The 497,075-nt window shown below is 43.7% G+C and overlaps 2 protein-coding genes across 2 annotated transcripts; one reads left to right on the plus strand and one right to left on the minus strand.

The window, feature by feature from the left end:
• Positions 1-3,551: 3,551 nt before the first annotated feature.
• Positions 3,552-69,821, minus strand: MTMR9 (myotubularin related protein 9). Its single transcript, XM_057722491.1, has 10 exons — positions 69,240-69,821; positions 51,923-52,031; positions 47,962-48,087; positions 22,518-22,691; positions 20,435-20,652; positions 19,383-19,544; positions 15,739-15,880; positions 13,274-13,494; positions 7,659-7,810; positions 3,552-4,440 (listed from the first exon to the last, which is right to left on the minus strand). The coding sequence occupies exons 1-10, from the start codon at positions 69,419-69,421 to the stop codon at positions 4,277-4,279; spliced, it is 1,650 nt and encodes a 549-aa protein (XP_057578474.1). The 5' UTR covers positions 69,422-69,821; the 3' UTR covers positions 3,552-4,276.
• Positions 69,822-151,088: 81,267 nt separating this feature from the next.
• XKR6 (XK related 6) lies at positions 151,089-437,251 on the plus strand. The gene is made up of 3 exons (XM_057725024.1): positions 151,089-152,314; positions 413,311-413,507; positions 436,244-437,251. The coding sequence occupies exons 1-3, from the start codon at positions 151,581-151,583 to the stop codon at positions 437,197-437,199; spliced, it is 1,887 nt and encodes a 628-aa protein (XP_057581007.1). The 5' UTR covers positions 151,089-151,580; the 3' UTR covers positions 437,200-437,251.
• Positions 437,252-497,075: the final 59,824 nt, after the last annotated feature.

Here is a 497,075-nt window from a genome sequence, read left to right on the forward strand (position 1 = left end):
AGCAAAGCATACATTATAGACACATTTGCCATACAGTGCAATTTTATTGTGTAAGACATGAATAATAGTGCACTTAAATCCAAGAGTCACATTCAAATATATCAAGAGTACAATCCAAATACCTGGCTAATGAAGAAATACACACTCTTTTTTTGTGATTTATTTTTTTAAATTACGTTGTGCAAGTACAACATTTTCAGTGTAGATAATAGAGCTAAAGGATTCTAAAAAGCAGAGCTCAGGGTGTATTTGTGTAGAATAATCCACCTCTCCAAAAATATGTGCATTTGAAAAAGTGAAGCAAATGTCTTGAGCAGACAGACACAAGCAGTGTTGCACAACTAGTTTTTATTACAGTTCACAAATATATTTAATCTGTATACTCACAGATAGTTGAACAGAATGGCCCTAGAAGACACTAAACTCTTATCAGGAATTATTTTCCAGGACAATGTAGTGTCTACAGTGAGCCCCGTTAGCTTTCATTAATGAAGTAGAAACTACAGTTCTGCACTGTAGTTCAAAAATAGGACATTAGTTTTTTTTTAAGGGAATTTAGATAAGTTCAGAGTTTCTAAAACCTAGCCCTAGAGTTTCACAGGATCTCTTCTGGGCTTTTGGTTTAAAGGAAGAAAATACTGTGGACACCAGATTATAAGGACTGAGTGAAGGCAGAAGTAGTTTTATTCAAGAAAACAAAAATTAGAAAATTAGCATTTCATATCATCTGAGAGTAAATATTAATGTAGAAACCAGTCTTTTACTGTTTTTTGTTAAGATGGTGAATTACACAAAAATACTACCTATAGTAACTTACTGTACCAGCTCTGGAGGGGGAAGATCTGAGTCATGTTAAAGAATAAGAAATAACTAATCTACATTGTCCTGAGGTATAGAATAAGCCTATTCAGATGTACTGAATGATTTCTCTAGTAAATTTCAAAGCTTCCAGACCCAGGGGATTAACTATTCTAAATACTGCCCATTTTTGTCCAGGAAATAACTGTCTGATAAAGAGTGCTCATAGCAGATTCATGTTGTTTTAATTTATTAAATCTGGATATGGGTAAATACCAAAGCTGTGTCTCAGGTTAAGGTCTGATAGTAAGTAAACCTGATGACCTAGTTAAAACTGACAAAACAGCTAATCTTGAAACCAGATAACTACAAGAGTTACATATTTAAGCAGATTTTTTTTAAGTGCAGCAAAATGTTCCTCCTATTTTTCACTGGAAACAATCACTGGTCAAATCTTTTCCATGATATTGACTTTTTTATTTAACATAAATACTGACTGAATCAAAGACTAACACCTCACCAAATTTCATCCTTTAAAATGAAAAGCAATGACATATCACCCCTACAAAATTAGGCTTTAGAGTTCAAAGAAAAGTTATAAAATTCTCCATACAGATCTTAAATGACTATTGTCTTCCAGAGTTTTCAAATCTTGCTTCAAAGGCTTAATTTTTCTTAGAAATAAAATAAATTTACAGGTTGTTTTAAACCTATCAGGTTTTATAATTTCTGCTATTTTCTTCCCATTTAATAAAATCAAAATGAAAATTTTCAATTAATTACAGAAAAGTCTTAAACCACCCAAAAAGTTTCAGCATTTTTATATAACCAACAAAAACTATGTTGTTCTGATTTTTAAAAAATTATTAATTTAAATCTAAGGATCCCTGTACTGCAGCAATACTTTGTATTTTTAAAATATTCCTTGTGGGGCTTACTTTTTTGCATTCCAAAAATGTAAACCAGCCTTCACAATGAATAAATATGGAAGATGCCTAATGTACACAAACTTGATTATATCTCACTTGATTATTACTAGCTTGTATGGGGCAATCTGCATGCTCACTAACTGACCACCATTCTCTTCATTAGTTTTTAAAGCCACGTTTATCAAAGACAGTTCTCCAAACTTAACCTTTAATAAGTATCTTCTCATTAGTATATCCACTGTAATTATTCTTTTCATCCACAGGCTGAGTAACTTAATAGTATTACTAAAAACCCTCTTCAAATTATATTGATAAAACACTTGCCTTTGACAGAGTTCTCAAATTTGGGGAAACCTTAGTATTTTGCATTATAGATGACCCGTTTGAAAGTGCATTGATACCAAAGTTTGTTTTTACTCCCTGTAAACAGAAATGAGGTTTGGACAATCCCTAATTATAAATTAACACTAAAACACAAACTTGTCCAAACAGCTTATGATTGCTGTCTCAATAAGGAAAAGAAACTGAAACACTATGCTATTATTATACTCTGGCTCTTGCATAAAATGTTCAACAGGAAGACAGGTATAAGTTGATGGCATACAATTTCTCCATGACCAAGCCTAATAAAAAATCCCACCATGGAAACCTTATGGCCAATTAATATTACCAGTGAGAATTGCTTCTACAGAATCACTAAAAAAAAGAAATCTCCATATGGTTTTCCTTATGAGTCCACTAACTGAGAAGAAAAAGGCTCCTTCAATTTTGAGGATCCATAAAAAAGCTAGGGTTTTTCCTCTTTTAAAAATCGATAGACATTTCACACAACACACAGATATCTATAGCAGAAAGTACATCTTCTTTGCTCCTTGCCTTATTAGCCTTTAGGTGAGGGTTTTAAGCCCCAAGATTCGTAACTATAGCCAAGAAAATAGGTCAGGAATACAACTAAGCTTAGAGGAGAAAGCAGACACATTTACCAAAAGAGAGCTCTGACTATGGACTGCTGTCTAGCCTTTTGCTACAAGGAAACAGAAAAAAAAAAGTTTGGGCAACTGGAGATAGAAAGTCTTTGTCACTTTCTAAGGCTTCTGAATGTGGCCATAGATTTTGCTAGAGTCAATTTTGAAGAATTAAAGTTTTAACTCAATACATAGCTCTAAAGTAGGGTTCAGTTTTGGTGTGTTTTACAATGAAATGGTTATATATAGATGGAATGGAAATGGTATTAAAGATTACTCTTCAACTATCCTTTTAAAGGAAAACTAGAATTGATAGTATTTGTTAAAACGAGCAGTGCCACAAAACGGAAATATACATGGAAAGCACCGAACCACAAACTTTCAGAGTTGCAGGCATAAACCAGCATAACATAAATATAGTCATCACTGTTGCTGTAATGTTGAAACATTTGAAATTGGCTTCTGAAGTTTAAAACACAGCTGCATCATGTTCATAAACTTTCAGCTCTACTTAAGTTATATTTGCCTAACATATAATAGACAAATCAGCAGAGTCAAGATGAATTTTCAAAAGGTTCAAGCCAATAAGAAATTTTTAACCTTAGTATTAGTAAACTCGTAGAATATTTAAAAAGAAAACAGAATGCAATAAAACACACATCTGTACATAAACCAGTGCAATAAGAACTTCAGACAAGGGCAGTGCATCTCTGGTTTAAGGAAACCGTATTTGTAGCTTAATTATAACAAATTAACATCTACTCTAAATGATGGTTTCCTGTTACATCCAGCATTTGACACACATTTAATACATATGGTCAAGACCCTTAAAAACCAATTCAACACTAATGATACCTTATCAGTAACAAATTCCTACTTTATTTCTATATTGCACATACTTTTAGTGTCTACTGTTAAAATAAATTTACTTCTTCTTAATCCAAATATCAGAGGACTATAGCTGTTGCCCTTGTAAAAATAATTTACCTTGAATAAATATTCAGATTTTGCTTTCTTGACAAACCAGAATGAGGATGAATTTAACTCTGTCAGTCCAAAACTATTTTAAAGAGAATGGCTATGTTATGTGGCAAAAACATTGGAAATGGCACGTTAAACACAAAATTCTTGGTTTACCAAACATTTCAAGTTTGAAAAATATTTCTATATTTGGAGTGCTTAAAAGTCTGATCATTTTTTAAACTAACAGATATTCCCTAAAGAGATTAATCCTATCCTTGACTGGTCTGGAGCACTGTTTGGAAAGTGGATGCAGAGAAAAGCTAACGATGAAATGGCATATAACACAAATGGCATTAAATAGGTCACCTATTTCACATAAAATAAAATGACTAGCACCTCCTTCCTGCTCCCAAAGTGAAGAGGCCTAACAGGCCACATGAAACATAAATAATTACAGTAAGTTTCATTCATAAAGTGTTGAGAAGTCTATTATATCAGAAGGTTCTCACATCTAAAGCCTTAAGTTCAAGGCTACTGTGTGAGAGTGAACTGAAGGGCAAAGGAGAGAGAGGTGGGATACCAATCTGAACGGTCCTCCAAGGGCTGTGGGGGATCTGGAATTCAGGGGCTCTCTTGCATCCCATCCTCAGTTTCCAGTTCTGCCAACTGCCTCCTAAGGATATTTACTTTTGCTTGCAATGCCTTGTTATATTCAATGATGTTAACCATTTCTTCATATGCTTCATCCAAATACTTGGAGGATCTATTCCAACGAAGAAAAATACCTATTGAATCCACAAAAGGAAAACAGAAGGGGAAAAGAAACACATGATGGATTAGCATCATAACTGTGGTTAATATACTCATATAATCCCATGCATTGTATTTTTCTTTTTTTCACAATTCACATCTATGTTTTATTATACTCTAAAATATATGGCAGTACTGAGGTACTGAGTGTACAACTGATTACAGTATTCAAGAAGTCACTATGTACATGCTCATTAATTCTTCCAAAAAAACCCCACAAAATTATGAAATAGATCAAAATACTGTTCTCTGATATATTCAGGAATACAAGCTGATCATTTACAATGCCACAGACTTTTCAGTTTCACAATGCAAGTCTTTTTTTCTTTTTTTAAACAATTACAGAACTTTATCCAGACCTGTAAGACCTCCTACGTGTGTGAAATCTCTTTCACTGGAAAAGTGGCAGTTACAGCAAAAGCAGAACTACACAAATCGTTACTTAAAAGCCTAAACTTCAGCACTCTCTCTCCCTCTCTGTTACTTAAGACAGTCTTCCAGTTCTGTAGGCAATTGCTTCTTTCCCCCAAATAACAATAATTACCCTTTTATTATGGAATAAAAGACATTTTTCCTCTACATAGATGTATGTTAATGATATCCACCCAAAGTAATGGCTTAAAGATATTCAAGTCAGGAGGCACAAACACCTTCCAGGCTGCAATGAGTCAGCAGCTGGCAAGTTCATAAAGCTTTTATGATTCATTAGAACACTTTCCATAAACCAAACTGCCATGCGCCCTAGAGAGTCCTTCTGTAATGTGTCCAAATGCTACTTACTCTCTATCAAAGACAGAAGACAGAAACACAGACTAAAGACTGACCTGTGTTTATTTTTCTTTTAAATGAACCTGTTTTTAAAATCCTGTTCTTCAATACAGGAATTACTTAATATTAATGGTTAACTACAATGTAAATATAAACAGCAGAGAGACATTTTAAGACCAGAGAAGTGTCATTATACAATCCATATACTTACCATGAGAATATTTTACCTAGCATATTATAGAATTTCTTTCAGTTCTAAGTTGAAGAGGCACTAAACATACAGGGAAACCCTGTTCTTAATGGAGTAGCAGGAACTCATTTATATAACAACAGAAATTTTCTTCTATCACATAATCCCTAAACTCTCAATGAGATTTGGTAAAAACTAGTTAAATCGTCCTTTAGGCCATCCGACTCCCAAATTTGGCCTTCCTCCCAGATAACTAGATTCTCATTTCAGTTATCAAAGATGACAGTGGCTTTTAGGTAAATTATCTCTCATTTAAGAGATTACTTGTCCTGCACCTGTGACTATCTAAACAATCAATAACCAAGGAGAAGTTCTGAGCAGCCCCAAATCCCCAAAGCACTAAAGTTCAGACTCAGAGACCCTGGAGATTATCTGAGGCCACTTTCCCACAATTCTAACTAGAGGACACCTTGACTGATAAGATTAGAAGCATAAACTGAGGGGGGAGGAAGCAGCTAATGACAGATATGCCAAGTGGAACAAACCGTGAGAGCTGACAGCCAGAGAAGTGACAGAAACAGACTGGGTCTCAAACCAAGGAAGCAAAGCAATCTGAGACCCTTTTACACACAATGGGCAGTTTCCACACAAGAATTGCCCTTGAGAGCCTAACATATTAGAACACAGTATAATAACTGGCATGTATGGTATTACAGTTTACCAAACAGCTATCATTCCTGTATGTAAGTCTTATGTTGTTTAATATAAAGATGAATAAAAATGTACTTACTACCTTCAAATTGATTAAAAAGATATTAAATGGTATTTTATAGTCTGTTTAATGACTGGATAATATACTTTAGATAGGTTTTGGTTATTTTTTAAAAAACAAGCTTTAGTATTTAAGGAGATAAGCTTCAGAAATCTGAAAAATTAATGCACATGACACGTTCTTCAGACATGAAAATTAAGCCTGGATCATTGTTCCTCATAAACGAGATATATGCATTACTGCATTGATGGATGGCATTTATGTACATGTTATGGATTCTTACTAGAATGACTAGCTCATTAACCCTTCAACAGCATTTAACAGAAGAATCTATCCTAATGACTACTTAATAAAACAGAAGCCAACTCCTAGGAGCTTGCAATATATTCCTGTCCCATCTACCTATCATTTTTCTACACAAAAAGTAATGTACTTTCCCTCACACCCATTAGGATGCCCTATCAAAGGGGGAAGAAGAGGAAGATAACAAGTACTGACGAAGATGTGGAGAAAATGGAACCCTTGTTCAATGCTGGTGGGGTTGTTATATGGTGCAATTGTTAATGGAAAACAGAATGGCTATTCCTCAAAATGTTGAATGTAGAATTACCATATGATCCGGCAATTCCACTTCTGGGTACATACACAAAAGAATGGAAAGCAGGGTCTTGAAGAGATATTTGCACACCTATGTGCCAAAAGGTGGTGGCAACCCAAGTGCCCAGTGACATTTGAATGGATAAACAAAATGTCGTATACACATACAATGGAAAATTACTCAGCCTTAAAGAGGAAGGAAATCCTGTCCCATGCTACCACATAGATGAGCCTTGAGCACATTAATTATGTTAAATGAAATAAGGACAATAAGAAAATATTTAAGCGAAATAAGGACAAAAGGACAAATACTGTATGGTTCCACTTATATGAGGTACCTATAGTAGTCAAATCCAGAGACAGAAAGCAGAATGGTGGTTGCCTGGAGCTGGAGAAGGGCAATGAGAAGTTGTTTATGGGTACAGAGTTTTAGATTTACAAGATGAAAAGTTCTGGAGACTTGTTTCACAACGTGATATACTTAACCATGCTGAATTGCACACTGAAAGCTGTTTTTTTGTCTTTGTTTTTTAAGAATATTTATTGAGATATAAGTGACATACAATAAACTGCATATATTTAAAGTGTACAATTTGTTATTTTTTTTCTTATTAGTGATGTATATATGGCAATCCCAATTTCCCAATTCATCCCACCCCAACCTCCCCCCTCCAGCTTTCCCCCTCAAAGATGGTTAAGTTGGCAAATTTTGTGTTTTTGTCACAATAAAAAAAAAGTAAGGTACCTTCTTATCTTGAGAAAATATCCATTATAAATAGCAGTCTCCATATACTCAAGTACCCACAGGCAGTGGAGAGAACATCCTAGACTATGAATAAAAGGTTTGCAAAGGATGCATGGCTTACCCTCCCACAGCTGAAGACTCTGTGGAGCAACCGAAGGCCAGATGACAAGATTGTTGGCTTCAAAGAGAGGGTTGGTGAACTTACTCAGTTCACTGGGCCGGTTGACCCAGGACCATAGAGACATAGTTTTCTGCTGTAGCTTCAACTTACATCTGATCAAGAAAGAAAACTGCCATTAAAGCAATTAATTTATGACAACCACTATTAAATGCGCCTTCTAATAGGATACTTTCTTTTCTCTGTATGTTAGAAGGCAGAACACAAGACTGTTAGCAGAGGAACAAAATGTTGTAAAATTAAAATATTTGTCAGCATTTTTAACTGTCACCAACAACAAAACAAAGACTGTTTTGCAGGCTTCCAAAGCTGGCAGCAGAGTTAATCCATCAAGAAGATACAATAATTATAAATATATATGTATGTTGCACCTAATCCACAAAATATATGAAGCAAAAACTGACATAATGCAACAGAGAAATAGAAAATTAGCTAATATAGTTAAGGACTTCACTATCCCAACAATGTATAGAACTAGACAGAAGATAAATAAGGAAATATAGGACTTAAACAAAATGTAAGACAAATATAGAACACCCTACCCAACAGCAGAACACATTCTTCTCAAGTGCACATAAAACATTCTCCAGGCTAGACCACATGTTAGACCACAAAACAAAATTCAATAAATTTTAAAAGACTGAGATCATACAAAGCATCTTCTCCAACCACAAGGGAATGAAGTTAGAAATTGATAACAGAAGAAAAATTGGAAAATTCATAAATATATGGAATTCTATAACACACTTTCAAACAACCAATGGGTTAAAGAAGACATCACAAGAGAAGTCTGAAAATACTTATAGATGAATGTAAACAAAAACACAACATGCTAACACAACTCCAGTGCAAGTAACGCTCAGAAGGAAATTTATAGCAAGAAACTACATTAGAAAAGAAAGATCTCAAATCAATAATTAATTTTACACCTTAAGGAACTAGACAAAGGAGAGGAAACTAAACCAATGCTAGCGGAAGGAAGGAAAAAATAAGATTACAGAGGAGACAGACCAAAAACATTTTTTTAAAGAAAAACATCAATGAAACCAAAAGTCGGTTCTCTGAAAAGATCAACAAAATTGTTCCTCTGACTAGTAAAACAAAGAAAAAGGAAGATGCACATAGCTAAAATCAAAAATGAAAATGGGATATTACTGACCTTACAGAAATAAAAAAGATTAAAAAAAATACTATTAACAACTGCACACCAACAAATTAGATAATGTGGATGAAATGGACAAATTCCTATAAACACACAAATTACCTAAACTGACTGAAGAAATAGAAAATCTCAACAGACCTATAAAAAATTAAGAATTGACTCAGTTACAATCTCTCAACAAAGAAAATTCTAGGACCAGATGGTTTTACTGGTAAATTGTATCAGATATTAAAAGAAGAATGAACATCAATCCTTCTCCAACTCTCCAACAAACAGAACAGGAAGGAATATTTCCTAACTCATTTTATGAAGCTATTATCACTCTGAGGCCAAAGTCAGACAATGATACAAGAAAACTTGTTGATAGGCCAATATCCCTTACAAATATAGATGCAAAAGTCCTCAACAAAATACTGGCAAACCAAATACAACAGGATATTAAAAGGATTATATAACATAAGAAAATCAATCAATGGAATACACATTAATAGAACAAAGGAAAAAACCACATGATCACTGCAATTAATGCAGAAAAAGCAGATGACAAAACTCAACATTTTTTCATGATAAAAACACTCAAATTAGGAATAGAAGAGAACCTCCTCAACATGGTGAAGGGTACTTATGAAAAAAAAAAGAAAAACACAACTAACATCATACTCAACATCACACTCATGATGAAAGACTGAAAGCTTTCTCCCTAAGATCAGGAATAAGACAAGAGTGCCTGCTTTTACCAATGCCATTCAATGCTGTACTGGAAGTTCATTAGACATGAAAAAGAAAGAAAACACACCCAAAGTGGAAAGGAAGAAGTACAATGATCTCTATTTACAGATAACACGATCCTATACGTAGAAAATCCCAAAGAATCCACACATACACACAAACTACTAGAGCTAATAAATAAATTTGGCAAAATTGCAGGCTTCAAGATAGACACACAAAAATAGTCATGTTTCTATATGCCAGCAGTGAATATTCCAAAAAAGAAATTAAGAAAACAATTCTATTTACAACAGCATTCAAAATTATAAAATACTAAGAATAAGTTTAACCAAAGAGGTAAAATATTTGTACACTGAAAACTACAAAATATTGCTGAAAGGAATTAAAGACCTAAATAAATGGAAAGACATCCCATGTTCATGGACTGGAAGACAACATTGTTAAGGCAGCAATAACTACCTAAAGCAATCCACAGATTCCAGTGCAATCTCGATCAAAACTTTCTTAAACTCAACATTAAAAAGACAACCCAATGAAAAAATTGGCGAAGTATCTGAATAGATATTTTTCAAAGAAGTGATACACAAATGGCCAACAAACACATGCAAAGGTGAGCAACACCATTGGTCATTAAGGAAATGCAAATCACTACAATGAGATTTATATCACTTTACACCTACTAGGATGACTAAATCAAAAGGGCAGACAATAAAAAATGGTGGAGATGGGGAGAAACTGGAGTCCTCATACATTGTTGGTGGGAATGTAAATGGTGCTGCCACTTTGTTTCACAGCTCCTCAAAATATCAGTTACCATATGACCCAAAGTTTCACTCCTAGGTTTATATCTAAGATAAATGAATGTATGTCCACACAGAAACTTGTATACAAATGTTTAATGCAGCATTACTTATGGTAGCCAAATGATGGAAAAAACCCATCCTACAACATGGATGAACCTTGGAAACATGCTTAGTGAAAGAAGGCAATCATAAAAGACCACATATTGTATGATTCCATTTATATGAAATATTCAAATAGGCAAGTTTATAGACTCAGAATAGATCTATGGTTATCAGGGGCTAGGGGACAGTGACTGGTAATGGATATGGGGTTTGCTTTGGGGGTGATGAAAACACTCTAAAATTAGGTGCAGTGCTGGCTGCACAACTCTTAATATACCATATATTAAAAAATCACTGACTAAATACACTTTAAATGGTTGAATATTATAGTAAATGCATTATATCTCCATAAAACTGTTTTCAAAAGATGTTACATCTTATGTTTTAATTGAAGTCATCTTTTACCAAGAACTTTCAGTGGTTTTTAAAGATTTTTTTTTTGGCACACGGGCTTAGTTGCTCCGTGGCATGTGGGATCTTCCTGGAGCTGGGATCGAACCTGTGACCTCTGCATTGGCAGGCGGATTCTTAACCACTGTGCCACCTAGGAAGCCCTAAAGATTTTTTTAATAAGGCCAATTAATATTCCAATCTCCCAAATTCACAAGGTTCAAGTAATTTCAGACTTTGTATTCATAACAAATCTTAAAAGTTCTTATTCTTTTGTATATAATATTTAAAAGGGGAAAAAAAAGGATGGTCATTACTTTCTGTTAGGTCACCTCTTCTAATTAAACTCTATTCTGACTGGCAGAATTCTAGGTTTTAGAACAGAGGTGAATAGAACCCTAAAGTCAGGAAACATTAAGCCTTTCTATTGTTGATAAAGGAAAAAATAGGAAAAAATTATTAATAAATTAAGTTTTATTTGGATTAACTACAGTGTTACAGAATAGCTTCTGGGGTGGGAAGGGAAATATTGATGGCATCTCCAACACAAGTCAATCTAAATCCTACTTTCTGGAAGTAGGCCTGTTCTTTTGGCATGAGTAATGAATACAAGTATAATAAAAGTATAATCATTTCTAGAAAGTCAACCTAAAATGATACTAAAATACCCAAAGTAAATTTCATTAATTGAAAAAACTGAGGTATGACTTTCAAAGGTTCGTTTAAGCCTAAACTATGAATGAACAGCCCAGGGAAAATCCCTACCACCAACCCACTGAACCTTTACAAAGGTTCAATTTTGCAATGCCAACATAATGTAATAGGGAAGAACAAATCTGGCTCCATATTGGACCTGTTTCTTTTACTTTAACCTTTGTATTCTATTGCTTTTGCTACAAGTTAATCACTGAAGAAATGTTGCTTATAGCTTGAAGTATATACAATGGCCCACCTCCAAGAACCCTGCCTCCCATGCCTGAGCAGTAAGCTAAAATACCTTTGTTTAACTCACAGGAAACATCCTGACCAGGCCCACATGTGAATGGCTGCAGGAAAGAAGAAATGAACACATCCCCTTCAGAGTCTTTTTTTTTTTTTTTAAACTTTACCTCCTTACCTCCCTCTTTGTTTTATAAAAGAAACTCACATCTAAACCCAGGCAAGATGATTCTTTGGGACACCAGTCCACCATCTTCTCAGTCTGTTGGCTTTCTGAATAAAGTCACTATTCCTTACCCCAACAACTCGTCTCTCAATTTATTGGCCTGTTATGCAGCAAGCGGTACAAGCTTAGACAAAGTAACAATAAGACATTTTAGCTTGAGCAAGTTAGTCCTGTCCCCACGCCATAATACTATCAAAGAAAACACAGACCAAATCCTTAGGATACAAAAGAAACATTGCAAATTATAAACGCATCCATTAATGGATCAGTCAAACTGATCATATGAATCACATATGGCTGCAGTAACTCTAGCCGAAGCACGATGATAAAACTATAGTGATGGAGAACTTTCTAGAGCAAACAGTTCTAAATTTTTTCCCTACTTCTGAAGACAAGAATCTATAAGAAACTCTAATGTTGAAATATTTGCCAATTCAGCTTTAAATAAAAAACATGTATTACTCTATGTGCTTGAATTTTAAATGGATAAAGATGCAATAATTCCATGCTTTTGTGAAAATTGTTAATTATTTAGACTTATTATTCAACTAAATGATGCCAGTTACCAGCCAAGGGACAAATCCTGCCTCCCACCCCGAGGAAGCCTTTAGATTGTACCCAAATGAGAAGATTACCAGTTAAGCATCTTTAATGATCATTCTGATGTGAATCTTCTAATTAAGCCTATAAACTTGAGATGGTGTCTGGGTTATGAAGTGATCTGGGCCTGAGGACAGTTTCTCAGTATAAGAGAGAAAATCTAGAGCAGAGTAGGAAGAACTGTACTACAGCCATACTTCTTGTGACCAACTGACTGTGTCCCTAGACAAGACATTAACTTCTCTGGATATTACCTTCCTAATCTAAAAATTGGATGGAGGGTAGAACTGAATTATATGTTAAAGCTTTTTCCAGATTTAAGATACTATGCTCCTATATAGGGAAAGTAACATTGTAATGGTTGCTCAATTATTCAAAACTTTTTAATCAGTGTATGGACTAATTTTAATCTAATAGAACAAAATCTAGGATATGCTCTCACCTAGCATGTGATAGGCTCATAATAAATTATGTAACTTAATTTATACTAACTGTAACCTCTACCATCTTATAAATAACATTAACATAGAACCAAATCCTGGTCTCTTTCAGGAAATGACCAAAACAACTAAAAATAAAATGGCCACCACATGAGCCGCGTACCCACCTTTCACTTTCATTGTTGCCCAGAAATGTTCCAAACTGTGAGGCATAAGCATGCTCAAAGAGCACGATGAGGAAATTCTCATTAAACTCAAACGAACAAGGGAACTGGCGAAGTATCTGCCACACACAGTCCAAGAAGAGAAGAAACACAGGCGACTCCCACTTCTGCTTACTATTACAGTAGGCTGACTGTGCGCAGCGCTGCTGGAATGGGTGACCAGCCTAAGAGAAAAGATGGAAAGGCGGCAGTCATATCCTAGTGAGATCACACTGTAGCACATTACTAACAAAGTTCACATGGTTGCAACAAAACTATTAAACAGAACATCATTTAATTTAGGTGGCTGCTCTTTAATGATTTCTGGGTTTAAGACAATCATCCGCAACCAAGGAAAAAGACAAGATTTCCAAATACTTAGCAAGGCGATATCTACAATTAGCCATAAAGTGTGCAGTTGTTCTTGGAATCTCAAATAGAATAATGAACTTCAGTAATAATAAACATAAATTTTCCTAGGTCTGTGAAATCTAGAGCAAAGTCAAGGAACATAAGCTGTTCACGTACAAAACAAAGGACAGCTATCCCCTTCCATCCATCCAAAGCACTGTGGACTACTGTAAGCTACAGTAGTAAGCTACGTAAGCCTCACCACTAAATGGAGATAAACATGGGGTTCTCACAAATTTTATCAGGCCACTCCTGATAGTAAGTCTTTAATTACATATGAAAAAATAGTTACTGTCATGAAGACATCTGTATGAATAGACAAAGCTGTCCTTAATTTCCCTCTCCTCACAAAAAGAACTGGAAGAGTCTGCCATCTACTGACCAAAGGAAATTAAGAATCATTTTGTACCGTATATTAATACATATATGTGGAATATAGAAAAATGGTACAAATCATCCGGTTTGCAAGGCAGAAATAAAGACACAGATGTAGAGAACAAACATATGGACACCAAGTGGGGAAAGCAGGGGGTTAGGGGGTAATGAATTAGGAGATTGGGATTGCCATATATACATTACTAATAACAAAAAAAATATCAAATTTTACACTAAATATATGCAGCTTATTGTATGTCAAAAAAAAAAAAAAGACTATGTTCTTTACTATTAGAGTGTACTAAACCTTATCACCCAATCGTGAAAAATGTACATGCAACATAAAATACATAAAATCCCCACCAACAAAACTATAAAAACAAGGTTATTAAAGTGAATGACTTTTAAGATTATAATAAAAATGAGTTTTTGTTACCAAGTCCAAGTTCATACTGCTCAAAAAAAAAAAAAAAAAAACCCCAAAAGACAACAGAAACAACAACAACAACAAAAAAAATCATTTGGCTCTCTGGCCCACCCAGAACCTGAGTACTTCCCCCAAAATCACACCCTTCTAGGTATTTCACTTTATCTGACAAAAATAATGCCAGGAACATGAATGGGATTTTGATGCCCATGAAAATGGAAATATATAAATAAGTAAATTATAGTCATTTGTTTGCTATGCATCTCAAGGAATGTAGCTGAATAATATCTGCACCAAATATTTAGGATGGTCTGACTTAGAGATATAGGTCAGCTGTCAGGGTGGGTAGACGTGGTAAACGTAACAGCATTAACACATAATAAATCTGAATTGTAACTAGACGGGCCAGCAGTGATTTTTCTCCAAAGATATTTCTGCTTTCAAGACATATCTAAACATTTGTTTTCAATCACAATTGTATACTAAGTCACACAGTGTATATACATTTAATCTCTGGCTTGGAGGATTTCAATCTATTTTATGAAATCTTTATTTTAGCTGTCCTTCAGCATTATACAGGACAGCACTGTGTTGTGTCCTAGGGACAAATAGCTGAATTGGGCAAGGTTCCCTGAACTCAAAGAAGTCACTGTATTTGGGTCTAGTTCAGGAAACACGATGTGGGGAAAATGGATGTTTTATCTGTGAGTTAAGTTAAGGTCTCAAAGTCTTCATGAAAGTAGCGACATTTAGCTGGATCTTACAGGATAAGAAGGATTTCACCTGGCTAGGGAAGATGACAGGATGGAGCCAGATGAACAGAAGGTAAAAAGCACTAAAGCACGTGCCTCGTACTTACAAGTCCCCACTCCTCCTGCCCTCTTGTTTATGTCTTTTATCTCTAGTAAGAGTAAGTCCTGTGAGACAAGACTATGTTTTATATTCTTTGTGTTTCCCCTGTAGGTAACAAAGTACAACTAATACACGTTTTTTAGGGGAATGAAGTACCAAGTGAGTAATATAAGCAAAGAAGGAAACAGAAATTGAGAGGCAGTAAAGATCACAGATACTTATTAAGAGGGAGAGAGATTAACTGACCCCCAGAAAATAAAACATCTGAATCAATCAAAATTTCATATACTATATCCATTCCCACAAACCAGGATCAAACATCAATTATGAGCAGTTCCTGTGTGGATAAAATAGCTTTTCTCACCTGCAGCCACTCTCTTTCTATCAAGGCCTCAAAGCCCCGGATGGTCCTGCTTCTTGGTTCCAAGATGATCTGGGCCAGGGAGGTAACCTGGAGTGTGGAATCAGTTCCTTCTGTTCCATGAATCAATATGGATGCTCCTTCCCTGGTAGGAAAATCCAGAGGACAAATGGGAATCTCCCGACATGGTCAACCAACTCTGTTAATAATAAACATTTCTTCAGTATAATAGTTGAAAGTCTTTTGCATTCTGCTCTGTCCAGTAGGGTTTAGAGTCTAAATAAGGTACATGAAGAGAGCTTCCCTTTGAGAAAATATAAAATTTCATAGGGCAAGTACCCGTTTGTTATAATGAATTTCATAGAACCGTTTCCTGAATTTTTTCTTCCTTTACAAAACCACAAAGCAGACCTCATCACACTCATTAGATGCTGACCTTTTATGCTTTAATAGTTGGCTAAAGCTTTTTCTCATCAAACCTAGAAACACACACTTAAAGTTATTTTTCTGTATCTCTCTGACCTTGATTCTACCTTTCCACCATCAGTTTACTGTAAGGATGCCTTCATAAACTGTAATGAATCTGGGAAACAAGTCCTAAACCACACTTTGAGAAACATGAAAACAGGAAGAAAATTTTTTAAAATATATATAGAGAGACATATATATATAAAACTGTCAATCTATGAGAGAGAGTCAAAAATTATCCACACTCTGGCTGTAGAATTTATTTTAATTAACTTTTAGAAAAGACTAATACATCAATTTTCAACATAATCTCCTTGCTTTTCAATACACCTTGTCCATCTGTCAACAAGTTTTTGTATTCCCTCATAAAAAAACACGTTAGGCTGAGCTGTGAGCCACGAATGCACTGCTGTCTTCATTTCTTCATCAGAAGTGAATCCAGCTCCTTTTTGATGGCTAACACTTGTGTGACCTTCCTTGAAATTCTTTATCCATTCATATGCACTTCGCAACAAAACACTTTCTCCATACTGCACACAAAGTCTTCGGCACCAGGTGCACCCTTGGACCACAAAAAAAGAATAACTGCATGCTCCTCTTCTTTTCGTGCAAATCACAAGTGGAGCATCCATTTTTGCTCACACCGCAGTTACAAATGAACTGATGTGACACGTTCACACCTGCACAGCAGTGACTGGGGAGATAGTAGCCTTGACTGGAAAGCGCTGATAAGAGAGTGCGGCCAACAGAAGTTTTAATAAAACCAGAGTGTGGATAATTTTTGACTCACCTGCATAGAAAGTCAGTGGCAATACCACTATACCACTCCACAGGTGGTAGCTGGGACCCCATTATTCTAAAGAGAGTGGGAGGAAACACCAAAAACTAAATTAACCACATCTTCTCCCCTCCCCTTCTTCTCTTTTTATTGAAATGACAGTGAAGGAAATGTGAAAAAGAGGAACATGAGCTCAACACTTTCCCATAAAAGTATCATGTTCAGCTACTACTGTTAATTCTTTCCTCATGTACAGATATACTTTACATAGCTGTAACAAAAGGTAACGTCTTATTTCCACTTTTATTATAAACATTTTCCTGTGTTTCATCTACAGAATTATTGTATTAATGGTTACATAACATTCTATTACGTGAACTACAGTTTACCTAATCCTATAGTTGGACATTTAGGTCACTGCCAATTTTTGTTACACTGTAGATGGTGTACTTAGCTTTTTGTCTTTTGCTGAATTATTCTAGAGTTCTTAAATTGAAAATAAGACTCCCTGATGTCCACCTATGGTTAGATTAACAACCCCATTCTCAGGATGAAATCTAATGACTGGACTGAAGGGTATGAGCAAATGTTTTCAAGCTTTTGATGTATATTAGAGTCATCTGTGGTGTACTCTAAGTGTAATTCAAATAACTTAAGGTCTATTTTTACATTTTGAGTAATTAACTGTAAAGGTAGATTTTTATAGAGGTATAAATAATAAGCTAATATATATATCAAAAAAGGGAACTCAAACATGGCAAAATGAACCAAACTTTCAGTTCTCCTAGGAGTGTGGAAGTCCCTGTTTGTTTAGGGTGGCCCAAACTAAACAAAGATGGAGATAGCAAACACTGTTCTGCCCTTAGGGTTAGTTTCACCTGCATCACCTCTTATTATGGCTGAAAACTTAGAAAATATGGTTATAAGGGTCTATTACAATTCATGTTTCATAAGCAAACAGAAGCCTTTACTCATCATGTAAGGGGAAATAAAAAACCCAAATTGTTAATATTAACATCTCATTATTTACTTCTCTGCCACAAAACCTTGGTCTTTAACTCCCATATTTTATTAGATAAATGATCTTCCCTTTCTTAAAACAAAGAATAGTGACAGCCTAGAAATCCTGACACCAGGAGTTTGCCCATTCACAGCACTTGGTGCACCTGTGCTAAGTTGCTAACTTACCACATGATCTTTTTCTTTTTCTTTTTTTTTTTCTTTTTTATTTTATTGGTTGTGTTGAGTCTTTTTTGCTGTTCACGGGCTTTCTTTAGTTGTGGTGAGTGGGGGCTACTCTTCATTGTGATGTGCGGGCTCCTCACTGCCGTGGCTTCTCTTGTTGCGGAGCACAGGCTCTAGGTGTGTGGGCTTCAGTAGTTGCAGCACATGGGCTCAATAGTTGTGGCTCATGGGCTCTAAAGCACAGGCTCAACAGTTGTGGCACACAGGCTTAGTTGCTCCATGGCATGTGGGATCTTCCTGGAGCAGGGATCGAACCCGTGTCCCCTGCATTGGCAGGCGGATTCTTAACTATTGTGCCACCTAGGAAGCCCCTACCACGTGATCTTAAGCAACCCATTCTATTGCCAATTTCTCACTAATTATTTTAAAAATTACATATATATTTCCCTAATTTGGAAGCATCAATAAAACAAAAGTGCCATCCAACTACGTGGTGGCAACACTTATACCTACCTATTGTTTCAGTGGGAATCCCCTTCTTAAAAAGGGCATTCTAAGCTTCTCCAACAACTTATACCAATCCTTCTGCCTCTGTTCAAGTCTTCTGCCTCAAGTCTCAAGGATTAGCAACGTTCAACTGAGTGAATAAACTAAAATCACTTCATATACTTCACTACCATCCGGTTTTCTCAACTTGAGATCCAGATATAACTGTACATATCAAGCAGTTTGTAACAAGAGAGCTGAGATATTAGAAAAGATTATTTACTGTGTAAACAAAATTACATGTTTCCTTTCATTGCTATTCCAAAAGTTCCTTGAAGGCCAAGTTTGGTCCTCTGAGGAGAAATAAGAAAACCTCTTTTCATTCTTTTTCACAGTTTAAGAAAAGGAAAATTGGTAGATTCACAATTTAAGGATTTTTATAGAAAAAAAATAGGTCCTTTAGTGCTTAAAAAATTTGTGTCATGGAAGACATGTATATGTGCATGGTCCACATTCATTCAATAAACATCAATTAAATGCCAGATACTAGGCACACACTTCACTGATACTGAGTGGCGCTGACTATCTTCTATAGTTATTTATAAAATGATGTGAACATAAGATACAAAACAGGCACAGACAGTAACATAATACACAACCACAGGTCTGGATGGAAGTAAAGTCTAGTTGACGTGAGTGCCCCACTCCAGAACCCTGAGATGCACTTTACCTGTCAAGACACTGAGCTGCCAGACAGGCAGTTGTCAGAATCTCTTTGATGTGAGTCAGCCAGTTGGACGCCTCCAATTTACTGAGCCATCGGTCCATGTTATGTGTTTGGTCATTGCAAGCTTCCACAAGTTTGATTAAGCTCTCCTGAAGAATGTGGTACCTTTCAAAACCAAGAAAAAGCAAGAAAAGAAGAAAAAAAGAAAACAGAAGATAGAACAATGAAGAAAGATACCAAACCAAAAACTCAGCCTCCAATATATATCCAAGACCAAAAGCAGCTCAAAATACTGTAAAAATATTTACCTTGCTATATAATAACTTACAGGGTTAAAGATTGAAAAACTAGTATTTAAACATGATTGCAAAATGCTTTAAATGCCTGCAATGTTAAACTGTTCCTCATCTGAACAGATTAAACCCAGTTTGCATAACTGAATTACCTGACTGGGGAGAGGGCTAGAACACTGGATTTTGTGACAGGTCACAAGACAGCACCATTGACGTCTGCTTCCTGTTCCTAAGGACTCAACTCTGGTCACATGTACTGTCAGCAGGGACACCCAACACCAGCTCAGATCCCATCATTTTATTAGTTCCAACTCCCACCCACTCACCCACCCAGAAGCAATTACAAACCACTAATTGCAAGCAGAAAGGAGATATTATAGGTGAAGGAAACAAGGTGTGAAAATAAGTGGGTATGGGAGAAATTAAATGTCTAAGTCTTTTTGACTTAGGAAAATGTAATTATCCATAGCATATCTTTTTTCGTAAGTTTGGTGACCTCTGATCTACAAGCAGAGGAGCAGACCTCACAGTGATGAAATTTCAGAGCTAACAGAGAAAAAAATGCTATTTGATTAAAACTCACTTGTGAGCATCCACTGTAAGTTTTCTGCATATCTTATAAAACACAAGGACAGGAGAGCCAGCCGATTTTTGACTCAAGTTTATACGAAGGTTCATTTGAAAACTTGTGATTTTTAAACAACCAAGGGCTCACCTACTCCAATTAGCTTTAAATAAAAGTCCATTACTGTCTCCTTTTACCTCTCAATGGACTTATGAATCCGCCTCCACTGGGGATAATGAGCTTCTTGTTCAAAGCCGCCTCCTTTGGCTCTAGCTTGCTGAGCTATGTTTAGAGGTCGAGTGTCAACGATGTAGCCACGCTTTCCTGCCCTGAGGGTAGCATTTATCAGCTTCTCATCTTCTTTGCACCGTCTCCCATTTGTGCCAGTGAGTGGCTGACCACTTCGCATAATAACCTACAAGGACAACAGAGTCTAAAATTTAACAGTAGCTGCTTTTAAAGTTTCTGAAAAGAGAAATGAATTAGCTAGATTAAAAGTATCTCAAAAAACAATTGTGTCATTTCAGGGATGAATTTGATCCTAAAACAAATATTTCTTTGTATTGACGATAGTTAATAACTGCAAAACAAAAACAAGACTTGCACTTTTACACGATTTTTCTTCCTACTATCTCAAAATACTTTCACATAATAAATTATAGTTCCTCTTTAAGATCAAATATTACAATTCATTTAGTCAGTGAATTAATTAGCCAGTAGATCTGGGCCTGTAATTAAGATAATAATAATGGGGACCTCCCTGATGGCACAGTGGTTAAGAATCCACCTGCCAATGCAGGGGACACCAGTTTGATCCCTGGTCCAGGAAGATCCCACATGCCACGGAACAACTAAGCCTATGCATCACAACTACTGACTCTGCGCTCTAGAGCCAGCAAGCCACAACTACTGAAGCCCACGTGCCTAGAGCCCGTGCTCCACAATAAGAGAAGCCACCACAATGAGAAGCCTGTGCACCAAAAGGAAGAGTAGCCCCTGCTTGCCACAACTAGAGAAAGCCCCATGCAGCAGTGAAGACCCAACGCAGGCAATAAATTAATTTTTTTTAAGATAATAATAATGGCCTACACACCAGGAAACTTGCTTCAACTATATAAACTTAGGGTTGGCAGGTTTTATCAAGAATTATAAAGAGAAAAGGCACCAATGGTAAAATTTTAAAAAAGTTTATGCATTATTCTTCTTGTTTTGGCAATCATTTTCAATATCTTGAAAGCTACTTATCCATAATTTATTCTCCAGTGGTCTTCTTCCACTATTCTAGGACTTAACCACTAGTCTCCAAAGACCAACAACTACATACTTCAAAAGGTTTGCTTTTGAAACTTTTCTTAAGAAATCAATATCTGTTATACTGATCTCTTCCCTGGTGAATGGTTTAGAATTATTTTGAGCTATCCCATAATATATACTGTTATCTTACTACCTGGAAATTTAACATAATCAAGGAAGGTCATCCAAAAGATGACAATGGCTAACTCTCAGACTGAACTTATCTTGTAATTGGACATAATATATTTTATATTATTAAAATGTTGTCATTAAAATGAGTTGTTAAAAAGCTTTATAGTGAACCCTAGTGAACAGAAATACTGCTAAGCAAGCAAGATAGGTGACCTGATTTTTAGATATTTATCCTAAATATCTACATTTGACTTATTACCAAGGGAAAAAGGAAAACGGAAGACAGCTATAACTTATCCACTAATTTACTACTGGATTCAAAATGAGAAGCAGAGTTTACTGACTGAGAGAAAATAAGAGGAGAGAAATAAACTTTAAAAATATTTAGGAAATGAATACACAGTGAGCACGTGCCTATTCAATTCCTGACTCCCATGTTTACTTAAGTTGTGACTAATGACGTGTCACTCTTGTCCCTTTTGAAAATAAAAACGTCTGCTCAATTTAGCTTTCAAGGAAAATCTGGTGAGAATAACTAAAGTCAGAGAAATTTTTCTACCCAAGAGTGTTATTTTAAGTATCAAATAAACATTAGTTCCCTCTGTACTGAGTGCTGAAGATATAAACCTGTCTGGGCTTTTCTCAGGTTAAGCAGCATCATGGAAAGAATTCAAAGTCATATCCTGATCACAGAAAACACTGTACTCCTGATTCCCTAAAGCTTAAATAAAAGGAAGTCCTAGCAGAAGAGACTAATCATTTCAATGAACAGGTACACAGAAAAGGGGAACATTTCTAAGAACCTCAAACCAAGTCTTTCAGTCGAACAAGCAGCAGTATTTATTGTTCACTTACCATTCCATTCTTTTTATGATAATAGCTGAGTACTGGGAAGCGTCCTCCATGTCGAAACGTGGCTACCTTCCGAAGAGCTTCATCATCAATGGCTTTGGGCACTATGACAATTGGCGGGTAAGAGGGGCAGACAGCAAAATCCTTATTGACATAGCTTAACCTCCATTCACTGGTCTGAAAAACACAAAATACTTCAAAGTTAAGCAAGTATCTCAATGTCACAAAATAATCTGAAAACTTTTAAAGGAGCTTAGAGATCAATTTTCATACAAGGAAGAAGCCATCTCACAGGAGTTTAATAGAAGGATACCTAAGCCCATACTTAAATACTTCCAGAGGAAAGGAGCTCCATTCTTCACAGCCAGCTTCCTACAGTGCTAAGTATTCCTAGTTCCTAGAAAGTTCTTCCTCTTATTAAGCAAAACTAATTGCTCTGTAACTTCCTCTATTATTTTTTTACTGTGATTTCAGTACAAGTTCCCTATTTCATATGGCATCCTATGGAATATACGAAAGACAGCTGTTTCTCCCTCAGTCTTCTATTCTCCAAGTTAAATATATTAAGTATATTCATGAATATCAGGGCCAACATCATCTCATTCATTCTTGTCTGGGTACCATTTACTTTGTTAACAGTACTCTTAAAGTATAACAATAGGAAGACTAAAACTCCAGATAATGTTTAACCAGAACAGAATAATGCTACTACCTGCATCAAATCCCTTGCTCATTTCTGTTATTTAAAAAAAGAGAAAAATGAGGAAAGATTAACATCTTTCTTAAAGCAGTAACTTAATCTAAGAAAGATTATACTTACAAGTCAATGAAATAATTTCAAACTCTGTATGCTAAGGACCAAAAGTATACAATATAAAACTATCAAATGACAACTTATTTCTAACATCAAAAATGAAAACCACTTAAAGACTGTAAAAAACTTTGCACAGCAATAAACAAACAAATATAATTATGTATACGTAAATTTCGATATGTTCCTATAAATCAGAGTTGGCCTAACATAGTGGCCAAGGGTTGTAGTACCAGGAGGATAAGCCAAAGCATGTTTGATACACTATAGGTGTATTGAAAGAAAAAACCTTTTATAAGATACAATATTTTTTAATTAAATTTTCTCACTGTTCAAAATTATTCACATTACTAATTTAAAAGATTAGTTTCTAAAAGACTATTTTTTAAAAAGAGGAAGTTATGTGTTTCCTGCTCACCCATCATCTAATTGCCTTTCCCCAGAAACAACCATTTTTAACTCTTTTAGATCTTTTTTTTTTTTTTTTTAATTTTGGGTGTTTTCCACTATTAGGGATTACTTATCGGTTTCCTACTCTAGAGAATGCTATGATTCTTCATTGACCTGCAATGCCACTTCTGGCAAATATTAAGTTTCCACACACATTGGGCTCTCTATTCTGTCCCACTGGTCTAGTTGCAGTAAGTCCATGGCTTTTAGAATAAGCTTGGTATTTAATAGGCCAAGTCTCCTATTATCCTCTTCCCTCCTTATTCTTCAAGAGAATCTTGGTTTCTCTTGATTCTTTGCTCTTTCATGTAACTTTTATCAAGTTCCATGTAAAACCCCACTTGGGTTTTAATAAGATGGCACTGACTTTATAGATTGATTTGGAGACAATTACATCTTTATAATATTTAATCTCCTCATCTATGAGCATAGTATTCCTCCACTTTTCAAAGCTTTCTTAATTTTTTCAATAAAGTTTTAAAATTTTCTCAATAAATAGCTTGCATGTCTTTTCTTAGATATACTCCTAGGAACCTTATATTTTTATTGCACTTTTGTATATTTTCAAAATTGTGTCTGGTATAGAGAAATGCCTACAATTTCAAGATTCTTTCAGTTTCCTATATAGAGAAACATATAATCAGCAACTATTAGCAATTTTGTTTCTTTCATTTCAATCCTATACCTTTTATTTTTCCTTCTGAGCTAGCTAAGAGTAGTGATGATGGGCATCTTTGTCTCACTCTTGAACTTAAAGGGAATAATGAAGATTTGCTTTTTGTATGTTTTTGTTTTTTTGTAGCTACCCTTTATCACATTAAATTCCCTTCAAATCCAACTCTGCAAAGAGCTTTTATCATGAACAGATGTTTAATTTTATCAAATTGCTTTTTTTCTCTTCTAATTCTGTTTCACCATATATGTAATTTGTCTTCTCTCTTTGGTTAATTTTGTGATATTCTCTTTGCCTCACTTTTCAATAGCTGAACTCAGTATGTCTAAGTAAAGATTTCCTTTTGATTATCCTACATGGTGTTTGATGGGATACCTTACCCTAAGGCTTTGTGACTTTCACTGATTCTGAAGAATTCTCAACTATCATCTGTTTCAGTATTGTCTTTCTTCCAATTTCTCTATTATCTTCTTCTTGAATTTCCATTTAATAAATATTGGATCTTCTCCCTTTACTATCTATGCATCTATCTAACTTCTCTATCACTTTTTCTATCTTACAGTTTCTCTGTCCTCTATTCTGAGTAATTACTTCAGATCTATATTCCACATCACTAATTCCCTCTTTAGTTGTCTCTAATCAGCCACTTAACCTTTACATCGTTATTCTTTTCTCGTCTTTTTAATCAACTTTATTGAGATTTTATTATTTATATGAAAAATAAACTATATCAATTTACAGTACATGATTTCATGAATCCTGACAGTTGTACCCACCCATAAAACACTGCTACAATCAAAATAAACATTTCAGTCATCTCCCACAAAAATCCCTAGTGCATTTTTGCAGTCCATACCTTTCCCTCCACACCAATACTACAAAATCACTAATCTGCCTTCAGTCACTTTTAGTGTTATATCTAAGAAATCTCTGCCTAGTCAAAGGTCATGAAGATTTTCTCCTGTGTTTTCTTTAAGAAGTTTTATACCTTTAGCTCATATTTTGGTCTATAATATACTTTGAGTTAATTTTTGTGGATGGTGTGAAGTAAAAGTCTAGATCTATCTTTTTTACATCCAATTGTTCCCATGCCATTAGTTGAAAAAACTATCCTTTACCTACAGAATTTGCACTTTTGGCAAAAAAAAAAAAAAAGAAGAAGAAGAAGAAGACCACAAATGGGAGAGTTTATTTCTAGACCCTTTATCCTGTTCCATGGAACTATACATCTATCCTTATGCCAAGATACCACATTCTCTTGATTACTGTAGCCTGATAGTAAATTCTGAAAGCAAGTAATGTAAATTTTTTTTTTTCAAGTAATGTAATTTTTTTTTCCAAAGTTGTTTTGGCTATTCTAGTAACTCTGCAGTTCCATATAAATTTCAGGATAACCTTGGCAATTTCTACAAAGACATCTATTGGAATTTTAATAGGAGTTGCACTGAATCAATAAATCAATTTGGAGAGAATATCTTAATGAGAGGTCAGCAAACTATAGTCCACAAGTCAAATCCAGCCCCATGCTTGTTTTTGTAAATGCAGGCATACCTTGGAGACACTGTAGGTTTGGTTCCAGACCACTGCAATGAAGTGAATCTTGCAATAAAGCGAGTCACAAATTTTTTGCTTTCCCAATGTATGTATAAGTTATGTTTACACTATACTGTAGTCTATTAAGTGTGTAACATTAAAAAATAAAAATGTACATACCTTAATTTTAAAACATTTTATTGCTAAAAAATGCTAACCATAATCTGAGCCTTTAGCGAATCATAATCCTTCTGCTGGTGGAGGATTTTAAATATTGTGAGAATTACCAAAATGCAACAGAGACATGAAGTGAGCAAATGCTGTTGGAAAAACAGCACTGAATGACTTGCTCAACATCGGATTGCCACAAACTGTCAAACTGTGGAAAATGCAGTATTTTGGAAGCACAATAAGATGAAACACAATAAAGTGAGGTATGCCTGTAAAACATTATTGGAACACAGCACCACCCATTCATTGATGCATTATTTATTGCTGCTTTCATGCTACAACAGCAGAGTGGAGTAGCTTCAATGAAGACTTCATGACACACAAAGCCTAAAATATTTACTATCTGGTCCTTTACGTAACTCAGCCCACTACTGATCTTAGCCATATGGTCTTCCAATCCATGAACATATATCTCCATTTATTTAGATATCCTTTAACTCCTCTTAGCAATGTGTTGTGTTTTTCAGTGTATAGATCCTATCCTTCTTCCGTTAAATTTATTACTAAGTATTTTATTCATTTTAAGTTTGCTTATTGCCAGTTAGTTTTTGTACACTTATATCAAGCAACCTTGCTAAACTTATTAGTTTATTTTATTGATTTCTGCTCTTATTTTTATCATGTCTTTCTTTCAAGTTTCTTTGCTCATTATTTTTCCCCTAGCTTAAGTTGGAGCTTAAGTTGATTTTAGACCTTTCTTCTCATTTAATATAAGCACTCTAACGTTATAAGTTTCTCCCTAAACACTTCTTTAGCTGTATTCTACAAATTTGATATTATCATTCAATTCAAAATACTTCCTAATTTCCTTTCCGATTTCATCTCTGATTTATAGATTACAGATTTTTAAGTATTTTGTTTAATTTAGAAATACTCTGGGTATTCCTCAATAGTACCTTAGTGTTGACTGGTTTCTAATATAATTTCCTTTATGGTCAGAGATTATATACTGTATGGTTTCAATCCTTTTAAATTTATTGAGATTAAATAGCCTAGCATATGTTCTCTCTTGGAAAACATACCATGTGCTCTTGCATATTGTTTATTCTGCAGAAGTTGGGAGTAGCAATCTATAAATATCAGATAGTGTTCAGATTCTCTGTCTCTACTTCTTTTGCTGTTCTTTTGTTTTAGTCTAGTTGTTCTATTACTTGCTGGAAGGGCAGTTTAAACAATCTACTATGATCACAGAACTGCTTATTTCTTCCTTCATTTCCATCAATTTTGGCTATTAGGCATTTTTTTAAATTAACTAATTAATTTTTATTTATTGGCTGCGTTGGGTCTTCCTTGCTGCGTGGGCTTTCTGTAGTTGCAGAGAGCGGGGGCTACTCTTCACTGCACTGTGCAGGCTTCTCACTGCAGTGGCTTCTCTTGTTGCGGAGCACCGGCTCTAGGTGCGCGGGCTTCAGTAGTTACGGAGCATGGGCTCATTAGTTGTGGCTCGCAGGCTCTAGAGCACAGCTCAGTAGATGTGGCACACGGGCTTAGTTGCTCTATATTTTTATATATAAATCATTATATTGTCCTGATGAGTTTTATTATTATGGAATGACCCTCTTTGATAATATTCTGTGTCTTGAAGGTTTTTTTAATCTGGAATTAATAAAGCTACTTCTTTTTTATACTTATTATTTTCATGGCACATTTTCCCTACCCATTTATCTTCAATCTGTCTCTTTATATTCAAAATGGTCTCTGTACACAGCATATACTTGGATCTTGTTTTCTTTTCCCCTTTAATTCATTCTGACAATCTCTGCCTTTTAACTGGAGTGTTTAGCTCATCAATATTAAAATAAATATTGACACAGCTGGATTTTAGTCTAGCATTTATTTTCTGTTTGCCCCTTCAGTTTTTATTGCTGTTTCTTCTTTGCCACTTTCTTTTGAACTATTTAAATACTTCTTAGAATTGCATTTTAATGTACTAATTTTTTAATTATACCTTAACATTTTTAAGAAGTGATTGCTCAAGGACTAGGGATGATTTTGCCCCAAGAGAACATCTGTCAATGAATAGAGACTACTGGGGGTTGGAGGAGAAGAATGCTACTAGCACCTAGTGGCACGCTAGGGATACTGCCACACATCTCACAACGCACAGGACAGCTTCTCAACACAAAGAATAATCCTGCCCAAATGTCAATGGTGCCAAGTTTGAGAAACTCTGCTCTAGGGATTATAATATATATTGTTAATTCAAATATTAGCCCACATTACCTAATATGTAAAAACCTTGAAACTGTATAGGTCTCTGTATCCATCCAGCTACCCCATACCCAGTCATTTTTAATGATATAGTTTCCATATGTAATATGTCTACATACACTATAAACACCACAAAGGCAATGCTATAGTTTTTGCTTTAAATGGTCATACATATTTTAAAGACACTAAAAAGAAAAAAATAGTTTGTTATATTTACCTAGAATTTACCATTTCCAATATTTTTCAATCATTTTGAATGTTCAGGTTTCCCTCTGGTATTATTTCCCTTCAGTCTGAAGAACTTCCTTTAACATTTCTTACAGTGAAGGTCTCTTGGTGACAAATTCTTAGTCTCTTTTTATCTGAAAATGTTGTCTCACCTTCTTCCTTGAAAGATATTTTCACCAGATACAAAATTCAGGGGTAGTAGGTTTTACTCCTCTCAGCACTTTAAAAGTTTTGTCTTTCAGTCGCCATGATTTCTGATGAATAGCCCACAGTCATTTGAACTGTCTCTGTGTATGTAATGTGTTATTTTTACCTGGCAGCTTTCAAGATCTTCATGTTATCATTGCTCTTTGACAGTTTGACTATGATGTGCCTACCATGCTTTTCCTCATACTTATACTGCTTGGGGCTTGCTGAGATTTTTGAATTCAGAAAATTTACTAAATTTTTAGTTTCTGAACATTTATTTCTTTAAATATTTTTTCTACCTATTCTATTCTCTTCTGGATCTGTAATTAAACATATACTAGACATTTTGATATTGTTCCACACATTCCTGAGGCTGTTTATTTTTCCATAATTTCTCTTATTTCTCCAAATAATTTCTATTACTTTAATTGCAATTTCACTGATTCTGTCATCTGTCATCTCCTCTCTGCTATTTAGCCTAGTGACTATTTCATTTCAGATATAAATTTTTCAAAAAATGCTAAGAGTCATTTGACTCTTCTTAATATTTCCTATTTCTCTGTTAAGGTTTCCTGTCTTTTCTCTCATTTTAAGCATATTTTACTTTATGGAAAATTGGGCAGTCTAAACAGCTGCTCTAAAGATCTTGTATGAGCATTTGAACATCTGAGTCATCTTGGGGTTGGCACTTGTTGACTGTCTTTTTTTCTTGAGAACAGGTCATAATATCCTAGCTCAATTTTGGGTTGTATCCTGGACATTGTGAATGTTATGTTGTGGAAACTCTGCATTCTATTATACACCTCTGAAGAGTGATGTTTTACAAGGAATTAGCTTGTTCAGACAAACTGCAAACTCTGTAACATATGAGGTGGATGGCAGCTCAGACCTTAGTTCTGACTGCTCCCAGTCTGTCCCATGCAATCATGGTTCAAGAGTCAGCCAGAGATTCAGGGGTATATACAGAATCAAGGTTTCCCTCCTCTGGCTCTCTGGTTCCCCAAGCCCTTCTCCTGGTTCCTCCCACCAGAGAGAAAACACGCTTTCCACTAGAATGTTAGCTGTCCTACACCATCAATGCCATAACTGTGCTGACCTCAGGACAAGGCCCCCAAAATAAGAAATTCACTCTGCCATTCACTTCCTCTGTTTTGACTCCCCTCTAAAATACACTGCTTTCTGTTCACTTACCAGAGCCTTCAGGTAGTAGCTTTCTGTATTTTATTTATAGTTTGCCACTGATATCTGCAGGAGGTCTTGTCAGATAGGAGCTAATCAACCATTACCTTATCATCATCTTTTTCTGTATATAATTTCTGAAGTGGTAGATTGGGAGAATACAGATATACTATATATGTGTATTTCAGCAAAGTATCTGAAATAATATTTTATGATATCCTAGAATAAAAGCATGTTAAAAGGGGAGGCACTCTAAAGATCATTTGTCCAACTTTCATCTTGTAGATTGGAAACTGAGTCCCAGAAAGTCAAGCAGCCAACATATCTGGGATGCAATATACGATACCTTGATAGCTACTCTGTCTTCTCAATACCACACATCTCTTTCGGATATAACAGAGAAGGAGGGACTGGCTAATACTATTTAGAAAGTTTTTTATATGGTCAAAAAATGTAATTCAATGAATACTGATTAAGTGACATCATGTCTACCTGGTAGAGGATTCCAATGATACATAGAAGGCCTTACTGTCCTTTTGTTCTATCCTGCATAAATGCACACATTCCTATATTCATTCACTCAACAAACATCTACTGCTTGCCAATCATGTGCTAAGAATACAATAGGGAACAAGAATGACATGGTTCCCACTGTCCTAAAGTTTATGTTCTAGCAGCTTGTATTCTGGCCCAGGAAAGAGACAATAAACAAACAATGGGAGAAAAAAGATGGTGGCGAAGTAGAGGGACGTGGAATGCATCCCTCTCCACAGATGCATTGGGAATGCACCGAAGGACGCAATAATTCCCACAGAGAACCAGCTGAACACCAGTAGACGACCTTGGACACCAGAAAGGACAGCACGGAATCTGACATAACCTGTAGGGAGGCATCTACGACGGCTCAAAGACGGTGAAGCGGCGGAGCTGTGGCAGATGGGAGGGAGTGAGAAACATACGGAGGGTCCACACCGCAGCTCGGCGTTCCCGGACCCAGACATCGATTCACAGCTGAACAGAGGGTCCAGAAGTGGGAGTGTGGGAATCGGAGAGCTGGTTCAGGGTGAGAAAAATTGTTGCCAGTAAGGTGACGGACCAAGGGGACAGGAGGGAAGAGATCTGCGGCGAGGAGTGCCTGCCCCTGAGAGCTGCCCGGCCATGATGGTGGCTGGATGCTGCGGGCTCACGCGTGGTGGAGAGGAACCTCGGCCTTAGCCTCTCTCTCTCTTTCGGCGTCTCTGCAAAAGGCAGTGGAGAGACGCCCTGTGGGCCACCTAAGGCGCTCAGGGATAACAAGTACCCTCAGGCCCTCGGGCGGGGCTAGATTAAAACCCCTTGGAACATAGGCAGCAGAGAGGCTGCGGAGAAAAAAGGGAAAAAAAAAAAAAAAAACCCGAGAGAGGCCCAACTCTGAGACTTTCTGTTTACACCTGAGCCACAGGCATCCCTCTGCAACAGGCACCTCCAAGCGTGACTGAAACAACAGTGCGCCACTGCTCACTCACTCCCAGGGAAAGGAGCCACTGTTGTACCCTCTCCCTCCCCAAACACCAACGCTTACAGATGAACAATAAAGGAAGCTCTGCTGGTCACAGAATAACGCAAAAAAACCCAAGGCGAGCAGAAGGACACTTACAGCTGAGACTCTAAGGAAACAGAAATATTAGTATCAATCCTATTGAACTGGTCCATTCTGGGATCAGTTCTGGACTTTCTTTTTTTCTTTTTCCTTTATTAATTACGATCTTAGTCCTAAGGGATCTACAAGTTTTATAACAATTTTTTTAATGCTATTTTTTATTCTATTTTTACTTTTTTGCCTTTTTATATACTTCTATTTCTAGCTAACTTTTTGGTAGTACGGACAATATATCTCTCATACTTTCCTTTCATCCCTATCTTTTATACATTTCTATTCCTTTCTTTTTATTTGCATATTTCCAATCACACTATGCTCTTCTGTTCCCCTTCTTCCATCCATTCTTAGTTTATTTTATCTTAACATACTTATAAGCAACACTATCGATCTGCTCAGACTCCTTGCTCTAGACTCCAGATGACGCACCGCCTTGGTATTTAATATCAGGTTTTTGTCTTTATCTTAGTTCTTAGTACAATTGTCTAATTTCATTCTGAGAATCTCCATTCTGTCTGGTGGTACTCTAGCTCTTTCCTATATTTGATTCTAGCTTACAAAATCTCCCTGGATTAGTGTTTGTATGTGTAAGGTGTTATCAGTTTGTTTGTTTGCTTTTGCTTTTGTCTCTGATGTGTTCTGTTTCAGTTGTCCATTTCTGTTGGGTTTCTCTTTGAATATCTGATAGCATACTGGGGTTCTGTCAGGTCTTTCCAGAGCCTTATGTCCTAATGGATTCAGTAATTGTGTGTCTTATACATGCATATGTTTCCTAGACTTAGTATTTGTTTAACCCAACACTTGGACATTAGTCTGAGGCTTGGACAGTCTTCTATAAACACCTCTATCGCCAGGACAAGCAACCCCAAAAGTCTGAACAACCATGAGGAAACAAAGAAACACCATGCAGGCAAAGGAGCAGGAAAAAAAACCCACAAGACCAAATAAATGAGGAGGAAATAGGAAAAATGCTTGAAAAAGAATTCAGAGTAATGATAGTAAAAATGATACAAAATCTCGATAACAAAATAGAGAAAGTACAAGAAACTGTTCATAAGAACTCAGAAAAACAAACAGCAATGGATAACAAAATAAGTGAAATTAAAAATACTCTAGATGCTATAACCAGCAGAATGACTGAGGCAGAAGAACGAATAAGTGAGCTGGAAGACAGAATGGGGGAAATAAATGCCACAGAGCAGGAAAAAGACAAAAGAATAGAAGACAGTCTCAGAGACCTCAGTGATAACCTTAAACGTACCAACATTCGAATTATAGGCATCCCAGAAGAAGAAGAAAACAAGAAAGGGTCTGAGAAAATATTTGAAGAGGTTATAGTGGAAAACTTCCCCAACATGGGAAAGGAAATAATTAACCAAGTCCAAGAAGCACAGAGAGTCCTATACAGAATAAACCCAAGGAGAAATACACCAAGGCACATATTAATCAAACTAACGACAAGGAAACACAAAGAAAAAATATTAAAAGCAGCAAGAGAAAAGCAACAAATAACATATAAGGGAAAACCCATAAGGATAACAGCTGATCTTTCTACGGAAACTCTGCAGGCCAGAAGGGAATGGCAGGATATACTGAAAGTCCTGAAAGAGAGAAACCTACAGCCAAGAATACTCTACCCAGCAAGAAGCTCATTCAGATTTGAGGGAGAAATCAAAAGCTTTCCAGACAAGCAAAAGTTCAGAGAATTCAGCACCACCAAACCAGCCTTACAACAAGTGCTAAAGGAACTTCTCGAAGTAGGACACACAAGAAAAGGAAAACACCTACAAATACAAACCCAAAACAATTAAGAAAATGGTAATTGGAACACACATGTCAATAATCACCTTAAATGTAAATGGATTAAATGCTCCAACCAAAAGACACAGACTGGCTGAACGGATACAAAAACAAGACCCTTCTATATGCTGCCTACAAGAAACCCACTTCACACCAAGGGATACGTATAGACTGAAAGTAAAGGGATGGAAAAAGATATTCCATGCAAAATGGAAGTCAAAAGAAAGCTGGAGTAGCAATACCCATATCAGACAAATTAGACTTCAAAGTAAAGACGATTAAAAGAGACAAGGAAGGACACTACCTAATGATCAAGGGATCCATTCAAGAAGAACATATCACAATGGTAAATATCTATGCCCCCAACATAGGAGCACCTCAATATATAAGGCAAATGCTAACAGCTATAAAAGGGGACATCGACAGGAACACAATAATAGTGGGCGACTTGAACACCCCACTTACATCAATGGACAGATCATCCAAACAGAAAATAAATAAAGACACACAAGCTTTAAATGACACATCAGACCATCTCGACTTCATTGATATTTATAGGACATTCCATCCAAAAACGACAGACTACACTTTCTTCTCAAGTGCACATGGAACATTTTCCAGGATAGATCACATCTTGGGTCACAAATCAAACCTCAGCAAATTCAAGAAAATTGAAATCATATCAAGCATCTTCTCAGACCACAACGCCATGAGACTAGATATCAATTACAGGAAAAAAACTGCAAAAAAGACAAACACATGGAGGCTAAACAATTCACTCTTAAACAACCAAGGAATCACTAAAGAAATCAAAGAGGAAATCAAAAAATATCTAGAAACAAATGACAACGAAAACACAACAACCCAAAACCTATGGGATGCAGCAAAAGCAGTTCTAAGAGGGAAATTTATAGCAATACAGTCCTACCTTAAGAAACAAGAAAATGATCGAATAAACAACCTAACCTTACACCTAAAACAATTAGAAAAAGAAGAACAAAGAAACCCCAAAGTGAGCAGAAGGAAAGAAATCATAAAGATCAGAGCAGAAATAAATGAAAAAGAAAGGAAGGAAGCAATAGCAAAAATTAATAAAACTAAAAGTTGGTTCTTTGAGAAGATTAACAAAATTGATAAACCATTAGCCAGACTCATCAAGAAAAAAAGGGAGAAGATGCAAATCAACAGAATTAGAAATGAAAAAGGAGAAGTAACAATGGACACCTCAGAAATACAAAACATCATGAGAGACTACTACAGGCAACTATATGCCAATCAATTGGATAACCTGGAAGAAATGGATACATCCTTAGAAAACTACAATCTTCCAAGACTGAACCAGAAAGAAATAGAAACTATGAACTGACCAATCACAAGTACGGAAATTGAGGCAGTGATTAAAAATCTCCCAACACACAAAAGCCCAGGACCAGATGGATTCACGGGCGAATTCTATCAAATATTTAGAGAAGAGCTAACACCTATCCTTCTCAAACTCTTCCAAAATATTGCAGAAGACGGAACACTCCCAAACTCATTCTACGAGGCCACCATCACCCTGATACCAAAACCAGGCAAAGATGTCACAAAAAAAGAAAATTACAGGCCAATATCACTGATGAATATTGATGCAAAAATCCTCAACAAAATACTAGCTAACAGAATCCAACAGCACATTAAGAAAATCATACACCATGATCAAGTGGGGTTTATCCCTGGGATGCAAGGATTCTTCAATATATGCAAATCAATCAACGTGCTACATCACATCAACAAATTGAAGGATAAAAACCATATGATAATCTCAATAGACGCAGAAAAAGCTTTTGACAAAATTCAACATCCATTTATGATAAAAACTCTCCAGAAAATGGGCACAGAAGGAAATTACCTCAACATAATAAAAGCCATATATGAGAAACAAAAAGCCAACATCGTTCTCAATGGGGAAAAACTGAAAGCATTCCCTCTAAGAACAGGAACAAGACAAGGGTGTCCACTCTCACCAGTATTATTCAACATAGTTTTGGAAGTTTTAGCCACAGCAATCAGAGAAGAAAAAGAAATAAAAGGAATCCAAATTGGAAAAGAAGAAGTCAAATTGTCACTCTTTGCAGATGACATGATATTATATATAGAAAACCCTAAAGACTCTACCAGAAAACTGCTAGCACTAATTGATGAATTTAGTAAAGTAGCAGGATACAAAATTAACACACAGAAATCTCTTGCATTCCTATACACTAACAACGGAAGAGCAGAAAGAGAAATTACGGAAACTCTCCCATTCACCATTGCAACCAAAAGACTAAAATACCTAGGAATAAACCTGCCTAAGGAGGCAAAAGATTTGTATGCAGAAAACTTTAAGACATTGCTGAAAGAAATCAAAGACGACACAAACAGATGGAGGGACATACCATGTTCCTGGATTGGAAGAATCAACATAGTGAAAATGACTGTACTACCCAAAGCAATTTACAGATTCAATTCAATCCCGATCAAATTACCAATGGCATTTTTCACAGAACTAGAGCAAGAAAGCTTACGATTTGTATGGAAACACAAAAGACCCCAAATAGCCAAAGCAATCTTGAGAAGGAAAAATTGAGTTGGTGGAATCAGGCTTCCTGACTTCAAACTATACTACAAGGCCATAGTGATCAAGACAGTATGGTACTGGCACAAAAACAGAAAGGAAGATCAATGGAATAGAACAGAGAACTCAGAAGTAAGCCCAAAGACATATGGGCACCTTATCTTTGACAAAGGAGGCACGAATATACAATGGAAAAAAGACAGCCTCTTCAATAAGTGGTGCTGGGAAAACTGGACAGCAACATATAAAAGAATGAAATTAGAACACTTCCTAACACCATACACAAAAATAAACTCCAAATGGATTAAAGACCTACATGTAAGGCCAGACACTATAAAACTCCTAGAGGAAAACATAGGCAGAACCCTCTATGACATCCATCAAAGCAACATCCTTTTTGACCCACCTCCTAGAATCAGGGAAATAAAATCAAGAATAAACAAATGGGACCTCATGAAACTTAAAAGCTTTTGCACAGCAAAAGAAACCATAAACAAGACTAGAAGGCAACCCTCGGAATGGGAAAAAATAGTTGCCTATGAAACAACGGACAAAGGATTAACCTCCAAAATATACAAGCAGCTCATGCAGCTTAATACCAAAAAAGCAAATAACCCAATCCACAAATGGGCAGAAGACCTAAATAGACATTGCTCCAAAGAAGACATACAGATGGCCAACAAACACATGAAAAGATGCTCAACATCACTCATCATCAGAGAAATGCAAGCCAAAGCCACAATGAGGTATCACCTCACACCAATCAGAATGGCCATCATCACAAAATCTGGAAACAACAAATGTTGGAGAGGGTGTGGAGAAAAGGGAACCCTCCTGCACTGTTGGTGGGAATGTAAGTTGGTACAGCCACTATGGAAAACAATTTGGAGGTTCCTTCAAAAACTACAAATAGAACTACCATATGATCCAGTCATCCCACTGCTGGGCATATACCCAAAGAAAACCATAATCCCAAAAGAAACATGTACCATAATGTTTATTGCAGCACTATTTACAATAGCCAGGACATGGAAGCAACCGAAATGCCCATCAACAAATGAATGGATAAAGAAGATGTGGCATATATATACAATGGAATATTACTCAGCTATAAAAAGGGATGAGATGGAGCTATATGTAATGAGGTGGATAGAACTACAGTCTGTCATACAGAGTGAAGTAAGTCAGAAAGAGAAAGACAAATATTGTATGCTAACTCACATATACGGAATCTAAAAATGGTACTGATGAACTCAGTGACAAGAACAAGGACGCAGATGCAGAGAATGGACTGGAGAACTCGAGGTTTGGGGGGGGCGGGGGGTGAAGGGGAAGCTGAAACGAAGCGAGAGAGTAACACAGACATATATATGTTACCAACGGTAAAACAGATAGCCAGTGGGAAGTTGTTGTATAACAAAGGGAGTTCAACTCGAGGATGGAAGATGCCTTAGAGGACTGGGACGGAGAGGGTGGGGGTGGAGACGAGGGAGGGAGGGAATACGGGGATACGTGTATAAAAACAGATGATTGAACTTGGTGTACCCCCCAAAAAAATAATAAATAAATAAATAAAATTAAAAACAAACAAACAAACAATGAATAAGAAGTTTTCACACTGGTGACCCCCTCCTACTCGAAACTCACTCCTCCCTGGGCTTTTTCCTCTACTCATCTCTTACATGGTTAATCCCTGGCCCCCTACTCACTTTAGATGTTTTCCCTCGGCAATATCAACTTCTCCCATGGTTCCCACAATGTATACATTGATTACTCCCAATTTTTCATTTTTAACACAGATCACTCAAATAAGCTCTAAACTATCTCTTGTACATATTCAATGGCATGTGCCACACAGGCCCTCTGAATTTGCCATCTCCAAAACTGAACTCAATTCATTCCCTGTCAAACACGTTTCTCTTTGTCTTTCCCATCTCAGTGGTAAAACCTATATGCCACTGCCTATGTTATCTCTCACATCCAGTGAGTGGGTCACCAACTCCTTCCTTCCTTCCTTTCTTGGCTGCACTCGGTCTTCGTTGCTGCACACAGGCTTTCTTTAGTTGCTGTGAGCAGGGGCTACTTTTCGTTGCAGCGCACAGGCTTCTCATTGTGGTGGTTTCTCTTGTTATGGAGCACAGGTTGTAGGCACACAGGCTTCAGCAGATGTGGCACTCAGGCTCAGTAGTTGTGGCTCACGGCCTCTACAGCACAGGCTCAGTAGTTGTGGCACACGGGCTTAGTTGCTCCGAGGCATGTGGGATCTTCCCAGGGCAGGGATCGAACCTGTGTCCCCTGCACTGGCAGGCAGATTCGTAACCACTACGCCACCAGTGAAGTCCCACCAACTCCTTTTAATTCCACTTCCTGAAACTTTCTGCACTATAACCGCTCTGCTATTGAGCCAACCATCTTCTTTATATTACAGTAGCCTCTTAAGCAGTTTGTCAGCATTTTGCATCAGAATTGATTTTCTATAACACAAATCTAATAATGTCATTTCCCCTGTGCCTTGTGGATACTTTTGTCAGCACTTATTTTATTGTATTCAACTACTTAGATACTGATTAGACTTTAAACAATTAGAAGGAAGGGACCATGCTGTGCTTATCTTTTTTTTTTTTTTTTTTTTTAGGTCTTCAGAACTTATATTTTATTAATAATTATTGTGCTTATCTTAAATTTCCATAATCTAGCAATAGTAAGTAAATATCTCAAATTAAGGCATTAAAGATGTTCTCATTAAATGTGGATTACAAAATTTACAGGAAAATAAAACAGAAATTCAAATATACAAATTGCTTAAATAATTAGCTAACCCCAAAAGGAAATGCCTACAAGGAAAAAAGTGTTGAATATAAGAATGAATGAATGGAAGGGTTAAAGATGGCGGCGAAGTAGAGAGACGTGGAGTGCATCCCTCTCCACAGATGCATTGGGAATGCACGGAAGGACACAGTCATTCCCACAGAGAACCAGCTGAACACCAGCAGACGGCCTCGGACACCGGAAAGGGCTGCGGAGAACCTGACATAGCCGGTAGGGAGGCATCTACGAGGGCTCAAAGAGGGTGAAGCGGCGGAGCTGTGGCAGACGGGAGGGAGTGAGAAACATACGGAGGGTCCGCAGCGCAGCTCAGCGTTCCCGGACCGAGACATCAATCCGCGGCTGAACGGAGGGTCCAGGAGCGGGAGCGTGGGAACCGGAGAGCTGGTTCAGGGGGAGAAACATTGCTGCCGGTAGGGTGACGGACCGAGAGGACAGGAGGGAGGAGGTCCGCGGAGAGGAGTGCCGATCCCTGAGAGCTGCCCGGCCATGATGGCGGCTGGAGGCTGCAGGCTCCCGGGCGGGGGGGAGGAGCCGCGCACATAGCCTCTCTCTCTCTTTCTGCGCCTCTGCAACAGGCAGCGGAGAGACGCCCTGCGGGGCCACATAAGGTGCTCAGGGATAACAAGCACCCTCAGGCGCTCGGGCGGGGCTAGATTAAAACTCCTTGCAACGCCAGCAGCAGGGAGGCTGCCGAGAGGAAAAAAAAAAAAAAAAAAAAAACCAGCATCAAAAAGAAAAAACCCCGAGAGAGGCCCAACTCTAAGACTTTCTGTGTACGCCTGAGCCACCAGCGCCCTCTGCAACAGGCACCTCCAAGCCTGACTGAAGCAACAGTGCGCCACTGCTCACTCCCTCCCAGGAGAAGGAGCCACTATTGCACCCTCTCCCTCCCCACACACCGAGGCTTACAGACGAACAGTAAAGGAACCTCTGCTGGTCACAGAATAACGCAAAAAAAAAAACCCAAGGCAAGGAAAAGGACACTTACAGCTGAGACGCTAAGGAAACAGAAATAGTAGTATCAATACCTATTGAACTGGTCCATTCGGGGATCAGTTCTGGATTTTCTTTTTTTTTTTTTTTTTTTTTTTTTCCTTTCTCTTTTTTTTTTTTTTTTTTTTTTTTTTTTGATTTATTAAATACGATTTTAGCCCTAAGGGATCTACAAGTTTTACAACATAATTTTATAAGGATATTTTTTACTCTTTTTTTTTTTTTTTTTTTTTTTTTTTGCCTTTTAAAATACTTCTATATCTAGCTAAGTTTTTGGTAGTACGGACAAAATATCTTTCATACTTTCCTTTCATCCCTCTCTTTTATACACTTCTATTCCTTTCTTTTTCTTTGCATACTTCCAACCACATTACGCTCTTCTGTTCCCCTTTCTTCCAGCCATTTTAAGTGTATTTTATCTTAACATACTTATAAGCAACACTATCGGTCTGCTCAGACTCCTTGCTCTATTCTCCAGATGATGCACTGCCTTGGTATTAATATTAGGCTTTTGTCTTTATCTTAGTTCTTAGTACAGTTGTCTAATTACATTCTGAGAATCTCCATTCTCTCTGGTGGTACTCCAGCTCATTTCTATATTTGATCCTAGCTTACAAAATCTCCCTGGATTGATGTTTGTATGTGTAGGGTGTTATTTGTTGTTTGTTTGCTTTTGCTTTTGTCTCTGATTTGTTCTGTTTCAGTTGTCAGTTTCTGCTGGGTTTCTCTCTGAATATCTGATAGCACACTGGGGTTCTGTCAGGTCTTTCTAGAGCCTTATGTCCTACCGGATTCAATAATTGTGTGTCTTATACATGTATGTGTTTCCTAGACTGAATATTCGTCTAATCCAATACTTGGACATTAGTCTGAGGCTTGGACAGTCTTCTATAAACACCTCTATCACCAGGACAAGCAACCCCAAAAGCTTGGACAACCATGAGGAAACAAAGAAACACCATGCAGGCAAAGGAGCAGGAAAAAAACCCACAAGACCAAATAAATGAGGAGGAAATAGGAAAAATGCCTGAAAAAGAATTTAGAGTAATGATAGTAAAAATGATACAAAATCTCGATAACAAATTAGAGAAAGTACAAGAAACAGTTCATAAGAACTCAGAAAAACAAACAGCAATGGATAACAAAATAACTGAAATTAAAAATACTCTAGATGCTCTAACCAGCAGAATGACTGAGGCAGAAGAACGAATAAGTGAGTTGGAAGATAGAATGGAAGAAATAAACGCCACAGAGCAGGAAAAAGATAAAAAAATAAAAAGACTAGAAGACAGCCTCAGAGACCTCAGTGATAACCTTAAACGTACCAACATTCGAATTATAGGCATCCCAGAAGAAGAAGAAAACAAGAAAGGGTCTGTGAAAATATTTGAAGAGGTTCTAGTGGAAAACTTCCCCAACATGGGAAAGGAAATAATGAACCAAGTCCAAGAAGCACAGAGAGTCCCATACAGAATAAACCCAAGGAGAAATACACCAAGACACATATTAATCAAACTAACGACAATTCAACACAAAGAAAAAATATTAAAAGCAGCAAGAGAAAAGCAACAAACAACATATAAGGGAAAACCCATCAGGATAACAGCTGACCTTTCTACAGAAACTCTGCAGGCCAGAAGGGAATGGCAGGATATACTGAAAGTCCTGAAAGAGAGAAGCCTACAGCCAAGAATACTTTACCCAGCAAGAATCTCATTCAGATTTGAGGGAGAAATCAAAAGCTTTCCAGACAAGCAAAAGTTAAGAGAATTCAGCACCACCAAACCAGCCTTACAACAAGTGCTAAAGGAACTTCTCTAAGTAGGAAACACAAGAAAAAGAAAACACCTACAAATACAAACCCAAAACAATTAACAAAATGGTAATTGGAACACACATGTCAATAATCACTTTAAATGTCAATGGATTAAATGCTCCAACCAAAAGACACAGACTGGCTGAATGGATACAAAAACAAGACCCTTCTATATGCTGCCTACAAGAAACCCACTTCAGACCAAGGGATACATATAGACTGAAAGTGAAGGGATGGAAAAAGATATTCCATGCAAATGGAAGTCAAAAGAAAGCTGGAGTAGCAATACTCATATCAGACAAATTAGACTTGAAAGTAAAGACTATTAAAAGAGACAAGGAAGGGCACTACATAATGATCAAGGGATCCATCCAAGAAGAACATATCACAATGGTAAATATCTATGCCCCCAATATAGGAGCACCTCAATACATAAGGCAAATGCTAACAGCTATAAAAAGGGACATCGACAGTAACACAATTATAGTGGGAGACTTGAACACCCCACTTACATCAATGAACAGATCATCCAAACAGAAAATAAATAAAGACACACAAGCTTTAAATGACACATTAGACCATCTCGACTTAATTGATATTTATAGGACATTCCATCCAAAAACGACAGACTACACTTTCTTCTCAAGTGCACACGGAACATTTTCCAGGATAGATCACATCCTGGGTCACAAATCAAACCTCAGCAAATTCAAGAAAATTGAAATCATATCAAGCATCTTCTCAGACCACAACGCCATGAGACTAGATATCAATTACAGGAAAAAAACTGCAAAAAATACAAACACATGGAGGCTAAACAATTCACTATTAAACAACCAAGGAATCACTACAGAAATCAAAGAGGAAATCAAAAAGTATCTAGAAACAAATGACAACGAAAACACAACAACCCAAAACCTATGGGACGCAGCAAAAGCAGTTCTAAGAGGGAAGTTTATAGCAATACAGTCCTACCTTAAGAAACAAGAAAATGATCGAATAAACAACCTAACCTTACACCTCAAACAACTAGAGAAAGAAGAACAAAGAAACCCCAAAGTGAGCAGAAGGAAAGAAATCGTAAAGATCAGAGCAGAAATAAATGAAAAAGAAAGGAAAGAAACCATAAGAAAAATAAATAAAACTAAAAGCTGGTTCTATGAGAAGATTAACAAAATTGATAAACCATTAGCCAGACTCATCAAGAAAAAAAGGGAGAAGATGCAAATCAACAGAATTAGAAATGAAAAAGGAGAAGTCACAACGGACACCTCAGAAATACAAAACATCATGAGAGACTACTACAAGCAACTATATGCCAATCAATTGGATAACCTGGAAGAAATGGATACATTCTTAGAAAAATACAATCTTCCAAGACTGAACCAGGAAGAAATAGAAACCATGAACAGACCAATCACAAGTACAGAAATTGAGGCAGTGATTAAAAATCTCCCAACACACAAAAGCCCAGGACCAGATGGATTCACAGGCGAATTCTATCAAACATTTCGAGAAGAGTTAACACCTATCCTTCTCAAACTCTTCCAAAATATTGCAGAAGGCGGAGCACTCCCAAACTCATTCTATGAGGCTACCATCACCCTGATACCAAAACCAGGCAAAGATGTCACAAAAAAAGAAAACTACAGACCAATATCACTGATGAATATAGATGCAAAAATCCTCAACAAAATACTGGCTAACAGACTGCAACAGCACATTAAAAAAATCATACACCACGATCAAGTGGGGTTTATCCCTGGGATGCAAGGATTCTTCAATATACGCAAATCAATCAACGTGATACATCATATCAACAAATTGAAGGATAAAAACCATATGATCATTTCAATAGATGCAGAAAAAGCTTTTGACAAAGTTCAACATCCATTTATGATAAAAGCTCTCCAGAAAATGGGCATAGAAGGAAATTACCTCAACATCATAAAAGCCATATATGACAAACCAAAAGCCAACATTGTTCTCAATGGAGAAAAACTGGAAGAATTCCCTCTAAGAACAGGAACAAGACAAGGGTGTCCACTCTCACCACTGTTATTCAACATAGTTTTGGAAGTGTTAGCCACAGCAATCAGAGAAGAAAAAGAAATTAAAGGAATCCAAATTGGAAAAGAAGAAGTAAAATTATCACTCTTTGCAGATGACATGATACTATATATAGAAAACCCTAAAGACTCTACCAGAAAACTGCTAGCACTCATTGATGAGTTTAGTAAAGTAGCAGGATACAAAATTAATGCACAGAAATCTCTTGCATTCCTATACACTAACAACGGAAGAGCAGAAAGAGAAATTAAGGAAACTCTCCCATTCACCATTGCAACCAAAAGAATCAAATACCTAGGAATAAACCTGCCTAAGGAGGCAAAAGATCTGTATGCAGAAAACTTTAAGACATTGATGAAAGAAATCAAAGATGACATAAACAGATGGAGGGATATACCATGTTCCTGGATTGGAAGAATCAACATCGTGAAAATGACTGTACTACCCAAAGCAATTTACAGATTTAATGCAATCCCGATCAGATTACCAATGGCATTTTTCACAGAACTAGAGCAAGAAATCTTACGATTTGTATGGAAACGCAAAAGACCCCGAATAGCCAAAGCAATCTTGAGAAGGAAAAATGGAGTTGGTGGAATCAGGCTTCCTGACTTCAAACTATACTACAAGGCCATAGTGATCAAGACAGTATGGTACTGGCACAAAAATAGAAAGGAAGATCAATGGAACAGAATAGAGAACTCAGAAGTAAGCCCAAACACGTATGGGCACCTTATCTTTGACAAAGGAGGCACGAGTATACAATGGAAAAAAGACAGCCTCTTCAATAAGTGGTGCTGGGAAAATTGGACAGCAACATGTAAAAGAATGAAATTAGAACACTTCCTAACACCATACACAAAAATAAACTCCAAATGGATTAAAGACCTACATATAAGGCCAGACACTATCAAACTCCTAGAGGAAAACATAGGCAGAACACTCTTTGACATACATCAAAGCAACATCCTTTTTGACCCACCTCCTAGAATCATGGAAATAAAATCAAGAATAAACGAATGGGACCTCATGAAACTTAAAAGCTTTTGCACAGCAAAAGAAACCATAAACAAGACTAAAAGGCAACCCTCAGAATGGGAAAAAATAATTGCCTATGAAACAACGGACAAAGGATTAACCTCCAAAATATACAAGCAGCTCATGCAGCTTCATACCAAAAAAGCAAATAACCCAATCCACAAATGGGCAGAAGACCGAAATAGACATTTCTCCAAAGAAGACATACAGATGGCCAACAAACACATGAAAAGATGCTCAACATCACTCATCATCAGAGAAATGCAAGTCAAAGCCACAATGAGGTATCACCTCACACCAATCAGAATGGCCATCATCACAAAGTCTGGAAACAACAAATGTTGGAGAGGGTGTGGAGAAAAGGGAACTCTCCTGCACTGTTGGTGGGACTGTAAGTTGGTACAGCCACTATGGAAAACAATTTGGAGGTTCCTTCAAAAACTACAAATAGAACTACCATATGATCCAGTAATCCCACTCCTGGGCATATACCCAAAGAAAACCATAATCCCAAAAAAAACTTGTACCATAATGTTTATTGCAGCACTCTTTACAATAGCCAGGACATGGAAGCAACCGAAATGCCCATCAACAAATGAATGGATACAGAAGATGTGGCATATATATACAATGGAATATTACTCAGCTATAAAAAGGGATGAGATGGAGCTATATGTAATGAGGTGGATAGAACTACAATCTGTCATACAGAGTGAAGTAAGTCAGAAAGAGAAAGACAAATATTGTATGCTAACTCACATATACGGAATCTAAAAATGGTACTGATGAACTCAGTGACAAGAACAGGGAAGCAGATACAGGGAATGGACTGGAGAACTCGAGGTATGGGAGGGGGCGGGGGGTGAAGGGGAAACTGAGATGAAGCGGGAGAGTAGTACAGACATATATATACTACCAACTGTAAAATAGTCAGTGGGAAGTTGTTGTATAACAAAGGGAGTCCAACTCGAGGATGGAAGATGCCTTAGAGGACTGGGGCAGGGAGGGTGGGGGGGAATCGAGGGGGGGGCGTCAAGGAAGGGAGGGAATATGGGGATATGTGTATAAAAACAGTTGATTGAACCTGGTGTACCCCCAAAAAAAATAAAATAAAATAAAATAATAATATAAAAAAAAAAAAAAAAAAAAAAGAATGAATGAATGAATGAACAAAAAAGGTAGGGAGGATCCCTTAGTAACACATGTATAAAGATGAAGGAATTTTAGTTTATTTCACTAGTAATTTAATTCTGAAAAAGGCCAATGCAACTTTGGGCTACCTTAAAGTATCAGTAATAGTTCCAATCTACGCTAAATGTTATGGGTACCATATTTTAACAAAATCAGTGACAAACTGAAGGTCTTGCTGAGGAAAGTAACCAGGACAGGGTGGGGCTCTGAGTTCAGTGTTATGAGAAAAGTCTCAAGTAAATACTGATATTTAATCTGTAGAAAAGAAAACTTAATGGGGATATAAAAGTTCTTAATTTGAAGAACAATTCATAGTAGAGGAATAAGACAACCTGAATAACAACACGATGCAACATCAGAACCATGGGGTCCAAGTACAGAGGAACTTCAGCTCAGTATTAGGACTGTTCCCAACTGGGACGTTATTGTGTAATTTTGCAAATTCTCTTGCACTAGAGATTTCAAGCAGAAGCTGGACAACCATATCATGGGTATGTTAGCACACGGGATTTCTGCACAGAATAGGACACTGATTTGAATGTTGGCTTGTTGAATGTAGACTTAGACTGGTTCACTTACGGCACCTAACTACAAGATAAATCATGAGCCAGTCATTTATACAGATATTTTTGGATAACCAAGAAAATCATCCAGACATCTCCCTTCCTGATCAAATTCTGACTGCCATTTTCCACCTAGGAAGTAGCTAATGATTTCTCTAAGGTAGCTGTTAGGTGGTAGTTAATTGATGCAAAAGAAAAGCATCATGCATTTGAGAATGTTTACTATGCAGTTTTTAATGCTATAAAGACCCTGAATATATATGTAAATACAGGTAGTTATCTACAAACTATATAAAAACGCTCCATGCACAAGAATGTAAAATTCCCCTTCCTTTCTCACTTTGCTGCTATGAACACCTTTGTTCTTTAACTCACATGACACCCTGGCTCCTACTTCTTGATCCTCTTAGGACCCATTTACAGAGGTATGATGGGAAAAGAAAAAAGTAAAAAAACAAAACAAAAACAAAATAAAAAAAACACTTTTTTTGAAGACCAACAGCATCTACTTATTGGACAATTGCAGGTTCTTTCCTAAAGAGATATGGCCCATTCTTTTTTCAGGTATTTGTACATTCCAGCCAGCTTGGGGAGTAGGGGAAGGAACACTCAATGACAGACACAGACGTTTCTTTTTTGGTGAAAGCAAAAAAACTTTTATAAACAATATCCCACTCATACGTAAAAGTGGGATAGAAAAAACTTGGTTGTTTTTAATCTGGCATTTATGTATATCTTCTCGTTTCACATGCACAGTTTATCTGGGTACTACTACCGTCCACCAGCAGAATACTTAACAGTAAGAACAAGTATCAGAAAGGAAAAAAGTCTTAACAAAAGCTAAAAAAAAAAAAAAAAAAATGGCTTCAGGAGGGTGGGCAGCCGTAGAAACAGAGTGTGCAGGAAGGTCCTGCCAATCTGCCAATCTGCCAGACAGAACACCTGCATCTAGTACACCAGACTTAGTAACCCAAATTACAAAATCACAAAAATTATCCCACAGAAACAAATCTATATATGGTTCTCTAAGTGCTCTCCTAGGTACACAGTGGGTTCAACAGACTTTTGGGGGATGGCTCAGAACCTAGTTACTTTTTATTGAATTGTTTCTATGGAGACATTTTAAAACACCCCCAAATTAAAACATGTCAGGACTATCTTTATGAAGATCTTAACGTTTTATCAGTAAATCCACTAGAAGAAAAATTACTTAAACTGTAGCACTGAGAACAAATTGTGCACATCTCTAAATGGCAGAGGCTGCAGCACGAACAGCTAACAGATACTTCTTTTAGGCCATGGATAAGTCAACGGCACCTTATTACTTGTAAAAAGGAAGTGATCATTTTCACAAGTGAAGTGATGGGTTATTTCTCATTACCCATAGTTCTCTCAAAAGTTACTCACAGCTGAAGAGTAGAGTTCAAACTCTTGCTCAGGAAGGAAAGAATGCCAGCCATCTTCTATCACTTCAAACATGGGCCGGTAAAAGAAAGGGTACATCAGAGTGATGGAGTCCAGGGTAGATAATGCCTCGGGGAAAAAAGAAATAAATAAAGAAAAAAGGAACATATCAAAATTTTAAATACTTTCTGTCAAATTGGTATTAAATGTGGCCTAATAATGATGGACACCCAATATATTTCTCTAACGTGGTATTTCTCACAAGATACAATTACACCTTACCAAGGCTAATTCCCATGTTTTCGGCCTCTAACAAGGTATCTGGCATATAGCATACACTCAATTAGCATTTGCGGAATGAACAAAAAAACAAAACAATGTGCATACCTATTGTGGGAGAAAAATGAAAGAACTCCCTTCTTGAAACAATTTAATAAGGCCTAATGAAGAGGTCCAAATATTTCTGGGGATCAGAGAGCAGGTTTTGGTTAGTCAGTAAGGCCTTGGCTCAAAATCCAGTTATTAACTATATATAAACATATGTAAATTATTTAAAATCAGTGTTTGTTAGCAATTGTAAAAAAGCTTAGCAGCCAGAGTCAGACTGGAGTCAGACTGCTGGACTCAAATTCCAGATGCCAATGCAACAGTGTTTAAGTAATGTAACCACTCCACAGGACACTTTCCTCCCCTGTGAAAGGGAGGAAATAACCTCATAGGGCTGCCTCCTAGTACCTACCTCATAGGGCTTGTTGGGAGCATTAAGAGAGAAAATATATGTAATAGGGATAGGACAGTGCCTGACACATAATAACCTCTAAAATAATTTTAGCTATTACATGCTCCACATAGCTTCATCAATGGGAAATTTCCTCCCTTCCTAGAGTGATATGGTCAGGTATCCTCATACCTTTGTGCTACACTGACCCATTCTCAAACCGGGGCAATAACTCTGTGGTCCCAAAATAAGCCTATAGCCATCTGAAGCACTTGAATTCTGGAGGACAACACCAGGGAAACCTGACTAGATGGAGAGCTGAGAAACGGAATATCCCCTGTCACCTGGCACTTTCATCCTTCTGACGGGAGTTTTAGAAAGCATTTCTATGGGTGGAAAAATAGGCACCAGAATCAATTAGCATAATTCAAACTGCAGTAATTTTGGAGACACTCAGTTGGAGGGGGGAAGGGCGCCCAACACCATGCTAACATCCCCAAGTTCTCAGAATAAAGCTACCTCCTTCTAGGTCACAGAAAGCTCAGCTCGGTAGAAACTTTATTTAATTTTTAAATCATTATTTTATTACTTAAAAGGTATACTTTGCAATACTAAAAAAAAATTTTCAGTTTTACTGTGGTATAAATTGACAGCTTTATTAAACTGTAAGATATTTCAAATGTACAATGTGACGATCTGATACACATGCACATCGTGAAAGGGTTTTCCCCTATTGAGTTAATTAACACATCCATCACCTCACATATTTACCTTCTGTTGTTGTTTATAAGAACACTGAAGTTCTACTCTCCTAGCACATTTCAATTATATAATAGTGTTATCAACTATAGTCCGTGTTATACATTAGATTCTCAGACCTTATCTTACAAATGAACATCTGTAACTTTTACCAACCTCTCACTATTTCACCCACCTCCAGCTCCGAGAAATCACTTTTCTACTCCCTGTTTCTATGTGTTTGCCTTTTTTTATTTTTTAGATTCCACAAATAAGTGATACCATATAGTATTTGTCTTTCTCTGTCTGGCTTATTTCACTTAGCACAATGTCCTCCAGTTTCATCCATGTTGTTGCAAATGGCAAGACTGCATTCTTTTTTAAGGCTGAATAATATTCCATTGTGTGTGTGTGTGTGTGTGTGTGTGTGTGTGTGTGTGTGTGTGTGTAATTTTCTTCATTCATCCATCAACAGACATGTAGGCTGTTTCTATACCTTAGCTATTATGAATAACAATGCTGCAGTGAACATGGGAGTACAGATATCTCTTTAAGACAATGATTTTATTTCCTTCAGATATATACTGAGAAGTGGGATTGCTGGATCACATTGTAGTTCTACTTTTAATTTCTTGAGGAACCCATACTGTATTCCATAGTGACTGGTACAACTATTATTTTAAATGCATGTCAGCAACCATTCTGGCAGGCAATAAGCACTCAAACTTGTCATGATTACACTTCACGTCACTAGAGACAGAACTTCTTCTTTAAACACATTAATGCTCAAAGAACTGAAGTCATTTCAACCCTAAAAGGCAACTGAAACTACACAGAAAAAAAAGGTTCATCAGACTTCCTGCTATAATTTACAAAACTGAGCACTTACCAGTTATTCTTTCAATGGGATTCTATTTGTGGCAACAGAACATATTTGGGTATATGAATTTTGAAAACAAAGAATAGCTCAACTATGCTTTATAAGAAATTCTCTCATTACTACCAAATCATGTCAAGATGTATAGAAGGACGGAGGGAAATTGAAAGCCAGGAAAAGGCTACAGGCCAAGTACACTATATGTATTTACTGTGCTGTTAAAACAATCAATAGAGCATTTTCTAAGGTCAAATTACAAAAGTGGCTTAGAATTTACGGCTTCCTTTCAGCCATAAGGGCTTCTACATAATCAGTCAGTTTCTACAGAGCTTTAGGTAATATCTGTAGCTAAATAAACAACCAATTAGTGTCAGATGCCAACGAAGCTAAGTAAATGCAATCAGAAAGTGGGGTTACAGGCTTTGCCCTGTTTCTTCACCACAGACAACTTCACTCACACCCACCAGCTATCTTACAAGTTATAAAAGGGATAAGATAAAAAAATGTGGACCTGTCAGTGAAAATTCAACCCCACGACTGGAAAAAAAAAAAACAACACATGCTCAACTGAAGGGCGTGAGTGGCATTCCTGGGCCCAAAGAGCAGGACAGCATTTCCATTTAACAGCCTAGAAGCCACAGAGCATTTCTCACTCATGTCAGCAAATTCAGCCAAATCAACAGTACTCTGTTATTTCCAAATGATGAATATGTAAGACAAACAGTTCAGCTCATCTTCTCATTTCCTTAAGTAAAATTTAGCAAAAACAGAAAGAAAAATGCTACATGCCATTTTCTTAGTACCACAATGGTTGTTCCCTTATTTCTCTATTTTTGTTTAAAAGCCAAATGAAATCCAAGTTACAGATTTAAGCCTTTTTGCCAACTTTTAATAGTTAAGCCAATAGCATTTATTTTGCATACAAAGCCCAGATTAGTCACTCAAAGACAAAAGGAAAAAAAAAATCAGTGTGTCTCTATAATTATCTAGAAAATACTGTAAACATAAAGTTAATTGCTATAATTTAGTGGCAATGACTAAAACAAATGACTAAAACAAATAAAATCTGACTGTATACCAAAACAGTTGGTTAAAATGGGAAAGAAAACAGTGTGAGCTCTTCAACTTAAATATTAAACTAGCCAAGTAAAGTTTGTATTATTTGTAATCTGAAAAGATATTCACTATCATTTCTGTAAATATAAAACACATTGTCTTAAGCAAATGCGATATGTGGAAATTCTGATTTACTAAAAGCAAACAAAAGACTACAATCACTGGTGATAATTACTTGCTTTACAAAAGAAATAACGTTTTTAAAAAGTCTCAGCATTTATATACACACAGTGGAATATTATTCAGCCTCAAAAGGGAAGGAAATCTATCACATGCTACAACATAGATGAACCCAGAAGAATAAGTAACATTAAAAACTGATATAAGTCAGTAAAATCTTTTTACATTCCTATAACAGTGACTCAGGATGAGGCTTTTCCATTCAGTCTTCAAAATTTGAGTCACAGTACATGGCTAAACATCTAAGAAAAGAAACATAAGAGCTACAATGAACCAGAAAATAAGGTTCCTTGAAATGATTTATTTTCATCACACTTTGCATCCAAAATACTTACCTCAATAGAACTGGCTATATTCAAACATTCCTCCATTCCAGGAATATCCAACTGAATAATTCGAAAATCCTTACATTTTATGATGATGGTACCCAGTGGTCCCACAAACCTACAAAAAAAATTATAAATTATGCTTAGGGACATATATACTCCCAACTCAGAGTATATGATTATTTCTTTACAAAAAGGAGGTTAATTGTAATCCCCATCTATATGGGCAGACCTTGTTTTATTGCACTTCACTTTATTGAGCTTTGCAGATAATGCAATTTTTTTAAAGAATGAATGTTTGTAGCAACCCTGGGTCCAGCAATTCTATCAGCGCCATTTTTCCAACAACATTTGCTCACTTTGTCTCTCTGCATCACATTTTAGTAATTCTTACAATATTTCAAACCTTATTGTTGTTATTACTGTTATTATATTTGTTATGGTGATGTGTGATCAGTGACCTTTGATGTTACTATTGTAATTATTTTGGGGCACCGGTAACCATGCCGATATACGACAGCGAACTTAATTGATAAATGTGTGTCTTCTGACTCCTCCACCAACTGGCTGTTTCCCCATCTCTCTCCCTCTCCTCAAGTCTCCCTATTTCCTTAAGCACAATATTGAATTTAAGCCAATTAATAACTCTATAATGTCCTCTAAGAGCTCAAGTGAAAGGAAGAGTCATACATCTCACTTTAACATCAAAAGCCAGAAATGATTAAGCTTACTGAGGAAGGTATGTCAGAAGTCAAGATAGGGCAAAAGTTAGGCCTCTTATGCCAAATAGTTAGCAAGTTGTGAATGCAAAGGAAAAGTCCTTGAAGGAAATTAAAGGTGCCACTCCAGTGAACACATGAATGATAAGAAAGCAAAACAGCCTAATTGCTGATATGAAGAAAGTTTTAGTGGTCTGGATAGAAGATCAACCAGCCACAACATTCCCTTAAATCAAATCCAGAGTAAGGCCCTAACTCTAATTCTCTGAAGGTGGAGAGAGGCAAGAAAGCTATGAAAGAAAAGTCTGAAGCTAGCAGAGGTTGGTTCATGAGAGTTAAGGAAAGAAGCCATCTCTATAACATAAAAGTAAAAGCAAAGCAGCAAGTGCTGATGTAGAAGAAGCAGCAAGCTATCCAGGAGATCTAACTAAGATAATTCATGAAGGTGGCTGCACTAAACAACAGATTTTCAGTGTAGACAAAACAGCCTTATATTGGAAGAAGATGCCATCTAGGACTTTCATAGCTGGAGAGCAGAAGTCAATGCCTAGCTTCAAAGATTCTAAGGACAGGTGGACTTTCTTGTCAGGGGATTAATGTGGCTGGTGACTTTAAGTTAAAGCCAATGCTCATTACCATTCCCAAAGTCCTAGGGCCCTTAAGAATTATGCTAGATGTAGAGAACGCACTTGCGGACATGGGGTGGGGGGGGTGGGGTGGCGAAGGGGAAGCTGAGACAAAGTGAGAGAGTAGCATTGACACATATACACTACCCAGCGTAAAATAGATAGCTAGTGGGAAGTTGCAGCATAACATAGGGAGATAAACTCGATGATGGGTGATGACTTAGAGGGCCAGGATAGGGAGGGTGGGAGGATGTCGTGGGAGAGAGGGGATATGGGGATATATGTATAAATACAGCTGATTCCCTCTGGTGTAGCTCAAAAACTGGCACAACAGTGTAAAGCAATTACATTCCAATAAAGAGCATTAAAAAAAAAAGAAAAACTGGCACAAGAGTGTAAAGCAATTATATTCCAATAAAGAGCTTAAAAAAAAAAAGAATTATGCTAAATCTACTCTGCCTGTGCTCTATAAATGGAATGACAAAGCCTGGATGACAGCACATTTGCTTACAACATGGTTTACTGAATATTTCAAGCTCACTATTGAGACCTACTGTTCAGAAAAAAAGATTCCTTTCAAAATATTACTGCTCATTAACAATGCACCTGGTCACCCATTATCTGATGGAGACGTACACTGACATTAACGTTGTTTTCAAGCCTGTTAACACAATGCCCATTCTGCAGACCATGGATAAAGGAGTAATTTTGACTTTCAAATCTTATTATTTAAAAAATATATTTCATAAGGCTACAGCTGTCATACATAGTGAGTCTTCTGATGGAACTGAGCAAGGTAAATTGAAAACTTTCTGGAAAGGAGTCACTATTCTAGATGCCATTAAGAATATCTGTGATCCATGGGAAGAGGTCAAAATATTAATGTAAACAGGAGTTTGGAAGAAGTTGATTCCAACCCTCACGGATGATGTTGAGGGGTTCAAAACTTCAGTGGAGGAAGTCACTGCAGATGTGGTGGAAACAGCAAGAGAACTAGAATTAGAACTGGAGCCTGAAGGTGTGAATGAATTGCTGCAGTCTCATGATAAAACATTAATGGATAAGGAGTCAAGCAAAGTGTTTTCTTGAAATGGAATCTACTCCTGGTGAAGACTGCTGAAATGACAACAAAGGATTTAGACTATTACATAAACTTAGTTGATAAAGCAGCAAGAGAGTTTAAGAGGATTGATTCTGATATTGAAAAAAGTTCTACTGTGGGGAAAATGTATCAAACAGCATTGCATGCTACAGAGAGATTGTTCTTGAAAGGAAAAAGTCAATCAATGTGGCAAACTTCACTGTTGTCTTATTTAAGAAATTGTCACAGCCACCCAAACCTTCAGCACCCATCACCCTGATCAATCAGCATTCATCAGCACTGAGGCAAGACCCTCCACCAGCAAAAAGACTACAACTTGCTGAAGGCTCAGATGATGATTAGCATTTTTTAGCAATAAAGTATTTTTTAATTAAGGCATGTACATTGTTTTTTTAGATATAATGCTATTGTACACTTAACAGGCTACAATATAATGTATAATAACTTTTATATGCATTGGGAAACCAAAAAATTCATGTGACTTGCTTTATTGTGATATCTGCTTTATTGAGGTGGTCTGGAACTAAACCTGCAATACCTCCACCATGTGCCTGTATTCAACTTTCTTCTCCCCTATTAGTCCAAGTAAGGAAGAATCAAGCCTGCATCATTAAAGTGTGAGCCATAAATTATTTAAAATGTATGTATTTAAAAGTTTTTTCAAATATATACAGTAATTCACGCTAGGCCAATTCATTTAATGGAGCTTATTAGGAGCCTTACTTCAAAGAATAGGAAAAATAGACCTGTCATTAATGTATTAAGTGTTTGTACAGATATACTTTTGAAGCATGGGAAAACAGTTCATTTCAGATTCTACTTACTTCCAGACTTGCAGCAGTTGATTTGAAAAATAAGTATCTTTTTTTCAGTCTTCAAAATCTATTAACTTGCAATATCTATTCTAAGTCAAGGAAAACTTCAGAGTAAATGCCACATCTGATCATAAATTTTGTATCAGTAAGTTTTGAACAAATCTAATTTTACCTTAGTTGGGATTTTTGTCTTCCTTTTCTTGTTGTTTTCTTTTGCCTGCACTTGCTGATAGCTCTAATTTTTCTTTTGCTTTGCCACTGACTGTCCCAATTTTTTCCCTCCAAAACTTCTGAGTATTCCCTAAACTCAGAGAATACTAAGAATTCTTAGATTGATCCAAAGCTGGTAATTTTATTTATACTGTGCCTAGCTTAGGAAGACAACTCCTACAGCTACTCTTACTGAATTCTACTTCAACTGTAAATACCCCCATGCCCAACATCACTGCATTGTGAATTTGGAAAAGCAAAAATTATCAACATGGGTCAAATCCTAGCAAAGAAAATTCCACCAGATATCCACAACTGATCAACACAGTGGAATACCTCTTACATAAAATGTATTTTGAAAACTCATACTCTTGGCACTTCCACTTCTGGCAAAGGTAGAATTACAGGGACTAGATTTATCCTCCTACCTGAAACAACCAAAATAACTGAGCAAAATATAAGGAAGGACTGTTTTCAAGACACTGAACCTCAAACAACAAAGAACAGAGATCTCCGCGAGATGGGAAACAAGATGAGTCTGATGATTGCCCCAATGTGCTGCTGTGAGATTTTCCAAGTTACAGTGAAGGGAGAGGAAAACTGGGTGGGGTTGATAGTCTGAGGAGACCACCTACATTAGGAAAGAAGGAAATTAATAAAGAAAATGTGAATCTCCAATTAGTGACCTCAGATTCCACTATACTAGAAATAGAATATAAAGTTAAATCCAAAGCAGAGAAAATTAAATAATAAAGATAAGAGGGAAAAAAGTTAATGAAATAGATAAGAGAAGGTTCTAGGGAAAAACAATGAAAGCAAAAATGATTGCTTCAAAAGATCAATAAAAGTGATAAACTTCTAGCCAGACTGATCAGGAAAAAAGAAAATCACAATTTACCAATGTCAGAAATGAGGGACGTTACAATCACTACAGACTCCACAGACATTAGAAAATAATAAGGGAATATTAGGAACAATTTTATGCCAATAAATTCAACAAGGTAAATGATATGGACAAATTCCGCAGAAGACACAAACTACTAAAGATCATTCAAGATCAAATAACCTGGTTAGCTCTATAACTACTATATAAACTGAAATTTTCATTAAAATCTTCCCCACAAAGAAAACTCCAGTCCTGGGTGGCTTCACTGATGAATTCTATAAAACATTTATGGAAAAAATACTATCAAGTCAAGACAAACTTCAAGAAAACTGAAGAAGAGGCAATTACTTCTCAATTCACATCTAAAGTCTGGCATTTCCCTAATACAAAAATCAAAGACATTATAAGAAACTACAGACCAATATCCCTCATAAACACAGATATAAAATTTCTAAACAAGACATTAGCAAATTAAATCCAAAAAATATATTAAAAGGATAATGTATCATGAGCAGTTGGGGTTTATCCCAGAAATGCAAGGTTGGTTTAACAAAGTAACTTACCATATTAACAAGCTGAAAAAGAAAAACTATATGCTCTTCTCAATAGATACAGAAAACACATTTGACAAAATCCAACAGCTATTCATGATTTTAAAATGAAACAACCCAACTCTCAGCAAACTAGGAACAGAAGTGAACTCCTTCAACCTGATAAGAGCATTTACAAAACCAACAAACAAAAACAAAAAACTCTACCACTAATAGCATACTTAACAGTGAAAAACTGAATACTTTCTCACTAATACAAAGATGTTCAGTCTCACCACTTCTACTCAGCATTGTACTAACAGTTACAGCCAATGCTATAAGGCAAGAAAACAAGATAAATGTCATCCAGATTGAAATGGAAGAGATAACACTGTCTTTAGTTGCAGATGTTCCTATATTACTAAAATAGCTATTAGTATAAGTGAATGTAGTAAAGCTGCAGGATACAAGGTCAATATACAAAAATCAATAATAGCATCTTTTCTTTTTTTTTTAAGAACTTTTATTGAGATACAGTTAACAGACAATAAACTGCATATATTTAGAGTGTACAATTTGGTATCCCAATCTCCCAATTCATTCCCCCCCAACCCTCCCCGCTTTCCCCACTTGGTGTCCATATGTTTGTTCTCTACATCTGTGTCTCTATTTCCGCCTTGCAAACTGGTTGATTTGTACCATTTTTCTATATTCCGCATATATGTGTTAATATATGATATTTGTTTTTTTCTTTCTGACTCACTTCACTCTGTATGACAGTCTCTAGGTCCATGCATGTCTCTAGAAATGTCCCAGTTTCAAAAGTCAATAGCATTTCTTATATTATTGCAAAGATGTTTAAAATATCAAGGATTTTGTTTTTACTCAACCATAGTGAGCCCAACAGATCAGGAGATGACTGTCACTGAAAAGATGGTTTGTTACTCACAGTTCCAAAAGGTGGGGACATAGCATACCATGCAGGACCACATGGGGAAGCACCAGGGTCAGTCAGGAGGCAGAAGGAGCAAGGGGAAAGCACAGGCCAGAACCTTTATTGTGATGTTCCATGGAGAAAAATGAGCAGGGCAGGGTAGGCAAGATTAGCAAGTTTAGGATTGCATAATTTGAATAATTTTATCAGGTTCTAGGCTGCACAGGTAGTCCCTAGTAGTCCATTACCTGGTCCTGAGGTCATTTGGGGCAGAGGAACAGTGGCCCTGACTGCAGAAGCCTGAGAAAAGGAGGCAGATGAGGTGTATGGATTCAGAACTGGTTGGTTTGCATATCAAAGGTGTGCTTGCAGGCAAATTATTTGCTATCTCTAGAAATTAGCTAACCTTGAGAGGGACATGCTCTAAGATGACAATGTATCATAAAATACAGAAAGTTAAAAACATGATTAATACAAACAAGTAACTGGAAATTGAAATTTTAAAAATATCACTTGAAACAGCATCAAAAAATATGAAATACATAGGGGAAATTCTGACAAAAGATGTGAAAGACCTATGAGTGAACACTATAACATGCTGCTGAAAGAAATTTGAAACTTAAATAAGATAAGTGGAGAGACAGATTTGTTCATAAGTCAGAAGACACAATATAAGATATCAGATGTCAATTCACATCAAGTTCATTTACCAACAGATTCACCACAATTCCAATCAAAATCACAACAGGCTTTTCTTAAAAAGAAATTGACAAACTGATTCTAAAATTCATATGGAGGAATCCCCTGGTGGTCCAGTGGTTATGACACCATGCTTTCACTGATGAGAGTGCAGGTTCAATCCCTGGTCAGGGAACTAAGATCCCACAAGCTGCACAGTGCATATAATAAATAAACAAACATTAAAAAAATTCATATGGAAATGCAAATGACCTCAAATAACCAAAACAACTTTGAATGAGAACAAAGCTGGATAGCTAACACTATATAATTTAAAGATAATATAAAGATACTTTAATTAAGACTGTGGCAGCAATGGCATCAAATAGATCAATGGGACAGAAAAAAGTCTAGGAATATATTCACTTATATATGGACAAAGGTGTACAAAGACAATTCATTGAATAAAGGGCAGACTTTTCAAGAAATGGGGCTACAACAATCAGATATCTATATAAAAAAAAAGAATTTGGATCTATACATGAACCATATATAAAACCAATTAAAAATGGATTATATACCTAAACCTAAAACTTATATAAAACTTCTAGAAGAAAACATGGGAGAAAATCTTTGTGACCTCTGGTTAGGCAAAGATTTCTTAGATATCACAACCCCAGTCTATAAAAGAACTAATAAATTATGTCTTCAAAATTTTAAATGTTTGCTCTCTGAAAGACCCAGTTAAACAGAATAAAAAGACAAGCCACAGACTGAGAGAAAACATTTGCAAATCTTATATTTGCTAAAGAACTTGTATCAGAATATACTTAAAAAAAAAACCCCTCAAAACTCAATAAGGAGGGAAAAAAACTCAATAAGGGGAAAGATTCTGGTAGATAGTGGAAAAGCATTAGGAACTGTCTCCACACCTAGATAACAACTGCACTGGCAGAATCTCTTTGATGTAACTATTTTGGAACTCTGATGTCTATTAAAGACTGGCAACTTCTAGGGAAAAGACTTGGATAATAAATTGCAGTTAATTTTGGATAAATTCAGCTCTTAGCAAAATAGCAGCTACCCATTCCCCACCCCCAACCATGTGGCAGGCAACTGTGTACTTGTTCCTAGAGCAGCTTGCACACAGCTTATAGGAGCCAGGGTGGGCAGAAAGGACCCTGTCCTCCAAATATCAGGGATCTGTGCTGTGACTGTTGATTGCCAATTCTGATAACAGAGGTGCAAAGAGGCAGGCAGCCATTGTTGTTGCAATTCCTCCCACTGTCGCAAGCTGCCCCCCCCCACCCCCAGTCAGTAACTTCTAGTGAATTTAGAGGGTCAGCTCTCTTCCCACTCCTCTTCATTTTTCACCTTTCCCCTTTCAGGAACCAGACATTAAAGATCAGGACATTTGAAAGCAACCATATATATGGAAAATTAGGAAGTGACTGTGACTGCACATACCCAGGCTCAGAAAAGACCTGAAAAAAAATTTACACCTCAGGCTGATCCTTGGCATAGAGACATCCAACAATAGTCAAAAAAACAAAAATAATAAACAAAAAGAAACCCCCCAAAACAGTAAATCCTGGGGAAGAGGGAGAATCTAATTTCCAGAGTTAACACATTATTAGATCCCAATGTCCGGTGTGGAGCAAAGGGAAAAAAAAAAATCACAAGGCAGAGAAATAAACAGGAAAGCATGGCCCATTCAAAAGGTGAAAATAAATCAACAGAAACTGTCCCTGAAAAAGACTTGATGGAAGATGATATATTAGACAAAGACTTTAAAATAACAGTCTTAAGATGCTCAAAGAACTAAAGGAAGATGTGGAGAAAGTCAAGAGTATAATGTGTCAACAAAACAGAAATATCAATTAAAGAGATAGAAAACCTAAAAAAAAATTCTGGAGCTGAAAAGTATAAGAATTGAAATCAAAAATTCACAAGAGGGATTCAAAAGCAGATTCTCAGCAGGCAGAAGAAAGAATCAGCAAACTTGAAGATAGGAAAATGGAAAGTATCAAGTCTGAGGGACAGAAATAAAAAAGATTAAAGAAAATTGAACATGGCCTAAGGGACCTGTGAGGTACCTACAAGCAGACCAACAACACACATAGTGTGGGTCTCAGAAAGAGGAGAGAGAGAGAGAAGAGGGCAGAGAGAATATTTGAAAAAATAATTGCTGAAAATTTTCCAAATTTGATTCAAGACATGAATATAAACATCCAAGAAGCTCAATGAACTCCAAGTAAGATTAACTCAAATAGACCCATACCAGGAACTCAAAAACACTGGAGCTAGAAGACAGTGGGCTGATATATTCAAAGGGCTAAAAGGAAAAACTGTCAGCTAAAAATCCAACATCCAGCAAAAGTGTCCTTCAAAAATGAAGGCAGGCTCCCAACCACTTCCAAAAATGGCGCAGTGGTTGGGAGCCTGCCTGCCAATGCAGGGGACATGGGTTCGAGCCCTGGCCTGGGAAGATCCCACATGCCATGGAGCAACTAAGCCTGTGTGCCACAACTGCTGAGCCTGCGCTCTAGGGCCTGCAAGCCACAACTACTGAGCTCACGTGCTGTAACTACTGAAGCCCATGCCTAAAGCCTGTGCTCTGCAATGAGAGAAGCCACCGCAATGAGAAGCCCAAGCACAACAAAAAGTTGCCCCCACTTGCCACAGCTAGAGAAAGCCCATGCACAGCAACGAAGACCCAATGCAGCCAAAAATTAATTAATTAATTAATTTTAAAAAACTGAAGGAGAAATTAGGACATTACCAGATAAACAAAAGCTGAGGGAGTTTGTGAGCACTAGACCTGCTCTGCAAGAAATGCTCATGGGAGTCCTGCAAGGTGAAATGAAAGGATACTGGACAGTAACTTGAAACTGTATGAAGAAATAAAGATCTCAAAAAAGGAAATACACAGGCAATTATAAAAGCTAGTATTATTGTAACAATGGTTTGTAACCATATACTTTACTTTCCACATGATTTAAGAGACTAATACATTTAAAAGAATTATTAGATTATGTTTTCAGGCCCAAATGCATAAAGATATAATTTTATGACACCAATGGAAAGGAGGGGAGGGGGAATAGAGCTATAAGGAAATAGAGTTTTTATATGTTTTTGAAGTTAAGCTGATACAAATTCAAATTAGAGTATTATAATTTCAGGATGTTAAATTTAATCCCCATGGTAACCACAAAGAAAACAGCTAAAGAATATACAAAAAAGTAAAAGAAAAAAATGTTGAACATTTCATTACAATAAAATCAACTATACACAAAATAAGACAATAATGCAGGAAATGAGAGACAAAAAAAATTTTAGGCATATAGAGAACAAACCGCACAATGACACAAGTCCCTCCTTACCAATAATTACTTTAAATGTAAATTATTAAACTCTCCAATTAAAGGATAGACATTGGCAGAATGGATAAAAACAAATGATCCAACTACAGTCTGTCTCACAAGAGACTCACCTGAGATCCAAAGACACAAACAGTTGAAACTGAAGGGATGTTGGAAATAGATATTCCAAACAAATAGTAACCAAAAGACAGCAAGGAAGCCTTTACTGGCATTAGACAAAATAGTCTATAAATCAAAAATGGTTCTAACAAAGGACATTATCTATTAATAAAAGGTTCAACACAGCAAAAAGGTATAACAATTATAAACATTTACACATCTAATGACAATCAAAATATATGAAGCTGCCTTAGAGGGCCAGGACAGGGAGGGTGGGAGGGAGTCGCGGGAGGGAGGGGATATGGGGATATATGTATAAATACAGCTGATTCACTTTGGTGTACCTCAAAAGCTGGTACAAGAGTGTAAAGCAATTATTTTCCAATAAAGAGCTTAAAAAAAATCTTACAAGAAAAACAGATTACAAGTATATCATATTTTAAATATATAGTAGATTGTTGACGTTGTGGGGAGAGATGTGAGAAAGAAACAGAGTAATGAAATAATTGAAAAAGGAAAATAAAAACAGAGACTTACCTAAAAAGTATGTATGATGTGACAGCATCTACATGTATAATTGTTTACATACAAATAAATTTTAATATAACATAAAAACAAAACAAAAATATATGAAGCAAAATCTGACAAAAGTGAAGGTAAAAATAGACAGTTCTACAATAATAGTCAGAGACTTTAATACCCCACTCACAATAATGGATAGCACAACCCGACAGATATACGTATGCAAACAGAGGACTTAAACAATACAATAAACTAACTAGACCTAACAGACATATACACGCTACCCAACAACAACAGGATACACATTCTTCTCAAGTGTATATGGAACAATTTCCAGGACAGACCGTATGTTAGGCCACAAATCAAGTCTCAACAGATTTAAAAACACAGATATAGAGACTTCCCTGGCGGTCCAGTGGTTAAGACTGTAAGCTTCCACCGCAGGGGGCACAGGTTCAATCCCTGGTGGGGGAACTAAGATTCCGTGCTGCTCAGAGTGGCCAAAAGCGAAACAAAACAAAACAAAACAAAAAACCACAGATATCATACAAAGTATCTTCTCTGATCACATGGGATGAAATTAGAAATTAGTAACAAAAATAAAACTAAAAAATTCACCAAATTCTGGAAATTAATACACTTTTAAACACTCAATGGATCAAAGAAGAAATCACAAGGGAAATTATAAAATACAAAAAAAAAACCAAAAACACATTACAAAACTTATGGTACACAGCAAAAGCTGTATATATATGTACATATATATAAAACCACCTGATGTATGATAAATCAGTCAAGGATGGGTTGTTAGATGGTGGTTTTAGGAAAACTGGCTTGCTACATGGAGAAAAACAAAGTTGGATTCTTAACACACTTGAAACAAAGGTAGAATCCAAATAAATTAGACTTAAAAGTGAAGGGTAAAACTATAAAGCTAATATGGAAGAAAATGCAGGAGAATATCCTAGTAATCTTTGGATAAGGAAGGACTTCTTAAGATTTAAAAAGCACAAACCATAAAGTATTGATGAATTTTGTATTAAAATTAAGGACTTCTGTTCAACAAAGGGCACCACACAAGAGTTAACAAATGCGTGGAAGATATGGAGAAGATATCTGCAATGTCTAAGTGAAGAATTAATACCTAGGGAGTATATAAGGAACTGGTGCAAAAAAAAAAAAAAAAAAAACCCACCAGAAAAACACACCCAGTATGTATGTATGTATTTATTGGCTGCATTGGGTCTTCGTTGCTGTGCACGGGCTTTCTCTACCTGCGGTGAGTAGGGGCTACTCTTCATTGTGGTGTGCAGGCTTCTCAGTGTGGTAGCTTCTCTTTGTTGCGGAGCACTGGCTCTAGGCACGAGGGCTTCAGCAGTTGTGGCACATGGGCTCAGTAGCTATAGCTCACGGGTTCTAGAGCACAGGCTGCACACGGACTTAGTTGCTCCATGGCATGTGGGATCTTCCTGGACCAGGGTTCAAACCCGTGTCCCCTGCGTTGGCAGGCGGATTCTTAACCACTGTGCCACCAGAGAAGCCCCCACACTCAGTTTTTAAAAGTGGGCTAAGGAAATTCACAGGCAGTCCATAGAAAGGGAAAAAAATTCTAATGATTTGATAACAAATCACTGCCCTTCTACAATCCATTCTCTGCCCACAACCAGAGTCATCTTCTAGAAGTCTAATGACTGCTACTTCCAAGCTTTCAACTCTCCAAGGCTTCCCATGAAAACCACCACAATGATATATCAGGCCCTACACAATCTGGCCCCTGCTTCTCCCTCCAACCACGTGTCTGCCGTCCCCCTAGTCCCCCTAGCCTCTACCCTGTGCTCACTGCCCATCTACCACACTGGCCTCTTTGTCCTTCCTCCTACATGCCAGGCATGCTCCTGTCTCAAGTCTCCGCATTCGCACTCTATTAAGAGATACTTAAATACATTGGTAATTAGAGAAATACAAATTAAAACAAAGAGATACCATTTCACAATCATCAGATTGGCAAAAATTAGGACAATAATACCAAATGTTGGTAAGGACGCAGTGGAGATAAGGATCACAGTGGGAGGGCAAAATGGAATAGCCATTTTGGAGAGCCATCTGGCATTACTTTGTGAACTGACCTGTGCATCTGCTTTCTGGCTCAATCCCATCCTAGGCACAACCTCAGAGAAACTCCTGCAGACTATAATGGGACCTCAGTATGTTTACCAGAGTTGTTTGTGATTGCAAGGAGTTGGAGATTACCTAGAGGGTCAAATAAGTAAACTACTGTAGGCAATTTGGAATTCTATGCTGCAGTTAGAAGCAGTGAAATAGATGTACATACAGCAATATGAAGAGCTCTTGGAAAAAGGGGACTGAGTTAAAGTGTTGAGAAATAGAACAAGATCTACAACATAATCCTACTCAGGTAAATTAAACTCACACATGCATGTGTGTGCACACCGACCAACGTGCTCTGTACTGTATAGTGATATGTATGTATCCAAGGACAAATTGCAACACTTAACACAGTTGTCTGCAGAGACTGAGGACAAAGCAGAAAATGGGAGTGAAAATTAGGGCTGAAGAAGAATAAAATAAAAAACATCAGAGATATGCAAGTCAAAGGCACAATGAGGTATCACCTCACACCAATCAGAATGGCCATCATCACAAAATCTGGAAACAACAAATGTTGGAGAGGGTGTGGAGAAAAGGGAACTCCCCTGCACTGTTGGTGGCAATGTAAGTTGGTACAGCCACTATGGAAAACAATTTGGAGGTTCCTTCAAAAACTACAAATAGAACTACCATATGATCCAGTCATCCCACTCCTGGGCATATACCCAAAGAAAACCATAATCCCAAAAGAAACATGTACCATAATGTTTATTGCAGCACTATTTACAATAGCCAGGACATGGAAGCAACCGAAATGCCCATCAACAAATGAATGGATAAAGATGTGGCACATATATACAATGGAATATTACTCAGCTATAAAAAGAGATGAGATGGAGCTATATGTAATGAGGTGGATAGACCTAGAGCCTGTCATACAGAGTGAAGTAAGTCAGAAAGAGAAAGAGAAATACTGTATGCTAACTCACATATACGGAATCTAAAAATGGTACTGATGAACTCAGTGACAAGAACAAGGACGCAGATGCAGAGAATGGACTGGAGAACTCGAGGTTTGGGGGGGGCGGGGGGTGAAGGGGAAGCTGAGACGAAGCGAGAGAGTAGCACCGACATATATATACTACCAACTGTAAAGTAGATAGCCAGTGGGAAGTTATTGTATAACAAAGGGAGTTCAACTCGAAGATAGAAGATGCCTTAGAGGACTGGGACGGGAAGGGTGGGGGGGACTCGAGGGAGGGTGGGGGGGGGAGTTGAGGGAGGGAGGGAATATGAGGATATTTGTATAAAAACAGATGACTGAACTTGGTGTATCCCCCCAAAAAATAATAAATAAATAAAATTTAAAAAAAAAAACCAAAAAAACGAAAAAACCTTGTAACGAATCAATCATGAAAATGAGTCATCAACTGCGTAGGATTAACTCAACTTTCCACCATAAAAATACAAAGTAAGTATAATTGTAAAACTTGTGTACAACCTTGTCTGCTGAGATGATCAAATAAAATTATTTGTGCAGTATATGTGAAAGTATTCCATAAGCGTGTAAAATATTATTCAAATGTAAGTTACTAGTAGATACGAGAGGGGTTGTCTTCCTCATGTGACAGAACTGAAGTTCAGGGAGGTTACACAGCTCACCCAACAGCACCCACCCAACGAGAGGCAGAGCAGAAGGAGTCATCTTTACTCCTGCTCTTCCTCTCACACCCCATTTATAATTCACAGCAGCTCAACCTTCAAAATACATCCCAAACGTGACTCCTGACCACACTGCTACTGCTTCCACTCTAGCCGCCACTGCATTTTACCTGAACTACTCCACAGCCTCCTGATTAGGCCTGAGGCTTCTGCTCCTGCCCTTCTACAATCCATTTTCCACCAGCCACCAGGATCATCTTCTAGAAGTCTACCGACTGCTACTCACGCTTTCAACTCTCCAAGGCTTCCCACGAAAACCATCAGAATGGCATAGCAGGCCCTACATGATCTAGCCACTGCTTATCCCTCCAACCACTTTTACCTAGCCTATGCCCCGTGCTCACTATCCTCTTGCCACACTGGCCTCTTTGTTTTTCCTCCTACATGCCAGGCATGTCTGTCTCAAGTTTCTGCCTTTGCATTCCCTTTGGCTGGAATGCTCCTTCCTCCGATATTCACACTGCAGGCTTCCTCCCTTCATTGATTCAAATGTCACTTGTCTTCTCCAATATTCTTTGTACTGCCTCCACGCATACTCTATCCTCCCATCTTCCTCTGTTTTCCTTCCTGGCACTTATTACCTGACGTTGTTATATATTTATATGCTTATTTATTCGAACGTCCATCTCCTCACTAGTACCTAAGCTCTTCATCTGTCTTAGTCACCACTGCATCTGCACAGCCCAGACAGTGCTCAGCATAGAGAAGACACATGGAAGTAACTTTTTTTAAAATTAATTAATTTATTTATTTTATTGGCTGTGTTGGGTCTTCGTTGCTGCACACGGGCTTTCTCTAGTTGCGGCGAGCGGGGCTACTCTTCCTTGTGGTGCACAGGCTTCTCATTGCAGTGGCCTCTCTTGTTGCAGAGCACAGGCTCCAGGCACGTGGGCTTCAGTAGTTGTGGCACATGGACTCAATAGTTGTGGGTCACGGGCTCTAGAGCACAGGCTCGATAGTTGTGGCGCATGGGCTTAGTTGCTCGCGGCATGTGGTAAGTTCCTGGGGCAGGGCTCGAACCCATGTCCCCTGCGTTGGCAGGTGGATTCTTACCCACTGCACCACCTAGGAAGTCCGGAAATAACTCTTTTTTGAAAGCAACTTCAACAAACTCTAATCTGACCCCCTAGCTCTTACCATTACATCATGCTGCTTCCCAGGAAAAAGATAAATGTGTACAGTTTGTCCATTCTCCCCTAACAGATTAAAAGATCCTTATCTTAAATACTTGTTTAAGCCCAACCAGGCCCAGCATGTAGTAAATGCTAGGTAAATATGATGAAATGAGAGCGTGAAAAGCAACCTCAGAAAGAGGTAAAGTAGAAAGAGAAGAGCTGATGCATGGAGAAACTCTCATCTGTATTCTATGGCACCACTGACCGCTCAGTGGTTAATCCTTTTATTTCCTACGTGCCTATCTGCCCATGCCAGTTAGGAGTTTTGAAGGAGATAAAAACTAACCAAATTCGTGTCCTGGCTTCAGGGAGCTAACATATATGTAACTATCAAAATATAAATTGTAAAATATACTTAATGAAAGTGGTATAATTAAAGAGCTATAGGATTTCAAGGTGAGGGGAATTACTTCGAGTTGTGGGATTAACAGAAGCACCTGTGAAAGGGGTGGCAGATTCAAATGGTTAAACTCATATTGATAGATGAGCAACAGTTGGATGATAGCCTATAAACCTCCCAAAAGGCAGGAGCTCTATTTTATTTATCTTGCTGTCCTTAATGCCTCACAAAATGTCTAAAACATAATGACATTCAATGAATGTTTAACAAACTTGGGAGGAGCAAGCATTCCAGGCAGAAGGAAGAGCATCAGTAAAATACAGACATGAGAAAATGAATGCAAGACATGGATGAATCCAAATAAAGAGTGAGGACTGGGTGGTAAAAAGGGTTCGTGAAAGGGAATGGCAAGAACTAGAGGGAAAAGTAGGTTAGGGCCAGAACAAGGAGTGCTGTGCATGATAGACTAAGGGGTTTAGACTTTATAATGTGGGCAAGGAGAGAACACAGAAACTTTCACACAGGAGAGAGTGATCGCAGGAGCCTAATAGAAGCCCTCTGCTTGAAAAAATAAATCTATCACCATTTCACCTATATTTTTTAACTTCCACTGTTAGAAATTATTTTCTTTTAAGGCATAATCTAAGAATCTTCTTAATACTGTATCCAAATTCTCCTGAGAGGTATTAAGAAAAGCTGTCGTCATTCATTTATACTTCAGTGTAAGTTGGATAACCAATTTACTTTCTTCTGGCTAGAGTAAGTACACAAAGCCATTGGGGAAATGCTAATTTTGACTGCAAATGAAGTGTAACTTTTTGTCTCTGAGACACTACCCCGGAAAGACAGAGTCTGGGGTGCAAAAAAAGAGGTTAATTAATACCTTTGTTTAGAGCCTACTGTGTTCTTTGCAAAAGCAGAACAGAGTAAAGATAAGACATTACAAGATCCCATAATGGGAAGTCTTAAACTGATGACCCAGAAGGTAAGAAACAGGGAGAAAAATGATAAACTGAACATTTCTGAGGAGGGCAAAAGATTTTGTGGAATTTAAACACTGCATACTGAACTCTTTGTTCTTCTCAAAAGTGGCAAGTAGAGACTTTACCTAAATCATATTCAATCACTACTTCATGAACTATTATGCACAATTAACATTCAAGGAATATGATAGTACAAGGAAAAGAAATTTAAAAAGAAAACATTGCAAATCCACCCAAATGGTGTTATGTACCAAATATGATAATCACGATAACAACCACGTGATAACCTAGCCAGGTCGAATGGAAACCAGGTATCTCATTTGGGTGGTTTTCTGCTTTCTAGCATTCAAATCCTCAATCTAGGCCAGAAGGGGCTCGTTCTGCGGGCTGGTTGGGCGATGGGACGCAAGGAAAACACTGGGGCGCGTTTCCGCAGACGTGCACCTGAGGACCCCAGGTTCTCCGCGGAATGGGGGGTGGGATGGGCACTCACCGCTTGTCAATGGCGTCGATGTTTGAATGGAGGAGCCACAGCTCCTCCGTGTTGTCCTGCCGGGAGGACAGGATCAGGTGGTGGCCAGTAAGACACAAGGTCCCCTCGACAGCCGGGTAGAAAGGCCTGTGCAGCACCACATTGTCTACCCGCGGGGTCTTAATCAGCTCCGCAAACTCCATGTTCCCCAGCGGCCGGAGCCAGGGGACTGCCGAGTCCCGGAGGTTCGAGACGGTTACACAGCCGCTGGACTGAAGGGAATGACCCGGCGCTGGGCAGGCAGGAGGGGCGGAGACCCGGGCTGGGAGGCCGCGCCCCGCCCCAGGCTGGGGTGGGCGCTGAGAGGCCTGTAGCCACCGTCACTGGCCCCGGGAAGGCCGGGGCTGGACCGGGGCTGGGCCAGGCCAAGTGTTGCTCCTCCACCACTCGGTCCCTCCAGGCCGAGGACTCGGGCAGAGAGAACGCTCTGCAACAGCCCCAGCCGCCGCCGCCGCTGCCTGGGGACCCAGCCTCGCGTGGGCAGGCTGAAGGGAGCAGGAGGAGGTCGCCCCAGGGCCACTTTCCAAGACGCTAAGGACTCCTGGCGGAAGTAGCTACTCGCAGCCCGAACCTAAAGCAACTCCGGGCGGAAGCAGCAGCCTGGAAACTCGGAAGACGGGGAAGTCCGTCTGGAAGTCAGTCCCCGCCTAGGTCCGATGAGAATGCCTCCGGAAACACAGCGGGAATCGAAGATTTGTGTTCCTCGCAGGAAAAAGCTCTGCCTGCAAGCCCACCGCCGCACCCGCCACCCCTTACAAACATTTGAGAAAAGGCTGGGGGAAAAGGGACGACGAGAAATGGTTCTTGACCTGCCTCCCTCCTCCTGAGCAGTAATCCCTCTTCAGAGCGTGGGACTGCCGTAAATTTTGGCGATTTTTATCCATTTGCCGTGAAGAGATGACAAGTGGGATTGAGTCGGTGATTGTGACCCCAGGGAAGCGCCAGGTGTAAGGGAGGGACACGGCCGCATGCCGCAGACTCCCGGAGGGCGAGCGCCAAGGTGCTGTGACCTTGAACAAGAAAGAGGAAAAGTATACAAACACCTACGAGAGGGACCTAGGTAGAAATACTTACAATGCACTGAAGAGGAAACGCATTGTAAGTATCCTGTGCGGAAACTCAAGTGACTTGCTAAAACACAGTTAATCTGTTGCAGAACTGACTTCAGTCTAGGTCTATGAAATTCAAGGCATTGGGCATTGGTCACCACTGCACAGCCTCCCCATTAATTACAATCCAGCTGAACTACTACCAGACACCTAAACTATGCCAGAAATTTACTCAAGTAATTTTTCCTTGCTTGGTGTCTCCCTCCTCTTTTAAACTTTTAAATTTTCTTACTAAAATAGGGAATTAGAGAGGAAATAGGCAAGGGTTTAAGACCCTGTCTACTGTCAGTTCATTTACCTTTGAAGTCTTCACCATCCAGTAACTAAGAACAGCAAGTTGGCTTAAGTCTTAGAGCAATCAAAGATAAAATAAATTGCCTGAATTCTCTTCAGATCACCCAATACATGTCCCTGCTTCTGTCCTTGCCCATACTAAAATGTTCTTCTTAAAACAAAGCCCTTTATGAGATTGTTACAGCTCAGAGTCCAGTTTTATGTTGTCTACAATAGAAAAACAAGAACCAGCAGAGAGGAGAGTATGAGGGGAAATGATTTATAAAGTTTGTTTTTTTTATTATAACAATTACCGATTGTGGAAGGGAGAATTTACTTCTAGAGCGAAGAATTAAGGAAGGTTTTATGGAGAAGTTATCACCTGAGAGGAGGACCTTGAAGGATGAGTAAGATTTACACCCCGAATGAAGTGTAGCCTAGATAGCTGTCCAGTTTAATGACGTCTTCTAAAGGTAGAGAAAAATTCTTCAGAAATGTCATGACTTTTTTCTTTTAATTTTCCTGAAAAAAAAAAGTGTATGAAAAGACCATTGTGTCATTACATTTAAAAATGTTTAATATTCCATAAAGGCATAAACTCTTTTTGCCCGTGAGAGAAAAATTGTCAATATCATGTTGGGTTGTTATAATGAAATACCAGAAACTATTAGAAAATTACATCTTCTCTGGATTGACACTCCAAGCATAGAAAGCCCTTGAGATCTGAAGAAAACACACGTTCAATAGTAAAGAATAAAGGTGAGCAGCACAATAGGTTAACCTACCACGTTAACAGTAGATGGCAGTAGAGTTCAACAGTAATGGCATAGGCTTTCATTCTATTAAAATAATTAAGTGAACCTGTAGTCAAGTTATTATCCAAACTGCCCAGATATAAGGGTCTCAGAGGATTCTGATTTAAAAAAAAATAAGATGATTGCATTTATAATGTATATAAAACACTCAACACCTTACAGATATTGTTATTTCATGCGATAATAAATGGCACTGATATGTAAACATCTAGAAGTTATTCTATCAACTAGGCAACCAGCATATAGCAAGGGCCTACTTGATCACCGCCACTGTAGGGAATGGAAACAATAGATCTAACAGGCCCCTTGCCTGCAAAGAGTAATAGCTAATTTGGGGAGGCCAACCCACCACGTACAATGAATGAACAAAATAACAGAGCAAGTGCTAAATTATGAAGTACAAATTTACTTTTCTGATTTTGTATTTCTCCATCAGGCCTTGAGGAGTTAGTGGAAATGAAGGTAGTTTGAAGAAAGCAGGTCAACAATTGCCAAAAGCAGCAGGAGCATCTCAGGTGGAGAAGATCCTGTCTCTGTGTGTCATGGATGAGCAGCTCTTCTCCCTGTGCTTTGTAATTATGTGTTGACTGTAGGCAGCTGAAACAAACTGATAACCTTGTCCTGTGCCTTTCTTGTGTTCTCCAACCCCTTCATCCTCCAAGCAAATCAACCACTAAGTTGTTGATCATATCTTCTAACAGCCCTTGAACTCCCCCATTTCTCTCCATCCCCAGGGCCACTGCCATAGTGTGTACCATCGTTTCTCACCTACTTGAAGGAGAAGCCTCTCAGTTGGTCATCTTTCTTCTAAAGGGGTTCTCCTCCAACCCACTTTCCACTTGGCATCTAAAGCCCTCGTTGCTGTTCTAAATTGCTTTTTTCTTTTCTTAATTTGTAAATCCCTTTGTGATTTAGCCCCTTAGGTAGTGATCAGCATCACAGACCTCATCTCTCCTGCTTCTTTATTCTCAATACAACAGCCCGCAACCCCCATTCCTTGTCATTTTCATACCAACCATCCTTAAATAGCTTGCTGTAACCTCTTGAGATTTTTATACCCAGTTAGAACCTTGCCACCAAGTGGAAGTGTAGAACAGGGACCAGCATCATCAGCGTTCCCTGGGAGCTTCGGTAGAAATGTTCTACTCCAGAGCTACTAAATCAGAACCTGCACTTTAACGGGACTCCTAGATGATTTTTGTGCACATGAGAGTTTGAGAAAGCCCTCAAATGTGACTGTTCTTTCTGCCTGGTATATACTCATCTCACTCCAGTACCTTGCCCCTTGACCTGCTAATGCTTATCATCCCTCAGATTTCATCTCAGGTGTCACTACCTCTGGGAAGCCTTCCCTGACTTCCCCCACCACACACAACTATGAGCTCCATGTTATTTTTCTTTTTTCTTTTTTTTTTAAGCTCTTTATTGAAATAGAGTTCCATGTTATAAAGTTTCCTCAGCACCATGTAATAGTGATAAAAACAACAGTTCACACTTTTGGGTGTTTATTCTATGTTCCAGACATTGTGTTAAATGCTTCACAAGCGTTGGCTCATGTAGTCCTTCCACAATTCTCTGAGGTTGGTTAGTTCTCCTTTTACTGTTGAGGAAACTGAGGCCCAGAGATGTTAATAATGTTTCCAAGGTCAGACAACAAATAAGTGGTGGAATCGGGATTCAGACCCAAATAGTCAAGTGCAGACTCCGTGCCTTCATCACCATCCTACGTGGACAGCCAGGAGATCTGAGCCCACCTTGGTTACCCTCTCTGATTTCCCCACTTAGACTGTATTGAAATAGACTCCTTATGTGTCCATAACTTCCACTAGACAGTAAGCTCCTAGAGAGCAAGGATCATTTCTTGATGGCAGTATGCCCAGCATTTAACTTAGCCAATACATAGTACCACTCAATGTAAATTTGTTGAATACATACTCTGTATTTTACTTAACATATTGCACTCTGACCTCTCCTCCACACCCCAATCTGAGTGACTTTAGATATTACTGCAGATGTTTATAGCAGTATTTTGATGAGAGTAGAAGGAAGGTGGTGTTATATTGTTCTCATCTTGTAGATGAGGAAATTCAAGCAGATTAATAACTTTCCATTGATGATAATATTATCGCTTTTGTTTAGTCACAGTTTTACAATTCATAGCATGTTTTCTAATGTTCTGTCACATATGGCTCTCAGTGCCCTGGTGAAGCAGATAGGAGAGGTACTGGTCCCAGCTAAGGGAAGAACTGAGGCTCAAAGGATGCTGATGCCCTTTCAGTGACAAACCAAGCAGAGAAGCAGACACCCAAAGGTAACACTTCTGAGTCCCAAACCCAGGCCCTTGCTAACTTAAATTAGACTCACTTGGCATTGCTTTTGTCTGTTTAGATTCAGAACTGTAGGTGTTGGGAGAAGACAGCCATTCTTTTGTTTGTTTTTTGTAGACATGAATTTTTTTTAAATTTCTTATTGGAGTATAGTTGATTTACAATGTTGTATTAGTTTCAGGTGTACAGCAACGTAAATCAGTTATACGTGTACATATATTTACTCTTTTTTAGATTCTTTTTCCATACAGGCCATTACAGAGTATTGAATACAGTTCCCTGTGCTATACAGTAGGTCCTTATTAGTTATCTATTTTATATATAGTAGTGTGTATATGTCAATCCCAGTCTCCCACTTTATCCCATCCCCCTTACCCCCGATAACCATGTTTGCTTTCTACATCTGTAACTCTATTTCTATTTTGTAGATAAATTCATTTGTACCCATTTTTTTAGATTCCACATAAAGCGGCATCATATGATATTTGTCTTTATCAAGACAGCCATTCTTAAGCAAGCAAAGGAGGACTAAGGTTTCACGGCACACAGCAACAAAAGGAAACTTCTGGGGACAATGATATAGTCAATAGGTCTGTGTTCAGATACTACATTCTAAGAGCCACATTCCTGTGTCTCAGTCACTGAGCAACTTCATCTTTTGATACCAATCAGAAAAGGAACCCAGCACTTTAGAAAAAAGTGGCAAACTGGAAGAAAGGGGGGCTGTTGCTAGTGCACATAAAAGAAGTCAGCCCAAACAGATCTGCTTGAAGCAACATCCAGTAGTTGGTAGCTAGAGCTGCAGCAGTGGGAGGGAGGGTGGGAGGGGGAGTGAGAGCTGCCCGGTCATCTGTTTCTGTGGTCTTACACTCTCTCCCTGTGGTCTCCCTGGGAGTTAATTCTGTATTCCTGCTAGTATAGTTGTAACAGGGAAGAATAAGTGTGACGCCTTACTAGATCTGTTTCTTTTACTTTAACCTTTGTATTCTGTTGCTTTTTCTACAAGTTAAGAATGTTGCCTATAGCCTGAAATATACAGGATAGCCCATTCTCAAGGCTCTGACCTTTAAAGGTATAACATTTTCCCATTCATACAGAGATTTAAAAATTGCAGAACGAAGAATAACATTTGTCTTGTTGGAGGTTTACAGTAACATGGTGATCAGACCTACAAGGAAAGCTCCAAGAACAAAGGATTCCAGCACCAAGAAGGTTGCAGCAACCAACCACACCCCCTCCTCTTCTAGTATAAGAGAAACCTGAATTTTAACTGGGCAAAGATGGTTCTTTGGGAGACTAGTCCACAATTATCTTGGTCTGCTGGCTTTTCTAATAAAGTTGACATTCCTTGCCCCGATAGATCGTCTCTCAATTTATTGGCCTGTCATAGGGCCAGCAATAAGAGCTTGGACTCGGTAACAGAATGGCCTTAGCACAGGTGGGCTGCATACATGGCAGCTGAAGGTCAACAGTGAATATTCCCAAGAGCAAGGCAGAGCTGCATCAACTTTTGTGACTCAGACTCGGATGTCACATAATGTCATTTCCACTGCACTCTGTGGATCTTAGTCACAAAACCCACTCAGTTTTGAGGGGAGAGGACACAGATTCCATCTCTCAATAGGAGCAGTGTCAGAAAGTGTCTGCCACAGGGACACAGTTGACAATGGGAAACATATATGTATGAACTCAACTTCCCCTGTGCACGCGGGCAGCTGGAAGGATGAATAAAGAAAACATATGGAAAGTGAGAACCCTCTAGTGAAATGCTTTTCTGCTTGTAGCCATAGTGAAATGAACTAAGAATCTGCAATTACATATAGTTGGATATACACATCTAAAATAAAGGCACAATTAAGAAGAGAATTTATTAGGTGGGAATGTAAGCAATGCCAATTCAGTCATTACTGTGGGGGGTTATTTTATTGTCACTGAACCTAAATCAGGACCGATGTCCCATAAAGTAAGGAAGCAAGTCTTCTCTCAGCTCTTTAAGTCACACCTCCCTAGCCTCCCATAACTTCTTTCCCCACACTATTTAGGGGAAGCTTTATATACAATTTTAAATGTGACATATAGCTTTGTTTTTAACCCTTTAATTTACTAGAACTATGACACCTGTCCAATTTCCCCTCCTGTCATCCCTTACTTTCCTTCCTTTGCCTTTATTCCACCATCCTTTCCATTCTCATCTTATTCTGCTTTTCTCTCCTCCATCTTTTTTCTCAGAGATGACCACCTTAAGAGGACAGATCTACCAGTATCACCCCACAGATGACTCAGTAATTACAAAGAGAACAGTATGTCTTTATACTGGAGAGACTGGTGATCATTACCATGACCAGCTGTCGACAGCGCTACATCCAGACAGTCTCTGCCCCCTGATGTGAGGCAAGGTCAGGTTCACAGCATCACCTGGGACATGCTGCAGCCAGACACACAACTCAAATCTGAGCACAAGGAAAATATCAGACACATCCACAGGGTGGAATATTCTATGAGGCAATTGGCCTGGATTCCCCTAAAAATTCAGTGCCATGGAAAACAAAAACAAAAGCAAGAGGCAAGAGGACCATCCCAAATTTGAAGACTTGAAAGGGGTATAACAACCAAATGCCAGGCAGGAAAACTGATTAAATTCCTGATGCAAAAAAAAAAAAATACTGCAGAAGACATTTTGGGGGGAGTGTGAGTATGGATTCTATACTAGATGATATTATGGAGTTAATGTTAGTTTTCTTAGGTGGGATGATGATGTGGTTGTGCAGGAAAATGTCCTTTTTCTCAAGACATGCATGCTGAAATAAAGATGAAGTGTATATGTACATACATATATATACATATTACATAGATATATATACACATGAAGTGTGTACACACATACAGAATGAAAATGTGGCATTTACTTATTATTGATAATTGATTAATGTGGGTGAAGGATTTAAGGGTTTAAGGATGTGTAGTATACCATTCTTCCAACTTTTATATACCTGGAAAATTTTTTCAAAGTTAAGATTGAAAAAAAAATCACAGTTGAAAAACAAACAAATAACAACAACCAAAAAAACCAAGGGACTTCCCAGGTGGTGCAGTGGTTAAGAATCTGCCTACCAATGCAGGGGACACGGGTTCAAACCCTGGTCTGAGAAGATCCCACATGCCACGGAGCAACTAAGCCTGTGTGCCACAACTACCGAGCCTGCGCTCTAGAGCTCAAGAGCCACAACTACTACTGAGCCTGCATGCCGCAACTGCTGAAGGCTACACAACAAAAGAAGCCACCTCACTGAGAAGCCCACGCACCACAATGAAGAGTAGCCCCTGCTCGCCACAACTAGAGGAAGCCTGCATGCAGCAACAAAGACCCAAACGCAGCCAATAAATAAATAAAATCTGCCCTGCCCAGGGAGACTTGGAGTCTCTACTAGTCTTACTTGGCATTACTTCCTTCCCTGCCCAGGTCCCACCTACTGGTCAATAATTTCCACCACACTCTCCAGCAGCCTTAACTCTACACACATGAAGGGAAGGATTGTATTTCCTTTATCCTTGTATCTCCAGCAATGGGCATGTAATAAATATTTGATAAATACATCTGAACAAAATTGAATTTTCTAATCCAACCCTCTCATTTCACAGATGAGGAAATTAGGCTCAGCGATTTGAAATCACTGATCTAAGATCACACGGCAGACTAATTAGTGACCGACTGGGGACTAAAATCTCTGTTCATTTTTTTCTCCTCCAGTTTTTTTTTTGAGCTGTAATTGACATACAGCACTGTAGAAGTTTGGTTGTGCAACATAATGATTTGACTTACATACATCATGAAATGATGACCACAACAAGTTTAGTGAACGTCTGTCATCACATACAGATACAAAATAAAAGAAAGAGAAAAAAATATTTCCCCTTGTGATGAGAACTCAGGATTTACTCTCTTAACAGCTTCCATATGTAACACACAGCAGGGTTAATTATATTTACCGTTATGTACATTATATCTCAAGTACTTATTTATCTTCTAACTGGGAGTTTATCCCTTTTGACCACCTTCATCCAATTCCTTCTCCCCCCACCCTTCCTTCTGGTAACCACAAATCTGATTTCTTTTTCTATGAGTTTGTGATGTTTTTGTCTTCAATTTTTGGCCACGCCACATGGATGCGGGATCTTAGTTCCCCGACCAGGAATCGAACCTGTGCCCCCTGCCCAGAAGCATGGGGTCTTAACCACTGGACTGCCAGGGAAGTCCCTCTATGAATTTGTTTGTTTGCTTTCAAAGATCAGGTTTTCTTTTTTTTTAATTAATTACTTAATTTTTTTATTGGCTGTGTTGGGTCTTTGTTGCTGCAAACGGGCTTCCTCTAGTTGCCATGAACGGGGGCTTCCCTTCGTTGTGGTGTGTGGGCTTCTCATTGCCGTGGCTTCTCTTGTTGCGGAGCACGGGCTCTAGGCGCCTGGGCTTCAGTAGCTGTGGCACTCAGGCTCAGTAGTTGTGGCACATGGACTTAGTTGCTCCACAGCATGTGGGATCTTCCCGGACCAGGGCTCAAACCCGTGTCCTCTGCATTGGCAGGTGGATTCTTAAACACTGCACTACCAGGGAAGTCCCTGTTTGTCTGTTTTTGAAGTATAATTGGCCTACAACACTACGTTCATTCCTGTTACATAACATACTGATTCAATACTTCTATATATTTCAAGATGGTCACCACAGTAAGTCCAGCTACCATGTCACAATACAAAGACATTGCACAGTTATTGACTATACTCCCCACACTGTATGTTTCATATCCATGACTCACTTATTTTACAACTGGCAGTTTATGCTTTCCTAATCTCCCCCATTGATTTCTTTCCTTCTCCTCCTCCCCTCCCCTCTGGCAACCACCTGTTTGTTCTCTGTATCTGTAACTCTGTTTCTGTTTTGTTATGTTTGTTTATCTGCTTTGTTTTTAGATTCCACAGATAAGTGAAATCATACAGGATTTGTCTTTCTCTGTCTGACTTATTTCATTTAGGTCCATCCATATTGTTGCAAATGGCAGAATTTCATTCTTTTTTATGCCTGAGTAATACTCCATTGTATAGATATTCCATATCTTCTTTATCCATTTATCTGTTGATGGACATTTAGGTTGCCTCTGTATCTTGGCAACTGTAAATAATGCTGCAAAATCCATTTTCTTTTAACTTTCTGGTCAGTGTTCTTTCTACTGCCAATGCTTTCTTTGCCATCACTTATTTAGTCTAGTTTAGTTTTTATTTTTTGAGATAAGGTAAATGAGGAACAGGGAAAGAATGAAGAACAAGTTTGTCTACAAATACAACTAATAGCCCAGGATGTGCCTCCCAGAGTCTGGCCTCTGGTCTCTGTTTCCTCCAACTCCTCATCCCCAGGGGAGTGGAGGTATATGTGACTAGACACCAACCAGAAGTAGTAATTCTCTCCTCTGCTGGTTTTCTGCTGCATTTTTAATCAGTTCCTCCCTGGCAAAAAGTCTCTAGTCCCTTGATTCACTTTCACTTTTTCTCCTTGCTTTCAGTGTGTGTGTGTGTCCCTCAGATTTTTGCTTTTAAGGAGCAATGATCATCTATTTTTCTCAACTTTCAATTTGACAACATCTCCTACCCTAAGACTTAAGAGGACATTCTGTCATCATCCGTATCAAAGGTAAACAAAACCAGACACTAGTTCAAGTGGTAAAGGCAGATTTTAATCAGTAGTATGCTATTGCAATAGGGAAGAGGATCCAGAGTGAACTGAACTTCAATTTATTCAAAGGTGACTGAGTGTTTTAAAGGGAGAATGAGATTATTTCCTCAATTTCTCTTTCTAATATTTCACTGTTAGTGTATAGAAATGCAACCGATTTCTATATACTAATTTTGTATTCTGCAACTTTACCAAATTCATTGATGAACTCTAGTAGTTTTCTGGTAACATCTTTAGGGTATTCTATGTATAGTATCATGTCATCTTCAAACAGTGACAGTTTTACTTCATTCTTTCCAATTCTAATCAGGCCCTCTGGGCCTTTTTCACCAGGCTTCAGCTTTGGCCTCCAAAAACTGCAAACCTCCAGCATAAGTGACTTCATCCGCTCACCTCTCTTCACCCCACATATTTTAAAAGCCTTGAATAACACTAGCATGATATCTAACAGCTCAAGGCTACAGCCCTAGGATAACCCTAGCCTCCTTAAAGTACTTGCCTAAAAAACTTCAAACTCACCAAAAGAATTTACTGTTTGTTCTACCCAACACCTGATGATAGGACCCAACCTGACTTTAGGGAACATTTACTCAAAAGGCTCCCTCTGTCCCTTTGAGATATCTATGCATCTCCTACAACTCAGGAGTGTCTTCCTCAAGGACCTGAAAGCCATTCTTTTGATATGCAATCCTCAGGCAGAATAGGGCCGCTGTCTCCCAGTCTGTGAGGATACAGTCCTAACTTGGTAATTGCCATCTACAGACACAGTGGCCTGGTGGCTGAACTGTGCCCCCAAAAGTCATATTTTGAAGTTCTAACCCCCTCAGAATAAGACTATCTGTGCAGATAGGTCTCTTAAGGGATGATTAAAGTTAAATGGGGTCTTTAGGGTGGCCCTAATCCAATACGTCTAAAGTCGTATAAGAAGAATATTAGGGACTTCCCTGGCGGTCCAGTGGTTAAGACTCCACACTTCCAATGCAGGGGCATGGGTTCGATCCCTGGTTGGGGAGCTAAGATTTCACATGCCGTGGGGCATGGCCAAAAAATTTAAAAAGAGAGAAAGAGTGTATTAGGACAAGAGGGAAGGCCACGTGAAGACATGGGGAGAAGACAGCCATCTACAAGCCACAGAGAGAGGTTTCAGGAGAAACCAACCCTGCTGACACCTTGATCTTGGACTTCTAGCCTCTGGAGCTGTGAGAAAATACGTTTCTGTTACTTAAGTTTCTCTGTCTGTGGTACTTTGTTATGGCAGCCCTAGCAAACTAATGCAGACGGTCTTCTTTTTATAAAAACAAAAACAAACCTGTACAACACCAAAGATTAAGAAATAATTGACAAGGTCAACCCAGACAACTTTGGTCTCCCTCACTCCTCCATCATGGTTCTTTAGGTGATGCTGTAGCAGAAACTAGTTGAAGCACCCCCATTATGCTGGCCCTTATTCAGCCATTATTCTTTCTGCCCATTCAAACTGGCTTTTCCCCCTCTCTTTCTTGCTTAATTGCACTGACAATGATTGTACTCTAGCTAAAGCTGTACTATGCACCTGATGTTTACTTCTCCAAGACAACACTCCCTAATACCCCTTTCCTTTGTGGGCATTCTTCATTCCAGAAAGTCACAGAATAATAACCTCGAGGACCAACGGAAGCTATTCCAGAACCACCTGACACCAGCCCTAATATTCTCAATGTCTCCAGGAGGAAAAAAGAATGCAAGACTACATCAGCCCCAATTCTTATCTACAGCCTTATTCTCTACCCTGAAACTATAAGACCCTTTCCTATTTCCCAGGAAGGGGGGCACAGTCTTGAGGCCATTAGCCCACTGTGGCCCCCCTTGCCTGGCAAAGTAATAAAGCTACTCTTTTCTACTCCTCCAAAATTCTGTCTCCACATTTCTATTCAGCACCAGTGAACAGAGGCTGGGTTTTTGGTAACAATGACACGATGCCCATCTCTATCCCATGTTTGGGCCACACTCATCAGCTTGTCCTCAAAGCCTCCCCATCCCAGCAGTAGCCCTTATCCTGGACACAGTCTTCCGTGTCTGTCTGCTGCTGGAGAAGAGAATCACTGAAGGAGCCTGGGGAACACTGGCCTAAGCAGAGGCTGGACCCCTAGGTCCAGGCCACTTTGCCAGAGGGTATTCCCTGGGGACCACTGTGTGGGTCAGGTTGTGGCCCGTGGCAGCCCAGAATTCTCCCACAGGCAGTCAGCTCCGAAAAGCAAAGTGGAGCCCTGCCCCAGCACTTATTACCTGTGTGACCTCTCTGAGCTTTAGTTTCCCCACCTATACAATGAAGAAAGACCTCCCAGAGCTGTCAAGAAGATTAAATAAAATTACGTAATTATTTAAAATACATAAAAGTGTCTGGTACAGGCTGTGCTCCTAGCACACAGCCTGCTACATCCCAACAATTAATAAAATTGAAAGCGGGGCACCATCGTCTGCCGTTCAGCCGGGCACCTTCTCTTTGAGCCCTAGCACAGTTGTCGTAAACTTTAACTGTTTGTGATTGTGAGAAATGTAGATTCTATCTGTTCCTAGAAGAATTTGCCAAATCCTTTCTTGTGACCTCTTTTATGGATCTCAGGAAGGGGCATTTGGAAAGCCCGCCTCCTTCCCAGGGGACCTGTGCTAGTCCTCTAGGAAGGCAGGCCTGGAGCACAGGAGGACGCCCCTGCAGGTGCAGAGACCACTCTCTGCACCCTGCTCTTAGACCACTTCTGTTTGAGAGCCTCTTCCTGCCTGTCTGCAGCCCCTGGGGGTGACCTGGACAGCAACAGCGGATCATTCTTGGCTGCAGGCAGAGTTTCTTAAACTGTGCGGGACAAAACATTTACACCAGGATTTCCTGGGCTAATTCCCAGGTTCCTCCCCAAACCTACCGAATCCAAACCTCCGGAAACGCAAGCTTGTTCTACAAGCTCCCCGGCTGATTCTGAAGCTGCAGGTGCCACCACACGTTGACACAGTGAATTCAACACATGGTGGTGAGCATGTGTGTACCACGGTGAAGGTGGGGCGAAGGCAGTCACTGGACACTTACTATGGGCCCAGCCCTTGCACACTGTGTATGTTTCCTATGGCTACTGTAACATATTAGTACACACTTAAGGGCTTAAAACAACACACAGTTAAGCAAGCAGAGTGATGCAGTGGAAGCATGCTGGACCCATAACCCAGAGGTTGATGGATTAAAACCATCCTCTGCTATGAGGTTTTATACTTGCTTCCTTTTTTCTAAACTTTCTTCCACCTAGGCCATGGGCACAGAAACTAAATCAATTTCTAATCTTCCAGTGCAATACAGATATACAATGGAACATTACTGAGCCATAAGAAAGAATGAAATAATGCCATTTGCAGCAACATGGGTGGACCTAGAGGTTATCATACTACGTGAAGTCAGTCAGACAGAGAAAAACAAATATATGATGTTACTTACATATGGAATCTAAAAAAATGACACAAGCGAGTTTATTTACAAAACGGAAATAGACTCACAGACTTAGAAAGCAAACTTATGGTTACCACAGGGGAAAGGTTGGGGGGAGGGATAAATTAGGAGTTTAGGATTAACATGTATACACTACTATATATAAAATAGATCATCAACAAGGACTTACTGTATAGCACAGGGAACTATACTCAATATTGTGTAGCAAACTATATGGGAAAAGAATCTGGAAAAGAATAGATATATGTATACATATAACTCTGCTGTACACCTGAAACTAACACAACATCGTAAATCAACTATACTCCAATATAAATTTTAAAAATTTTAAAAAGACAAACGCTCTATGATATCAGCAAGGTGGAGATAAATAAACATAAGGATCTTCTAAGTAGAGGGGCAGAAAATAAGAAAAGGGATATCCAGGCTTCACTGCAGGAAAAAGGAAAAAATATTGGAACTTTTATCACATAGATGTAACTTAATTATCATATTTAGATTGTAATAAAACAGTGTCCTAAAAAAAGGGGAGAGAGCAAACTTTTCTATTCCAATCAAAGGGTAGGAAGGTCTTCCTCAGTTGGGTATTTTGATTGTTAAATAAAAGATATCCTTCATTTAGTTTTTCTCATCTCTAAAAAGGCTGTGGATTGTAATTTAAATCTTTCTATAACAAAATAACATTTAAGTTCTAGAAAATGGCTTACGTATTTATATATTTACATATATATGTATATATTTGATATTCTAAAGAATTGGAACAATTCTTAAAAGTTGGTAGGAATAGGATTCATCCTGGGTTCTGAGCTTCTGAATTTAGATGGGGTTGCATTTCCAAAAATCAGCTATTAACACTTAGTCTCTTACTAACAGTCTCAGATTACTTTTATCTGGACCCAAACTCAGTCCCAAATCCTAGAATCCACCCACCACCCTAATCGCCCATCTTTATTGAGGTCCTGATCTCAGGTGGCTTCAGCCCACGGTGGCTTGAAGCGGGGTTTCAGCTGCCAGTCAGTGATTGAGGTCAGGTAGCAGCGGTGGGAGCACTGAATCCTAGTCACTAGACTAGTGTGGTCAGTGACAAGGCCCTGGCCCTACAGCTTTGCAGAAAAGAATTCCCACAAAGACAGGAAGTAGTGAAACAAGTAAAGTATTTATTAGGGGAAAAAAGAGCAGAATACATGTGGATAGACACAACGGGCGGGCTCAGAGAGAGAGTCGTGCCCTCGTGGCAGTTTGAATCACTTTTATGGGACATTTCTTCCATACCCCCTTTGACTAATCCCTTTGACTCTGAACCAGGCAATTTTTTGATTTGCCTGGTTCAGAGTCCATATTTGGTGTATCTCAGGATTTTCCCACGTGTGCGCGTGCATGTCTTAGCCAAGATGGATTCCACCAAAGAGGCCTATGGGTAGGTTTGGGCACTTGGCATCACTCCCCTTTGGACCTCCAAGGCTTTCTGCACATGTGTGGTTTGGGGGGAGGGCCTGCTGACTTCGAGAATGAGGAATATGTGGTCTCGTATCTTCTGTCTGGGCAGGGCCCAGCCTCCTCTCCCAATTGTCCTGTTATTCCTGTCTCAGAGTATCGATCCACAGGGAATGAACTCAGACTGTTTGCCCTGGGGGCCCATCTGTCTCTTGCCTCAGTCCCACCTTCCTGGAAGAGTTAGATATAAAACAGTGAAGAGTGAATAGTAGAGGGCTTCCCTGGTAGCGCAGTGGTTAAGAATCTGCCTGCCAATGCAGGGGGCTCGGGTTCCAGCCCTGGTCCAGGAAGATCCCACATGCTGCAGAGCAGCTAAGCCTGGGAGCCACAGCTACTGAAGCTTGCCTGCCTAAAGCCTGTGCTCCACAACAAGATAAGGCACCACAATGAGAAGCCCCCATACTGCAACGAAGAGTAGCCCCTGCTCACCACACAAAGCCTGTGCACAGCAACAAAGACCCAATGCAGCCAATAAATAAATAAATAAATATTTTTAAAAAGCTTTAAAAAAAAAAAGTAAATAGTAGATCCTCATTGAAGAAGCTCACTGGGTAAAAGTTAGTGTATGAGAGCACAGGAAATGCAGTGAATAAAGCACTATAAAAAAGAATAAAGGTCATTTTGAACCTTTTGTATCAAGAGGAGTCAGGGCTGGGGTGGGTAGCACACATTAACCAAAGCTATGAAAGCAATCTGTTAATTACTTGATATTTGCTTTTGTGTATCATTTTGTCCCTAAAGCTGAACTCACCAAAGTTACTAACACCATTTAGTGCTCATTTTTCATTGTACCTTTCCTTTTATGCTATTTGAATCTACAGAATATATTTAACCCTACCTCACACTAATCACAAAATACTGAAACAAAGCTCTAAGTGTTAAAAAAAATTAACAAAACACCCCCACAAAACTATTGCTTTCCATTTTTAGCAATATGGCAGACTACAAGTCCTAATAACCCTTTATGTAAAACACCTATAATTGTCTAATTATTTTTAACAAACAAATATTTTAAAATATTTTTTAAAACCCAACATATTATTAAATGCATAGCTGGCCTGGCAAAAAAAAGTAAAAGAAAATTCTCAAAGGCCAGAAATAATGGAAATCATGAATTCAGAGATGTGAGCAAGGATACAGAAACAGTTACTAGTCAAAGAACATCTGGGGGCCTGGAGTTTCCATTTAATAGTTTGGTTGAGGGGAAAGGAGACAAAGTCTAGTGCCTACACAGGTGGTAAATCTACCATCTGGAGACCTTCATTATATGGGACCCTGAAAGCCACATTCCACTGAGTAATCCAGGAAAAAAAACCTTCCTCTCTTAAGGAAATAGTAAGGAAACTTGTCTCTCTTGACCTTACCCCTGAGTGATGGGGAGACATATATATTTCAGAATTTTCACTTCACCCTCACACAGGTTTAGGGCCAGAATGCATACTGTCTGAGAATCCTAGGAACACCAAACTGACAATTTAGTTTAAAGACATCTTGCATTGCTCATGTATCAGGTGTCTGCAAAAGCGAATGTAAATGTTTGCTCAAGGAATGCACCTCAGACTCAAGTCAAAGAATTGTTACAGATGGGTTCCATGGGACACAATCTCACAATGACCATTTATAAGACACAAAAGGAAACAAGGCACAATAGCAGAACTTAGGAAAAAGAGGAAACAGTAGAAAAAGTCACAAAAGACTGAAGATATTGGACAAGAAAGTAAAGTAAATATTTTAATACGCTTATAGAAATAAAAGGAGGTGATAGAAGTATGACCTTGGAATATCAAATAAGAAAGAATTTTGCAAGCTTTACAAGCAATAATTTAGATCTGCTATAATCTGTACTTAACAATTAGTGCCCAGAAAATTACAGAGTATCTACTCAACTGGCTACAAAGACATGCTAAGATTGGCCATAAAGTCTTATTTAATGCTTAGACCAATATAACTTTTTATATGCAGTCACCTTAGCAAACAACCTCATGTAAACAAACTAATTCTGCATTAAAAATCCATCCTCCAAGATCCTCATGGAATCTGTTATTTGACTGTCTACTATACATACCATAAAATTTTGACAAGGCTCAATTCTGTTGCCCCTTTGTTGTTAACATTTTTGGAAGTCCAACAGAGAGTATCCAGAGCTTGCCCCTCAATTCTGGACCAGGGGTCATTTTAGCAACATGAAAAAAGTGCTCTGTGCCTCTTGACCTTCTCACCTGAGAGGCCATTACTAACCAGAGAGTCCAAGTTCTTGCAGTGATTGGGAACTGAATTATCACTTGTCAAAACTCCTACACGTGGCTATGAGATTGTTGAAGCTGAATGGTGAGTCTTCAAATGCATACATCATATGCTGTTTCTACATTTGTATGCATTTGAAAACTTCCATAAAGACTAAAAAAATAGATTCTGCTGCATCTATAGAACACTTCTCTCAACAAAAACAAACTGTACATTCTTCCCAAATGCACATGGAATATTCTCCAGGACAGACTGTATGTTATACCATAAAACAGATCTTAATAAATGTAAAATGATTGAAATAAGTAAGTATTTTCTCTGACCATAATGGAATTAAATTAGAAATCAATAACACAACGTAATTTGGGAAACTCACAAATATGTGAAAATTAAATAACACAATCCTAAATAATGAAAAGCTCAAAGAATAAATAAAAATGAAAATTTAAAAATATTTTGAGATAAATGAAAATGGAGATACAATATACTAAAACATGCAGCTAAGGCAATGCCTGTAGGAAAATAAATAGCTGTAAATGTCTACGTGAAAAAAGAACAGATCTCAAATCAATAACCTAACTTTCCATCCTAAGACACTGGAGAAAGAAGCAAACTAAAACTGAAGCAAGAAGAAGGAAGGAAATAGTGAATATTGGAGCAGAAATTAATGAAATAGAGATACAAAAACAGTAGAGAAATCAATAAAACTAAAAGTTGGTTATTTGAAAAGATCAACAAAATTAACAAAAATTGACAAAGAAAAAAGAGAGAATACTCAAATTGCTAGAATCAGAATGAAAAAGGGGATATTACTATCAACCTTATGTAAATAAAAAGTACTATAAAGAAACACTACAAACAATTGCATGCTGATATATTAGATAACTTATATGAAATGGGCAAGTTCTTAGAAAGACATAAACTGCTGAAAATGACTAAAGAGAAAATAAAAAATGTGCATAGACCTATATCAAATAAAGAGATTAAATTAGTAATCAAAAACCAGTATTACCCTGATAGCAAAACCAAACAACTACAGACCAATTTATTTTGTGAATAGCAATGCAAAAATGCACCCTCAACAAAATTCTAGCAAACCAAATCTAGTGACATAAGAAAAGAATTACACACCATGATCAAGTGGCATTTATCTGAGAAATGCAAGATTGGTTTAACACCTGGCAGTCAATTAATGTAATACACCACATCAATAGAATAAAAAATAACACCCACACAATTATCTCAATAGATACAGAAAAAGCCTTCAACAAGATCCAACACCCTTTCTTGATTAAAACAAACAAAAAAACCCTCAACAAACTAGACAAAGAAGCTTCCTCAACCTGATAAAAGGCATCTATGAAAAACTCAGCTAACATCATATACATCATACTTAATGGCTCCATAAGATTAGGAACAACACAAAGTGCTCTTGCCACTTCTATTCAACACTGTACTAAAGTTTCTAATTAGGCAATAAAACAAAATAAAAGTCATCCAGATTAGAAAGGAAGAAATAAAACTATATTTATACTTGACAGAATCTCCTATAGAGAAAATCCTAGAAAAGTCACTAAAAAAAACCCCACAATTATTAGAACTAATAAACAAGTTCACCAGGATTGTAGGATGCAAGATCAACACACAAAAATCTTTTGTATTTCTATATTCTTGCCATGAACAATCTGAAAATAAGATAAATGATTCCATACATAATAGCATCAAAAGGAATAAAATAGGAATAAATTGAACAAAAGAGGCATAAAATTTATTTATAGCTTTCACTATAAAATATTGTTGAAAGAAATTTTTTAAGACCTAAATAAATAGAAAGATGTCTCATGTTCCTGGATTGAGAAAGAAGTTAAAAAGACAACATTCCCCAAAGTGATCAGGTTCAATGTAATCCCTATTGAAATCCAAGTTAGCTTCTTTGTAGAACTGACAACCTGGTTATAAAATTTATATGGAAATGCAAGGGACTCAGAATAACCAAAATAATCTTGAAAAAGAAGAACAAAGTTGGAGGGCTCACACTTCCTAAATTCAAATGTTATTGCAAAGCAATGTTAATCAAGATAGTGTGATATTGGCATAAGGATAGATATATAGATTAATGGAGTAGAATTGAGAGTCTGTAAATAAACACATGTTTCTATGGTGAATTGATTTTCAACAAGGGTGCCAAGGCCATTCAGTGGGGAAGAATATTCTGTTAAACAAACAGTGCTCGAACAGCTGAATAGCCAAATGCAAAAGATTGAAACTGGACCCCTACCTCACACCATATACAAAAACTGACTCAAAATGAATCACAGACCTGAATGGAAAAAACTAAAACTATAAAATCCTTAGAGGAAACTTCATGATATTGGATCTAGAAATGGATTCTTATATATTACATGAAGAGCATGAGTAACAACAACAAAAAATAGGTAAATTAGATCTCATTAAAATTAAAAACTTGTGCTTCAAGGGACACTATCAAGAAATTTAACAGACAAGCCACAGAATGGAAGAAAATATTTGCAAATAATGAATTTTATAAGGGATTATATCCAGAATATATTTTTAAAAAATTTTTACAAATGAAGAATAAAAAGACAATCCAATTTAAAATGAGCAATGATCTGAAAAATATCACTTCTCCAGAGAAGATATAGAAGTGGCCAAGAAGCACATAAAAAGATGCTTGAAAATGAAATGGATAGATGTGGTTTCAGGGACTCCAAGGAGCCTGGTCCTTTATGTCTCAGTGCTGAAAGAATTCAGCTAGAGGCAAAGTGATAGATAAGAAGTGATTTATTAGAATAGGACGCTTGTGAGGCTTACAAGTGGGTGGGCAACAGGGTGCTGCACCAAGAGCCTAGTGGGCTACAGTTTTATAATCAAAGGAAAGGTGGGGAGGAGGAAAGGATCTTCTTTGTCTTTCTTGAGTTGATTTCATGCTTCCATCATCAGCTCCTCCTCCAGGTTGGGCAGGGGAGTTTCTTATCTCTACATGATCAAGCCAGGAGTGTAAAACTTATTTGCGGTCTCTGTACAATAAGCACCTTTCCATAAATTATTGTATTTTTATGTGTGCAGAGAGCATGTCCTCAGGATCATTAACTTACTGAGCTCACTGGACAGAATGTGGGTCTCACGCCACCATTGTTTTATTGTTTGGGGGCATGTCTCATGCTTATGTTGCATCGTTTTATTGCTAAGCAAGTCTGCTTGGTTTTGTAGTTAAGCAGACCTGCTTTCTTGAGTAGTCATTAGCTTACAGGGGTGTCCCATGCTTTTTTCTACTTACAACCCCTAGTGAGATTAACTATTTAATCACCTACTTTGTCCCTTTACTCTGTCCCTATCAAAAACACATAAATGTAAATCAAAACCACAAGGAGATACTACTTAAGATGGCTAGAGTCAAAAAATCAGATAATAAGTGTGAGGATGTAGAGAAATTAGAATCTTCATACATTTCTGATTGGAATGTAAAATGGTACAACCATATGGAAAACATCCTGGCAGTTCCTCGGAAAGCTAAACACAGAGTTATCATTTGACCCTACAATCCACTCCTAAAGAAATGAAAACATATTTCCCCACAAAAACTTGTACAAGAGTGTTTATAGCAGCATTATTCATACTAGCCAAAAGGTGGAAAGCTGAATGTCCATCAACTAATAAATGGATAAACAAAATGTGGTACATCTATATGTCGAATAAAAGAAATGCACAACCTAAAAGTTGAGAACTATGTTTTATTTGGCAGACTTTCTGAGGACTCGAGCCCAGGAGGCAGCCTCTCAGATAGCTCCGAGAGACTGCCCCAAAGAGGTAAGGGAAGAGCAAGGATATATAGGGTTTTTTGCAACAAAAACTAGGTGGTCAGAACATCCAAAGATTACTGTTAATTAAAGAAAAGCAGACATCCCAAGTTAATGAATTATATGGGAAGATGCAGAGTCTGGGCTCGCATTCCTTTGACATGCCCCTTAACTATCTTTCCCACCCTGAGTCTCCTCAGGGCTCACCAACGCAGGCAGCTGTAGTGGCTGACGGCTTGATGGCCACAACATCTTTTGTTTGCTGATGTGGCAGGTGGCATTCTTAGTCCACACATACAATAGGATATTGTCCAGCCGTAAAAAGGAATGAAGTACTGATAGGTGCTTCAACATGGATAAACCTTCAAAACACCATACTAAGTGAAAGAAGCCAGTTACAAAAGACCACACATTATGTGATTCCATTTATATGAATTTGTAAGCAGCTTTGGGTGGGGAAAAAAGCTTTTTGCAGGAGAGAGGGCTCTGCAGGAGGCACCCCTTTGTCTTATCAGTAACCTTTAACTAGCCCCACCCCCCGCCCCCGCCCCACCCTGTACACCTTTCAAATCTTTTGATCACACAATACTTCACCTTACTTGTTGGTTCTTTCCTTAGATCAAAGAAGTAGAGATGAAGAATAAGCATGTAACAGATGACCAGATCCCTTTCCTAGCTTCCTATTCAGTAATCTCACAAATAAACTGTGGGAACAAGTAGCATCTAAAGAAAGATCATGAGGAGTCAACAAGCCTGCACTGAAGCCTGCGCACAGTGGGGGATGCCGATGACCCTCACCCCCATCTCAAAGATTAACTAAGATGACTTCTCTATCTTCCTTTAGAAGCTTTCATAGCTGAGCAGAATCTTGAGAGGTGGTTTTGGGGGGACGTTGAGTCCACCATCTCCCCAGAGTGCCAGCATTCTAATTAAAAGCACATTTCCTGGGACTTCCCTGGTGGTGCAGTAGTTAAGAATGCTCCTGCCAATGCAGGGGACACAGTTTCAATCCCTGGTCTTGGAAAACCACACATGCTGAGAAGCAACTAAGCCCGTGCACCACAACTACTGAGCCTGTGCTCTAGAGTCCATGAGCCACAACTACTGAGTCTGCATGCTGCAACTACTGAAGCCCATGCACTTAGAGCCCGTGCTCCACAAGAGAAGCCACTGCACTGAGAAGCCCGTGCACCGCAACAAAGACCCAACACAGCCAAAAACTATAAATAAATAAATAAATAAATAAATAAAAAATACACCTTTCCTTTCTACCAACATCTGTGAGTATTGATTTTGTAAGTGTCAAGCAGCAGGACCTGATTCAATAACAAAATGTCCAGAATAGAGAAATCTATAGAGACAGAAAATAATTTTGGTGGTTGTTTAGAGCTGGGAGTATAGGAAGACATGGAGATGACAGCTAAAGGAGGTGGAATTTCTTTTTGAGGTAGTAAAAATATTCTAAAATTGATCATGGTGATGGTTGCACAGCTCCGTGGATATACTAAAACCCAGTGAACTGTACAGTTTAAATGAGTGAATTGTATGGCATGTGAATTATATCTCAACAAAACTGTTATAAGGAGAGGGAGAGAGAGAGAGGGAGAAGCTGCTGGTAAGGGTAGAGATGCAAATTAATGTGAGGTTAATGCTTAACCTGCATTAAGCCATGTCTCAGAGAATAGGGTCTAAACCTGCATGTGCAGTAGAAATTTCAGCCATGATGGAAATATTCTGTGCTGTCCACTAACCACATGTGACTACTGAGCAACTGAAATGTGTCTAGAGAGTATGAGGAACTGAATTTTCAAATGTTTGTATGTGCTTGCATGATAGGTTATTCTGTTCTAAGGAAACAAATCTCTCACCAAAGAAACTCCTGATTTTTACATGTTCATACATCATGGGAAACTTTCATCTAAAGGGAAAAATGGAACCAGTGCACCAGTTAGCCCATACTTGCCATGGCCTTCAGAAGGATAACTTGATAAGAACAAAGTAGTTCATTTTCAGGAGGCTCTTAAATTTAAAGGTGTGAAAATGCCCAAAGTCCAGAAGTTGCCTAAGTTACTTCAAGAACTACTGTTCCACCTACAGCTACTCCCATCCCCCTTTCCATGCCTCCTGCTGTGGACTGAATGTGTCCCCCAAATTCCCGTATTGTGTCCTAAAGCCCAGTGTGATGGTGTTAGAAGGTGGGCCTTTGGAAGGTGATTAGGTCATGAGGGTGAAGCCCTCAAGAATGGGATTAGTGTCCTTATAATAAAGATGCCAGGGAGTTCCCTCGCCCCTTCTACCATGTAAGATCACAGCCAAAAGGCATGGGCCATGAACCAGGAGAAGGGCCCTCACCTGACCAGGTTGTCACCCTGATCTTGGACTTCCAGCTTCCAGAACTGTGGGCAATCAATGTCTGTTTTTATAACACCCAGTCTGTGGTATTTTGTTATAGCAGCCCAAACAGACTAACACCACATGAAGGAAATTCCCCGTACTAACCTCTGTAACCAGGACAGGAAATCAGACTCTGATCCAACAACACCCTCTCTCGAAAAGCTCTTATACAGATGGGTCTCTGTTGTCAATCCACACATATCCGTTGGAAGCCCACCTTTAGGGAAAGAACAAGTTGTAATACATAAGCCTTGGTCATGAGCAGACTTGGGAGCTATTTTTAAACCTAATTAAGAGCCCTTAAATAATAATAAAAAAAAGTTTGTATTAATTTATAAAACCTACACCACTAGCCAATCCGTGGTGTACCAGATGTGTGAACAAATTACAAATTTTACCCCAACACAGCTCCCAGAATGGTTTGGAAATGCACGCAGGAATCACTAGGATAGCCCGTCTCCCCAGAGAGTTAGCAAATGCAGTTGGAAAGACTTTCAAGTTCAATACAGCTCCTATTTTGATGGTTTCGGGAGTTACAAAGAACTTAAATAAACAAGATAAAGACTCTCAAAGACTCCCCGAAAGAGCAAAAAGTTTAAGAAATCATGCCAAAACACCTAATGCTTTAAACATGCTGGCCCTTTAAGAAAAACTCTTCAGCCGCGAGAAATAAAATGTGCAATTTGCCAGAGAGAGTCAAGCTGCAAATTATGTACTGTAGCTGCCTTTACGTATATTTCAAAGAGTAAAGAAATCACTCTTCTAGAAACTGAAGCATCCAATAGTTTCCTTTTTGGAAAGGGAGATTTCCAATAGGAAGACTTAAAAAGTTAACATAGTTATTAAAACATGGATCAAAATTATAATTTTTCAAAGCAATGTGAATATACTTAACATCTATAGTCATACACTTAAAAATGGTTAATATGGTTTTTAAAAAGGTATATATTGTAATCAGTAAAAAAAAAATTTAAAACAATGTCTAAATAAGTCATTAGTAAAAGTATAAAAAATATTCCTGCTTTCTAATACTAAACCATTTCTCTCTAAAAAGTTTTTGGATCAGAAAAGACAAAATGCAAGATTAGTTTAATAACATAGCAGTTCCTGTTGATAAATTACAAGGAATAAATATATGCAAATCAGCATTTTGGTCAACAATTACTCGTCAAATAATGATTCCACAAACTCCTTCAGTGTTCACAATTTAAGTAAAATTTTAAGTTTTAATATTACTTAGTAAAAATAAGTACAAGAAAATTATATAAAAATCTACATTTCTAGTTTACTTAATACTCCTAATCAATTACAAATTTTGGTTTAAAAAAGTTACACATCTCTGATTTTATCACAATGTGCAATATAATTTAAATAGAACATCTTAGTTTATGCAACACTTTGGAATTATTATCCTACCACAACCTTAACTAAATAGAATATTCTAAATTCCTTATACTTGTCAGGTTATCAATACTTAAGACTGTAAATATAAGCAAGCATGAGTATTTAATGAGAGTTACAGCAACTAGTGGCTTCATGTAAAACCCTCCACCTTTTCTGCCTGGATAAGTTTTAAAGTGTTTAATTTCTCTGACAAATTTTTAATAATAACAGTGATTATATATATATTTTAATGTCAACTAAAATACATTTCCTAACATCCCTAAATGACCCAAGACCTTTAACTGCCAACTGAGGAAACTGGGAAGTAATCTCTACGTATCTGGAAATTTTCCAGAGGAAGAATTTTAAATTCATAAGTAAAGAGAAAGTAAAGTACATGCTCATGTGGTTTTGGCTTATGTATTCTTGCCATATAAACACATATATCTTTATGACACTCATGAAGATAGTAAAAATGGATTATAGACATTGCCTATTAACATGCTAGATAAGATGCATTATGTTTATAAAATTAGACTTTCAAAGGGTTAAATAACGTTGGCCTTTAAACGTTGCTTGGGTACAAGGCCATTAGGTACAAGGCATGGAGAAACCCTGGAGAGGAAGATGGGATGGCCCTTCAGAGCTTGCAGAGAGGGGTCCCCGCCGCAGTGGGGCAGCACCTGTACTGCACTAGGCCTGGGACCTCGCAGGGGAGAGCGGTGCCTGCGAGGAGCCAGGTGCCCACCTGGGGCGCGGTATCCGCTTTGCTGCAAGGAAAGAATGAGCGGCGCCGGGCAGATCCGGCCGAGGTCTGCGAGCTCCCAGGGGCGCGCTGGCTCCCGCCTCCGCGGTGACACGTGGTGTGCTGTGAGCGGTGCCTGCCGCAAACCCTGGGGTGTGCTCGGGCTCCTCGAGAGGTCGGCTAACGTTTGTACAGGCTGGAGTTCAGCTCTTGGATACTCCCCACTTTATGCAAATTCCTAATGGTGGTAATACTACCTTCGGAGGGGTTGTTATAAAATATATTTAGCTAGTTAATGATGCAGTCGAGACAATGGACGCTTCTTGTTTTCTGATACCTTTGCTTTTATCTTAATGAATTGATCTTTTCCCTCTTTGGTTTTTTAAGACTTTTATTATTATTATTTTTAGCAATTTTAGGTTTACAGAGAGTTCCCTCCTAATCCTTTTACGCTGCCCCCACCAACCCTAAAGTCTCTCCTATTATTTACATCTTGTATTAGTGTAGTACGTTTGCTGTAATTAACTAATATTGATACATTATTATTGAAGAAAGTCCACAGTTTACATTAGGGATCACACTTTGTGTGTACATTCAGTGGATTTTGAAAAATGTATAACTACATATGTCCATCATTATTGTATCATACAGAATAGTTTCGGTGCCCTAAAAACTCCCTTCCTCTACTTTAAGTTTAGTTTTAATTGCGATTGAGAACCTGCGGGAGGGAGCGGGGGTTGGAATTCCCACCATCTTGCGTTTTTCGCCGAACGGCCACTAGGTGGCGCCGAGACGGATAGTATACATACCCCTGACTTTGGGCGCACACACAGGCTAGAGAGGCAAGAATTAATAGCTGGGTACAAAAAAACTGCTGTGGAAATTGTATTAAATATTCATTTATATAACTAGTTGTTTCACCTACAACCACCATAACCCTAGCACACCTATAAAGGTGTGGCAAAGACAGCAAACAGCACTGCTGGATCCATGTGAATGGGGTTTCCTGTGCTATGGACTTTGTCTTCCCAAGCAAGTGTTATTTTTACTCGGTGAAGGCACTTCCTTGTCGCAGAGCACCCCTTTATCCTGTTGCAGAGACATTAGTACAGTATGTCGTTCGTTCCAGCCCAGAGAATACCTTCAGTGCATGTCACAGACACGGCTCTCTTTGTGGAACAAATTCTTTCCATGGTCAGGCAGGCTACTGGGGCCATTGAACAATTTTACTATTGGTGTCTATATTCACATTTCCAAGCTTGGAAAAAGTGATCCGGGTTGACAGAACTGTCAAAACCCAATTGGCTAATCTAGTTTGTGAAACTGACGTGTCTCCGGTCTTTTGTCTTTCATGATCAGGAGAATTCATTCCTCTGCACAAGAGAAATACTGAATCCTTATGAAATAGCTCCTGGACAGCCTCTGCATTCTAGCATTATATCCTCTTTAGAGGACTCTACTGGGGAAACCATACATCCTTGTTTTCCCAGGACAACCCCAGTTTATACCTGTTGTCTGTAATGGTTAATTTTATATGTCAACTTCACTGGGCCACAAGATGCCAAGATACTTGGTTAAACATTATTTTGGTGTCTCTGTGAGGGTGTTTCTGGATGAGATTAGTATTTGAAACTGTAGACTGAGTAAAGCAGATTGCTTTTCCTAATGTGGGTGGGCCTCATCCAATCAGTTGAAGGCCTCAGTACAACAAAAAGGTGAATAAGGCACAATTCTAGCCTCCCCCCCCCCATCTCTTTCTGACTGTTTTGGCTGGATATCAGTCTCCTGCCTTCAGACTGGAACTTACACTGTCAGCTCTCCTGGTTCTCAGGCCTTTGGATTTGAACTGAAACTATATCCCCAACAATCCTGGGTCTCCAGCTTGATGACTGCAACTTTGGGACTTCTCAGCCTCTGTAATAATATAAGCCAATTCACTATTTCATATATATACATGTGTGTGTATATATATATATACACATATATATATAAACATAAAATTCCTATTGGTTCTTTTTTTCTGCAGAACCCTAATACATCATCCCAGTGTAAGTATACATACCGGCCCCCTCATTTTACTCCCCACAGTGTCCCAGTTTGGATGATCCCTCACAGCTGTTAGTTTCTGACATTCTCCACTTTGTTAAAAACTAGACTGAGCTGCTCAGTGTTTTCATCAGCAAGTTGCCACTCTCTTGCCCCTTACCCCTCACTGAGGGCCATGCCATGAACTACAAATTGGAGACAGGAGGTACACCAAGCAAAAAGAACATTCAGCGAAGGACACTTGTCAAATTTACTCTCAGGTGCTGCGGTAACTGCACAGGGAGCAGACCAGAGAGCACGTTAACTCTGTGTCCCAAAGGTAAGACTCTTGAATGGCACAACCTTCAGGTTATTTAAAACCAAAGCACTTCAAGATGAATTCTATCAAGATGCAAGCGTAGGATCTACTAAGGTTGCTGGACCAAGATCATCCGGAACAGAACTATTGTAGGTTACAGCCAACCTCACAGAGGTGACACCAAAGATATTCTTTGTTTGGAGCTGTTCTGCTCTTCGTATTCCATCCGCTGCTACCATCATGATATCCTCTCACTTATATTTAGTCTTAATTCTGATCATATATGTAATGCCTCAAATTGGGATGCCCACCCACAGGTAAAGATTCGTAAAAAGTGGGCAGTGAATTTAAATGCTAAATTCACACATGATGTTTGGACTCTACTTGAGATAATGTCAAGGACATTTCGTTGACTATTTCAGTGAAGACAACTGGGTACATATTTTAAAAGAACGGCTCTTCAACTTTTCTAGAGGACACTGTAAGGGTTCCTGGGTATGATAACTTTCTAGTTATCAAGCCGTTATATTTTACCCTTTACAACACTGGGCTTGACCATAAGACAACTAAGGATCACGGAGGTTGAGAATTTTGTCCATGTGTTGCAGCTAATAGAAGGCAGAACCAGGATTTGATTCAGTTCTGTCTGTTTCCCAAATCTACCAGCTACGGGCTAAACATTCCAGATCCTTCTATTTTTTTCTTATAGGTTGTGGGTTTGAATGCTTTTGCCATTCTGGTCATGTGCTCTGAATGCACTTGAATAACCTCTGTCTGCTTAAATTGTCCAGTCCAGAACTGACAGGGCTACTCCATGGAATGTCCTGTGTAAAACATAGCAGCCTTCTAACTGGGCTGAGATTACAGGGTGTTTCTGCAGGGCCCCATCTGTCCCATCACAAGCTTCCTCCTTACATACATCTTTCAAGTCTTTGCTAGTTACAATGCTGCTATTAAGCCATCTTCCACGCATCCTGTGCTTTTTGTGCTGTTGACCTAAGTATAACGTTTCACATGTACCCCTGTTAAGTGTCACCTTTATTTATTTATTAATTTTTGGCTGCACTGCACAGCATGCAGGATCTTAGTTCCCCAACCGGGATCGAACCTGTGCCCCCTGCAATGGAAGCTCAGAGTCTTAACCACTGGACTGCCAGGGAAGTCCCAAGCTTCACCTTATTACTTGGGCCCAGCACATCAACCTCCTGAGATCTTGTGGGATCCCAATTCCAACATCCAGTTACTCCCAGCTCTACCCCATCCACCAGTTTCACCATGTCTGTTGTGTGTTGTTCTTCCTTCACTAGTCCGTGCGACTCACACTGATTGAACATCAAACATGGGTTAGCACCATTCTAGGCAGTGGGAACATGGAAATGAAAAGGCAAATCCCTGGCTTTGTGGAGATCACATTCTAGTGATGGAGACAAACAATATGGAGATTGATGACTGGTCAGGAGAATGCCAGGTACTGATGAAAGTTATGAAGAAAAATAAAGTATGATATGAGATTTCTAGGATGTGCTATTTTAGATCTAGTGGTCAAAGGAAGTGATGTTTGTGCAGACTGAAATAAAGAAACGAGTGGTGCAATCATCTGGGAGAAGAGGCTTCCAGGCAGAGGGAATGAAGATCAAGTGCAGGGGTCCTGAGACAGAATGTGCTGGGCTGGTGGGGCTGGAGTGTGGGGCCCTCTCAGCTGAGGGGAGGGACTTGGATTTCATTCTGAATGAGGCAGAAAACCTTGGGAGGCTCAGAGAAGATGTGCGGCATGCTCTGATGGACATTTTTTTCTTTTTATGAAATACACGTAACATAAAATGTAACCATCTTTGTACAGTTCAGTACACTCACACTACTGTCCACCACTACACCATCCACCTCCAGAACTCTCTACATCTTGAAAAACTGAAACTCTGTGTCTACTAAACAACTCCCCATTCCCTCCACCCCTCTAGCCACTGGTGAGGACCAGTCTACTTTCTGTCTTTATGCATTTACTCTATGTACCGCATATAAGTGGAATCTACAGTATTTGTCCTTTTGTGATTGGTTTATGTCACTTAGCATACTGTCCTCAAGGTTCATTCATGTTGTAGCCTGTGTCAGAATTTCTTTGCTTTTTAAGGCTGAATGATATTCCATTCTATGAGTAGACCATGGTTTGTTTATCCATTCATTCATCGATGGACACTTGGGCTGCTTATGCCTTTTGGCTATCGTGAATAACGCTGCTAGAAACATAGATGTACAAATATATCTTTGAGTCCTGTTTTCAATTTTGGGGAGTATGTACCCAGAAGTGGAACTGCTGGATCATATGATAATTCCATGTTTAATTATTTGAAGAACTGCTCTACAGTTTTCTACAAAGGCTGCACCATTTTACATTCCAACCAGCAATGCAGAAGAGTTCTCATTTCTCCAAATCCTTGTGAATACTTATTTCCTGTTTTTTATTTGTTTGTTTATTTTGTTTTGTTTTGTTTTTTAATGGTAGCCATCCTAATGGGTATGAAATGGTATCTTATTGCGATTTTGATTTGTATTTCCCTAATTATTAGTGATGTTGGATATCTTTTCATGTACTTGTTGGTTGTTTGTATATCTTCTCTGGAGAAATATCTATTCAAGTCCTTTGCTCAGTTTTTTTTAAAGGTTTTTTTTTTTTAATGTGGACCATTTTTTAAGGCCTTCATTGAGTTTGTTACAATATTACTTCTGTTTTAAATTTTGGCTTTTTGGCTGCAAAGCATGTGGGATCTTAGCTTCCTGACCAGGGATTGAACCCAAACTCCCTGCACTGGAAGGCAAAGTCTTAACCACTGGAACCCCAGGAAAGTCCTGCTCAGTTTTTAACTGGGTTATTTTGTTGTTGTTGTTGTTGTTACTGAGTTGTAGGAGTTCTTTATGTATTCTGGATATTAACCACTTTTCAGATATATGATTTACAAATATTTTCTTCCATCCCATGAGTTGCCCTGTCACTCTGATGATTATGTATTTGAATGTACAGGTTTAGATTTTGATGTAACCCAATTATCTATTTTTTTTTCTTTTCTTGCCTTTGGTATGATATCCAAGACATCACTGAAATATCTGATGTCATGAAGTTTCCCTCTATGTTTTCCTCTAAGAGTTTTATAGTTTTAGTTCTTATGTCTAGGTCTTTGATTCATTTTTAATTAATTTTTATTTTTCACGTGGTACAGGGTAAGAGTCCAGCTTCATGATTTGCATGTCAATAACCAGTTTATCCAGCATCATTTGTTGAAAAGATTGAGTGGTCTTGGCACGTTTGTCAAAAATCATTTGACCATGTATTCTATGGTTTATTTGCCTCTCTATTTCATTTCATTTGTCTATATGTCTATCTTTATACCAATACCATGCTGTTTTGATTACGGTGGCTTTGTAGTAGGTTTTGAAATCAGGAAGCGTGAGTCCTCCAGTTTGTTCTTCCTTTTTAAGATTCCTTTACCTATTCAGAGTTCCTTGAGATTCCGTATAATTTTAGGATAGATTATTTTTATTTCTTCAAAAAAATTGTTGAGATTTTGATAGGGATCTATAGATCACTTTGGGTCATATTTAAACACTACTAAAACACAACCATACAAAATCTCTGGGATGCAGCAAAAGCAGTTCTAAGAGGGAAGTTCATAGTGGTAGAGGCCTTCTTAAAAGAAAAGAAAAGAAAAGAAAAGAAAAGAAAAGAAAAATCCCAAATAAACAACTTAAACTAGCACCTAGAAGAATTAGAAAAAGAACAAACAAAACCTAAAGTCAGCAGAAGGAAGGAAATAATAAAGATCAGAGAGTAAATAAATAAAATAGAGATAAAAATAGAAAAAGAAATCAATAAAACCAAGAGCTGTTTTTTTTGATAGGATAAACAAAATTGACAGACTTCTGGCCAGTCTCACCAAGAAGAAAAGAGAGAAGACCCAAATAAACAAAATAAGAAACAAAGGAGGAGAAATAACAACTGATACTGTGGAAATGCAAAATACCATAAAAAATATAATGAACAGTTATATGCCAACAAAATGGACAATGTAGAAGAGAAACATACAGCGTGCCAAAACTGAGTCAAGAAGAAACAGATGATTTGAACAGACTAATCACCAGAAGTGAAACAGAATGTGTAATAAAAACAAAAACAAAAACAAAGAAACAAAAAAAACTCCCTGGAAACAAAAGTCCCGGAAAAGATGGTTTCACTGGGGAATTCTACCAAACATACAAAGGAGAACTTATACTGATACTTCTCAAACTCTTTCAAAAGATTGAAGAGGAAGGAACACTCCCAAAGTCATTCTATGAAGACACAATCACCCTGACACTGCCAAAGACACTACCAAAAAAGAAAAGTACAGGCCAATATCTTTGATGAATATAGGTGTAACATCCTCAACAAAATATTAGCAAATCTAATCCAACAACACATGAAAAGGATCATACACCATGATCAAGCTGGATTCATTCCAAGATCACAAGGATGGTTCAACATTCACAAATCAGTCAGTGTGATACACCACATTAACAAAAGAAAAGTCAAAAACCTCATGATCATCTCAATAGAGGCAGAGAAAGCATTTGATAAAATTCAACATCCATTCACGATAAAAACCCTTATGAAAGTGGATATAGAGGGAACATATTTCAACATAATAAAAGCTGTTTATTACAAATGCACAGCCAATATAATACTTAACAGTGAAAAGCTGAAAGCCTTCCAACTAAAATTTGGAACAAGACAAGGATGCCCACTGTCAACACTTCTCTTCAACATAGTATTGGAAGTCCTAGCCACAGTGATCAGATAAGAAAAAGAAATAAAAGGTATCCAAGTCATAAGGGAAGAGGTAAAATTGTCATTATATGCAGATGACATGATACTCTCTGTAGAAAACCCTAAAGACTCCACATAAAAATTATTAGAACTGATAAATGAATTCAACAAGGGAGAAGGATACAAGATTAGTATACAGAAATCTGTTGCATTTCTTTTTTTATAGAGATTTTTAAAAAATAATTTTTATTTTATTTTATTTTTTATTTTTGGCTGTGTTGGGTCTTTGTTGCTGCATGCAGGCTTTCTCTAGTTGGCAAGCAGAGGCTACTCTTTGTTGTGGTGCATGGGCTTCTCATTGAGGTGGCTTCTCTTGTTGTGGAGCACAGGCTCTAGGCACAAAGACTTCAGCAGTTGTGATGTGCGGGCTTCAGTAGTTGTGGTGTGCAGGCTCAGTAGTTGTGGTGCACAGGCTTAGTTGCTCTACAGCTTGTGGGATCTTCCCAGACCAGGGATCAAACCCATGTCCCCTGCATTGGTAGGTGGATTCTTAACCACTGTACCACCAGGGAAGTCCCTCTGTTGCATTTCTTTATACTAACAATGAAATATCAGAAAGAGAAAGTAAAAAAAAAAAAAAATCACATAAAAAATACCTAGGAATAAACCTAACCAAGGAAGTGAAAGATTTATACACTGAGAACTATAAAACATTAATAAAGGAAATTGAAGACGATTCAAGGAAATGGAAAGCTATCCCATTCTCTTGGATTGGAAGAATTAATATAGTTAAAATGGCCATACTACCCAAAGCAATCTATAGATTTAATGTGATCCCTATGAAATTACCCATGACATTTTTCACAGAACTAGAACAAATAACCCTAAAACTTATATGGAACCACAAAAGACCCAGAATTGCCAAAATAATACTGAGGAAAAAGTACAAAGCTGGAGATATAACTCTTCCATTCTTCAGACAATACTACAAAGCTACAGTAATCAAAATGGCATGGTATCAGCATGAAAACAGACATATAGATCAGTGGAACAGATTAGAGAGCCCAGAAATAAACCCACACACCTATGGTCAGTTAATCTTTGAGAAAGGAGGCAAGCACATACAATGGATAAAAGACAGTCTCTTCAACAAGTGGTGTTGGGAAAGTTGGACAGCCACATGTAAATCAATGAAGTTAGAACACTTCCTCACACTATATATAAAAATAAACTCAAAATGGCTTAAAGACTTAAATATAAGACAAGACACCATAAAACTCCTAGAAGGGAACACAGGCAAAACATCCTCTGACATAAATCATAGCAATGTTTTCTTAGGTCAGTCTCCCAAGGTAACAGAAATAAAAGCAAAAATAAACAAATGGGAATTAATCAAACATGTTTTTGCACAGCAAAGGAAACCATAAACAAAAGGAAAAGACAACCTAAGGAATGGGAGAAAATATTTGCAAATGATGTGACCAACAGGGCTTAGTTTCCAACATATACAAAGCTCATACAACTCAACAACAAAAAAATAAACAACCCAATCAAAAAATGGGCAGAAGACCTAAATAGACATTTCTCCAAAGAAGACTTACAGATGGCCAATAGGCACATGAAAAGATGCTCATCATTGCTAATTATTAGAGAAATGCAAATCAAAACTACAATGAGGTACCACATCACACAGGTCAGAATGGCAGGTGACCTCAGTTTCCTCATCTGTAAAGTGGGCTGGTGGTAATAACAGTATCTGCTTTATAAGATTTGGGGAGGGTGGGGAGTTATGTTTAATGGGTACAGAGTTTCAATTTTGCAAGATGAGTTGAACAAGAGTTCCGGAGATAGGTAGCAGTGGTGATGGTTGCACAGCAATGTGAATGTACTTAATGCCACAGAACTGTACACTTGAAAACAGCTCACTTGGCAAATTCTATGTTATGCGTATTTTACCACAATTGAAAATAAGTTATAAAAACTAAAAAAACAAAAACCAAAAAACTGGGGGGAGGAATAGGGAACTCATTTCTACACCTGGAAATGACACCCCCCCCCACCTCCCTCCATCCCCCCGTTTGCCCTCCATGAGGGCTCCCGTTCATATCATTAGCTGGGGAGGGTCAGCAACTCTGCTTGCCCTCTGGGCTTCAGTTTCTTCACCCATAAACTGAAGTTACTGTCAGAGTTGGAAATAAAGCAGAGACAACTGTCAGACATGTAGTCCCAGCCTTAATAGACAGTAATAGTTGTGACTAGCCTGGAAGCTATCTGGGAATAGGGTTAACTCAGCCACCAGGGACCCTCACCGGCAGACCTGGGGGGGTGGTATCCAGACACCCCCTCATTCAGTGGCAGGAACGTGGCTTCCAGTGCAAACCAGAGGGGCAGAAACATAGTATTAATGCCAACAAGAAGGGCCAGAAATGTGGTAGGTTTCTCTCCATGGGTAAAAACTGATCGAGTTCCACAGAGCATGGGCATGAAATTATTACTTATTTTTGAAGCACGTGTGTAGGTTTAACAAGGCTGTGGTATCACGTGCAGTCGTAGCCAGAACACGCGGGGCTTTCAACCGGGCTTCCCTCCGAGCCCGCCCTTCTAGCTCCAGGCCTAAGCTGCTATTTGTCAAATGCTCTGAGATCTTCCCAAATACTGCCTCCTTAAGGGAAGGGAAGGCGCAGGAGGGGGATGGACTTGGCCTTGGACAGGATTATGAAACCTAAACGTGGTCTTCTCTGGCCTGAGGACTGGAGGGGGTGGGAGGGGGCGCTGCATCCTTGGCTGGAGCAGCCTACTCTTCTCTCCTCTGAGATGCTTTTCCCAGCCCAGCACTGCTCTCCCAGCTTCTCTAAAGCAGGATCCATTTTCCTGATAGAAAAGCCTTCCTTCCTTTCTTGAATGGCTGTCAGCAGCTGGTCACCTCCCAGAAAGGGAGGTGGAAAGCAAATTATTTGGGATTTAAGACCAAGGCGGAGGTAGCATAATTAACACCTGGAGTGGATCGTTTTTAACACTTCCCCTTCCATATACAACAAAATTATCTTTAGTAACAATCATGTAATATTCAGTAGCTATTCAATTTTACAATATATTTCATGTATGAACTAAATTTGCACTTGCCAATGGAAAATATTAGATCTCACAGTTCCCACACTATTTTACTGTTTAAAAAAATTTTTATTGGGATATAATTGAATATAGCATTGTATTACCTTTAGGTGTACAACCCAGTGATCTGATGTATGTGTATATTATGAAATGATCACCAGGATAAGGCTAGTTAACATCCATTACCACACATAGTTACAACTCTTTTTTATTGTGATGAGAACGTTCAAGGTCTACTCTCTTAGCAACTTTCAAATATACAAAACAGTATTGTTAACTATAGTCACCATGCTGTACCTTATATGCCCAGGACTTATTTATTCTATAGATGGAGCTGTTTTAAATTTTAAACACCACCAAAACCTCCAAATTTGTATCATGTAGAATGACAAAAATGAAGAAACTCAAGGCCTATTCCTTTGTCTTTGCAATCCCTGTGTTATCATGGTTTATTTTGAATCTGCTATTTGAAAGGTGTAGAAACAGCTGCTGCTCAGGAATTAAATCCCAAGCTCTCAATGTTTCTGAATCAAATGGAACTCACCTTGGAAAGAAAATGCATGAAGCTGAGTCCACGGAGCAGGAACCTCGGCACAGCTGGGGAGTTCTCTGGATTAACTTCCAGGTAGAATATAATTATTAATGGGTCAATAAGGAAATGGACCAAGTTGAAGCTTACATATGTATTAATAAAGCATAATCTTACCTGCCAGAAGTTGTTTAGAACTTCAAACAATGAGGGGGTTTTTTTGTTTTTGTTTGTTTGTTTTCTGTGACGCTTCTTACCACTGACATTACTCAAGATTGCTGGCACGTGATGATCTACAAATATGCAGTGACTCTTGGTGGGTATTATTGTGTTGAATTCTCTACAAACCATGTGTCCCTTACTGCCTGCACCAGGACAGGCTGCCCCCCAGCTCTGCCCTTTGTTTGCATCTGGTTTAGAGGGGCGGCCTCAGCGCTGCACGGTTACACATCTGAGTTCATTTAAACTAACAGTCTCGGAGGTGAGCATTTTTATTTTAAGTGTAGGACCTCTCAGTGGGGAAAGGGAAAATGAATGGAAAGTCGCTAAATCTCTTTTCTCAGATATCAGTGCTTAGGGTTTTTACAGCATGTTTTATAAATTGAGAATTTGGGGACAAAATTTGACAACTGCCTTTTCAAGTTCCAGAACAGTGTTTGGCACGCCCTCTGGTGGACCGTTTGAAAATAGACCGATCAGATCCTGCATAAAATAATAAAGCAGCTTAGGTTTACATTGTTTATTTAATTATTTCTTAAAATTTATTTATTTACTTAGCTGCTTTGGGTCTTCGTTGTTGTTCATGGGCTTTCTCTAGCTGCAGAGAGAGGGGACTACTCTTCCTTGTGGTTCACAGGCTGTCATTGCCGTGGCTTTTCTTGTCGCGGAGAACGGGCTCTAGGCGTGGGGGCTCAGTAGCTGTAGCTCACAGGTCTAGAGAGCAGGCTCAGTAGCTGTGGTGCATGAGCTTAGTTGCTTCGTGGCCCGTGGGATCTTCCAGGACCAGAGATCGAACCCATGTCTCCTGCATTGGCAGGTGGATTCTTAACCACTGAGCCACCAGGGAAGTCCCTTACATTGTTTATTAAGTGCCCTGCTTCTGCCTAAGCCTTTATGTGCATTATCTCATCCTTACAATGGACTACAAATTAGGCATCTGATTCCAATTTTACCAATTATAGAACTATTTCAGGGAGGCCAAGTAAATTAACCACGGCAACACAGCTAACAAGTGGAAAAGCTGGGATTGAAACCAGTTTTGTCTCATTCCAGAGCCTGAGCTCTTAAACGTCATGGACTATCTCACTACCAGCTCCACATCTCAGAGCCTGAGGGCGTGAGGAGAGCCTACCCCAAACTGTGCTTCCAGAACCATAGTTATTGCACAATTTTGGTAGTTTTTGATGTTCACTTAAATATTGTGATTTGCTATCAAAAAATCACTGTGACTTAGTTTGTCTCTCTTTTCTTCTTATATTTTTGTTGCTTTTATGTCTTAACATGTTCTGGCCAGTTCATGGCAATGGCCTTTGGTGTCCAGCAATAGTAACTCTCAAACTTTAAAGAATATTAGCAATATACCTCATCTGTGAAGCCCTGGCAATCTTAGAACCACAGAATTGAAGCAAGCTGGTTCTGGGAGCAGCTTGGTGTTACCAGTTTAGTGGTTTCACAAAGTGGGCATCTTGAAAACCCATGGAGGAGGTTTTGGTTGTCACATGATTGGAGGGTGCTGCTGATGTTTAGTGGGAGGGACACTGGTCCTGCAATGCCCAGAACAGGTCACACAAGGAGGAGTTTACCCAGGTCCCTTAAGGCTTTCCAATATCCTGCCAGACATTCTGAGCTAGAACATCTGCTTCAACCTGTGATGGGATTTCAAGATCTGGATGTCTTTTCTGTGATATTTCATCCCTCCCATATCCAATGTCATCACAAGAAATTATTGTGACATTGCACTTACACATAAGGCCTGGATGATTTGCAAAGTCCTCCTTCCTTATTTTCTCCTGCAGTCTGTAACAGTTCAGCATCTTTTCCATACTTAACTTAAGGTATCTTCCTCTTTCTCCTGCCATGTACAAATAAGTCAACTCTGTTAATACTTAGCACTAACTTTTATCCCTTTGTCTAGCTGTTCTTCTGATTTCGCATTCTCTTTCCTTCTAGGAAATGGCTCCTCATCTTTGACTTTTTTTTGGCCGTGCAGCAAGGCTTGTGGGGACTTAATTCCCTAACCAGGGATTGAACCCAGGCCCCAGCAGTGAGAACGCCGAGTCCTAACCACTGGAACACCAGGGAACTCCCATCTTTGACTTTTTCTTAAATCTAAGCTTATTCATTATAAGTAAGGGCATACCATTTTTTAATGTCTTGCAGTATAGTTCTGTTTAAAAATATAGTGTATTAATAGAAAATTTGAGGTATAGTAAGGCCTACAGGCCAAGAGGTGACTGCCAATTGAAATGATAGTTTGTTACTTTCAGTTCCCAAGAGGAGGGGGTATACCATGCCATGAAGGTGGGCACACAGGAAAGCACCAGGGTGGGTCAGGAGGCAGAGGGAGCAAGGGGAAAATGCGGGCAAGAGTCTCCCCTGTGGCTTCCACGGGAAAGAACAAGCGAGGCAGGGGAAGCAGGCTTAGGATTGGCTAGCGTGGATAATTTCAGTGGGCTCTGGGGCACGGGGCTGTCCCTAGTGGCCTGGTACCTGGCTCTGGGATGATTAGGACAGGGAGATAGTGGCCTACTGGGAATGTGAGAACCTGAGAAAGGAGGTGGCTGGGTTGTGGGCTCTGGACTGGTTGGTTTGAATTTTAAAATCCAGCTCTTGGGACTTCCCTGGTGGTCCAGCGGTTAGGACTCTGCGCTTCCACTGCAGGGGGCATGGGTCCAATCCCTGGTCGGGGAACTAAGATCCTGCATGCCACGCAGCATGGCCGAAATCAATCAATCCATCAGTCAATCAATCCTGCTCTTGGGTGAGTTGCTTATTACCTCTAGGAACAGGCTAGCAGCCCGGGGAGGTGCAGTCTCTCCATGAGCAGCAAGGCCCCAGGTGTCAAAGCATCAGAATACAGACAATAAAAGACATGTTTAGTACACTGCCCACGCCTTTACATATTAAAATACTATTAAAATACATATTATTTTGCTATAACCTCTTCACTTGAATTTCCCACTTAAATTGCACTTAGGGCATCAGAGTGGTTTTCTTTTTCTTTTTTTCTTTTGGCCATGCCATGCAGGATACAGGATCTTAGTTCCCTGACCAGGGATCGAACCTGTGCCCCCTGCATTAGGGAACTCAGAATCTTAACCACTGGACCACCAGAGAAGTCCCCATCAGAGTGGTTTTTAAAAATTACGTCTATAGGTGGTTGTAGCTATGATTTTCATTTTAGAACAGCAAAGATGTTAGAAATGTGTATTTCAAAATAGGATGTTGGATCGGCTGAGACTGGGAGCCACAGATGTTTTACAGAGGAGGGAACTAAGGCCCAGGGATCCCATGTGTCTCTCCTAGGGCGCACAGTGGGTTACAGGAAGGGTTGGTTCCAGGCCCAATCTCCTGGTTCCCCAGGGCTTTCTTTGGCCGTAAGCAACCTCAGTTGAGTAAAAGCTCTAAAAAGACAGTATTAACGTGCTCTGCAAATACCCTCGATAAGTACCTAGGATAACACTCTAGTGTGAAGGCCAACTGTGAGTGATGAATTACAAGAAAAACATGCCAACAATATCAAGTCTGCGTCTCACCTTTTGGTAATACTGGGGAAACAGAGCACCTGTGTTCCATTTCTGCGTCCTCTCTGCCTTTCTCTTGCTTCTTCTGCTTCTGTGTTTGTCAAACAGAAGCAGTGGTTCACGCTGCCTTTTTGATCCTCTTAACAGCCCAGCTTCTCCGTAAAGTCCAGCTAATAGTGAATCCATTGTGGTCTCCCAAAGACTTCCCAGGCCTGTGGACACCCTACACCAGTGCTTCTCACATTTTGCTGCCAATGGTCTGGGGAGCCTGTGAAAATGCAGAGTAGGTGTTTCTAACAAGCTCCCCGGCGATGCTGAGGCCGCAGGCAAGGGGAGCACACTCAGGCCAGCAGGGAGCCCAGATGAGACCTGTGGTTTATCATCACAGGCACCTGAGCACTGTTTGAAAACTACAGCTTCCCAACCCCACTGCAGAGCTGTGCCACCCTAATCTCTAAAAGCAGAGTCTGGAGTATGAATTTTTAGAAATTCTCCAGATCACTCTGATAACTAACCAGGTTTGGAAAAACTGTATCCTTACAACAACCACCTAAAATGTTGACCTAATGTTTATGGATACTACACAGACATTATAATTTAATCTGAAATTGGCTTTTGAAAGTAAGTACCTTGCTGGCTGCAGCAAACCTAGAGTGATCGTGATGTATTTTCAAGCCAGATTCCAAGAACTGTACCTTCCCACACAATTACAGGACAAATCAGATGGGGAAATGATCTAAAACAATCTTGTGATGTTAATACCTTACTTACATGCGTTTATACATCCCTTAAGATGATCCCAGTAGTTGCCAGAACCCAAATTGAAACATTTTACTGCATTAGAATTTAAAAACTAGTATCTATCTCCAGAAGCTCATGTTTGCATAATTGTGAGTGGCTGCATTTTCTTGGGTCCATCTCTGTGTCTTAGTTAAAGGCTTGAAGTCATTCTGGCCTCAGCCCAACTTTACAGAGGGCAATTCTTTTTTTTTTTTTTTTCATTCAGCAAACTTTATTGGGTTCTTACTTATTTGACCACTATTATACTAGGTCCTGGAGATTAATGATAAGCGAGGCACAGCTCAGACTAGTGACTCTTACAGTCTAGTGCAGGGCTCTGGAAACTACAGCCCGTGGGCCACATCTACCCTCATTATGTAAATAAACTTTCATTGGAACAAAGCCACACCCACTTATCTACATATTGTCTATGACCGTTTTAAAAAAGATAGCTTTGTCAAAATATGGTTCACATACAAGATCCACCCTTTTAAAGTTTACAGTTCAGTGGTTTTTTAGTGTATTCACAGAGTTGTGCAACCATCAGCACTACCCAGTTTTAGATCATTTTCAGCACCCCCCAAAGAAACCCCACACTCATCAGCAATCAGTCTATTCTCCCCTCCCACCAGCCCCTGGAAACCACTCATCTGCTTTCTGTCTCTATTGATTTGCTCATTCTGGACATGTCACATAAATGGAACCATACAATATGTGGCCTTTTGTGTCTGGCTTTTTTTCACTTAGCATCATGTTTTCAAGGTTCACCCTTGTAGCTCATGTCAGTACCTCTTTATATGACTCTCTGGCAGCTTCTGCACTGTATTGGCAGAGCTGTGTAGCTGGGACAGAGACTCTATGGCCAGCAAAGCCTAAAATATTTGCTAATATTTATTATGTATTATTAAAAGAGTTTGTGACCTCTGTTCTAAGATGGGGGAAAAAAGGAATTTTAGAATCTTGGAGTTGGAGAAAAGTTTATGTCAGCAATGCCATACCTCACTTGATTCTAGAGTCTCTTCATTGGCTCCCATGCTGAATGTCTTAGTCTGCTGAAAGGACATATGATAGATATGTCTAGTTCCATAGATAGGGAACATTGGTTTATAACGTTCTATAAGTTTCATGTGTAAAATATTATACTTCTACTTCTGTGTACACTATAGAGTGTGAACCACCAAAAATTTAGTTTTCATCCATCACAGAGGGAAATTCTTAAAACGGTCTCTTTCCCACCTCCGGAGAAGGTGGAAGAGGGCGGGAGGGAGAAGAACGGTGGAGATAAGCCCCCAAATAAGAATGGTGCTATAGACTGAATGTTTGTGTTCCCCTAAAATTCATATGTTGAAAGCCTAACTCTCAGTGTGTTTGGAGATGGTGCCTCTGGGAGGTGATTAGATCAGGAGGGTGGAGCCCTTTTCTCTTCCTGCACGTGAGGACACAGAAAGAAGCTGGCTATGAACCAGGAAGTGGGCTCTCACCAGACATTGAATCTGCTGGCAACTTGATCTTGGACTCCCCAGCCTCCAGAACTACAAGAAATAAATTTCTGTTGTTTATAAGCCTCCCCGTCTATAGTATTTTATTACAGCAGCCTGACTGGACTAAGACAAATGCCCTTCTGAGCTACAGAAACACTTAAATATTTTTTCCAACAGAGCACCGCGGAGAACCTCAGTGATGGACTGTGCCAGCTGCAGTCAGAGTTTACCCAACCAGACGAAGAAATAACGCCGAGGCCAGGATGGGAGGATTCAGACAGGTCCTCGGGCTGCTGAGAAACCTTTGGCAAAGCCTCTGGTGGAGACAAGGAGCTCCAAAAAGCAGTCTTCTTTCCTGCCCAGCGTGCCGTGTAGTCAGAGGTGTATGATGTCTCCAGGCCCAAATGTGGCCCAGAGAGGTGCACCTCCAATTTCAAGTGACAAATGAATGTTCTCAGGGCCGGGGGTGGGGGTGGGGGTGGGGTGTAGTCATTACGCTTCCTAGGCAGCTGCTCGGGATTTCACGTAGCCGGTCCCAGTGAGGGCTTGACCCCAGGTTCCATGAGGCAGGGCTGCGTCTGCTGTGTTCACCCCGTCTCCCTAGTACCCAGCACGGTGCCTGACTCGTGGCAGCTACTCAGTGAACACTTATAACTGATGGACTAACTTGAGGGTCAAATGCTTTTTAGTTCTAGAAGTGCCTTAACTGATACACCCCTCCATTTCCACATTCTTCTGGAGTTGCCTTCAAAGTGACTTATTGCTGCGTGGGTGGTATAGTGGTGAGCATAGCTGCCTTCCAAAGTGACTTACTGCTTTTACTTGACTTTGAATTAAGTATGCCTTTTTACTCCTATGCTTTGACATCTGGGGCCTTGCTGACCCTGGAGGGACACTCCCCTGCCCCCACCCCCCACTCCCTGTCCCCAGGGCTAGCCAGTTCTTGGACAGAATAAAGGAATTGGGTAAGTGCACGCCTTTCATGTGCAAACCAATCAATTCCAGCCCCCTCCCCCAACCACCACCTTTACCCAGCTCTCGCCCTCTGGGCTAATCTAGTCCCTCTGTGCTAATCACCCCAGGCCCAAGTACCAGACAACTAGGGACAGACAGCCTCGTGCCCCAGAACCCACTGAAATTATTCAGACTAGCCTATCACAAGCCTGTTTCCCCTGCCGTACCTGCTCCTGCATGTGGAAACCACGATTGCCCCTCACTCCCTCTGTGCGCTGACCAACCCTGGGCTTCCCCGTGTGACTCCTTGTGGCATAGTGTGCCGCCTCCTCTTGGAAACTGTGAGTCGTAAACTATCATTTCAGCGCCAGTCTTCTCCTGACCTGTTAGCCTGAATCGTAATGAAACTTACTTTTTAAAAACAGACATATTGTGGACTTCCCTGGTGGCGCAGTGGATAAGAATCCACCTGCCAATGCAGGGGACACGGATTTGAACCCTGGTCTGGGAAGATCCCACATGCCACAGAGCAACAAAGCCCATGTGCCACAACTACTGAGCCTGAGTGCTGTAACTACTGCAGCCCAAGAATTTAGAGCCTGTGCTCTGCAGCAAGAGAAGCCACCACAATGAGAAGTCCGTGCACCTCCAGGAAGAGTAACTCCTGCTCTCCACAATTAGAGAAAGCCCGCATGCAGCAACAAAGACCCAACACAGCCAAAAATAAATAAATAAATATTAAAAAAACAAACAGACATATTGTGACATTGCAGGGTATCAGACCCACACATGTTCAAGTGTAGGTTCCAGGACAGTTTCCATTATCTAGAAGGAGTATCTACTGTGGATCAGAAATAGCGCAGCTTATTGAAGCTATTTAGGGGGCAGTCCCGGGCAGGGTTCAATCAGCACAGCAGAGCCGCTAGAATCTATATCTCGCTGTGTAACCTACCAGGGTGCTGGTATGGAAATCCCCCTGGAGAGAGAGGGGTGTAGCCCTCTGCTGCCAAGGACAGGTGTGTTTGCTGTCTAATGTGAGAGGGACTCACATTTTGTCCCATGGAGCAAAATTCAGACCAGCTTCCTGACCATTGGAAACAAACTGGACTCATGAAGCTTCTTCCCTGTGAAGCCATTTGTGCCTGTTCAGGCAGCCCTGGGGCCCCCATCACGTCACCCTCTGGGAACTGGGTGGGAGGAGACAAGCACAGATGCTGGTACCCTGGGTTCTGCTGTTGCTCTGAGTAATAGGATCCTTTGTCTCTGACCCAGAAGTCTATGCCTCCTACCAGCAAGCAGGAAACTGGCAGGCTACCTCACTAGGTTGTGAGTGGGGTAAATCTTACACACCTCCCTCCTCCCAGCTGTTGGCCCTCCCTACCCAACACCAGTCTCCTGGGGCCGGGAGAAGGGGTCTTGCTCCTCCCTCTGCCACTGGTCAGTGAGGATGGTCTCCTTGAGGAATGGCTCTATGTCCACCTCTGAGGGGACAGGCGTCAGGAGGAGTGAGAGCCAGTCTGGCTGTGCTGACCCAAAGGAAGGGCCACTGACTGCTTGGCCACAGGGCCCCCTCTCTCCCCTCCCCCCGCAAGCCAGGTGACAGAAGGAACTCCCTTTGGGCAAGCCCCTCTCTGAGTCGGCTCGAATTCCCATCACAAAATGCCACAGACTGCGTGGTTTAAACTGAGGAAATATATTTTCTCAGTTCTGGAGCCTGGAAGAGCCAGGTCAAGGTACTGACCACTTCAGGTTCGATGAGAGCACTCTTCCTAGTGTGCAGATGGCCACCTTCTGGCCTCGTCCTCATAGAGCCCTTGCTCTGTGTGCACCTGGAGAGAGAAAGAGAGTGCTAGCATCGCTTCCCCTTTTTATAAGGACACCAGCCCTACCAGATCAGGCTGGGATCCTTATAGAAGGACATTTTATAGCCTCATTTCACCTTAATTACATTCCTAAAGGCCCCTCCTCTAAATACAGTCATACTGGGGGTTAGGGGTTCAACATATGAATTTGGGGGAAAGAGACAATTCAGTCCATAGTAGCCACCAAATAGCTTTGAGGTAATTCACTTACACTCATCTTAAAACATGACCAAGCATCTTAAACCATCTACCTGGGGTGGGAGGAACAAAACATAAACAGGGCCATAGGCATTTTACTATATTTGCTTTTATTTCATTTTAAAATGGTGGTTAAATAGACATAACATAAAATTTAATGTTTTAATCATTTTTAAGTGTACAGTTTGGTGTCATTAAGTGCATTCACCTTGTTGTACAACCATCGTCACCATCCATCCACAGAACTCTTTTCATCTTCCCAAACTGAAACTCAGCACCCATTAAAACTAGCTCCCCGTCTCCCCCACTATCCAACTGTTTTGCCGAAGTCCTTACTTTCGGTTTCAAGGTTCTTAGGATTCGCTGGCAAAATAACCACTCTACACTCAGTTAAACAAGAATTTAGAGAGAGTTTATTGAATTAACAAAGATTACAGTATACTAAGAAAGAATAGTAAAGACAGAGGTTTATACATCACTGAATTGGGGAAGCACCTACATCCAGATCCAAGCAGCACTGGGAAGTCCCTGGAAGAGCAATCTGGAGCCCCAGCTGGGAAGGGTGCCCGACAGTGCATCCACTCCATGGGTGAGACTTCAGATTGGAGTGTTGGGGGCTCCTGCTTATAACCCCAGGCCACAAACTGATATCATCAGTTTGTGTGCAAAAAAAAGCAGCTCTGGATTTACTTTAACAAGGTTGTTGGTGTCGTCATATGAGTCACAAGATTTTCCAGACCCTGGGGAACTGGCCAGGTCCCTAGGGCTCAAGAAATTCCAAGACCCACTCCCTTTCTTATTGTAAGCGCTTTTTGACTTGCTAGCAGCAATTCTTAGGTGTGCAAGCAGGCGCACAGTCCAGGCAGGGTCACAGGTCGGTCAGAGGCCTTCTTCTGCCTCTGAGGCCTAAACAAGACTATATTACGAACTTCCCCAATACCAACTTCTGGCAACTCCATCCTCCTCTCCGTCTCTGTGAATCTGACTCCTCTAGGACCTCATGTAAGGGGCATCATACCGTATTTGTCCTTCCGTGACTGGCTTCTTTCACTTAGCATAACATCCTCAAGGTTCATGTATGCTGTAGGCTGTGTCAGAATTTCCCTCTTTTTTTAGGACTGGGTTTTTATTTCTAATAGTGGCACAGCCCTGCGTATATCATAGGCAGAAGAAAACAGTAAGGAAAGACAGAAGATGAGAACCGTGAGGGTCTTGGAAGAAGGCAGGGCAGAGGGAGGGTTCACTTTGGAACCAAGGAGGCCTGGGTTCAAATTCTGGCCTTTCTGCTGCATGATTTTGAGTAGTTCACGTCATATCCCCGGAAATAAGCTTCCTCCTGTGTGAAATACGGTTAGTGATGCCCTCTGCTAGGATCACTGTGTGTGTTCCACAGAAGGGAATCTACATTTGCTGAGTATTTGTCTTGTGCCCCCTGTGGCTGGATACCTGGAAAGGATTGTCTTATTTAAGGGAGGGTTCGCCCTTGTTTTCTGCAGGAAGAAACAGAGGAGTAGAGAGGATATACGACCTGCCCAGGATCCCAGAAATGAGGAGAGAAAGAGCTGCCATTAAAGCCCCATGTTTTTCTGGCTTCCAGCCCCCCTCCTAGGGCACCAGGCTGCCCTGAGCACCACCCTGTGCAAAGCAGGAATGTGCACCTGTGCTTTCTCTTCCTTTGCCCCCAGGAGCAAGAGGCGCCATCCACCTGTCAAAGGGCAAGAGGAGCAGGTGGGAGTCAGCTTGAGAAAGAATGTAAGGATCCCATCACTATGGGGGAGGGAGGAGCTTGGTAGACAGTGAGAGGTGACAGGTAGCTGCCCCAAAACCTACGAGAGGGAGACTGGGGAGAAGGGCACCCAGGCTGCAGGGTTAACACCAGGAAGGCTTGTGAGACTTGGTGACAACTCCAGAAGCCACACAGAGATCCATGGTTAGCTGAGTTCAGTCTTGCTCAGAGGTGACCAAATAGATGGAGTCAGTTAAGACCCTCCAATACCAGTGGACAGAGGACTCTGAGTAGCCACTATCCTGGGCTCATATTCTGCAGGAGAGAAGTCAGGGAGGAAAGGCACAGAGCCCCTTGTTGCATGTCTGGAATATTTTCTCCAGGACGGTAGCAGGAAGCTGGTGCATATGTGCTTTCCACTGAACATATAGGACGTTGGGTGCTTCAGACCGACATCTGTTCAACAATCTCAAACACATGCCAGCCATGGAGTTTCAGATGCATTTCTTAAATAAGCGGAGGGTTTGTTTTTCTTTTTTTCTTGTTACAAATCACTGAGTGACAAAAGCACAGATTCTCACTGGGACTGCAGAACGCTGGCAGTGTTAGCCCGAGGCTGCTATCTAAGGAAAACATTCTGCTGAGGCCTTGTGGACAACATGGTTTCATGTGCTCATTTATTTCACACCCATGTTTTAAAATAATTCCTTTTGGCCGAAAATGTATCTTCACCTAACATAATAGAAGGAAGTTTTGAGCTGGTTACATTTCCCCAGTGACATTAGCATATGGGCTCCCTTTCCTTCAGAATCCTACCCCCTCTTTCCCTTCTGCTTTTCTGTCTTTTTTTGGCTCCAAGGAGGAAAATTTGAAAAGAGAACATTATCTGTGTAACATACCTCTTACTCACCTCCCTTTCCTCAACCCTTTTACAGGAGAAGGTGGAGAATCTTCCTACTCCGATCCTTACCTGTCCCCGCCTCTCCATCCCCACGGTCTTTGTCTCAGTCAAGCCTTTGCCTTCTCCCGCCTCCATTACTGCAGTACCCCCACCCTCTCCAAGTGGTCCTACGATCTTCAGTTTTGCCTTATAATCCACCGTCCCCACTGCAACCTGAGTGACTCTAAAACTGCACACTGGGTCCTGCTACTCTCTTGTTTCATTCTTCACTGACTTCCTGTTGTTGCAGGATGCATCCAATCTCCTTACCAAGCCATTCACCTCTCACCCTTCACCCTCCTCCATCTCTCCATGCGGCATCAGGCTGTTCTAATCATGGACATGGCTTTTCCATTTTCCCGAAATGCTTTTGCCCTCCTTGCCAATCTGGCAAACTCCTAGTCACTCTCTGGGATGTGACTCGGTCATTACTCACTCTTGGAAATGTCTCAGGTCCACCCAAGCAGAGTTGATCACTTCATCTGAGGCTCCTTCACCAAGCATGGCACATGGCCCCAGGGGTCTCCCATGTTGTCCCTGCCTGACTGAGTACCTGGCTACAGGGACTCACTTTCCTCTTCTTCGCAGCTCCAGCACTAGTCCAGTGTTTGACTCAAAATAGACTCCTTAAAAATGTATGTTGAATTGAAGAGCTATGTTGAAGAAGTTTGGCTGGCTGGTGGCAATGGTAAGTCCTACCGTCTATGATTATTGGAAGGGTTACTCCAATTCAACAAACATGTATGGACTACTCAGTCTGTACCAGATGATCTTCTGGGCACTGGAGATACCCAGGTGAGCAGAACATCATTCCTTCAATTAATGAGCTCATAGCTGATGAAAGAAGACCAGCAAGGAATATTCCTGATGCAAAATGATTGTTATCATACCAGGGGTAGGAGAAAAATACTATGCCGAAGATCCTCAACATGCTATACAGCCAACTCTAGGGAGCTTAAAAACTATGCATGATTCCATTATATTAAGTATCTAAAATAGTCAAACCTGGAAATTCCCTGGTGGTCCAGTGGTTGGGGGTCCATGCTCTCACTGCTGAGGGCCTGGGTTTGATCCCTGGTCGGGGAACTGAGATACCACAAGTCGTGTGGCACGGCCAAAAAAATAAATAAAATTTAAAAATAAAAATAAAATAGTCAAACACATAGAAGCAAAAAATATAAAGGTAGTTGCCTGGGGGAAGAAGAAATAAGTTGCTAATCAACGTGTAAAATTTCAATTATGCAAGATAAGTTAGCTCTAGAGATCTGATATACACTGTACCTATAATTGAAATCATGCAATGTATACTCATTCATATGTGCCTTCTTTTTACTCAACTTTATGTTCAAGAGAGTTTTCTATGTTATTGTGTGTCTGTATTTGTTCATTCTGATTGCCATAAAGTAGTGCCCAGAGTAAAATACCCATTCTACTGTGTTCCAGTGTTTGCCTACTCTGACTTGTGCTGTTATGAATATTCTTGTGTCTTTTGGTGAATATATGTTCATTTTTATGTGGAGTATACACCTAGGAGTAGAAATGCTGGGTTAAAGATGAGGTACATGTTCAGATTTACAGACACTGTGAAACAGTTTTTCAAAGGGGTTGTACAAACATACACTCCTATCGACAGTCTATGAGAGTTGCAGTTCTATATCTTCTCCAGTACTTAATATGTTCTGTCTTTTTCATTTTGGCCATCCTGGTTGGCACGAGGTGGCATCTCATTTTGGTTTTAATTTGCATTTCCCTGATGACAAATGAATTTTAGCACCTTTTCATGAGTTTATTGGCCATTGGGATGTCCTTCTTTTGAAGTGACTGTTTATGTCTTTTGTCCATTTTTTCTGGTGAGTGGTATTCCTTTTTCTTATAGATTTGTAGGATTCTTTTTTATATATTCTTGATAAGAATTTTTGTTTTGTATACATATTACAAATGTCTTCTCCCCTTCTGTGGGTCACATTTGACTCTCTAAATGTGATGTTTGATGAACAGAAGTTCTTAATTTTAATGTAATCTAATTTATCTATTTTTTTTTCCTTTATGGCTATTGCTTTTTGCAACCTGTTTTAAAAATCTTCGTCTACTTAAAGGTCATGAAAATGTTTTTCCATTTTTTCCCTAAAATCTGTGTTGTTTTACTTTTCATGTTTAGATATGCAATCCACTGGGAATGGTTGTTTTGTTTGGTGTGAGGTAAGGAGCATGATTAATTGTCTCTTATATGGAGATCCAGTTGATCCAACACCATCTATTGAAAAGATTGTCTAATTATTAGAGAACTGCAGATTGAAACTACAATGAAGTAACACTTCACTCCAATCAGAACGGCCAACATCAAGAAGTCTACAAATAATAACTGCTAGAGAGGGTGTGGAGAAAAAGTAACCCTCCTACACTGTGGGTAGGAATGTAAATTGGTCTATTTACTATGGAGAACAGTATGGAGGTTTCTTAAAAAACTAAAAATAGAGTTACCATATGATTCTGCAATCCCACTCCTGAGGTTATATATCTGGAGAAAACTATAATTAGAAAAGATACATGCACCCACATGTTCATTGCAGCACTATTTCCAATAGCCAAGACATGGAAACAACCTAAATGTCCATTGACAGATGAGCGGATAAAGAAGATATAGTATACACACACACACACTCATACACACACACACACACACACACACACACACACACACTGGAGTATTATTTAGCCAAAAAAATGAAATAATGCCATTTATAGCAACATGGATGGACCTAGAGATGATCATACTAAGTGAAGTCAGTCAGACAAAGACAAATATTATATGATATCCACTTACATGTGTAATCTAAAAAAAATGATACAAATGAACTCATTTACAAAACAAAAATAGACTCACAGACATAGAAAACAAACTATGGTTACTAAAGGGGAAGGGGAGAGGAGAAATAAATTGGGAGGATAGGATTAACAGATACACACTACTATATATAAAATATAATAGATAACAAACAAGGACCTACTATATAGCACAGGAAACTATACTCAATATTTTACAATAACCTATAAGGGAAAAGAATCCAAAAAAGAACACACACACACACACACACACACACACACACACACACACACAAACTGAATCATGGTGCTGTATAACCTTTTAAAGCAGGGAAATAGCATGCTTTGCACATGCTAATTCACAGTCTTCATGACCATCCCAAGAGGTAGGTGCTATTGTTATCCCATTTAACAGATGGGGAATCTAAGGCAAAGAGAGGTTAAGTAACTTACCAAAACCAAACACACAGCTCATAGGAAGAGAGTCTTAGAATTTGAGCTCAGCAAGTCTGGCCCTAGAGTCTATATAGACTCTATTTTTTATTTCTGTGCTATGCTGCATCTCAATCTTAAAGCTAACTTTGGCAGCAGTAGGAGGGCCGATTTGAGCCTGCAATGGGAGAAAATTCAGACAGAGAGATGACTTAGGAAAGCATCAGTGGCAAATTTCTGAAATAGAGCAAAAGCAACAGGAATGGAGAAGAAGGCGTGGATTTGACTGACCAACATCACTGAACTAAGAGGACAAGATTTGCAGTTCAATGAGTGAAGAAACAGGTGAGAGGAGGAGGAAGAAAGGGCTCCCTAAGACTAAACCCTGCTCAAAGGTTGTACTATTTTCTTACACAGCACTTTGCTGGGGAAAGGACACAAATGCACATACACTTAGCTCTGTAGGTGTAGGAGCCCTTGCAGTGAGCTTGGGAAGACAGGCATTTTGAGTTACAACAATGAAAACGACTTGAAGTTCAAGTTTACATAGTCTAGTTCCCCAACAGTCCCTAAACTATTTCTAAACCATGGCCCCAGCCCTGCTCTCTGTTTCTCTGTAGCCTCACCCTCCCTTCCTTCTCATTTTTCTTTCCCTATTATTCATTTTAAATGCAGAACAGTTCAGCAATTGTTTTTTGTTTGTTTATTTTGTTTTCTGGGTTTTGTTTTTGTTTTCTGTTTTTTCTGGCTGGGCCACGCAGCTTGCAGGATCTTAGGGCCCCAATCAGGGATTGAACCCGAGCCCACAGCAGTGAGTCGTAGCCACTGGATGGCCAGGGAACTCCTTGTGTTTGTTTTATATGCCCCCTGGATATCAGTGTCAAGTGCCAACAGGCTCATCAAAGACAGTTTCCTCTCCAAGAGGAATTCTGGTGCCAGATGTTAGGAACCCACGTTTGTTACTCCATTCTCGGGCAGCCAGCCCATTTCCACTGCCCGAGAGCAACTGGCCTTTCTTTATACATAAATTCAACTCTAGAGAGGGCCATCCTGGCTCCTGATGTCCTCAACTATGAATGGTTATAGTCATGTGTTGACTCTGTATTTTAATTTATAAACTGAAATCTAAATACAGAGTGCTTAAACATTAGTGTGGATTGACAAACCAAACATTGTTCAGACAGCTTATAGACCATGGAGGCTGTGTGAAACATGCTGGAGGATGCAGGTGGGAAGGAGGCTTCATCAAGCTGGGCTGGTGCCTGCATCCCAGAGGATGCAGATGGGGCCTTGTGGGCCTGCAGGGGTCATCCCGTGGGTGTGGAGGCATGAGGAGGGGCCACTCCAATCCCCCCAGGATGGCGACACCAGGAGCAGCAGGAACAACTCCCACCAGAGCTGGGAGTGCTGGGATTGAGGAGAGAGGGGAGTTCTTGTTCAGACCTGTTCACTTTCCCCGAACTCATCTTCCTCTTCCTTCTTCTCTTCTCCTGCCCTGGCTCTTCTCTGCCCCCTTGCATTTCCTCTCTCTTCTTCCTCCTTCAGTCCCCACCTTCTCCCTTGATCTCCTCTCCTCTGGCTCTCCTTCTAGGTGTCCTGGGAGGTCTGGGTTCCTGGGAACATGTCTCCCTGGATGTCCCCTTCCCTAGGAGAACTCTTCACAGATTCAGTCCCACCCCTGGACCAGGACTGGTTGTGACAGGAGACAGTGTGAAATTGCTCAGCCTTTCCTCACCTAAGTTCCATTAGGGTTCAGGAACCACACAGGGGGCTAAGAGAGCCTGAGGGGAAATGAGGTCTCTACCCCCAAGGCACCAGGGACACAAAACGCAGAGAGAGGGGATGACACATTAAAGAAATTGGGAAAATGTTATGAAAGGTGTGCAAAGGGATTCCACCCAAATACCTTCTTGATCTGTTGCCTTTTCTACATTCTTACCACCACTGCCTTGGTCTCTTGTTCACTTGGATCCTTGTTCACCTGGTTCACTGCAGGGGCCTCCTTTGGACCTGCACGTGCAGCAGCATTACATGGAGGGCCTGGTGAAACACAAGGGCGGGGCCCTACCTCTGGGGTTTCTGATTCACCAAGTCTGGGTCAGGGCCTGAGAACTGGCATTTCTAACAAGTTCCAGGTGACCCGCTGTTGCCACCCAAGCACCCCACTTAGAGAATCATCCATCTCCTCCTGCTTCCCCAGCAGAACCACCGGCCCATCTGCTCCCTGCTGCCTCTGGACCTCTGAGGCCTGGCACACGCGGTTCCTGATTTCTGGGGTGCCCTTTCCTGTTGGGTATCTCCTAGCAGTCTTCAAGACTCCTTCTAGCTCTCCCCCCATCCTTCCTCCCGTCGCCTCCCCCATGCACCCCAGCACCCTCTGCCTGCAGGTATCCGTCATGTACCACGCTGGCGCCTGTGTCTTCCTTGCCTTTCTGTCTGCCTCTCCAACGAGAATTCCGGCTCTCCAAACACAGGGATGAGCCCAGAAGAGTGTCTTGGAGTGGGTGCTTCATACACGTGATTAGTCTTTTCTGTCCCATCTTTCTCTCCAGGCTCCCACAGTTCGTGTACTCTTGTGTTCATCTGTTTATCCAGGGCACCGAGTATTGGTAACCTACACAGCCATGGGCCACTCTCCTTCTGAAGTAAAAGCCTTGAGTCATTTTTGGTCTGGTCTCCCAAGACACGGGCCCAGCATCTAAGCATCTGCCTTCGTGTGAATTCCCCTCCCAGCCTCCTGTTAGCTCACCTGCCTGGCACTGCAGGCCCCTTCTAGAAGCCACAGCAGATATCTTAGAATGTACCCCTATGTTTCCTGTGTGGCAGCATTTCCAAAAGCAAAGCTTAGTGAGCCCTCTCCATCAGGCTAGCTAAACTCAGTCCCATGGCCCTATTGAGAATGGGAGTTTCAGAGAAGAGGGGGAAGAGGTGAGCTGAATACATTAAACAAAAAAAGGCAAATATCTTTTCTTCAACATTTGCAGCAGCACAATAGCAGCAGGCACTATTTTAAAGTCTTGGATAATTTGATCTTAATTATATGGTATGCAGAGGCAGTAATAAGTTTACAAATCTGCCAGCAACACTAAACACACATGTCTTAGAAAATGCTACCCTTTTCCTTGCTTATTATAAGACTAGGAACTTGGGTAATTGTGAGCAATTAAAAAGGAGTGACCAAAGGGTGATTCAGAGGAATCCTCCAGAGACAAGGATGCCTGCGGAAGCAGCAAGTCTGGCTGGGGGGGGGGGGGGGGGGGAAGGGGTACCTGGAAGCTGGAGAATCTGCGTGGCACCCAAAATTGTGGATTGATCCATCACAGATGAATATGATCCAGGAAAGCGTGTCAGGAGAGCCAAGAGGCCCCACGTGGATGCCAAGAGGCCTGTGACAGCTATGAGAAGAGAAGCACTATGGGAGAAACACAAGTGCCTCCCAGTGCCTGGAGCCTTGCTGGGTAGAGCTGGTGTGGACCTTGGGGTCCAGCAGTTCATAGGGCTCCCTATCTGGGTCTCCACTCATCAGCCACATGTCATTTGTGTAAGTTACCATCGGTATCCCTTGGTATCTTCACTGTAGAAGAAGGGAAATACCTCTCTCGTGGGAATCATGTTGGAAGTAACTGATCTAGCACATGTGCAGCCTCAATCAGAAGTAGGTATACAATTAATCTCCATTCATTTCCTTCCCGGCCTCCTTTCTTCAGAAGAAGATAAAATGCTTTTACTAAGGTCATCTGTGACTGGTACATTTCCTGGCCCATGTAAGGTACTTTATCCCTATTGGCTCCAGGAAGGAACAAGTGATTGTTTCCTACTAAATCAAAAAACCAAAAGCACAGAGAGGCTAAGTAACCTGGCCAAAGCACACAGCAAGTAGATGATAAGCTGGACTTCAGACCTAACAGGGGTCCAAATTCAGCACAGTCAGATTCAACAAGAGAGAACCAGACTACAGTGTGAGGCTCTATCCCTTGATCTTTATTCTGAGGTTGCACTATTTTACAAGAATGTTTATTTCAAAGAGGATAAAAAGAAACACCCAAAGAGCTGAAGGAGTGTGAATGCCTAATTACAGTCTTCTTTGGATAAAACAGAAACTTTGCTTCTGTGGTATGTATGTTTAGGCAGATTAAATTCATGTTTGATTACAAACCCCAGGGTAGAAGCAAAATAAATATGTTCATGAAAACTGGCAGCTCCCAAAGGGAGGAAGGGAAAAAAAATCATTAGTTAATACCCTGATGGCTGCTGTCTCTAGGAGAGTCTAGATCGATCTTGCCATGGCACCCCTGTGCTCAGAGACCCTCTGTGGATGGCTACCCATCTCCCCAGAATATCTGTGCTCCCAAGCATGACCCTCCTACCTGAATCCAAAATATTTTCTCTCTGCTGTCTCCTCTCACTCCCTCGCCTAAATCACACATCAGAGGGCTTGCTGTACACTGAATACCTTCTGAGCTTTGCTGCCAGAGGGCCTTCGCCCCTCCCCTTCTTTACCTGTTGGGAAATGCTAATCAATCTTTAAAGCCCAACTGAAATAGCTAAATCCCCTCTAAATCCTTTCCTAGCACCTTGGCAGGAAATGACTGTTTCCTCTGCAGCCCCAAAGCACTTGGTAGTTTTCTCATTCCATTCAACAAAATTTGCCTTTTATTAAAATGACATTTATTTGTGAACATGTCTGACTTTCCCTCTGAATCTGTAAACACCTTCTTGGTTCCCCACCTACAAGGCCCTGCACGTAATAATGTTACCAAGTCCAAGCTAGCTCTGCCTGCCTCATGACAGGAGAGTAATCAGAGACGAGGTGTTGAGGCAAGGAATGTGACTTTATTCGGAAACCTGGGAGACCAAGAAGATGGCAGACTAAAGTCTCAAAACTAACCATCTTATCTTGGTTTGGATGCCAGTTTCTTTCACGGAACAGAGACGGGGAGGAGATGTAGAAGTAAAGTAAAAAGACCATAAGATTTGCAAATGTCCCCTGGAATGGCCAGCCTTGGGGCGGGGATATGTTAATTTCTTCTTTATTGCAGCCATCTACAGGTGGACAGGGTCCAAAGTGCCTGAACAAAGGCACTTTGGTTTAACCTTCAGGCAGAGGGTCAGGGTTCCCTGAGGCAGGCCATTGTGTATAGACAGTATCCTTTCAGTGAACAAAAGCAACAGGAAGCAAAGGTTAAAATAAAAGCAACAGATCCAACATGTACTCAGATTTGGCTCTTCCCTGTTACAATAAGTCTTCAAAGAATGTTAATTGATAGAACACAATAATTGATAGAAAACAGTTTCAATAGAGGCCCAGATGACTCGGATATGGAACAGTCATGCAGTGGGGTCATGCATCTAAAAGATACACAAGTATAACTATTGGTGTTTGTGTTTGTGCTACCCTGGCGTGACCACAACTACTCGCAGAATGGTCCATCGGCTTTCACTTATCTCCCTGTCACCTTGCTGTGCGTTAGGTGGGGATATGCAAGTAGTTAGCCAATGGAATGTGACCACAGGTGACTCTACTAAAGAAATGAAAAGCCCATGATGACTCTGCCAGGCTTTCCTCTGCCGCTGTGGTGACCGACATGGCCATGGGTCCAGAGTGCAGCTATCGACTGGCAGCTCCTGCATCACCTGGATGCCCAAGTGACTGTGTGCCGCAGAGGTATGATGGATAGGCTTCAGAAATGAGAACTAAATCTTTGTTGTGTTAAACCACTGGGATTTTGAGCAAAATACAAAAAAAAAGATGTCAATACCTCCTTTATTGGCTATTGAGACCATGAAATGATAGCCCAGAACCTGACACAGTGCTTGGCATATAGTAAATACCTGCTAAATACTAGCTCCATCTCCCCTTCTATTCTCCCACGTGGTGACCTTTAAACTTTCCATTAGTAGAGCCAGTTATTTAGTGGAATGGAAGCTGCAGTGGAGCCCAGAACACGGGGTGTTACACCTGCTCTGTGTGTGGCCTGGATGAGTTGTCTCGGAGGAACTTCCGGGGGGACCAGTGTGCAGGCTCTGAGCCTCCAGCATGGATGCAGAAATGGGGAGCCCAGTTTGGCATTTTGACTTCTGGCTTGTTTGCCCTCTCTTATATCATGGAAGAAATGTATCCTTGCCTGGGTGGGGCAAGAGGGTGAGGCAGACAGAAGCATTTCTAGGCATCCAGGGTGACGGATGGGGCAGAGAGCTAGGGGGCTGTGTCTGGGGATAATGGATTGTGAAAAGGGGTGAGGCTTAGGAGGCTGCCAGAGAAAGAAAAGTGTCATGTTTAATCCTATTTGTCCTGTGGGAGTTTTCCAAAGCCAGACAAAGGACATCGTATAGAATGCCTGGTCACACACAGACATCCAAAACAGTCTTCGTGTTCTTTTTATACTCTGCCACACACTTGGCTGCACAGATTTTAAGAAGGACAAAGGTTGTTTTAATAGCATTAATGGGGGGTGATGGGCGAGTCATAATCTCATAACCAAAATGGTTCTCTCATTTGTGTCAGCTATTGAAAGCAAAGACTCTTTGGTAGGTAAAGAAGAAAAGGATTTGAAAATGTTCGCCACCCACCTCCTCCACAGGAGAGCTGTGAGCATTAATGAGGGAACGTCTCAGTTCTGTGATCGCCCTGGAAAGCAGTTGCTTTGCCAATTTCAAACATCATTGTGACTTGCTTAGGCAGAGCTGAAGGAATGATGGGGGTGGGAGGCTGGCTACTACATGTGGTGTTTTTCTTTTGGGGCTCCCAAGTTGCTTCAGAAGCAGAATGACCACTGAGAAAAAGCCCAAGGAGAAAGGAGTACATATTCTGGATTCTTTTTCCCATGATGCACTTGCCTTTCTGTGGGACCCTAGTCTCCATACGGTGCCTTGCTGTGGCTTCACGTGGCTTCAGCTGCCAGCTTTTAAACTTAGTTTTGGAGGGGCTCATTGAGAACTTGCAAAAGCTTGTTGGAAACATGGAACTAAATAAATACCATTAGCATAGTAATGAAATGAAGATAAAGCATAAAAATTTTGTATCCTCTTCCTTACCAAACAGCTTAAAATGCTTCTGAGGGAGGATATCATTGGTGGAGAGCTGTGTATATAACTACTGGAGTGAAGTTGGGTGGCAGAAAATAATCACAGTAATAATAACAACTATCTTTTATTTGTAAAGCAGTTTAGAACTCACAAAGCACATTCCATGCATTTATCTTCTGTGATCCTACAACTCTGGATTCAGGTAAGCAGCTGAACCTTGTTGTGATTGCCTCTATGTCATAGGTAGGAATAACCATGCTCTGCAAGGTGAAAAGTCTGAGCAAAATAGCTAGTAAAGGCTTCTGGTTTCAAATCTCTCTCTCTCTCTCTTTTTTTTTTTTTTTTGTTCTACCTAACAAAAAAAAGATTGTACCGAAATAAAAACCAAAGTACACCAAGAAGAATAACGAAGACACACACTCAATGATTTAAAAGAATACAATATTATAAGTGATGGGGAGATGCTTTATAGAGGCTTACGTGGTGATTTTTTTAAGCTCTTCATTGGAATATAATTGCTTTACACTGTTGTTCCAGTTTTTGCTGTACAACAAAGTGAATCAGCTATATTTATACATATATCCCCATATCCCCTCCCTCCCGCGACTCCCTCCCACTCTCCCTATCCTAGCCCTCTAAGTCATCATCCATCATCGAGTTGATCTCCCTGTGCTATGCAGCAGTTTCCCACTAGCTATCTATTTTACATTTGGTAGTGTATATATGTCAATGCTATTCTCTCACTTCATCTCAGCTTCCCATTCGCTGCCTCCCCCACCCCGCCCCGCCCCATGTCCTCAAGTCCGTTCTCTACATCTGCATCTTTATTCTTGCCCTGTCACTGGGTTCATCACTATCATTTTTTTAGATTCCATATATATGAGTTAGCATACGGTATTTTTTTTTCTCTTTCTGGCTTACTTCGCTCTGTATGACAGTCTCTAGGTCCATCCACCTCACTGCAAATAACTCAGTTTCATTCCTTTTTATTGCTGAGTAATATTCCATTGTATATATGTGCCACATCTTCTTTACCCATTCATCTGTTGATGGGCATTTAGGTTGCTTCCATGTCCTGGCTTTTGTAAATAGTACTACAATGAACATTGTGGTACATGTTTCTTTTTGGATTATGATTTTCTCTAGGTATATGCCCAGGAGTGGGATTGCTGGGTCATATGGGAGTTCTATTTTTAGTTTTTTAAGGAACCTCCATACTGTTTTCCATAGTGGCTGTACCAATTTACATTCCCACCAACAGTGTAAGAGGGTTCCCTTTTCTGTACACCCTCTCCAGCATTTATTGTTTCTGGTTTTTTTGATGATGGCCATTCTGAGTGGTGTGAGGTGATACCTCATTGTGGCTTTGACTTGTATTTCTCTAATGATTAGTGATGTTGAGCATCTTTTCATGTATTTATTAGCCATCTAAGCAGTGATTTTTATTTTATTTTATAATTTTTTTAAGGATGGCCCACTCTTTTTTATTTTAACCATTGAATTTTACACTTTATTTATTTATTTATTGGCTACACCACTGCACAGTATGTGGGATCATAGTTCCTCAACCAGGGATCAAACCCGTGCCTCCTGCAGCGGAAGTCTTAGCCACTGGACCACCAGGTAAGTCCCTAATCAGTTATTTTAAACCAAGTTTTGTTTTGTTTGTTTGTTTTGCATAAGGAAACTGTGGTTTATTATATTTTGGTGGAAGAGAAGGGAACATAGCCTTTTTTCATGTGGAGGAAGGGAACATGGAAGGCTCTAGAGGCAAGAGGGAAACTAGTGCTCTGCTAAGCTGAAGATGTAATGAAATCCGGGGTGGTGCCAAGAGAGGGCACTTGGATAAATTAGTGGAAAAATCTGTAAGTCCATAATTAGTTTAAATCTGACTCAAGGAACCATTAGGAACCTGCGTACATTTCTAAGAAGGGGTGTGACAGGAACAAAACCCTTGAGAGAGATGATTCTGATGACACATCAAGCCATACAAGGGGGGGAAACAGGTGTGCAACTGGGAGATGTCCTGGAGAGAGAGGTGACAGAATGCACTCCCAGGAAGACAGACAGGAGTTGCACTGGTCTTTAGAGCAGTACATGGGGTGAAGGAAACCATATTGGAAGCTGACAATCTGAGTCACCTAAGAACCCACTGAAATGACAAAAACCTTATCCTCTACTCCCCTGCTCTCATATGTACCTCTCAAGATTCCAGATAGACTTTTTGGGGATTGAGTGTGTATTGGGAAAGACTCTCCAAATGATTCTGACATGGCATACAAAAAAAGATGAAAAATAAGACCTCCCAGTCCCGGGAGAGCTGAGGTCTAACACGTGAGTAGCTAGATACTGAACCAGAGCTGCACTACACTGTGCTGTGTGGTATGATGGAAGTATGCAGAGAAAGCTCTGGAAACTCATGTGAAGGAATGACTCATCCCACCTAGAGAAGAGGAGGGTCACAAAAAGGTATAGATGAATTGTTCTCATCCCTGGCTGCACATTTCAAAAAACCAATTAAATCAGGCTCTCTGTGGGGTGGGACTTGGGCAGCAGTATTTTTTAAAAGCTCCTCAGGTGATTCTAGTGCAACTGGGGGTAAAAATAGTTGTTCAAGATCAAAGTTATCCCAGCCTTTGAACAAGGAGTAGACATTTTCTAGGCAAAAAGTGTCATGAAACTGATAAAGGCACAGAGATATGGAAGGAGCACATTTGGAGAATGGAGAAGAGTCTAGTGGGGCTAGGACTTTGGTGATTAGGAGGAGATACTGCAAAGGTAGGCTGGGGCTGAATCATGAAGATGATGGTAGTAGTGTAGGAGGAGGAGAAGGAGGAGAAGGAGAAAAATAGGGAGGAGGAGGGGGAGGGGAGGAGGAAGAAGAGGAAGAAGAAGAGGAAGAAGATCATCCTGAAAGTATTAACACAGCATGTTTTTTAAACATGATAAGAGAGACCCATTTTATAACAATTCTGGAGGGTGAAGATGGACAAAAAGAGACATAAGGATGTCTAACCTTGTCTTAATTTTTGGGCTGGGGGCCCATTTTTGCCTATACTGTAGTTGTGATAAAGCAATGGTCAGTGAGTCTTGGAAAGTAATATGCTTGATAGGCACAAAGATGCATGTCTTCATTTCCATAAAGTTATTTTTTTAGTAGAATGAAAAGTGTCAGGGCCCACTTCCCTTCTAAAGTACCAAAGTGTGAGGTTTTTCTCTCTTCCCCCTCCTCTGAAGATTAGGAGAAGTGATTTCAAGATTCTTTTAAAGTAGGAATTTAACCCCTCTGCCCCAACTTTTGGTAGCAATTTCATGCAATGCATTCATATCCTACACACGTAAAGGCAGGCATTTCAAAGGCAGACTTAGACAATGAGGCAGATCTTTGCCCCGGGTTGTGGGGAGCGCTTCGTGGGCTTTGAGTCTTCCTTTTTCTCTGCCTTCCTCTTTCTTTCCCTGTCATCCTAAGAGGCCTTAATATTACACTGGAGTTTATTTTAATTATTCATAGCTTTTACTGAATCATTTCATTTCTGTTTTGAAGTTTAAAAGGTGATGAATGAAACTTCATATTCACTATACACCTGAAACTAACACGGCATTTTAAATCAACCATACTCCAATAAATTTTTTTTTTAAAGTTCACATTTAACCCTTCTAAAACCTTTCAATGAAGGTGGTTTTTACATATATATTCTTGGATCGTGCTCTTTTTTCTTTCCTCTCCTTCTGTGAATCCTAGCCATTAATATGAAGTACACAAACACAAACACTGTTTCCAGATGGTAGTAAAAGTTTAATGGTGGGTAGGAATGCTGAGGACCTGAGGTTTACAGATGCTTGATTTTATTTTTAGACTCAGATGGATTTCCTTCTTCAATGCATTTTCAAGTATTCATTGAACATCCACTGAATACCCACCTTAGATCAGGCCCCCTGAGTGGATGTGGGGGACAGAGATGACTAAGGCAGTCAGTCCTTGGTCCCATCTCATCTTCCAAATAACTTTAAAATATAAATAGGGGACAAAATTATTTTACATAATGGAACTGGGGCCCAGAAGTGTTGAGGGCACAGATGGAGGCTAAACAAAAATGGATCCATCCTTGGAGTGTTGCTCAAATCAAATCCTTACATCATGTGACATGTTTCAATAGCACCTGAGTTACAGCAGAGGCGGTGGTAACTGATAATTCAATTACTGTAATGGAAAAAGTGACATTTCTATTATATGTTATTGTTTTGAGATTTTAAATCACGGACTGAAAAAAATGATAGAAGGTGGTGAAGCAATTCTTTAACATGGGGAATTAAATATTTCATCCCTGTTTCCTGTGGGGAAAGAAAAAAATGTTTTAATAAGACATTTTAATAAATATTTTTAAATTTAATATTTTAATAGAACATTTTCCTCAAGAATCCTTTAATAATTACAAACCCTTAAAAACTATTAAGTGAGCCCAGGACTATTAGGTTCCATATGGTTTGTGTTTATATATTTTTAATTTTAAGTAAGAATACTGGCAACAATGAGGATGATTTTGTATTTTCATGTGAAACTTTGAAGTACCATGAAAATATTAGACACTGAAATATGAAAATTCTAAACTACAAGGAATCTTTCTGGCTTAATCTTTGTTTTATACCTTAAAATTTTTTTGTTTTTACCATATCCTAAGTGATCCTGTAATTCTTTATATCTCAACTCCCTCCTGAGCTTTACTGAAAAAAAAAAGCAACAGCAAAATTTCTGTGATTGAATAGATGCACAAATAGTTACACGTTCCCTTTACTCACTGCTATGTTCTGTTCCTTCCCCATGCAATGTCTTCCTTTTTCCATTGGGTAATAGAGGTGATTCTGATAATTTCCTTAAATAAACTGAAGTGGCTAAAGTACAATTCATTAACTTCATATTTTATGTTTCAAAGTTGAAAGTTTACCCGTGGGGTACTAAGGATTCCATCCCATTTCTTAACCCAACTCAGACCAATTCTCTTGTTATTCCATTCTGCCTTCTGGGTATGCTGCAAAGAGCATGAACTCTTGTAGTCAACTTTCAGAAGAACTCAAATTAAAATCCCAGCTTCACCACTTATTGGCTGTTAACTTGGGGAAATCACTTAACTTGTCTACATCTGTTTCCTCCTGAGCAAAATGGGGATAATCTCTTGCCTTCAGGAGGGTGGTAAAAATTAAATATTAATGTGTTAAACCCCTGGCCCAATGCCTAGTACAGAGCAAGTTCTCAGTTGAGGTGAGTTTCCCTGTCTCTGCTTCTGGTAAGCAGATAAAAAGACAAAACCCTTCTTACCCTGGATACTTCACTTCCTAGCTCCTGTTTGTTTTAAGCCATAAATCACATTCACAGACTCTTCATCCTGAATCAGACATTTTCAAATGCACATGCCATGAAAGCTGGGTTCTTATTTCTATTTCTCTAGAAAAAAGAGCAGCTGTATTAACTCTCCTCTCCTTTGGGAAATGTTAGCTTTCACTTCAGAAGTCAGAATCTTAGGAGGTTGAATTACACATTTGAAAAGTCAGTTGGATTGCAATTTCAAGCACATTTAAGTAAGTTAAAAGTATATTTTATTATTTCTTTCTCTAATAGTGAATACTAAAGATGGATGCTCTTATCAATTGGGCAACCAGCCATGGGTATAAATAATAAATCTGGACTTTTATGGGATTTTCCCTTCTCTTGGGAACCCAACCTTCCTGTGGTTTACCCTGTAATGTTCTTCCCTGACTCACTCATCCTTCTGCCCCAACAATGATTGATTGGCCCAGGAGAGGGCACTCGGAAGCAGAGCCAATGAGTCCTTTCTCTAGGATTTTTGGTCTCAAAACGAAAGAGGTCAATTAACACTTCTGTAGTGGCACAGACTATAAGATGTGAAACTTGAGAACCACAGTGGACATACTTCCCACCACTTGGATAAATCTGGTGAAATAAGTAGGGATGAAAGATGGAGAGTGCATCTTGGATGTCTTGGGTGCCAGTTTCTACACCCATTCCCAAGTGAACCTGTAATTCTCCAGATAGCCATCCTTGGGGGTCTGCTTTTCTTTATTCGCAAGATAAAGTATTTTGAGTGTGGAGGTAGGAGAGGGGAAAAGGAGGAAGGGAAACTAAGTCTTCTCTCCTTTGGGAAAATCTTCTCTGGAGGTAGTTATTTTTAAATCAGTCAGTCTACTTAAAACGATGCAGCGATCACCACAAGTTACTGTTTTAAAGTTTGCAGACTAGAACCTGTAATCAACTGTTTACTGGGTTGTCTGCCTCCTTTTCCTCAACTAATTGACCCATGCCTTTGATAACAAAATCATTTTTGGTGATGATCAGAAGACAAAACATGTATGTTTGTGTGTGTGTCTTAGGACATCTGAAGCACAATGCTTCACGATTACAATAAAATAAGGGACTTCCTTGGTAGTGCAGTGGTTAAGAATCTGCCTGCTAACGCAGGGGACACAGGTTTGAGCCTTGCTCCAGGAAGATCCCTCATGCCATGGAGCAACTAAGCCCTTGTGCCATAACTACTGAGCAAGTGCTCTAGAGCCTGCAAACCACAACTACTGAGCCCGTGAACCACAACTACTGAAGCCCGTGTGTCTAGAGCCTGTGATCCGCAACAAGAAAAGCCACCACAATGAGAAGCCCAAGTACCGCAACGAAGAATAGCCCCCACTCACCACAACTAGAGAAACCCCTTGCACAGCAATGAAAAACCAACGCAGCCAATAAACTAACTAAATAAATTTTTTTAAAAATAAAAAAATGAAGATCTTTTTTGATCCACCCCCTAGAATAATGGAAATAAAAACAAAAATAAATAAATGGGACCTAATCAAACTTCAAAGCTTCTGAACAGTAAAGGAAACTATAAGCAAGACGAAAAGACAACCCTCAGAATGGGAAAAAAATATTTGCAAATCAATCAACAGACAAAGGATTAATCTCCAAAATATATAAACAGCTTATCCAGCTCAATATCAAAAAAATAAACAACCCAATCAAAAAATGGGCAGAAGACCTAAATAGGCATTTCTCCAAAGAAGACATACAGATGGCCAAGAGGCACATGAAAAGCTGCTCAACATCACTAATTATTAGAGAAATGCAAATCAAAATGACAATGAGGTATCACCTCACACTGGTTAGAATGGGCATCATCAGAAAATCTACAAACAGTAAATGCTGGAGAGGGTGTGGAGAAAAAGGAATGCTCTTGCATTGCTGGTGGGAATGTAAATTGATACAGCCACTATGGAAAACAGTATGGAGGTTCCTTGCAAAACTAAAAATAGAACTACTGTATGACCCAGCAATCCCACTACTGGGCACATACCCAGAGAACACCATCATTCAAAAACACACATGCACTCCAATGTTCATTGCAGCACTATTTACAATAACCAGGACATGGAAGCAACCTAAATGTCCATCAACAGCTGAATGGATAAAGAAGATGTGGTACATACATACAATGGAATATTACTCAGCTGTAAAAAGCAATGAAACTGGGACATTTGTAGAGACATGGATGGACCTAGAGACTGTCATACAGAATGAAGTGAGTCAGAAAGAGAAAAACAAATATTGTATATTAACACATATATGTGGAATATAGAAAAATGGTACAAATCAACCAGTTTGCAAGGCAGAAATAGAGACACAGCAGATGTAGAGAACAAACATATGCACACCAAGTGGGGAAAGTAGGGAGGGTTGGGGGCGGCGAATTGGGAGACTGGGATACCAAATTGTATGCTCTAAATATATGCAGTTTATTGTAAAAAATAAAAAAATAAAAAGTTAAAAAAAAAGAAAGAAAAGAAAAAAAAGAAAAAATAAATAAATAAATGAAATGATAGCAAGTACTTATTTTGTGCTTACGTGCATTGTTCTAAGAGTTTACATGTAGCAACTCATGTAATTCTTACAACAGCTACGTCGAGGTAGTTGTTGCCACACCCATTGTATAGTTGAAGATACTGTGGCTTAGAGAGGCTAAGTAACTTGTCCAAGGTCACACAGGTAAAATATGGGTGTAGAGTCAGGATTCAAATCCAGACAGCCTTGCTTCAGAGACCTTGCTCTTACTGCCTGTGGCACATGGTTTTTTATGACAGGATGCGGGATAAGGTGCTTCAGCAGTGCTTCTCAACCCCATGGGATCACTGGACCCCCCTTGGGGGAGGGAATATTGTTTTAGACCTGTTGCTAAACAGGTCTAGAACAATAGTGGGTCATGGGCTCAAGTATTTGTCCCAACACCATTATCAGGCACTTGTTGGAACAACCTAAGCTGAGATCCAAATGACATTACCCAACTCTGTTGTAAGAAATTCTACATTTAGGAAGTTATCAGAAGCACAAGGATTTCCTTACACATAGTAAACGTCTACACAATTGATGAATAAACAAATGAGCAACAACTAGTTACAAAGGCTGTCCAAATGTATAATGGGGATCTAAAACCTAATGGGCCACTTCTGAGGGGTAGGATTACAGATGATTTTCACTCTATGTTTTTTCAGGTTTTTAAGTAAGAACATGTATCTCTTTTTTTTTTTTAAATCAGAAAAAAGTGTGTTTTAAAAGAGGGACATTCAGATGCAATAATGATCATGTGTTGGTGTTTGTTTCATCTTTGTGATTTATACCCCAAGGTCCAGAAATATTTTGTGTCCCCAGTATAAAGTTTAATGTAGGTCCTCAATAATTAATACTTGTTGTCATGATATTTATTAATAATATATTCCATTTCTATAAGAGCCTGTCATTCTTGATGGAAAAAAATCATACAATTACAAAATACTAAGCAGAACTCTTAGAACACTGGAATTAGAAAAAGTACAAACGCTCATGGACACATGTGTTAATTACAAGTAACTAAATAGTAGTTTGAAGTCCTAATTTTTTTCTACATTTTTTGTATCTTTTGATTCAAGCAGATCATGCATCACCTTAGGGAAAGGCAGAAGCAGGCAGTAAGTATAAAGAGTCTATCAGATCTCCCGGCTTGTGTTTCAAAAAGTCTAATTCATTAAGGATGATAGAGTCTGAGGTAGAGAGGGTCTTCCCAAAACCAGAAAGAAAAATTTCCCACCTAGATGACAGAAGCAACGTCTGGAGTGCTGAAATAGCAGAGTCTTCTCTGTCATTACCCTGGGTGGGGGTGGTGCAAGGTGTGCTTGGGACTTGAGACCGTGGGCACGAGGGGACTGTGGCCTGTGGAACCATTCTATTACCCCAACACTGCCTGAAGCAGTTGGTCTGGATGTACCCAGACCTTCTTGGCCAGAGATAAGGCTCTTACTTCTGCATGGAAGACTGGCTGATGGTCAGGAGTTACCCCATTCTAGGCTCTTATGGGCTGAGTTGTGTCCCCACCCCCACATTTATATGTTGAAACTGAACCCCCAGTACCTAAGAATATGACTGTGTTTGGAGATAAGGTGTTAGAAGTAATTAAGGTAAAGCAAGGTCATGTTGGTGAGCTTTAATCCAATCCTACCCGTGTCCCTGTAAGAAGAGATTAGGACACGGACACGTACAGAGTGAAGACTTGTGAAGACATAGCGGGAAGACAGCCATCTACAAGCCCAGGAGAGAAGTCCTCAGGAGAAGCCAACCCTCTTGACCCTTTAGTCTCAGAATTCTAGCCTCCGGAACTGTGAGAAATAAATTTTTGTTATTTAAGCCATGGTCTGTGCCATTTTGTTTTGACAGACTGAGCAAACTAATACACACGGACTCTACATGTGACCTCAGAAACTTATCACATCCCTGAGAGAACCACTCCAGGATGACAGAGGCGGAAAAGCTGCCAATCTCGTAGGATTAGGGCTTGGAATAGAAATTCAATTGTTGAATGGACAGTAAAAAAAATACCTTATTTCTTCCACATCTAAACTTGAGCTCTATGATTCAAACTCAGTACTCATGCTATTTTGTGTCATGTTGATTTGGCTGCATTATATTTTAAGGGGTCTGTTTTTATTTCTACTATTTATTATTCATTCTTTTTAATGTCTCTCTTAGAACTCATTGTTTTATCACCAGGTATCAAGTTGTTCAAAATCACCTAGTACATTTCTCACTTTCTTTTTTTTCCAGGAAGCTTGTTTATAGTGAATATTGTGTTGTGTTCAAAACTGTATGTGTATATATATATATATTTTCCCCCCATAGGAAATCTTCACAAAAAAATTCCACTATAGAGATGAGATGAGAGAAGGAATTGGAAACCAAATCCCTCAGTTCGCAGCTGATTCAGCTGATGGAAGGCAGAATAAACCAGTAATAAGTAGTGAGAGCAATGGGAAAGGCTTGGAGATTTGTGATTTTATCAGCAGATGGCAGGTGTAATTTAATGTAGACAAACTAATAGTTAATTGCGGAGCAAGGAGGCCAGTCCAGTGATGTGCCTAGGCAGGAAATAATCCTCTAACACACAGATCAAGAAAAGGATTTAGGGATTATTCTTGAAAAATCATTAAAACTATCAGTCTAGTGCAGAGTTCTGGGAACAAAAGCAGTGTTGGCAAAGAGAAAGCATAGAAACTGGAGGAGGCACCTGTTAGTTTGAACAGGACTTGTTTGATCTAGTCAGGAATCTCACCGTGTTAGCCATTATGATGCGAGAAGTGATAGAAGAATAATAAAAACTCAAGAATCAAATGTATTCACTTACATAAGAGGGACACAAACTCAAATACCTCCAAGGACCAAGCAGGTAAGTAAGTAAATGTGTGAGTTGTCATGGTAAAATTCTGGGGAAGGGTGGGAACTGGGTCACAATGGAGGGTGCTTAGAGGCTTTTAGATTCCACCCCCGCCACAGACACACACACAAACACTGTAGTTGCTCAACAAAACATGTGTGCCTGCCCAGTTCAGCTCTTTGGGTCCCTGGCTTAGAAAGTATTATTTTGTGCCTCTCTCCCAACTCCTCCCTAATCTGAAGGTCGCTGAAGGATAGGGCTGTGTCTTACTCTGTCTTGCATCCTGCACTGCATTCAGCATAGTACTTTGCCCCATGAAGACTGGTTGAAAATGTTGCAATGAAGAAGCAGCTCTATGCTGTTCACCGCAGAAAACGCTGCTGATAATTGCTGCGCCTGTTCCTCAGTGGCTTCTGGGTCTGAAGTTGAGTGTCTAAAAGAGCTTGTGAGTGGGCCTGAAAGCCCATTCTGGGTTTGGCCCAGCCTCACAGTACCTGATTTGCATGCGGTGTGTAAATTATTTCTGTGTCTGTTACGTATAATACTGCGTTTTCTCTCTTCTGTCTTCTCCTCCCACCTAGCTCGGCTTTTCTTCATCCCAGATTTTTTAAGCAACATAAAAAGGAATTTCTCAGTTGGTTTTTGCTTTTCCATCTTCTCATCCTGGTTTGTTTTGCTTTGCACTCTTTCCTGTTTCTTATTGTACCTATACTACAAAAGGTGGGAAACAAAAAACATCTCAATGACTTCTGTCCTCGGGAAGTATGATATTTTGGTGAGCAGAGTTTGTGTTTAACTGATATTCCATTCTTTCAAATGGCACAATCCTTTTACGGCTGGTAAGAGAAATAGGTTAACAATGAACAATTAGGCTGTTCTTAATGTTTATATTTTTTGACATGCACTGATATATACAAAAAATCTACATGACATATATATATAAATTATAAAGCATAAAAATAAATGAAAAGCTGCAAACCTACCTCTCAAGAACTAGATTGTTAAAAATACTGTTGAAACTTCTGTGTTTTACCTGGTGTTTCTTTGACGCCTACCAATCCTGTCTTAGCACCATTGCTGTGAGCATCGGTTACGACTGTACGACACTCTGGATGCACAGCTAATGCTTTTGTCAAAATATAAAATAAGGACTTCCCTGGCGGTCCAGTGGTTAAGAGTCCATGCTTCCAATGCATGGGGCATGGGTTCAGTCCCTGGTCAGGGAACTAAGATCCCACATGCTGCGTTGTGTGGCCAAAAAGTGTGTGTGTGTGTGTGTATGTGTGTGTGTGTCTGTGTAAAATAAGACTCTGAGTTGTTTCTTGCATCTGTCTCTTCTCCTCCTTCCAGATGCCGTTGCTGCAGCCTAGGCCTGAGATGTTCACCTGGACCACGACACCAGCCCCTTTACTTGTCTCTCTGTCTTCATCTTCACTCAGGGTTGAAACTGCAGCTGGATGATGGGGCAGGCCAGTAGGGCAGCTGTGGGTGGGGGATTCAGTCTATTAGAGACATGAACATATTGAAACCAATTAGAAATATGGTGCCAATTAATTGAATTTTTATATGACTCTAAATAACCAGCAAAATGTGAATTGATTCTATCTGCATGCTGTATTGTTCCATAACAAATTACCACAACCTGAACAGCTTAAAATGATACAGTTATTCTCTCACAGTTTCTTAGGGCAGGAGTTCAGGCACAGCTTTGCTGGGTTTTCTGCTCTGCTCTCACACAGCTCTGATCAAGGTGTTGGCTGGGGTGCATTCTCATCTGGAGACTCGACGGGAGAAGAATCTACTGCCAAGCTCAGTTTGCTGGCAGAATTTGTTTCCTTGTGGTTTTATCACTGAAGGCCCTAGCTTCTTGCCAGCCATTGGCAGGAGGATGCTCTTCCATCCTAGAGGTCACCTTGCCACAACCAGCCCACGAGGGGAGTCTCCAGCTTCAGCTTGCTGAGATGGAGTCATATAATGTAATGTAATGCAGAAGAGTGAATCCTGTCACCCCTGCCACATTCCATGGGTTAGAAGCAAGCCATAGTTCTTGTCCGCATTCAAAGGGAGGGGTTTACACAAAGGTGTGAATACCAGGAGACAAATCCTTGAAGGTCATCTTAGGGTCTGTCCATGAAATATGCCTAAGTAGACAGTGATTGCGAGTCGGAAAAAAAACCTAGTCAGGCATATATATATTTTTAAAGTCTCTTGCCAAAGATTATGCATGATTATAATTAAATGAAAGTTGGCATCCTACTGGAATTTTAAAACCAAATAATGCATTGCGTAGTGCTATTTGGAAGGAATGACTTATTTTAGTATCTGAAATTTAAATCCTTTAATGTGCTCCCCAAAAGTTCTTTAGTTTAGAAAATCATAAAATAGAAGTGATAAATGCAGGAGAACTATACAAAAGAAGGAACGATTTTGCCAGTTTTTTAAAGGACAATTGATTCTGTATCTGTTTCTGAATATGATTTTTATCAAAAAGAATATTAGTTTCTCCCTGTCTGCACTAATAAAGGTTGGGTCAAAAAAAAAAAAAAAAACTGGTTTATAGGGACGCCAATTAATCCATCAGCTTAGGATACCCACATGTCAGCTTTTGCTCTAACTTCTACACTTTCATCAAACTGTTTGTTTAAAACAAAAACTGAATTTTGTCATTTCTCTGAATCAAAGCCTCCAATGATTTTCCACTGCCTATAGGATCAACTTTAAATCTTAAGTCTGACTTTCATGTATCTTCAAAAATTGGGGGACTTCCCTGGTGGTCCAGTGGTCAAGATTTCACCTTCCAATGCAGGGAGTGGGGGTTCTATCCCTGATCAGGGAACTAAGATCCCACATGACTCGGGGCCAAAAAACCAAAACATAAAACAGAAGCAGTATTGTAAAAAATTCAATAAAGACTTAAAAAAAATGGTCCACATTAAAAAAAAAATCTTAGAAAAAGAAAACAAAAATTGGCCCCAGTCTACACTTACCATCTTCCTCTCCTTTCACACTTCTCCTTGCATCCAATGCTGTAGATACACTGAACAGTTCCATGAGCCCCAGAGCTCCTTCATGTCGCTGCCTCTGCATCTGTTATATCCTTGACTTGGCATGTGTCCATCCTCTTCTCTAGGAGTTCTAGAGACTGCTTTGTTCTACTAGACTCCTTAGGCAAAGTGCTTAATACATAGTAAGTACTCAATACATATTGCTTGAATAAATGTCTCGGATTCTTCTTATTTAAAATGAGAGATTGGGTGAAATGATGGTTCCTTATGGCTCTATTTTTTAAACAATTACATGAACTTAGAGAATGTAAGACTACATATAAGTAAACTAAAATTTGTGGTTAAGATTCTAAATGCTACAGGATTTCAGAGGAAGGAGGTATCTTTTTTTTTTTGGTTGCACTGGGTCTTTGTCGTGGCACGTGGGTTCTAGGTTCTTCTTTGTTGTGGCATGTGGGCTTCTCTAGTCAGGTTCTTCTTTGTTTTGGCATGTGGGCTCCAGAGTACATGGGCTCAGTAGTTGAGACGAACTGGCTTAGTTGCCCAGCAGCATGTGAGATCTTAGTTCCCTGACCAGGGATGGAACCTGCATCCCCTGCATTGGAAGGTGGATTCTTAACCACTGGAACATCAGGGAAGTTCCCCAAGGAGTTATCATTCTGTGTTGGAGTACTCAAGGACACTTTTTGCTGAAGAAGGTGGGATTTGAAACAGGTGTTACAAGGTGAGAGTGATTTTGAGCCATTGCTGAGCATGACAGCTTCTTCGTAGTAAGCCTTCATTAAGTTTATTGATTTGAATTTTTGAATTGAATGATAGACAAAGAGGAAGTAAATTGACTTTGTGAATAGAAAAAAAAAAAAAAAAAGCCAAGATCAGAAGCTCCATTGCAGGAATGAGCCAGATAAGTGTGGACAATGAGAAAATTTTCCTGATAACGTATGTTCTGTTCAACTGTGGAGATTAATTTTGACTGTGTAGGTTGGGAACAAGATTATGGAAGATCTGAAAACTAAGGAGTGCAGATTGGATTTCATACTGTAGTAAATAATGAGCTATTACACGTTTTCACAATAGCATCATAGAATTTTAGGTTTGTTAGCCTGGTGGTGGTAAGCAGACTGGGTGGGAAAACAAGAGAATAAGTCATGGAGATTAGATAGGAAGCCTCAACTTGGATAAAAGTCATTCCTCATATTTTTTACATCTCTTTATGATTTAGAGAGCATCCAATAAGCCTACAAGAGAATTTCTCACAACAAGCCTCAGAGGAAGGTAGGGTAGACGTTAATATTCTTATCCTATATAGAACTGAGATTCAATCTGGATTTGCCCAAAGTCATAGACCTGGCAAATGGTGTCCCTGGAACTCAAACCTCCTTTGTGCCTTTTTTATCTCTAAGCTGAGTATTCATGTCATTAAGAAATAGAAATGGAGATATCAAAAACTGAAAATGAATGACCTGTGCAACTTTATAGGGTATAATTCACATTATGTAGTAGTAAGTTCTGGCTTGAATATCAGGAAATCTAAGTCCTAATTCTTGAGTTAATGTGATTCTAGTGTGACCTTAAATAAATGTCTTCTATGGCCAGCGTCCTCCTCCTCATCTGTAACATGAGAGTTGTACACTAACTGCTCTTTAAATTCATTCTGGCTCAGTGGTCTTGGAGTTTGTGAGTGAGTCATCAGCTAGAGGTCTGGATGACCAACTGAAGCTGGTATCAGGGCAGTATGAAAATTGAAGGATAGGGTCAATTTGAGGGCCAAGGATGATGAGCTCAGGTTTGCATATCAGGAAGAAGTTAAAGGGAGTGGTAGGCAGAATAACAGCCCTCCAACAGCCCTCCAAATATGGCCACATCCTTATCCCTGGAATCTGTGAACATGTTACCTTACATGAAAGAGAAACTGCAGATGTAATTAAAATATGTATTTTGAGAGGGAGATTATCCTGGATTATCTGGGTGGGAAGAGGGAGGAAAGAGAGTCAGAGTTAGAAAAGAAGATTCAATGACAGATGCAGAGGTGAAATGATTGCTGGCTTTGAAGATGAGGGAGGGATATGAGCTGAGGAATGCAGCCGGCCTCTGGAGCTCAAAGAGGCAAGGACACGGCCTCTCCCCTAGAGGCTCCAGAAGGAGCACAGCCCTGCTAACCCCTTGACACCCACTGAGACCCACTCTGGCCTTCTGACTTCCAGCACCGTGGGGCAATAAATCTGTGCTGGTTTAAGCCACCAAGTTTGTGGTAATTTGTTATAGCAGCCACAGGAAACAAGTACAGGGAGTGGCTAGGGAGAGAGGACTAATATTTACTTGAATCTACTGTACACCAGGCATTGATATCACAATAAGCTTGTGTGGGAAACAGTATGTTCACTGATTTACCCATTGGGAAAGCAAATCTGAGAGTGGAAGTCACTTGCCCAGGTGACACAGTAAGGGTGGGAATTCAGACTCAGAGCTGTGCGACTGATGGTTCCATCATTCAATTTCTGGTATGAAAGGCAAAGTCCACAAGAAACCTGTAGGGTTACTTAACCTCACAGTGCTGGAAAACCAGAGGAAATATGGTAAAAATCAAGGAACTAGGAGCTTGGAAATGGGGAAGGCTCTCATTAAGATCCAGCAACATGAGGCAGGGAAGGGCCAGTATCAATACTAACTCAGTGGCAGGTACATTTTATACTATTTCAATAAACCATCACAAACCACGCTATGAGGTACATTTTATTCTCCCTATTTTTATGGCTGAGGAACTGAGGCTTAATTAGGATAGTACCTTGCCCAAAATCCTATAGCTGATGACAGAGCTGGGATTTAAATACAAAGCTTACCTTTTTGACAAAAAAAAACAAAAAAAAAACAAAAAAAAACTCCCAAAACCAAAAAAAGGAAAAACACCCAAAAACTTTTATTTTTAAAAAAAGAGCCAGAGAGAGAGGCATAATTTAATTATCACCTGAAAATATATGACACTCCCCACCCCTACTCCAAACTTACACAGAATATTGTAATTGGCTCGAGGTTATGGATGTTTTTATCATTATTTGTTCTCCAGGGTGCTTAGAACAGTCTTGAGTAGATTGTAGGCACCCAATATATACTCACTTGATGGTATCTGTCAACGGGATAGAGGGGCTTCTGCATAAGGTTGACTGAAAAGACTGGAACCCCAAAGTCTGGGAGGATGAAGTTTGAGATCTGATGGAATCCAAATGTAGCAGAGTCCCCGCTCCCCCTTAAAGCTTCTCCCTGTGACTCCACCCATCACTAATTTCCTCTCTCCTTCCTGATTGCCCCAAGTGCTTGGGCACTTGATCACTCAGTTTTGCACTTCATCCTGCTGCACTGATGGCAACGGCGCCCCTTGCCTCGTGCATCAAGCCTAACTTTCTAGTCTCCCCATCCCTCTCTCTCATCTTTGCTCTCCAGCCTGATTGATCGTCTATGCAAATCCTTGTCTCTGGTCTGCGTGATACCCTGACTGGAGTCAGTGCAGTCCCTGCCTCACACCAACCCTTATCTAGATTCTCCTTGTCCATTGCTCCAACTTTTGGGGTTAATTCTCCATTCCCCAACAATGCCTTCTTTAACGCTTCCAGCTCTTCTCCTCCATTCCTCTGATCCTTTTGTTAGTATTGCCTGTATCATGTAATTTACACTTCAAAGAAAATCAAAATTCCCTAGTGTGGTGTGGTTTAAATGCCTCTTCAATCTTACAGTTTCTTTTTTTTTCCTCCAATTTTTAAACTGTGGTAAAAGTACACATAAGATTTACCGTCTAATGGTTTTTAAGTGTACAGCGGTATGAAGTACATTCACATTGCTATGTAACCACACCACCATCCATCTCCAGAATTCTTGCAAAACTGAAACTCTGTATCACACAGTCTCCCTTTGATCCACTCTCCCCTTTGTACCACTAGGTGCCTGCACACTGGCCTCTCATCAGTTTCTCCTACAGCTGAGCAGTTCATAGCACAGGCCCAGACAAGGTGATTTTCTCCACCTGGAAAACATTTCCCAGCACCAGTCTCACCTGCACATCATGGTCAGGAAAGACTAGTCCCTCCTCATCCTTCAGTCTTAACTTAAAAGTTACCTTAGAGTTGGCTTCCTGATCTCATGTTTAAGCAGATCCCCCACTTAAAAAAAAAAAAACAAAAACCACATTTCGGATATTTTTTAAACCTTTTACAAATATTTTTTTGTCCTCTTCATCTTTAGAATTATTCATTCACTTGTCCACTGTTACTTCCATGCAACTGCAAGCTCCATGGGGGCCAGACCAGGTCTGTTTTGTTCTCAGTGCCTCGAGGGTGTCTGACATGAACCAGGCACTTAAATATTTGTTGGTAAGTTAATATCCTACATTATAGTCTCTAATCGCTAATTGTTCTATAAATTTTAGCATCACTTCATGACTTATTCATAATGCTGTTATGTTAACTGATGTTTGTAGGTGTCTATTTTCCATCTTCAATGGGACTGCAGTTTGTAGAAACTATATCTCACATTTCTTTGCACCAAAGGAAGTTAGATACATTGTAGGTTTTAAATAAACACTTGGGAAATTGAGAATTTATCCTCAGTCACATACTGAAATACTGCAACCAGGAAACGTCTAAAACCTGAAGGAGACACAACTGTGGGGTTACATGTTACTTGGTGTGCTGGTGGTAATGGTTAGGCTCTGAGGTCAGCACTGAGCCTAAGAGCTGAGTATGCTCAAAATTTTCTTTGTATTGGAGGCATCATATCAGCTTGCCAAAAGACCAACTCAGCCAGCTTTTCTTCCAGCATCAGATCAAATCTTGTACCTTTGGTTGAAGACCACAGAAAGGACACACTTGCATTCAGGGGCCACGTTGTAGGACAAATACAAATCTTTAAATTCTAGAATCATACTTGGCCTGGCAAGACAATCATATGAGAAACTAAGGAATGAAGGTCTACTGTGGAAATAGTGTATTTCCATTTCCCATCTCACACTCAACCTGGGGTTGGGTCCGCTTCTTCTCTGAAACGGCCTGTATGATTTGATTTGTTGCTTGCTCTTCATTTTTCTTTGGTGGAGCATGAATAGTTGATTTCACATAAGTTAAGGGTATGTATGATGAACTTACGCTACTCTTTGGGAAGTTAATTCATGGAGCTCATTATTCTTATTTAGGGAATATAGTGGATAAAAATATAAGGAAGTTCAAGACGGGTTTAAGTCAATATACAGATGTCAGAGTTCTTAAGAGACAGACACATTTGCAAAATACTCCTCCGTGGAGTTGCTGTCCAGAAATACAGATGTGCCTGCTCCTTCATTCTTACCTGTCTCTGCAACCCCACATGCCTGTGCACACTCCCCAGCCCTCAAAAATAAAACCCTCCCTCAAACATTTATTGCCTTTCTCCCGTCCCTCCCACTTCTTCCCACCACTACCACCATCCTATAGGTATCACTTTACTTTGTTTGTTTTTGGGGGGAGGGTATCCTTCCTGAGCTGCTTTATGCAAACACAAGCAAATAAGACTAGATAACCTCATCCCTTCCCCTTTCTTACAGAAAACATAGCATGCTGTATTGTTTTGCACTTTACTCTTTTTGGATAACAAAGTATACTGCAACCCTTTCTATGTCGCTAAAGAAAGAGTGTAAATTTACAATATCACTGTATGTACTCTGTAGTGTAGATATGCCACAATTTAACTAATTTAATTAGTCTCCCTGTGGACTGACACTTCATTTTTTTCCTCTTCCATCTTTTTTCTTGCTATTATAAACAACGCTAAATGAATAAGGTTGGCCATGTGTAATTTCTGGCACGTGCATGTTTATCTGTAGGATAAATGCCCATAAGAGGGACTGCTGTCTCAAAGGGTGACTACATTTGTAATTTTGATAGTGCCAAATTCCCTTCCATAGAGGTTGTACCATTTTGTAACACCAGCAGGAATGTGTGAGAGGGCTTATTAAAATTTCAGTTCTTAACATCAAATACAGAAATGGAGCTTCTCAGGATAGCAGTTCTCTGTGCTTACTCTGCAGTGCTCAAAGAAGTCCTGTTTCTATAGAAGACAATAGGATACAAGGAATAGAATTGATAAGGATGACACCCACCTACTGGTTGTGAGGCTTTACCCAGGCTCAAATGAGGAAAATCTTGTTAAGAATGTATGAGAAAGCCCCTTTGTAATGTTTTTGCTGGGGCAAATCCTTGTGTTGGAATGCAAGTGTTCTGTCTCCTAGATATGTATCAGCTTCTTACATAATAGGGTCCCTCCAGTGACTAAAACAGTAACACTGACCTCATCTCGAGGGGCCAATAGCTGCCTAGGCCAGGGCAATGGTAGAGTAAGTGGTTTAGGCTTTGGAGTCTAATCCATGGCTACCCTACCTACCACAGGTGTGTCTCTGGGTGTCACTGGGCTGATTCAAGGCTGTTTTCTAGACCATTAAAATGGGGATACTAATGCCCATGCCCTTTTGGACTGTTGTAAGATTAAATGGACTAATATTTGGGACAGTGACTGACACACAATAGCATTCAACACTAACTTTCCTTCTTTGGCTTTCTGAAAATAGCAGAGAATTGGGACAAAAACCCCCAAATTTCTCTCCAAGCAGCCAAAATGTATGCCACAATTTCCATATATTAAATGTCTTACTTTACTCATAGAAGAGGCTCTAACAATCTATTTAGTATTATTTTACATGTTATTCCAACATCCTTTGTGGTTTGCCTTCCCAGCCAATATCAGAGTGGAAATAACAGGGGCCAAAGTTGTTAACTGACTGAACTATGAATAGCAGAGCTTAAAAAAATTGTTATTTAGAAATAACAATAACAACAAAAGTGACCAGTAAGCCTGGGTGCCTCTTTGGTAGGCCCATAGATAGTCAGAGCCTCTTACCATAAGGCTACCTTAAGGTGAAATCATCAAGAAAGGGTTAACTGATGTGCTGGTAAGAAAGTAGCCCAGTGGGCAATGCATTTCTTTTATTTCCTTCCCCACCCCTGTTTAGTAAAGAATTGTGATATCTCTGTAATATATCAATTGAGTTTTATGAATATTTACATCATAAAATGTAAAATAATACAATGAAAGACACTTCAAAGGGTAAATTTCAGTTACCTGAAAAATTAATTCATTCATTTAACCAATATTTATAGAGTGCTCACTATGTGTTCAGGACTGTGCTCAGTGCTGGACTTGCTTGGACAACTAATTGCCCCAAAATTCTAGGTAAAAAAAAAAAGTATCATTCATAGCACAGTCCAAATTTAGGTTAACCTTTCAGTGAGTCTTCACAATAGATTTACTATCATTCACTTCAATTTTAGGACCTTCTGGGTTCTACAAAGTATCCCTTCCAAAGAAGGCAGAATGATAAAATTATTGAAACAGCAAATGTAAAGTTGAAATTACTTGACAGTCTGTGAATCTTATACATCTACTTGAAACTTCAATTGTGATAAAGTCTTTTGATTTAGTCTCATTTGTCTGCCTTATATACTGATTGTAATTTACTTAGCTAATTTCACTAGTAGATTATGTTCTTTCAGGGCACAGAGAAATAGAAATCATAAATATGTCATTGCTGCTTGCTTTTGTATCTCATTTCACAGCCTCATAGGCTCAAGTAGAGAAAATATATTTAAAAACAAATTAATTGCATCTATTTCCTAGAAGTATTTGAAAATGCTTTCATTTATTAGAGATACCAAATCTACTGGATGACAGAATTTAAATAACTATATGTTGGCATATGCAAACATAACAATAACAATAATAGCAATAATAATTGTAATCATTAATCCAGTGTTTACTACCTACCAGGTATTGTGTTGAGAGCTTTGAATATACTACCATCTTTAAACTGCCCAACAACTTTTCAAAGAAGCCACTGTTATATTCCCATTTACATAATGGAGGAAACTGGGGTTTAAAGAGGTTAACTATCTTGCTTGCATTATTCATGTTATTATTTTAGTGGAACTGGGATACAAACCTGATCAGTCCTTCTCCACATCTATGCCATCTTTTAAAGGTGTTATCCATTCAAATTCAGTAAAGAAAGAAGCAGAGTCTCATCTATATGCAGAAATAATCCTTACCCACTTGCTATAAGTTTTACTCCCATAGGAACAAGGAAGCTTAAATCATAGTGTGAAGTAAAAGGATACCCTTATGTGACTTGTTTCCAAAAGTAGATTTTGGATTACTTGTTCCTCCTCTTCCCCTCAAATGGCAAAGGTAAAAATTATGAGTACATTCTATAAAGTTTTTACAGGTTTTACCTTGGCATAAATGCTCATGAAAAGTTGTGTACTAAAATATGGAGTCTCCACCTTGCCTTGCTACCCCCAAAACTTAACTAGGAGCTATAGTATTAAATATTATATATTTCAAAATAATGATATTGAAAATTTCAATGTCATCTTTCTTCCACAAAACCTCAACACCATACAAATATCACCTAATTTGTCCTCTGTATTCCAAAGAAAATTACTGGTATCATTAGAAGGTTTTACTGAAGGGAGAAGTAGACAGAATCAGAAAAATGAGCACAAAAATCCAGAGAGGTCAATGAGAAAATTCAGGGTTAGAAATTTTTTTCTTTTCACTCCAAAATGTTCCTTTCACTTGATCATTAACAACTGTGACCATGTAGCTTGCTTTATCTGGCTTCAAATATACTTTCGCTAGAAGATCATTGTAATTTAAATCCGTTCAGTGCTGCTTCACTTTTCTAAATTGTTAGTTAAGATTAAGTAGTGTACACCGCACCTATCTTAATGATATAGCACATTGATAACATTCTCACTTATTTAAAGTCATGTTTACTGACTGAGCCTTAGCACCAAAAAAGTTCTAAAAGGCAATTTTCACACATTTAAAAGCTTGAACAAATAATTGACACAGCTTAAACCCTGGCTTGTTCTGAATTTTACAAATTAAGGTCACAGAATTGAAAAACTGCATACTTTAAAAAAAAGTTGGTAGAAATACATTTTAATGGTTAAGAAAATACACTCAAGGTCACAATATGCCAAGTCAATCTTTGCTCTAATTTTTAAGACCCAACCAGGCTGTTTTTTTGTTTTTTTCTGTTTTTTTTTTTTTTTTAAACTGGACTTTGCCTGCACTTCTCTTCATGGTGAAAACTTTATTGCAAAAGATGGTAAACTTATCAGTGATAAGAAAATCAGGGGGTCAATTGAGGTAAAAGAGGAGGGAGTTATTCAAATAGAAGTGAGAATCAGTAAGTTGTGTGTGGGAATCCAAACTGACATACAATTTCTAATGACCCTCAAAATAAGAAAATAGGAGACAAATTTAAAAGAAAAAAAAAATCAAAAAAGGAAAAGAAACAGCCAAAGAGGTGAGACACAGCCATTTTGATGGGGGGTGTCTAACTACACAATGAGGTCATCCTATCTCCCGGAAGTGACACGTAATCACCTGCTTTGCACTGGCCCCGCCCCTTCCCTCACAGGCCCCGCCCCTCCGCCTGCAGCCGGGAGGGTGTTAGGGGGCGTTTCTCCAGGAGGAAAGCTGTGAGCTGCGACGCTGAGGAAGGGGACCCCAAAACGTCTGGCACTGCCCCCTCCAGGAATCACTTTGGACCGCCTCACTCGGCCCAGCGGGATTCAGAAACGCCGAGGGGTCAACCTGATGGGTTTCGGGGTCAACGGAAGAGGGGAAGGGGAGCCCTGGAGGGGTGAACCCCCCGGTCCCCCGCCCAGCAGCTGAGGCACAGGAGGGCGGCCATCTTGGCCGGGAGGGTAGGGCTGGGGAGCTGCGGGCGCCGTGCGATTGGGGGGCTCGCCCGGAAGTGACGCCAACTACCCGGAAGCGGAGGGGGTTCCCTGGCCCACTCCCCCCTCGTTCGTTTGCTCCCCCGCTTCCTCCCCGCCCCCCTTCCTCTCCATTCGTTTCCCCCCCCTCCCCGTTCCCTGCCTTCTTCCCCCCCCCACCCGTCCCTCCCCCCCCAACCTCCGGAGCTGGGAAGAGAGTCAAGATGGCGGCGAAATCCGATGGCGGTGGCGTGGGGGTGGGCTTCGCCCAGCTGCACAACCTGGACGAGGCGGTGGGCAGCGGCGGCGAGGAGGACGGGGAGCCCGGGGGAGGCGGCTGCGGCGGCGGCGGCGACGGCAGCGAGCCCGGCGAGAGCAGCTCGCTGCACATCTGCCACTGCTGCAACACCTCCTCGTGCTACTGGGGCTGCCGCTCCGCCTGCCTGCGCTCCCTCCTGGGCAAGAAGCCGCGCCGCAGCGCCGCCGCCGCCGACGGGGGGGACCAGCCGCTGCAGCCGCCCTCGGCCGCCGGCCGCCAACCCCCGACGCCCTCGGCCGAGCGGCCGCAGCCTCCGCAGGTGGAGCGGCCGTGGCTCGACTGCCTGTGGATCGTGCTGGCGCTGCTGGTCTTCTTCGGGGACGTGGGCACCGACCTGTGGCTGGCCCTCGACTACTACCGCAAGGGGGACTACGGCTACTTCGGGCTGACCCTCTTCTTCGTGCTGGTGCCGTCGCTGCTGGTGCAGAGCCTGAGCTTCCGCTGGTTCGTGCAGGACTATACGGGCGGCGGGCTGGGCGCCGTGGAGGGGCTCAGCAGCCGGGGCCCCCCCATGATGGGGGCCGTCTACGGCCGCGGCGCGGGGGTCTCGGCCACGCCGGGGGCGCAGCGCCTCTGCCGCCTCTCCGTGTGGATCTGGCAGTCGGTCATCCACCTGCTGCAGATGGGGCAGGTGTGGAGGTAAGAGCACTGCGGGGGTGGGGGTGGGGGCTTGGCCAGCGGGCCCTGCAGAGGGCCCCGCGGGCGAGGCCGGAGCCCTCCGGAGTGCGCTCCACCTTCGAGGTGCCCCGCAGGTGGGCCCCTCGGACGGGCCTGGCCCGGGGTCTTGAAGGTGGGGTTTGCCACGCACTTCCCCCGGCGTCTCAGAAAGACCACGCTTAGGTCTGGATCCCTGGCCACGCCTTTTGGCCCAGGGAGGCCCAAGTCCCGCTGTTTGTCTGTCTTCATCCCTGATTCGCACTTAGAGGAGACCCTGCCTCATCCTTTCCCTCCCCTCTATCTCTGTAGACCTCTGTATTCCCGTGGTCCCTCTTCCCAAGGTAACCAGCCGCTAGCGCTTTTTATCTGCACCCCAGCTCGCCTCCTGGGGGGAACCTTCCTTCTTCCAGCCGGTTTGCACTCGGTTTTGTCCCCCGGTGAGACGTCTTCTCTTCCCTCGTCTTCTCTCCGCAGTGGCCTGTGTGGGGCCCTGTGCAATCCCCCTGGCTGCTTCTCCTTTTAGCACTCTTTTATTCCACGCCCCCTCCCCCCCCCCCCCCCCGCAACCCCATCCCCTGCAAATGACTCCAAACCGTTGCTCTCCTTGAAGGAAAAATGATTTTTTTGCTGAATTAGACGTGCCCTTTTCTTAGTGACAGGTAAAATCGTATAGTATGTGATGGGTGTAAGCGTTTGTTTTTAACTCTCACCTCCAGAAAAATCACTTAGCCACCTGAGCACCTATTCTGGTGGAACGTTGCTTTTGGTAGCCAGGCCAGTGCGCAGGTGATTTATGTTTACACAAACGCCAAGCTTAGCCCTGGGGCCCTTACTCTTCTTGTAAATTTCCCTTGTGCCAGGTGAATCCTTCAAAAACCACTTGCAGGTTTTTTGTTTTTTGTTTTTTAACAGCCTAACTGGCTGAACTAAGGATATGATCCTATTGAAACCTTGGTAAATCTGTGTCTTCCAACTTAAATCAGCTTGAGTGCATTCTGCAAACAGTGAGTTGTGGGTGAGAGTGTTTACAAGAGAAAAAAATCTTACTGAAGAGAAATTATACAGAGCTCTTCAGGTAAACGTTGTTTCTGTGAGAAGACATTTTGCCTAGACTGCTCAGGCACCTATGCCTAGTAGGAGATTTTAGGTGTGGAGAATTTCAGTTCACTGAGATGTACTCAGGTTTACTGAAATAGAGTTCATTGTGTTTTGCATTGTTTGTCCAGATCTGTATTCAGAATTTTAAATAAAAATATTTGAGAAAGCATGGGATTGAATTAAGTGGAATCACGAAAGAGAATACAAGAACTTTGTCCTGCAGAATTTACATGCAAATTCAGGATAGGGGGCACGTGAGTGGTTCTTGATTTTCCACGTCCTCTCAGGGTTTACTGGTGTTCCTAGATTAAACCACGCAACCTTGTTTGCTAGCTCTGTTTGTCTGCAGATAATTTGTTTCCTGCTGATAGGTTTATAAGAAGAGAGGGAATAAAATAGAAAAAAAGATGATTGATTAACTTTTAGCTATTGTGAGCCTAATTTGGGGTCAAGGAAAATTTTGAAATATGTTTTGAATTTGAAATCAAAATCCTCCCCAGAACATACTGAACCAAGGATAGTGTGTTCGATATGGGGCATACATTTTTGTTTTCTTGCAGGTTGGTAAGATGCAAAGGAATGAAGGTGAGAGGGACAAAAGTATGCTGAGAGATTTTGAAATAGTAGTAAAATCTAACAGCGTGTAATTAATAAGTAGGCTTGTAACGAACAAGCCAAAGTCACCTTTCTCTCTACGTCTTAGGGAGATGTGGGCGATCAAAACCTTGGTGTCAGGTTAAAGTTCCTGAGAGAATTGTTTCTAATGTAATCCATCCTGGATATTTATTAGTAGTAAGCTTTTGGGGCATACTGATGTTGGAATTCTGTTTCACAAATTTTTTAGGAAGAATAATTCCACCACTCCCCCTCCCCCATTGACCTGAACCTTAATTGTATTTGGCAAAGTAGAAGTTCAGGTTGTGGACACACGGAAAAGTACATTTTAAATATGAATTTAGCTTTTATAATTGTTTAAAACAGGGTAGTGTATTATTTTTCCAGATTTTTATTGAACTTTCAGAGTCTGCAGTGGTAAATATGTACATAAGTGTGTGTGTGTATATATATATTGTAAAGATGCCTGTGATTTTACTGTCTAAATTTTTTGGTGTTTTTTCAAGATTAGAATATATGTCTAAATATTTTATAATGTTAAGGTACTAAAAGACATGCTAATTCAGCTAAGTTATTTATTCCAACTTAATATACTTCAAAAGAAATATTTACTGAGGAAGGATTTTATTTTTTTGTTTTAACTGTTTTCTAGTAAGCTTGTTTTACTTGAATACTCCAGTAGCAGGGTTTGCTCTTTAATCCCTGCTAGGCATGTGGCTTGCATGGAAGTCATTCATAAGTAAAAGCTTTGGAGAAAGGTATTTATTCTTTTCTTGTTTTAATCTCTTGGCAAACTTGTCAATGTGTGTAAACATATATCATCTCAGTTTTTTCTGCAGATCTTTTGTGGTTACAGTTGTTTCCTTAATCGTACTTGCTGCTTAAATTTTGTTATTTCATGTGGTCATGTGACACAGGTTAAGGTCTAAGAATTTGGGCCACAGTTCTAACATGTTAGTGAAGTTGTGTGCTGTCAAAACTGATTGCGTTAAACCTTGAAGCTGTGTCTCTTCACGTGCTTTTTTTCTTTTTTTCTTTTTAAATGTAAAATTATTTGACTCTTACTTGGACAAAAACACAGTGCTTATTTAAGAAAAATTAGTTTCTTTTGACAATAAGGTGGTAAATTTCTATGCATGTTGCCTTTCCTGTCAAGGTGGAAAATACTTGACATCTCTTTCACCAGATGACTTCAGAATGTAAGAAAATACTTTTGGCTGGGTGAAAATTGGAGCATGGGAAAGTAGTTGGCTGTAGGATGACTTGGTTTCATGAACCTTGTTTTGCAGAGCACTGTTGTGTGATTAAGGTCTGTTTAATGCATGCTTTACTTTCCCTAATTAACTACTTAATGTGGAACTTACTGTCTAGCTTTATGTGCTCTATTTTTCAGGTGCTTTTCCCAGGGATAGCAGGTTTGTGAGTCATTCATACCAGGAATAGGAATTGCACCAGGCTTCAGTTTAGTACAATGTGTTATTAGAAAGTGAGATAATTTTCTTGGAGGGTTAGAGCTTAGGAACACGTTTGCATATTGCAATTTTGTGTGTAAGTTTTTCCCTTCACTCTATCGGCCTTTCTTTGCTTTTGTGCTACTTTTGCTTAGTCTGGGTGCTTAGTCTATTGGCAGTTCACTGCAGTCAAGAAGCAACAGTTCTTTGGCTAAAATTTCATGTAATGTCATGATGTTGCAGCCGAATCATTAATCTTCCTTTTTATGTATTTATTTTTATGGGTGTGTTTTAAAGGTTTTTCTTAAAATCTTAATTCTATCCATTTTTAAAGTGAATGTCAGCTGCTCTTTATTTCGGGAGATGAGGTGGAGTAGAGGGTTGCCTTCAAGGGAGAAGAAAGTAAACGGCGTTTCACTTACCGTAATGGGGTCATCAGTCTGTGAGCAATCTAAAGCTTTGTTTTAGCATTTTTTTCATTTAAAGACTTTGATATAATATAGGGACACAGCTCTCTATAATCAGCAGCAAATGTTGCTGGGCTGGTGAAGATGCTTTTTTAAATTATCCTCTCCCCACTCCTTCCCTCCCTCCCCATGTAGGGATACTTGGAAAATTATGGGGCTTTGTTCTTGTTGAATATTTTAGAATAGTGGTTCTTAACTTTGGCTGAGAATAGAACCTACTACAACTTAAAAAAAAAGCCTGAGCATTGCTGGACCTGCTGAGGAAGACTCCCAAGGTGGAACCCAAGCAATCTTATTTTTAGAAACTCCACAGGTGATCAGATGGGCAGCCAGGCTTGAGAAGCACTTTTAGAATTGGGTTTCAGGCTTATTCCATTTGGAGAATGTTATTGGATTTGTGTTCTTAATAAATATGATGGAACAATTGGGAATGGAATGCTTTGGTACTGTGAAGCTTGGTTCCTGGACAACACCATAACAAAACGACTTTACCTTGGAAACATGAGTGTCTAAATACAGTACTTGGGGCTGTCTCAAGTGTATGCACTTATGGTACTCCGTACTTTTTCCTTTGAGCCTAAGTATGGATCTTACTCTAAAAGGATTCCTAAATTCAAAGCATTCTTCAATAAATGTAGCCCACTTCTTTGCCTTTTGTGTGATTCAAGTAGTATTTTTATGATTGTGTTGCATGTAAAAGGGAAATTAATTTTGAAATGAGTCTCTTAAGTAGACTTGAGGTAAACATAATGGGGATTACAAGAGGGGTTGGACTCAGTGATCTGTAATGTCCCTTTAGCTCTGAGATGCTGTGATTTAGGAATGGAAATGTTACCTTGCAAATAAGGAAATTCATTCATGTGGGGCCAGGTTACCAGTCATAGTCATGATCAAAGATTGTATATGTGTATTTGTGTGTGTGGGTGTGTCTGTGTGTGTGTGTGTAGGGGGCTTTATGTAGTATCTGTTTATTACTGGATGGGAATCTCAATATTGTAAAAAAAATTTTTTCCCATTTTTGCCCATGTGTTTAATGGGATTCTGCTTCAAAAGAAACTCAATGGGATTTTTTTCAGGGGAAACTTGAGAAAAATTGATCTGAGAAAAGTAATGTGTTTAGATAATCAAAAACACCTTGAAAAAGAACAATGTTGAGAAAAATGTTCCTCTATCAAAAAGTGAATTGTTATAAAGTGTCAATAAGATCAGTGTGCCACTGGCAGAGGAATTAAGCAAATAGGTGTTGAAGCAGAGTAAAGAGAGAAATTGACAGGCTTGTGGGAATTTAGCACATAGTAAAGGTGGCATTTCTAATCAGTGAAGGGAAAAAAAGATTATTTAGCAAATGATATTGAGGCAGTTGACTAACCAGTTGGGGGAAAAATAGCTCTCTACCTTACATACACAAAAATTCTAAAAGAGTAAACATGAAATATTAAGTTGTAAAAACACTAGAGGAAAATGTGGGATAATAATTTTATAATCTTGCAATGGGCAAGATACTTTGTTACCATCAAGGAAAAAAGCGACAAATTTAACAACATAAAGTCTCATCTAGTTATTCCCTTCCTCCTCCCCCACCTGAAAAATCATAGAAATACATGGTTAGTTGTGAGGGTAGAAGAGTTATATTTAAACAAAGAACTACTTACCTAAAGCAGAGTGAGTATGAAGAAAGCATCTCTGAAGATTATTTCTCAATTTTGAGTGAACAAAAACAGTAAAAACTTGACATCTATGGTGAATTTTCAAGGGAAGGTGATGAAAATATGACACATCGAGTAAAACTGCAAACACTGATGAAGGATAAGGATAGTATTTCCAGAATGATCTAGAAACAAAACACCAAGTTTTTATTGCAGAAAGCTAGCATTTCAGAAACCTAGTAGGCACATGTCAGAAATCATGAGCAGTTCATTTCTGCCTTTTAACATCCTTTGCTTTGATTTTGCAAACTTTATCCATAAGGTCAATTAGTTAGGGTTATGTAATGGATAAATTCTGGAGTGTTGGAAAGATTAGGTGGGATGCAAAAAGAAATAAACCAGTTGTTGCTGTTTTCTCCACAGGCTGGTTTGATTTACAGTGTGCTTTCTGCAAACAAGATTGTGCTTAAAAGTTTAGTTTACTCCTTGTGATACTCTATTTATCTAGTTTCTCCTAGTTAGAAATTGTGAATTTTTAATTTTTATTATTTTTTTTGGCCTCGTTGGGTTTTAGTTGTAGCATGTGGGATCTTTGTTGTGGGTCACGGGCTCTTTGTTGTGGCACTTGGGCTTCTCTAGTTGTGGTGTGCGGGCATGCAGGTTTTCCCTCTCTAGTTGTGGTGTGTGGGCTCAAGAGCCAGAGCGCATGGGCTCTGTAGTTGTGGTGTGTGGGCTCCAGGGCATATGGGCTCTATAGTTTGAGGCACGCGGGCTCTCTAGTTGAGGGCCGCAAGCTCAGTAGTTATGGTACTTGGCATTAGCTGCCACTTGGCATGTGGGATCTTAGTTCCCCAACCAGGGGTTGAACCCGCATTGGAAGGCGGATTCTTTACCACTGGACCACCAGGGAAGTCCCAGTTTTTTTTAAGTCATGAAAATATAGCCTCATTTAAAAGTTCACTGGCTTTTCATTTTTGCCTAAAGACAATCCAGTATTTACCACTATTGGAGATACTCAAAAACAAAACAAAACAAAAAACCAAACCCCCCCCCCCCCCCCCCCCCCCCCCCAGGACACGGCAGTAGTATAAAGGAAACATTGGAGTTAAGAAATCAGGTTTCTCATTCTGCAAGTTACAAAAAAAAATCTCTGGCCTCAAGTTTCTCATATTTATTAAATAAGTAGTTAAACTGATCTTTCAGGTCCCTCAATTTTAGAAGGTCTATTATGCTATAGGTGTTAGCACTCTGAAGTTTGTTTTTTTTTAAATTAATTAATTTATTTTTGGCTGCATTGGGTCTTTGTTGCTGCACGTGGATTTTCTCTGGTGGTGGCGAGGGAGGCTACTCTTCGTTGCGGTGTGCGGGCTTCTCAGTGTTGTGGCTTCCCTTGTTGCAGAGCACAGGCTCTAGGCGCACGGGCTTCAGTAGTTGCAACACATGGGCTCAGTAGTTGTGGCCCAAGGGCTCTAGAGCGCAGGCTCAGTAGTTGTGGTGAACGGGCTTAGTTGCTCCATGGCATGTGGGATCTTCCTGGACCAGGGATCGAACCCATGTCCCCTGCATTGGCAGGTGGATTCTTAACCACTGCGCCACCAGGGAAGTCCCAGCACTCTGAATTTTAAACAAGGAATTTCAGACTCTAGTTTGAACAATTAAATTATTTAAAAATGTGGATTTCCCGGAAACTGCTTTGAAGTCCTATCATGTATTATTTTGACTTATTAATTAAAAAATTTTTCATTACTTGTAATCACTTTGCTACCTATAAAGGCATTGTATATATATTGCTAGTTAATGTTAAAATTGAAATAGCAGATAAGACTTCCTGAGAAACTTGTTATCCTGGTTTATAGTTACTTTTGTGAATTTGCAACTTCAGCTAAAATTATATTAAAGTGTCATTTTATAATCTTCTGTTTAAAATATTTTACTGTTAGGTTAAGTTAAAGCAATGCATATATTTAATATATATTTTGGAGGTTTTTCTGAGTTGTTTACCAAGATTAATTTCTAATTGGGGAAGAACCTCAAAGTCACCTACTGCGGTTTATCATTTGATACATATTCTCTAACTTTGAAGAGTTAGTGTTTGCAAAATTTTTTTTAATGATAGCTTTCATGTCAGTTGTGAGCTGTTTTAGGAAATGATTGTAAGTAAATTATTTTTGTGTGTTTTGTATTTTATTAGATTAAGGTATAGGTACTTTTTTAGTTTAAGTTGAATTTGGGGAAAAGATGTGATTTGGTTGAAGGATTCAGTGAATATTATTATAATGACAAGAATACATTTGTACATAAAAATCAGCCTTAGATTTTCCTTTTCTGTATGTCTAAGGTGGGCAGATCTTCGTATATTACACCACTATACTTTAATATACTTTAAAGCAAATGACAGTATCCTAAGGTATGTTGCCTATTGCTAACAAAAAATATCTTTATGTGTATTACTTTTATCTTGAAATATCAAACAAGTGGTTTTTAAAATAACTTGTTTTGAATGCAATATTTTGGTCTTTTTTTTTTTTTCTTTAATTGTGAGAAAGCTATTTCTGTTTTATCTTGGTCATTAATTTACAGAGCATTGTATGTTCATCACCTCATTCCTAGGAAGAAGTTTGAATATTCAGATCACAGAAAGATAAACACATCAGTTTTCTTCACAGCACCCTTGGAAGGGAGGAAGAGTTGATAGTTATTGTTTTCCTGGGCCAGATACTCTCAAAGAATCATAGGTATATGAGGTAGAAAGTTTCTCTTTCACCATCATGTCCCCTTTTTCGTTCTATCTTAAACATACTGTACACATAAAGACGGCAGCGGTGAGGAAGACATCAAATCCATGGCTTGGAAAGCCTGGTGATAAAACAGAGCTGGCAGGGAATTGGGAACCCAGGCCCTTCCAGACAGCAGACACGGTCTGCTTTCTCTTGTTGGCTGTGTTTCTTAGAGTGGTCAGAGAACCTCTTGTATTAGGTTAGGCCCAGGACTTGTTAGAATGCAGATTTGTGGGTCTACTGTGGGCTTAAAGAATCAGAACTTCGGGGAGTTAGACCAGAGAATGTGTATTTTTGCTGTCTTTATTATGGAAGCTTTTAAGCATACAGGGAAATAGAGTATATTGATCACCAATTACCATATACCTGGATTCTGTGATTAACATAGCTTTAGGTGTGTGTTTAACATACATCATGAGGTTGTACCTCTCTGTACCTTGTCTCAAATACTAAATAATTAGAACAATTCTACATAACTACAATACTATTATCCCATCTAAGAAAATTAATGGTAATCTCATAATTATTCCATAATTCTAGAAAATCATTTAATAGTTTCATATTCAGATTTGCTCATTTGCCCCCAACAATGTCTTTTATAGGTTTTCCTCCCTCCCAACAGGGATTAATCAAAATTGCTTAATCAGCATTGCTTTTATGTTTCTTTAACCCTAGAACAATTCTTAAATTTTTCTTTTCTTCATGATGTTAACTTTTGCAGTGTCTGGGCCACCTCTCTTGTATGTATGTTCCATATTTTGGATTGCCTGATTGTTTCCTCCAAGTGTTGTCTGCCTTCTGTATTCTGGGTAAACTTGAAGATGCTTCTAGGGGCTTGATTATATTCAGACTACATATTTTTGTCAGAAGTACTGCTTTCCACTTCATATTTGCATCATATCACATTATAACCTGATTCATCCCACTATTAGTGATGCTAAGTTTTATCTCTTGGTTAGGGTTCTGACTGCCAGGTTTTTCTGTATAAAGATACATCTTCCCCTTTGCAGTCAGTGAGTAACTTGGTGGAGTAAGACTTGGCAAGGTGTCAAGGCCTATTTCCTGTCAGCCTTTTACCTAATAGTTTTAGCGGCCATTGAGAATCCTTGTCTGAATCAATTATGAAATTGCTAGTGGGAGGTGGGATTTGTATTTTAAACAAGCTGCCTAGTCATTCTTATGTCTCTAAAGTTGGAGAGCCATTGCTGTACTGGAATCAGCACCTGAGAGTTAAAGAAAAAAAATTCTGTCCTGAAGAATTTACTATGAATCTAGGCACTGGTAGGTTTTCAACAGGTTGTCAGTAGACAGAGTTTAAACTTCATGTTAGTTTTGGAGGAACAAAATTGAAATACGTCTTGTGTTCTCTGTATGTAACAGCAGTAACCTGAGATAAGGGCTAATAGAAGTATATATCACAGGTTAGAGTGTATGACTCAAAGTAAAGGAGAATGAAGGAGGCATAGAAATTACTAAGGTGGATAGGAAACTATTAGAAATTTTGTTTTCACAAATGTTGTCTCGTTTAAATTTTTTATAAGTTTTTTTGTGACCATTTTACAGACAAAAACGGGTTTAGAGAGGTTAAGCAATCTGATAAATCACTGGTAATTGGTGGAGGAAAGTTTTGAAGCCAGATCTCACTAATGGCAAAATATATGCAGTTTTGTACATCATATTTCTCTTGTAATGATCCGGAGCCTCTTCTCACTAACTACTTCACTTTACTTTGGGACTTTGCTGTTCTGGCTTATTGAAAGTGGAGGAATGGTATTCTTGAACCACTGGGGCCTCTTGATGTACATGCTGAGGTTCTTTGAGACCTCTGATTTCTAGTCTGTGCATTAAACTCTGCAGAGAAGATGCACCCGTATATTGATTCTCTGTTTACCTGTTGGAAACACCAAGAGTAGTAGCTCTTAAGGTTATAAAGCAGTTGCTTTCAAACCTTGACTGTGCGTTGGGATTACCTGGGGATATGGTTCCACCATAAGAGATTATGATCCAGTAGATCTGGGATGGGCCTTCGAATCTATATATTTAAAAAGCCTGTGTTTTCAGAAAGTTCCCCAAGTAGTGCACAGGAGTGCACAGAGAACTACATATCTATAGGCTGATTTCTACCAATATTTACAGCAGCAATTCTCAGGGGAAGGAGTTTATATTAGAATCACTTGGGAATTTTTTTTTTCTTTTCTTTTCTTTCTTTCTTTTTTTTTTTGAAACTTGAGCACTAGGTGTATCAGGTATAGAGGGGTGGAATGAATAAAGGAAGCCCTGATGATGATTTTAATGGAGCACCAGTATTTAAACAATCTGATCGGACCTTACTCATAGCTGGAATGGTTGGTGAAAGTGTGTATTAATCAAATGGTAGCTATGTTTGCCATATACTGTGGCATACAGGTTATGCTTAAGATTTAGAATACTGTAAAGCCATTTCACGTGAAAACTGTTCAGCATATAATTGAATATTCTTTTGATTCAGAAGCTTCTTTGGAAGTTTGAAGTACTTCAAGGTCATTATTATCTCAAATGATCATGGTTGGTGCTCCAAAAGTGCCAGGTTAGAAGCATTTTATTATGTTGGGAAAATTGATATTCAATCCAGAGTGAATTTCATGTCTCAGATTTTCAGAAATGTTATATTTGTTGAAAGTGGTGCCAAGGATAGGATTCCTAAAAAGAAACTGGTGAATGAAAGGGGAGAAATGTCCTAATTGGTGTTAAATAGGTGTCATTAGTGACAGGAATGAAGGGAGCAGAGAAGAAAAAATAACCTAACTACATTTTGCTTGTTGGATTCACAGGGAGGTATAGCTAGGGGAGGGGTTGAGAAGGGGTTACACAGTCTTTAACTCTGCTACTCCCTGCTGGTAAGATATTAGTACAGTGGATCAACAGGGACCCCTAAACTCTATACACACCAAAATAACATCGCTTTGAACTCCATCTAGGAATGTACTGTGGCAGTGGTGGGAAAACCCAAGCTCCTTGTAACTGGAAGTTCAGGATCAGAACTCCTAGGAGAGGCAACAGCTGACAGAGAGGGACACAGGATGTATGGGCGAGCACACTGTGTACACGGGGTTGGATCCTCTGTGATTCTGGACAAAAATGAACAGAACTCCAAATCTGTCATTTTGCTTGGTTTAAAAGGAATGTGGCTTTTGAGTAGTAAACTAAACAGCAGTTACAAAATAGCTCCGTATGTTTAGGATGCTGCGATTTTGCCTTCTGTAAGGCAGTTTTCATCAAAGCTGACTCTGAAGGAAAGATTAGACCTTCCAACAAAGGAATTATATTCAAAATTTAAGCAATCTCAAATGGTTTTGCTTAGAGCTAGTGGGTGATGGCATGTTTTGGGGTTGGAAGAATAGTTACATGAAGGACTTTTTACTCTGTTCGTGAATTAAACAGAAGTTGTCAAAACGAAGCTGAAGTTAAAAGCAATTACATTGTAGATTTGGAAAAATAGAGAATTAGAATATGTTTGTAGCATGTGTGGACCATATTTGTGGTTTCCACTATTTGATAGGGACCACATAATTTTTAGGTAATTTTCAAGATGTGGTAGTCTAGGATTAAATGAGATGTTATTTGTCAGGCATGTCACAAGATTTTGAATAGGGCCCTGTGAGGTTGGAATATGTCGTTCTGCCTATTTGTTTGGCATTTGCTGTTCAGTATCTCAATTCGTGGTACAGTCATATCTACCATAATGTGATATTCCTGAAAACCCTCTCATTCTGTAAAATCACACAATAAAACTAACAGCGCTGTGGAAAAAATAGGATTAAGGCTAGACTGCTTAAAACCATGTGACTTTGTAATCAGAGCCCTAACAAAAACAAACCCAAATAAAAATATTAGCACAATAGTATTGGAAACATTTGCACTCATCTTCATATCCATGGTTCAAGGCCTTATTTTATCCTGGTACGTGTTTTTCCTTCTTTGATATTGATATGTGGACTCTTGTAGGTATTAGCTTCTGCTGGAGGCCAGTTTCACCAAAATTAAAGCTCTGGTCCGTGGTTTAGTCTTCATGTGTGCCCACAGCATCACTAGGTAGTACAAAGCATAACAGATATGGAAAACACTAAACCAGTCACCACTGCATGTACCAAAGGAAGGTACTTTGGCAAGATTCTCACCAGTTTCCTTTTTTCTTTTTCTTTTTTAAGTTCTTTATTGGAGTATAATTGCTTTACACTGTTGTGCCAAATTTTGAGGTACACCAAAATGAATCAGCTGTATTTATACACATATCCCCACCCTCCCTCGACTCCCTCCCACCCTCCCTATCCTGGCCCTCTAAGTCATCACCCATCATGAGTTTATGTCCTTATGTTATGCAGGAACTTCCCATGAGCTATCTGTTTTACATTTGGTGGTGTATATATGTCAAAGCTACTCTCTCACTTTGTCCCAGCTTCCCCTTTGCCCCCTCCCCAACCCTGTGTCCTCAAGTCCGTTCTCTACGTCTTCATCTTTATTCTTGCCCTGTCACTGGGTTCATCACTACCATTTAAAAAAAAATTTTTTTTTTAGATTCCATATATATGAGTTAGCATACAGTGTTTGTTTTTCTCTTTCTGGCTTACTTCGCTCTGTATGACCAATTCTGGGTCTATCCACCTCATTACAAATAACTCAATTTCATTCCTTCTTATGGCTGAGTAATATTCCATTGTATATATGTGCCACATCTTCTTTATCCATTCATCTGTTGATGAGCATTTAGGTTGCTTCCACGTCCTGGCTATTGTAAACAGTGCTGCAGTGAACATTATGGTACATGTTTCTTTTTGGATTATGGTTTTCTTTGGGTATATGCCCAGGAGTGGGATTGCTGGGTCATATGGGAGTTCCGTTTTTAGTTTTTTAAGGAACCTCCAAACTGTTTTTCATAGTGGCTGTACCAACTTACATTCCCACCAGCAGTGCAGGAGGGTTCCCTTTTCTCCACACCCTCTCCAGCATTTATTGTTTCTAGTTTTTTTGTTGATGGCCATTCTGAGTGGTATGAGGTGATACCTCATTGTGGCTTTGACTTGTATTTCTCTAATGATTAGTGATGTTGAACATCTTTTCATGTGTTTGTTGGCCATCTGCATCTTTTCTTTGGAAAAATGTCTATTTAGGTCTTTCGCCCCTTTTTGAATTGGGTTATTTGCTTTTTTGGTATGAAGCTGCATGAGCTGCTTGTATATTTTGGAGATTGATCCTTTGTCAGTTGCTTTGTTGGTAAATATTTTCTCCCATTCTGAGGGTTGTCTTCTAGTCTTGTTTATGGTTTCTTTCGCTGTGCAAAAGCTTTTAAGTTTCATGAGGTCCCATTTGTTTATTCTTGATTTTATTTCCATTATTCTAGGAGGTGGGTCAAAAAGGATCCTGCTTTGATGTATGTCACAGAGTGTTCTGCTTATGTTTTCCTCTAAGAGTTTTATAGTGTCTGGCCTTACATTGAGGTCTTTAATCCATTTTGAGTTTATTTTTGTGTGTGGTGTTAGGAAGTGTTCTAATTTCATTGTTTTACATGTAGCTCTCCAATTTTCCCAGCAGCACTTATTAAAGAGGCTGTCTTTTTTTCCATTGTATATTCTTGCCTTCTTTGTCAAAGATAAGATGCCCGTATGTGCGTGGCTTTGTCTCTGGGCTCTCTATTGTGTTCCATTGATCTATATTTCTGTTTTTGTGCCAGTACCATACTATCTTGATCACTGTAGCCTTGTAGTATAGTTTGAAGTCAGGGAGCCTGATTGCTCCAGCTTTGTCTTTCCTTCTCAAGAGTGTTTTGGCTATTCGGGGTCTTTGCGTTTCCATACAAATCGTAAAATTTCTTGTTCTAGTTCTGTGAAAAATGCCATTAGTATTTTTTCTTCTTTTTCCTCAAGTCTTTATTATTTGTGAAAAATCTTGCCCTTGATAGCTTCAAAACAGTAACATGCTGTGAAGAATCACTTACAGACCAACATTACGTCCCCATTACACTGTTGTCATTCCTATTGTGCCAGTCATGTGTGAAAGAATCTATGTTACAGAAGCATGCATTGTGGCATAACTGACATGTTTTTGAATCTGTGATGGTGTCAAGATGCAGCTCTTAGAGTTGTCAAGGTTCTATTGTTTGGGGAAGTTCTAGCTTTGAAGATACTGCAGTGTTTCAAGGTTAAATGAAATTTATTCTTCTTCTTATGCTTTGTTGGCCTTTATATACAATAAAGAAGTGAAGAGGGGCTATTTCAATCCACTTTTAAATTTCTGCTTCTGTAACTTAGTCATTGGATGGAATGAGCTAATGTCTCAGTGCCACATCAGCCCTTGAACTACATATATGGAGCAGGAATGGCTTTAAATTTCGGCTCATTTGAAATGTAGTTATTGTGAGGTTTTAAATTAAAATTCATCTGAGCGTAAAGTAAATGGAAAAAAGAGCAACAGTAGCCAGTTGTCAAGGAAAAGACTGATGGGTAGAACAAACAGACAGCTTTCAGCAATATAAACAATCTGTTTTCATAGGGTTGTTTTGTTTTGTTTTAGGATTGGGAGAACTTCCACATTAAGTAGAATTTAGTTAAATGTGAAAGGCAGCAAATAAACAATGTGTATGTTGACTCTTGTGGTTTTTTTCTTCAATAACTGTAATAACAAACATTTCAGTGGCTCAACACAAGAAATGTATTGTCTACTGTGGGTGGTCCTGGCTGATCATGGCTTTGGCATCCTTTAGGGACTCAACAACCTCAGCATTCAGCCAGAGAAAGGAAAGATAATATGGAAAAAGCATAACTGTTTCTTAAAAACCCTGGCTTAAAGTGACACACACTGGTGCTAACATGCCACAGGGAGAACAGCCCTGCAGCCAGGCCCACATAAAGAGAAGCCAGGGAATGTGGTCCTGCCCAGGGAACAGCTTTGTACTGCATGAGAAAGAGCTTGCATTTTGGTGACCAGAGACTGAGAAAGAAGCAATTCTATAGTTAGATCAGGTACCCTACAGATTAGATCAAGGGAGTGAGGTATGTGTGTCTGTGTGTATAATGTAAATTGCTGTTGATTGGAGCGTAAAAGAGACAATTCTTTTCAGAACTTTGATTTATATTTTAATTTAATATTTTAGGACTTGCTAGCCATGTCATTTGTCTCATTTTACTCTTAAAAGTGTTAAAACTGTTCTTAGCCTGAGGGTCATACAAAAACAGGTCAACCCCATTTTAACTGGTCAGGTAAAACAAGTAACTATTTAAATTAGCTTTTAAAAGTAACAACTATGTTTAATAATTTTAAGTGTGATCTGTGCTAAATATACTAAATTAAAATATAATGAAATTAAAAAATGAAATAGTACAACTAGAGTTTTGAATAATTTTTCTTCAGGTGAAATTTCATTGAGGTAAAAATGGTCTTCATAGACTAAATAATAAGTAGTGTTAGGGCTTCCCTGGTGGCGCAGCAGTTAAGAATCCGCCTGCCAATGCAAGGGACATGGGTTCGAGCCCTGGTCCAGAAAGATCCCACATGCCGCAGAGCAACTAAGCCCGTGTGCCAGGACTATTGAGCCCATGTGCTAAAACTGCTGAAGTCTGCACGCCTAGAGCCCGTGCTCCGCAACAAGAGAAGCTACTGCGATAAGAAGCCTGTGCACCACAACAAAGAGTAGCCCCCACTCACTGCAACTAGAGAAAGCCCATACACAGCAACAAAGACCCAATGCAGCCAAAACAAATAAAATAAAAAAATTAATAATTAAAAAAAAAAAAGTACTGTAGCCCCATATCTAAGCCTTGTCAGTGTTTCGGGTCTTAAAAGAAATACTTCATCTGGTTTAGGACAGTTTGGGATCGTGCCCACAGGAGTTGTAACTTTAACAAACCTGTGTCCCATACTTACTTAGGGAACTTGTTGGCTGCTATTCCCTAAATAACTGCCCCCAAAAGTCACTCCTTGCTTTTTTTTTTTTTTTAAGATTTATTTATTATTGTATTTATTTATTTATTTTGAGCTGTGTTGGGTCTTCATTGCTGCCCACGGCCTTTCTCTAGTTGTGGTGAGCAGGGGCTACTCTTCATTGTGGTGCACGGGCTTCTCAGTGAGGTGGCTTCTCTTGTTGCAGAGCACAGGCTCTAGGTGCGTTGGCTTCAGTAGTTGTGGCACGTGGGCTCAGTAGTTTGTGGCTCGAGGGCTCTAGAGCGCAGGCTCAGTAGTTGTGGCACACAGGCTTAGTTGCTCCACCGCCCATGTCTCCTGCATTGGCAGGCTGATTTTTTACCACTGCGCCACCAGGGAAATCCCACTCCTTGCTTTTTATCTGTTAATTGTACAGGCCACCAAATATATAACCTAAATATATGTGCAAAATTCATACCTAAATGTGGAAATTTACACTAAAACTTTATATTACTAAAACTGGTTGGATTCCATTTGGTTTGTGTGTTAATAACCACTGGGAATGGATCAAAATTATCTAAAAATTCCTAATAAAGGTGTTATAACATCTAAATATGATTTAATGTAAAACTGAAACTAAACTGTGTTCATCAAAATATAAGTTCTTTTAGAAATCATAAAATATTAAAAAAATAGAGACCTGTTGGTCTAGTAGTGAAGGTTTAACAGTCAACTGTTTTAAGATACTTGTTCTGTTAATTCCAAATATGACTTAGGTTATATTTTCCGGTATTCTTTCTTTCTTTTTTAAAAAATATTTATTTATTTATTTATTTATTTATTTATTTATTTATTTATTTGGCTGTGTTGGGTCTTAGTTGTGGCATGTGGAATCTAGTGTCTTGACTAGGGATCGAACCCAAGTTCCCTGTATTGGGAGCACAGAGTCTTAACCACTGGATCACCAAGGAAGTCCCCCCATTTTCCAGTATTTTTTTTTTTAATATAAAAAAAATTTTTTTTTAAGAATTTTTATTGAGATACAGTTAACAGACAATAAACAGCATATATTTAGAGTGTACAATTTGGTATCCCAATTTCCCAATTCATTCCTCCCCAGCCCTCCCCGCTTTCCCCAATTGGTGTCCATGTGTTTGTTCTCTACACCTGTGTCTCCATTTCTGCCTTGCATTTCCTCTTTCATAGTTGTTAGCATTTGCCTTATGTATTGAGGTGTTCCTATACTGGGTGCATATATATTTATAATTGTTATCTCCTCTTCTTGGATGGATCCCTTGATCTTTATGTAACATCCTTTCTTGTCTCTTGTAACATTTTTTATTTTAAAGTCTATTTTATCTGATATGAGTATTGCTACTCCAGCTTTCTTTTGATTTCCATTTGCATGGAATATCTTTTTCCATCCCCTCACTTTCAGTCTGTATGTGTGCCTAGGTCTGAAGTGGGTCTCTTGTAGACAGCATATATATGGGTCTTGTTGTTGTATCCGTTCAGCCAGTCTGTGTCTTTTGGCTGTGTTCTCACCCTGTTAGTCCATTTACGTTCAAGATAATTATCGATATGTATGCTCCTATTACCATTTTCTTAATTGTTTTGTTGTTGTTTCTGTAGGTCTTTTTCTTCTCTTATGTTTCCCGCTTAGAGAAGTTCCTTTAGCTTTTGTTGTAGGGCTGGTTTGGTGGTGCTGAATTCTCTGAGCTCTTGCTTGTCTGTAAAGCTTTTAATTTCTCCATCAAATCTGAATGAGATCCTTGCTGGGTAGAGTATTCTTGGTTGTAGGTTCTTCCCTTTCATCACTTGAAATATATCATGCCACTCCCTTCTGGCTTGCAGTGTTTCTGCTGAGAAATCAGCTGCTAACATTATGGGAGTTCCCTTGTATGTTATTTGTCGTTTTTCCCTTGTTGCTTTTAATAACATTTCTCTGTCTTTAATTTTTGTCAATTTGAGTACTATATGTCTTGGCATGTTTCTCCTTGGGTTTATTCTGCCTGGGACTCTCTGCACTTCCTGGACTTGGGTAGCTATTTCCTTTCCCATGTTAGGGAAGTTTTCAACTATAATCTCTTCCAATATTTTCTCAGGTCCTTTCTCTCTCTCTTCCCCTTCTAGGACCCCTATAATGCGAATGTTGGTGCATTTAACATTGTCCCAGAGGTCTCTTAGGCTGTCTTCAGTTTTTTTCATTCTTTTTTCCTTATTCTTTTCCGCATCAGTGATTATCACCACTGTGTCTTCCAGGTCACTTATTCGCCCTTCTGCCTCAGTTAATCTGCTGTTGGTTCCTTCCAATGTATTTTTCATTTCAGTTATTGTGTTGCATATCTCTATTTGTTTGCTCTTTAATTCTTCTAGGTCTTTGGTAAACTTTTCAATCTTTGCATCCAGTCTTTTTTCAAAGTCCTGGATCATCTTCACTATCATTATTCTGAATTCTTTTTCTGTAAGGGTGCCTATCTCCTCTTCATTTAGTTGTTTTTCTGGGGCTTTATCCTGTCCCTTCATCTGGTACAAAGTCCTCTGCTTTTTCATTTTCTCTGTCTTTCTGTGGCTGTGGTTTTCAGTTCCACCAGATGAAATACTGCTGATACTGCTTGATACTGCCTCCAGTATTCTTAATTGGTTTTTAAAAATTAGGTTACTAAGCATTAAAATAATAAATACACGTATTTATTTAGAGGCTACTTAATAATTAAAGTTTCTCTACGTAATATCACCACCAGTAGAGACTCCACCAGGGTCTAGATGAGGATCCTTTTTTTTCTTACAAAGCCAAAATCTGTGACCTGTATGGCTGTTACATAATTAATATCTGCTCAAACTATTGTGCTTGAGAGATAAAACTGCAAATGATAATTAGAATAAAAACCAGACACTGAAACCTTTAATAGGAGCTGTATGGTGTTACAGGTCAAATACACACTACTTGAGATAAAATTTTTTTGCCTGGTTGATCTTATTAATATAATTTTAATACTTTTAATGTGTTTACTTATATTATCTGGTGCTGGCTTAGTCTTTCACTCCCAGTGTTGCATCTGTTGTATACAGAGGACATTGCCCAGACTACAAGCAGACCTAACTCCCCAGTGTTGTAAGAAACCACTTGGTGACTCTGTCTGAACTTGATCAAAATAAATACTGTTGCATCCAGGGGTTCCAGAACTTAATACTGCTGCAGATGTTAAAATGCTACACTGTGTTTAGAACCTTATTCAGAAGCCTTTTCAATTTTCAATTCATAAGCCCACTTGGGTGGATTCTCCAAAATCTTAGTGACAGTCTAGTAATATTAATCAACACAGATTGTAGGACTTAAAATGAATTGCTAAACTTCACATGATAATTACTCTTGGTTGACACAGATACAGCCTTAAATAATAATTTTTAAAAACCCAGCAAATAATACTTCATACTCATTAGGGTGGCTCCTAACTACACCTGAAACTAGCATGATATTGTAAGTCAGCAGTACTTCAATTAAAAAAAAAGATGGCTCCTATCAAAAAAACCCAGAAAATAACAGGTATTGGTGAGGGTGTGGAGAAATTGGGACCCTTGTGCACTGTTGCTGGTAATGCAAAATTATGTAGCCATTATGGAAACAGAATGGTGGTTTCTTAAAAAATTGAATAAAGAATTATATATGATTCAGCAATTCCACTTCTGGGTGTATATGCTAAAGAACTGAAAACAGGAACTTGAGAAGGTATTTGTATTGGGTTGGCCAAAAAGATCCATAAGATCTTACGGAAAAACCTGAACAAACTTTTTGGCCAACCCCATAGCAACCCCACTGTCCGTGGATAGATGAATGGATAAACAAAATGTAGCTTATACGTATAGTGGAATATTATTCAGCCTTAAAAAGGATGGGTATTCTGACACACGATACAGCATTGGATGAACCTTGATGACATTATGCTAAGTGACATAAGCCAGCCCAAGAGAAAAAAAGGACAAATACTGTATTATCCTACTTTTATGAGGTAACTAGAGTAGCCACATTAATAGAGACAGGAAATGGTGGTTGCCAGGGGCTGAGGGAGGGGAAATGGGAAGTTAGGTAGTTTCAGTTCCGGAGGATGAAAAGAGTTCTGTGGATGGATGCTGGTGATGGTTGTACAACAATGTGAATGTGCTTAATGCCTCTCAAACTGTACACTTAAAAATGGTTAAGATAGTAAATTTTATGTCAAGTATATTTTATCAAAGTTTTAGAAAAGCAACAAACAAGCCCTTCAGATAGTTTCATTTCTTCTTAGTCCTACTCACAACTTAAACACACAAAACAAATGAACAAAGAAAATCTTTTTCTCTTCCTCGCCCAGTACTGTTGTCAATTTAAAAAACAAAAGCAATACTAATTGTGTTCCACAGCCAACCCATTTGGATCAAAGCATACCTTTCATCAGTGTTCTATCCACACTGTCCAGCTGGGAACAGGCCTCCATTGTGTTACCTAAAGATATTATTTTAAAATTGGTCCCTTCCACTTCTACAGCACAGTGTGAGTTAGTCCTGGTCTTGGTCTGCACAGTGATACCCATTAGAGAACCCAAGTGTTATTAAATGTGAAATGACTCCAATAAAGGATGGGTGGTATTTTAAATCAAAAGAGAGCTCTTCCAAGTTCTCTCTCCTACAGCCTGACCTGTGGTGATGAGGCAGTGCCTGTAAGGAGGGCCAAGGAAGCCCAGGCCTTCAGAGCATGCCTTCCAGAACCCGAGTGCTCTGTCTCAAGCTTGCCCTGGACCAGCTGTTAACTTGTACAATTACTTAACCTTTCTGTTCTTGTGTATCCTCATAGGTAAAATAGTGCTTATTTTGGGTAGAGAGATTAGAAACAGCTTTGAGGAGGAGGATGTTACTACCTTACAGTGTTGTTTCGAGAATTAAAAGTTAATACATGTGAAGTATGAGAATAATGCTTTGATACACTTACTTACTATATGCTAGATACTAGTTAACAGCTTTTTCTACCTGGCCCACAGTATTGAAGATTATGCCTGACATTGGTAAGGTTCTACTTGGCCTTTATTTAACTATTATCCAACCCTCTTTCTATCCGTAGAAATATGCCTTGCTTAGGTGTTCAAGGTAAATTCTCCAAATAAAGATGTGATATTGTTAAAGCAGTTATAAATATGTATCTATTAAATGATTGCTCTCATTGTAAGTAAAATCAGGGAGAAAACTATAGTCATTTTGTAATTTATTTACGTATTGATAAATGCTTGTATAAAAAGTGGATCGTCCATATTCAGACACAGATTATAGGTAGGCAACCTTTTGAAATATAGTCTTGTCTAAAAGTCATCACATATTATCTAGCACTGAAAAAATCAAAGTGTTTATATGAGCCTTTTTAAGGAAAAATGTTGTTATGAAATATTATACATGTATAAACTTTTGATGAATAAAGAGTTCACCACCCTTTAGTTGATAAGGAAATGTTGTGTATAAATGGTTTAAACTATCCAACAATTCTTTACAATCCCCTCAGTAAAGAAAGATGTTATCCAGCCATTTTACCCCCTCTCCAAACAACATTGACATCTTAGTTCTCTGAACCTATCACCAGATCAGAGGGCTTCAGTGGTCCCTTTTTGTTCCCAGAATGTACCCCAAACTTTTAAACCCAGAGTGGGAAGTCCATGGTTCCAGAAGACTTTTCTAACCCCATATGCATTGGGTCATTACTCCGCTACCCTGTTTTCATAATGAAACATTCTTACAACACACTGTTTCAACCAAACCATTCTCATGCCCTGTACTGTTTGTGTCAGTGCAACCTTGTCTCTATTGCTTAGCCAACTTGGGAGGTTTGCTGGTGATGGTTTCCCAGGGTTTGGTGGTTTTCATCTTTTGCCTGGGAAATGTTATGCAAACTGGAAGTATGTAGAGGTTTATTTTAGTTTGTTTTCTACGTGTGGTGGCTAAAGTCCAGGTAGGAATTGGTAAATTAATGGTCAGTTACTTGCTTTTCATTAAGGAGGCATCTGTCAACTTGTAGTCCAGCTGTCAGCCTTAGATGGGCCATCTCTAGCTAGATGCCTGTTCCATGGGCGACTGGACTCCTGTAGGCTCAGGCAGAACCAAAACCGGCCAAAAAATGGAGAATTAAAGAGCAGAGGAAGAGTTCACTTGGTACTTTATTAACTCTCTGTAAATGCTTTGTCTCACCTCTGTTTATAGCCAAGATTACAGTAAAACTAGAAGTTTTTTGGGTGATCCAAGCTCCTCTCCTATTTCTTCTTTTTTTTAACCTCTCAGATGTTTGTGCTTAAAAACTTGGTAATTTTTAAAGTGATTTCTCCATGGTTGGGATATTTTATATCCTTTTCCCCTCAATTTTAATGTGTATGTATAACGAGGTTCTTTTTTGATTGGAATTCAGGTTGTACTCTTTCATAACTGTCTGATGACCACTTGAAGCCACATAAGTAAGACTATTTAATGAAGTAACCCATGTTTAATATACTAATTTTGGGGGCCCATTTGTAATTTTCAGAGTTTAGTAATATATTATTATTCCTTGAAGTTGTTGCAAGTCGATCCCAGAGCTGATAAACTTTTGAAAGATTAGAGTAGGCTTATTTATTGCTGAGTATGTGAAATTACTGATTTGACTGGAATACATATCTCTGATTTGTTTTTGGTAATTTTGTCTGTAATGATGTTCATTAGGATAACCTCTCTCTCCATAGGACGGTTTCCTGCTGCTTCTGCCTGTTGGTTGGAAGACCTGGCTCTCACTTGGCCTCTGTGGCCTGGTACCCTGCTCTCTGTGCTGTAGTCATGTCTCCCCTCTGTTATAGAACCAAGTGTGATGGAATCAGTTCTGTGCAGCTTACAGTTAAGAAGGACCTCAGACTTCAGACTTTCTATGTCAGAGAGGCCTCAGCTGGGCAGGAGTGCGCATTAGCTCATTGTATTAGTTTCCTCCTAAGGCTACTGTGACAAAGTATCACGAATGGGGTGGCTTAAAGCAACAGAAATGTATTCTCACAGTTCTGGAGACTAGAAGTCTGAAACCAAGGAGCCAGAAGGGCTGTGATCCCTCTGAGACCCTGGCTGGAATCCTTCCTTGCCACTTCCTGGCTTCTGGTGGCGGCCATCAGCCAGTGGCATTCCTTGGCTTGCAGCTGCATAGCTTCATTATCTGCCTCCGGTGTCACATGGTGGCCTTCTCTCTGTGTCTGTGTCTAAATTTTCCTTTTCTTATAAGGACCCCAGTCATATTGGACTAAGGCCCAGCCTATTCTAGTATGACTCCATCTTCACTTATTACCTCTGCAACTACCGTATTTCCAAATAAGGTCACATTCTAAGATGCTGGGGGTTAGGACTTCATCTGTCTTTTTGAGAGAACACAGTTCAACCCATAACAGCCACGATTTTTCTTTAGCGTAACAGGTTTGGAAATTCTCTTTTGTGGTTGACTCAATGTCAGTCTGACTAAAATTGAAGGCATTTGACTGGGTAGAGTAACCCTTCAAACAAGGAAATTATGTGTTTATGAAAATATGCTGCAACGAAGATTATGAAGAAGGTAAAACTACAGCTTTGCAGTAGGCTAAGCAAGGGTCTTTGAGCTGGACTATTCTGTGTGATGTAATACATCCTGTTCCACCTAACTTCATACTGTAACAAACGGAAATATGGTGGGGCTTCCTTATCCATTACTTTAACCCTGCAGATAATGCATTTTTCTCAGTTTCCTTAGCGCCATAGGCTTAGGCTTTGGAACAGATCGCTGAGTTCTTAGAGCCTTGGTTTGCCCCTCAGTGGAGTAGGGTTATTCACGGTTTGGATGAGTCGATGTTGGCATAGTGTCTGGCACACATGGCGTGTTCGCTCTGTGGGAGTTGCCCTCTCCTCCTTTCCATCTTCTCATGGTCTTGGCTACGCTGAAAGTGGCTGTCAGTGGAGCAGCTGGAGTCCATCGCACTGCCAGCAGTAACATCTTGCTGCCAGTGGTGCCAGACTTTGCCCAGTGGTGAACTGTCTAAGAATAGTAACCAGAAAGATGGCCAGAGGAGGTCTCTCACTCTGATCTAGAGGCTTTGTGGGGGTTTTCTTTGAGAGAGATGCTCGTCCGTTATTAAGGTGCACTGATTGCTGTGAGTCTCAGTGCCAGTGGGTGCAGTGCTATGGGCACCACAACACTCTGTGTGCCTCGAGTGGACCTCATCTGCCTTCTTACCCAGATTTTTCAATAGTCCTTGGATTTTGGGATGGCGGGGGAGTATTGTAGGGCAGTAACTTAATAATGCTGTGGAAAACAGTTTAATATGAAATTTAGCTTGACATAATTTTTTTTAAAGTATGTACATTTATTTTATAAATAAAGGGACATTATAATAAAAACACCAGTTTACCATTTTTTGCCTTTTGAAGTGTCAGTAGCATGCTTACGTTTTCTTTGGGGGGAATGTATTCTTAACATAGTAAATATATTTGATCCTCAGTTATCTGTTATGTTAGGCCATTTACTCAGCTCACCCTCAGTTTCTGATTCTGTAAATGATAGTACCTATTATACCAATCTTAAAGTGATTATAAGCATCAAAACAGGATATAGGCATATGTTGGTCAGTTGGACTAGATCATGTCTCAGGTTTATTTCAATTGTGAGAGTCTTCTATTTTTTGAAGTCAGATAACTTATGAAAGTGTATGTAGAGCAGTGATAATAATGTCAGTTTGGAAACACTCAGCACACAAGTTGGGAACTTGTAAAATGAGTTTTAAAGGGTCATTTGTTTTATAGTCACAGAATAGTGTGTGAGGTAGTCTCTCTCTCAGAGGTCAGAAATTAGCATTAATTTGTCAGGCTTTAAATGCAAATCATCATTCCTCTGATTCTTTGAGAAGTATAAACTTGCAAACCTGTATTTTTGTACTTGTATTGTGCTATTTGTACAGTCAAGAAAAGATCACAAAAAGTGCTGAATAGCACCATTGGTACTGTTGACAGGCTACGGGAGGTATAGTGGTGATGTTGAGGTGTCATTGGTCTGGTAGGAGAGGGAAGCATAGTGAACAGTGTTCAAAAATCATAAATTGCTTTCAAAGTAAAGTAATTATGTTGAAGTAGATAATCAGAATCAAAAAAATTTTTTAGAAACCAGTGCAGAGGGATCTGAGGAATAGATCTTGCAAATGCTTTCTATTTCCTTTTTCCCCTCCGGTTATTTTGTAAAGTAAATTTTCACTTACCTGCTTTAGAAAGGGGTTAGGGGGATCCTGATAATCCTAAATTACTTTGGAACTTTGGTTAAATATTCTCCACTCCAGAATGTGGCTTTGGGGCATTTGAGAAAGTGAGAAGATCCTTTGGTTTTCCTTTCTCTTTTTGCTTCCCTGGGTCCTGAGGAACAAGTTACTGAAGAGAGCTGTAGGACTTCTCAGGAGACCTTAGGTGAGAGCTGGAGTTGGAGGAATGCTCAGGGCACAGTCTCCACAAGGTAAGGCAGTGTTACCTCTCAGTGGATTAATGAGCCACCAAAGGAAGGCATGTGCGTTCTTTGCTACAGTCACAGCCACTTTGTTCTTTGAATCAAAGGAAAGAACAGAATGTCTAATTATAATAATCTTCTAATAATTACAATATTTTGCATTCATTTTCTTTTAAAAATCTATTTGAGTAACTACTAGCCTTCAGAAGATGTTGGAAAATAGTATTTAGGCAGCAGCTGGCAGCTACCAGTGTTGGAATCTATGCAGTGCTCAGCTCGTAAAAGATTTCATTAGTTGGACATAGAGTTTGATTTCCTTATTGCTGCACAAGTACATTCTCTTGAACAGCTGCTTTGGGAAGGAATGTACAATAAACATTTCTACACTTGTTTTATATATATGGGTTTTGTTGGAGTGTCACTAGCCATCTGATAAAGAGAGGAGGGGCTTACTCGTAGAGAGGAAGTGTCTGGAATCTCTGCATGTGTTCCTAATGCAATTTCAGGTCCCCTCTTCGTTTTTCATTCACTGAGAGGAGACAATTGACAGCTGTAATTATTTTGTTCCCTTAGATCCTTAGGAAGAACTACATGTAGGATGGAATTTATAGAAATGTTTTGAATCACATCTAGTCAGTAGTTTTGATTTGAAAGCAAATATTTTTTGTAGTGTTTATTGACACTTAATGTATTTCCAAAGAAAAATATATTGTAAACAAGTCAGACAGAAATACTGATATGTGTAAAAAAATGTGAAAGAGCTACTTTCATCTCAGATCACCAACAATAGAAAGGGGCTATATTCACCTCTCCCCACTTTTTTTTTCTATGTCCCATCAACTAACTAAATATTAGAGTGATGTTTGAGCGGAGTTATCCGAGTAGTGATTTGTGCTTGTGTCCTAACCACGTTGATTGCTGTTGATAAGAGAGATCGCACGTTAGTTCTCTGGAGGCTGCAGGGGCATTAAGGGACTGGTGGAGGTGGGTTAAATAAAGGAAAATCCTGATTCGACAGGGAAGTAGGCAGGAAGGGTCATTGTCCAGGAATTTACTCATACTTGGAATAACCGCCGTCACAACAACTGACTTATGTTGAGGGTTTCCCACAAGCAAGGCATTAAGCGCTTTACATACATCTTACTTGCTGAGTCCTCACGGCAACACTGTGAGGTGAGTACTGTTGTCCCCATTTTACAGATATGGAAAGGGAAGCACAGACAAGTGAGTTGCCCAGCATCAGACAGCTTAGTGACAGGTTTGAATTTAGCTAGTCTGGCTTCAGAATCACATTCTCACAATGTTGTGCCATCTTTTGGAAACTCACGTCCGTTCTCTGAAAGCTGTTATATTTTAAAACCATACCTTTTCGTCCCCAAGTGAGGCAGATGGAAATTATAGATATGTTAATGACTTAAGTAGCAGATGAGAAAGTTGGATGATTAATTAAATCTGTGACTTGAAACAATCCCACTGTTGCGAAGACTTGCAGGAATCCTCCTTCTGGTTTTTCGCTTGTTAAAGTAAATGTTTTCCCCCATGAGTCTTCTGTAGTGTTTTATTCTTGGTGTTTTTCTTTGGGGCCTGCATGCTTTCTGGCTTTTGCTCCTGCTGAGTAGGCAAACATATCTGGAGACAGCCATGGAGTAAAGGAAAAGAAAAGCTTTGCAATTTAAAGTTGATTTATGTGGAAGCTTCTTCTGTGGCTCAAAAAAGAAAAAAAAAAAGAAACAACCAAAACTACCCTCCTTTCTGTATTAATCCTCCCCTGTTACAACTCATTTTATCTGGGGGGCATGCATGAATGTGTCAAAGCACTCAGAACAGGGAGGTCAGTGCCACTGTGATAATCATGTGGTTGCCATGAGAAGTTGTTGTTGAGAAAATGTACTTGTGTGGATGCAAAATGTGGAGGAAACCCCCCTGAAGATGGGTAACCTGACTTAAAGTCTGTGCCTTAGTGAAGGAATGGTATTTTGAGGGATGCAGCTCCTTGACCTCTGGTGATTAGTAGTGAAACAGGCAGTATTGCCTGGGCTGATTTTTTTTTTCTCTCAGCCATTTTTTTTGAATTAGCTTTGTGTATGTATGTGTGTGTGCACATCTGTGTTGTGTATACATGCTCTTAATTCTAGCACCAGCAGAATTCTTAATGTCATTTTTTGTTCTGAGGTGCCTGGTGTACAGTTGATTTCTTTGGTGGCCCACACTCCAGCAAATCTTTTCTTCTTTATGCAGTTCTGTCCCCTCACCTGACAAAGCGCGTGATGTTTATGGTAAGACAGACTTCAGAAACTCAAAAACAGTGAATGTAAAGAGGACAACATATTTTTTTTCGTAATTTTTAAACGAGTAAGAGTTAAGAATTCAAGGTTGCTCATCTAAATCCTTGAGTTGGAGTAGCCATTGTGAAGGGTGATAGAATAGAATATCATTTCAATTGTTCAGATTTAGGAATATTTTCGAACACTGCCAAGTCTTAGAAAACAAATGAGTTGAGTGTACTGTGTTCAGATGCCTCTGTTTCCCCTCCGAGGTTTTGCTTTAGCTCTTGAGATGGCGATCAGAATGTTGACGGGCGGCAGATATTTTTAGCAGCTTAAGATATAATTGACATCATAAAATTTACACATTTAAAGTGTTTAATTCTGTGTTTTTAGTATATTCACAGAGTTGTCCAACCCTCACTACAATCTAATTTTAGAACATTTGCATCCCTCCAAAAAGAAACCCCATACCTGTTATAGTCTCTCCTCCTTCTCCCTTTCCTGCAACCCCTGGGAACCACTACCCTGCTGTCTCTATAGAGTAGTTGCCTATTCTGGACATTTCATATAAATAGAATCATACAATATGTAGTCTTTTCTGAATGGCTTCTTTGACTTTGACATAATGTTTCAGGGTTCATCCATGTGGTGGCCTGTATCAGTACTTCATTCCTTTTTATGGCTGGATAATATCCAGCTGTATGGATATACTACATTTTGTTTATCCATTTATTAGTTGAGGGACATTTGGGTTGTTTCTACTCTTTGACAGTTAACAAACAGTGCGGCTAAAATTGTGTGCAGGTTTTTGTGTGGGCTGTGTTTTTATTTCTTTTGGACATACATCTAGGAAGTGAACTTGCTGGGTCTTATGATAATTCTGTTTTTAACATTTTGAGGTACTGCTTAGGGTAGCAAGTTAGCAGTGTAATTTATCTTTTGTTCAGTACAAGATATTATCTAATAATCAGGAGTTTGTTTAAGTCATCCTTGTTTAAGACTACCCTGGGATACTAGTTACTAACCCAGATCTAACATCAGATCCAACTAGAAGTTGCAGACTTCATTTTCATGCCTATACAGGGGAAATTTTATTACACACATCTTGTGAGATCACATAGACTTTATTTTCTTGCTTCCTCTTTGTTTCCATATTGAAAAAATAGTTATAGTGGTAAAATACTTAACATAAAGTATACCATTTTAACCATTTAAGATTTTTATCATTGTAGTAAAATATGCATAAAACTTATTGTTTAACCAGTTTTGAAGTGTGTAGTTCAGTGGCATTAACTAGTGTTGTGTAATAATCATCACCATCCAGCTCCAGAACTTTTCATCTTCCCGAACACAGACTCTATACCTCTTCAACAGTAATTCCCCATTGCTTCCTTCCCAAGCCCCTCGTTATCTCTGTTCTACTTTCTGTCGTTGTTTGCCTATTCTAGATACCTCCTGTAAGTGGGATCATATGTTTGTCCTTTTGTGTGTGGCTTATTTCACTTAGCCACTTAGTTTTTGAGGTTCATCTATCTGGTAGCATGTATCAGAATTTCATTCCTTTTTAAAACTGGATAATATTCCATTGTATGGATATATACCACATTTTGTTTATCTGTTTATCAGTTGACGGACATTTGTATTATTTCCATTGTTTGGCTTTTGTGTACAAATAACTGAGTGCCTTCTTCCACTTTTGGGTATATATATAGGTGTGGAATGGCAGGATCATATGGTAATTTTAACGTTTTGAGTAACTGCCAACTATTTTCCTCAGCAGCTGATGAACAGGTGTTCCAGTTTCTCCACATCTTTGCCAACACTTGTTACTTTCCTGTTTTTTTTTTCATTGAATTCATCCTGGTAGGTGTGATGGTATCTCATTGTGGTTTTGATTTACATTTCCCTAATGGCTGATGATATTGAGCATGCTTGTTGACCATTCACATATCTTCTTTGGGGAAATGTCTGTTCAAGTCCTTCACCTATTTAATTGACCTGCTTGTCTCCCTGGCAATCACCAGTTTCTGTTATGATATTTTCAGTATTGTCGTTGACTGAGTAGTAGTGTTAATGTTTTTTCCTATCAAATATTAGATTAAATAAGTACTAAATACAAGATTTTAATAAGGTTTGGTGCCTTGTGATCTTTATAGCTTAAGGCCACATTTTTGGACTTTTTTTTCCCGCTGTGTAGATGCACCTCTGAAATAACTGAAGGCAATAGTGCAATGATTTGATTTATTGTTTTATAGTTGTGCATTTACTGGCAAAACTGAAATACAGCTAGAATGGTTTTTTATTTAGTTGATGGATAGTATACATTTATAATCAGTTTGCAAATATGGAAAGTTGGCGTCATTTGGCAAAACATTAGGCAGTGACCGCTGTGTGTAGCTTTTTAAGACCTTACTGTCCTCTTATGTAACATGAGACAGTATAACCCAGAGTGTATTCAGGAGAAGATAATTCTACCATTATACATGAACTAAAAATGACCATTTGGACAAAAATTTGAGGCCCTTGGATGCAAGAATGTATCATGTTTTTCTGCTGTTCTTTGGCTACTTTTGTTCCTGATCAATCATTTTAATACTGGATTGGAATTCATCGTTAATTTTTCAGGAGTGTTACCGGGGAGTTAACTTTGCCTTTATTCTGAAGACTGAGTTAGGGGAAAAATAGAAAACAGTTGGTGATAGGTTATGGTTTGTACTAAGGGAACCCGAAGCTGCTGTGACTGTAGACGGCATGCCAGATTCCCAGCTGTACCTCATTGCCCTTTACCTTGCTTGTCCAGGCTTCAACTTGAAACATAATTTGGTTCAGATTCTCCGCAAAAGTGTAGGAGTTAGTAGATCTGCGCCTCTCTGCTTAAAATACTAATTACCAAGGGAAAGGTTGGATTACTTACTATATATACATGTTGCTTCAGGGGATTTTTTTGGACAGATGGTATGCCCTAACCCTTTTGGCACCTCTCGTTCTTTGGTGACACATTATCTCCTTTGAACCCCTCCCTCCAGCATTGTGGAGGTAAACAAAACCTTAATGACATTAAAATGTTTCACAAGTAAGTGATGGTGGTGTTCTAGGAGCCATGTTGTAGATGTCCAAGGCTGGTGTTCTTTCTGCTATTCATATCTGACAACTGGATTTTGAGAAATAGTTGATTACGTGATTAGAGAACAGTGTAGTTAGAAACTAGTGGATAGAAAAAAGGGGGACCCTAAGAATGAAAGACCCTGCCTTTTATGGCATATATGTGTGTATTTATTTACTGTGTTTGGGTCGTATATTCCTTATGTTTTAATGCTTGGTTTATTTGCAAGGAACAAAGCCATGTATACCTGTTAAAACAGTGACTTAAAACAAGACTGTCTTGAATTTTTATTTTATTATTTTTACTTTTCCTCTCAAACCTTTCATTTTCCCCACAGGAATCCATAGGGGAAAAGACTTAGAGTAACATAAATGTAGGAGCAGTAAAACCAAGGGGAAAAGGCTAACGACAGCTCTGAGTAAGTGCTGGGAAAAGAGCCTGAACACCAGGGGTGGAGAAAAGGGAAAAGTCTAGTGAGTGCCTAGAGTAATTGACCTCATTCTGGCATGGCTGCTCTGACACACAATTGCAGAGTCTGGGATTGTAAAGGATCAGAGAACTGTTGGCTCTGCTTGAGGCACTTTCAAACCTCACTCTGGTACCTGAGTTGAAGCAGAAGCCTGCGGGACCGTTGGCTTTCTGGCTGTGAATAGGCCAACTCTGTAGGGAAGCAAGTAGGAAGTAGTGCTGGCCTGGTCACACTCATTCTTCCCATTATAGAGGGGAGATTGTAAGGGTGGGACTGAGATGAGAGTGACTCCTCCAGACACTTACTTTTACATTACCATTCAGAAGCATGTGTCTGTAACTTGCCAAAATAGCTGGGCTGAGGAAGGGTTGCCTTTTTTTTTTTTCCTCCTGCACCACACAGCCTCTGGGATCTTAGTTCCCGGACCAGGGATTGAACCCACGACCCCTGCTGTGGAAGCAGAGTCTTAATCACTGGACCACCAGGGAAGTCCCAGGGTTATCTTTTTTATGTCTGTTTTTCCGTTTGTTTTGCATGCATTTTTCTGGGAGGGCTGGGACAGGGACAGCAGAGAAGGTTTAGAATGAAGTAAAATTTAAACCCTTCATTTAGCTCTCTGACTGCGGGTACCTTGGACATGTCTGTCAGTGAACTCTCTCTGCCTCAGTTCCTCAACTGTGAAATGAAGTAACACAGGTAAAATAAGGGAGTTAATGTATCTAAAGTGCTGAGGCAGTGCCTAGCACAAAATAAGTACTACAGAAGTGTTGGTGGTGTCAGAAACTGAAAAAGATGAGTAACAGACCATGCAAACAACAAAATGGGCATGTGTTCTGTCCCACCTGAATAAGTACCACTACCAAATCCAGTATTCCTGTATTCATGTATCTTGTTACTCACTATTCGTTTTTAGAGTTGTGCCCTCAGATTTTATTATGGAACTTAATTTTATCATGGATGTCTATCTCCAGTAGATGCAGGACGTAGTTGTGTGACCAAGTTAAGACATGGTACATGCGGATTTGGGTGGATTTTTTGAGCTCTTTATATACTATGTGAGAGCTCAGTAGAAACATAAAGACGAAGTCTCTGATGTGCCAGTCATATTTTTCCTGCAGCAGTAATTGTTTATTAGAATTAAGTGCATATGGAAACAGGCTTGGTAATACACTATTCTGGGTCATAAATGCTGTGCAGTCCTTATAGTTTACATGCAACTGTATTTTCAAAAGCACTGTATTTAAAAAACGTATTTTTAAAAAACTTTGAAAGAATGGTAATTATTAGGACTGACCCTCACAGAGTATGATTTAATGTTTTCTAATGGTTTTTAAATTATTTATTGATTTCTTGATCATTTTAAATGTCCTTGGTTTTGTTAGGAAATAATTTTAGGTTATGATCGCTTGGCTTCTGTATGGTATTGTATTAGTAAAGGGTTCTCTTCTCTTTGTTTTCATATAAGGGGAAACAAATTGGGTAAAATAAGCCATTTCTCTTTAAAGAAGAGCTGTTTCCTTTTTCATAAAGTGATATTTTTGAAGGCCCATGGTCCAAAGAGATTAGCTGGATTGAGAATGAGATCACTGATGAATGCATAAAAATGTCTGTGAGGTCTTAAATGCTTGTCCTGCGTAGTTCTGCTAGGACTTAGCCATTGGTTGAGACATCTAAATAAATGGATAGTGGTTTGTGGTTCATTACAGAGTTCTTTTTCTGGATCCCAAGTGTCGGCCAAACAGACCATCTTAAAACTTTGACGTTCAGTGCCTCACTGGGTTAAAAACTAGGCCTTTTATAATTTCTTAAAAATTTTGGGAAGTCTAAAGTCACACTTTTATATAAGCCAAAAGCAAACAAAAAAAGTGAGTTTTTTATTTTGTAGTTTGTGGAGAAGAAAATATGTCCTGTAATTTTTCACTGTCACAGGGTAAGTATAAAACCATTTTCAGGTTCTAGTTTAGCTGCCTTTAAGTAAAATTTGATTATAATAAAAAGATTAGGATTTTTTCCCCCCTTCCACAATTCCCCCTTCCACAATTTTTTTCCCCCTTAAAGAAGCATTCCACTTTAAGTTGTGACCTTGGTGAATCTTCATTCACCATTTAGGAAATTAAGGCCATAAACCTTCAGTGAGCTCAGGATATCTTGTGGACTAGGAGAAGGAGACTTTTTTCTGGGTTTACTCTGTGGTAGGCATATATATTCCTATTAAATACAGTCCATGTGAATTACCTGCTTTTCCTTCGTAGCCTCAGCTTTTTGTACCCTTAACTCTTGGATTCATTTCTCTGTTCATTCTTTTAAAACATTGTAGAGGCTTTCTTTTTTAGTTTTCTTTTATATGTAGGAGGGTTCCTGTCTTGGAAAATGAAAAAAAGGACTTTTTTTTTTCTTTTTTTTCTTTACCTTGGGCATATCACTTAATTTTTCTGGGTCACTATTTTTATATATAAAATATAATGGCATGGGGTTACTTTTCAGATGCAATATTCTGTGGAGTAGGGTGAGATTGATCCTTCTGTAGTTTGCTTTCTTTTTCTTTCTCATTTATTCAGCTTCATGTATTTGCCATGACCTGCATAACTAAGCACAATTCCTTTTTACAAGGTCCTTTATTCTGTTAAAGCCAACCAGAATTTTGAGTTGCAGGTACTTGATGATACAGTTTAATAAATATTTTACCATTATGTAAATATATTAAATATTTAACTCTTGAAAGATCTGTGGTAGCTTCTAAAGTGATTGACTAATCAGTAAGATTTATTAAGGGCTTAAAATGCTTCCAACATTGTAAAGAACTGTGGGGGCCCCTGAACGTGTTTACACTATAATTGGAAAAATAGAAACATCTGAAAGAACAGTCAGGTGCTAATAAATAAGTCTTGCTCTCTTGAGAAAGTGCAGTCCCAGTCTAGAGGGAAATGTGTGCTATGCATTATGGTAGTTGTTGGTAGTTACTGGCAGAAGAATCATGGGGTCCATCCTAACCGTGGGACTGGGTATTTTGGTTGCACTTTTCAAGGTTTGCAAATTTCAGATGGGCCAAAGGGTTAATGCCATCCTAGGTTTGTAGGGACATTATGAACAAGGGTACTAGACAGGAATTAGGCTGGGATGGGGGTAGGGGAGGGTTATGGATAGCTGTAGGATGTGGACGCTGCGTAGACTCCTTACCAAGTGGAAGCTGTATCGAGGTAGGTCGTGGTGGTGGAGTTAACTTTAAATCCCAGCCACAGGAGTTCAGATTGGAGGTGGGCAGATCTTTGAAAGTCTTTGTTTTTAAAAATGAACATAAAGAAGGGACCTTCTTTCTTCTAGCCTGTAGATGTTATTGCTTGTCTATTTGATGTTTAGAGCTGCTGTAGTCATAACCCTGTGAGGGTTGCGAATTCCACCCCTCAAAGATATCTTGATTTCTTGAATTTAATTTCTTCTAGGTACTCAGCCTGGATCAGGTCCGATTGGCAGTTTTGATTTCATTGTATGTTTTAATGAGTTTTCTTACCTTTGCTATATTCTAATATTGTAGAATCTTAAAGTTGAAAGGGTCCTTGGAGGTAATCATATCTACCTTCTCAACAAGTACAGGAATCATACCCTTAGTTTTTCAAGTGATTGATATGTTTCTGCTGGAGTGCATGAACCTTTTTTTAAGACAACCCTTCCATTGGTAGATTTCATTCCTTACTTTAAAATCTGCCTTTCCCAGCTTTCTCTGGAGCTATATAAAGTCTAATCCTTTTTTAATATTCCAGCCCTTCAGATATTTGAGGGCAGTTATGATGCCTTCTTCTAAACTTTCTTCTCTCTTCTCTCTTATTTTCTCTTATTTTATATTTCAAGATTCCCACCATTATTCTTGCCCATCTTTTGTGTATTCTGTGTCTTAATGAAGACCCAGAATTGAAAATAATATCCTTTTAGGACTTCCCTGGTGGCACAATGGTTGAGAATCCACATGCCAGTGCAGGGGACATGGGTTCGATCCCTGGTCTGGGAAGATCCCACATGCCATGGAGCAGCTAAGCCCATGCACCACAACTACTGAGCCTGTGCTCTAGAGCCCATGCTCTAGAGCCCCTGAGCCACAACTACTGAGCCCATGTGCTGCAACTACTGAAGCCCACGTGCCTAGAGCAACTGCACTGAGAAACCCATGCACTGCAATGAAGAGAAGTCCCTGCTCGCCGCAATTAGAGAAAGCCTGCATGCAGCAACGAAGACCCAAGGCAGCCAGAAATAAATAAATAAATATAAAAAGAAAATAATATCCTTTTAAAGAATCAATTGTGTTTTGTTTTGTTTTGTTTTGTTTTTAGTAGTAAGCAGCAGAAAACTCCTTCTCATTTGGCTTAAACAAGGAATCTATTGTTTTCATTTGGGGGATGTATGTTTTCATATCTGAACATTCCTGAAATTGAGACATCTTGAACATTTAGGTGAATAGCATGTCAGTGTAGCTGACCACACCCCCCCTTCCTTGATGACTTATAAAATAGTGATGTGTTCTGCCATTGCTGTATCTTATATTTGATGAAACATGATATTATCTCAAATAGCAGGATGTCTCATGGGAGAGTAGATTCATGATTGGTTATTTTTTTCACCTTGATTATATCAAGGACCCAGTGTGGCAGATAGACTTGGCTTACCCTCTCAAGATGGCTGTAGAAGTTCTAAGCATCAAATCTCCGATCAACAACATCTAGAGGCAAGAAGAGAGAAGGTCCCTTCTTCGTGTTCATTTTTAAGAATAAGCAAAATTTCCAGAAGTACTATTCTTAGGTCAGAATTGTCACATGCCCGTTCTTAAACCAATCACTGACACGAGTTAGGAAGTTACCATTTTTAGCTCAGTAGTTCTTGGTCCATGATTGTCAAACTTGTGTGTACCAGAATGACCTGGAGAACTTGTTAAAACACAGATTGGTGGGCCTTACCCCTAGAGTTTTTGATTTAGTACATTTGGATTGGGGACCAAGAGTTTGCATTTTTCACAAGTTTGTGGGTGATGTCAGTGCTGCTGGTCCAGAGAGTGGGGATGGGCCCAGTCTCCCTGAAAGTGCATGCGCAACTGATATTCAAACAAAATCAGCGTTTTCTTAGCAAGAGTTAAGGCGGGGCAGTGTGAGGTAGGCAGCTGTCCATTTCTGTCACAGTCTAGATCAGCATTTCTCCTAGATGCTGTAACACATTGAAGTGTGGTTGTTTCTGTGGATTGTACAGAATATATTATTATTAGTAAACTAAGATTGAGAATGACTTACTTAAATCATATGGAGTAAATCAAGTAGATTTAAGATAATGGTGGTTATTCTCTCACATGCTTTTTTGAGGGAAGAGAGAGCAGGATGGCCATTCACTGAGGGCATAGAGAATATACACTTTTGGTAGTATCAATATATAGTGCCTATTAATAATAGCTGACAATAATAGTTAATAGTGTATTAACTACGTTTAAACATCGAACTGATTCATTAGATAGGGACTGGTAATATCCACATTTCACAAGGCCAGGAAACTGAGGCACAAAGAGGCGAAGCAATTTGCCTAGTGTCATAGAGCCAGTAAATGGTAGAGCGGGGCTTCAAAACGCTGCAGTTCGGCCTCATAGCTCATACTGTTCTCCTGTCAGGTGGGACCTCTGTTGCAGGAAGGGGAAGGCTGCAGAGGTTTATTTTGTATTTTTGGCTCATGTTAGTATGGCGGGATTAGTGTGGTGGTAATTATCTTCTCCCTCCATTCAAAACCCTGCAGTTTGGCCTCCCAGCTCATACTTTTAACCATATGTTCTGCTGTCAGGTGGGGCCTCTGTTGCAGGAAAGGGAAGGCTTGAGAGGCTTCATTTTATTTTTTTGGCTTGTGTCAGTATGGTGGGATTAGTGTGGTAATTATTCTCTCCCTCCATTCCTTTCTTTCCTCCTGGTTCATCTCTCCCTGTGTTTGTGTAACTGATACACTTAAGCATAAGTGTAGAACTTAAAACATTGTCAGCAGTGTCTGCCCACTTTTTACCATCCATACATTTTATAAACCTGCCTTCCTTGTCTTTTTACACATATTGGGGAGAAAGAAAATTGTGTAGATAGCACAGAGACCTATGGTTAAATGCTAAGTTTTTGTCGTTGTTGAATGTTGTGGTGTGGAGGCCAATTATCTTCATGAGAGCAGTTTTGTTGGTCAGTCTTTATGGCAAGTAATGAACCTAAATACAAAGGTTTTAAGCTGCTCCAGAATTGCTGGGAAAGCTAAAGAAACTCTAGGCCAAGCTTCTAGGCACAAACCCCAAAAGCAGAGTGAGAAACTAAGCTGTCTCATTTCTTGTCATGCCCTGCTTAGCACTTTAGGCTGTAGCCATACGGAACAACTGGCCATGTCCTCTCACTTGTAGGTCTTTGTGTAGGCAGTTTCCTTTGCCTCATACACTCAAAATGCCTCCTCTTGGCAAATGCTTCCCATCCTTCCGATCTCATTCTAAATTTTACTTAATTTTTCCTGATCCTTGCATCTTACTCTCCCTCAGACAGTCTGATGCTCCTGCTCTCTACTCCCATTGCACCCTGTATCCCCCTGTCATGGTATCTAACCATTACTGTTGCCAGTTGGTCTGTCTCTCCGGACTCCTTATTGTGTTGTAGCACATTATGGTGCTTGAATGTATGGAGTTGAATGGTTCAGATTTTAAAAGTCATTAATTACACTTTTGAAGCTTCATTATCAAGGAATAGATGCCAGTCACTAACTTCTTAGTTGTAATTTATAATTTTTGTAATTATAATTGACTTGACAGATTTTTGCTTTGGTTTGTGTAAAATACCCTTTATGGCGTGTCTAATGTAACTTAATGGACAACTGATCTGTTATTTAGAATTCCATAAGCAAGTTTTGTTTCTTCTCTCCCCTGAAATAAATATTTAGATTCATCACTGTGCAGTCACTTTGCAAGTTGTACTGATGACAATTTAATAGATGCTTAATGGGTCTCTGCTCTGTGACAGGTACTGTGCTAATTTAGGGGGCAGTATTTTTAAATTCTTTGGAGTCACATGCCTCTTTGAGAGACTGATAACTGCTGTAGACTTTCTCTCCAAAAACAAAAGATATGTGAAATTTTGCGTACAATTTTAGGGGTTTCTCAGAACTTTGACTTCATTTCAGACAGTCTCTGCCTTTCAATAATTTAGTTCAGCTGAGGAGACAGGCAAGAAAATAGAATATGATGTGTCTGCTATCAGGGGAGTTTAAGTGTTCTGAGAAGACAGTTAAAAGAGAAGTTTTATTTTGGGTGAGAGGCTAGGGAAAGTTATGGAGAGGAGATGCTATTTGAATTTGGCCTTGAAGAATGAGAAAGTTAAATCAACAAAAGGTTGGAAAAACATTCTAAGCAGAGGGAACACAAGGCACAAGATCTATGCAAAAATACATGGTGAGGATTTAGGTCTTGCAGTGGTATAGCTGAAGTGGGAGGTGGGCTAGGTATAAAATTGGAGTGGTAGGAGAAGGTCTAGACTGGAAAGAGACTTGGGTGAGTTTCCCAGTTTATAAATTTTGAAATGTTTAACTGACTGTGTAATGATTTTGCCCACAAGTTATTTTCATTTTTAGTTTTATGGCTCAGTAATTTACTACTTCACTTGCTTCGTGCATGTTTGATTAAAGGTGAGTAGGAGGTAAAGAAATGCAGACCACTTTCTCAAGACGTTTGACTATGAAGGGACTTGGCGGAGGGAGAGAACTAGAAGAGACGGTGGGATCCAGAGAAGTTTTATGCAAGTTGGGAGAAACTTGAGTGTATTTAAATGAAAGGAAGGAGCGGGTAGAGAAGCAAAGAGGGTAATTGAAATAAGGCTCCTGAAAAGGTGGGAGGGTTGATCCAACAGCGAATTGATACTTTGTATCAGGAAAGAATAAAGAAATAATCTAATTTGTAATGAATGGCTTATGTACATTGTATTTAGAACTATCAGACTTATATAAGACTTAACAGTTGGCTTAGCAGTAAATTCAGGCTGGGGCCTGACCTTCCATCTTGCTGTTACTGTGTTTATTATGCTTATTTAATTCCTTTTATTAATATGTTTAAGGTCTTTGCTAAGTTCTGGTGATAGACTGTATCAGAGAGTCCAGGCCCTTGATGACCTTAGTTGAGGTCATTAAGGATATAGGAGAGATATATGAAAGGATCAAAAATAAATATAAAGTGAGAAGTTTGATAGTTCTTCCTCATGCTTGGGGCTGCAGGCTTTGGCTAGAGCAATCACTCTTCATTTTTTTTCAGGGTGTGGGAAAAATGAAGTTAGGGTCTGTAGTAGTTTATCTTGCTCTAAATAGTTTCTCATTTAGAAGTGAATTTAGCCAGTTCTACACTTAGTGAATCCTTGCTGGAAATTTTTCTTTTACTCTCTGATAATTTTAACTGTAAACTGTGAAGAGGATTAATTTTATGGTGACCTGTTTTCTTTCTTTTAACTTGGGCCACAGTGTTAATCGCTAGTTTCTAATTTGATAGATACTATTTATAAAGGAATCAACCTCTTATGAGGGAAATTATTCCTAAATAAAGCGTTAAAATTTAGCACATGTTTGAACATAGGTTTGACCCTGTGCTTAACAAAAGGAGGTTTTTGGTCATCGTTGTAATGCCCTTTGGGCATGGTATTAATTGGTTTTAGAAATTAAAATGGAACTTCATTAGGCAACCATTACTCTTGCATTTATATTCTTTCTGCTCTGAATCCTTAGTGAAAACATATGCTCTTTAAATACTCAAAAATTGTACACTGGTTTTATTGTTGAAAACCTGTGTAGTATTTTAATGACAAACTCACTTTAAAGAAACATCTTTTGTGAGGGATTTTTGAAAAGAAATTTTAATAAGATTATGTAATTAGTACTAATAATTGACTGAAGCCTTTAAGGTTAGTGTATTTTATGCTTCTAGGCTCATTTATTCAGCAACTATGTGCAGAAGCACTGTGTATATAGCAGAGGATAAGAAGAAAGTCATGGTTGCTGTGTCAAGCTTACAGTCTAGTGGAGACAAATTGAATAAGAGTAGTTAGTGCTGTGAGAGGTAAGGTGTCTGATGTGGGCATATATGTGGGTGCTTATTACCTCATTCGCACCAGCAGAGACCTCTTTTCTATTGTGCAGTCCGCAACCTGAGGGTTGAGTAGAATCTGGCAGATGAGTGGGGGAAGGATGTATGAAGCAGAGGGCGCAGTTGTGAGGGAGGGGTGGGCTTGAGGAGAGTGGGGATCCTGTACAAGCAGACTCAAAAAGCTGAAGTGTGCATATGCAGGGGAGAGCAGGACATGGTGACTAGGGCCACATGGTGAGGGTCTTGTAAGGATTTTGATGTACAAGAAAGCCATTGCTGGGAGAAGATCAGATTCTTTTTTTCCGTTTTGGGAAAGATCATTCTGGAGTGGAGTGGAGTGGAACAGAGATTGATGGGAGGTTTGAGCAAATGTGGGGAGGCCAGTTAGCCTTGTGTAATAATAGTCTGCAAAGGGTAATGATTGGTGCTTTGTGAGAATTCAGTCTTAAATTCTCTGTTCTGAGAGATCACTGAAATAGGTAAAAAACTGCATACTCGTGTAAAACAAACAGCATGAGCCTCTTTTAAGAAGTGTAAAGCTCTATATAGTGTGTATAGTTCTTGAATCTCATTTAAGGATCCTGAATTCCACCAAGGATCTATATCCTAAAGATAATACACGACTATTGTGGAGTCTTTAATTTTTTTTTCCTTCTGGGGGCAGGGGTGTCTCTTGTTTATTTTTTAATGAAACTTTAATATTCAGATTATAAAGTCTTTGATCATGCTGATTTAAAAACAGATTTTTCTTTTCAATTTTAAACATATCCAACTACCACTGTGGAATACTTGACCCTTAATTAAACTAGTAAGGCAGGGAATTCAGTCTGCCCAAATGTTGAATAGTGCCATTTAAAATTTGGAAGCTCCAAGCAAGACAAGGCGGAGGTGACCATAGCCAATATTTTAATACTTATTTTGAGTAATAAAATAAGCTTGTTAAATGAGCGCAGCTCCAGGGAGTATGTCATATAAAGACTGGAGAAGCAGAAGCCAGTGGTTGGGGGCCTCAGGATGAAACCATGGGCCTGGCCAGAAGATTCTTAATTGTATTGATCTCTCATGCAGCTCAGATAAATAGGAGGCTGTGCTTGTAGAAATCTTTTGTATTCCCTATTTGTCTTTCCCTTCCAGGAGTAGAAACTTTATATAGCAGGTTTATGAAAATATAATAAGAAAACTTTAGAGTTCAATTTTGAACTTCTCTTACTGAGAAGATTTGAAGATAAGGTTTGAAGCAGTCAGTGGAGAGAAAAGAAGATGGAGGGGTGTGCTTTTGTTTTCTCTTAAAGAATGGGATGGTACGTCATATTTGTAGGCTGAGAAGGAACCAACAGAAAGGAAGAGATGACACGTACACTAGAAACTATTAATATGCAAGAAAACTGAAAAAACACACTGACTGATACCCTCCCGGAGTTAGCCAAGTGCATGGCTTGAGGGCACAGTCCCCAAGACAGCCCTCACTTCTGACACCAGTTACAAGTTCAGGAGTTTTAAATTGCCTGTCATTCTGAGTGATGAAATCTGTGTGGTACAGCCAGGGACAGGAAGCATCCTTTTGTCCAGTGTATCTCGTTTGTTAGCCACTCATTAGTCATCTTGGTTATCAGACCAACTGTTGTGGTATTGCAGGGCTTGTGCTCAAGTGACCCTTATTTTACTTAATAATGGCCCCAAAGTGCAAGAGTAGTGATGCTGGCAATACAAATGTGCCAGAGAGAAGCCATAAAGTGCTTCCTTTAAGTGAAAAGGTGAAAGTTCTCAAGTTAAGGAAGGAAAAAAATCATATGCTGAGGTTGCTAAGATCTTCAGTAAGAACAAATCTATTTGTGAAACTGTGAGGAAGGAAAAAATTCGTGCTAGTTTTGCTGTCACACCTCAAATTAACAAAAGTTGTGGCCACACTGCATGGTAAATACTTGGTTGAGATGGAAAAGGCATTAAATTTGTACAATATTTTGAGAAAGAGAGAGGCCACAACCATATAACTTTAATAAAAGTGTATTGTTATAATTGTTCTGTTTTATTGTTTTATTGATGTTAAATCTTACTGTGGCTAATTTATAAATTAAACTTTATTATTGTATGTATGTATAGGAAGAAACATGGTATTTATAGGATTCCATACTTTCGAGGTTTCAGGCATTCACTGAGGGTCTTGGAACATATCCCCTGCAGATAAGGGGGGGACCACTGTGTACAGTTAACAGTACAGATCTTTATAATGGGTCAAAGGAGGTAGACAGAAGAAAAGAGAAGGGAAAAAAATAAAGGATTTCAAGTTTGGAAGGAATTTTAAGTGATCATTCTGTTCAACTCCCATTTTTCAGCTGGTCAGATATTCTAATTTAAGAAACAAGATGGAATCAGGGAGGAAGTAACCAAATATGGAGGATGGGATGTGAAGAAGGAAGTCCTATCTAATCAAATTCACCTTCACCTTGTTTTCTACAAATGGTTTTGCAAAAAGGATGAAACAGCAGTGGGTTTTTAGAAGATTTAAAGCATAGGCATTCTGGAAATATTTTCATCTCATTAATTTTTAGTTTTTCACATTATAAAAGTGTGATTCATACTTACTTGAAAAGTAGAAGCCATTCTAAACGTGAAATGTAGAGAGCAAAAATTTCCCATAATTTCACCCTCACGCATAGAACACTATTAAAAGTTTGTCATCCTCTATATTCTTATTCACTTTTATTAAAAATGGGAGTATACTATATGTATTAGGTTACCATTTGGTATTTTAACACCTTGCACTCCTTTTTGTATCAGTATATATGGCTCTGATTATGTTAAATGTATATGTAGAATTCCTTTGTGTTGTACATTGTACCATAATTTGTTAATTCCTTATTGAAAATGTTTGATTTCTAATTTTTTATTAATTCAAAAATTATACATATGAATACAAAAAGTTCTTCAGTAAACTTCTTGATACATATTTACCTCTTATACTTGTGTTAGTATTTAGTAGGATAAATATTTCTGTATCATGATACAAACATAAACACTCTAAGTAGGTACCAATTTGCATATCCTTCAAAGAAGTATTATCAGTCTTTTAGTCTAATAGCCAAAATTTGTATATTAATATGTAGTCCTTGTTGAATTTGAGTGGCTGTTTTAATGTTTTCGCTCAGTGAATTTTGACAAAGTGAATATTCTCATGTGACCAGCCCCAGGTCAAGAAACTCAAACCATAGAGATACCCTTGGTGACCCTTTAGTCACTAAAACTGCTCTTTTCCCCAACTTAATATTTTTCTGTATTCTTAACTTTTTACTTACTCCATCTGCCAAGGAGTGAAAGAAGTTTATTAGAAACCTTTCGTGATGGATGATTTTATGTCTGTTTCTCCTTTGTAGTATTAAATGTGTAATATGCACATATTTAAATTTTTAACAGTTTCATTGAAATATAATTGACTTACAGAAAACTACACACATTGGAAGTGTATAATTTGATATGTTTTGAAATGTATATCCTCACCCTTGAGATCCACAATTAAGATAAGGAACATATCTATCATTGCCCAAAGTTTCCTTGTGCACCTTTATAACCCCTTCCTGTCCCCAGGCAATCACTGATCTGCTTTTTCACTGTAGATTGGCTTACCTTTCTAGAATTTTATGTTAATGAAATTATACACTGTGTCCTCTTTTCTGTTTGGTTTCTTTTATCAGCATAATTATTTTCATACTCATCCATGCTGTTATGCGTATTAATAGTTCATTCCTTTTATTGCCCAGAAGTATTCTATTGTAGAAACCCTAGTTTGTCTATCCATTTATCTGTTAATGGATACTTGGGTTGTTTCCAGTTTGGAGCTATTACAAATAAATATGCCATAAACACTTGTGTACAAGTCTTTGGGCTTTTTCTTTAGGTGGTAAGTACCTAGTGGTGGAATGGCTAGATCATAGGGGAAGGTATATGTTTAAGGTATTAAGACATTGTTTCTGTTTTCCAAAGTGTTTGTACAGTATGGTATTTCCATGAGCTGCATGAGAATTAACTGTTGCTTCATATCCTTCCTTGATCAGTTTGCTCAGGGTGCCATAAGCAAATACCGTAGGGCTGAGGGGCTTAAACAACAGAAATTAATTTTCTCATTAATTTTCTTGAGGGTGGAAATGCAAGATCAAGATGTTGGCAGAGTTGCTTTCTTCTGAGACCTTTCTCCTTGGCTTGTAAATGACTGCTTTGTTGTTGCCTCTCCACGTGGTCTTTTCTTTAGTCTTTTTTTGTTTCTAAATTTCCTCTTCTTATAAGGACACCGGTCAGATTGGATTAGGGCCCACCCTAACTTCATTTTAATTTATTCATCTCTTTAAAGACCCACATATTCTGAGGTACTGGGGGTTAGGGCTTCAGCTTGTGAAGTTTGGGGCACACAATTCAAACCATAACACTTGCCAACATTTGGTATGATCAGTTGTGATGTGTAGTGATATCAGTTTGCATTTCTTTAATGACTAATAATGTTGAGCTTATTTTCATCTGCTTATTGCCATCCATATATCTTCTTTGGTAAAGTATCTGTTAAAATTTCATGCCCACTTTTAAATTGGGGTTATTTGGTTTCTTGCTATTGAGTACTGAGAAATGTTTATTTTGGGTACAAGTTCTTTATCACATACATGTTTTGAAATATTTTCACCCAGTCTCTGGCTTGTCTTTTCATTCTTGTAACAGTATCTTCTAATGAGCAGAAGTTTTAAATTTTGATGAAGTCTGTTTTATTAATTTATTCTTATATGGATTATGCTTTTGGTGTTGTATGTTAGAGATCTTTGCCAAACCCAGAACACAAAGATATTCTTCTGTGTTTTCGTCCAGAAGTTTTATAGTTTTAGGTTTTACCTGTTGGTCTATGATCCACTTTAACTTATTTTTTGTATATAATATGAAGTATGGATCAATTCTTTTATTTATTTATTATTTATTTTGTGGCTTAAAAAAACACAGATTTATTATTTTTGAATTCTGTAGTATTTTTTTACTTTTGTGTATCAACATCCAATTGTTCTAGTATCGTTTGTTGACAAGGTTATTCTTTACTGAATTGCCTTTGCACGTTTGTTGAAAATCAGTTGACCATAAATGTGTGATTCTATTTCTGAGCTTTTTTCTGTTCCATTGATCTTTTTGTGTATCTTGATGCCAATACCACACTCTCTTGATTACTGTAACTTTAAAAATTAGTCTTAAAGCTATGTGCTGTAAGTCCTCAAATATTCTTCTTCCTGAAAGTTGTTTTGGCCCTTCTTGGTCCTTTGCATTTTCATATGCATTTTGGAGTCAGTATGTCTATTTCTACAAAACAGTGTGTGAGGATTTTGATTGGGATTGTGTTAAATTTGTAGATCACTTTGGGAAGAATTGAAATGTTAATATTGAACCTTCTGATCCAAGAACATAGCATAGTTCTCCATTTGTTTAGATAGTCTTTAATTTCTCTCAACATTATTTTGTTGTTTTCAGTGTAAAGTTCTTGTGTGTCTTTCATCAGATGTATCCCTAAATATTTTATATTTTCTGATAATATTATTAATGGTATTTTATTAATTTCAATTTCTGTTGGTTTGTAGAAATACAATTGATTTTCATATATTGATGTATCCTGGAGCCTTGCTAAAATTAGTTTTAGTAGCTTTTTTGGTAGATTCCATGGGAATTTTCTATGTAGATGATCGTGTCAGCTACAAATAAATTTTGTCCCAGTGTACCTTAAAGTTGATTTTTGTTTTGTTCATTCTTTGTTCTGTTTCTTGGCCTTTTCAGCAAAGAAAACCATTATCTTTTTTTTAAAATTAATTTATTTTTTGGTCACATTGGGTCTTCGTTGCCGTGCATGGGCTTTCTCTAGTTGTGGTGAGCAGGGGCTACTCTTTGTTGTGGTGCATGGGTTTCTCATTGCGGTGGCTTCTCTTGTTGCGGAGCACGGGCTCTAGGCTCTCGGGCTTCAGTAGTTGTAGCACGTGGGCTCAGTAGTTTTGGTGCACGGGCTTAGTTGCTCCATGGCATGTGGGGTCTTCCTGGACCAGGGATCGAACCCGTGTCACCTGCATTGGCAGGTAGATTCTTAACCACTGTACCACCAGGGAAGTCCAGAAAATCATTATCTTTAGTGTTGGAAAATTTTTCTAGATTACATTTTTAATCTATTTTTTTCTCTTTCTTTCTTCATAGTGTCAAATTTCTCTGTGGTTAGTATTCTAGCATATGAACAAGGAAGGGCTCTGGAGACAAGGGCTTTTATTTCTCTTGTGGAGTCAAAATAGAAGGTCGTTTTTTGGCATATGCTGTTCCCAGTCTCTTGGTTGTTTTTAACAGTTATGCTGTGTCAACATATTATATAGCCATTAAACATTATAATCTCTCTTTTAACTCTCATTTAATCTTAGTTCTACAAATAACCATATAGTTTATGCTCATACCAATCTTTATGTATGTCTTTGTAGTCATCTTAGTTTTCTAAAGCTTATTCTTCAGTAGATTCCTCAGAAAGTTGATGACAACTTTTCTTGAGTTCTTTGCCAAACCCAGAACACAAAGATATTCTTCTGTGTTTTTGTCCAGAAGTTTTATAGTTTTAGGTTTTAGTGGTAACTGTCCCCTTAATATTTGAAAGTCACTTTTGCTGGATATAAAAATTTTGACTTGAATTTTCTTTCCTTTAGTATCTTAAGTTTCTCTGTTTTCTTCTGTCATATTGCTGACAGTATCAAATGATATTTTCCTCTGTGAGTCATGTGCTCTTTTTGCCTAGAAGTCCAAGACTTTTCTTTCAAGTCTAGTAATTTTTTTAAGAATATGTCTGGTGTTGTTCATTTGGGGTTGATATTCTCAGATAAATGGTGTGTTCTTTCAATATGTAGCTTTACATCATTTTTTATTCAGGAAAATATTCTTGAATTATAATTTTCAGTATTCTTTTCCATTGCATTGTTGTTGCTGTTTTAGTTAGAGACTCCTATTTTCTGTTAGATTTTCCTTGCCCATCTTTAATATTTATTTTCCTTTTGCATGCTTTTTATTTATCTCTTCATTTTCTTTCATTTAAAAAAATTTCTCCTTTTAGCCATCTGTTTCTCTTAAAGCATTTTTGTGTTTATTTGCTCTTCTAAAATAATGTTCATTTCTAAATAATGTTTTCTTTGTTATTCTTCCTTGAGTTTTCTGAATCACCTCTGAATTACCTCTTTTGTGAAATAAAAAAAAATTCTGATATTCATTCATGCCTTGTATCATTTTGATATCTTTTAGCTTGTTTTGAAATTGGGGTGCGGGGGTTTGCTTTTATTGTCTGTTGGGATATTTGTTGTTTAATATCTTTTCCTGATAATAATTTTGTATTGCATCTGACATCAGTAGATTCTGTTGCTCATTTTTATGTGAAGTTAGTTTTCTCCAGCCCTTGGAAGGAGGATTAATTTGTTTTTCCCCTCCTCATAGTACTCCTTCTTTTGTGGTTTTTGCACAGACTGCTTTCTGAGATTTCCTGATTCCTCTCTCCCAGTTTTGCCTACACCTGTTGCTTCTTTCATCTCTGTTGTCCCTGTTTTGTCCAATTTTGATTCCACTCACTGCATTTTCTTCTCAGTGTGAGTCCTTGTCCTGGAAGGGGGGTCCTGGAGGGTCAGTTTAAAGAGTCCATGGAGGTACATTGCTGCAGCCCTTTCAGACCTGCACTCATCTGCTATCGGATTGGGCAAACCTCTCCTGGTTTTAGCTGCTCATCTGAGATTGGTCCATTGTGCTTTCCAGTGACTACCTGAAGGCTGTGGGGGTTCTCCTGTTCTGCCAGCCCGCAGTGATGCACTGCTTTTCTCTGCTTTCTTCGGCACAGTCAGTAGTAATATGGTCTCATGGCTGCTGGTGGTTTGTCCTGGCCTGCTTGTACTGTGGAGTTTGTGAGGATTCTCGTCACTGAGTTACGTCATAAATGTTGTCTGTGAGCTTTTGGTTTTGTTACCTAAACTGTTTTTATAGTCTGTTTTTGTATTTCATTTAGAGAAAGTTCTAGTTTTCTGTACAGAAAAATGAAGAATTTTATCTTATTTTACAGAGAAAAGGATCTGCTTTTATAAAGTAACAGCCTTGTTATGAAGGCCAAGAGGGTAAATTGTCAGTTTAAACTTAACATTTGTGTTTAATATTAAAGGTTAATGGTTTTATTATGAGATCACCATAGAATGGGTTAGAGGACTAATTGCTTTTATTAATCATCAACAAGTAACTGGAAATTATCCAGAATGTGGCAACTAGCTGACTATATATTAGTATGTTATTGAAAATTTCAATGTGAGGTCAATTTTTTGTTGTCAGCTAATAAGTGATACAGATACTTCAGTGTAAAAATAAATGATCATACTTGGGAATATAAGTTATTTCTTTTATATGGTTTTGCCTATTTTGAGAATACAAAACACTTCAAATAAAGTTAGTCATTTATGAAGATTCAGAGAACTGAGAACTTATCTAATTGTCCTTCCTGTTATGTCAATCCTGATTAACCTGTTTTCATCAACTTGAAGACCCTCTCGGTTGTAAGAGTATTTTGATTTTTTTTAAACTATATTGAATAATTGTTTTAAGAGCAGAAACTTGCTTGAAAAATGTAGTTTCTTTTCTTACATTAGATACATAACCAGTATTCTGTTCCTCAAAATAAATTATGATTCTAATTCTTGATTATTTATACTAGTTGGAGAAGATGGCAGGAAAGCCATACCTGCCAGTGTTTTGACATGAGGTCTGTCCTAAGATCATATTCATATAGGTGGGAAGTATCTGCAGGATCTCTTTATGATCCTTGCATTTATCAAATTTTTCTGGAATGGATTTTAAGGACAGAGTTTTAGCTGGTAGTCAGTTTCTAAGGTAGAGGCAGATGTTTTAAGAGTGTTGTTTACACTGAATAAAGTGATGAGAAGACCCTACCTTCCTGCTCTTCTGTCTTGGAAGATGGAAGGGGGTTGCTGCCTGCTTCAGGTAGGGTAGTTAGAGAGAAGGGGCTTAGTGCATTTACTGTGGGCCAAGGGAGAGTTGTTTTAAGAAATAACATTTTGGACTTAAGTCTTATTTTTGGTATGCTTTATATGTCAGCCTGTTCCAGTATTTCTTTGTTTGCCTTAATTCTAAAGATCTTAGAATTCTTATACAATTCAGAAAGCCTGAGATTTAAGAGAAGATGATCCAAAGGAAAAAAGAACTGGAAGGAGATTCAGAGCTAACCTGTTTTCTTACTTCTTAGGTCAGTTCAGCAAAATCTCTCTGCTGCTTGTGCTTTGTACATCTATTGCTCACATTGTGGAATGGTATTTTTCCATTTAGGAAAATTATTTGTTTTCCTAAAATATTTTGTTTCCTTATTCCATTTGAACCATAAGAGCAGGTTTTAGAACTTCTTCCTGCTCTCCTTTTCTTCCAGAAAGCTAGGGGTGGCTGAGATATGGTGGCAGTTTGCCTAACCCTCCCCTAGAGTGGGGTAGTGGAGAACCTAGTCTCAGATAATGACTTTAAAGAGACACTTATGAAGCCTTGAGATGTGAGGGCTACTCTCTAGGTTTGAGAGAGAATTTCTCCTAACTGTTCTGGCTAGAATATGCAAATGAAGAAAGATGTCTATTAGCCTTGACCCCCTGTAGTCTTTACAATTGTTTCTTTTCTCTTTTACAATATTATCTGGTATGTATCGGTTTCTTGGAAGAATTAAAGCATAATTTCAGTAGACGTTTCCTTACTGCATACAGCTCTTTCAGAAAGCTCCATGGTAGATTGGTGGCTCTTTTCTGCTGCCACACAGCCGCACATTTTAGCACAGCCGTGGGTTGACTGGACTGGAGGTAACAGCAGGGCTAATTATGCCTTGCCTGGATTTCAGAAATATCAGAGAGGAATGTGAAGACATTTATGTTTTTTATTTACGAATGAGCCTAAAGAATGCTTTTGGGGAAGTACAGGTGATTTGAGGATGAGGCTTTTTGATAGAAGGTCAGGGCAAAAGGTAGGAGGCCAGGTCATGAATGACCTCATAGGTGAAGTAAGGTGTTTAGACCTTATTCTGTTAGTGAGGGGGAAGTCACTGCTAGGTTGATCTGATTGGGTCCATAATATAATGGAAGGCATGGTGTTAATTCTGTTTTGAGTGTGGGATGGTTGCGAGACCTGACATTTCCTTGGGAAATAACATAGGTCTTAAAAGGAATGAGACTACTGGAAACAGTGAGGGTTTTGGGCAAAGGTGTTTCAGCTGTCTCCCTATTTACAAAGGAGGACTTTTAGCCCTGCCAGTAATGCTTTTCCCAGCAAAGCTTTGGCTCTTCTTCTGCACACAGTTCCTCCAGGAGTTGGGTCTTTGCTGAGTCTTAGACTTTAATGTATTAGCATTTGTTCCTTTCCAGATTTCCCTGGAGAGTTCTGAGGGACGCTCCATTCCTTCCTTGGGATCTGCTCTACCTTGCACTTTCACAAAATAAAGCTGGGATCCTCAGTTCTTGCCCCTTCTGCAGGAAGGGCATCTGAAGGACATTTTGGCCCAAAGATCTGAGTTAGGTCCAGGGTGCAGAGTAATGATTTATTGCTCCAGTCCTCCAATTTGCCTCTCACAGAGAGGTGCTTTGTATGAAGCTGGTACCATATTTTTATAGATCTGTCAAAATGTGATTCTGGCTGGTCACAAACATAGCAATGATAATACTTTAGTTCTGATGCCTAAAAGCAATAAGACTTTCAATAAATGTGCATTGAAATTTCAGCTCTGGGACTCATTTGCACCCTCTCCCTTGTGTGCTTGTATTTAAAGCCAATTATGTTCATGTGTTTGCAGTGTACCTTGCCATTCAGTATTTGCCTTCGCTCTAACATTAAATGTCAAATGAATTTTTTCCTCATTTTCCTTACAGAGGTTTTTTTAAATCTCAAAAATATGTAAATTTTTTTATAACCCTTCTTTTAACTTGAATTTCTTTAGCTTGACTCGAACAGACTTTTGTCCTTGGGGCATTTATTTTTGGCATTTCCACTAGAAGGTTTCTTTGGGGGGAGGGAGGGGCACATCACATTACAGGTGGGAGAGAAATGTAAGTGGCAGAAACTAACACAAAGTCCGTCAAACACATACATAGGAAGGGAAGAAAACAGTGTGAAGAAAGGGAAAGTTGAAGATTAGTTACTTAGCAGGTATGACAGAAGTTTGAATAAGAGGTTCAGTTGAGAGGAAATTGTTATGACTAGAATAGTTGCTTAGAGAGTGGCTCCTGGAACCACCACCTATGGCTGTGATGCCCTGACTTTGACTTTGAAGACATTTGGTCTCTGTAGTGCATTATTTGGCTGTATTAGATTAGTGCTTTTCAAAGAGTGACCCTGGCATAGCAGCATCCGATCACCTGGGTGCTTGTTAGGAATGCAAATTCTTGAGCCCACCCCAGACCTGAACCAGAATCTCTGGGGGTGGGCCCAGTCATGCTGAAGTTTAAACCCCAAGTATTAGAGAAAATGTGGCTCTTTGGGTCAGTAGCGCTAGGAAATAATGCTACTTATGTAATTGAGTACTCTGTTTTAGAGATTCTTTTTCCCAGGGACTTCTTTTTTTTTTTGCTCTGGTAATCCTATTTGCAGCTTTCATTTCAGTGAAAAAAAAATTCCAAAGACTTGATGTTATATTGAGCGTTTATGTGTTCAGGTTCCCCTCGGCGAACAGCTTTCATTTTCTATACCTTTACAGCTCTCAGCCTTTCTCTGTATTTGTTATACAGACAGGAGAAGTATAAGCATACCCTTGTTCTGTTTCTTTTAGGTTCTTAATCTGGATTATGCCTCTTTAGATTTTTGTGTGGAAATGTGTGTGGTTTTAGGAATTGAAGTGTGCTTGAAAGATATAAGTAAGATACGAAGAAGAGAGTAGTAATTAAAATAGAGAATTGATGGAAAACATTTTATTGAGTTTTTCTTTTAAATTTATGATATGAGAAGGGAAAATTCCTTAGAAACATAAATTTCATGATCTAACTAAAGTTAATATTTAAAAATCATTTTTGAATGTTTTAATGGTATAAAATACCTTCAAAAGGTGTACAGGGGTGCACAGTCTTCCTTTCATCCTTGTCCCTCAGTCGCTGGTTCTCTACCCCTGAGGGAGCCAGTATTGTTTGCCTGTCTTTTTATATACATGTGTACACACACACACACACACACACATTTGTAAATATATTATTGTTAAAGTATATATATTTTTTGCCATGAACAGTAGCATACTATATCTTTTATGATGGACAATTACAATTTTTGAAATCTTTTGCTGTTGCTGCTGTAATACGGTAAGTGTCTATATATTACCACACATGCGTACATATACACCTACACATCTAATCTTCACACATGTGTTACTATATCTATAGCATAAGTTTCTAGAAGCTGTTGTCAACTTGCCCTCCGTAATGGCTGTACCAGTTGGAACTCCTGCCAGAAATGTAAGAAAGTGCTTATTTCTCCACAGCATCACCAACAAATTGTTCTGAATTTTTGCCAACCTAGTTGATAAAAAGTAATTTCTCAGCCTAGTTTTAGTTGTATATAATGTCGATCATCTTTTTATTTGTTTGTTTTCCTTTCTGATGAATTGCTGATAGCTTTTGAATATGCCTCTCTAACTTTTCATTCACTCAACAAATATTCTTTGAGGAACTTCTTTCTGGCCTTTGTGGGCCTGGGAGATACCAAAATGAAAAATTTGCTGTGGGGCTAGTTTTTGTTTTTAAGATGGAAGACACTTCAAAATGAAGCATGCTGAAGAAGAAAAGCCAGGAAAAGAGGGTATGCTTGAAGTTACAACAAGCAAAATACTGGTTGATAGAGGATTTAGGGAACAAGGAAATGCCTATTCAGTCAGAGATACATTGTGTGTGATGTCATGACATCATTTCTGGGTCTTCTGCTCAGAATTCAGATAGTTTCACTACAGAATCTACTATTTGGGAACACATTTGTTTTTCACATGATTAGTGTTAACACTGCTGCAGTAAAGTGGAATATTAAGAAGGTTCTGATGATGTTATGGTGATGCTAGTAGGTGTGTACATACGTGGATCCAATATTTTTTTGTAAAGGCCCCTAACTTTACTTCTCACTACCATGCCACTTCCACATTGCTTCTCACTTTGTCTGGATGTCCCATAGCTTGTGATGGAAGGTCCACCATCTACCTTAGTTTGAAGGGGATAGTGTTCCACGCAGGTTTCTCAGTGACTGTCCTGTAGGCAAAGTGCCCAGAGCAGAGCTAGATCAGAGCAGATCCCAAGTAGGTAGGAATGAGAACTAGTTGCAGAGTAGCCAAAGAAAGATTTTCTTTTTTAAGGGCCAAGTCTTAGTCATAGCAGGGAGGTCCCAGTCCCTTAGCCTAAAGAACTTCAAGGAGGCCACTTGGGTTCAGACTTTGAATGACCCTTTCCTTTGTATATCAGTGCCCTTGGGACTATCTCTGTGTAGTGTCCAGGTCCTGGTTTTTGCCCCAGATCCTGATGAATGCAGGGAGCATGGATGGATATTCTGAGGAGAGAAGCGATAAATCCTGAATTTCCCTTCAAAGACCTACCATAATACTACCTTGCTCTAGTGTAAATACCATTTTAAAATGCTGGGAAGCTTAAAAACTTCAGATGCAGGTCTTGACTAGAAAGTGAAGAGGAACTGAATTTTGCCATTTGCTTAAAAATATATCGTTTTGGAAGCGTTAAAAATAAACTTTAAACCGAGAGTGAACAGTTTAACAGCAACCCCAAAATAAAAAGTGAAACCACCCAACAGATACAAATTACTGTGCATAAAACAGATAAGCAACAAGGATTTACTGTACAACACAGGGAACTATATTTGATATCTTGTAATAACCTATAATGGAAACTAATCTGAAATATATATATATATATATATATATATATATATATAAAAGACTGAATCACTTTGCTATATACCTGAAACTAACACAACATTGTAAATCAAACTGTACTTCCACAACAACAACAAAATGAAGCCAGGGGCTCAGTAGTTTTACTTTATCTTAAATACTAAATGCTAGTCTGAAAATGACTTACTTGTCTTTCTAGAGGTATATGTTTTGAATATGTAATGAGATTTCTTTTTCTGTGGCTTTGAAGAATTAATTTTATTACTTTATTGTCAGACCTTTCATGTAAGAAGTGTGATCAGGGATTTCCCATGCAATCTGGTACAGGAATTCAGATTGACACTTGAGCTTTGTACCTCAAATATCCCTTTTCCTTATCCCCTACTTATATATCAAGTAGATGAGATTTTTAAAGTGAAGATTGAATTGTTTTCTCACATTTATTGTGAACTGGCAGAAAAATGGAAAGGATCATTCTTTGAGACAGTTGACTTGGCTAGATAGAAAACGTTCCTGTCTTACTTCCCTGTCCTCCTTTTCACTTTGATTTGAAAAATTAGTGCAAATGCACAATCCAAAAGCAGTAAATTTAGGATGAATTGAAATTCAGGTAGAATTAAGATATTGTAATTTAGTTGTATAGCATTTGACACTAAATGTATGTAATCTTTTTAAAAATGGTATTTTATGGTTTTGTCCCATGAATAGTCTCATTCAATTTCTAGAGTCAGTTATTAACTCTTGAAGAAGAGATGATTTGGGCATCTAGTGGTCTTCCTGTGGAAATGGAAAGCAGATCTATATGCTTGGTAACATTTAAAGTCAAGGATGAACCACTCAAGAAATGTTTGATAATCAGATTTTTTTTGAAGTCCCATCTGTGAACTTTAAAAGTCACTTAAATACTTGATTTTGCAGTGATAAGCCTTTTAAGCTTTTAACACCAGTATTTTCCACAAAAAGGAAAGGGTCTTTCTCTCTCTCTTCCCCACTCCCCCTACCCCCCAATAATCTCTTACTAAATCGAGAAATCACTTGGAAGTACTCCTTGAAGGCAGAAATTTATCTTATTCTCACTTTTGAATTGCGGTATCTGTTTTAAAGCACAGGTACAATAGGAAATACTCACTAAGGTGACTGTCATTAAGGAAAAGTTAATCTGCGGTGTGCACTCTGCTATAGAGCAGGGAAATGTGCACGACTCAGGAGCTTGCTTTCAAATAGGTTAATGTGAAGAGCTTCTGCATTTAGGGTGATTTAATTCTGAAGGTTATAAGAGACCTCAGAGATCATCTAATTTAGCCTGTCCTCCTAATTTTGTAGCCACGGAAACTGAGACTCAGAGCATTTAAATAGCCCATGCGGGGCATGCAGCGAGTTATGTAGTGGCAAAGCTGGCATTGTAGCTGGAGCTCCTTGCTTGTAGCACTGTACAGTGCTTGAGGGGTGGGGTGGAGTCCCCCTGAAATTTACCTGTGTGCTTTTCACCTGATAACGCTGCATTACTACCTCATGAAGCAGGACTGGCAAGAATAGAAATTTTAGGTAATAGTAATATTTTTGAATCACTTCATCTATTCATGGTAGCTTCAACTCCTGAAAGATACCTGCATCGTGGCTTTGACTGCGTTCCACAATATTGGGTCTGTAGTCATCTTTGCTCTGTTCATTCTTAATGAGTTAAAATAGTTTTATATCCTCTTGAATTAAAAAAGGGTATTTTACATTTCCAAGTATATAGCTGCCTTTTGTTGTTAATTTCCAGTTCCCTTGCTAGCAGATTTGGCTTTTATTGGTTTTTCTTTTGGAATATGTTGAGATTTTCTTCATGGCCTCATATGTGATCAGTACTTGTGAATATTCAAATGTATGTTTGGAAAGAATGTATATCCTCTGTTAAGTACATATATATATATATAATATAGCTTATTAATGGGGCTTTCAAATCTTTTATGTCCTTATTTTTTTGCCTGCTTCATATTTTGATTTCTCAGAAAGGTTTGTTATAGTCTGAATGGGTCCTGTTCCCCACCCCCTCCCCCATTCTTACGTAGAAATCCAGCCCCCAAGTTGATGGTATTAGGAGGTGGGTCTTTTAGGAGATGATTAGGTCACGAAGGCAGAGCTTCCACAAATGGGATTAGTGCCCCTATAAAAGAGGCACTAGAAAGCTTCCTTGCCCTTTCTGCTAAGTAACTACGCAAGCTCTGCCCCGGGAAGAGGGCCCTCACCTAAACATGCTGGCATCCTGGTCTCCGGACTTTCAGCCTCCACAACCGTGAGAAATAAATTTCTGTTGTTTATAAACTACCCATTTATCCAGAATACCCACTGCTGTTTTGTTACAGCAGCCCTAATGGACCAAGATTTGTTAAAGCCTCCCTCAGTGAATTTTAATTTGCCAAGTTTTGTGATAATTTTTACCAGAGCTGTGTTGGTAGGTACATAAAATGTATTATTTTTATCTTTTTAGTGGATTATTCAGTTTATTATGAAATATTCCTTTTTGTCTTGTTTATTGCTTTCTTTAAGTTCTACTCTGAGGCTAGTACGGACACACCTATTTCTTTTGGTGTATCTTTCTCCTCTATCAGTTCTCTGCATGGATGAACCCTCCTTAGACCCGGCCTGGTGACCATATAAAACCTTCTGCTCCTCTCTATGCCTCTGGTCTGCTGACATCTCATCCCCCGTTGCATCTCACCTTTATAACCACTCAGGCGTTTCTTGGTTTGTTTATGCGCTGCCTCCCACTTTTGAGTGTTCACTTCAAGAGAGCATAGGTGATGCTTGGTCCTGTCCTCCCACCCCCATTTCCATCTGAAACACCTTGCAGAGTCCTGGCATATAGTGGGCATTTTGTGAATGTTGAATGAATGAATGAATGAATGGGGTAATGATTAGCATAAAACGTGGTGGGCAGGAGGCCTTTGTCAGGTTGGAGGGTGGTTGGTGTGTTTAAAAGCACGATTTTGGAGGGAGTGCAATTGTTGGTGATGGTGGGCTGTGTCCCAACCCTAGCAATGGGTGGCTGAGGTTGGGTGCCCAAAAGGTGACTGGAGCCACGAATTTGAAAGGCCTGATGGCTGGAGTGGTTTATCCGTGTGGTCGTTGAAACCCCTGACAAAGATCACAGGAGTCCTTTGGATTTTAGCACAGGAAGGTGACGGAAATGTTCACTCATGGGTGTGGGCTCCCTCTGCTTCTTGTGTTTCATACTGTCTGTGGCCCTTAGCTTTGGAGGAACTCCTGGAAACGAGATTTTAACGTTTTCTGTCGTACGTTCTTCTTGGAACTAGAGAGATGTTGCTCTGTTGCCTTGTGGCATGGAATGGGACTGTGGAAAAGTCTGAGGCCAGCCTGATTTCTTTTCCTCCTTGTGGGAATTGCTTTTTCTGTTTGCATGCTTGAAGAAGTCTTTATTTATAGCCTGTCTTTTCCTTTCTTTTGAATGGAGAGCAGTGTATATGAAAAGATGAAATACAGCTACATTAGGTAATTGACCTGTGAGCCCCCTTAATTAAATCTTAAAGTGACTAGAACTCTGGTGTTTCTGTATATTAATTCCTTTACTTGTATGAGGCTCCTGGTCATCTGCAGAGATCAAGAGAACTATTCTAGGTGTGGGCTTCGTTTTTCTGCAGTGATGACTTAGCTCTCCAGGCCTCCCCTTGTATGGGCTCTGATTGTGACCTAAAGCCTAGACTAGCAGTTGTATTTCAACCAAGTACAATCGACATGACTCCAGTTTAGAATTAATCCCTTCAGTCTGTTTAATAGGGCTCCCCAATGTTAGAATCTGATTTTTCTTTAAGACCTTTGGTTAGTCGTACACCTTCTGAAGTTGCACTGCATTGGGTTTAGAATCTAGGACTTAGGACCCTAGAATTTCTTTTGGGGCTGAGAGGCAGCAGGGTATAGTGGATGGAGCATGGGCTTTGAAGTCAGCCCTGCATGAGATCAAGTCTCAGAGGTGCCTTTGATTAGTTTGGTTCAACACAAGTTGCTTGGCATAATGGGATCGTGCTTGGATGTTGTGAAGAGTGCAGATAATTTTTGTAAACCATTTTGCTTGGTACCTGCCATAGAGTTGGTTAAGTGATAGTAATTTTTATCAGTATTTTGTTAATTTGTGTAGCTGTTGCATATTGAGTTTTAAGAACGTTTAAGTTTGGACATGTTAAATCTAGTTAGTGCTACTTCTAGATGGCTAGTTTTATATGTTGATTAGTGTTTTTCTTGATGTAAGCAAATTACTATAGTCAAACTCTAGTTTGTTACCCTATGTTAATTGGGATTAAACTTTGAGATGACATAATAGTTGGCTAGCTCCCTGTTTTATCTCCTGATAAAACGCCTGGTACTTGGGGTTCTTAAGCTTAGAGCTTTAGGAAAGTGGCCTCTTTTATTTCAGTAATCTTTCTTCAGCGCCTCACACAGTAGCAGCACTTTCAAGCTAGTCTTGAGTGCAGTGTTAAATGCATTGACTGGGGCAGTGGAAATTATGATTCTTGACAAGTTAGGTCCTAATGGAAGCCAAAGGAGGACAGTTTGGTGGTGTGTCTTGACTTGGATCCTCCTCTTTCCATCCTTACAAGACTAGCTATTCACAATATTTTTAGCTGCCTCCCTGAGACCTGCATTCATCCTTGGCCTCCCAGTCTGTGTAGATCCCCAGTTGGTGCTAATAGAAAAGATGCCTAGCACTTTACAAAGTATTTTTATTGTCATTATCTCAGCTGATTCTCACAACAATCCAGTGAAGGATCTTCCTTTTACACATGAAAAGAAACCCCAGAAGTCTGCAGAGTTGAAGAGACTTGCTCCAGACCACGTGGTTTAGTGAAATGACCCAATTCACCCACGTGGTGTTGACACGAGGTTTTGTGTTGTCCTAAAGTGCCTGAGTGGGATTCTGTTTCAAATAATATAAAATAAAATCCTGTGTGAGGGGTGTTTTTTTAGGGGGGAGGGATGAAATTCACATAACATAAAATTAACCATTTCAGAGAGAACAGCTCAGTGGCATGTAGTATGTTCACAGTGTTGAGCAACTATTACCTCTACCCAGTTCCAAAACATTTTCATTGCCCTAAAAGAAAACCTGTACCCATTAAGCAGTCACTCCCTATTTTCCCTTCCCCCAGTGCCTGGCAGCCACCAATTTGCATTCTGTCTCTATGAATTTACCTATTCTGAATATCTTATACAAATGTGATCTTTGTGTCTGGTTTCTTTCACTTAGCATAATGTTCTCAAGGCTCATCCACATTGTAGCATTGTATCAGTACTTCATTCCTTTTTATACCTGAATTATATTCCATTGTATGGATGTACCACATTTTATTTAACCATTTATCTATTGCTGAACAGTGGGCTATTTGCACCTTTTGGCTATTGTAAATAGTGCCGCTGTGAACATGCATGTACATATTTCTACTCTGTTAAACAGCACTTAATGCTCCTAGGCGTTTACCCAGGGAAACCATATGTCCTTCAAAAGGTTTGTATAGGAATGTTTATAAAAGTTTTATTTGTAATGGCCCCAAATTGGAAGTATTCTGAATCTTGATTGGGGTCTTGGTTATATGGTGGTTATACTCATTGAATTGAAACCCAAGATCTGTTTAATTTCACTGTACATGAATTTTACTTTATTTTTAAAGAGAAAGAGAATGGGGTAACCCATGAACTTTAATTAAAAAATAAAATTCTGGCTGCTATATTGTTTTAGTCTGTTGGGGCTGCTGTAATGAAGTACCACAGACTGGGTGGCTTATGCACAACAGAAATTTATTTCTTATAGTCCTGGAGGGTGGTGGTCCAAGATCAAGGCACCAACATGATTGTGTTTTGATGAGGGTCCTCTTGGTTCATAGTGGGAGTTTTTTCCTTGTTCTCACGTGATGGAAGGGGTGAGGGAGCTCTCTGGGGTCTTCTTTATAAGAGCACTAATCCCATTCATGAGGGCTCCACCTCAGGACCTAATCACCTCCCAAGAGCCCCATCTATTAATACTGTCACCTTTAGGGGTTAGGATTTCAATATAATGGGTTTTCGGGAGATGCAACCATTTAGACCATAGCATATATTAATATCAATATTAGTTAATTAATATTATATAAAATATAATTATATAAAATTAATTAATATTAGTAATATTAATATAGTAATATTAATATAAGGGTAGAAGCGGATCAGTTAGCAGTATAGCTTGGCTCGAGATGGTGTCAGTGGAGCTGGTAAGTGTTCACATTGTAGATATATTTTGAAGATAGAGCTTATTGGGTCTGCTGAAGGACACGATGGTGGATGCGAGGAAAAGAAAGTTGTCAGGGGTGACACTAAGGTTTTTGATGAGATGGAGTTGCCATATATTGAGCTGAGAAAGACTGTGAGGAGCAGGCTTATAGGGAAATCAGGAATTTGATTTGGGACATGCAGAGGTACCTGCTTAACATCTAAGAGAAGCTATGGAGTAGGTAGTTGTGATCTAGGAGACAGCAGTTCAGAGCTCTGATCCAGACCAGGATATAAAATTTGGAGTTGTCAGCCCAGATGGTGACTCAGGTCCGGAGACTGAATGACTTTCCCGAAGGAGTAAATGTAGACAGGCCTGAGAACTGAACCCTGGGGCACTTTTAACTTTTAGGGTTAGGGAGATAAGAAGAATCCAGCAAAAGGCAGTTGAGAAGCCTTGGCCAGTAGGATGGAAAGAAAACCAGAATACTATGGTGTCTTGAAAGTCAAGTGTAGAAAGTGTTTCATGGAAAGAGATTGATCACCTTGGTTAAGTAATATGAGGGCCAAGAATTGACCGCTAAATTTAGCCACTTAAAGATTGCTGATGACCTTGATGAGAAGTTTCTGCAGTATGATGAGGGTGAGCACATGGTGTGTGGGAGAAATGTGATTGGAGGTAGTGCACGTAATGGGGAAAATTGCAGCCCATTTGTGTGCTTATAGAAATGATCCACAGAGAGGAAAAATTTCATGAAGCAGAAGAGAGGGAAGCTAGAGCTAGGGCTGCAGCCTTGAGTTGGTAAGAGAAGGGAAGAGGTCAAAGGCTGACCTGAAGAAATGGCAATTAATCCAGACCAACATGAGGGAGAGGAGGGTATATGGGTAAGCTGCAAGTCAGTGGGTAGATGGCGAGGTGAGATGGGTCTGTTGGTTTGTTTGCTGAGCGGAACAGGAAGCAACAGCTCTCAGCTGAGAGTGAGGCTTGGGGAAGAAAGGGTTTCAGGGTTGCAGAGAGAGAGGGTATGAAATAATTATATGGGAAAGTGGAGTCAATGGATTAAAGAAATATAATTTGATTAGGGGGCAGCTGTAAGGGGCCATTTGAAGTTAGTGGTGGAGGTCTTTTCTTACCTTTTTTTTTTTTTCTTTTTTTCTTTTTTTCCTACCATGTTAAACTGTTCTTGGGCTGGCATGAAGTAGGAAGAAAGTTGGATATAAGAGTGTTGGGTTTTTGCTAGTTGGGGTACCATGAGATGAGAGAAGGGAGGGGCAAGAGTGTATTCAAAGGGAGTGATTAGTGATGGACTGTGAGACCTGCACTGGGATGTGAGGGTCAGAACAGGGTAGGGATAATGAAAAGGCGGATAATGAGATGATGAGTCAAAGGATCCATTAGGGTTAAGGAATTGTTGGAGCTGGCATCTCCAGGAGGTGAGCAGTAGTCAGGATGACTGCGGTGAAAGATTTGGTGGTGGGTGATTAGGGTGCTTGAAATTGAGATGATTGGAAAGGTTGCAATTGTTTGGTAATGACAGAGTTTAGGGTATGATTAATAACCTCAGTAGCTTGTTTCCATCCTTTGCATATTTCCTGTTTTTAATAGGAAAAACTCAGTAAAACATTTGGATTCTTTTTTACATATTACTCCATTCTGGTTGATTTGTCCCATATTAATTGGTACAGTATTATGGCTTTAATGATTGCTTAACCCATATTTTCTTTTTTCTTCCACTGGTAAATCAAACATCTGCCATTTTGTGTGTGAAAACTAAAATAGAAAAATGCAGTCTAATTTTAGTATAAAATATGCATGGAAATAGCCATGTCCTCCTTAGTTAATAGTATTAAAGTTTCAAGATTAATTGAATTTTTTCACCAAATTTAAAATGGCTAATGTAAAAATCAGTGGTGAGACTACAGTACATGAGCTCAGCGGTAGGCAGAATCATGATCCTCCAGTGATGTCTCGTCATCCCCAGAAGCTGTAAGGAAGTTATCTCACGTTGCAGAAGGGACTTTGCAGATGTGATTAAGGATTTGGAGATGGCGTGATTATCCTGGATTATCTAGGTGCGGTATGTAATCTAAGGGGGCCTGACAAGTGAAAGGAGGAGGCTGGAGGGTCAGCGTCAGAAGAATTTGAAGATGCACTGCTGCTAATGCTGGCTTTGAAGATGGAGGAAGGGGCCATGAGCCTGCGAATGCTTGTGATCCGGTCTCGAGAAGCTCCCTTAGAGCCTCCAGAAGAAGAAGTTGGCCTTAAACTCAATCAGTATGACTCCAGTGTCTATAAAACAGACTAACTTGCAGGCCAGCTGAACTTGATCTTAGCCTGGTGGGGTATATTATATCTAATTAAGAAGTGGGATTGTCAGGAAGGGAGTTGGTTAATCAGGTAATCAAGGTGGTTTTTAATAGTGTTTATTCAAATACCAATCAGAGTACCCCCATCTACTACTCAGTTGTACTAGAGTAGTAACCCTGTGGTAGAGAATGATACGTGAGACTGTTTGCCCTGATGTTTTAAAATATATATAACTGATTCTTTTGCTTAGATTTCTGTGCTCGCCAAACAAATGCTTGATTATAATTTGGCTTCCTGTGTGGCATGTCTGCATGGAGTGAGTTCAGTGAACATATGATTCAATTATCTGGTTCCCTTTGAGTATATGTTGGTTTCCGATACAGTTTGTCTGTGGACAAGGGTGGGTGAGAATGCATTGGCCAGAGGGCTCTCATTTCTCTTGGTCCCCTTGGCTGTTGTGATTTTCACTCAACATTGCTAAATTGTCATTCTGGGTTTAGTTAGACAATTGGAAGTCAGTCAGTCCCTGGGAGATGGCTCTGCTTGAAATACTCAGTGGAGCATTTTGCTGACCCTGTGAGGATTAATCTCTGGATCTTGAAAATTCAACAAGCTAATATAACCCCAGAAGGGCTTGTGTGAGGCATAAGGTGTTTTTCCCAGGTGACATAGCCCTGCTTCTTCAAAGCTGAGAAATAAACATGAGTGAGCTTTGCTTAAATCTGAGTTTCTGTAACTGAAAACCAGAAAAGAGGCAGACACATTAGTTTTCAGAATCAAGGTAATTGCAACACCTGGATAGGTTGGAAAAATAGGCCAAAAATAAGATGAAATATAACCAAATATAGAGTTTTGTACTGTATCATTTTTTTTTTAATTTGAAGTGTTGGTTATAAGAAGATAAAGTTTGTTGGAAGCCAGGAGAAGGATAGTACCAGAGAAGCAACATGATGTTAGATGGTATTGATAGAAGTGTAGTATTAAGAACATGGGAGATAATTAGCGTGATATACTGGTACAAAACATTTTAAGAGGGTCATGGGCATTTTATGAAGACATTGGCAAACTGAAGAGTGATCAAGGTGGTAAACATGTAGGTATGAAGGCATATACAGTCAGCTCTCTGGGTTCTGCATCCACAGATTCGACCAACCTTGGATCAAATATATTAGGAAAAAAAATTCCAGAAAGTTTCAAAAAGCAAAACTTGAATTTGCTGCCTACTAACAACTATTCATATGGCATTACATTGTTAGGTAATATAAGTAATCTAGAGATGATTTCCAGTGTACGAGAGGATGTGTGTAGGTTGTATGCAATTAGTATGCCCTTTATAAGGGACTTGAACATGTGTGGATTTTGGTATCCATGGGAGAGTTAGGGGGAGGGTCCTGAAACCAATCCCCCATGGATACCGAGGGGTGACTGTAGACAGAAATGGGAATATTTAACCTAGAGAAGAATTCAGGATTGAGGAGGAGGTGAACATAATAGTGTTTTGTGTATACAGAATTTGTAGTACAGTTAAGGAACAGGGATTTCTGCAGTTAGATCTAGAGGTTAGAACTAGTGCTAGTAGGTAGACATTAACTGAAAGACAAGATTTTGATGCCATGCACCCATAGCAAACGTTGGATCACCTGTACATAGCCCTGCCCTTTCTCCCTCCCTTCCTCCTAATGGAACCTTGATTTTGTTTACATAATCTACCCTCTCTGTAGAGTTTTGTCTTTAAAGAGAGGCAGACCCCAGCTTCGGGGGGGCAAATCATGATTAGTCTTAGCCAATCATGACAGATCTCTTTTCCTTGTAGGTGACTGGCCAGATGTACTTCTGGTCAGTAAGATGTGTGCGAGGGGTCTTCAGACACAGGTATTCCTCTCTGATAAAAAGATTCAGAAGGGAAGAAATAATCTTCTTACCCTGGACATTGTTATGTCTGCATGTGAAGCCTGGAGTGATAGGCACCATCTTGAAACCATAAGGAGAGCTAAACCAGTGAGCTAATGGCAAAGTGAAAAGAAGAACCTAGCCTATGGTGATGTTGAGCCACTGAAATAACAAACCTTGGAGAGACATGAGACATGACCTCAGGACTTCTTATTATTGAACAATAAAAACAAGTGAGTTAATTAATATATCCTGATATTGTTGATTTTTCCTGAATTGTATAGGACCTAAATGATGCCCAACAGAGCTGCCCTGAATTGAGAAAGATTATTTTCCAAGGAAGCAGTCTTTTTGTCTTTGGAGATATTTAAGCAAAAGTTGAATAAACATTTGATAGACTTAGGATTCCAGCACTGGTGAAAATTTGGACTAGATGACTTTAGCTCCTTCCTAACCAAAAGATTCAGGCTTTACCATTCTAAAAACAAAATAAGGAAGCAATCCACAGTTCAGACAGAAGAAGTTGGGACTCACTTAGCTTCTCCATTTGGTGCCCTCTTAGCTCTCGTAGCATCTCTACTTCCTTGAGGGATGAATGTGCAGCATTGTTTCTCATCATCATGGGTAGCCCATTGTCTGCTGCTTTATATTGATAGTTTACAGAGGGAAGGAGATAGGACACAATTGTGTTTTAGTGTAAAAGAGCTTTTCTGTTGTTTAGATGCACTGATATATGGAGAGAAGGAAGTATCTCAGAATAGATATAAGTTTTGTTTTATTGTAGTAAAATCTTTTTAGCTTAATTTTTTTCCTTTTGGAAAATGGACCACTTACTCCAGTGTTATTAATAGAGGATGTTGTAGAGACACAATGAAATGATAATATATTGGAAAATAGTAGTAGTGGTAGGCATTTATTAGAAATGTTTTCTGCTATTTGAATAGTTTGTAAGTTGGGAGTACATTCTTTGCTAAATTTAGGCCAAAATAAGTAGCTCATTACTAAATTGATATCCCTGAATTTCAAGATGCCAGTGAGAAGCTAAGTAATTTTAAAAACAGAAATGAAATACAAATGAATCTACCTTTATTTATTATGGATATTATCAGAAACACTAGATTTAAAGTCATTCTCAGTGTTTAATTGGATTGTCTTATTTTATTTTAGAATAAAGGCAAAAAAAGGTTTTAATTCAGATTTCAATTTCTAACATGAAGGATTGTCCACATATTATTGTGAAGTTTCTTTTTGAACTTAGTTTCTATTTTTCATAAAGCATGTTTGGCTTAAGCTATCAGGAAAATGAATTAACATTTATGGTTACAGTTAAAATAAATGACCATCTTCTCTTACACATTACCACATTTCAGAAGCTGTAAGAATGACTCAAAAGTAGACAAGTTTGATTTCTGGAATTGTGACATAACAGGTAGTTTTGTGAGCTTCTCATTTTTCTTCTCATTTTAGATTTCTGTTTCGTTAACTTACCCAAGACCCACTCTGATATTAAAATATGGCACTTAGGCAATAGGAAAAAATTTGTCTTTGGCCTTTTCTGTCCCTCTTTACATTGCATATTTCAGATAAAATATATGGGGCTCTTGTCTTCCTGCTCTTGGGCAGCCATATTGATCTATCTTGGGTATTGATAGACTCCACGTCTTCTTCATTATGCCCTTCACCAAAACGTATCAGTTCTGTGTTTTCTGCCTACTGTGCTCCTGTCTGTTCGGTGGTGATTAATCTCATTTTCAGTTATGAATTGAGTTAATAAATGTTAACCTGTTAACTCCCCCACTCGTTTATTTAAAAAAATGAACCTGGGATTGCCTGAATATGTATCTTTGCCTTGATATGCCCTGTGAATTGTGCCATGGACACCAGTGGCCTCTGTGAGTGCCTGCTACACTGAGAGGTGGGGCTTTCCCTGGCCTTCCCCCACTCTTGCTGCTTGGAGCAATACTAGTTGCCTTGCCTCCCGTCTTCAGCTCAATATGCAGGGCCAGCTTCACGGGCCAGCGACCTGTGCAGTTGTACAGGGTGGCACACTTGGTTTAACATTTTCCTGTTACTGTCTTGAAATTCTTAATTTTTTTTATAAGGGCCCTGCATTTTTGTTATGCACTAGGCCCTGGAAATTATATAACCATCTTATCAATAAGCTTTGAACTCATCGCCTGCTTTCTCTCCTTCATTTGCTTCCAGCTTCCCCTGTGGGCGTTCTGTGCTGCCTCATAGCTTCTGCTCACCCCATTTACTTTACCTGCCCCTGCCATGTAGGACTACCTCATATAAGTGGAATCTGCAGAAAACGTAAAGTCTGAATTACCTACTAACTGTCCAGCTGGTATCTGTCAAGGCTACCTGTTAAGATCCTCACTGCTGTTTTAAGGTTGGTCTCTTTGGGATCCATAGTATCATTCCATTATGTTTACATTTTCATTTGGGTCCTATAAGTCCTTCGCTAGTAATATTTTTAGCATTTAGCTAGGTACATGTCTAATATTGTATAATATAGTCTGCTTAAACCAGTCTGATTAGAAGAATACATTTATTCAAAAGTATGGAGAGAGATGACAGATTATTAAGGATCTGAATACTTGCCAGCAGATCAGGACTCCAAGCTAGTCAGCTGTGCTTGAAGGATTATGTGATATAATGTATACGAAAGTACTTTGTAAACTCTAAATTTTTGTCAAGTACCAGCTTTCTCAAACATAATTGTTTATCATGCTGTGTGTCCTGTTGATGGGAATGTAAACTAGTAGAGCCACTATGGAAGACAATGTGGTAGTTCATCAAAAAACGAAAAATAAAATTACCATGTGATCCAGCAGTTCCACTTCTGGGTATATACTCAGAAGAATTGAAAGAATCTTGAAGAAGTGTTTGTACACCCATGTTCATAACAGTGTTATTCACAGTAGCCAAAAGGTGGAATCAACCAAGTGTGCATTGATAGGTGGATGGGTAAGCGAAATATACATACAAATGAATATTATCCAACCTTAAAAAGGAAGAACACAAAAAATAAACACATGAACCCGAAGGACTTTATGCTAAGTGAAAGAAACCAGACACAAAAGGGCAAATACTATATGATTCCGCTTACATGAGGTGCCTGTAGAGTAGTCAGATTCATAGAGACAGAAGGGAGAATGGTGGATGTTGGGGGAGGCGGGGGGAGGGAAGGGGCAATTACTGTTTAATGGCTGCAGAGTTTCAGACAATATGAAATGAATTCTGGAGATGGATGGTGGTGGCAGCACAACAGTGTGAACATACTTAATACTACTGAATGGTACACTTAAAAATGGTTAAGATGGTTAAAAAAACTTAGTCATAAATTTTATCTCAAGGGAAAAAAGGGAAAGTAATAATCCTCATCAAGTTGGGGAGTGAGGAGTGTGTGGAGCTACAGCAAAACAAAAATGGGAGTATGTTGATAGTTACTGAAACTGAGTGAGGGTTCCTTGCAGTAGTCTATATACTTTTTATACATTCAAAATTTTCCATAGTAAAAAAATTTTAAATGGTTGTCATTCAGTTTAGAAGACTAAATTTATCCATCAGGGGATTCTAGTGGCTGCTGCAACCCTGCGTAACGATGGACATTTCCAGTGATAAGAGAGGGATGTGACCGCTGAGGAACGGAACAAATTGTGAGGCTTTCTGACTAGAAGAGTGGTGTCGCTTTTCACAGAGAAGGACATTGAAAGGAGTGTGACTTCAGAGGGCAAGAGTATCTCATAGGAAGTTAAGGTACCTGAGTCCCTCTTACTTGCTTTCCTTTTACTAGAACAGTTACTGACTGAGGCCAGGAAAATACTAAAATTTTTTATTGTGAATTAGTACTCTTAATAATTGTATACCCTCTTCCTATGAGCCCAAACAGGGCTGTAGTTGTTGCCTGTGTTGTTGGGATTTACAAAAAAAAAAAAAAAAAAAAAAAAGACACAATTACCTGACACTGTAAAGTTAATATTAAAAATATGAATAGCCTATACTTCATTGAGCATGAACTTGTCATAGACATCTCTACATTAAGACAGTGTGGTTCTGTTTTCCTATTTTTTTCTGTTTGTTTCAATTCCAAACACAATTCAAATTCAAACACTTTCTTTCCTATCATGGGCAGAGTGACCACCCAGTTATAAAATGTTTCACTTATTAGTCTGATCATCTCTTTTAGATAACACAATCTCTATTAGCAGGACTGAAGCATCTTAAAAGCATAGAAACATTTTAATCTACTTCTAAGAAAACTGGACATCAGAAAGCAGAAACATTCTGATATGTATACACATTAAACTTCAAAATGTACAAAATCTGGTCTTCTGGCCATTGTAAAACAGAGGATGAAGGAGAGGAGAATGTTTTGATCATTTACATTTAAATTTTATAGAGTTCTTACTCTCAGTTATAAAAGATACATAACATGGGGAATTTAGTGCGAGAACAGTAAAAGTACATTTTGTTTGCTTTGTGTAGACAATATCTAATTAAGTTTAATTATATGATGGGCTGATTCTGGGCACAACTCAGATCATTCTGTAGACATAAAGAAAAGGCCTGCAAAAAGCTAAAATATCTACAGCTCCTGGTGGAGGAAATATATTGCTTTCTAAAATAAACAAATCTTACATTTCTTTCTAGATCTGTACCAATAGTTCTAAGAGAATGTGGGCAGAGCCCTTAAATGCTGAACCTAACAAATTTGGACATTTTGCCCTGACTACCACAGTAAGGTGGAAATACTCCATGCTTTATTTTCGTTTACTAGAACATAAGTATGTTGATTCCTGCTAAAATCTATAAATGTGGTGGCCATTGACTTTTAGCATTTGCTAAAATTGTCAAAAATGAAAGGAATAGCATATTCTCCAAAGTTTCAAAATGAATAGCCCATACATATGTACATGTAGAGGGAAGCATACATACAATAACTTGCAAGATATAATGGCTAGTTAGTGTGGGATGTCATCAGCTTGTATTCTTTGTAACAGAGTAATCATACTTTTCAATTAAATGTGTATTTTACCTGGATGTCTGTTATGTAATTTTAATAAATTCAGTGTGGAAGAACTAGACCACTGCCATGCACCCAACTCCTGTGGTAAGCACAAATGAATGACATGGAATCTGAACATTATGTTCACAGACTGATCAAATTAAATTAGGGCATTTGTTTAAAGGAATTTCTTGTTTGAGTTCATACCTATTCCATCACTATGAGAGAAAATAAGGCATAAGATAAGGCAATTTCAAATATACTACTAATAGGGAATCTTATTAAATATGCTTGCTTTCTTGTACTGTTGTAATTAACTTTTCATCAATCTGTTTTCTTCTGAGACTGATTTGTCCACTGTGCGCATTTTGAATACCTACTATGTATAAAACATTAAACTAAATACTGAGAGAAGTGGAAGATACAAAAATCAATGACAGCTTGTGCTTTCAAGCTCAAGATAGAAGTCATTTCAGAAGCTGAATTGTCAGTTGAAGACTGAAAATATTCTGCATGTTAGGAGCACGCAGGGAGCCTGTAAGAGTGTGATAGGAGTAGAAGTCAGGCTGCAAAGAGCCAAGGAGTTAAGGGTGAGAGATAAACATAGCCCCCGGTGCACTGCCCTCATTGGGCCACGCGAAATGGCTGTGCTGGCTTGTGCCTATGTGTTCTCCTTCAGGGTTCTCTTGACACGCTGCCCTTCTTTCTGGTCCTCCAAGTCGCTGTGTTCTCTGCTGTCGGAGACTTTCACATATCTAGTTCCCTCTACCTGGAATGCTACTTCTCTTATTCTTTGCCTGGCCAGTTTCTGCTCAGCCTTTAGATCTCAGATGAAATGTCGCTTCTTCCGAGAGACCCCGCCATTGCTTTGTAGGACCACAGACACACAGGTCGTGAGGAATGGCAGCCCAGTCTAAATTTAGCCCCCCTTTTGTTTCTGTTATAGCCTCCAGTGTTTTTCCTTTGTGTCAGTTAACATTTTGAATCCATAAATGTATCTGCTTATCTATGTAATGGAATCATAAGCTCTCTGAGGGAGGGTCCTTGCTCATTTGTGTCCCCAGGCTCTGACACATAGTCAGTTTTCAGGAAATATTTTTGAGTGAATGAACAAATGTAGATCACTCTTCAAATCTGGCAGTTTGGCAGTAAAGAAAAAGAGGAAGAAGGACATTAGCTAAAGTCAGTGATGTATTCAAGGAAGTGGACGTGGATCTCTCTCAGGATTAGGAAATCTGAATGTGTCCGTAGGCAAAAGGAAAGGAACCATTAGAGGGAAAATGGAAGGTGTAAATGAAACAGGGACTCGTTCATGGATTAAAATTTCACAGGAGCTATGTGATAGAGGAAGAGTTAGCCTTAGAAAGAAGATCCTTGTGTACCCTTAGATAGGAGAGAAAGAAGGATTTGGAAATTATAATCTATTAGCGAGGGCTCAAGTAAAATTAATTAATATTAATGTGATAATTTCCACAACACTTTCAACTATAGTGGCCTAATATCTAAAGAAAAATGCAGGAAAATGTTCAAAATTGTATATGTGCCCGTGGTTACACACCATGGCTCCCGATGAGAAACGATGCATTGTAGTTGTTAGGCCCATTTATCATAAATTTTTGAGGGTGGAGGGCTCCTGCAAGTGCCAACATCTAGTCGTGCCTGCTGAATAATTCAGGAATTCTGTCTCTGGTTAGTGCTGATTTGGAGGAAATGTGGAAAAGATTATAGAGTTAAGACCATTTTTAAATGGACAAATATTTTTTGAGCATATTTTGTTTGTTTCTCCTACTTAGGTGGCTGATTTTCTTCAGTGATGTTTTGCTGGGAAGGCTTACCACTTTCATGATTGTTTATAATAGTGGGTATCACATAGCATGGCACGATTGTAAGTTTGAAGGATCTGGGTTTGGAGTCTGAGATCACTGGAGAAGTCTATAGCAACAACACACTTTTACTGGACTGGCATTGTCTCTAGGAGGGAGGGTATGGTAAACAATCGATGACTGACTTTGAGACACACACACTGAACTATTGGATAGCCCATTAGGTCTTTAAAAGTAAACTCAAAACCTTGCAACCTGCCCCTGGTTTATAGGAGTCAGGAGTGAAACTGTACTTTGCCTGCCAGAATGTGGTGTGCAGATTTAAGAACATTAGAAGAAGCAAGAGGTGACCGGCTTCAAGAAGCACAGTGCCCAGGGCCATGTTGACAGTTTATTTCACAGGTGACAACTGAGTGCCTCTGTGGTCCTCAAACAATTCTCACATGCACAGGGTGGCTTGTGAAACGTGACTTAAGGCTATAAATTCTTTTCCATTTTGAGAAATCAGTCCATAGTCTTGAAATGCTGAAATAGCAACGCATCCTCAAAAAACATTTTTATTATAGAATAATTATTACATATATAACAAAAATTATATACTATGAAAGTTATAAAGTAATAAGTAGAAAGTCCTTCCCCCCATTCTTATATGTTTTGAGAGTTTCTTGTATGGCTTTTCATAATTTTTGATTTTTTCCCTTTTTCACTCATACTCTTGCACGCCTTTTAAAAATTATTTTTGAAATGAATGACGTTTATATATCTGTTCAGCAATGCCATTTATGTACTTAGTAATACAGGTATTCCCGAGTTTTCAAAAGTTTGCTTTATGCCACTTCGTTTTTAAAAAAGTTGTACTTCAGTGCCTGTTTTCACTAACCAGAAGAATTCCAAGGAGGATTTTTGCTTTTATGAAAAAGGGCAAAAAGCCAAAATAGCATTCAATGTCTATTTTCCAGCTAGCTGTTACAGAGGCAGTGCACACCCAAAGCAATGAAAGTGGCCCCACTCAACTCCTTCCCTAAGAACCACACTCAGCATAATCGATTTTTTGTTTGGTTTGTCTTTTGTAAAATCAATTGTAACTTCTTTTTAACTTCAAGTTTTTTTTTTTTTTTTAAAGTCCTTGTGTTTCAAAATTTATTAAATTTTTTTTCTTCTTTAGGTATTGTTATAGTCTCATATTTTAACTTTGTGCTATACCCAGGATTTGTTTTGGCTTAAGGAATGAAGGTAAAGATTCTGCCTTAAGTTTTCCAAATGGCTAGAGGTTGTCTGAATGTCATTTTTTGGAACATTTCCCTTCTTCCTGTAGAATCCTTGAATTTGAGATTTTCTGACTGATGTATGTATTATTTTTATAGTAACATCTAAACTAAGGGACTGATTTTCATGAGAATATATTTTACATGGCATGATTCTATGATTTGTTGTAATTTATAGTTAACTTACTGGAACTCATTGATTTTATTAAATGGGAGACCTCAATGTAGCAGTCTTAAAGTGACAAATGGAGTTTCATGATTAGTATAACAACACTGAGTATAAAATTATTTGCCTTAATAAGCTATAAAGCATGTCTTCTGAGCATTAAAATCTCATCACTTTATCATTAAAAGCCTCTCACCAAAGTGAGAGTGATGAAAAAAAAATTGTGGAATTCAAAAAATAGTGTCAAATATTTGTTGTTGCATTCTCTGTGTTGGATGGATTGGTTCAGGGAATATGATAGAACTGTAACTTGTATAACTAAACCTACAGTGATTGAAGCAAAAGGGGGAAATGAAGCTGTGAACATAGTATGGATGAGAATAAAAGTTACTTAAGGGAAAAATCTGAGTTTTGGAGAGGCAGCTACTTTTCATTTTTTGCCAAAGACTGCTAGCAAATATGCGTTGAGAAGAACTGTGGATTCTCTTTGTTGATGTAAGACACAAATTTGGGATTTACAGATAAGTGAATGTTTAAGGCTTATAGGAAAAGTGTATCTATCAATTATTTATGTTTTCTTTGGAATTTATTGCAGCCAAAAAAAGCAGGAATCTATGACATGTGTGATAAAGGAAAGAACATTGACTGTTTACAGATAAGACCAGCATGCAGTTTTCCTTGATGAAGATTTGAATGCACCAAAATATAAAACTTAGAGAGTCATCTTATGAACATTAGTGGGAAATGAACTTCAAAGCTTATTGATTTGGTTTTTAATATTTTCACTTGAGGCAAGCCATAGCCTAAACCTAGATACGACTCAAAACAGTTCTTTTCTTCTTTAATCTAAATATTTAAGTGCAAATTACAGTTTATTACTCTACAGTGTGGTTCTGAGACCTAGAAACTTCAGGGTCAAACCATTTAACTTTATAACAGTTGTCTAGATATTAAATTTAGTTGGACTTCACATGAAAAATTAAAGAAGATAAGCTAACTCAGACGTGTTTATGACCCTTGGTTTAAGACAAACATAGGGCCTAAATTTAATCATATTTATATATTTTGATATTTTTGGGTAATGTATCATATTCCTACACAATTAAAGAATTTCTTTGGTATAGATCAAGCACAGAAATGAAAAACATTAAACAATGTTAGTTACAGACTCTAGTGGTAATTTATATATTTAATTTAATGGACATATGTGAATGGTATAAAAATTTATATTTGTCTTCATTACACTATAGTTAAGGCCAACTCTTTAAGTAACTTTGGCAGCAGAATTTCTGATTTTAAATTGTGGCTTCAGGTGAATGAAGTACTCTTATATTAAGTGATTTTAAAGCTTCTTGGCTGATTTAACCTTACAGAATAGTCTGAGATGTTTATACTTGGGATTGAAACCACCAGTGCTCCCCAAATGAAGAATTCATTTTCAGGACTGATGTAGGATTTTGAAAACACAAGCTTCACACTAAGAGAGACCACCTGGTGACTGGCATTCACTTGTAGCATGAGTGGCAGGCTTCTTAGTGGGTTTTATTTCCAGTCCTGCAGTCTCATTCTCTTGTTGTGTTGATACATACTGCCCTCCTCCTCTCATGGAAACAGAGCAATCCTTATTTTCTGTCCCCTTAGCATTATAGCCTAGACCTGAGACAAAAAGTTAGGAAATAAAAGGCTAGGACTCCAGTCACTGAGGTTTGGGAACCATCTTTCATATTCAGCATTTGACTTCCAGTGCTTAGAAACATTCAGTATTTGCTGAATGAGTGAATGCTTACTTTGATTAGAAACAGGTTAATTTTCATGTACTACTAGCATTACTGTTTTGGAACTAGGAGTTCTAAATACACAAAAATGTGTTTTTTAGGGCCAGATCATTATTCTGGTTCAGCATTACACTTTACTTTCTTGCCTTGATTTAAACAAAGAAGAGCTAAGTTGCTGTCTAATATCATTAGCTTCATTAATGATATTGTTGTATTTAACTCTGTAAGAAATAAATAAATGTTTTATAATCTTAGGAGATGAATAAAATACTACTCTGGCTCTGTTGAACCACCTTGGAATTAAATTGTCATTATTGATATACCCAGCAGCTGACAGGGTAAGAAGGCGCACCCTTCATTCTAAATAAGGTTGTGGTACTCTGGATGGAAATGTGTACATTTTCATTTTTCTGAGATTAATAATGCCTTCTAATATTTTACATTTTAGTGTCATGTTAGAGATTTCATTTCATGACCATTTGTTCATTCACATGTATTTTTGTTTTTAGCTCTAAGCGAAAGACATGAGGCCTAAGACTGAAATGAGGTTGTTTTGAGGCCATCTGATTTCTGGCTAGAAGGTGTGCGATCGCCTCGTCCTGAAACCACTGCAGACAGAATGGTAATGGCAAAGCCTGGGACAAAGAGAGGCCTTCATGTTTTTCCATGTCTCCTCTCCTACCCCAATTCCTTTCTTTTTAAGCTTAAAATTTTAAGTTATGAACAAAAGTTATTAAACAACATGCTGCCATTCTAACTAAACTGATTCAAGTGTTTAATAACAAAAGGAATAATTATATAAAACTACATATTAATTAAACCTTTTAGGTTGTTTAAACACTTAAAAAATGAGCTCTTGTGAGCTATTTAAGTAGCAATAAAATATTTATTATACGGAAGCACCTGAGCCCATTAGGTATTTGCAGATTGAAATAATTTTTTTTCTTTGAAAACCAATACAGTTTGCTCTTAAAAGGGACTACGGACTTAATAAGTTTTTCAGAGTAGAAAGTGAGGATTCTTGCCACAGCTTTCCTTTTCTGTCATAAAGAATTTTGATGTTCTGTGTACGTGTGTGTTTTTGTTTTTTACTTTTTAAAAAGTTCAGTGCCTGTTAAGAATGTTAGTTGTATCAGTTAAACCCTGCTCTAATTATTACGTGTATCTTAGTTCAAAATCTATTGTATAGGTGAAGATAACAGCACTCTATTATAGTAAAACATTTTTCGGGGAGTGTAGAGGCTGTCTTTATTAAGTTTATTCCAGTGGACCATGTCCTGTTAAATGTGTTGGTACAGCAGTGCTTATAAGGCAGTTACTACTCCCCACCTCCCCAGAATAGAATTTCAGTAGATTCTTTGCTCAAGTTCAGATTTTATACTAAGCCACTTTTTCAGAATAAGTGGTTCTTCATGTTATTTCATTTCCCATACTATATGTAATAGCATTAATAGCAAAAATAATATTATAAATGTACTTATGTTTAGTCTAAATTATGCATCAGTTTGTTTAATTGTTGAGATGCTGAGAAAATGAAATTGTCATCCTATTCTAGAGAGTAATGAAGAGGGCAAACTCTGAAGAACTGACAACAAGAATATTTCTTTTTTAAGTCGTGCTTATTTTCATGTTTTCTTCTAGAGGCTCAGTTATAATATAGTTCTCAATATCACCTCATTTCCCTACAAAGAGTATTTTCTTACAAACAGTATTACAAATAGTAGTTTACTGACAGTATTTTTTCATATGTTGAGTGATTTAAAATTTACAAAGTACATTCTTCTTATTCATGTATGTGACTTTCTGTGATGGTAAGACTTATTCACATGTTAATGTAAATCCAGGCACTGTTTTGGCTGACTGGGAGTGCAATAACTTATAGCTGTGATCTCAATTTATACTTAAATAATTCAGCCTCGACTTGTTCTAAAGAAAAGCAATGTACAGTAGGTTGTTTCCTTGTTTTATCTCTTAATTTGTTGTTTTATTCTTCTTTTGGAAATGTGAACTCTGAACTCCTGATTTTCCATGGAAAAATTAAATAGGCTGATCTAAATAGCAATGGTTTTTAAGCCTATAGTTAGAAGAATTGTTAATATAGTTCATTTTTGTGTATTAATGTTTTAATGAGAATTAGATTATTTTTCATTTTAGAAATTCTCATTTCTTGTATTTTCCCAAACAAAATTGTTTTTCTTTTTCAAATAAAGCATATCTAGATTGACCCTTTTTAAAGTTACAAGAACTTTGAAGGTTATCTTTCTTATTTCATGTGCTAAAAGTTAATGTAATAGAAGCACAAAAACTAACCACTATTAATTGACTGGAACATAGTTTCTAAAGGTATGAGTTACATAATGAAACCAATAATTTCATTTATGCATCTGAATGTTTGTTATTTTAATGGTAGCTTTTAAAAGAAAATAAAGACAAATTTAATACCACTTTAAAGCCTGAAACTGTAAATATGAAGATATTTTGACCCAGTAGATATTTAAATAGGTAATGTGTATGAGCATAGTTTAATATTTATTTTGTTATAAGTAAACTGCCTTGTTATTAAGCAAAATTTTAATATTAGACTTACAAGCTTATAACTGTAAATGAGAAAAAAATTGTCTTTAAAATGTTTTGAAAATTATAAAAGTAAATATTGACCTTTTCTAAGAAAGTCTTTTCCTTTTGACATTGTTTAATTTTTTTTCCTTTTTGTTTTTTAGGTTTGCAATTTTTTTTGGTGATGGCATGTTCAGAATCTTGGATCCCTAAGTTGAATATGTTGGAAATATTTAGGAACTCTGGAAATTGTTATTTTTGTATATATAATGACATACTAGGTGAACCAATAGATTTAATAAAAAGTATATAAAAGAATAGGCATTATAATTTTATATTTCTAAGTTAGCATGCATGTCTCAAATTTTCAGCTATCAGTATTAGTGCCATAACCTGGAGGGAGTTATCTTTTGAAGATTGGGGGGCTCTCATGGACCTCAGATTTTCCCAGGCAGTTTATATAATCCTCCCATGCCAATTTAGTCAGCTTTTTTTTGCCTTTCTATCTGCCTCGTAGTGTAGCTTACTTAGATCAGAGGTGATTCTTGATCAGGAGGAGAGGAGGTAAAATAATCATCAGGTGACAGTCCTAAAGGTAGTAATTATAAAACTTCAACCTGGAAGTGGCCTCAACATGGTCTCTATCAAAATATGCAAATTCTATCCAACATATCCAGATACACTTGTGGCAAAATGCTGCCAGTTTTCAAATTAGGTATTATGTGAGACAGAAGTGCCAATGAAGAGGGAAAGGAGCTGCTCAGTTTCACCACCTCCTCTCTCCTTGTTGTTGAGTGAATAAATTAGGAAAAGGAAATGCCAAGAGGCAGACAGTGTGAATGAAAAGGAGAAGGAACAAAACCAGACTTTCCAAGAAGGACTGTATCCCTCACAAAATTGAAAGCTGCCTACATTCCATATACACTGTTTTAAAACTATAGGCTACTTTCATGTAGACCCAGAATGTGAACTAGGGCATTCTTGACCATTGGAATGAATGGGGAACCTGTGTTTGATAGGAGAGTCAGACAGTCCTTGGGTGACTAGAGTGCCATTATTGGTGGTTGTCTTCTCTGGCCTGTTCCTGCTGGGATTAGGAGGCTCGAGGAACACCCTGGAGTGGGTAGTTAATTTGATGGTCAAATATGATTGCCTCCCTATTCTTTTTAGTGAAACTGGGGAAAGATTGATTTTTTTAAAGACTGTATTCAAAGCAACTTGGAAAAGGATTAAAGGAAAAGGATGAGGAGAATTCAAGGAACTATAGAGATTGAATGGTAGCTCAGTAGAATGTTAATTATTTGTTTATTCCAAGTTTTATTATTGGTAGATTATCCCATAATACAGAAATTGGTGTACAACAGAAGTAGTTTTCGTAGCATTTCTATTATAAGGGGTTCAGAAGCTAAATAAGCTACACTGTAACCACACCCTCCACCCCCACCCCCATCCCGCTTTGCTTGGTTAAAGAGGAATTGGCTGATATATATTTAATAAATGGCACAATGAAAACATCAGATAGATTTTTTAAAAAATCAAGTTACATTTTAATCTAACTATGTGTTGCCTATTTAGCTGCTTTCCCATTACAACTGGCTTTTAAAAAACTCTTCTTTCTGTGATACTTTTGTCAATAGAGGTGTTTCCTCTTAGCCACTTCTAGCCACGATATTGACTGGGCCTAGGCATTTGATATACCCCAAAGGAATTGGGCAGGAAAAAACTTGGTCCCTACTGGAATGAATATTTTAAAGACCTTCTTAGATTCTGAACACTGTGAGTACAAATGAAAGAGACTCAAGAGAGGGGAAAACTTAAGAACCTAAGAATACAGATGATGGTGGGGATGGGGATGGGGTGGAGGTAAGCACGTATATAACTAATCTAAGGTGCACTAAGGGCCCGGAATTAGTTTCCTGGAGATTATGAGGCAGTGTGTGAAATTCCTTTGACAGTAGGCATTCTGACTGTTAATTTGGGTAGTTCACACTGGCATGCTCTTTTATTTTAAGGATAGTGGCAAGTGATCTTGGGAAATATCAGTGCATTTCCTAGTGAGTTTGATTTTATTCTGATATGTTACGAATGGACATGTGGCTCAAAGATTAGCTTAATTCAAAATAAATATCTTAAATATTAGAGAAAATATTATAAAAATGGGTCTTTTGTCCCTGTTGTATATAACTTTAGAAAATAATGTAGGATACTGAAATAGAGAATTGATGGCATGAATATAATCAGTATTTGATGGTTGCTTTCTAGAAACTTCTAAATGAAACCTAAATGGGTTTAATGTTGGCCTCAGTTGTACTGCAACAGCATTTCTAGTATGTGTGTCTCATGGGAAGATCTGTACCTTCTTGGATCACTGCACTTCACAGCCTTGCACATCACTGTGAGGATTCAGACATTGACTCAGTTACCCAGGGATGATTTGATCTTTGGGTACAATCAGTATATAGGGGCACGCAGAGTAAGTGAGCCTCAAAGGATGGCTCTTTGTATTTTGGAAATTCTAGATCCCGTTTGGAAAACCGGAAGAAAGCTATGGATCGTTTCCCCAACAAAACTGCAATTTCTGAGGGTAGAGGGATGGCCCTTGGTTGTCATTCAGGATGCCCTGATCTAAAAGACCATCTTCATTTTCCTTCTGACCTTGCTCCGGCTTTGTGGTCACTCTCCGTCTGTAGTTCTCTGTCACCTTTGGAGTTCCAGATCTTGAAGGATGCTTACAGCCTTACACACTGAACTGAAGCCACAAGTCCAGAGCTTTGTGATGTCATGGAGCAAAAACTCTGCAAAAGGCTGCCTCAAAAGTGTATATGGTAAGAATAGGGCCTGAGGCATTCAGGTGTGGGACAGCCCTCCTAGGTGGTACCTACCTCCTACTGGTTTAAGGGCATTTATTTCATAGTCAGTTGAATATTAATGTTTTGTTTTTAAAAAATGAGCATATTTATTCTAAAATTTTTAATTATTATAAAGGTTTTCTACCTAAATGTAACTTTTTTTCTTGTGTTTTAGGATATCACATTCATGGTGTGAAATGTGTACTTCAAATTAACATAGTGACTGGAAATCTGGGATTCTGTTATTTTATGACTGAAATTTGTAGTACATTTTCAGGAAAATTGTTGAGGTTCCTAGATATTTTGTTCTTTATTCTTTTCAAGTTTCCTGAGTGTGTGATTATTTCTGAATTTTATTAGTCTATTTATAACTTTAGAGAAAACTGCCTTCAGTTCGTATTTTGACACAGAAGGGATGCTTTGATTTATCTTATTAGAAATGTGTTTTGACAAAAAATTCCATTTGAGTGGCTCTAATCTCCATTTTGGAATCTCAGATCAGCTGCTTGTTATGGCATTCATTGGGACTTTTCTGCAAAATACAGCTTCACTGAGAAGGTCATGCTTGAAAAATCAAGAAATCTGAAGAATAATTTTGGGACCAAGTAGAAAGATGGAAGATCATCATCAGATTACAGCTCAGCACACTCTGGAAACCTCTCAGACGTCACTGCTTTTGTACATGAAACATAATTTGAATGTCTTTTATGAATCGGACCTGTAGGCAGATAAAATGTATCTTGAATGTAAGAAAAACACAGCTCTAGCCTTTAAGACATTGCTGTCAGTACATTCGACTCTTGATCGTTTACACTGGCAGAGGGCGCCTGGGTCCTTCAACCTGACTAAAGTTAGACATCATGTGTTCCAATTCAAAGGTGTTTTTGTGTGCCTTTTGGAATATAGTTTTTGGATTTTTACAACGTGTGCCTCCCAATTTCACCTGCCCAGAGGGAGGAGCCTGAGTGCATCCGCGCCCAGAGATGCTTGTTCTCTGTCCTCCTTTCTTTTCTGTACTGTTGACCTAAATGTGGGGAAAACGTTGGGCGTATAGGGTTCCAAAATTGATCAGAATCTGTTAAATCTACCCCACTTCTCCTTCCTGGGGAATTTTATTCCATTTCCTCTTCAGCTCTTCTACATGTTGCCCAATTTTAGCCCCTTTGTCTTCGCTCAGGGATAGAATTAGAACTGCACTGACTAGGCTTCTTCCCTCTTGTCATGTTTTGTCCTGCCTGTGATGGGAGGTTTCTGTGACTTTCCTGTGAAGAGGTCTACATGTGTCCCTCTCCCTCCCTGCACGTTCTTGTGGGGAAATAGAATAGATCTGGACTTAGCACTCTGGGCTCTCTAAGGTTTGCCTATAAAAGTTCATTGTATTGTATTTAAAATAGAGCTTTTTAGCTGTGGTGTTGACAGGCTTCTCCATTGGCCATCTGCTCTGTGCCAGCGCTCAGCTGGGTATGGCTGTCTGCTCTTTCCCTCACCACCCAGTCCTCTTGAGGCCAGGAGTGAACCTCATCCTGCCTCAGGCACAGGACGAGCCAGAACTGACTTGTCTGTAAGCTTGCTAAGTTCCTGGAGTCATGAGTTAATGAAATAGTTGAAGAGATCCATATGTTTCCCCCAGATGCTAGTAAAATAAATCTTGTGCAGAGAAAATGATCATGTCAATAAGATTTTGAAAGCAAGATTTGTCCAAAAATATGCCAAATTTTAGGTTAACCTACATGAACCCACATTGACCACCCAGGTATGTCTTACTTTTAAAAATACACAAATTAACATAACCCTTGGAAAACATTACCAGATTACCCTGACATTTTCAAACTGTGATCGTACTCTAAACATTTTTTTTACAAGTAGCTTTCAGAAACACGTGCAAATGTGTTTTGTGTAAAGGAGTATATATTGTATGTCATTTTCTGACTCTTGCTCTAATAAAATTAAACTTAAGTGGTCTCATTATTTAAAGCCTAATTATTTGAAATTAATTTTTGAGTAAACTTTTACAGCATATGATACTATTTTTACTTCTTACGGAATGTATAAATATTCTTAGAAGCTACTCATGTGTGTTTGTTTTCTGCATATTCCACATAAAATAAAAATATTACAAACAGGGTCCATGTCTGCAGTAAGTTTCCAAACTTTTGGCTGTAATTACCAAATGCTTGGGATTGGGCTGGCTGGAAATGCATATCCAATTTTTCTGTGTATGTAGCAAACTTTGTCCAAATAAAATAGCTTTGTACTCTTGAAGGAGCTTTTAGTAATGATACTTTTGTTAAATAAAATACGTGAAATGTAAAGGAAAGGAAGTGAACAAAAAAGATCTGTGAATGTGATGGTCTAAATTAGTGGCCTGTGACCTTTTTCTATCCAAGTTAACATCGGTAGTGAGTCAGTAGGAATTGGGTGGAGGTGGGATTTGTAGTTTGAAGGGTCCCCATCCCCCATCTGGAGTTGGCACCTGTTGTAGCAATGTGAGTCATTGTGTGTAAGCTGTGACCCGTGCACCCTGAATGCAAGGTCAGGCTTGGTGCTAAGTCTATCCCCACAGTTTCTGAATGACCAGCCGAAGAAGGATATTGATCTGAAGCAAAGTAGGAAAAAGAAAAAGACAGTGTAAGGACTTCAAGATATTTTTTCAGTTAAAAAAAATTATCCTTTAAAGTTTTATGTCCTCCTGTCGGCTGTATGCCCTTATTTGGTAAAAAATAAAAAGCTTGCCATCGCAAGTTAGTTCTCTAAAGATATTTTAAAAGTTTTTTATGGGTCTGTGAAATCAAAAGGCTGGGAGCTGCTGCTTCTTGGAATATTAATTTCAGCGTTCTGTGCAATATTAGCATATTAAGGTCCCAATTGTTTATCCTGCAACACATAACTCACAGGACACAGGTTAGGGTGCCAGAGAACAGTTTGGGAATGTGTAGGTAATTACTTAAGCATTGCTGTGTGATGGGTGTCATCATCTCAAACTGCTAAACTTTATTATGGTTAGCAGTTAAAAGGATAACTAGTATCCTGTTCCAACCAGTGGTTCTCTGGAAAGCTCTCGAACAAATTTCCAGTAGTTTTATGTGAAAATGAACTGCTAATGTGAAGCTCTGCTACAATACAGACTTTGAGGAAGTCATTTATACTACCTTGCAGATGATTTTTTAACCTGTGAAATAGTCACCAACATGCAGGAAATTCAACACTATTGACTAGGAACTATGTAGTCATTATAACGTTTTATTTTTATTTCTGCTTATCTCTAATATTAAAGTTCAAAATTGAATAGTCTTGTGTGATTAGACTGCTTTTATTAATTACCTTTAAAGAACCGGAGAAAAGAATCCCAAGGAAGGAGAACCTAGGGATGACTCCAGGATATGTTTGGGTCGTAGGGTGATCACCTTCATCTTCCCCCAGAAGGGCATTTTTCAGAAAAGTATAAACTATGCAGTACCAATTTTTATATCTTGTCTACTTATGTGCTAGCCACTCTACTAAGTGACGTGTGCACACGCGCGCACACACACACACACATACGCATATACACACATATAAAATATGTGTCAAGGGGTGAATTTCCAAGAAAGATACTGAGATTTCTTCCTTTGGCAGCTTTAAGATGAAGGTTGGTATCATTCCTGAACAGGTGCTTGTAGGCAAGTTCAGAGGAAGTCAGTGATCTCTAATCATGGTTTACAATACTCCAAAGTACCTCCCTTTATCTCTGGGGATGTTGCAAAATTCTCACTGAGTTGCTCATTAGGGAAAGCTTATCATATTCTACAGTATGTGTTTTCCTTAGAGACTTTTTCTTAGGAAACCCAACTTTGAGTTATGAAACCCAGGGCTATGATTAGTGAAGCAGACACCTGCTTTCTGTATTCACTGGGACTTGAAAGCAAGAAAGAAATTACTAAATAAAATGAAATTGGTTTGAGAGAGATTTTGGACTTCATTTGCTATATGCTGTGCGTCCTTTCCCAAGGGTGGAAAACAATCAGCAAGGGTTTTAAGTCTCTCAGTACTGGAAGGCACTACTTTCCCATTAAAATTTTGTATTAAATATTTTGAGCATTCTTAATTTTGTAGCAGAGAAAGGATAATTGATTGAAACCATTTCACCTAAAATACGACCCCAAATTGTGGTAGATTTGCACTTTTGTATTTTGAAGAGAAAGCACAATATGGGCCTTTGATAACACAGATATAAGTAGGGAATTTAGTTTTTGTCTCTCATATCTCAGTCTTGCTCCAAACCAAGTGACAGTTTTAGTCAAAACCTCAGGAGCTTTCCCTTAGGATTTAGGATTTTCTTTAGCTCTTGAGTTGCTCTCAGAGGCTCCTCCAGGCCCCATTTTGATCTTAGAAAACCACATCACATCATGAATTATGCAATTTTAAAAGCCTCATTTGCAGAATCTACTAGGAAATACTAAAATATTCACATCATTGTAGGCTAGTTTTCCCACTTTAAAAAGGGACAGATTATTCTTCCCAAGTACCAGGCCAAAGGTAGATGAGTGGGTGGTTTGTGGATCTCAGTTGGGGCCTCGCCCGGTTTTTGTTAGCCCTGATTCAGCAGGACTCTCCCTGGTGTCGGGGCTGAGGGCCATGGCTGGATTTTAGGAAGTCTGAGGCAAGTGTTGGAGCGTGGCTTTTCACATCTCCCAACATAAGTTCCTGTTTGCTTGTTTTATAACATCTTTCCAGGAAGTCATTGTAGCAAATTGTAGTTTCCCCCTGCCTCTAGGTTTTTTAGATTAATGTGTTTAAATCGAGATTAAGAAGTAGAGTTAATTTAGTGGTTGCCGTTTCTTCTAAAAAATTGCCATCAGCTGTTGGTCTAAAATTCCATCTTCCGAGTCCTAAATTCTGATCAAAAAATGATAAATTTGGTCTGAATGCCATATAAAACCTTGTAATAGCCCTTTCTTTTATCTTTCCATTCTTGGTCTCCTGCTCTGCAGATCTTTCTAGCTCCCTTTGGTAGTGAAGTTGATGAGCACCTTAACTATTTGAAATTTAGAGCAAGAATCAGAGGTGATAGAAGGGAAGTGGCACAAGGATGGGTAAAAGTTCTGCAAGTGCAGCAAATACTGGACTAGGGTACAATTGTTGGTTTATCAGTATGGCTGAGCAGATCAGAGCTGAGCACTGCACATTAACTGTCGCCTCTTCCATTTCTTTTTCATCCTCATTTTCCTCTTGTTGATGGAGACTTGAACCCTCACAAATGAAATGTCTGAACACTGGATTACCCTAGTGCCCAGCCGGGCATCAAGTGGGCAGAGTTTCTGCATCCTTTGACTGCCGAGTGAATGACAAGACCACGTTTCTCAACAGTTCGAAGTTGTCACTTGCCAGTCTTGTTTCCTGTTTCTCCCCACCTTTTCCAGTATGAGAGTCTCCAGCAAAATCATTTCCTCCAAAAGCTATTCCGCAGGGGATCTTGAAAAGCACAGTACAGTTGGACATGGCACTTGAATAAATTATTCATTCCTGCAACATACTGATGGACGCTTACTGTGTTCCAGGCGCTGTTCTGGGCTCTTGGGAAATAGAACACACAAAGCATGGAGTTTACATTCTGGCAGAAGTAAACAGACACAAGTAAATTATCACACTGTGGAATAAATAGAAAAGAGAATGTGCTCAGGACCCTGGTGAAGGATGGAGGGGCAGGTGTCAGTTTCCAAATAGGGAGATCAGAGGAGACCTCCCTGGAGAGTGCGATTTGAGAAAAATGATGTTCATAGTAATTGGAGCTGAGCAACAGATTTATCTTAAGGAAGAGAGAAAATATTGAAACATTTCCAACAATTGTGTATGACTTTTCTTGCCACTCCTTGACCTATGTTATAGGCTTGCATTGCGTCTAAGAGCAGCTGTGCGCGTTCTTCCTTGTTTCTGCCATTGTCATTCCTGCTGCCTAGAATTTTCTTTCCCAGGGTCCAGCCCAGATGGCATCTCCATAAAGTTATTTGTGGAGATAGGCACGGTCATAAGTGGACTGCATGGCAGAATCTGACAAGAGTGCAGAGGGCCCACTAATGAAGGATGATGGGCTTTTAGAGGGGGCCCCAGGGGTCACATACTTTGTAAGGGGGTTAGGAGGACAGGCCAGGCTGAGCAAGGTCAGACTCAAGGGTGGTGAAAATGGGAGATCATGGAGGACCCCAAATGCCATGCTAGGGAGCAGGGGTTCAGTTCTACAGGCAGCAAGGGACTACTGCTGTCCTCTGGGGCTTTTCCCATGTGGGAGTTTGCACGGAGGACAGCAAAGATTCATTGGCTCTTGGGGATTCTCAGTTTATAACCTCTTACAAGTGAGGAATGGAAGAGATGGTGGTTAGTAATAATTTTCTGTCTTCCATCTCTCAAAAGCTGTTTCCAAAAGGGTATAACTTTTTTTTCTCATAAAAACACAATTTGTAAAAGTTTCAACTGGCACAGAAAAATAAAAAGCAGAGTTCACCATCTCACTGCTGTTAATATCCTGATCACTGTCAGCTTAGACGCCTTTCTTCTTAGGAGTATCTAGTATTTGCTAACAGCATCCTTTGTAACGGATGCCCCATGCGGATATAACCAATACTATTGCTAAAGGTTTGGTGGTTTACAATTTTCATTATTCAGGTTCTTTCCAGTTTTCACCCTTATAAACTCAGCTTCAATGAATATCCTTCTGTATAGTATCTGCACTTACCCAGTCATCTCCTTGGTATAAATTATGGACAATTCCAAAACTTGGGATGCTTAAAACTGAGATACACCACACTAGGATTTAGTGCTGCAAGACGTTACCTGGGAGCCATGTGTGCGCGCATGTGCATGTGTGCGTGCATGTGTGCGTGCGTGTGTGCGTGCCTGTGCGTGTGTATGTGTGCGCGTGCGTGCACTTTCCCTTGCACCTCGACGACGGCTTATGTCTTCAGACCTGCGTGACGACGGCAGCAGGTGGCTTGAGGGCGGTGGCCTCGCTTTGGGCGTTGACGGAACCGGGTGGCGTGTCTCGTCGCGATGGGAGCGCCTGGGGCTCACGCGCGTCTGCAGCCGCCTCCACGGCCCTGGCTCCCAGGCCGCGGCCCGCAGAAGCCTTCTGTGTGTAAGTGTTTAGCCCATATCATAGCCAAACTCGAAACAGAACTTTCTAGCTTCCTCCCAGGAAGCAGCTTTGATTCCACGGTTTACTGTTCTCATTAGGCAGATCAAAGAGACAACACGTGTTCCTAAGAAGTTGAACATCCTACGGCAAGACCCCGATCTCTTTCTCAATGTTGGAAGTGTTTATGAGGGTTAAGTGTGTTACTTTAGTTCTTTCAGGGAAATGTCCCCGCTGGAGGTGGTCAAATGGCATTACTCAGGGTATCTTTTTTCCATACCATCCTCCCCAGCCACTCTTCATCCTCAGGGTTTCTAGATGGTTCCTAGATTGAGCCACTGTGCACTAGACACAATGAGCAGAACTCAAGGAATCCAGGACTCAGTGGCCTTTTTAGGTGGGAAGCTTGGCTTAGGTTGGAGTCATAAGGTCTATTCCCTGCAGCAGGGAATAGACCTTAAGACTATGAATTCTTCTGCTCATCAGCCAGCCCCATCGGTGATTCCCACTCCTTTCTGTCTCAGAGCCTTTGCACTCGCTGTTCCCTTTGCCTGGAATGAGCCCCCAAGGGCTCAGAGGGCTCCCTGCCTAACTTCAGTTAACTTCTTTTTTCATCAGAAAGGCCCTCTCTGACCAGCCTGTGCAAAGCAGCATCTCTTATATTAGCTTTCCTCACAGCAGCTATCACAACCTGACCTGAAAGATTTGTCTCCTCCACTAAACCATAAACTCAGAGAGGACAGAGAGTCTTTGTTCTGTTCCTGGATGTTTCTTCAAAACTAGAACAACACCTGACATGTTAGAAACTCAATAAATATGCAATGTTTGAAGGCGTGATGAATGGGTCCCCCCACTGCACCTTGCTAGGGAGTTGTGAAGAAACTTGGAGCTTTTAAAGAATCTGGTAGAAAGCCAAAGACATAAAGCCCCAGCTGCCTCAAAGGAGACGACCGTGGGGCTGGGTCTCCAGGTGCGGTCTCTTGGCCAGCAGATCATTCCTGCCTCCCGCTCCTTCTCTGCCTGTAAGTTCCCCTGTGGCCATGGCGCTAGCAGTACCCCCAGTTGGATGGTCACTGTGCCTTTAGAAGGCATTTTAATGGGTTAATACATTCAACAGATACTTATTGGGCAGCAGCTGTGGTGCCAGGCATTGTGCTGGGTTACAAAAGTCAGCTGGACACACTCACTGAGCCTACAGTTTTTCAGAGTGTGAGTTTGGTTGGACAAGACTGCCCTCCTGCCCTCCCCAGGTTAAGAGAAGAGCTCTGAGGGAGGGGGAGCTTTTTTCAGTGAGAGGGGGGCTGTGATATAGAGCCAGGTATGCATGGGGAGGTGGTGGCTGCTCTTGTGGTGTGTGGTCCTTGGGCTGGAAGAGGGCAGAATTGAGAGAAAGACAACATGCCCAAACTCAGGGTTTGCTTCGGTGCCCCCCTCCCCCGCCCCAGGGCTCCGGGAAGAGGGAGGAAGCTCTCAGTACTCTTGTTTTCTCCTATGAAATTCTTGTGCCTACTACTTTCCAGCTTAGACTTCTACAGACTAAATTCAGAAGCTAATAATGATTTTAAATATTTCAGTGGGTGGATATTCTAGAAAGTTCTTAGGCCAGAAAGTCTATTTAAAAACGACTCTTGAAACGCAGTGAATTTGTATTTCTCCTCCCACTTAAGACTCAAAAGAAACAAAGAAGGCTATTCCTCCAACAGTGTGAATAGACTGAAATTTAAGGCAACAGGATTTCTAAGTGATTTTGCTCACTTATGCAAGAGTAAATAAATAATCAGTCAATCTTTCAACTACTCTAAAAGAGGCTATCTTGATGTTTTCTGTAAGGAATCTTTAACTGGAAAGGAACATGGTACAAACATGCATGACCATGCCATCCAAACTGTAACTCGGAGATTTGCGTGGAGACAGAATTTCTGTCCTCTAGTTATGAAATTACTGAAATACTATTCTCTAGTATTTTGATGTTAGAACATGTAATATTCTAAGGATGAGAAGTACACATAGCATTAATAGCATCAGGAAAAACCAAAGACAGGACCACATATTTATCCTGTCCGGTGGGCCCTCTAGCTCACTTGCCAGCTCTCAGAAATAACCCCCAGCTCAGTCCTTCTGTGTGTGTGTGTGTGTGTGTGTGTGTGTATGTGTGTGTGTGTGTGTCTGCGTATCTGCATGTGCACAACCTGAGGACCTAGTTCAGTTGCAGATTCAGATTCAGTGTTTCTGGAGTGGGACTTGGATTTCTGCTTTTCTAATAGGCTCTTTGGGGAGGCCAGTACAGTTGGTCCACAGATGACACAGAATAGCAAGACTCCCAGTTAGCAAGAACTTTCACCTGCATTTTTCCATGGAAACTTTGTAACTGCCCTGTGAGTTGAGTAGTGCTGGTGTTACCTCATTTTACACATTAGTAGGACAGGTTCCAAGAGGTAGAGTGGCTAAAGTTGTGCTAGAACCCAGGTTTTCTAACTTCTCATCGAGTCTCTTAGGCTAGAACTAATTTAGTTGTTGCAGCATGAATATAGAGTGGAGCAGGGAGATGAAACTAAAATGCCATTTTTGGAAATCCAGTAGGGAAAACACAGACTTTTATTAAGATGATGGTATTTCCTGAGGTCTCCTGAGCGGCACTGATGGACTAGGAGGGTATCAAGATCATGTGCGAGTTCTTAGACTTGCCATTTGTAGGTAACAAGGAGATAGCAGATGGCAAGTGCCCTGCTGGTGACAAGCTTAACTGTCTTTGGGAAAATCGGATTTACCTTGACTGGAGGCTGCCTTCCACCTTCCAGATGGAAGTAGAGCTCAAGGGCTCAATGGCATAGAGCTCAAGGGCTCAGTGAGGTCTTGCTTATGCTTATTCTTCATGTGGATTATGCTGGGAAATCGCTAAATATTGTCAAACAGAGAAAGATATGAGTGTGGAAACCCAGCGTGGCCTCTGTGAGCCTGAGGTCTTGGGCCCCAGCTGGTGAGAGGAATCCGGCTGTCCCTGGGTCCATGAGATCTGAGGCAAGGGACTGTCATACGGCCTTCTACTTTCACAATGACTTTTTTCCAGGAAAAGGCTGCTTTGTTATTGGTGTTTGTCCATCTTTCTTCCTTTTCTAAAACTGTCTCAGGGATTTTCCGCTAAGCAACTCAATGGTAGCATAGAAAGATTTGATTCACTTGGCATGTCTTGATTTTGCAGTGTTCTAATTATGTCTTGTTATAAACGTAATACACGTTCACTGCAAAAATTTTGGAGATTAAAGGAAACTACAAAGGAAAAAAAACCCACTATACTCCTACCACTCAGTGATAACTATGGTTACCATTTTGGTGAGAATCATTCATGAACATATTTTAACAAATTGACACGATTAAAGTTTGCTTTTTTTTTCTTTTGCTATTAAAGTTTTGTAACTTACTCTTTCATATAAGAATATTAGAGTGACTGTTTTCCTAAATTTTGAAATATTATTTAAGAGGGTGTTTTTGGACTGGTTGGTATTCCATCACATGGTTATATCCAGATATCCCTTACTGATAAACATTTAGTTTGTTTCCTGTTGTTTAATATGTTATGCTGCAAGGGAGAATCCTTATGCTAAATCTCTGTACACATCTCTGAGTATTCCCTTAGGCTAACTACTGAGAAATGAGATTACCAACTCTAAAGATATATTTAAAATATTTGTTGGATGATTGATGCCTTTTGATAAATATTAACAAAGCATGCCCCAGAACAGTTGTCCAATATATACCCTTAACTAACATGCACTCTGGCTATTTTGGAGCACTGTTTTTAAACTTTGCCTCTTTGAGCATTTAAAAAGATATCTCTGTTTTATTTTGCATATATTTGATTTTCATGAAGACTGTATTTCTTACATTTTTCTTCTTTTGTGAAATGCCTCTTAAGCCCTTGGCTCATTTTTCTCTTGGAGTTTTGTTTTTTTTAATGATCCCTGAAAGCGCTGTCTATTTTAACATATTAACCTTTGTCGTTTGTACGCATATTTTCCCTCATTTGTTATTTAACTTTGTTTATAGTATTTTTGTCATTTAGAGAAATTGACACTTACATAGTCAAATTTTCCAATCTTTTAAATTTTCCAATCTTTTATTTTATGCTTTCTTCTGCATTTATACATGAAATGTCTTCACAGTCCCGAAATAAAATGATTGAAGTTAGTTTTAATTGTAGACTTATTTGGAAGACTGATTTAGGAATTGGCAGCAAGCATTTTGAGGAAAACACAACCACTAATTAAATGTGAGCTAGTCTTAACCAAATATGTACACCAGAATCACCCGTTAGGGCTTTTAAAAATTTACCAATGCCTGAGTCACACCCCAGAGCCACTGCAACTGAAGCTTAAAAAAAAAAGTACCTTACAGAGGTCCACAGACTTGGGAGCAGAGCGAGTTGCACGTGGTTCCCACCCCCCTTGCTCTGAGCATTGAATCCTATTAGCGTAGTGGGTGTGGTTTGTGTTACCCTTTCCTCTCTGTTAGCGATGCCGATCAGGGTGCTTTCTGAAGAGGGGGATTGAGAGCAGAGTACTGGGGAGCCCCCTGCCACATTATGGTGGATCTCTGGAAGCACCAGTCTCTGAAGTCCGGGCTTAGTGGATGTGTGTGTAATTATTTCTGAGCTCTGTGGCTGACCTGCACGCTTGCCACTACACGTTGGCAAGTGGACTTATTGTTTTTAATTGGAAGAGATAATATATTTAGAAATGTAATATATATTTGAGGAATATATAGAATGTAACCTATTTGAAAAATATCTATATTAGGAGACAATGTATTTACGAATTATGAATGTAATACCTCACATTTGTATGTTTATTTTAACCAAGATTCATTATTCTTTGATATATGATAGCATCTCATTTGAAATGGGGTGTACACCTTGCAAATTAGGATTTATAACTCAGGAAAAGAAAGTGAAACCAAAAATGGTCAGTTTTATATCTCTGAACAGGTTTGAAGTATGCTTATTAGTTAACATTGAAAGTACACTCCTATTTCTGTAGCCTGGAGTCGTCTCATTAAAAGGTTTTATAAGGAATTTGCCTACAAATCAACCTATTTTTTTTCGCGTCCACCCCATCAGTAGCATCCTGCATTCTAAGCAGCAGCCAGTCTGCCCATAGGAGGTAAGAGGAAGGCACAGACCAGCCTTGGCTATGGGCCAGGAACTGAGCATCTCGGAGCCTTGTAGGTGATGGTGGTGATGGTGGTGATGATGACGCCTCACAGGGCTGCAAGGAGGACTAGGTGGTCATTTAAGTCCAGTGTCTGGCAGTGGCAACTACCCCGTTAAAGTTGGTGCCACCATCCCCTAGTCTGTTCACTGCTCCGGATGCTTTGAAGAAGGATATTTGGGGGTTAGGGGCAGGAGGTAGCGGGTTCCAAGGAGAGGTGCCTTTCTGTGTTTGAGTTCCCCTGATCAGTTTGAGAGAGAAATTATATATGCCCCAAACAAAAGCAGATAATATAAAAACACCGAAGTATAACATGCTAAATTTTGTGTTACAGACAATACATTTATTATTTATAAGAAATCAGAAAAGGGAGAGACAGGTGTGGCCTGAAGGACACAATTTTTGATATCATTTTCATGTATAAAATGCGTAAACCAGATTTGAATGCATCTTAGGTAATTATAAGAAGAAGAAGAAAAGATCATGTTGCCTAAAATCTCTGTCATAACTAAGAGGCTGAGAGTGTATGAGGGGGTTAAGGGCTGGTGGGCGAGACCCAGTCCATGTTAGAGCTCAGCGAGCAAGGGAAGCACCGAACTTCGTGCCAAAGGAGTTTTTCCTGCATCACCATCCTTGAGCTGTGGTGGAGGCGATGACTTGAGATGAATGTGCAGGACAGCTGGCCACCGTGGGTGTTCCGGGCAGGCAGGCAGCCTGGCTGCGTCTTCTGTGCTGTGAGTCCCAGTGTCAGCCCCTAGGGTCTCCCTGCCTGCACTGCCTCCTGTAAGATGAGGGGACTGACTGGCTGATTTGTGTGGTCTTCAGGCCTCTTTCAGCTCTGACATCTCATGATGAAAAACCAATTTATTTATTTTTTTTCTTCAGATCTTTAAGGGAGTATAATTGCTTTACAATGTTGTGTTAGTTTCTGCCGTACAACAGAGGGAATCAGCTATATGTATATATATATATATCCCCATATCCCCTTCTTCTTGAGCCTCCCTCCCACCCTTCCTATCCCACCCCTCTAGGTCATCACAAAGCATCAAGTTGATCTCCCTGTGCTATGCAGCAGCTTCCCACTAGCCATCTATTTTACATTTGATAGTGTATATATGTCAGTGCTACTCTCTCACTTCATCCCAGTTTCCCTTTCCCCTCGCCCCGTGTCCTCAAGTCCATTTTCTACGTCTGCATCTTTAATTCTTGCCTTGCCACTGGGTTCATCACTACCATTTTTTTAGATTCCATATATATGCATTAGCATATGCAAAAACAAATTTATTGATGATGAGGGCCAGAAAAGTTGAAAGAGGTTGAAAGGGATGCTGAGTTCTTTTCTGGCTGACATTCCTCCAGAAGTAGAGCAAAGTGAGCTTCTTGATCACCGTCCAGGAGGAAGAGTATATCTTTACACCTCTTTCCAGTCTTGCTCATCTTTGCAGGGCAGGACCATGGCCAGCTCTTGGCAAATTTGTGAACTAAGCAGTTTCTCCTGCCTCTTAGGACCCAGATTATCCCCACCCCAGCACGGTGACCCTCATATCCTGGCTTCCAGGAGATACAGATCTTTCCAGCCAGGGTCCCCTCCTAACCACCCAAAACCTAGAGGGTGTCCCAAGGTCAGTGTTCCTTGTACAAAGTCCACCGTGGTGTTTGCACAATTATTGCTCTTTATTTTGCTCAACAGATACTTAGCTAATATCTATCATTTGCAAAGCACTGTAATGGGCTCTTGGGAAGTATTTTTCAAACTGCAGGTCACCACCCTCTAGTGGACTTTGACCTCAATTTAATTGGCCACAACTGGAATTCTAAAAACAACACAAATAGAATAAAATAGAAAATATCAAAGCACCTCACATACTGTAAGGAAGTATTATTTAATAAAACATTTGTTTCAGTTTTACACTTGTAGGTGTGTGTGTGAGTGTATGTGTGTGTGAGTATAATGAGTTTCAGTGGGAAGTATATTTCTCACTCTGCATTGTAGTCGGAAAAGCTTACAAAAAACAATGCTATGGGCTCACGATTCTTCATCTGCAATCCCACATTCCAAAACATGAAACTGTTTTCTTAAGTTTGGCACAAGTTCGTTTGGCACAAGTTCATTTGGCAGCAAAATATGACCTAAAGTGGTTTAAGGGTATTTATAGTCTTTCTTTATCCCACTTACTGTGGATATTTGCACACTTAACTGCAGAATGGAGTTGTACCTTTGACCCCAGCGGGCTTGTTGCACTCAATTACTTTCCTAAGGGCCAAAACATTCTGAACCATAGAGATTGTGGACCTGGGCATGGGTTATAACAGTTTTCATTCGTTCAGAAAATGTTTATTGAATGCTTCCTTTGGCCTTGGTGTTGTGCTGGGTGTCAGGTGTGGAAGGAAGAAAAGTTCGTGTGAGATGAATTCTTGGGGGAATTTCACAACCCCATGTGTGAGATAGAGTTGGGGCCACCAGAGCTGGACTTGAGCCCTCTCATTCCATGTTGTCTCTCTCTGTTCGTTCACCCAGATCCTCAGTGGCAGGGATTCTCTGCAGGAGGCCCCTAAGTCAAATTTCCAGCGTGACTTCACACCAGCACTTCAGTTCAGCATGTTAAAAATCGGGCTCCAAACTCCTTCCTCCTGTATTTCTGTATCCTCAGAGGTACCTCTGTCTCCCTCACCTGGACACAGCCTCATCCTTGTCCTTGCCTCTGTCATCCAGTTTATTGGTCAGTTTCTGTGGATTTTTTTTCTGCCTGTAGCCCCTGCCTCCTCTTTCTTCCATCCGTTCCCAGCGCTACCTGTTGCTGCTGGAGTGAATGATTGCTTCTCACCTGAAAGAGAGGATAGTCTAGAAGTGTAGTTGGGGGAAGCCAAGGTCTTAGGGTCATAAAGACCTGGGCTTAAGTTGCCCATCTTCCCCATTCTGGCCGAGGGGCCTGTTTTGGTCCCACACGACCAGTTTTCTCATCTATAAAATGGAGATAATGATAACAGATTTCATAAGCTGTAGTTAGGAATAAAAGTATATCTGCCAAAAACAACACTAAGAGATAAGCCACAGGCTGTGTGCACATATCTGTAGGGCATGTAAGTAACAAAGGGTTAGTATTCAGAGCTTATAAAGAACCTTCTTCAAACCAAGAAGGGAAAAAAGACCCAATTGTTTTAAATGGGCAAAAGATATGAACAGAAAGTGTCTAAGGAGGAAATCCAAAGACCAGTAAATGTATTAAAAGATGTTTGATCTCATTAGCAAACCAGGAAATACAAATTAGAAAAAAGCAATAGGGGATCGCTTCTGTTACATGGCACAACATGGAGGCACGTATGCCGAGCAACATGCGTGCTCACATTGCTGGTCCACCCTCTCAGAGAACAAGTTAGCAAGGCTGTGGGTGCCTACAGCCCAGCAGTCCCATCTCCAGGAATGCTTTTAACAGCATAGTTTTTTTACTTACTTAATTAATTTATTGGCTGTGTTGGGTCTTCGGTGCTGCTCACGGGCTTTCTCTAGTTGCTGTGAGTGGGGGCGACTCTTCATTGTGGTGTGTGGGGTCCTTATTGTGGTGACTTCTCTTGTTGTGGAGCACAGGTTCTAGGTACATGGGCTTCAGTAGTTGTGGCACACAGGCTTAGTAGTTGTGGCTCACGGACTCTAGAGCGCAGGCTCAATAGTTGTGGTGCAGGGGCTTAGTTGCTCTGCGGCATGTGGGATCTTCCTGGAGCAGGGATCGAACCCGTGTCCACTGCATTGGCAGGTGGGTTCTTAAGCACTGCACCACCAAGGAAGTCCCCACAGAATTATTTCTAATGACAGGAACATCAGAAATAACAAGTATATCCATTAAAAGGAGAGGGGATATTCATCCAGTGGAATACTGTACAGCAATTCTGTACTGTACAGAACTGCATTTGTATCCTCAGGGCTAAGTCTGAAAAAAAAACATTGAGTGAAGAAAGCAAATGCAGAATATATACAGTATGAAACCAGTTATGTCACATGTTAAAACATGGCAAACAATATTTATTGATATATATATTTACATATATATGTGCATATATTTATATGTGTGTGGGTAAATATATATAGCTTATGAATAAATATCTATGTAGAAAAAATATTAAAATATTCACAGAAATAATTAACAACAAATTCATGCTGTGGTTACCTCAGGAAGGGGAATGGAATCGAGAAAAGTACAAAGAGGATTTCGGTTGTATGTTAAGTGACTTATTTCTCACAAAGAAAATGAAGCTATTCATGCAGAATGTTAAGTTTTGACAAAGCTGGGTGGGTATAGAAGTGTTCCTTGTATTATTCTCTTTTCTTATGTGCTCGAAGTATTTCATTTTTAAAAAGCACTTAACTGTAGCCTGGCACTCAGTGAGCATATAATAAATATGCTTTCCATCCTATTCAGAAGGTTTCTAATATTTTCTTTTTCCTGACTAATCGGATTCCATCCCCTCTGTCTGGCATTCCAGACCAGACAAGTTCTGAACTCCCTGGTGAGGCACTGTGACCCTCCACTCCCTGGTCCCAGACCATTTCCAGCCTTTACTGTGGTGCTTCCCTCACTGGGCCTGATGCTCCAGCCATGGGGTTTCAAGTTATTCTTGATGTTTTCCTGCCTCTTTGTCTTGGCCTGTGTGGTTTTTTTTGCCTGGAATTTCCTTATCTCCTTTCCCTGGTTATACTAAACCAATTCCCCTTTCATCCATCCATCCACCATCCATCCATCCATCCATCCATCCATCCATCCATCCATCCATCCATTCATCCATCCATTTCTCCGTCCATCAATCCATCTATCTTTTCTCCATCCATCCATTCATCCATCCATTTCTCCATCCACCCACATATCTACCCACTTCCATCTGTCCATTCATCCGTCCATCCACCCACCCACCCATTTATCCATTTATTGAGCCTCTTTTATGTGCAAGGCACATACAGCCTACCCTGATTTACTCTGCCACAAATAATCACAACTTTCACAGAATCCCCTAAATGCCTTATACCTCTAAAATGGTGTTTATCATATTACAGTTTATTTTATTTTACCCTATTAGGCATCAAAGGGCAGATACCATCCTATTCATTTTTAACGTTTTGCACTTGTAGGAGCTCATTAAATATGCTTGAAGAAATAAATTTCAGATTGTATGTCCAAAACATCGAAAGCAATGTTAACATTACGGTTTAATCCTCACTCAAATCTAAATATGTCTTCAGCTCATGGATTTTAGTGAGTGTATCACGCCCTCAGATCCATCTGTCACCTGAAAGGATGTTCTCCCTCAGAGAACCCAACTCCAGTGCACTAGGCATGATCTCTAGGGACTTGGCATTAAGTTAGAAAAGGAAGATGGTGCCACAGAAAATTAGTAGCAGGACAAGGCAGTGTGAGGTGTGGGTCAAATAAATGGTGCTAGCATCATGATCTGAAGCCGTCCTTCATGAAACAGCTTGTTTTATGCTTGGCTGTGTGAGGCTGGTTTTGAGAGATTCATTCTTTTGCAAAGGGATCTGGGTCAGAATTATCATTTTATGTCAGATTGGGTTTCTATAACATCTTTTTGGGGGGGGGGCTCAAGTAGATATTTAACAACATCTATGTTGTATGTAAGCTGATACACAGGTGTGAATTTGAAGTTGTCTTCTGATATCACAATTTTATGAGGTGTGAGCCTGAAATCTTTCTGACCTGACACCGAATGGAATTTTCTTAGCACTTAAACAGGTATCTGTGAATTCTGAAAGCTACCAACCTTCCTCGCACCTCTTCTTTTCCAGTACACTCCTAGGAAACAGTTGTCAATCTGACTGTGGCTAACTTTATGTTTCCAACAACCCCGTCACAGGTTGGTTGGTTGTTTTCGTGGTTATTCTTTACCCAGGGAGGCTATTTGAAACTCAGGGTTGGAAGGAGTCTTTTGGGGACTTTGCTCTTTCCGGCAAGAAGTCTCTTCTCTGCCTTCTTTGTCAGCTTGGATCTTTCTAATGACGGGGAACTCATCACTTCTCACTGTTGATGACCTTACTGTGGGATTAAACTCTGCATTATCTGAATGTAGTGAAGGGCTGGGCTCTCCCCAGCAGTGGTACCCACATAGCTTTCCAGGGAGACCTGATCCTCCTTGCAGGGTTCAGGATCTGCTGGCAGATCCCAATCTTTTGGGACAGTGAGTCTACTGCAGCTTGTTTTGAGTCATGGCATTATTGGAGCCCTGACCTCAAGAATGTGGGTTGTATTCATTTATGATCATTGTGAAAGACGCATCTGTCCTCTGGTGCAGCAAATAATGGGGTCCAACTCTGGCTGTCTGATTGGGGCAGGTGTGGGAAGGATGAGAGTGAAGTATAGGGAGAATTTAGGTGCCTGAATACGGATTGGACAGGAAACAGATGACTGGGGGAAGCTGCAGAGGCGCTGACAAAGTCACCTCAGTAGAAACAAGCTCATCCTAGCTGCAGGTGTGACCCTGGAACCTCCAGGCAGCCCGTGGCCTGGTCAGTGCATCTGATTGGCTGAGACCGAGTCACGTGCCCCCCCCCCCCCCACCAGTCATGTTTCCAGCCGAGGCACTGGATGGAGTGTTCCACCTCCAGCATGGGCAGCGGCCCCCATGTGCTACCAGGACTGCTGACACTGGAGGCTAGGGGGCCAGCCAATGGGGAGAGGACTGCTGGATGCCAAAAAACCAACAGGGATTCCTTTTCAGTAACAAACTTTGATGAAGTCCTGAAGTAACCATATTGAATATGACACTGGCTAAAAAGAAGAAAAAATACATTGGTTTCCTCTTCCCTGTTCTTTGCTTTAAGCTTTGGCATGTCTGTTTTATTGGCTGGAGAGGTAGATGTGAGTTTGTAACAGAACCAGTGCCAGCTTGGCCCTGCCTAACAGGGTCCAGAGACCATCCGCCAAGACCAGGCTGGCGCTGGCACTGGGAGGTGTATTGCAGAGGGTGATCAAGTTCCTCCACAGCTGCAGGCTTCTCACTCCTACGGCACAGTCCCTTCCTTCCTGGGTAATCTCAAAGCACGGTCAACATTGTTGGAATTTAAGTGTTGATGTGACTTTTCTAACACTTGGAAGCATGTTTTCTCTGTCTGTAGGTTGTGTGAGGTGGGACAGAGCCCCTAGAGACCCTGGCTGCCCTGGCACCCCCTCCACCTGACTGAGGCCCTTCCTGCCCTGGCTCCGTCTTGGCAGCATCTTGGCACAGTTTCTGCCTCGGTTTCCCCTCTCCCCCCCACCTTGCTCCTTTGCCTCCTGACTACGCATCCCTTTTTGCTCTGGGCCTCCCAGGTATTTCATTCACCAATTTGACCCAACAGAGAGGTCTTCAGGTAGAACAGGGGTGGTAACTTGGATTCTAGAAAGAGAATCTAGTTCCCCAGGCTTGACTCTCTAAGGAATGTGAACATAAATAATAGGTGAACTCTTCACCATGTGTTTAAAAGGCCACTGTTTGTAAAGGCAACTGGAGCTTAAAAGCTGAACGTAAGTAATGGATTCACAGGCAGCTTGCCTGGACGCATGGGAGCTGGTTGCTGGATAGTTAATGGCCACAGCTGACTGAGTGAAAGGATCTTATAGGCAGGAGTAATAGTTAAACTACTGAAAGACTTGTAGGGCCCCTGAATCAAGTGATGCTCCCTCAGGCTGGGGCCTGAATGGGGCCCCTGCTGGGCCAGGACAATCCTTCAGTTTTGAGACTTCGTTCTGGGGCCCCGGGGTGGGGGGCAGGGGGGCAGGAAGAGCACTTGGGGTGGTAATTTACTAGGCAGGAAAAAATTGGTTCAGAGTCACTCTCAGCCCAGCTGTCAGACAGAGATGCAGTCTGTATTCCCAATGCTGCTTTTTCAGGGAGCTGGGATTTTTTTTTTTTCAGTTTGGTTTGTTATTCTGTTTAGATGGATGAGAGTTGGACTGCATCACCAGCCTACACATTGGGGATTTTCTCTTATGCTGTCCTATTCTTCTCGCCCCGGTTAACCCACGCCTCCTGCCCCGCACAGTGGCTGTGTGACATTGTGGAAACCACGAATCTCCTCTGTAAAGTGGGCCTTAGGGTGCTTCCCTTTCAGGGACATTGTGAGGACTCAGTAAGATGACATAGGTGACAAAGCATATAGCGCTGTGCCAACCACTTCCGTTATATCTTGGGAGAAGGTGCTGATTGCAGTCAGAGCAAATTGTCCTTCACATCTGAACACTGGTCCCAGACAGGTTCTCAGAGGGCAGTTCATTAAGTCCCGCACTACCCTGGCAAGGACGCTGAGGTCCCATAGCTACCATGTGGAAGAGCAAGGACGAGTTCCCATACATCGTGTTTCCCAGCCCTTTACCTCTTCAGTGGTGTGGGGGATCCTTTCACAAGAAGCCTCATAGGTAGGTGGAGCATAAGACAAAGACAGAGGCTCCAGTTACGAAGGACTTCCCTTGTATTAAAGTGGTGCAGAAGTCAATTATTTTATCATTAAAATGTTGCCAGATGCAGATATGGGCTGGAATCTTTTCATCTGCATATTTGTCATCTTCTACACTTGAGTCTGCATTTTATATGAGGCAGTAGTTCTTTCAAAATCAGATTTCTATGTATTTTTTCTTTTGCTTTGAAATTAGAATGGTCCCTTCATGAAGTGAAGTCGTCTCTGTCAAGATCTTAATTGGGAGAATAGGATCTGTCCATAAATCTGAAAGTCTTGTCTAGTAGCCCTCCAAGCCCTGCCACCACCATACGTTCACGTTTGGATGGAATTCCAGGGACGGGGGGTTGAAGGAGGTGGGAGCTGCAGCCTTCCATGCTTGGAGCTAGAACAGTAGGATCAGCCATCCTCCAGTCTCCAGTGCCAGTAATATCAAGTGCCTCCTCAAAAATAATGTCCTGGAAACACACTCCCCCCACACACCTAATAGCCAGGGGAAGGACAGACATGATAGCAATTGCTACCATTTATTGGTCTCCTTCGATGGCCCCAGCCTTGTGCTAGCCAATTTCCTGTATCATCTCCATTAATCTTCCTGACTCCGTGAGACAGGTGTGAATTCCGTTTTTAAGAAGAGGAAACGGAGACTCAGAGAAGTTAACTTGCCTGAAATCACAAACGTGGTAAATGGTGGAGCCGGGATTCAAAGCCAATCTTGTCTTGAGAGGCCATGCTTCTCGAGAAACAGAGAACAGAAGGCTTCTCTTGGTTGATCATGGTCAGACACATATGTGGCTCCAGGTTCTGCACTGTAAACGCTGCCGTCTAGCGTCTTAGGCAGTGGGCGGACATGCCACTGTTTCTTGCCACTTTTAGATAGGGTTGGGCAGCACCCCCCTTCCCCTCCACCGCCCCGGCTGATTCCCACTCCTGGCGTAGTTGGGCACGACTTCATCCCAACCTGGGCGGTGCCTGCTCCACCCACTGCCTGCGCCCGAGCATCTTCCGCTGGATGGCAGGAAGAGCATCTCATTCCCACTGTATCTCTCTGTTGCCCAGTACCTTGTGAGCTATCATAGTTACGGCATCTGTTGAATGAGTCGCCAATGAGGATGTGGCCAAGAGGAAGAAATCTCATGGAACTATTGAGCTGGAGTGGGCTTTGGAGCTTCTCTCACTTTACAGATGTGCAAGGTGATCCCATGGACAGGGTGGGCGGAGCAGAGGCTGGCACCCAGTCTTCTTGGGATTCCCGGCACAGTGTTTGCCCTGTTGTGGCCCAGTGTCCCTCCCTGGTCTCAGGCTCAGCCTGTTGCTTCAGCACGCCCAGTGCCGTTGTTCTTCACTGGCTCTCGGTGTGTTGTCCTCGTTTAAAAGTACAGTGCAGAGCTATATTTGTCCAGTAGTGTGTGTGAAATCCAGGTAATAGATGCCATGGAAGTGCAGGAACAATATGCAGCACTCCAGGCTGGGTTGCCAACCAGAAACCCAGAAAGTGGTTTCTGCAAGCAACTACTTGCTCCCAGTAACCCAGGTGTCATCTCCAGAGGGCGAGTTTGGGAGTCACCCACCCCCTACCCCCATCCTGCAAACCTGGGCTTCATTTTCTGGCTAGAGGGACTTTGTACTGGGTCACACTTTCTTTAGGTAGAGGAGCAAGTCAATTTCCATTTTCCTCCATTATCAGGAACTCAGATACAAGGACGAAGAAAGCAAGTTCCAGGTCCAAAGAAGGATGACAACTGCTTATTAATCCATGCAGCTTTCTCTGCATCCCTGCTTACCTTGGAGCCTACAGAGACATTGATTATTTGTCGCATTTCTTTTGTCTTAAAGTCGTGGCTTAACCTCCAGACTGTCCAACTTCAAGCAAAAATCATTTGTGTTTTCCTGAGTTGAAACAATAGCACAGTGAAAGGAACATGGTCTTCGGTTAATATTCAGCTTCACTCTGTCCCAGGAGCGTGCCGGCTTATGCTGATAAGCAAAGTGACACTATGTGATTGTTCTTTCTCCAGAGCCATAAACATCGTGAAAACCCTTCCCATTTACCATGGGGCCATTTACTCTGGTTTAATATAAAAGACTCCTCCACGGATTTAGGTTTTAGAAGTGGAGGGAGTTCAACTTACGTTTCAGTCATGCAGGAAAAATTTCTAAAGTGTTAAGCAATTACACTAATGCGTAGAATGTTGTCCTGTACATAGTTTGGAGATTGGTGTTGGTTATACTCTTTCTCATCAATTAAATGCAAAGGCCATATTGAGAAGAGAGATTGCTAATCAGTTAGGGTACTTTTGGCTACAGGTATAGAAAATGCACTTCAAAGTAGCCTATATAATAAGGCAGATGTATCATGTCATTTAACAGGAAGTCATTAGGTAACATGACCCTAGAATTGGTTAATTCAATAGCTCAAAGGTGACATCATAAACCGAGGCTCCTTCCATCCTCAGAAGCTCAGGCTGGGTCCCACTGTGGTTGCAAAATGGCTTTCCCTGATCCCAGGATAATATCGCTATATTACAGTGTCCAGAGGAAGAAGAGAAGGTCTCTTTCCACGTGTCTCTCTTTAAGAAGGAGGAAGCCTTTCCATACATCCCCTCGGTGGGCTTCGACCATGTCTCATTAGTCAGAATCCATCATGTTACTTACTGTGCCTAAAGTTCTCCCAGGAGGGATGGGGTTGCTGAGACTGGTGCAGGCACATTGGAATTCACCTGAACTTGAGGTCTATCCCTTTCCCTGAGGGGAGGAAAGTCATCTAGATCAGAGTTCTGCTAGAGAGGAAGGAAGGGAGGAAGGATGTGGTTATTGGTGTTATCAACCAATAACAGCAGCCTGAAGTGTTCTCCATGGAGACCACTGCTGCATCCTTCTCAGAGGGTAGACCCAGCAGCATTTGGACAGCGCAGCCCCACACTAGGATTTTTCAAGATTTGGTAGGAGGAAGAGAGGCACGCTATAGAAGGACTTCCAGACCCTGGAACAGAGGGAGGCGAGGGCAGGACAGAGGAGAATGAGCGTGTGTTAGGTGAAGGGGTTTCCGCTCATCCACACTTCAGCCCTGAGCGAAAGCAGACACCTGTGGGAGGCAGTCTTGCCGCGGAGCCACTCCCTGGAGATCTCAAAGGAGGGCAGGACCGATCCCTGTGGGATGGGACTGGCCAAGTGACCTCCGAGGCCTCTGTTCTGTTTCAGATGTTTCTGGCGTTAAATCTTCTCAGAGGATGCAGGCAGCCGCCGCACCACTGCCTCTGTTAGTAGCAGAGCAAACTACTGCACTGACTTTTTATTTGAAGTCTCCCCTTTCACCGAGGAGGCAGCAGGATCTAGAAAGGAGATGCTATCAGAGTGGGACACCGGAGACCTGGATTACATTCCTGCCTCCACTGGGGATTTACTTTGTAGCTGAGGTAAGTCATTTAACCTCCGCATGCGACATTCTAGTGTGTGCAGCTCAACTTGAGGCCGTTGAAAGCTTTTTACTCTTTCCGACATTTCAGAGGTGTCAGTCTCGGGTTGCTTTTATGTGGGCCGGGCAGGATATAGTGTCTTCATCCCATTAGGATCCTTTTCAGCGAGTGCACTAATAAAGTGCCAGGACACAGATCTGATGCGTACCTCCACGTGGGATGCCCGCCTCTGCCGAAGGCTGACGTTATGTGTAACGACAGTAGCAACTAGCAGTGCTCGAGCACCTACTGTGTGCCAAGCGCACCTGCAGCCAGGGATTTGAGTCCCGGCTCGTTAGTGCTCAGACCTCCAGAGTATTCCATGGGTCAGCCGAGTTCAACCTCTGTGTTTACCTGTACTGTGATTTTCTTTCTCAAATACCTTATTTATATTTAAACAAACATTCATAAACTACTGAGGAAGTGCATTAGCGTGAGTCTGGGTTAGGGACGTGCATTCCACTTTTTTTTTTTTTTTAAACACATTTGGCTCCTGCTCCTAATTCTTCCCTTGAGGGAATGTGGACAGCTGTGGTGCCATGAGTGTGTACAGAGTGTCCTCCAGGGGAACAGGGCCCACCTGGAGACGTGGTTGCTTCTGTTGGTGTTGCTCCGACTTCAGTGAGCGTGAGAATCCCCTGGGGCGTTTGTGAAGCCCTGGGTCCCCACCTGCACACATTTCCGGGTCCCCACCTGCGCGCGTTCCCGGGTCCCCACCTGCACGCATTCCCGGGTCCCCACCTGCACGCATTCCCGGGTCCCCACCTGCATGCATTGCATGCGTTCCCGGGTCCCCACCTGCACGCGTTCCCGGGTCCCCACCTGCACGCATTCCCGGGTCCCCACCTGCACGCATTCCCGGGTCCCCACCTGCACGCGTTCCCGGGTCCCCACCTGCACGCGTTCCCGGGTCCCCACCTGCACGCGTTCCCGGGTCCCCACCTGCACGCGTTCCCGGGTCCCCACCTGCACGCGTTCCCGGGTCCCCACCTGCACGCGTTCCCGGGTCCCCACCTGCACGCGTTCCCGGGTCCCCACCTGCACGCATTCTCGGGTCCCCACCTGCACGCATTCCCGGGTCCCCACCTGCATGCATTCTGACCCAGTAGATTTGGGGTGAGGCTCAGGTGCATCTGCCCAGCTCCCTCAGTGATGCTGAGGCAGAACATCTGTGGATCCCAGTTTGGGAAACACCAGTCTTGCTGACGTGCAGAACGCCGGCCCACGGAAGCCACTGAAAAGACCTGACAGAACATCTGGACTAAGACAAACCTAGAAACTTAATGCTCCAGAGAGGTGGGCACTGATGGAAACGGCAGAGAGGCGGGAGCTGAATCCACTTGCCCCCAGCCAGCCTTACTCTGGAGAGACAGTTTGAGCTGAGGTGTGAAGGAGGTGGGGGAAGGCTGGCAGGATGGAGGCCACTGCTGCCCCCAGATCCACAGCAGCATCCTAGGGCTGAGAGTCTTTGAGCGGCTGCCCTGGGGCAGCTTGATCCGGTGGCTGACCTCTCTCCAGAAAGGAGGGGTTACCAGCAGCCTGACCTCTGGCAGGCTCTTTCCTGGGCACCATGCTGGGTCATTGTCCATCCTGGCACCCCTCCCCCACTCATTGTCCACCCCACTCTCCCACCTCTGGCCAATGTCATTCAATAAAATGAGGAAAACTAGCTCTTCTCATGGGATTGGTTTGCGGATTAATGCAGTCATCACATACACACACCCTTTTCACATGTAACACTCGTGTGCTCAGGCACTCTCCCCGGGCCAGGTCCCTTGCGCAGGGCTGTGGACTCTGAGAGCAGGAACATTGCCACTCATCACCTGGCACGCAGGGCAGGCGTGTGGTGAATACCCGTTGAATCAAAGAATGAACCTTGCTTGTTGTCAGGGATGCAGAGATGGCCCCTGCCTTTAAACCACTCAGCTGACTCAGGGTTGGCGGGGCATGGAGGTAGGTTGTAAAGGTCATGGGATGAGGTGAGTGCTGCTGCTCATCGAGCTTCGTGCAGGCTGTTCTGGGATGACGGGGAGGCAGGGCAGTGCCCGAGGGTCAGGAAAGCTGGAAAGGACTGCTTGGAGGAAAGAGAAGGAGGCGACCGTGGGGACAGAGAAGGGTCGGGGCAGGCCGGTGAGGCCATCCCCGGCAGAGACAGAGCTGGGAGATGAGAAACAGTTTAGGGGTGCAGCTGGAGGCACCCAACCGCAAAGGCTTGTTTCTCAGGCAAAGGAGGTTGGGATTTGCCTCGTAGATAGATGGTGAGCGTCCCCTGGAGTCCATTATCCAGCAGATATTTTATCTCATAGGCCTGAGCCAGTGTTTCCTTAGGAGCTGACCGATGGTAAATTGATGAGGAAGACAAAGGACCTTAGAGTTCTCTTCTGTCTAGTGTGTGAGGTACCGCCCCTTCCCTTGAAGCTGGCAGCAGTCCCAGTACTGACAGAAAAGAACGGAGAACCTTCTCAGAGTCTTGGGAAATAGCTAAACTGTTACTGGCAAGTGCCTCTTTGTAAAAGGGAAAAAATAGATCCCACACATTAACTCTGAAAGCTGGCGAAGTCTGGTAACTTCTTTCAAACAGATTTGGACTGAATCAGAAATACGCCAGGCTGGTGGGTGGAGTTCTAAATTTACATTACATCTCACCATTGAGATCCGGTAGATGTTTCATTAGCGTGAGGTGCTATGTAAACATGAAGTACTTTCTGAATAAATATTTTTTCCTTTCCCCCCAATCAGGATATGCTGTATGGTAAACAGTGCAATTCTTAGAGACGGGAGTTTTATTTTTAAACGATGATAGTGTAAATCCTACCTAAATTCTGAGAAGTGCTAAGAGATACAGCCTCGAAGCAAGATAGTAACTTCTATTTGTACAAAGTCGAGCGCGGCTGAAATCGTGTGTGGCAAATTGCTCTGAGCTCTTGAGGGCACAGTGCACACAGATGGTGTTCTGGCCAGATTTCCATCTCCCTTGGTTTGGTAAAATACTGATGGTCGAAGCCATCGTTTAATTAGGTCAGGAAGCACTGTTTCTGGATGGACAAAACTGCAGAAAATCAGAACTGGAAGATATGCTGGCATTTACACTGTGCAACTTATTACTCGTGTATGTGTGGAAACTAAGGCTCAGAGAGGCCTGGGCAAGGCCACGTGGTGAGACTGGCAGACAGGACTTGGGGCCAGGACTTAGGGACCGCCACGGAGGGCCCCCTTTGTGCCAGATTCCTTATTTTTTTATTTTGATGTTATTTGTTGTAAAAGTATGTTATTAAAGGAGGTTTTTTTTTTTTTAAAAAAAAAAAAATCTTCCTACCTCAAAAACTTTAAAATATATAGGCATGTATTTCTGCATTTCTTTGCAAAAATTTAGAATATGTAGTTGCAATCTTAGTAGGCATGCAATTCTGTGTTCCCCTCCTTAATTAATATAATACAAATCACTTCCCTTTACAGTTATGTGTCTTTCATAATTACTTTTATGACAGCTTACCAGAGCTCTCATTGATACTAAACTTTCCCTTCTTGTTTGGCCACTTAGGTTGTTTTCAAAATTGTTAATGTTGACATCTAATGTGGGCATAGACATCTTGGTGCATTTGGCTTTTTCACATTGAATAAGTTCCTTGCCCTCTTCCCCCATAAAAACAGTCCCAGACCCTGAAGAGGAAGCACATACGGGTTGAAAGGGAAAGCCTTGACCCGGGCTGGGGGAGAGTCCACCCAAGAGTGCAATAAAAACACGTAAATAAAGCCTGAACCCCAGCGAGGATGCTGCACCCCGTCAGGTCCCACAGAGATGACATAAGAGAGGTGATGAAGGTTGGGGCCTGTGGGCCCAGGGGCTCTGTGGGGAGGAGGAGGCGCGTATCCCACAGCACCGCAGCTGGTGTCTGGGGGCGGGCCGGGGGGAGGCGGGCTGGGGGGAGGTGGGCGGGGAGAGCGCTGTGATCCCCCCTTGCACCCGCCCTAGTGCCACACCTGGGCTTCCCTGCCGGCTCTGGTGCAGTGCGGGGATAACGGCAGAGTGCAGGGGCCCCCACAAATTCTGGGAGGCCACTAGGCTCCGCCAGCCATGGCGTCTCGAAGAGGGAGGTCCAAGAGTGGCCTCGTTCTGCAGTGGCAGCTGGCAGTGAGTTCCAGGGCAGGGGAATCTGGAGATGTCTGTCCAGCTCCTGCCCTTGTAGAAAGGGCCAGAGGCGGGAAAGCCTTGCTCACTTGCTCCCTCTCTCTTTTGTGGGAAGGCCACCCCCAGGGACCCACTCTTATCCTTTCTGGCTTCTTTAGCTCCTTTTCAGCCCTTGAACCCTGAGTTATCAGAGTATCAGCACGGCCCAATCCCTGTTCAGGAGAGTGGGATGTATCCACTAAATCCTGGCCTCTGTCAGATCTTGGCAGAGTGTTTCAATCTGGAGGGACTCAGGAAAGCTGGGGTACCAAGGGCAGAAGGGAGGCTTCGGGGGCCACTTTTGGAGCAGAGGGCCCTTCTTTTACCTGTCCTAGGTTGCAGGGTGAACCCACATTATTTAAGCTCAGATTTTGAGATTAACCAGCTGTTTGAACTACGTCTCTTCGAACTACATCTCTTCCAACTTTGCTGGGCTCTTGCTCCTGCCTTATGACGAGGTGTGGACAGATTGCATGTTATTATTTGAGCCCCACCCCAGCTTGGTGAGATGTTCTGGACTCCCGGTTGTAAGCAAGATCGTACAGAGTGAAGCTAGGCTTTGCAGATGCCCCCACAAGCAGGGAGGGCTGGACCACCTTTTCTGTGTTCAGAGCAGAAATCCTCTCCTCGAGTTTCCCACTCCAGGCTCCCTGCTCCTGGCCCCGTGGTGGCATGTTCTGGTGGTAGAAGGAGCTGTCTGGCAGCAGAGCGCAGACTGCCCTGCTCTGCCTTGACTCCCCGCCACCTGGGGTCCCTGGCTGTGTGTTCCTTGCAGGTCTGAGCAGAGAGGGTGGGCAGGCAGGTGCATCCTTAAGTGGGTTCCCTGAACTGCTGCACAGCCTCTCTGGCCTGTTGGTGCCCCATCCAGCCTCGAAGGACAAGGAACATGTGCTTATGCTGCCTTTGACTGAGGCGATGAGGCTGCAGCCTGACTGACGCTGGGGGAAACAGTGGGACTAACATTGACTCCTAATGAACAATTGCAAAGTAAGCCCCCTACTAATTAATGCACATGAAAGCTTCTCTCTCACCCCATTAAGCCGACAGGGCTTCTTCTTGTTTACATCTTCTTTGATGGTAAGGTTCCCTTTCAACTTGACGGTCAGAACTCAGGGTGGAGAGCTGTGGGGAGAGGAGGGAGGATCCAGGCTGAGCCAGGTTACCACCAGGGGCTCACCAGAGCCTGCGGATGTGGGAATTCCTGGGATGGAACAGCCCCAGGAGAGGAAGCAAGGCAGATGCATTTAATTTCTCGATTAAAACGTGTTAGATGCCCACAATTTTGGTGTATGATCAAATCATACTTGAAATACACTGGGCCAAATATATTTGTGATGAACTGCTGTGCAGATAATGGAAATCATTTTAATAAAACTCTCATCCGTGCTAAGACCTTAATCAAAGGATAACCTATTTGACATTGGATCACAGAGAACTGTGTAATTCTGCCCGTGCAGGGATAGATTTATTCCATTTGAGTCATTAATGCATTAGGAAGCTGAGGTCATACTAAAGTTACAGTCCATCTTCTGGATTTGTCTGGCACCTTTGCTTTTCTCAGTAATCCTTAGTTTTCTCAGAATTTGGTCTTCTGTGCATCGAAACTGTGTCATTTTGAGGTAGAGAGCCTAGAAAGTAGGGGCTACCTCTCCTGGTTCCCTAGAGGTTCCCTGTATTACTTTTACCTAAACTCAGTGCTTTCGGCTTTACCATAAGTTTTGCCATGGAGAGCTTTGTCCCGAATGGTTACAGAGCCCCAGGTTTCCTTCATGGTTATCATCATTGATGTGTCCTGTACATTTTGTCTTTTTATTTCATGTATCTGATTCCATGAGCCTTAGTTTCCTCCTGTGTAAAATGGGGAGGGTGATAGCTCCATTCTCCTTCCCGAAGAGGCTGGCAACACAGATGGGCAGACAGTGCCTGAGCGGCTGGTGTAAGCTTCCCAGAGCAGCCAGACACTGGTCTCATGGCGTTGCCTCCGCGTTCTCCTCTTTCTGAATAGCTTAGTTGCTCTCGGGGGGCAGGGGCTGTCTGTCTCCTCCTCCAAATTATTTCCTGGCATGAGCCAACGCTCAGCAGAGACTTCTTGGCTGGCCAGCTGGACAGGAGTGGGTGGTGTGGATGGCTCTGGAGAGCAGCCAGGGAGCCCTGCCGAGCTCGTCCCCAGCACGGAGAGCTGGGGACAGACTCGACCCAGCAGCGAGCACTGCCTTTACATCTCCAAGATTTCGATGATTACATTCTGCTGGGAGAAATAGATAAATAGTTAAACTGCTAAAATGAGCCCAATAATCAGGTCAGTGGAATTGCCAGCGATATCTCTTTTGACGTGTTCTGATCTCTTTTTTCCTCTTTCCTTACCTTCCTCCTAAAATCTGTCCTTTCTTATAAAGAGACAGATCCCTGATTTGGCATATGCTGTAGCTTGGACAAATTGTGTGAGAAGAGACCTCTTTTTGTTAGTTTGCTAGGAAGCTGTCTTATTATGGGGACGAAAATGACTGGAGAGGCCAGGCTCTTCTAATTAGGCAAAGAACAACAGCAACAAAATGTGTCAATTAAATAATGCAAGAGGGCATTTTTTCTTGCTTTTTGATGTGAATCTCTGCAAATGTTTCAGGGTATTTCCCATTTGAGGAAGGACGCTGATCTCAACTGTGTGCTCTCCTTTGGGGATATTTGGGTACCTTTTGGACTTTTTTTACCTTTATTGGATTTTTTTGCTTTTGTTTTTTCCGGCTGCACTGTGCGGCATGCAGAATCTTAGTTCCCTGACTAGGGATTGAACCCATGCCCCCTGCAATGGGAACGCAGAGTCTTAACCACTGGACCACCAGGGAAGTCCCCCTTTATTGGTTTTTTATTACAAAATGTTACCTGGTCTTTGTAACAAAATTCAGAGGTATAAAGTAAAACCACATTCTCCCCTTTCTTCCTTGCTCCTCTTCCTGCTCCAGCCCCTCTTCCCCTCCCACAGGCGACAGATGTTAACTACTGGTGTGGTGTTGACTTCCAGACTGTTTGTGCTTAGTCAGACTCATACAGAACACAGATTTTATTTCACAAAAATAACATAATAGGAGACATATCACCTGCAACTTGCTTTTCTTACTGTGGACATATCTCCAGTCAGAAATACAGGTCTATTCAATACTTCCTTATTTTTAAAGGCTGCATTTATTCCATTGTTCAGTATCACCTAAGTCAAACTGTTTGATGATGTGCCAAAGTGTATTCATTTATTCTCCTGCTGACACATATTAGGTCTCATCCCCTGCCCCTTCCTGCTGCTGTTGCCGACCAGCAAGGCGAAGCTGCCCACACGCAGCTGTACGCGTGGGGCGTCTGCTCAGAGGTCACTTCTGCCGGCAAGGAGGAAGTGTGAGCAGTCTGTACCTGTGAGCGGTGGCTGGAGATGGGCCCCTGGCCCTCGGGTCCTGCTTCCTGCCCGGGAGGAGCAGGGTTCAGGCTGCAGAATGATTGGAGTTTTAAGGTCCACAGGTGCCCTGTTTTTCCGCCTTGCTCACTCTCCCTTGTGGTCTCGGTTCGGCCCACGGGTCGCTTTGCCTTGGCTGTTAGCCGATTTGATTGGAATAGACTGCTCATGGGGATGGGGCCCCCTCAGGAGGGGATGTTTGCCTTGGGGGCTGGATGGCATCACTCTGAGATTCCACCTGCAGGGCTGGCTGAACAGCGTCCCCTTCTTCTCCCAGCATCCTTGGGATGCCAGGAACCTTCAGATGGGCTCTTAACGGCCAAGTGCTAGGACCTTTCTGGATTGCCATTGAGACAGCCTGGAGCCATCTCCCGGGAGTGGCCTCTGTCAGGCACAGGGGACCCTGGGCCAGAAAGGCTGGGTGACTCTGCACCAGTCGTGAGTGTCCATCAGTGCCATGCCTAGGGGGCTACGTCAGAAGACACCGAGGTGGAGACTTTTGTCAGAGAAGGTGGGTGTCAGCCAACGGAAAGGAGGAGCCAGCATGGGATGAGCTCAGAAGCCTGTTCCAGGAAGGGTATAGGGTGTGCAAAGGGCCTGGGGTGGGGAGATCCTTAGGCCGGGAAAACAAGGCAGCTCTAGGACCCAGCAGCAGGGGGGTGGGGAGCTGGACAGTAAGTGAGGAACAGATGCAAAGGGGCCCAACAGCCGGCATGGCATGCCAACACTCTTGGGGTCCCAGTGCACATCCCCAGTGCGCCTGGATCACTGTTGGGGCCCCAGTGCATGTCCCGCCCTAATGCATTGTCAGGTATCAGACTTCCTCGAGGATGAAGCTCCTTCATTTGGGGTGTTGGGGTGGAGAGAGACAAATACACACTGCTGACTCTGAGGTGAAAGTGCTGAGTGCTGGGGAAGGCGGGTACCAGTGCTGGGAGGGCCCTGTATCCCTGCTGCCGGGTCACGAGGGTGGGCTGTGGGGCTGCACAGACACTAGAACAGACTGTCATGGGGGGTACATTTCTGGCAGAGGGAGTATGCAACAAAGTTGCAGGGCTTGTGAGCAGGGACAGGTGTGGGGACAGTCACGAGAGCTCTCTGGGCCTCTTTCCCTCGCCTGTAAAATGGTGGTCACAGTCCACAGGCTCTGGGCGCCGATTGAAATTGATGATGTCGATAAAGGCTCAGGGGCTCAGGGTGCAGAGTAAGAAATTCAGTCAGTGTCAGCTCTCCTTTCCCTCTGGAATTCCCTCCCCTACTTTATCCTTTCAAATGAAATTTTAAAAATAGGTCTGTCTTCCCAGTAGACTCAGCAAGACTCAATAAATCCTAGCATAAGGGACCGAGGGAGGTTGCAGAATACCTTTCCCCAGAGAACTCTAACAGCACAGCTGTCTGGAGTGGTCTGGGGTCAAGATCAAGGTCAATGGTGAGGCCCTTCCAGCTGAGGGTAAGTACTCTCCTCACCCCTGCCCCCCTGCCCACCAGATCTCACCCCCGACCCCCAGGGCCAGCTCGGGCCAGCGCACTTGGACGCTGAGGCTGCCCCCAAGTTCAGCTTCTCTCCTGTGAATCCCCTGGGGTCCTGATTCTGAGGAGCAGAAAAGGCTGAGCGTGCGAGGGTTCCCTCCTCCTGTAATTTTAGCAGCAGCAGACTACGTTCCCCTTCACACTGACACAGATTGGAGCAGTTGCCATGGGGACCAGAATCTGTGCCCAGATTCGCTCTGGAGCTGGGAAGATGGTGAAGGTTTTCTACTTTATAGAAGGGGCTGGGGGGAAACAGCCCCAGGCTCCTTCCTTGGCTGTTCTAGCTGCTTCAGCCAAAGGTGACCCAAGGAAGACTGGGCCTGGAAGATCACCTTCTGCCTGGTACCCAGCAATGACGCTGGGCCCTCACCCACCCAGGGCTGCCCACCTTTGTACCACACTCTCTTCCTGGCACTCAGTGAGGGGGAGAATGAACGGTTTGTACAAGGGGTCTACGGTCCCTCATCCAAAACGGTTGGGGCTATTTGTGTTTGGAATTCAGAGTTTTGGGGCGTTCGAAAGGTGACATGGTGCATGTGTGTTTAATACACGACTGAATGTGAGGTTCCAGGCAGCACCTCGTAATCAAACCTGTGAGTGTTTCTCAGCAAAGCCCAAGAATGTGCATGAACGTAAAGATTATAAATAACCTCCTGTCGGTTGGGGGCAGATCTCGCCTCCAGGAATTATGAAAAAACTTTTGGTGTTTCGCGTTTCTTGGATTTGGGAGTTGTAGATGAGGGGTTGTAATTCACAACTATTTCTGCTTTGCCAGCACTTTCACATTTGTCTCCTTGTTTTATTCTCCTGCAACCCTGGGTATTACTCCATCTATTTAACAGATGATAAAAGTGGGTCTTAGGATAAGGGACTTTTAAGATCATAGAAAGCAAGTACTGCTGTCAGGACTCAAACATGGGACATGTAAGTCCAAATTCCAGTTTCTTTTAATTATACCAGATTTTATGGAACTTGGAGAAGCAGTTTGCTTCTAAATAATAATACTAATACTACTACTACTAATAATAATAATAACACTTAATACTAGGAGCTAACAATTGATAAAGCACTCAGGACAAGCAGGGTGTTGTGCAAAATGCTTTTGTGTGGAGTCCTCATGCAGCCCCACAACTACCCTGTGAAGGGTGTTTAGACTGAGTGTTTGTGTCCACCTCATATTCATATATTGAAATCCTAACCCCCAAGGGGGCCATATTTGGAGGTGGGCCCTTTGGGAGGCGATTAAATCATGAGGGTGGAGCCGCCATTCATGGGATTAGTGCCTTCATAAAGGAGACCCCAGACAGCTCCCTCTCCCCTTCCTCCACGTGAGGACACAGCAAAAAGACGGCCATCTGTGAACCAGGAAGCAGGTCTCACCAGACACTGAATCTGCCAGCACCTTGATCTAGGACTTCCAGCCTCCACAACTGTGAGAAATAAATGTCTGTTGTTTATAAGCCACTCAGTCTGTGGAATTCTGTTACAGCAGCCTGAGTGGACTAAGACAGAGGGGCTTATTCAATAGAGTGGTCAGCTTGGGCCTCATAGGAAGGTGACCCTTGAAGGAGGTGATGGAGTCTGCCCTGTGGAATCTGGAGGAAGAACACTGCAGGCCTGTGCTTCCCAACATGGTAGGCACTGGCCAAGGGTGGCTACTGAGCACTTGAAATGTGCGCAGTCCAAATTGAGATGTGCTGTAAGTGTCAAATACACACCAGATTCCAAAGACTTAGAATGAAATTCAAGAATAAGACATAGCTCGTGAATAATTTTTATACTGGTTGTGTATCGAAATGATTTGGATATATTGGGTTTAGTGAAATTAATTTCATCTTCTAAAAAAAGCTATTTAAGTGTGGCTATTAGAAAATTTAAGTTAACATATATGAAATGTAAGTTTAAATTACATGTTCATGAAAACAGTTACATCGGTGGCCCGTATTTGTGGCTGACGTTGTGTTTATGGTGGACCCTGCTGTGCTCGGTGGGAGCAGGCTGTGTGGTTGGGGAGGAGGAGAGGGCCGGTGCGGATGAGCACAGAGTGGGAGGGGAGGGGGGCAGAGAGTCATAGGATTTTGAGCAGAGAAGTGACTTGGGCCTGACGACATCCTGTTGTCTCTGCTTGAACTGCCATAACAAAGTAGCAGACTGGGCAGCTTAAACAACAGACTTTAATTTTCAAGGCGTCAGCGGGGTTGGTTTCTGGTGAGACCTCTCTCCTTGGCCTGTAGATGGTCACCTTGCTGTGTCCTCACACAGCCTTTCCTCTGTGCACACATTCCTGGTGTCTCTTCTTCTTCTTGTAAGGAAACCAGTCATCGTGGGTTATCACCCTTATTACCTGATTTAATCTTAAGTACCTCTATAAAGGCCCCACCTCCAGATACAGACACACTGGGGGTTAGGGCTTCAGTGCACCTGGGGGGACACATTCAGTCCACAACACACCCTCAGCAGCCATGGCCGTGCTGCCCAGCTAGCACGAGGGAAGGTCACTCGTGGGCAGGACCCTCCTTGGCTCTTCTCCTGTCCCAAGGTTGGGCACATGGTTAGCCCCAAACAGCTCCTTCCTGCAGCTGTAGACCCTGGACACCCCCAAGAATCTTCTAGAAAGCTCTCCATGGCACTTCTTAAAGGAGACAGCCTTACTGAGTGCTCCTGTGTGCAGACACTCAAAGCCCAGGACCCCATCTAACCCTCTCAGCCACCCTGTGGAGGGGCCGTCATCCCCTGTGGTTTCCAGTGGTGCTCGAAGAAATGCAGCAACCCGCCCAGGGTCACACAGTGAGAGGCTACGCTGAGGCTCCTCGGCCCCCGAGTCTGTACTCCGGTTGCTGCATGGAGCTGCCTGGGCTTCCTGGTAGCTGGGCGCAACTTTCCACTCTGAAGCAACGAGAGAGTCAGACTCCCACTTGTAAAGGACTGGGCTCTCTCACCTCCGTGGCTTGGGAGACGAGGTTGCCATGGATAAGTAGACGCTCTTCTACACCTCCACGCACGGGCAGCAAACACTGTGCTGACTGAGGACCCGGGTCCTGGCTGGACTTAGCCGGACCCATCCTTACTACACTGTGGCCCTCATGGGGTGCTTGGGACACTTCTTTATTGTGTTGCAGCTTCAATTTATAGCTTAGAAAATTGAATCTTAGAGAGGCAGAGACCAGGTCACAAGACTAGTGAGACTCTCCCCCGGCCGCTGGTCTGATCCAGTCAGTGTCTCTTTCTAGTGTCCATGGCGCCATCCCTCTTCAGCTGGTGGTGTAGGGATCAGGCCAGTGACCTGGTGGTCAGGACATCTGGGTTCAAGGCACTTCTTACAAAAAATTAAAAAAAAATTTAAATTGTAACTACACATAACAAAATTACCATCTTAACAATTTTTTAAGTATACAGTTCCTTAGTGTTAAGTAGTTTCACACTGTTGTAAACCAGCCACCACCACCCATCTCCAGGACTTATTAATCTTGCAAAACTGAAACTCTGTACTCATTAAACACTAAGTCCCCATTTCCTCTCCCCAGTGTCTGGCAACCATGCTTCTACCTTCTGTCTCTATGAATTTGACGACTCTGGGTACTTCATGTAAATGGAACCATGTAGTATTTTGCTTGTGTGTGTATGATTGGCTTCTTTTACTTAGGTTCATCCACATTGTAGCCTGTGTCAGAATTTCCTGTGTTTTTAAGACTGCATAATATTCAATGGTGTGGGTAGATCACATTTTGTTTATCCATCTGTCAACAGACACTTGGGTTGCTTCAACCTTTGAGCTACTGTGAATAATGCTGCATGGGTGTGCAAGTGTCTCTTGGAGATCAAGTCACTTTAATTGATAGCCTGGGAACAATAGCACCTGCTTCTCTATCTACCTCCCAGGATTGTTTCGAGGATAAAGTTGTGAGTGTATGTGGAGTCCTTTGTGAGTAAAAGGGCTGTCTAATGTGTCTGTGTGGGGGTCATTATAGTCCTTCTTGTCTTCAGCCTTGACCGGCAAGAGTCAGCTTTTACTGAGAGGAACCAAGCTGGGAATATTTTCCTTAATCCCAGCCCTGGGAGGGGCTTTGTTTGGGAGAAGAGGAAACTGACCTGGACCCTAGTAAAGTGGTCGGCTTAGAGAGCAGACGTAAACCCAGGTTTGTTGTCTATACCCAGTCTCTGTTTACTTCCCGAATAGGATCCAGCAGGGGGAACTTGGCTTATTTCTAACCAAAGGACCCATGGCTGGTGTGGACCCATCGTAGTCTCCCTAGAGCAAGGCTTGGCAGGGTTCCCACATCCCACCCCACACGTGATGGGCCACTTTGTAGGAGCTCCTGCAGGGCTGAGGCAGCCTCCTTTCCCCTCCCCACCTTGCCCAGTGCCTCAGCTTCCCAGAACAGTGCCACTGGTCACGTCTGTGGGCCATTTGGAACCTCTTCTGTCCCCAGGCTCTGCTCTGAGCCCAGGGCGGGCCCTCCGCCCTGTGGGAACATGACTGTGGTTTCTGCTGAAGGTCCAGCGGTTTTTCCCAGGGCTTTGTCACCCTTCCTCCCTCATCCTGGGTCTCAGTGCTCTTTGCTCTCTTCCTGCTCACAGAGGACTGCCGCCTACAGATGCTCCAGCGTTAGAACTTCATCCCGGAATAGTTCATTGTCGCCTGGCTGGGGCCTGGCATGCCGCCTCCACTTGGCAGTTTCTTCTTGCGGGGCTGGGACCCCAAGGCTCACCCTGGGTAGCACATACACTTTGCTGTCTTTCCACCCGTCTCCCCCACTGGACTGTGAACTTCCTGGGGGCAGGGGTGGTGTCCCCATGTGCCCAGCAGAGCTCTGGGACATAGTACATGCTCAGAGAATGTTTGCTGGGGAATGCAGGTCTGGACTGTACTCTCCAGGGCAGGGCCTGTGAGTCAGGAGTCACTTGCATTTCTTTCTCCATCCCCCACATCCGGTGTAGTGCCTGGTACACAGCCAGGGCCCGGGAAGCGACTGATTGAGTAGAGGAACACATGAATGAATCATGAGGCCGGAAGCTCTGTCTGCGCAGGCGGGGCTGGGCAGTGCTGCAGGGCCGGTCTCAGATGTTGCATTTGACGACTGACAGTGGGCCACAGGCTATGTGGGTGCCGCCGAGGTCGGGGAGACCCGAGGTGAGAGAAAGGGCATAGCTTCTGCTAATCGGAGCTCTGTGTCCTGGCTCCATTCTTTCTGTGGCTGCTGGAGCTGGTACAGAGCAGACCTGTGACTGTGGTCATGAACCTCAGAGGCAGGACTTTGAAAAAATATCCGGGCTCCCTATTGCCCCAAGAGTAAGCAAACCTGCCTCTTTTAAGTCTTACCTTCCTGTTCAAATACTCTAGAAGTCTAAAATTCCTAACCTTCCATGATGTCCCCCAAATCTGTGTTTCAGCACTTTTTTTTCCCTTCCAGTTCTTTTCTTCAAACCAGCCAGACAGACCACTGAGTGTTCTTTGTGTCTCTGGCTTGTTTCCTGGCAGCATTCCAGAACCTACTGCCTGGACGCTGGGCCTCTTGAACGGGCCTTAGAACCCGGGTCACCTGCCTGGGAGCAGCTCCCGGGTGGCCACCAGACCAGACTGTCCACCTCAGGGCCTGTAGCTTTACTCTGAACTCTGAGGTCCACTCCCGCCCCTCTCCATCTGCCAAGGGCCAGCAGAACAGCTTCTTGGCAAGGGTTTCTACTTCTTAATCTATTTTCACAACCTGTGATTGAACTCCGTACAATGCGGGCCTCAGAATTTAGTGGCATCTTTTAATTCTCTATTATTGATGAAAATTTTTGGTCTGGAAAGAAAAGCTAGCTTTGGGATTGATTTTCATCAGTTTAATTCATCTTCGGTATTGATTGGTGCATATGTTAAAGCGAAAGACTACATCTGGGCTGTTCCAGATGGACAGTGGGTGTTATTACAGAGTGTCTACGATTGAGGGCAGTTATGAGACTGCTGTCACCTTCGGGCGCGTCTCACTTTCTGCCTTGTATGACAGTCCTTCCTGTACGGGTCTCCTCCCCCATGTTTGACTGTGGATCTTTGCGGGTAGGAGTCGTCTCCGCATTACCCTTCTAACCCCCCAGACCCAACACAGTACCTGGTACATAGCTGGCTCGCAGCCAGCGTGTGTTAAGCACATTTGTTTAGACACAGCCTCCAGAGTTCATTACAGCCCTTAGGTATTGCTCTTCAGGAGGGAATCCCAATACTCAAATTGTGCAAGTATGTGTACATTCCACAGGGACTGGGATTCCAGGAGAGGTACCAGATATCAATGACACAGCCGATGAACAATTACCCTTCTCAGGAAGATACTGACAGGACCCTGACTTCAGCATGTGCCAGTCAGAGATTCCTGTAGCACAAGGTGGCGATGGGAGCCGGCAGCTCCTAGCACGATGCACGTATCTGACCACGGATATGGTGCCTCTGCCACACAGTGTCCCCCCACGCCACCGCCACACCCTCATGCTGTTGCCTGGTAGGTGTGGGCCACTGTCCCTGTGCCCAGAGTTCCGGAGACAGTGTGGGGGGGTCTGGGCAGGACTTGGAGTTCCCTTCCTCCTCTCTCCACCCAACGTGAGACCTGCACTAGACTCTTGGCTCCAACAGTGCAGGGCCCACCTCAGGGATCCAGGGATAATCAGATTCAACCCTTTTGATATTAGAAGGGGACTCTTGTGCTCAGAGCGGAGGCGACTTGGTCAACCCCAGCCTGGTCTGGGGTTCCACACAGGATGCCACAGTGACTGGTCCAGATGTCTGGAATTCGAGGGAATCCAGGGGAGGATACAAGTTCAAGCCAAGTGTGCAGGTTTGTTCTAGAACCTCAAGCTACCACGCCAGTCTCTTGTCCTTGCCCTGCTGGGAGTCAGAGCCACCCCTTCTCAGCCGAGTGAGTCAGATGCCAGCAGCCACTGCCTCTCTGCTCCCTGTACCCCAGGGGCAGGAGAGGTAGCCCTGGGCTCACCCCAGCCTGAGGCCATCGGGGCTGCCGGGTATAGGGGAGCCGGAGCGTAAGAATGCTGCAGGCCCCAGAGGCAGACAGGAGCCCAGTGAGGGGGAGGGGCTGAGTTGGTCTTGGAGACAATGGACTGCAGTGCCTGAAGGGTTTCCTGTGCTGTGGTGAAGGGTGGGAGGTTCCTACCAGGGTCCTCAGTGGGAGAGAGCCCCACAGGGAGGCAGCAGCTCCCTGCATCCCTCAGTTTGTGTGGGAGGACAGAGGTCTGGGCTTTGAGGCCCCGAGTGCTCACACCTGTGGCTCAGGTGTGCCTCTCATGCTTCCCTGAGTGGGGAGTGGGGGTGGGAAGTCGGGATTTTAAAGACCTGGATGCATGTCCTCAGTGAGCCTCCCTGAGCCTCAGCTTCCTCATTGGGAAAATGGCCACATTGATTATGCTACTTCATTTAAAAAATTAGAATGGTTGGATAGCTGTAAAAGGATTTTTGATTGTGGTAAATTACATGTGACATAAAATTTACCATCTCAACCATTTTAAGTGTACAGTTCAGTAATGGTAAGTATTATATTCACGTTGTCAGACAACAGATCTCCAGAACTTTTTCATATTGCAAAACTGAAACTCTGTCGCCATTAAACAACTTCCCATTTCCCCCTTCTTCCAGCCCCTAATAACCACCATTCTACCTTCTCTTTCTATGAATTTGACCTCTTTAGATACCTCATATAAGTGGAATTATGCAATACAGTCGTCCCACGGTATCTGTGGGGGACTGCTTCCAGGATCTTTGTGAATACCAAAATCTGCAGATGCTCAAGTCCCTTATATAAAGGGTTGTAGTATTTGCATGTAACCTATGCACATCCTCCAGTAAACTAAATCATTGCTAGATTACTTACAACAATACCATGTAAATGCTATGTAAATAGTTGTGGAACCCTCAGATACAGAGGGCTGACTGTGTTTGTCTTTTTTGTGACTGTCTTATCTCACTTCCCATAAAGTCCTCAGGGTTCATCCATGTTGTAGTGTGCATCACTGTTTCCTTCTTTTTAAAGGCTGGATAATGTTCCATTGTACCTCAGTTTGTGTGTAGGTGAGGATCAGAGGGTAGGGTGTGAGAAAGTGACGTGTAAACTCTAAATTTTAGTCTGTGCACATGTTTTAGCGGAAAAGCTCTTCATGGGATTGGCCTCGTTAGATCGTGGGGTTGGGGGTTGAGCTAGGCCCAAGAATTAGTAAGGAACATAGGGAGGACATGCAGAAAGCCACACTTTGAACAGCACAGTCTTGTTTGGTAACTGAGAGACAGCCTGGGCAGTGTCACCCCTACTGGATAGAGTGGAAACTGAGGCTCAGAAAGGTTAAGCCATGTTCCCAAAGTTATGGAGCCAGTTAGTAGGTAGAACTATGAGTAGAATCCCTGTCATTGTCCATCCAGTGCTCTGTGGATTGTATGCAGAAAGAATGGTTTATGTTTATATGGGACAAAAATGTCAGTGTCTTCCTAAAGATGCCATAGAAGTGGCGGGAAGCAGCAAAATTGAGCAGAGAAATTGGAGGTTGAAAATAGACTAGGTACAAGGAACAGATACTAAGGCAAGTTTTAGAAGAGGAATGGGGACCAGAGGACTGTTCAGGGTGCTGGGATGTGTTTGCCGTGAGCAGAAGGCAAGAAGCAGAGAGAGCTGTCCTGCAGACAGGAATAGCTGCTGAAGAACCCACTGGAAGAACACCCCCGTGGGAAATGCAGGGCATGCCCACAGCAGAGAAAGCCAAAGTCAGGATGCATGTGGGGGAATCCACACAGCCGGCAGAGGGTGGGAGCAAAACATGGGGGCAGGATGGCAGGGAACTCGGAAATGTGAGGTCCCCTCTCTTCCCACACTGTTGCCATTTTATAGCTGGATAAACTGAAGCTTGAGGATGACTTACCCAAGAACCCAGGTCTCCTGGCTCCAAATTCAGGGCTCAGCCCTGACATGTTGCCATGTTTATTGGGTGTCTAGTATGTGCTTAGCTGATAGAGCACGTATCTAAGAGCTTACTATATATTTTAGGATAGCTGCTGGGAGCCAGATGAGTGCTGTTGGAAGTCCATGGAAGCAAGTCCAGGTTCAAGGTTGGTATCAGGAATGACTCCATGGAGAAGGTGGGACTTGAGGAAAAGGCAGAATTCAGGTGCAATGTGAGGAAGAAGGAGGTCATTCACAAACCAGGAAGGAATAAAAACGCTCCCATTAGCTGCGGAGAGGAAAGGAGGATGTCAGCTGTGATGGTTTCTGACACCAAAATGGGCAGGGTTGAGTGGAAGCTGGAAACATTCTCAGGCAAAGGTTCCCTTATGAGCTATTTGGGGACAAAGCAAAGAGGAGAAGAGGTGGTGGCATCAGATTTGCACTTACAGAGTCTCGAGAATGGTATCTGTATTTACAGGCATTTCGTTTCTGTGTATTAGGGTTAACATCCTGCAGCTAGCACACCAAAGCTGTGATGTCCTAGGATGATATGAAATTTATTAAGTAAAATACAGGTAGAGTTAAATGAAAAAAATGTAGACAAGATAGCAGTTGGTGTGGCTGTTGTGGTACAGATCAAGGTCATGGTGCCCAAGTGGCTGGGAAACACTGAATCAAAGGATAAAGTCACTTTGGAGGCAGAGAGTTGAGTAAAATGATGAAGCCATTGGACAGTGGAGTAGACTAGACCAAAAAATGTGAGGATTATGTGATTAAAAAAAAGAAACCCTTGGAAAGTTCTTTCTAAAGATTAAGGGCAGTGACAAGATCCATGAGACAACTTCCCGTCATAGTTCACGGCTAGGAGGTGATCCTCTCTGTAACTGTAGTTAGGAAAAATCCAGCTCTGTGACCTCCCCATGTTTTCATCTTTGCCATGGGTGCTGGGAAGCTTTGAGCTAAGTTCTGTACTCAAATTGTGTTCATTCCCTGAGTCTAGCTTTTAAAAGAAAGCTATAATTATTCCTCCTTCCACATATATATCCCCACTTAGCATGTCTCTTGTCTTTATTTTTATGATAATGATTTTTGTTTTATGCTGTGTCATATCCTTTTAGCAAATAGACAGGAAGTAAAGCAATATTTTTAAAGTATTTCCAAGACTATTGCAAGAGTAACAGAGAATGCAGTCGTGTACAGTATGCTTCCTAACGTTAACCATTGAGATCTTTGTCACCCCTCCTGTCTCCCATTTCTGCTTCGTCATTAACTCCACTGGCATTGAAGTTTCGGGCTCAACTGTATGCCCAATGACAGTAAGAATCTTTAGTGTAAGGTACACAGATCCATAGATCTCATCCTTTCCTTAATTTGTTTCTTTTATAAGTTATTGTGCTATTTTTGTGCCTTCTTATGATCTTTTTGGAAGTGAAAGAAGTATAAATACCTGAAGAAAAAAGAAATGAAAAGATGCAGGATGCAAGTATTTGAAATGTAGAAGGAGATTTGATAGAAGTTGGTGTGTATTTCTTAAGGTGGCAGAAAACAAAATGTTTAAAGAGGTAAAAACATTTGAGGACAAATCATGACGATTCTTGCAATATACTTTTGATTAAGCAATTTATTTTATTCCTACAAATTGTTGTGCTTCCTTTCCTGAAAGATGGAGTGCTTTTTTCCCCTTAGCATGATGAGAAATTAGGATATATGAGATCAGAAGACAACGGGCAGCCACCACAGGAGGAGGGAGAGTAAGAATGATGATGGCCAATTAATTTTTTAATAGTTATTCACGTCTCAACAGAGATAAACAGGGATCGAAAGGGAAGCTTTAACTTTTCTTTCCTACTTGGCAGATTAATGGGGACGGACTGTATTTCAGGGAGTGAGTGGGATTATGGTGGGAGTGCTGGGAAGGGAGGAAGTGCATTGAAGATGAAGGAAACCATTTATTGGAAAAGAAATGGGAAACAGAGCAGAGTGGAGGAAGAGACTGGAGGATGTGAAGAGGCCGTGTAGGGAAGTGAAGCGTGAAAGAGATCTAACTCAAAACACAGTGTAAATGGAAGGGTTGGTGGGCGTGGATATAAAAGGGAACTTTAGAAGGTTGAGTGAAATTGGGGGTTGGAGCAAGGCACTCAGTATGCTTTTTGTCAGACCCGACGGCAAGTTCAGAGGATTTTAAGGGAAATTATTAGCTCAAGGAAAAAGTTTGAAGAGAAAGAGATGCAGTCACAAATCTCTCTTTGAAAAAGAATGGGGATATTAGCTAAGTCCAAAGGTCTGGCAGAATAACCACTAATGGGGAGAGTTGCTGAGAGGTGATTAGTGCGTATCTGTGGCCAGGTCCACATTGTAGCTGGGGACGGGTGAGGGGTGGGGAGTGTTCCAAAACTTTGCTCTGAGCCAAGTGTCTCTGGAAACATTCCTGGCATGGCCCCTTCCCCACATATTCAAATTTGACTCTGACTTGTACATACCCCACCCCAGCCTGGCTCACTGTATTCTACGCACCTAGTAAGTACTTCTGTTAATTAGGCTAATGTTGGGTGCTGTAATAGATAAATGCCAGTGTCAGTGGCTTAACAGGATTTAAATTTATTTCTTGTCTTCCTAGGACAAGAAATAAATTTGGGGGGTAATTCATGGGCAGCCTTCCAGGGGTGATTCAAAAATCCAGACTACTCCATCTTCTATCTTCAGGGGTGCTAGAATCCTTCACTTCAAGCCAGTGCATGGGGAAAGAGGATGGACAGCTACCCATGGGAGAATTGTATGAGCCAGATTTGAAAGGGATGCTCACCTCCACTCACTTCCCATTGACTAGAACTCAGGCACATGGCCACACTGATTGCTAAGCAGGCTGGGAAATGCCGTCTGACTGTGTGCCTAGGAAGAAAGAGGGAACTGTTGTGGTAAATGCTTAGCTGCTTGTGTCATAGTATTAAAAGATGGTTTGCTCCATAAAATAAATGAAACTCAAACTTTAAGACCAGGAAGATTTCATTAGAGGAAAATTATGTTTATTCCTGTGGGATTCTTTGCTCTTTTGAAGGTCTCAGCAAAATTACCTTAAAGAAACCATTTATATTGCATTTAATCGGTTGCTCGATCCCCATTTTGCTTGGGTCCTGTGCTGTACCAAGCACGTAGAGGAGGGGTGGTATTGGTGAAATAACTCTCTGCATATGTGGTTTATAAATCCTTACGGAGGATTGAGGAAGAGTGGGGCTATATGAGGGATAAGAGAAATCAAGGCATCAGCCATATTGGAGACCTGATTCTTCGTGTTAAACATTTGGCTTATGGATCACACGCTCGCCCCCTGGGACTCTCAGGAAGCCCAGCAGCTCTTCCTCACCCTCTGGCCTTGGCTCCCCAGATTTTCTGGGATACTTTAGTTGGTGTTGCTCCCTGAAGCCCACATCCCAGCCCTTGGTAGGCACCTTGTATGCCCTGGATAGAGTGCTTTTCCAGCTGGAAGGCCCCAGCCAGGTGAGCCTGGGCAGGAGTCACTGAGAATGCAGGTGGGGCAGTGGAGGCAGCCTCTGCTCTCACCCTGTCACACCTGCAGATAGGATCTAACTTTCTGTCTGCTGTCAGGTCTGGTCTCTCTCAGCATCCTGGTTATCCCAGCCTGTCCGTGCCATGGAATTCTGTGTTTTCAAATTGCTTTTCCCTGGATGTATTAGCTGGCTGCTGTCCTGGCTTCACCCCATTACAGTTCCTGCCTGCTCTTCAGAGGGCCGAGCACAGCTAGGGACACAGGCCAGGGAGCTGAGGGCAGCAGCATCTAATGCTGGCTGTGTCCTTGCCTGACCCATGCACACCGACTCAGACTTATTTTAACAGCCTCAGGTTAAGTCTTCGCTCTGCCAGGGCCGACAGCTTTCCTCCCGCCTTCCTCCCGCCCTGCCTCTTCCTCTGCCCAGCCCACTCCTCCTTCTCAATCTATGGGCCGGGGCGGCGGGGGTGGGGGGGTGGGGGGGGTTGGGGGTGGTGGTGGTGGGATGGTGTTGAATGGGCCCACTCTGCCCTCAGCTGCCTGCCCCGGGAGAGAGAGGAGCCTGGACTTTTAACCCTCCTTCCGCCTCTGTCCTCCTTCAGCACCCTGGACAGGGCTTTTTTGCAGCTTTAACCTTGTGTGGGTGTGTCTCCATCTGCTGGATTGGGGTTGGGGTTCTCTAGGTAAGATAGTCTTTCAGGGTGTGTTGAATGAGACAGTTAATGAGCGGATTTACACAGAGGGGGAGTGGGAAGAGATTTCACGTACCCAGACCTGGGGGTGGGCCTGATGGGCCTGGGCTTCTGCCAAATGGGATTGTCAGATGGTGGCTCCTAGTCACATTTTTACTGGTTCAGAATTTTTTAAATGGGCTCTCCAAGTGGACTCCTGTTCTGCTTTATCCTCAGCAAGGAGTTTTCACCATCCACGGTTTGAACATGCTGCTATAACACAACTGTTCCAGTTGGGAACCAGGAAACTGGCCATGTCACCCCTCCTCCCCAGGCAGCAGTTGCAGTCAGAACATGGCTTAGGACCTGACTCCAAACCCTGGCTCTGCTCGGGGATCTGGGGCAGGTTTTCTCCTCTTTGAGCTGTTATTTCCATATTTGTAAAATGGTGATAATCATATTTACCATTCAGAGTTGTGAGCAGGTTGGTGTCGAGATTAAAAGAGGTATTTCCCTTATGACATATGTGTTGTCATTGCAATTATTTTTAAATGCTTCTGCTGGACTGCAAGACTTGTTCTCTGCTCCATCCTCAGGGCCCAGTGCATGGTGCAATAAATACTTATTGAATGAATTGCCAGAGAAACACCAGACTTAGCACTGGGCACAGGGTAGGTAGACAATGAATAGTGGTAGTTCCTACTTCTTTTGTCTTCCCCTCCTAGAACGTGAAGTCCCTTTGTGGGCAGAAGATGTGACCTCTTTGTCATCACTTTGTAACCTCTTCAATCCTTTATAATGGTGAAAAAACCCAAACAAATGGATAATGACACAGAAGCAAGCTCCTGGGTACTGGAAAATCCAGGGCAAGCACTTTCCACCTCCACCCTTGGAGAGCATATGGGGAACACCCCCAAGTCATGCCCAGTTCTGGCACCGTGGAGGCCCCGCAGGCTTACAGAGGAAGCAGGTCTAGACACAGGCGCTGTCTGTGGAAGGTCTGTAGTAGAGGCAGGGAGGAGGGGTGGAGCGGAAAGAGGAGGGCTGCCAGCATTGCCCTCCCCATAGCTGTCCCTCCAAAGCCTTGCTCTCAGCCACCACCGCCCAAAGCTGTTTGGAACCTGAGTGACCATCCTCACCTTTGGGTTGGAAGGCAGCCCCCCTCCCCAGACCTGCGCTTAGGAGTGGCGTTGGCTTGGGGTTCTTCTCATCACAACCCCTGCTAGCCTCCCCAAGCTCTGAGCTCACCCTGGGGCTTGCGGCTGCAGGGTGGAATGGCAGCCACCATACCACACCACTCCACACCACACCACACAACTCCACACCACACCACACAACTCCACACCACACCACACAACTCCACACCACACCACACAACTCCACACCACACCAACTCCACACCACTCCACACCACACCACAAACTCCACTCCACACCACTCCACACCACACCAGCTCCACACCACACAACTCCACACCACTCCACACCACACCACACCACACCAACTCCACACCACACCACAAACTCCACTCCACACCACTCCACACCACACCACACCACACCACACCACTCCACACCACAAACTCCACTCCACACCACTCCACACCACACCACTCCACACCACACCACTCCACACCACACCACACCAGCTCCACACCACACAACTCCACACCACACCACACCAACTCCACACCACTCCACACCAGCTCCACACCACACAACTCCACACCACACCACACCACTTCACACCACACCAACTCCACACCACTCCACACCACACCACACAACTCCACACCACACCACACAACTCCACACCACACCACACCACTTCACACCACACCAACTCCACACCACTCCATACCACACCACAAACTCCACTCCACACCACTCCACACCACACCACTCCACACCACACCACACCAGCTCCACACCACACAACTCCACACCACTCCACACCACACCACACCACACCAACTCCACACCACACCACAAACTCCACTCCACACCACTCCACACCACACCACACCACACCACACCACTCCACACCACAAACTCCACTCCACACCAACTCCACACCACTCCACACCACACCACACCACACCAGCTCCACACCACACAACTCCACACCACACCACACCACTTCACACCACACCAACTCCACACCACTCCACACCACACCACAAACTCCACTCCACACCACTCCACACCACACCACACCACACCACACCACTCCACACCACAAACTCCACTCCACACCAACTCCACACCACTCCACACCACACCACACCACACCAGCTCCACACCACACAACTCCACACCACACCACACCACTCCACACCACACCACTCCACACCACACCACACCAGCTCCACACCACACAACTCCACACCACACCACACCACTTCACACCACACCAACTCCACACCACTCCACACCACACCACAAACTCCACTCCACACCACTCCACACCACACCACACCAGCTCCACACCACACAACTCCACACCACTCCACACCACACCACACCACACCAACTCCACACCACACCACAAACTCCACACCACACCACACCACACCACTCCACACCACACCACACCACACCACTCCACACCACACCACAAACTCCACACCACACCACACCAACTCCACACCAACTCCACACCACACCACACCAACTCCACACCACACCACACCACACCAACTCCACACCACACCAACTCCACACCACACCACACCAACTCCACACCAGCTCCACACCACACCACACCACTCCACACCACACCACAAACTCCACTCCACACCACTCCACACCACACCACACCACACCACACCACTTCACACCACACCAACTCCACACCACTCCACACCACACCACACCACACCAACTCCACACCACACCAACTCCACACCAGCTCCACACCACACCACACCACTCCACACCACACCACAAACTCCACACCACACCACACCAACTCCACACCAACTCCACACCACACCACACCAACTCCACACCACACCAACTCCACACCACACCACACCAACTCCACACCAGCTCCACACCACACCACACCACTCCACACCACACCACAAACTCCACTCCACACCACTCCACACCACACCACACCACTCCACACCACACCACACCACACCAACTCCACACCACTCCACACCACACCACAAACTCCACTCCACACCACTCCACAGCACACCAACTCCACACCACACCACACCACACCAACTCCACACCAACTCCACACCACTCCACACCACACCACACCACACCAACTCCACACCACACCACACCACTCCACACCACACCAACTCCACACCACACCACTCCACTTCACACCACTTCACACCACACCACACCACTCCACACCACACCACTTCACACCACTCCACACCACACCACACCACACCAACTCCACACCACACCACACCAACTCCACACCAACTCCACACCACACCACACCACTCCACACCACACCACTCCACACCACACCACTCTACACCACTCCACACCACACCACAAACTCCACTCCACACCACACCACTCCACACCAACTCCACACCACTCCACACCACACCACACCACACCAACTCCACACCACACCACTCCACACCACACCACTCCACACCACCCTACACCACACCAACTCCACACCACACCACACCAACTCCACACCACACCACTGCACTCCATACCACACCACACCACTCCACACCACTCCACACCACACCACACCACACCACACCACTCCACACCACACCACTCCACACCACCCTACACCACACCACTCCACACCACATCATAGCCAACATGGGAACACTAGATATGCACTTATATATCAGAGTGATTTTATTTTTCAAAATAAATTTTTTCTTTTCCTGAATGGATTTTAATCAGAGCCTTATCATCTGCACCTGGGGCTGTCTGAAAGGGGATTCCTGAGTTGGGGGATAAATCAGAGTAGAGAGACATTTTGTAAATGTTTAAGATCCATCGTATCACCCACAGTGACACTACAATAGCTTTAAAAAATGCCACTGTGTGCGTTACCTCATTTAATCCTTAACTCGCGGTAACAACAGATACTATTGTTACCAGGGACCGTGTTCCGGATGCGGTCGCAGGCTTGGTTCGAGGGGACTGGGCCTCGGGCCTTCGCCCGTGGGTTGGAGCGCGGGCAAGAGTGGAGCTGCGGAAAGGGCAGCGGACAGGCCGCGTGCTGGCCGTGCCCTCCGCGCACCTTTGCGGTCCGCTGTCCCGGGCCCCCAGCCGCCAGCCCCCGACGGCCCCTCCTCCCCGGCTGGCGGCGGCTGCCGCGCCGGAAGAGGAGCCGCGTTCCTCGTGCACGCAGAGCCGGGTTTGTAAACAAACACAGGGGCGGGCGCCGCCGCCCGCGCAGCAGATGGCTCCGCAGCTGCCCGCCCGGGCGGTCCCTCCCTCTTGCTGCGACGCCAACGCGCGGGGCCCAAGGGACACTGTCCTGTCTCCTCCCGGAGAAGGAGCTTAAGCCAGCCAGGGGCCTGTGGGATGCTCGTTCTGTTTATTTCGTTCGTTCAGTTGGTTCGTTCATTCACTCAACGAGGATCCACGGTATAATATGCAGGGACCAAGCTGGTATGCGCCTTCACAACTTTCAAGGGCCATGGGGAAGTAAACAGGCCATTGCAGTTCAGCCGCGGGGAGTGCCATGGTGGAGTACGGACACTGGGCAAAGCCAGATAACACTAACCCGCCATTTAATAGATCCAGGAAGGCTGCCTGGAGGAGGTGCTGTGGGGCTGCGACAATGAGCAGCAACAGTTGGGCAAAGTGGGAGGAAGATAGGGAAGAACTGTTACAGATAGAGGTAAGGGAGCTTTCTGAACATTTGCAACGAGATCCTTAAGAGGAGGAACTAGCTTGGGAGGAGCTGGGCTTGTGCCTGAGAGCAGTAGGGAGCCAGTCACGGTCTGATGCACAGGGTGAGACCATTCTGGGTCTGGGTTCTCACCCCATGAAGTGAGATTAAATTAGATGATCCAAAAGGTAGTTCCTAAACAAGGCTGGCCCTGGAATGTCCCTTAAAAATTCAAGTTCCAGGCCGTACCCAGATCCCTCAAATCAGAGCCTTCCAGGACAGGCTCTGGCATCTGTATTTTTAGCCATCTCTCCAGGTGACTCCTGGTGAAGGCTTGAGGTCCAGTGGTCTGAGGAGGTGGCGGACTCGGGGATCACCCTCGTTGGATGAGGGTGATCTACAGGCAATCCGTGGGCACAGTTCTGATTCTCCCGGTGCTCAGCGCCTGATGCAGATCACATAACGAATGGTGTCTGTCCCTGGAGAGCATCACAGCTGGGCCAGCGCTGTGGACGAACAGGCAGAAGGAACGGGTTGGGATCCTGGCTCTCTCTGGGCCTCTGCTTCATCAGCAGTAAAATGGGGATGATGATACTGGCTTCACAGGAGGGTGGGGGAGGATCTGATATGCTAAATTGGCCCAAGGGGCCTGACCAGAGAGAATGCTCTGACTAGAGCATTCCTTGGTGGGCAAGGTGGGCAAAGGAATTGCCCATCCCCAAGTGGGCAAACCTTGGCTGATTGTCAGCTTTGCCAGTGGTTCTCAGACTCTACATCTGACCTACATCTGACCGCCTGTGGGAGCTTTGACACATGCCGGCCCCTGCCCTGAGATTCTGAGCCAGCAGAAGGACAGGCTTTCATAGGCTCCATAGATGATCCTGATACCCACCAAAATTCAAGAGCACTGAGCAAGCTGTCCTTCGTTGAAGGAGTTCGCTGAGCTCTTTTTTAAGTGTCTGTGCCTTAGGTCTCGCAGTGAGAGCACGAGGGGAGGTGATCGGTAGCACCAAGGAGGCAAAGACATGAGTGGCTGGAACCCGTAAATCATGCCAGGTCTCACCCACTGTCTCACTGTTTCTGGCTACTGAGTAACAAACAGCTTTACGGTAGTGGTTCTGGGTTCAACTCCTGTCTCTGCTGCATATTAGATGTGTAACCCTGGGCAGATTATTTAATGCTCTGTGCCTCAACTTCCCCTCAACTACACCTTTAAATAGATGTAGTAATATATGTCATAAAGTTTTTTTTTTAATTTATTTTTGGCTGCGTTGGGTCTTCGTTGCTGCATGCAGGCTTTCTCTAGTTGTGGCGCGTGGGGGCTACTCTTCGTTGTGGTGCACGGGCTTCTCATTGCAGTGGCTTCTCTTGTTGTGGAGCATGGGCTCTAGGTGCATGGGCTTCAGTAGTTGCAGCATGCAGGCTCAGTAGTTGTGGTGCATGGGCTTAGTTGCTCCGAGGCGTGTGGGATCTTCCCAGACCAGGAATAGAACCCATGTCCCCTGTATTAACAGGTGGATTCTTAACCACTGTGCCACCAGGGAAGTCCTTATGTCATAAAGCTTTAATGTAATTAAATAAAATGATGCACACAGAGTACCTAAATCAGGGCCTGGCACTATATGAATGCTAGCTATTATTATTGTTATGTGCAGAGTAAATAACCAAATGAGTTGATTATCATTTAATTTACCATTTTGGGCAAAGATTCTTATCTTGCCCGGTCTCCCCAAAATCCATTCTCTTCCTTCTAGGCACACGGCTGTCTGCTCAGCTAGACCACGTGACCCAGCCTCTCATGGGCATGGTGTGGCCAAAAGACCAAGTTCTCATCACAGGCTCTGAGCAGAAGTGATGCTTGCAGCTTCCTCACATGGGAAGGACGTGTGGACTTTCCACCCTTCCTCTCCAGTGGCTGGGAAAGGCAGCAAGTATAGCAACCTTGGAAGCCATGGCTTAAGAAAGGCACAGCTGACCCATTAGCCTGTGTCTTGATAGGATGACTTACTTTTCTATTTTTTTAAAATAAAAAACATGTCAAGCATACAATGTAGTGGTTTTACCACTAGTTCCAGAACATTTTCATCAGCCCCTAAAAGAAACCCTGTCCTCGTTAGTAGTCACTCCCCTTTGCTCCCCTCCTCCCAGCCCCTGACAACTGCCAATCTACTTTCTGTCTCTATGAATTTGCCTGTTATGGACATTTCATATAAATGGAATCTGACCACATATGGTCTTTTATGAATGGCTTCTTTCACTTAGCATAACGTTTTCAAGTTTTATCCACGTTGTTGCATTCATCAGTACTTCATTCCTTTCTACGGCTGAATGATATTTCATTGCATGCATGCACTACATGTTGTTTATCCATTCATCAATTGATGGATATTTGGGTTATTTCCACTTTTTGGCTATTGTTAATAATGCTGCTGTGAACATTCTGTACGCGTTTTTGTATGGACATGTGTTTTTCATTCTTTTGGGTCTGGAACTAGGAGTGAAGTTGCTGGGTCACATGTAACTCTAGGTTTAACTTTTCAGGAACTGCCAGGCTATTTTTCCAAATTTTATATTCTGATAGAACCTCTTGGAACAGAGCTGCCTACACACCTGGACTATCACATGCAAGAGAATCCAAATCATATTTTGTGTGAGTCATTGCCTTTTGGGGTGTCTTTGATGCAGCAGCTCAGCTGTCACCCTAATATACCATCCTACTGAATCTTCCTACCAGTCGCGGGAATAAAAGGACTAGAGCAACACATTTGGTCTGGTATAAAACCTACACATGTGGAATGGTCTTGCATTAAGATGCGAGAATTCCTCAGTCCACGCACCCATTCGTTTGTCTATTTATCTGCCAAAAGATTTTGAGCTCTGATGATTTGCCAAACGTTATGAACCAGGGTCCCTGCCTTCAGAGATCTCACAGTCTAGCTAGAAAGCCAGGCAGGCAGTTTGGCCACCAGGATAGATGCTGGGCTTGGAATTCAGGCAAAACTGGGTGAGGTCCAGATTCTGCCTCACTTGCTGGATAAAGGGTTCTGAGCAGGTTATTTCAGCTATCTGAGCCTCACTTTCCTCCTATGTGCAGTGGGGATACTAGCACTTGCAGGGAGTTTGCGCCAGTTAAGAACAGTGTGTGCTAAGTGACAGGCATGAGCTAGTTGCTGGCAATGGTTGTTTTTAATAGCCCCTCACTGTGGAGGGCACAATGGGTTCTCCTCCAGAGCTGGGGGCGGGGAGCGGGATCCAAAGGACTTCACAGAGGAGGGCACAGTTCAACTAGATCTGAGAGCTGGGAAGGGGTTTATCAGATGAGGAGGTGTGGGAAGGGCAGAGGGGGCAGCCAGTGCAAAGGCAGAGATGTCTGGAAGTTCATGGCCTGGTTGGAGAACAGTTCTGAGCCTTGTGTGGATAAAAAGCAGAGTCTGCTTCCCTGCACTTCCACCCTAGCCCTGCCTGCACTCCCCCCCCCCCCCCCCCCCCCCCCGCCTCCAGCCCAGCCCTGGCCTGGCCCCAGGGCCTCTGAGTCCTCTGCTCCGGAGGCCTCGGTTTCCCCCTCCCCTTTGAGCTCTCTTCTCTCCTCCCCCTCTGGGGACCCAAAGCTCTGCTCATTCAGATGCAGGCTTTAATCAGAGCTTAAGACCAGTCAAACCCCCAAGGATCCTGGTTGCCTGACCTGATTTTTGAAAAATCCAGTCTCCATCTGGGTTTGGGGGCTGTCAGTGCTTCCTTTCTGCATTAGGGACAAATGAGTGGGATTCTTCCATTCTCATGAAAGTCAGGAAGATGATGACAGTGTTGACAACTCTATTGGTGATGGGCCAGGGAAAACGCAGTAAGAGTTATTTAACAGGGGCTCTAGACTTTGATCCTGATTCTGTGAGTCATTCTCAGCCAGTTTCCTCTTCTGAAAAGTGATGGACTCGGCTGGATGTACTTCCAGGGTCCCCCCACCTGACAGTCTGAGGCTTCATGAAGGGGCCCTAGGCTCTGCCACCCAGTTTACCATCACTAGGAGCACTGGTCCTGTGATGAACTCAGCCTTGCCATCTGCCAGTGACCTGGGCAAGTCCTTCACTACTTTCTGTTCCTTCCAGGAGTGGCCTGTGAAGTAGCCCGGCCTTGCCCCTGGAATGGAGGCCCAGTGGAACATTTTCTTGAAGGAGAGTGAGCCCCAGCTCTGGTGTGACCTGGAGGTCCAGGTCTAATGAATCCGTTCCTTGAGCCAGAAAGTGTGTCCCCTCTCAGAAGGGCTGTATTATTGTCATTTATCGTCTGTATTTTGATGCTTCGACATCTGGGGCCTTGCTGACCTTTGAGGGGCTGCCCCTCCCAGGGGTAGCCAATTCCTAGAGCTAGTGAATAGCTCACCTGCTGGTGCACTTTTCAGGTGCAGCCCCTGCCACCCCCACCTCCTTTAGCCAGCCCTCATATTCCAGGCCACTGTCCCCCTGCATTAGTCACCCCAGGGCCAGGTACCAGACGACCAGGGACAGCCCCTTGCCCCACACCCACCGGAATGATTCAGCCTGGGGGGTGGTGAGCCTGCTCATCCTGCCTTGCCCTTCTTTCCTGCAGAAACCACAATAAAGCCTCTTGCCACAGTCCCCTCTGTGCATCTGCCTCCTGACTGACCCTGGTGCTTCCCAGAGCAGCCCCCTCATGGCAGAGAGGCCCCTCCTATTGGATCTGTGAGTAGTAAACTGTCTTTTCAATGGCAGGCATCTGTGTTCTGTTGGAAACTCATATTCTCCAATACACTATATTTTAAAACATGGGCCTCCTGCAACAATGTTCACATCTTCTGTGCTTCCTGCACCTCCGAGTAGCAGAGCTCCTCTCTGGCACTCAGCTCCGTGGGAAGCCAGGCATCCTCAGGACCTCCTGGTGTCTGCTGAAGCCTTGCCAGGCTGGCCTGAACCAAGACAGCCTTACTCGCCTGTCCCCCTGGTCCAGAGGGAGGCTAAGTCAGAATGCATGGTGCTGGGTGGTCACTGGTGCATCGGTGCTAGTACCGATCTCAGGGTGATGGGATCCAGCTAATGCCAAGGTATTTCTGTTTTCTTCTGAATACTTTTCTGTGTTTTCTAAATGTCCTAAAGTAAACATATATTCCTTTTGAAATGAGGAAAAATGTTGCAGAATATTTACTCTCCCCTCATGTTTAAAGATTCTTCCAGTTTGACTGAAAGACACTGCCCCCTACCAGGTACTTATGCTGTGTGCTGTTGGAACACAGATAGAATGAGGAGACCATAATCACTCATTGCTCTCAAGGAGCTTTCAGTCTTGGAATATTCTAGAATGGTGCATAGGAATAAAATAAACCAGGGGGATGAAGATGGTCCTTTAGAATTAAGACAACAAGCATGTGGCATGACACAGGCAACAATTTTTCTCTCCTTTTTTTTGACCACCTCCACCCATTTTGTTCACTGCCCATGCCCCCACCCCCATCTGCCAAACAATTTTTAAAAATTGGCTCAAAGCAAATTTTTGTTATTGGTCAAGGCAGAAGTTATTTATATTGATTTCCAAAATATGAGCTTAAGAGAGACACCTCAATATTGAAGAGGAATGTTAGGATTGAAATACTTAAAGGGACAATATCACGCATGGCAATAGTTACAAACTACTGTATAAATATCCTTAAAAGCTTATTTAGTAACATGAGAAGAATAGAGTGAACATTAACATGTGAAAATTGTGAAAAAGTGTTAGCTATGTTTATGAAAAATTTCATATATATTTTATCTATTCATCTGTATCTGTTGCTATTTTCAAAATCTATTAAGCCCTGCCTCCATTATGGTTCAATCAGCCCAGACAAAGCAATTTTAAAGCTATTTTCTTTCCCCTCATTCATTTAACAGGTGTTTATCGTATCATTATCTGTAAGATGCTGTGTGTGCTCTGGTCTGTGATTCAGATCCATGCATTGTGTGCACAAGAACTCACCATTTAGTTGTAGGAGGTAGATGTGAAAAATTAACACAATTTTTAAGAATGATTAAGAAGCTCAAGGCCCAGCTGTAGGGATCAGGGAGAGCTTCAAGGGGGAAGTGGTGTTTGACAGCTGGGCCTTGAAGGCTGGGCAAGGTGCAGACTGAGAATTAGGAGGGGAAGAGGGTCGGGGGTGGGAAGCATATGAGGAGGCGGGGCTTGGAAGCCGAGAGTGATGTCTAAGAGCTTGGGCACTGGGGTCAGTTGGGCCAGGGTCCTTTCTCATTCCTCCAAGCTCAGGGACTGTCACTCTGAACAAAGCTACCTTGGGCTCCTGCTCCTCCCTGCTGACTCTGTGACTTGGGAATCCATTGACTGTTCTCACACGTGTGACATTAGGACAGTAAAAGCTCTTACCTCATAGTGCTGTCATGAGTCTGAGCCAAGATGATGCGTGTGAAGAGGGGAGCTTGCTGGGCACATCACTTCTCCTCATTCATTCATTCATTCATTCACTCAGCATGAGGTGTATGAGCCCCTACTGTGTGCACACCCTGTGTGGTTCACAGCAGTGAACAAAACAGACGACGAACCCTCCCTTGTAGAGCTTACATTCTAGTGTGCGGGGGAGATGGAGAACGTGAGAGATTAGTGACATGTAGTGAGTCAGGAAGTGACAAGTGTGATAAAGACAAAGCAGGGGTTGAAAGAGGGCCGGAGGAGGATGCCATGTAGGGGAATTGATGTTATTTTTGTTGATCGCTTCGTTTGGGTGGAGAAGAGGTCACATGGAGTTTGGGAGAGTAGCAGGCACATGCCTGTGAGAGTAGGTCGGGTCTCGCGTGCCGAGTAAGGCTTTCGAGCAGCGTGGGGCTTGAGCTCCTTGTTCCAGGCTTGAAGGGGATGGGGCTAGGCAGTGGGGAGACCGTGGCCGTGGGAAGGGAGAGAGTAGGAGCATGGGAACTGGGCCGCAGAGGATGAGGGCCCAGATCTGGTGGGCACCTTGCCTGTGGGCTCCTTGGCCAGGTCGGGGCCAGCCTGGGCTGGGAGAGTAGAGGCTAGTGGTGAGCCGTGAGGGACACAGAAAGCTTCCTTCTCCTAGCTGACCACCTGCCTGGAGCCTGGGAAGGTGAGAGGGGCAGGAAGGTAGACACAGGAGGCCAGAGGGACATGAAAAAGGGGTTAATGTCTCCCTTTTCCATTGAAAAAAGCTAGCAGTTGCAAAGAACAGGAGTAATCTTCAGGTTTCCCCCAGAGCAACAGAGGTGTGCATTGTGGCACGGGTGTGGCTGCTTCTGTGGCCCACTTGGGTTCTGGAACTCAGTGGTCCCAAGACCCTGTCATGGGAAAGCTGGGGTCTGCCCCCAACTGAGAGGTGCTTTTATGAGGATGGTTCTCTGGGTGGAGTTGCCTTTGGGGGAGCTGCTCAGTCTCTCAACCATGAGCCCAGTTATTTGTAAAGAAACTTCTGCCCCCTTTTGCCACTTTCCCAGTGAACCTGGGGAATGTTTACCCAGCAGTTCTCAGAAGAGCCTTGAGAGCTGCTGGCAGTCGGGAGCAGCTCGGTAGTTCAGCATCATGGAGAATGGGAGGGATCTGGGGAACCAAGGAGCTTGTGGGAAATGTAAATTACAACAATGTAAATAAAGAACTTCCCAGTAAACGCATAAATAAAAAGCAGGCCGTCTCCTGGGAATAGCAATCAGGCTCAGCTTCGTTCTGCCTTCCCAGGGTTTGATGGGAGCAGCGGAAGGCCTCCTTCTATTTTTAACACAGGAATCACCTCCATGTAAGGTTACCGCCTGAGCCACAGAGCAGAACTCAGGTAGGAGAGCTGTGTGTCCAGGGCATGGCCTGGAGGCGGGGTCTGGAGGTCTCAGGGAGGGTGAGCCCTCTTCCCACAAACATCACGTAAAAGCCCTGATGTGCCCACTTGGGCTGCCCTCTGGCTTTCCCCTCTTATAGAGGAGAACACAGGGCCGACCCCGACCCAGGCCTCTGCTGGTGCATAGAGCCCTTGCATGAATTAGAAAGTGAGCCCTACCTTGAGTAACTTTTGTAAGTTATGTACGATGTGGTCCAGCCCACCATTGCCTGGGGAGCTCTCATGCCCCAGTGGGCAGCAACCCTGGCAGCCCCCACCTCTGAGCTTTACACACCAGCCAGCAACATCACACCCTACCCATCCGTGTCCCGCACCCCCCCCCCGCCCACCTTCTTTCCACCCACCACCAAGGTGAGGCAACTGTTCCATGTTGTTCTCTCAGAGGGAGCAGGAATTAGGCTTCCTGAGGGGGCAGGCAGGAGAAAGAAGTGACATCAGGTCTCTCCCAGAGCATAGTTGGGATATGGTGCCATGACATAGGCATTTACTAATGAATGTTCCAGGTGGATGTGTGTAGGAGAGCTCTTTCTCCTGCTGCTGTGGGACTCAGCCAGGAGGCCTGGAACCACAATGCCCACCCACACACTCTCAGATAACTTGGTATAGGTTTACAGTGTAAATAGCACCCCACACCAAGACATTACATCCTTAAGCAGTGTACAACCTGAACACCTGTACATGGGTAACATTTTTGTCCAGGGCACACAGCTTCACACTCAGGCCTCATGGCTGCTAGTGGTCATCAGTGGGGAGTTAGCAGTTAATACTGAATTCCTTGAGCTGTCTTCCTCCTTCTCTGATCCTGCTCAGCATTCACTGCCCAGGTGTTGCTTGCCTTGGACATGGGAAAGGCCGTGTCTAGTAGAAGAAGGAGGATATGGCTCCCCTCACAGTGCCTTCTTCCCTGTGGAAGGAAGTTCCATTCCCTTAAGCTGCTAACTTCACTAAGAGACGTTGGTTTATAAGATATCATTGCTGGGTACTGCCTACCCAACAACCATGACAGTCTGTGTTTTTGGAACTTGGACCCTTTGATTCCCTGTACACTATTCCCATCCTATTTCATTTCTCATAAAACAGTATTATGGCAACATCAGAGAGAACTTAAAGAAGAAGAAGCGTCCACCTTGATTCCACCTTTGTAGCACAATGACCCAGTGGCTCTTTCCCTTTCCCGTGTTCCTGCCGGGGGCTCGCCCACGTGCTCTTATGTTTGTGTGTGTTTGGGGATGTTTTTAAATCACCGAATTCTAGAGAGCTGAAGGAACTAAATATCTCCCTCCACTCCCTGCTTAGGTGGGGTGCAGGGGGTACCTCCTCTCTCCTGGGGTGGGATGTGCTTGTTGGAAGGAATGAAAGAAGGAAAGTAAAGTTTTGTGGACTGGGAGTTTTTTATTTTTTTTAATTTTTATCCACAAGGCAGGGCAAGTGTTTCTTGGTCTCCATAGGATTCTCAGCAACATAAAGCTAGAAACAGAGTTGATCAGTGAAAGCTGTTCCAGAGGGAAGGAGCCGTTGGTAAATTCCCACATGCTCAGGGAGAGGTTGGAGCTCCTATGTGTGTGGGAGCTCCAGCCACCGCAGGAGCTGGGAAGGGGAGCAGGGGGACCAGGCTGGGCTGTGGTCCTGCCTGGGAGATGCTGCCGCCCGCTGCCCCCCTGCACTGTCTGTGAATGAGGGAGTGGTCCAGCTCCCCAGAGCCAGCTTTCTTTCTGATCAGTGCAAGAGGATCAGGGATTGATCCCTGCCCGTGATTGATGGGTCCACCCAGGTCTGTGGGGGATGGCGACTCTCGGGAGAGGGAGAAGCATGTGGGGCCGGAGAGCTCGGGGTCACTTAGAAATCAAGTGAGCCCCACCTCCCACCCTTGCCTTTCCCTTCTTCAAAGCTGAGGAGCACAAGGCCTGGAGGGGGAAGTGGTTTATCCAAGAGGACACGCTGCGCCCACCCCAGGTCGCCGCGGGGCACGTGAAGGGCCAGCCGGGCATCAGCCTGCTGCACACCTCTGCAGGGCCCGCCTCTAACTCAGAGCCCCTGCAGCGCTGCCACCAAGCTGCCACCAAGTGTTCTGAGTCTAGACCCCAAAGGACCCTGATGGGCGAGTGACAATTTTATCTGTGAAAGTTGAGCCCTGGGAGTGCCGGTGCTGAGGGAGCAGGTAACCCCCTGGAGGTCAGGCAACAGTGCACAAGCCCTGGAATCTCTGGTTGGGTAGCAGACGCCCTTCTCAGTGGAGCCCTGGGGGGTTGTCCCAGCAGCTCTGGGCCAGGCTGGCAGCTCTCTGGGTGCAGGGGAGGTGGGGGGTGAAAGGCCGTGCAGGGAAGGGCTTGCCAGCGGAGGAGCTGCACGCACACAGGCATACACGCAGGCATCGTCGCTGCTGTTAGAGGTGATGGTAACAGAGGCGGTGTAAGGGGCCTTTCACCAGGCAGGTGCCTCTGTCCATTTGCACTCCGGTGGCGGAGGTGGCGCTGCTGTCTGAGAGGCTGGATCCTCACGCCCTGTCCCCGCCCCTGCCGGGCCTTCTCTGGCTCCCTCCCCCGTCTGCCCCTCTGTTCCTCCTTCTGCTCTTGTCTGGGGCACTGGCTCCCACACCTGTTTACCTCTTGATTTGCCGGCTTTGAGGACAAAGCATGCGTCATTGGACGTGTGGACGCGACCTTGTCTCGTTTGGCAGGTGCAGGGAGCGGGGACAGTGAGGCTGAGCAAGAACGCGAAGAGGTGGAGGTGTGTGAGGTGCAAGCCGGGAGGGGGAGCCTGGGGCCGTCCCGCACGTAGGGCAGGCAGGCAGACATAAATCAAAACTCAGGGTCTGCTGCTGCAAGGCTGTGTGTCCCTCAGCAAGTTATACAACCTCTCTGAGCCTGTGTGAAGTGGGAATCAGGCACGCCATCTGCCTCCCCCAGGACACTCGGGCTGGGAAGGTGAGGGCTTTGTTGGGGACCCTGCCGTGTGCCCCCTGCCTGCACAGTGCTCAGCACCTGCAGATGCTGGTCCAGGTGCTGAAAGAAGGACTCTGAAGTAGCCAACGGAAGACAGTGGAAGTGTGCTGCCCAAGAATCAAGAAGCCGGGCTTTGGTCCTTGTCTGGTCCACAATGTTTTGTTCTGGGGCTCTTCCTGCAAGAGTTCCGTCCTGCATTCCTCTTGCTTCTCTTCCCTCTTGTCACCGTCTAGATCCCTGAAGGGTGTTCATAGGCAACTTCCTGCCCTCCTCTTCATTCAATATGAGCTTCATTCCTTATTCAAGAGCTGGTTGTGGGACCAGATGCTGAGGACACAGGGGTGAACAAGGCACTTTCGTCTCTGCCCCGATGAGTTTACCTTCTAGTGGGAGCTTCTGCGGGACAGGCAGCTAATGAACAGACTCATGCTGAATAGTTACACTTTGCCGTAACTGCTGGGGAACAGAGAAGCAAGCAAAGTGGGTGGGTGGGTGGTTAGTGGGGAGGGTCTGCTTTGCGTAGGGGCTGAGTTTCCTCACTCATAAGACCAGAAGGTGGACTGGGTCTCTGTCAGCTTTCCCTACCTTGCTCTTCCTGGATCAGTAGCCTGCTGAGGAGGCGGCCAGAAGGGCACCCCAGGGCACGGATGACTGGTCAAGCTTGCCGGGTTTCAGCAATGGAGATGTCTCCAGCCCCGACCAACAGCCTCAGGGAGCCCAGAGGGCTTCCTGAAGAGAGGAAGCCTGAGGTGATCCGAGCCTCAGAAGTGAGGAGTTTGCATTACACTTGCTTGGGGGCAGGGGGTGGGTGAGGGGAGGGGAGGCCAGGAGCCTGGTTCATGGAGGTCTCTGAGCTTTCCCTCTGGGCCAGCCCCAGGTGGGAGAGGCGATCCTGAACGGAAACAGAGGGAAGGGAGGAGAGAAAGCCCAGTGTGACTCAAGGAGGGGGGAGCGGGTGGAGAAAACCAGAGTGAGAGCAAAGCGGGACAGCGCTGGAAGAGATGCCCTCTGCCCTCAGCACTCATCCCTTCACTCCCCCCCTCCTCAGACAGGTACTTACCAAGCATCGTCTGTGCACTGGTCCCTGTTGTGAGCACTGGGTGGTGGTGAACCAGACAGAGAAGATTTCCACCTTCTTGCAGCCTCATGGGGAAGGCAATAAACAAATATAGTAAATCATTTAATCTCCAATGATAATAAGTGCCACTGAGAAGAAAGCCAGGGAAGGGGAGGCACCTGCAGGGCTGGAGGTCAGGGGAGGGCGTCTGATCTGTGACGCTGAAGCAGAGTCCTTAGTGATGGGAAGGAGCACATGATATCTGAGACGATCTGAGCCTTCCAGGCAGGGGAACAGCAAATATTAAGGTCCGAGAGTGGGAACATGCTTGGAATGTTGAGGACCAGCAAGGAAGCCAGTGTGGTTGGAGCAGAGAGAGTGGATGGGAGAGATGTAGGGAAAGAGAGGCAGGCCGTGGAAAGAACTTGGGATTTTGTACTAAATGTAATCGGAAGTCATGGGAGGACTTTCGCTATAGGAAGACAGATTAGTCAGGGTTTTCCAGAGAAATTGAACCAACAGGATATATATAAATACAGGGAAAGATTTATTAGGAGGGTGTGACTCATGCAGCTGCGGAGGCTGAGGACTCCCACAGTCTGACATCTGCAGGCTGGAGTCCCAGGAAAGCTGGTGGTGTAATTCCATGCAAGTCCGGAGGCCTGAGAGCTAGGAGCACCAGTGTCCAAGGGCAGGGGAAGATGGGTGTCCCAGCTCAAGCAGAGAGAGAGAATTCACCCTTCCTCTGCCTTTTGTTCTATTCAGGCCCTCAGTGGATTGGATGACGCCCATCACAAATCCTACCCCACAATGTGATGGTATCAGGAAGTGGGGTCTTTGGGAGATGCTTAGGTCATGAGGGTGGAGCCTTCATGAATAGGATTAGTGCCCTTATAAGGGGACCAAGAGAACTTCCTTCCTCTCATTGTTCTCTGCCATATGAGGAGGCAACCAGAAGAGGGTCCTCACCAGAACTTGACTGTGCTGACACCCTGATCTTGGACTTCCAGCTTCCAGAACTATGTGAAATAAATTTCTGTTGTTTATAAACCATGGGGTTATGGTATTTTTATTTTAGCAGCAGTAATGGACTAAGACACTTGGGTAGACATTCTGCTTGGAGACGTAAATTTGGGAGTCTTCAGTGTGTAGGTGATATTAAAAGCATGTTCTGGATGAGACCACCTAGGAAGAGAGTAAAGAGGGAGACCTGTGCTCAGCTCTGAGTCTTCCAACATTTTGAGGACAGGGAGTGGAGGGGGCAGCAGGGAGCCCAGCAGTAGCCAGTGAGCTAGAAGAAACCTAAAAGGCTGCCTGGGGACCAAGAGAAGAAAGGCTTTCAACAGATAGTAGCCTCCTGGTTATTGCTACTTGGCCAAGGTGGCTACTGAGAGTTGATCATTGGACTTGGGAAGACCAAGGTCTGTGCTGACTTTTGACAAGAATGGTTTTGGTGGAAAGTGTGGACAACAACTTGAGCAGAGAGAGGGACAGGTGGTGGCAGTGAGTACTGATGGTTTCTTTGAGATGTTCTGCTCCAACCGGAAGCTGACAAATAAGGGTGGTGGCTGGAGGAGGCTGTGAAGTCCAAGGATGTTTTTCAGTTTTGAAGGTGGAAAAAACACAAAAGGCTTGTGTGCTGATGGGACTGGTCCGAGAGAGAGCTGTGGTGGTGCAGGAAAGAGTGGGGCCAATTGCCGGGGAACGTCCCTGAGTGGGTGCTGGGGAGTGGGGCCAGCTCAGAGCATGGCTGTCCGTCCTTGGGGACAGGAGGGAAGGTGGGGCACAGGGCATGTGTGAGTGGTTACAGATGTGATGAAGAGAAGGAGAGGTTGTTCTTCTCCTGGAAATATAAGGATCTACGTCTGTTCCTTCTTCCCTGATCGCCTCCTTTCTCTTCCTCTGTTGCTTTGCTGAGGACCCCAAAAGTCAGGGTGCATTTTTTTTTAAAGAGAAAGCTCCTTCCCACCTCTGTTTCTCCCCCTCCCTCCACTTTTCTGTCTTTGGGATTCAGATGGGGACCTAAAAAATGTTTCTGTAAACACACTTGTCTTTTCCTCATTGTTCTTCATAGAGGTACAGACTAGCAGAGCAAAGGGACCTCCAAGGCCCCCTGTCCAGTTCTGCTCGCTTATTTTTACAGGTGAGGAGGTCATGGCTTGGAGGGATCAAGTGACTAGCTCCAGCCAGATCTCTGATGTGGATGCCAGTGTTGCTGAGATCAGCAGTAATCTTAACGTGAGCCGATGGGTGGTGGGATGCTGTACCTGGCACGTTTCTCTGTGCTACTCAGACCGGTGTCACTGCATCAGTCCCGAATGAGGCCTGTACTACAGAGCTCCTGGAGCAGACAGTGGATGTGGTGCTGACCACTGCTCTGGCAGGAAGGCGGGAAACTATTCCTGGTATTTCTTTGCAAATAGTTGCATTCTGCAAGTGAAAATCCTGAGGAGCAGAGCACACTGTTCAAGGTCACAGACCAGCTACCAGCAGACATTTGATTTCTTGATTGTTGAAGCAAGGGGCCCTGGGAAGGCAGCAAATGCTGTAGTTCCTATTTGGTGATGGCAAACGGAGGCACAGAAAAGGAAACCATCCTTTCAGCCCCTCTGCAGGGGCATGTGGGCAGGAGGACGCAGTCCCTCCGTCCTTGCCTTGTGTTGGCTCCCTTTGCCCCTTAGTGATTCTTGAAGGGTTTTTAAAGGTAAATAGAAAAAAGATGGTAGAAAAAATCTGCCATCAGATTTGGCTGATCTTTTGTGTTTCTTTCTTATTTCTCATCCATCACTAGAGGAAAGTAGTAGCCACACCCTTTGGGCTTCATCAGCTGGGCGTTTCCCTTGGAGCCTGGGGAGGTGGGACGTCCAGCACCTGCACAGGTGTCCCGCCTCGCGGAGGTGGGTCTGAGTGCCAAGGCTGCTCTGCTTCATTTCTTTCCCTCTTGTTTAGCCTCCTTCTCTCAGGTTTCCCAGTAAAGAATCAGTGGTGGTGGTGTTGGCAGATCTGGGGGCCTTGTAAGGCTTGGGTCTTTAGGCCCTGGGTGGTGCTATTCTGCAGCTCCTCCAGAGAGGTCCGGGGATGGGGGGCAGTGCAGACAGCCAGCCCCAAGCCCGAGGCTGTGTTCGCAGCATCTGGTTCTACGTCAGGCATTGATCTCTCTGCAAATAAACAGACTAATGCACAGCACCAGCCTGAGGAAAGCTCCAAGCCCTCTGCCCAGTCCTGTCCTGAGAAACGGGGGAACAGACAGAGGTTTTGGCCACTCACCAAATAAGAATAAAGTGAGGCAATGGGAGAAGCCAAGGGAAGATTTCATGAAGCCAAATAGGTCTGTTCCAGCCAGGAGAACCCCAGATAAGACTTTTACGAAATAAGCTGCCCTGCAGCAAGCCAGTGAACCGCATGCACACCCCAGGGAGGGCTTCTGAGCTCCCCAAAGCCCAGAGCCACTTACCCCACCCGGGAAAGTTTCCTGCCACCAAGGCCAGACACTTCTGCAGGGTGACCTCCAAACTGCCAGCCAGGGCAGCCGCCACAAGGATCCTGTCCTGACTCATTCCCAGCAGACGCCCTGTCGATCCCATTGATAAAAGCCGGCAGCTACCGCTGCTGCCCTGTGCCTGGGCGGCTGGCCAAGCCCCACTTGGCTCCCTGACAGGTGGCCGGGCTGAGGGGAATGGGGTGGGGAGGGGCAGGGGGACTCGGGCCACGGAGGAATGGAGCAGAGGCCAAGGGCTGTCCCACCACTCGGTGGAGCCAGGGTTCCACGGGCCGAGGAGGAGCTCAGATCCGGAAGGCCACGGGCCTTGAGTGAGTCCAAGAGTAACCCAGAAAGGGCACCTGCTGCTGGTGGGGTCTTCAGCGTGGAAGAGGCCTGTGGGGACCACCTGGATCAGTGCTTCCCAAACTTTGGAGCTCATCTGAATTCCCTGGGGTACTTGAAAAATTACAGATTCCTCAGTTCTACCTAGAAGATCTTACGCTTGGGAGTTGGTCCCAGGAATCTGTATTTTTAACATATTCCTCAGGTGTTTCTCAGGGGTGCACGCAGTCCTGGCCTGGCCTTTGGCAACCCCAAAGCCGGCTATGCCCCACTTCAGGCACCAATGCAGGACTCAAATGGAAGCCAGCTCGGAAAGCTATAGGACCCAACAGGACTGCACTTCAGGGACCTGCAGACTGATCAGTTTAGATCCCCAGCCATCTTGTGGTGGTTGTAGGAGGGCAGATGTACAGACCAGCCCTGGCCAGGAAGGCTGGGCTTCTAACACTGCCTGTTACTCTGTCACGTCACCTGGTTTTTTCTTGTACATGGTGCTCATCACTCTCTGAAATTGTCTTATTACTTGCTTATCGGTTGGTTGTCTACCTGCCGCCATTGAAGTTATGTTTCTGTGGGTTCGTCTGTTATGCTTACGGCTGTCTGCCAGGTACCCAGAAACAGGCTGGCACATCATCAGGCCTCCATTCCTGCTGCTTTGTTGATTTGAGTTGTGAGGTTCAGGAGGCTTTTGGGAAAACTCCTAAAGCTGTCGAGGTTTTCAGGGAGGCTTCTGACATTCCGGGTTCTGTTTCCCCTCTTTAGCCCCGTAACTTACTTCCTCAGGAGTAGAGCAGGAGGGTGTCGGGGAGGATGGAGCACGTCAGCTCATCTCAGAGTCAGCACGTCCCAAAAGGGCCTGGGTGGCGGTGTGTTTGTTTGATTGTTTGTGTTTAAAGTGAATCTACCTGCAAATGTCACATGTGTCTCGTGTGAGTCTAGGTTCAGCAGCATTCCTGGAAAAGATAGACGTCTCAGGCCCTGTCCATAACTGCACCTGCGCTCTCTGAAATCGACAGGCATGTGAAGAGAGCTCTGTAGGTTTTTGCAGGTCTGAATCCATTTCATCAGAGGGACACAGGGACACAGGTGGGTGGAGAGTGAGAAGGCAAGTCTTCCATAGAGACAGTAGTTCCCCTTCCTGACAGGGAAGAGCTGAACTTCCTCTCTGACTAATCTGCTCTAAACAGTGGGTTCTTTTCAGAACTGCAGGCAAATAAAATTGGAAAATAGGGACAGGATGCTGCATGCTGATGGTGTGTCATGACCAGCTGATAAGGTTTCCAGGGTCAGCCCTGCCATCCATGTAGGCACTAATTTTCCATGTGGCTGCGTGTCACCGGAGCCACATGTGACCGTGTGTGTGTGTGTGTGAGTGAGAGAGAGAGAGAAACAGAGACAGAGACAGAGAGACAGAGAGAGAAAATCACCTTGTCATCACTGGGTTGCAGAAGAGGTGGTCCTGTTCATTATAGTCAAGAGAATGCAGGCTTTGGAGTCCAACAGGCCTATGTTTGAGAACCTTCTTAGGAAAGCAGTTAACCTCTCTAAGGATAGTTTCCTTGTCTGTTAAAACTGGGACTTTTACCACTAGTCATAAAGTTGTTGTAAGGAGCAACTAAAAAAAGCATCATTCACTTAGCAAAGTTCCTGGAACAATGTAATTCTGTTTTAGCTATTGTTGTGGCTATTTATGTGTGTGGTAAAATACACACAACATAAAATTTACCAAATTAACCATTTTAAAGTGTACAGCTCCGTGGTGTTAGACACATTCACATTGTTGTGCAACTATCGCCACCATCCATCTCCAGAACTTTCTCATCTTCCCAAACTGAAATTCTGTGCTCATTAAATAATAACTCCCCGCTTTCCTCTCCTCCCAGCCCCCAGAAACCCCCATTCTACTTTCTGTTTGTGAATTTGACTACTCTGGGTACCTCATACAAGTGGAATCCTACAGTATTTGTCCCTTTGTGTCTGGCTTATTTCACTTAGCATAATGTCCTCAGGATTCATCCATGTTGAAACATGTGTCAGAATTTCCTATTTAAGGCCGAGTAATGTTCCATTAAGTATGCATGGACCACACTTTGTTTATCCGTTCATCTTTGGTGGACACGTGGGTGGCTTCCAGCTCTTGGCTAGTGTGAATAATGCTGCTATGAACATGGGTGTGCAAATATCTCTCCAAGACCCTGCTTTCCATTCTTTTGGGTATGTACCCAGAAGTGGGATTGCTGGATCATATGGTAATTCTTTAACTTTTTTGAGGAACTCCCATATTGTTTTCTTCAACAGAAGCACCATTTTACATTCTCACCAACAGTGCACAGGGTCCTAATTCTCTGCATTCTCACCAACACTTATTTTCTGTTTGTCTGTTTTTAATGTCACCCTATGACCATTGCTTTTTAACTTAGAAGCATTGAGATATAGTAAATGTTTCTATTCTTCCAATTTCCTTGGATGTCAACTGAGCCACACCAGCATACTGGATGTGGTGGAGACCACGGAAATTCAGTCAAGAAGTGGAACAGGAAAAAGCTGAGGGGAGCATTTTGTAATCTATCAAGAGATAAGTATTATCTGTTCTGTCGCGTGTGGAGAAGGTGGACGCCCTCTTGGAGGTGTGTTGAGTGGACTGGGCATCGGTCTGGGAGGAAGAACTAATATGTGTTAAGTGCCAGTTGGTTGTTAGGGCCAATGTGGGGCATTTCCTCTTTCTTGTAACCCTGCTTGGGAGGAGGTGTTGAGTCTACAGAAGAGGAAGCTGAGGCTGAGCAGGGGCTCCCACGGCTGGTGAGGGGCAGAGCTGGGAATTGAACTCAGGTCCTGGGACTCCACACTGGCACCGAGGCAGCCCTCAGCCCTGGCATTCGTGTACAATCTGGCCTTAAACAAGTCGCGTCTCCCCCCCAGGGCCTCGCGTCCCTCGTCAGTGGCGTGGGCGTGGGGTGGAGGGCCGTGTGAGCCCCAGGTTCTCCACTTGTGTGTGGCTCTGCCCTCCTCTGGTCTCAGGAGAGTCCGGGCCTCGGGGCAGCTGGTCAGACAGGGAGGGGTCACCACCGCCCTGCAGGATGGTGAGCATCGAGGGTGCACTTGTGTGTGCCGGTATGTGTGCTGGGTGGGGAAGGCCCCCTGACGGAGTCACAGTGAGGGCCACCTGAGGAGCCTTCTGGACAAGTCCACGGGCTCAGGGCTGTCAGGGAGGGAGGGGCTCTGCTTTCTGTATCAGCTGGAGGCCTAGTTGGTAAGTAGCCTCAGCTGGTGGCCCCCATCTCCCAGATCCCGTGGATATGATCACAGGGATGTCTAGACCAGCTGGGGCAGTCCCTGTGTGGCGCTGAGCACTAGAGATGAATCACTTAGTGTAACCGTTCCAGTAACCAACTCTACGAGGTAAGTAGTCTTAGCATCTCCCTTATAGAAAAGCATAGAGTAGTTATATAATGAGTCCCACAGACCATAAGAGGTAGGGGCTGGGATGGGGATACCTGCCCTTCCTTCCCTCTTGGAGTTATTGGGACAGTCAGAACCAAATGGATAGAATTAACATTTATAAGAGTGATTTTAGGGTGGAAAATGTAATGCAAAGAACAAAGAAGATATTTTTTGTGGGAAAGCAAAGATCTTTGGAGTTGAGGTTAGAAAGCTAATGTCTTTTATCAAGTCGCTCATCTTCTCCAAGCCTCAGTTTCCACATCTGTAAAATGGGAAGACAATCACCCCATGTACTTATGAGACATAGTTGGTGGCAGGGTGATGTGAGAGAACATTGGTAGATGTGTTTAATAAGCCAAAAAGCACACTCCATGCTGGCTGTGGTGACAGAGGCCTAGGGTCCCAGGGCATTGGAGTCAAGGAGTGTGGGTGGAGTTCATTCATTTGGGATCCAGTTACTGCCTCCAGGGGCTCTGTGGATGGTGGGCAAAGAGACCAGGGCACACATAATCAAAAATTAGCTCCTCAAGGCAGAGAGCCAGAAGTTTCTTAAAGGCAGAACTTCCAGAGAGCATTGGCAAGGTAAAGGAGGGAGAAATCAGGGCAGGCTTCATTGAGGAGGCGGGCAGCCTGGGAGGAGGAGCGTTGATTTCCCATTTCCAGTTTCCACAGTGGCTTGCCTGGAAGACTTCCCCCACCCCAGCTTCTCATCCTCATCCCCACTGCGAGTCCTCCTGCTTAGAGCATTTGTCTTTTTCTTTTTCTCCCCTTGTCTGATCTTTTTCTCCCCTCTTCTTCAGGACAAGGGCATTGGCCATGTATTATTTATGATAATTAAGTTAGTATTTTATATTTTATAGGCTTAAATCTTTTATCCTCTCCTAATGCTTGGAGTCCCTGGGAAACCGGTATACCCTGGGGACTCCATGAAAATCCCACCTGAAAAGGAGCCTCTCTGGGCAGGCCTGGGCCACCCCAGGCTGGCAGGGGCACTGCAGTGCCTGGGGACCTAGCAGCGTGACCCGCAGGCTGTGTCCACCTCTGGACTGCAGTTAGGTGACCAGGCCACGCTCTGGCCAGGCTAGATGGCCAAGTGGCTGGTCTCCTCCACCCACATCCACTGAGTTCCAGAGACCCAGCAGGGGAAGGTGTGTGTGGGGCCTCCTCGGCGCCCGAGTGCTAGGGGTGCCCAGGGGAGCTGCCCCACATCGGCAATGGCGGGGCCACAATGGGACCATGTTGGGGACCCTGGTGTGAGTAGTAAGCAGCCACAGTGGTGTGACGTGAAAAGGACAGGGTGCAGGTCAGTGTGTCTCAAATGCGTCCTGTTGGTAAAAAAAAACAGGGAAATCAGACATTCATCTTTGCTTATGTGCAAATAAAGGGCTTCTGCAGGGCTAGAGTGTGGCGCTGGCCTGGGGGGCGAGGCGGGGGTAGGAGGACCCTTATACACACGTATATGTATGTGTGTGGGTGTGTGTATGTGTAATTTTTCTATTTATATATATAGTTTTGTGTGTGTATATATATATATTTGCACATCTATACGAGGGTAAGTCAAAAATTATCCACACTCTGGCTGTAGAATTTATAGAAATTTTAATATAACCTGAATGCGGATAGTTTTTGACTCACCCTCGTGTGTGTGTGTGTGTGTGTGTGTGTGTGTGTGTGTAATTTGGGGGACAGTTTGAGTATATTAAAACCATCTTTAATGTCTTATTCTACTAATGGTGTGAGGCCCCATGGTCTTCCTTGGGCCCGATGGAGGTGGGCTTGCCCTCAAGCCCCTCCCAGTGCCCCACTGCCCAGGGCTCTGGCCCCACACCCTCCTCTCGTGGGCACTGAGTGCCTCACAGCTCCCTCCTTCCCAGCACTCTGCTCCTCCGCCCTGTCCCCAGGTCCTGGCCACCCTGTCTTCAGGTCCTCAGGTCCTGGGCAGCTTCTGCTCTGGGCCCTGTATCTTCTATCCCAGCTTCCCTGCTCACCTGTCTCGTCTGGCCCAGCTGCTCAGCTGGTCCGTCGAATCTGTTTGTCTGAGATGTTCACAGCCGATAATGATGTGTGTCCACCAGACCACGCCCGTACCCCCAGACCATGACAGCAATACGTTCTCGTGGGATGAAACTTGGAAAATATCAAACATCAGTTTCTAAATGACCACAGCCTCCTATCCAGAGGTCATCTCTCTTTTCATCTCTCTTTCCTCTCCTTCGCTTTGTTGACATTTGTATCGTCAGCGTCAGTGTTATTTTCAAAAGGTAAGTTGTTATCATGTTCTTCCTATTCTGCTTGTTTGCCTTGAATAGTCTAAGCATTCTCCAAGTTTTTATAAACTCCTCAAGAAAAGCATTTCTAGAATTTATTATAGAGATGTACTGTACAGCGAACTGCTTCCTAGTTTCTAAGCAGCATCTACACTCTGACCCCAGCTGTGGAAGTGGCTGCTACCTCAGATGCTTGTGGAGGGGACAGAATGTGCTGATGTCTGTAAAGAGCCTGGAGCAGATGTCCAAGGAATGCCTTATGTGTCCACCTGAATCTAGGAGGCCTCTTCAGGCCCCCAAACTCTGAGGTTTGGTTTTGCCTATGAGAAAGTGACACCTACAACCAGTGATTCCCATTAGATGGGAGGACAGGAGGCTGCTGGAGCCTGGAAGGAAGGAAGGAAAGAAGGAGGGAGAGAGGGAGGGAGGGAAAGAAGGAAGGAAGGAAGGAAGGAAGGAAAGGAGGGAGGGAGGGAGGAAGGAAGGAAGGGGGGAAGGGCAGTGGAAAGTGGGGGCTCCTTTACCTGCCCACACCCCCCCCCCCCGGGTCTTCTCATTGTAAAGTCTTAGCCTTTCTAAGGAATTGCCTGGGGTTACTGTTTCTTCATACTTCCTCACCTCCCTAAACTGAGGGAGGTGGAGGGCTGGCAGGTGCCAGGATGGAAAAGGTGAGTGATTGTTGAAAGGTGGGAAACCCCAGCCGTGGAGGCATGAATAATTCAGTGCATCAGCAGTTAGCAAGTTATGCTTTTTAGGAGTGAATGGGAAGCTTGTTCTGCTAACGGGCTGACATCCTTTTGCTCTTTGGAGCGGAGCTTCCCCGCGTTCCGTGGACTCTGGTGTGAGCGCCCCTGTCTGCTTGCTGAGTGGGAGCACACGCACAGGGAGGGCCTGGGGCAATTGCTCATTCATTCAACAATCATGTGTTCAAGCACCCGCTGTCCTGGGGGCTGTGCGGGGGAAGGGGTGAGTACAAACAGGAGTTGGCACAGATCCTGGTGGAGGGTGTGTGGTCCTCAGGTGACCTCTCCTTCCCTCACACCCAACAATCTCCTTCCTCCCGCTCACCATGGATGTCGGGCTGGTCTCTGCTCCAAGCGCTTTGTGGACAGCAGCCACGTCCCTGTTTGGGTTCCACTGTCCTCATCTGTAAAAGGACAGAGGTACACAGAGGCCCCTTATGTCCTTCCAGCCCATGAGCACTTGTCCCCCGCCCCCCTGAAGGGGGTGTCTGGTAAGAGGGGAGGGGTGGGCTCGGCCTCTCCATGTGGTTGCAGGGCCCTCGAGGCTTCAGAGTTTCACTGGCCTGCTCACTGCTCATCTCCCCCAGGTCCTCAGTCTCACTTCCTCAGTGGTGCCTCCCCCTGCCTTTTTTATCCGCATTTTGCCCCCTTTTCTCTTTCAGACCTGTAAGTGAGACCTGCAGTAGATTTTTGTGACTTGAATACATTAGTATGTTTCCTCCTCTTGGCTTTTCATTGGTAAAGTGGAGTTGAGTGGGGAGCATTTGTTTCCTTTCTGGGCCTCTACAGCAGTCACCACACTTCATGCTTCCTTCTGCCAGAGTCTCCTTGGGTCTCGCTGGCTCCAGCTGGGCGCTGGTCCTCCCTGAACCCATCACCGTGGCAGGATCTGAGTGACCTGCCCTCCCTGGAGTGGAGAGTGTGTGTGAACTGAGCATTGGGGGTTCAGGGGCTTCCATGGTGGAAAATGGGTGAACATAACCAGATAGCTGAAGCTATGGAAGCCCACCTAACCCCCTCTGGCCAAACTGAACAAAGCTAGTTATTTCTCCAAATCCCTGAAGGATGAAAACCACTTAGTTTATCAAACGACTCAAATTACCTCTCTGTGTCCCTGAAGTGTACTCTTCTTCTTTCCCCTCCATTTATGTGTCCCCCACACAACAGATGTTTCCCTGCTCCCTGGTTTAATTATACTTTAAAATACCTGTGTCACCTTGGGTGAATCCCACAATCTCATGGTGATGCAGATCCCTTATGTATAAAATAATTTAGGGTCGGCCGAAATTAGCAATTTTCTAACATTTTTAAAGCAGAGGATCTTTTTCTCAAATTAAATCTGACACAGAGTCCCCAAATACAAAACAGACACAGATAATGTTGTTCACATAGGGAAAAAAAAGGATCCTCTGCCTTAAGACTTAGAATATTCACTTTTTATCAAATCAGTAAATGAGAAAAATGGGTCCATTCTGACAATACACAGATTTGAAATTAGGGATTGTAGTTAATATACTTACACATTAGTCTTGGTGTTTAATTATATCCCTTTTGTGTGTGTGTAACACAGTCTTAAGAAAATCCTCATCAGCTCAAATCAGTAATTGTAAGAGTTTTCTAACAGCTCAGTTGATAATTGTTGAGCTGTTTCCTCTTGAGTGAAATAGATCCAGAAACCTGACGGAGGGTGCTGCAGAATTTTCTATTCACAATAGAATCTCTAAGCGCCGTCCATTCCTTATCACACATATGAATGGATTACTAACCCATACAAAACCACACAGAAGGCACTGATGTTACCTGTGGAGTGATGAGAGCATGATGGATTACATTTTTTTCCGAAGCTGCACAGCTGCCTTTCACGCCAAGTCTGGAAGGTGTTTCAAGCTTGCACACGCCTGACGTTCGCTGAGCACAGGCTGTGGGAGCCGTGCAAGTGCCCAGGCTCCTGTGTTTAACAGGACCGGGTGTGCCCAGCTCTGTGCTCACTAAAGACTTCTACACGGCCGCGTCTGTGTTCCAGGAGGTTCAAACATGCGGGGCTTCAGGGCCCCGCTGCACAAATATGACATAAGCCAGTGGTCCAAGTTAATGGTATTGGTGGCCTCCGAGGTATCCAACTTTGGTACATAACTTAGAGCATTAGGGTGGCTTTTTATTGTGGTTTAAAAATATAGTTATATCAACTTAATGAAAAGTGCCTTCAACTTATTGAGAGCAATGTTTCTCAGCTTTTATCATGTGTCAGATTTAGCATGCTAAGTTTTCAAAGCAGTGTGCAGTCGCCCGGAGGGTTTGGTAAAATTAGGATTCTTGGGCCTCACCTTCAGTCGTTCTGACTCGGCAGGTCTTCAGGGAGCCTGAGAATTTGTGTTCTTGACAGGCTCCCAGGTGATGCTGACACTGATCTACACGGAGTAGTGAGATTCAAGCTCAGTAGCTTGAACGTGACCTGGTCAGAGATCCTTGGGGTCCTTCTTACCTTAAACGCACATGATTCGCTGAGATGGGTCACAGAGGGTATTTCTAGGTCCTCCTCCTTTCATCTAGAACAAATGATCACCTAGGAGAGCAGACTAGAAACTTTCTGAAAGTCCTTTAAGCTCTGAAATGCTCTTCTCTCTGCCAGTAGGAAAGGGGCTTTCACAGGTAACTTCTAATCAGACACAGAGGAGTGCTAGACACAGAGTCAGACCTGCCTTTTTCCTTGCCGTGAGCTGCGGCACTTCGAGGAAACCGCTCACCTCCCTGTCCTCAGTTTCCCCATCTGCAGCATCAACTCACTAATCTCCTCCTGCCTCCCCCATGGGAGGATGGATCTGAAAGTGTTTTGTGTGCAGACCCACCATTGTCTGAACACATGTGAGGAGCCCTTACTATCAGTATCTGCGAAATCCTTTCTCCTGCTATTTCTGGGCAGCACAGAACACTTCAGGCCTCTGAATTCTTTCTTCATCAAGAACCCCAAGATGCAGCTCAGGCCGAGAAGGTTAGCTACAGAGCAGAACTTGCTCTCAGACCTCTGGGCCCCCTCTCCAGGCTACCCTTTGGGTGGATGCATGGAGCCCAGCTCACCCCGTGTGGTTCTTTGTCCCCGGGGGTCAGACAAGCCTGCCTGGGCCTCTGCTCCACTGCTCCAGGGGCTGCACTCTGCTCGGGGCCTGAAGCAAAGAACTCCATGGGTGTTTTGATCTCGTGGCTCCTGTGGGCCGATGAGGAGCAGGAGCTGCCACAACGCGGGAAGGTGACTTGATGGTACTGCTGATGCTGGCGGTGATGCCGATGGTGTGAGCTGGAAATGGGATGCTACGTCATCGTTGTCATCGTCATCATCATCATCCGAGCAGCCACCAGACGGTGGGGCTGGGTGCTGGGCTGCACTCGTCATGCTTTTTCTCTCGACCTCAGGGCAGCCCCTTAAGGTAAGTATCATCATTCCCATTTGACAGATGAGGAGACTGAGGTTCAGAGAGGATCCATAACTGACCCAGGGTCACACTGCTACTAAGTGTGTCTGGATCTAAAACTCAGAGTCTTTGGGGATACCCACTGGTAGCCAGCACATCAGCATTGCACCCCCAGGAGGAGCCTGTGTTAATTCATTACTGCAAGGGAACAGGCAAGGCTGGGCTGGGATATATGGAGATGGGTATGCTGAGGCCATTAAATGTCACACGCACACCCTTTCCATCTGTCAGCCCTGTCCCCATCAAAGGCTGGGGCTGGGGTGAGGTAAGAGGGTAGACAGGCCTGGCGGCTTGCAGCTGTCCCACCTGTGGCCTGGCAGCCACAGGCCTCTCTGGGTGCTGGCACTTTTAGGGGCCTGAGTCAGGGCCAAGGTCGTCTCCCATTCCGTCCAGTTTTAAGCTGCTGTCGAGCTGACCTTCCCAAGATGCATACCACTCCCTTCCTGGAAAGCCTGCCAGGGCTCCCTGTTACTTATAAGGTCAGAGCTGGTCTGCTTGGCCCAGCATGAGGCCCATGTCTCTGGCTCCCTGGCCCTGTGCCCCGTGTGGCCCGGTCCCACGTGGAGCTTCTTCCTGTTTCCCATAAATGTCCTCAACATTTTGCCTTTTGGCCTTTGCTCACTCTGTCCTCTCTGCCCTCAGTGTCCTTCTCTTTGTTTTGTTGGCCAAGTCCTCATCCTGCAAAGCTCAATTAAAGTTCCTTTCCTCTATACTGTCTTCCTTGACCTCTGAGACCCTCCAGACCTCCTACTCCCCACGACCACCCCCATGCAGCCTCTCCCATCTGGACTCCCGCAGCCCCTCCTCTGTCCCCCTTGCCTCGCACTCACTTTTCCACAGTCTCTTCTCCTTCTCCACCCAGGTTGTGTGCTTGTTGGAGGTGGAAACTTTGTCTGATTTGGTTGTGGTCCTGGACAGTGCTCTGCAGATAGCTGGCACTCAACACGTCACTGTGGAAGAAATTACAGGCCATGCTAGGGTGGCAAGCACACTGCTCTTGGAATTGGAGGATCTGGGTCTAGTCCTGGCTCCATGTGTGGATTTGCATGATTCGCCCATAGAGGGAGCTCTCTGGTGCAGGTGGTTCTCAGACTACTCTTTGGGCAACTCTGGTCCTGGTGGACTTTGGGGCGGGTCCTTTCTTTTATTTTAGAATTGCAGTATAGTTGATTTACAATATTGTGTTAGTTTCTGGTGTACAGAACAGTGATTCAGTTATATATGTATATTCTTTTTCATATTCTTTTCCATTAATGGGTTATTACAAGATATTGAATATAGTTCCCTGTGCTGTACAGTAGGACCTTGCTGTTTATCTGTTTTATGTATAGTAGTTTGTATCCACTAATCCCACACTCCTAATTTATCCCTCTCCTCCCTTTCCCCTTTGGTAACCATAAGTTTGTTTTCTATGTCTTTGAGTCTGTTTCTGTTTTGTAAGTTCATTTGTGTCATATTGTAGATTCCATATATGAGTGATATCATATGGTATTTGTCTTTCTCTTTCTGACTTACTTCATGATAATCTCTAGATCCATCTATATTGCTGCAAATGGCATTATTTCATTCTTTTTAATGGCTGAGTAATAGTCCATTGTATATATACACCACATCTTCTTTATCCATTCATCTGTAGATGGACATTTAGGTTGTTTCTATGTTTTGGCTATTGTGAATAGTGCTGCTGTGAACATTGGGATGCATGTATCTTTTCTAATTATGGTTTTCTCTGGATATATGCTCAAAAGTAGGATTGCTGATCATATGGTAGCTCTATTTTTAGTTTTTTTGAGGAATGTTCATGCTGTTTTCTCTAGTGGCTGCACAATTTACATTCCCACCAATAGTGTAAGAGGGTTCCCTTTTCTCCACACCCTCTCCAGCATTTATTGTTTGTAGATTTTTTGATGATGGCCATTGTGACTGGTATGGGGTGATACCTCATCGTAGTTTTGATTTGCATTTCTCTAATAATTAGTGATGTTGAGCATCTTTTCATGTGCCTATTGACCATCCATATGTCTTCTTTGGAGAAATGTTTACTTAGGTCTTCTGCCCATTTTTTGATTGGGTTGTTTGTTTTTTTGTTACTGAGTTGCATGAGCTGTTTGTGTTTTTTGGAAATTAAGCCCTTGCCAGTCACATTGTTTGCAAGTATTTTTTCCCATTCTGTGGGTTGTCTTTTCATTTTGTTTATGGTTTCCTTTCTGTGCAAAAGCTTATGTTTGATTAGGCCCCATTTGTTTATTTTTGGTTTTATTTCTGTCTTCTTGGGAGACTGACTCAGGAAACATTGCGACGGTTTGTCAGAGAATTTTGCCTCCGTTCTCTACTAGGAGTTTTATGGTGTCCTGTCTTATATTTATGTCTTTGAGCCATTTTGAGTTTATTTTTGTGTATGGTGTGAGGGAATGGGTATCCAGCTTTCCCAACACCACTTTCCAAAGAGACTGTCTTTTCTCCATTGTGTATTCTGAGGCAGGTCCTTTCTGAGTCTGAGGGGCTGGTAGAGCTGTGAAGGGAAGAAGGGGCTGTGGTGCAGAGCCCACAGTAGGTGGGTAGGAGCCATCACCATCATCACCATCATGATATTATTATCACCTTTATCATCATCACCATCATCAGCATCACCATCAGCATCACCATCATCAGCATCACCATCATCAGCATCAGCAGCAGCAGCAGCATCACCATCAATCATCATCATCAGCAGCAGCAGCAGCAGCAGCATCATCACCACCACATCATTCCCGTCGTTGTGATGATCGTGATTATCATCATTATCACCATGACCATCACTTTCCTCACCACCATCATCACCATCATGACCATCACGGTCACCATCCCCAGCAAAGCCACCCCCACTCCTCTCAGTGCTCACTAGGGGCCATGGCTTGTCCTAATGCCTTAATGGGCATCCTTTCCTTCAGTCTTCTCAAGAGCCTTGTGAGGTGGGTCCCATGAGTGCAGGAGGCAGGGTTCAGGGGGATGCCTGGCCATGCCCTGGAGCAGACTCTGGATGCTCCAGTCTGTGGATGGCCCAGGTGTCAAGCCATCCTGCTGCGGAATGAGCCTGCACCTTCTCTGTGAGCCTGGAGAGAGCACATGGGATGCTGCCCCTTGGTAACCATTCACCTAGCACATCTCTATTACAAGCCTCCTTCGTACCAGATGCCAGGTTTGAATTTGATCCAGGCCAACATTTTTTTTTTTCCATTTTCACAAAACAAAGAATTTATTTTTCCCTTCCTCAACCTCTCCTCCCCAATCTAAACTCCTGTGAAAATAGCATGCGTGGCTGAGCCTTGGGCCAATTTGTGTCTTTGTGCTCAGCATACACACTCCATCTTTCACACTACAAACAGCTTTGCTCGGAAGAAATATGTTTTCCCTCTGCAAAACTGCCATTTTAGGCCAACACATAGAAAGCAGAAAGAGACTATTTCACTTTTTCTTCCCCTGGAAAAACCCACCAAGATGTTGTTTTCCCTTGCTTTTTCTGGAGGGGAGATATTTTTTGACAGCTTTCGTTGCTATCTGGCTCTCAGCCTTATGTCTAGTGCCAAGTTGTGAAGGAAGCAAAGGAAAAACTAGATGAGCAAAGGCAAGATTCTCCTAAAGGGGCACCAGAGCCCTGGAACTCAAGAGTTAGAAGGGACCTCGTGGTAAACCCTGTCTCCTGCCCCCGCCCCCAGGAGCTCCCTCTCAGAAGGCCTGGATGGGGACAGTCCTGTGGCAGGGCACAGGCTGCCTGCTGCAGGTCCTGAGGTGCACTCATTCAGCACACATCCTGCCACACTTTCTTTCTACAGCTGGAGATTGGGGGCCGGATTCTTTGGAACACACAAATCAATCAGTCACGGATTCTGCCTCCATACTTTCCAGTCTAGTAGGGAGTGAAGATTTGTGTATTTATTTACTGTAACATAGAGTAAAAAGTGAGATGTATTGACTGGTAAGTGTGAATAAAGTCCTAGTTTCACATATGAGGTTCATTTTGGCCAGGGGAATGAGGGGGGCTTGGGGAAGAGCTGAGTGAGAACTTTCCAGCCGGCTCCTCGCTGGTGCCCTGGAATTGGCCCACGTGAGCCTCACCCCCATTTGCCCTCCCTCTTCTCCCTGGCCCAGCTCACTGTGAATCCCTCCTTGTGTGTGCAAGTCTTTGGGTGCTGGCGGACAGCTGCTGAGTGTTCCTGAGTCTCCACTTTTCTGGGCTTGTTTCCTGGACCCTCACAGCCTTGCAGTTCTGATCTCATGACCCATCTCCATGGAGGGAGTAGAGTGGTGCTTTCCACCATGGAGCCAACTTCCTGAGCCAGGAGCCCCTGTGGGCCACACTGGTCTTTGCAGGGCTTGTATGGTCAGACCTCATTGCTCAGCAACCTTCTAGATGTAAGAGAAACCACTGAGCTAGCATAGCCCAGAGGAGCTATCTGATGAGACCCAAGGCAAGAGGGCAGCTCGGCCTTGGGATCACCACGGATCAGGAGGTGGACGTCCAAAGGATCCCAGGCACTCCCTTCTACCTACCCTCCTCGGCATTTTCTCTTTCAGTACCAGATTCTGTTGGGCTCAGCTTGGGTCAAGTGCTCTTCTGGTGAGAGGGAGGGATCTGGGGGAGGGCCTCTGATTGGCCCAGCCTGAGTCAGTCTGTCTCTGGCCCAACGAACAGTAGCCAGTGGGCAGGGTCATCTCCTCAAGGCTGGCAGGGCCCACCCCTGTGATGGGGGAGGGGCAGTTGGAGAGATGGGAGGTTCCCTGTGAGCCGGGGAGATGGCCACTTGGCGTGCCCTATGCCAACTCTGCGTTTACTAGCTATGCCACCCCTCTAGGTCTCCATTGTCTAGTCTTTAAAATGGTAACAAGACTACCTACTTCACAGTATTCATGTAATAATTAAATGGGACAGCACTTAAAGTGTTTCCATAGGCCTGGTAGGTGGCTCACACCTGTTAAATGGTAGTGACCTGTGTGCTGGATGATGAGTCTGAAGGAGGCTTTTCTTGGCTGGTCTCCCCCCGCCTGGGGGCTTTCAGATGAGGACACTGAAGTAGGGAGGTTTCACTTCACACCATCCCCACCTCCATGCCTTGGAGATCGTGGTTATAGCTTGTTAGTGATCTGTGCCATGAGTCATCTGATGTACCCAGCAGGGCCCACTTCCCTCCTGCTCAACAGGAGGCTGGGCCAGGGGAAGCTGGTCCTGTCCTCACAGCCACAAGGACGTTAACTGAGTTGTCTGTCCGTACCCCCACCCCACTCTCCACCAGAAGCATCTCTTTGACTTGCAAGGTCTCTGGTTCTAGGGGACCCTTGCAGGGGGTCATTGCTGGTGGGCTGTCATTCAGACTCAAGCTGAATTTCTCATGAGGAAGGTTATATTTTACTGGGGGTTGCCACTAGGATTATTTTCTACTTTTGAGTTGATCAGGGTATTTAATCTGAGGATTTCTGGGTGCCTCCTCCGTTGGTACACAAGGGACCCCAGCTACCAGGTGTCAGGAGAAAAATAACAATGGCCACACAGGGTGTTTGCTTCAGGCAGTCTGGAAGGACCAATCCCATGAGGCTGACATTATCAGGATAGTTGTCCTGGCGTGGCTGGCTTTGGGACCATTCTAGAGGACCTGTTGGTATCCAGTTGGAAAGGGAAAAGAGATGAGGGCATTTCAGGCCAGGGGACAGTATGGGGAGCCACTCAGAGATGGAAATGAGCCCAGCTTGGGCAGCAAAGAGAGAGGGAGCTGGCTGGGTTGGGGCGGAGATGAGTGCAGCGTGAGCTGAGACAGGCACAGGGTGGGGGCGCGGATTAGTGCAGACCGTGAATGTTAAATAGGGAATGGACTTTCAGCGAGCACTCGGGAGCCGTAGAAGGCTGTGGAGTGATGTGTGTGTGGCTTGGGTGTTGTTATTGTCGCAGATTTGTGTGTAGGATGGACTGGTAGACCAGTTACACTATAACAGTTGTTCCAAAGTGGATAGAAAATAGCTCCAACCAGCATAGCGCAGCAGGAATGGAAAGGAAAGGATTAGTCCAAGAGAAGTTTTGAAGGGAAAATTGAGAGGTGAGAATATGAGTAAGAGAGGAGTTAGAGAATCCCAGGTTTCAGACAGGCAGGAGGGCAAAGGGAATCCCAGTGAGGAAATGGGAGGTGGGTGGCTTGGCAAGGGAGACCATGGAGTCCTTTGCTTGACATGTTGAATGTCTTCGTCCACTTGGGCTGCTATAACAAAAACCACAGACGGAGGGGATAAAACAACAAACATATTTCTCAGGGTTCTGGGGGCCGGAAGTCCAAGGTCAGGGTGGCAGCCTGGTCAGGTTCTGATGAGAACCCTCCTGGTTTACGGACAGCTGCCTTCTGGCTGTGTTCTCATATGGTGGAGAAGGGGAGCCCTGGTCCCTTCATCTCCTTATAAAGGCCCTGGTCCCTCATGACCTCATGGAACCCGAATCACCTCCCAATCGCCTACCTCTAGATCCCATCACATTGAAGGTTAGGGCTTCAGCACAAGAATCTGGGGGGACACAAGCATTCGATCCATAACAGTGAATATGAGGGGAAGCAAGGGGCCTGTAAAGGATGAAGGGCCGAGGATGGTCAGGGATATCAAGGAAGCTGGGGGTCCTCACACAAGGCCAGGTTGGGTGTAGGACTTGGTGGTCATTAGCCCAGAAGGAAAATTGGGGTGGTGAGGGTGTAGGAACTGGGAAGAATGGGCGTGGAGAGAATGGCAGAGAAGCAAGACAGAATTCTTGGGGGCAGCTCGTGTAGAAGGAAAGAGCAGTACCCGTGGCACAGGACTGGAGGGTCATCAGGGGCTCAGCCAGCATCTGCTGATGCCTGCCGGGAAGACACCAGGCACAGGCATGATTTCAGGTTAGTGAGGTGTGATCCTGGCTCTTAAGGAGCTCACAGCTGAGAGATATGGAGAGACATGTACCAGGGGCATCCCAGCCCAGGGTTCACCTGCAGAGGGTTCACAACGCACCATTTCCACTCACCAGCAGTGTGACCTTGGGGCAAGCCACTGGACCTGTTGGAGCCTCAGTTTCCAAAGGTGTCAATGGGGAGAATGACAGTCCTAAACCCAGAGCTGCTGTGGGAATTGATGGGCTGGTACATGGAAAGAGCTTTGCCCGGTGCCACTTACTAAGTGCTTGCCATTAGCATAATCATTATTAAGGAGCAAAGTTATATAGTATCCTGAGTGCTAAATGCAACCTCCAGGAGCACCTGTAAGGTTCAGTAGCTCAGTAGGCAGGGAGCACAAAGGTGGAGCCCTTAGAAATAAGAAAACATGGTGTCAGCTCATCAAAGGTACTGTGGTCTTATTCACTGCTGCTGGGAATGCAAAATGGTGCAGCCACTTTGGAGGACAGTTTGGCAGTTTCTTACAAAACTAAATATATTCTCACCATACGATCTAGCAACTGTGTTCCTTGGTATTTACCCAAAGGAACTGAAAACTTATGTTCACACAAAAACCTGCACATGGATGTTTATAGCAGCTTTATTCATAATTGGCAAAACTTGGAAGCAACCAAGATGTCTCTCAGTAGATGAATGGATAAATAAACTGTGGTACATCCAGACAATGGAATATTATTCAGCAATAAAAAGAAATGAGCTATCAAGCCACTAGAAGACATGGAACTTAAAAGCATCTTACAAGGTGAAAGAAGTCAATCTGAAAAGGCTACATTTTGTTTGATTTCAACTGTATATTCTGGGAAAGGCAAAACTATGTAGACAGCAAGGTCAGTGGTTGCTAGAGGTTGGGGGAAGGTGGGATGAATAGGCGGAGCATGGGATTTTTAGGGGGCTGAAACTATTCTGTATGGGACTGTAATGGTGAATACATGTCATTGTACATTTTCCAAGACCATAGAGTGTTCAACACCAAGAGCGAACCCTAACGTAAGCTGTGGACTTTGGGTGAAGATGACATGTCACCGTAGATTCTTCGGTGGTAACAAATGGACCACTCTGGTGGGGGATGGTGACAGTGGGGGAGGCTGTGTTTAGGGGGAGCAGGGACTATATGGGAACCCCTGTACTTTGCATGGAATTTTACTCTGAACCTGCTCTAAAAACTGAAGTCTGTTATTTTAAAAATAGTAAAAAGGAGGGCGGCTGTGCAAAAGGCCAGTCCTCACTTTAAGTAGTGAACTGATGAAGCAGTCATTAGAGCACTGACTGTTCAGAGACCGCAGCATCCAGCACAGGGAATGCAGGGAGGAAGATGCACCCTCAGGAGCCGCTCACACTAAGCGGGTGACGCACTGAGGGGGCACCACAATACAGGGGCAGCCTCAGGAACCGTAACTGTGGACCTTGAAGGCAGGAAGTACTGACGGAGGGCTTATTTTCAGGATGCATCACAGAATGGTGACTGACCCCACCTGAAAGCTGAGTCCGTCTTCTCCTTCTGTTCTTACTGCACCACGTCAGGGAGGTGTGAGCCCCTGGCACAGGGGAGGAAGCAGGTGAGCCCTTGAGCCACTGACCCAAAGGAGCTGTGTGGTGTGACCTGGGCCAGTTTACCACTTCTCTGAGCCATGGTTAGTTTGGTTTTAAAATGGGCTAATGCCTACTTTGTAGAATCGTGGTGAGAATTAAATGATGTATTCGTTACGAATGTTCTAGGTCCGTGCTGGCCACTAGAAATATAATGTGGACCAGAGCTGCAAGCCACATTTGGGATTTTACATTTTCTAGTAGTCACATTCAAAAAATAGAGAAGAAGGTGAAATTAATTTTAATAACATATATATAAAATGATGTTTTATTTAATCCAATGTATTAAAAAATTATCATTTAAACCTGTAATCAATATAACATTTGTTCATGAGATAATTACACTTTTTTGGACTAAATCTTTGGTATCTAGATTGTATTTAATGCTCATAGCATATCTCAATTCGGGCCAGACACATTTCCCAGGCTTGCTGGCCACATGTGGCCAGAGGCTGCCATACTGGAGAGCGCAGCTGTTCATAAATATAGGCAGTTATATTCCTCCCTTTACAATATCACAGCCCAGAGCTTCGCTAATTACTCATCCGGTCACACTCTATCTAGCGTGTATTAGTATTATTAGATCAAGAGCTTTATTTCATGCACCATGATTGTATATTCATAAATTCTAACTCATGACTTCACAAACTTGCAATCACAGGCCTGTGCAAACACAGGAATGAGGCTTTTGTTCCCAAAGCAATTTGTGTTCACCTCTTTTGAAGGACTCACCAAATCGGGCACGTGTTCAAGTTACTTGTGTGAATCACTGTCTCCCCTGACGCTGCCCCGACTCTAAGCTTCTTGGAGGGAAAAGAGGTGTCTCCCGCATCCCTCCATGTCCCCACCAACCCTCCTGCATCCTGAGTGTCTAGCTCCTGCCTGGCTCAAGCAGGTTTCCAGTAGGCAGTTTTTGAATAGATTCCATCAACCAAAGTATCGGTTCCTTTTAGAAGGGAAGCGTATTATAAAGAAAAGGCTCTAAAGTCAGATTATGTAAAAATGTGTTGAAAGGCAGCAGGGACATCAAATGTAACCAGTGGATTGAAGTTTTTTTTCTGAGTAGACATGAATCTGGCAGAGGTGAGTGCAGGGTTCCAGCAGAAGGGTGTGTGTTTGGGAGATGAGGCCGGAACAAAAGTGTCTGGAAATCTGTCATAGGCATTTGAACTTCTGATGAAATGAATTCTGTCTCACCCCCATGTGACACACTCCAATCAGCTCAAAGGTCTTGTAGAAGCTGGGAGCTCCCTGTTCACGCCAGAGCCTCACCTGGGGACATCTGACCCCTTGACGCCTCCTGCATCTTCAGTTGCTGATATGCATGGAGACTCCTAGACAGCCATGCTAGGAAGCCTGCTTTGACCATCATAGTGATGACCATGTGACTGGGCCAGCCATGGTTGCTACCCCAACCCAGCACATGTCTGCAACCCCAGGAAAGGAGGGACAGCCTTCCAGTTCTGGGCGTTCCCAGGGCTCACAACCCCCATTTTTTGCAGCCATCTGCTCATCTGTACCATCTCTTTGAGAAGCATCAATTCTAGACTCTCTTCCACATTCTTAGGCTGCCAGGGGGGTCAGCAGAGGAGGCACCTGCCAGCAGGTGGTGGAAATGTGGAAGAGTACCTCAAGACAGTCTGGATGATTTGGCCTCATGGGCAGAGGTGTGATAGGGCTGGCAGGAAAGTGGATGAAGTCCTGGAGTGAGCAAGGCATGAGGCGGGGCTGAGGACAGCCACATACGTGGTATATGTTAGTCCATTAGTTCCAGTAATAAATTCATACTACCATTTATCTAATGCTGCTTATGTGCCAGACACATGACTGAGCACTTTACATGGATTATCTCCTCTGATCCTTGGAGCACCCCTGCAACAAGGGTTCTGTCTTATTGCCATTTCACTGATGAGGAAACAGACTCAAAGGTTGGGTAACTTGTCCCAGGTCACCCAGCTGGGCAGGGGGACAGGAATCAACAACCCAAAGTCACAAAAGCAGAAAAAGGGTAAACATTTGGATGAGAGTTAGAGACACACACACACACACACACACACACACACACACACACACACACACGCACACACACACACCCTTCCTCTTGATAGGCATGTTGTCTGCAACAAGATAAAAATAATGAATCAACATTTCATGAAAACTCTGAAAAAGGGAATTCCCGAACCACTTGTGTGGAGCAAACAGTGGAAATTGGAATAATTGTACATGATGTTTCCTGACTTCTTTGAGATGTGTAAATGTCTTTGGTAGAAGACCGTGTGTGGCAATGTGTATGTTGTAATGTAGGTGAAGATGTAGTCGCGGGGACTTTACCAGGTTTGATTGCAATCATGATTCTCCCCACCCTCTTCCTCCTGTAAGGTTTTAAGTTCCCCTTCTACAAATGTTCCCACCTGCCCAACCCACCTTGCTGGGGAAAGATGATGTGCCTCAGTAAGGAAGAAAGGTCTAGAGTGACAGGCAGGCCTCGGGAGGGGAGCAGGGCAGCTCCAGGTGATGCAGAGGCAGGGGAGAAATTCTCAGTGAAGGAAGGCTCTTTGTGGAGAGGGTACCTCTGGGAAACGCTAACTGAAAGAAAAGCAGCTCTGAAAGAGACTGAAGGCATCTTCTCTGGGTGTCGCTTTCCTCAACCCTAAATAGAGCAGGGGTGACCCAGAAGATCTTTACGCCCCTCCTGCTGCTCCCATCCCCAAAGGACGATCTTAGATCCTAAGATAGAAAGCATCCCTTTAGAAAGTAACCTCCAACGGCTGACACCCCTAACCTGCCTGCCCCAGCCTAGGCCCCCTGGGTGCCTGTGAGACAGCCCAGCCACCCCCTGGGGCAGAGCGGGCTGAGTTGGGGGTCTTCAGGTGATTCTAGTACACGCTGGGTCTGCGAGCAGCGCCCTCTGGCGGCGGCCAGGGAAGGACTGTGGGGGCTGCGCGACCCGGGGAAATGGGGACACCGTGCGCCACCAGCGCTGTCCTCCCCGCCCCGGCACTTTCTCACCGCCGCCCTGACTCACTGGTCGAGACAAGTTCATGTCTCTGGTTTTTGTTCAGCACATCAGAGGCTGAGCCTGAGCCTTTGGTCTGGAGTTTGAACAAATTGGAGCTGAAATTGCCTCAGCGGGGTAACTGGGAGGCTGTACTGTCAGCGCCAACGCGGCTGCGCGTGGAGAGGGACCCGAGGAGCAGCGGGTGCTTCCCTCTCCGGGGCTGGGGATGCAGGAGCCTCGGGTTGGAGACACCTAGCTGCCGCCGTAGGACACTGAGGATGTTTAAGAGCTGCCTGATGAATTAAATATTGATTGATTAAATATTAATAACATATATAGAAATGGAAATGATCCCTCTATTTTTGTAGGCTGCATGGTATAGTTGAAAAAGCTGAAGCTCAAGTTTTAAAAAAACTTGGGTTTTGGTTCTACAACTTAATGATTGCAGAGCCTTGGGACAAATAACCCCTTTGAGCCTCAGTTTTTGCATCTGTAAAAGGGAAATAACTAACCTTAGTTGTGTTGTAAGGACGGGAGAAGAAACCACAGGTGGAAGCATGTGAGTCCTCCTCTGCTCCCATTGCCCACTTCATCCCTTGATTGATGACTCGGTTTGGCATTTTGATGCTCAGTCTTTGTCCCATAACACTGTATCCAGGACCTGACTTCTGACATTTGTCTAATGTCATCATGTGCTCTTGCACTTGGGGTGGACCTTACCTTGGACCCAACAGAACCACTGGCCACTTCTTATCTGCAAGAGTTTTGGCTCGTTGAATGCAGAGGACAAACACCCGAGTCCACAGTTAAAAGTGCTGCTCCTCTTCATGATGCCCATGGTAACCTGGGCAGGATGGTGGGCTTGGCATACCCGCAGGCCTTTCCCAGGAGTGCTCATGGGAGCACTGTTCTGCAGTACCTTTTTCTAGACTGCTTGTGCTTTTGGCCCCCTGCTGTCTGTTCCACACATAATCACATGAGGAAGAAGGGTTGGATTCTCTAAGAGTGGGACCATTCTGTCTAGGACACACTGCCTGGACAGGGCGGGGACTGCTTTGGTTACATTTCTTGAAAAGTTCTCCAGTGGGCTGTAGGCCAGTGCTTTGTTTCTTTTCTTTGGTTTCTGCAGTGTCCAGTCCAGTGTTCAGCTGGAGGCAGGGGCTAAGTAAATGCTGTTAGGGACACAGAAGCAGTTGGTCAGTGCCAGGTAGTGATAATGGTGGTGAAGAAGGCAGGAAGAAGGGAAGAGGTATATATAGAACAAGGCCAAGTTCAAGGAGATAGGCTTACCCTAAGAGCTCCTTGAAGGCAGGGATTCTGTCTTATCACACTGGGATTTCTGGAGACTGGTTCACTCTTAGCATAGTAGAATGAAGCAAGAAAGCAGGGAGGGAGGATCTGAGGCTCTGATTGCATGTTATTTGGAATAAAGAGTACATCAGGACCAAGAATATATGGCAGTCATGGACTTGGATGTTCTTGACAACAAAGTCTCCATGACTTTTGGAGCTTTGGGGATCCTGTGTGACCTTGGGCTCCTGGTTGCAGCTTCTTCTGAGCCTTTGAGCTGAGGCTATTTTCTCCTTGAGCCTAGAAGCTACTAGGAATTGTGCTGGGCTCTGAAGAAGTAAATTACTATTGATTAATGTTTGTGTTATGAGTGGAAACCATTACTTAAACAAGGCAGTGCCCCTGCCCGTGAGTTTCTATATGAAGAGCATCTTTAATCTGATGGAATGTAATGGAAACCTGTAGCATCTAGAAAGCCTCAGCTGTCAGTCACCTTATGGTATGCCTTGTTCTTCCCCTCCCTATCACAACAAAAAGTCAACCTTCTCACCAGCCTGATTGTAGGAAGAGGAAAGACAGGGCTGTTTATTTGCTTGAGACTCTGTGTGTCTTCTCTCAGAGGCTGCAGTGTCTTAGGACACAGAGTCTCCAGACTGAGTTTGTAAGAGAGTCTCCTCCCCAGGGAAGCTATTATATGGAGGTGGGTTAAGGTCTTGGGAGACCAGGGCTTAATTTTTTTTTCTTTTTTGGCTGCATCGGGTCTTAGTTGCGGCATGTGGGCTCTTCGTTGTGGCGTGCGGGTTTTCTTTCTCTAGTTGCGGTGCACGGGCTCCAGGGTGCATGGGCTCTGTAGATGTGGCACGCAGGCATAGTTGCCCTGCAGCGTGGCATGTGGGATCTTCCCTGACCAGGGACCGAACCCGTGTCCCCTGCATTGGAAGATGGTTTCTTTGCCACTGGACTACCAGGGAAGTCCCTGGAATGGCTTTTTAAAAATAGCTTCCATTTCTTTACTGAGAGTCCCTGTTTGTTTCCAATTATAGTGTGTTTTTCTTTAGACCTTTGAACAGACCACCAGGCCACCAGGGAAGTCCCTTGATGTGCCTTAAAGCCAAGCATCTGTCCACTAGGCTCCCTTGGGTCCTTCATAAATGGTTAGCCTGAATCCTGTCCCACAGGCATATCTCATCATGGTCCTAAGTAGCTCACCTTTACAAAGTACCCACTGTGTGCCAGCAACTGTTCTAAGGACTCCACGTATATTAACTCTTCAGATCCTCACAGCAGTCTTATAAGACAGCTACTCTTATTATCCCCACTTTACAGATGAGAAAAGTGACACACAGAGAGGTCAAGTACCCACTTAAGGTCATACAGCAAGTTTCAGGGGAAGCCTACTTTCGCAAGTCTTGAAAATATATTCTAAATCCTCATATTAGGAGTAAGTAAAAAGTTGGCCAGAGAAACTAGCCCATAAATGCCAACCAAGGGCTGCTTGGCTGGAATTGTAAGGACCAAGAGAGGGGAAGGAGTCCCTTAAGGGGCTGGAACATTCCTCTGCTGGGAGCCCCCAAAGGGCTTCTCCCTGTGAAAGCCACACCTCATAACACTTCACAGGCTGCAAGCATATGGCATTTGTTTTCTCGTTTGAGTCTCACAAATACCCTATGAAACACAGGTAGAACCATCCCCACTTTACAGGGGCGGTTACAAAGAGCTTAGCGTGGGGCTCGGTACAGAGTAGGGACTGAGTTCTTACTTGTTGAATTAATTCTTGAATGACCTGGTATCTGGATGACTGGACGATGGATGAGTTTCTGTGGGGATGGATGAATGACAGGGGAATGGGCTGGGGTTTCTGGCAGTGGGGGCGGGTTGCGGGGGAGGCGGGGCACACATACATACATGGTACCACCTTCTGCATGAAACTGCATTAACCGGGGCCATCTCTGCCTCCCCAAAGAGCCCAAGCTTACATGCCAAGACCTTTACTTAAAGTCCCCTCTTCCTCTTCCAACCCCAGAAGTCCCAGTGTTGGAGTCAGGGCAGATGCAAGCCCTTCTGAGACAGGCCAGGGGACCGGGGCTGGGGGAAGCAGGAGTGTGGCTCATTGTCTCCTGTCATCTGCTCTGACTGGGCCTGGCTCTTTCCTGGAGGGGCGGCCATGCCCTGCCTGAGGGAGCAGAGCCATCTTCCCTCCTCACCATTGATTTCTCAGTGGTTGCCCCTCCACTATTTATAACCAGCCGCCTTTCTGCCATGCTTCAGCCCAGCTGGGAAGTGAGCACCGTGACCTCTGATCGCATTTCTCTTTTCTGGGTTCAAGCTTATAAGGAAGTGAAGCATCCTCAGAGGTCACAGCTTCCAAGCCCCACGGGTGCCCAATCAATGCTCATACTCTTCGCTGAAGGTTGGAACCAATTAACCACGTTAGCCTTGCCTCCAAGAGCTGTGTGTGCAGGCTCAGCTGGGGCCTCTTGGGGTTGCAGCCACAGCCTCGGCCAGCTGTGTCCCAGAGGCAGAGCCTGCCGCCACCTGCTTACTCCATCGGTTGGTGGAATCTGTGCCCTGGGGCTGGGCCTGGGTGTAGTTGGAGCGCCATGCATTCTAACAGCCCCTTTCCTGAGTCTCTTGCCAACTTTGCCTGATGCCAGGGAGCCCTGTCTCCATCCCCAGAAGAGAATGCCTAGCAACCCACCTACCCTCAGGCAGCTGCAGCTCTGGAAAGCCAGGATGGAAGAAGTGCTGTTTCGCTTGGGCTGGAAGTCCAGAGGCGAAGGATCTGACCCCTCTGTTCTTGTAGTCCCGTCTCTGTACCAGGCGATGGAGGCTCCTGTGGGTGAGTGTGGAATGACTGCCCAGCAAGGGTCTCATTTATCTTTGATGACGGTCTTCAAAGCCTACTTAGAGAGGAGAGAGAGGGTGAACGAGTGCCGTGCAGTTCCCATTCATTTTGGCACCATGCGAGGCCCCTGAGAGGTAGAAGGACAGGAAAACAAACAAAACCACGTGTTTGCCTTTTGAGGGTGACAGATACACTCAAGTTGGTATAATTCATGGTAGACTCTGTCTTCTAATAGGTCCCAAAAATGCAACCAGGAAGAAGGAAAGGGGGATGAAATTTTAACTGGGGGTAAGAGAGGGGCCAGGGGGCCTGAGAAATGGGGCTGAGCCTTGAGGGTGAGGACGACTTGAGAAAGTGGCAATGCAGTGAAGCCCAGGCAGACAGTCAGCTGAAGACAAGCATGGCAGCTGGAGAGCCTTGGGAAGCAGGAGGTGGTCTGCTGGAGCTGTGGCATGGGGCAGGGGGCAGCAATAGTGGTCACTAGAGAGGGAGATTTAGAAGGGAGGCTGCGGCCAGGGTGGGGAGTTGATTTGAGTTTCCTTCTCGGCACTGGGGAGCTATTGAATGTTTGAGGCAGGAGAGTAATGGGCCACGTGCCAGGAAGAGTGTTTTGGTGCTGTGTGCATGTGTGTATAACTCTGATGAGAATGATGACGTTTGACAAATAATTGTGCATCTCTCCCAAGTGTATTCTCGAAGGATGTCATGACCTGGAATAATGGGAAGTCCTGGTTTTTCCAGACACCAAACTGGATGATAGTTCTCAGCTCCTGCCTGCATGTGCTTTGTTCCCCTCCCTCTGGAGACCCGCCTCCCATGGAGAGAAATACCAGCCTAGAGTCCCTGTGGTGGAGGCATCTGTCATCAGTCTCCCCCTCCCTACCGCTGCCCCCACCCAAGTTCATGCAGGGGAGGAGGGGCCTGAGATGCCGCCCGACACACAGCTCTGCAGGTGAGCGGCTGTGCCCAGGCGTTCCTTTCAGAAGCAATTTAGACATCCAGATCTTGTCTAAAAAGACAGGTACGAACCAGGCTCCTTGCGATCACTATGGTAACTGGTCACACATCTTAGCTGGTGGCAGGAAGGGAGGGAGCCAGGAGCTGAGTCACCCTGCCTGGTTGGGGGTGGGAGGACTGAAATCAGACAGATGGAAGGCCTGCTGACAGCAGCGTAACCCTGTGACATCCGGAGCTTCCCCAGTAGGAGGGCCCGTTAACTCTCAGATTGTCATGTGTCCATAGTTTGAAGATCTGGCCCAGAGGCCTGGGGGTTGACCCTATGTCACCTTAGGTGCCTGAGGATAGATCTAGCAGAGGACATAGGAACAGAAAAAATTAGCTGGTGTTCAGGGCCCCTCTCAACCTGGCATCAGCCAACCTTCTCCTCTTCTCTTGGACACCGTCTGCTACCCACCATCACCTTAGGGAACTGTGATCTGGTCCTACCAAACTGCTTCCTATCCTGGGAGAGATGGGGCCTCCATTCCTACAGGTGTATCCTGGAGCACCTGCCTGAAAGGCCATTCCTTCTTCTGGAAACTCCCAACTCACTCTTCAAGACCCGGGTCAAATGCTTTCCCTCCACTGTTTCTTAATTCTCCATCCGTAACCTCTTCCAGGGCACCTATCACATGGAGTTGTTGTTGGGGAGGGGTCTGATGCCCACCAGAATGTCAGCCCCTAGTGAGCAGGCACACGCCCTGTGGGTCTCTGGGTGACAGGACCCAACAGTGTGTGGCTATAGCGGGCTCAGCGGATGTTGGTTGACAGAATGGATGAATTAGCGTGGGGATGTTGATAGGCTAGCCTGGCAGAATCTGAGCTGTGCCCAAACCATCTGCAAGCAGAACTTGGGTTTCCAGCCTAAACTGCTCTTGTGGTTAGTTAGAAAGGGGCTTAAAGCACTTTACAGTTTGCACAGCTTATGCAGCTGGAATGCTGCAGCTTCATTTCTATTGAGCAGGTTGTGAAAGCCTGGGTACTGTCCTGGCCAGACTGGGGTCTTGGGTTGTCCCTTCAGTATACATTCATCTCTCTCTCTCTCTCCATACATCGATCTTCTATCGTACTATCTATCTTTATCATCTATCTATATCTGTCTGTCATTTATCTCTATTATCTAGCATCTATATATATGTCTCTATCATCTGTAATCATCTGCATTTATCAATCCATCCATTGATCATTTCTCTATCTCACTTCTCACCTCTCTCTCTCATCTGAAAGGTGACTTGCTCAGGATTTGGGTCAGAGAGGAGGTGGAAGCCAGGAAGAAAGTGGAAAACCAGAGGAAGAGAAGAGTAGACTGGCTCTGGGCCTTGCAGAGTGGTCTTGGGAAGAGATTAGGTGGTGGGTAGGAGCGATGCGCTGGTTCTGAGCGGAGGTGTGGAAGAGAGGGGGTGCAGCAGTGGAGCTCGGAGCCGAAGGCTAAGGCGCGGGGGCGAGGGCTCCAGGGGGATGATGTCATTCTTGGCCGTGATGAAGGAGGAGGGGGATTTCGGAATATCCCCGCTTGGGGCTCCGCGCATCCGCAGCCAGGAGGCGCCCTCGGGGCGCGGACTGGGACTTCCTGGTGACAGTCCTGGCAACACCGGGCGGGAAGGCGCGGGTAAATGCGGTGGTCGCTGAGCAGAGCCGGGAAGAAGGGTGGCGGGTGCGAAGGGCTCGGGAGCGAGCGGGGTGCTTACGCCTCGCGCACACACTCACCCGGGGTCGCCAGTCTGGGCGCGCGACGTCACCCGCGGCCGCGGCGCTGACTTGCTGTGCGGAGCGCTCTCTTCCCATCCCGGGCGGGATGCGAAGGAGGAGCGATGGGGGCGGAGAAAGGTCCCACCTGGGATTTGGGCTCTTTGTGGAGCCTCTAGCCCTTTCCCCATTTCTGGGGTGCAAGTCCCTAGGCGGCCCGGCTGTGTGGAGTCCGAGGAGGCGCCCGGAAGAGGGCGCGTGGGGCGGAGGGCGGAGGGCGGAGGGGGAGAGGCCAGTGGACTGGAGCAGGATGTGTGTGGGGGAAGAAGGAAGCGCAGGATGTTAGCGACGGATCTGCTGAGAGTCCAATTGTCCAAGTTCCTCGGCACCCACCCCCCCCAGTTGCCGCCGCCCCAGCAGCCCGAGATTTAGAGAGAGAGGCCAGCGTCGGCAGGGTTGCACCGCCACTCACTAGCGCCCCGCTGGCTCTCAGAGCGGGTCAATTTCTCTCCTTCCTCTCGCCTGCCTTATCTCACCGTCCCCCTCATTCCCTTCATCTCCCTCCGCCCACCGCCAACTTTCTCTGCCCCTTCTTTCCTTCTGGTTCTGAGCTCAGGCAGCCCCTGGAGGACCTGGCAGTGGGTCTCAAGTTCAGCCAGCCCTGCAGCCTGCCTGAGGCTGGAGAAACCCAGCGCCACCTGGCCCAGTGCCCATTCCCGGCTTCAAAGACACTCAACAGGGAGACATCCGTCTTTGCCAGACCTGGCTGAGTTTCTCTGCCAGCTGCTTCCGTACTGCCCTGCCCCCCATTAGGTACCCCTCTCTAATGTGGTGGGGTTTCTAGCAGGTGTGGGAGTTAAGGAGCAAAGAAGGGCAAAGAAGTCCTCAGTCCATTTAGAGATGTTTGTGTTACTATAAATATCTCCACCACCCCCCCCACCCTAAATCAAAAGTCTGGACAAAGGAGGAGTGACCCTTTTCACAGATAGTCGGGCATTCTGGATAAATAAGGTGCAGCAGGATTTGAGAGCCATGCTAGGAGAGACTGGGGGGTGGGGGAGGTTAAAACTGGAACCAAGGGGAATTGGAATACCTCAAAAAATAAAAGAAAGAGTATATCGCTTTGTGCATGTCCCCAGAGTGAACACACCCAGGTAGACAGCACCTAGATCAAGCTATTACCTGTGCCTGAGAAGTGTCTTCTTTCCAGCCCCAATCTCAAGGTAACCCTGGTCCTGGCTTCTCTCATCAGAGATTCGTTTTGTCCATTCTAGAATTCTGTAGGAACAAAATCATACAGTAGGTACCTTTTCAGGCCTGACTTCTTTCAGGCTCATCATTCTGTAGCGGGGGTTGTCCATGTTTGACTGTGGTTGTAGATGTTTTGGAATTTGGATGTCCTTCCTAACAAGACAGGTGGTTTTTCCATCCAAGAGAGTGGTGGAGGTGCTGCAGGGGTCTTTCTTGTCTTGGATTCATCTTCCTGAAGGCTTTTTCTCACTATCCCCTGGGGCTTTCTTCTTCAGAAATCAACCTTCCTGTTGCCCACTGGGCAGAGGCTTTCTCCCAGATTTGTGCTGAACAGCCCATGATCCTGACACCTAAATGTCTCCTAGGAAATTGCCATTCCTTTTTGCAGGAAAGGCTTTGAGCTGAGACTAAAACTGGAAAGGTGATCCTGAAAGAGATGTTTGGGTGAACCTGTGTTCTTCATGGCTCCAAGAAGGAACCAATGTGAGAGGGGGAAGGGCTCCAACCTTCCTTGAAGCCTTTGCAGGGGCCAGTGTGTAATTAGTATCCTTAGGAGCTCGCAGGGGAGTTTCCTGCCTTCAAGGAAAGAACATTTGCAGGCCTACACAGGTTAACAGCTTCCCTCTAAATATTTTCCTTTTGTGGTTAGCTCCGTGCCTGCTTTTGAAAATGTGGTCATTTTAAAAAACAAGAATCAATTCTCCCAGAAGGGATGTAAAGGGCTGCTACACTTCTTGGAAGACTTTTCTTCCTCACACATAATAAAGATTGAGATTAGGAAGGCAGGACAAATGCTTAGGGGCTCTGAAAATATGGATTATGCAAATGAGCTATTTAAGGACCTTTAAAAATGCTGACCCGGTCCCAGAGTATTTACTGGCTGTTAGAAAATGTAGATTGTCTAAATGGGCATTGGGGGACCTTTAAGTGCTCAGATTATGATGGATCTGGAGAGCCCAACAAATCCCTTCTGGCCCGTTAGGCCTGTCTGCTATGTGAGGAAAGGCGTGTTTGGACAAAGCTGAGGTTTCACGCAGTGGCCTGGGATGGATTTGGGTCTGTCCTGCAGGCCTGAATGCTGGAGGAGGTGAACCAATGCTGGAGGAGGTTGGTGGCCTCACAGGGAGCCCTCCACATGAGTGGCTTGGGTGCAGATGGGCTGGAAGACAGGGCCATGGACACGGTGATTCCAGAGGTTCTTCTGTGGCCCCCAGACTTCATATAGCAAATCCCTACTGCTTATGGAACCCCTCAGAAGTACTTTTTATTTTATTGGAGTATGATTGGTTTACAGTGTTGTGTTAGTTTCTTCTGTACAGTGAAGTGAATCAGCTATATGTGTACGTATATCCCCTCCCTCTTGAACCTCCCTCCCCTCCATCCCACCCATCTGGATCATCACAGAGCACCGAGCTGAGCTCCCTGTGCTGTGCAGCAGCTTCCCACTAGTTATCTAGTTTACACATGATAGTGTATTTATGTCAAACCTAATCTCCCAATTCATCCCACCTCCCCTTCCCGCCTTGTGTCCACGCAGCCTTTCTCTATGTCTGAGTGTCTATTCCTGCCCTGCAAATAGGTTCATCTGTACCATTTTTGTAGAGTCCACGTATATGTGTTAATATACAATATTTGTTTTTCTCTTTCTGAATTCCTTCACTATGTATGACAGACTCTAGATCCATCCACATCTTTACAAATGACCCAATTTCATTCCTTTTTATGACTGAGTAATATTGCCTTATATATGTGTACCATGTCTTCTTTATCCATTCATCTGTTGATGGACATTTAGGTTATTTCCATGTGCTTGCTGATGTAAATAGTCCTGCAGCGAATATTGGGGTACATGTGTCTTTTTGAATTATGGTTTTCTCAGGGTATATGCCCAGTACATTTTGATTATTGTTTAATTTATTTTGCAAAGCAAGGGTAGATAGAGCATCAGTATGAATATGCGAGCACCAGTTTCCATGTTGTGGGGAGCGCTCCATCTGCATTAGTTCTGGATAAGTAGATGGTGTTGGTTCCCATCAGGAACACAGAGTCGGGGCCGGATCTAGGCACTGTGGTGCCACAAAAGGGGGCCAGGTATTAAGTGTCTCTCTTGATGAATCTGTGGCGAGAAACTGCTGTTGTGAAAGTCAGTTCTTTGCTCTCTGGAGCCTGCCTCTGCCAGGCAAACCCAGACAGAGCCCCCAGGCAGGAGTATGTATCTCCAGTAAATACACACAGTCTTGTTTCCTGATGTGTCACCTTTGTGGCCTTATGAGTCCATATCCCAAGAGCTTACTTTGTGAAATGCTGTTGTAAATCCTTCTCCTCCCCTTCTTCTCCCACAGACCCCCTTTCCTCTGCTCCTTCTTGACCAAGAGACTTCTAGAAAACCTCACGGTGGATAAGGTCAGTCTTCTCAGCCTCTTCCCTCTGCATTTACCTGTGACTAACAGGAGACCTTGAGCAGGTCCTTTAACTTCTCTGAGCCTTTGTTGTCTTTCTCTGCGAAACAGAGGTTTTGATGGTACCTGCCCTTGAGGGTCGCTTAAGGATTAAATGCCTGATGTGAAGTAATACCCACTAGCGTGGAAGTCCAGGTTCCCATTGGCTTGGCACCCAACCTGCTGTGTGATCTTGGGAAGTTTACTTCCCCTCTCTGGGCCTTTTTTAATCTTCAAACTGAGGGAAAGGGTAGCCTACAGATATATAAGGACTCTTATAGTTCTTATAAGCCCAGATGCTACAACTCAGCAAGGCACCGCCTCTTTCCTGGGGGTCAGGGACTGTCAGCAAGGCCTTGGATGAAGGATGCTCTGGAAGTGCAGAGGATTATTAGAACAGAATTGCAAGTGTTACAGTAGTTGATTAGATGTGGCCTGACGTAAGGCAAAATGTATTCATTTGTGGTAGTTAATGAGCTGCTAATGTACTTACAGTGTGCTCCTGGGAAGGCTGTTGACACCAAGAGAAAAGGGAGGTGCTAGATTGGAGGAGAAGGAGTAGATGGTGCAGGGGCGCACGTAAGCTGGGTGGGAGGGTGGGTGGAAGGCAAGTAGAGGGAAGGGGGTGTTTTTTCCATTGTCTACATTTCTCCCTCTCTTCTCCCTTTGCCATGGTCTTGGAAATCCTTAGGTAGACTATAAGTGTAGTTTGGGGCTGCTGTCAGTAATACTGATAATAATAATAACAGCAGCAGGAGCAACCACCCTAATAATGGATAGCCACTCAGAGCTACTGAGTTCCTACTATGTGCAAATGGTGTTGTGAAGATGTTACATTTATTAGGTCATATCATTCTTCTTATGAAATAGGTGCCATCGTTATCCCCATTTCACAGATGAGAATAGAGGCCCAGAGAGGTTAAGTAACTTGGCAGGTGAAATTTGCCTGCACAGCCATTCCCTAGCAGCTGAGATACTATAGAGGCCTGGGCCATGGCCTTCCCATGTATCGCCATGTTGGCAGTCAGGGTTGAGTTGTAGGGGTGTGGTGGGGGTCCTGGGACCTGGAATGTCAGGCCAGGGGTGGCTCCTGTGGGGCTGGCCCTAGCCATAGTTGAAGCCCTTCACCATATGCTCGGATAGGGACTTCAAGATCCTGCCTGCCAGGTTCCAAATTCTCCTCACCAGGGTCCTTGGTGAGTGTGAGGGTCATTAAGGCTCTTGTCACACTGCTGCATCCTTAGCATCTAGGACAGGCCTGGCATTTAGTAGAAGCTCCATAAATGTTTGGTGAGTGAATGAATGAATGAGTGGATACAAAAACGAATGAAGACTTTCAGGACCCTCCTCAGCCTAGTGCCACCTGCTTTCCTGTCTCATCCTCCGTGCACCTGTGCGCTTCTGGCGAAAGCCCCTCCGCTCTGTGGCTTTAGGGCAGGCTGCTGCCTGCCCCCGTGCCCCCGCCTGCTCCCTGCCTGGGAAGAGGACTCTCAGGTCTCCCCTGAGTCTCCATGCTTCCTTGCTCTTGGTTCCTGTGGCGTCCCCCACTTGCTTGTGTGTTGGCACTTTTGTCATTGTACTGTTGCAATGGCTTTTTCTGTGCCAGTCTCTCCCAGTAAAGGGGGCTTCCATGAAAGGACAATGGTTTTGGTTTTTGTGAGGGAACCTGAGTTTTGAGCCAGAGTTCAAATCCCAGCTCTACTGGTGACTGCTGTAGGACTTTGGCAAGTCACTTAACTGTTCTGAGCCTCAGTTTTCTCATCTGTCAAATAGGGATAATAATCTTGACTTGATAGGGTTGTTGAGAATTGTAGAGAGGCAATGTGTATGGTGGCCTTAGCAAAATGCGTGGCATGTGGTAGCCATAACAGAGGGTTTGAGTGAAAAATAGCCGTACCACTCAAGCCAGATTTCAGCTCCTACTCTGGTGGGAAGCTTCTGTTCTTTAATGTCTTGGGAATGTCTGGTTTAAATTTGTGTCAACGTCATGAAAGAAAAAAAAGGGAAGGAGGGAGTCACTGTTTTAGACTAAAGTCAATAAAGGGGCCTGACAATAAAATGGAATATGGGAGCCTTGATATTGGGCCGAAAAAAAAGTTGTAAAGAATATTTTAGGGAAAACTGGAAATTTTAAATATAGGTTAATTATTTGCTATTATTAATCTTAAATACATTTCTTGGTTGGGATTTAAAAAAGGAATGTTTAATGAGTACAGATTGTGTGCTAGGTATTGTGAAAGCATTTTATATGTGCTACATCACCCCCATGAGCTAGATATTATTATCCCACTTTATAATGTAGAACTGAGGCTTAGAGAGGGGAAATCATTTTCTCAAAGTTACACCACGATTAAGTGCCTGGGACCGGTTATTATTATTATATTTTAATAAAAATTTTATTTGAGAACAGTTTTAGATTTACAAAATTATTGCAAAGGTGTACAAAGAGCTCCCATATACCCCATGCCCAGTTTGTCCTGTTATTAACACTTCACATTAGTGTGGAACACTAATTTGTCACAATTGATGAACCAATGTTGATACATTATTATTAACTAAAGTCCTTACTTTATTCACATTATCTTAGTTTTCTCTAATGTCCTTTTTCTGTTCGGGGATCCCATCCAGGGCACCACGTTGCTTTCACGTCATCATGTCTCCTTAGATTTGTCTAGACTGACAGCTTCTCAGACTTGTTTTTGGTGACCTTGACCGTTTTGAGGAATGCTGGTTAGGCATGTTGTAGAGTGACTGTGACCAATTCTAAAACCAGATTTGTCTTATTCCAAAACTCATGCTGTTTCCATCAGGCCCTATCTCTTTTCACTGAGAGAGAGAGATGGGGGTGGGGGTGGGGGGGAGGCGGGGAGGAGAGGAAGGAGAGGAAAGAGATTGATTGACCCTGGAGCGATTTGCCAGAGGAGCTACAGAGCAGGACCAGCCCATGTCTATTGACTTTGAGGAAAGGTGTGATTTGGGGCCTGGCTCCCTGTCTGCGCTAACAAACCCCTTGCATAACTTTAGACAACATTTGAAGAGGAATAATCCTTCAGGCCCTTGCTGTTTTTGAGCTAGAAGGTCCTCATGCACGGAAGCCGGTATCCCTCGCTTGGGGAGCCCCCTGGGCCCCGCTGTGGATGCTGGGGGTGGGGGTGTGATTTGAGCAGCTTGGCCTGTGGCTCACCCACAGCAGCACCTTAGCCCAGACAGATATGTTAGGTCTGGCGTGGGGGCCCGTGGGCTGAGGATAGAAGTGATGAGGGTGCTTTGCTGAGGAAAAGAGGGAATCAAAGAAAGCCCTGGGGTCGTTCTCAGGGTTTCTGTGGGCTGCCCCCCTGCCTGAGAACCTGCGCCAGCCTTTGGCCTTTGGGTGCACATTGGAGCCACGTGGGAGACAAGGCTGGTGTGGTGGGTGATACTGTGAAGGACTGGGCTGAGGAGAGTGGGCTCGATTCTGTAGACAGCAGGAGCCACTGGGCGTGTTAGAGCAGCACAGGTACCGTGAGAGTGAAATGAAAGCAGGGTTGGTTAAACCAGGCTGCCTCTCCCCAGGGGTGTGTGTGTGTGTGTGTGTGTGTGTGTGTGTGTGTGTTTTAATTTTTATTGGAGTATAGTTGCTTTACAATGTTGTGTTAGTTTCTGCTGTACAGCAGAGTCAGTTATACGTATACACATATCCCCTCTTTTTTGGATTTCCTTCCCATTTAGGTCACCACAGAGCACTGAGTAGGGTTCCTTATGCTCTACAGTCGAGTCTCATTAGTTATCGGTTTTGTACACAGTAGTGTGTATGTGTCCATCCCAATCTCCCAGCTCATCCCACCCCTTTTCCCTCCCTGGTGTCCATATTCCATTCTCTACATCTGCGTCTCTATTTCTGCTTTGCAGATAAGTTCGTCTGTATCATTTTTCTAGATTCCACATATAAATGATATTATATGATATTCGTTTTTCTCTTTCTGACTCACTTCACTTTGTATGACCGTCTCTGGGTCCATCCACGTCTCTACAAATGTCCCAATTTTGTTCCTTTTTATGGCTGAGTAATATTCCATTGTATATATGTACCACATCTTCTTTATCTGTTCGCCTGTTGATGGACATTTAGGTTGCTTCCATGTCATTGTAAGTAGTGCTGCAGTGAACATTGGGGTGCATGTGTCTTTTTGAATTATGGTTTTCTCTGGGTATATGCCCTGCAGTGGGATTGCTGGGTCATATGGTAGTTCCATGGTTAGTTTTTCAAAGAACCTCCATACTGTTCTCCATAGTGGCTGTATCAATTTACATTCCCAGCAGCAGTGCAAGAGGGTTCCCTTTTCTCCACACCCTCTCCAGCAATTATTGTTTGATTTTTTGATGGTGCCCATTCTGACTGGTGTGAGGTGGTACCTCACTGTAGTTTTGATTTGCATTTCTCTCAGTTAGTGATGTGGAGCATCTTCCCCAGGTGTTTCACAGTGACCTGCAGGAGCCAAGTGGCAGGACCTGGTTGGCACCAGGCTGCATCATCCTGCTCCCTGGATGAACGCAGGAGTCAGTGATGCACTTTGGTCTTTGAATAAGGCAAACACATGCTCCCCGCTGTTTTCTCCCAGGCAGAGCCCACTCAGCCCTGGTTGCTTTGCACTGGGCCCTGCACACCCCAGCTCCGCAATCCGCCTGTGATCTCAAGCTACTTTCCTGGCAGTTGACTCACTCACTTGAGTGTTACCTCTTCTATCTCTAGGGAAGGGGAGCAAGGGGGCCAAAAAGCAAGGCAGGGCCTCCAAAGATGGCCCTCCTACCCCTGGTGCAGATGTGGTCACCCCTGCATCCAGAATGAGTAGATGAGATCTGGGTGGAATTTTTTTCCTTTTTTCTTTTTTCTTTTTTGTTTCCTGCTTCTTTCACCAAGTGTGCTTAGTTTGGGGGAAAGGAAGAGCTGACTCCAGCAGCCCATCTTCTTCTGTGGGTTTGGTATAATCTGTTGTGCACCCAACTCATTGGTATTGATGGCAATGATGATGATAGCTGGGTGGAAACTACAGCTTTATTAACAGTTACCAGTTTTATTTCTTTGTGCTTGTAAGAGGCTGCAGGGGAGGTCTGACCCGATGGAAGGGAAATATTAGCTTTCAGGCATCAGATGATCTTTGGGACCCAGGCTTTATGGCCAGACCCAGAGGAGCTCTCACATTGCCTCCTGGTCTTGAGGTAGGCACAGAAAAACCAATTTAAGGTGCATTTGGTGGCAGAAAGAAAATAACCAACTAACAGAGGCTTAATGACAAAGGTATTTAATTATCTTACATAACAAAATGCTGGAGATGGGCATTTCTGAGAATGGTCTAGCAGTTCAAAAATATTTGGATGTTGGACCCCTCTCTGTGACTCTCTTAGCCTATCCCTCATGTTCATAAATTGGCTGCCACAGCTCCAAGCATCAGAGCAGCATCCCAAGCTGGATCTAAGGGGACAGATGTAAAATGAACTTTTTCCTTAGCAGCACTTCCCTTTTACTGAGGAGCAAAATCCTAACCAGAATCCACCTAGCAGGGTTCTTCCGAGGGTTCATTGGCCAGAATTTGGTCATTTATCCACTTCTGCACTAATCACCAGAAAAGGGAAACAGGATTGACTTAAGGGAAACAGTTGCTTGACTTAAACCAATCATGTTCATCTCCTGGGTTAGGGGAGGAGCCTACTTTCTCCACTTTGCAACCGGACCAGAACTGAACTTCTCTTAAACTAAAGGAGAAGAGGGAGATGGCTGCTAGATAGGTAACCTGCAGAGCTGGCCACAGAAAACCCTATAGCCAGTTGGACAGGGATGTCTGCTTTTTCTCTAAGGTCTTGAAGGGAAGAAATCCTATAGGTTCTGTCAGTAGTGTACTGCTAGGCTCTCTGTGGCCTGTGAGCCTTTGCACATGCTGTGTCCTGTGCTTGGAACACCAAACTCCACTCCCCTGGGTCTGGCCTGCATGAGTCTGCAGGCCCCAGCTCGCAGAGAAGTCCCCTTTTACTCAGCTCCTGTGTCCCTCTGCTGTGTCCCCCAGCACTCTGTACATCCACAGATGCCTTGCTTCATACCACTTGGCGGCTTGTTTTTCTGTCTTCCATCATAGAATGTACATTCTGGGAAGACAGATAAAGTATCTTGGTCATATTGGTGTCTCCAATGACTGGCTGTGTCATAGGCATCCAACATACCAGGTAAGGAGTGAACAATGAAAATTGTGATACGGTTCCCTCTGTCCCAGTTGTCCCCAGGTACACGGCTTCTTCTCCAAGCCAGGGTTGCCCACAGTGGGCACTGCATGAATTAATGAATCAACGTCCTGCTGCAAAGGCCACTTCACTGGCTCTCCTGCTTCTGTTCTTTCCTCCCGAGCCTGTTTCTCACCCCACTTCCTAGTGAATCCATCATTCCATCAGTGTCTGTCTTGCATATTTTTCTTCCTTCTCTCTTTAATTGAAAACATTTATTTTTTTCCAGATCTTTATTGGAGTATAATTGCTTTGCACTGTTGTACTAGTTTCCGCCGCCATACAACAAGGTGAATCAGCTGTATTTACACATATATCTCCATATCCCATCCCTCTTGAGCCTCCCTCCCATCCTCCCTATCCCACCCCTCTAGGTCATCACCAGTCACTGAGTCTACCTCCCTGCATTATGCAGTTGCTTCATACTAGCCATCTATTTTACATTTGGTAGTGTATATATGTCAATGCTACTCTCTCACTTTGTACCAGCTTCTCCTCCCTGCTCTCCCTGTATCCTCAACTCTGTTCTCTACATCTGCTTCTTTATTCTTCCCCTGCCATTGAGTTCATCAGTACTATTTTTAAAAAAATTCCATATATATGCGTTAGCATATGGTATTTGTTTTTCTCTTTCTGACTTAGTTCACTCTGTGTAACAGACTCTAGGTCCCTCCACCTCACTACAAATAACTCAATTTCATCCCTTCTTATGGCTGAGTAGTATTCCATTGTATATATATGCCACATCTTCTTTATCCATTCATCTGTTGATGGACATTTATGTTGCTTCCATGTCCTGGCTATTGTAAATAGTGCTGCAATGAACATAGGGGTGCATGTATCTTTTTGAATTATGGTTTTCTCAGGGTATATGCCCAGTAGCGGGATTGCTGGGCCATGTGGTAGTTCTATTTTTAGTTTTTTAAGGAACCTCCATACTGTTCTTCATAATGGCTGTATCAATTTACATTCCCATCAACAGTGCAGGAGGGCTCCCTTTTCTCCACACCCTCGCCAGTATTTATTGTTTCTAGATTTTTTGTTGATGGCCATTCTGACTGGTGTGAGATGATACCTCATCGTGATTTTGATTTGTGTTTCCCTAATGATTAGTGATGCTGAGCATCTTTTCATGTATTTGTTGGCCATCTGTATGTCTTGTTTGGAGAAATGTCTAATTAGGTCTTCTGCTCATTTTTGGATAGGGTTGTTTGTTTTTTTGATATTGTGCTGCATGAGCTGCTTGTATATTTTGGAGATTAATCCTTTGTCCATTGCTTCATTTGCAAATATTTTCTCCCATTGTCTTTTCATCTCGTTTATGGTTTCTTTTGCTGTGCAAAAACTTTTAAGTTTCATTAGGTCCCATTTGTTTATTTTTGTTTTTATTTCCATTACTCTAGAAAACATTTTTTGTTAGAAGTTATAAGGCACATTGTAGAAACTGAGAAACACAGATATGCAGAGGAAGAAAATAAAATGTAATCTCACAGTTCAGAAATAACCACCATTAACAGTTTGATTCATATCTTTTAATATTTGTGCTAGCATGTACATATATGTTTAAAAGTAGGATTATGGGGAATTCCCTGGTGGTGCAGTGGTTAGGACTCTGTGCTTCCACTGCAGGAGGCATGCGTTCGGTCCCTGGTCAGGGAACTGAGATCCTGCATGCTGCATGGCATGGCAAAAAAAAAAAAAAAGAAGAAGAAGAAGAAAGAAAAACTAGGATTATAACATATTATGTTTTTCCTTAATCAACATGTTATAGCATGTTTCCTTGTTAATGCACACCCATATCATCATTTTTTATTGTGGTAAAATACACATGATCTGGAAGTTGCTGATACTGCAGAAAATAAAACAAATAATTCAAAGAAAAAAAAATACACATGATATAAAATTTACCATCTTAACTATTTTTAAGTCTACGATTTAGTGATGTTGAGTACATTCATATTGTTGTGCTCCCATCAGCACCATCCAGCTCCAGAACTTCCTCATCATCCCAAACTGAAACTCTGTCCCCATTCAAAAATAATTCTCCATTCCGCCATCCTCCCAGCCCCTGGCACCCACCATTCTACTCCCGGTGTCTATAAATTTGACTCCTCCAGGTTCCTCATGTAAGTGGAGTCATACAGTATTTATCCATTTGTGTCTGGCTTATTTCATTTAGCATAATGTCCTCAAGGTTCATCCATGTGTCAGAATTTCCTTCCTTTTTAAAGCTGAGTGATGGTCTGTTGTGTGCATAGACCACATGTGGTTTATGCATTCATCCACTGATGGACCCTTGGGTCGCTTTCTCCTTTTGGCTGTTGTGAATAACGCTGCTGTGAACTCAGGCGCATGAATATCCGTCTGAGTCCCTGCCTTAACTTCTTTGGGGTGTGTACTGGGGGAGTGAATTGCTGGATCATACACATCGTCATTTTAATGAGAGCTGAGCATTCTATAGTGTGGATTAGCAACAAGTTCACTTAAGCAGTTCTCTGTTCCTGGCCTGGTAAGAAGTTGCCACTTTTTATAAATACCAGACTAATAAACATCCTTGTCAATGTATCTTCGGCCTGCAGTGAGCTTTTTAATGTAGATTTGAGCATTTCACTGCCCTGGCCCAAGACTCTCAAGTTTCCTCCTAAGTCACAGGCTTAACTCCATTTCTGTGGCTCAGGGGGTGCATCCTGGTCCCAGCTGCTCACTCACTCATCACTCACTCCTGCAGTGCTCCAGGACTGCTGTGCCCTGATCGCCTAGCATCCTTCCCCCTCTCCTTGGAACATATGGCCATCACTCTTTCCATGAGGACTTGAGAGCCCTCCCAAGGTTCATCTTGAATATATCCTCCCCTATGAACTTCTGGCTCACCATCACAGCAGAATTAATCATACCCATCTCTGTGCTCCCAAAGCTCCTTGCCTGTGTCTGTTAGAACATTTATTATGGTGTATAAAATAGATAATTAATAAGAACCTGCAGTATAGCACAGGGAACTCTACTTCAGCTGTACAGTAGAAACTAACACAACATTGTAAAACAACTATGCCCTGATTTAAAAATAAGAAAAAAAAAGAACATTTATTACATGTTCACATAATTATTTGTTGATGGAGGTAGGCTGGGAGAGCAAAAGAGGGAATGTTTTGCAGTCCAGCAGTCCTGCTCCAGAATCCAAGTCCTTACACTACCACTCTGGGCAGGCTGCGTGCCTTCTCTGAGCCCCACTTTGCTCATTTGTAAGATGGGGATTATAATTACTACTTAAAAGATTATTTGAGGATTAAAGATGATGAATGTAATCCACAGTGCTGACACAGATTGGGTATTAGAGTATTGGTATCAGTATGGTAGTTACGATGGCAAGGCTGTTGATGGTGATGATATTGGTGTTGGTGATGATAGGGGTGATGATGAACAGAGTTGATGGTGATGGTGGTTATGGTGGTGGTGATGGTGATGGTGGTGATGGTGGTGGTGATAATGGTTGTGATGGTGGTGGTGGTGATAATGGTGGTTGTGGTGGTGGTGGTGATGGTGGTGATGGTGGTGGTGATGGTGGTGGTAATGGTGGTGGTGGTGATAATGGTGGTTATGGTGCTTATGGTGCTGGTGCTGGTGATGATGGTGGTGGCGATGGTGATGGTGGTGATGGTGATGATGATGGTGGTGATGGTGGTGGTGGTGGTGATGGTGTGTGATGATGGTGATGGTGGTGGTGATGGTGGTGGTAATGGTGGTGATGGTGATGGTGGTGGTGGTGGTGATAATAGTGGTTATGGTGCTGGTGGTGGTAATGATGAAGGTGGTGGTGGTGATGATGAGGGTGGTTGTGGTGATGATGGTGATGATGTTGGTGGTGATGGTGATGATGGTGATGGTGGTGGTGGTGATAATGGTAGTTGTGGTGGTGGTGGTGGTGATGGTGGTGATGGCGATGGTGGTGGTGGTGGTGGTGGTGATAATGGTGATGATGATTGTAATGATGGTGATGATGATGGTGGTGATGATGGTGGTGGTGGTGGTGGTGGTGATAATGGTGGTTATGGTGCTGGTGGTGGTGATGGTGGTGATAATGGTGGTTGTGGTGCTGGTGGTGATGGTGATGGTGGTGGTGATGGTGGTGATGATGGTGGTGGTGGTGGTGGTGATAATGGTGGTTGTGGTGCTGGTGGTGCTGGTGGTGATGGTGATGGTGGTGGTGATGGTGGTGATGATGGTAATGGTGGTAATGGTGGTGCTGGTGCTGGTGATGGTGGTGATGATGGTGGTAGTGATGATAATGGTGGTGCTGGTGGTGCTGGTGATGGTGATGATGGTGGTGATGATAGTGGTGGTGATGACAATGAGGATAATGCTGTACTTGTCCTTCTGTTGGAATGTGATCACTACTTGGGCAGGTGCTGTGCAGCTTCATCTCTGCTTCCTCAGTGTCTTGCAAAGAGCAAGCAATAAAAAAGTACATCAATTACTTCAAGGCTTATTTGCTTTGGTGGGGCAGGGCTGTCCTTCCTCAATTAACCTGTTCAGTCCCAGCCAAGCCTCCTTTGGGTCCTCCCTGGCTGTGAATTTTGTGAGCTGAGGGAGCACAGTAGGTAGAGCCTCCACCTCGGAGCTGCAGAGTTGGGGTCTTCCCTCAGCACTGTCTTTAACTGGGCCAGTCACCTCCCTTCTCTGGGCTTTAGAGCCCCCATGAAGCCCTCCTGTGAAGATCTCTGGTTTCCATCCAGAGGTGACTTGCTCTGTAACTGTACCCAGATTATTTCCACAAATGAGTTTTACATCCCAGCTGTAACAGGCACCAGCACTTGAGGATGGAGACTGTGCTCTGCTTCCCTTTTGCCTCCTTTTCCTGGCACTCTGAGTGCCCAGTGCGGTGCTTGCATCTTGGTGATGATGGAGGTGGAGCTGGGTGGGAGGTCACAGTGGTCACAGTCCATGAGCTCAAGGTATTCACCTTGGCCTGGGCTGTGCCATGGGGAGAGCCATTAGTTGTCACCTGTGCATCACCTGTCAGGGATGGTGCTGGGGAGGAGGGGAGACTGCCTTCGGGATGTAGACAGTTCCCACACATCCATCCTTTCCACTTTCTACTGATATTGGTCAGTGTGTATGCTCTGCAGTTCCGTTCTCCCACCTCCTTCCCCTGGCGATGGAAAGACCTGCAAACACTGTGAGCACTTGGTCTTTGTAAGGGTTCTGAAACTGCTGTGTGTGTGTACTGAGTGATTCTTCCCCCAACAAGCTCTGTCTAGGAGGGAAGACCATATGTAGACACAGTAATTTCCAGACAAGGAAAGAGGGCCACCGGTGGAGTACTTTGGAGTTCAGAGGGGAGGGTCTTGGAGGAGGATGGTACCAGCCCTCCCAGGACAGGGGTGGGGGAGGCATTCCTGGCCACCAGGACTTGCACAAAGTGTACAGAGGAGGAGGTGGTTTGAAGGGAATTGTGCTCTCCTGGCTGGAACCTGGAATAAGTCTGCATTTGGGGGAACCCATAAAAGGAACAACATGGATTTATCCATCCACTAGAGAAGAGGGGCAGAGTCATCCTTACAATCCCAGAGGTCCGACTGGGAAACGAGGTCTGTTGAAAGGATGTGCTGTGGGGAGCAGGGGCTGATGAGAGAGCAAGCAGGGACTGGGACAGCCTGAAGAGTGGAGGGACGTGGGCACCCAGAGGTCCCAGCCCTGGGTGGGTGGACCCTGAGCCAAGCTGCTTGCCCCTATCTGGCTGTGAGTGGCTGCTGGGGCTGCTCTGATGACCTGCAGGGCCAGGAAGTCCGCCTTTACCTTTTCCCAGCTCCTCTTCAGCACACGGGCTCTCTCTTTGCTCCCCTTTCCTAACTCTGAGATGGGCAGTGACCGCAGCCCTTCATCCCTGCAGCTGGGCACCTGATGCAGGGCAACATGGAGGCAGTGCCCGAGCAGGTCTGGCTGGCCCAGAATTGGCATCTGGGGGCTGGTTCCAGGAGGCAGAGGAGACATTTTCTTTTTTTTTTTAATTTATTAATTTTTATTGGAATATAGTTGCTTTACAATGTTGTGTTAGTTTCTGCTGTACAGCAAAGTGAATGAGTTATACGTATACATATATCCCCTCTTTTTAAGATTTCCTTCCCATTAGGTCAGCACAGAGTATTGAGTAGAGTTCCCTGTGCTGTACAGCAGGTTCTCATTAGTTACCCATTTTATACATAGTAGTGTATATATGTCAATCACAATCTCCCAATTCACCCCACCCCCCCTTCCCCCATTGGTGTCCATGTGTTTGTTCTCTATGTCTGTGTCTCTATTTCTGCTTTGCAAATAAGTTCATCTGTACCATTTTTCTAGATTCCACATATAAGCAATATTATACGATGTTTGTTTTTCTCTTTCTGACTTACTTCACTCTGTGGGACAGTCTCTAGGTCTGCCCACGAGAGGAGAATTTTTCTTCACACACTAGACAAATTGTTGCTCAATCGGAATCAACCTGTATTGCTGCTGTGGGATAATAGTTTAAATATATGAGAACCAAGGCTCTGCCCCTTCCTAGCTGTCTACCGCAGCTTCCATTTGCGGGAGCCTCAGGGCAGTGTGTTATAACAGGCCACTTCCTAACTGGGTGACTCTGAGCAGTGACTTTTTAATTCCCAGTCTCAGTTTCCCCATCAAAAATGGGATTCTTCCTTCACAAGACTGTTTTTGAATAAGAAGAGAAAATATATGTATGGCATCTAACATTTATTCTATGATGAATAAGCTTAGCTCTGTTTCTTATTTCCCGTGGGCTGAATCATTTAGGAAGCCAGCAACTGTTTCTGTGCTTTCCTCCCCCAAATCCAGATTTCAGTTACGTACAGGGTTTGTTTAAAGTTGGGGGAGGGCTACACCTTCCTGGGCAGAAATGCAAAGCCTTGAGGGGATGAAATAGCTGAGAGAATCTCTGGGAAAGAATAATTATGCTCTAAAACATATATGTCTGTCCAAATGCAACTATGTGCTCAGCGAGTTAGAAAGCAACATGTTGTGATGTGTTGTTTCTTGTTTCTCATTTGGACACCATTTCAGCCTTGTACACTGTTTAGCTGTAGGGACCTTGTTTCTTCACGAGAGGGCGCCAGGGCAGTAAGGCTGTGCGTGGGCTCTGTTCCTGCTCCTTCCCACAGAGCTTCAAACACTCTTCTCGGCTTGATGACTCTGGGAAAAATCACTTCACCTCCGTCAGCCTGTTTCTTCAACTGTAACTTGAGTGTGTTGGGTTAGGTGTTCTTCAGGGGTCTTCCAAGGACAGAGCTTTCTGGTTGTCCTCACAGATGGACATCTCTATTAACTCAATCCATGGTCTGGGCAGTCAGGCAGCTTCCTCTCTGATATTTATCTTAATCTTCTAGATTGTCAGTTTATAAGCCACATGGGAGTTCTCCGGGTTGGCCTTAAATCTTGGGGTCCTGGGAGAAGCCTTCTTGACCCTGTCCATGACTTGCATAATGGCCTGGAGATGAGCGTCTCGTGCTGTCCCAAGAGGGACTGGTAAGCTCCGTCTATACACATTGATGCCCACCCCATCCACAGGAGGAGAGCCAGTTACTTTAAAGCTTCCTCTCAATTCATTTATACCAACCAAACCAGGTGCAGAATAAGACTCATTTCTCTGCCTCCTTGGGTTACCGCACTGTTTGGTCAAATATGGAAAACAGCTTTTTTTCAGACCCTTTAGTGAATTTCATTGTCTAAGAAGAGACTGTTTGCCCCCCCCATGTTGTTGGCCCAACTTTTCTCTTTTGAAATGGGAAATCTGGTGGCCATCTATTTATTTCTTTAAACATTTTTGTTCTGGAAATAAAAAAGCATAAATAAAGAGAAAACTCTCACTGATAAGTCCTGTGCCCAGAAACAATCTGTCAACATTTTGCCTAGTTTTGTTTTCGTGTTTTCATTCACATTACTGAGATCATACTCTAAATACAATCTGCATGCTGGAGTTTTCTCTTAACATTATGTTATGAGCATTTTTCTCATGTCAATAAAATAGAATTTGAATGCTTGCACACGACTTCATAGAAGAGATGAATCATAACTCAGCCATTTCATCAAAGCTGGATATTGAACTTGCCTCCAGTTTCCCAATGTCATAAATGATGCCATGAACTGACTGAAATTTCCCTTTTTTACTGTTACCAAAGTGTGTTTGAAAGAGTAAGACAGCTGGGCTTAAGAAGGGGAGGAGTAGGGTTTTTGTTACCTTCCAATTGTGGGGTATAGGGTACTTTGTACTTTACATTTATTCTTAGAACAATCATGGGAGCCAGGTTTTATGGATGGGAAACTGAGACCGCAAGAGGTTTAGGAATTTGACTGTCAAGTCACACAGCTAGTTAGCAGCTGTGCGGGATTTGACCTTGAGTTTGTCTGCCTGCGGAGCTGGCTTCTCCCTTGCTGCCATGCTGCTTGGAGACAGAAGGCACAGAGTCTGTGGGGTCTGGGCAGCAGGGAGCTGGTGGGCCCACCACCAAGGAATTCAGATCTTAGCTATCAGAGTACTTGTCTGTGAGGGCCCCGGGGGACCTGGAGCCCAGGGAGGGTGGGGGGGCCGTGGAGGAAGTGAGTGCCCAGCTTGAAGAGCCGGGGAAAGTCAGTCCACTGGGGTGCCGGGTTGAGTGTCCGCCAAGGTTTCCAACCTGCTTTGCTGAGAACCAGCTCGGGTCCCTGCGGCTTCAGCTCCTGCTCCTGTCTGCCACTGTTCTCTACCACTCCTAATAAATCTGAATCACAATGTTTGGCTTTGTACTCATAAATTTGAAGTGGAGTTCTAACCAGGCCTGTCAGTAAGATGAAGAAGGGCGGGTGAGAAGGAGAACTGAATTCTAGGAATCTGGACTATTTTTAAACACATCCTTGTTATTCTAGATCTTGCAGGTCACTGGTACCAGAGAAGAATTTTGCAGACCTGACAGCTGGTGTTAAAACAATTAGGCTCAAAATGACAACCAAGGGATGTGTGTGTGTGTGGCCACACACTTCCTCCTTCTCCTCCTTGTATCATGGGGAAGCTTTCCTGGGCATGTCTTGGGTGGGACCAGCTGAGTCGATGGAAAGTTAGGTGATATGTGGGGTGAGCTCTGGACTGTGATTTGGCGGGGAGTGGTGACACTCCCTCTGTTGCACACACAGATGTCACCCCAGACCTGCGCTCCCTTCCCTGGCCTCAGCCTTCTTTTCTGTAAACTGCAGGGCAGGGTGGGAGTGGGGGGTGGTTAGGATCTCTCTAAATTCCCCTTCATGTCTAGATCTGGATCCTGTGATTGGGACTGCAAATGCCTTGGCAGGCTATTTTATGGTCATCATGAGTTCCTTCCCTGAGGTCCCCACTTGCTCTGGTCGTGCCTGACGTTCTGCCCTGAGAGTCTAAGGCTTGGCCACTGGTTATTAGGAATTCTCCAGAAGGCATAAGAGACAGCATTGTCTAGTTCCTTGTCCTTCATGATTGCAACCATTCTTCATTATCTGGACAACTTGCCTTTTGTTTTCATTTCCTCCAGCACTTTCCACCCATATCAATCAGAGTTCTCCCAGAGAAACAGAACCAACAGAAATAGAGACAGAGACAGAGAGGTAGTTTTGTAAGGAATTGGCTCACACAATTATGGAGGTTGGTGAGCCCCAAGGTCTGTAGCTGGTAAGCTGGAGCCCCAGGAGAGCTGACGTGTAATTTCAGTCTGCATCCAAAGGCGTGGGAGCTGGTAGTGTAGTCTGAAGGCTGGCAGGCTCAAGACCCAAGAAGAGCTGATGCTTCAGTGTGCGTCTGAATGCAGGAAAAAAGTCATCCCTGTTCACAGGATGTCAGGCAGGAAGAATTCTCTCTTGTTCGGGAAAGGGACAGCCTTTTTGTTCCATTCAGGCATTCACCTGATTGGATGAGGCCCACCTGCATTAGGGAGGGCACTCTGCTTTACACAGTCTACTGATTCAAATGCTAATCTCATCCAGAAACACCCAGCATAGTGTTTGGCCAACTGTCTGGGCACCCCATGGCCCAGTCAAATGACACATATAGTCAACCACCACACCACCCAGTGTTCTTTCCCCAGCCATACACTCATGGCTTTTCATGCCCTCCACAGATGTTCGTGTCCGTCAGCCATTGCATGTGCTAGCCTCTCCCCCTGGAATGGCCTCCTCTCTATAACTCTCTTCTATAAGAAGAAATTCTACCCGAGGTGCCTTGATTATTTTTTCAAATGGTATCTCACCAGCTGGAAGGAGAGGGCAGGGTTTGCGGTATTCTGAGGTGACTGAGAGCATAGATTCTGGGTGCACAGCCTGGCTCTTCTACTTACTAGCTGTCTGACTTTGGGTTAATCTGTGCTGCATCTTCTTGATCTGCACAGTGGAGATAATAATAGTACTTACTTTATGGGTGGTTGTGAGGATTGAGGGAGCTAAAACAGCATCTGACACACAGAAAGAATGAGACACTTATTGTTGCCATTGCTGCCGTCCCTGGACTAAGCAGGATGCCTGACGTGTACTGGATGCCCCGTAAGTCTTTGTTGAGTGGAGTCATTTATAATAAATTGTATATAGAAAATATGAAGTCATTTTGAGAGAAAAACTATGAAGACATGGGGTGACCTCCTTGGAGAGAAAGTGCATATGATTAGAAAGGTCACGGTGTGTGCCTCTGTGTGTGTGTGTGTGTATATGTGTGTGTTTGTGCATCTGTCTGGTTGGTGGGGAAAGACTTTGCTTATTTCTCTTCCTCTCCCCTAAGGCCAGCCCTTAGGGAACTGGAGCTGTCTTTACACAATCACATATGCACGTTTCTGTTGACACCACCTCTGTATACAGAAGACAAAAAGCTAAGAAAATGGGGATGGGTGGGTGTCATGTTTTATTCTTCTTTCTTCTTCAAAGAGGAAAATTGCAAAGGAAACCTGTAATTGGGAAAATTTTATTCTGTGCTCTCAGCAGAATAGAGATGTTCTCTGGTCCTTCACACTTAAGTTCCACCATATATGAAGAACGTAAGAAAAAAGCAGAGTCTGTAGAAAAGCAACTCAAAGCCTTTCCTCAAATTAGCTGGCGGCCATCAGAAAATATTGTCAGGAGAGGACAGAAATCACGGACAAAGGAGGAAAGTGACATCTAGAGCTTTGGAGACCCACCTATGATAAAGCTTAGCCTGCCCACGGGTCCCCTCACCCCCAAAAGTGCTTCTTAATAGAATAGAGAGAATCACAGTGAGTTGCAAAGGTATACTTTAGTCAGTATCTGTGAAAAATATTATTGGTCTGAGAAGTTGATGATAGATAAGGATGGCTGAAGAGAAATTTTAAATTTTCTAGGCGCTGCTTCCTTTAAAAGTTCCCTCTCCGTTTTAGATGTATGTGGGTCGGTGGCATAGAATCCCAGAACTTAGCCCTGAATGAGTTTTCAAGAGAATCCATTTCAACCTCTACAATCATGTAAGTAGGAAACTGAGGCCCAAGAGGTTAACTAGCCCGAGGACACGTGGCCGATGTAAATCACAAATTTTTCATCCATCCGTCACATTCACCCAGTCCTCACCTGACCATGTTCAGCGAAGAGATGAGATATTGTCAAAAAGCTTCCAACACTTGGAGCCAAACCAAGTCAGGGGAGGCTGTGAAATCTGTGGGTAATTGATGAATGGTGTGTGAATGTGCACAGATGTGTAACCACTCAAGGTCTCATCAAACGATGGAATAACATGCTGATTGCTCATCACTGGGACCGTGTCATGATGGTCCAGCAGTAGCGCTCCCAGCACCATTAGTCACAGTGAACACCAGCCTAGGAGGAGAATTGACTCTGGAGCAAACTAACTTTTGTCCAGTTTATAGGCTGTAATGGTTAATTTTATGTGCCAAATTGCCTAGGCTAAGAGGTGCCTAAACAACTGGTAAAATGTTGATTCTTGGTGTGTCTGTGAGGATGTTTCCAGAAGAGACTAGCATTTGAATTGGTGAGCTGAGTAAAGCAGATGGCCCTCCCCAATGTGCGGAGGCCCCATCCAATCCACTAAGGGCTCCAGTAGAACATAAAGGCGGAGGAAAGGCAAATTCACTCTCTCTGCTGAGCTGAGACATCCATCTTCTCCCGCCCTCGGACATCAGCCCCCCTGGTTCTCAGGCCTTTGAACCTGGACTGAAGGAATTACACCACTGGCTTTCCTGGTTTTCCAGTTTGCAGGCAGCAGATCATGGGACTTCTCGGTCTCCAGAACCACATGAGCCAATTCCTATGAGCAATCCCCTCTCCTGTATCTCGACGCATGTCCTACTGGTCTGTTTCTCTGCAGAGCCCTGGCTAATACATAGACATAATTCCACCGAATCCTCCCAACTACCCAAATGCAGTAGGTAGAATGAGTCATCCCTACCCCAGACCCAGTCACAGCGCTCAGCCCTCTGCACTGCCGCGTCTCACAAAGTGCTTTCCTGGTGCTGAATATCACTCAGGCTGGAACAAAAGTCATCCCTACAGGTGTCTCAGGAGGTAGCTTAGATCTGTGGTAGATATAAGGAGAGAGAGAAAGGTTGGTGCAAATGTAGATTAAAGCTCCCAGCCCAACTCAGATAGAGTCCTGGTTATGGAATCAGGTCCTTATCTCATTGGTACTGATATTCCCATGAAGTTCCTTGAAGCCTGACAGTCTCTGCAAGCAGAAGCCTGGCTTGGTCCAGGGAGTCTTCCCCATCATTGAATGTAAACATGTAGGTCACTGTACATAGGTGTCTTTTCCTGCAGAGAGTGGCCACTGCTACTCTAGGATTCTCAGCAGGTGACTGACCACCTAAAGATGCTAGAGACCAGATCTGGGTGTGCAGTATTTTGGTGGTGATGTGATGGATCAGGTAGCCCTTTCCTTGGGATATGGGGACCTCAGAGCCCTCAACAGTGGGGCCCATCATGAGGAAACATCTTGAGAAAATCCCAAGGAAATTGATCATGGGGGACATGGGATGCCCAAAGCCTATCTTTGAAGGAACTAGAGGATGGCTGGAAGGACCTTGCTGGGGCCAGCCTGCTCCCATTCCTGGAGGAGGGACCGTACCTCTGGTAGGCCCATCGCTCTAACATTTGTAGCATCTCCACTGAAGGAGGCTCCTCTTCCTCTGGTAATTTCACCTTCTGGTATGCCACAGCCTCCAATTAGGCAGCTTTCCTGATTTGTAGTTCAGCTTTGCGAATTAACACACCAAATTTAATAGCTCACAAATTGATTTTTTTGATCTCCTGCCCCTTACCAGCATACACTGGTAGCAAAGACAAAAATGCTTTCTTGTCTGTACATCTTGCATGGTCTCTGCTTGATAAGGCAGATGGCTTCTTGCAATGTTGGCCTAGCCTAAGTCCCTCTTGTGGAATTTTCTCAGACCATGCTGTCTGAATACAAGGAGTCCTTGTTACCAGACTGGTGAATGTAGCTCAGGGGTTGAACATACCTCTTAAAATGGCCTTGGCAAAGATATGACTTGTGATAAAAGGAGTTTGTTTTCTGTGCCTCCCCATTTTCTTTTCCCCACCCCTTTGCTTTTTTCTGTCCTTTTCCTGGGCTAAGAGGGGAGAAGATGTCATGAGCTTTGGAATTAGACAGATTTTTATTTGCATTCTGGCTTTACCATTTATTAATTCTTGAGCTCAATTTACCAAAGTCCTCTGAGTTAGTTTCTTTACCTGTAAAATGGGTATGATTTTTCTCTTTTCTAGTTGTTCTGCTGGTTAAATGAAATAATACACGTGTAAGTAGAGAATAGGTTCTTAGTAAATATGTCTCCTTCAGCCTCAGGCACCTGCGTATGGAGATAATGTGAAAGTAACATATAAGTCGTCTCTACTCTCATCGTTGAGCCTAGCTTCCAGATTTGAGTAACGGTGACCTTGTGACCAGGCTGTGGACACTCACCTCCTGGAGCCCCCCTCCGCCCTCCATCTGGCGGGGAGTCTCCTGCAGGTTTCCCATAAACCTTGAACTTTGAGCCCAGGCCCTCCAGCTGAGTCCTACCTGGGAAGCATCAAACTCCGGGAGGCTTAGCTGAGTGCCACCCTCAGGAGAAAACCAGGAACCGGGCCTGGGGAACTGGCCCAGTGAGGACAGTGCAGGCACTCACAAAGACAGTATCTGGAGGTGTATGACGAGCTCAGGCTTGACTCAGATTGGTGCTGATTTCCCTGCAGCCCCCAGCGTGACGATGTTGGTGTGTGGCCACGTTGCATTGTGGGTACTTATAGAGGGACCTCAGCTCCCAGTTGGGGGTTGAGGCCAGGGCCCAGGGGCTGGCAGAGCTTTTAGGTGTCCAGCCAAGGAGAATACTGTTTCTAGTGTTTCTGGCTGCAGCAGGTAAGTGAAATACCAGGCGGGATCTAAGCCTTATGGTAGGGGCCGACCCAAGCTAGGTGGGCACAGGGGTTTGCTGAGCTCAGAATTCACCCCAGACCCCACCGTGACAGCTTGGGGTGGGCTGAGGCTGCAGATGTGGAGCTTGTGTGGCTATGCTTGAGTGGGGTGGGGAGCCCTAGACCCCCTTTGGAAGAGCCTGGCTTTTGGATGCTTGAAACTCCAGTGGAAACATTTCAAAGGACCACTGAGGAGGAGCCAGGGTGTCTGAATGGGTTAGGAGTCAGGTGGGGTGGGGGCAGGGCTGCTTCATGATATCAGGACTCCAGGCAAGGGATGGGATAAGGCTGAGGCAGGGAGGAAGGAGCAGAGCAGATGGAAGATGCAGGGGACAGCCATTTGGCCTCCCACTTACTCTGCACCCCATTCTACTTCCCTCCTCCTCTGTACCCCCTTCTTCCTCTGCACTCCCTTCTTCCTCCCTCCTCCTCTACACCCCCTTCTACTCTCCCTGCATCAGGAACTTCAGTTGCAGGGGCACCTGCTCCTTGAACCAGAGCTTTGAGGTGTGTCCCCCTGAAGACACAGGTCCTGCCACCTCACAGTTCACTTTCCACCTGGCTGAGAGTCACACCCAGGAAGAAGCGTCCATTCAGAATGAGGGAGGTGGAGGCAGAGGGGCCTCCACGGCTGGGCCCGTGCCTCCTCCCCCACCTCAACAGCTCTTTCCCACCCCCTTTCTTTCCTTCTTCCCTTTTATGACGTCACCTCTCGCCACTGCCCTCACACCCCGTCCCCTCCTGCTGTCTGCTCCTCTGCTTCCTGACTGCAGGGCTGCTGCAAGTGGTAGGTGCTGATTAAGATGGATGGATTCGTAAGAGGCATTCAATGTGACTAGAATAAAAAGCACCACAGCCTCGCCTGGATGCAAGGGCGTGCGGCCAGAAAGCATCACTCAGGAGATTACTTTACGACTGCAGCTTGTCCTTAAAATAGCATGTGCCCCTCCACGTTCCACTTTGGTTTCTATTTATATAAATGTAGATACACGCACATATATATTTTTAAACAGAATCTTCTCTCGATTTCCCACCTACCTTCTTCTCTTCCTCCTTATTTGTTAACAGAGACCAGACACCAATTTTTAAAAGAATTGTAAGGATCCAAGGTCACTGGGGAAAGGTGACATTCTCCGACCTTCTTCGTGGTTTTCAGCTTCAGGTCAGCATGAAGGTAGCACCATTCAGGGACTTAGGGGAGCTGGGCTTGAGATCACCAATATCCACTTGGTGATGCTCTCCCAGGGACTGTGGATGTGCCCCAAGGACCACTCCCTCCTCCCATCTCCTGTGAGTTAGTCACAGCATCACTGGCCTCTTGGAGACTTGCTCTCCAGATACAGAATTGACTTGCTTGATACAGAGTTGCTGCTCGATTAGCAAGATGGAGGAGGTCAGGACACCTGTTCAAGGTTGTGTGGGAGTGGAGGCTCCCCTCCCAGGTCCTTCCTCCTGATGTCCAACCCAGGCCTTACTTTATGATGGGAACAAGAGGGATGAGAGTCCCCATTAACACATCAGATTTATTCGAAAGGTTCACAGACTGCTGCTCACTCAAAGTTGAAGCCCAAAATTTGAGTTTCTCACTATTTGAAGAAATAGAGACCTTGTTTATAGACAGTGCCAGTGAATTATCGAGAGAAGCACATCTGCCCCTCTAGGCAAGGAGGGGGCATTAGGGGCTAGTTAGACTCAAGACCTCCAGCATATAGTCAGAGGGGTGGGCTAGATGAATTCTTCATTCTAACAAGTAGCCACTAAAATCTTTTGGTCTGCAGGGTGTAGGTGTGCTCATGCATGTGTGTGTTTATGGTTAAATGGTGCTATAGAATTTACCACCATCTATTAAATTTTTTGTAAGCTCTTTAAAAAATAATTGATAGCTGAACGCAGCAGGCTGGGAGATGATGATATCATCACTCTGCTATTTATGGGTCTCCATTCCCTGAAGAGTGCAGATCTTGATATTTAGATTGTGAAGGCCTGATGGTAGGACTCCTGCCCAGTTCTGTGCTTCCTGCTGTACGCATCACATGGCTGTCTCATGACATCCGTTGTTAACCACCTGTTTATAAACAGGAAGCTGAAATATGGAGCCAGGATCTAAGTGTAAAATGGAATTACCCAGTTCTATTTTCCCACTTTTTTCCCACTAGGCTTATATATGTATATTTGGAAGCAAAACCAGAGAAGAACAGTGTTGAACCAATTCCAATCTAGATGTATGGTCAAGAGTAAAACAAAAAATGCTGTCTTTCACAGGATGAGGAAAGAAAGTTGAAGGAACAGAGATAGATTTTGAGGATAAATTACTGAAGATAGTAATCCTGCGACTCTACCTTTGATGAAATTTAGACTGGAAACCATGATTCTACTCTTGTCTGGATCCAGAAGTTCACCACTGACTGCTGACTCAAGTCCATAGAGAACCTGGCTGGAACCTGGGTCATTCTTTGTGTGGAAGGCCCCCGAGAATTTGCTTTTATATTGATTTGAATTGTTGTCTTGCTGCGAATTGAGACCTGTAGCAATCCCGAGGACCCAGAAAAGATAGACTCATCTTGTTCAGATCTTAGCATTCAAATTAATCTTGAAATAGAAACTGCTTGTTTGAATCCTCTGAATCAGAATGATCCCTAGGCTAGTCTGTTAGCAAGAGGATAAAGGAAGAACTAACTAAAACTTTGAAGGGGAAAGGGGAAGGCAACTTCAGCTAGAACAAATCTTTGAACACTGAGAGCAAGTCTAAGCCACAGTGGGTTTTGACCATGGACAGCTACTGTTTGGACCAGAGAAGGTTTTTCAGAACCATGGTCAGCAACCCCTGCCATGGGACTGAGTCAAAAATTGTCCGTTCTCTGGCTGTGGAATTTAACTTTTAGAAAAGACAAATACATCATTTTTGACACAATCTCATTGCTTTTCAATACATTTTGTCCATCTGTCAACAAGCTTTTGTATTCCCTCATTAAAAAATGTTTTAGGCTGAGCTGCGAGCCACAAATGCACTGCTGTCTTCACTTCTTCATCAGAAATAAATCTTCGTCCTCATAGGGCTGCTTTCAGGGGACCAAACAGGTGAAAGTCCAAGCAAGGTCAGGACTATAGGGAGGATGCTTTAACACCTCAAAATGAAGTTTTTGCAGAGTGTTGACAGTGTGGGCAGAAGTGTGTGGACGTGCATTGTCATGCAAGATCACAACACCCTTGGATAGCAGTCATCTGCGTTTAATCCGAAGTTTAGGCTTCAGCTCTTTAATAAGCATCTCTATCCATTCATACACACTTCTTCACAACAATACACTTTCTCCATACTGCGCACAAAGTCTTCGATAAATAAGCGCACCAGGTACACCCTCGGACCAGAAAAAACGAATCACTGCACGCTGCTCTTCTTTTGTGCAAATTGCAAGTGGGGCATCCATTTTTGCTCGTACTGCAGTTACAAATGAACTGTTGTAACACATTCACACCTGTACAGCAGTGACTGGGGAGACAGTAGCCTTGAACAGGAAGTGCTGATAAGACAGTGCGGCCAACAGAAATTTTAACATAACCAGAGTACGAATAATTTTTAACTCACCCTGGTACTATTGGTGTGAGAACAGCAGTGAAATATTCTACAGCTGCTCCACATTCTGTCTCCCAGCTACACTGGCTTCTGGACATGGACAGCTGCTGGGGGCGGGGGGGGGTGGGGGGGTGGAGAGAGGCACAGGGCAGTGGCAGCTCCACACTGAGAGCCCCTGGATAGCTCACTGGAGCAAGTCTGTGCTAACAGTGCATTGAAGATCACTGCATGTATAACCATGACCCATCCAGATATAAGGCTGGTCCAAAATCTTATATATATTATGTATATAATGGGTCTGTCACTTTTATAACCACTCATGTGAGGTGGAGAGTATCATGATCTCAACCCACGTTTTACAAGGAATGCCGCTGCTTTCTAGGAGAGAATCATAACGTCGTGTAGATCACATTGTGCAACAGCGACCATAACCTGATTTCCCAGTTTGTGATCTTCTGTGCAGACCATCAGATCACATGCATACCGACTGATCAAGACTGAATCATGACATTTCATCTGATGCCATCACAGGTAGCAAACAGAAGTTAGTGAAAAGATACTAACTTTTCACTAAGGAGGGACTGGTTTGGCTAGATTGTTTCTCACATAACCTCTGCCAGACCACTTCCCACTCATAAGGAAGCACTTTTTTCTAACAGTCTGTAATCTAGATAGGATATTTACATGTGTATTTTGCCCCCTGCATCATTACAATATTATTAATACTTTTTCAGTGCCAACTGTGTGCTAAGCACTGTTCTCAATGTTTTACATGCATGATCTCATTAATTTCCATAACTTCAGTTCTGTGAGATACTGACATGGGCCCGTTTTATCAATAATTTAAGACTAAAATTTAGAGAGGCTAAGCAACTACTAAAGGTTACTTATCCATCAGATGGTGGAGCCAGGATTTGAACCTATTCTTCCAGCCACCCTGCTATATTGAGAGCTGTTATTTTAGCATCCTGTCTCTTCCCTGTGACTTCTTTCAATTACTGAGGTGGATTTGGGGTTTAGAATTATATCTAATGTAGGTATTGGTGATCTCATGTCTCACATGGTTTGTGATTTTGGCTTAGCCAAGTTTCAGCTAATTCTTATGTCCAGTTGTGAGTCATTGTGCAGTGACCCCTCTGGCTATCTTGTTTTTATCACAGACATTTCAACCAAAGGAATGATAAGACAAGTGTTAACCCATGTACAGTTTTTGTCAGCCTTGGTGGTATCTCATTATTCATTTCCCTTAATCCAAGCAAATGAGTTAATTATTCACTTTTTCTGTTTAACCACTGGGTTCTCCGGGTGACTGCCTTTACCTGGATCTTGGCTCTCCTAGGCATTACCTAACTCCCTATATTATATAACCTTTGCAAAGCCCATGCCACTTAACTAGGCTGTAGATGTCACTCCTTGTCTGTTTCTTGGTACCTAACACAGGTAGTCGTGTTGAATCAACAGAAGAATGTAGCTTGTTCCCAGTGGTGTTCAATGACTGTCAGGACTGAATCTCATTGCCAATGTCAAGTAAATCCTTCATGTCCAGGGTGATGTCCTCTGTCTCTTCCTCTGAGTCACCTAGAATGTTGTGACTTTTGTCATTGGAAAACACTCCACAAGTCACTAAATGAAAGAGTAACTCTGCACCTTCAGCCCACAGCAGGGCCTATGGCAGACTGTAGGCCTTTAATTCAGAGAGCCATGGTTCTTTTTTTTTTTTTTCTTCAGGTTTATTTTGTGAAGAAGAATTGGGACCAGTAACTCTGCTGACCTCTTTTCTTCCTTTGGCACCCTAAGTTGGTGCCAACTTCTGTGACTGTGATACATTTTATACCTCTTGGCTCTGAGTTACTGATGGGGCTCAGAACAGGCCCAGGGTCATTCCCCTTTGTATGTAATATGTAATGAAATCTATACAGTTGGCTCCTCAACAGCTCCTGTGTTTATGTGCACCTTGAATGGAAAAGCAGAAAAGGGAAGGGGGAAAATGGAACTGAGCTAAGAGTCCCTGCTCCTTCAGATGGTGAATGACTCTTGCATGGCAGTGGGATTCTCAGCTGTCTGGGAAGTGATGGTGGTGTCTATAGGTCTACATAAGGCCTGATGGGAATTTCCAATGAATGAAAAGATTCCAGAGGAGTCCAGGATTCACCAAACAAAATCACTGGATGTCTCAGAGAGTATGACTGGGCTTATTCATCTACTTTTTTATTCAGCAAAAATTTACTGAGCGCCTTTTTAGTGCCAGGAGCTGTGCTAGGTGATGGGGAGACAGTAGCAAACAAAGCAGATTAAAAACCCATGCTCTCATGGAACATATTCTGGAGGGGAGTCAGATAAAATAAATAAGAAGAATGTTGGACAGTGACAAGGAACAATAATCAAAGCAGGGGATTCAGATATGAAGTATTGTTGGAGGGACTGTTGAAATTTTAGATGGGATGGCCAGAGAAAGCCCCATTGAGAAATTGACTTTAATATTTTAGTGGAAAAAGTAAGCACAGCCCGAAGTAGAGAAGATAGCATCATTAACTTTGTGTACCTGTGACCCAGAGAAGGTGGTTCTCAAGTAAAGACCTGAGAGTAGTGAGGAGTGAGGCATGCAGATGTTGGGGAAAGAGCATTGTAGGCTCCTTCAAGGCCCTGAGGCAGGAGCTCGCCTAGAATGTTTGAGGAGCAGCAAGAGGCTGTTTGGGTTGGGTGGGGGAAGATGACAAGGGAAAGCAGTGGGAGAGGATGTCAGAGAGGAAATCGGGCCCATATCATGGGGAAGGGGGTCTTGGGAGCCATAGTAAGGACTTTGGATTTTTTAAAAAACTACAGTCACCATGTTGTTGTACATTAGATTCTCAGATCTTATTCATCTTACAGCTGAAAGTTTGTACCATTTTACCAGCTTCACCCTGTTTCCCCTACTCCCTAGTCTCTGGCAACCACTATTCTACTTTCTGTTTCTATGAGTTTTATCTTAATTTTTAATTTTTTTTATTATCAAGATTCCATATAAACCATAATTCAAAAAGACACATGCACTTCAATGTTCATTGCAGCACTATTTACAATAGCCAGGACATGGAAGCAACCTAAATGTCCATCAACAGATGAATGGATAAAAAAGATGTGGTACGTATATTCAATGGAATATTATTCAGCTGTAAAAAGCAATGAAACTGGGACATTTTTAGAGACATGGGTGGACCTAGAGACTGTCATACAGAGTGAAGTGAGTCAGAAAGAGAAAAACAAATGTCATATATTAACACATATATGCAGACTATAGAAAACTTGTACAAATCAACCGGTTTGCAAGGCAGAAATAGAGACACAGATGTAGAGAACAAACATATGGACACAAAGTGGGTAAAGTGGGGAGAGTTGGGAGGGAATGAATTGGGAGATTGGGATACCAAATTGTACACTCTCAATATATGCAGTTTATTGTCTGTTAACTATCTCAATAAAAGTTCTTTAAAAAAAAGATTCCATATGTAAGTGAGATCGTGCAGTATTTGTCTTCCTCTGCTGGCTTATTTCACTTAGCCTAATGCCCTCAGGGTCCATCCATGCTGTCACAAATGGTAGAATTTCCTTTTCTCTCATGGCTGAGTAATATGACATTGTATATATACTTACCACATTTTGCTTACCCATTTATTTGTTGATGGACACTTAGGTTGAACACTCATGATGGACATATCTTGGCTATTGTAAATAATGCTGCAGTGAACATGGGGTGGGTACAATATATCTCTTTGAGATAGTGATTTCATTTCCTTTGGACATATACCCAGAAGTGGGATAACTGGATTGTATAGTAGCTCTATTTTTAATTTTTTGAGAAACCCTCATGCTGTTTTCCATAGGGGCTATACCAATCTACATTCCCACCAGCCTTGCACAAGGGTTCCATTTTCTCCACATCCTCACCAACACTTGTTATTTGTTGTCTTTTTTTATGACAGTTGTTCTGACAGGTGTGAGGTGATAGGTCATTGTGATTTTGATTTGCATTTCCCTGATGAGTGGTGATGTTGAGCATCTTTTCATATACCTGTTGGCCACTAGAATATCTTCTTTGTAAAATTGTGTATTCAGTTCCTCTGCCCATTTTTAAAATCAGATTGTTTTGTTTTGCTATTGAGTTGTATGGGTTCTTTATATACTTTGAATATTAATCCCTTATCAGATACATGATTTGAAAATATTTTCTCACTTTCCATAGGCTGCCTTTTCATTTTATTGATGCTTTCCTTTGCTGTGCAAAAGTAAGGGCTTTGGATTTTGAAGTAAGCTTTCTGGATTTTGATCTGAGTGAAATGGGGAGTCACTGTAGATTTTCGAGGAGAGAAGAGACAAAATGATTCACCTTTTAACAGGATCCCTCTCATTTCAATGAAGATAGACTGTGGGGACAAGGATAGCAGCTTTTTCCTGCAGGGAGTATCCATTGCATGGCAATAATCCAGGTGAAAGAGAAGGGGGTTGGATTAAGGCAGTCACATGAGGGCTGGAGATAAGTGGTTGAAATATGAATATATATTTGAAGTCTACAATAATAATAATAGATTGGATGTGGGAGGTGTGAGAGAAAGAAGTCAAGGCTGACTCCAAGGTTTGGGGCCTGAACAGCTGGAAGGATGGTTTTCCCCATCTTCTCAACTGTAAATTGGTGATGCTGCTGCTGCTCTTACCAAATGGATTATTGAGAGACTTTGAGTGAATTGATGAACTAACGATGCCGTTGTAGATTCCTTGGGCAGAAGGCACCTCTTCAGGAAATACTATTGTGGCACCTAATTGTTCACCTATACACAGATGTGTTTCTCTATCATATTTTGAAGTTTCTTAAAGATTTAAAGCTGCTTAAACTTTTCTTTCTGAATACATAGGTAGTATTTGTAGACTATTATATATCATTCACTCAGCTAAGCCTATCGCATACATTTCATTCCATCTTTAAAGCAAACCTATGGAAAAGATCTTAGTATCCTTACTTCATAGGTAAGAAAACTGAAGTTCAGTGAGATTAGAAGGAATATTGCCGTATACACACTGCTATATTTAAAACAGATAAGCAATGAGGTCCTACTGTATAGCACAGGAAACTCTGCTCAATATTCTGTAGTAACCTAAATGGGAAAAGAATTTGAAAAAAGATACAAATATATGTATAACTGAATCACCTTGCTCTACACCTGAAACTAAAACAACATTGTTAATCAACTGTACTCCAGCATAAAATAAAATTTAAAAATATCTTGCGATATTTGCTTTAATTAGCTTAAAAAAAGAGGAATATTTCCCACCATCATTCAGCTCATATGTGGTAGAGCTGCAATTTAAACCCAGGTGTGTCTAATTCTAAAGCATTTTCTCTTAACTGTTGACAGTCTACTGCCTCCCATTTCCTTTTTTTGCTCGAAAACCACAAGTATCTCTCTTGTTGATCAGGGTTCCACCAGCTCTTTGTAGCAAAGAATTTTTTAAAGCTTCTCCATAGTACCAAGATCTTGAAATATAAAGATGGTGGTGGTCCTTTTATCTTTAATATGAGTTACAAAAATTTTCCCAATTGATTGTTTGTTTTAATTTGATGGTATTTTTGTTTCATGAAAAAATTTATTTAGGGCTTCCCTAGTGGTGCAGTGGTTAAGAATCCACCCGTCAATGCAGGGGACCCAGGTTTGAGAAGATTGCACTTGCTGTGGAGCTACTAAGCCCGTGCATTGCAACTACTGAGCCTGCGCTCTGGAGCCCGCGAGCCACAACTATTGAGCCCCCATGCCACAAGCCCGTGTGCCTAGAGCCTGTGCTCTGCAACAAGAGAAACCACTGCAATGAGAAGCCTATGCACCACAACGAAGAGTAGCCACACCTCCCTCAACTAGAGAAAGCCCAAGTGCAGCAACGAAGACCCAATGCAGCCAATAAATTAAATAAATAAATAAAATTTTAAAAAATTGTATTTAAAAAACCACATTTTTAGATGCTTTTTATGGGGGTGGGCCATAATGTCATATTTAGCAAGGCTGTCTGAATGATGAGATTATGAAATATTTTCCTAATTCTAATATAATTTCATTTTATGCTTGAATATTTGATCAATCTGAAATTTATTTGGCGTATGTTGTGAAGTAGTATCCACTTTTCACCTTTCCAGAAGTCTAATGATCTGTGTTACCATTATTTATTGATCCCTGACCCCAACTGACTTGAAATAAATGCCACCTTTGTGTTTATTATATATTGCATTATGCTTTTCAGTCAATTTCTGGCCTTTCTATCTATTCAGGAGATCTGTCTGTATCTTAAGAGTCAGGACTACACTGTTTTAACTATTATGTAGCTTTGTAATTTTTTTTAATCTATTAGTAGTCTCCTTTTATTACTCCTGTTTTTTCAGAAATTTCCTAAATATTCTTATTTATTTTTCCACATGAATTTGAGAACCTGCTCATCTTGTTAAACAAATATCCATTGGTATTTTTATTAGAGTCAAGTTAAATTTTCAGGTTGATTTAGGGAGAATTTTAAATCTTTGCGTTGTTGGGACTTCCTGTCCAAGAACACAGGTTGCCTTTCCATTTGTTTAAGTCATAGTCGAGCTTTAATATTTTCTTTACACACATTTCCTGGTGAGTATATTTCTGTGTATTTTATCTTTTGTGTTCCTATCATACAGTACTTTCATTCACTGGTTGCTTTAATTTGGAAAGCTGGTAATTACTGCTTATTAATTCTGTCCTCAACAACCTAGTTGGATTCCTTTGACTTATCAGTTGATTCTCTGGAGTTTTCACCTGAAAATAGTAATAGTTTTACCTCCTCCTTTCCAGTTTTTATATTTCTTTCTCTCTCTCTCTCTAGTTTGAGTTCACGGGTACCTTCAGACCGATGCTAAAAATTTGTATTGCTAATAGGCATTCTTGGGATACTTCTAATGTTTCCCAAATAAGTATGATATAACCTTTTGAATTGAGGTGTGTATGTGTGTGTGTGTGTGTGTGTGAGAGAGAGAGAGAGAGATTGGGTATGCAAGTTGAGAACTTCATTGTATTTTAAGATAAAAGCAAGAGTTTTATTTTGATTGAGAATGGATGTTGAATTTTATAAAATGCCTTCAGTGTCTATGGAGATGATCATATGATTTTTCTCTCTTGATCCACGAATATGGAAAGTTATGGTAATAGACTTCTTAACACATCCCTGTGCTTGTGGGCTATATGACTCATTTATCTGAGATATGTCTTTCTTTTACTGTCGTGCTGGATTCTGTTGGCTAATATTTTAAGAGTTTGCAATAATATTTCTAAGTAAGAGTGGTCTATAGTTTTATTTATGTTTTTATCTTTTTGGTTTGTTGTCAATGCTATACTGGTTTTATAAAAAAAATTAATAAGCTTTCCTTCTTTTTAAGTGTTCTAGAACAGCTTAAATAGCATGGCAGTTGTCCGTTTCTTAAGGATTAGATAGAATTTTCTATAAAACCAGTTAGGTCCAGTTCTTTTTAGTGCGTTCAGCTCTGTAACAACTTTTTTTCTATGATTATTATTTTCTTTACCTCTTCTATCTTTCTAAAAGGTTGGTTTCAGTAATTTGTGCATTTCTATAAGATAATTAATTTCATTCAGGTTTGCAGATTTAAGTGTGTAGCATGGAGCAAATGTCTTATATGTTTCCTTTACTCTCTTCTGTGATTGTTTCCCCATCCTATTTCTTATTTTGTGCATTTGTGGTTTTCACCCTTCTTTTCTTGATTATTATAGCTAGCAATTTATTTTATTTTTTTCTCAAAGAAGCAGCTCAAGTTTATATATCATTTTAAAAATTGTCGATTCATTAACTCTTTTTTTTGCTAATGTTTAAATTTTATTTATTTATTTACTTTATTGGCCGTGTTGGGTCTTTTTTGCTGTGTGCCAGCTTTCTTTTAGTTATGGTGAGTGGGGGCTGCTCTTCGTTGTGGTGCACGGGCTCCTCATTGCCATGGCTTCTCTTGTTGTGGAGCACGGGCTCTAGGCGCATGGGCTTCACTAGTTGTGGCACATGGGCTCAATAGTTGTGGCTTCCGGGCTCTAAAGGGCAGGCTCAGTAGTTGGGGTGCACGGTCTTAGTTGCTCTGTGGCATGTGGGATCTTCCTGGAGCAAGGATCGAACCCATGTCCCCTGCATTGGCAGGCAGATTCTTAACCACTGTGCCACCTAGGAAGCCCATTGATTCTTTACCAGTATTAATTCTGCTTTTATTTTCCTTAGGTTTATTTTATTACATTGTTTTCTTCTCCAGATCCACCTCAGAGCTTACATTTGTACAATACTATTTACAAATCACAAGACATATTCATATATGTGCTTTCATCCGATTCTTACAAATCTATAAGGTAATTGGCATGTACCCCCATTGTAGAGATAAGAAAACAGGCTTAGGGAAGTTAAATGGCTTGCCCAAGGTCACACAGCTGGACAGGAACAGAAATGGGGTCCCAGTGGGGCCAGCCCTCCCCAAGGGCTCTTTTCCCGGCCTGTCCTTGGACCTGCAGTCACGCCCCCCTGAGTACCTTCCCATTTTTGTGCCAAACTCCACCCTCCTTCAGCCATTTCAGCATCTGCAGGTGAAGATCACAGCGTGTGGAGGTTTTGAGAAATGCCAGGGGTTCTAATTCCAAACACAAATCAGTTTCTGATTCTTTTCTACACTTGCACCCAAATCCCTCCCTGTAAGCTCATGAAACTGACTCCAGAAGGATCTCTCCTGGACTGCGGCCTTTGCCCCAACACTAACTTGACAGCGAATAGAACATTTTCCGTATTTTTCTAATTGTCACAACAGAGGCACTAAAATTCCTTCTCAGCTTTGGGGGTAGATCAAACACAGGTTCATGGCCCACGTATAGAGGCATGGAGCAGCAGAGGTAGGGAGAGGAGGTGCTCGTGAAGAGCACTGTGTGTCCTGTGTCACAGAGGTGGGGCTGCACCTGGCGAGTGGGTGTGCCTGTCACTTTTGCATACATTGTACAAAGACATCTTAGACAGAGGAACTGGGACACATGGGACGTCTCCCCAGACTCCCTTCTTTCTTGTAAAAGTAAACATTTCATTTGCTCTCTTGGAGATGATTTTCAACTGGGAGAAATCAAAGGGAAAGTACAATTCTCACTCTGTCTTTTATTTATCTTTGCTTTGCTGCCACATATTAATTTTGCCACCTACCATTTGCCTTTGAAAGGGAGCTGATCGGCGAGACATTGTAAAGAGTTGAGTTGACATGTGCAGACTTCACGGGGACGAAATGATTGTGTCTCCACTTGAAAGTCCTTTTCTTGTGGCAGCCTGGATGTGGGGCGGAAACCAAGGCTTCTGTGCTGACTATGGCCTTTAGTGCATGAAAGTTTGTTTGGATGGGATGAGCCTTACCCTATGGAGGCTTAGCAGCTAGCCTTATTCCAAGCCAGAAGCTTTTTCTAAACAATTAGTCTTTGGAATAAAACAGAATTCATGGGTTCACCCATTTTTTTCATTAGCCATCCTTTGGATTTGTGATATGACATCTGTACATAATAATAGGTCCTATTATTAACCATGAAATGGTGGCACTTCCACTGGAGAGAGAAGGAATAAGCAAATAAAGACTTAAACTAGAGCACGAAGGATTAAACCTAGTTATAAGGAAGAAATTGCTAGACATGGGGGTAGTTGGCCACTAGGACAAGTTATAGAAGGAAGCTGGGCAGTGTCACTGCCTGGACATCTTTAAAAGAAATTTTGGTATATTTTATTACTTGGGAAAGTATAGTCCCTACTAAATTTGGAGGTTTGTTCTAGATCACCTGGGCCCGTAATCTAAAAATTTTTAGATTCAGGGTTAGAAATGCTAGACTCTCTTTTGCTCTTAAACTATTGATACTTCTATCCATTCTCCCTGCTGACGGGGTTCAGCAAGACCCGGGCACTTCCTGAAACCCCTTCCTCCCTTCCCAAAGCCTTGTCCTCCTCACTCTCATGTCTGATCTGTCACCAAGGCTTGCTGGCTGTCTTGGCAATGTCTCCTCTACTTGGTTGGTCCTTCTCTGCTGTGCCTGCTGGTTCTGTGCTGTGCCTTGATTCAGGACACCCCAGGCCCACCTGCAACATGGCCATGGCTCCCAAACCACATGAACAATGGATGGAATTGATCCTGCCATAGGAACTCTTAATGATTTCACTCTCCGGAAATCGATTTACTTCCTGTGTGTGCACTCAGACCCACATCCATGAGCACACGGGTCTGTCTCCCAGTTTGTACGTGAGCTGTGGCTTTGCCCTTTACTTATTCTTCCTCTTACCTGGGCCTACCTGACAGTGGATGAATGGTAGCAGGTGACAAAGGTTTCGGGGAGACATGGGATAGGAATTTAAACTTGAAAAAAGTATCTGCAGTCATCTGGTGTTTTCCCCCTACGAACTTACTTTTGGGATCTCTTTTTGCTCCAACAACTTGTGGGGTCCTACTGCCACCCCGAAGTGTCCCTGTCTCTAGTCCCTCGAGCCTCAAGATTGCTAGAGAGACAAGAGTCTTTGTAAAGGACCTGGCTGGTTGGAGAGGAGACTGTCAGGGGGATTAGGTCTGATGTGGTGACACTGCTGCTGCTTCTCTTTGAGAGTTGCCCGGGTTCCAGACAGTTCCCCCGGGAACCAGGAACACACCGACTGTCGGGTGGGGCCGAATGTGCCCAGGGCCACCAGGTTTCCTGAACCTGCCAATGTTCCTTTTTCTGCAAATATTGGGTTGAACAAAAAGTTTGTTTGGTTAATGAATACATTGTTCAATAAAGTTCTTTGTGAAAATGAAAAATTCTTTTATTTTCACTTAAAACTGAATGAACTTTTTGCCTAACCCAATACAAAGGGACATTAGTTGTTTTTCCTTATGTGTTGCTTCAGCAAATGCATATGGAGCCCCACTGGGCCCTGCAGGGGTGGAGGGGACAGGATGAGTGGGCTTCAGCCCTTCGAGGAGCCCTTCCTGGTGGCAGAGAGTGGGAAGAGGGGCAGAGTCAGATACTCACGAGGCCCCCAGGAGACCCGCAGGGGAGGATGAGCTCTTTTCCGGCTGGGGATTCAGAGAGGCTGCAGAGAAGAGGTTGAAGATGGGACTGGGCCCTGATATTCAGGGGGGACTTCGACAGGAGGAGGGGAAAGGTGGGGATACCAGGCCAGGGGAAGGTCAGAGGGCTGGGTGTGGCCAGGGCTGGGCATGGCAGCAGGGTGATTGGCCTAGGGGGGACCTTCTGTGTGGGGTTCCTTAGCGCTCTGACTGGAAAGGTAGCAGAATGATGTTTGGGAGCCTAAGATGTCCAGCTAAGGAGTGTGGCCTTGCCTCCAGGCCATGGGAGCCACCTAATTTCCTAGGCAGAAAGTGTCAGGAAAAGGCTGTACTTCATTCTTTGGGGGGGTTGAGGGAGGGTTATCTGGCCACCCCTTGGGCTGGGGAGGGTGGCTGGTGGGTGGTGGCCCCACAGCCACACCAGTGCGCTGAGCCTGGAGTACTGATTGGGGTGGAGAAACCCCAGCAGCCTGTGGAGGTGGGTGTATCCATGGAGACGGAAGATAAGCACCTCTGTCAAAGTAAAGAAGCGATGCAGAGAAGAGAGGAGGGCTCAGGACAGAGCTGGGCAGGCAGGGCACGAGCAGCCCGTTTCCTTTTGTGTTAGGGTCAGGGCTAACATAGCCACCACGAGCAGGGTGCCTGGGGTGCCGCTCTCTTTCTTTGGAAAAGAATGCATAAGAGTCCTTAATAAGAAGCTCATAAAATACACCTGTTTCCTATTAAATCAAGCTTTAATAAATTGTCCTCCCCCCCCCCCCAAATATCACATGCATTATTTAATCTGTTTGAGATGGAGTATATTTCCCAGGATATATAAATCCATGGAAATATATTGTTTTGACAAGAGTTATTGAATGTTATATTAAGTTTTCCCAAATGGCAAATGTTGGATGGCGTAAAAATTATTAATTAATGCATAACATTAAATACCAATAAATTGCATGCTGTATTTATGAACTGTCTTTGAAGGTCATTAAATATGCATATCAGGCAATACATTCTGTTCTCGCCTATAAATCCGTTCTGAATTGGGGCGAGTTATGGTTTAGGTGGCAGTGGGCGGAGAGGTAGTATCACTGGATGTCCCTGGGGCCCCAGGTGGTGCACAGGAGCAAGGGACCGGTCTCCTCTGTTTCCATCACTCCCTCTAACAGAAAGGGAAGCAGGCTCAAGTCGGTGGACCCTTTAGATTTCAGATGTGGAATCAGAAGAGCCAAAATCCACAAGTTGGAGAGATGCAGGTGACAGGTGTCTGCTCCTAAAAGCTATGTCTTCAGTCATCACCCACATCACTATCAGTCGCTGAAATAAGAGTCGCCGTTAGTTGAGGGGCTATTGTGTGTTCTGATAGCACTTTTCAAACATTCGCCCATCTGATCCTAACCCAGTCCCCGGGGTTAAGTGCCTTTCCTAAGTAACTCGCTCATTCCAAAGCCCCCCTCTCCATCCCAGAGCCTGCCTCAGTCATAGATCCTTAGAGACAGAGGGATTCCAGCCCTCATGCCCGCCTGCAGAGTAGTGACAAAAGCGATGATAATTATTTGGCGTGCACAAGCCCAGCTGTCCTGGTGTTGTGAAGGCTGTTGGTGCCAATTGGCTGTGTTTGTGTAGGATCAGTTGTTACATATTTTGAGTCACATCCAGGGTTGTCATTTAGTCTGATCCTGAATTACTCCAATGATGGGGGCCTCACCCCCTCCCAGGGTCCACAGACAGACTGCTTGTATCATTAGACACTCTCTTTCTAGGTTTTATTTTTTATTTTTTATACATCTTTATTGGAGTATAATTGCTTTGCACTGTTGTGTTAGTTTCTGCTGTACAACAAAGTGAAACGGATATATTTATACATACATCTCCACATCCTTTCCGTCTTGAGCCTCGCTCCCACCCCCCCATCCCAGCCCTCTAGGTTGTCACAAAGCACCCAGCCGATCTCCCTGTGCTCTGCAGCAGCTTCCCACCGTATTACATTTGGTCATGTACATATGTCAGTGCTGCTCTCTCACTGCGTCCCAGCCTCCCCTCCCCACGCCCACCATGTCCTCAAGTCCATTCTCTACATCTTCATCTTTATTCCTGCCCTGCCACTAGGTCCATCAGGACCATTTTTCTAAATTCCATATATATGCGTTAGCGTATGGTATTGTTTTTCTCTTTCTGACTTACTTCACTCTGTGTGACAGACTCTAGGTCCATCCACTTCACTACAAATAACTCAATTTCATTCCTTTTTATGGCTGAGTAATAGTCCATTGTATATATGTACCACATCTTCTTTATCCATTCACCTGTTGATGGGCATTTTGGTTGCTTCCATGTCCTGGCTGCTGTAAATAGTGCTGCAATGAGCATTATGGTACATGTTTCTTTTTGAATTATGGTTTTCTCAGGGTATATGCCCAGTAGCGGGATTGCTGGGCCATGTGGTAGTTCTATTTTTAGTTTTTTAAGGAACCTCCATACTGTTCTCCGTAGTGGCTGTATCAATTTACATTCCCACCAACAGTGCAGGAGAGTTCCCTTTTCTCCACACCCTCTCCAGTATTTATTGTTTCTAGATTTTGTGATGATGGCCATTCTGATTGGTGTGAGGTGATACCTCATTGTGGTTTTGATTTGCATTTCTCTAATAATTAGTGATGTTGAGCATCTTTTCATGTGCTTCTTGGCCACCTGTGTGTCTTCTTTGGAGAAATGTCTATTTCTTACCCTACACAGCCGGTTAGATCGTTTCTCGTCAGTCTTCACTTGTCTTCTTCAAGTGGCCACCAGAGGGCAATGTGACCCTGGGGGGAAACCAGTGGCAAGGGTTCTAGATTCCGCTCTACCACTGCACACTGGTCATCCAGGTCTCTCTCCCAGGGCTCCGTCCTAGTCAAACGAGGGTGCTGGCCTGGACAGCCTCTGGAGTGCCAGCCAGCCTTGGGAGGCTGGGAGGCTGCTCCTAATGGGAGATGAGGCCTCATGACAGAAACAAAGGGTCCTGGACGTGAGCTCAGAAAACCTTACTAGCTTTGTGATCTTGGGCAGGTCACTCGACCAACGTCTGTTGCATTCGGGGGGCATCCTTAGACCCTGATAGTCATTCAGCGTTTTGAGGTCCAGGCCTCAGGAAGGCGGTGGGCAGAGTGACACAAGCAGGGGAGGAGTCACTGCCTGGGGGGATCTTCGAGCTCAGACACTGACGGCATGTGTGCTTGGACTCCCTGTGTCCACACACCTGTGGCTTGTTCAGGTGGGTCCTCAAGAAAACTGGCGCTTGGCAGTTTTCACGGAGGCCACGTCGGTTTGGGAGGGATTAAAGCAAAGTCGTCTTAGGCAGACTGCTGTGAGAGCGAGACGGAGGGCGAGAGACAGAAACAGAGGCAGAGACCAGGGGTCAGAAACTATTCAGAGGGGCCGCTGGAGCCGCCTCAGTGCAGCTGTGACATATGTTTATTCGGCAAACGTTTGTTGGGCCTCTGGTGCCAGGCCTGAGAATACAGAGAAAAGAGGCACGGTCTCCGCTGCAGCTCAGCCTGGACTGGGGCGGGCCCTCTTGGGGCAGCTGTCCCCTCCTGTGCCCCTGTGCTCACTGCGGGGTGCCCCGCAGATACCGGTAACGGCTCGCTGGATGAACGAGAACAGGATGCTGTCTGGAGTAGCTGGCCGGCAGGTGGGGACTGCGTGCACATTGCCTTGCCGGAGCAGGTGGGATGCAGGATGGTCACCTGCCACCTCATGTGGCTGAGGGCCCCCAACCTGTGTGTGGGCCTGGACCAGCTGCCATTCAAGGTCCCCGTGGCCTCCCCGTGTCAGCTTCCCATTCGTGGAGCCCCTGCCGTTACGTGGATGATAGAAGGTGCCGTGGACCCTTCCCTTCTACTCTCTCATTCGCCGAGTACAGTTTTCCATTCCTGACCTCACAGATCCTCCCACAACGCTCGGGCTTCCCTGTTTCCAATGAGGGAGCATCAGAGACGGCGTGAATGGCCCCTGTGGCCAAGCAGGGCTTTGAGCCCAAGTCTCCAAGCGGGATGTGGTGGAGGCAGTGAGGCCTGAGCAGAGACCATCGACTTGCCCTCAGCTCCCAGCTCCTGGCTGGAATTTGTATCCCGGCCTCCAGACTCCCAGACCAAGGCTCCTACAGGGTCTGTGCTTCCCTATCTTGAAAAACTTCTGGACCGGATTCTTCGCCTTTTCTCCAGCCCACAGAGAAGTCATGCACTGTGGGGCCTGCATGGGCTGAGCGGAGAGCTTTCCCTCTTTCCATCCATGTGCCTGCAGTGGGCTGGTGGCCAAGGCGTGGGAACACTCCCCAGAGGGAAGGCGCCAGGTCCTGCCCACTCAGGGCACAAAAGGTGGAACCACGTTGCTTCGCTGTGTCTGCTTCTCAGTGCAGCTTTATCTGAACCTGACTTTTCCGAGAGCTGGGGGATCTGCCAGAGTTGCTTTCCTTTCTGGCCGCAGTGGGCTGACACCTCTGTGCTCTTCCTGCTGGGAGAAGCAGGTCTGTGGCTTCTCATGAGTGTGAGGTCGTGTCAGCCATGCCCCCCTCTGCAGCACTCTGTTGGGGCAGCCCAAGGGCTCTTTGCCGGCATGTGACTGCTGGTCCTCTCTGGTCCCCTGTAGCTGTTGGCCCATTTGCTGGAGCCTTGCCCAGGCTGGGCATCATGGGACCACTTGACAGAGGAAGAAACTGAGGCTCAGAGAGGCTAGGCAGGCTCCCACTCAGGTCACCTGTTACCAAGTGGCAAAGATGGGTTTTGAACCCAAGTGCTCTTTTAAAATTTTTATTTTTTATTTTTATTTTTAAATTTTATTTATTTATTATTTTTTTGGGGGTACACCAAGTTCAATCATCTGTTTTTATACTCATATCCCTGTATTCTCTCACTCCCTCGACTCCCCCCTCACCCTCCCTCGAGTCCCCCCCCCCTCCCCGTCCCAGTCCTCTAAGGCATCTTCCATCCTCGAGTTGGACTCCCTTTGTTATACAACAACTTCCCACTGGCTATCTATTTTACACTTGGTAGTATACATATGTCTATGCTACTCTCTCGCTTCATCTCAGCTTCCTCTTCACCCCCCGCCCCCTCCCAAACCTTGAGTTCTCCAGTCCATTCTCTGCATCTGCATCCTTATTCTTGTCACTGAGCTCATCAGTACCAGTTTTAGATTCCATATATGTGAGTTAGCATACAATATTTGTCTTTCTCTTTCTGACTTACTTCACTCTGTATGACAGACTCTAGGTCTATCCACCTCATTACATATAGCTCCATCTCATCCCTTTTTATAGCTGAGTAATATTCCATTGTGTATATATGCCACATCTTCTGTATCCATTCATTTGTTGATGGGCATTTAGGTTGCTCCCATGTCCTGGCTATTGTAAATAGTGCTGCAATAAACATTATGGTACATGTTTCTTTTGGGATTATGGTTTTCTTTGGATATATGCCCAGTAGTGGGATGACTGGATCATATGGGAGTTCTATTTGTAGTTTTTTAAGGAACCTCCAACTTGTTTTCCATAGTGGCTGTACCAACTTACAGTCCCACCAACAGTGCAGGAGAGTTCCCTTTTCTCCACACCCTCTCCAACATTTGTTGTTTCCAGATTTTGTGATGATGGCTATTCTGATTGGTGTGAGGTGATACCTCATTGTGGCTTTGACTTGCATTTCTCTGATGATGAGTGATGTTGAACATCTTTTCATGTGTGTGTTGGCCATCTGTACGTCTTCTTTGGAGAAATGTCTATTTGGGTCTTCCGCCCATTTGTGGATTGGGTTATTTGCTTTTTTGGTATGAAGCTGCATGAGCTGCTTGTATATTTTGGAGGTTAATCCTTTGTCCGTTATTTCGTAGGCAACTATTTTTTCCCATTCTGAGGGTTGCCTTCTAGCCTTGTTTATGGTTTCTTTCACTGTGCAAAAGCTTTTAAGTTTCATGAGGTCCCATTTGTTTATTCTTGATTTTATTTCCATGATTCTAGGAGGTGGGTCAAAAAGGATCTTGCTTTGATGGATGTCCTAGAGTGTTCTGCCTATGTTTTCCTCTAGGAGTTTTATAGTGTCTGGCCTTACATGTAGGTCTTCAATCCATTTGGAGTTTCATTTTGTGTATGGTGTTAGGAATTGTTCTAATTTCATTCTTTTACATGTTGCTGTCCAATTTTCCCAGCACCACTTATTGAAGAGGCTGTCTTTTTTCCATTGTATATTTGTACCTCCTTTGTCAAGGATAAGGTGCCCATATGTATTTGGGCTTACTTCTGAGTTCTCTATTCTATTCCATTGATCTTCCTTTCTGTTTTTGTGCCAGTACCATACTGTCTTGATCACTATGGCCTTGTAGTATAGTTTGAAGTCAGGAAGCCTGATTCCACCAACTCCATGTTTCCTTCTCAAGATTGCTTCGGCTATTTGGGGTCTTTTGTGTTTCCATACAAATCGTAAGATTTCTTGTTCTAGTTCTATGAAAAATGCCATTGGTAATTTGATTGGGATTGCATTGAATCTGTAAATTGCTTTGGGTAGTACAGTCATTTTCACGATGTTGATTCTTCCAATCCAGGAACATGGTATGTCCCTCCATCTGTTTGTGTCGTCTTTGATTTCTTTCCTCAATGTCTTAAAGTTTTCTGCATACAGATCTTTTGCCTCCTTAGGCAAGTTTATTCCTAGGTATTTTATTCTTTTGGTTGCAATGGTGAATGGGAGAGTTTCCTTAATTTCTCTTTCTGCTCTTCCGTTGTTAGTGTATAGGAATGCAAGAGATTTCTGTGCATTCATTTTGTATCCTGCTACTTGACTAAACTCATCAATGAGTGCTAGCAGTTTTCTGGTAGCGTCTTTAGGGTTTTCTATATATAATATCATGTCATCTGCAAAGAGTGACAATTTGACTTCTTCTTTTCCAATTTAGATTCCTTTGATTTCTTTTTCTTCTCTGATTGCTGTGGCTAAAACTTCGAAAACTATGTTGAATAATAATGGTGAGAGTGGACACCCTTGTCTTGTTCCTGTTCTCAGAGGGAATGCTTTCAGTTTTTCCCCATTGAGAATGATGTTGGCTTTTGGTTTGTCATATATGGCTTTTATGATGTTGAGGTAATTTCCTTCTATGCCCATTTTCTGGAGAATTTTTATCAAAAATGGATGGTGAACTTTATCAAAAGCTTTTTCTGCATCTATTGAGATGATCATATGGTTTTTATCCTTCAATTTGTTGATATGGTGTATCACATTGATTGATTTGCATATATTGAAGAATCCTTGCATCCCAGGGATAAACCCCACTTGATCATGGTGTATGATTTTTTTAATGTGGTGTTGGATTCTGTTAGCTAGTATTTTGTTGAGGATTTTTGGATCTTTATTCATCAGTGATATTGGTCTGTAATTTTCTTTTTTTGTGACATCTTTGCCTGGTTTTGGTATCAGGGTGATGGTGGCCTTGTAGAATGAGTTTGGGAGTGTTCCGTCTTCTGCAATATTTTGGAAGAGTTTGAGAAGGATAGGTGTTAGCTCTTCTCAAAATGTTTGATAGAATTCGCCCTTGAATCCATCTGGTCCTGGGCTTTTGTGTGTTGGGAGATTTTTAATCACTGCCTCAATTTCCGTACTTGTGATTGGTCTGTTCATGGTTTCTATTTCTTCCTGGTTCAGTCTTGAAAGATTGTATTTTTCTAAGAATGTATCCATTTCTTCCAGGTTATCCAATTGATTGGCATATAGTTGCTTGTAGTAGTCTCTCATGATGTTTTGTATTTCTGAGGTGTCCATTGTTACTTCTCCTTTTTCATTTCTAATTCTGTTGATTTGCATCTTCTCCCTTTTTTTCTTGATGAGTCTGGCTAATGGTTTATCAATTTTGTTAATCTTCTCAAAGAACCAGCTTTTAGTTTTATTAATTTATGCTATTGCTTCCTTCCTTTCTTTTTCATTTATTTCTGATCTTTATAATTTCTTTCCTTCTGCTCACTTTGGGGTTTCTTTGTTCTTCTTTCTCTAATTGTTTCAGGTGTAAGGTTAGGTTGTTTATTCGATAATTTTCTTGTTTCTTAAGGTAGGACCGTATTGCTATAAACTTCCCTCTTAGAACTGCTTTTGCTGCGTCCCATAGGTTTTGGGTTGTTGTGTTTTCATTGTCATTTGTTTCTAGATATTTTTTGATTTCCTCTTTGATTTCTTTAGTGATTCCTTGGTTGTTTAAGAGTGAATTGTTTAGCCTCCATGTGTTTGTATTTTTTGCAGTTTTTTTTCCTGTAATTGATATCTAGTCTCATGGCGTTGTGGTCTGAGAAGATGCTTGATATGATTTCAATTTTCTTGAATTTGCTGAGGTTTGATTTGTGACCCAAGATGTGATCTGTCCTGGAAAAGGTTCCGTGTGCACTTGAGAAGAAAATGTAGTCTGTCGTTTTTGGATGGAATGTCCTATAAATATCAATGAAGTCGAGATGGTCTAATGTGTCATTTAAAGCTTGTGTGTCTTTATTTATTTTCTGTTTGGATGATCTGTTCATTGATGTAAGTGGGGTGTTCAAGTCTCCCACTATTATTGTGTTACTGTCAATGTCCCCTTTTATAGCTGTTAGCATTTGCCTTATGTATTGAGGTGCTCCTGTGTTGGGGGCATAGATATTTACCATTGTGATATGTTCTTCTTGAATGGATCCCTTAATCATTATGTAGTGTCCTTCCTTGTCTCTTGTAATAGTCTTTACTTTCAAGTCTAATTTGTCTGATATGAGTATTGCTACTCCAGCTTTCTTTTGACTTCTATTTGCATGGAATATCTTTTTCCATCCCTTTACTTTCAGTCTATATGTATCCCTTGGTCTAAAGTGGGTTTCTTGTAGGCAGCATATAGAAGGGTCTTGTTTTTGTATCCATTCAGCCAGTCTGTGTCTTTTGGTTGGAGCATTTAATCCATTTACATTTAAGGTGATTATTGACATGTGTGTTCCAATGACCATTTTCTTAATTGTTTTGGGTTTGTATTTGTAGGTGTTTTCCTTTTCTTGTGTGTCCTACTTCAAGAAGTTCCTTTAGCCCTTGTTGTAAGGCTGGTTTAGTGATGCTGAATTCTCTTAACTTTTGCTTGTCTGTAAAGCTTTTGATTTCTCCCTCAAATCTGAATGAGATTCTTGCTGGGTAGAGTATTCTTGGCTGTAGGTTTCTCTCTTTCAGGACTTTCAGTATATCCTGCCATTCCCTTCTGGCCTGCAGAGTTTCTGTAGAAAGGTCAGCTGTTATCCTGATGGGTTTTCCCTTATATGTTGTTTGTTGCTTTTCTCTTACTGCTTTTAATATTTTTTCTTTGTGTTTCCTTGTCGTTAGTTTGATTTATATGTGCCTTGGTGTATTTCTCCTTGGGTTTATTCTGTATGGGACTCTCTGTGCTTCTTGGACTTGGTGAATTATTTCCTTTCCCATGTTGGGGAAGTTTTCCACTAGAACCTCGTCAAATATTTTCTCAGACCTTTTCTTGTTTTCTTCTTCTTCTGGGATGCCTATAATCTGAATGTTGGTACGCTTAATGTTATCACTGAGGTCTCTGAGACTGTCTTCTATTCTTTTTATTCTTTTTCTTTTTCCTGCTCTGTGGCAGTTATTTCCCCCATTCTGTCTTCCAACTCACTTATTCATTCTTCTGCCTCCGTCATTCTGCTGGTTATAGCATCTAGAGTATTTTTAATTTCAGTTATTTTGTTATCCATTGCTGTTTGTTTTTCTGAGTTCTTATGAACTGTTTCTTGTCCTTTCTCTATTTTGGTATTGAGATTTTGTATCATTTTTACTATCATTACTCTGAATTCTTTTTCAGGCATTTTTCCTATTTCCTCCTCATTTATTTGGTCTTGTGGGTTTTTTTCCTGCTCCTTTGCCTGCATGGTGTTTCTTTGTTTCCTCATGGTTGTCCAAACTTTTGGGGTTGCTTGTCCTGGCGATAGAGGTGTTTATAGAAGACTGTCCAAGCCTCAGACTAATGTCCAAGTGTTGGGTTAAACAAATACTAAGTCTAGGAAACACATACATATATAAGACACACAATTAGTGAATCCATTAGGACATAAGGCTCTGGAAAGACCTGACAGAACCCCAGTATGCTATCAGATATTCAAAGAGAAACCCAACAGAAATTGACAACTGAAACAGAACACATCAGAGACAAAAGCAAAAGCAAACAAACAAACTAATAACACCTTACACATACAAACACTAATCCAGGGAGATTTTGTAAGCTAGAATCAAATATAGAACAGAGCTAGAGTACCACCAGACAGAATGGAGATTCTCAGAATGAAATCAGACAATTGTACTAAGAACTAAGATAGAGACAAAAACCTGATATTAAATACCAAGGCAGTGCGTCATCTGGAGAATAGAGCAAAGCGTCTGAGCAGATCGATAGTGTTGCTTATAAGTATGTTAAGATAAAATAAACTAAAAATGGGTGGAAGAAAGGGGAACAGAAGAGTGTACTGTGATTGGAAATATGCAAATAAAAAGAAAGGAACAGAAATGTATAAAAGATAGGGATGAAAGGAAAGTATGAGAGATATATTGTCCGTACTACCAAAAAGTTAGCTAGAAATAGAAGTGTATAAAAAGGCAAAAAAAAAATATAGAATAAAAATATCATTAAAAAATTATATTATAAAACTTGTAGATCCCTTAGGACTAAGATCGTAATTTATAAAGGAAAAAAAAAATCCAGAACTGATCCCAGAATGGACCAGTTCAATAGGATTGATACTAATATTTCTGTTTCCTTAGAGTCTCAGCTGTAAGTGTCCTTCTACTCGCCTTGGGTTTTTTTGCATTATTCCGTGACCAGCAGAGCTTCCTTTATTGTTCATCTGTAAGCGTCGGTGTGTGGGGAGGGAGAGGGTACAATAGTGGCTCCTTCTCCTGGGAGTGAGTGAGCAGTGGCGCACTGTTGTTTCAGTCAGGCTTGGAGGTGCCTATTGCAGAGGGACGCCTGTGGCTCAGGTGTAAACAGAAAGTCTCAGAGTTGGGCCTCTGTCGGGTTTTTTTTTTTTTTTCTTTTTTCTCGGCAGCCTCTCTGCTGCCAGTGTCCCAAGGGGTTTTAATCTAGCCCCGCCCGAGTGCCTGAGGGTCCTTGTTATCCCTGAGCCCGTTAGGTGGCCCGCAGGGCGTCTCTCCACTGCCTGTTGCAGAGGCGCGGAAAGAGAGAGGCTATGCCCGTGGCTCCTCCCCACCCCCACCCCCCGCCCGTGAGCCTGCAGCATCCGGCCGGGCAGCTCTCAGGGGCAGGCACTCCTCGCCGTGGACCTCTTCCCTCCTGTCCTCTCGGTCCGTCACCTTACTGGTAACAATGTTTCTCACCCTGAACCAGCTCTCCAGTTCCCATGCTCCCGCTCCCGGACCCTCTGTTCAGCTATGAATCGACATCTCGGTCCGGGAACGCTGAGCTGCGGTGCGGACCCTCCGTGTGTTTCTCACTCCCTCCCGTCTGCCACAGCTCCACCGCTTCACCCTCTTTGAGCCGTCGTAGATGCCTCCCTACCGGTTATGTCGGGCTCCTTGCGGTCCTTTCTGGTGTCCGAGGTGGTCTGATGGTGTTCAGCTGGTTCTCTGTGGGAATTATTGCATCCTTCAGTGCATTCCCAATGCATCTGTAGAGAGGGATGCATTCCACGTCCCTCTACTTTGCCACCATCCTTTTCCTCCTCTTTTTTAAATTGTGGCAAAATATATATACATTTTACATTTTAACCCCATGTCAGTATGCAGTTCTGTGGCATTAAGCACCTTCACATGGTTGTGCTGCCACCACCGTCCATCTCCAGGATTCTATAATCCCACCAACGGAAACTGTTGTTCACACTGAACAATAATGCCCCGTCTGTCATAGCTCAGGCTGCTATAACAAAAACCCAGAGACTGGGTGGTTTAAACAACAGAGGTTTAGTTCTCATAGTTCTAGAAGCTGGGAAGTTCAAGATCAAGGTGCCAGCAGATTCGGTTCCTGGTGAGGGCTCTCTTCCTGGCTTGCAGGTGGCCGTCTTCTTGCTGTGACTTTATGTGTCTCTTCCTCAGTGTGTCCACAGAGAGAGAGAGATCTCTTCCTCTTCTTTTAAGGGCACTAATCTCATCGTGAGGACTCCACCCTCTGCCCTCATCTAGACCTAGTCACCTCTCAAAGTCCCCACCTTTTAATATCATCGCATTGGGGGCTAGGGCTTCAGCATATAAATTTAGGGGAACAGACATCATCTCCCCTCCCCCCATGGACCCCAACGTGCTGCCATCGAGTTCTGTACTCTTTCCTCTGCTGCTTGGTACAGATGGAGCCTTTTTTCTATGGAAGCAGCTCTTGGAGAAGAAGTAGAATCTCACTAAGGTAACATTTCTTGGCAAGAGGAGAAGTGGAGAATGAGGATAAAAGTGAGACTATTGTCTGACACCCTAGGCAGCAATCCAGCTATGCACCTGGCACCTCTCCCTTACCAAAGCTGGGGGTGGGGGTGAAATAAGAAATAATTTTTCCTGCAAAGGCCCTAGCCCAGGGTGTGGCTGGGCTGCCCCATGACCAGGGTCTGGTGGGGCCTGTGGTCCAGGTTTAGGGCTGAGGAGGGGGACCCTGGCCTCTCCTGGGATATCTGCCTCCCCCAAGCTGGGTCCCCACTCTGCCCATGTGCTACTTTGAAGAGAAATGCAGGAAAGCATCCAGGAGCACTGGTCCCATTGGGTGACTGTGGGAAGGTGCTGGCCTCTCTGTCCATCCATCTTCCTATCATTAGGAGGCCTTGCTCATTCCACTCTCCTAAGGAGACGTATTTCACTTTAATTCCTGACTTATTTGTTAAAGCTAGAAATGTATAGCACTGTGTTCTCTTAAGACTAACATATCAGAGTCTGCTAGTATCCATGGACCCCCGATAAGCTGCCAGCCCCCTCCTGAAGTATCTGCTTCTCTGTCCTGCCCCACCATCTCACAGAGGCAACTGGGACATAATGGGAAACATCACTGGGCAGTTGGAAAGAGATGCGTTCCAATTTGGCTTTACCATTCGCTTGCTGTGTGACCTTAAGCGAATGGCTTCACCTCTCTGAGCTTCAATTTCCTACTTAAAAAAAAAAAAAAGGAATGATAGTAATAACCAGAAAAAGGAGATCCCGTTTGGAAAGCACCTAGTCATGGTACCAACGCAAAGTGGGCACTCAAGAAATACCAGTAGGCTTACACCTTCCTTGGGCCTCAGTTTTCTCATCAATGAAGTGGGAATTTCAGAGGGAGGTTGGGAAGATTGAAAGAAAGAGTTTGTGGAAAGGCTGGTACATTGAGGCTTAGCTAATATCACTCCTTCCTCCCTTTGCAGCTTGGAGCCTGGCAGCCATGGAGCCTAAATGTAGGGGATGCTTCGCAGGATTTCTGGGCAGTGAGCATTTTGATGACTATCCTGGGAGGAATGGCCAGTGTGGTGTCTTCCTCCTCCTCCATGGTTTTGTTATGCTTGGTGATGTTCATCGAAATACTGGGACACCCATGGCAGTTAGTATTGGGTAACATTAGTTATTTATTTTTGGCTGCATTGGGTCTTCATTGCTGCATGTGGGCTTTCTCTAGTTGTGGCGAGCAGAGGCTACTCTTCATCGCAGTGTGCAGGCTTCTCAGAGCGGTGGCTTCTCTTGTTGCGAAGCACAGGCTCTAGGCATGTGGGCTTCAGTAGTTGTGGCACACAGGCTTAGTTGCTTTGCAGCATGTGGAATCTTTTCAGAACAGGGATCGAACCCGTGTCCCCTGCATTGGCAGGCAGATTCTTAACCACTGTGCCACCAGAGAAGTCCCAGTATTTGGTAACTTTAAATTCTTAGCTTTGAACATGCATCAAGTTCATTCTTTCAGGTGTCCCATCCATTCCTGTTAATTAGAACTTCGGTCCTGTGATGTGTGTTCTCAAGGAACACTTATACATGGTGTATAGTAATACCCTCCTGATCCAGAAGTATCTAATCTGAAGCCTCATCTATCAGACACATTCTCAAGGAATGAGAACTGAATGACCGGATGAACTGCTGCAAACTCCACGTACAAAAACTTAGGAAGATTCCTCCCAGAGGTGTGCTAGGCTTTCCCTTGGGACTTGTGTGGCTCTTGACATATTTCTCTTTTGTTTTTTGGGGTGTGTGTGTATGTGTGTGCATGTGTATGTGTGGTAAGGTACACATAAAATTTACTACTTTAACCATTTTTGAGTGTACAGTTCAGTGGCATGAAAGACTTTCACATTGCTGTACAGCCATCACCACCATCCAGTTCCAGAACTTTTTTATCTTCCCCAACTGAAACTGTACCTAACTCCCCATTCCCCTCTACTCTAGACCCTGGAGACCCCTGTTTTACTTTCTGTGTCTATGAATTTGACTACTTTAAGTACCTCCTAAAAATGGAATCATACAGTATTTGGTCTTTTGTCACTGACTTGTATCGCTTAGCATAATGTCCTGAAGATTCATCCATGTAACATGTGTCAGAATTTCCATCCTTTTTAAGGCTGAATAACAGCCCGTTATGTGGATGGACCACATTTATTAGTCCATCAATCCTGGTGCAGTTTTAATGAGCTTGCGCTCTTCCCTCTGTGCTGATACCTCCCAAGACCATCTGACTTGACCATAACCAGGGGCCCCTTCAGAGTTTACAAAGCACTTTTATGTGTAGTTCTGTACGTCTCCTATCTACTCCATAAGGCAGATAGTATCCTGAAGGGGATTAAGTAATTTGGTCGAAGTCCTACATTTTAGTAATTAGTAATCACACACTCAAACTCTGGTCTAATATCAAACTTCAAATTCCATGTTACATCTCTAGAAAGCTGTGTTCTGTTGAGGCTGGGCTGATATTCAAAATATTGAACAAACTGTGAGGCACAGCCATCACCCGACCTCCTCAGGAGGGAGGTGCGCCCGAGGCCCCTGCTGTGCCAGGATGAACTGCCAGGGCAGTCGGGGCAGGGGAGCTCAGGGTGTTTCAGCCAGTGGATAATCAGTGCAGAACTATTTTAAAAATATTTAATAACAGGCCCATGGTACTGAGGCACATCACTGATTGTCACACCTGGGACTGGGTTCTGATGGGATTTACAGAGGTGGAGGGAGTGTTGTAAGTAGAAGGGACTTATAAATCTGTTTTTGGAAATCAAGAACGGAAAATGTGGCCCCAAGAAGTATTTCCTTTGTTGTATTTGTCACCTAGTGCAAGAAGTGACACAAATGTTTCCTTTTTTAATTTCATTTTTAAATGAAGTATAGTTGATTTACAATGTTGTGCCAATCTCTGCTGTACAGCAAAATAAAGATACTTGCACCCCTATGTTCACAGCAGCACTGTTCACAATAGCCAAAATATAGAAACAACCTAAATGTCCATCGACAGATGAATGGATAAAGATGTGGTACGTATATACAATGGAATACTACTCAGCCATAAAAAAGAATGAAATAATGCCATTTGCAGCAACATGGATGGACCTAGAGATTGTCATACTGAGGGAAGTAAGTCAGACAAAAATCCAAATATCATATGATATCACTTATATGTGGAATCTAAACTATGACACAAATGAACCTGTCTACAAAACAGAAGCAGACTCACAGACATAGAGAACAGACTTGTGGCTGCCACAGGGGCTGGGGAGGGGAGGACTAGGAGTTTGGGGTTAGCAGATGCAAATGGTTCTGATTGGGTAACGTATTTCTGCAGTGGGCTCCATGCTGGCCCAGGGTCTGAGGAAGAGCACATGGGATACCTGGGTGGTGGGGGCGGCCAGCACCCCCATGTTAATGTGCCTGGCACACGTCCCTCCTCATTTGGGATCTCAGCTTCCCCACTGGCAAGAGGGGGTATCGCCAGGGTCCCCAGAGAAGAATGTGGAAGTGAAGGTAGTTAGGAGCACTGGGCAGGGGGACCTTGACTTTTAGTCCCAAACCACTGACTAATTTTAGGAAGTAGCTTACCTTTTCTTGGCCCTAGAGAAGGTCTCTTTCAATTTTCACATTCTACAAATCCGTGGAATATTTATCTCTACTCAATTCCAAAATGTATTAAGCCTGCTCACAATTGTACAGGAAAATTAAAAGAATATAGAATAAAATCCCAGTTACAAGAGACCAAAGAGGAGATGTGCCAGGTGCCTGAGCTGAATGGGGCTGCAGTTGAGAGCTCAGTTTATCACTGAGCTTCCCAGCAGCTGAGGTAAAAAGGGAAACACATCACACTCTCTGATCAAATGGTGTTTCAGATTTTCCTTAAGAGGGAACAGACATCTTCCTGGCACTGAAGGAATTTATTACCTGAGTCCTCATATCAAAGGCTGAAACAACAAGGTCTGGCTGAAATTTTGTTACAAGTGGACAATCTCTCATTTTACTCCCTCATAAAATCTGAGGGCAAAGACATTAAATCTTATCCCAGGGAAGGTATTTCTATAGTTAAGGTAATATACTCTATGTATGTGACCTGACTTAAAACTGAGGCCCAACAAATGAATTAATAATCCATCTTGATGAGGGCCAGCACAGGAATCTACAGGAATAAACAGTTAACAGACTGTATCTTGCAAACATCAGAGTCTCGGTGAGTCTGGCGCATTTCTGAGTCCCAGTCATTTTGTGTTTAAGTTCTCTGGGGTGGGGCTATTAGTTTGAGACTCTGCCTTGGCACTAGGACAGCACAGGCATGTGCTGACACTCCATAAATATTTGTGGAATCACATGTTAGTTTCCAGACGCGAATTCAGGCCACAGAGGATCTAAGAGAATGTTTAGTCCGAAGCCCTCATTTTACAGACAGGAGTCTGAGGCAAGGAGAGCATTGCAACCTGCTGGGATCACATGGTGGTATCCACCGTGGCAGATTTGGATCCAGCGCATGGGCTTCGTCCCCCAGGCCCCTGCTCAGCACTGTGTTGCTGCCAAAGCCTTGTCCCCTGACCTTGTAGGATGGCAGTTGCTTTTGTACAGTTTGCGAACTTGTCTGGCTCCCTCCTGATTGATTCAAAGGGAGACCATTCATCTACTAATCGATATAATCCAAACCTGGTTTATGTAGTAAACCTATTTTACAGATGAGTAAACTAAGACTTAGAGAAGACAAGTGCTCTGTTCATGGGTCATGCTGCCAGTAGGTATGGGCAGGGGGTGTCTCTAGATCAGTGGAACTTACACTTGATTGTGCACACCAGTCACTCAAGGGGCTTCTTGGAATGCAGATCCTGGTTCAGCAGATGTTGGGCCTGAGATTCTGCATTTCTAGCAGCTCCTGGGTGACGCCCACGCCACTGGTCCTGAGATCACACTTGTGTAGCCAGGCTCTAGGCTGGTGGTTCTCAGGCTTGGCTGTGCGTTGTAATCACCTGGGGAGCTTTAAACACGACGGAGGCCTGCACCTCACCCCCAGAGATCAGCGTGCAGCCTGGGCACAGGGAGTGTTCCCTGGGTGACTCTAATAGACAAGAAGGTTTAAGAACCGCTGCCCTAGCCCAGCGCTTCTCAAATGTCAGGGCACATCAGAATTGCGAGGGGGTCTTGCTCAAACCCAGATTCCTGAACTCCACCCCTAGACAGGCTATTCTGGAGGTCTGAGAGCAGGGCCTGAGAACTCGCATGCCTAACAAATGTCTAAGTGGTGTCAACCCTGCTGGTACAGGACTGTGCTCTGAGTGGCAAGGCTGTACAGACCAGCATCTCAAAGGGTGGTCCCTGGACAGCAGCAGCAGCATCCTTTGGCAACTTGTTAGAAATGCAGGTTCTCAGGCCCCACTGAATCTGAAACTCTGGGGGTGGGGTCCAGCAATCTGTTAGCAATCCTCTCCTCACCCCCAAGTAATACTGACGCACTCTGAAGTTTGAGAGCCCCTACTATAGACCTCTTGGCATTGTTGCACCTGAAAAGGATCTCAGCTCAGTCTCCTCAGCCTGGGCTGAAAGGTGAGCTTGGTGCCCTGGAGGAAGCCTAGCCCTTGGGTTGCTGGAGATCATTCTTTGGTTCCCAGGGAGCTCGGCGGCCCGCACCTGCTGGGCGTGAGACCACATGGAAAATGAAAGTGCCTCTACTTGGCTCAGACCAGATGCGTCACAGGCTTCTCTCTGTCGTGTGAACTGTCGGAAGCAAGAACATCTGTTAAATTGTTCTCACTTGTGTTTTGTGCAGAGTAAGAGTTAAATTGCCGGATCCTGTCAGACAGCCTTCTGTTGCCCTGGCAACGCCCTGCAGCTGCTGGAAAGGGAGAGATGGTGCTTTCAGGCCCCAAGTTCTCACCCCCCCACGTCTCGAGTGAGCTGTTTGCTGTCTTGGTTTTCCTTCTGGAAAGAGAGTAATCCACAATGGCTCCCACAGGGCCTCTGAGTGCCTGCGATTATCATGTAAAATGACCGGAAAGCCAGAAAGATGGCCATATTCTTGTGTTCCTCCTCCTTGCATCCATGCAGCAAATGATCTGTGTGCACAGGCGCTGTGCTTGGTGCCAGCGGTCCACTGCAAGCCCGTGTAGGCAGCTTCTCGTGTAGGAGTGTCTGTAGCCCCTCGGAGCCCTCAGGGACCACAGTTCCTGGGGAGGGCTGTGTGTCCTGATTGTTCTCATGTCTGGGGTCCTGTAACTGGGAGCCATTCCTCCATCTGTGCTTTTGTGCCTCCGGGTCTGAGCTCCGGCTCTGAGTAAGTCTCAGTGTCTTCAGGACAGGCCCGGGGTGGTTCAGTGTGCTCAGTCCTCCAGAGCCAAGAAACGGGTGTCCTGGGAGCCCCTGGAGGCTATGGGGTGTAGCGCTGATAGAATCAACCACTCATTTCTCCCACAACTGCCTCTCCACGCCAGCTGTCCACGTAGCTGGGACAAAGAAGCAGTCCCTGTCGCAGGGTCTGCTTGGGGGAGTAGATGCAGCCCAGGCGCCCAGAAGAAGAGTCTCAGAGTTCACAGACCCCAAGTGGTACCCTGAGCTGATGCCTAGGCCTGAGGCCTGGGGACACCCTCCCGTCTGTGGATTACGGATGGCTGGGATGCCCCACCTGGGGTACCAGGCACACTGGGCTCTTACACCACCACTGACTCTGCAGCCACTGAAGTTTGGAGATGGGGGCGTAGCAGGAGATGGTGGGATTCTAGGATCTGTTGAATCTCTGCTCTGTGCCACTCATTGTGTTGGGTGGTTCACACGCTGCTCACAGCCACCCTCTGAGGCGGGGACTGTGTCGCCCACTATAGAGACACAGAAACGAAGGCTTAGAGAGGGGTCCAGTAACTTCCCCAGTGGCATGTGGCTGTGAGCTGGGATGTGAATCCCCGACTGACCTCGAAGTTTATTTTCTACGCACTTCATTCGAACGAATGATTAAGAGTCTGCTTTGCACCAGGCACTGTTTTAGGTGCTGGGGATTCACACTGAGCAGAACTGCCTGCCCTCGTGCCGTGATCATCCAAGTGAGGGCAGACGGATAGCAAGCAGGTACCTAAATGAAGCAGTGGGACTAGTAGAGGGGTAAAGATGGCTTAGAGAAAAGTAAAGCAGAGAAGGGGAGGACGAGTATTTGGCAGGGGCTGGGGGGCAGGGGGGTGAGTGCTGCCCCTTTGAAAGGGGTGGTCAGGAGGGGCCTCACTGATAAAGGGGTCTGAAGGGGAGAGCTGTGTGTGTCTCTGGAGAAAGAGCATTGCAGGCAGAGAAAGCAGGTAGTGCAGAGGCCCTGAGGCAGCAGCAGGCAGGAGCGCACCTGCGGGACTGAAGCCAAATGAGTGAGGGGGAGTGGTGGGGAGGGACAAGGAGGAAGCAGGGGGCCTTTGTCGAGTAAGTAGGAGGCTGTACATGGTATTCAGTCCGCTGACTGTAGGGGCCCAGGGTGGTTGCAGGGGGACCAGGGAGGATGCCCAGGCTCCAAGGGCAGTTGTTACTTGGAAGTTCAGACAGGGGCCAAAACAGAGCACATCTACTTCAAAAACAGAATATCAGCTTCAAAATGAAGCAGAGGAGATAAGTGCTATTGACCCAAATCCCCTTCCACGTTCCAAAGAGGCAAAATATAAAAAAGAAATAAAAATACACGTGCACCCTCTAGAGAAAGTCCTCCCTGGCCCTCAGCTCTGGAAGGAGGCAGTCAAATCCTTCCACCTCTCAGAGCACCAGGGGACGTCCCTCTGAGGGCTGCTACAGCCGAGCTCCCCGCAGTGGCAAATTGGGCTGAAGAGAGAGTTGGGGGCCACAGAAGTGCAGCGCGAGATTCTGTCACCCAAAGCGGGTGGTGGAACTGAGTCGTATTGTGCGATTTAATAACCTCTCCATTGTATGATCATATTATGCTTTGGAAAAAAGCATTTAAGCCTACTTACGGTTTGCATTTTCTTACCTCTTAAAAAAGATTGAAAATAAGTCCCCTCTGTGCTCTCAGGAGGCACCCCCGCTCTCCGATCAGGCACCGACCCCCCGTAAAACGTGAAAGTGGTGGTTAAGCCAAGATCTTTCATTGTACTTCAGAGAACAGCACAGTCAGAGCAGCGTTTAAGGGAGAAGGTGCTTCATGCTCTCCCCTGAATAAAAGGTATAACTTTTACTCCAAAAAGGTGGTGTGTCATTAGACATGCGTTTGTATCTGACGACGGCAAAATCCCCCCGTTCTATCGTCCGTGAAATAGCTCTTCTTGTGGCCCTTGGCATGGTGAGAGGTCCCGGCCACGGTCACTGGCCTTCTTTCTCTCGAGACCTCCACCCCCTCATGTTAAAAAAGTGAAAAGAGGCAAAGCGGGGTGCCCAGTTCCTGTTTCCCGACCTCCTGGACCAAGATGCCGCTGACAGCTCGCTGGAGCCATTTCCATCCTCCATCTGGGTGGGTCCCTCTGCATGAGGTTCTGCCTGAAGGGACAGTCTTGAAACGCTCCTAGGTTTCTTCATTCACTCACTCACCAGCGGTTTGCCGTGTCTCCCTCCCCGTGTCGGGGTGTCTGGATTCTGGCTCACAGAGAGTCCCACCCCGACTCCTGTAGGACGTCACACAGCTCTCGGTCTAAAAGCCCTTCTGTGTCATGACTTCTGTCCTCCCCACCGCCCACTGTGTCTAGAATGTGGCCAAGAGCCAATTGCCTACCCCCGTGGTGTCCAGCTTCCCTGCTGGTGGGCACGAAAAAGCCAGCTTCTTAATTAGTAGATTGGATCTTGCCACTTCACTGTTTAAATCGTATCATTCTGAAGGCTTCCCTGTGTACTTAGGAAAAAACCCACCTTCTTATGGGGGCTTACAGGTCACCTCTGCTTTCCTCTCTGACCTTGTGTCATGGCATTTGCTGTTCCCTGATCTCTGTGCCTCCGCTATTCCCGGGACCCGGGCCCTCAGCCTGCCCTTTGCCCGCGGAGTTCTTACCCTGGACCTCAGTTCTCAGGACATGTGTCCCTTCCTCAGCGAGGCCTTCTTACTGGTCAGTCCAACCTGGGCATGCCTGGCTGTTCCCCATCACATGGCTCTAGTTTTTTTTTTTCTTGATAATACTCACTGCTTATTTGTGTAGGTGTTTCTTCCTTGCCCACCACTGGAATGCCAGCTGTATCCCAAGCTCCTAGAACAATTCCTGCTGTGTAACAGGCCCTTAAATTCTATTTGTTGAAGGTGTGAGTGGTTGAGTGGATGAGGGAGTGAGAGTGAGTGAAAATTCAGCCCTTGGGACTTGAGATGGCTTTGACGTCAGACCTGAAGTTCTGATTCTCTGTGACCTTGGACAAATCCTTTGACACCTCTGAGCCTCCGTCTGCTTATCTGTAAATGGAGACCAACCCTCCCTTGCTGGACTATTTTGGGGATCAAATCAGACACCCACGCCTCAGTGGCAGACCGTCTGACCCACGGTGGAGATTCTTGAGTTTTCTTTATTCTGCTCTCCAGCAGAGATGAGGGGTTACTTCCTGATCAAATGAAAAGCCTCAGCTCTTCCTTTAATCTGTTTCTCTCCTGCCTTTGGGAGTGTGTGCATCCTTTCCCTGGGATTGGGCTGTCAAGGTATGCGTCTGACACCGCCTGATGTTCATGGGTTAATGGACTTGAGGCTTCCCTTCACATCCTGGAGGGAACTATATCCGGACTTACCTGCCTGGGAAGAGACCTGTATGCACTCCCCGTCAGGAGGCAGCCTGGACCGCGGGCAGGTTGAAGACAGGGCCCAGACAAGGTGAGGTGAGCATGGTGCCAGGGCACAAAGTAAGGAGGTTGTCACTCAGGGCTGTGCCAGCGCAGGGTCACACCTGAGAGTGAGGGACACCTTGAATTCTGTACCCTTCACCCCTCATGGCTCTAGCCATTTGTTTGGAAGGGGCCCTGAGAAGGACCTCCCACCCATCCCTGCCCCAGGAACACGGGTGTCCAGCTCCAGAGATGGTTGACTCCTCTGTGTCTTCCTCCTGTCTTCTCTGAACTGGTGTTACTGGACTGTTATTGGACCCCATAAGTCATGTGTTGCAGCCTTAACTCCTAAGGTGATGGCATCCTAATTTGGGAGGTGATTAGGTTTAAGTGAGGCTGTGAGGGTTGGGCCCCCATGATGGGATTCTGTCCTTATAAGAAGAGGAGGAGACCAGAGCTCTGTTTCTCCACCATGTGAGGACACAGCAACCTTGCAGAGGTCGCCACCTGAGTGTGCTGGCACCTTGATCTTGGATTTCCCAGCCTCCAGGACGTGAGAATGTCTGTCTGTGGTTTAAGTGCACCCCCCAGCCCGAGTCTACGGTATTTGTTTAGAGCAGTCCCAACCTTTGGGGACATGGGGCAAAACCAGTCTCCGTATAACGTCAACCCATTGCTCCCTGCCCTCCAAGGCCATAAGGAACAGGTGGTAGCAGAGGGAGTCCAGTTCCTCTGTCATTTCTGTGGTCTCCACGCCAAGCTCACTGCAGAGTGGGGAGAGGAGGGGCACCGGAGAAACCCTTTGGCCGTCCTGGGAAAGCCACATGGACCGTCCTTATCCCTGCGCAAGCCCACGTGCAGGAGCCCAGAGTGACCAGGTGAGGTGGTCAGAACTCAGGGCATCAGCACCCCGCTTCTGGCGGCAGGAGCCCCAGAGAGGGGTGTCCTCCAGCCTCCAGGAGGATTGGGCCCCTTTCTCGGGCTTAATGTTTTCCTGTTGAAGCACAGATGTGGCTTTTGCACAGGAGGAGGGATCCGTTCCCCAAAGCAGCGCTGCTCCCAGGCCTGGCTGCTGAGCCTCAGAGCTGGATGCCCACGGGATGCCCATCCCTCCCGACGCCTCCCCTGCGTCCCGTCTCCAGAGACTCTGGCATTCAGTGATGCTTTCTCAGCTGAGCTCCTCGTTCCTTGTGGGATAGAGAAGGAGTGAGTCAGCCCGTCCAAAGATGAGAAATTGCAGCGGAAACGGTACTGCCTTTGTCAGCTAGTGACCGGCCTGCTTCTCCATCTGGAAACGGAGGACAAGGTTGGGGGTGGCCTCAGCTCTTTCCACCCCCGCCTCTGTGACTCCCACCCCTGATAGCAGCAGGCACGCTCCTTCCCAGGTGACAGACGCCTCTGAAACTGCCTATCCTGCCGGTGGATGTTCAGATCTCGGGATGACCCCGGCCCGGAATAACTCTCTGTGGGCCCTTCTGGGAGAATGGCGTCACCCACCAGGCAGCTCGTTGTCACTTTTGATTTAACCACATGAAGCACAGTGAAAACCGAGATGAACGTCCTAATCACATAATTACATTAGTGCCGGCTCCAAAGAGTCAGCGGGCTCCCCGAGTCCCGGGGTTCGGCCCTGTGTCCCAGGCTTCTCACAGATGGCATGTATAGAACATTCCTTTTCCAGATGACTTGCCTTGGTTCTCATCCAGGCAGAGAATTGAACCTCATGGAAGGGCTGTGCAGAGTCCATTTGGAGACTATTTTGAGATTCAGGGATTAGATAAGCAGGGCTAAGAGCCATTTAGATCTCCTAGCCTGATGCAGATGAGGGAACCTGAGGCCCAGAAAGCGCAAGTGACTTACCCAGGGTCACACAGCGCATCCCTGGACCAACAGACTTTACAGATCACCATGATGTCTATTTGTTTTGGTCTAGTGCATGTAGGAAATGTCTGTGTTTAATTACAAACCTAACGATAATAGCTTTTTTTTAAAATTAAAGAATCAGCTTAAGAAAAGAATAATAATATTGGGAGTCATTCTATTCGAGATGAGATATACTCATAGGCTCTTCATTTGGTTAGTTCAAGTTCCTGGACCAATTGTGTAACCAATTCTGATCTGAATGGATTTCCTCAGTCCCCAGTTTGGCTGGTTCAGAGCGGGGAAGGAGAGGCCTGCCCTGGGCTGGGGTGAAGGACCCCTTTGGCGAGCCCCATCCTCCCCTGGTGGCAGGATTGGACACCAGGGAGGGATGGGAACACGCCACATGGAGGGAGAGTGGGCCTCAGCACAGGAGTCCGTGGCTCTCAGCAGGTGGAATCTCCATCTGTCCTGCAGCCCTCGCATCTCTTCTTCCTGTTGGTGGCTGTGGCATCGGTACCCCAGGGCCTGCCTGTCTCTCTCCTGGGAGCCCGCCAGACTTTACACTTAAACCCTCAATCCCTGGGAGCCTGTCACTGCCAGGGGGAGTGAGTGGGGTGGGGGACATGCACAGGACTGCAGTTCTGCCTCTGGATGCCCAGCTGAGTCAAGGGACCTGTCTGGAGGGAATGGGGTCTCCCTTCTCATGTGCACACAGCTGTGAGAGAGGCCTCACCTGTACCCAAGAAGCAGTTTAATTCCAAATTCTAGTCCAGTCCCTCTCCCCACTGGCCACTGGGGTGGAGGGTGGCGTGGGAGGTGCAGAGGGGCAGCTGACCACTTTGCTGTGGTTGTTGGCTGTGGCCCCTGTGAGGTTATTGGCTCCAGCTGCCCCTTTCGTTGGCCCCTGCTGCTTTCTCCTGGGAAGTGCCCTGTGCGGCTGCAGACCCCTCACTCCCTGGGGCTTGCCTGGCTTTGCACCTCCAGGCTTCTCAGCGCCGAGGTGGGAAGAGCTGTCCTTCCAATGGTGTCTGTGCATTACTGTGCCTGAGTGTCCCTCCCGCCCCTGCGTGAGCGCTCTACCCCTTGGGGAATATCTCCTCTGAGTGTGGGGCCGGCTCAGTCCCGCCTTATAGGAAGGGGGGTGGAGCTGGCGCCCTGAGGCTGAGAAGATGGACCCCAAGGCAGCGCTAGAGGCGTGACAAGCCACCAGCGTCTGCCCCCACCCATCCACCCAGGTTGGTGGTGCAGAAAGTAAAGGGGAATGAAGCCAAGTAAACGACCACTGGATTGAGGGGGTAGTCTGTTCTTCAGGCCACAGAGGAAGGTTCTGCAGATTTCCTTTCCAGCTGGAGGCAAATTGTGAGAGTAACACGGTAGCCCAGCTCTCCTGTCTGCACTCCTCCCACCCTCAGCACCTGGCTCCCAGAAGAAGACCTGTGAGGGAAGGTGGGAGACAGCAGAGGAATGCAGGCCTGGAGCCGGGCGACCGGGGACAGGTCACAGCCAGCCTCCTCTCTGGAGCCTCAGTTTTCATCGTCTGGAAAGGAATTGGTTGGATGCTTGTGCATTCCACCTTCAACTTTCTGTTATTTTTGCAAAGTGAGATAGGTTGTGCTACCTCCATTGGCTTAAGTCAAAGGAATGATGGTCTAACAGCAGGAAGGGGACCGGAATTTGAACTTCCGAGTTCAGAGCCCCTTCACCCACACTCTGCACCCACCCACTCCCTTGCCAGATGACCGCAGGGCTGGCACTCGCCCAGCAGCCGAAGGAACAAATGGAGATGCCCCTCTCCATGGATGGTCCTAGGACTTACTAGTTTACCAGGACTTCATTAGGAAGTGCCACAGATGGGGAGCTTACACAACAAAACTTACCTTCTCACACTTCTAGGGGCTGGGAGCCTGAGATGAGGTGCCGGCAGGGTTGGTTTCTGCCGAAGCCTCTCTTCCTGGCTTGTGAATGGCTGCCTTCTCTCTGTGTCCTCCAGGGGACATGGCCCTCCATCTGGCCTGTGTGTGCACAGAGGGTGAGACCTCTGGTGTCTCTTCCTCCTCTTATAAGGACTCCAATCCTAGCTGGTTAGGGACCTCATTTAACCTTAACCACCTCCTTAATTGCCCTGCTTCCAGATGCAGTCACTGTGGGAATGTGGGCGTCAGCATATGAATGGGGGGGGGGAGGGGTGGAGACACAATTCAGTCCGTGACAGCCGCCTCCTTGCTGTGTCCTCACATGGTCACCCCTGAGTCTGTGTCTGTGTCCTAATCTCCTCTTCTTATAAGGACACCTGTCATATTGGATTAGGGCCCACTCTTATGGCCTCATTTTACCTTGATTACCTCTTTAAAGAACCTATCTGCAAACATACAGTCTGAGGGGTTAGGACTTCAACATATGGATTTGGGGGGAACACAGTTTAGCCCATAACAGACTCCTAGGCAGACACTTCTGGGAGTGACTTCCCTGTCAACAGGGTGACAATATTCCAGATGACTGTGATGGACGAAGCTGTGAGGAGATAACAGGACCAGGGAACCAAGCCACGTGGCTGCAGAGGGTGGTCTTGGAGACCCCAAAAGACCAGCCTGGGCTGCTGGGCGTGACCTCAGGTCTTGGTGGGTGAAAGTCGATGAGTCAGCCTCATGGCTTCAGTGTCCTCATCTGTAGAAGGGGAATGATGAGACCCACCTTGTCTATGTCACAGACCCCAAGGAAACAAACGGGACAGCATGATGGGCTGTGTACACTGGTTGCTCTCTCTGCTTGGGGGAAACATATCTCTTTTGGGTTCAAGGATGCATTTTTGTGGCTGGTCAGATGGACGTTTCTCTACAGAAAGGTGGCTTTTGAGCAAGGCAAGGCCAGTCTTCCTGTCGAAGAAAGGATGGGGCGGGGAGGGTAGCCCACGCTGCAACGGGAACCCTTTGTGATATCAGGAGTCATCATTTCTTTTATTTGAACCATTTATCTCCCCTATTTGGAGGGATAATACCTTAAGCCACTATCATCTTATTGTGAATTAACTTGATCATTTTTTCTTTTCTGTGACAGAAGGAATTTGAGGAGCGTGAGTCTCAACCCTGTGGGAAGAGGGAGGAGCTGGGAATGAGCAGATGGGCTCCCGGCTGGCCCCTGGGAGCTCCTGCAGGGGTTCCAGTCGCCTCACTAAGCTGTGTCAGCAGGGAATTTGGGCAGCAGTGATCCAACGAGCTGCCGAAAGACCAGCTTGAACGACTGGGTGACTTTTCCAGTGCTTTCCTGGGGGCAGCCCACGGCTCAGCCATCCATTGATTTAGTCATGACTCATTCATTCGTTCACTCACAGAAATTAACTGAGCATCAGCCATGAGCCTGGCCCTGTGCGGCCCAATCTTTGTTCTGGGAGCTCATGGTCTTATGAAGAGGGCAAAGGAAAAACAAAACACGAAACACAAAACTACAGCTATGTTAAAATGTGTTGAGTGCCGTGGTGACAGGTGCTGCGGCGGGAGGGGAACGGGGGGTTCCACACTCTCCCCAGGGGAGTGGAGGTGAGGGGCGGAGTCAGATGGAATTCCCAGAAGTGGTGTTTGCGCTGGGTCTTGAATATTGAGGCGTTAAAGGGAGAAGCATCCCAGGAGTCTGCAGAGCACGAACAAGGGAGTGAGGAAGGGTTTGGCTCCGGATGTGTTGAGGGGGGTGTTTTGGGGTGGCCAGAAGGGAGGTGCCGGGGCAGGTGGCTCAGGAGTCAGGAGCCCACTTCCTCTCCGGGACTGCAGAGGGGACAGAACAGGGGAGTCTTAGCCACCTCAGCTCTGACCTTCTTGCTGACCTGGTGGGCCTGGTGGGCCTGTTGTTCCCAGGTGGCTGTGGCATCAGCACTGGTCTCTGCCCAGTGGGGCTCTCTGCAGGGCTGAGAGGAGCAGGGAGGTCTCACCCAGTGCTGGCGAGGTCCAGGCAGCGCGAATTCAGTGAAAGCTGCTAACCGACAGCTGGGGGAAACTAGCACCCAAGTAGGGAGCCTGGAGTGCTGACCTGGTCGCCCCCTTCAGCAAGCGTCAGCCAGAGTCCGCTGGGCACTTGCCAGGGTCTGGGCTGGCTGCTGCAGGGTCACAGGGATGGGAGATGGGGCCACTAAGCTCCTGGAGCTTATAGCTAGAGGTCCAGGGATGGTACTAGATGCAAAATGATGGGCACAGTAAGGTGGGCACAGTGACCCCATGTAGTCCCCGTCCTGGGCCCCTTTCCCTGTGAGCAGGACCATGGATCTGCGTAGGGCTGGGCGCAGCATCATGGCCCCACCCACGTGCCCAGGGACCAAGGGAATCACTGCACGGGCACTGTGTCCCTCCCAGCATTTCGATATGGCAACACCACATTGAAATGAACATGCAGGGCTCTGTGGGAAGAGGAAGTAGCCAGTGGGGTCAGAGACCAGGAGCTCATCCTACCTTTGTCACATTGAATCTTGGACAAGACTTTTTGAACCCCAGTTCCTTCTCTATATAAGGGGAGTCCCAGACCAGCTCACTCCATGTCTGGCATCTCTCTGGGTGTCTGTCAGGGAAACAGGAGCCACACGGCTCAGGTTCCCAGCCCAGCTCTGCCACCTACCACTTGTGTGACCTTAGGCAAGTTATCTGACTTCCTTGTGCCTCAGTTTCTTCATCTGTAAAGTGGGACTATGATAGAACCTACCTCACAGATCATGTTAAGTGAGTTAATACACACAAGGCACTTAGACCTGTGTCTGACGTAGATCTCCACTCAATAAATGTTAGAAAGCAGAGACAGAGAGGGTGAGAGAGACAATCTTGAAAAAGAATGACAAAGCTGGAGTAATTAAACTTCCTGTTTTCCAACCTTACTACAAAGCTATAGCAATCAAGACAGTGGTGCTATCATAAAGATAGACATGCAGGTCAATGGAACAGAATTGTCCAGAAATAAATCCTTACATTTATGTGCAATTGATATTTGTTAAGGTTTCCAAGACAGTTAAATGAGGAGGGACTATTCTTTTCAGCAGATGGTCCAGGGACAGCCATCTCTCCTCAAGCAAAAGAATGAACTCGGGCCTTACTTTACATCTTACATAAAGACCAACTTCAATGGATCCTAGGCCTAAACATAAGAGCTATAACTATAATACTCTCAGAAGAAAACATAGAAATAAATCTTCACGACCTTGGGTTAGGCAAAAGCTTCTTAGATGTGACACCAAAAGCACAAGTGACAAAGGAAAAAATAGACAAATTGGACTTCATCAAAATTAAAAACTTTTGTGCTTCAAAGGACATCATCAAGAAAGTGAAAAGACAAGCTACAAAATGGGAGAAAATATTTGCAAATCATATCTGATAAGGGATTAGTCTCTAGATTACATAGAGAACTTTCACAAATCAGTAATAAAGAGATGAATAAGGCAATTAATAAAAGGACAAAAGATCTGAATGAACATTTTCCCAAAGAAGATATACAAATGGAGATATACAAATGGCCAATAACCGTATGAAAAAATACTCAACATCGTTTGTCATTAGGGAAATGCAAGTGAAAATCTCAAGATACCACTTTACACCCATGAGGATGACTAAAATTTAAGACAGATAATAACAAATGTTGCCAAGGATGTGGAGAAATTCGAGCCCTCCTGCATTGCTGGTGGGAATGTAAAATGACACAGCCACTCTGGAAAATAGTCTGACAGTTCTGCAAAAAAGTTAAACCTAGAGTTACTATATGAGCCAGCAATTCCACCCCTAGTTCTGTACCCAGCAGCACTGAAAACACATCCACACAAAAATTTGTACATGAATGTTCACAGTAGCATTATTCATAATAACCCAAAAGTGGAAACAACCCAAATGGTTCATCAACCAATACATGAATAAACAAAAGGTAGTATATCCATGTAATGGAATGTTATTCAGTAATAGAAAGGACTAGAGTATACTGACATGTATGGACCTTGTAAACAGTGTGCTAAGTGAGAAAAGCCAGACACAAAAGGACACATATTATATGATTCCATTTATAGGAAATGCCCAGGGTAGGCAAATCCATAGAGACAGAAAGTAGACTAGTGCTTGCCAGGGGCTATGGTGTGAGGGGTGGGGAGTGACTGCTAATGGGTCTGGAGTTTCTTTTTGGGGTGATGGAAATGTTCTGCAATTTGATAGCAGCGACAGGCTGGCCTGGAGGTAGGTGGGGCCGAGGCATGGAGTGGGGGCTCTGGAAAGACCTGAGAGGGGTTCAGGGAGGCAGTGGGAGGCCATGCCGGGGATCCTGTGCTGAGCCCAGGGAGAAAGACACACCTGTACATCTGGCCCTTCTTCCCAGGCGCCCGTTCCCAGCTCTGATTGACACTGAAGCTGATCGTAGTTTCTTGGGGGCTGGAAGGCCAGCTCCTCACTCTGACCCCCCTCTCCAGGCTCAGGCTCCCCTCCTGGCAAGGAGGAAACCGTGTACCTCCAGCCACCTCGCCGAGGCCCATGCGACGCACAGGCCAACGTCCTGCGGGACCAAGCTGCTGTGGGCCATGGAGGGGCATGGGGCTCCCGGCCTTCCTTGTGGGCCGATGTCTATCCGGGTCCCCCGCCCAGGAGGCTTTCGACAGCGTCACCTGCTGGCTGCACCTTCCTGGGAGGTCACCCAAGTAGGCACAGGTCTGGCTGCATGTCCCCAGGCCTGCCCTCACCCCCAAGGGAAGATCAGTTCCAGTCCCGAATGCCCGTTGATGGCCAGTAGGCATGGAGTGAGATGAGGGGCAGTAAAGGTCATGTGGCTAGCCTTCTCGTTTACAGGTGAGGACACTTAGGTGCTGAGAGGTCGAGGAACTTGTGTAAGGAGGTGGAGAGACCGGGCACAAAGATCAGAAAGGAACAGTGTGGTGTGTAATGTACAAGAAGCTGGTACTGTTATTTGGCACTAAAACAAGTTCCTCGGTGATGAGCCCCAGGTCATCCCGTCTCCCCACGCCCCTGCCCAGTCTGCAGAACCCCCGCATTCCTGCAGCTCCTGCTCAAGCCCATTCTCATCTCGGAGCTGTGGACCGTCTGTTCCTTCCGCATGGCTGGGCCTCTGGCTCCAGGCAGGCCTGTGCTCTGCGTGTGCGCGCACAAAAGCACGCGCACACCGCTGTCTCTATCCCTCTGCTTTATTCACCTCGGGCACTTAATCACCCCGGGCATGATGTTACATAATAATTTGCTCCTTTGTTTACTGTCTGCCTCGGCCTGGAACATGAGTTCCAAGGGCCGGAGCCTGAAATGCCGTGTTCTCCAGGCTTCCCGAGTACCTGGGGGACTACCAAGGGTAGCTGTCCCTGGGGAAGTTGATGGATTCTGGTTGGGTAGCTTGTGGCAGTTTTAAAGGCGCTTTCACAGGGAGACAATAGAGCACGCTGCTGAGATTCTGGGGCTCAGTCAGTCCTGGATGTGAATCCCAGCTCCTCCATCCTTGCTGCGTGACCTTGGGCATGTAACATACCATCTCTGGGCCAACCTCAGGTTGCTCATGTATAGAATAGCACAATAATAGTACCTGCCTGATGGGGCAGCCATGAGAGCTATATGTAAGATGGCCCGTGAGAAACTTCTAGCAAACTGCCTGCCTCACAGAAAACGTTCAACAATTACTTATGGGCGACCTTGGGAGGGGGATAATTTGGCCACCGAATGAAGGATCTGTGGTGCTGGCCAGCTGTATCATATGCTGTTGCATCTCAAATTCTGTTCAGAATGTGCTGAGGTATGAATTAATGAATAACTAAGCATTCTGTGTCTGAGGCTAGGCTCTCTATTCTTGTTACATATTCTTAGACCGAGACTGTTATACGGACTTACCACTTTCTCCACTTGTACCTGCAGGAAGTCAAAAGAGAACCAACCACAGAAGATCCTTATCCCCATTTTATGGATGATGCAGTTGAGGCTCGAGGTGTTGATGTGATTCTGGCCATCTCAGGCCGCTCAGTGGGGATAACAGAAGAGGCCTGGGCCCCTGGGCCCTGGTGCAGCCACCCTCTGCCCTGCCAGGGCTGCTGGCCCAGGGTGGGTGCTCTCTGCTCTCACACGCTCCTAGGAGGAGCGCTTGCTGCCTGCCTTGGGAGCCCCTGGGGCATGGGGCATCTGAGACCAGGTTGGGAGGGTGCCCAGTGCCACACTGGCTTCAGGGGTACCCTGTTAGCAGGCCCTAGAGGGGCTGGGGGCTGAGAGCAAAGAGGAGCCCCCATACTACCCACCAGCCAGGCGGAGACCATCTGCAAGAGGACACGGAATCCCACCCTCCCCTGTTCAGAAGCTGCTTCTCGCTCTCGACGTTGACCTCCTCTGGCCCCAGCCATGCCTTCTGCACCCATCCTGCTGTCCATCCAGCCATCCATTCTTTCCTGGGCTAGAGAGGATGGAAAAGTGAAGACAACCCAGCTCCTGGCCTCAGAAAGCTCCCAATCTCAGCCCCACAGGTTATCTCTCAGAAAGATCCAGGAGAGGGCCATGTGGAGGAGCCATAAGCTTGGCCTGTGTGCCCTGGGTCAAGGCAGGCGGTGCTGGGAAAGGGGCTATGGCCTGTAGAATTGATCTCTTGAGTATCTGAGGTTGTGCGCAGTCTTCATCTCCTCCTGGAACTTTCCTCTCCTCCATCGGGTTTGGAACTCCCTCTTCTCTGCTCTGAGCCCCTCATGCTTTGGGGGACAGCGTCGTCCATAGCTTCTGGCCCTTAACTCTGTCACTGGATGAGTTATTTATGCCCATTTGTCTCAGTTTCTTCATCTGCAAAATGGGGGTAACAATAGATGTGCTGTGTTCAGTAGCCTCATTCCACTTAGTACTGAGAACCCTTGCCCGGCTCCCTGCTAGACGGGAGCTCCTTTGGGGCTGAACCACACCTGGCTCTGTGTCCCGCACATGGGAGGCCTCCCACACTCCTGTCAGGTGACTGTTCCGTGAACGATGTGCTCTCCTGGCCACAAGAGCAAGAGGTCAGAGGCACGGGGAGGAGACTGGGCCCAGGGCTGGCCCCGGCACTTACAGCCTGTGTCCTGTGCTGCTGGGGGCCAGGGGCGGGGTGGCAGGGGGAGGCCCTGATTTCTGCCCTGACTGCAGGGGAGACTCCAGACCACCCCTTGTTGGAACCTTAAGAAGGCGATGAGGAAAAGTCAGTGCAGGTGTGTCAGAGGGATCTGCGAGTGTTCATAAAGGGAGAGTGAAACTATGGAGTAATTGTATTGTTTGTTATTATTCTTAAACCCCATTGGTGTGGGCGTGAGAGGTGGTGCTGCTGCCTAAACACAGGGGGTTGGGTGGGATGGCCTCATAAAGGCACCCCCAGCAGGTGATCTGCGCTCAAGGCCAGATGCTGCCTCCCACCCCTCCCCTCCCCCAGCCCAGGCGGAGACGGCCAGCTCTGGCCATGCCCACATATCTGAGGTCTTGCCCCGGCTCTGTGGCCTCGTCCAGGGCACTGCTGCCATCACCAAGATGGGCCTGGCCCCGTGCAGGCCGTGGAGCAGTGAGAGAGAGTCTGCACGGCTGCCCCCTTGGATGTGGAGATTTGGAAAAAAATTATAAATAATCTTTCTGGGACTTCCCTGGTGGTCCAGTGGTTAAGACGTCGCCTGCCGATGCAGGGGGTGCCGGTTTGATGCCTGGTCAGGGAGCTAAGATCCCACATGCCGCGCGGCCAGAAAACCAAAACATAAAACAGAAGCAATGTTGTCACAAATTCAATAAAGACTTTAAAAATGCTCCACATCAAAAAAATCTTTAAAAAAAAAAAAGATTTTTTTTAAAAAAAAGATTTAAAAAAAAAGATTTTTTTAAAAAAAAAAGATTTAAAAAAAAGATTTAAAAAAAAAAAAGATTTAAAAAAAAAGATTTTTAAAAGAAGATTTCTTTACGGAGGGGGAGGCTGGGGTTGGGTAAGGGGGATAAAGTGTCCCAGGCCCTCAAGCCAGTCACCAGCAGAGGCAGCCCTGGCTGCCAGGAATCCTGACTCTCAGCCCAGTGCTCTTCTTACATGCCCTCTGCCCCTAGCAGCTCCCAGGGGTACTGTCAGGGCGAGAGCGGCACGTGTGTGAGGCTCACATGGTGAACTCTGGCCTGGGCGCTGGGGAAAGCCCCAGGCCTGGCCTCTGCCGCCTTCTCTCGTGTCTGACTCCGGCGGCCACCCCAGGAGGCTGGGCTCCCCAGGGCGTTGGTAGGCAAGAGGCTGGGCTCCGCAGGGCTTTCGCAAGCAAGCCGGGCCTGGGCCTCACCTGGAGATGGGCTCTAAGATGCGGACCCGTCACTGGCTCACTCCTGGCACAGTGCAAACTCAGCTAAATGTCACCGTCTATTCCTGTTTCTAGCCTGCTTCCCTGAAAGGCTCCAGGAAGCAGCACCAGTGACCTTGTCTGGCTTCCCGGAGTGGGGATGGAGACCTGGATGCAGAAGAGGGCTTGGAGGAGCAGAGGCTGCTCTCCCAGGCGACGCTGAGCCACTCCCATGCAGGAGAGCAGCCTGCGGCGGGCTAGGTGGTGGTGCCCTAGGAGGAGATGGCCCAAGTCCTCCTGGGTGACTACTGATCTGGAAAGGTCTCTGGGAAGCAGACCAGGGCCTACAAGATCTGTGGGGCCAATGTAGTGCTAGGACCCGAGAGCTCATCTGGTCTTATCTGCTCACTTCCCTGAGGAGGAAACACGGGGGAGGAACATCCCCAAGACCGCAGAGCCAGGACATGGAGGCAGCAGGACGCAGCAGAAGAGCCTGGAAGCCAGGGTCAGATCCATCAGTGAGTGGTCACTTGGCTTCCTCCTCCAACCATTTCTCACTCTCCAAGGGCAGCGTTCACAGCTGGAGGGAGGTTTCCATTGCCTAAACAACTCACCAGGCCCCACGTCGGTGCAGAGATTGCATCTTCTGTGGGTCAGAGAGGCAGCGTGCTGCAGAGCAAGGACATGGGGACTCGGGCTGGGTCCTCCGCTCCCGGTGCAGTGCCTGGCATGCAGGAGGAGTGTACCGTTGGGAGGGGGCGGGATCGCAATGGTGGAACCCTCCTGAGAGTCTGAAAGGGACAAGTTCAGGGCAGGTGAATGGACAAGATGGTCCACAAGGAGAATAAGCCCCACGAGGAAGTATCAGTAAACCAAAACACCTCCTTGAACGTTTCAGATAAATTCATTCGCCACAGACCCACCGTGGGCTAGAAAAGGGATGCTGGGATGTGTTAGCTACATCCTGCGCGAGAGGCTTATGACAAAGGCACAGGTGTGGCCTCCTGCCACGTGTCCAGGGTTCCTCTGGGCGGCTGCCCTGGGCAGGCTCGTGTTTATATGCTGATCACATGATTCAGAGCTCCTACCAAAGCGCACATGACTTTACTTTGAGCCAGTGGATCCCCCTCAAGGTTGTGAAGTTCTTTGTTTTTTGTTTTTAATTTTTAAATGTTTTAAAATTAATTTTTAGTGGAGTATAGCTGCTTTACAATGTTGTGTTAGTTTCTACTGTACAGCAAGGTGAATCAGCTATACATATACATATATCCCCTCTTCTTTGGATTTCCTTCCCAATTAGGCCACTATAGCGCACTAAGTAGAGTTCCGTGTGTGATGCAGTATGTTCTCATTAGTTATGTGTTTTGTGCATAGTATCAATAGTGTATATATTTCAATCCCAATCTCCCAGTTCATCCCACCCCACCCCTCTTTCCCCTTTGGTATCCATACATTTGTTCTCTACATCTGTGTCTTTATTTCTGCTTTGCAAATAAGATCATCTATACCATTTTTCTAGATTCCACATATATGCGTTAATATACGATATTCGTTTTTTGGTTGTGAGGTACTCTGAACACACACTAATGTGTCCTTTGTTTGGGCTGAGCTGATTTCCTCCCATACTGCTCGGGCAGCTGGGTGCAGACCAGCTGCCTTGGATCTTGCAAATGGGTTTCACCAGGACACAGGCAGAGCAGCACTGCCTGGGCTGTTGTCAGGATCTTCAGTTCTAATCTGGGGGAGGGCGAAGCAGCTTTTCTCGTGGTGGACACAGCAGTGGTTCCAACTCAAGGAAAAAAGCACAAGGGCGGCGCCAGTGATGGGCTTGCTTGGTTGCAAGGATCCTGCGCAGGCTGGAGAGAGGAATGCAGTCCCTTATTCATTCAGGACTGGGGACTTAGCTGGCTAGAGGGGAGGCCTGAGGACAAGTTGGGGGCGAGAGGAAGAAGAGCAAGGAAGAGGGCCCTAGGGTCTGCTCTGGGCTCCAGCTCCTGGATACCCCCAGTGGAGACTCCAGGCTGACCTGAACCTGGAGAAGAGGGAAGCTTTCCTTACACCTGCCCTGGGACATTGCACTATAAACTTCCTAGAGCTCGAGGATTTTACTAGCAGCCTGCCCGGTCGGTTCATTCATTCACGAGACAAACATTGAATGCCCACTGAGTGTCCAGCAGTGTGCTGTGCACCAGATGTGCAAAGGTAAACTCAAACCTCAAAACTTTGGTCTCTGTCCTTCTGGGAACTTATAAGGGGAAACAAAAAGCATTTCTCCAAGATGGAGGTATGCAGAGGTATTTTGATTTTTTAAATCAAGTGTCTTGCAAAGGTCTCAGAGAAGGAGCAGTAGTAGTCCAGGCCCCACTGTGCTGGTGGGGAAATGAGGCTGGTGGGGCAGTTTCCACCCACGTTCTGCTGTGCTGAGCCCTAGGATGTTGAGGGATGCTGAGGCCCACCTTGCCACCAAGACCCTACATCCAGGAAGACTACCAGTGACAGCCACTGTAGCCACCTCCCTTCCCTGAAGCTTTGGGGTGCTTTCCCCTGCTGCTTCCCCTGGGCCCTGGCAAAGAAATGCCATTTCATGCCTGTTCTCTCAGATGTGTGCCCCAGGCCGGCCACCATTGCTCAGCTGATGTCAGATGCTGGAGAGAAGGGCTAAAAATAGCTCCGATTTGATGCGCTGCTCTCGGGGGCTGAGCTGGCAGCTGGCCCCTCCACCTTTCCTCCACGCTGACGGCATCTCAGCTGGAGCAGGGGTGAGGGGAGGGGGCAGTGAGGTAGGGGATCAGAGGGGCTTCCGGGCCAACCAGGCAGTGGAAAGTTCCAGAGTCCATCCTCAGACTCAGAAAGAGCCCTTGGCCCACAGCCGGGGCTGCGTTAGTGCACAATTTCTACTCTGCCAGCTTGGGGGCCCCTTGAGCCACCTGGACTAGCATTTGGGTGGTTTGAAGGGGTCCTTGGCTAGGACTCATGTATGGGCACACACTTGTATATGCCCAAGTGGGCATTGGGTACACCACGCCTGCTGTGCCTACAATAAGTTGTCAAGATAGTTTCAGCCCCTGTGCTCCATGAGCTATGAGCCTCTGCCATCTGACAGCCCTGTAGCTTTGCTTCTCTCTGAAACTGTCCAGAGAGGGGCAGAAAACCTGCCTCGTTGTAATGTTATCCTGCTGGGCTGGTTGGTAAGTTCTCTTGTCTCCAACCCAAATCATTCCTGCTTTAATTGTGCTCCCTGCACCCATTCTGGTTGCCTGCGTTGGGGAACGTGTATTTTATGTATTTGAGGGTAGTATTGTAGGCATCTCTTTGGTCAAATGAGACCATCAGGGCAGGGGATAAGTTCACTCTAGCACCCTCTGATTCATGTTTACCATGGTGGGCTGGGCACCATCCAGACGCCCCTCCTGGGGGGTTAAGATCTAGCTGGAGAGGCATCTCTGTACATAAGTGACTCCAGTACAGCGTGGGCTGCGAGGAGAGCTGTAACATGGAAGGGGAGGGCCTCTAGGGGTGGAAAACAGAGGCGTGTAGCACAGCCAAACAAATCGAGGCTGAAATTTTACTTTCCAACTTGGTGTGCTATTTAACCCCTCTGAGCCTCAGGTTTCTGATCTGTAAAATGGGGCTAATAGATTATCTAATACAGAGATGTTGAAAGAAGTAAATGAAGTGGAAAGAGTAGAATGAGAGAAAAATAAGGAACAGGAGAATATAGTGTTCTGCGTTAGAAGCACCCTCTCTGGGGCCCAACTGCCTGGTATGAGTCCCGGTAGCCGTGTCCTCTGACGTCCTCTTGCTTTGGTTTCTTCATCTGCAAATGATCGTAACATTCTCAGGTTAAGTGACAATATATGTAGGGAGTTTACAGTGTGCCTGGTATATAGGGAGAACCAATAAATGGGAGCTATTACTATACTGAGGACCCAGTATAACGGGAAGATGGGAGGGAAGTACTTTGACCTGGCATGGAGTAAGGCACGTAGGGAAAGCTTGGCCATGCCCAGGCATGGCTGCTCAGACGTGGGGACAGCAGAATCAAAGACACAGAGGTGGGACCCTGATGGGAAGGTCTGGGATTGGAGGGCCATTGGGTGTGGCCAGGGGCGGGGAGCAGGTGTGGGAGAGAGAGGTGTGGGAGGCAGGAGACTGGATACCTTGGCTGCACAGCCAATAGGGAGTCACCCAGGTTACTGAACCCAGATTAGCCTCGATTTCCTCATCTGTACAATGGGGATGGTAATAACAGTAACCTGGCAGAGATTTGCAGGCTGAACCCCGATCCTGTCTGCGACAGCTCAGGTGCTGGTGCCCCTGAGAACTGTGATGGTCTGGAAGAGCTTGAAGGACTTTTCTCTGTCCTGACCTGGGGCCCCAGGAAACAGCTGTGGGGGTACCTACCTGGGCACAGAGTCTATGTCATGTAGGTGGGAGCACAGCCTTTTTGACACAGCAGCCTCGGAGCCCCCATTAATGCCTGGTGACCCAGCTCAGCAGTCCTCAGCAGGTGACAAGCCCCAGACCAGCAAGGCTCCTGCACAAGCCCCATGCAGCCTGGACCCTGAAACCACCCCAACCCCCCTTGGGGCCACTTTCTTCTGCAGCCACCGCATGGCCACCTAGCCCTAGACCCTCCCACCCTGGGATGTGCTCAGCAACGCAAAGGACACATGGCGGGGAGTGGGGGGCGAGCTCCTCCACCCCTTGAAGGATGGACCGGATGAGAAAGCGGTTCACACAACGTCACAACAGCTCTCAACGCCTTTAGCTCAACCATAAGTCACGCTTCCCGAATCAATCAGGTGGAGGTGAAGTGGGACAGGTGTGAACAGGGCTTGGGGCTGTGCAAGTTCAGATGTCAGTGAGCCCTTGGGTGCTCTGGTGGCAGCTGACCCAGCTTCGTCCTTGGTGTTGGGGGCAGGATGTCCTTGGATGTGGAAGCCCCTGCATCCCCTCTCTCCTCGTCTGACTAGTAGCTGCAGTGCCCCGTCCTCTCTCGGGTGGGTTCACAGCTGCTGGGAAATGATGTGTGTTTGGCTTTCCCTCTGCGTTTGGCTTTGCCTCTGCGTCCTCTGTGCCTGCTGCAATGACAGCGAATGGTCAGGACAGGCAGGGATCCAGGGTTGGATCATGTTGACACAGGGGTGTGATCATGGGCTACAGGTGTCTGTACGTGTGCAGTGTGTTCGTGTGCGTGGTGATTTGTGCGTGTGTGTCTGTGCTGTGTAGGACAAAATGTGTGGCCGTGGGAGTGCGTGAACTTCACGCGTGGTTAGCATGTACACGTAGCAATGTGTGCACGTTGTGAGTGTAGTGTGCATGTGTGTCTGTGTGTGGTGTTTGTGTGGAGTGTTCTTGTAGGTGGTGTGTGTGTGCCTGTGAGAGTGTGTTCCATGCCCACCCAGGATAAGAGGGTCAAGGTGCCCCCAGAGGCATGGCTGCTTGTATTTAAATACAACAGAAATATAGAGGTACTTTTTAAATTGAAGTATAGTTGACTTACAATATTATATTTATTTCAGGTGTACAGAAGAGTAATTCAATATCTTTAGCGATTATACGCTGAACAACATTATTATAAGGTATTCACAGTATTCCCTGTGCTGTGCATTGTATCCTTGTGCCTTATTTATTTTATACCTTGTAGTTCGCCCCTCTTAATCCCCTTCACCTATCTTGCCCCTGCTATCCCCTTAAGGGAGCTAATTTAAATAGTATGTATTTTTTAAAATTTCAATTTCCAATTGTTCATTAGTAGTTTACAGAAATATATTTAATTTTTATATGCTGACCTTGTGTTATGAGAATTTGCTAAACTCGCTAATTAGTTCTATGAGCTTCTTTGTATATTCCTTGGGATTTTCTATGTAGACAATCATGTCATTTACAAATAGGGACAGTTTTTCCTCTTTTCTTGCAATTTGTATATACTGTATACAATTTTTTTTCCTGACTTATTGTACTGTCTGGGACTTATGGTATGATGTTGAGTAGGAGTGGTGAGCGTAGACATTTTTTCCTTGTTCCTGATCTTAAGAGGAAAGAATTCACTCTTTTTATCATTAAGTGTGATATTAACTGTTACTTATTTTTTTGGTCACACCGCGTGGCATGCTGGATCTTAGTTCCCTGACTAGGGATCGAACCTGCAGCCCCTGCAGTGGAAGTGTGGAGTCCTAACCACTGGACCACCAGGGAATTCCCTAACAATTTTTATAGATGTCCTTCATCTATGTCAGGTTGAGGAAGTTCTTTTCTATTTCTAGTTTGCTAACAGTTTTTTTTAAAAAAACCATGAATGGATGTTGAATTCTGTCAAATGATTTCTTTCTGCATCAATTAATGTGATGTGTGGTTTTTCTTGTTAATATCATGGATTGCATTTATTGATTTCTTACATTCCCAAGATAAACTCCAATTGGCTATGGAATATGATTCTTTGTGTTTATGATTGAATTTGATTTGCTAGTATTTTGTTGAAGATATTTGCATCTATGTTTGTAAGGGATATTGTCTGTAGTTTTATTTTCTTGTATGGTATGTGTCTGGCTTTGATAGAGTAATGCTGACCTCATAAACTGAGTAGAGAGGTGTTTTTTCCTCTTTTATTTTTCTGGGAAAAAAGTGTGTAGAACTGATGCTATTTCTACTTTAAATGTTTGGTAGACTTTACTATTTTTCTTAAAGTGGATTCTCTAAGCTTCAGGCCCCACAAAACCTAGACTCAGTCCTGTTTGGTGCTGTGAGTGTAAGTTGCTGTCCACAATCAGATATTTCAAAATGCTGTTTGTGAGGGTGTCGTAAGAAGCAGATGGGTACTGTAGGTCCAGATAGGTGAAACTATTCAGCCTCCTGCTTTTGTATAAATCACTTATTTCCCTTAGTTTTAGGCAGAGCTACAGATAACTCCCAATGGGGCAACATAATTTGGTCAAGACCTCTGATTTGCCTGAACCATGATTGGCTGTGTGACTTTGGGGAAATCACTCAGCCTCTCTGAGTCTCTGATGAACCAATGGGAAAGAGATGATAAGTGTTTCTCCTTCAAAGTGCTGCTGTAAAAGTGAAAATGTACTCAGAGAACTAAAGAGTCCTCCTGGAGGTATAAGAAACTTTAAACAGTTCAATGGTTTACAAAGTAAGGGGAGGAGATAGACTTGAAGGAAAATAAGCAGAATGGGCTGAAGGAAAAACAGGAGAAGAGCCCTTTTGTTGGGGGGGGGGCGGGGCGGAGCATAATAGCTGCCATCCTTGGCTTCTGCTCTTCCATCTGTTCTCACAGGCATTACCTCATCTGAGCCTCCTGAGACCCTCTAAGAGGACATGATGGCATGCATCCATTGGTTCAACATGTCCTAGAGTCCTAGTTTGGGCTAGGCATTGTGTAGATGAGGACACTAAGGCTCCATGAGGGTAGGAGATGTTCCCCAGGGTAACACAAACAGTGATAGAACTGGAAGAGAGCCCAGGTGTTTGGGGCAAACAGCGATTTTCCCCTATAGTGAGGGGAACAAGTTGGACTGAGTTTAGAAGAAAAGAGACAACTGGTCTACCTCTGAGAGGTGTGTGGCTAGGAGTTGACACCACTGTCCCCAAAGCAGACTGCTAGGCTTGAAGCCCTCCTCAACCCCTTACTTAGCTGGGTAAACGGAAGCACATTTCTTAACCTCAGTGTTTTAGTTTACCATCTGTTAAAGTAAGGGTAATATTGCATCTACCTCATACGTTTGTTGCAAGCATTAAATGAGTTAATAAGTACAAGATGCTCAGAACAGCGCCTGGTGCGTATGGGTGCTACACAAACACTGAGTATTATTTATAAAGATGGTAGGCCATCCTTAAGGTTCTGAGAAGCCACAGAAGGATGGAGTTAATAAAAGGTAGGGGGGAGCTTAGGGACCCTCTGTGATGCATGAATAGAGCAGGTCCAGCCTCAGGGGTGACTTGCCCAAGGTCGTGCAGCCCTGCAGACCATGGGCCAGGCCCAGCTTTCCTGAGTCCTCGCTCCACGAGGACACGCTGTCCTCCTGCTTTTAGATCTGTGCGTTTCATAATTCTTAGGAGAGAAATGGTGTGACAGGAGGTGACACAAAATCCAGGCGGAAGAAAATCAGGAGGAGGTGAGTTGGGTGTCTTCTCTCCCCCACTACCTTCCTGGGGGAGGTGAGCTTTCTGGAAACTGCCAGGAAAGAGGAGAAGCCGAGAGAGCAGCAGCCCACCTTGTGTCTCCTGCAGATGCTGTGCTTTCCTGTGGGGACTTGGCACACCTGGGCCTGCCCCTTGGGCTGCCGCCCCGTGCATCCGACACTGCCGCATGGAAAGGTGCAGGCCTTAGGAGGCCGCCGGCTGGGAATGAGATCACGGCGCAGAGCAGCCTTCCCGCGTGGCTTAGGGTCTGGCGCCCCCTTGTGGCCACAGGCCAAGGCTGTTTTTGAATAGGGGCTGAAGGCTTAGCAAGAGGCTGCTACCTGGGCGGCCGCAGAGGTCACCTAGACCCACTCTGGATTTTACGAGGTCTGCTGGGCACCCCAGGACTTACGGATAGAAGGGGAGTGTGCAGGAGCCGGAGGGGGTGGAATACGTCGAAGGCCCTTGATTGGCAATTTTGAACTGAACTCTGATTTAGCTCCTACTTCAGGTTGGGAGACTGGGTGCGTTGGTGTCCCAGGAGGCACGCCTTCCAGTTTTGGTTTTGGACTTGATCCCGGTGCACTCTGAGCTCCTAGCGTCTGTTTGCTTATCGGTGGGGAGAGGCTCTGGCCTCTGCCCACCCTCATCTCCCACATCTTGGATGTTCTCCCGGAGGAAATTCAAGCGTGGTTTCTCTGGCAGATGTTATGGTTGAACCCATGCTCGGGCTCGTTGTCTTCCATCGCGCTGGCCGTCGTGGGCAGAGGGGGGTGTGGCTTGGGGAACATGGGGTTGGAAGGGCAGATCAAGTGCTCCCTCTGCCCTGGTGGGGCAGACCTAGGTGAATCTGAGTGTTGGTGTTAGCTTGGCCTGGGACCTGGATGTACAGGCTTGGCTCTGCCACATAATCACCGAACACCTTGGGCCGCCTTTTGAGTCTAAGAGAAGTAGAGGCCGTGGTCTGCGTGTACCCCTGAGAGAATATAGATTTCTGGTCTGGCGCCTTTGGGAGTCTGTGGCCCATGGTGTTGTGTGCTGCAGGTGCCACATCTGGGTAGAGCTGAGTTTTGGAGCACAGAGACCACATCTGACCTGGGAGACTGACAGCACCAAGGCTCCGTTGGCCACACGGCCGTTCCGGGGGCTGGTGCGGAGCCTCTGGACTCGAAGCCCTGCTTTAGCACCTGTGACAGTGCACCCTCGTCCCCCACTGCTCTGCCTCCCGGGGCACCATCCGATCTGATTCATCCGACCCTCCCCTCTGCCCTGGATTCAGAGTCTGACTGCCTAGCCCCTCTCAACTGCTTGTGATGGTGTGTCCTTAGAGCCGTCCGCCTGCTCAGGCTCTTGCTACCTCTTGTCTAGCTGGTCTTCTCTTTCAGGCCCCAAATTCTGACGTAGCTTCCCTCTTCTTTGTCTCTTTCTCTTTCCATTCTCTCCTGCAGAGCTCTGTCTCTCTGTCTCTCTGTGTCTCTTCTCTCTGTGTTGTATGTGTCTGTCTCCTTCTCTGTCTCTCCATCTCTGTTTATTTATCTCTCTCTAAGTCTGTCTCACTCTCTGTCCCTATCTCTGACTTCATCTCTTTCTCTCTGTATCTCTGTCTCTCTCTATCTCTCTGTCTCTCCATGTTTCTCTGTCTGTGTCTCTCAGTGACCCCATAGGTTTACAGGTCAGGTACAACAACCTCCCTGCCCTTTTCCTAGCCCCTCCCCTGGTCCCTTGATTTTGGGAACTTACAGATGGAGGCCCAGAGAGAGGCAATGACTCATGGCAAGTGGTGCAGCCAATAAATGACAGAACCTGGAACAGAACAGAATTCAGGGCCCCATTTTGCTTCAGAGTTTCAATTTCCCTAGGTGTTCAATGACGACAACCAGATCTGCCCTACAAGGTGTGGCAGGGCCTCCGGGAGATGCCCGGCCTGCAGTGCCTGGTGGGGCTGGTGCCCCCGCTCTCTCCATGCCTGCTCTGACACCGTCCTGCTGCAGTGCCTCCCTCCCTGCAGTTTTCTGCTGGGTTGTTCTCCACTCACTCCAGGGAGAGCATGTGCAGGAAATAAAGGTGTCCGTCCCAGCTTCCCTGGGTGGGTCTTTTCAGAGATGCACTCGCCCACGGCTCTCGGGAGTCTAGAGAAGCAGGCTTCAGGTGTTCATCAGCTGTCGGATTGGCTCCCTGTCGCCAGCATGTGTGGTTCAGGTCACACCCATGGTTCAGGAAGGCCGCTTTGTGTCCCAGTGCCCACTCTGAGGGACCCTGGCCCACTCATTCCTTGTGGGCCCAGTACACGATTAACACGCATGAGGGAGGCTCACCATTTTGGACCTGGAGAGGAGCATCGCCTTACAGTTTTAAATTATTTACAGATATATGTTTTCGCGTCTCTGCGTCTAAAGCATGGGCTTCTGTAACATCGATGCAAGATTCTTGGGCATCACCCACTTCTCCCATTGCTCTCAGAGGGTGGGGAGTATAGAGCCCTTCTCGGTGAGCCTCTCAGAAATTTGATGTAAACGTGGGCATGGGCTGCCTTTGCTGTGTTGTGGCAGTGCTATCCTGCAGGACTCCGAGCCCTGGGGGACAGGAGTCTTCCTTCTGCATCCTCAGGCACCAGGGAGATGGTGTGAACATAGACAAGCTCACGTGTCCATGAGAGAGAAGACATGAGAAAGGGAGAGAGAGACCTGGCAGTGGGGCTGGAGGCGTGGGCAGGGCCCCATAACCTGAGGGAGGGGGCTCGGATTTTATTCCGAATGTGATGGGAAGCCATGGGAGTGTTGAAAAAAGGTAGTGATGTAATTGCATTTGTGATTTTCACAAAGCACCTTGGCTGCTGTGCAAAGAATGGGTTGTTCTGGGACAAGAGTGGACCCTGGGGGACCAGTTAGGAGGCTTCCACTTCAATCCAGGAGAGAGGGGTGGTGGCGGGGACAAGGCTGGCAGTGGTGATGGGAACAGAGAGAAGCGACCACCCAGCAGCCCCAAGTGTGGGCCCCTGACAGTGCTTGGGGACAGTGCGGACTATGTAGGGGGTCAACCATGCTCTCAACCCCTGTGATTCTGGCTCGGTGGTTTAGAAGGCCCAACGATATACATTCCCAGGGGTCAGCCAGGGAGCACGTGTGGTTCTATCCTGTTGTCTGTGACCCCAGTTTATGCATGTTCTTGATCCTAGCTGGGCCCACAAAGCTGTGCTTTCTGAACCTTGCTTTTGTCCTGGCACTGCCAGCTCCTCCGGGCCTGGCCTGGCCCCAGAGACCACTGGCTGGCTTGGATGGTACCTCCCATCCTCCCCTTGACTGTGGCTTGGAGACAGCTGCCAAAGTTTAGGTGAAAGTGAGGCAGGCATGGGGGCTTTCTCACGTGGACCTGAGTATACGCCCAGCACGGAGATTATCTCCCTGATTTCCCCCCAGCCGCGTGATGCTGTGATTCTTTTCCCTGTGTTAAAGCAGGGTAACAAGGACACGGAGTTGGGGTAGTTAGTACAAGGCCCCACAATTCGCAGGTGACAGGACTGCGATTTGAACCCAGAGCCCATGTCCTCCACCTGTACCTGCTTCCTTTCCCCTTGTCCCTCCCGGATGGAGTGGGGTCACTGCTTTTGTGTGACCGCGTCCTGGGCCGCACCTGGATGGAGGCTCCCATTGCCGGCTCTCCCTAGTGTAGAGGGGGACACGCACAAGCTTTGGTGTCCAGCAACCTGGGGCCGGCTCCTGGTTGCGCCAGCATCCGGGTCTGGAGCCTGTGCAAGTGAGCCCCACCTGCCTGTCCTGCATGGGAATTACACCTGCCTATCGCCTGGGACCCAGGCCACACGCCGCGGCTGGCCAGCAACACTTAGTAGGAGCTTCATAAATACTAATGCCCTTCCCTCCTCCCCCAGGGAGGTGAAAACCCTGCTAGAAGGTTCCCCCTGGGACCCTGAACCTGAGCAAGCCTTCCTGCCCCGAGCTCACCTGTGATGCTTCCCTGGCAGGCCTGCAAGATCACCTGGTCCCACGCTTCCATTTCCCATTTTACAGATGAGGAAACTGAGGCTCAGGAGGGGACAACTTGCCCGGGACCCCTTCCCTGGCCTGCCCCCACCCCACCTCACCCCGAAGCCTCAGCGCTGTGTCCGTGGGTTGGGAGAACTCCTAGAGCTAGTCCAAGCATCTGGAAAACCTCAGAGCCGAGGAGGGGACGCCGGTCTGGGGCGACGGCCTGGCCCTTCCACAGCCCCCACCTGGACCCACTCTCTCTGTGTTCTGTCCCATCTCTTGGCAGGTATATCCGCACCATGTACCTGGGGATTCAGAGCCAGCGGCGGAAGGAACACCAGCGACGCTTCTACTGGGCTATGATGTATGAATATGCAGACGTTAACATGCTGCGCCTCCTGGAGACCTTCCTGGAAAGCGCCCCCCAACTGGTGCTACAGCTCTGCATAATGATCCAGAAGAGCCGCGCCGAGACGCTGCCCTGTGAGTCCCCCCACCCCACCCTGGGGCTGGGGGCGTCGCCCATCCCGAGCCCAGGTCCTCACGCCCCCGTGTGTGAGCCCGCCCCGCCGTCACGGGAGCGGAGCGGAGCCGGGTCTTGGTGTCCCTGGAGCAGCAGGGCAGAGGGCTCTGGTCTCCCAGGTGGGGGGAAAGGCCCATTTTCTTGACGCTGGCCTGAGCCGTGGTGTTTGCACATATACGGGATGGGGGAGATGCCTGGGATAGCACGTGCCCAAGAGGCCAAATCATGTCAGGTGGCATCAGCAGTTTTAGATATTTTTAGGCTGTGGTGCTCTTGCTTCAAACCCATGTGTAAAATGGAGAAGCCGCACTTATAAAAACAGGCTCAAGGAGCTCTGTTCTGGTAGATGGGGGTGGGGGTCCAGAGCCCAGTGTACCCCGCCCACCTGCCCCACCTGCCCACTCCTGGCCCCTGTGGCCCCAGGTGGTCTCTGAGCGCTCCGGGCCCAGTCCAGACAGCACTGGTCTCTATAGCAGCAGGAAGCCTCTGGGGGCCACCTAGCTGCCCAAGAAGCCCTTTCCAGGCTGGACTCCTGGTCAAGGCAGAGTCTTGCCCCAGGTCGCCGATGTCAGGGCAGACCCCACGTCAGACTCGCCTGCAAGTGTCATGGTCGTGTCAGAGCGTGTTTCAGGGGAGCTGGAGCTCCAGCAGGGGGAGAAGGTCTAAGGTGAGGAGGGGCTGGGGATCAAAGCATGTGGGGGACACTGGGAACATTTCGTCTGGGGAAGACGAGCTATGTGAATCTCAACATTTGAAGGGATGTCGGGAAAGGATGATCGTTCCAAAGGGTGGCGGGACCTACAGGGAGACCATTGTCGGTTCAACATGTGGGAGACATTTCAAACAGCAGGAACCATCCAGTGATGGAAAGACTGTCTCAGGAGGCAGTGAGTTTCCTGTCATGAGGAATATTTAAGCAGAGATGTTGCACAGGGGACTCAGCCCAGAGGTTCCTGACCCCAGAGGACATGAGCGTGTATGATCTGGGGTAGTAAGGCAGCTGGGACAGAGGGTCTGCTCTCCATGCCCACCTCTTCCTGGCCAGTGGGGCCTGCTGGCCTCCTGGGTCCTTGCCTCTGGGCCCACAGCTCCCCCAGCTGCTCCAGCGGGCCCTGGATGCCACCAAGTTCATGAGCACCTGTAAGGGGCTCACCAGTGGGACCCCCTTGTCCCATGTGGTCAGGCATGAGCAGCCAAGCTCCGGCCTTTCATCGAACTGCAGTGCCTCCTTGCTTCTTCCAGACTGGCCGGTGCTTTGCAAGCCTCATTCCCCTTAGTCGCCTGTGCAGAAAGCGGGGTCCATCTTCAAAGGCCAGAGAGCTGTTCAGACCAGTGGGCTCAATCTGACCTGGCATTTCGAACCCAAGGACCAAGTTCTGAACCTAGCTGTGCTACCAACAGGCTCCCCCACCCAGGGGGCCCAGCTCTCATGTGAAGCCCCCTGTCCACCCTGAACCAGGACAGCTCCATCTCCAAGTGCCCCCAAAGGAAATGGGGCCTCAGGCCGCCCTCTCTGTCCCAGGGAGCCCTGGCTGCAGCTGCACTGGGCTGGGAATCTGAGCTCCTTCCCCATCCCACCGACCCTCTAGCCTGCAGGGAGTGCGGCTGACACAGGAGGCAGGCGCAGCCTCCACCCTCAGGGAACCAGGGACGCAGGAGGGGATGCAGGAGGGACGTGTGGGGATCCTCGCGAGCTGTTGCTGGCCTCAGCTTCCTGGCCTCCGCAGCCCCGCTGTTGGAAAGGCCTCGCACAGCCCTGGGGCATCCAGCTGCTCACAGCTGGAGCCCAGCCGACGTCCACAGCAGCAGCAGCGCGGGCCTGGAGAGAGCGAGAAGGCACTGACTGATGTCTGGCCCCGGCCGGGGCGTCTGGATGCTGAGCAGGAAGCCAGGCTGCAGAAGGCAGGCCGACAGCCGCCTGGACTCTCCTCTCCCGGACGCACTCTCGTTCATGTACGCCCACTCCCGTTGGCATTGAAAGGACTAGGGAACATGGGACCCTCGAGGCTGCCTGTCTTTGGGGTTCCTGGAGAGCCAGGCTGTCTGCTTGGGCAGTGAACTGGTGTGCCCAGCTGTCTGGCTGAGGCCCTGGGAGTCCCATGGAGGAAGGACCGTGGGGCAGTTCAGGGCGCCGTTGGTTTTCAGCACCAGGAGAACCACTTGATGATTGAATCTGGAGAAAGACCAGCAGCATCACAGGGGTATCTTTGAAATGAACATCTTGCTCTACAAGCCTTGAGGGAACCCCCATAGTCCCTGGTGCCAGATGAGGCGTCCAGGGACAGGCATCATGCCCGCCAGCCCGCCGGAGCCTCCACACCCAGTCCGGCCCCAGCCCTCGGGCTGCAGCTCCCCAGCCCAGGTGATGTGCTCCAGGGGCAGGTTTGCTGGGCTGGGGAGGGGCCCCTTTCCCTTCCATCCGAGTCCTCCCTTTTCCACCCTGTTGCTGTCTGAGACCCGCACTTAAGCCACCTTTCAGTTTTAAATGTCTCCCTGCCCCTACCATATCAGGGCGGCTAAGTGATGCTTCTTCTTCCAAACTTTGGCCACATCCCTGCCCCCTAACTGGATGAGGCAGGTGGCAGGATGACGCAGGGGGCGCGCTCCCGATGGACATTCATCCCGTACCAGGGTCCTGGTCACCACTTACACCTGCTGTGACTTTGGACTCTGCCCTTCCCCTTTTTGAGGCTACCTTTCCTCGTTGGTAAGCCGAAAGGGGGGAGATGAAAACCAGCCCTAATTTTGGGGGGATGCAATGATGTACGGCACATAGAGTACTCTGTTAGCTGTCAAGCTCTACAGTCACCTAGCGGGTATGTTTCTCATTGCCAGGGGAGTGGCGTGGCAGGCTCCTGGGGAGATCCCCCGTCTTCTGCCCCGTGGGTCATCCTGCCCCAGCCTCCATGCCGAGCCCACCCTTTCCATGATTGCTGCTCAGATTATAAAGGCAGAGAGGCTGGACGTGAAGTCCCCAGAGAGGAAACTCAAAGGGCAACTGATGTTGCTTCCTCGGGGTCCTCCTGACGTGGGACCCCAGGGGGCTAAGGTCAGCGAATGCCGAGGGGCCACCGGGTGAGCCTTTGCGAGCAGGACCCTGGGAGTGATGAGGGTCAAGCTGCTTGTGCCTGGAGAAGCGCTCCCTGGCTCTTCTGCCCACGTGCCCCTATTTTTGTGCCAGCAGCTCGGAGGTTGGGGGAGCATCTCCCCATGTTTGTTTGGAGAGTGGAATAGGTGTTTCTTGAAATAGACTTTCATAGTTAAATACATTTGGGCTGAACTGCTGGGCTCAACAAAGTTGAGTGGCAATGTTTGCCATTGGGTTTTGAGTCCCCAGGACGTGGATGGGTCTGCAGGGCTGGCTGGGGCGATGGGAAGGAAGGAAACTGGCCGTCACTGTCACTGTCACAGAGCATAGACTGTAAGCACTTGGCATGTTCCTCTTTCTTAACTTCTAGAATATCTGCTCATCGCTGGACCCTTGCATTATGGTGATAGATGCTTTCCCTCTCTTTTCCCATAAAGAGCTGCGTGAAATGTACACCCTTTAAAGAAAATCAGTTTAAATATTAGAAATTGGAGGAGAGGAGACAAAGTCTGTGAACTTGGAAGGGGCCTGTGGGCAACATGGACTCTGTGAGTTCTTGGAGAGGAGCAGCCTGGAAAGATGGGCGACTCTGCCTGCTGCTTGACAGCTGTGTGACCTTTAGCAAGTTACTGGGCCTTGCTGTTCCTCAATTTTCTCATTTCTGAAATGGAGATAATATTGGTACCTACCACAGAGGGTTGTTCTGAGCATTTTTGACGTGATAAATGTCAAGGGCCTCGGGCAGCATCTGGCCATTTTGCTGTTGGTGATGGTAGAACTTTTACTGTGGATACACTTTCTGAATTGAACACAAGCTACTAGTGAGATCATGGCCAACTGGCTTGTTTGGTGGGCCTTTGGTGACACTTGTCCGATCTGTACTGTTAATGCTAGTAGATGGTTAGGAAGGTCACTATTGCTGTAACAGGGGAGTTTTCCATGGGTCTTGCCTGATGCCAATCTCTTCCACTTTTGCTACTTTTGCCAGCTGTCCACCTTTTATTCCTCTTTTATCACTGGGTTAACAGTACAGTATTCGGCCTGCAAGATGGATTTGTATCCAGTTTGCCCATAAAACCAGACTCAAGTCAAAGTGCAATATTGGGTCAGCCAAAAAGTTTGTTTGGGTTTTCCCATAATATCTTACACCATCCTGCCCCATCTTACAGTATGTTACAGAAAAACCCGAATGAACTGTTTGGCTAATGCAGTAGTAATATGCTGGAGTCATTTGGGTACTTCGGTGGAGTCTTCCTTAAATCTTATGTCTTGAAAGTTTAAATAAAGATAAAAATAAAGATATGAAAGGAGCATGTTATCGGATATGCCATTTATACCAGTAGTGAGCCTTGTGTCTGCTGAAAGCTCCTAGAGTCTTCTGGGCTGTGACAGTGTTCAGAAGGCAGTCATGCATAGTGAGAAAAGCCCAACAGAGCTGCATGTAAATTCCACCTCTGGCATTTATTGGCTTTAGGACAGGGGCAAGTTAATTTCCTAACTGGGCTTCTCCATCTGTGAAGTGGGCATAATAACGACTTTCGTGTGGTTGTGAAGGTCTAATGAGCTGCACATACCCCTCTACAGCACCTTGGCTGGCATATTGTGGGTACTTGATACAGGCTGCCATTCAACAAAGGTGCATGAAGTCAGGGGCCATACTACATGCTGAGGGTAACAGGGAATGTAACAGGTGTGGTCCAGGCCCTCATGAGTCTTTCATTCTCTCCTGGGAAATGTAACAGAAGCAGACAGCCCGCATGTTGTGGTAAGTGTTTTAAGCAAACAGATGTAGTGCCAAGACCGCAGTACATGGGGTGGGGGTGTGGAGAGAGCTTATTTGGATAGGGATGTCAGAGAAAGCTTCTCCAGAGAGTTGACATTTAGGCTGAGTATAAACAATGAGGAGAAGCCAACTATGGGAGAAGCAGATACAGCGTTCCAGGCAGAGGGAACGGCATATACAAAGGCCCTGAGGTAGGAAAAGCCTGGCTTGTTCCAGAAAGCCAAAGGACCCAGTGTGGCTGGGGATTGGTGGTTGGGAGAAGGAGAGTGATGTAGGGGAGGGTGGAGAGGAAGGCAGGGGGCCTGACGGCTTGGGTTTAAACCAAGTACAGGGGGGAGGGTTATGTAGGAAAGCTGTACGATCAGATTAGCTTTTAAAGACGATTCCCTCTCCTGCTGTGCAAAGAGGAAAACAAGAGCTGAGCCAGGAACGCTGGTTAGAGGCAGCTGTGGAGGTCCAGGGGTGAGATGATGGGGTTGGTGTGTTTGGGAGATGAAGCCAAGCGCGTAGATTGGAGGGCTGCTCTGGAGCGGGAATCAACGAGACTCAGCGGGCCTGCTGTAGGCCTGATAGGAGGAGGGCTGGGGGTTTCTGACGGGGTACACTGAGGTGGAGGGCGACCTACAGGGATTGGGTTTGGGGGATCCGGTCAAGAGATAGTAGCTGTATCACCTTTCCTGGCTTTTGGGGTTTGCTGATGCGCCCATGTGAGCGTTGGCAGGGGTGGGGGAGCACCGCTCGCTATGCCCACACAGCACCCGCGCTTGCCTTTCTGGGTTGAGCTCACATTGAGGAGTTATCGTCCTTATAGGGCTCTAATGACCCCTTGCCCCTGGCCTCACGCCCCCACTTGTGAGGCACCTGTTCTGCTGTAGGCCACATGCTGTGTCAGGATTGGGTTTGCAAAGACACCTACCCTTCGGTAGGTGTCCTTAAACGCCAAGCCCTTAAACATTGGTGTTCTTTTAAACAGATGCTGAGTGCTAAGATCCAAATAGGCCTCTGTCTTTCCGTCCCTTTGGTGTTAACCTCCTTCATCGTTTTCTCCCTTCTTAACCTTACCTGCTGCTTTCTCTTACGTCGGAAGCCCTCCAGGCTGTGTACCTCAGCTTCACAGTTGCTCCGTCTCCAGCAAGACCTGATGGGTGGCATCTGCGTGCCCCAGAGAGGCAAGGTTCGGCCGGTTTCTCTGCTCCTGTCTGTACGCTTTTCGTTAGCTGCCACCCTGGGAGCCCCTCCTCCTTTCCCAAGCGAGGAAGAAAGGCATCCTGGGGAAAGCATCAGCTCCCTCTTCAGGCTCCCTCTCCTGATCAGGCTTCCGATCTAGTGAGGACCAGGCTTCCAGGTTCCGGTTCTCAGGAGGGAGAGGGCCAGGGACTGCTTCCCAGCTGTGGGGTTGGTTAAACGGCCCTCCCTGCCTTCCCCTCCCCACCGTGAAAGACGTCCACGTCTCTCCCCTTGGGAGATTTCTTTTTTCTAATGTGAAAACTGCTGTCCGGTGTCTCCAGTCTCGCTCCTAAGGACGTTAGCTGTTACCTTTCAAGTCTGGGGCACAAAAGTTGCTTACTTGATCCTTCAGGATTTTGGTTACACTTAGGTAAAGCTGCCACCCAGAAAGTGATGGTGATCTGGTTGTGTGGCCTGAAGGTGAGAGATCTGTGTTCTACACCAAACCCGTGAATTTCCTACTTGCTTTCCTCATTACCAAGAAGTAAAATTTGTTGTTAAAACAACCATTTCACTGCATCAAACACCATCAGATAATGAATCACCTTGTGCAGAGTTATAGGGGGTTTCGGTGCCCCCCCAAGCCCCATCCCCTGTGGTGTGAGCCACCACCTGACCTCGCCCTGGTGGAGCAGCCCCTTCTCCCTGACTCCCCACCGTGCTGAACCGGAGTCGCTGGCTCTGAGAGATACTCCTGGATTTCAGACCAGGTTGGTGCAAAGATCTTCCAGCCTGTGATCTCAGCTCCAGGCTGCTCATCCCATTTCTGGATCTTAGCTTCCCAGATAGATAAAGGAGAAGATGTTCACTTCCCTGTTCACGCTCTTTCCCTAATGCCCTGTGTCTTCACCCAAACTGCAGTGAAGAGGGGCACGCCTGCCTTCTCCCACCAGAACACAGAGGATGAACTCTCTCCAGCTCTGTTTCTGTCTCCTTCTGAGAAGTCGCCCCTCCTTCTCTCCCATCAGATACTTGCTTGGCATCTACACACTCAAACAGAACATTAAAACCTCACACTTTTAAACAGAATTTGCAAGGATTTTAAACAGAGACATAACTTTCAGTGCATCCATGTAGCTTGACTTCTTTGCATCCAGTTCTGAGGTTGTCCCTAACCACTGGCAAGAGAAAAAGAGAGGAGAGTTCTTTTTAAAAAAAAAAAAAACTGTGGTAAGAACACAACGTGAGATCTACCCTCAGTAAATTTTAAGTGCAAAAGAAAATGCAGTATGTACACATGAGGGAAAGTTCTTAAAGCTGCAGAAAAGGTATGAGAAAGAAGTTCTCATACCTAAATCAATTTCCTTACAATTAACACAGATAAAATAACAATCGGCCTCCTGAAAATGTTTGTGCATGAAATGCTGGGACAAAGGGGACACCAAGGCAGGCTGACCAGTGGGGCCTCATGGGGGAATCTCTGAGCACTGCCAGTTCAGAAGCTTGAGCAGTACCTGTAATGGGGCCATCTATTCAGCAATTATTTATTAAGCGCTTACTATGCACCAAGCCTGGTTCTAGGCTCTGGGGGCAGATACGAGCAAAAAACAAAAACAAACAGAAAGCCCTGCTCTCATGGGGCTTGCATTTCTTGTAGGGAGAGACGGACAACGGACAAAACAAACATTTAATCTTCTATATTAGAAAATGGTGCGTACTCAGCAGGGCTCTAAAGCTGGAAAGAGAGGGGGACAGAGGAACATAGACGTGTCTGCCTTCAGTAGGAAGGGGACCTCTGAGCAAAGATGTGAAGGAGGGAGGGAGCCAGCCTGCAGATCTCTGGAGGTGAGTGTACCAGAGGAGGAAACAGCCAAGAGCCAGGCCTTGGGCTAAGAAAGTGACTCGAGTGTTTGGGGAGCAACCAGGAGGCTGGGAGGATGGGTATGTGGTGCCAGGGCTGCTTCCGTAGCTCAGCCCCGCCTGGGGGGTCCTGCCAGCACAGCATCTCTTCTTCTTCTTTGTAAAAAATATTTAAACAGCTTTATTGAGATACACTTTACATCCTGTACAGTTCACCAATTTGAAGTGCACAGTTCAGTGGCTGTTAGCTTATCCACGGAGTTCCCAACATCACCATGACCAATCTCAGAGCAGTATCATTGCCCCACAGAGACACATTGCCCCTCTTAGACTTGCTCTCCTGTCTCTTGGCTCCCAACTTGCCTGCAAGGGAGGCGGGCAGCTGAAGGAGCCCTGGGTCCTGAGTCCGCTCTGCTAGAACATGACAAGGGGTGCTGGGAGAACCTCTCCCACGTCTTCTCCTCTGAGCCTGAGCAATGAGAGTGAGGACAGGAGGGACCCCTGAAGCCCTTTCGGCCTGGCAGCCTGTGACTCTAAGGAAGAGAAAGTGGGGGAATCTGAGCAAGAACCGGGCAGCAGCAATGTTTAATTATGGGACTAGACAATCACATTAGAGGCAGTCGCAAACTCGGGGCTTTGTGGGAACTCAACTCCAGGAAAGACGGCAATGATCTTCAAAAGATCTTTTCTATTTCTTAAGATTTTCAAGGAAAGCAGGCCTACACATTTCACGAGTGATGTCTTCCTGTGTCACATATCTCTCACTCCTGGGGAGCGAGCAGAATGGAAGAGACCCCGAGAAGGAAATGTGGGGGCAATCCCTGTAAGCTGCTCTACTTCCTTTCTGAGCCTCACCTTTTTCATCTGTAAAAATAAAAAAGGGACCCATTCAATTCTGGACCCAGTCAGAGGTGGTAGGTGGGTCAGGACAGCAAGAAGAGTCCTAGGGGTAAGTCAGTCACTCCACAGCCAACCTGGGGTGAGGTTTGGGTCTGACACTGACCAGCGGAGAGCTGAGTCCTCTCAGTTCCAGGCCTTCGTGTGCGTTCAGAGCCCACATGCCCCTGACTGCCAGACCCTGGGGCTCAGGAGCCTGCCCGCTCTAATTCCTGCCCACCTGTGACTGCATGGGGCCCACCCCCACTTCCCGCTGTTCCTGGGGGCCCCGTGATGCCCTTCACCCCCCACTGGCCCCAGTGATAACCAAGCACTTTGAGGCCTTCTCTGCTTGTACCCCTGGTAGTCTCCTGAGACCATCACCTAGAAGTGCAGGTGTTGTCTCCTGTTTTGCATAGTGGAAAGCTCCCAGCGCGGGCCTGGCTTCACACCCTGATCTGCACTTAGGAGCTGCATCCGTCCAATAAGCCCCCTAATCTCTTTGAGCCATGGGGTTCTCGTTTGTAAACCAGGGCTGGTAACTCCTGCCTCAGAGGGGTTTTGTCAGGAGCAAGTGAAATACGTTTGTTCTTGGCGCAACGGGGGCACCCTGACAGTCACCCATCTCTGGCACGCATCGCAGCCGCGCTCAGCAAGGCGCGGGCTGCTCGGCCGCCCTGCCTCCTTCCCCAGGCTGCTCACCTGCGCCGCTGTGGGGCTACCCGGTGGTGTGAGAGCCCTCCCCACGCCCCTGCCACAGCCCCTCCAGGGCTCTGGGGGCCGTTCCTCCTGGCTAAGCAGGCGGGGACCGCTGGTTCCGGCCCAGCACGGTGCCGAGGGGGGCAGGGGAGAGGGCACGGCAACAGCGGCGAGGTCCGCCTGGGATGGCCGGTCTCACGCCTCTTCCCCCCCGTGTCTCCTGCTTCTCCCTCCTGCCCGCCCTTCAGTCCCAGGTGCGGGAATGGGCGGTGCCGCTGCCCTTGGTCCAAGCCCTTCTTCTCCCAGGATTTCTTCTTCCGTGGTCAGATCGTGCGGTGACCTGTCAGGGAGATGCACAGCCAGTTGGCTGGAGGAGCAGTTTGACAGGGGTGGGGTGGGAGTGGGCGGCAGAATGTGACAAGAGAATCGGCGGGAGCTCCAGCTGTGGGGGGCTGGCTTCTAACCACCCCCCTTCCCCGTTAACGTGGCCGTGACCTCTGACCCATCGCTTAACCTCTCTGAGCCTTGGTTTCTCCTTTATAAGTTGGAAATAATCGTACCTGCCCTAATCTGCTCAGAGGGGATGTGTGGGGACCCTGTGAGATTAGAGCGGAAGGCACTTGGGGATCAGGGGTCAGGTTTAAACGTGTGGTTACTTTTTGTCTAGGGTGAGGGAATGACTTTAAGGTTTGGATTAAATTACATCATTTTAGCTTAGAATCCCAGGAGGCCCCTCCTCTCCCCCTACTTACAAATCTAGAATCCCAGGGCCCTGCAAGGTGAGACTGAGCTGGAGACACTCTTGCCCCCGGCTGCAGGCCTGCTTCTTTCGGGGGAGGGCATGATTGCATGAGAAAATCAGTTAGGTTAGGCCTTTGCTGAAGTATTACAGGTAAGTCTGGTAGTCAATGGTAATACATCCCACAGGCTCCCTAGAACACATCTGCGCTGAGCACCTGTCCCAGACCCAGGTCTGTGCTGGCCTCTGGGGGTGCAGAGGTAAACAGGCAGTCAGGTCTCTGCCCTCCAGGGGACTATGTTTTCGTGGAGATAGTCAGTAACAAGTAACACATGAATAACACCATTTCACATATAATTGAGTCTATATATGCATGTATGGGGGAATAGAACATGCAGGCACATCTTTACTGCTATAGAATACTGTATATATACATTCTATGTATTCATTATGTATATACATCATACTACATGCATTCTCTGCCTCTCTATATACACACATTATATATAGATATAGAAATATATAGTGTAGTATGTAAATACATCAAAGATGTATGTATATCAAATATTCATTGAATATTCCAAATCCACATTTTTACACATGGGTCACAAATAATAAACCAAGGCCCAGTCTGCTTGTACCAAAGCCCATGTCCTTTCCAGGACATCTCACAACCTCTGTTAAAATGCAGTCACTCTGAGGGAGTCAGAAAGAGAAAAAGAAATATCATATATTAACACATATATGCGGAATATAGAAAACCGGTTGATACGAATCAACCGGTTTGCAAGGCAGAAATAGAGACACAGGTGTAGAGAACAAACATATGGACACCAAGTGGGGAAAGCAGGGAGGGTTGGGGGGAAATGAATTGGGAGATTGGGATACCAAGTTGTACAGTCTAAATATATGCAGTTTGTTGTATGTTAACTGTATCCCAATAAAAGTTCTTAAAAAAAAAAATGCAGTCACTCTGGGGACATCAGGGCATTGACCTGGTTGGCTGTTTACTCCTCAATGAGGGTGGATTTACTGGAACTTTCCAGGGATGGCAGACGGCTTTCTTCACAGTGTGCTCCTGGCCCACTGGGATCCAGGCATCCACGAGGCTTGTGCCAGACCAGCTGAGTGGCTGACATTTGTTCTAGACTCTCTAAAGTTTGCCTTTATCCAGCTGGCTGTGAAGATGGTATTTTGATAGCTCTGACAGCATCTTAGAAAGAAGAGGCAACCAAAGCAGAGGGCTGGATTTAGTTTTCCTCCTGCCGGGTCCTTGAAATACCAGTGTTTGACCTTGAAGCTCCTTGAGAGGAGGGCTGCTCCCTTCCCCCGTGTTTCCAGAGTGACCATCAACTCATGGTCAGTTGCTTAGAGGAGAGTCATCATCCAGGTATTAGACTGCAGAGATGCTGTTCTCATGGCCTCTCCCAAGGTTACTGGTGTGCGCCCCAAGGGCCTCTTTCAGGATATTCCACACGTCTCAGGAAGAACTCTAGAAACCCTGAATCTCCAGCTCTTTGACACGTGCAGGTTCACAGTTTGTTTTTAACTTGAGAACATTGAGGAAATAGGAAAAGGAACCCTATCACAGGCTTTCTTATCCTCAGCACTAGTGTGTCTGGGGCCAAATCAATTCTTTGTTGTGTATTGGGGAGCTATCCTGTGCACTGCAGAATATTTAGCAGCATCCCTGGTCCCTACCTACTAGATGCCAGTAGTGCCCACACCCTGAGCTATGACAACCAAGAGTGTCTGCTAGATGTCCTGGGTTGGGGGGGATGGGGGGGCATATCATTCCCACTGAGGACCTTTGCCCTGCTATTAAATGAGTGATTGTGGGTGTTGGCAGCTGAATATGGGCCACCAAGATGTCTAGTTCCTAATTCCCTGAATGTATACATGTCACTTTATATGCAAAAAGGACTTTGCAGATGTGATTGAGGATTTTGAGATGGGAGATTATTCTGGATTATCCAGTTGTACCTGATATAATCAGAGGGGTCCTTTTAAGAAGGAGACAAAGGATGGGAGGGACAGAAGGCAATGTGACAGTGGAAGAGAGTTGAAGATGCTGTGCTGCTGCTTTTGAAGAGGGAGGAAGGGGCCATTAGCCAAGGGATGCAGGGAATGCAGCTCTGGATGCTGGAAAAGGCAAGGAAACAGATTCTCTCTGGAGCCTCCAGAGTGAGCTCAAACCTCTGACACCTTGGATTGGGACCAGTGAAACCCATTTCAGACTCTGACTTTCAAACTGTCAGATAATAAATTTGTGTTGTTTAAAGTCACTAAGTTTGTAATTTGTTATAGCAGCCATGGGACACTGATATAGTGGGTAAGGTGGCTTTCTTTAATGAAGGAATTGAAGCTAGCTGTTTACAAGATGTGGTCAGGGCATCAATAGCATGGTTATCTGGGGTTTCCATTTGTGACATTGCTTAGGAAAGTGTATCTGTGCAGGTGACACATTTGTTGGGTGACAACTCTGCACCAGGCATGGGGGTTACAGGAATGAGTCCTCAGGGAAGTCACAGTTAAGGGAGAAAAACCAACAGTCAGCAGAAAGTGTGACTATAAAATGGTGGCCATCAAAGAGAAATGCACAGGGTGATGTGGAGAGCACAGAGGTGGTACCAGTGCATCCTGGGGGAGTCAGAAGAGGGTCCCAGGAGGAGATGGTGCTGACCTCAGCCCTGGAGGATGAGCAGTTGGCTAGCAAATAAGGTGGGGTAAGGGGAGAGGGATGGCATGAGCAAGGGCTGAGAGGCTTGAGACCACATGGCCTGCTGTATCTCTATTCACACCCGCTCGTATGTGGGCATCGTACTTTGCCAAGAGCCAAGCACTGAGCTAAGCCCTGGTATAGCCATTTCTCTTTTGATCCTTACAGTAACCTCATGAAGGGCATTCAGTTACTATTGCCTTTTTACAGGTGAGGAAACAGACATGATGCTCAGCATCACATGACAGCAAGATGGCAGGATCTAGCCTGGTTCCAGAGCACACACGCAGAACCACGGTGCTCTCCTGCCTCTGTGAGTGGGTTAGTATCACTAGACCACAGGCCTGGGAACGGGGCCCAGACACAGAGGTCTTGGGCACCATGAATGGGAGCTTGGATTTGAGCCCGTGGGACAAGGGAACTACTGGTGGCTTTTAGCCTTGTAACCACAGGGTGTTGGGGACTTTGGAGCTGGGGGTACTGGGTTTGAAGCTCCCTCTCCAACAGTTTGCTAATGGTGTAACTGTTTTAAAATACAGGTTTTGTTATTATTTGGGCAGCTCAAGGCCAATAGATCAGGAGACAACTGCCACTGAAAAGATCATTTGTTACTCACAGATCCCAAGAGGAGGGGGCATGCCACAGCATGGGGTGCGGGGCCACCTGGGGAAGCACCAGGGTCCATCAATAGGCAGAGGGAGTGAGGGGAAAACATGGGCCAGAGCCTTTCCTGTGCTTTCCCAGGGAAGGAATGGGTGAGGCAGAGGAAGCAGGTTTAGGATAGGCTAGTCTGGATCATTTCAGAAGGCTCTGGGGCCGGGGCTGTCCCTAATTGTCTGGTACCTGGTGATTAGAACAGGGGGATAGTGGCCCAGGGTGTCAGAACCCAATAATGGAGGTGTGGGTTCTGGACTGGTTGGTGTGCATATGAAAAGCACCTGCTGTTTGCTATTTCTAGGAATTTGCTAAACCTGGGAGGGGCAGTCCCCCCAGGATCAGCAAGACCCCAGATGGCAAACTGTCAGAATAAAAGGACACACTTCATGCAGTAACTAGACAAATCCTTTTACCTCCCTGTACCTTGGTTTCCTCTCCTATAAAATGGGGCACCAGCAGACACTTCAGGGATAATTGTCAGGATTAAATGAAATAACTTATGCAAAGTATCTGGCATAATGCCTAATGCATTGGGAACATTCAGTGAATGTTATTCCTCTCCATCTCTGTCTTCCACACTCAAGGTTTTCTTCTAAAGGACACAGGCGTAAACGGGGGCTCCCAGGGAATCCCCCTTTCCCGCCTCCAGGGATAATGGTGGGAGGGGAGACGGCTGGGGGGTCACAGACCCCTTTCCCTGTGGGCCCCTTTGAGAATCAGAGGACAGCTGTGGACTCTCTCCTGAGAAAAATACCCATGCTGTTTTGCACGTAGTTTCAGAAGGACCTGACCAATTGCTGCCCGGCCCTTGGGGGGCTCACGTGCATCACGGTATGTACGAACTTAAGGAAAAAGGGAACTAGTAGGAGAGAACGTGTGTGGAGGTGGTGGGCAATGCTAGGGTGGGAAATAGGCCTGGAAGGTGGGGGAGGCCCTGGGGGTCACGGTTTTCAGTGTGCCGGCCAGCGATGGCCTGGCTGAGAAGCCGAGCTCTGGTAAAGGCCTTAGTGAGGTGACACCTGGGGACCTGGGGAAGGGCCTTGCAGGCAGAGGACAAAGCCAGTGCACAGGCCCTGAGGTGGGACTGTGCCTGGAGCACATGGGACAGAGGGGGAGTGAGGAGCTGGCGTGAGGTAACCTCAGAACGGCAAGGGGCTCTCTCATGTAGGGCCCAGGATGAAGGCCTGGTGCTGTGAGAGGGACTTGGATTTGAGGCCATTGGGGAAGGCAAGTGCTGAAGGGCATGAGCTGGGACTTGACCGGGTACACCTGTAACTCCAGGCAGTCTCCCACGGGGCCCTGCAGGCCTTATAAGGACCATGTTGACCCTCAGCGAAGCGGCGTGTCAGTCAGGAGAGGCTGGCCATGCTGGGTTTAGAGGCCTGAATCATTTCCCTGACTTAAAACAACTTCGGTTCTTTTCTTGCTGTTGCACATCTGTCACAGGTCACTGGGGGAATGGGGGAAGCGTGCCTTTCCTCCTAGAGGGGGCACACACGTGCTTCTGCTCGTGTCCGTGGCCAGGGCAAGTCACAGGCACAGCTGAGTTCAGCAAGGCAGGAAGGGACATCCTCCCTGGGAAAGCGTTGAGAGTCAGGGGCTGCTGACAGGCTGCTGTGCCTGGGAGGCCACGTGGAGGGACGTACCTCAGCTTAGTCACTTTGGTGGAATTGTGAGTGGACTGTTGGGACAGCGGCAGATGCAGGGAAACCAGCTAGGAGGCCGTCTCAACAATCCAGGCAAGAGAGATGAAAAAGAGGTGTCACACTTCCTGGGAGGCTCAGGCAGGGCGCTCCGGGGCGGGTCCTCAGCTTTGCAGGCCTGCACGTTTGTCGTCAGTGCTCACGGAGATGATCAGAGGGCCAACGCTCGATGACCAAATGGATAAGAAATCGATGTGTAAACCTGAACGCTAACTCATTCATTTGTAAATGCGGAGACAGACCTTTCCAGTGATTCAAAAAAGAATCTGAGTTTTGGAGTTAGGCAGCCTGAGTTCAGATCCCAGTTCTGTGACTTCTTAACTACTTGATATGGAAAAGTTGCTTAGACTGAGAACCTTCATCTCCTCATCTTAAAATCAGCCTCAGATACATTTATAGGGAAGAATGATCAGGGTAAAGGATGTCATAGCATAGAGTCTGGGTCAAGGTAGCTGTTCAATAGAAGGGAGGTATTATTGTTATTGAAACTTATTAGAGCTTAGCGGATGGCATGATGAGCCTGAATTCAGAGCCAGTAAAGAGCTTTATCACATGACCCGTGGTAAGACAGTGCTCTGTAGTGGGGACCACTGCTGTAGTGGCAAGATTTGAATTCTGTCCCTCTTGGACTATCACCCTGATGTTAAGGAGCATCTTCTGCAGCCGAGGTTGGTACACTTTCTCAGATGTCAGCTTTCCTGAATCAGTCCAACTCTCTGTTCCTTCTTTTGTTTACACCAGGCCACTTTGATGGACCTTGGGTTTTTTTCAGATTGCCTCGGCCACAGGTGTGTCGGAGGGTTACATCCACAAGTGATGGATGCCATCTTTTATTTTGACCCTTCCCAAGGGGCAGTCTGGAAACGTCAGGAATGTCTTAAGGTGACCCCATATGGTAACCTCATGTGGGGATCACGCTCTCTCCAAATACAGAAGTGGGACTGAAACGAATACATCAGTGCTTGCCAAAGACTGCTGCTCAAAGAAAATTGTTAGACCTGAAATTATTTACTGTGGATGTATTTTCAGTGTACGTTTAAAAAGGAGATTGATTTCTTTGTTGCTGCCACATCAGGCTTAATTCTGACTGATCACCAGGCAGTGCATCTGATTTGCCTAGAAGTATGGAGTAGGAATGTAGAAGAGACCATTACAAGGCTCCTCTAATTTGCAACAACATTCAGCAAGCTTTTCAAGAAGGAGAGTTCATCCTGACAAGTGATGTGCTGGTAAATGCTTAACAACCAGTTCTTAGCAGGGTTGGAAGAAACCCTAATTTTGTAGCATTTGCTGATTTCTATGGTGTAAATATTCCCACCACACCTATTTCAGGCCTCTCACATGACATCAGCTAGCCCACAGAATTCCTGCACATTTAATAACTGGATCTCAGAAGCCAGGATGGCAGGCCCCAGCACATAGACCATGAGTGAGGAGTGAGATAACCCCAGGAGTCAGTGTTCGCACTTTTGCTTACTCCTGTGTAAGCTTGGCCAAGTTACTTAATGTCTTTGAGCCTGCTTCACAGTGGGCTTCCATGAGGCTGGTTTCCTTCCCCTGGTGGCCTGGGTAGGAAAGTACCTTTGTAGCACCACTCCCTTGCTGTGTCTCCTGGGTGGAGGTTAGGACAGGAGACAGGCAGTGATGCTCAAAGAGCTGTGCCCGCGGCTGCCTTATCTTTTTCTGGGAGCATCTCCAAGAACAGACTGGGCTTTTTAAAAATGTAGGAAGATGGGAGAAATTTGGTGGGTGGAAAGGGAAGAATTGCCCATCTAATAGGAACTCAATCTGGGGAAAAGAGACAATGGAAATTAGAAGAGCAGGTGGTAGAGTTACCCCAAACCTTAGCTTCCGTTGTAGGGAGGGAGGAGCCGAGGGCTGAGAGAGGCAGATGTTGACCTTGATGTACAGATAGACAAATAGCAAGTTGAGCCTGTTTCTTGGTTTGGAGAATCTCTAGGGGACCCGCCCATGGGGGTACAATGCCACATAAATGAGGTGAGTTAGGACATAAGTATGGCCACATCCACGTCGCTTAAATTCAGGTTCAGTCTCCTCATCTGTAAAATGGGGATAACAGCCCAGCAGGGAAAGGATACCATAACGGGGGAATAGCTAACAGTGAAGTGTGAAGGACAGAGTAGATCCAATGACAGATGTCAGAGTCAGGGGGAGACACATGGACCAGTCCTGTGAATGCCACACTTAGGAATTGGTCATCAACCTCACCAAGAGCCCTCAGTTGCGACTCGGGGTCAGGAGTGAAGGGAGGTGGGAGAGTTAAGGGAGCAAGGAGGTTGGAGAAGAGCCAGGAGAGGTGGGATCTCACTGGCAGAGGGTGCAGAGTCCAGGGAGCTACTGTTTGTAAGCTGGAGGCACTTGACCATGGAGACGTGCTGATGGGAAGGAGCTGGGAGCTGGGAGTCTGCACAGCTGACTCTTCTCGCCCCTGCTCCGCTCTGCTCTGCACTCCATCCAGTCCCTCTTTCTTCAGTGTTTTCCAGTGTGATTTAGCAGTGGGACCAAGCTCTTTGTGACTGAAGGGGGAGCAGGGCAGCTGGTGATAGACTTGGGCATGCCCCCCTACTCTGGGAAACAAAGGCCAGCAGTGGACCCCACCTGCCCTCGCTCCCAAACAGCCTCAGGGCCAATCCAGGCCCTGCTGTGGCTTCTCAGAGATGCCTTGAACCCACATGCGGTATTCTCCCAGGAGAGACGCTCTCGCATTCTGGTTTCTCCTCCAAGTCCTGTTTCTGGCTCCCATACGCTGGCCCCTGATGCTGCTCTGCTCTGGTCCATCTGGGTCATGGCCCTGCTTCTTCTTGCCAGACGGCAGCTTCCTACCTTACCCTGATGATGGCCCTCCTGCTGCCCTGGTCCCTTCCACAGCATGGCACCTTTCCTCCTGCTTCCTCCACTTCATCTGTTCCCCACCCCTCCCTGCCCTTCCCCAGACACCCTGTCATTCTGCTTCTCATGTCATGGGACATCCACACTCATTTTTTGCTTTGTTCCCCAACTGGAAACAGCTCAACTGACAATGACCCTTAGATATTGCATGGACACCACCAAATTGGTGGTGATGATGAGTTCCTGGAGGACTGCCCCTCCTTGGTCAAGGGCATCCAACTGCAGGCTTTAGCCCCTCATGCTCTGTTCCATTGGTCATAAGGTGTGGACATCCTGTTTCTGGAAACCTTAGATCACTGGTCCAGTGATCAGAGCCTCAGGGACCCTGTCCCAAGCCTTTCTCAGGGGGTGGCCCCCAGGAGGCTCTGGCTTAGTGACTTCCCAGCTGGCAGGGCTGGACTCAGGTTACCCAGTGGGCAAGCTCCACCCCCCCACCCCCCCCCCCCGCCCTGCAACGATCTGCAGCAGGAAAAGCCAGCAAGCCGTGAAGGTCACTGCCTGGAACTCATCACAGCCATCGAACGTGGAGTGTTTAACAATTTCCAGTCTGAGCTTTGAAATGCAGAAAGTGATGGAGCTGTAAGTGGGAGGAATCATAAATGTGCCCAGGCCCATCTGAGAATCTCACTGGGGGCTGCGAGGCTGCTTTGACAGCTGGTTGCCCTGGGCTTGGGGTCTTGGCCAGGATAATGCATTGACTTTTGGGTTGACCCTGGGCCAGAGAGAAATCTTCCAAGGGAGCCACTGCAGAGGGAAAACCCTGCACTTCCTCCCTCTGTAATGAAATATGCTTCAGGCCTTTGAAGATTAATCACTTAACAGAGGGAAAGTGATCTCAGTTAATTCTGCTGGAGTCACCTCTTTCTTTGCGGTTTGAATGTTACTTTCCTGAGGAAGGTGGAGGAGAATTTAAATTTGGTTTTTAGCTCCATAATCAGGGGCCTCTCTCAGATACCCGTAGATACTACACTTCCTGTCCAGTCTTGGCAAAAGATTCAAATCCTTCACACGCAGAATGCCCAGCCCCTTCTAAGGCCAAATCTGGACACTCCATTAGTACAGTTGTTACTTTCAAGGCCATGGAGTCTGAGTTTGAATCCCAATTCTACTTAATAGAAATATGATTTTTGAAAAAAAAATCTTGTTCATCCAAAAAATGGCATTAGAGCACTGTATTAGTTTGCTAGGGCTGCTGTAACAAAATATCACAGACCGGGTGGCTAAAACAACAGAAAGTTATTGTCTCACAGCTCTAGAGGCTAGAAGTCCATGATGCAGTGTCAGGAGGGTTGGTTTCTCCCGAGGACTCTCTCCTTGGCTTGCAGACAGCTGTCTTCTTGCTGTGTCCTCACGTGATCTTTCCTCTGTGTGAGCATCTCTGAGGGCCCAAATGATCTGTTCTCATAAGGACAATGGTCAGGTTGGATTAGGGCCCACCCTAATGACCTCATGTTAACTTAGTTGCCTTTTTAAAGGCCCTGTCTCCAAATGCAGTCACATACTGGGGTCCTGGGGATTAGGGCTTCAAAACAGGAATTTAGAGGGCGGGGAGGAGGTGGGGACATAGCCCATAACAAGTACCTACCTCACATTGTTCTGCTAAATAAGACATGCTCAGGGAATCACGGTGTGTGGTTTCTCTGAGATAGCCTCTGTTTCCTGTTGGATGAGTGGGTTGAAGTGGGTGATCTGTGAAGCTCCTGAAGATATAATGTTTAGTGATCTACAACTTCACCAAGTTGGGAACAGATGAGACAGAAAGGTAAGATAGGGGCTGGACATTAGCCGGCCCGCAGGCTCCCAGCAGAGTGTTAGCTCTCATACCTCCACGTGACTGTCTGCCAAGCTCCCCTTGTGATTTAGCAGTGACGTCTTATGACATTTGGGGAACGTTTGTGCCACATCCTAGGGAGAACTTCCAGAAGCATTAACCATGGACCAAGGCAGTGTACGGGTTGGCTCAGAGGGGAGTGGTTTCTGCAGCACCCCAAAACCACAGGAACAGATCTGGAAGTGGTGTAGGTGACCCAGAAGATAGATTGATGATGAAGGATTGAATTTGGCTTCACCACATGCAGTCAATGGACTTTTGAATTCCTGTTTGCTCATATTTGGCATGGACGGGACCACCGTCACAGCACACGGGACAAGGAAATCAGGACTGTGGCAGCTGAGGGGCTGTCCTGCCTCTGCACCCCAAGTTTGTTCAAGAGCACACTCAGAGTCGGACTAGATTAGGCCACGCTTCGGCAAAAGCTAAGCTGCTTTTTCTTTCTTCATGAGCTCTTTCTTTTCTGCAACAGAGGAAGTAATACATTTTGCTTTATTAGAAGGAACAGAAAAATCAAGCCTTCTTCCCATTCAGCTGCTGTAGAACTCCCCTCTGATCACTGAGGGTTGGTAGCACCGCCAAGATGTATCACTTTTAGCATCAAGAAATGGGTTCTCCAGGAGAGGGGGGATGTCACAAAGAAGCTTTCTGAGGATGCTCCACTGTTGGTAATAAGCCTGGCACAGACCGTCAAGATGACTGCACATTCCCTGCCCTCCAGAAACCTACAGCCTAAATCACGTGATTCCCAAGGGGACCCATTCCCCTCCCTGCCCCAACCCAAGAAGAACATGAACACAGGAGGCTCTGGAAGGTTAACATAACCACTGTGACACGGTCGTAAGAGACCACATGGCCTCAGCAGAGGCTGGTGGAAATGCCCTGTGTGTACAAAGGGCAAAGCAGGACACACATAAGTATTGTGTTCAGAACCTTCCAGAAAAGGGAGAGGAGCATCATCAGGCATTTTCAAGATTGGCTTCTATGGAGAAATTGGGATTATTTCTCCCCTGTTTATTTTCCACATTGGTTGTTCTTATCACAAAAGCAACACATACTCGTAACAGTTAACCTTCCAGGCGCTTTCTGTGCTTCTGCCAACACATTGGTTTTTGTTATCAGACTGTGATGTTCTACAAGCTGCAAACCCGGCATGTCTCCTTGAAATGTTGGAAGGGAGGGGCCGCATGGGATGGGCCAGGAAGAACACATGTAGGGGGAGGAGGGTGTAAAGTGACAGAGGACTTTGATCCTTCACTGAGCACTGAGGTTCAGAGAGAAGTGGAGAGGTGAGCAGGGGCTGGGGAAGGACCAACAGAAGGCTGGAGTTCTGTGCCAGCTTCATTAGTCTCTTGATGAATGGGGCTCCTGGATCTGACCTTTGAGCTTAAAAGAGAAAATGACCAGGTGACTTTGATGTCAGCCTGGAAGAACACCGTAAGGGAATCGTACTTTGGGGTGAGAGTGGGGAGTTTGGTTAGGAGATGGTGGCCCATGGGGTGGAATTCAGGACTCCAGCTGAATTGAGCTGCATTTAGTTCTGAAATTTTGGGAGAGAAAAAAAACAAAAGAGGCACTAGATGGACTGAGTGGAGATAATGCTTGCAGGAGCAGAGGGGCGATGGGGAGTCTTGCTCCAGAGGAGATTGTGACACCTGACTCATGATTGCCTGCTCCTGGGTGGATTTGGAGAGACTCCAGTCACTGTTTATTGAGTTTAGTTTGATTGAGTTATATATATCACGTAGGCGGCATCATAAATAAAATTGCTCTATGGTGATTGCAGTGTCCCTTGGGATCAGACACAGTGGCTCGTTGAGGAGAAATGTAGGAAATGATGTGCAGAGGCCTTGGAAAGCTCACCAAGCTAGGGAGGGGAAAGGCATCCCCAAAGCTGGAGTTGCACTGCTCCATCCCATTGCAGGACGGAAGCAGAGAAGGCCTCACCAGTCAAGGCCTTAGGGAACCTTGAGCAGTGGCTGGCGGGAAAAGGCAACAAGGACTGTGGGGAGACCAAGAGAGACAAGAGTGAATGAGAAAGCAGTCAGAGAAACGCAGGCTGTCCCCGGGCCCTTGATCAGGCGAGTGCATGGCGAGGTGCCAGATGGAAGAAGATCCCCTTGAGGGCTCCATGGCCTTAAGTGAGCTGATGAGAAGGCGAAGGGTGACTCTAGTGCCTTCTCAGAGGAGAAAAGTTGTGCAGCTTGGGGCAGTGAGTAAACGCTTCATCTTTATACCTGGTGATCCCTTCTACTGGCTCCTCTGAGAGCACAGCCTGCTAGTGACAAGGACACAGACCCCTCCGTAAGCTTATGATTTCTTACGATGGAACGCCTGGGGGTCCTGCCCACAGGCAGAGGCGATGAGCCAGCACAGTGGTCCCGGCTCTCCAGCCCCTTGGCGAAGCACACCAGCCTCCGCCTCACTCTTGATGCATGAATCTCTGGAAGTACTGGACTGAGTCGCTGACACCAAACCTAGATTTCACAAACTGTCAGCTTAGGGAGCTGCCGTGGCTTCGAAGTTCGGGTCCTGATTTTGTTTCTTTCTCCCTCCTCCTTTAGATCGTGGTGTGTGTGGGCGTCTCCTCGGCTGGCAGCCCTGCTGTGCCCGGCGGTTGAGGTCCACGGTTTTTGACTGTGTGGGTTTGTGTCTTTCCGGCAGGTGTCTCCTCTGTGACTTCCCTGATGTCCCTGGCTTGGGTGCTAGCCTCCTATCACAAGCTGCTGCGGGACTCCAGGGACGACAAGAAGAGTATGAGCTACAGAGGGGCCCTCATCCACCTCTTCTGGCGCCTCTTCACCATCTCATCCAGAGTTATCTCTTTTGCCCTCTTTGCTTCCATCTTCCAGCTCTACTTCGGGATCTTCGTGGTGGTTCACTGGTGCGCCATGGCCTTCTGGATCATCCATGGCGGCACAGACTTCTGCATGTCCAAGTGGGAGGAGATCCTCTTCAACATGGTGGTAGGGATTGTGTACATTTTCTGCTGGTTTAACGTCAAGGAAGGGCGGACTCGATATCGAATGTTTGCATATTATACGATAGTCTTGACCGAGAATGCTGCCTTGACGTTCCTTTGGTATTTTTACAGAAACCCGGAGACCACTGACTTCTATGCGGTGCCAGCACTGTGTTGTGTCTTTATTAGCTTTGTGGCTGGGATTGCACTGATGCTCTTCTATTATGGTGTGCTGCATCCCACGGGGCCACGAGCTAAGATCTTAGCCAGCTCCTGTTGTGCCGAGCTGCTCTGGGGCATCCCTTTGCCCCCCGATGTTGAGCCCATGGCGCCTCAGACCCCTGGGTACCGGGGGACCCAGGTCACGCCTACCAGAGCCGTAACGGAACAACAGGAGGATCTCACGGCTGACACTTGCTTGCCCGTTTTCCAAGTGAGACCCATGGGGCCCCCGGAGCGTCCTTACTACCCAGAAGGGCCCCTCATTAAGATTGACATGCCAAGAAAGAGATACCCAGCTTGGGATGCTCATTTTGTAGACAGGAGGTTGAGAAGGACTATTAACATTCTGCAGTATGTCACTCCCACCGCGGTAGGCATTCGGTATCGAGATGGACCGCTCCTTTACGAGTTGCTACAGTATGAGTCTTCACTCTAAGAGCATCTTGACCCAAGTTGAGAAGGGGACCTTAAGTTTGGTTTGCGGTAAACACCGCTTGCAAGAAATATAACCCTCCCTTCCCCCAATACACAGAACCACCACCACCACCACCACCACCACCACCACCAATGCTACAAAAAAAAAAAAAGAAAATAATAAGTCACAACCCCTTCAGATAAGCTTTCTTTCCAGTCGCTGTATGTATACAAAGATATTCTCTATGTTTTGTAAGTAAAAACAAAAAGAAAACCTTTCTTTTGTTTTTTACACATAAGTAACAGTATTGAAAAAAAATCCCACACTATGGTTCATAGGGTGGAGAAGGAAGAGCTGTCTCCACTCTAAAAGAAAAACAAAGTTTTATACCTTACACCAAGTGTAGATCATTTACGGGATTGGTGCTGATTGAAAGAACAAAACAAAACAAAACAAACACAAACAAACAAACAAAACCTTCAACTGCCTTATGCCCTTAGGTGCTGAGTTTCATTAAGTACTGTCACGTTTTCTCATGCAAAACTCTCTGGTGATTTTTGCACCAGGAGAGGGAAAATTAAACAATCAAATGAAACCAATCTAGAAAAGAAACAAAAACCAACAAATAAAACACAAAGCAATCATTCTTCTTATCTGATTATTTGTATTGAAGAAAACAAATTGACCAAAAGCAAAAGCATAGAAACCCCTCCCTCTTTTTGGTTTTTCTGCCCCTTCTCCCATCCCTGCCCCCAACTTCTCAGCCCCTTCTAGGAGCCAAAAGGCCATTTGAAACTCAGATGGTTGGAAGAGCTCCTTGAAGGCTGACTAGGTGCCATTTTAGCGTTCACCTAGTAAGAATCACATTTGTTTCCTGGTGAAAAGCAAAACAGAACAAAACAAAAAGCCACCCTAATAATTCGATAAGAACAGGAAATTCTTAAGAAAATTAAAGGAGATTTCCATATATGTAATCAAAGAGAATCAGTAATAATAAAACTCAGCATAGTAGCAGAGAGAATGACATCAATTTAAAGGCACAATACTTAATCAGTGACTGGCAAAAATGATTTGTTCTGTCATTTTAAGGCCGTGAAAGGTATACATTTATCACATGTGATATTGTGTAAGGCCTCTTCTGTTTCCATTTGGTGGGAAGCCTTAAATTGATCTGGAAAGAATTCTTCATTTTTCATTTGTGCTTTTTAAAAAATAGTAATACAAAGAGGAAAATTAGAACATAAAAAATAAGTCAAATTGTAATAACTGACCCATTTCAAAGACTGTTTGGTGCTTCTGTCTTTCACCATTGTGGTTGGCTGAAAGTCATTCAGCTCACTTGGTGCATCTGGGTTGAGTGGGAAATTTTATGTGTCGTGTGTGTGTGTCTGTGTGTGTGTGCCCATAGCACACGAATGTGTGTGTGGTGTGTGTGTGTGTATGTGTGTGTCTGCTGCAAGGTCTTGCCAGAAATGTAGAAAAACCGATATAAGATAGACTCCGGGTATGGCTGAGGTGGAGTGTAAGGGGCTGGCTAGGGGAGCAGGGGAGGGGATGGTGCTTGACCTTGAGCCCCTGTCTGATGGCGAGACTCACACCAGCAGCATACTCTGGGTCTTAGAGGCCGTGTCATTTGGGTGAAGATTTGATTCAATTATTTATTTTCTCATTGTACCAAGTTGAATTTCTTCTGGAGGTGTTGCAAGTATGTTCAACCATTTTTTAAATGTTATTTTCCAAAGTATTGCTCTTGTAAGGAATATTCTGTTCTAGGGCATCGTTTCAATCCCATCGTATCTCTACTTGGGCACAAAAAAAAAAAAAAAAAAAAGGAAAACAAAAAAAATCACAAAAAGAAAAAATCTCCACAAAAAGATATCTATATATATAAGTCTCTCTATATATACACACAATATTTTTAAGTAAAAATACTGTTAGTCTTTGTTGTGTGTAGCTGCGATTTTTTTCTTAATTCCAGATATAACTGTTTAGGGTGCAAGACCTCACATTGAACTATTCTTAAGAGAAGTTCAAGAACTGAGGAATTTTTTTTTTATTTTGTGGGTTTTTTAAAAAATATATATTATTCAAAGAGGCTTCTCCTCCCGTCCCTTCATTGTTTATCTAAATCTGTAAAAAACAAACAAAAACAAAAACACAAAAAAATACACAAATTTAAAATTTCAGTTGGGTTGTAAAACTGGATGCTCTTTCTTTGCTCAGACCCCTTTAATTTCCTTGATCAGTACTAAATGTGCAGGGCTGTCCTGCCCCCTCCCTCCCCGATGTGGCTGTCCCCTCGGGTCCTCCCTGGCAGCGGGAAGGAGAGCAGAGGAGGGGCAGGAGGGCATGTCCAGGAAGCACTCCGCACAGAGCACACCCGGGCTGGTAAGGACCAGCCCTGCTGGCCTGTCCCCACCCATCTGAGGGCCAGGGCCCCTCGGCGGTTAATTGGGAGTTCCAATCTGGTCAGAGGTGCTTTTCCTTTTTATTCTGCTTCCCTACCAAGGGCTTAGCTCACTGCTTACTCTGCAGAGGCTGGAGGAGGTGAGGCCATTTGAGGGGGCCACCCCCATGCTCCCCACTTGCTGGGGTCCCAGCGCTAGTCTGCTTCAGCCCTCCGGACGTCCGTCATCAGAGCGGTCCCTGACGCCGTCCCCCACGCATCCCTCTGGGACCTCAGCCGCGTCGGCTTGTCTGTTCTTAGATTTAGTTCCTTTCTCTTTTTTTCATTTCGACACAGTCACGGACTTTAATTTGCCACCTCTGTTTTACTAATACACGTCCAGTGTGCATGCACGTGCGGGCATGTGTTTACATGCAACTGAGAAAACTGCTGACGGCCGTTGACCTGGAGCGCCAAAAGTTGGGGTGACTCAGGGATGGCCCTCTGGAGCCTTAGCCCCTGGGAACGTAGGAGACGATCACAGGACGTTTCAGGAAGCCTTTCTTTCCACCTGTGTTGGACTGGGCTCCGCAGGACGGGGGCAGGAGGGCGCCCTGCTCCCCTGACACGCGGTTCCCCACACCCTGCATGGTGCCACGGCCTTTCCTAAGCACAAACACATGCATCTATGAGCAGCAGCAGGGAAGTCCAGTTTTGCAAAGAGACAGGAAAAGGAAGAAAAGTCAGGAAAGACGTAAAGAACAGGGGAGGGTGGGAGGGAAACATAAAGAGGGGTTTCATCTGTCTCCTCACCCCCGGGGAAGTGGTGGCCTCAGCCCACCCAAGGAAGCCCGTGTTAATCAGCATTTGCCTGACCCCTGACAGACCCGTATGGGAGATGCGACCCCAGCTCAGGCTGCCCCAGCTGCTCCCCAAGGGGATGCTTATGCTGTTTAAAAAAAAAAAAAATCTCTGGGCCCACTTCTTGCCCGGGGACTCCTGATGAAAACTAATTAACGAGGCTCGATATTTAATTCTGGTAGGAGAGAAGCACGCCGTACCAGGAGCTGGAAAGTAACATAGGAAACTATCTTTCCTTGTTGTACCCCATCACATATGCCCACACCCCCCCTATAGAAAATCTGGCCCTTCTTTTCATTCTCAGAAATATGGTGGCATCTCTAAAATTGGGCTGATTTTGTTAGCATCATTTCTGCAAGCTCTGTTTCTCCCTTGCTCAGAAGGTCTGCCTCTTCTCTGATACCTTTTGTGAAAGGAAACCTCAGTCCCCTCAGATAGCTTCAAGGCGATGTCCCCTGAGCAACTTGTCACAGGCCTGTGACATCCCAAAGAAGAGCTCACAGGATTTAAATTCGTCAGATGAGCCCCCACTGACCTTACCCACCCCTAGGGTTTCTCATGTCTCCAACACGCTCCTCCACTCCGTCTCTAGGAGGTTCCCCTTTCTCTGTGGGGTCAGCCTTGCCCAAACAGGCCGAGAGCTGGGGGTCCTGCGGGGCAAGCTCCAGCTCTCTTGGTGGCACATGCTGCTGACATGTCCCTCTTCTGTCAAGAAAGACAACACTTCCTTATGGCCCAGGGGTTCCTCCATGCCTCCCAGATCCCCCACACTCCACCTCCCCAGGCACAGTCACCCAAGACACGCAGGGGCCTGACCCATCCCCTCAATAGCCACGGCTCCTTTGAGTCCCAGGGTGGTTTAAAAGAGTACAAATACTTATCGGGACCGTGGTCCTGAGGGTGGACCACAGGCATCAGATCCTGTCCCAATAGGAGCCTTATTGTGAGAAAGAAAAATCTATAAGTTCTTAAAAAGCGCCAAATCTCATCATTTTCCCCATTCTCCTGCTACTTTTCCCTCCTCCTGCACAGTCATAGGGGCCGAAGAAGAAGTTTCTGATTCTGATCTTGTGCAGAGGACCTCTGAGCAGGCACGGCCTCACTGTATACACCAGGACTCCTCTTGTGGTGTTGACATGCTTGTTGGAGGAAGGGTGCTTCCTCTTTCCCTTTCTATTCTGCTCCTTGCTCCTGGGGGTTGGGAGAGCTCTGACAAGACTCAGGTCCCGATGCCCCCAGGCTGTAGCAAAATTTCCTTTCTCCATTACCTAGGAACAGAGGGAAGAAGAGGACAGCAGTGTACAGGCTCAGAGCCTTTGGGCTGGAGGAAAGGGTATCAGTCCTAAATTGAAGAGGGCTGGGGCTTATTCTGTGCACAGCCTCCATGCCCTCCTGCTCCTGGCTCTCAAATGGGGAGACGGGTCCTCTAACATTAGCTTGGCACACATGATGGCATCGTCTTTGCCAAGGAAAGTGGCTTCTTACAGTGAGTGCTTTCAAGGTCTCTTATGTGTGATGACAGCAGCTTGGGGTGGTGTCTTCATGAAGGGTGCACTCCTTGTGCACATTCATTTGATTTTCTTATCAAAAAATTAAATCTGTTATTTCTTTGCCAAACTGGGAAATATTAAAATAACACTACAAGATTTGACATTGGCGGGGGGGGGGGGGGGAGTTCTGTATTTGGAGAGTGTGAAGGGAAGACGGGTCGTTGCAATGAATTTCTCTTGATGCTGGTGATATTCCCCGTATAGACCAGAAAATGGCCAGGAAAACCTGGAAGAGCTCAGGGGAGACCAGGAAGAACCTCTGTGTGAGGGGAAAAGAGAGGACATGGAGGGCAGACTCATCCCAGGGGCTGCATCTGCCTTAGAGGAAGCAGTGCTGCTCGTTTTATTCTCAGACGTTAATCAATTACTAGATTCTGTCCGGCCGCCTTCTCGGACAGGTGTCCTATAGGAAGTGAATCTAAGTCAACATCGGCTCCTCTTATTAAAGTCCAGACATGCATTACATGAACAAAATAGGAAACTGCTCAAGGTTAAAGTCTGTATCACCATCTCTTCATCCAACACTGGCCACTGTCGTACAAACATTACAGTTACACACAAGGCACAGAAACAAGCAAACATTCCGTCCAGATAAGCCACATTCTGTTCTCATCCACAGCTCGCCCTCCTGGACATGGATATTGTGGTGCTCCGCCTATTGCAGGCTGGAAAACCATCAGCTCGTAAGAGGACTGCCCCGGAGCATCCGAAATCAGTATGTGCCTGTCCCAGTTTCAAAGCCTGGGAAAAGGCCACTTTGCCCTCTCAGAGATTTTGTTTTTTCTTAGCCCCTCCCTGGGGGCAAAAGATGATGCTTAGTCTCATTTCCTGCAATGGCAACCTAAGCCTCTTTCTCACCCATCCTTAGCTATTTTAAAGATTTCATTTCTTGCTTGAAACACTGCATCTTATGCTATTGGCCAAATATCAAAAGACAAGGGCACTGCCTTGATCTGCCTGCAGTTTTATTCCTCTGCCCGCCTGGTTCTGTCTGCCTTACTTGACTCTCCCAGGCACCATCTGCTTCTTTCCCTCCTCCTGGGAAGGAGCTGTGCCTTCTTACTCCCTGTACCTTTCCGTGCAGTGGCTGGCAGGACAGGGCTGGTACGTGTTGGAGCCAAAGGTCGGGAGTCCTATTCATGGCAGCTCCTGAGGGCAGCAGACGGACGCCACAGGAGCTCCCCCTGCACACAGCCAACACTTTGTGTCAAGGGCTAAGAATAGACCAAATTGGAACTGAATGGGCAGGACCTCAAGGGCTCCTGCCCTGGTTTGTCCCATCCCACGCAGAACAATATGCATGCCCAGTGGGAGATGCCTGCCCTTGCCAGTCCCTAACACAAATCACAAGACCCCACACCAGAAACTGAAGTCAGTCAGCTCACTTATGCTCGTCCAGGAGGGTCTACTCCTAAAATTCTTCCTCAAACCATGGAGAACAAAGGAATAATTTCCTTTTGATGTAGTGCCAAGTGGTCACCCAGCGAACATCTCTCTAGAAGTGGCCTTTGGCCATTTGACATGGTGGATACAGACACCTGGTCACCTAGTGGATGAACTCCCTGGTCGGTTTCTCCATCTTCGACATAGTTCTGGGGTCTTCGGGCCAGAGTGGGGCTGGGAGATTTGTGTCAGCTGTACACCTCCTAGAAGCTCATCTTCAGACCCAGAAAGATCAGAAAATATCACAGGCTGATTCAGGGTCCCCACTGTGATCATGGATAACTCACTTCACCTCTTGGTGCCTTGGTTTCTCCATCTGTAAAGTGGAGAGGAAGAAGGCCAGCTTCTTTCTCTCCTGCTCAGGGATGCTGTGAGGATTCAGTCATTATTGCCTATAGCGGAGGCATCATATAAGGAATAGTGGTAGCCTCGTTACTTGGGAAGAGGAACCACAGAAAGGTAGCGTGTTGTCCGGGTGCAGGGGCACCTGGAGGTCCCCAGGACGAGCAGCTCAGCTGGACAGGGAGAAGTCTCACATACCCGTAGTTCTTAGATACGTCACAGCACTGTGAACCCAGCACAATGGGACTCCAGTCAGGTGACCGGGGATCCCCTGGCTCAAGCCGGCCACTCGTAATTCTAAAATCAAATGTCCTGATGTTAATTTTTCCTAAAGAATTGGAGAATATAGGGAATGATCAATTTGCAAAGTGTTGCTCATCGAGCTTTGGGCAGACAAGAAAATGGGTGAATTTGGGGAGTATTAGGAGATTGTTTTTAAGGTAGTTGAAAGTTCTTTAGGAAATAGCTCTCACTTTTGTTCCTCCTCACAGTCTTTTTCAACATCGAGGCTCATCTCATCAAATGGACTGGCCCTCTCCTTGCCTCTCTGCAGAAATCAGAAACAAAACTTTGTTGTTGTTGTTGTTGTTGTCGTTGTTTTAAATCCTGTCAGCCAAAATGTGGGTCCCCATGGTGGATTTTAATCAGTCCCTGGTGTGCTTTGAGTGGAGCCTGCAGGCAAAGATTCAGAGACAAACAGGGGTTGGTGGATCTGACAAATGGTTTTTCTTCAAATCTGGGTATTTTTTCCCACATCATTTGAATTGGAAATGTTTAGTTGAGTTTTTTCTTTCCTTTTTTTCTTTTTTTTTTCCTTTTTGCTATGGGGTGACTATTATCAATTCAACTATCAAGATACCCTTTGAGCAAGAAAACAGACCCATCCTAAGAACCTCCATGTGTAATACTTCTTAGGATCTAAACCAGAGTGAGGGCAGGTGGGAGCAGTGGAGGATGACACTTACACAAGGTCTGGGAGGGCCAGCTGCAACACTGATTTTCTACTGGCTCTGAGAACCTTCTTGGGGAGGAAAATTCAACCTGGCTCTGGCTCTGATCCTTCCTGGGAGTTCAGGTGTATTCTGGTGTAAAAATTCTCACCAAAAAAAGGCACCGCCTGAGCCTGTCCTAAAGGTCCAGGTGCTGCTGCCAATCCTCCTCCTCTTTGTGCAGCCCTGATGAGAACTCCTTTCCCACCTGCTATGACTCTGCTCTCCAAAATTAATATTATTGTTTTGACAGCACAAGGGACCAGATCATAGTTTGGAATTCAATAATGACTTCTGTTTGATTTTGTATCTGATCGTTCTGTGGATAGGCCAAATCGTGCTGGGATTCTTTCTTTCCACAAGTGTTTCTGATGATAACCAGAAGGAAGGAATAAGTGAAACGTCCGTTCTCATCAGCACTCCTCTTTTGACCGGGATGGATGGCAGATGAACTGGCATTTATGTATGAGGACTTTGAAGATGGCCACGTGGAGCCACAGAGAACAAAATGACTCGGTGGATGGGCAGGAAGAGTGATAAGGAAGAGGAGGGCGCCCAGAAGCACGTGGAAAAAAATAGCAGCCACCAGCTAATCACTACTTCCTACGTGCTCTGGGGCAGAAATATCAAAGCATATTCTTTTAAAACAGAGGAAATTGATTTTATGGAGTGAGGTATTTACGCGTTATTGTTTCAGTAAAGGGTCAGAGAAAGCATCTACGGGAAGGAAAGGCACGCTCTCATGAACAGATCACGTCATTGGAAGTAAAAAACCCGGGACTCTATCCTTCTGCAGACCTAAGTGAAGTCACTCTTGAGGCCAAATTCTCTTTCTGTAAAATGAGAAGAGTATTACTTACTTACCTCACAGGGGTGTTGTGAGGATAACGTAATTAATGTCTGGGAAAGCACTCTGAGGATAAAAGTATTACTGTTGTCAAGTTTGCTTCCTACTTAAAATCCTTTTAAACATTCATTGAGCACCTGCTGTGTGCAAGGCACCATGCTGGGTGCGTGGTGAAAGGGGAAGACGATCTAGTTCCTCTTCTCTTTTCTGATTAACAGATATTTTAAAACGATTACAAGAGGACAGAACTAACAGAGTTTTCTCAGTATGGGTCAAGAAAGATGTTCTCTGTCTTTCTGCACCCAAAAGGCTGCTCTCCTTTCTTCCCCAGGTATTTGGGCAATAAGGGGGCGCTTTCAATCTTCCGTCAGAGAATGCTCTTCTGAGAAGCAAGCAAATGTTGGTTACTCCTCTCCCTTTGGGGGAAAATGAAGGCAAATTTCAATGAGTGTGTCCTGTGATCAGCATATGAAGTTGCATGATTCTGTCATTCTTCCGGGTTCAGCTTCAGTTTACCATAGCCTTCATCTCTCTCCAGACCCAGAGAACGATTGCTTATGCTGTGCTGGACTAGCTGGGTGCTTTTTGCTTGGTTTGTGTCCTTGGAGAGTCTGGTACACTGTTGTTTGCTGGAAAGTCTTGGCTTCCAAAGACAAGGGTCTTCACTGGAAAACAAATCAAAACATGTGACTGCCTTTTTTTGTTGTTTTTTTGGTGGTGGCAGGGTGGGGGAGTTTTCAGTTCTTTAGCTGCCTCACATAAGACGAAACTTTTTTAAGGTTCGCATTTGTTTTTCCATCTGCAAAGTTCTCCCCTTCCAAAACACACTCAAGAAATCAAGTCTGGATTCTAAAATAATCTAAAATATAGCACATCTCAAATCATTTCTCTAGTGCTGTGCCCAAGGTTCACTAGTTTCTACCTAGAGCCAAAGCTACTGACTGAGCTAAGCGGGTTGGAAATCCAGCCCCAAATCAAAATTTCTGGAAGTGCCCCCAACTCCCCATAGTTTTAGGAGTGCTTTTCCAGTATTACTAGGGCTGTCTCCCTGAATCCTCAGAAATCTTCGTGCCACAGAAAGAACATTCTCACAGCTCAGCAGGGGCTTCCTCTGTGTCTCAGAACCAGAGCGAAACCACTTGTTATTCTGAAAAGTATTATATGATGCCAGTCTTTAGGGAAAGAAGAGAATTACTTTCTCTGCCTTTCAGAGGGAAGAGGGGACAAAGGGAAAAGGAAGGTTATTAGGTTTGAAAAGTGGCTCTTTTTTTGCTGAGAAAAGACATGGGACTCAGCGGTCCACAGTGGTCCGCTCTACCTTGGATGCAGGATTTGGCGGGGGGAGCGTGTGAGTTCCTTCAGGAACCCAAGGTAGTACGGGGGCTCTGGGTCCTTTCCTTTCAACCCAAGAGCCCAAGAAGTGATGTCTTCAGCTTTGGCGCTGCCTGGCCCCAGATCATCCTGTGCTCCTCGGCCCCCTCTCTGCCCTTCTCTAGCCTGTGCTCGTGACAGCTCCCAACCCCGGTGTTGATTCCAAAAGGTCTTCCTTCCATGAGGCCAGTGCTTAAGCACACACAGCTTCCAGGTGGGGCTGCTTGTCCAGATTCAGGCCCTTTAGCCTCTCCCTTGCCTGGACGCCCCCAGTGCTACATGCTTCCACCAACCGCACAGGACTCCGAGCTGTGGCCCCAGCCTCTCCATTGGTGCAGCCTGCCTGAGATAGAGGACAGGCTCCCTTTCCTCCTTTGTTAAAATACATACCCCTTTAAAAGGCATGGCCCTGGGTCCCAACAGAGATGAGAGATGGAGGGCAGAAGAGAGGGCTAACGTGTTATTTAAACAGCCAGGGACACTCCCAGATAACTTAGGAGGCCAACTTGGACCTCCAAGTGAAAATACAAGTTTTCTCAGCCCCTGGGCTCCCTAGAGCATCCTCTCATCAAAATAAACAAAAAGCCTTTGTGCAATTGACTGCTCACGGCTCGGTAGGGTCCACTCCAATCTCATGGAGGGAGGCTCACCTCCTTGTTACTGAGGGCTTCATTTTTATTTGTTTGGAATTACAGTGATTATGAAATGCTTGAGAGAGAGAGAGACACACACACACACACATAACTATGAGATGATCTGAGATTTTGAGACTATGGTGCAGAAATGAAGAGCCTGATTGAAGTCCATGATCATATAACTGCATCGTAAGCTTCTTAATCACTTCGAGATACATACACATGCCAGCCTTGGGCATGTATGTGTGTATATATATAGACACATGTGTGTCTATGTGTATATATATATATATATATGCACACACACATATATATTTGTATATGTCATTTTCTTAAAGGGCTTAAAAGTTGCTGAAACAGAGTTTTTTGATGTTAGGGCTCTTGCCGGACTTGAAATAGACCTAATCTAGATGGGCTCTTCTTTCTCCCTGGCCGGGGCCTTGCAGGCTCCCTTGGGCTGGGATGTGCCTGCATCTGCTCCCCTTGGGATGGGAAGCAGGTCCCCACAGCAACCCGGAGACTCTGGGCTGCAGCTCATTGAATAGCTCCCCCCCTTTCGAGAATTCAGATCATACCTGGGAAATCCGACCGTCAGCACAGTGGACATCAGAGCAGGAAGGAGCGGGAGGCACAGTTGGACAAGGAAGGTGGGACGTTACTGCTTGGAACCCGGTCAGCATTAGGTGTCCTTTGGCCGCCAGAGTCTCTGGCCACTGAAACTCATGCCTGGCGGGTGTGCCCACGCAGTGTGAGTGTCTCCAGATGGCCTGAGGCTGCTGAGTGAAGCCCCCAGGGCCTTGGGGAATGTGACCCCCTTTCTGGCGACTCTAAGAGGCATTTCAGAGCAATTGCCTTTAGTAGGCAGAACTGACTTCAGAGCAGAACCACATACCTCCCCGATGCAGTGACAGTCACAAGTCTGGGGACAGACCTGGGAAGAAACAGGTGTACACGTGTGGAGAAGTCACTCGAATTCCCTCCCTCTCAGGTGACAGGATGCACGTGACCCAGAGTGCCAGGGTGTTTGGTGATGCTGGAGGGGTCCTTCCACGGAGGGGAAAAGAGCTTTGGGGGTTACCTGGAGGGAAAAGGTGCTGAACTCATGCTTTGAGTCACAAGCTTCTCTTGACCTGCGTCCTATTCTTCACTTTCTCCTCCGACCGGAAAAGCGAGGGAAGCCAAGGGTGGAGCTGTGTCCTAAGAACGTTTGGGGTGGAGACAGGAGCTACCACCCAAAAGACCTGTGTCAAGTGGGAGAAGACCACAGGGTCTGGACAAGACCCCTGGAAACCTTTCCAAGCCCACTCCAGAAGAGCAGCTTTTGGGGTCCCCTCTCCTGACCTGTTACGTGTGGATGTCTGTGCCTCCTGGACCCCAGTGGTGTGGCATGCGGCCAGCTGCTGCAGATCACCCTGTCAGGAGAATGTGTGACACCTCCTCCCTCATCTTTATGTCCCTTTGTCCCCAGCATCTAATGGTTCCATTATCTCTTCCCCTGCACGGACTCTTCTGACAAGACGTATTTCTAAGAAACCTATTTTCTGTTCGTGTTACAGAAAAGTGGCTCCTTGGGTACAGGGAGGGACATGTGGAAGTGGGACCCAGGAATATGGGAGTACAGTCCTGGAGGGACTAACGTAGCTTTTTTCTTTCACTTAAAAAAAATGGCACATTTGAAGAAAATATTTGAGAAGGAAACGAAAGGAAGGGAGGCAGGAAAGGAAGGGAAGGGAGGAAAGGAAGGAAGGAGGGAGAGAAGGAAGGAAGGAAGGAGGGAAGGAAGGGGGAGAGAGGGCAAAGACAGAAAGAGAAAAAAGAGAAAGAAAGAGAAATAGACTCCCAGCAAGTCCTTGCCATCTCTTGGCATCTGCAGGTCATCACTGTGGTTTGGCAGCTGGTGGAGCTTCTCAGCATTCTTGACTCTGTGTCTGTCTGGGAGACAGGCCACAGAATCGTGGCTCTGGCCTGGCTTACCTCATCCTGCAGGGATGTTCAGGTGCCTCCGGGCTCACCTGGTCACTGGCTCTCCCAGCCCATCTGCCTGGTGAGGGAAGGCTGCCTGCAGGGTCAAAAGGCTGGAATCCAATCTCTCTTCCCCAGATAATAGTTAATTTTTAGAATGTTTTCTTACATTTGTTTAGTTTTTCTTGGATACTTTTCTACCAGTCATTCTTTCAATTTTAACCCATTGACTTGCTAACTGACTTCTGATAGAGCAAAACTATTTGAAACTCTCAGGTAATTCAAGGCTTTGAGTGCATAAAATTTGTAATTTTCCCTAAAGGGCTAACAAAATATTCTCTTTGCTACTCTTGAGTATGAACTGTGTCTGAGAAACTGGTTGGGATGTATATTTGAGGGTTTAAAGGAAGCAGAGTCATAAACACCATTCATTTTGAGATTCCAGCTATTGCCCCCCACTGAACAAAAGATCAGACACGCATCTATAAGAGGAAGGTTCTAGTACTTGGCAATTCCAAGCTGATGGTACGTGCCCTAGTCTCTTGTTTCAATGTGGTGGGAGTTGGCTGCAGGAGCTTTTGTCATCCTTCTGAGTCTCACCCTTGTATCTAGTTGGAAATCTACTCTTCCTCCTTTCTCCTGTGCATATCTCATCTTCATCCTCAGTTCTGCTGTTCTGTGAAGCAGCAGTGTGAGTAAATACAGCTTCCACAGCTCAAACCACGCCTTGCTTTACTCTTGAGTTTGCTGGTGTTAAAAATAACCTACGGTGAACTCCAGGCTGAAGACTAAGCCTGTCAGCTGAACCTCCCAAATGTGCAGGTTTATGTCCACCTTGCTGTTGACCAAATTCTCAACCTAAGGGAATATATGTGAGCCTATTTCTAACCCCATCTCTCTGGAGCAGGTCTGCGTGGAAGTGGCTTAGCTAGAGGTGGGGCGACGGCTAAGGAGGTACTCTTGCCCTTTTTTACACCTGACCTGCACAGGTACTGCTTATGGGAAGCCTGTGTCACAGGCCAAGGGGAGTCCTTATACCCTTGGCTGATGACCTAGGCTTCGTAATTAATACAGCCCATTGGATGGAAAAAGAAGCTATTAAAACTTGATTTAATTTCATTTACCTGAGCACCTATTATATGTACAACACAGTCCTTGCCCGTGGGTGATGCAGCAAGGGAGGAAAAACATTGACGGAAAGCACGGAAGGTGTAAAGGCTAAGAACAGCATCCCACCTGTCCTAACAGAATAGTGCAAAGATTCCCAGTAGGAGATCAGTGTGATCTTGGACCAATGATTTAGCCTCTCCAGTCATCAATTTCTTTGTTTCCAAAATGTTCCTTTTGGCTCTAACACACTCAGGCCACTACAACCCAGCTGGAAACGCCAAGCGTTCCAGCGGAAGGCAGGCTGATAAGCGTAGAGAGATGCAGAGGGAGTGCTGAGCCCCTCCCGCCGAGGGAGCACTGGACTCTGAGAGTAAGGGGAGACTTCGGAGCTGAGCCCGTCCGTATTTCCCTTCTCCAGAACTATAAACCAACATCCCTGGCTGCCGCGGATCACACTGGCCCTTGGTCTCGTTTAGGGAGCAGGAGTAGTGACAGATGGGAGCTTCCCTTCTCTTTGCCATCTCTGCAGGCTGGCAGCAGCAGGAGGAGCCAGGGAAGCTGGGGGAGCCAGCCCTCCCTGTCCTGGTAGCTCAGAGTTGTGTATTCCCATCCGGACTCCACCCGTTGTGGTTGCTGGGACTGTGGTTCAGGACACCAATGACCTGGCGTCAGTGGAGAGGCAGGGGCTTGGAGGTCAGCCATGCATTTCCTGTCTAGAAGGCAGTTTTAGGAACCCCTGGAAGGGGAGAGACCATTCTCCTAAAACCATAGGCAGAGAGACTCCCAAAACACCCAGGTCTGTTACCACAGGAGGCATGTGGGTGGAAAATAGCTTGAAAGGAGGCTTGGGGGCAGGGGCAGGTCGTGTATCCTGGTGGCTTCTCTCTGCCCCATGAAGGTGCTAGAGGAGGCCCTTTGCAAACAGAGGTCTCTTTTGGCAAAAGCATTTTGTTTGTCCCTTGTTGTCCATGCCCCCAAAGTAGGTTTGGATAAATAACTCAGATAGTTGGAAGGTGGTAGGAATGATTCATTTGTCCTCATACTAAAATAGGAGTATCATTTTCAGTATAGACAAGCATCAGAATTGGAACACCAACTTAAGTGAAAAAAAAAAATCCCCAATTCAAGGAACCGGAAGGAAAAGCAATAATTCAATTTAAATAAGTATGCCGCTGAGACTGCTGTGTCAGACTCCCTCTGAGCAGCCGCCTGTGTCGTCACGTTGACCACGGTATGGGAAGAAGGGTCCCTGCAATAAGCCTTTTAACGCTGGTCTCAGCCCCGCCCCCCCCCCCCCCCCCCCCCCGATCCTGTCACCACGGGGTTAGATAGCAAGTCCCGGGAGCCTTGCCAGATCACACTAGCGTGGCCAGTTGACGTCCCTTTTTCCAACCCAGACCCCACACTAGGGAAGGAAAGTAGCTGGTGAGGACAGCTCTGCCCCACCCCCTCACCCCACATCCAGACCTTCCTGCAGCAAATACAGGCTCCCCACCCCCATGTGGAGTGTGGCCCCTGCCTGGAACAAGAAACATCGGAAGGGCTGTTTCAAGGCCGGCAAGTCACTAATGAAAATCAAGATGCCATTTACCATGCACTCTGCAGTCCCGGGCTGCCCTCTCTTCTTTTCTGGTTCGTCAGTGGCACACGTCATTCTCGGTGCTCCGAATGGCCAATGACTTCCAGTTTTCTTGGCCAGACTATAAGGATGGAGTAATTCTAATGTTGATTCTAAGCCAACACTCATGGTTCTCAGCTATGTGGACAGGTGTGGACACCTCTCTGTCCTCATTAATCTAGAGCCGGTGCTATTTGTGGCTAACAGTGCCTATGGATGTAATTCCTTCATTTTCTCTCTCTCTTTTTTTTTCCTAATGCATTGCCACCAAGGAATCATATTAGAAAGACAGATGTCCATGGAAGACTTTCCTCAGCACAAGAGTTTGGTTCTTATTCTCACTTTTTTAGAAGGGCTTGGTTTCTAGTGTCTCAGTACCCCGCCCCCCTTTCTTTTAAAAAATGGAAACGTTTTCCTTTTCCATTAGCCAAAAAGCAATTTCAGTAAACCACATCAGGCTCTTTCTTCCCTCTCTCCCTGGTGAGTTGAAATGGACAGGTGTACACGAGTTGGGATCATTTTTGTATCACTTGCCCCAGGGTTCTTACTAAAGATGAAAGACTTTTCTGTTCCCCCACCACGGCGAGGTCAGGGCAGTGACAGCAAACAATTTAACTTCTCGAAACCTTGTGGTGCCTTTTCTTGTGGTGCTTCTCTCATGTAACTCCAGACAAGGCAGCCACCTGCAGCAAACAGCAATGCCAGTGCTTTTCCTTGGTATCATGTGCCAGTGCAGTAAAAGACTTAATGTATACATATATAAATAGATAGAGATAGAGATAGCACTATAGTTATATAATTATATAATTGAGGTTCTGATGCAGCTTTGATGGGAGTTGATCATTCCTCTGCAACAAGCCGACACTACTCAACTGGAACTCACAGCTCTGGGGAGAGTTTTGACTTCTGGGAAGGGCACCAACAAATGAGAGGGGTTACTTCTGTGACGAGTTTTCTTCTCCTTTCTTGTGAAAGTTGCTGTCTCCATAACGTGGAATGTTTGCTAAGGGAGCAAAGAGCAGCTTCTTTTGAACTTCCTTTGGTGCTGATATTTTAAAAATTGTTGTTTGTTTTGCTTCCTCATCAGTGGCCACAAAGCTGCTTTTCCAAAAATCTCAACCCACCAATCCAAGGTGACGGAGGACAGTCTGGGAATAGGTTGGGGATCCCCAACTCTGTGACTTAACCCAGACGGTTTCCTCTGTGACCTGCATACGTCTCCCGGACTCCGTTTCCTCATCTAAAATAGACATCATATTTCCTTACCTCATGGGGAAGGGTAACTTCAAAGGATGCATCAGTGGCATCACACACAAAATCATTATTAATTTGGAGACAGCAACTTGACATGTTTTTAAGATTTTGTTTGTATGTTGCTAAGATTTCGATCCTGCGGTTTTGCTTTGTCCCCCTCCTGCTCCTCTCTTTCCGCCACATTGTATGTCCTCCCTTTAGCAATACCTGTGAACATCGTGTAACTGATAGACCTCACCTAAAGGGTTGGGTAGTGCTAATTTCTCCCAAGGGAACAACATCACTAATACTGTATAAGGTGCTAGAATCAAACCTCATTTTATAGACTTTGGTTCTTAGAGAAAAACAAAACATGCAGAATTCTTTCTGTGAAGCCTTACTATAGATTGTTATAGCCAATTGTTTATCCAAAAAGAGAGAGAATAGAAAATAAAGATAAGATGCAGTGATTCTGTATAAAATGTAACTAAAAGACCTTTGCTATTTCCTATATTAATGTAAACTATCATATATATACATATATGTGTATATATATATATATATATATATATATATATATATATGCTTGAGGCAGATAGAAAGAATGAAAAAGTGTAACGTATGTTCATCTTTATTCTAATTTCCAGTTGGTCCACAACTTTGAGGACGTGAGCAAGAGAGGTTGATGGTGGGATGGGTTAAGGGGATGCCCGTTATGATATAGGAAATTACTCTTATTTCTGTTCTGTTCTACATGTTATTAGAAGGAGCTTGGCTGAATGAGAGGATAGGGAAATCAGTTAAAACATAGACGTGCTTTCTAACCGTTCTGAGCATCGACAGTGTACTTTGGTGTCGTTTCCTCCTTATTCTAAGGTTTCTGATAGCACTGTAAAACATGTCTGCTGCCTAAGGTGTCAGCAAATAATGTTTACCTCAAGAAAGCTTAAAAAAAGAGGCAATTGTTTTCCCTCATCTCTCAGAAAGTAGTGAACCCCTAAGAAAAATGTGAGGCATTTCCGCAGAAGTTCAATAAGAGAATAGAACCATTTCTGGTGCTTTCCTTGATGCCCCTATTCTCACCTGCCCCTTCCTTTGCTAAAGAGAGAAATAACCCAAAAGATGAGTTTTGGTAAGAAGTGGGGTTAGGCTGTAGCAAAAGTGTATCGGTGAATACAGACTTTGCCTGGAACAAGTGGTGTGGGGTCCTTTTAAGTACGGCTGTGTAATTCAGGTGTTTAGTGCTAGCATGTGTGTGTGTGTACTGTATATATGCTTCAGTGGATGAAATGTTTGATGGACAGAGAAAAATACAGTAAACAGACATGAACAGAAAAAAAAAATAATCAAATGCTATTTTATCAGACGACGCACTTGTTCACCTTGATGAGAAGCCACTGTTTCACAACTATGCAATCCCTCCCGCCTTCACCTCCGCTCTCCATCTCTCGCACAGATTTTCCTTTGTACCAGAACCACAATATTCAACCCCTGGTTCAAGGTGAGCATGCTACAGTGATTCTTTTCCTAAATTTAAGAGCTCCCGAGAAAAGTTTTCCTTTTCTTTCATTTTCAATGATTCAGTGTAACCCTGTTTGCTTCTGTAAGTGAACTGATGTGTATTTTTATGTTTCGGTTACATGTTTACAAACTGGTTTCCATCCTCTTCTTGATTCAAAATAATTATTTTCTTTATAAAGTCTAACTTTTATAGGATGTTTGGGGGATGTGTTGACTTAAGGCAAGAAAAAAAAGTTTGGCTTAAGTGGAGCAATGAGCATTTGACCTCGGGGTTGGGGGTGGGGCAGGGAAATTCTGTGGACCTGAAGCTAAATTAGCACCTACACCTTGGTCCTGAATAAAGACCCTGGGGGCGGGGGGGTGGGGTGAGGGGTGAGCTGGCTACTCTGGGAAGGATATGACCTGGGGATTCTTATTTCCTTATTTGTGGTCCTCTATATGGAGTAACCTATCCCAGAGCGTGAACTCGTATTTCCTGCCCAGCTTTATGCCAACCTCACCCTTCCCACTTACTCGTTGCGCTCTACCCAGTGCCAAATCCCAGTTCCCCGCCTTTGCACCACTTCCTGCTGACTTCTCCTCCCCGGCAGCCACTGAGTGGGGTTACTGCGTCCGCTTTCAATTTGAAATTTAGACATAAAGAATACCTCCAATAGCCCGACATCCAAAGGGCTGAGGAAGTCAAGTCCTCAGTTGGCATGTCATTTGGGGGTATTTGCAACACACTCTCAGCTATAGAGAAGAGCGGGTCCAGGTGCATTTACAAACTACCCAGTTTGGCTGAGCCCGTCTTCACGAGGTATTAAAAAGGTGTTGCTGGGAAGACGAGATCCTGGGGTTAGACAAAGCACAACTTTGGCAGGGGCAGCCCTGCATGCAGAAGGCAGCTTCTCAACTTCTCTGGTTGTCTGCACAAGTCTGAGTTTTGCACACGGTTTACAAATCTTGCACAAGGTGGCCAAGCCATCCGAGATAGTTTTTAAAAGATAAATTCAGGCACTGCCTAACTGCTCCAGCACAACCTGCTTCCACTCCACGGCTGGTGGGAGCTTGGATGGAATTCCTCTGGAATGAGAAAGGTCGGTCCTTTGACAAGAATGCATTTTCTCTGTTGGCCTCATTCCTTGTCTCCTCATCCTACACATAGTCTTAGCAACTCAGGGGATCTTACTTAAGTGCTGTTCGTTTGCTTTCTGTCCTGTTCCATACGTCACACCTGCTAAGACCCATCCCAGGAATTTATCACTCACTATTTCTCTTTTCCTCCTGAAAAGGAGTTCTAACCCTTGGGGGTACCATTCCAGAGACCTTTAGGCCTATCAGACACAGACCCAGGAGTCTTTCCCAAAAGCCAGCATGTCTTTACAGCTCAGAAAATATCTACAGAATCAGCCCCAAGACGCCAGGAGATTTCCCAACTCCTGGCCCTGCTTAAAAAGGGACTGAGGGGCTGGCGGGGCCCTGTCAGCCTTGTGACCCCACTCTTCTCCTGCCTGCCCATCCGAGCTCAGTCCCTGGGACTGGCCTAGGGGACCCAGAGGCTCCGGGTCATCCATGAAGTTCAGGGCAGATGAACGAGGGCCAAAAGGTGGACGTCGTCCCCATGCCCCACTCCTCACCCAGGGCTGAGTCAGAGGGTCCAGCACCTCTTTTGAGGCTGTGGCAGCCTGCCTCTCTGGGCAGGGATATGCCCACCTCTGGGGATGTGGCATCTCTGAGTTTCTACCAGAAATCTAGACCCGGGGATTGTGCCTGTCCAGAGGTGACAGTTCACCTGTAGCATGAACAGAACCTTTGCCAAGGAGTCTTCCCCCTCAGAGGGGATGAGTCCTGCTGTGGGGGCCAAGCCTCTGTCAGGTGGGCTCTGATCATCGATTGGCACCTGAGACCCTGTGGGGCCCGGAAGTGTAGAGTTCCAGGTACCACAGCCAGAGAAGTCAGGCGCAGCCCAGAGTCCACCTGGCGGTGGAGGAGGAGTCCTGTCAGAGATGTTGTGGGTGCTCCTGTGGGGGATGGGACAGTTGCTTTAGAGGAAAGGAGTATTAATGTTCCTGGAGTCTCGGGAACATTGAGTGTGTCACAGCAAGTCCAGCATGACCTTCGCAGGTGACATCAAGCCTTTAGGAGGACAGGAGACCTCAGATGCAGCTAACATTAACTGAGGCCATTGATATGGAAGGCTCTGTCCCAGTGCCTTCATACAATGATCTCATCTAAATCCTTCTGATACTCTGGCAAGGTGAGAAACCTCACCCATTTTATAAATGAGGAAACTAAGGCTTGGGGAGCGTCTGTGATTGCACAGGGTCCTGTGGTCAGTCAGGGGTTCAGCTGGGGTTCAGACCTGGATCTTTGGTCCCCCTGGTCTTCCAAGATCCCCCTCATGCCATTTCTCAATGGCTTGCAAGGACAGCTTGGGACTAGGGCTATCTAGGCATTTTTGTTTCCTTGCAGATGGCCATAGAGGCTAGGAGAAGAGTGAGGTTTCAGGGGACTAAAAGTTTAGTGACGATTTATGAAATAGGGCATCCCCTTGGAAAAGACACCTGTTTTCCACAGGTTGCCCTAAGCATGACCTCTCCCGTGTGAGTTCTTGGAGAGCTACCCCTACAAGTGCTGTGAGATGTCTGTTTTGGTCCTGAGAACTTCTGTATCTCCTTTTGTGGGGTTTTGTATGGTGGTTTTTGTGTGTCCGATCTTGAAAGGTGAGGTGACTTCTAGACAAGTGAATTATTTCTTTAAGGATCCAGTAGAAGAGTTGAACAGTTGGAATTAGGACAGAATCAGACATTTAAGCTTCACGGGATAAGTTTTGAGAAGGTTTTTGAAGATACTGGCTGTGGCATGGCAGAGAGAGGGAGAATCCCAGACAGGACCCAGCAGGAAATTACTCATGCGAGGCTGGAGTTGGGGTGGGGAGGGCAGCCTGGGAATCTACATCGTCTTCCTGTTCCTACTTCCTGAGCCAGTCACTTGCCTTCTGTGAGCCTCGGTTTCCTCACCTCTAATACATGGGTGGTGGGGGGTGAGCCTGGTGATCTCTGTGATGGATGCCAACCAGAAAGATAAGAAAATAGCGAGACAGACAAATGCATCTGTGAATGTCTTGACAACTGAACTGATCCACTGGGATCTGGGATGATAACCATTGGGACCTACTGTGAGTTCCTAAACCAGAGCATGAAATGACTCGTATGGAGATACTGGGCTTAAGAAAGTGATTTTCACCATCATGTGAACTCATTAAGAGAGAAAAACAAGGTAAATGAGAGAGGAAGGACACTCGGGAGAGGAAATGGGCAGGAAAGGGCAGAGTAAAGAGAGTTGGAGGAAGAGAGAGAAGAACCCTTATGCTGTTTCCCCACAAACATAGGTCAGCCTCCTGCTTTACACGTTTGCTTACAATTATGTCAGCTTGATGCCTACTGGGCGCGTGTACACACACACACACACACACATGCACGTGTGCATGCTTAATCTTCTTATAGTCACAGCAATTACCCACTGAGAAAAATCCCTCAGTCCTTGGGCAGAGCTGGGGCTTCTCCAGAGCACAAAGGAACAATGGAATCTCAGGGTTTGAAGGAGACTCAAACAGCACCTAATTTTTGCTTGTCCACGTAGTCATAGACAAAATGATATCAAAATTTTCTCAAGCCCTCCAAGGAGAAAAGCTCCTTGCCTTCACTCCTTATTGAATGCCTATATTCAGACAGTCCTCCCTAGTCACAACTCCAATGCCATCTGTTTCTCACCAAACTGATTCCTTTCGCTTTGGGTCTCCGAGGGGACAGAGATCTAGTCTCTGGACTAGTAAGCCCTCAGCCTTCCCTTCCTAGGAACTCCTGGAGGGCAAGACTGGGAATCACTTGAGAGTGATGGTCATAAACTTACCTTGTCTTTGCCTCCTGAAATTATGTGAAATTAAGATGGATCACACCAGCCCCCTACAACCTACCAGCCTAGTCAGGCTGGAGACAGCGGTCCACTTTGCTGTGACTCAGTTTTCACACATTCTTAGATAGATTGTTTATAGTTCCTCCCCCATTGGGTCCTACTGCTGTATTATTCCTTCTCAGGATAATGTTTTATGTTCAAAATTCAAATATGACTATTGCCTTGAGATATACCTAGGAAGACACGAGGAGGCTCCTGGGTATGGTCTTGGGGGTGAAATATAGGGTCTTTAAAGTCCTTACAACACTGTGGACACCTTCCCTTCTTCCTCAAACCATTCTCTCATTGCATTTTCTAAAGATGCAATCCAGCCAGGATGATGGGGAGGCAGAAGGGAAAGATGGTCTCTTTGGGCATCCACAGCCCAGCTGGGGAGAAAGATGACCCACAAACAAAAAGGACAATACAGTCAACACCGATTCTGGAGAACAGGGCTTGGTCTTGCCTGGCATGGGCTGACTTCAAGCTTCCCTGATGTGCGTTGGCTCGGGTGCCAGAGTTCTCTCCCGATCTCCTTGCTGATCCTGCCATTCTCCCAAACTCACCAGGCATTCCTCTTGGACCCCTCTGTCTTCCCTCTTGCCTGAGCTGTTTCCTGAGCTGTTTACCAGCCATTTCCCAGTAGAGCAGATGCCTCCGAAAGCAGGATCACTCTAGAGTCAAAATAACTATCGAACAATCCGAGGAAGCTTGATTCAATTCCACTTTTAGCCCCATCAGTATCTCTGAACCTTGCTTCCTCTGCAGTTTCTCTAGGGTCTCCAGGGCCTTTGAGTCACTGGCCACAAACTGAAGTTACTCCTTGGCATTCTGATTGGAGCTGCTTAGATCTCGATGTGCACTTGTCCGAGCTGACCCTTCCTTGGTTGATCATTTAATGGTTCTGTCCTCCCACTGGCTGCCTCAACCAGCCAGGTGTCCTCTCCTGGTCCCTTTCTCTCATTGTATCCTCCTCTCATTCGAGACATCAGACAAGGATGGGGTTGGTTTTTTCATCAGCTACCACTGCCTGACAGTGCATTTTACAGTGAAAATGCATTTATAGTAAAAACTGAGGCTGAAGATGGCCTTCTCCATGGCCTTTTAAGCTCTCCATTGGAAAAGCTGTAAATGCAAATGACGATCCCAGCAACCCAAACCAGTAGGTGCTCCTGGCCTCACGCACTAAGAGAGCAGGTGATCCTAGGAAGGTAAAGTCATGCCAGAGACTTCATAGCTAAATTGATTTCCAGCCATTTCCAGGCACGTGTCAAGGGCCCTCAGAGGCTAGTGTCCCCGATGCAGTGGCTGTAGAGGTGAGGATGCCTCTAGAGACCCTCACTGTCAACCCCCAGGTGCTGAGCTCTGGAGGCTGCCCCAACCCCACCCGCAGGGATACAGAGAAGAGCGCTATGGGACAGGTTACTCCTAATTCATAGGTGAAAATTATATATATATATATAATTATATATATTTTCCTGGGCACAAAAGCAAAAACAAAAACTTTCTTTATTACACCAGGGCTTGTAATTGAAAAACATCTGATTCCCTGACTTAAAAAAATTTTTTTTTAATTTTTCATTTTGAGGCAGGTATTTTTTTAATGGGGCTTATTTTTGGGTTTGAGATCACTGGGCTTCTTGCCCTGTGAATCCATGCTTGCTGCTGTGTTGAAAATGCATACATTGGTGACCACAGTATTAAGCCAAATTTAAACTCTTTAGTCTCCTCCATCTGTAAGTGTTATGTATCTACCTCATTATGATTTTTTTGGTTTCCTGTGCTTTCGTGTTGTGTACAATGTCAGAGGTGAAATGTAGATAAAAATATATATATATAAAAATATATATTTTTTGCTTTGCAATAAAGTTCAAAGCTATAACACAGACTATACATGACATGTCATAGCCTTTTATTGTGCTCTATTCTCTTAGTTGTGAATTGTCCTGGGAGCCCTTTTGCCTAATCACTAGAGTCAATATTATTGTTTGTCATTTGATGAATTATTCTAATTATTTTAACTGTGCTTTTTCGACACATTGAATAAGACACTAGGATTCTTGAACAACTCTTGGTTCCAAAGGTGCTTTATTTCTGTGGACTCATGTGATCAAATGGAAGGGAAGTATCTCTGCAGACTTGCATCTTCCAGATAAAAGTATTGATCTCAACGCCATTGGGTTTAGAACAAAAGGTTTGTGCGTAGGGGGAAAAAGGAAACATTGGTTTGGCTTTGACTTTTTGAAGCTTTCAATATTGATCGATGACCCGCTTTCGTTTTTTAAGTTCAGTCTCTTGGCCTGGAATATGGTACCCACTGACTCCCTAGCATTCTCACCTGATTTGGCTGGTTTCGACTTTTTTGACTTGGCCGTTTTCTCTAGGTTGATTTTATGTGTTGTGCTGTTTGGTGGTGAAGTACCCTGTGCCCAGCCCTTACATCTTCTCCAAACCTTGTGGAACCCTCTTCCATACCATGTGTTCCGAGGGATGGCCATCTGGAAACATTTGTAGTCTACAAGCCAGCGATGCCATAGAGACCCAAGTTCTTCAGAAGAATCCTGACCAATTACAGTACAGGGCGAAGGGATCTTGAATAGAAATCGCAAGGTGGATTGTCTGCAATTGATTCCCCTTCTCTGTACTTTGAACAGAATGACTTTCCTTTAACTAAGTAACTTAGATCGTGAGCCCTAGATACTCTGTATGGTTCCACTACCCTTGTTTTTCTGTATCTTTTGCCAAAATATGGAAGACATTTCTCAACTTCATTAAATATGTTTTAAACGGGATAAAGAAAAGTCTATACGTTAGAAACATCCTTTAAAATGATACTTGAGTGAAACTCTGTACATGTTTTTTTATTCCCTAGCTCCAGAGAGCTAGGGAAAAGTTGTAATCGGAGTGGGAGAGATCATTTCTACAAATGCCATGTTTTCCCTTAAAATACATGCAATGACTACAAAAAAGAAAAATGCTTATGATTCAATTTCATAGTATGTCTGGTTTTCCTCCTGTTCTTTTTTCTTCGGATGATCATAACAAATTGCTTGCGTGTATTTAGAACAGACATTTTCACTTGTATTTGGGGAGGTTTGCTTTTCTCCTTAACAATGCTGAACCGGCATTTAAACAGCTCTGGCTGGGTTATACTTTGCCAGTTCTCAGCTATTTCTCTCTTTTTATGGTATAATGGTCTGTGTATGAATTGAAATGCAGATAAAATATGTACTGAAGATGGAATACACTGGTGTTGACTTGAAGGGGGAAAAATCTAATGATGAATATATATTTATCTATCTTTCTATATATATACCTGTAAGTAGGTGAGTGGAAATATGTGATATATTCACACACCCACACACAAAACACACACAGAGGCACAATGACAATATACTTCCAAAGTTGGCTTTTGGTTCTGAGGAATTTGCCATCTCACTGAGCTTTCCAAGTTTTCAAAATTCCTTTTGAAATAATTATCTAAGAAAGGTTTTGCTTTGTGTTTTAGGTACTAGAAAGCACAATTCTAATTATTCCCTGTTCTTTTGGGGACATAACTATTGTAGATTCAGAAGAGCCTGTTTTCAGGTGGGTTTCTATGGGATCCTTTCTTGCACCACCACCTTCTAGCCCACCCATGCCAAAAGAAAGTTACGTACAGAGCCATCCACACCCTCTATCTTTGCTCTGTCTTTCCACTCATCTCAGGTCCCCGGTTTTCCCACAGGGGAGACCTTGTTTGCTGGAGACCCTTCTGAAGTTTGGATACTGGGCTGACTTCTCTCTTTATGTAGGTTCTGGGCATTTCCACACTTGGTGTCACCTTTGCTGGATGACTAGACCCATTGCGCCTCCAAATCTCTACAGGACACGGGTAACTAGGAAGTTCCAGGGTGAACAGAGGAACTTCTTGCTGCAGCTGGGGTAGGTGTGTTTGCAGTCCTAAGCACCAGATTTAACCTGTTTCTTATAGAGGAGGGATCCAAATGGACCAGGCTCTAAAGGTAGCCCTAGGAGAGGGCGTGACACAACTTCTGAGCCAGACCAGCCAGTTTTGTCCATGTGGTGCCCCACTGTTGGCTCCCAAGCAAAGCTCCCTTGGTTAAGAGGGAATTACCAACATGACAGAGTGAGCATGGGAACAGGGGAAAGGGCGTTGAGCTTCACCTCATTGTGAAAAGGTATTTTCTTCTCTGCCCTTCATTTTCTGTCCAGAGACCTTGTCTGTGCACAGCGAGTTGGTCTTTGGTCTTGAATGTTGTTGTTGGGTTTTTGTGGGAAGTTTTTGCACTGCTGTGAGGATGCTGTTAGTTTTCTTTCATTGTGACTCGTCTGGACACTTCTCCGTCCCCATGAAGGGAAAGGGTGCTGTCCCGGGATGGAATCATTCTATACAGAGATGCTTTCAGTCCTGCTCGTGGTTGTTCATTGCTCTTGAACTTCTGGGGAAATCTCCAACTTGGAATCCACTTCTGACTCTTTAGCTGTTTCTGGGTGGCCTGTTTTGAGACAAGGACGATTTCTATGCCTGAGGTAGTTTGAAATCACTTTGAAATTAGAGGTGGGAAGTGTATTTCAATAGGATGTGGCAAATGATACAAGAATTTTTCTTACCTTGAATTCGAAGTATGGTACAGCCATGCTAGAGACTTCTTGACCTTGGACCTCTGGGTCTGTCATGCACTGATGTTCCTCATGAGGACAAGGTGGTGGATGGTGAACTTACTTCACCCCACTGGAGCTTTCCTGCCAGACGGTATTCTCACTTCACATTCAGTCAGTCAGCTGGCTCTCAAATATTTATTAAACACCTACTATGCCAAGTGCAGGGCTAGAGCAGTAGGGGCTCTAAAGAGAAAACAAACCTCAAGGAATGAAATATGAGAGGGAAGAAATGTGCATAAATAAGTATAATACAGTGAAAAACAGAGCCCTAAACGAGTGCAAGGAGCTGGAGGCATCCAAAAAGGGAAGCAGTGCTTCCAAGTAGAAGTGTAAGTGGAGGCTTTAAAGGACCAGCATTTGAGTTGGGTTTTGAAGACTCCATAGGATACATGAAGATGGGTGAGTTGGGTTGACCGTTCTTAGAGTCATGTGACATCATTCATTCATTTGAGATGTTGCCTGCCTTCTGATGAGAAAGCAAGACAGTTTCCAGCAGTGTCACTGTCTGTTAACATTCACCCAACCTCGCTGAAAGAACAGTCCTTCAAGCTGCAGCCGGTTTCTTTTCAATTGTCAATGTGATTCCGAGAATTGCTTTCCCTGTGGCTAAACCCTCTCCCTCCCCGAAGGCTTCCCAGAGCTCCCAGAGCTGGGCTTGTCGGTGCTCATGTGTGTTCACGTGCATATCTCGGCTCAAAGTTGAGTTCCCTGCAGCTTCGGTGTGTCTAAAACCCATTCCTCTGGTCCTCCCAGCATGGTGGAAGCCAGAAGCAGTGAGGCCTTCAGGTGGTGGTGATGTGCATATCTCTGCAGCTGAGGGCAAATCAGAGGATTGGAAAGTGATCATTGACCATTCCAGGTTTGACTTAAGGCCAAAGGGCAGAAAGGCTTGAATGATGAATGGGATTTCTTAAAGCCCAAAGCTGCCCATGAGACACAGAAGAGCCCAGTCTCTGTTTCTTAATGAGATTTCAGTTCAACCCTGGTCAGCCCAACCTTCTAGAATATTTGAGACCACTGCAGCCTCCCAGAGCGACTCAGGCCTGCAGATCTCAGCCAGCTCTGAGTGTTCCTTGTAGCAGCTAGGAGCTTGTCACTGTGGGCACAGCATATCCTAAGGGGGTCTGAGTCTTTGGGATCTGGGGAAAGGCCCAGTTTCTTCTATAATTAGTGCAGTGGTTCTGGGCCTTTCCAGATACCATGAAAAGGGTGTCGATGAAAAGGAGGCCAAGAAAAATCAGGGTTTGTCTGACCCTTTCCCCAACAGCCCCCAATTCCTTTAGCCCTACACACGGATTGCCCCACAGTTTCTTTGGCTTAATTTCATGTTCTGAGAGCAAATGAAAAAAGACATTCAGACACTGGATGAGAGATGCAAGGCGCAAAGAGGTGGGCAAGCACAAGACCCTACCAAGATGGGTCCCTTCCTGGAATTCATGTTTCCCATTCAGAGTGGCCTGGCCTTTGGTACAGACCACAGATTCTCAGCATGTCTAAGTGGACATGCAAGGGTGGCTGTTCTGAACATTAGACCCTGTTAATAGAATCAACAGACTTGGCCTCTAATCAGAATGCTCCAGTTCCCTTGGTCTGGTTCATTATGGTCATTCTCTCTTTAACCTCCATAAAATAAGCATTTGTTGCCAACCCATGGCCTGGAATCTTTTTAGAACAGGAGGGATGAGGAACATCTGCATCCCTGAGGCTGACAGACTAACTGTATCAGCCCAGCATCCATTCAGAAAAGGTGGGCTGCTATTTTGCACAAGTCATTTTTAAGAATAATAGTGACCTTATTATCTGGGGGAATCTAATGTAGAGCTCTATTTTACAGAGGAGGAAAGAGACATAGGTGGTTGAATGATTTGCCCAACTCCCCTTGATTAATGAAAGACAAACCACCGTGTGGGCTCAGATGTGTTGATTGAAAGGCCATGCAGCCCCTCACTTAAATTGGCGGGGTCATCTTGTCTTTCTTTTCTCCCTGCTGCCTAATTGAACTCCGAGGGTCCACTCTACAATGGGACATTTACCTGAGCCTACAGCAGCCCGAATGGCTTGACTTGTGTATAAACAACTCCTAGTGAAGTGGGCTAAGAGCAGGGGCCCTCAGGTATCAGCTTGAGTCGATGTATGGAAAAGAAATCCTTTCCCTGATTTCCAGTGATTCTATGAAAAAGAAAAAAAGCCCATTTGACACATGAGAACCTACTTTTTAGGTCAATCGGTGTTCCTCTGATTTCTCCCGAAGGGCTCTTTGGTCAGGATCCACCCGTGTTGTAGAGAAGAAATCAGGGCACTGAGTGGCACCATTATCTTTTGGAGCCCAAGCTTCTAAAAACAAACAAACAAACAAACCCAGGCAGCAAAGCTCTGAATTCAACAAGACCTGCTGCCTACAGAGGGACTGCTCCACAGACCTGGCTCTAACTTTGCTTCGCCTCATGCCAGCTGTCAAAACTGCAGCAGTCTCTCCTGATGGGAAGGAGAGCCCCTCCCTTGAGAACCAAGGGCTCAGGGACTCTTGACTCATGGCCAGTTTGTTCATTCTCTTCATAATTTAGTCTCCTTATTTACTCATTCATCCTTCAACCAGAAAATAGCCCAGGCATTGGATCAGACCCTCTCCTCAAGTAATTCACAGTCTGGGTAGGAGCTAAAAGCTGTACATCAAAGGCTGAAGGGTAAGTCTGAAAGTGATGAGTCCAGGTACAGCTGTCTGAGCTCTAAGGGAGAGGAGGTGACATGGGTGTTGTCAGCTCTTTGCCTCCATCTGTCTTTCTGAAAGACTGCCAAGTATTCCTCATGGGTGGCACACCTTGGATTTAGGACCTTAACACAATGTGTCCCCTACTCTTCCTCTCCTTTCCCTAAAAGTAACCCCCAGTGTGCACCAATATATTGGCTCCCTTGAACACCATGTTTAGCAGATACCTCTTGCAAGATCACCAAGAACCCTTCTCAAAAGCAACGCTTTCTTAGGGAAAATGGCTTGTCCAAAGAGAGACAAATAGTTTGTCCAAAGAGAGAGGGAAGTAGTGAGAAGACTCCTCTTTCCTGAGGATAGATTGCTCTAGAAAGAAAATGGGTTGCTTCACCCATAATCGTGTTAGCCTTGACTTGGAGATTTAAAAGGGATGCAGATCAGGAATTCAGGGAAGACTCTGTCTTAGTCAGTTTGGGCTTCTATAACAAAATAATGTAGACTGAAGGGCTTAAATAGCAAACATTTATTTCGCACAGTTTTGGGGGCTGAGAAGTCCAAGATCAAGGTGTCATAGGTTTGGTGTCCAGTGAGAGGTCTCTTCCTAGTTTGCAGATGGCTGTCTTCTTGCTGTGTCCTCACGTGGCAGAAAGAGAGAGAGCTCTGGTCTCTTCCTCTTCTTATAAGGGCACTAATCTCATCATGGGGGCTCCACCCTCATGACCTCATCTAAACCCAATGATCTCTCAAGGACTCCACCTCCAAATACCATCACATTGGGAATTAGGGCTTCAACATGTGGAATTTGAACGGGGCTGCAAACATTGAGTCCATAGCAGACCTCTTTATGGCCTTGCCTTCAGGAGAGGTGACACTCAACATTCCTACCCCATTCTAGCTTAGCCATCATTTCCTCATGTCTACAAGCACACACCTCCATCCTGAGTTTATGGCCTTACAAAGTGTAGGTTAAACAATATGCTATGAACATGTGCATGGGTTACAGAGACCAAGAGAGATACAAGGCACAATGGCATGACTGTATCAGTCAGCTAGCCTTCAAAGTTTCCCCATGAAATACAAAGCCCTGGGCTAATCCCCACAAAACACTCTTACAATGCCCCTTTAGGCCAATGATGAATTGTCAATTCCTCTTAAGATTGATTCTTTTGGGGGCACTGTTCTGTTCTCATGGTGAATGCTAAGATCTCTCTTGAGATGCATTGTCAAAAGAATTTTTGAAGTCAAGACATATCACACCTATTGCATCCATCACTAACCAGGTACCCAGCTCTACAATATTACATATTAATCTCCAAGTAAGTTCATTTTAAAGCCACAGATTATTCAATAGGTGGTGGTTTTTTAAAAGTCCTCGTTTAACAGCAATGAAAAAGAGTGGAGTTTTTTTAAGTTATTGTTAATTCCATAATTTCCTAGTTCAGTTCAGCAAACTGGACCACTATAAATCTATCAGTAGTTTATCCAATGCTTTGCTCTAAACACACCTGGGTGAGAGCAGGGTGGAAGGACTTCTGTGATAGAAACACACATTGTTTAGGAAGCTGTGCTGTTACATCACAGGGCCAAGGAGAGCTCCCCACAGCCCCACCTCCCTTCCAAGCAGAGTCCAGTCTCCCTGCAGCCCATATGCAGCCGCAGGGCTGCTGGAGTCACCACCAACCCACTGAGCCAGCTCAAGCAGTTTCTCTCCTGCAAGATGAAGGCAACACTCCCTAAGGTCCCTTCCCATCCTAAAATGCTGTTGTCAATACACCCACTCATTCAACAAATGTCTGTGAAGCTCTTAATTGTCTCCAGACTGTGGACTTCTTCTGAAATACCCTGGGGGGCGGTGGGGGGCGGGGAATGTAGCTTCTCCTTTTAAGTTCATCCTCATGTTTATAAGAACCTGGGAGATCTTCCTTAAATTGAAGGTAAACATCTCCTAAATCAATTCAACTATATTTTTCTCTCGCTTTAAAAGATGAAGCCAACTTCTCACCATCTTAATAAACATACTCAAAATATGTACCTTGAAGGTAAAAAACATTCTGCTTCCCCTAGTTCCTCTTTTGTCGTTGATGTCAAGCAGTTTAAGTGTATTGGGGTAAAGACCAGAGCATCCGCTCGTCATGAGAGGAGAATCAGCTGTATTGGATATACAGAGATTATTGACCAGACCCACTTCCACCAATGTCCCTGGACTGGCAGTACCTATTCTCTGCAACACCATTCCTGGAAATCTCTTTCAGCCAGGACAGCTTCATGATTAATGGTAAATAGTACTAAATAATCCCAGGAGCCAAAAATGGGGCATCACAGCCCAGTTCTGGACATTTTCACCAGGCTTCACGTTTGACTGGGGACAGAAATAGGAACTCAGCACAGAGGAATCTTGGAACATTTCTTTAGCCTTCAAGCCACACTACACATCATTTCATTCCCTAACTTCATCCTGTCCCTTTGCTCGTGTAAATACACCTGTGATCACAAATCCTCAAATGATATTTCAGTGGCCAACTGCCAGATCAGAGACACACTATTTGGAGAGAGCAGATCTAGCTGCGCAGAGCTTCTGGGATTTATCTCAGGAAGAACATAGGCGTTTGCTGAGGCCATTCGGGCAAAGCAGCTTGCAGCTTTGAAAAATCCTCTATTGGAGGGGAGACCCATGGCCATTTGTCCCTATAGATCTCAGCTGGCTTGGAGGTGACCAACCCCTACGTGACACTCAGAGCTGCGAGCAGAGGGCTTGTTTGGAGTCCCACCACCTCTGTACCCCAGAGGACCATCTCTGTACCTCTGGGCTGTATTTTGAGTCAGAGCTGGGGGAAGAGCACAGAGAAGGTTTCTAGGGCAACAGCTTTGCTAGAACAGGTTGGATTGGGCAGTGAACTCTGGGAAGGCCGAATAGGAAACGGGATTGGGGGGCCTAGGATAGCACAGGGTTTCTGATGGCCAAATCTATGAGGACACATGAGCATCTTGTGCCAGACATGAGGGACACATGCACAGGTTCTGCTTGATTCCACAACCTCTAGGGTCAGAACAAGCCAGGGAGGCGTGCTTGGGGAAGACTCGTGCTTCAGCTGAGCGGGCGGTCTGCCTCCCCCCAGGGAGCAGAGCCAGAGTGGTGTGGGGGCACTGAGCCTGCCCGGCCTGGCAGCCTTTTCTTTTCTTCTTGAGGAATGTAGCAAAATGTGTGGAGGAAGCCCAGATTTCCTCCAGCGGCCAGACTACAAGCAAAAGCTGAGTGCAGCGCCTCATACTTGATTTCAAAGGTAGGCAACTTTCTAACAGGATGGAGGAATGTGTGGTTCTTCTCTTTCTCAGGGTGTAGGTGCGAGTAAATTGGTGCTCACCTATGAAGGTCACTCATGTTGGCAGGTGGATGCCGCCACCCGGTCACATCCCAGGGCGATAAAAGACAGGGCTGCCCACCCCTTACATAGAACTGGTGGATCCCAGGCCCTGAGTGACAGCCTTGGCTGTCAGAAACTGCCTCTTTTTAATTTCAACAAAACTGGGAAGAGTTTGCCCCACTGAGTTAGGAAGAACTCAGAGCAAAGTTCTGCGTGGGTCTGGGCTCGAGAATGAGGCTCGAGAGGGGCTGGGAGGACAGGGGCTCTGCGTGGCCCCTGCAGGCTTCTGGCCAGATGTCTGTGCCCACAGCTGCCAACATCTGCCCATTCCTCTTGGCACAGAGAGAAGGCTTTCCAGGTGTCTTGCATCTCCTGATCCATCCCAACTGTTGGTTCTAGAGTGGAAGAGCATAATTCCTCATCACCCTTCCTTCTTCTCTTGTCCCACGGCATGAACGCGAAGGCTGTCACCTTGTCACTTCATTTAGCCACATCAATCTCTTTTGACCACTTGCCCACCTCCCAAAGGAAGGCTCTGGGGCAATGCTGGCTCTTCCTCTGAGATATGATCTGCAGTTCTTAACTCTTTCCTCTGCATCCTTTCCAGAAATGGCTCTGAGAGTGGCCTTGACAAGGTCTGTCCTTTTGCCAGACACAGGCTCCTCGGTCCCTGCCCACCCCAGCCTCCCAGCCCTTGCTTGGCAGTTCTGTTATCCTTTCCTGGGGGGGTGATTCTTGATGGCACAAGGGTGTGACCTTCATCATGATTTCCTTTGATCCCATGAGATGGTGCTGCCTCCTTTCCCAGCAGCCTGGGAAGGCAGGGCATGGCTGAAGCACAAAGCAGCATTGCCCAAAGAGGCTCGTGTTAAAATAATTTTTTTTATTTTTAAGTACAATGGGAAAGCTCAGTGACGTGGGAAACTCCCTTCAGATGCTCCACCCTTCAGCTCCAGATTTCCAGTCCTTTTCTTGTTGGAATTTTAATACCATCCGTTTTATTATTCTTTATTTTCAACAGCGGAAGAAACTCATGCTAATGAGTTGTGCAAAGGACACCATCTTTTGTTACAATTGGAAGGGGTGAAGACCATAGTGAACTGTGTTTCTGTTGAGACATCCATTTCTTGTGCTGGGTTGATTTCAGATTGGTGCATCCTCACTTATCAGGGACCTCTGATTCCAGCAGAGCAAAATCAGCTACTTACTCTAGTTACTGTAAGCAGACACATAACTTTTACTGTAATTTGAAAAAAACCTTGCACTGTAATGGTTTAAAAACAAACAAACAGAAAAAGCAAATCTTATCGAAACTGATTTTGTATTTTTGATTACATCTGAATTTTCACATTTTTGTATCTAACCGTGACCACGGTAGTGCTTCCATAGCTTGTGTTCAAGGTCTTGTTTCTTTCCAGGTTGAATTCTTAGGATCGCATTGATGCCAAATGTTTCAGGGGCAGGACTGGGGCCTGGCTAGCAGACGTGTCAGTGGGTTGTGTGCTCCCTCCGCCAGATCACCAGCTGGCACGGGGAGCTTGGGGACCCAGTGAGCCGCCGTCGCATTCCATTGCGTGAATTCCCACAGACAGCTCATATCTCCAACTTCTCTCAGGCCAATGGTTTTGGCCAAACCTTTGCCAAGGACTCCCGAAACTGAGCTGCCCCCACCCCTGCACTACCCAGCTTCCTGGGTTAAGGGAGGACATTTCTGAAAACAAACCTTGTGAAATTAATTTGTGATGATGATTTTTTTTTTCTTCTCCTTGCTGGAAACGTGCTGGGAACCAGACAGCATGATGTTAATCGCTCTTTCTGCTTTTCCAAACCAATACACCTGTTGTGCTCTTTTGCTTCTTAGTGAAGAAAATTCTAGACACAGACCTAACTATGAACTCTCTTCCTCCTGTACTTCTGATTAGCAATTCTCCCTATGTATTCCTACCTTGTTGAAGTGTTTTCCTTCTTAGCATTGCTTCTCATATTTTTACTTTATTTTTTTTTTACTGAACAACAACAACAAACCCACAAAGGAACAAATAATCTCTTTCTCTTTTTCTCTTTCTCTCTCTGATATGTAATGTTGTGTTGTCCAGATTCTGTATAAAAATATGTATATGATGTATCTGATATTTGGCAGCCACTGGCTGTTACTTTAACCAATATAATTAACAAAAAATGCATAATGTTGGTGTTTGATTTTTTTTACAAAAAAAAAAACAACCTAGTTAAGATGTTTGTGTATTTTTGCATGGTTAAAATGTACTTAGTGCATTGAGAAATGTCGTGGAGGTACTCAGTGAAAAGGCCGGTTTACTTTTTGATTCTAATGGTGATTGGTTGTTGACCAGACTATTCCCTATGATGTCCGTCTTTAATTTAGCATAATTCTATTTATAACTTGTTTTATGACTCGAGATGCAGCATAGCGTATCTATCTATCTCTATTGTATTTACTGTTCCTTAAAACCAGGTTGTGGAAGTTCACGTCGTCTGGCATAGATGTCTCCATTGCCGATTTCCACTGAGTTGTGTTCTGTTTACTTTGCTGTACAGTCCAGATCTGAAGCACTCCCAGCCCAATCGATAAAGGCTGTCATCTCTCCTTCCAGAGGTCTGTTCCTCTGAGCAGTACTGTGGTTTTCCCTGGCCATGGGACATCTATTTTTTTTTTCAAACCTATTTATGTAAAGCATAGAGGAGAAAAGGACAGGAAGTTAAGCAGAAATCTACAAATTATTTATATTTTATACATAAGAGTATATATGATATATTATAGATAGATAGACAGGCAGAAAGACTTTAAATGTAAATTAAGCAGAAAGGCAATGGAAGATATTGAAAGACTCAGAGAGAGAGCGATCCTGGGTTTTTCTCCCAGGTGTGTCACTAGATCAGTATGAGAGATGCAGAAAAATAGTTTGTCCTTCCCGTCTCTCAGTTTCCCCAGATGTAAGATGAGGAAGTGCAGTGTTTGGGGTGGGAGGGGAGAGGAGGCAACTACAGTTTCCTGAGTCTTCAGTGCACTTAGAGCAAGAGTAGGTCTTTAACTGCCTAGGAGATGTAGCTGCTGTGTGTCTGGAGACCATGCTGGTAGCATCCTCTCTCCTCCTCAGGACATCGGGGCCTGTTCAGGGGAAAGATGTGTCTTAAAAGGTACGAGCCACCCTGTTTTGGCATCACCCTGGCTTCCAACGTCTTCTCTTCTGTGAGGTGTCTCCTGCCCAGCTTGGAAGGAGGTGGGATGGGTAGGCAATATCTCTGGCAGATGGAATTGACTTTCTGTCCCCTGGAATCCAATCTTTTCTCTCATCAAGTCAGAATCACGGGCTTGCTTCTCCCCAGGAAACACAAGGAGTTTGCTATTCTGTATTTTCCCACCAAAAACTGATAGACGCTCCCCACCCCCGCTAGGAACCAACATGCACAGTTGGTATAAGAAGCACCTGTTATTTCCAGCATTTGTGGTCTTTTGGCAGAAAAGTTCACCTGTCTCTAAATGGGCTTTTATCTTCCTCCTCAAATCCTGAGACACTACCAGTCCTCTGAGGTCTTTGGGCTTCTTGGCTGTGCAGTGAAACATCAGTCCCGATGGCCAACCAGGTGGAAATGAGTGCTTACTGCTGTTTTCACTCTTCAGAGCGGAGACCTCCAAGCTGAATCTCTTTTCATGGGCACTTCATCCTGCTGGGACGTAGGTGACCATGAGCACCGAGCTCATTGCTGACCATTCCCATGGACATCTTTCAGAATATATTGATGTCATTAGGTTTGAGTAGCACTTGCTACACTTCCTCAGAGTCAAGGTTGACTGCAAGATGAGGAAACTCCACTCCAGAGAGAGGAAGTAATTTTCCCAAAGAAACACAGCTAGAAATTTGCAGCAGATCCCCCGCAGCTGTGCTCATTTGTCCCTCTCCTGACTTACAACCGGTAGCTCAGAGACCATCTTTTAATTTGTGAAATTCGGATGATATTTTCCAAACTGTCATATTTTATATAAGTTTCTGGGGAAGAAAAGAGTCTACTTTCTCAGTTCCTGTGGGCAGTATGAACACATACCTAGACACACCCCCTCTCCAAACCCAGCTCTCTGTAAAGCAAGTTAAGAGGCTTAGGGTATTGAATAAGAAATTAGCTGATATCTTATTTAACCTATATTTTGAGGGACAAGGAAGAACAATGAGAGTAAGAAACAGCAGAATCGAAATCTACACGCTTACTAAGCCTCTTGCCAGAACAGATTTTTCTAAATAATCGGAGTGGTCTGTCCATCCACCCCACCACCCCATCTCTCCTTCAGCCATTACAACTTTCCTGGACATCTTCCATGCCCCAGGCATCTCATCTCTCCACAAGAACATTCCAGTTTCTTTTAGCTGTTTCAGGAAGCCCACACATTTTTAATCTAGGCAAGTGTTCATAATTCTTACCATAAATTCCTTCTGGGTTTTTTTTTTTTCCAATCTGCACCTGTGTCTGCTAACTTTCATCTCAGCTGAGCCACCAGAACCCAAAGTGTGGTTTCCTTGTGCAGAATGGTGCACCCAGAACTTTCCTGGGTGTCATTCTTCTAAAAATGATGCAGGCCTTCCGACCTCATCTTCCCCCTGTTGGGAGCGTGGAACTGCCTGGCTTATATGGCTTGTTTTCTTTTGGGAAAACACCCTTTGAGGTGTGTCCTCATAAGCTTACAAGGATGTATCTAGAACATTTAAAATTTTCAAACTAAACTCTACGACTGGCTATTGAGATCTCTTGGTTCCCTACTCATGTCATCACTGTGAGAAGAGCCCAGTGTCCTGTCTCCCCTTCCCGAGGCTCCTGTTCTTAAAAGTCTTTTTCTTATTAATTGGATTCATGTCTTTGATTCCAGTTAGATTACAGTGCTGTTTCTCTAAAGAGATTGAGTAATCTGAGTTGAAGATTTTTAAAGAGATTTCTTCCCTTCAATGGCTGCCATACCAGCCCTTTACACCCCTATCCCGGTCATAGATGTGATGCTCCCCTCCCCACTCCAGGCCCTCAGTCAGGCTCTGGAGGAGACTGTTTACGGCCAGGGGCTCAGGAAGGACATTCAGTGCCATTCCCAGTGGTGGTTCCCCTGAGAAGAAGCAGCTACAGTGGCTGCTTTGTCCCAGGAAACCTTAGGGGAGGGTGTCTCCCTTTGAAATAGTGGGCCTGAAGAGACCCTTCAAAGAAAGTGCCCCCTAGTGGCTTTATGGGAGAAGGGTCCTTGCCATTATTACTATGGTCTTAAGGCTAATTGGCAGGATTTAAAAAAACAAAAACAAAAACAGCCACCTGCTTTTCAGTGTGGCTTCAGCCGAGCTGAAGAACCCGACATTGATTTAAGGATGTAAATCCAACCCATATATTTTAATCCCTGCAGGAAGAGCACTGGGTTCTAGGACCGGCACTGCATGAACTCACCATGTAATTTTGGGCACTTAACCACTGGATTCTGTCTGTAAAGTGAGGGATTAAGTTAGAGAACGTTGAAGGGGCCCTGTTTTATGTTGTGAGTAATTTCAAAACATATAAACACAAATGAAAATAGAATTGTACAATCAAGTCCCACAGATCTACCAGTAGGCTTCAACAATGATCAGCTCCTGACCAATTCTGTTTCATCTGTATCCCCACAGCTTGATGATCACATTGGCTTTATTATGGATTTTTTATTATCATCATTGGATTCCTGGAAGAAATGTCACCCATTTTTTCTTAGGACCAAAATAATGTGACTTCCACCAGAGAAAAGTCAGGCAGGGCACTGGCCCCCAGACGGCTGACCATTACAACTGGCATTTCTCCTTCTGCACATCTGGTGCCCATTAATGCCCCCTTTTGAGCTGGGGCTGAGTAATCAGATCGCAGCCACCACCGTGTCCAAGCCATTGCATCCTCGGGCCCCAGGCATCTCATGGAGAGCTCTGACATTAGGCTATAATCTAGTGCTATAGGATGGAGGGGATATTGTTTACTGAGCTCACATTGGCTGGAGTGAGTAGCTGAACCTTTTAGCAACTGCCTGAGAACGAGTTCTTCAATTCTAGGCCTCAGCTGTCAAATCACCCTGCATCTTGCCAGCAGCCTGCCCAGGTTGGAGGCAACTCTTAAGGTTGATCCTCCCCATAGCATTTCAGGGTCTGTTTCCTTCACTCTAGAACAAGGGCAAAGGAACAGGTTGTTCCATCTGTTCTGTTCAGTCTTCTGTACTTTTCCCTGTGATGGGTTCAGGTCAAAGAAGCTTCTTTCACTCTCCTAAGAACCCAGCCACGAGCTCACAAACCTTCTGAGGACCTCACATTCCCATGGACTTTGTAGCTGTCATTCCATCAGATGTAGGGGGAACATTCCTGAACCCTGAAGGGCTAGTCCTGTTCTCCAGCTGAGCACAGGTCTCACTGGGGCATTTGAGCATTGGGCCTTGCCTTCCAGGACACACAGTGCTCAAGGCCATTGGGATGGGGCAGATGGTCTATGGCAAAGGACTTGCCCTACCTCGGCATGAACATTGGTGCTTCCACTTTTCACTCGACAGCTGGGTGACCACAACCTGCCCTCCTGAGAGGACCTCAGGAAAGAGAGTCTGGAGAGAAGAAACTTGGGTCAAGTTGCCCCAAGCCAGGGATAAACCTTCTTTTCCACGGAGCCGTCCAAAGGGCAAGCCCTCTGCTACCACGTACTGTAAATTAAGAGCTTTGTGAGCTGAGGCCTCCCGTGCTTGGGGCAGGGAGGTAGCTGAGGAGAAAGGGACTCCTTCTCACCTTTTGTTTACTTTCAATCTGGCTGAATTTAGCTGCCCTTAATTTCTAGCTTGCTAAAGTCCTTATTGCCTTAACAGCCACCTAACAAGCAGTTAGAACCAGAGGAGAAAGCCCCTTCTGTCGCATTCAAGCTCCACACCTGTCCCCATCTCCCCCATGCTGCTGTGCCTGAAAAAGAGCCCAGCCCCGTCCTCAAAGCGCTGGGTTAGCCTTTTGCTGAGACAGAAATGTTCCCAGGCTGAGGGCAAACTCAGAACTGCTCAGGTGGGGAGACTCCCACCCCCACTCTCACTACCGACCACTGTTTCCATCCTGGCCCCCTTGCTTTGCTTCAGATCTGGACTCCTGATGCTCTCTGCGCCCACTCTTGCTGCAGAGACCCTCCACATCCTCTCATTGTCAGAGCCGTTTCTGAAGACCTTCCAGACTTTCCGTTCTCCTGCACATCCTACCCACCTTCAGCTCAACATACTCCTTCAGCCCCTCCACCAAGCTCTTTAAAACGAAAGGCAGTTGCTGTCTTCCCGTGGACAATACTGAATGTATCTACTGTAAGTGCAGACCATGTAGAGAAGTGGCTGGGTTCATCAAAAAGAGGGTTTTTGTAAAGCCTGTTTATTTTTTTAAGTCAGTTTTGAGCATTTCTATTTGATCACGCTTCACATGGTTTTGGGGAACCCAAATTGTATCAAGGTCTCATGCCAAAACAAGCCAAAAGTTGTTTTCTTTACCTTTTTCCTCCATGCACCATGATTTAAATGATTGTTTCAGTGTCATTTTAAATGTTTTCTTGTGACATGTACTGACGATAAAAGTCATCTTGACAAAAAAAAAAAAGATTTATACATGAATCAGAAAGTATTTATTTCAATTTTGTACCTTTCCATTTTAATACATTATAATGTATTGACTCAACTGAGATAATATAAACAGTTCATTTTAATAACATGTGTGTACGTGTGCCTTTTCCTTTGTTCATGGTGGGGGAGGGACAGATGACTGTGGAGTGGAAAATTCTGGGTGCTTTTTGGCACCAGTGTGAGCCAAAGTAGCCTCTGACTGGACCAAGGCTTCTCAGAAGCAGCTGGTGACCCCCAGGAGAGGAAGAGACCTTACAGGGGGCGTGAGGAGGTAAGTGGGTGGGCCCTCCAGGCATCACTGCGTCCTGATATGCTGACACCAACCCCGCCCCCCCCCCCCCCCCAGGTAGGAAAAACCCCAGATCCCAAGCTACTGACTTTTGGAGGCTGAATGCTGGCAGGCAATCAAAGGTTAGGATAGGAGCCACGTAGGGGGAAACCCAAAGTAGATAAAATGAGAAGAAGCTAGAGAAAACTCAGTGTTAAAAATTGGGGATGGGTGTGGGGAGAGACAGAAAAGTTCTAGGTTGTATTCTGAAGACAGTACAATACTTTATGCTAGAAACTCTGCAAGTGAATCCCTGGGGCAAGTTGCCTTCAAAAGAAGCCCACTGACAACCAGCAAAAAGGTTTCTTATTTCTCCATTAGGACAAGTTCTTATGGCTGTACTAGGATCAAGGCAAGAACCAACATAACAGTCCCCATCTTGGACTCTTTACTGGAGGGTGGGGGCAGGTGGAAGCAAAAGAGGGGGAACCTGGATAGAAAGGGAGGGAGCATCCAATGCAAGGGCATCCGGGGCATTGATTGAAAACTGTCCCAAGCAGACTCGGCCAATGGGGTAGCAATTCCACCAGCCTCCTAATCTCTGCTCTTAACCTCTGCACTCCTCTGCATGTTTGGATATATTCCATTTTTTAAAAGTGTCATCTGGGAGGAGAAAGGAACACTGCTGGCAGGGAATCTATCATCCCTTTCTTCCCCATAGAAGTTTGGCCCAATGTGGGACTCCTTTGAGGGAGGAGGGAGGTTTCATCAGGCGGGGATATGTCTAGGATTCCAGAAGGAAAGGGGGCACCTTCTCAACAATCGCCATTTGACTGATCTTCCACACCCCCACTTAATCCACTCCCTCCCCTTACTCCTCCCAACGTTTAAATCTATAACACTCTACACCTGCCCTTCTTGGGCCTCTGCCCTCAGGCCCAGGTCCCTGGAACACAGCCTTATCTTAACCTGTAAAGAGAGCATATGAGAGGAAGGCATCTTTGGAGGTGAGTCAAGGGGCCCCTCTTCACTTCCTTAATCCCCCCACCCCATCTTCAGTCTACTTCTCTGAGAATTAGAGGATCATTTCAAATCTTAAGCCAATACTTTAGAAATGAATCAGTGGTTGATTATATAAAATAAATGGCTCTTCAGCCCTAAGATGGGCCAAGTTTGGAAACTACCAAACTACCAGGAAAGATGTAGAAAGGCAGCTCCCACCCACTCATTTCTAAATCTCTTTTCCAGAACTCTTATTAAACTGATGCGTTCAGCACACAGACTACCTAAAACCATATTAAGCTCACAGATACCCTAAAACATACCACCTGACATGGCCCTGCTCATCAGAGGGAAAAGACTCAGATCCACACACCAGAAAGCAGGCACCAGGCCCTACCATCAGGAAGCCTACTCAAGACACTGAACCAACTCCACCACAGGGGCCAGAGAACAGAAACAAGAGGAATTACTACTAGGCAGCATAGGGAAAGGAGACAGCAAATACTATAAATTAGACAAAACAAGAAAACAAAGAAACACCTTTCAGGCAAAGGAGCAAGATAAAAACCCACAGGACCAAATAAGTGAAGAGGAAATAGGAAAACTGCCTGGAAAAGAATTCAGAGTAATGATAGTAAAGATGATCCAAAATCTTGAAAACAAAATAGAGAAAATACAAGAAACAGTTAATAAGGACCTAGAAGAACTAAAGAGCAAACAAACAGTAATCAACAACACAATAACTAAAATTAAAAATACTCTAGATGGTATAAACAGCAGAATAACTGAGGCAGAAGAATAAGTAAGTGAGTTGGAAGATAGAATGGTGGAAATAACTGCCACAGAGCAAGAAAGAGAAAAAAGAATAAAAAGAATGAAAATCTCAGAGACCTCAGTGACAACATTAAGCGCACCAACATTCGAATCATCAGTGCCCCAGAAGAAGAAGAAAAAAAGAAAGTGTCTGAAAAAATATTTGAAGAGGTTATAGTGGAAAACTTCCCCAACATGGGAAAGGAAATAATTAATCAAGTCCAAGAAGTGCAGAGAATCCCAAACAAAATAAACCCAAGGAGAAACACACTGAGGCACATATTAATCAAACTAATGAAAATTAAACACAAAGAAAAAATGTTAAAAGCAGCAAGAGAAAAGCAACAAATAACATATAAGGGAAAACCCGTAAGGATAACAGCTGATCTTTCTGCAGAAACTCTGCAGGCCAGAAGGGAGTGGCAGGATATACTTAAAGATTTGAAAGAGAAAACCTAATAGCCAAGAATACTCTACCCAGCAAAAATCTCATTCAGATTCGATGGAGAAATCAAAAGCTTTACAGACAAGCAAAAGTTAAAAGAATTCAGCACCACCAAACCAGCCTTACAACAATTGCTAAAGGACCTTCTCTAGGCAGGAAACACAAGAGAAGGAAAAGACCTACAAAAACAAACCCAAAACAATTAAGAAAATGGTAATAGGAACATATATGTCAATAATTACCTTAAATGTAAATGGACTAAATGCTCCAACCAAAAGACAAAAACTGGCTGAATGAATACAAAAACAAGACCCTTATATATGCTGTCTACAAGAAACCCACTTCAGACCTAGGGACATATACAGACTGAAAGTGAGGGGATGGAAAAAGACATTCCATGCAAATGGAAGTCAAAAGAAAGCTAGAGTAGCAATATTCATAGCAGACAAATTAGGCTTTAAAGACTATTACAAGAGACAAGGAAGGACACTACATAATGATCAAGGGATGAATCCAAGAAGAAGATATAACAACTGTACATATCTATGCACACAACATAGGAGCACCTCAATACATAAGGCAAAAGCTAAGAGCCATGAAAGGGGAAATCGACAGTAACACAATAATAGTAGGAGACTTTAACACCCCATTTACACCAATGGACAGATCATCCAAACAGAAAATAAATAAGCAAACACAAGCTTTAAATGACACATTAGACTACCTCAACTTAATTGATATTTATAGGACATTCCATCCAAAAACGACAGAATACACTTTCTTCTCAAGTACACACGAAATGTTCTCCAGGATATATCACATCTTGGGTCACAAATCAAGCCTCAGCAAATTCAACAAAATTGAAACTGTATCAAGCATCTTCTCCGACCACAACACCAATGGACTAGATATCAATTACAGGAAAAAAACTAAAAACCACAAACACATGGATGCTAAACAGTATGTTATTAAACAACCAAGAAATCACTGAAGAAATCAAAGAGGAAATCAAAAAATACCTAGAAACAAATGACAATGAAAACACAACAACCCAAAACCTATGGGATGCAGCAAAAGCAGTTCTAAGAGGGAAGTTTATAGCAATACAATCCTACCTCAAGAAATAAGAAAAATCTTGAATAAACAACCTAACCTTACACCTAAAACAATTAGAGAAAGAAGAACAAAAAAACCCCAAAGTGAGGTAGATGGTCAGTGGGGGGTTGTTGTGTAGCGGGGGGAGTCCAACTCGGGGATGGAACATGCCTTGGAGGACTGGGGCGGGGAGGGTGGGGGGGACTCGAGGGGGGGGTCAGGGAAGGGAGGGAATACGGGGATGTGTGTGTAGGGACGGATGGTTGAGCTTGGTGTACCCCCAAAAAAATAAAAAAATTAAAAAAAAAAAGAGAGAAAAAAACCCCAAAGTGAGCAGAAGGAAAGAAATCACAAAGATCAGATCAGAAATAAATGAAAAAGAAGGAAACAATAACAAAGATCAATAAAACTAAAAGCTGGTTTTTTGAGAAGATAAACAAAATTGATAAACCATTAGCCAGACTCATGAGGAAAAAGAGGGAGAAGACACAAATCAACAGAATTAGAAATGAAAAAGAAGTAACAACCAACAACACAGAAATACAAAAGATTATGAGAGACTACTATAAACAACTATATGCCAATAAATTGGATAACCTGGAAGAAATGGACAAATTCTTAGAAAATTACAATCTTCCAAGACTGAACCAGGAAGAAATAGAAATATGAACAGACCAATCACAAGTACGGAAATTGAGACTATGATTAAAAACCTCCCAACAAACAAAAGCCCAGGGCCAGATGGATTCACAGGTGAATTCCATCGAACGTTTAGAGAAGAGCTAACACCTATCCTTCTCAAACTCTTCCAATTATAGCAGAAGGAGGAACACTCCCAAACTCATTCTATGAGGCCACCATCACCCTGATACCAAAACCAGGCAAAGATGTCACAAAAAAAGAAAATTACAGGCCAATATCACTGATGAACATAGATGCAAAAATCCTCAACAAAATACTAGCAAACAGAATCCAACAGCACATTAAAAAGATCATACACCATGATCAAGTGGGGTTTATCCCTGGAATGCAAGGATTCTTCAATGTATGCAAATCAATCAATGTGATACATCATATTAACAAACTGAAGGATAAAAACCATATGATAATCTCAAAGGATGCACAAAAAGCATTTGAAAAAATTCAACATCCATTTATGATAAAAACTCTCCAGAAAGTGGGCATAGAAGGAAATTACCTCAACATAATAAAAGCCATATATGACAAGCCAACAGCCAACATCATTCTAAATGATGAAAAACTGAAAGCATTCCTTCTAAGAACAGGAACAAGACAAGGATGCCCACTCTCACCACTATTATTCAACATAGTTTTGGAAGTTTTAGCCACAGCAATCAGAGAAGAAAATGAAATAAAACTGGAAAAAAAGAAGTAAAATTGTCACTCTTTGCAGATGACATAATATTATACATAGAAAACCCTAAAGATGCTACCAGAAAACTGCTAGCCCTAACCGATGAATTTAGTAAAGTAGCAGGTTACAAAATTAATGCACAGAAATCTCTTGTATTCCTATATACTAAGAATGAAAGAGCAGAAAGAGAAATTAAGGAAACTCTCCCATTTACCATTGCAACCAAAAGAATAAAATACCTAGGAATAAACCTGCCTAAGGAAGCAAAAGACCTGTATGCGGAAAACTATAAAACACTGATGAAAGAAATCAAAGGCGATACAAACAGATGGAGGGACATACCATGTTCTTGGATTGCAAGAATCAACATTGTGAAAATGACTATACTGCCCAAAGCAATTTACAGATTCAATGCAATCCCTGTCAAATTACCAATGGCATTTTTCACAGAAAGAGAGCAAGAAATTTTACAATTTGTATGGAAACAAAAAAGACCCTGAATAGTCAAAGCAATCTTGAGAAGGAAAGATGGAGCTGGTGGAATCAGGCTCCCTGACTTCAAACTATACTACAAGGCTACAGTGATCAAGACAGTATGGTACTGGCACAAAAACAGAAAGGATGATCAATGGAACAGAATAGAGAGCCCAGAGATAAACCCACAGACAAATGGGCACCTTATCTTTGACAAAGGAGGCAAGAATATACAATGGGAAAAAGACAGCCTCTTCAATAAGTGGTGCTGGGAAAATTAGACAGCTACATGTTAAAGAATGAAATTAGAACACTTCCTAACACCATACACAAAAATAAACTCAAAACGGATTAAAGACCTCAATGTAAGGCCAGAAACTAAAACTCTTAGAGGAAAACATAGACAGAACACTCTATGACATACATCAAAGAAAGATCCTTTTTGATTCACCTCCTAGAATAATGGAAATAAAATCAAAAATAAACAAATGGGACCTAATGAAACTTAAAACCTTTTGCACAGCAAAACAAACCATAAATAAGACAAGAAGACAACCCTTAGATTGGGAGAAAATATTTGCCAATGAAGTAATGGACAAAAGATTAATCTCCAAAATAGACAAGAAGCTCATGCAGCTTAATACCAAAAAATGCAAATAACCCAATCCAAAAATGGGAGGAAGACCTAAATACACACTTCTCCAAAGAAGACATGCAGATGGCCAACAAACACATGAAAAGATGCTCAGCATCACTAATTATTAGAGAAATGCAAATCAAAGCCACAATAAGGTATCACCTCACACCAGTCAGAATGGCCATCATCAAAAAAATCTAGAAACAATAAATGCTGGAGAGGGTGTGGAGAAAAGGGAACCCTCCCTCACTGTTGGTGGGAATGTAAATTGGTACAGCCACTATGGAGAACAGTATGGAGGTTCCTTAAGAAACTAAAAATAGAACTACCATATGACCCAGCCATCCCACTCCTGGGCATATACCCTGAGAAAACCATAATTCAAAAAGAAACATGTACCACAATGTTCATTGCAGCACCATTTACAATAGCCAGGACATGGAAGCAACCTAAATGTCCATCAACAGATGGATGGATAAAGAAGATGTGGCACATATATACAATGGAATATTACTCACCCATAAAAAGGAATGAAATTGAGTTATTTGTAGTGAGGTGGATGGACCTATAGTTTGTCATACAGAGCAAAGTAAGCCAGGAAAAGAAAAACAAGTGCTGTATGCTCATATATATGGAATCTAAAAAAATGGTACTGATGAACCCAGTGACATGGGAAGAATAAAGATGCAGATGTCGAGAACGGACTTGAGGACGCAGCGGGGGGGTGGGGGTGGGGGGCGGGGGGCAGCGTGTGTGTGTGGGGTGGAGCGAACGGGAAGCCAGGACGAAGTAAGAGAGCAGCATTGACATATATACACTACGAAATGTAAAATAGATAGCTAGTAGGAAGCTGCTGCATAACACAGAGAGATCAACTCGATGATGGGTGATGACTTAGAGGGCTGGGATAGGAAATGTGGAAGGAGTCACGGGAGGGAGGGGATATGGGGATGTATGTATAAATACAGCTGATTCACTTTGTTGTACAGCGAAAACTGGCACAACAGTGTAAAGCAATTATATTCCAATAAAGAGCTTTAAAAAAGAGATATGAAAACAAAAACTGATGCATAATCTTTAGCTTGCGGAGGGCTCAGCTCTTTAGAGTTTGGTTTCTGAGGAAAGGATGTAGGTGATGCTTATTATCTTAAACTAAAATCCTTCCTAAATTGAGTATCTGCCTTGCTAAATGGTTTCATCAAAGGCAAAATAGAAGACCCTTTTCTTTGGAGCTATATGGAGAATATGAGTCCAGAATGTCGGGACTGCACCAGTGTGGGTTTGCATTTGGGAATTTGTGATTCTGGACCCTCTTTTCTGTGTTACTTGTAAAGAGAAGTTCTGGCTGTCTTGGTCCCTAGCAGCTGGAGTTGGGTGAGCAGCTAACTGGGTGAACCGCTCTCAAGGTCATACTTGCTGGCCACACACATACACACACACACACACACACGTGGCCATACTTGCTGGCCACACACATACACACATGGTCATACTTGCTGGACTCATAACACACACACACACACGACACCCTATTCCCAACACACCAAACACACCACCCATCAGCCTCAGGCCCCCCAGCAAGTGCTGCTGAGGCAGGTTAGACTCACTTCTTCAGGCGGAAATTGAGACATCCTCCCTCTGCCCTGCCCAGTCCCTCAGCTTTTCCACCTTGTTTTCATTCTTTCAGCTCCTTCTTTAGCTTCTTCTCTGGCCTGGGCCTGGTCTGATCATCTCTGCCCCCAGATTTCAGTGCATGCATTTGATTTGTGGTCCCTTTGAAGATCTTCAGTGCCACATGAAGGGAGTGCTTGGCCTGGGACTGGGAGTGACTTTCCTCCTCCTCCCTGTCCCAGGCTCGGGGTTGTGGAGTGGAAATCCATCCCTGTGGCCTGGGTCCCCTTACAACACTTTGGCTCCCGGACCTTAGAGAGTAGAGCTGCGGCTACTTCCTTGCCCCCTACCCCAGCACTCTCCATCCTTAGAAAAGGTTTTCTGTCTGGTATAGATTTGGGGGTGCATTCACTCAAACTCACACTCCCCCCCCAGTGGCTTCTTGAGGGGGATAGACCCACATACCAGCCCCTCGCCTGACATACACCAAGCCCGGGGAGCACATACACTGCTGCAGTACCTTTAGGAAAAGAACCTACCTCCCCCACCTACCCCCCAGTACAGTGATGACAAAAATGTGAGAGTCACAGTGGGCATTGGAGAGACATACAGAGAGGAAGGGAGGCCCCAGAATCTTCGGTAAACATCACCCTTGGATGCCCTCATCCTTCAAAGCTGCTTCTTAGATCCCCTCAACACCCCACACCTCCTCAGATGTGAGAGGCAGAACACTGATCTAACTCACTGTTGAATTTTCAGACCAGACTGCAGGCGGCGTTGCTTACAGCCAGTGGGAGCTGGTCTCCAGCCCAGAGAGGCAAAGCCTTCAGAGGCTCCGTCTAAAGGACATAGGATGCAAACTTAGGAAAAATGTAGAACACACAGGGATAGTCAAGAATTTTCATGTGTACATTGAAAACCTTCCAACTCTATTTGGATTGTACTCTCATCTTGTTATGTAAACTCTCCCCATCTATCTGCTGAAGAGGAAGGGCCTTGGGCATTTGGGGAGGAATTTTAGAAGCTGCACTAGGAAGGTGGAAAATCTGCTGTGTCTTGCCCTCTACCTGGAAATAACACATAAACATGAACAGAGAGAAGGAAAGAAAACATTTGGAAAATATTTCATTTTCTGTTTGTTTTCTGGAAATAGCTGATCCCTTATAGACCTTGAACCAAGAGCCTAGAATCATAAAGTAATGTGGGATGACTTTAAGAAAACATTGATAAGCCTCTGGAAAATCAGCTCTGCTTAGACCCTAGACTCCTGCTGGGTTTTTTTTTTCCCCCACCTGATTCTCCTACTTGAGAGGGAGAATCCCCACATTTGCTGTTAATTGTGGTCCAATTATGGCTTCCAAAAAAAAGAAAGAAAAAAACCACAAACAAAAAAACCAACTGCAGGGACTTTCCTCACAGTCCGGTGGTTAAGACTTCACCTTCCAATGCAGGGGGCGCGGATTCAGTTCCTGGTCAGGAGCTAAGCTCTCACATGCCTCCTGGCCAAAAAACCAAAACATAAAACAGAAGCGATATTGTAGCAAATTCAATAAAGACTTTAAAAATGGTCCACATCAAAAAATATTAAAAAACAAACAAAAAACACACAAAACTGCAGACTCTGATAGGTTTAGCCCTAGAAAGTGAACCTCCATGGGGTCCTTCCGCGCCTGCCGCTGCACCAGCCCCCACTCGCTTCACTGCACTTGTTTTCACCCTGGAGGCACAGCAAGGGTGAGCTGTAGCTTTCCAAATGCCCTTCCTAAATATCAAGGAAGAGCGAAAGGGCAGCAAATAACCATCAGACGATAAAATGTCAACAGCTAGGCTCCCACACTCTGCCCCGCCCCCCACATTCTACATGTCATCTAAGCTATTTCAGCTTTGGTCCCAGTGGACCAGCATGGCCTCCCGACATCATACCTGAATGCTTCATTCCTAAGTTCCTGGCCCAGCTCCACACAGAGGGCATCTTCCTACATACCACCCTCCAAAACTCCCTTATCAAGGGCTTGCCAACTTTTTGAATAAGCCCAAGAAAGCTGAATTCCGCAGGGCAGTGCCCCTAGACTCTCTCTTGCCCCTTTTCTGTTTCCTGCAAGAGACACGATTCTTCTCCCTGGTGACTGATACAGTAAATAACCTCACCTTTTAGGTGAGATCCCAAACCCACAGAGGCAGCCCTATCCTTGCAGTAGTGCCAATAATCGTTATTAATCTATTTGTTTCAGCTGAGGGACCAGAATGCCTGGGTTTAATTCTTGGCTCTTATTATCTGTATAAACTTGTTAATATTTCTGCACCTCAGTTTTCTCATCTGTAAAATGGGGATAATAATACCACCTATCTTACACAATTTTGTGAAGATCAATGAGATAGTCCCTGTGACGAATTTAGCACAATGCCTGCCCCTGACAAAGACCCTCCCCTTGACCAAATTCTAGCCAGGCTCCTCTGAGCCCTCTCATCTACTAGGATTCAACCTTGGCCTCGAAAACTTGAACAAAATATTAAGATAGTTTCTAACAGCTCAAGTCTGCATCACTTGGATGACCGTAGCCCTGTTTAAAGTGCCCGCCTGAGTAATTCAAGGCTGCTAAAAAGAACGTACTATGTTCCAGCCACCACCTGAAGACAAAACCCCACCTCCCAGCCCTGTGGGAGTGGAGGGGCCTAACTTAGATCAGCCCCAGTTAGCAACTCAGATGTTTCACAGGGACCAACTCCCCTCCTGCGTTTTATAACTTTTTATGTCCCTGACTCTACTGAGCCCCTACTCGCCCCCTCCCTATGCCCACACTCTCCCATTAAAATGCCCAGTCACCTCTGTGCAAAAGGAAGTTGAGCTCAGTTCATGCTGGCCTCTTTTCTCCAGTGCAATAGTATATTGCTGATTAAGACCAGTCCTGACAACTTTAGCATCTGGCTTTGCTTATTTTTGACACTACATGGTAACACTCAATAAATGTCAGCCATTTGCCATCATCATTTAGCATTATATCAATATAATATTTCTCTTTTTGCATGGCTGCCACAAACTCAAAACCAAGTATGCAGCTCACCTTTGACCTTTAGCTCATTTATTTTTAAGATTTATTTTGATGTATACCATTTTTTTAAGCCTTTTATTGAATGTTAGAATATTACTTCTGTTTTATGGTTTGGGTTTGTTTGTTTGTTTGTTTTGTTTTTTTGGCTGTGAGGCATGTGGGATCTTAGCTCCCTGACCAGGGATCGAATCTGCAACCCCGGCATTGGAAGGTGAAGTCTTAATTGCTGTACCAAAAGGGAAGTCCCTTAGCTCATGTTTATGGTATGCATTTTGATATGCTAACTTTATCCTTGACTTAACTTACTTTTTTCTACCCATATTCCCTTTGACCTGATTTCTTCCTATTTTTAAAATATTTGTAGTACATCACTTGTAGTACATCACTTGTAGTACATCATTTGTAGTACATCAATTGTAGTAATATTTTTGTACATCACTTCAAGTTTTCTTGATGAAGGCTATACATTTTAAAAACAAAATTCAAATAATAAGAATTAAATAGCCATAGTAATCAGGAAGATCAATGGCTCAAAGCTGAGTTTTTGTGGTTTGAATATTTGCTTGTATTTTCTACACTATGTTATGAAAGTTGAGACCTAGAAAGAAAACTTGACAGTAGTCTCCTCCCAATCTCAACAATGAGTCAGAACCAACTAATAAGGATGAAAAGTTGTGATGTCTAATAGCCAGACACTATCTTCAGAGGCTACAAGTTCAAGAGCAATTTGTGCATGTTTAAGCTTGATCCTGCCTGTGAAGTCACTAAGTCATTCAGCAGAGTCACCACCTATCCTGTGCTTTACTCTTCCTACATTAGGATGTGATTGAGGTAGGTCTCCTGCCCCCTTCCTTTCTTTCCTGGAATAGACATTCTGCCTTGAGCAAACCCGTGAGTCTCACTGAGATAAAGCTAAAAAAAAGGTGATGGCTTCGAGGGGAAAAGGGCAAGAAAAAGGAAACCTAGTCAGCTGCACAACCTGAGAGACATACTGGATACCATAGAAACCAACCTCTGGATTATTCTGAATAAAGAGAGTTAATACTTCTTGCTCAATGGAGCACCTATGTCGGCTAGTGTACATAGCTCTCTCTTGTACCACGATTTCTTCTGCAATCCTCTGCCCTACCATCCAGTCCTCTTCCCTGCATCATTTGAGTGTAAAGATAAGCCAAGCTCAGCATCAGATTTCTGTTTTTACTTATATTATCTCAGTTAATAACCTTTTAGCCAATCCCAAAGTAAATATTCTTAACCCCATTTGAGAGATGAGGAAATAGACTTAATAAGATTAAATAACTGATGAATTATACCAAGCCCACCAATTCCACTCCACCTAGGTTTCCTGATACCCCAGCACCCTCCTTGCTTACCCACTAGACTTCCACCTTTAGCACTGATTCTTTTTTTTAATTAATTAATTTATTTATCTTATTGGCTGTGTTGGGTCTTTTTTTTTTTTGCCGTGCGCATGCTTTCTTTTAGTTGTGGTGAGCGGGGGCTACTCTTCGTTGTGGTGCATGGGCTCCTCGTTGCGTGGCTTCTCTTGTTGCAGAGCATGGGCTCTAGGCGTGTGGCCTTCAGTAGTTGCAGCACATGGGCTCTAGGCGTGTGGCCTTCAGTAGTTGCAGCACATGGGCTCTAGGCGTGTGGCCTTCAGTAGTTGCAGCACATGGGCTCAATAGTTGTGGCTCACGGGCTCTAAAGCGCAGGCTCGGTAGTTGTGGGGCATGGGCTTAGTTGCTCCGCGGCATGTGGGATGTTCCTGGAGCAGGGATCGAACTCGTATGCCCTGCATTGGCAGGCGGATTCTTCACTACTGCACCACCTAGGAAGCCCCAGCACTGATTCTTAAAAAAGCTGGAGACACTGCATGGAGCAGTTCTTGTCCAGATAGACAATTCCCATATGCCCTCTTGTTTTGAAACTCAACATGCATCTGGACTTTGTTATACAGACAAAGGGCAGAACCATAAGGACCCTTGGCCCAGGGAAAAGGAAAGTTTAAGACAAAAAATATTTGGATTGTGGCCAAGGTGTTCTGCTTGATGACTTGGTTAAACACAGATTCGTTATCACAACTATTATGACTATTACCACTTCTCTATCATAATTCACTTTCAAGCATATCATCCTATTTGGCTGGGTATTATTATCTTCTCGGTTTCATAGACATGGGAACTAAGCTACTGAGAGTCCAGTTGACCTCCCTGCCCTGTAAGTGGCAAAGCCACACTGATTTCCAGGACTGTTGGCCCCTCAAACCTGTGCTCTGCCCACCATCCTGTCACCGTAACACCTCATATACACAAACTTCAATCTTAACAACACCCTTGACACCCAGGAAGTGAAAAGGGACTTGTAGACTTCGTCAGGGGTCTGAATGGAATCATGTTAGGTCTAGTTAACACAGGATTTGCCAGTTCTAGAAACAGGAAACCAGGAAGAAGAGCTCCTGGGGCAAAAACAGCAATGAAGGGCAGGTTGATGGCAAGGCAAACAGCTGCAGACGACTGGAAAGAAGCACGGTCCAGATCTGGAAGTCTAGGAGGGAAGTCCTCTGGGGAGACATCTAAAGGAGGGCTGGTTGAAACCATGAAAAAGAAGGAGCCCCAGAAGAGACTGAGACTATGAGGTGGAGAGGAGACCAAACACGCAGCCCAGTGATAGCTAAAGTCAGACATCTGGAGGAAGAAGGAGAGATAGTAAAGCGGAGAGAATAAAATGCAGGGAAAGCACTTAGTGAGCATCAGGCAGTGACAGAATGAGTGCTGAGAGTTGGGAAAGGCTCTAGCATTTGGAAGGAGGCCACTGGTGACCTTTGGAAGGTACCCATATCACAACATCCTCACTCTGCAAAGACTCTGGAGTTAGGACTGACTTACCCAGCCTATAGGGCAGAAAGAAATAAGGCTTTGCAAACCTCGGTCCCCATTCAGAGCCAAATCTTGGAGTCAGTAGACCCTCTTTATCACTGGCTTTGGCTTCCGCATGTTGAGTTTGACTTCGAAGAATCATCAGTTCCATGAAGAAGACAGTGGCCCCAAGCAAGATCCTGATGTCAATGAATGAAGCTCTTCTGCTGACTGCACCGCATTATTACCTGGGAATGTGCAGTGTCTGATAAACTGGATTGGATCCCACACCTCAGGATCATGGCCTAAGTGAAGCTTCTTCTCTGCCTTATGTATGCCTGACTCCTTAAGTTTGACTCCTTCCCCAGCAGGCGGAAGATCTCCAAGGCTGCCACGGGTATACGCAGAGATCAAGAGCGAGAGAAAGCACGGTGGGCAAGCCCACCCCAAAGAGACAACCCTGGCTCAGCCTGTTCCCTCTGCCCCTGACAAGAAAGCCACATCCAAGCTGGGAACACATGGCTTGGACCACACACAGTGACCTGGAGTGCTAGAAAATATGGTCCAGCTGGTATCTTGAAACGCGGTCACTGTCAGTTCAGTATATCTTTAACTGTCTTATGGAGGAAGAAGCTGGGGGGCGGGGGGCACAATACAGAATGTATTTTCTTGACCCCCCTGCCTAGCCCCCCACAAGCTGCTAACAAGTATAAAACAGTGCTTCCTATGGCTTTGTGATTCTCATGGCTGGATTTTCTATTGATAGAGTTAATGTTTTTAAAGTGGTTAAGTGTGGGCAAAAGACCTGAACAGACATTTCCCCAAAGAGAATACACAGATGGCAAACACATGAAAAGATGTTCAACATCATTAGCTATCAGGGAAATGGAAACTAAAACCACATGATGTCACTATACAATGAAAATAGTGATACCACCAAATGCTGGAGAGGCTGCAGAGAAACCAGGCCGCTCATACACCGTGGATGGGAACATGAAATGGGACAGCTACTCCAGAAAACATTTTGACAGTTTCTGGGAATTCCCTGGTTGTCCAGTGGTTAGGACTTGGAGCTTTCACTGCCAGAGCCTGGGTTCAATCCCTGGTCAGGGAATGGGGAACTAAGATCCTGTAAGCCACCTAACGGTGTGGCCAAAAAAAAAGAAAAAAAAGAAAAGAAAATGTTTTGTCAGATTCTTACAAATCTAAACATGCAATTACCTGACTACTCAGCAAGTGTACTCTTGTGCATTTATCACAAGGCAATGGGTATTTATGTTCATACACAGGAATGTGTGTAGTAACAGTTCAGAACTGGAAACAGCCCAGATACCCTACAACAGGTGGATGATGAAACAGTGATACGTCCATACTTGGGAATGCTGCTCAGCAGTAAAGAAGGTATAGACTGTTACACATGCAACAACTTGGGTGAATCTTCAGAGACCAAGGCCATAGATGGCTGGCCTGCCTGCAAATACTGCGGTTGTCATTTTAATCACAAGAAAGTTGCAAAGCCATGTTACTAATGTCTTCATAGATGAATCTCTCCTCTCAGATATCTAGAAATTTCCATAGAGTTGTGTCACAGGCCAATGCCAGGCAGGGCTGCCTGAACAGAGCCAGATAGGTGGTTGTGGTGTCTGAGCACCTGGTGCAGGAGAGGTCATCAAGAGATCAGGGACCAGAAAACCAAAGAAAGTCAAGCCAGGATCAAGAAGTGGGAGCCTGGAGGTCAAAGATCCCTTGAAGGGACAAATTCAGAAGTAGCATCTGGGAAGTCATAGAGAATCAAGGTTGAGGGAGTCTGAAGTAACAGGGACTTGTGGCAGAGTCCACAGGTCTACAGAGTCCACTGCTGTGAACAGGCAGTGTCCTCCTGAGAGCAAGGCACCACGAGCCCAGGCAGCTGGATGTCATTCCCAGTGGTCCCCTCTTCATCTGTCTCTGCCTCAGGAACATGCTAAAAGTGTCAAGTGGTTTCCAAAATGTTGACATTCTGTCACCTGTGCCTGTGACAGGTTTCCAGTGTGCCTTGGAGTGAGTGGATAAGATGGAATGAAATTTCCAGGCAAGATATTCATACTTATGTTTGTTCCACCAGACAAAAGTTTTAAAGGGAGCATGCATATTAATACATTATATATATATGTATATACACACACACATATATTTATTTAAACTCCTCTGATATAATGAAGAAGTAATGTGTTATGATGTAAAAGTTCTGATAATATGGAAATATATATTGCAGAAAATGAAAAGTCTTCTGTAATTCCCTTCCCCACTCCCCTGAAAATGCCCGTATTCACAGTTTGGAGGATGCATGCACCCCAATGTTCAGCACTATTTACAGCCAGGACATGGAAGCAACCTAAATGTCCATCGACAGATGAATGGTTAAAGAAGATGTGGTGCATATGTACAGTGGAATATTACTATGCCATAAAAAGGAACAAAATAATGCCATTTGCAGTGACATGGATGGACCTAGAGATTGTCATGAAGAGTGAAGAAAGTCAGAAAGAGAAAGACAAATATGGTACAGATGAACTTATCTGCAAAGCAAAAACAGAGTCACAGATGTAGAAAACAAACTTATGGTTACCAAGGTGGGAAGAGGGGGTATGAATTGGGAGATTGGGGTTGACATATGCACACTACTACATATAAAACAGATAATTAATAAGAACCTACTGTATAGCACAGGGAACTCTACTCAATATTATGTAATGACCTATATGGGAATAGAATCTAAAAAAGAATGGATATACGTATGTGTATAACTCACTTTGCTGTACAGCAGAAACTAACACAACATTATAAAGAAACCAGTCTCCAATATCAATTAATAATAATAACAGTTTGGAATAGAGTCTCCCCCAATTTTTCTATGCATATGCTAACTGTTTATCTATGTATATGTAGACTATTATACATATAATTTTATTTTTAAAATGAGGTATTTTAAAAAATGGGGCATCTACAGTTTTGCAAATGGTATTATTTACTTAATGGTATCTCTCATAACAAAGTTTTTTAAAAGAGACCAAATGTGAATTAACTCCATGTAAGTAAAAGATGACCTAAAAGACTTATAGAGATTTCCTTAAAATATCCTCCAATGTGATATTTGTGCTCCACGATCATGGCCTCCTCTTTACAACCTCCTTAGTCAGCAATGACCCCAGCTAGTGGCTTCACAGGTCTACGATTCTGAGGGGTTCTGTCTCCAAAGACAAGATTCTCTCCGCCCCAGGAAGCTCTCATCTGTTACTCACACCTGGACAAATCAAGATGGTGGCCTTGGTGCACAGTTAAAAAACAAAACTGTGCGCACTCAAATACAGACATAGCCATTTCTTGAGTTTATTCTCCATACCACGCATTGTCCACTACCTTAGAAGTTCATTTAAGACATTCATTATTGTTTCATTTAACCAGCATCAAACCCTTTGAGGCAGGGACCAGCATTATCCTTATCAGATAGATGTGGAAGATGATGCACAGGACATTTAATAAGCTGCCCAAGGTCAACAACTGGTACTTGGTAGAAGAAGATGAGAGAGGAATATGAAGAATAAGGATGGGGCACATTCAGCCCAAGACCTGCCCATAATTCTCAGGGTAAACAGCCATGGCCGCCTATAGTATTATAGTGCTATAGCCCACAAGGCGGCCCCATGTGTTTTCTACTTAATCCTCCCAGCAACCCCACTGGATAGAGGAGGAGGAATCAGAGAAGGGACCTAACTTGCAGGTGTCAGAGTCAGATCTGAACCCTGTGACTTTGGAGATCGTTCTGTTAACTACTGCGCCGAGGAAAATCATGGTGGGGAGGACAGACCACTCGGACGGAGCTCCCTGGGCTGTGCACTGCTTACCCAGAGAGCAGCAGAAGCCAGAAGGAAGATGCCAGAGGGGATCAGGGAGAGCCACCATGAGGCTCGGGGAACCTCCTAGAGCAGCGGTCCCCAACCTTTTTGGCACCAGGGACTGGTTTCATGGAAGAAAATTTTTCTAAGGCCCGCGGGTTGGGCGTGGGGTGGGATGATTTCAGGATGATTCAAGCGCATTACATTTCTTGTGCACTTTATTTCTATTATTATTACATCGTAATATATAATGAAATAATTATACAACTCTCCATAATTCTGACAGGAGGCAGAGCTCAGGCAGTAATGTCAGCGATGGGAAGTGGCTGTAAATACAGACGAAGCTTTGCTCACTCACCTGCTACTAACCTCCTACTGTGCAGCCCAGTTCCTAGCAGGCTGTGGATCGGTACTGGTCCATGGCCCAGGGGTTGGGGATCCCTGTCCTAAGGGATCCCAGGATGGCCACCATCACTACCACGGTACAGTCCCTGCCTGACATGATGCTTTCCCACCCTCAGGACAGGGGTCCTCAGCCAGCAGCTCCAGTCTGGAAACCCTCTCACGTGGTGACCAAGTCAGCCCATCTTTCTTCATCATCCAACTCCCACCCTGTGTCTATTTGTTCCCTCTGTAGGCATCTCCCTGCTCCCTTCCCCACCACCCTACCCACCACCACCTATAGTCCTAAAACTATCTCAAGATAAAGAAACTAAAGTGTCACCATCTTACTCAAAGGCTAGAGAAGGCTAACATAAGACAATAAAGAAAACAATTAAAGGCAGTGAGGACATCAGATTTTTTCTCTTTGATATCATTATGTGATTTGATCTCTGGGCACGTTTTTTGATTGTTGAGCTTTACAGATTTTGTGGAGGCTAAAGCTTGAAGTCATAATATCTTGATAGGAAGGATCAGCAGAGGAGGAATCGAGGGCCAGAACTGCAGACGGGAGCCAGATGGTGTTTCTGGACTAGGGTCCAGAGAGAGTCTTCCCTGTACACAGCAGCTGGCTAGGGTTTGTCTTCCTATTTGAACTTCAACAACACAAAGACTGCAAGAGAGGACAAGATAAACTGCTCAGGAGGCCTGAAAGATGAGAGCCCTGAGTTGGTGATCACTGGGCTTGTTGACTTAAGAAAAACAGTATCACGGACACATTCCCTACTCAGAGGCATAAGCAACATGAATGGGGTGGAGTTTAAAGCAGATTGCTGGGGGAGGGGACAACCTGGCAAAACCAGACACTCCCCCCACCCCCCCAGAAGAATAGGTAAATAAATCTCAGCAAGACATCAAGTATCCATTTCTAGGTACTCAGGGTGGGTAGGTGCTTCTCAACTTGTTCCTCTTGGGGCCTGAGGAAGATTCGATGAAAACCACAGGAGAAATCCTCCAGGGAGCAAAGAGCCTTCCATTCTTTGGGTAACAGCAACTAGATCTGATTAAAGTAATCCTCTGAAAGTCTTTTAGACTTGGAAATAATCTGAGATCATCCTTTTTTCATAGATTGAAACAGTGATATCAAAAGAGGTGAAATGACTTGCCCAAGGGCTCACCCCAAGCTGGTAGCAGAATTTAGGCTTTGTCATCTTCTCCGGCTGCTTCCTACCCCCACCCTGCCCCCAGCACTGCACTGTATCACACTGATGTCTCTTTAGGAATGGGCTAAACTGGCAAGATTCAGCTTTATTTCTTTCATAGATAAAATGTTAGTGATATATCTGGAATAGAATATAAAGATGTAAACAACACATAAGAATTCCTTTTCGTGATTGTTCAAAATGTGTAACTAGCTTTTACAATTGTATGTGTGTGAATGGTGTGTGGGGGGGTGTGGGGATGGATATGACACTTACTAGACCTACAGAAAAGAAGCAGCAATCATCTGTCCCTGATATTGGTCTTTACCTGCCTGAAGGCAAGGGACTAGCACAGATGACTTGTAACACCTTCTGGGTTCAGTTCTTTTAAGTATTTTGAAAGCATTTATCACCATCACCTAACCTGTTCTTTTTAAAGCATTTTTCTTGAACAGGAAAAAAGAAAAGAGTATATTTTAACTCTGAGTTCCTTCATGCCTTTGGTTGTTTAATGGCCTGCTACACAAAGTAAGGCCATTATCATCCACATCCTTGGAAGCTTGTTAGAAATGCAGAATCTCTGGCCCCGTCCTAGACGTGAACCAGAAACTGCATTTTAACAAGATCCCTAGGGGATTCACAG

Source organism: Hippopotamus amphibius, chromosome 2 (genome assembly GCF_030028045.1).
Source record: "Hippopotamus amphibius kiboko isolate mHipAmp2 chromosome 2, mHipAmp2.hap2, whole genome shotgun sequence".
Classification (NCBI taxonomy): Eukaryota; Metazoa; Chordata; class Mammalia; order Artiodactyla; family Hippopotamidae; genus Hippopotamus; species Hippopotamus amphibius.

Excerpts from the sequence above, each read along its gene's own strand:
- MTMR9 (XM_057722491.1), bottom strand. The coding sequence starts at position 69,421 with ATGGAGTTTGCGGAGCTGATTAAGACCCCGCGGGTAGACAATGTGGTG. Across the intron at positions 22,692-47,961 it reads TTGAACTCTACTCTTCAGCT|ACCAGTGAATGGAGGTTAAG; the intron begins GTGAGTAACTTT and ends TGTGTTTTTCAG. Across the intron at positions 19,545-20,434 it reads ATTCATAAGTCCATTGAGAG|GTACCACATTCTTCAGGAGA; the intron begins GTAAAAGGAGAC and ends TGGTTTTGAAAG.
- XKR6 (XM_057725024.1), top strand. The coding sequence starts at position 151,581 with ATGGCGGCGAAATCCGATGGCGGTGGCGTGGGGGTGGGCTTCGCCCAG. Across the intron at positions 152,315-413,310 it reads CAGATGGGGCAGGTGTGGAG|GTATATCCGCACCATGTACC; the intron begins GTAAGAGCACTG and ends ATCTCTTGGCAG. Across the intron at positions 413,508-436,243 it reads CCGCGCCGAGACGCTGCCCT|GTGTCTCCTCTGTGACTTCC; the intron begins GTGAGTCCCCCC and ends TCTTTCCGGCAG.